The 547937-nt window shown below is 43.4% G+C and overlaps 5 protein-coding genes, 2 long non-coding RNA genes and 1 other non-coding gene across 39 annotated transcripts; 4 read left to right on the plus strand and 4 right to left on the minus strand.

The window, feature by feature from the left end:
- Window positions 1-14522: 14522 nt before the first annotated feature.
- Window positions 14523-251902, minus strand: ITGA9 (integrin subunit alpha 9). Its single transcript, XM_077302684.1, has 28 exons — window positions 251338-251902; window positions 233055-233182; window positions 231547-231653; window positions 224353-224476; window positions 213966-214033; window positions 210135-210264; window positions 208041-208126; window positions 206530-206598; window positions 203145-203282; window positions 198259-198364; window positions 197287-197381; window positions 193328-193418; window positions 192579-192624; window positions 182998-183152; window positions 176592-176752; window positions 124209-124358; window positions 117173-117249; window positions 98869-99019; window positions 79904-79996; window positions 78556-78635; window positions 74301-74384; window positions 73032-73140; window positions 68766-68873; window positions 52046-52171; window positions 50357-50476; window positions 47304-47405; window positions 42085-42204; window positions 14523-21623 (listed from the first exon to the last, which is right to left on the minus strand). The coding sequence occupies exons 1-28, from the start codon at window positions 251514-251516 to the stop codon at window positions 21525-21527; spliced, it is 3102 nt and encodes a 1033-aa protein (XP_077158799.1). The 5' UTR covers window positions 251517-251902; the 3' UTR covers window positions 14523-21524.
- Window positions 91486-91593, plus strand: LOC143821173 (U6 spliceosomal RNA). Its single transcript, XR_013225715.1, has one exon. It is a non-coding gene; the product is annotated as a U6 spliceosomal RNA (small nuclear RNA).
- Window positions 251903-269955: 18053 nt separating the features above from the next.
- On the minus strand, window positions 269956-328067 carry GOLGA4 (golgin A4). Of its 6 annotated transcripts, XM_077303903.1 has the most exons (26): window positions 327728-328067; window positions 325596-325688; window positions 321355-321453; window positions 316730-316792; window positions 315240-315554; window positions 313287-313334; window positions 312564-312620; window positions 308651-308749; window positions 307664-307802; window positions 304739-304926; window positions 302206-302289; window positions 301425-301572; window positions 295855-296033; window positions 295178-295309; window positions 293778-293933; window positions 288255-292495; window positions 285505-285626; window positions 284855-284985; window positions 281875-281988; window positions 279791-279811; window positions 279405-279473; window positions 277965-278040; window positions 276091-276194; window positions 274119-274205; window positions 272591-272655; window positions 269956-270621 (listed from the first exon to the last, which is right to left on the minus strand). In XM_077303903.1, the coding sequence occupies exons 1-25, from the start codon at window positions 327806-327808 to the stop codon at window positions 272626-272628; spliced, it is 6876 nt and encodes a 2291-aa protein (XP_077160018.1). In that variant the 5' UTR covers window positions 327809-328067; the 3' UTR covers window positions 269956-270621; window positions 272591-272625. The 6 variants fall into 6 exon arrangements, with proteins under 6 accessions (XP_077160018.1, XP_077160012.1, XP_077160013.1 ...); XM_077303897.1 differs by lacking the exon at window positions 321355-321453; XM_077303898.1 differs by lacking the exons at window positions 272591-272655; window positions 321355-321453 and having other exon boundaries at window positions 327728-328066.
- Window positions 327286-346001, plus strand: LOC143820740 (uncharacterized). The gene is made up of 3 exons (XR_013225487.1): window positions 327286-327540; window positions 337718-337791; window positions 345096-346001. It is a non-coding gene; the product is annotated as an uncharacterized LOC143820740 (long non-coding RNA).
- LOC143820741 (uncharacterized) lies at window positions 333336-367466 on the minus strand. Its single transcript, XR_013225488.1, has 2 exons — window positions 367230-367466; window positions 333336-334043 (listed from the first exon to the last, which is right to left on the minus strand). It is a non-coding gene; the product is annotated as an uncharacterized LOC143820741 (long non-coding RNA).
- Window positions 367467-367470: 4 nt separating this feature from the next.
- On the plus strand, window positions 367471-439958 carry LRRFIP2 (LRR binding FLII interacting protein 2). Of its 20 annotated transcripts, none has more exons than XM_077303912.1 (29): window positions 367535-367690; window positions 369677-369793; window positions 376847-377005; window positions 381999-382085; window positions 394022-394072; window positions 397584-397637; window positions 397725-397769; window positions 399096-399164; window positions 401783-401845; window positions 406210-406284; window positions 407101-407148; window positions 407231-407275; window positions 410137-410184; window positions 410278-410331; window positions 412344-412412; window positions 415292-415405; window positions 418111-418155; window positions 418888-418995; window positions 421897-421968; window positions 427275-427445; window positions 429657-429749; window positions 431458-431550; window positions 433338-433439; window positions 433631-433763; window positions 434733-434782; window positions 435560-435677; window positions 436932-437011; window positions 437514-437618; window positions 439123-439958. In XM_077303912.1, exons 3-29 carry the CDS (start codon window positions 376916-376918, stop codon window positions 439231-439233), a joined length of 2193 nt encoding a protein of 730 aa, XP_077160027.1. In that variant the 5' UTR covers window positions 367535-367690; window positions 369677-369793; window positions 376847-376915; the 3' UTR covers window positions 439234-439958. The 20 variants fall into 20 exon arrangements, with proteins under 20 accessions (XP_077160032.1, XP_077160034.1, XP_077160025.1 ...); XM_077303913.1 differs by lacking the exon at window positions 367535-367690 and adding an exon at window positions 368198-368443; XM_077303910.1 differs by lacking the exon at window positions 369677-369793 and having other exon boundaries at window positions 367472-367690.
- Window positions 421108-465002, minus strand: MLH1 (mutL homolog 1). 7 transcript variants are annotated; one of them, XM_077303907.1, is made up of 21 exons: window positions 464825-464998; window positions 463934-464072; window positions 463312-463402; window positions 463042-463140; window positions 461323-461396; window positions 458853-458925; window positions 457473-457564; window positions 456323-456365; window positions 455629-455717; window positions 453632-453744; window positions 452819-452912; window positions 452024-452177; window positions 449425-449804; window positions 448953-449098; window positions 447826-447952; window positions 444331-444394; window positions 443283-443447; window positions 442666-442758; window positions 441582-441695; window positions 440536-440711; window positions 421108-424573 (listed from the first exon to the last, which is right to left on the minus strand). In XM_077303907.1, the coding sequence occupies exons 2-20, from the start codon at window positions 464047-464049 to the stop codon at window positions 440544-440546; spliced, it is 2295 nt and encodes a 764-aa protein (XP_077160022.1). In that variant the 5' UTR covers window positions 464050-464072; window positions 464825-464998; the 3' UTR covers window positions 421108-424573; window positions 440536-440543. The 7 variants fall into 7 exon arrangements, 6 of the variants coding, with proteins under 6 accessions (XP_077160022.1, XP_077160020.1, XP_077160019.1 ...); XR_013225486.1 differs by lacking the exon at window positions 421108-424573 and having other exon boundaries at window positions 440508-440711; window positions 442666-442793; window positions 464825-465002; XM_077303905.1 differs by lacking the exon at window positions 421108-424573 and having other exon boundaries at window positions 440508-440711; window positions 463934-464069; window positions 464825-464997.
- Window positions 465003-478413: 13411 nt separating this feature from the next.
- TRANK1 (tetratricopeptide repeat and ankyrin repeat containing 1) lies at window positions 478414-529092 on the plus strand. Of its 2 annotated transcripts, XM_077304044.1 has the most exons (24): window positions 478414-478588; window positions 481484-481636; window positions 488632-488761; window positions 491132-491282; window positions 492042-492160; window positions 492934-493017; window positions 493359-493497; window positions 494062-494193; window positions 497505-497675; window positions 498307-498456; window positions 500526-500780; window positions 502729-502905; window positions 503877-506792; window positions 508827-509026; window positions 510824-510961; window positions 512361-512504; window positions 513339-513495; window positions 515288-515376; window positions 518616-518719; window positions 521050-521182; window positions 522800-522945; window positions 524351-527379; window positions 527819-527920; window positions 528108-529092. In XM_077304044.1, the coding sequence occupies exons 2-24, from the start codon at window positions 481485-481487 to the stop codon at window positions 528212-528214; spliced, it is 8925 nt and encodes a 2974-aa protein (XP_077160159.1). In that variant the 5' UTR covers window positions 478414-478588; window position 481484; the 3' UTR covers window positions 528215-529092. The 2 variants fall into 2 exon arrangements, with proteins under 2 accessions (XP_077160159.1, XP_077160160.1); XM_077304045.1 differs by lacking the exons at window positions 478414-478588; window positions 481484-481636 and adding an exon at window positions 486964-487110.
- Window positions 529093-547937: the final 18845 nt, after the last annotated feature.

Below are 547937 nucleotides of genomic sequence, written 5' to 3' on the forward strand. Positions count from 1 at the left end.
AAGACCCAGAAGTATAAACCAGCCTTGGCTTAGAGTCCAGAACAGTGCATTGATGTTTACTAGCTCAAAAAATGTACACAATCATCACTCACCCCCCAAAAAAGATATTTCCCCTTAATTTTAAACAAAAGATAATGAAAATTTACATTTCTCTAAATGAACACTTTAGCTATCAAAGCTGTCTGGACTAAGCAGCATTAAAGAAAACAAAAACTGCAGCACTCTCGTCTAGTTCTAAAGAAGCGATCAGTTGCTGAAAAGTTTTTTTCATATGCATACAAAGTCGGCTTTTCAATGGTTAGGGTTGAACTTCCATTGTTTCATTTGGCATGAAGGGCTTGACAGCATCAGCCCTGGACTGTAAGGTAGACAAAGTTTGGCAGGAAGAAAATGTTCACTAAGAGACTCCATGGCTGAATATCATGAAAAACGGGGGAAGGAATGTCTCTGGCAAGCCAATAAGCAATCCTTGGTCTTTTCCATTTCCGACATATGTTCCAGTTTCTTCTCCCCTCCTTCAGATCTTGTAACTTCCCATAAAACAATTAAGTCTCCTCCCTCCATTTCTGAAGACATTTTGATGACATATTTTGCCAGAATGTCTGAGGAGCTGGTAAGGATGAAACTACATGCAATGTGGTGGGTCCATGGCTGAGTCTGCTGATTTAGCAGGAGTGTGGGGTGTAAAAATTCAACGGCTGCTGTATTATTGATCAGTCTCAACACTAAAGGAGATCATGAGCACTGAAGGTGGAGTTCCAAGAAATGTGACTGAATTTGAACAGCTGATTATAAAACAAAAAGTGCATATGATGGATACATAAGATTTTACTCCTGGTAGAAACAGAACAAATGGGGAAAAGTGTGATTAACTGGACGTAAAAATTTAAAGCAACGATATCTATACAACAATGGGGAAAACTATGGGGGAAAGATATCAAAAATATCAAATTTACAGATAGTCAGGCATTAAGAGAAAATTGGTGCAAAATGTTTTTTTTTTAAGATGGCATGTATCTCCAAAAGACATTGAGAAAGCAGATATGAACTTCAAAGGAAAATGCTGAAAATAGACAAAGATGGAACCTTCTTTCATATATGTGGTGGACTTGTCAGAGCAATACATTTCTGGAAATAAATGCACCAAAAATGCAGAACATATTAAAGTTTCAATCGCCAGTGGAAGCCAAGACCATGCTATTAGGTGTTCTCCCTAACAAATTAATAAAAGAAGAACAAGAAAGAAGAAGGAGAAGAAAGAAGGAGAAAAAAGAAGGAAAAGGAGAAGGAGAAGAAGGAGAAGGAGAAGGAGACCCCTTTGGGATGTCAATAAAGAAGGGTTCAAGTGTCTAGCTAAAGGTGGTGAACTCTGGTGAGCTCTTTGTGATGTCATTTTAGTAGATCTCCAATTTATAGCTGGAGGTGGGCTTCTGCTCTGACTCCTGGGCTGATTCTGCACTTACTTGTTTTTTTTTGGTGTGGATCCTGCTGAATTCAGATCGATTTGAACTCGGGTCTTCCTCTCCCCCCCCCCTCCCCACTGAAACAGAAAAGTGTTCTGCACTTGTTTTGGAAAACTCAGAAGGGGGGGGGAGCCAAGCCCAAACACAGCCTATTTCTTTCTTTCTATTCTTGAATGGGGGGGGGGGGGCTTGAAGACAACAGAGAAGAAGAAAAAAACCACAAGGCAAATCTCTATCCACAGAAGTAAGGGCTTCTGCAGCTTCTACAGAAAGAAAATTAGGGCTTCCTCTTTAAGAAAAGCTAACAGTCTTGGCTGGCTTCACAGGTTTAGGCAATCAGAGCTTCTGTATCACGGAGTCAGCTGTCCAATCAGAACTGCTCTACCACGGAGTCAGCTGGCTCTACCACGGAGGGAGTGCTTTCTCATGCTTTCTGAACCGCAATATTCCAATAGGTGATTTGCCACTGCCTGTGTCTGTGTCACAAACCTAGTACTCCTTGAGGGGGGGGGGGAGTCTCCCATCCAAATACTAACCGGGTCAACCCTAGTTAGCTTCTGAGAGCTGACATGATCAGGCTAGCCTGCAACATCTACACAAAAGAGTAAGGTGACCAGGGTGTAACCTGCACGGAGCTTTTATTCCAACCCCAGATCGATTCAGTCCCTGCCCTCTACACAGAATGCGATTTCCGTTTGGATTTTGGGTGATTTTAATTTTCCTTCTGCAGAAAGAAGAATTGATCTGGAGTGACCTTACCTTTATTCTGTGATGTCTCAGACTGCTTTTAAGCCTGAATATCCAGCTTGGGGTATAAACTGCATGGAGCTTTTATTCCAATCCCAGAAGGATTGGAATAAATTCAGTCCCTGCCCTCTACACAGAATGCAATTTCCATTTGGATTTGGGGCGATTTGGGGCTACAGAAATATTCCTTCTGTAGCAAGAAGGATTGATCCGGAGTGACCCTACCTCTATTGTGCAATATCTCAGAGTGCTATTAATCCTCAATATCTAGATTGGGAATGAAAGCTCCGTGGTAGAGAACCTCTGATAAGCTACACCTGATCATGTGACACGCTTGCCTTAAAGGAGAAGCCCCTAATTTCTCTCAACTTCTGTCGGTTCTGGATTTTTCCTCCCTCCTCTGCCTTTTTCGATCCTCTCCCCCTCCCCTCCAAGAAAAGAAAGAGGCTCCCTGCCTGGCTCCTCTCCCCCACCCCCCACCCCTTCAAGAAAAGAAAGAAAGAGGCTTGGCTCCCCCCACACCTTCTGAGCCTCCCTAACTACGTGCAGAAAACTTTCCTGTTTCAATGGGGAGGAGTGGGGGATAGGAAGACCCAAGTTCAAAGCGATCTGAATTCAACAGGATTGACAATGGAATAAACAAAGTAAGTGCAGACTCTGCTCTGGACACCTGGATATGGCGAAGAAATGGTAGGGTGACTCCGGATTAACCCTCCTTGGTGCAGAGGTAAAATTAAAATCACCCAAAATCCAAACAGAAATCGCATTCTGTGTAGAGAGCAGGGACTGAATTGATCTGGGGTTGGAATACAAGCTCCGTGCAGTTTACACCCTAGTGTGTTTTAATTTCCCCCAGCCAGTAACTGACATCCCTTCTTCTCCAAAGGAACTCCGGTGAGCTCTTTGTGATTTCAGTTTAGTACGTCTCCAGTGTCTAGCTGGAGATGTGCTTCCCCTCTGACTCCTAGTGTGTTGTGATATCCCCCCCAGCCAGTTAATGACGTCCCTTCCTCTCCATGGGAACTCAGGTGAGCTCTTTGTGATGTCATTTCACTAGCTCTCCTGTGTCTAGCTGGAGGTGGGCTGCTAAGGTATTGTGACTGCTAAGGTATTGTGATATCTCCCTAGCCAGTAACTGACCTCCCCTCCTCTCCATGGGAACTCAGGTGAGCTCTTTGTGATGTCATGTCACTAGGTCTCCAGTTTCTAGTTGGAGGTGGGCTTCCCTCAGACTGCTAAGGTGTTGTGATATCTCCCTAGCCAGTAACTGACCTCCCCTCCTCTCCATGGGAACTCAGGTGAGCTCTTTGTGATGTCATGTCACTAAGTCTCCTGTGTCTAGCTGGAGGTGTCCTTCACCTCGGACTCCTAGTGTGTTGTGATATCCCCCCAGCCAGTAAATGACCTCCCTTCCTCTCCATGGGAACTCAGGTGAGCTCTTTGTGATGTCATTTCACTAGCTCTCCTGTGTCTAGCTGGAGGTGGGCTTCCCTCTGACTACTAAGGTGTTGTGATATCTCCCTAGCCAGTAACTGACCTCCCCTCCTCTCCATGGGAACTCAGGTGAGCTCTTTGTGATGTCATGTCACTAAGTCTCCTGTGTCTAGCTGGAGGTGTCCTTCACCTCTGACTCCTAGTGTGTTGTGATATCCCCCCAGCCAGTAAATGACCTCCCTTCCTCTCCATGGGAACTCAGGTGAGCTCTTTGTGATGTCATTTTAGTAGATCTCCAGTGTCTAGCTGGAGGTGGGCTTCTCCTCTGACTCCTAGTGTGTTTTGATATCCCTCAGTCATTAACTGACATCCCATCCTCTCCAGAGGAATTCAGGTGAGCTCTGTGATTTCAGTTTAGTAGGTCTTTAGTTTTTTGCTGGTGGTGAGCTTTCCCTCTGACTCCTAGTGTGTTGTGATATCCCTCAGTCATTAACTGACCTCCCATCCCATCCAAGGGAACTCAGGTGAGCTCGTTGTGATGTCTTTTCAGTAGGTCTCCAGTTTCTAGTTGGTGGGCTTTTCCTCTGACTCCTAGTGTGTTTGGATATCCCCCAGCCAGTTACTGACATACCTCCTATCCAAGGGAACTCAGGTGAGCTCTTTGTGATGCCATTTTAGAAGGTCTCCTGTGTCGAGCTGGAGGTGTGCTTCCCCTCTGACTACTAGTGTGTTTTGATATCCCCCAGCCAGTTACTGACATCCCCTCCATTCCTAGGGAACTCCGGGGAGCTCTTTGCGATGTCATTTCAGTAGGTCTCCTGTGTCTAGCTGGAGGTGGGCTTTCCTTCTGACTCCTAGCGTGTTTTAATTTCCCCCAGCCAGTAACTGACATCCCTTCTTCTCCAAAGGAATTCCGGTGAGCTCTTTGTGATTTCAGTTTAGTACGTCTCCAGTGTCTAGCTGGAGATGTGCTTCCCCTCTGACTCCTAGTGTGTTGTGATATCCCCCAGAGCCAGGGCCATTCCGCACCAGGATCTATCTAGCAAATTGATTGCGAAACAAAAAAACGTCATTTTAAATAGTGGAATTCGTCGTTATGCATACCTGCCTTTTTAGTGGAATCCAGTTGCGTTTCTATTGTTTCCCACAGGTTTCCGGTCTCGGCAAAAATCGCTAGCCAGGAAGCGATATTGCCGAGCTTTGTCCCGCCCTTGGCCATCAAGCAGCCAATGGGCGGCCGTTATCACACTCCCAAAAAGCCCCTTTCCCTTTAAGGAAGGTTTTTATTTTTTAAAAAACCACACGTTGCAACGAATCTGCGTTGATTCGTTGCAACGGAGAGACCCATCTAACTAGCAGGTGGTGTTTGAGCTGCTGTTTCATCGCTGCCACTCTCCCCCCCCCCCGAGTGGAACCCCCCCCCCCCCCCGCACGAGCGTGAATTTCGGCCGAAAATACAGTGAAAAATAAAGGGAAAATAAACCAGCAAACGGGGCTGTATGTTGCTTCATGCTTGGTGACTTAAAATAGCTCTGGGGAGGGACTGCAGCCAGGGAAGCCTCGCTGGGTAAACGAAAGCTAGCTGGTGTGTTGATCTCTGCACGTTCCAAGAAAGAAAAATGGCGATCGCTTCGCCGGAAGATCAGAGGAGAGAGCCAGGGGGAGGGACTTTGCAGAAACCGCAACAATGGTAACGCACAGAACTTTCCCGCTAGTGTTGCAGATTGGTTACAAGAGTGTAGTGCATTCCAGAGGGTGAATCCACTTTTTGGGATTTCCCTGAAAGCGCTACAACGAAGCGCTTTTTGCGGATTGGTTTCAGGATTGTTGCAGATTGTCAATGACGTTGTGCATAACTGCAAAACAGTAGCGATTTCAATTTGCAACCATTGTGCAATTTTGAACGAGTGCGGAATGGCCCCCAGTTAATGACCTGCCTTCCTCTCCATCGGAACTCAGGTGAACTCTTTGTGATGTCATTTCACTAGCTCTCCTGTGTCTAGCTGGAGGTGGGCTTCCCTCTGCCTAGGTGTTGTGATATCTCCCCAGCCAGTAACTGACCTCCCCTCCCGTCCAAGGGAACTCAGGTGAGCACTTTGTGATGTCATTTCTCTAGCTCTCCTGTGTCTAGCTGGAGGTGGCCTTCGCCTCTGACTCCTAATCTGTTGTGATATCCCCCCTGCCAGTTACTGACCTCCCCTCCTTTACAACGGAACTCAGGTGACCTCTTTGTGGTGTCATTTCAGTAGGTCTCCTGTGTCTAGCTGGAGGTGGGCTTCTCTCTGACTGCTAAGGTGTTGATATCTCCCCAGCCACTAACTGACCTCCCCTCCTCTCCATGGGAACTCAGGTGAGTTCTTTGTGATGTCATGTCACTAGGTCTCCAGTGTCTAGCAGGAGGTGTGCTTCCCCTCTGACTCCTAGTGTGTTGTGAGATCCCTCAAACTTGTAACTGACCTCCCCTCCCGTCCAAGGGAACTCAGGTGAGCTCTTTCTGATGTCATTTCAGTAGGTCTCCTGTGTCTAGCTGGAGGTGGGCTTTCCTTCTGACTCCTAGCGTGTTTTAATTTCCCCCAGCCAGTAACTGACATCCCTTCTTCTCCAAAGGAATTCCGGTGAGCTCTTTGTGATTTCAGTTTAGTACGTCTCCAGTGTCTAGCTGGAGATGTGCTTCCCCTCTGACTCCTAGTGTGTTGTGATATCCCCCCCCCAGCCAGTTAATGACCTCCCTTCATCGGAACTCAAGTGACCTCTTTGTGATGTCATTTCACTAGTTCTCCTATGTCTAGCTGGAGGTGGGCTTCCCTCTGACTGCTAAGGTGTTGTGATATCTCCCCAGCCAGTAACTGACTTCCCCTTCTCACCATGGGAACTCAGGTGAGCTCTTTGTGATGTCATGTCACTAGGTCTCCAGTTTATAGTTGGAGGTGGGCTTCCCTCTAACTGCTAAGGTGTTGTGATATCTCCCCAGCCAGTAACTGACATCCCGTCACCTCTTGGTATAGAAGGAGGCTGTGGTGATGAGGAAAATGGGATTAATGCTTTCTCCATTGCCATTTTAGGCTGTTTTTAGGTTCAGTAGATTAAAACATTTCCCCCCTCAAAGAAGAGCTTACACAAATAAAATTTAATGAAACAAAAACAACAAATCATCTCCCTCTTGGGCTGGATCCAGTTATCTAAGGCCCCTGGATGCACACCATAGACCAAAGCCCAAGGGCAAGAGCTCTTTGGCTCCTTCCATAAGACTCACGCCTCTGGCCACACCCAAGATTTGAAGTCTGCATCAGGAAGGAACAACGGAAGCTCAGCTTGGCCATTCTACAGCTGGCAGTGATTCCCAACACTCCTTGCTGAAAGAGCTAGCCAGACTCCTGTCAACAGAGTGAAGCCAGAGGAGTTTCCCACCTCTGTGTTCCTGTTGCTGTCCACTAAGCCCCCCCGTACAATTCCAATCCTGCTAATCAAGAGAAACAGCCTGAAGGTCTGCAGCTGGAAGGGAGAATCGAGACACATTTCGGTCCAATCTCCTCCAAAATAAGTACAGTTCAGTTACTACTATGCCAGCAGAAAATGGCACCTTTTGATCAAATCCAGGATCATTACAAAATCTGGCCAAGTTAGGAATTATCCAATATTTGTGAACTGCATAAAGATGTAGGCTTTAATCCATCCCCACTGACTGATGAACAATAATCTGGGCATAAGGATTTTGTACCTGAATCTACCAATTCAACTGATTCAAGTCCGAAGGTCCATTTCTGTTATTCCACTACTTAAATGGTGTAATGACTCAGGATGGCGGAATAGAATCAAACCTGATCTTTGTTGATAAGGAAAAGTAGGAATGTGGCAGCAGATGTCATATAAATATTGAAAGATTTTTTTAAAAACTTCTCAAGAAGTGTCCTTAGGACACATCCAGACTGCACTGGGAAAGGGGTACAAAAAAAGAAGAGTGTCTCATGATTTCAAATGTCCCACTAAAACTGCAATTGGAAAACCACATCTATTTAGGTAAAAAAAAAACTGAGCAATCCATTTTTGCCATGCTTTTGCAAATAAGATGTTATATAGCTGTATTTTTCTTCCATTTTGTGCTTTGTTTTGACTTCATGAATAGTTTTTATATTCAACTTTGTTGCCTGTTTTTTTACCACTTTTATTGTACCCCACTTAGACAAGATCTTATAAACAAATATATAGCATTTTCAGATACTTGTGAAATTCATCTGCGGCTGTCAGCATTCAGATACGAATGTATTCACTCAGGCTTGGACATTCAAATCCAGCATCATTACAAAATCTGGCCCAGTTAGCTGTAGACAATGCTCCCCCACTTCCAGGGGGCATTTTTTTCAAGGAACTAATCAAAGGTGTACAATTATTATTAGAATCATAGAGTTGGAAGGGGCCATACAGGCCATCTAGTCCAACCCCCTGCTCAACGCAGGATCAGCCCTAAGCATCCTAAAGCAATTTATTGACAAATCAAGTCTGTATTTTCTGTGACAGCTCTTCTTCACAGACCAACTAGATTAAAACACCTTGTTTCATGGTGTGTGTAGTGGGTGGTGGTGGTGTATGTCCCTATTCTTCCCTCCCTCCCCAGCCTTTGGACCCGAGAGGACTGTTAACTGCTAACGTCTAGAACAGGGGTAGTCAAACTGCGGCCCTCCAGATGTCCATGGACTACAATTCTTATGAGCCCCTGCCAGTGAATGCTGGCAGGGGCTCCTGGGAATTGTAGTCCATGGACATCTGGAGGGCCGCAGTTTGACTACCCCTGGTCTAGAAACAGGGACTAGGGCATGCTGTTGAACTTGGAAATCCAGATTCATAGAATGGCAGCTCAAAAGATTTAGTTATTTAACCATATTGTAAATATGCTTCAATTTCCTCCCAAACTGCTATTTGTTTCTATCCTGTTTTTGAGATGGATGAAGCGAATCACCTATCTGTCTCTTTTTCTCCCTTCTCTCTCTTTGTCACTGCTGTTATTGTCGATTGTCATCTGAAGGACAGGCATCCTCTAGGGGTGCTTGAGAGACTCCGCCATGGTAACATATGTTCAATGAGGAACAAAAATGCGTTATGTGTTACATGATGGGAGAATAGTTGACAGTAAAACAAAGAAACATGAGTTACGCCAGAAGGAACAAGAAATAATAAAAACAGACATCCAAACATCGAAATGGTAGGGAATACCTTGAGGAAAACAGATATTTACATGGAGAATGTTAAGAGGGAAAGTTCATGTGAAAGGAAGTGTACAAGCCTAACTTTTATTTTGATTGTAGACGGAGCTCAAGAGTGGCCAATAAACTGTCTTAAATCTTAGTAAGAAAGACAGGCTATAATTGAAAGAAATAAAACTCTAGAATCTCTTATTCTTTTACCTGAAAGCAACACTGTGAATGCATATATTAGAATGGGCAGGACGGCCATCATTGTCACATGATTCTTGAAGGCCTAAGTCCTTTGAAGACAGTCAACACCACCAAAGTACACTGGGAAATTCTGCTATAGAAGCAACAATTAGGGAGGTTGAACTTCGCTGATAAGGTGGTCGTCCCCCAGGTCTCACTCTTTTTGCATCAAAGCCACCACCCATATAGCTTGGGTGGTGGCCTTGATACAAAAAGAGTGAGACCTGGGGGACGACCACCTTATCAGGGAAGTTCAATTGTCAGGAAGGATCCCCCAAGACATTAAGGTTCATTGGCAGGTTATGCCAGGTAGGGAGCCTGTTGGCAAGAAGTCACGCTTGCGTATGGGACTCCCTGAGGACAGGGGTCTCCATAACAAGGCTGGCCACTAAACGGGCACGGCCTACCTGGCTGGGAGGCCCGGGGCCTGTGGCCAGGTGACTGGGATACCAATGGAGGCCCATTGGCCCCCACCTAATTGCCTCCCAGAATGAAACTGTGATGAACGGTGACCTGCCCTCCCAGCTGGGAGTGAGACGAGGACCTGGAGCGCCAAAGTTCAGTCATAATGCAGCCGGATGGCTGATGGGGTCAGGCTCCCATACCAACATCAGGCTAACCCTCTGCTGGGGGTTCTGTTAATAATGGCTGTGGCCATTTTATCTGCCAAAATTGGAGTCACATCCTTGCTGGTTTGGTCGCCACCTCCTAGTCAACAGAAGGTTACTCTCATAGGGCTTTGACTCTGCCACTGTGATGCTAACTAGTGAAATAGGTCTGTAAAATGAAGGACTGGAACAAATGAAAAATAAGAAGAAACAGTCAACCCTAGTTCACAAAACAAGCTGAAAGGGCTGGTAAACAAATCAGTGTGTGTCAATATTTCAAGTCTAGATTTTCACTGCAATCCCCAGATTACAAAATCTGACATTCCGCCTTTATGCTTGTTTAAATTTTGTTAGTTGATTAAAAGAAAGTCCCTTCACTGGCAAAATGAATCAGTGAAATTAGTATGAGCATCAATATTTTCTGAAAATGAAGGCAACAAAAGTTGGCTAATTAATGAAGACATACCTGGTTTCAAGTATCATTACATGGAGGCCTATTGTGCATTGTTACACCATACATACTAGTATGTCAGCCACCACTGTTTGCTTGTAATAATGTAGTTCAAATCCCCATTCATCACTGAGGCATCCTGGGTGACCTTGGGCCAATCTCTCTCAATCTGGACTGTCCCATAGGATTGTTCAAGTAGAGACCCTGAGTTCCTTGGAGATAGGACAAAAATCGAATAGATCTATCTAGCAAGTATAACATATTTTCTGAAGATTTTGTAAGATGTTTCATCAAAATTCAAAGAAGGTTTTTTTTAAAAAAAGAAAACCAGTAGGAATCTGTCCTGTTCCAAAGAGATATTTCCAATGATTATAACGGGGTTTTGTGCAACTAAGTACTACCACTAACAGGTTAGCACAGTGCCTGGAAAACCTTCTAACCTACTTGATTATGAGCCACGAGACATGCAACATCTGGGTAGATATTTATCTTGTTAAATTAAACATGCATCTGGCCCCTTAATTATCAACTGTAATTGACAACTTTATCATCTCAGAGCACTATTCTGTCCATGCCGCACTGGTAGACATAATTAGGTAATAATTAATGGCTTTTTAAGTGCATTATTTCCTGGGAGCTGGGTTGTCTGTGCTCCTGTTAGAAGTTTATCAGGCATCAAATCTCACTTGCCATGTTGCTCCAGCATTGGTGAGTTTCATTTAAGGTATTAATTCCTATTTTAAAGCCATTGTCTTATTTTAATTTCTTATCCCCTTTGGGTTTTGTTTCTGATGCAGACTTACTATTCCAGAGTAGGCATTGGCAATTCAATTCAGCCCAAAAGTAGCTGAATCAGCCCTTATTAATGCACGAGTCAGCCAAATAGAATCCGAATCAACATTTTCCCATTACTTTAAATGGCCAAATTGAGCCTGTGCGAATCGCCAAATCGCCATTTGGCATGATTCAGCGATTTGGACAAGCTGTGTGGGCATTTAAAATGTTAAGGAAAGCAAAAAGAGAAAGGCAAACACCTTTCCTGCTCTTGCCTTCCTGCCTTTCCTGGGGGTGGGGAGAGGCATCTTCTCCAGATCACTGGCTAAGCTCCCTAGTGGAAGCTAAGTCTCTAGTGAAAGGTGAAAAAAATGTACCTTTCCCCCCGCCTCTACTCTTCTTCTCCTTGTTGTTTTAATTTAAAATTTATTTTCCTTTTCCCCCTCACAATTTGGGTTTCTGTGGTGGGGTTATGATTTTTTTGTTCTCTTTCTCTTCTGGGCTTGCTGGCTTTCTTTTAATTTTTTTGACTTCCACTTTTATTGTGATTTCCTCTTTAGGTTCTGCTGTCTCTGTGGGGAGGCTGTGTGTATTGGGGTTTTGGATTATCTGTTCTGGTTCCTCTTTTGTGTGTTTTGTTGCATTTAATTTTGGGTGTGCCTAGAGTTGGACTCCCAAGGCCAACTTTTAGAAACATGGGGGTTCTTTTGAAGAGGGGCTCCTGCAGCCACACGGCAAGTTTGGTACCTCTACCTCACCCCCCACCCTCACCCTGAGCCCAGAAAAGACAGAAAGGGGGAAATCACCATTGACTTGAATGGCACTATTGGTTTCAATGGTGCCAAAATGATTTGGATGCATCTGAATTGATTCAGACGAATCAATAATATACTGTGGTTGATTCAGACAAAACAATTCAGGCCAAATTCAAAATTTGGCCAAAACTGAGTCAACCCTCTCTTTGCACATGCCTATTCCACAGTGGTTTATATAATGGCCTCCCTTTGGGGACATTTCATAAGAATAAGAATTATTTGCTAGAAGGTGGATGCTTTTGAACTCCAAAGCCTTGTTTTTACAGAAGCATCTCAAAAATATAAACCTTAAACAACTAACAAGGTTTTCTTCCCCACATCTTTGTGGCAGAAGTAGCTGTTAAGGTTGCCACAAGATTTCCTGATGAAACAACAGCCTAACAAAGCTTCCCATCTTGAATTAGAAATATGAGTTACTCCTTGGCTGAAATCTGTGAAGGGTTATCATGACTCCAGACCTATCATGCAGGGGATAAAGAACAATAAAAGGTCCTTAAAAGTGGTGGACAAATAGAGTTGGCACTAAGATAGCAGACTACTAAATTATTTGAGGAACGTGGTGACAAGGAAAAGGTGGAGCTTGTAGACTGAGCTACTGTCTTCAGGTTATGATAATGAAGCCATAACCAATCACCTCAGGCATAAGCAATACCACAGTGTATCAGAGCACAGAACATATTAAGGTACCTCACATTGAGTCAGACTATTGGTCTTCAAGGTTATTTTTGTCCACTCTGACAGGCAGCATCTCTGGAGACACCAGGGATTGAACCTGGGCTTTCTGCTTCCACAACGGATGCTCTATCATTGAGCCATTTCCCTGTCTATTAAAGACAAACAAACATGAAATTGCTTTATCAATACTGCCAGCTTGGCGTAGTGGTTAGGAGTGCGGACTTCTAATCTGTTGAGCCGGGTTTGATTCCGCGCTCCCCAACATGCAACCAGCTGGGTGACCTTGGACCCGCCATGGCACTGATAAAACTGCTCTGACCAAGCAGTGATATCAGGGCTCTCTCAGCCTCACCTCCCTTACAGGGTGACTGTTGGGGGAGAGGAAAGGGAAGGCATTTGTAAGCTGCTTTGAGACTCCTTCGGGTAGAGAAAAGCAGCATATAAGAACAAACTGTTAATAATTAATAATACATTAATACTTTATTTTTCTAGCCTGCCCTTCCAATACTGCCCAGGACAGGTAAACAGCATCATAAAAACATCATAACAATTACGTTAAAACCATAGTGATTTAAGTTCCCCCCAACCGATTTGGGAGCTGATTGCTCCATCTCCCAGCAGGTGAAGTTGGCATTTCTTGGTGGTTATTACAAAAGCACTTACTAGCTCAACATGGTTGAAGATCCTTGATGCAGGTCATTCCTCGGTTCAAAATTCTCAATGTGTCATTTGACAGGGTGACAAACAATTTTCAAGGGCGTGATCCACACAAAAATTTCTCAGGTCTTATTTCTTATATCTGGACTCCTGCTTTTTAGAGGACTAGAGTTCCCTCCCCATTCGTGGCTTTCCACAATTTTTGCTCATGCCCTTGAGATCAATCTCTAGTTATATCACTAGCGGATGACGATATTCTAAGGCAAGTTGAGTAGCAACCGGAATTCAGTTCTCCTTTTATGTTTCACTGGATCAATGTCTTGCTCATCTTAAAGTCTGAATCTTCCCCCATGAATTTTTTTCATTTTTTAAAACAATAGCCTCAATTTATGCCAGGTTTTCAAAAGTTTTTTTTTTAATAATCAAAGGAAAAACAAAGAACAGATGTGGGCTTTTAAGTCTTCGTTGCGCCTCGGAATAAATGTACCACTTTGGAATAACAAGTACTAGAGAGGATAAAAAGCCCGCTGGGCAGAAAAAGGAAGATATGTGCATATGACGATAAGTTCAAAAGTTCAAAACATCACAATAATCAACAGTGTGATTAGTAGTTGTGCTGTAATCAATTACTTATTTTATGACAATATATATATTAGAGAACATCTGCAAAACAACTGTGTACAATATCTCCTACCCAAATGGCTTATAAAGCATCTGTAGGATCTCTGTTACTTGATATCAGACTATATGAGGAAAGTGTTGCTTACTGAAAGTTCAAAAGACGTATGGGATGACAAGCTACAACAAAACAGGGTGGGTGGGAGGGAAGCTGCTCAGGCAGTGAGCCTGGCGCAAGAGGCGGGGCTTCTCCATAGGGTGTCTTTTAAGGTGCCCTGAGCCCACACCCTGGTGCCAACGGTGCGGGTGCAAAGCTCTCGTGCAGCGCCTGCCCTTCCTGCTGCCATAGAACCCCCCCCCCCCTCGGTGCGTCTTCCCAACACCTGCTCCTCTGTCACGTCAATGGTGGCTGCAGCTAAGTCTTTACTGCTTTTTATTTCCAGGGTCTCAGGCAGAGGACTTCCATATCCCCTACTACCTGATCCACGGCTAAAAAGGCAAATGGGATTTTGGGCTGTATCAAACGGAGTATCGTGTCCAGATCACGGGAGGTGATGGTACCGCTTTACTCCGTGAGTGTCCTGCATAGTGCAGGGGGTTGGACTAGATGACCCATGACGTCCCTTCCAGCTCTATGATTCTATGATTCTATGCTTGGGACTGAAACTGGGACCTTCTGCCAAGCAGATGCTTCACCACTGAAGCATGGCTTCTCCTCTCCAGTGAGAAAGTACTATATAAAATACATTGAACAAAAAGAGCAACCCTTTCCCCCCAACCCCTCCCTTTTAACATTCCAGCAAACTGAAAGTAGAATCAAAGATAAGCAACATTTAATTTACCAGAATAACTTTGTGGTCATTTTTTTTTTATTCACCAAAAGTTTCCTTTTTAAACCTGACATTTCCAAAACAGTGCAAGTGAATCAGAATACAGGTGAACATACAATCAGTAAATACAGGTGACAATGATAATCACATTCACATCCTTCTGCTCAAATAAATTCAAGCACAAAAGTTACTAATTTTACCTTCAGAGCAAAATGTTAAGCGAGCAAGTGAGAATGGTGCAGACGGCTGGCTTGTAGATTCAAATGTGTGCCCTCAAGGCCTTGACCCTTTTCGTATCATTTCCAGCAAATTTTGGTATGGGATCCTCTCTGCTACATGCAATGCCGTTGATTTCTGCCTATAAATGAAGAACCCTTTGTGCCCTTTAACATTGCCAGCATTTTGTATTCCTATTTCTCTCAAATAAAATATTTCTGAAATTTATCGTCATCAGTAAACAATTTGCATGGGTTACCTAACCATTTGGAGTTTGAAGATGTTTTAATGACTTCATTCAATATAAGAAATGCCTTCCCACCAAGAGTATGGGATTTTTGTTATGGGTCTGTTGTAAAAAGCCAGTTTAGATATGCAGAAATAGGTGATATAGCCTTCCCCAGCTCATAGAATTTCAGGTTACAGGAGGGATAGTAAAGGATTAAATGCTCCCATAACATAGAAGTCTCCTGTGTTTATATGCATTTTCTTGACATGTTAACCTTTCCAAGTGCCGGGATCTGCTTGCATATGGGAAAGGAAGTATATATTATCTTACCTTCACATATTACCTTTCCTTCTGAAATTATACTCTTCAGGGAAAACTATCCCTCATGTGTACATTTGGAAGTCACAGCTTTACTCATAGTCGACTTAGGGCCACCCCAGATTTTATGGCATCCATGGATCCAACCCATGACTATTTAAAAATGCTGCAAGCAGCTGATCCTGATCAGGCTCTCAGAAGGACAATCTTGTCCTTGCCCTCCTTCCGTGTTTTCAAGGGTCACATTTTAAAATGACCTGAATTCACTTCTAAAATGGTGGCAGCATCCATAGGTTGTACCCATGGTGCTATAATGACTAGTCTGGCCCATAGGAGCATCCAGCCAGAAGGTTATTTTGTCCTCCCTAAGGACTTGGATTATGTAGCCTGGGTCATCCTTCAGGATCAATTAGAAGAGACTGGATCAGACCACAGATATTATTAAGTCTTTCTAGTTACATGGTTTCTTCCAGTTCTGTTTGTTTTATTTTTGTTTAGTTTGGGAGAAGTTTAGTTTGTCAGAAGACAAAGAGTTCATTATGCTGTCAGAGAGTTTACTGGAATGTGAGAGAGTGGAGCAAGATTTTTTTTTTCATACTCTCTTCATTTTAAATCTGCAACATAAATCAAATTGGATTCATTACAACAGAAAACCCATAAACTAAGGATTACGAAATATTTTTACCTTAGTTCACTGAAGGCTGCTTCATTCATTGTATTTGTTTAGATTTTGGCACTATTAGCACTCGCATTGCATTTTGGGAACCTGGGGTTAAATTCTCTTTCGATACAATATGCAGCGTGACTGTCGTAAATGCTGAAGCACCACTTCATATCTGCCATGGAATATGACAGGTGCTGTTTAGATATATGCCCCAGTTGTGAGGCTATTGTAGCTGTAAAAGAGCACATCCCAGATTGAGATTTGGATTCGGTTTAAAACATTCTACCCTCATGGTTTGATTCTTGTCTGTCGAAACCTCCCTGACCCCCTTCCTTCCTTGTGGAATATATCACGATTCTTCCCACCCACACACGTTTGTGCTTCCTAGAAATGCACCACGCTACCACATGGGCTTTGTTTATATTACCGGTGATAATTAAAACCAACGGATACTCGATAATGGAGGGAAAAATAACTGTGAACATTTAATGAAATCTGAATTTATTTATTCTTTTATTATCTCAGGGTGCACTCTACTGTCAAATGTGATGATTATAATTGGAACTAGACAGCCATTGCAACAGAACAGCGAGCAGCCTAAAAGGTAGCAGAAACGTAGCCTAAAAAGTAAGAAAAAAAGAACTGAACTGTTTGTAGTCTGTAGTCTGAACCACAAAATAATTAACATGGCATAATGCAATACGAATTTGTGGATTTCAGTTCTGAAATTCTCCCCCCTCCATTGTCCTTAAATAATCAGGAAACCAAACAACATGTTCCTTTGGAGAGTGGAAACTCCCACTGAATTAAGGATTATGCCATAATAGAAGCCACTGCTTCTCTAAACTGAAGGGCGGGAGAGTTGGAATGCTAGCCAATTCCTCTTATTTCTAGGAAGGAAAGCATTAGGGTAGGTCTATACCAGAGGTAGTCAAACTGCGGCCCTACAGATGTCCATGGATTACAATTCCCATGAGTCCCTGCCAGCATGGACATCTGGAGGGCCGCAGTTTGACTACCTCTGGTCTATACATTATGTCTGGGATCCATCGTTGCTGAATTTCACCTATTTCTCTGCCTCACTACACATCCTGCCTCTCAAAGCCTTTTGTCCATGCAGCTCCCATACTCCCCACCACAAAATATTTGGGTGGTATAAATGGACTCCGGGGAATGGTAGAGGACAGGAAGGCCTGGAGGATCATTGTCCATGGGGTCGCGATGGGTCGGACACGACTTTGCATCTAACAACAAAAATGCCAATTGCTGATGGCCAAAGATCTCATAGATCAGGGCTGCCTGGCTGGCTTTGGGTTCATTTCCACCTCTTCCCCTGGCTTTTCTCGGTTGCTGAAAGCAAGAGTGAGAATGGTCATGCAAAGCCTTTCTTCCTGTTTTGCCTAAACCTTCACAAACAAATACAAGGCCTTTACTGGTGTAACTCCTAAAATTTCATTTGGGGCTGGTAGAACAGATTTCCCAGATGGAGGGCTGTCAGATTCATTATGGAGTATACAGATGGAATAGTCTGACGTGAGCTGTAGTTCCCAGTCCTTTCATCTGTGGTGCCCAGTTTGGATCAGGACCACAGGACACATAGAGAAGGGCAGGTTATTTGGCCTCTTGGGGGAAACCACCTGCCTCCCAGGGAACACAGGGATCTTCCCCTGGTCTTGCTTCAGGCTGGGAAAATAAGCTGACTCAAGCAAGGACTCTGGAAAGGTAGCATATCCATTTTCTAAAGAGGATGAAGCCCTTGTTGTGAATACTCTGCCCTTCCCAGCCTCCCCTCTACCATCCAGGAATTGCTCAATGGACAGTGGACAGCCCTATCTGGAGGGCTACTGGTAACCAGAGGCCAGCTGAGCCAAGGCACCCCTGTAGTGTTAGAAGGATTGCTTAGCTAGGATCCACTAACCACAGGGGCAGGCAGACTGCCCAGTGGGTGCAGGCACCAGCTGAATGACACTCCATCACAGGCACTGCAGGACCTCACGTTCTAGCCCACCCTGGCTACAAGATGAACAGTAATTCAGTATAGCTCCTGGTAGACGAGAATATGCAGACAAAACATCTCTGGAAAGATAAGTAATAAAGTCAATAAACCATGACCTAGTGGCATATTACTTCATATAACAACTGAAAGCTGCCCTAAAATGTACCTAGTGACCTTGTTCTCATTAAAAAGGAGGTGCAGCTGTTCACAGATGAAGGCAAAAACCAGGTTAGTGATTTGCAGCAGTTCTTTTTTAATTGCCCTGGCAGAGTTATTATCGTTGTGACACCGAAAGGGTCTTCCTTTATATTTTGGACCTCTTGCTGGTCATCCTTGCTTCTGAGCCATAAGGCTGCCTGACCAATGAGGCTGCCTGACATTGCAGCCCTTGCGGTGCAGTCCTGCAGACGTGAACATCTAAGAATGACAGGTCAGTTGCCCCTGAGTAGATGAGTCGACACTTCAGCTAAGTGGAAAACTTGTCATTCATAGGATTATCTGTAAAGGTCCTTAGAACTCCCAAGAACTCCGAGCAGCTTTGGATGAGATGGTAAAAACAAACAGACATAAAACCCAGGTGAACACACGGTTACTTCCATTCTCCTTATAACACCCAAGATCGCAAAGTCAAACTCTCTCAACTCCGGCTAACCTGGATCTGTGTAGCAGAGCCAGGAACAGCGACTGTCCGTCACCATTTTAAGTAGGGTTGTGCGCGGCAGCGGCCTGGAGCAGCTGAATTGGATGCCGCCGCACACAACCCTAATTTAAAGAATTCCTACAAGTACTGACCATTGCAGAACCCGAGCAAATCTATTCAAAGAATTCTTGCCAAGAGATGGATCCCAAATCCAACCTACTCCTCATTCCCGGATGACACAATTGCTTAAAATATCATCAAGAGAGATGCATTTGATAAGGAAACCCATAACCCCTGAGCACTTACATTTTCCAAATGGTTTTTATGTGCTGAGCACTGCTATCTATTGCTATGACGTGTACATGAAGCCCATCAAACTTACTGTTGCCAGTGTGTGCCCAATTGTTGAACAGCCTTATTTACATGGGACTCAAGCAGTGGGTTTTGATAACAAACAAACAAACATGCAGGGAGCAAGTGGGATCCAGTTCGGCCATGGATTTACCGGAGGGCCTCAATGAAGCCGCTGACCTGTATCCTACCACTCCATTAAGTTTGAGGCTTCCTCCAAGTTAAGTGACTTTTCCTTCAATGACAGAGACATTTACATTGGAGGAAGGTTCCTTGGGCGGGAGGAACGTCCTCCAGCCAAAGGTCAAATTTCACCAATGATGCCTAAGTACATATTTTTCTCCTGAAAAACTAGAACAGCGGTGGCCTCCATCATACAGCAGCCGTGGGAACATAGCAAAGCTACAATTGCAAAGAAGCGTGCACAGGAAAGGTGAGATAAAGCGTTATAAAATAATCAGGCATTGGATAAAGGGAGTTCCCCCCCCCCTGTTTATGATCCCTTGACTCCCCTGTTCCTTTCTATTGCTCAAGGACTACAGGACAGTGAAGCCAGGCTTGCCAAAGGAAGACATTCGTTGCTGTTCTCTTCAGTGCATCATGCCCTATGAACAAAAGTTATACATACCAGTGTGAACTACAGTCCCGGCTGTTTAGCTGTAAGGGACTGTTCACTGTAACTCAAACTCGTCAACGATCATTCATAAAGTATGTCGCACTTTGATGGGGTGGATGACGTGGCACGGTTTTTGACAAGGAGACATGGACCATGACATGATGTCATTCCCAAAGGATGCTTCAGCACTAGCATTTAGTAAACAAGTACATGCAGACCGAAAATATATCCTGTTGCTTTTCCTTAACCCTCATTATCTTGTGGGTGGGCAGAATGGATTGGGTCAGTGCTTAGCTCTTGTGGCCCTTTCTTGCATGCCCAGGGAAAGGCCCAGTGCTACTTTGGGATCTGAGAGTGAATTTCTTCCAGGCCAGACTAGTCTGGAAAACTAGGGGTGGGGTTGGGGGGGGCATCATCTGGGCATGGAATTGGGGTCACTGTGGTAGTTGTGAGTTTCTTGCATTGTGCAGGAGGTTGGACTAGATGACCCTGGAGGTCCCTTCTAACTCTATGATTCTATGACTTCCCATTTCACTTATTAAAGGGTTCAATTTCTATGCCAGAGCTCCCAGACCACAGTTTGTTTGTTTTTTCCTTCTTCAACAAACAGATACATGGGGCCAGTTCAGATCTGGACCACATTGCAGGAGGAGGAACACTTTAGGCTTTCCCCTCTGTAACATTTCCCCCAACACGCAACAGCCACAATTTGCTCTACTGGGGCAAACATTCACAATCTGCATTGGTAGCTACACACTACCCACAGACATCACTCCAACTTATCTTATATCTAACTTGCCGGATCAAATATGACAGGCATTTGAATCGCAAGGACTCAACGGTTACTCTGGAAATAGTTTTGAAATAAAGATAAAGGTATCCCCTGTGCAAGCACTGGGTCATGTCTGACCCTTGGGGTGACGCCCTCCAGCGTTTTCATGGCAGACTCAGTACAGGGTGGCCTTGCCAGTGCCTTCCCCAGTCATGACTGTTTTACCCCCCAGCAAGCTGAGTACTCATTTTACCGACCTCGGAAGGACGGAAGGCTGAGTCAACCTTGAGCCGGCTGCTAGGATCGAACTCCCAACCTCATGGACAGACAGCTTCAGACAGCATTTCTGCCGCTTACCACTCTGCGCCACAAGAAGCTCACAGTTTTGAAATATTCTTGTTAAAAATACATGCCTGGTAAGGATGTGTGACGTCTTTTGGGAGAGGGGTATTATTGGCAAAGGATAAAGGAACAAATTTTCTAAAGTGAGACATACTTTATGGACAGTCCGTGCACAATAAGAATCAATTTAAAATATCCTATATATATAGCATTTAGGGTCCTTTAGCACACAACTCAAACTTCTGACTTTTGTGAGTTTTTGTTGTTGTTTTAAACAAAATGCAAAAACTTTGGCTGAGTGCCATTGGAAGATCTATGTACAACATCACCAAGAATGGTGGATATATTCTGTGAGGTTTTTCATCTGTTTCTCTTCTGCATTGCAATTTAAATGTATGTCTGATAAATATATATATACATACAGATATGCATGTCCAACATTTCAGCTGAATATCAGTGCTTTTGTGAACTATATATAGCTATTCAATAGAAAACATAAAAACATTGATACAAATATATAAAAAGACATAATCAGTATAAAAAGCTTATGTTTATAAAAGGTACTTTTTTCAGGCAACAGTCTTCCCCTGAGGGTACACGGCATATGTTAGATTTATAAATATTGCTCTGCACTGCAGCTTAGTTATCAAAGTTCATCTCTTTCAGGAAGTATAAATCACTCCAGTCACCTGATACGTCTGCAGTGGTTGCCTCAGAAAACATTCCCTCGCTTAAGATGACGACGGACAATGGGGCCTCCGAAAAATCTGGAGAAGATTCCTTCTTCCACATATGGAAGATACAAGAGCAGGACCAATAGGGTAGTAACTGTGTGTCACATGACTGGGCTGTCAATGTCCCTCCCCCACCTTCAGCCGTTTACTGGCTTTTCTGCACCCAGTCCCAGCTGTCTTCGTTCTCTTTCCTGTTCTTCTCAGCCTCGATGATTTCTTTGTATTTTCTGCGAAAGAAGCCCATCTGCAAAAGAAAAAAATAAGGCTTGGTGAATGGCTTTATCTATCAGTGGGAGCTCAGCTCACAAATGAGCTAACCTGACTACCAGGATTTCAGACCTATTGCCTTGAATGGCTAATTAGTGGAATTAAATCTTTCTATTGCATTTTTTAAAATCCTGCCCACCTGCCGACAAAGAAGCTCTGTCTGGTTCTCTAACCACTGCATTAACACTGTACGAGTAAAGGCTACAATGCATGCCATCACGTTGCAACTGATTTACAGTGACCCCAGGAAAGAGCTGTAAGACAGGGGTAGTCAACCTGTGGTCCTCCAGATGTCCATGGACTACAATTCCCATGAGCCCCTGCCAGCAAATGCTGGCAGGGGCTCATGGGAATCATAGTCCATGGACATCTGGAGGACCACAGGTTGACTACCCCTGCTGTAAGAGACAGCACTATCAAAATATGGTTCCAAGGACTGAATAACCTGGGAGGGAATAAAAATCTTTATTAGGAAGAGAGAGTCAGAGTGACATTCTTGACCCGATTTCATTCTAAATCTGATTCTGAGTTAGATGGTGGTTCAAAGAGTAGTCTGGCAGATCCTTAAGCTGACCATCCACTCTGAAGAGGCATGTTAGTTACAGAACTGAGTTTTTAGTGACAGCAAATGCGTCCAGTGTCTGGACAACTGGGGTAGATATTTGGTAGTGGGAATTTGGGCAGTAAGATTATACTCCCAATTCAAGCCAAAGTGGAAGAAGGAAATTTCTAAGGAGAATTCCTGCCCAGTTGAAAAGAGGAAATTCGGTGTGCAGATTTCTTCAAGACTCGCATGTGAGAAAGTGCTTCAGACTCCTTAGTAGTCAGTGGGTTACTGGTACTTCTAGGAAGGGAGAAAGTGGTAGTACTAGCCAAGAATGCCCACCTTCTAGAAACCAGGGGAATTCAGTGGAACTCAAAAAGATCTGACAGATAAGGGGGGCAGATATTTCAAACAGAGAAAGTGCTCTATTGGATCAGTCTGAAATGGTTATTGGCCCTCCTTCTAATGTTGTTTGTTTACATTTTTAATTGCACTGTATCATTTCAACAGTATTTTAAATTATTTTAATGTTTCTCACGTTCACTTCTTTGTGGGCTTTGATTGGACAAAAAGGGGGCATGCCCTGCATATTGCAGGGTGTTTGACTAGATGACCCATGAGGTCCCTTCCAACTCTATCATTCTATGATTCTAAAACATTTAAAATCCATAAAAGCTTCATCCAATCCAGAATGTTTCTTCTGGGAAGCTCAAAAAACAGGGTACGGATGCAATATTTGGTGTTCAGAGGCACTGCCTGGAAGGCATCACTCAATCTGTCATTTCCCCTTAATTTTATCTCGGCTTTCTATTATTCTCTGTAGAACTGTTGATTCTCCATTCTGTCCCTTTATCCTCTCCCCTTGCCAGTTTCAGAATATCACCACTTCACATTGCCTTTTTGATCTGATATGCATAAAATAAATACAGCAATGGCATGTAGGCAAAGACAGTTGCGTCCCACAAAATTGCCATGGCAGCTCATAGGGAAGGTGGCTTAATTCTGTTGCATTAGGCCAGCAGTGGAAGTATGAGAGCCACTGCTGGCACAACAAGAATGTTTTGTTTTGTTTTTAGCAGGATTGTGACAGGTGAATCAACTAGATTGAAGGTGCCATTTGGAGTTGCTCCTAAACCTTGGGGTTTGCTGAATGAGCCTGCAAATAATTAACGTGAGGCTCACTTTGTAAGTTTGTGGTCACAACACAAAAATCCACTGCAGCTGCTGGCCAGCACAATGCCTAGGACAAAAATGGGAATTGGTTTCCGTCAGAGTTCTCCCAGTTCATTGTTGTGTACATTACAGTGTACAGCAATGACATTCTAATCTCAATTGGGCACAGGTGTGCCTCTGAGATAAACATCCTATGGACTAGAGCCCACTTTGTTAAAAGTGTACAGAGGGTTCCTCACTAGGAAGACTTTTTTTTTTTACGTGAGATGGTAAATTCACATGACCATGAAATGCAAAAAGCATGAGATATCTAGGAAAAAAGCAAATAGCAGAGACCAAAACTAAGACAACATTATTAGAATCATAGAGTCACACAATAATAGAGTTGGAAGGGACCTCATGGGTCATCTAGTCCACTATGCAGGACACTCACATCCCAATCGCTCATCCACTGTAACCTGCCACCCCCTTGAACCTTCACAGAATCAGCCTCTCCATCAGGTGGCTATCTAGCCTCTGTTTAAACATTTCCAAAGATGGAGAACCCACCACCTACTCAAGGCAAGAGACATTCAGAGGTGGGTTTGCTATTGCCTGCCTCCATGTCTCAACCCTGGCCTTCTTTGTGGGTCTCCCATCCCAATACCAGCCATGGCTAACCCTGCTTAGTTTCTGAGATCCAGCAAGTTCCAGCTATCCTGGGCTTATCCAGGTCAGGGGGTAGACCCCCCCCCCCCAAAAAAAAATAACAACCCTAGGAAATTCTTTCAGTCTCTTTGGAATTCTTGTAACTTCCTCTTTTTAAAGAAAAATCTTCTCAATGTTTCACCTTAGTAGGACCTTCCCAAATGACCTCAGATTTCAATTTAGGTGAAATTCAAGAGCAACTCTTATTGCAGCACAATACTGGAATGAGTTTCTTTTACGGTCCCCAACAGAGAATGAGGTATTTACTTCACATTAACCACTCTGGAATGCTTCACTCAGGCAGGGAGTCGGCCTGTGCAATCGCAGGCTTGATGCATGATCTGCTGGGAGCTTCTGCTGCAGAAGTCCCCTTGCTAGGAAGAAGCACGACCATTCACAAGAGATTGGGCTTCCTGTGACCAACAGGAAACGACAGCTACAGCCTCCTTAGAAAGCCGTACCCTTCTGTACAATTTGAAGGTTGTGCAGTTGCCAATTTTTGCTGTCCATGGGATATCGATCCGCCGTTTTACAAGTCTTCGTACCCAACTCAAATAAATATGGTTCTTTTACCATTGGGGGTTCTCAGTTCCTTACTGGGATTTTTATGCCCTTTCCAGAAACAAAAAAATAATTGTAATAAAGAGGCTTGGGTAACCACTCAAGAGTAATTGCTCAAACGAAGCAGCATGCCATTGAGATCATTAAGTCAATATTTTGTTCATTGTAATTAAACATTTATGTAACTCCCACTGTTTTAAACCTGTTTTCAGCCTCCTGCAGAGTGTGATGCTTTCGTCTACCTCCATCAGTCAGATGTTATTACCCTCTTTCCCAATACGGAGCATATTTAAGACAACTCCGTACATGAGCTCCAACGTAGCTATGTTTCTATTAAACATGACTTTTTAATTGAAAATCTTTCACCAAACTAAATTTCGACAGCACCCAGAAGTCTCCTGTTCTGAACTGGCTATGTTCTGTTGGAACTTGATGCCAGACACGGAAGAAAACACTTACTGCCGTGGCATACCACATGCCAGGCTCAATTCAAAGGGCCGGGGATAACTCATATAAACCTTTCATGGGCTGGGCCCAGCAAACACAACTATTTCCATCATCAAGCACCGGTTGCCATTTGCATCCTGGATCAAGTTTAAAGTTTTGGTATTGACCTTCACGGCCATCTACGGTCTGGGCCCCACATACCTGAGGGACCACTTATTGCCTTATGCCCCCCCCCCTCTGCAGGGCCCTTTGTTCTGCAGGTGCAAACCTGTTGGTGGTTCCCGGCCCAAGGGAAGTGCGCCTGGCCAGGGCCAGGTCCTTTTCGGTCCTGGTGGAATGAGCTCCTGGAAAAGCTAAGAGCCCTGCAGGAGCTCTCGCAGTTCCACAGGGCCTGTAATATGGAATTCTCCCACCAGGTCTTTGGTTGAGGCCGAGCCAAATAAGATCCATGGGCCCTTCCTTGCCACAGCTGGGACAATACGCTGACTCCCATATTTATTTTCCCCTGAGGCATGGGATGCATAGAAGGGGTGCATTAAACTATGGGAAATGGGCTGGGGCTTAGACTAGTGCCTCTGAGGTTTCCTTAAGGGATTGGGATTTTTATGTGTTTTATTGTGGGTGTTTTAAGCATTGTACCTTGCCACGAGCCAGCCAGTCTGAAAGTGGCAGGTAATAAATAAAAATAGATAGCTCAAGAGTTATGAAGAAGTGTTGGTTTTTTACCCTACTTTTCACTACCCGAAGGAGTCTCAAAGCAGCTTACAATCACCTTCCCTTACTATGTGGGGTAGGTGAGGCTGAGGGAGCTCTCAGAGAAACTGCACTGTGAGAACAGCCCTAACAGGACTGTGACTAGTCCACTGCATGTGGAGGAGCAGAGAATCAAACCCAGGTTTCCAGATTAGAAGCCACTGCTCTTAACCACACCACCAAGCTGGCTTTTATCTCTAATCTATGTTCTAAACCAGGTCTACAAGGCACATAGGCAAGCATTCCTGGTGGCTGTATCAGTAGCTGGCAGCCATGGTGACCAAAGAGAACATCCATGATCAGAAGCAATAAACCTTTGAATATCAGTGCTACAAAGTAATACCGAGGGGAGGTCTTAGACCCTGTGCTTGGCGGCCCATCAGGATAACTGGCTAACTACTGTGTGCAACAATATGCTGGGCTAGATGGACCACTTGTCTGATCCAACAACGCTCTACCTGTGTTTTTGTGTTCTCAAGCTTGCAACTTCCTTTCCCTGGGGACTCACTAAAGCTTGACCCTTCATGTATTTCCAAAGCAGGGTGACATATTCATGCAAGCCAGGTTTCTGCTGGATACTCACAAGAACGGACAGATTAGAATAATTTGTGTCTCTGACCTTGGGAGGGTTTTAAGTCGGAATGAATGAGGTCCAGTGTGAAAAGGTATTCAGGAGTACAAAGCATCAAATACTGGAGACAATGTACACAATCCATATTCACAAGAACTGCATGTTTGTGAGACTTAAACATGCATCTTTACACCAGCCTCAAGCACATTTAGCACACACTCAAACTACCTAGAAGTGCATAATTCTGGCTAGATCCCATCCAGTGGGTGTATTCTGAATAGTTACTTCCTGGGAGCCTGACATCTCTAGACTTTGAAACTGAAGATCTGGAATGGAATTGGTAAGCCATCTGTGAAACCAAAGCAAATGGGAGCCCTTTCTGCATCTCTAAGCCATGTGTGGTGGCTCTGTGCATGCATTCATGCGTGCAACTGCCGCACATGCAAGTTTGCGCCTCCACCGGGCGCAAATGCGCACACGTGGCCGGTTCACGCATGCACGTTTGCGCCGCCTGTGTCCGGCAGCCTCGCTTCCCTTCAATGGGTGATTTCCTTGCAGCCTGGCGAGCTTCTCAGTGCGGGGGGGGGCGGGGAGAGGCAGTCGCGGCCCGCTGCCGAGGCTCTCACGGCCTGGAACTGGGCAGCGGACCAGGGGTTGGGGACCACTGCCTTAGAGAACCAATCAGATTCTAAAGCTATGAGCATTTGATAGTCAAACCTCCCTTTGCCAGAATACCAATAAAAGGTACTGACCGCTCATAGCCCTGGTTCATCTCTTAGGGGCTACTGGACTTAAATCTAGCTGTTCTGCTGCGGATCAACACAGTTACCCAGTTTGGTTTAGTGGTTAGGAGTGCGGACTTCTAATCTGGCATGCTGGGTTCGATTCTGCACTCCCCCACATGCAGCCAGCTGGGTGACCTTGGGCTTGCCACAGCACTGATAAAGCTGTTCTGACCGAGCAGTGATATCAGGGCTCTCTCAGCCTCACCCACCTCACAGGATGTCTGTTGTGGGGAGAGGAAAGGGAGGGCAAATGTAAGCCGCTTTGAGCCTCCTTCTGGTAGGGAAAAGTGGCATATAAGAACCAACTCTTCTTCTTCTTCTGAACTATTCCCAGAGTGTATCACTTGGGGAAAGGCAAAGACTGAATCCACACAACCAAGTCTCTTCATCTAGAAAGCCAGCATGTCAGAATACAGGCTTCTAGTCTAGTCTCTTCCTTATACCTAATTGAGGATTTTTTAATCTGTGGGGGAGCATATGCTTTCCCTGCAGTGTAAGGTGATATGTCCGGGAATAATTTTACCATCGTATCAGCTGATTGTCTACACTCATCTTTCGCTAACATCATTATTTGCTGAGCCACATGCAAAGTAATCCATCATTTCAAGCGCAAGATCACAGAAGTACTTACATTCCTAAAATTAAACAAAGACGTTTGAGTTATATTAATGCTGCTTGCTGAGCCCTAAAGGTGCCTATTCCTCATACAAACCACAGACTTTGAACATTAAAACCAACACTTGAAGTTATGATCAAAATATTCCCTTTTAATTTCCTCCAGGGCCAAACAAGCAAGCGAAAAAAAAACTATTTCCTACTGTTCTTTTAATAAAAATTGTCTGCTTGCAAAACATCTGCTTAGGAATTATCTTGAAAAGTTTGTTGTTAACAGTTTCTGGCATTTTTCGCATTATTTCGCAACTGGATAAAGAATATCTTCATAGGGCCTCCCACAAGCAATAAAAAAAGGAGTTGGAAAAGTTAATGCATATTAATGAAGCATGAAATTCAGAATCTACAGGTGATCTCGCTATGAAACTGTAGGTGGAATTTTCTACAGTCGCTGTTAACCATAGAAGGGAGAAGGGGGAGAACAAACTACACAGCCCTGAACTCCTTGGAAGAAAGATGTAATAAAGATGGTACCAAATAAAGATGCTTGTTTATTCCATTTACACCCGGCTTTTCAACCCACTAGGGACACAAATTGGCTTACATTTTATTCTTCTCCTTCATTTTATCGCTACAACAGCTCTGAGAGCCTAGCATATGTGACCCAGTGAGTTTTAATGGCAGTGGGTGGTATCCATCTCACAGCCAAATTATCTTGACCCCATAAGGGTTTACAAGGTGAGTGAAGTAGGGATGACAGGGAATCCCCTGGAATTACAGCTCCTCTCCAGGCTCAAGAGATCAATTCCCCTGAAGAAAATGGCTGCCTTGAAGGGTTGACTCCATAGCATTATACTCTGTTGAGATCCTTTCTCACCTGAAATGCCACCCCCTCCTGGATCCACCTCCAAAATCTCTAGGTATTTCCCAACCTAGAGCTGGCAACCCTACCCAAAAGTTGTTTTGCCATTGCTTGCCTCTGTGTAATGATTCTGGAATTCCCACATGGTCTCCCATCCAAGTAGTGGCCAGTGCTAATCCTGTTTCGCTTCCAAGATATGATGAGATTGGGCAAGTTGGGGCATGGCAGAGTAATACTAATATCAATAAATAAATAAAATACCCACCCACAGAAATCCTGATCACGGATTTCCCCCATTGCATCTGATTTGACCTTTGGAACTAGAGTTTTCTGCACACAGCATATCTGCCTCCCTTTGAGAATGAAGTTGTATATGTCCCCAAACCCATACTGACACCTGGCGGTCAAAGTACCTGCAATTATTCACATTAGGGGAACTATCCTAAACAGGTCAATTCAGAATCAAGTCCTAATGTGTCCTTTGAGTTAGTGCTAAAGGCAGTGTGGGTGGGGCACCAGATTCAGATACCTTTATTGGCATAAGATTTGATATACACAAAACAAAATTTAAAACAGAAACAAATTCCGGGCATAGACATATGGGCAACAGGCCTTATGTCATGTGGCCGATTTGCAGCAGAGATAGATTAGTTCTCGAGATAATTAACAGGAGTTTTGCAAGGTCCACTATCTGAGAAGGCTCCTTTACACTCAACAACATCTTCACTAGATGTTTCTCATCGATGCACAGATACTTCAGTTTTCCCATAAAACCCCCTCCCAGATAATGAAATTTGGAGCAGTTCAATAATAGGTGGCTAAGGGAATTTGGTACATTGCACCTGTGCAGACAGCTTCTCTCATTTTGAGGGATTTGAAGGAAGTGTCCTCTTGATAGGTTTGAGGGGGAGATGTTTAGGCGCGAAAGGAGAAAGGCCCTTTTAAGGGAATAGTCATCTAACACTTGAAGATATAGGGGCATTGATACATTTAAAGTGAACTGCTCACCCCAGAAGCTACTATTGCAACTGGATTCAACCGAAGGACTTTCTGTCGTGTTTATTCCCACATTGCCAACTTCCTGGAACCAGAATCATCATCAAGCAAGGGAAGAACTGAAGAGGTGAGAGGCTGCACTCATTTCTTGGCATCTGTCATACAGCCCTGCCCTATTCAGTCCTTACAAACTTTGGTTCCATCATTGAATCCTTTGGATCTGCAGGGTAGGGCACCAATGCATGGGAGAAGACTTGTAGAATTCGATGATGCAATACCCCAAAGCAAGGGTCATTAACGATTTAAAGTTAGCAGAAAACTCAAGAGGGGTGTTTATGCTAGTAAGAGGCTGATTTCTAAGATCAGTGGTATGGATGATCAATGTTGACGAAATCCGTTACAGTCCATTCTAGTTTGAAATCTGTTTCAAATGGGTAGCCGTATTGGTCTGAAGTAGCACAATAAAATCAGAGTCCAGGAGCACCTTTAAGACCAACAAGGATTTATTTAAGGCACTCGGAAGCTCACGCCTTGAATAAAACTTTGTTGGTCTTAAAGGTGCTACTGGACTCTGATTCTAGTTTGAAATGAGTTTACTTATGCAACATGGATTGGATGCAAAAGTCCTGGTCCCAGCTTAATGGAAGGCCTCTGGATAGAGGAGGTAAGGTGATTTCTGCCAGTTCCCACTCATCAGTAAACGTGCATGACGCTACCTCATACAGAGTAAGATGACTGGTTTATCAAGGTCAATGCTGTCTGCTCAGATTGACCGCAGCTCTCTAGTTTGTGGACTGGGTCTGGGCCTTTTCAGCTGGAGATGCTGGGGACTGAACCAGGAACCTTCTGTAGGTAAAGCAGAAATCCTTCTACCAAGCCTTTGCTTCTCCCCAGCTCAACTGCAGATCCCTACTCTTAATGCATTTGAGGCAGAAAGGACTTAGTGGACTGTAGCAGGAGGGGAGGCAGAGATGCCACAGTTAACTGTGCTCCCCTGGGAGTGACATGGATCCAGCTCCAAATCACTAGTTAACCCAACCCCACACTATAGTTAACTGATCAGACAAGAAGCCCACTGCTTTATTAAGGGCATTTATTGCAACATACGGATAAATTTTTCCTCTTGATTACATGAAATTGTAATGGTCACATCCCAGACTATCAGTCAGACTAATTACGAATGCAAAGCCAAAAACCAATGCAGTGGGTGTCTAATCTTCCAGTAGAGCTACACTGCCATCTACTGCATTTCCCGAATAGAAGTTTTAGAGGGAGAAATTTTTATAATTGTATTTGAAGAACTGCAAAAGGCAACTTAGAAATGAAATTGGGAGGAGGGGGGGCGGTTTGGAGCCCTTAAATAAAAAAGCAAACAGTTCTAAATGTAGTTTGTTTTTAAACCATATATGTCTTACCAAAATTCCAAAAATAGGTTGCTGGAACAAAACAGTAATTAATCACCCCAACAAGAAGAGACAACCAAAGGCTTAAATATCCTCTGAACTGCCAACAGAAACAATTCAGGAAAGGTTAGGGAGAAGGCATTGCATGGGGGAGGGGAGTTCCTGACACTTCCAAAGCTGAGATGAGCCCAAGGCTTAGATCCAGAGCTGATTTTTCCATTCAGATGGGAAGACTGTTCTACAGCAGGGGTAGTCAACCTGTGGTCCTCCAGATGTTCACGAACTACAATTCCCATAAGCCCCTGCCAGCAAGTGCATGGGAATTGTAGTTCATGAACATCTGGAGGACCACAGGTTGACTACCCCTGTTCTACAGGAAGGAGGACAGGGATCTATTTGCAGTGGCTTCAATGTACAATGCCAGACAGGAATGGAAGGTCTGTGTAGCGTAGTCATTAGAGCAGGGGTAGTCAAACTGCGGCTCTCCAGATGTCCATGGACTACAATTTCCACAAGCCCCTGCCAGCGAATGCTGGCAGGGGTTCGTGGGAATTGTAGTCCATGGACATCTGGAGGGCCGCAGTTTGACTACCCCTGCATTAGAGTATTCAACATGGATCTGGGTTCAAACTCCTACACTTCCATGAAGTTCCCCACATAATTCTGGGCCATCAACACGTGCTCTCAGGTCAATCTACTTCACAGGGCTGATAACAGTATAAAATGCGGAAAGGGCTTCCATTCTGGATACGATCCAGAGTTGAGCATTTTTAAAATCCCACTCGGAGGGAATAATTAGAAACCAATGGCACTTAAATATACATACATACCTCCCATTCCAAAGTTGTATTTTCAGATTCAGATTCAGAGTACCTTTATTGGCATGGAATTGCAGAGCGTAAAATGAAAAATTCAAACAGTTCCAGATGTAGATTCCATCGTAAAAAGATTTTCGTTTAAAATGGCCAGCAAAAACTTAGTTACCTTTACAATAGTTGCCGAGTCCCTCACATTTAGTATCATTTTAATCCAATGTTTCTCATTAACACAGCTGAATTTCAGTTTCTTCAGATAGTGAGCTAAAGAGAGCATATATTGTTCCTGCTTATATAGACATTCGTGATTGAACCACTCCTTTAAAAGTTGCCAGAACATCATGATGTAGATCGAGCAAAGAGGCTGCTAAGAGAAGAGTTCCCCCCCCCCCCAGGTGACAACTCAGCTGGCTAAGTTTTGTGCTGCCCCCATAAAAATCCGATGCTCTAAAGTAGCATAGATTTAAGTTCTATTTTATGATCTGTTTTAACTTGTATTATATTAAATGACCATACTCTTTTGATCTCTTATGTAATGACTTCATATAACTTGGTCTGAATGACTGTAATAAAGTTTAAAATAAAAATAAAAAGCTAAAGGGCGACAATATACATCAAACTTAGGACACACCAGAAGTATGTGGTACAACGTGTCAGGGACACTACACCCATGAAAACAGTATCTCTCCTGAGGTAAAAGGTAAAGATATCCCCTGTGCAAGCACCGGGTCATGTCTGACCCTTGGGGTGACGCCCTCCAGAGTTTTCATGGCAGACTCAATACGGGGTGGTTTGCCAGTGCCTTCCCCAGTCATTACCGTTTTACCCCCCAGCAAGCTGGGTACTCATTTTACCGACCTCAGAAGGATGGAAGGCTGAGTCAACCTTGAGCCGGCTGCTGGGATTGAACTCCCAACCTCATGGGCAGAGCTTTCAGACTGCATGTCTGCTGCCCCTGTGCACCACGAGGGATCTTCAAAAATCTACCTCAGGTGACACTTGAGGGAAAGATGTTAAAGCGAGCTACTAGAAATGCTCTTCTTAATGGATATGTCTCCAAAATTTAGATATACATGGGCATGGATTTGTATGTTAAGGGAATATCCCAGAAACTGGGAGAACATACGCTGTTGTTAGAGGAGCCTAGAACCTGGGAATCCTGATCTTCTAGTCTCTGTGATATTGATTTTAGTATGACCCTTTCCTCTTGCATGCGAAGGGTTGAGATGTCCAGACCCATCATTTGCAAAGTTGTATATAATCGGCATATGAAACTGCATCATTGCGAAACAGTAGCATCATGAAGTGCATTGGCCCAACTTTTGTCCTGCAGAAAGAAACAGCAGCATGCTGACTGCAAAAATGTTTCTAGCACTTTGCAAGTGCAATCATAGTTCACAAGGCCCAGCTGGAACACAGTAGTAGCTAAACACCATATCATTGTTGGAAGAGTGATTTATTGACTATGTTGCTCCTTCCTTCCCTTTTCGCCGAAAAGGATGCACAATTTTTTTTTCCAGCTTGCTGGCACAGCATTAAAAACTCTACATTCAGCCTTTAAATATCACTGCTCAAGACCATGAAAGAGCAATGCAACTGAAGCATGGTGCGTTTTGCCTGCCAACCCCACCCCTTTTTGAAAAAAGCAGAACATTCCCATAATTATTAGCATAAACCACTGCTGTTTGCTTGGTGGAACTAGTAGTAAATGGAGGTCAAGGAATTAATACCTCCATATTCTCAGAAATGTGGACCGATGGAACAAGGGTTTACATTAAAATTGCATCTGCTGTTTTAGTTTATACGTCTGAGAATGTTGTAATAGCATGTACTTATTTGCAATTTTAAAGTTGACATATATAGTGTGTCTTGGCTTGGGTTCTTAAGAATACTAGTTATGGTTTTCTGGTACCACAAAAGGACTTTTTGCTTGCCAGTGGCTTAAATACGTGTATATGGTGCCAAGATAAAAGCTAGAATGTCTAACTGTTTTCTGATGTATACAGAGTCCCCAGTGGCTAGACTTTCAATCAGTTAGACTGTTTACCCACACAACTGCAGAGAATGCATTGCCTTTTGCAAGCCAGCTACACAGACCACCAACAAAGCCCAATTACTTGTGAAAGACAAATGGAAATACAGTGAAGGGTGGGAAACGTTTGACCAAGTTCCTATTTATATGAAACGCCAATTGTGCATAATCAATCTCATTGTTTTAAAGGATGTGTCAGAATGTTGAACATACAGTACTATCTATTATGGTCATACTGGCTCATTTATGGGTAATTTTATGTGTTACACACACTGTTGAAGAAACAAAGCATTTTCCTATGTAAGGCCCGTGGCTTAAAAAAAATCTTTTAAAGATGTTATTTGTGCATTAATTTGTTTTCATTTTTCTACTGGCTATACCATTTCTAGCAACAGCATCTTTATTTTACTCAATCATAGTATCTGGGATTTTACTGCTCGCCATGAGGGTCACCTGTGCCATAGTCCAAAGAGAGGTGAGAAAGGGTTTTAGTCCCATAGTCCATTAAATCACAACATTTGTAGGACATTTTGATGGCTAAATGAGTGCTCCCTATATATCTGTTTCACACCTCTGGATCTCTCTGGCTTTCCTCTCCCTCTCCCTCTAACCCTACAAACCCCAGCCTAACGGATGGAGTACAGAAGGTTCCTACGCATCCTCATTCCATCAAATGGGTGGATCTGAATTCCTTCAATGTACCTTTGGTGTAAGGAACTGATGAATGTTTCTGATTAGCAGCTGGTGGGGATATATGCTGCAGGAGTTGCTGTTTTAATTCAACTTTTAACATTTGTTATCTTATGTGTTTCAACTGGATTGTTAACCACCGTATGTTTATGTTTTCTTAGCCACCTTGGGCATTGTGGAAAGGTGAGATACACATATCTTAAATAAATAAACATGATATCTGTGTTAATTGGAGAACCAATTAAATGCTTCCTGAAGATCCCCCTTGGGGATTCCTCTTGGGGATTCCCCTTGTGCCCTGGGTAGGTACGTCTCTCCCCCTTCATTTCATAGTAGGTGCTACAGTGTGTACTTTGCAGAGGAGGAAATGGGGAAGCACATGCTAGCATCCAGCTGATTTTGTTCTCCCGCAGGTCCACAGATATCTCAGGCCTGGGCATGTGCAGAGGTGCCAGCTGAATGGCTCATGTCCTTCAGCTCTTGTCCTGAAGGTTGCAGCACTGAACTGGCAGGAAGATCAACCAGGAGAGGATGGAAGAACTGCTTTGTAGGCAGAAGGCCCCTGTTCCTATTTCTCCTATTTCTATTGTATATTCTTTTAGGAATGCAAGCTGCTTTGGGACCCTACTAGGGGAGAAAGGTGGATATAAATAATTCGTTGGATTTTTTAAAGGATTCCCACATCTTTATTGGTTGCAAAAGATTAAAAGATTAAAAAGCCTCTTGTGGCACAGGGGCAGGGCCAATAGGGCGGGAGCCACAGGGGCAGGGCCAATTAGGACAAAGCTGGCTGTACCCTGATTAGCCCTATTCCAACTTGGACAGCTGAACACGTCCCACCCCCTAGGCTGTTTCAGAAATATATAGAGGAACAACAATGGATAAGGATTTATAAGCAAATAGATCTCTTTGTCTGTGCTCTTTTCCAAGGACAGCTGGCCAGCACTTGTACATCTCTAGGTGAGATCCATGAAAGGTTATGAGGAAATTATAAAGCCGCTAAGAAACAATTCCTTTTTAAAATATACACATGCTATTACAGCACACCAGCATCTTTTCTTTTGCCCATAAAGACTCCCACATTTCTGGCTTTCTGCAAAGTATCTAAAACAGAACCGTCTGGGAGGGATGTGTGTGTTTGAATAAAGGAACAAAGTTGTGTTCTAACAGGACAACTTGGGAAGACATTTCAACAGAACAGCAATGTGGGCTCTACTACTACCATGAATTTTCTGTTGCTGTATGTTTTTATCTTTCTCTCATCTTTCTTTCACTCATATTTCTGCTTACATATCATTTCTTTCAGTGTTTAACACAGTCACTTTCAACCTTTACACCATGAAAGAGCCCCTAAAATAATTTTCCAGGCTTCTAGGAGACCCAGAAGTGAGGTCAGCTGGCCATGTCTCCCTGCCATGCCCCTGGAAGCGATGTCACAGGAAGTTCCTGAAGAACCCAGGGGGTCCACAGACCCCTTTTGTTGGGAATCCCTGGTTTAACATGTCATATTTAATAATGATGCCTTATTTCAGATTTCTGTAATTTGAGACCTTTTGCATTACTTAAGAGACTTACTTTATGTCATCTGCCTTGAATCTCAATGAGAAAGGTGGACTATAAATAAAGTTTGGGTACATCATTAGAATCTCTAATTAAATTTGGGCATTCGCTTAACATGATGCCCACATAATCATGGGAGAATTGGCATCAAATGGTCTGCATTCTGTCAGACTTGTTGAAACCTGCAGTTATAGGAATAATTTTCCTGCTGTATTAAATTTGTTTTTGTTTTTCCAACTGAAGGGCTGTGTAAGTTGGCTGTGCATAAATGGGAAAAGAAAGAAACCCTTGGCAAAAAACTCAAAAACAAATCCTTTTTTTTTAAAAAGTGATAATAAAATTATATCTAACTAGTTACCTGAGGCTATTCATGTTTATCGGGATGTGAAACATAGAATCATACTTGTTGTGGTAGGTTGATAACTTCAGGTACTGTTGTTCTGCTCTGGTTTGCTGGCCTGGGGGCACTGTTTGGTTCTCCTGCCAGAGCTGTTCTCACAGAGCAGTTCTGTCAGAGCTCTCACAGGATGTCTGGCATCAAGAGAGGAAGGGAAGGCGATTGTAAGCTGCTTTGAGAATCCTTTGGTTAGTGAAAAGCGGGGTACAAAAGCCAGCAGCTATTCATCCTATTGACTTTTCTGCATATGTTGGGGGCGGGGAGGATGGATGGGAGAGCCTGTGATCATGGAGCATGGATTAAGCACTTAGGCCTCCCTGTAAATTTACCAGTAGCTGCTGAATTTCCCACCCTTGACTTATATGCGAGTCAATAAATTTGCCCAGATTTTGTGGTTAAAATAGATGCCTTGGCTTATATGCGGGTCAGCTTATGCGCGAGTATATACAGTAACTAAAGAAGCCTTTTTTTGCTATGTTTAGCATTTCTTGCTAGCCAAAGCTCATATTGAGCTTTAGCTTATCTAACATTCTCCCTACAATCACTGGTTATTTGTTTATACTCATCGATAATAAGGCCTTCCTTCCATTTCCTAAATGACACTTTTTTATTCCTTAAATCATTTGACAGCTGCTTATGGAGCCACCTTAGCTTCCTTAGGCTCCTTCCATCTTATCTTCTCATTGGAATTCTTTGTGATTGAGCCTTCAGTATTTCACTTTTAAGAAGCTCCCAGCCTTCTTGGACTCCCATCTCTTTAAGTCTTTCTGACCATGGGACTCTACCCAACATACCTTTAAGTCTGTTAAAAACTGCTTTCCTGAAGTCCAGTCTATACATCCAACTACGTAAAGGTTTTCTCTTTCCCACAATTGCAAATTCCAAAATCACATGGTCGCTACTACCAAGGGTGCCCACTACTTCCACCTCATCTGCCAGTTCTTCCCTATGGCCGGCTTGCTTAACGGAACAAGCTCATTCGTAAAAGTGTCAATCCCTATACTTCCCAAAATGAATCCCTGTAAAACACGGGGATGTGAAGTATGAAATCTCTTTGTAATTTGGGGAAGTTGATGTATGCAGATTAGGCAGGAAATGATACCTTGCCTCTACCTGCCTGGGGTAGGGATGTGGCTCAGAGGGAGAGCCTTGCTTAGAATGCGATCAGTTTTCAGTATCTCTGTGGAAAGGATCTGATGCTAGGTGGTGCGCAAGATCTCTCCTTCAAAGCTGCAACAAGACCATCTAGTACAGGGGTAGTCAACCTGTGGTCCTCCAGATGTCCATGGACTACAATTCCCATGAGCCCAGGGGCTCATAGGAATTGTAGTCCATGGACATCTGGAGGACCACAGGTTGACTACCCCTGATCTAGTAGATCAATAGTCTGACTCTGCAAGAGGCACCCTCGTATACTCAGGTACTCCACAGTAAAAGAGAAAGTCTTCTAGATTTATTCCAGGATATACAAACAGACACAGGCAACAGGCAAAATATCTGTCCCTTCCTGCTACAGAAAGGTAAGTGTGTTTTTAAAGAAAAGTAACCCAGTAAGAAACCATGATGAGGGGAAAGTGGACAAGTCATGAATCTCTGCTATCAAGCTCAGTTTCCAGTCATTTTATCACTTAATGTTTTAAAGCATTTTCGTTCTAATATACAAATAAACGGCAAGATAGTTATGGAAAGAGTGTTTTCAATGTTCTCCTAAATCGGGTCTGTGTATTTTGTGGCTTATGCTTTTCTAAACAGCACCACAATAAATGCAGTTTAAGAATACTGTTTATTTGATTTTGTTAGAGTTTCTCTAGGAGAGGAATGAAATGCTACATTAATCTAAAGCCCATGCCTTGCATGTTACAAGTAGACCTCAGTCCAAGACACAAGAATAAACAAAAAAGAAGTCACTGCTTTTAAAATCCATGCAAGGTTCCCGCCAACGTCCTTGGGTTACAGCTCTTGAAAGATCCACCAGTGTGTCATTGGTTTTGCATGTTAATTCTTCCTAATAAGGGAGCACAGGGAGGGAAAGTCACCTTATGAGGGGAGGGGGTTAGCACTCCTGGGATTTGATTCTGTAAGATAAAACTCACCAGCTCCTCTCCATGGCTGACCTGCAGAAGTGCATGTGTGCCTACATGGAAGCTATGAAGATAAATCTGAGGTTGCCCCTCCCCTTACCTGCCTTGAAATCCCAAACCAGCAGTGGCCTCCATAACACCAGTTACTGGAACAGGCCATAGCAGGAAATGATGTGGTTTCCAAGGACCTCAGATGCTGCAAGCTATCAGAGGGAACAAGAGTTCCCCATCCTTAGAAGCACAACTTCTTCTAAAGCTATTTGTACCATGCTTACTCTGGCTGCGGCCACTTTCAGCTAGGCTGAGAATCTTTACAAATAGTTTTTTAATTATGATTATTGTTTCAGGTGAGGACTGAAAGGATCCCTAAGCACTGTTGCTTCCAAGCTAGTCTGGAACACATAGCTGCCGTCTCTGGGTGGCGTAGAACAATTTAAAGCCTACATATAATAAAAACACAATAGTCACTTAAGCTATGTAAAACAACAGCTAGATTGAATCTGCACTGAGCTTTCCTTGAATCTGTACTGAGCCAATCCCAGGTCACAGAATCATAGAATCATAGATTCATAGAACCCACCACCTCCCGAGAAAGCCTGTTCCATTGAGAAACCGAATGAAGGCCTATCCTCACCATAGAACAAAACCTTGGACATTTGGTCGAGGCTGGGGACATGAACAGGTCAACTGTTGGGAAGCCTCATCACTCCAGAACTGGCACCACGAAGTTGTAATTCAGGGACCAGTCGTAGAGTGGAGTGAACGACCTGCTTAGTGCATCCACTTTGACATTCAGTGCCCCTGCAATATGAATGACCCTGAAGTCTATGTAGAGCCTGATGGCTGAATCCCAAATCCTCATGGCCCCGCAACAGAGGCACCAGGAAGACACCCCTCTCTGCTTGTTCAGATAAAAAATGCAGGAGGTATTGTCCGTTCGAATCAACACCTTCTTGCCCTGTAAGAGTCTGCAAAACTCGTTAAGGCCAAATGTACTGCATGCAACTGCAAGAAGTTGATACGTAAATGCTGTTCAGTAGTAGACCACAGACCCTGGATGAATCCAATTGAAAATTCCAAAAGCACATGGTCACTACTACCAAGTGTGCCCACTACTTCCACCTCATCTAGCAGTTCTTCCCTACTGATGAGAATTCAGTCCCTGCCATCTCCACTCAATGCGATTTCCATTTTGATTTTTTCTGATTTAAATTTTCCCTCTGCAACAAGCGTGATTGATCTGGAGTGACCTTACCTTTTCCTCGAAATAGCCTAAACTGGATATAAACCTCAATATTTAAAAAATCAGCATCAGAAAGTGTGCAGCTCTCTGGTTGTCCAAACTAACTTGCTGTTGAGCCTCCGACATTCTAAAAAAGCCCTGATTGGCCAAGGCTTCAGTTCAAAGGCTTCCTCGTTCCCAAGTTGCAAGCTTGCCTTAAAGGACATGGACAGAAGCTCCAGAAGTCCTAACTTCACTCAGCAGAGATTCACCTCATGGTTTTATCTCCCTCTTCTGCTGTCTCCAATCTCTCCCCGCCCCCATTCAAGAAAAGAAATATGCTCCTGCTGTACATGGCTCCCCCTCCTAACCACGTGCAGAACTCTTTTCTGTTTCAATGGGGGGGGGGGGAGAAGACCTGAGTTCAAATTGATCTGAATTCAGCAGGATCCACAATGGAATAAACAAAGTAAGTGCAGAATCTGCTCCCAGACCTCATTGCATTACTCAGCACATTACTCCCCCACATTACTTACCGCATCTGGAGGGTTATGAGGGAGAGTACTTGGGGGGGGGGTGTTCTTAGATGTCTCTGATGGCCTGACCTCAACCGAATGCCTGACAGAATAGCTCTGTTTTGCTGGCCCTGTGGAACTCAGTGAGCTCCAACAGGGCCCGTGTCTCCTCTGGGAGCTCTTTCCAACAGGTGGCTGCCAGGATCAAAGATGTCACTGGAGGCATCTCATCCCATTCCAGGATTTTCCCTGTTGTCCTCAGGTCTCTTTTGTGGCAATTTCTCTCTCCGACCCCCATCTTAAAGCAAAATTGCTGAACTCATTTGAACATTCTCAAATGACAAAGCTCTGTTTAAGTTTTTTTTTTTTCCTGGGCGCCTGTTTAAGTTTTGCTCCTTTGGTTTTAGAACTGCTTCCTCCTCTCTGCTCAACTGAGTCAGTGCTCTCTTGTAGTGGTTGCCGCATTTTTAAATTGATCCTTAATTATGAGCTTTTATACAACCCAGGAGAGTAGTGGGAGCTTTATTGCCAACACAACTACTCATTAAGATTTCTTTATTATCTTAATTGTATGATTATGAAATTATAAAAATAAAAAATAAAATAATACGTTAATGAGCACTCATTCTGACTGCAAAGTGGAAAGCAGTAATTAAAGTATTTCCCTTCTCTTCTGCAGAACAAAAGCTAATAATTAACCATCAATTCAGGCACGCTGCATCCCTCATGAATAGGAACTAACTCATTCATGGAATTGGCGTAAAACAAAGGAGAACATTTCAAAAGGGGTTGGAGGAATATTAGTCTAAGCCAAATATTTGATGCATGGAACTTGGAAGTTTCCAAATAACCATTTAGTAGAACCATAAGAATGAACCATGACAGATTCTTATGTGTGAACCACAATTTTAATTCCCTTAGAACTTAAAAAGAATGACTAAGAAATACAAAAGTGCTAGTGGACAAACATTCCATTGCAGTTGCATATATTCATCCTTTTCTACCCCCGCTTAACTCCCCCCCCTTGTCTGCCCCTTCCCACTTTCCAATATCTAAACTACAATTGTAAACTTCTCAGGGCAGGGATTTGTCACCCGCCTCTCTCCAGCAGATAACACCACCATCCTTTTACTATATAATTTTTTTTAGTGGGAATTAAGAGGCGTTCTGAAAACTGCAGAGTGGAAATGAAGAATAGACAAAAAGCATAAACTAGAAATAGATGCATACCTATGTAACTGAACAAAATGTTTTGAAAATAATAAAGTTTGAAAACAGTAGAGGTCAGGACAACAGCCGCACACAATAAGGGGCATCCTGAAACATCTGACCTAATATACAATCATAATGATAAGAAGCAGTGTGGCAGGATCAGGATCTATTTACAGAGGGCAATTCATAATATCAAGAACCTCAGAAGGTATGGGATTAGGCACCAACCACACAAGGCGCCTCTTCTAACATTTAATGGAACAAACCACATGGACAATCGACAAGTGGGAAACACCCTCAGTGTCAAGATTTCTGACCCATCATGTCATTTTGAAACTTGTCTTTCCGCAGTAACATGAAAACAAAACCTGTTCACTCACACACACACAGTCTTACTTAATGGTCTCAGTGTAGAAGTCCGCTTACTCATTGCATTGAGACTGACATAGAGGGTGTGCATGCATTTTAGGCCAAGGCCATGGCTAATTCCTGTCTGTGTTGTGTCTGAAAGATAGCTTACCTTCCATAGCAGCACAGCCAGCAACAGGAAAATAAGAATTCCCACCAGCAAACTGATAGCAATGATCCATCCGACCACGTAGCCACGAGGCTCCAGATTATGCAAGGCCTCAAAGACCACCTACAAAGTAAATTAGGAAGGGAAAAAATGCCATTTATACAACTAGCCTTCTTCATCAGTCAACAGAGATATGACAGATACATTCGATTGTTTTGCCCTGTTCGTATTTCTAGGGCCCTACAGAGGAGCGAAAGTCAACAATGGCATGTAGAGATTTTCTGACAAAGCTATTTTTCCAAGAAAAGAAAGAGAGAAAAGAGGCAGACAAAAGTACTGACAAGATTACATAGCTTGGAAACTCTGTCCCACTACACTTTCATGCTTCACCTCAGGCACAACTCGCTCCTTCTGATCAATAACACGAGGGAAACCTTCGGGCATATAAACAAACCAGCGCATCATGCAGAAGGCCTAAACGAGAAGTCTTCTTCCGTCACTTTTTAGCTTTCCAAAAGGAAGGAGTTTTTGCTATGGGCAAGGATTCAGCTAGATTAAAATTCCATTTCCAGGATGGTAAAGAAACAGCAAATCATGCTACTCTTTGACCAGTGGTTGGCAGCCAATGTGTGCAGCTTTATGGTGGTTTGGATTCAGAAAACTGTGAATGGTGCTCCGCTCACATAATAAATCCCCTCTACTCCCTCCCTTCTTACTTTCGCCTCTTGAAACTCATTCCTGAGAGTCAGGCCTTTGGGAGTAACGTGGGAGGTGAAGGGGCTGGAAAAGCATTGCACTAGACGCTGCTCCCCCCTTGGGCGAGTAGGACACCCTTTCTGCTTCTACAAGGGAGTGGTGGAACCATCCCACTGCACCAACCATCTTTAAATAATGGACCAACTATTGGTCTCAGCTATTTTCCTAGAATCTGTAGTACATTTTGAAGCAACAGAGGAAACATTAAATGGCATTGTCTGAAAACCATTTTTATTTTTGAAGATACAAGAGAATTTTTAAAAATTGTCTTGTCCATTTGGGAAGACAATCCTGGGAGCTCGAGATAACTGGGTTCCCAACAGTCTCCTTAAGCTAGTTTTTCTAGGGTACTGTTGTCCATATATCTTTCTCAAGAACAGAGACACAGGATTACTCTAGCCAAGATATATATCCTTCTCATATTCATAGTTACACTGAACACATAAAACATGTCAGTATTTCTACACATGAGCTTCCTGCTTGGAATACAGCTACTGAGGTTACGCCAGCACCTTGCAGCTTTTGTGCATGGAATGCAGTGGAGGCTAGAGCGGTGGCGTGTGGTTTCTGTAGGCATGGGTTCAAACCCCACTCAGGCCCATGTCAAGGGCTATAACCATTATAAAATACGTTTCAATTTAAACTGTAAGCCCAGTCAGCAGATATTGGACAGAACAAATGGCCCAAGGAATTGGTAAAATCATGCTGTGGTCTATGCAGATTGCTCTTAAAGGGATTAGAGCAGGGGTAGGCAAACGGTGGCCCTCCAGATACCCATGGACTACAATTCCCATGACCCTCTGCCAGCAAATGGCGGCATGGGCTCATGGGAATTGTAGTGCATGGACATCTGGAGGGCCACAGTTTGGCTGCCCTTGGATTAGAGAAATGCCTAGAGAATAGTAGGTTTGATGACTCGGGGCCTCGAGGCCATAATAGCTTATTAAACCTTCCCTGTACAGAGGCAGTACATCTCTGGAGAACAGATGTGAGGGGCTAGCAAGAGACAAAGGCACCAAAGAGGTGCTGCTTTTGGTAAGTATTGGGATGAGATTTTTTACAGCAAGGTTTCTGATTGGCGGTGGATTGTCTCATTAGCTGTGCAGATTTTTTTTTTAAGTTGCAGCTCTACCATGGCACAAGCATCTTGATTAAAGTGAATCTTGACTAAAGAATCTTGACTAAAGCCCCTCCAGGTGGGGCCCAGAGAACTCCTGCCATTCCAACTGATCTGCAGATGGCGGAGATCAGTTCCCCAGGAAAAAATGGCTGCCTTGTAGGGTGGATTCTATGGACTCACATGGTCCATTTCTTCCTCAAGGCTCACCCTCTCCAGGCTCCACCCCCAAAGTCTCCAGGGGCTGGCAACCCAAGTCAATACGTATACATGCCAGCCCCACTCCCCTTACACGTACATAGAGTGATTATTATAAATCACCTCCTGGGGGAAAAGGCCATTTTGGCCTTCGTTTCTGAGGTAATATAAACATCAATAGGTTGCCTCAACTCCCACCTAGAGAAGGCACGTCATCTTTCTACTGGCCCAGAAATAATAATTAAACCATGATCCTTTAATTAGGCAGTACACTTAGGCACGCCGGCCCATTCTACTACAGTGTTGGAAAGGAATAAAATAACCACCCAGGACCACCAAAATCCATCTTATATCCTTCATAAGTCTTCTGGAGATTGCAGTCAGTGACGGGAGATTCAAGGCAATTAATCTGATCAAACATCTGAAAGCAAACAGTTTTCGGCAAAAAGAAACTTGTCAGCTGTTTCATGTCTGCGAACAGCGGCTGCAAGAGAAGGGCTTGTTGCTCTCTTTTGAGGGGGCAATCAATAGATAAGATAGAGCACTGAGAAACAAACGGAAATTACTGAGGTAGGGCAAGGCTTCTAAAGGAAACCCCCCTCTCCCAATTTGTTGTATATGAATAACTGTGGTTAGTGATATATATGTTTCTATATTGCATTCCACTAGGGGGAGAAAAAACGCAGACCTTGAGCCAAACCACATGTCTTACATCCCCCCCCCCCTCCTGAGCATCACCCCAACAGAAAACATACCAGATTGGAGAAGCCAAGAGACACATGGAAATTGTGCATAGAGAGATTTAAAAACTAACGTTTATATTAAACAATGAAAGCACAGGCTGAAATTCCACAATGAAATGACGTCCGGCAGGCTCCTTCTCTGCTAGTTTCCCAGTAGCCACAGTGGCTGCCATTTGATTAGAGATTATATTTCTTTTTTGATGCAAAATGGAGTCTGCAACAATAATAATGCAGAGAACTGACCCTTCCAATGCAGCTTCTCTTAAAGAAATTTAGAGACAGATGTTTTGCATGACAAAGTTGGAGTCCAGTGATCTTCAGTAGATGTTTCAGAATATATAGCTATGATGACATCTATCCCAGTCTCTTTTTCAAAATTGTATCCTAGAATCCTCCTCCTGAGCTCAGTGCAATATCAGTAAGTGGAGGGAAGGCAGCATGGTATAGCCCAATCTTGTCAGATCTCAGAAGCCACGCAGGTGGAGTGCTTGAACCACCAAGGACAAATCTGCAGAGGAAGGCAGATGCTTCCCATCTGCCTGAAAAGTCCCTTGCTGGGAATCAAGCAGCACGGCAAGGCATTCCAGGGAACAAGTTCACTGAACCTGTTATGCTTGTTGCTATAATGGAATATCAATACAATGATATGCAACTGAGAAGTTAAAAAAACAAAAAGTCTTCCAATGGTGGTGGTGGGGGGGAGGGATGGCTGCCATGAGTCAGGAAACATGGCTACCATGTGGGTGGGGAAATGCGATGTTTCCCACCCATGCAGCAGTGCTCTAAACATCACTGCAGTCTTTCCCAAACACCCCAGCAAAGCATGTTTGAGCACGATAGAAGAAAAGTTGGGAAAATCTCAGGAGGAAATAAAAGTACCATGATGCTGTGTCAAAGGAAGGTTTTTTTTTAACCATTTTGGCCAATACCATACGACCAGGGGCGGGTAACCCATGGAGAAATTGCTGACTGCCCGCTCTGGGTTAGGAAATACTTGGATATTTTAGGGGTGGAGGCTAAAGAGGACAGATTTTATGGAATCCACCTTCCAATGTGGACCTTTTCTCTAGCTGAATTGTTCTCTGTCACTCGGAGGTCTTTTGTAATTCCAGGAGATCTCCAGCCATCCCCTGGAGGCTGGCACCCCTTCCTGTGTTTCAGTAATGAAAATGCTCAGATCTTTTTTTCTTCCAATGCAGAAATAATTGTCAGAGAAAACAGGGCTCTCCTCTTTCCCACATGTTCAAGAAGACTAACTATTTGGCTGAAGACCTGGCTGGGGAATGGAGTGATGAAGTCATCACCCCTGTCCAACGGCAGCAAGAAACACTTACTAGGTCAACTCAAATTCCTGAGGGCAATTTCCCCCCCAAATCCTCTAATTTTCATAGTTGCTCTAACCGCTAAAGAATGGGGGCGTTCCATTTGCAGAACAAGTGCCGTAAATCAAATATCGCTTTCTGGTGGATCCAGCACGGGACATGAAAGAGGAAGTAGCCCTTTTACACTGAATACTGTGTCCTCTTTGGCCATTTGGTCACTGATGCAAATGAGGGCTTCTGCCAGCCAAGGAACTAACCAATCAAAGGAACCTGTTAAGGTCCAACCAGACTGGACTGCTTAGGGCCAATCGGATTGCCCTGCTTAGGGCCAGTCAGAGGCAGCAGCGGGCTACCTGAAAGGTATAAAAGTGCATGAGTTTGCCTGTTTTTCTCTGTTCAGTATTTGGAGCTGGTTGCTGGAGTTGCTAAATAAAAAGAGCTGTTCTGAAGAACTGGAGTCTGCATTCACTGAACATGCAGACTTAATACTCTTCACGATCCTTTTTGACCCTTGTCTGTAATTAATTATTAGACTTTCAGAATCTTCCAGATGCATTGACCTTCCTGAAGGGGATATAACTTCAGGAGTCCTCAAAACTTGTGTTCAATTAAAGTGGGTTTCAGCTTCATGGGGGGAAGAACCCACAACTTAGAGCAGGGGTAGTCAAACTGCGGCCCTCCAGATGTCCATGGACTACAATTCCCATGAGCCCCTGCCAGCATTTGCTGGCAGGGCCTCATGGGAATTGTAGTCCATGGACATCTGGAGGGCTGCAGTTTGACTACCCCTGACTTAGAGCAAAGGTATACCCAAGGCCTTTACGCATCGGCCGGGCTGCCTCCCAGTGTGCATTCAAGTATTCTGCAAAGCAGCCTCTGCCACAGAGACAAGGCTTCTGACAGCAAACAAAGCCACAGGAGGATTTGTGAAGCAGCAGCACCGCCGGCATAGTCAAAGAAAGGCACGTTCCTGCATTCTTGTACGCAAAGCTTAAGCCTGGCCACAAATTCCTCGCTCAGCGCATGGTCCCCTAACACATTCCAGATGAGTGACACAAGCAAGGCCAGCGAGGGCTTCAGGCTTACCGTCGCATCTTCGGAATTACCACTGGGCACTTCTACTGCCCAGTTGGTGGTGTCCACCCGGACCTTGGCCCTTGTGACAAATTGGATGACCGACGAGCTGTCCTGAGGATTTAAGAACAGAAAAAGGTTGAGAAAAGTGGGTAAAAAAAGACAGAGATTATTAGGAACAGGCTGGGCGAGGATTTCCGTTGCCAGTTCTGGTCTCCTGTAAGAGGTGAAGGCAATAAAATGATGCTCCGGATGTAAATAAAACCTGTCCCATTAAACTGGATATATCGCCGTGCTATCTATCGACGGTACTGTTTCCCAAGCTTTCTTCAGGGAGATCTTCACCCGTTCTACTCATAAAGGAAAGGAAATCTGATTGGTCCAAGTTCACCCCACAAATTTCATTGCCCCAGGGGGATTCCAACCTATGTCTTCCTGGTCATAGACTGACATGAACCGCTATACTACCTGGGCTCTCACAATTGAACTGTTTTTTTTTTGTTTGTTTTCAAGAGTGGATTTTGTCTGGATGAGAAACTCTTTTGTCTAACTCTACTGCCCCGTTAAGAGAGAGTAAAACTTCCCACATGTTACCATCCGCAAAAGAAATCTTAACCTGTATCATTTCCAGATAATTTGGAACAGATATTTAGACGCTGGTTTTAAAATGCACTTGTGCAGAGCATGAGCAAATATTTTTATTTCTAAAACAAATCCAGACAAGTGAATCCTGCTTGAATTTCCTAAGAGCTAAAACAAAAATGGTCTGCTCAGTCTACCTTTTTAAGTCATTGTTTGTTCGGGTAAAGTACCGTTGGATCATATGCCCTCTGCTGGAGCCAAATCAAACAGTCACAACATCACACAATTCTTGCTTGGAAGGACCGAGAACACAACTTTTTAGTTGGAGGCAAAATAGGCACCTTCTTCGGTGTCTGTTTCCAACCCACCTGGACAGGAAAAGGCAGATTGAACCTATATGTTTGCAGAGTGCCTGAGGTGCAAGTGGTCTCTTGATTGTGCAGTCACTGTGGGTGGCCATCAGTCACGGTATCAACTAGAGCAGGGATCCTCAACCTGTGGTCCTCCAGATGTTCATGGACTACAATTCCCACAAGCCCCTGCCAGCAAATGCTGGCAGGGGCTCGTGGGAATTGTAGTCTATGAACATCTGGAGGACCACAGGTTGAGGATCCCTGAAGTAGAGCATAGCTCTGCTAGATACTTTGCACATTTCTGGACACAGTTTTCTAAGTAAAAGATAGGGTGACACAGTTCACCCTAGCAAAGGGCCCAGCTAAATCACTCTGCCCAGCAGTATGGTGTAGTCGCCTGCATGTTGCACTAGGGTCTTGCTCAGCTGTCCACTGTGCCATGAGAGCTCAGCTGTGGACCTTGGACCAATCAGAGAAGCATACTTCACAGTGTTGTTGCAAGGATACAATGTGTGACTGGAGAATGAAGTGTTGAGCCACATTAGGCAGGGGGGAAATGAACAAAAATAGGACAGTCAGCAGGCATGGTGGGCCCATTCCCACAGCTCAGATAGGGCTGCTGCCCCTCAGCTGTGGCTTCTGCCTGCTCTCCCTCTAAGAAGACTTTCTCAACTTTTTTACCATTGAAAAACCCCTGAAATATTCTGCAGGCTATGAGAAATCCCAGCAGTGGTACAATAGTGCAGGACATGGTTGGGAAGCAAAGCTCTGTACACGCCCACCTGGGGCCCCTCCCCTCCCCACCCTCCTCCAGGCCCATCATTGGCCATTTGGGGAGAGGGGGAGGTCAACATGACCATATATAGTCATATCATCTGATAAATGTTTAACAAATTTAAAATAAAATACATAATAATTAATTAAATTCTACCCACTCATGAAACCCTTCCATGGCCATCAAGAAACCACAAGATTTCATGAAACCCTGGTAGAAAACCTGCTCTAAGAGATGGTGACTGCAAAAGCATGATGCTGCAAGCTGGTATAGAGGTAGCAGGGGGACCTCCACTCTCGCAGTGTGTGGAGAGAAAGGTTTGCCTCCTTAGGTCAGAGCCTGAAAATCTGGCAGCAAGGTGGCGGCCTGGGGCACCCAAGGAAGAAGTCCCACAAGACTCATCAATCTCACAAGAGAAATGAAGTGGGGGCTACAAGAGGCTTCAGAGAGCTATTTAAGCTCTTCCAGACAAAGGCGTGGAGAAAATATTCAGCCTGTCTCTTCTCCCAGAGCAAACACAGGACGGGTGACATTGCAGAACCACCACGTCACTTCCAGCACAAACATAAAAAGTGATGGTACCAGAAACTGTACAGTCTAGCCATAGAGTTTCAGGGAAATCCAAGAGAATCATGCAAACATGATTTTTTTAAAATGTATAATTTGAGAGAGCCTGTTTGGTGTAGTGGTTAGGAGTGCGGACTTCTAATCTGGCATGCCGGGTTCGATTCTGCGCTCCCCCACATGCAACCAGCTGGGTGACCTTGGGCTCGCCACGGCACTGATAAAACTGCTCTGACCGGGCAGTGATATCAGGGCTCTCTCAGCCTCACCCACCCCACAGGGTGTCTGTTGTGGGGGGAGGAATGGGAAGGCGACTGTAAGGCGCTTTGAGCCTCCTTCGGGTAGGGAAAAGCGGCATATAAGAACCAACTCTTCCTCTTCTTCTTCTCTTCTGATTTGTATACTGCCACCCTCAGCAAACGTCAGCAAACACTTGAGGAAATGTGATTGGTTGTCCAACTTGATTGACAGTGAAATGCTGCCTGATGTGTGATACCCCTCACTCTCTACTCCCACAAAAGCGGAAGTCGGTGCGAAATGAAAGAACTGGCAAAATGCAATGGTTATACAGGTGATATGTGTGAAATGACAGTTTGCCAGTTTTAATATGGCGCGAGGGCAGGCAGCTGGTGTCACGCTAATTTTATGCATGTGCGGAATGGCCCTGAGTTTGCCCTGTCCAAACAGCCGCATGGGAAGAAACAAATCGCTAATTGCTCTGGTTTAATTTCCACCGTGTGCTGGTTTCCGAACAGAAATGTTACAATTGTCATTCAAAAGTTGCTGCTCACCTTTTTTAATATCTCAGTGTTCAATAGCATATACACATCTATCGTGCGGGACTCAGCTTTGGCTAGTGAGCTTAAATTACAGCGTACGATTAAGCAAGACCGGCCTGGTCTTTCACAGTCCTGAGAGAGAAAAGGAGGGAGTCATAAAGCTGATACAGAAAATACTAAAAGAAAAACCTGTGCTCAGACTCCTGGATTAAGCGAGACAACATCAGTCATGATTTGTTAACTGTTGTACATCGACTAGGGAGAATCTGCAGGAAAACAAGCTTACAAAGGCATATAGTCTTGGTTCCATTTAATTGATGTAAAATGGAATTCTAAGCAGTGCAGATGCGTCGTGCTGGTTGTACATACAAGGGTGATTTGGACCGAGTCCAGATCCCTTCACATTTTAGACCTCTGCACAGTTTTTTTTTAAATTTATTTATTTCAATTTGCAGGCCGCCACTCCAAGCTCGCCAACTTGCGGCAGTTAACGTCAAAAATTTCAAACGCAAAATTCAAACAAACAGAAATATAATATGATGAAACAGTTACAAGCCCCCGGCCCCACCCCTACCCCACCCACCTAACAACAACTCCCCCTTCCCCTCGGGCTGCCGACACCCAATAGACGAGAGATGCTACCTGGCTAGGGAAACCTGTGGTTAAGTTCCACTGAAATGTATTTTCAAGTACAGGATTAGACCACACATAAATGATTACTTAATTTTTTAAAAGATGGTTACATTAACATTTGTTGAGAGAAATACATTCTGAAAGAAGGTACTGATTGGTGAACTAGAGATGGGGCCAGGATTCTCAGGGAGTGGCTGTACCTCAATGGCAGAGGTTCTTCTTACACACAGTCCCCAGCATCTCCAGTGAAAGGATCTCAGGCAGCAAGTCCAGCCATCTCTATCCAAGATACTAGAAAATCACTACCAGTTAGGGTAAACAATATCTGCTAGGATAGACTGAGGGTCTATCCTAGACTTGGTAATGATCCTCTATTTATATGCGTAATCTTGAAGCGTGTTTCTTCGTGCCATGCTCACAAACAAAAAACTCATCTGCTATCCGAAGCTTCTTTAACTTTAAGGGCTTCATCTAAATACCTCAACTGCTGCAATGGGTCAAACCCATGCAAGGTGAGGATTTCCATCCCTATGTTCCTCAAACCAACAGTTGCCAGAGGTCAAAAACAAAAGAGCTAAGAAACAGTTTGAAGGTAGCAGAAAATGTACCCCATGTTCTGCCCCAAAAGATATTGTGCTAGATCATGAGCCATAAGCCCCAGACACCAGATGAGATTCTTACCACTGTGGCACATTTTCATATAAGCAGGACCCTGACTGGCTTTAATCTTGGAGGACATGATCCAGCCATGCAAGGAATTCCGCCGATTCCTTCCTCCCATTGCAGCCTAGCTTGCCACTTGAAACTTTGCTCTTGGATGCCAGCAGACTCTCGGCTGCAGCATAATGGGAAGTCTCAGTGGAAGGGGGGGGATTGGCAGAAAGTCCTCTCTCTTTTCAAGGACACCCTTAAAGATGCTTTCTCAGCAAGCAAGAGTGACTGTTTTAGAAGTCAGCTCTTAACCTAATGGAGCATCCGAGTAATGAACATCCAGAGACAGCCACGGTAACTGGATGTGAAAAGACTATAGAGCTCTGGAGTGTGGAAAGAGCAGGTGAGATTTCTTACCAGCACTTTTCTCCCAGACTTTGTAAAAAAGGCAAATATTGTGTGGAAAATGTTCTCCTTTTCTTGAGGAATGACGCATGGGGTTGGGTTTCTCTGAAAAGAACAGTTGCCTTTGTCCTGGGCGACCTGAAGGCAGAGGAAAATCGGTAATACAAACCCATCCTCTTTCTCATACTTTTCTATTACATTCATTACAAATGCATGCGTGACAAATTGTTATCATACTGCCAGAGAGACAAAACCAACTTGCGAAAGGGTTTCCCATCTTTCATACACAGAGATGCACTCCAGCTAGCAGACACACTGGGGGGCAGAGGATCCTTGGGGACGGTGCCTTGAACAGTTCCGCAGGGCCTGCAAAAGGGAGCTCCTCCACCAGGCATTTGGTTGTGGTCGATTTGAACCACCGCTTCCCATTGGCCCCCCAAGCCTCCTTCCGTTGACAGTCATGACAAACCCGCCCAACCCACTGGACCTCAGTATGAGTTGATTAATGTTCTCTAGTATTCTATTGTTCCACATGCTGTTTACTGTTTACTGTTATCAGTACATTGTTGTTACCATTATCACCATATTACATACTGAGTTATCTGCATCATTCCTGTTTCATGTAAACCACCCTGAGCCTTTGGGGAGGACGGCATATTAAATAAATAAATAAATAAATAAATAAATAAATAAATAAATAAATAAATAAATAAATAAATAAATAAATAAATAAATAAATAAATACATGCATACATACATACATACATACATACATACATACATACATACATACATACATACGTGAATGAATGAACAAATGAACAAATAAATAAATAAATAATACAGCAAGATTGTTGTTGTTATTAATTTCTAGCCCGCCACCCCCAAAAAGGCTCGTGTTGGGTTACAAAATGTGCATAAAATCCCCCAAAAAATTACGCCTAAAACAATCCAAAAGTAATTCTATAAAATGCACAGCAGTCCACACACAGAGTATCCAAGATATGCAGCAGCGGAAAATCACAACCAGGTCCCACCCAATATCACCCCCAGGGTGGGCAGCGCAGTTGCTGATCTTAGTCCGCCAAAAGAGTAGCCAAAAGTAGTAGATCTTCCTTACTGCCTCAACCATAGACCTGGTGGAAGAGTTCATTTAAGACCATCCTGTTCAAGTGACCCATAGGGAGAAACATGGATTTTAGCCTAAAATGAATGTGTCGTATGATTGTAAACCAGACAGCTCAGCCACTGATCAACCATACAGAATTAAGTCGGATAAAATCCACAGCAATCTAATCGAAGTCATGGACTTCAAACTAGGATATATATATTTATAAAACCATTTCACAGTTGGCATGGTGGGAATGTGTAACAGTGTGGGTGGCCATCCTTCATCTAGGATTAGAAGCTCTTAGCCCAAGCTACTTCGGGATGAAGCTTCATGGAAACAGAAATAGACAAAAGAATCCAGTCCAAGAGCTCGCCAACTTTAGGAACGCTGTTCTTAAGGACTCAGGATTTATTGGATAGCTTTGTCATGAGGGAATGAAAAATGCAAACTGGCATATCATTTCCCAAATTGATTCCAAGGCTCACGGACTGACTCCCAAGAAAAGCAGGAGTAATTTAAGCATGCAGAAAAGGCCCATATTTATAATTGTTTAGAAAGTCTCATTATTTGTATAGCACATGTCAGAAAGGGTGGGGGCCTCATAGGGATGTTTCTCCAAATGCAGGTGAACAGGTCTCCTCAAAGGAAAGTAGCCATGTGAGAGGCTCATGTAACACAAACTCATCTGTGTAGTTCATTATTAACTTAATCTTTGCACCAGAACAAAGTCTGAGTCCAGGGACACCTTTATGACCAACAAAGTTTCATTCAAGGAATAAGGTTTTGTGGACCTGAACACTTCTTCAGATACAATGAAATAAATTTTCCTCAACCATTGCATATAGGTATGTGTGTGGGGAGGTTAACTGCCAGAAAGGACCAGCTCCTGGCATTTTTGGAGGAAACTTCAGCCCTGGATCCATACCAGTCCGGTTTCCATCTTGGCCACGTTGTGGAGACCATGCTGGTTGCTCTGACAGTTGACCTCCGGAGCCAGCTGGGTCAGGGCAGTTGGGCTATCCTCGTGCTCTTACATCTATCAGCTGCATGTGATGTGGTCAACCATGAGCTGTTAGCCCACTGCCTCACAAGGACAGGGATTAGGGGGACAGCCTTACAGTGGCTGGTCACCTTCCTAGACCAGTGGCTGGCCTTCTATGCTGCTGTGGGGGAGAAATTATCTGAACCCTTTGTGCTCCCGTGTGGAGTACTACAAGGGACGATATTCTCCCCCATGCTTTTTAACATCTATACGCCCCCTCTGGCCCAGCTGGTCTGGGGCTTTGGGCTGGAGTGTCACAAATATGTGTATGACACCCAGTTCTATCTCCTGATGGATGGCCAGCTGGACTCCCCTCCAGAATGCAAAATGTGAAAGTCTAATGGATCTGAAATAGTGGAAGTTTACTTGTTCATTGTAACGTATTGCTATGCCATCTGATTATTATAGAAATGCAATATAGCAAAGAAATAATATATTATAATACTTTTTTTTGCAAAGAATGTGTCTAATTTTACAACTAAAAAAATAAATAGTACCTGACAGAAGGAAGATTTGACATATGTCACATATCTTGACAAATAATTGCTGTGAACTGCCAAAAATGGATATGGTAAACTAGAAATGTAAAAAATAGCTAGGTTCATCCCATCTGCTCCTTTTGTAAATGGCATGCATAGAAGAAGTAGGTTCTGCCTCATAAACATACTGTTTCCATTAAGTAGCCTTTCAGCTTATTTTTCATGTAATGCAGAAACACACGATACATTTCGAAAGGGCAGGTATTCCGATAGCATTTTGTAGCCAGCATGAACCTCATCGCTTCTCAGAGGCAGGATGTAACCAGTCAAGTAAAAAAATGCCCATGACTTCACTCATAAAGAATGCAGTGATTACAATATACAAAAGAATTTCCCATAGGATTTCTTTAAACGATGTTGTATACTCAAGTAACCGCATGGAGCAGGGAGAACCAGAAGGAGAAAGCTGCTGTGAATTTTAGCCTAATCACACTATGTCATTGGTAGACAAACACAGGAGCTGTGCATTTTGGGGAGGTCAAATGTTTCTGGAAAGCAGCAACATATATATAAATATATAAATCTATATATAATATATACATCTAAATAAATAAATAAACATAAATTAGGAAGACGAAGATATTCAACCCAAATGTGTTATTCTGATTGTTTAAGCAGAATGATCACTTGCAGTCTCTCTAAACCTATTTTAACCTATGGATGCATTTTAACCTATGGAAGTGTTCAGCCTTGGGAAGGTTGGGCCCATATACCATTGCTTGACCTTGCATCAGTGGCAATTTAATTATCACATGCTGGAGAGCCACATTCCCAAAAGGACAAGAGATCCAATAAGATCCTCCAGTGCTATTTCTGCTATCTCAATTTGACAGTCATGAGAAAAAAGGCAGGTATGGAACGTTTCTGGCTTCAGAGAAGGGTCCTGACCTGGGGTGCTTTTGCAACACAGCCACTTTCTGTAAGCTACTCTGTGAGTAAATAGTGTTCAGGTTTTGCAGAGACAATAAGTGTTTTCACATGTGAGGTATACGCTTCTTTTCACTCTTCTTTTTATTATTTAGTGTCAAGTTTCATGCAGAAGAGACAGCAAAGGCACATTCTGGCCAACACAAGTTTAACATTCATACAACTAACTCAACTGAAAAAAGGGCAGAATCAGGTTTCATATGTGAAGTCACAGACAAGGACCCCACGGCAGGTATCGGACTTCTTCACTGCTTTGAAGGAAGGTCCTCCATTTCTAGGGCTACCAGCTCTTGGTTGGGAAATACCTGAAAATTTGGGGGATTGAGTCTGAGAAGGGCGGGGTTTAAGGATGAAAGGGACTTTGATGGCTCATAATGCCATAGGGCCTACTTTCCAAAGCAGGTATTATCTCCAGGTGAACTGATCTCTCATCTAGAGATCAGTTGTAATCCTAGCTACCACCTTGAGGCTGGCAACCCTATTGATTTCTTTGTTAAGGCAATAATGTTAAGCCCAGGGAGATGTGAGATTTTGATTGACCATAGGAGCAGAAGATGACTGAGATGGTTATCAATGTAACTGGTTCCCATTCATTAAGACCTAGACACATTAACGTGATTTAGGTCTTTGGGCTCTGGTTAATAATGGCTTAGTTAAATCATCACGCCGTGTCATGGTTTGGTACTAACCATAGCTTGAAACCCAAATAGTGTTTAAGTCACCAAGAATAAGCCACGGTTCAGAGCCAACTGGGTACTTTCATTTTCTATTTGTTCAGCACTCCCATTCCTATAATACAGCAGTCTTTCTAGTATGATGACTTGTAACTATAGGTAGTCAATTCAGACTTCATACCAGGTTAACATAAACCATAAATAGCAAACATATTTTGAACCATGTTTTCTGATTTGGGTTTGCAAGCTGACCTGACCATGGCTGAACTTCCTAGACCATCACTTTGTATGAACGAGGCCACTGGTATCATTTCTGAATGCTATGACTGCAACACAGTAAGAAGAAGAGAGCTATTCAATGTCCTCGTTATTGTGGCTATACAAGAAAATTTACATATTGATTTTTTTCTTTCATAACCCTTTTCATTTTCTGTCTTTCTCAACACCCCCACCCTTAAATATATTACATTATATATTTTTACTTGTTGTCACTCGCCCCGAGCCCCCAGGAAAGGGCAGGCTAAAGTTTGAAAATCAATACTTAAAAACACCAAAAAACAACAAAAATCCTTCATCCATTAAAACCAAGACCTTTTTCTCTGTATGAGGAATTGTCAATAATGTGTGTAGGTTCACCACCTCTCTCTTCTTCCTCCTGTGCTGTTCCAGTCTATTTCTACCCCTCGGCCACACAGAGCTAGCTGGAACAGTTGTCCGAACGACAAACAATAGCTATTGGAGGGACAGCCTTCTGGGATGAATATGGATCAGCTGATACTGTCCATGCCTGAAACAGATGCCTGCTCCAGAAGCCCCAGGGCACTGTGACCTCGGCAACTTGTTAAATGTTTCATCTTTGAACTGCTGTCAAAGAGAGTTTAAAACCAAAAAAGGATCTTAAAAAAAAATCTGTTTCCAAAGTGGAAACAGGCAAACTGCAACACTGCTCCCTTTTCTGCAGAGGTTCAAAATGCTTTGTACACAATAAGTAGACGCACAAGCCGCTTAAGGTTTCCCCAGGAACATTAACAACTTCAAACAAGTGAAAGAAGGATGCGTAGCCCTTGACAAGTTGCACTGAGTGGATGTGACAATCGCCCCTCCTTTCTGCAGTTTCCAATTATTTGTATGGAAAGTTCACATGTATTCCTCCTGCACGTTGCCCCAAGATGACTGATTATATTGGATATCACATGGCTAGAGCTGTCAATAGGGATGCTAGTCCCTAGGTGGGACCTGGGGATCCCCTGGAATAATAGCTCATCTCTAGACAAAAGAGATCAGTTCCCCTGGAGAAAATGGCTGCTTTGGAGGCTGGACTCCATAGTATTATATTCCACTGAGGTCTCTCCCTGCCTCACATCCAACCAACTCCTGGCTTCACCCCATAGTCTCCAGGTATTTCCCAACCCAGAGCCAGAAACTCTAGCCGTGGCCTCCTTCCTCAGGAATAAGCTCAATAGAAGACAGGAATAGCAATACAAGCTTCACCCTCCTTCTTAGCCTATATTATTGCTTTCAGAAAGCAGGTGCCATTTGGGCCTGCCACAGGAAGTATTTCCAGAGAACGGGTAAGGACCATGGGTAAGGCATATGTTAAATCTTAAATATTATTTGGGGAACCTTGGAAACTTTTGACGATTTGACCTTTGATGAAAAATTCTTGACGTAAGCCAACAGGCAGGGCTGCTCTGCATACACATAAAACCCATCTGAACTGGTACAGCAACCAAAAATAGGCAAGATTAGCCCTGTCTGGCATGAACAACAAAGGCATTCATTGAGTAGGGAAGAGGGAGATCACCCAATATATCAACGGTAAAAAGGAAAGTTTATTTAATTTTAGTGCTCACAAAAAAAGGGCTTAAGCCTATAGCTTAAACACCACCATACATGGCAAACCAAAAAGAGAGTTTACACGTAACGCCCCCATGCTCAAGGGTTCAACTGTTGAAACCCAAGACTGTGCTTACATTTTGGCTTTCTCTGGTGGCAAAAGTGGAGGGTAGTTTATGCATTGCAAAGATGCCAACTGGTACTTGATATTAGGGCAAAACTTTGTGCAGGCTTCTTCCAAACAGCTGTTAACATGATGGGAGCAGAACAGACCTTGACCACTTGAGACTCAGCACCAAGCTGAATTGCAGCCCCACTGACCACACATTGTTGTTGCCCAGCAAGAGCTGGAAAAATCCGCAACGGATCCGGGCCTGCAAAGCTTGGGAGGGGAAGGGCACCTGTCAGAACTTGAGAGGGAGAAGGGGCCCTCAAATCTATCAGATGCCAATGGCTTATTGACTCCATTTGGCCAGAAGGTTTTTTTTTTTTTAAATCTCTTTAGCGAATTTATATGCAGCCTCTCTAGAAAACTGCTCAAGGCAACACAGAAATAAAATACTGTAAAACCACAATAAGAGCCTCTTGTGGCGCAGAGTAGTAAGGCAGCCGTCTGAAAGCTTTGCCCATGAGGCTGGGAGTTCGATCCCAGCAGCCGGCTCAAGGTTGACTCAGCCTTCCATCCTTCCGAGGTCGGTAAAATGAGTACCCAGCTTGCTGGGGGGTAAACGGTAATGACTGGGGAAGGCACTGGCAAACCACCCCGTATTGAGTCTGCCATGAAAACGCTAGAGGGCGTCACCCCAAGGGTCAGATATGACTCGGTGCTTGCACAGGGGATACCTTTACTTTACTTTACTAAAACCACAATATAAATGATCAATGCTAAAAGCAAACCAATAAAAACAAGCCATATGCATAAAAACAGCATAAAACAACCACTAAGCAGCTCAAAAACTATCCATAAATCGTCCTTGGGCAAGGAAGAGACCACACAGTAGCAAAAGTTCTTACTGTTTTTACTGTTATCATTCTGCTATTATTATTGGACTATGTTGTATCTGAACTTTGATTTCCAAGTTCCCTGGAAATCTCCTTGAGCTGCAAGGGGAGGGACAGACAGACAGACAGACAGACAGGATTGGTCCTGGTTAGTCTGTGGATGGGAGACCACCAAGGAATACCACAATTGTGACACAGGGGCAGGCAATGACAAGCTACCTCTGAATATCTCTTCCTTTAAAAAGGGGTCAGTCACCATAAGCCAGCTATGATAGCAAAAAAAAAAAAAAGTTTCCCATCATGCTCATCCTTCCTAAAAGGCCACTGCAATGGAATCTTGAAAAATGTCACCAGGAACAAGGCCATACATTTTTGCCTAATCACAATGGCCATTTAAATGAGAGAGGAAATTACAATACGCAGATGAATCCATGTTCCATTTTGCAAATATAATACTTCACCAAACACCAGTTCAGCTATATATAGTCAGCCTTATGGACAATTTCCTTCTAACCGTGTCAGGTTGCAATATATCTCTTCTATCTTAACTGGTTTGATTCCACTAGCTATTACAACAAATTAAAGAAAAGCTCTTATTCATTAGTCAGACTATTTGAAATCTATTTATGTTTTTTTAATGGCTAATTCATCATTTCTAATTTCCTTCTCAACTATTCTGGGCAGAGCTAAGGCTACACCAATAACAGAATGGGGAAATTATCTCACTTTTCATAATCCCGTTCAGGAAAATGACGGTGACCTTTGCTTGCTTTCTCAATTTCAAGAGAAATACTCTTTAAAGAGGGAATTCCCTAGGCAGGAAATTTACAAAAAGACCTCTTCCCTGTGTCTTTGTAGCTCTTCTGACAGTCATCATATCCTATCAAACCTTCTGTTTCCCTGCACTGTGAGACAAAGGATAACCCATACATGCAGCTTGCTCAACAAAATCTTCCTAGATAATCACATAAAAACTCAAATCTCTCCCAATGCTGATGCCGCTTACCCATTTTTATCAGAACATCTTGTCATCGACATCTGCCCATACCTGTCATAACTGAGACATCCTTACAACTTTGACCATGGGAAGTTCTTGCATTTTCTCCTGTTCCTTCCACCGCTTCCCTTTGTGCTCTATTCTTTGTTGTCTGCCCCTATACTATCCCTTCCCGTCACACACAAAAGCCACTGTAGCCTGTAGAACCCTAGAAACACAAGAAGCACCCTGTTGAAGAAGAAGAAGAGGAAGAGGAAGAGGAAGAGGAAGAGGAAGAGGAAGAAGAAGAAGAAGAAGAAGAAGAAGAAGAAGAAGAAGAAGAAGAAGAAGAAGAAGAAGAAGAAGAAGAGTTCTTATATGCCGCTTTTCTTTACCCGGAGGAGGCTCAAAGCGGCTTACAGTCGCCTTCCCTTTCCTCTCCTCACAACAGACACCCTGTGAGGTGGGTGAGGCTGAGAGAGCCCTGATATCACTGCTCGGTCAGAACAGTTTTATCAGTGCTGTCACCCAAGGTCACCCAGCTGGCTGCACGTGGGGGAGTGCAGAATTGAACCCGGCATGCCAGATTAGAGGTCTGCACTCTTAACCACTACACCAAACTGGCTAGGGTTTTGGGGGGTGGTTATTGGCAAGTAAAGATGTAACATAGGGATATAAATCAGAGCAGTCTGACAAACATAGTGAAATGTAACATCTCCTAAAATTAATCTGCACAGATTAATAATATGTTTAATATACACAGGATACTCCAGTGCAATGTTGTCAATCTTGCCTACAGTTTCCTCAAGAGTAAGGTACGTGCAATAACCTATCCCTCATAACTACTGAGGAGTGGACAATAGAAACAGATACTGTGAAACACAGCAGGAATATACTGTTCATACAGAACAGGTTCCCCTTGCACAGTTGTTGAAAACTCATCAGAGAGGGTGCCCCATACATCACTTCCAGAAAGATATTGCTTGGTATGTGGCCTGAAACAGGGGGAGACACTGCAACAGCCATTGAGAGCCCCTGGAAGGTGGGAAACTCCAGAAGCTGCTGGGAAGTTCTAAAGAGATGGTCCTCTAAATATTACTTGGAAATAGAACTCCGTGAACTGCAAAAATAAGTATCAGGTTGGTGGAAATACAAATCCATTCTGGCCAGAAATCTGAGGGTGGTTTTGAAGTATGGTTCCAAATTGCCAGGTCCCCCTCTGGCCACCAGTGGAGCACAAGGGGGTAGGGTGGCCAGATACAGGTTAGGAAACTCCTGGAGACTTGAGGATGGAGTCTGGGGAGGACATGGTCCTCAGTGGGATACGTCATGGAGTTCATCCTCCAAAAGATTCATTTTCTTCAAGGGAAGTGAAATCTATAGTCTGGAGATGAGCTGTAATTTCAGGGGAACTCCAATTCCCACCTGGAGATTGGCATCCCTATTCCAGACAAGCTATATGGAGCTGTGATTATTTTTTTACCTTCCAAGCTAACTTCAAGTGTCACGTACCCTGTGAAGACCAGGAGTGTAACCAGCTGTCACAATGACAATGAGTTTCAAAAAACGTTACTGCTGAGTATTTACTTGTAACTACAAACTCTTGCTGTGCGGTGGCTTTCAGAGCCAAGACCAAAACTTCAAAGGAGAAGAATAAAACAAAATTTTAGAACTGGCTGCCAAAACAACCCGAAGAGGGATTTTCTATCTGAGATGTGGATGGCAAGATACGCTTCTAGCTCTGAAAAGGAGCACAAGGAGAATAGATCCCATTACTGGAAAGGTTCTACCATAGCTTATTGTACCTTCTCTTAAAAATGCAAGCATCTAGTGATGCAATGTATCTGGCATGCAGGAGAGACTTTAGCTCTCGGCAACGGGTAGGAGCAAGACTTAAGTTGTTTCCGCAGTGACATTTTGCTTTGCTTTGGCTTCCTAACTATAGTACTGTTTTGGAGAGCGTCTACCTGTAGATGATGCTCTTCTTTAGTCATCTTGTTTCATGTTTCCCTACACTATGCTGTGATTTCCCCCCAAATATGGTTTGTTACAAAAAAGATTTAAGTCAAGGTACCTTGGAAGGCCATGTGAATAAGAAAGTGCACTCCCACCCCCCTCAATTCCTCCACCCACACAAATGGCAGGCTTTTTGAAAATAATAACTATATCATTATATGTTATTGTACTCATTCCTGGTTTTCATTTTATGTAAAAAGTATGTAACCCTTTTGGTTGTGGAGTTATAAGGGGAAATGAACTGGCTGCACAATTCTTTCTAGAACCCTACAGCCAAAAGGGCTATAGATATACCTTAAAAATGAAAAAAAAAATATAATAATAATAAATAAAGCAGAGGACCTTATTTCTATAGATTGGATTTTAAAGAGAACTTGAAAAGCCCTCTTGTGGGTGGAGGGCTAAAAAGGGAGGCTGAGGTAAGAAAATGTGCACCAAACATCCACATGGAAGCACTGTTGCTGATGTCAAAGCCTCAGGCAGAATGATCTCTGTGTACAAGCAGTACATTTCAATGCATTTCAATGCTAACTAATGACAGTTACTACTTGGAATCTCTCTGGGTTCTTTTGAAACGTGCCTTAGTTCCTTGAAGCTTCTGAACTGAGCTCGTTTCATTTTGGATTAGAAGCACATTTGGCTCAAGTGGGCCTCTTTTTGTAACTCTGCTTCCTAGACTGGGCGTTAAATAATCCCACAATTCCTAGCTTTGCCTTCACATCCACAGCCCCAGCAAATACAAACTCAAGTATTCAGAGAGAGATAAATGTTTGCCTTTCCTTTAAAGGGTTTGCCTCAGAGAGATACAACCAGGTACCATGTGCCAAAATGACACAACTCCAGTACTTTTGGGCCAGTGTTGGCTTGAAAGAGGCAGCTTCATGTTTTCAGTCCAACTCACAAAACAAATGACAATGAATATTTGCCGATCCAGACACTGTTCCTCATGTCTCTCCAGTTCTTAACATTCACGTCACTCTAGCCTGAGAGTTCTGTTTAGTAACGTAGCTCCTGGGAAGCGACCAACTTGGCAATGCTGCAGAGAAAAATCCCCTCAACAGCGAGGTTGGAAATCATTCAGCTGTCCTACTTAACACACAACTGAACCATGTTTTGCCATTCAGTTCTTGTGACAACACTGACTCTTCCTGAAGACAAAAAAAAAGTAAAAGGAAATATATATATTAAAGTCCCAGATTGTTCCATGCAAAGGATGTGAAAGTGGTACCTCCCACAGTCCTCCGAACAGGGTTGTCCCATTTCTCTGAGCATGAGAACAGCAGGTGGTCAGGTGAAATCTTAAAAAGTTGATTAGTGATTGTTCTTGAGCAAGATCCAACACAGAGATGTTCTAGTTTAGATAGGTGCTCATGATATAAATAATAAATAATTGAATGAATTTGGGAAAGAGTCTTCATAGCAGTTGTCCATTGATGAGTGAGGTGCCTACAAAAATCTCATATCCAGATAATCCGGATGGATTCACAAAGAAAGAGTAAAAATGGGTATTGAGTAGTGCTAGTGACTTCACAGATCATGATGCACACCACTTCTTTGATGCTATGCCAGGACCCAAGCATGATTTATTTGAACTGAGTACTATCTTGTACTATCTTCTGAGAAATGAAAAAAACAAATCTATTTTATTCCTAAAGTTATATAAATACACTGTATATCAATAGCAGTCTTCTGATTCTGAAAATCTGTATTATGGGTCCACTCCAGCTTTGACACCCTGATAAACTGTATCCATGCTTTGATCCTGAATATCATATCCACATGGGTGTTTCCTTCCTGAAAAGAGCAGGGACATTTGTTCATCTCCATCTATGTGCTTAGAATATTTGGACACAAGCACACAACAACTGTGTGGGGCACAACTGGGCGGGGAGACCTCCCCATGTAGATCATATGTGAAAGTCTACCATGGAGTTTTGGTCAAATGCCAGAGCACTGCCCCCTTCCCAAATACCTCCAATGTGCCAACATCACTTCCAGATAATATCAACATCTTGTGTTTCTCCAAAAAGCTTCCTCACCCCCATTGCCTACCAGAAGCATCGATGGATCTGGCAACCCCATACTCAATGCAATTCATTTAACTGCACACTCCCTATCAGGAGGATGAACAATAGGAGAATGACAGAACCATTTGAATGCTGCAAAAAAATGTATTTTCTCCATAAATGAAATCCTCCTTTGAAGGAAGACATCTGAACTGCAACTACACAAATTGCTGTGTGAAAAGCACCATCATCTAGAACAGGGGTAGTCAAACTGCAGCCCTCCAGATGCCCATGGACTACAATTCCCATGAGCCCCTGCCAGCGTTCGCTGGCAGGGCCTCAAGGGAATTGTAGTCCATGGACATCTGGAGGGCCGCAGTTTGACTACCTCTGATCTAGAAAGTTCTGTCTATGGCACGACGGCCATCCCAGAGCCCTGTGCTATATCACCAAGCACCAATTAAAGATTCCGTTGTTTACATGAATTTCTCAGAGCTGCTAATGAGCAGGAACAAAGATTTCCAGCTGCTGTGGAGCAAAAGGTTGAGCCAGTTCAGAGAAGTACACTCGGTCTTGAGTCTTAGATGATGGGAACTCATTTCGTCTTCTAGCCTATGACCCAGACATAATCCACCTCCTCTTTCGTCAATTCTAAAAACATGGGAATTTTTAGAAGACAGCCCTTAAAATAACATTTAAGGCAGTGACTTTTGACCCATTTTTTCCCAAGATCGCCCTGATATTTGTTTTCAGAAAGTGCATCTTTGAATAAAAAATCACAGACATGTTGTCAGACAAAAGCACAGAAATAGCTTCTGTTGTGGCCAGATTTGCTTCGAGAGCTATCAAAACAAGGAAGACCTGGGTGGATTTGGAGCAACTTAGGTAGCGATAGTCTCAATTGCTTGAGATAATGCTTGTGAGTTTTAAAACCAGAATGATTCTTATAGCTGGAATGTTTTTATCTTTATAATATTTTAGTTATCAATGATTCTTTTATCTTGTTAATGCCAGATGTTTTTATGTACCTTGTAATTTGACTACTGGTCTAGTACCGTAATAATAAAGACTTGACTCGACTTGAATAAAAGGAGGGAATGACATTCCCAAACATTAACAATGCCACCAGTGAAGTTGTGAGAGGTGTGTATATGCGCTTATCTATTTATTCCTGAGCCGCTGAATTAATGGCAAAGGAAGGAGTGGGACTAGCGTTCCCATCGCTCATTGATTGCATTTGGCTTTGTGAGTTCACAAAAAGTACACACTGAAGCAGAATCTTATTCCCCAAGACTCCTTTCTTCTTCTTTCTTCTAAAATGATCCTAAAATGATCCTAAAATGATCCTAAAATGAATGTGTCTCAGCCATTTCCTTATTATGCCATTTCCTTATCGTAGGCTTGCCAACCTCCCAGTGGATCCTGGAGATCTTTTGGAATTACAACTACTCTCCAGATCCCCTGGAGAAAATGACTGCTTTGTGGGGTGGGCTTTATGGCATTACACCCTGGTCAGGCCCCTCCTCAAACCTCAACCCCTCAAATCTCCTGGAATTTCATGTCCCAGAGCTGGCATCCCTCTGATATAGACCTAACATATTGTGAGCAGCTTGAATTGTTCACATCTCATCAAGAGTCTTGCCCCAGCCAAGGGATCCTATTCTGAGTTTCTTTCACAGGATTGACGTAATGATGTTATCCGTTCAGTCGTGTCCAACAATTAAAACAACAGAAAAGAGTGATGGCCAGGAAGACGTTTGTTCTGTTCCATCCACTGGACATGTTATGAGATTATATAGGAAAGTTTTCACCATACGTTTCGGTCTCTGACTGCTTCTTTTAGTTGGTTCATGGTCATCCCTGTATTGGTTTTGATTGTGTCGAGCCAGCGGATCCTTTGGCGACCATGTTTCCTTTTGCCGTTGACCATGCCGAGCATTAATGATTTTTCTAGCAAGTTTGATTGCATGATGTGTCCAAAGTAAGTGAGCTTCAGCCGTAATATCTTGCCTTCTAATGACATAGTTGGTTTGTTCCTCTCTAAAACTATCATGTTGGTAACTTTGGCTGTCCATGGTATTCGCAGCCTTCGTCTCCAACACCATAATTCGAAAGCATCTATTTTCCTCTTGTCTTCTTTCTTCAGGGTCCAGGATTAGGCATGTGCAAAAAAAAAAATCTGGACCATTTCAGATTCAACCCAAATAGATTAGACCCAAATCTGAAGCACTCAAGGCACCCTTTGCTTCACGCAAATCCAAATCAATTTGGCACCATAATAGGGCCCAATTCCCAGCTCTATCTCCTCATGGATGGCCACCCAGGCTCTTCCCCAGAACCATTTGCCAGATGTTTGGAGGCCATGGCTGGGTGGCTTGAACAGAGTCATCTGAAACTCAACCCCTCCAAGACAGAGGTCCTGTGGCTGGGAAGTAGAGGGGTGGATCAGGAAGCGCGATTATTCACCCTGGCAGGGACGTAACTTAGAACTGCGCCCCAGGCCAGGAATTTGGGAGTAACCATTGATGCCTCACTAACCATGGAAGCGCAGGTCAAGAGGGTAGCTGGTCAGGCATTTTCTCATCTTTGCCAGGCTTGGCTACTAGCACCCTACCTGTCCTCTGTACACCTGGCCACAGTGATCCATTTCAACAGTCACCTAAAGAATAGATTTCTGTGATTTGCTCTATGTGGGGCAATCTTTTTGAAACTTGGGGATTCTTTTGAGGAGAGGGTCCTACAGCTATTCTGCAAATTGGGTGCCTCTACTTCTACCCCCACTCCCAGACCATGGAATAGACTCTTTAAACTGCCCGATCACCGTATGGCTGAATTGCATCTGTATCATGGTTCAACAATTCAACTAAGGCTGATTTGGACAGTTTAACTTAAGAGGAAATGTGATTTGGACCGGATTTGTCCAAAAAGTGTCAGAATCAACATTGATTCAGGTACTTTTTGGACTATCCATAACAAACCCCACATGCCTACACAGGATCAAGGGAAGATGACTGCCAGGTTGAAACATCTAAGCCAAGCATTTTGCCTCTCTCCAGATGCAGGTACTCTTAGTCTGAGTTTGAACAGGGGCACCAGCCAAAGGCCAAGAGCTTAAGGGCTCTTAGACCCTGGCTGTTTACCCATGAATTATAACTTGTGGATCAACCTGGTGGACATCAACCCAGAATGTCTTTAAAAAAAACTATTACAAAAATTTGTTCAAAGTGTATGTTTTGTAAACTGCTTTGGAATCACCATTAGGGAGAAAAATGGAATAAATATATGCTAAATAAAAAAAATGGCATCATGTTGTTTAATGCAATGTTCCCCAGAAGGTTTTTTTTTTAAATCTATTTAGGGAAATTTTGTGCAGACTCTCTAGAAACCTGCTCAAGGCAATTCACAAATAAAATACTGTAAAATCACAACATAAATGATCAATACTAAAGCAAATCAATAAAAACAGCATAGAACAGGGAGGGCTGGGAGCTCAGTGATATACAGAATAGAGCCTACCCTCCAAAGCATCTATTTTTCGGGGGGGGGGGGGACTGATTTCTGTCATCTGGAGATGAGCTGTAATTTCAAGGGATCATCAGGTCCCATCTTCCGATGGGCATCCCTATTCCCAAGAGTCTACTGACCCACTGAAAATGAAATTTCAGGATGCTCTGTGAGCTGCAGCATGAATGGGAAATGGGAACATATCACTCGGTGAAGCCTGCAGATGTTTGGACACCAACAGCTATGACCAATAGAGAATCACTAGGTGAGGTCACCAGGCTTATGGAAGAATTTAGCACTGAGGCTCTCTGCAAACCAAAGGTCCCCCACAATCACAGTCTAGTAAGACATGAAACAAAAAGGCAACGTGGAAGGAAAAAGGCAATTTGGGGCAAGGGCCAAGAAACAGATCTCTTTGCAGCTAATTCACATATGCATGGCTTCCATCAGGTACATGGTATCTTACACGCCTTCATCATTTTTTTTGCTAATCTTCTATGAGTTCACAGATACAATACCTTTCCAGAAAGGAATACCTTAGTCCTTCTTGGCAAGCGATAAGGGAAATGTTGATATAATCAGATGCACAGAACTGGGCTAAAATGTGTGGTAAAATGATCTGCATAGGCTTTTTTTTTGTTATTTGAGCACTCTAGGAATACTACTTAGGCCAATATAAGCCCAGGCAAACAGCTTTCTCATTTATCAACCACTGATTATCTAAATGTTTTTTTTTTTTAAACACCTCTCTTGGGGGGAAATTACCTTATAGGATATCTACAAACAACAGCACTGATGAATAGCAGCTGGGGTAAATGCATTAAGAATAGCTGAACTATCACAGGAAAGGAATAGGGCCAACGCTCTCTCAAAGAAACACTGTGGAGCAAAATTAAGACAGTATTACGTTCATCATGAGGTGCTTGACTATCTACTCAAGGCGCCCCTGCTTGGACATAAAATTCAAGCCAAGTTCTGCTGCTATCACTATAATAAGGCGCAAATTTCCTGCTCCATGGAGCACATTCTCCTGTTGCTGCCCATCTTCCAACTGCCAGAGACTATACTGGGGGGAAAAAATCTTTGCAGGATCGCTTACCGTCATCTGTTGAATATGGAACATTTCCGCTCCCGTAGCAGAGAAACTATTTGGAAAGAAAATGTCGACAAAGGATCCAGGGAGAGTGCTTGGACCAGCGTTGTAGACCTTCAAAAGAAGCGGACACCGGTCAGCAGGTACAAGCTTCAAGGATTGATGTTTAGTACAAAAATCACTACAGACTTTCCAAGAATCAGTCATACTAAAAGAAAAAGGAGCAGCTGCTGAGAGCAGTGGGTTCATCTTATGAAGTGCCACAGTGCCCGCCTCTCTCTCCCTCTCAGCCCTGTCCCAGGAAAGGAGAAAAGCTAACTGAGACACACACCTGTAGGTGCTGTACAAGCACAAAGTCGTGTACTAAACTCTCCTCGTCCCATAACAGAGAAACGGGCTAGCATTCCCACAGCCCACAAACAAACGCACTTGTGCAGGGAAACAATAGGGACCTGCCTTGCGGGGGGGGGGGGAGCCAGCAATCGGCTCCCACCTCTTGCTGTGAATCTGACCCTGCTCCTCAGGCAGCTATTGAGGGACAGCATGAGAGAGAGAGCAGGGACTGCAGCACCGTACCAAGGGCACCCAAGCCCAGTACCCGCTCCCCCACCCTGACCAGAACCCAGCTGCCTCTCTAGGCTGGCTTCCCGCCCCCACCCCCCTTACAGGCCCCCACCCCCCTCACTCGCATCCAACTGCCATCGGGAGAGGAAAGCCCGGACGCAATGTGCTTTGAGCGGTGGGTGCTCCAGACGCCGACGCCACCCTCTGTGCCAGCAATCTGCACTCCAGATGCACATGCCGGGCCCTTTCCACTGGCTCTCCCTGCTCCCTCGTGCCCAAGCAGCCAGCCCCCAGGCAGCGCTCTCCCACCTCCGGTGCCTACTGCTGCCATCAGAACCCCCCAGCTGCTGGAGCAGGGCTCCCCACTCACTCAGTCCGCTGCTATCTTCCTACTGGCACAGAAAGCCCAGGCTCCGAACACAACAGCACGGAGGGGAGGGGAGGTAAGCCCAGCTGAACCAAGTGGTGGTCCCCGCAGCAGCCTAACCCCTTTGGCGCCGGCCCACCACTCAGCCTTGTGCTCCCTCCCACCCTCCCTGAGTGGGCCGCTGTGCACAGCAATGCAGGTTGGGAGGTGGAGTGGCTTGGTGGCGGGAACACGGAGGGAAGGACCTGGACAAGCAAATGGGGCACAGCGGCAAGCGTTGTTGCTACCTCTCCCTGCTTAGGCAGACCCTTTGCCAGCCGTCGTGCAGGTAAGTGGGATTCTCACCTGCATATAAACTGAGGGGTGTTTTTTCAGCACAAAAAAAACTGAACAGGTCCCTTCTCCATAACATTCATGGTGGTACATTTGCCTTATATCAGCTGTTTTATTTTGAGCAAGGATTCTATTGGATCATTCAATCAGGCAACTTGTTTTCAACAACTACAGCTATGCCCAGTGGGCTAGGACCAGCTCAGGTATCTCGTGAGGTCTGTGTAAGGATTCCTAATTTTCCCAGCATTTCCCTCCCACCAGCAGCCCTTTTTGGCTGCAGGAAAGCGGAACATGCATGGAAAAATAGCTAGTCAGGAATCTGTCTTCCCTCCCACCGCTGGTGTGCAGGATCCAAACCTAGGGCACGTATAATGAGAATAAAAAAGAGCATAACGGAGCTTGTGCAGGATGCCGTTTCCTTCATCGGGGAACAAATTCAATTACCCCTCAATCTCCTAATACTCAAAGGCAAATTTTCAAGATTACTAGTGCACTGGAATTTGCCGTTTCCAAATTGATTCCAGGTACTGCTCCGATTAGATAGGACCTACAAAAGTTGAATGTCTGTATTGTTGTTAAAATTATATTACCTTTATTGTGCACAATTTGTAAAAACAACTATAGGAATTAAAAATATATATCCAGCCCATAGGCTATGGCAAACCAGTATGTTCTGCACTATATGAACCAAAAGACTGAAGCGTTTCGGCCCTGAGAGGGCCTTCTTCAGTGGTCTGGCTTTAAAACACACCAGTTCTTAACACATATGAAATATGTACAGCAGTCAAGAAAAGCTCCAAAGCAAGAGCTGTAAAGTATCAGAGTCACTTAATGAAATAAGTTGTCTAGTTTCCAGTCATTCGCTCTCTTCCAAAGACTGCCGAAAATTTTCAGTGGTGTGTTTCCTTATTAGTGCATGTATTGCATGTGCACAGACGCATACCCACGCCTATAAATTTACATGCTGAAAAATAAACAAGTTGAATTAGACGTTGCCATCTACATTTAGAATTTAGTCTTTGATAGTGTGGTAGTGTATACATGGGGCTGCTAGGAATAAAGCCAGAGCTCTCTGCTTCATTCTCTAGGCATTGTTTCTACGTGGAGGAATGCATGAATGATAAAGGAAGGCCAAGACCTTGCAAAAGTCCCAGAGGCGCTCACAAGGAGGGAGGGGGAGAAGAAGCCGGCTGCAATTAGCTACCACTGCTGGAATGATGTGACAAATTAGAAAACAAATGAGCTGGTAACTCTGTTGTGTTGAGGAATGAGAGTTAATGAGGGAGGGGTATGTGGATGACACATCACATTTTCCACAATGAAGCAAATGCGAAGGACTTTTTCAATTAACGGCCTCTAAGCTTTTGGCACATTCCACGTTCTTACATAGCAAACATAATTTTTAAATGAATTCATTCAAATTCTGCAGCGAATAGAACTGCTTTCCTTTTCTGCTGAGTAAAGGTGTACAACTTTTTCACAGTATCTACGTTTTTGTAAAAAAAAGTCCAAAACACTGCCAAGCAGTATGATGGAAAAAAATAAGCGTGCCCAGTCTTTTACAGAAGGCTGCCCCCCTGCATGAGTACATGACCTGCCACCATCTTGAAGAAGATTCTGTAACTTTTCACTGTCCTTAAACTAATTTCAGTGACCAAACACTGCTCATTCCTTGTCCTACATGGATCTGGCAAATTTGCAACATTCCCAGTCCCCTAGGGATTGTGTTAATTCGATATTTGTTGCGACAGACCAAATTTACCCAGCTGTACAAGGCATTGCGTGTTGGATGGGGACATGTGTAAGGTAGGAAAACTTTCCCTGTTAGTTTGCATAATTTCTTACATCGTAGGATACGGGACATGGAAGAACTACCCCACTTGTGTGTGTTTTTTAAATGGCGTTCATTAAGTCAGTGGTTCTCAACCTGGGGGTCGGGACCCCTTTGGGGGTCAAGTGACCTTGCAGCAGGGTAAGCAGCTTGGCTTGGGGGACACACAACAGCCTTGCAGGGTAGATCAAAATAGAGCATTCATCTATCTGAAGCAGCAGAAAAGAGCGAAGTCAGCATGGTGGGACAAGAGGCAGAACTGAACTGAGAAACCCTGGGAAAAAACAATGGATCTTCACACCATCGGTTTAATTTCTGTGAAAGAACGCTTGCATAATTTTATGGTTGGGGGTCACCACAACATGAGGAACTGTATTAAAGGGCCGCGGCATTAAGAAGGTTGAGAACCAGTGCATTAAGTTAACATCAGTTAGAACATTTTGGTGTACTGCCTGGCCATGATCCAAGGTATTATACAGCTAGTTCCATGTGCCCAAGAGGGCCTGCATTTCTGCTTCCTGAATAGTTTCTTCCCTCTATTCAAACTGGCTAACTGCTTTTGATTCAGTAGAGATATTCCAATGTGGCATGGTATAATGGAAGCAGAAATGGAGGGAAAAAGTGAAAATCCCATTCAGTGCACCAAATTATGTCTTTGGATGCTACCCAACATTTGTGCCTTTGGGTGATCCTGCAATTATATGGGTTGGAGCCTACCAGTTTTTCCCTGAGTGTTAAAGGGAGAAAGTGTTAAAGGGAGAGAAGATGACGCCCAATTCTCTTTCTCGGTGCTTCCCCCATAATTCCACAGCTTTTGGTTCCACAATCCTTTGTACAGCCTCTGTGGGATTCAAAACTGACCGCTTTCCCTTCTTGCACTAGAAGTGATGGTAGTACGATCCAACCCTATGTAGAAACTCTACTCTTTCTGAACGGGTCAATAATCCAGAGCACACAACAGTACAATATGCCATATGTTAGCCAGAAGGGATGATCTCACAATCAATTCCTCCCTCCTCCTTTGTAACCAATGGCTAGAGCAGTTTAGCCTTGTCCTGCAAAGAATGATGGAGCGAATCACGCTTTGTACAATAACAGATTAGAACACATACTTCAGCCAGACATCCTTAAAGATAACAAAAATCCATAATAGATTGTTGTGAAGAATGTTTTTTACCTGAAGAGTGAAGTTCAGGGGTTGAAAATGACACTCAAAGTCCTCCAGCTGAATAAACTGAGATGCCTCCACAGACTCCCCATAGACAAAGGAACTAGGAGAGACCACTCTGAAGGAAAGAAAGGAGATCACACACAGGGTAGCAACAGTAACCTTAGCTTTGCTCCCATGTTACAGAAACAGCCCTTCTGATGGTAGTTTAAACCTATCTATTGCTTTTCCAGCAATTTTGTCCTGAAAATAGAAAAGCACCCTAGACCTCATTGTGACCTGTACTATCCCGGGATATTTGACCCTAACCTTTGGCCCAGCAGATCCAAACCAAAACATTTCACTTGACCTCAGAAATAATGTCCTAAAAAAAATGTCTATCACAGTGCTATAATTGATGCCTAATGTACAGGGAAGATAAAGAAAGGTTGAAACACCCTATCCTCTCATAAACGCCTGTTTTCACAAATTGACAACTTAATCAAGTAGGGCAAGGGGGAAAAAATTAATTATTATTATTATTATATTTATATTTATACCCCGCCTCCCTCCGAAGGCTCGAGGCGGCTTACATAACTCTGTCCCCTAAAACCATAAAATAACAATAAAAACCAATAATTTACAGTAATTGTAACAGTGATGGCGTAAACCAAGAATGTATTTCTCTATTAGACTAGATTCTTAAAATCTGAAATTATAAGACTTTATTTTAATGTTGGTGATTTTACAATTTATAGCGGTGGTTCTCAACCTGGGTGTCAATACCCCTTTGGGGGTCAAATGACCCTTTCACAGGGGTCTTGGCAGGGCAAGCAGCTTGGCCGGGGGGGGCACCATCCACACAACAGCCTTGCGGGGTAGATCAAGATAAAGCGTTTGTCTGCAGCAGCCGAAAAGAGCAAGATCGGCATCGTGGGACAAGAGGCAGAACTGAACTGAGAAACCCCAGAAAAAAAATAATCTATATACAATCATGAACAATAGATCTTCACGTCATTGGTCAGTTTCGGTTTAATTTCTGTGAAAGAACCCTTGTATAATTTTATGGTTGGGGGTCAACACAACATGAGGAACTGTATTAAAGGTTCACGGCATTAGGAAGCTTGAGAACCACTGGTTTATAGGGTTGTATCAATTTTATGCATGATCTATAGCTGTTGTGAGTCGCCCCGAGCCCTGTGGGGAAGGGCAGCGTACAAACAGAATAATAAAAATAGAAAAAATAAACTTTACAATGTTGTATGCACACACTTCCTCATTTGAAGAACTGCCACTTACCCAGTGATGGATGAATCTACTTCATGTTTCAAGGGAACAGACAGAACAAGAGTGTTGTCATGAAGAGCGTGCTCTAGGTTCCCACTGGGTCAAACAAGAGAATCAAGGTTGTGATATAAATAGCTGTGTCAGCAATTTCTTGACTTTAGCTTCAACATTTTTGCCATGGACAATTTCTGAAATTATCGTTCCTCTGCTGGGACAGCAGTGATCTTGGAGGTTCCTTCTTCTGACAAACATGAAGGGTGCATTGGGCAGAAACTATACTTTGAAATTTATTTCCACCGCACAGCACAAGGGATGAGAATTAGCAGAGCAACTGGATACTAAACTCAGTCTTTGGAAATTTGCTGTTGGTTGCAGATCGCAGCCTGCAGATAACCTTCCCTGGTTCTACTTTCCTGGCTTCTGAACTACTCAGTGAAGCTGCATATGTTCCCATGTGGTTCCCCCATCTGGCAGCCTTCCCTGGATCGCACTAGAATGAAGCTGCAGCCTCCCTGCCCAGCGTCCAACTCTGCCCCAGCCATTGCATAATCAAGGCTATGGTGCTTCAGGTACATCTCCATTCACCAGAGGGCCACAAGGTCATGCTCCTAAAGAACGGCCTAGCAGCATATTAAATGGCCATTGTCAATTACATTGGAACCACGGTGGGACATGCCAGTGCTCTATTTGAGGGGTCACACTCGTTCAGCATTCAAAGGTCACTCTGAATTTCTACATATTATTTCTTAAGCATCGCTAATTCTGCATCTCTACTGATGGAGGATTTGACATCTCGGTGAACTCTGGAAGAGATATACACCAGTCAGGTGCCTAAATCCAACCATAAACCATCCCCTCCTTCTGTGCTGGGGATTGGAGCGGGGGGTGGATTCCATGCCTGTTTCCTGACACTCCTCCAGTTCCCTACAGCAGATGGCAGCCATTCTTCCTTGGCCCCTGTTTTTATATAGACGCTGTAAAAGCACAGCACCAAACAGTACCAGAATGGGTGAGGCCATTCCATCCTGAGTGGCACGTAAACAACTACAATATAGTAAGAAGTTTCTGTGGAAAGCAGCATAGGAGACCTATTCGGAAGCAATTCTAGGGGAAACCAGGTATCTAAACAGGAGACTGGCGCTACAGCAGTGCCTGACTAGGCTCTAGGAGACCCAGATTCCATTCCCCCTCTGCTTGCTGGATAACCATGGACCAGTTACACTCTCACAGCCTAACCAACCTATCATGCTTGTTGCTGTGACACTAAACTGGAGGAGGGGGGGATGACACTGTAATCTGCTTTGGGTACCTGCTGGGGGGACAAATGGAGTACAGATATCTACGCAAACTTGGCAATGGCCCATTTTCTGCCTTTGAAAATGTGGCAAGGATAACTCCTAGAGCATGGGCTCAACATCAGAATGCTGAAAGCTCGTTTATGGTATTTATTGGCAGTAATGAAGGCAGCGAGATCTTGTTCCACACACCTGTTATTTCTGAAGGGTTACTATGCCTCCACCCAAAAATTCACAGAACAACTGCTAGTGGCTTTTCTCTCATCTCCAGCTGTTGTGCACAATGTGTCTGGTGAGGTTTTTGTTTGTTTTTTTAAGCAAGGAATCAGGAATCATTATATTTGATGCCACTGTCACTCTGGGAGATGCCAAATTACAGCCTTTCATTATGCACCATCACATTCAAGAGCACCAAAAAGCGAAAATGGGATCCTGTCCTTGAGAAGCGGTGGGACTAAGAGCCAAAGTTTAGGAAGCCGAGCGATTCCCATTCCCATGAGTGTCTAGTTATTTCCTGTGTCAAATCACAGATGGGGTTGGCTTTGTGAAGGCATATAATCATGGAAAGCGTGCTCTGCACATTATAGCTTTCATCACTCTCTTTATCAAATCCCTATATACTCATTAGGAGGGATGTATAGTCAAATGGAGAGTTGGCCATCTCCCCAAGCAAGCTTTCGGGTGTCCTCTGACACAGAGAAACAACATTCAGCTCAGCTGATTCATGAGGCCCCTGAAGTCAACATAGGGATAGCAAGAAGCTCTCCCAAACCTCATACGTGACACTGTAAAATGCCAGGGGGTGAACCATCTACCGTCAAAAGAAGTCACCTGCTTTCTGGCTTGATTTCTACAGATTATTAAGCTGATGGGCCTGTAAATAATGATCCTGTGGTCAGGACAATAAAATACATCCGAGTTAAGTGCAGTGCAAGCAATGATGGAATGAGAAACTCTATCCTAGTCTGAGGATTTATTGAATCCTGGCACGAAAAAATAGCACAAGACAAATTAGTCCCACCATCTGAAAGTAGTCCCTCGCCAGCTTGGTTATATATCACGCACCGTGTGTGTGAACTATTTCCCATACTCCAAGAGACTGAGGAGCACACTGTTGGGACATTCGGAGAGGTGCTTTCTAATGGAACAGTGTCTGCATGCTTTCCTTTCAAAGCCATTGAAGAATGGGGAAAGATTAAACCCACACGCCATGTCATTTTTGCAGGCTATTGTTAACACAATTTCCCAGCATACAAAGGCTGTCCAGAGTACAATAAATCACCTGTGGTATCATGCTCTGTGCTTTGCCTTGCTGGTCTGAGCAAAGAGCTGAACTGGATGCTTTCTTGAGGGAAGGAATGACTGATTGGTTTTCTCTTCTCAAAACCTTTCTTTTTTCTTCCGAGTTAGGAAATTATTTGTGCCGAGTGCTTAGGTTATAATGACACAAACTGATGCTACTTGATGTAGTAGTTGGGATAGTGCAGAGATTACCTCTGGACTAAAGAAGAATCTACATAGAGGAGGGCCATCCAACCATAATATAGACAACATAAATGACCTGTCTTCCAAAGAGCTCACAGCTATATTTCAAAGAATTAGCTATTTCCAGACAAACAGAGTCAACTGGCTAACATGCCAAGTTGGAGTATACAACCAATCATTAACATTCTTTCACTTAAGGAGGTTATCTTAATGCACTGGTTTTAATCCAGGTCTGCTTTTAAGTGCTGCACTGATTAGTGTTATAAGTATTATAAGGCTATAGATGAAAGTGTATGTGACAGAGAGAGAGAGAGAGAGAGAGAGAGAGAGAGAGAGCGCGCCAGAGGGAGAGAAAACCATCTTCTAATGTTTAATAGAATCAACCAATTTGATGAAGGCCTACCAGCAGGACAGCAAAAGGTTGCAGCTCCATACAAAGTTTTGGGTGTTAGCATTCTCAGAGTAACTCTCAGATATACAGACAAAAAAAGACTGCTTTGTAATTATTTATTTTAAAATGAAAATGTCTCTCAAAATAACCTGATGAGGACTGAGTGTTTGTTAACAGATACAGACTGCTCGGGGAAGCTGAATGTAAGTTTTAAAAGGGGTGGAGAGAAAACTGGTGGAATGTGGAAGGTGACATATATGTGGTGAATCTGAGTCAAATATAATAGCCCCTGTAATTTGTTTCCCGCATGATGCCTTCTTGGCCCTGCAAACTTGTCTATACACTTCACTTTACTCCTTCTGAAGACATTGAATTAATAAGGTGTAAAAAAAGGACTGTAGGAGTAGTATAGAAGGTATAAGGCAGAAAGGAAAGAGAAACTAGGGAAAAAATAAGCAGAAGAGAATAAGCCTACTGATCTAGCTGGTCTCCCTGTCAAGGCAAGAAAAGATGAATGGGTGACACCCACCAAGGAGACTGGAAGAGGAAGAATTTTAGCCCTGCCTCCCTGAGAGAGTGGTGGGAATCACCCAATCAGGATGTCCTCCTGACTCAGAGAGAGAACAGCACCAGAGCCTTGACCAGCAGGAGTATTTAGTGCATAATTCGCTGTAAATATTTCCCAACAACACTTAAGCTCAATAGAATTAAACCCCTGCATGTAACCTTGGAAGGGTAGAAGTTTAGTCCCTTCTTTAATTTGGGCCTAAGTGGGTTCATTCTGAATACTCCATCCTTCAGAATTGAAGAACACCCTGTTGCCAACAGATAGTAAATCTCACTGACGGACTCTTTCTATACAAAATGAAGCTAAATGGGGATGGTAACTCCAAGTACAGCATCTCCTCAGTTGGCTAAAGATGTCAGAGGCCCTAACTGATCTTCATACCTGAAATCTTGATACAGGGAAGAGACAAATAAGGGTGAAAGGAAGAAGTACAAGGGCTACTGGTGTAATTGTAGCATCTCTGAAAGCAGCACCTGGCAAGACACATGGCCAAAAAGATCTGCAAGTTGAAAAAGAAACCAATCTTACCTCTGAGCGGTGACAAGGAACGAAAGTACCTCTTCTTCTCCAGACAAGTGACTGGTGTCAAGAATAACACTGAACTCGTACTATGGGGATGAGAAAGTCAGAATTACCAAGGAAGAATAAGCTTTATTTGAATAAGCTTTATTTGAAATATAGACTTTTAATTTCTTCATGTGGTTGCCTGGTTCTAAAACATACATATACATTATTAGGAACTTGCTCCTGATTTAAAATGTGTAAGATATGAATAATGGGTTGGATTCTGACAACACCATTTGCACCTGTAGTAAAAGAGACAATTCCTCCTCCACCTGTAGCTGCCCTTCAACTTCTCCCCTCATGTTGCTCCTGGGCAGGTTTGCCAACATCTAGGTGGTGGCTTGAGAACTCCCGGGAACAGAGATCAGTTCACTTGGCCGCTATAAAAGGTAGACTCTACTGCATTATATAAAGAGCCTCTTTTGGCGCAGAGTGCTAAGGCAGCAGACATGCAGTCTGAAAGCTCTGCCCATGAGGCTGGGAGTTCAATCCCAGCAGCCAGCTCAAGGTTGACTCAGCCTTCCATCCTTCCAAGGTCGGTAAAATGAGTACCAAGAGCAGCATTTCAGGGGGCATTTGGCACTGCTTCAGAAGGAGCAGAGGTTGTACTTCCATGTGTAGGATTTAGACAGCATCCAAGACAACGTAATTCTTTTATATTCTTACACAACCTCTCATATCCAGTCCAGGGATATAAACGTAGGAAAGGAGCCTTCCAGGCATGCACAATGATCCACTGATGGGCTACAAGGGGAAATGATAGTTTTTACAATACCCATCTTGTTAGAGTTGAAAGGGCCTGGAACAAGAAAGGGACTGGGACAAGAGAGGAACTTCAGAGCTGTCAAGAAAGATTTCCCTACCGAGTTACTGGCTGCAAACAGCGTCCGTATTTTTTTAAAAATGTTCAGCAGCCCTGTCAGAATCACAGGACATAACCTCTCTAATAATTTAAACAAATACAATAAGTGCAGGTTGGAAAGAAAGAAACTGCATTTATTTTTGATGCTGGAATGAGCTGCACTTTACATACTTCTCATGGCAGGACAAGATGCAAAATATGTGCAAAACCCAGCAGGGCAGCTGAAGACTCAAGTGGAGAGAGAGCCCTCGCAGAGCATCGCACAGACATTTTCTGGCAGCTCAAATAAAATCTCACTTGGCTCCAAGGCCAAGAGCAGTTGTCCCAGTCTGGAAAGCTGACCACAGCATCTTTGCGGTCAAGATGCCAAGCCACACTGTTTGCAAAGCAATCTGCACCCCACAACCCCCCTCCCCGCCCAAGACTATTGGGAGGTCCTAAACTCATTACCTTGGACTTTGATCTCATGAAAGGAAACCCCACGCTGCACTTGAGGAAGTCCGATTCTGGTTCCAGCAACTCGCACGCAATGCCCATTTCTTCCTGAAAGGAGGGGGATATGTTTCAGCATATAACACGGTGGCCAAGGAAACAAAAAATATTTATTAAAGCTATTCTGGTTTTGGGACTAAAGTGGTCTCCCAAAGTATCGCAGCAGGTACTTTATGTCAACAAGAACCACAGGCGGTTCCCTGAAACTTTACAATCATTGTTACTAGGAATAATTTCTGTTAATATAGAGAACATGGCCAGTAATGACATCATGAGGACCATTTTAGGAGGATGCCAGATCAGCGCAGTGGACTTGGGATCAAGGGGACTGAAGTTCACATTTTTATTCTGCCATGGAAAACTCACTGGATTGACGTTGGACTGGTCATTTTCCCTCACTGCAACCCATCTAGGTTTGCCAATTCTGGCTTGGGGAAATTTGGGTTGTGCCTGTTAAGGGAAGAGTCTGAGGAGGGGAATGAGAACCTATCTCGCAGGATGGCTGTTATGAGGGTAAAATACCAGAGAATAATCTTGTGAACCACTTTGTATCCCCCACTGGGGAAAAAAGTGGCATATAAATATCTCAACAAACATGCAATGCCATTAAGGCTCACATCAAAATCCACCTCTTCTTTTATGTCACAGTAATGGAATGAGAAGGGGGAAACCCGCAACCCTACGGTTTGCAGCCAGACTAAATTTTCCAAAGGGAAGGTGTAATTGCTACCAATCCCCCCTTCCTCCAGCAGATACTCCTATTTTGCCCTTCAGGCCATTTCTGATTATCCCCTATCCACCAGGGGGGAGAGACAGGAAATAAAGTTCTGCTCTACTAATGGAAGTGCCTTTTATTACCGCAATTTTTGAATAACAGAATCATCAGTTGGAAGGGCACTCCTGGGTCATCTAGTCCAACCTCCTGCACTTTGCAAGACACTCAGAACCCTATCACTCATCCACTGTCACCTGCCACCCCCTTGAACCTTCACAGAATCAGCCTCTATGTCAGATGCCTATCTAGCCTCTGTTTAAAAATGTCCAAAGATGGAGAACCCACCACCTCCAAGGAAGACTGTTCCACTGAGAAACTGCTCTAACTGTCAGGAACTTCTTCCAGATGTTTAGACGGAATCTCTTTTGAATTAATTTCATCCCATTGGTTCTGGTCCATCCCTCCAGAAAGAACAGCTCTGCTCCATCCTTTTAAATACTTGAAGATGGTTATCAGATCCTCTCTCAGTTGTCATCTATGCAGGCTAAGCAAACCAAGTCCCATTATCTGGACACAATACTCAATTTGATACCGCCCAAAGTACCATTTGCCTTTTTAGCCAATGAGTCATACTGCTGTCTCATGTTCAATGTATGGTCTACAATGTATGGCAGCACATACTACTGCCAAAACAAGTCTCCCCCATCCTATATTGGTGTCTATGGTTTTTCCTACCTAAATGCAGAACTTTACATTTGTCCTTATTGAATTTCATTTTATTCAATTTAGACCAGTTGTTGAGCCTATCAAGATCATCCTGAATTCTGATTCTGTCTTCGGTTGTGTTTGCTATCTCTCCCAGTTTAGTATCATCTGCAATTTTCATAAGTATCCCCTCTAATCCCTCATCCAAATCATTTATAAATCTGTTGAACAACACAGGCCCCAGGACAGATCCCTGGGGTACTCCACTTGTCACTCTTCTCCAAGAGTATGCTGAACAATTAACAAGTACCCTCTGGGTACGTTCTATCAACCAGTTATTGATCCACCTGACAGAATTAGGATCCATACCGCATTTTACCAACAAAAATATCATGTGGAACCTTATCAAAAGCTTTACTGAAATCCTGATAAACTATGTTCACAGCATTCCCCTGATCCAGCAAAGTAGTCACTTTCTCAAAAAAAGAGATAAGGTTGGTCTGACATGACTTGTTCTTACAAAACCCTTGCTGAGTCTTAGAAATTACAGCTCTCTGTTCCAGCTGCTCAAAGACTGACTGTTTAATGATATATTCCAAAATTTTGCCAGCTACAGATGTCAAGCTGACGGGTCAATAGTTACCCGGATCCTCCTTTTCCCTTTCTTGAAGACGGGGGCAACATTTGCCTGCCTCCAGTCATCTGGCACCTCACCTATTCTCCAAGAAGTGTCAAAAATAATGAACAGAGGTTCAGATATTACATCTGCAAGTTCTTTTAGTACCCCTGGATGCAAATCATCTGGCCCAGAATACTATCATGAGAGGGGACATGATAGCCCTCTTTAAGTATTTGAAAGGTTGTCACTTGGAGGAGGGCAGGATGCTGTTTCTGTTGGCTGCAGAGGAGAGGACACGCAGTAATGGGTTTAAACTTCAAGTACTATATAGGCTAGATATCAGGAAAAAAGTTTTCACAGTCAGAGTAGTTCAGCAGTGGAATAGGCTGCCTAAGGAGGTGGTGAGCTCCCCCTCACTGGCAGTCTTCAAGCAAAGGTTGGATACACACTTTTCTTGGATGCTTTAGGATGCTTTGGGCTGATCCTGCGTTGAGCAGGGGGTTGGACTAGATGGCCCCTTCCAACTCCTTCTATGATTCTATGTTTCAGTTAAAGAAACTAGGTGTTTATGGACTACCCCCACAGTGATCCCAGGCCACCATTCCCATCCCCCCTGTTGTGATACATTTTTGCCACATTGAGCACAATTTCCATCACAAGAGAAGACAGGAGAAATAGGAGTTAAGCAGTTAAGCAGTTTTGGTTTGGATCTAGCCCATTAGATTACTTGGGTGAAAGGTGGGGATGGGGGCAGGGAAGGGAACAGATGCAGAATGAGCTTGCATTCAAACAAGGAGAAAAGCCAGGCAGATCCTAAGAGATGGATCTATGCAGGTCAATGTGGAAATAAAGCCCATTTCATTCAATAGGGCTTATTCCTAGGAAAATGTTCTCAACCTTGAAGCCAAAACATGCTTGGATAGTTCAAATGTCTTGATTCACTGTCCATCTTTGACTGGAAGATTCATTTGCCTAATGAAACCTAATTTCTTGGTTATCAATTATGGAACCAGACCATAAAGAAGGAAACAATGCAACCAAACACAAATGAACAAAGTAAGCACATTAAAGTTTTATGCAGCTAAAGGCACTGAGAATATTTCGGAGGCCTGGTTGGATTAGGATGGTGTTTAAAGCCAGGATCATTTTGAAAATGTATGGTTCATAAGTTCAATGTAAACCGCCCTGAGCCCCCGGGGAGGGCGGTATATAAATATAATAATACAAAAAATTAAAAAGTAAATGACTATTTTGTACATTTTGGTCAGCTACAAGATGTGTGTACACCCTCCCTTTTTAAAATTTAACCTAATATTCTTTCCAAATTATTTTAGAACTCTTCAAAGCAATAGCAGTAACACTTTTCGTGCAAATTGGCACAAAGATAAAATACATTTAGAACTGTAGAAAAGTCATCATTTCAGATGCTGCTGATTAAGAATGAGAGTGAAAAAGGTCAGACCACACGTTATCGCTGTTACGTGATTATATCTGAGTTGCAGTACTCTGTTCGAAGGGAGATGCAAGGTGCAATTCAGAAAGCATGAAGTATTAAGACTACTTCTCCCTTTTGAAGTCTGGTGAAGAACAAAATGAGTTGGTCTTTAATAAAGGACAGCAGCTATAACCACTGTCCGATTAAATAGAGACAGATGCCACCATTTTGTGTATGGTCTTGATAAGAACAGAGGTATCTCCCTATCTTTTGGTGCTTACATGTTCCTGTTCTAATGTGCCATTTCTCTATCTGCTTGCCTGCCCTCACTGGTGGGAAGGAAAGTTCTATGCTGTGTGTGTGATTTTTTTTTTAATTCATTTATGTTTCAGTTTTTTTGTACTGCCCCTCTCGGACTAATCATCTCGGAGTGGATCGAAAGGATCTGATATTCACTCTGAATAGGAAAATGATTTTAGAGTTTCTCGTTTGTACAACAGACCTCACATCTCTGCTGATACTCGATTTTAGAACATTCTTCTGCATAATTTAGCCAAAGCCAACCAAGCAGACTGATTAACAACCAGGCTACTGTGTTTTTTTTTCTTCCAGATATATCGTGGTACGATGATTGATTTTCTTTTATCCTAAACACCCACATTTCCTCACATCTAATTTTTAAAAATCTTTACATGGCTTGAAGTTTAGCATTTTTAGTTATTTAACATGGCTACTGTCACCTTAACAGAATGCTGGCCCCATTTAAATTGAAATAATACTTCAGAATTGTATCTGAAAAAAACATTTGCTGCTATAGGTTATGGACACATATACTGCCTGCCGTTCTTCAAGGGGGGAAAAGGGCTAAGTCATGGTAACTAAATTACATCCTGTTGCTAAGTTACCAAACTCACTGATTTCAATGGCCTTAAACTCAAGTAACTCAGCAAAGGACTGACCTGTATACCAATTAAAAATCCATTTGATCTTGGTGTATGTTTCTTTAAAAATAGACAAATTGCAATAGAATAAAATCAAAACACACAATGGAAAAATTCATTTAAAGGACTTTGTTTCAATTGGAAGAAGTGATGAAGTACAAAATTTGGCATGACATTAGCAGATGTGAATTTCAACAGCAGTTTTGTTGAGTATAATTTAAGAGGATGTCCCAGTATCCTGCTCCAGAGAACACGGGGGGCCAACAGAACAATACTCAGAGCAGATTTCCAAGAGACTCTCAGGCAGTGGAGATGTGTTGCCAACCTGCAGGTGCTGGCTGGAGATTTCCCGGGACCACAACTGATCTCAACTCACAAAGATCGGTTCACCTAAATAAAATGCCCACTTTGGAAGGTAGGCTCCATGGCATCATACCATTCTGCAGATTCCATGGACAGCAAAAGTCACAAACAAGGGAATACTAGAATGGATAAAGCCTCCTATATCACTGGAAGGCAAATTCATGAAACTCCGGCTCACTGACTTTGGCCATATACCCGAAGGACTGTGGGGCGCATGCATTAATTCCTTTATTCTGTGGCTCTTCCCATGGTTTGTTTCATCCATTCCGGACTAAGTGAACATTTCATCAATGCAAATAAACTTCTGCCTGACAGCCACCACTCAATTCACTCAATTCACAAGAGGGACTCAACACCTGAGAAGGGTCAGAACAAAATCCTTAAAAAAAAGAGGGTGGTCTGTCAACTGCACATCTTTCTACAATAATGCGTGGCAAGGAATCACAGTGTCCATGGAGGTAGGCGGGATTCAAGGTGCCTATAAAGGCTCCTCATGTGTGGGTTCTGCCCTTTTCGCCCCAGTCCAGACTTGCCTCGGACCAACTGGCAGCAGAGGTTGTACAGATTATTGTTTCTTATTTGTTTCTAATTTTGGCCGAATTTTGGTGGCAATTTGGATGGCGGCTTAGATGTTTTATATAGAAGCAGTCTGGTTATACAACAACTCTTGCCACCAGGGGAGAACTACAAATGTAATCACCCACTGATATTTAAATTCAGGGGATTTCTGCACAGCTCTAAAGGAGCATTAGAACATTTGGTAAACCTTTGGTTAACATTTTTTTCTTTAAATTTTGCATGACATCATACACAATCCACCAACTCCTCACTGAACTCCTGCTACATCATTCTGTTTGTAGCAGGAACTGGGGAATGCCAAAAAGTAGATTCCCCCAAAAAAAGCAGTTGCCTGCTGCGAGCAAGCAGCAGAACAACCACCAAAGAAACATGCATTGTTTCTGTAGCACTACTGAGCCTCCGATTCATCCCACCTTCGGTCCCGCCTCCTTCCCTAGTTCCGGGAGACAGGACTGCCTTATTTTTTAAAAAATGGTGAAATGCCTGGAGTAACGAAGAAGCGAGCACACACCTTTTTCGGGCGATCTCACTGAAAAATAAAGAGTTGTTTCATAGTGATTGAAAACATTCCCCTCCAAATGTCCTGTGCTTTAACCGTCATGAAAAAAAAATTTTTTTGACCATGGACACATGTACAAATGTGTAAGTGCATTCACGACTGCTAGCATTCACAGGGCTTGAAGAGCCCTGTGCAGCTATGAAGAAGCAAATATGTGTTTGTATGTGTATCTTTAAATTTTAAAAAAATTAAGGAAAAGGTGAGGACGGAGCCCCATTAACGTCACGACATTTCATTGGTTCTCCACCTTGATTGACAGAGCAAGGAAGGATGAATTGCTAAACGAAAGAGGCACCTTGCTCTTCTCTCTTCCAAAACCAGAAGCCAGTACGGAGAGCAAGAAGTGCTGAAGACTAGCAAGAAAACAGCTGTGTGTAAAACAAAGGTCAGACCGGGGGCGGGGGGGTTAACACTAGCCCATTCAGTGGCCATTACACTAGATGGGGCAGGGTGCAGAAATGTCCTCAGTGTCACAGAATGTGTATTAGCATTTGGGAGGAACTGCAGATCAGAGCTACCAACTCCAGTGACACTCCTTAGTTACCATGCCGATGTGAATAGACATGCTATCCCCCAGGTCAGAGACACTGTTTGGAAGCATATTAGTGCAAGTGTCTCAGCATTTGTTCTGGGAAGGGGATGGGAATAAAAGAAGGAACAAATGTTTGTCTTGGCACTAGATGCTGGTTTCCTTCTCTCTTCCATGATCTCATTAGTAAGTGTTGAAGGCACATCACACACCCCAATCCAGCAACCTTTGGTTTTACATCCCGTAATTCCCTGCTCTTTCCGAGGAAGAATTCAGTAAAATTAATTGCAACAGTTCTGCCCCCTGCCCCCCCCCCCCAGCCAACCAAGCTATTTTTGGAGCATGAGATCACAAGTGTTGATCTACACATGATGTCTCCCACTCAAGGAACCAAGAAAAAAAATATTTTGGATGTCTTCCCTCCAACTAGTCTCCTCTAAGTTTGAAACTGTACGGATAAGAGTTAGCACACGAGAAAATAATCCAGTGTCCAAAATAGGACAGAGTTTGCTCAGCCACATAGAAAAAAGAAACTGAGGCACAGAATTGAAAATGGGATATTAATACCAAGCACAGTGTTAGACAGAATTGGATGAAGGACCAGTATCATCACTTAGCACTATTCTGAATGGACGCAACTTTCTCTGGTACAAGCTTTCGGATATCTCATGTCAAGCTCTGAATAACATTCTCAATCATTACAAACAGTCCAAAATGTGCTCCGTGGCCCACAAATAAAGAGCTATGCAAAATTTGCAATGTTATATTAAATAAAGGAGGTGGGTCAAGGGCTGAGCCAAGTGGAAAGGCAGAGTATAAATATTTTAATAATTATTATATATATACACACATACACATTATATGTATATTGTGTGTGTGCATAAATATACACATGCACACAACACACACACAATTCTGAAAACCCTGCGATATAAGGTGTTCAGACTTTATCAAATGTGCAAAATTCCAAATTTGGGTTCCGTTGTGATTATGTCATTACAAAATATTAATGCAAAGGTTTGTGTGGCTATTTTTCTCCCACACCAAACTATTTGCATAATTTGGGTGATATTTAAATAATCTAAAAAACCCAAATGGCTGTATTTTACAAATATTTTAATTTCCCATGCCAAATAATCTTTACCCTCTTTATATCAGTAAGATAGGAATGATTCATTGAGAACTAACATTTTAAGTCTGAGAACTACAAAACCCATAATGCAGCACAACTGCCATTCAAACATACACGTGCACAGACACACAATGTCCTGAAGAACTTGAGTGGCCAGGTTCCCACTAGGAGTGGCTAACTCCTCATGCCCAAGCTCCTTTTGCCTGCTACTGATCCAAGAGATGCTGAGAGAAAAATAAAATTTCAAAATCACACCAGGAATCTCTGGCGATTTCTGCAGTCTTAGGATCACTTGTCAATCTGGGAGATCTTTTAGAGGCTGGCAAGCCTATAACAAGCACGTGTGTTGTTTTCTGAAAGATGCTGTTCAAGATTTTCTAATGGAAAGGAAAGAATTTTGCCAATGGATTTTGCAGTAAGGTAAAGGTAAAGGTATCCCCTGTGCAAGCACCGAGTCATGTCTGACCCTTGGGGTGACGCCCTCCAGCGTTTTCATGGCAGACTCAATACGGGGTGGTTTGCCAGTGCCTTTCCCGGTCATTACCGTTTACCCCCCAGCAAGCTGGGTACTCATTTTACCAACCTCGGAAGGATGGAAGGCTGAGTCAACCTTGAGCCGGCTGCTGGGATTGAACTCCCAGCCTCATGGGCAAAGCTTTCAGACGGCTGCCTTACCACTCTGCGCCACAAGAGGCTCTTGGATTTTGCAGTAGTTTAGGTTAAAAGTGGAGAAAAACCCCGGGGCAGTAAATATAAACCTTTAAATGGATACCGTAAACTGTGCTCTATGGACCATACTCTTAATTTGTTATCTGCACACATTATCTGAGACAGTATCAGATCCTTGAAATTCCAAGTGACAAAAAGAAAACACAAAAATGTATTTGCACGGGGAGGAAGAACTACAAGAATTCAAGTCAGTTTTCCTTTCATGTTTCCTTCTTGTTTCCAGACAGGGCCGGATGTTCCTTATATCCAACTTGTCTTTTCAGCATTTCTCCATGTGCTACTTCCACTCCCACTGCAGAACAAGACGATCCTATAAATTTTCCTTTCGTGCATCGTTCTTGTTCTGCAATGGGGGTAGAAACAGCACATGGAGAAATGCTGCAAATAGAGGCTGAACATCCAGGCCTGTCTGGAAACAAGAAGTTCTGGGAATTTTTTCTTTTTCTTTTTAAACAAACATAAATAAAATCCACAGATTCTTGTAAAATTTGCAGAGCAGCCTTTGCAAAGGCAAAGTTTTGAATCATTGCTTGGGATGAGCAGCTAAATGTCTGTGCACTTATTCAGGCCCAGCCTCCCTTAGCTTTTCTGGGTTCTTTCCATCGCTGTTTGTTATACTGCACTGCGATTTTAGCTCAGGGGTGGAGTTACTTCTGGATTTCCATTTGTGTGCACTCTGGGATGTGCTGATGCAAGATTATCATCAGCACAAAGGCCAGTTTGCTCATTTTCTACCAAAAAAGGAAAAGTCTGTTTCCTCTACTTGCAAGGTTCTTATGATAGAAGAATCCTCTAGCTTTAATGGCATTTAACCAGGTCCTGGCAGGGATCTCTTTTTGGACTCATTTTTATTTTCTCTGACTTTTAAAATCTTTTTTGGCCTTCATTCTTTTTAAAGGAGACTAAGCTATGAAAAATATGGTTGCATTAAGAATAATGACTCACACTATGTTGTTTTCTTTTTCAAAAGACTGGCTTTATTACTCAGTTATCAAGCCGTGTTCAAGGAAGGAATAAAAGCACAGACTTGTGGGGAGGCCGTTAATTAGCAATGAGAGATTTCGCAGAGTGATTAAGACCTGGAGGCTAAGGTAAAATTCTCTTCCACCCCCTTTTATGTGTAAAGTCCCATTGAGTCACGGTCAACTTATGGCAACCCCATGTAGTTTCAAGGCAAAAATTTTTCTTTGTCCCATATAAGTTCTGTCACTGCATTTGGGAGCCAACACTTGTGGTCCAGCAGGTAGAAGATGTCTCTGGCTTATATATTCCCACTGTCACGATGGTCAGTTCATAGTCTGAGGAAGAGTGTTTGCACTCAAAAGCTGACATCTTGAATAAATCTTTGTTGGTCTTAAAGGTACTAATGGACTCTGATGTTACTGTGGATGTAAAGTCCTCAGTGACAAATTACAAATGCACCAGAGCGGGCTGCTTATTCTGCAGTTTTGTACCTGGCTGGAACTAAATCAAACCCCCAAACCCAGATTGTAGGTTGCCCTTTTCCTACAGTGCCAGGGTCCACCCTCCAAATAATCCATTTTCCCTAAGGAAACTGATCTCTGCAGTCTGGAGATGAGCTGTAATACTGGGAAATGATCAGGTCCCAGATGGAGGCTGGCATCCCTACCACAGGTACCATGTTGCCATAATCATGTTGGGGGACCCTGATCTAATATTTACTTCAGAGTATCTGCATCAGATACAGATCGTGACTGAGAGCTTTTGCTGACATGGCAAGACAGTTGCAACTCCAGATACGAGTTTACAGTGGCTATGTGTTGGCTCACGGCGTGATCTGTACTACAGTCTGATCCGACTGTGACGCGGACAGATCATCTCAAAGCTTTCCTGAGAGCTCTGTCGCCAGTTACAGGCAACTCACATGAGTCCAGATCAGTGCCAAAGTAAAAAAGTCCAGATCAGTGCAGAAAGCAAAGAAAATGGCAAGCTCATTGAATCATCAGGATTGTCTGCTCTTGTGTTAACAATTAGGTACAATTAGAACAACAGAAAAGAGTGATGGCCAGGAAGACATTTGTTCTGTTCCATACACTGGACATGGGGGCAGTGGGTGGGAATATTATGATGATGATGTCATCCGTTCAGTTATGTCCGACCCTCAGCGATTCTATAGAAAAGTTTTCGTCATGCGCCCCTGTCTCTAACTGCTTCTATTAGTTGGTCCAGGTCATCCGTGTTGGCTTTGATTGTGTTGAGCAGCAGATCCTTTGGCGACCATGTTTCCTTTTGCCACTGACCATGCCGAGCATTAATGATTGTTCTAGCGAGTTTGATCGCAGGATGTGTCCAAAGTAAGTCAGATTTAGCCATAATATCTTGCCTTCTAATGACATAGTTGATTTGCTCCTCTCTAAAATAATCTTGTTGGTGACTTTGGCTGTCCGTGGGATTTGCAGCATTCGTCTCCAAAACAATAATTCGAAAGCATCTATTCTCCTCCTGTCTTCTTTCTTCAGGGTCCAGCTTTTGCATCCATAGCTTGTCATGGGGAAGACAATGGTGTTGACTAGCTGGCACTTTGTATTAAGGCTGATAGAAAGATGAAATCATCAATACATTCGGTGTTCTCATTGTCAATCGTGACTTTGGTGCTACTGCCAGCAGTTGCCATGATCTTGGTCTTTTTGATATTTAAGTATAGTCCCATCTTTTCACTTTCTTCAGATCACGCTCCGATTCTGCAAGGAGTGTTGTATTGTCTGCATAGCGGAGATTATCGATGTTACGACCTCCAATTTTGACTCTGATCGTAGAACATTATACTCGGGGTTTATTCATATTGTGGTTTCGATTAACAAATTCAAAAGCTCTTGTTCCATAAACACCCTCACACTCACACAGCTCCATTCATTCGCCAGTGAGATATAGGGTCAAGTTTTAAAAAGGCAACTGTGTCCTGCTGCCAAGCAAAAGAAACTTCATTTCTTAAGAGCCAAAACTAATATGTCTCAAATACAGCAAAAGACCAGAGAGAAACCTCTTTACAGAAGTGACATTGTATGAAACAAATCGCCAGTACTATTGAACCAATTTTGGAAGCGGGGCTGGGTTTTGTTTTGCTTTCTTAAACAAAAGTAGCCAGAATTTGTTTTATTTGTGTGTGTGTGAGATCTTTCTGAATTTAAATCCCAACCATTTGACCTTGTATGATTTTGCGGCCATAAACACGGGAAAGGGGGCAGTTTTCAGGATCACATTCATTGTGCTCCTGTGCTCGCTTCGGCAGCACATATACTAAAATTGGAAGGATACAGAGAAGATTAGCATGGCCCCTGCGCAAGGATGACACCCATTCATAGTGCTACTAAAACAAATCTGGTTAATATACAAGGTTGTCATGTGGGAAAGCGATGGGAGCGGTATTGTCGGTTTTGCTTTTCAAACTTTTTCACTTTACTTTTTGTGTCACACCCACTGGTCGTGCTACCACTGTGAGGAGGGTGGAATCTTATACATTCCTGTATGTTACTTTCTCTCCCATTGCCGCTATTTACTCTGAAATGTAAAACATGCTTTTTTATTTATATCCCAATAGTTTGGTTTATACTAAAGAGGCTGCAAATTCTGGGCTGAAGGTGTTTGACAGCCAAAGTTACTGGGTTCCAAACACAGGCAACCTGACCACCCAACAATCAACTGGAGTGGCTGCCAAAAAGAAACTGGTTCCCAGACTTCTTGCTAAGTCCCAGCTAGGGTTACGTGCTCCGGCGTACTTCGGCCACTGCGGAGGGGAGGGGCACTGGCAGCCCTCCCCTTAGTGCCACAGCACTGGCCGCCTCGGGCTGCGATGCTCACCAAAGCGGCTAGAGCTTGCAACCCTAGTCCCAGCCTTGCAGACTGTCTCCACATTTGAGGCAGACCTTGTTTGAGCATAGCTGTGTACATGTCCACCTGGGGCCCCTCCCCTTCTGCCCCCCTCCAGGCCCATCATTGGCCAGTTTGGGAGGGAGGGGGTGGTTGACATGACCCTATATGGTAAATGTTTAACAAATCTTAAAATTATACAAACTTTTAATTAACTCTCATTAATACCCATTAAGTATTGTCAGGAAACCGCAGGATTTCACAAAACCCTGGTTGAGAAAGCATGGTGGCAAGAAACAGTGAGAAGCTGACAGAGCAGTGAGCTGGCTGAAGAGTGCAGGATCTCTGAATGGCAACCTGGTGTGCTGTGGCAGATCATCTCCCCTGCAGGAATACCTCTTTTGCATTCACCTGTGCTCTACCTGTACATTTGTAAATATTACAGAACACTTCTCTCCTCTAGATGAAACCAACTCAGGCAAGTGTTGCTCCTGTAACGTCTCACTGTTTGGAGCGTAGGGAACATCTAAGAATATAATCCTAAAATTATCAAACTATCCCACAACTAACTGTTACAGTCTATTGTCACTGTAAACTGCACAAAAGCTTTAGTTCCAGGTATGCCACCAAAAAATGAGACCACCTTTGCTTTGCATACATGTTACAGTTGTTTCAATTGATTAAAATCTTGGTTTATATTTTTGGTGGGGGGGTTGCCTTCCTTTTGAGTAAATACGGTATACGTTGGGTTAGCTCTCTTGGACAGCTTTTTAATAACTCAGCACAATTTCATTGCGCACAATGGAACTGCAGCATCTAACAGAAAAATCCTGCCCTGTAACTAATTAACTTGATGGTTTTCAAATGTATTTAGTATCATGCCTGTTAGGCAAACAGAAACCATCTGAAAGATGGTATCTAAAACAAGATCCCAAAATCGCTGAAGCTCGGGGTGGTAATTTTAAAAGCAGCCTTATGGCTGGAGTATTTTTAACTATGGTATAGTTGGGAGAATTTTGATGTGTGTGGGTTTTCCAATATCTGACATGACCAGGAGCACCGGCTGAGGCTTCTTCACCTGCAGTAAGACAACTATCCTCATGTTAAAAGGCTGGGTATTGCCCACCCTCTCTCCCATGATAATGGTTGAGTGGCAAAGGAACTTTGTCCCCAGTTGTGTTCCACATTCCTTAAGGAATGGCTCAAAAGGAACTGAAGAAAACATGCAACCAAAGCTTTTTTTCTTTTCTCCTCCCACTTAACAGCCACCTACCAAATAACCTTAGAATGGCCTTAGAAGGCCAGATCCTGAAGATGAAACTCAAATACTTTGGCCACCTCGTGAGAAGGAAGGACTCCCTGGAGAAGAGCCTAATGCTGGGAGCGATTGAGGGCAAAAGAAGAAGGGGATGACAGAGAATGAGGTGGCTGGATGGAGTCACTGAAGCAGTCGGTGCAAACCTAAATGGACTCCAAGGAATGATAAAAGACAAGAAGGGTTGGAGGATCATTGTCGGACACGACTTCGCACCTAACAACAGCAACAACACCAAATGACCCATTTGGAAGTATAGCAAGGACAGGGATGACAGAGAGATCAGCTGAGAGTTAGCTATTGATTCCTAAAAACAGATGGTACTTGAGACGTATGAACAAAAATACGGTCTCAGTACTATTTGCTCAAACTGGACCTCTTTTTTCATGGGATTTCCTAAGAAGCAAATTATTCACTTCATTTGGGACAGCCAATGATGGCCCTTCAAAAGTTCACATTCTTGGGTTTGATCAGGATGAATGTTGATTGATCCATTTGGGCTCTGCATTCCTCTCAACTCCTTCCAGTGTTGGGAGTTTTGCCAATCCTACAAACAGCACCCAAAAGACTTGCTGCTGTAATTTGTACAGAACTCATGGCACAAACCCAGGTCTCCTAACTTGATACTCTGAACACTACGCCATGCTGGCTCCTACTTATCTTCACATACGCAAATCACCACTGGGAATTTCTTTTGTAAAAAAACCCAACATATTGTTAAAGAAAACATGAAGATGCTAAATGGACCGGGGGTGGGGGGGGGGGAATTATCAAAGGGCAATTATCAAAGGCTGAACAACTAGACGAAAGGGAGCAATTACCATGAGTTCCTGCTCTGATGACTAATTTGATATACGGTATGTAAGTGAGTAAGTCGAAATTCCAAAAATATATGATTACCATCCTGTTGGGGTTTTGGTTCAGGATGCCATTTATCTCTCGGCATCATCTGAAACCGCCAGCAAGAAAAAGTCTCTCTGGTTTGAAAACTATAGATCCTTTGTAGTAAAACCTGATAAAGCTTTTAGGTCTTGTTACAAAACACACACACATGCACAAAGCCTTTCATTGCCTCCTGTTCTTTATGAGGAACAAAAAAGAAAGAAACAAGTCATTAAAAGTTAACTGCTGTTAATGACCTACAGAAAGTATACTGAGGAACATAGAACTATAAAAATCTCTTATCATTGAGAGGTAAAGGCATTCAGACCTTTTTAGTTAGGACAACTAACACAGGATGACAAAGAGGCATATAAAATCATGCATGACAAAAAAATGAGGATCCCCAATATTACTAGAATTTCAGGCTATTTGGCAAATCTATTGATTCAGGACAGTGGCTTCCTTGCCAATTTGCTAAAGAAATCATTGCTTGATCCACAGGACCCTGCCAACTACCACCCAGTCTTGCATCTTGAGTTTTTGAGTAAGGTGGTTGAAAGGGCCTCTGCGGATCAGCTCCTGGCATTCTTGGAGGAAGCTTCAATGCTCAGTCCATGCCAGTCAGGCTTCTGTCCTGGCCACAGGATGGAGACAGTCTTAGTTGGCCTGACAGATGATCTCTGGATAGGGGCAGTTCAGCTATTCTCGTAATGTTAGACCTGTCAGCCATGTTTTATGTGAGAGCCCACCGCCTAGCTGGGGCTGGGAACCATGAGCTCTTAGCCCACCGCCTAGCTGGGGCTGGGATCCATGTGAAAGCACTTCAGTGGCTGATCTCCTTCTTTCAGAACCAGACACAGAGGGTTGCAATGGAGGAAGAGTTATCACAGTGATCCATGTGGCGGCCACCTCCAGGATTGACTTCTGTAACTCACTCTATGCAGGCCTTCCCTTCTCCTTAACCCAGAAATTGCTCCTGGTACAAAATACAGAGGCCAGAGCAATGAAGATCATTTTTGGCTGGATCAGCAGGGTTCCCCTATACCCCTGAGGCACTGGGTGGGTGGTCGTTGAGCGGGTGGGGGTGGGTTTTTTTAGTTCACTGCTGGCTTAGAGTGGTTTTAATGTTGGAATTAGCCTGTTTTATTGTGGGGGTTTCACTGTTGTAACCTGCCACAAGGCAGCTTGTCAATAGCTGCGGGTAAGAAATCAATCAATCAATCAATTAAACAAATGACTGAATGGCATCCAGGCTCAGCTAACTCATTCCTTTCTCCTTCCTTGTTGTATGGAAGTGGTTACAGACTCTGGTCACCACAGATGTATAAGGGTGACCACATATTTGAGTCTTCCCCACAAAGAGACAGACACTAACCAAAATTTTAAGATTCAAAATCCCAATCAGTGTGGGGGAAAGGGGAGAAACACTGATCCTCCTGCATTCACGGAGTCACAGTTTGTAGGTATGGAGTGAGTGGGGAGAAGCAAGGCGTGAGAAGGCGCTTCTGTCCAATGTTTGGGTATGGTTCTCCCTAACTTTAGATAAGTGCCATATGGATGTAGTCTCTGCGAATCGATTTGCTGGAGCACACAACCAGGGTGAGTCCTACGCATGGCAGATCTCTTGGTCCCTGGGACACCCCCAGGAAACCAGCCATGTGAAATATTCAGCATATGATGACCAACTGGGAAAAATGGAAACAGAACTGTACTAGGAGTTGGGAATTCCTGCCAAAAACACTGCAACCCAAGCGTGATGGCCTATACAATTCAGCAAAGGACACAGCGTTGACAAATCAACTGCCCAGCCTTGGATGCCTACCACACACATCATTGTCTTCCTAAAGACGACGTTTAATAGGCTGGCCTTCAACACGATGGAAAGCACATTTAGAGCCTGCAGCCATGGTGCTTCTGATGTCTGCTTACAGAGTGAAGAAAAATGAAACAGCTCAATAAATGCAGTCTTTTAAATATCAGTCAATGTGCCCTTTCTCACCCCGGCAAAGAGGCGGGGGCTTGCCAAGAAATGCCATTAGCACGGGTCATGAAATTTCAGAGTCTAAAGGAAATGAGAGCCAGCAGCAACAATAACACTTGCATGAAGTAAACGCTTCTCTAGTAATTACTGAGCACGGGGCATAATTTTTCCTTTCAACCGTAATATTAGACATTGTGTGTCTATTCACCTAATACATCTTTTCAGGAGTTTACATAAGCCATTGGAAACAAAGAGCCAGTCATTGTCCTCACTTTTGGAATAGGTGTAATAAGCGGATGAAAGCATATTACATTTAATCTGCTAAGCGCTGCTTAGTAGGCGCATGGGGGAAAAACTAACAAACCAAAGCACATGGCGAGTTACTGTATATGCAAAGGGCTATGCAAGGGAGATTAGGTACCTGGCAGCCAGGGTGGTCCCTATTCTGAGGTTTTCCTCTGCTAAGAATGCGTTTCAGGTGACAACATGGAAAAATATGACTCTACTTGGGTCGCACTCATGAAATGATCAGTTATTAAAAGTTTCTCTGCAACATTTTTTTTTAACAACAAGGAAGCATTTTACGCAAGGCCAGCGGTGACACTGCTATTTTTAATATCCAGGCAGACCATTCTGATCATACTGCTGATATGCTCACACAAACAAACAAAATACGTAATTTAGGCCATCACAAATATATTAAACGTTCTGGCATAAAAGCCTAGCACAGTATCGCACAAGAAAAGGACCTTGCTTTGATATCACACTGAGAGGTTCTGCTGGCCAGCTGGGCATAGTTAGCTCAGAGATTCTTCCCTAACAGTTGAAGAGGGGAAATTAGCTGTGCGAGATAACTAAAGATAATAGCTTGCCAGCTAGCAGTGCTTCTTTCCTTCCCAGTTATGACATTAAGGCAAGTGCCTCACTCTTTTCTGCACTGGTAACTTCCACGAGGGATCCTCTCAACCAAGAAGAACTAGCATTGCTAACGAGGCATGAGTAATTTGGTTCAGATTGTCTAAAAAGTACCCATATGTATGTTGATTCTGGGGCAAATCCGGACCAAATTAACTGTCCCCTGAAGTTAAACGACCCGAATCAGCCTTGGCCAAACTGCCAAACCACAATGTGGGCAGAATTCAGAGATTGGGCAGTTTAAAGGGAACAAAAATGTTCCCTTTCCATCTATTTCATCTATTCTGTGGTCTGGAGGTAGAGGCACCAGATTTGCAGTGTTGCTGTTCTTTAAAAGAATCCCTGAGTTTAAAAAAAGATTGGACCGGGGGATCCAAAAGGGTGCCCCCACCTGACATCCATTGTTTCCTATTACGAGACAGGAACAGAGAATCGCTTTCCCTCACCCTTGGAATAGATAGAAAGGGAAAATTTCCCATTGACTTTAATGGCCAGACGAATCCAAGACAGGGAAAGCTTCGGGGGGGGGGGGGGGGGGGGGGTTGGCACATGCCTATTGCTAACCAGTCTCAGGGCTAGCACTGCATCTAACCAGGCTCTAAAAACCTTCCAGATCACCTTACCTCTTATGAAAGAGCAATAACAATTTGCTCCATTGCTTCTGGGAAGGGTTTTTCTTTTTAATATGTGCAGTTTTTAAAGCATGAATAAGCTCAATCTACTTGTACCAGAAAGAACTCCTCTCCTCTCGTTTTCTAATGCCCTGAATCTTCCCTTAATGCTTCATGATCACAAATGCAATCAGCCTAAATCCCCGCTGCAATCATACACATTGCTGCTCTCCATACAAGGAATTGCCCAGTTCACAGGTTTGGTTGGTCTGTGGATTTACTTAGCACCTTCTGGTGTAGACAAAGTGTACAAGACTTAAATGTCTTGTTTTTATGTCCTGTATGTTTGAATGGGGGGGTTTTATTGGGGTTTTAGTTAAGGATAATTGTAACCTACCACGAGCTAGTTCTGGGAGTGGAGGGAAATAATAATAATAATAATAATAATAATAATAATAATAATAATAATAATAATAATAATAATAATAATAATAATAATATGGTGGTGGTGGTGGTGGTGATGATGATGATGATACATTTGACCACATGCTGAAGAACAGATCTCCTTTGGCCATGCAGAGGGACCTCCAAGGAGATCTGCAAGTGGCAAAATATCTCCTCTTGTAAATTTTGGTACACTCCCCGAGAGATGTGGTAAAAGGCAACAATTTGCACAAATCACCACCATGCCTGCTGCTGCCATGTTGACTGTGATCAGTTAGGATGTGGAGATCAAACTTTCTGAGCATGTAAGGGTAGGAAGAAGCTCTGAGACACTTGTCTGTATTCTCCCCATCTTCAGTTTGACTACACCGTTAACATTTTTTGAAATAAAAAAAGAAAAAGCTACAAGCACCTGGGAAAAACTTTTTAAACCTCCCTCTTCTCCCCCCCTCCCAATGTATGCAAGTATAAAAAAAGAGAAATACATAGAGCTTCCAGAAATATAGGGAAGCTTTTCTTTAAGCTTATAAACAGGAGAATTAAACTCCCTGATTGGCATCCTCAGAAAAAGAAGAGTGGCAAACGTTTCACTGAATAATCTCGGGTTAATAAAAAGACCTTTTCCCCATCTGGAGACCGACCTTTTGCCACATCTTGATGAAGAAGAGCTCCCTGGAGAAGTTGAAGGACACGTTGGTATCATAAGCGTCATCTCCAAGGTTGGAGACAGAGATGTTAAGTGAAATGTTCTTCACGGCTCCCAAAGCCAAATAGGGAGCTTTATCGTCCACACTGCAAACAGAAACAAAAACATTCGTAAAAGCTTACTACTCGTGCTAAGTTTTCCTTAATGAACAGCAAAAAGAAAAACAACTCGATAGCATATTGTTGAAATCTGAGCCAAAACTATAACTCTCCAATTACAAGGAGAAGAGAGGGAGGAAAAGATGTACCTGGCTCCCCTCCTAATTTGTCACTATGTGGCAAAGCCAAAATTATTACTTAAGAACATTTTGCAAACAAAGAAATCCTACTGTATCAACATTTACCACTTGCTGGAGTTCTCTCTCGCGGAAATGAATTCATGGAGGAAATGGGATAACTGCATGAGCCAGGGGTAGTCAAACTGCGGCCCTCCAAATGTCCATGGACTACAATTCCCATGAGCCCCTGCCAGTGTTTGCTACCCCTGCATGAGCAGTGTCCTGAGTTTTCTGGATAAAGATTGGGATACACATCTAATAAAAATAGATACTCTTGGGAACTTTACTTTCCCATCCACATGTATATTGTTGTTGTTGTTGTTGTTGTTGTTGTTGTTATACTTTGATTTATTGCCCGCCATTCCTAGTGGCTCATGGCGGGTTACATCAATTTGAATAAAACCCCGTTAAAACCCTGGACATAAAAATGTCACAGTCTGATGAACATGATATAAAAGAGAAGAACGGCAGAAAAAAAATGCAAAAACCTCTCCCTTCTCCCAATACTAACTCATAATACTAATTCTACATTGACAGAAACTTGTTGGACTGGCTGAGTTACTACAATACCACAAATATTTGCTATTTCCCATTTCCATCACAAAACCAGAATATTACATGTTGCAGATAATTGCCGTGAATAGGCAGGTTTCAAGGAAGCAATGAATGTGCACTCTGTGCTAATAAGCCAACTGCGGATAACTCAATGCATGACACGAAATATGGGTTCCTACTAGTAAATAAGCCCGCTGCAGTCTGAATGCAGCGGGCACTAGCGGGGCTCGCGAGTCTGGCGGGTCGTGCTGGGGCAGGGGCGGCTCTGGCTGGGGAGCAGGTTACAGTGGCGGCGAGGCGAACAGCCTATCGGCACCCTTCCTCATCACGGAAAGGGCCCACCCTCGGGGACCTTACCGAATTATTTAATCCGCTCCGCTAGGAGCGGGTTAAAGATGTGCTTTGTCAGAAGTCTATTCATGCTCCTGTAACTTCAAGATTGGCTACAAGAAGCCATTCTGAAAGACAGTTCAGAAACTTCAAGTCATGCAGAAGACAGCCATTGGTTTGTTTATTTATTTTTATTTATTTATATTTATATACCGCCCTCCCCCGAAGGCTCGGGGTGGTTTACAGGGAACAGGAAACAGATACATATAACATGAGGAACACATGTGACAACAGCAACATGATAACAGTAATAACATGAACTGCAAAGGAGCCTCAGCTCAACTCCCACGGGGACCCAGTGCACCAGGCAGACTAGTGGCAGTTATAATAGGAGTGGGGGGGGGGGGTGAGGGCCAATTGGAAGCAATGGTCCGGGTCAACCTCAACCAAATGCCTGGCAGGCCCTGTGGAACTGTTAAGGTTCCATCAGGGCCCTGATCTCCACTGGGAGCTCGTCCTACCAGATGGGGGCCAGATGGGGGCCAGAATGGAGAAAGATCTAATAAGGGACAAAACATGTATGTAAAGCAGAGCAAAGGTGAGCTGGAAGGATCTGGAGCAGAGTTTTTATTTATTTATTTATTTATTTATTTGTTTGTTTATTTATTTATATTTTTATACCGCCCATTTCTTTGCAGCTCTGGGCGGTTTACATTGGACATTAAATAACACAAATTACATGGAACAATGTATAGTACCAACAGAATGTAACATAAACTTTCCTAAACAGTATGTAACATAAACCACATTATAAATAACAATTAACAGTAACATTGGGGGTTGGTTCTTTCATGGGTTGATTCTTTTAGTCTGGGGGTTCAGCAGCTGCTCTACATCAGTCAGCCTCAAGTGAATGCCTGGTGGAAGAGCTCCCTCTTGCAGGCCCTGCGGAACTGTGGAAGTTTGGGCAGGGCTCTGATCTCCTTAGGAAGCTCGTTCCACCAGGTGGGGGCCAGGACCGAGAAGGCTCTGGCCCTTGTTGAGGTCCGACATGCTTCTCTGGGGCCAGGGATCCGCAGCCAGTTGGAGGTGGTGGAGCGTAAGACTCTTCTGGGCGTATAGGCAGGGAGGCGGTCTCTCAAATACACTGGGCCCAATTGTGGTAATTGGGGGATAAATTAAGCCTCCCTCAAGACTTCTCCATTCCAAATGCTCTTCCTAAAGGATTTATTACATGGGCATTCAGGTAACACCCCCCCCTCCCCAGAAGCAGCCCACCTGGAACAGCTTGAATTCTATTCCATCAATAGGAATTAATCCAGTCAAAACCTGGCAGCTTTTTTAAAAAAGGCATTTAAACAATACATTACCAATGAAATGATTCATTGATCTACCAGAAAGCGGCCTTTGTTGGAATTTTTCGCCCAGGCAACCGTAAACAACAACTACAGATCTGCATCTGCAGCTGCTTGCTCTCTTATGCAGCAAAACTGCACCAGAATTAGGGGGAAGGAAGTTTACCGTATATCAAAAATAAAGTCAAGATCTCCCCACTGAGGAAGCCAAAGTCTCATTCTTCTGAATGGAAGGAACCAGCATCGAAATCCGTAGCCTTGAGGGAGGGGGCGCTTCCATCGAAAAGCTCTGAAGCCAACACGGGACTTCACAACCTCATCACGACAGCAACAGGAGACCAAGCGTAGGCCTCCCTTTAAAGAGAGCAGTTTCCTGAGTCATTAAACCTCAGGACATCTGGAATGAATCAGGTACACTTTCAGCAAGAAACGGATTAAGAAAAAGAATCTCTTTATTGGCAAGGGAATACCCAAGCCCTGTTCGCCGCTCTGCGGCATGATGTCATTGCGTGTGGATTGCCTACGGTGATGTATGAAGGACGGGGCTGCCAGTGTGGTACCCACCATCCTTCAGCATCTGCAGAGCATTAAGCCGGCTGTGTTGCCACAGTCAGGATGTGTCAGACTACATTGTTCATGAAATAATCTGACCCCTGCTGCTTTGGAGGCACACACTCCTTGGGCCTGTGCTTTCATTTCATTAAACGACAAGCATTTGTAGTGACCGGTGTGTTTCCCATCAGTCCCGGGGCTGGATTCACATGACCTTCCTGCCCTTCACTTTGAAAAGAATGCTGTGATGGCCCTGCACATATCTGAGGAGGCCTTTGGCATGGTCAGTCTTGAGCAGGAAGTAGGCTCTGCCGCTCTCACGTTGAAAAGCGGCATGCAAAACAAACACAGGAATTAAAATGCTTGGCAGAGTTCACATCACGTTGGCCACCGAGTACCTTGGTTATTTGTTGTTGTTTCCAGCCTACACATTCCACCCCCGCCCCAAAAAGCCGAAACCTCTCAAACAAACAAAAACAACTTTACATTTTTGAAACGAAAACAACAAAAAAGACCCAGAAGGGCTTGCTCCAACGCACTGCTCTGATCGCAACTGGAAGCGGAGGGCGGGATCTTCAGCGAGAGGCCCTGGCAGAATGGCAACCGTGACAAAGTTGTCAGATTTTAAATCTGTTCATCTAGGGAGATTCCTTAACATGAATGCCAGTTCCCACCAAACTAAGAAGGGCATTCGAGACTCATTAGTTGAACCTCTCCAGATGAGCCAGGCGGGAAGATCAAATTCCAAAATGACCCAGGAGGAGAGAGCTTCCTTGTCCCCTCCACCAATAAGACTGGATACCCCATGCCTTTCGCAGCTGGACTAGTCACAGTTCTCTTAGAGCTGTTCTTGCAGAACAGTTCTGTCAGAACAGCTCTCAGCCTCACCCACCTCACAGGGTGTCTGTCTGTTGTGGGGAGAGGAAAGGGAAGGCAAATGTAAGCTGCTTTGAGACTCATTTGGGTAGAGAACAGTGGGATATAAGAACCAGCTCTTCTTCGTCTTCGTCGTCGTCGTCGTCGTCTTCTTCACCTGGTTTTTGCTTAGGCCGATGGGATGTTGCCAGTGGAAAATTTCCCAGTGCATTCACTGTGCTGCATCCTTCACAACTGTCACGAGGTTTGAACTTCCTTGCTAAGTGAACGCTGTAACTGTCCAGAGAAGCAGATTTATCGCTATACGACTATTGTTGTAACAAGTTCCGAAAATGAACTCCAACACAATATGCTGAGTGCCTCTTTTACGGCATAAAAAACAGAACTGAATTGTCTCCCTCGATTATCTGCCAATGAGGAAAGCATAATGCATCAGGTGATGGCTGCTGTGATACTAATTAAAAAACATTTATGTGCAGCCACACATTGCAAAGGGTTTTCCTGCCCCTCTGGTTCTGTTTTTGACTAGCAGACTTCTTGCCCAAAGCCTTGAAACAAATGCAAAAAGCAGCAGCAACAACAACAAGGATTATATCAACTAACTCCCAAACATTTGCGCTGCATGATTTCCTTGGCGGGGAGGGGTGGGGAGTGGCCTCTGGTTCATGATGTTTTATAGAGGATCGTAAATGAATGACTTTCTTAGTGTCGGCAGATGTCACAAAAAGATGCATATTAAATAGATTGAGGTGTGACACAGCTGCATTGCTGGTACCAAACAGGACCACAAAATACATCCCAGTGCACTCTGTGACACTGCATTTCACCCACGTCCCATATCATACCATAGCAAGATGTCAAATACAAACATTGACAGATTCGATACTTTGACATTTTGAGGGGAAATCTGCAGCCACAGAAGCCATCTTTATAGTAGTAGCAATATTACAATGTGCAAAGCAGTTTAGAGGCTGCCTTTGAAAACCACCAGGAACCTTCAGCTGGACCATGACCTGGGTGGCTGTCAAGGTGACACCGATCATGTCACCCCTGTGCTGAAAGATCTGCCCAGGCTGCCTGTCAAAGTGTCTTACTAGAAAGGCCCTGCATGGCTTGGGGCCAGGGAAGCTGATGCACCACTTCCTCCTGTAGTGTCCAGCCAACCAGTTAAGATCCTCCTCAGAGGTCCTGCTCTCTGCCTTTATTTGTCGTCTGGAGTGTGTAGTGTAGCCCAGGTGATGTGAAGATTATCTGGCAGACAGGCAGGCAAGGGATATTCAGAGATAGTTTTGCCATTTCCTTCATCTGTGTCATGACCTCTAGTATTCCTTGCAGGAACTCCATCTAAATCGTTATAGGTCTCCCATGCAAATACTAGCAAGGGTTAGGCCTGGTTAGCTTCCAAGATCTGATGGGATCAGGCTGGTCTGGGCTATTCAGGTCAGGTCTCCTGCTCTCTGTTGCTCACTTGTATAAGTGAAATGGGGGACAACCAAAGGTAGGGCAATTTCAGTGGTGGCACCTGTGTCAACACCCAGCGACTTGAGGCTCATCTACCACACACCATGCTCTCTTTTAGGTGTCAAGTCACAACAATTTTTAATTCGTTTTTAATAATGTGGTCTTTTTTAATGCTCTAGGTGGATTTCCATTTTTTAGTTTTTATGCACTTCTATTATGCTTTCCTTTGTGAGATGCCTCAAGCCAGTCTCTGGAAAAGTGTTATATGTCTTTTCTAAGTAAATAGTATGTTTCACATGAAGAAGAACTGGTTTTTTACACCTGTCACAAACCGTGGCTGAAACGCTCGACCATAAGCAACCCCCTCGAACGGAGCTGCTCCAAACACAGGCAGTACTAAGAAGCTGGTCTTTATTGCAAGGATCTATAAGGTGATGTGATACACAGCAAAGGTGGGTGCAAGGGATGCATTTACTGAGACGGAGATGAGTGACGGAGGGGGTAGTTCAAGCAGGAAGGAGGTTTCACATAGGAAGAGACTATTGAGCTAGAAGGGCGCAAATAGCCGGAGACATCTGGTCTACCCTTACAGTTGTTCTCGGCAGTAAATTTCCAGCACCCAAGGACACGTGGGGTGATAAGGGAAAGTTCTCAGAGTTCTCGCAGCAGGGGAGGGAGAGCTTCCCTGAGCCATAAGGTTTGGCCAAAAGGCCAGGGAAGGTTCAAAGAGGAGAGAGAAAAAGGGGGAGAGCTCACCATGCTTCTAACTCAATTCTCCTGGCTCCGGTGGGAGGACAGATATGACAATGCCCCACTTTTCACTACCAGAAGGAGTCTCAAAGTGGCTTACAATCAATCGCCTTCCCTTCCTCTCCCCATAGCAGACACCCTGTGAGACAGGTGAGGCTGAGAGCTGTTCTGACAGAACTGTTCTGCAAGAACAGCTCTAAGAGAACTGGGTGACGAGCCCAAGGTCACCCAGCTGGCTGCATGTGGAGGAGTAAGAGCGGGGAATCAAACCCGGTTCTCCAGATTAAAGGCCACCACCCTTAACCACAACACCATCATACGAATCACATGGGATACCTTCCAACAACCTTGTCAGGTCAGTCAGTATTATTATTGCCATATTGCAACCTCAAACCATGTAGCATGCCATAGACCAGTGGTCCGCAACCTTTTTATCACCGGGGACTGGTCAACACTTGACAATTTTACTGAGGCCCGGGGGGGGGGGGGTAGTCTTTTGCCAAGGGACGTTGCCGCAGCCTGAGCCCCTGCTCCACTTGCTTTCCTGCTAGCGCCCCTGACTTCCCGCCGCCTGCTGGGGGGCGTTGCCAGCAGCAGCTGCACAGTGGCACGCCGAGGGTGAACCCCAGCCATGGCGGTTGCTGAAGAGCACCAAAGGTGAGCCAGCGGCAGAGTGGCAGGGCAGCCCCTGAGGCAGCAGTCAGGGAGGAGGATGAGGAGGAGCCGCGGCCCGGTACCGACTGATCTACGGACCGGTCCCAGTCCCCGGACCGGGGGTTGGGGACTGCTTCCATAAACTACCTAATGAGTTCTTCAAAGAGCTGACACAAGGGACATCCTGATTTGCATCTCAACTTCTCAGCATTCAATAGCTCCCTCCAGAAATGCATGTTCACAAAATGCAAGTTAATACAATGGATCCCACTGAAATATGACTATTGGGTTTTGCAAAGGAACAAACCACAGCATCCCTTCCGATGTCCACGTGAAATAAGGAAAGAGTAGCAGACAGCAAGTTGTATACCAGTCAAATATAAATCACAATCTTGGAATATACACTCAAAGTTTATAGTTGGTTGCCATAAAGAATTTGCTGCACAGTAGCAAAGGGATTTATGTCAAGAATAAACTATACCCAAGTCAGACATTTTTAGCCAAGAAATGCTTGAGTACAGGAGAAAAGTTCTCCAACAACAGCCGTTGTTTTTATTCCCCCACCCCCCTCTATTTCAACTTGCTAGGTGACTTGCTGTAAAGCATTCCCCTTTCAGATGTCACTGAAGATGTCCATATGCAAGGATACTAAACCTAAGCCGATGCAGATGCTTAGAGAGAGCTATGTCAGATGTATATGACCCCAAACCAAACACAACCCTGCGTTCACAGTGTTCTGGCTTTTGTCACACTTGTTCAGCTTGTGCAGCGTCAGCTGAGCCTGGGTTCTTCGATCCTCGATGAAGGGTTTAAACATCTACTTGGTTTGCTTAAAGTCGGAGGGGAAGCATCTTGTAGCACACTAGCCAGGGTTTGCTTTACCCCGGTGTGGTTGCCGTCTGTTCCAGGATCCATCGAGAAGCTCAGTGCCGTGATACTCACCTTACTGCTCACTCGTCTTAACAGCTAGTAAATTTCTCCTAGTATTTGGAGATGAGTTTGGAAGTCCCTAGCCTAGGCAGAGGAGGCAGTCTGGTATGGAAGACACATGGTAAATGTCAGGGTGTACATATGCAAAGCGATATCAGTTTCCCGATCAACCAGAGCTGCTAAGGTTCTTGTGTCTCGTTAAAGAGTTAACAATGTTTTGCTGGTATTAGTTTTCACAAGCCAAAGATACATAAAGCAGTACATTCCACTGGCAGACAGATTTATACTCAAAGCTACAAACAGCAGAACTGAGGGGGAAAGAGAGAGAGAGAGAACTGAAGGTCCAGTTCTTCAGAGCAGGGTGTGTAATCATAGAATCATAGAATCATAGAGTTGGAAGGGACCTCATGGGTCATCTAGTCCAACCCCCTGCACTGTGCAGGACACTCACATCGCAATCGCTCATCTACTGTAACCTGCCACCCCCTTGAGCCTTCACAGAATCAGCCTCTCTGTCAGATGGCTATCTAGCCTCTGTTTAAAAATTTCCAAAGATGGAGAACCCACCACCTCCCGAGGAAGCCTGTTCCACTGAGAAACCGCTCTAACTGTCAGGAACTTCTTCCGGGTGTTTAGATGGAATTTCTTTTGAGTTAATTTCATCCCATTTGTTCTGGTCCGTCCCTCTGGGGCAAGAGAGAACAACTCTGCTCCATTGTCTATATGGCACCCTGTTAAATATTTGAAGATGGTTATCAGATCCCCTCTCATTACATTGCAGAACACAGATGAAAACAGGATCTAGTCAAGTGATCCACTCTTGGTGGGCGTGGACCAAGCCCAGCTACTGGTGAACTGGCAAAGTAGGATGAATCCAAATGACATACATAAGGAGAAACAATGACTTCTTGTGGCAAGCTAACCATCGTGGTCCATGTCTGATAGTATAAAATCGGCAAAATCGGTTCTTCTTACTCAGCTGTCCCATTGAAACTCTTCTACTGAAGCCACTCAATCTTCGAGTTGCTTACTGAACATCCAGGGAAATGTCAATGTTCCAACCAGTAGTCATCTGTAGTGTCCTATTTGTGTCCATTTATAGCAGAGGAACACTGCAGGCATATGTCACGTTGGAGAATGTGCAGGTGAATTGGTCTTGGATGATAATACTGATGATGCTAGGCCCTGTGCCAATGTCACATGAGTGGGGAGGGGAACAGACTTCATTGCAAGTGTGAGTCCCTTGGTTTCTACTTCCATTGTTGCTGGTGAGCAGTTGCCCCAAGTTGTGAGGCTGTTGATAAGTAAGAACCAACCTACCTCCCGCTCCCAAGGAATGCAAGAGAAGGATCATCTTCCACCAGAAGCTGCAGAACCTGAGCTTTCAGTGGTGTGCTAAAGTAGTTGGGTTCTCTTGTTTCCCCTTCTAGGGTAAGTCCTGTAAATGACTCCTTCATACCTGTTATAGCCTTGGGTACCTGACTTGTTACTTCTCTAGCTGGGTACCTTAGTTTTCAGAACATTTGTTGTAAATTGTACAGGCACTTGAAATTATGACCACTATAGGACTTTTCAATGAACAAAGCATTTTACCTAGGCTAGTTACAACCACAGCACCATAAATCAATCATGGCCAGTAAAATATCTATGTCAGAGGCTATTCCTATAGAACCTTTACGGAAATATATACAGTTACCATGAGTAACACACTACTTTCTGGAATTGCAAAAAGGCATTCTAAAGGCATTCTAGCTGCCATTCCAAGTGTTCTAAAGTCCCAAAAGAGGCAACTGGAACAGCATGACTCCATGAATGGTAGGAAGACAGAGAGAGGGCACACCAAGTGGAGGGGATTCAGGATACTCCAGCCAATATTTACAGAGTCAAGACTGGGAGAACCAGGTTCAGTTCCCTACTCCGTCATGGAAGCATGCTAGCTGACCTCCAGCCATTCACATATTCTCTGCTTATGTCAGGATAAAATCAACAAGAGGGGAACAACATAAACCAGCCTTTCTCAACTGTTTTACCACTGAGAAATCCCTAAAACATTCTTCAAGTTTCAAGAAACCCCAGAATTTTTATTTATATAAATTATATATCCTTATCCATGGTTCCTCTATATATTTGTGAAACAGCCTGGGAGGTGGAACATGTCCAACTGTCCAAATTGGAATAGGGCCAATCAAGGCCCTGCCCCTGCAGCTCCTGCCTTTTGTCCCTGGACTCTAGCCTCTTTGCTCTCAGATGAACCTCAGTGCCTGGAGCTGGCGGCAGATAAGGGGAGAGGGCCCTGGGCAAAGGGTCGTGCTAGAGGGCCTGCTAATCAGGGCCTCTTGGCCTGCTGAGCAGGGCCTGCTAGGCTGGGCTTCCTAACAAAGGCCTCTTGGCCTGCTACACTGGGCCTCTTGGTCTGCTAAGCAGGGCCTGCTCACAAGGGCCACCTGGCCTGCTGACTACCTGCTAAGGAGCTCTGTCCCGGGCCTGCTAATGAGCTGGCCTGCCCCCGCCCACCCCACTTGATCCAGCCGAGGGCCAAGGGAGGGGACCCTTTCAAGGCCCATTCTTAGGAACGGGCTTTGAAGCTAGCATTTATATAAATTAAATAACTCCTACCCATTTGGAAAACCCTTTCAGGGCCATCAAGAAACCCGGGGGTTTCATGAAACCCTGATTCAGAAAGCCAGATGTAAACTATTCTGGGTCCCCATTGGGGAGAAAAGTGGGAGACAGCATGGTATAGTGGTTAAGAGTGGTTAATCAGGAGAACTGGGTTTGATTCCCCGCTCATTTGAGAGGATGCCTGCTGGGTGCCATTGGCCAGTCCCAGTTCTCTCACAATTCTCTCAGCCCCACCTACCTCACAAGGGGCCTGATGGGGGGAGCGGAAAGGAAGGCAATTATAAACAAAGCAATTGGGACAGAGAAAATCAGAGTACCTACTCTTCTTTTTCTAAAGGAAATACATCAGAATAATTTTTAGAAATACCAAGCAGGAGGGGAAGAAAATGCTGGAGAAGACACTGGAGGCAAGAAAGATTGTGATACTTTCAAGAATGGGCACAGCCAAGAATTGCACTACTAAGCATGGCGGTAATCCCATTCACCACTGAAGTCTGAATGAATATACAGATACTGAGAAAGTCCCTAAAATCCCTACATTTTGTAACGTTTGCACTTTAATCCCATAATGCTCGTTACAGCTATGGGTGCTTAGAACATTCCCATCCTTGTGCCCTCAGCAAGCACAGGGATCATCCTTGCCCTGCAAACCCAGCTAAACTAGATTGATATACGATGCCCCAAATGGAACTGGCCAGATGGCAACGAAGGAAACGCTTGCTCAGTCCAATGCACACGTTCAGCAGTGCAAGGCATTCACTCAATCCCTGGGATGATGCTCCCCCTGCAACTCACATTACCCTCCTGATTAATTGCTGTGATTTCCCCAGGAAACAAATAGTTTTCTACACGGCTCGCAAATGCAGTTTCCACCTCATTAGCAACAGGTTACCGCTAGATCCGAGCTGCACTACACTCCTCCCCCCGACTGTTTCCTTTGAAGTCCTGAAATCAATGATGTTATGTTCCGTATAAAGTTTATTAACTGCACTGCATTCACAGTCCTTCTGGCTGTGTTGTTCTTTCAAGTGGCAATTAAAAAAACAGGATACTTTCCCCCTCTCTTGTCAACTGTTTCCCTATCTCATATGACTCTCAGCTTGATCTCAGTGCTCAGGTACCCATGATGAGGCTGCTTAAATCACAATCTGATGCCCAACGTACGGCATAGGAGCCTTTGGCCCTGTTTGCCAACATTCTGGAACAGCTGAGCTACATCCGAAGCACCGAGCGCAGAGTGAAACTGGAAGAACCAGGCTTTTCTGCCTCCCACTTCCTGCTGTGGTTGAGGGTCAAGGCTGATGCAACAGTACCTTTGGATCCAAAGCTCCATTCAGCACTGAGACTGGTATCTCCATTAATATGGTTGTAAAAAGGTAAAGGTATCCCCTGTGCAAGCACTGAGTCATGTCTGACCCTTGGGGTGACGCCCTCAAGCGTTTTCATGGCAGACTCAATACAGGGTGGCCTTGCCAGTGCCTTCCCCAGTCATTACAGTTTGGTTGTAGGCAGGCGTTAATCTGTAGACCCATCCATTTTTCCAGGGTGTAAGTTTTCACGGGTCAAGCTCACTTCGGAATGTATCTGGTAAAGTCAGCTTGGACTCTCAAAAGCTTATGCAGTCAGAAATTCTGTGAATAGTTGAGGTCCTACCAGAATGGTATCTCAACAAGCAGTCCTCCCACCAAAACTGGCCTATGACGCAGTAGACTTCGCCATGTGAGTCAAAGCCTAAATGTCATGAATTCAATCACCACCACCCATGGTCCCTGCGCACGCAAACATTGAAACGGCCAAACACTGCCCAACAACACCCAATTTTGTCCTTCATCCCAGCTGCAATAAAAGGATGGAAGGAAATGTGTTCAAATTTGGAGGCCTTTCAGGAAGCCTCCCAGAACTGTTGTCCTGGTGCAGGAGAATGTGGTGTTCCCTCAAAGAGGAAGAAAATCAGCAGAAAGTGTCCAAAATACCACTAAGGGTGGGAACTGCCCTGCTAAAATAGTTGGGTTTGAATAATAAATTATCATCAGTGCAGAGAATATTTGAAATGTTTACTGGGTTATAGAAGAGAGCATGAAAGGAAAATTTCATTTGCAACTTCTACATGGAAAGGAAACAGGAAATGGGATGTGACCTGAATAATTAAGCTTCAAATTGAAGGTTATTATTTTCCTCACCCCCACTACTTTTTTATGCCAGCAAGAGACCAAAATTCCAGTGTACCAAGTATGACATAAAGCATGAACTCCTGGTTTTTGTCCAGAGAACATTTAACTGCATGGCCCAAGCTGAATTACCCTTCTGAAAGAATATTTCATCTAATGACAAAAGATTGTTGGATTTGGACAATTTGGTTGACATTTTTACTGTGCCATAAAGTTCATCAGCTGGCCTTGGGGTAATATTCAGCCAAGCCAACTTCTGTTTAGGAACTGAAAAAGACAGGATTAACACCATGAATAACTACCCTGAAATCCTTAAAGGAAAGGTTTGTGTGTTTATTTCTTCGATTTAGGCTTGGTTCCCCGACAGTTAACATTGATTGAAACTTAATGCACAGAGGCACCAGAAGAAGTTAGTAATATATGGATATGTCTCTCTGGTAGTCCCATCTTGTCCTTGGCAATTGATGAAAGAGTCCACGTTCTAGGTTCTTTCCTCTAGAAGGAGAAGTGAAGAAGGAAATACAGAAGGACTTGGAAACATGCAGATTGTGAGGAAAGCAGCACTTCCAGGGATGTTTTTGAATATGTAGTCAAGGGACAGATACCAAAGAAAAAATAGAAGTAAATGAACTAGAAGTCTTTTTGTTTCCATGGAGTTTGCCACTTTTCCTCCCTAAACTCTAGGATATTGTTGGGAAACCTGCAGGATGTCCCAGCGACTTCAGTGTGTCTTGATCCTCTCCCCCCCCCCCTTCTTGAATTGCAATGTGGAAGACCAACTTTATTCATATTGACATTTTACATGATCAAGCACCTATGAAGTATTGCTGGTTGGACCCCAGATTCCATTCTTGTTTCTTTACCTAGCCTGGTGCACGAGCACACAGCCAGTTAAGGAGAATCCCTGTGCACAGAACATACTGGAAAGTGTCAATTAACGGTTCAGAATATCACGGTTATGCTTATTTATGCTACACCTTATGCTTTGCCCATGCGGCCTAACTTCAGGCCACACATAGACATGGACCTTGCTAGTATTTCTCCGGGCAAAAGAAGGGTAACTTTTGATGATTCTCTACTATCACCACCGGAGATCTGATTTCCCCCCACAAAGCTACCCTGTGGCTCTGAACCAGCATTCCAGGGTGATTTGGGCTGCTACGGGAAGGGGAATCAACAAGAATCACCCCTCCTCATGCCACATATGAAAATTCTAGTCTGGATTCAAGTCATAGTTGAGTAGAACTAAGAGCATTAGTTGTGATGATGACTGAAAATAAGCTGTTCTATCTATATACATCCCATTGAGAGCAATGCAAATATCTGTATGTAGGTGATTGTTTCATTGTATTCTGCACTCCCACAGCCAGCTGGGTGACCTTGGGCTCACCACGGCACTGATAAAACTGTTCTGACCAAGCAGTGATATCAGGGCTCTCTCAGCCTCACCCACCTCACAGGGTGTCTGTTGTGGGGAGAGGAAAGGGAAGGCAAATGTAAGCCGCTTTGAGCCTCCTTCGGGTAGAGAAAACGGCATATAAGAACCAACTCTTATTATTTTTATTATTATTACCAAGGATGAGTATAAACAAATAACCAATAATTGTAGGGAAAGTGTTAGAAAAGCTAAAGCTCAAATATGAGCTTAGGCTAGCCAGAAGTGCTAAACATAGCAAAAAAAGGTTTCTTTAGTTGTATTTCAAGTAAGAAAAAGAGCAGGGACATGGTAGAACCACTGCAAAGACACGAAAATAAAAGGACAAGGACAAGGACAAGGACAAGAAAACAGACTAGTATCAAAGCCCATTGAAGTGCCTTTGCAATAAAACAGCTACTTTCAAAACAATGACATACCCTGGACTCAACAAGGACATAGGTTTTTTTATCTCACTATGCATGCTAACCTTGTTTAACTAGTGTAACCACATTCCTCACAATTTATTTTAATTGGGACAATATGACTGTTAGTAATATATAATGTTGAATTTAACCCTCTGGTCTCAGGACAAAATAGTTGCCAGCTCAGCTTCTACCTGCAGGAATGTTTCACACTTGGAGGGAGATGGATGGGGCAAGCAATAAATCGTAAAGTGTAAGCCGTTAGTCACTAACATATACAGTTTTATTTCTCCTATGTTTTTGTGAACAGCAACTGAATTCGAGGGGACTGATTAGCAAAGAATTATCATATGGCTGTATTTGGATGTTGTGACACAGTTTACTAATTTAACAGGATTAACTTTTGCTTACATATTCCCATTGTCATGATGGTCAGTTCATGGTCTGAGAAAGGGTGCTTGCACTCGAAAGCTCATGCCTTGAATAAATCTTTGTTGGTCTTAAAGGTGCCACTGGACTCTGGTTTTGTTTTCCAGGAAAGAACTGAGGTAGCTCAGTTAAGTCCCCAATTCAGAATTCAGCATTTTAATACAAAATACCTCTAGGCACAGGATGAGACCCCTGGGATGAATGGGAAGTAAATGTGGGCTTGTAAATGGCAAAATCTGCAATCATTTCCATCAGACCGTAAAAGGTTTCCCATTTCGACTGGCCATTAAGCCAAATATAGGGGAAAGTGGGTGGAGGGGGAAATCTGACAAGTAACTTCCATTCACTTTAATGTCAAGTGCAAAGAAAGTTTAGGTAGCAGAATGACACAAAGAATAAAAACCGCCTTTGAAGTCTAGTTATTTATGACTAGTTATTTAGGAAAAGGTCTCTTCCAGCCAAGGATCAGTCCATCCACAGTTCTGTCTCTTTATGAACTGAGATACGGGCTATTTGCAAGTACCATTCCAGTCTCTCCCCCGCACAGAATGCAGGGGCCAGATGATAAGGCCAGGCATTCTGCTTTTCCTATTAACACTCCCTATTGAGCTGCTCTGGGCCCTGTGGCAACACTTAAGAGTGCAGGGACATTCATGCGGTCCATTGGGCAGGAGTCTTTCTCCAGCTGTGCAGCCTAAAGTCATCTGCTGGTTCAGCTCCAGGGGTGACACCTGCCCCCTTTTAATAACCAAGAGGGTCTCTTTTTTTGGCCCGTATTCTTTTTCACATACTAAGCACGATGCAGGAGTTTCTTTTCTTGGTGCTTCAGGATCCGTTAGTATCACGAAGTAGGACATGGTTGTACTTTCCCAGATGACTGACTGCCAGCTGCATGCAGCTAGATGCTCTGCTAACCTGACAGGGCACGAAAGGGATGGTTCCTGGCTAGAGCAGCTGCAAACTATTGCAAGAACCAGGGGCTGCGCTCAACCCATTAATACACAAACTGGACAAATAAGGCTAAAGCATTTTTTTTAATTGGTGGAAGAGGGGGGGTGCATCATTTAGCCCAGGCACAAACAAAAATTAACAGTCACAAAGTTGTCCTTGCTGTATGGGTGTATATTTAGGCAGGTCTCTGCTTTGCAACATTTACCAGCACAGCTGCCGCCAGCACAGCAGACGTTCAATCCATGTGGTTCAAAGGAAATTGCCACGGTCATGTTTAAATAGGTCCAGAGAGTGGTTTGGTGTCCAGTAATCTGGCTCAATTACTCAGAAAGCCAAGGGCAACTTTAAATCTTCTTTGATTGTCCCAAGGAACATGGCAATCCAAAAACAGAGAACATGATGTTGGACACCATGCACAGTTCCGATGATGTGCAAAATCACCAAGAGGCCTAGAGAAAAAAATAGCTTGTCCCTTTAAAAGCCAGCTTGGTGTTGTAGTTAAGAGTGGTGTCCTCTATTCTGGAAAAGTGGGTTTGATTCCCCACCCCTCCATGTGCAGCCAGCTGGGTGACCTTGGGCAATCACAGCTCTCTCAGAGCTCTCTCGGCCTTACCTACCTCACAGGTATCTGCTGTGGGGTGAGGAAGTATGGGTAGTAAAAACAGCTCTTCTTAATGTATGGAAATAGGCAACTGAAACTTTTTATGCCTGGAGCAAAGCATCATTGGGTAAATAATTTCCTAGGTAAAGGTATCCCCTGTGCAAGCACCGAGTCATGTCTGACCCTTGGGGTGATGCCCTCTAGCGTTTTCATGGCAGACTCAATACGGGGAGGTTTGCCAGAGCCTTCTCCAGTCATTACTGTTTTACCCCCCAGCAAGCTGGGTACTCATTTTACAGACCTCAGAAGGACGGAAGTCTGAGTCAACCGTGAGCTGGCTGCTGGGATTGAACTCCCAGCTTCATGGTCAGAGCTTCAGACAGCATGTTGGCTGCCTTACCACCCTGCACCCTTCTCCTCCACCCCCCCTTTTTTAGGAAAGGGGGTAGGAAGGGGATCTTATTATTGTGCCGCCATGTTGTGACATTTTAAAGACTTTTAATGGGAGTTTTAATGGGGTTTTAAGACACTGTAACCCGCCACGAGCCATTTGGGAGTGGCGGGAAATAAATCGAAATAATAATAATAATAATAATAATAATAATAATAATAATAATAATAATAATAATAATAATAATAATAATAATAATAATAGCTGCAGACAGAACCTGTTGAGACAGGACTGCCCAAAATACCAGGAGCCATACAACCCTCTCCCTCGGAGTCTGTGAACAACAGACTGAGACAGGGGACAATTAACCTCCAATTGGTTTCCTCAATTATGGACCCTCTTGCACTTCCACTGACTTGCATGGACAAAGGGGAAAGGTCTTCAACGAGGCAGGCAAATAGAAATGGCTCTAAGGATATGGGCACTACTTTCAGACACAGGAATTAAAACAAAGAATCTGTTCATGGTTTACAATCAGGTGCAAAGTTGCTCACTACTCCCCTCCCCTTTTAAGACTAATTACTGAGTTACTGACTTGGTCAAAGCCATTAAAGAAACCCCTACCTTGACCCCAAGGAGTGGAATAACATTTGCCACTAGCAGTTCCCTTGAACATGACCTTCAAAAGCAGGGGTGCCAAACTGTGGCTCTCCAGATGTCTATCTGGGGAGCCACAACCCCCCTCCCCCATTCTAAAGCAACTGCTTGGGGGAGGGATCATTTGAATCAGCCTGGGCGCTGGATTGCTAAGACTTCTTCCGCAAAAAAAAATTCTGATCTCAACCACTGTTTCTTGCTGGCACCCATAGGCGTACAGCATGTTTTTCCAAAAGGACAAATAATGGCTTAATTTCAAGTCCAGAAAACAGCACCAGATTATTCACCTTCCTGTGCTAGATAGATAGATAGATCTGAGAGCCAGTTTGGTGTAGTGGTTAGGAGTGCGGACTTCTAATCTGGCATGCCAGGTTCGGTTCTGCGCTCCCCCACATGCAACCAGCTGGGTGACCTTGGGCTCGCCACGGCACTGATAAAATTGTTCTGATCAAGCAGTGATATCAGGGCTTTCTCAACCTCACCCACTTCACAGGGTGTCTGTTGTGGGGAGAGGAAAGGAAAGGAGATTGTAAGCAGCTTTGAGACTCCTTTGGGTAGGGAAAAGCGGCATATAAGAACCAACTCTTCTTCTTCTTCTTCTTCTTCTTCTTCTTCTTCTTCTTCTTCTTCTTCTTCTTCTTCTTCTTCTTCTAGATACATTTATTTCAGTCAACGACCAGTACAAATTACAAAACAGTAAAACACTATATATGATTGATTAAAAGTTCCAAAATACTTCATGTAGTCAATAAATCCGTCCTAAACCTTATACATATTAAGCCAGGCTAAATCTCGTACTCTTTCTTTTGGCAATAACAGTTTCAAAGCTTCACTTACTCACCTGGATAGGAACAGTTTGCCCAGGAGTTTCAAATCTGCTGCACAATCATCTGATTGACAATTCCTCTCAAAGACAGTCTACAATAAATTAAGAAAAAACAGCCCTATTAGGAAGTGGGAAAGAAGATTAGAAATACTCATGCTTCACTTGATGCTAGATTTGTAAGAATCAACAGGTATACCACAAGGAACCTGAAGACAGGTAAATCTTAAATGTTCCCTAAATTTTTTCAGCCAAAAACGTTCAACATTAAGCAATCTGAACATGAACAGTCATAGAGACACTTCTTTGTAACTAGCTGGTTTCTCACGAAGTTGCTACTACTCTCTAGTTGTTGTGCTTACAAACATGATATCAAAAACATGGCATTCTATAACTAGGGGGGTGCATTCAGGTTGGTGAATGTCAGAGGAGAGAATGAGGAAGGCGGAGTCTATTTATTTGTTTGCTTGTTTTTGTTTGGTTTGCATTTATATACTGCCTTCCCTTGCGGCTCAGGGCAGTTTACAGAAAACGTTAGATAGATAACGGGTACAAGTAAGTTTGGGAATGGTGTTGACAATTTTAACAACAATCATAAGATAATGTAGCGTGTTCTGGTAACTGTAGCAACAAATCTTCATGTCAGGAAGAGTCATAGTATGGCATAACATATTTCAGATAATATTCTCCTGCAATCCCATATAGTGTGCTCATCTAAATAAAAGGGATCATAGAATCATAGAGTTGGAAGGGGCCATACAGGCCATCTAGTCCAACCCCCTGATCTACACAGGATCAGCCCTAAGCATCCTAAAGCAGGATGGGGCAACAGATGTGATAACTGACCCCAAACAAATGCCTGCGGAACTGTGGTAGCTCAGACAGGGCCTGGATTTCTTCTGGGAGTTCATTCCACCAGGTGAGGGCCAGGCCAGAGATCATTCTGGTTCTGGTTGAGACCAAACATACTTCCTTAGGGCCAGGGATCACTAGCCGATTGGTATTAGCTGAGCGTAGCACTCTTTGGGGGGTATAGGCGAAGAGATGGTCTCTTAGGTACACTGGATCCAAACCATGTATGGCCTTAAAGGTAATTACCAAAACCTTAAGCTTGAGCCAGGATTCAACTGGTAACCAGTGGATCTGTTGGAGTATGGGCCGGATGTGGGTCCTCCAAAATGTTTTTGTAGGAACCCTGGCCACTGCACTTTAGTTGTGGTTTCTGGATCATGGAAACCGGTAGGCCTGTATAGAGCAAGATGCAGAAAACAAGTCTAGACCTGAGCATCGCATGGATCACTATGGTTAAATATTCCAGGGCCAAGTAGGATGCTAGTAGTATGGCTTGGCACAGGTGTAAGAATGCCAGTTGTACAATTTTTGCAACCTGTGCCTCCATAGAGAGGGACATATCTAGGAACACACCTAGATTTCTGGTGGAGTGAGCCAGGTTGGGCAATCACCCTTCCTTGCTTGGACCCTTCCTGCCCAGGCATAGGATCCTCATCTTTGAAGGATTGAGCTTCATACGACTGCTTCCAACCAAATTCTGGGGGTGAATCTGGGTGGCCATCCATCAGAAGAAGAAGAGTTGGTTCTTATATACTGCTTTTCTCTACCCGAAAGAGGCTCAAAGCGGTTTACAGTCGCCTCCCCATTCCTCTCCCCACAACAGACACCCTGTGGGGTGGGTGAGGCTAAGAGAGCCCTGATATCACTGCCCGGTCAGAACAGTTTTATCAGTGCTGTGGCGAGCCCAAGGTCACCCAGCTGGCTGCATGTGGGGGAGCGCAGAATCGAACCCGGCATGCCAGATTAGAAGTCCGCACTCCTAACCACTACACCAAACTGGCTCTCAAGAGGAAGAGCTGGGTGTCATCTGCACATTGATGGCACCCAAGCCTGAACCTCCGCATCGGCTGGGCAAGAGGGTGCATGAAGATGCCGAATAAGATTGGAGAGAGGACCGCTCCTTGCGGAACTCCACAAGTGAGTGTGCAGCAGCTTGTTTGATTCTCTCCCCTCTGCTCCCCTCTGTCCACAGCCCCATGGAAAAGAGATTAGCCACTGAAGGGCTGTGCCATCCCGGTGTTGGTTAGGTGGTGAGCTAGGAGCTCATGATCGATCGGGTCATGTAATTTTTTTTTTACAAAACGTTGCTTCAACCAGCATTATGATATTGCATGGAGAAGATCTTGAAGAGGAAGTCTCAAAACCCCCAAACTGTTCTGCAAAGGCAGTCCTAACCAAAAAGTATGCCTGTGGACTCAACAAAATGTGTGTGATGTATTCAATTCATAAGGCTCTGTACTTCCTCGATAAAAGAAGCCCTTTCTTGCGTCGGGTGTTTCCAAAGTAAAGAACCAGTTGTTCTTCATGGCACACACCCAAGCTCTGCATTTATGGAGCGTGGCTAATAAAATATATCCCACATAGCCAAATGCAAGCAACAGTTTTCATCTCATTGATGACAAGTAATTAACATTCCTGAATACTTTCCAGGAGTTAGCAGCAGACACTGGCTACCAGAGGACAAAGTAATTGCCAGAGTGTTTCCAGTGACAGCCGTAGCAGGTGAAACAAACGGGGGTGAATAGCTTTCGGAGCTATAAATGTAAAGAAGAATCCTGCTATTGAGTCAAGCAGAAGGGTCGCTCAAGGGGTAGCTAAGAACAGTTGTGAAATTCCGCAGGCTCTCAGCAACACATTTGCTTTCTTATGGATAGGGGCCAATACTGTAAAGTGGGCAGGAGTTGGGCATGGAAATCCAAAGGCTTGCTTGAACATGAAGATGGGTGGATGGAATAAGTTGCAGTCTCTCAGCCTCACAAGTTTATCCTCCAGTCTGATAATAGGAGAAGAGAAGAGTGGGTTCATATGTGCCACTTTTCTCTCCCTGGAGGAGTCTCAAAGCGGCTTACAATCGCCTCCCCTTTCCTCTCCCCACAACAGACACCCTGTGAGGTGGGTGAGGCTGAGAGAGCCCTGAGATTACTACTTGGTCAGAAGAGCTTTATCAGTGCTATGGTGAGCCCAAGGTCACCCAGCTGGTTGCATGTGGGGGAACAGCAGGGAATCAAACGGGGCTCACCAGATTAGAAGTCCGCACTCCTAACCACTACACCAAGCTGGCTCCATAAACCATGAATTGGGTAAGAACTGGAAGCACTGGCAAGTATTATAATCATAAACGCTCAGAACAGAACAATATCCTGGACCTTGGAAGTTTAGGGCTTTTAATACTCAAAACTATTACTAAATAGTTTTATAGTTAGCCCAGGAACACTGAAAATGGGGCAGCTACTCCAAGGCTTCATGCTAAAGGGGCCCTCTGACCACTGTGTAGTTTCCCAGGCAGCTGATGGCTTCTCTTCCACCCCTGAAGTGGTGACTTTGGAGCACGCTTTCTTAATGGGCCAGTAGGGGGTGGGAAGGGGAAAAGCACCAGGTGGGTGTGTACAAAGCTACACTTCGCAACCATATGCTGCATGATTGCACCACTTCTGGAGTTTCTTGAAGCCTGAAGAATGCTTCAGGGGTTTCTCAGAGGTAAAAAGGTTGAGGAACGCTACTTTAGAGGCTGCAGTAGGGAACAGAGGCAGAGGGGCAGACTGTGGGGCTTGGTGGGGCTGTACTATGGAAGCACTATCTCACCTATTAGTAGAGTGCCCACTTGCAAAAACCACTACTCAAATACTTGAAAAAAAATGAAATTGACTAGTGTAGATGAGAACCAAATAATACATAGAATTTTAGATGAAAGGGATCCAGAGATCATCTAAAAAGTGGACAAGTTATTATCCACAATACTGAGGGTAAATCATTCATATCAGAACCCCATACCGCCTCCGCCAGCTGCCAGCCGACGTCTCCGCCCACTGCCGTCACCACCCAACTGCACACGCCGCAGCCAGCAGCTGCACCTGCCACCACCACCTGCCACCCGCCATTGCCGCAGTGGCGGCGTGCAAACTGGCGACCCCGAGGAAAGGGCCAAGCAACCCCAAGGTTGAGAACCACTGCAGTAGAGGGTGCTGAATTGGATGGAGTGTTCAGCAGTAAGGACCATGATCTCATACAACATGATGCTCTTCTCATGCTTTATGGACTGGAAACATCTAGGTCTAGCAGAAACTACAAGGAGTTGTGGCCTGCCTATTCAAGAGTAAAGATTCTTACCCTACTTCTGCATTGTTTTACAACACTTACAAATACCTTAGATAGTTTTCCCAGTCTCAATTAGTTCCAATCCTCACCCTTCCTTTTTTCTACCCCATTCTGGCCCAGTTCAAAGGACAGGCAAATTCAAAGCACAACATAGTCCAATTGTATTCTAATTCTGGGTGGGATCATTTCTAAATTTCCTGGCATGGAAAGTGCCCATTTACTGCCAGCGTTAGGTTCACTCTGACCAACAAATTTCAACTTGTGAAAACAAGCAAGTATAAGTGGGTGGGACTGAATGAATTAGGGATCCCACCCAATGAAAGGGGGAAAATACTTTTAATTCAACAAGGATGGAGGGGCAGGAGACAACATTTCCCGTAATGGAAAGATTCCTATCTTGGCTGTATCAGGAACAGAACAGCTTTCTGGTTACATTGTCGTCATTGAATTATACTCCCTTATATATAACCACAGCCTTCAGATGTTCTGAAGGATAATTAACTGGCTCATGACACGATGCCTCTGAAACACTGAGATCAATGGCTTCCAAATGATATTTGGAGAAGGTCTCTAGACTTAATCCTGCCTTCTCAGCAATCACTTCCATATACAAGAGATCCTACCCTATGCTGTGCATTCTAGTCCTGATTACCACAAGACTTCTCCCAATCATGTGGAGAGATTCCTCACCACCAATCCCGGAAAAGACAGGCAGTGCTGCCAAGGAAGTTCTCCACATGATAAGGGTCTTCTTGACATTACGGCACAGAAGAGGGATCTCACCAAAGGAATTGGCCAATATACGGATAAAGCGACATGTGCATCGCTTCTCAGTGTCCCTTGATTCCACAGCAGACACACTGCTTTCGTGGAGATTCTGTGAGGACTAACTCTTATCCTAAACCATAATGTCTTCTGAATGGACACACAAATATGCCATGTATATACTATCCAACTAAGAATCCGCAAAGCCAAATCAATAACATTTCAGTTTACGAAATCACTGACATTTTAATGAGGAGGGTGGGGGGAACCCACAGGCCAATACTGTGTTCTTCAGAAAATCTTCACAACTGGATGCTTTTTCAAGGGTGACACTCAATTAAGATCCATGTGCTCAAACCAATTACAAGCAGCTATTTTTAACTGCATGGATTTTGGCATACAGATGGGAGCCTATGCTCCCGCTCATGAGGCAAATGGATAGCACAGATTGTTTGAATATTGACTTCAGGATTATTTCTTTACTAGCTTCAAAGCCCGTTCCTAAGAACGGGCGTTGAAAGGGCCCCCTCTCCCGGCCCCCGGGCCAGGCAGCTTAAGGGGGCTTTCGGCCGCAGCTCGCAGCCAGATCAAATGGGGCGGGCGGGGGCTTGGCAGCTCATTAGCAGGGCCAGAACAGAGCTCCTTAGCAGGTAGTCAATAGGCCCAGCCTAGCAGGCTGGAAGGCCCTCATTAATAAGGCCAGCCTAGAAAGCCAAGAGGCCCTCGTTAATAAGCCCTCCACCATGACCCTTGGCCCAGGGCCCTCTCCCCTTACCTACTACTGGCTCCAGGCACTGAGGCATCTGAGAGCAAAGAAGCTAGAGTCCAGGGACGGAGGGCAGGAGCTGCAGGGCAGGGCCAATCAGGACAAAGCTGGCTGCACCCTGATTGGCCCTATTCTAACTTGGACAGCCGGACACATCGTACCCCCTAGGCTATTTCATAAATATATAGAGGAACTACAATGGGTAAGGATAAGCACACAGTACAGTCCATACAAACAAGAGAGTAAAACCAATGAAATGGCACCTCAGAGAATATACTGGAAATATAGAAATTATGAGGGATTTATGTAATTTAATATTCACAGAGAGCCAGTTTGATGTAGGGGTTATGAGTGCGGACTTCTAATCTGGCATGCTGGGTTCGATTCTGCACTCCCCCGCATGCAGCCAGCTGGGTGACCTTGGGCTCGCCACGGCACCGATAAAGCTGTTCCAACCGAGCAGTGATATCAGGGCTCTCTTAGCCTCATCCACCTCACAAGGTGTCTGCTTTGGGGAGAGGAAAGCGACTGTAAGCCACTTTGTGACTCCTTCAGGTAGAGAAAAGCGGCATATAAGAATCAACTCTTATTCTTCTACTTGTCCCATTATACTGTCCTCGGTACCTGTCATGCAAGCTTGTCCTGCGAGCCTCTTCAGCAAAATGAACGGCTGCTCCATGTAGAAGGGAAAAACCTCTTCCGCTGTACAAGCAGTGACAAATTGGACGGACGTGCCTCAGGACTGCATTTACACACCCCAGCCCCATTCACTGTTGGTGCCACTCCCTCTCACCCGCTTCTTCCTCACCATGAGTTCCCCAATGTGAAGAAAATCTTGCCAGGCCCCCTGTGCCCTGACCCCACAACAGCTGTGCTCCTGCTCTCAGCTAAAGCCGAGGCATAGTAGATATGAGGGGGACCCTCAAAAGAGCTAAAAAGGGAAGGGGGATACAAGAGCTTGGCCCTGCCATGTTGAAGCTGGCACTACACTCTGCCTGCCTCCCCCCCACCCCAAGCAGACTGACTATGGGCAAAGATCTCATGCGGAGGCTCTGCCAGCAGCTGGCACATGGTTTCGCCTAAATGTCAGCACAAAGGAAGCTTTCCTTTGCTCTGGCTTAAGTGGGGAAGCCTCAGGAGAACAACAAGTCATGCTCCAAAAGAGGAATCACCCTAAACAAAGCAGGGGCAAGTTGTGTTCCACCTTCAGTGGGGGGGGGGGGGAGGATTCACCAGGTAATGTCATTTACCTCCATGCCCCCAAGGGCTTTCATGCCCATTTCTACACATTAAGCAGGACATTTTTTCCCCTCCAGGTTGTCAGCAGCCCTACGCAAAGCTTAATGAGTTTGTCACCTGGTTTCTCTGAGCCATCTTCTGCCCCTTTCTCCATCGAAGTACAGGCTTGAGTGAAGGCAGTTCCTTCTGCTCCTTGGCTGTGATATGGTCACTGAGGCTATAGGCAGCTTCAAATACAATTGGTGATATGACGTCTTTGACCCGTCTCTGTAAGATTAAATGGAGGAAAGAGATGTATTATAAAGAAGTGAGCAGACTGGGATCTTTTTGGAGGAACTGGAAATCCCTCTGAAGTAATTGACATTATTGCCATCTTTCTCCCTTCAGTCATTCCACTGGCCAGCATGCTTAATTCACATTTCGATCCATTTGTTCTTGATTCGATTATTGAAAAGAAACCTAGAATTCAGTAACTCCCAAATGGAGCACTTGGAAACTCCAGTGTGTTGCAAGCTCCTGTTTGTCCCAAGTACCCAATTGCAGAAAAAGACACCTGCAACATCACTGCATAATTAATTGCTCTGGCCTTGCCTTCTTCCAATCAGACACCCCTGTAGTCCTGCTGCCTCTATGCATTGGCTACTTCTATTTGTTTGTTTGACTTGTACGCTGCCCCTCTCCAGAGGTCTAGGGGCGGCTCACATCAATCGGATTAAATAAACATACAAATGTAGAATTCAAACACATTAAAACCAGCACTAAACATCTGTCTCCAGTGCCCCTAGCCTGGCAATTAAACCATGGCCAGGCATAAAGCGGACGATGGAGGGGGGTCCAGTTGTTCTGCTGGGGGCCCCCCTCCTGGACGTGTCACAGCTCTAGCCTTGCGTTCTTCCATCCAGGAGGCATACTGGTAACTCATGCAGACACTCCCGAGCCTAAGTGTTGTGCTTGAGTTCCTTATTATTATTAGACACTAAAAGTGAACTTTTGTAATAATTAATATTATTTCATTTTTACAGTCTGCCCTTCCCGGGTGGCTGATGCAGCAGCAAAGCATGCCTACACTTTTCACTCAGAAAAGGCTGTTAACAGTTTGCAAAACACAAGTCACAAATTGTAAAAGGAGAATGCTATTGATGCTTTAACAGTCTGTCCCGGGGGTGGGGTGGGGGTGAGATTAGTCAACTACCGTAGGGTCTAAGGGAAATATTCTGCAATTCTCCAGAGTTTATTACTGACTTCAGAATTGCCACTTGATTCTTTAGACCAGGGATAGTCAACCTGTGGTCCTCCAGATGTTCATGGACTACAATTCCCATGAGCCCCTGCCAGCAAATGCTGGCAGGGGCTCATGGGAATTGTAGTCCATGAACATCTGGAGGACCACAGGTTGACTACCGCTGCTTTAGACAGTTCCCTCCCATGCTGTTAAAATCAGCGGGAGCACATTTTTTGCAGGGTGTCATAGTCTCCTTTGAAGAAAGCTGTAGCAAGAAGAAGCCCGATTAATCCCATGTGCAGACGGCTCCAGAGAAGTAGATTTCACAGTACCGCTTGTCTTTAATTAAAACTTTTTAAACGCAAATTGCAGCCAGCCATTCATTACTGCCACGTGTTCTGCTTTTCCAACATCCTCGCAGATTACCAAACAAAAAAACCCATCCAAAAAGCCACCACCGTTTATAGAAGACCTGCTGATTTAATGACACAATAGGAAGGCATTCCTCTCATCAACTAATGCAATGAAAACAGTGTTTAGCTCTGAGATGGAAGATGAGTATTCTTGATCTCAGTCTCTTTGGGGAGGCTTCTTTCAGCTAAATTTCTAGCTTCTTTGGTCATCTCCACCTGCACAAGTTGCATTTTACTTCTTGCTTGCCAAGAGTTGCTAAATTGTTACATTTAGGTCTTGGCCACCACGAGCTAAAATAGCCAATAAACCAAAATGCCTCCCTCCATTCATCCTCAGAGAATCCCCACCACTAAACTTCAAAGGGGGAGGCGGGAAATCACATAACGCCCCTAAGTGGATTGAGAGATGGATTGACCAGTTGGGAGTGACAGGTAGGAAACGGAGTTTATTGTGTACACGCCCACTTGGAACTACTCCCCCTCCTATCCCCTCCAGGCCTATCACTGGCCATTTTGGGCAGAGATCAGCATGACCATATAAGGTCACAGCACCCGTTAATTAGCAAATTTTTAAAAATATATTAAAAATTAATTAATTACCACCCATTTGGGAAACCCTTCCAGGATTGTCAAGAAACCTTATGGTTTCACGAAACCCTGGTTGAGAAAGCCTGCCCTAAAGAAACTGAGATCTTTGCTATAATCATGGAAAATTCCTAGGACATCACCGAGAACTGATGTCACATCCTCCCCAAACTCTGCTCTCCCCAGGCACCACACTCTAAGCCTTCCCTTACGAATAACTCAGAAACACAAATAATGCTGCAATGCGGTCCAAAGCCATAAATGATGTACGTGGACGTTACACCTATAAATTGTGGAACTGGGAACCAGCTTCAAACACAATATGTAGCATATGATTCTGATGTCACAGAAGTGTCAACTCAACTGTAGGGCAACAGTATAAACCAGTTGATTCCCCCCCTCCCCCATTTTGATTGTTAGCAGACACAGACAGGTGCTCCTGACACGGCAGAAAAGTAATGCAGATTTGCAACAGACTTTCTCCACACGGGAGAGGCAAGTTTTGAACACAACCTAACAGTGCAATCCAAAATACAGTTGCATCCTTCTAAGCTCATCAACTTGAATTGACTTTGAAAGGTTTAACTCTGTTTAAAATGGCACTGCAAGCCTGACATCCTGGCCCCATCCATGTAGCTCAAATATGGAAGTTCATTGACCATTTTATTTTTTCTCTTGGACAGATTCTGTAACACAACCAGAAAAGATTAACCATGTAATCCTAAATAACATTAGATTGTTCATCTAGGTCAACTGAAGTCCACATGATCGAAGGGCATAACTCTGCTTAGGACCGCCCTATGAATCAGCCACTGTGCCTAATCACTCTTTCACAGCTTCCAAAGAAAAGAGCCCAGGTTGGGATGCCAAATAATTCTGTTCTGAATTGTCAGCCACAGACCAAGGTATAAATATAAGTTAGAGTAGTTGACCTGCCTTGCGGACATGGCATGCTCGTTACTTTGATGTTTAAAACAAGGCAACCATTTCCAGCCGGTCTAAGATTAGAGGTCCTTTACATTCTACCCTTTATTAAATCCCCAAAATATAACTGATAATTAACAAGACCCACTGAAACTAGCATAAATTGACTTCTAAATTGCCCATTATAAATGGGCTTTTGCACATATAGGTGAACTATCTGTATAAAGCCAGATTGGTGTTGTGGTTAAGAACAGCAGTTTCTAATCTGGAGAACCAGGTTTGATTCCCCACTCCTCCTCCACATGCAGCCAGCAGGGTGATCTTCGGCCACAATTCCCTTAGAGCTTTTTCAGCCTCACTTATCTCACAGGGCATCCGCTGTGGGGAGAGGGAGCCACTTTGATACGACTTTGGTTAGTAAAAAGCAGGGAACAAAAACCAGCTCTTCTTCTTTTATAGAATAACTAGGGGCACAGCCCACTGTATCCAGGAATACAACGGGTGCTAGAGCTTGGTGGTGGGAAGAGGAAGGGAGGGAGTTGTCCAAGTCTGTAAGGGCATAGGGTTAAATATGCGTGTTGTGTGGTAGTGTGGTGACAAATGAGGGCATGGGTGTGGAGAAATGGGTGTCAAGAACCTGTGGTTTGGAATGTTAGTTGAGTGTGGGAGAGCATTGACCTTTAGGAATTGTGGCAGAGTGGTTACAGATGAGCTTTCCAGAGCCATGTCCTCAGATATGTGAAGGGAAAATCAGACTGGAGACTCTTCTTCAAATCATCTTCCCTTCCTCTCCCCATAGCAGACTCCCAATGAGGGAGGTGGGGTAGAGGGCCTCATTTGGAAGATGGCACCCTAAAAGGAGGTCTCTCTGTGCACAGCAGTCTTGATCTTAGGTTTATGCACACCTAAGTAGTGTGGAATTCCAGAACATGAACCTATACCAGTCTGGCAACCTTACCTCCTCTCTTTAATGTTTTCTTGACCTGAAATAGGTCAGGGGGTGCTAGGTGGCTGCGGGGGCCTTACACACTTTTGAGGCTTCAAGGAAGCTTCCAGACTTCAAGGAATATGTTCAGGGGCAGCCAACCTCCAGGTGGCGCCTAGAGATCTCCTGGAATTGCTGCTCATCTCCAGACTATAAAGATAAGCTCTCCAGACAAAAATAACTGCTTTGGAGGGGTGACTGTGTAGCATTGTATACGACTGAGGTTTAGACAAGCCAGCCTTGACATCTTCTTGGCCCACCACAACACCACCACTCGTAATATCTCATCAAATAACAATTGAATGGGGGGGCAGAAATCACTGCCTTGGAGAGAAATAAGGGGTCAAAGAATAAAAAAGGGATTGCAAGAGAAGAAAGGGAGCCTCCTTGTCTGTAAGGAGGAAACAGCTTCTCCCAACCTACACACCCTAAATTCAAAAACACCACTCTCAGTCTTCCTCTTTATACACCATTCCTCTTATTTCAATCTTCTATTCTCTCAGTACTACTCCTCTCTTCCCTGTTCTCTGATATTATGTTGTCTCCATTTTCACCTCACTCCATTTCCTCAATTCCGTCTTTATTTCCCCCACATTCTGCCGAAACACATTCTCACTCCACCCCTTCCCCCCTAGCCAGCTTGATGTAGTGGTTAGGAGCATGGACTTCTAATCTGACGAGCTGGGTTTGATTCCCTGCTCCTCTCCTACATACAGCCAGCTGGGTGACCTTGGGCTCGCCACAGCACTGATAAAGCTGTTCTGACCAGCAGTAATATCAGGGCATTCTCAGCCTTACCTACCTCACAAGGTATCTGCTGTGGAGAGAGGAAAGGGAAGAGGATTGTAAACCGCTTTGAGATTCTTGGTAGAGACAAACAGCATATAAGTACCAACTCTTCTTCTTCTTCTTCTAGTAACTTTATTCTGTCTGTTCTCTCTAGGTACACAGGTACTATGCGAATTGGTTTAATTATCTAAAATCGTAGGTACTGTGTTTTGGGGAGAAAGGAAAGGGGAAGTCGGGCTTTCTACACAAAGGTTTCTCAAGACTTATCCAAACAAGTCTCCAAAAGCCTGTAGTAGTATACACACTGATGTTGTCTCTCCAGCTCCTCTATTTTCTTCTTGTACTCCTTTTTTCTCCTTGTGATCTTTCCGTTGCCCATTCATTCATTCATTCATTCATTCATTCTATTTATATATCACCCTCCCCTGAGGCTCAGGGTGGTTTATATGGAACTGAAGAAAAAACAGTACAAAAACATGATAAACTGAACAATAGTGAAACAGTCATAACAGGAGAACAATAACATAATGGAACAAACATGGTGAGAACATCCAATTTTAACTGTAACATAATGACAGCCCCATAGGACGGACATATCAGTGGTGGTTTTCATGGGTGGGTGGCTCAGGGGCCAATGGGAAGTGAATGAATTCAGGTCGACTTCAACCAGAAGCCTGGTAGAAAAGCTCCCTACGTAACCTTTTACTTCTTACATAACACCACCAAGCTCTATAAATAGTGCTTCTGCACTATGAATAAAACTAATTCTATTTACATAATCTGTCTGAAGTGGCACCAAATTTGGTGATGGTACATTAGCATTTGGCCCATCACAAAAGCATGGCCAAGTTTATAAGGCATAATACGTTAAATGAAGCAATAGACAAAGTCCTCTCCCGTCCCACCACATCCCTGTCTCTGGTATTCTAGAGAAACCAGACATGTTAGAATAATTCATTTAACAAGCTGTCCCCTTCCAAGTTTTATATTGGATGCATGGCTTCCAGCCTGAACTTCAATCAGCCTTTTGCCATCTGAAATCATGAAACAACCACAACCCAAAGGTGTTTGGATTGCAATAAGACACACTATAAAAAGGAAAGGGCAGTGATAGTTACATTATTGTTTTTTTCTTGGGTTATGGTTGTGGTTGATTTATTAAACCATCTTAATAGGAAAGGAAAATATTTTCTAAACGAAACTTGCCCCCATGACTACAAAATATAAGTATTGTTTCCCCCCCTGGTTTATGGGTATTCAAGCATCACAGATAATACCTTAGCCTCATTCGGTTTGAATAAAGATTTGTAAAATGCAAGACCAGTGGTGTTAACAGCAGATGTATCATAGAATCTCCCCTCCTTCGCATTAAGGGAACTCTTCAAAGGGACATACTAGGGCCTTATCATTGCCCTGCCTGAATAGAATCGCACTTAGAAAACACTGGTCCTTTGTAGTTTCATCATGCATTGTAGGAGATTAGTTTTTGTTTAAGATTAATGACTCCCATCTTTCATTACGATTAATTGGGGGGGTTCTTAATAATCTTCAAGGAACTCCCACTGCCCGGAGAAGAGCAGGTTGAGAGGGGACATGATTGCTGTCTTTAAGTTTTTGAAAGGTTTTCACTTAGAGGAGGGCAGGGAAAGGTTCCTGTTGGCAAATGAGGATAGGACCCGCAGTCAAGGGTTTAAACTACATGAAGAATGATATTGGCTAGATAAGGGGGGAGGGGGAATTTCACAATCAAGAGTATTTCAGCAGTAGAATCGACTGCCTAAGGAGGTGGTGAGCTTCCCCTCACTGGCAGTCTTCAAGCAACAGCTGAACAGATTATTTATCCTGGATGCCTTAGGCTGATCCTGCTTTGAGCAGGGGGTCAGATTAGATGTATGGCCGCTTCCAAATCTGTGATTCTATGAGTCTATATTCCTTAAAACACAGCTGAAAAATCATTATCCCAACATCTCAATGAGCAAGAGGTAATAATAAAACAAGAAATAAAAGGCAAATGTGGACTGTGGTCTTATTCCCATTTTGGACATTTGTTAAAGACAAGGATTGTATTGCTTTGAACTAGGCATAAGCATTAGGTTCACCTAAACAAACAAACAAAAGAAGTATATCTAAACCAAAAACATATTAGATAATAATCTGTTTCATTACCTGTATAACTGACCCGAATGTAAGCCGAATATCTATTTATTTTTGCTTTATTCAGGCAGTCAGCTATAACAATCAGCTGCCCATTTTGCTTCCCCCACACATTTCCAAGCAGAAGGGGGAAAAGGGATCACTGAAATTGCTGCCAGCCATTTAAACTTAACAGCTTGATAGGTTTAATCATCAGCTTTTAAATTTTATATGGCCAGCAGCCATTTAAACCCTCCCTTTTGCTTTCTACCCCCACTTCCAAAGGGAGGGAAGCAAACGGAAGAATAGTCATGAAAGATGGGGGTCATTAATCTTTTTAAAAAGTAATCTTCTACTACAATGCATACCAAATGGAGATTATATAATATCTAATGAATGGCTAAAATATAATTCCAGATTTATCAAGTTTATCACCTGATAGGAAGCTCATTATTTATTGTATGGTCATTGCTAACAAAGAGATATGAAGGACACTGCAAACAATGAGTCCTTGGCAATTACTATAATCTACAAACATGAGCAATTTTAGATTTCAGAACCAACCATAGATGAAACTCCAAAAAGAACTGGCAAGCAAAAGAGAGAATCTGTCACACAGGGAAGCAACTAAAACCGCTCAACCTGTAAAGATGGTATTCCATAAAAAAGAATTCACATATCTAGTTTAATACACAGTTTTTGTTTTGCCCTTGGACTGCGATTTCAGCACATTTATTTGCAAGTAAACGTATTAAACCTAATAACATTTACTTCAGAGCAGATCTACATAGGATCAACCTGTGTGGATGATATATTTTGCAGGTGTAGGTGAACAATTCCAGTGTAGAAAGGTGCTGCTTTATTTATGGTCTAGACTACTCAAATAAAACTTATGGCAGAGGAAAAACCTGAAGTGGACACCTTGGAACTATCCATTCAGCTCATATCTAACAGCAATAAAGATCTCTTTTATTAACATTTTCAATACAGGATACAATATTGGTTTCCTTTTACTATACAGACTTATATAGAGAATATTAAATCTCCTAGGCTAAAAATTCAGGAAGACCTCAAGCACATATGAAGACTAATGTCTTACTCAGCCAGAAAAACACTATATTATATTTTATTAGAGAAAAGCCGATCTCGAAAGAAGAGTCACAATAAAATAAAATGCTAGAAAAACCAGGGGTTTATCACTTGTTTGCTATTTCATAGTGTATTTTAATCATCTTTAGTTATAAAAGCGAGATTCAAATAAGTCAAAATACACAAGGGATTTCTAGTGTAAAGACAAAAATGTAGACTGGCGAAGTGACAAGACATTGTGTTAATATAGGGGTGACTGTAAATTCACATTGCAAATTAAAGCACATAATATTCCCGCCCAACAAACATGGTAGATGGAGGACTAACATGGAATTTCCATTTGCGATTCTTTACATGCATCCCAGAAAGGCAGTGCTATACATATTAGGGTCATGAGCCCCCAGTAAGGAATTGCACACCTCCAGCTGAAGTTTCCCACTGCCCCTCAACATTTTAAAAATAGCCATCAGCCAATGGGATACTGTCACTTCTGGGAAAACCATTTGCTAGAGAGGGATGAGGTTTCTCCAGATATATTATACCATTGGGCAATTCCCCATGTCCCCACACCTGCTATCTTCTACTGGTTACAATGTTGTATCTGACAACCCTAACATACATACTCCCAGATAACTCCGTAGCCTTGTGCATGACCAGAGTAACCAATTAACATTTCTCACCAATGCTGTTCTAGGAGATAGATCTTAGCCAGTGACAAGGTCAAAGTCAACTGATGTTGCCATTGCTGAATGGCCATGCTGACGGTAGGCAACTCTAATGCAACAAGGGCAGGAGTAGTTCAAGTTGAGGGCAATTACTTTTTTTCTCGTTGATTTATCTGCTGCTAGATGTTGAAATTATTTCAACTACGCTGTTTAATGGTTAGTCTTATTACTGAATTTATTATTTTTATGGCATCCACTGATGGGGGGGGGGAAACAGCAGGATTCACGTTTTTCTTTTATCCATTTCTTTATGCAATTGTTTGTAGTGCCAGATACACGTCTCAAATCAATGCAAAGCACAAAGAAGAGGCTATCCTAAGGATTAAAAAGCAGAATTCAAAAGGTATTTCTCAAATTGAGCATATTTATAAAATCCTCTTAGTTTCCCTATGATCCACATGCAACAGAAACTTGATATCATCGTGTTTTGGTCCATGAGCATGTTTGTCCTTTTGCCTCCGAAGAAAGCGAAACAACTGGTCATGGACTGCTGCATTGTCCTTTGTATGATGACAGACACATATTTATCCGAAGAATTCCAAGAGGATCAGAGGAATTATGTTGGGGGTGTCAGTTTCCAGATGGGATCTGGAGATCCCCTGGACTTACAGTAAGTTCTGTTCCAGACCAAAGAAATCAGTTCCCCTGAAGAAAACAGATGTTTAGGATGGAGGACTCAATGGCATTACACCCTGCTGAAGTCCCTGTCCTCCCCAGGCACCATCCCCAAATCTCTAGGAATCTGGCACCCCTATTCCCTCATCCCTAGCTGATGTCCAGAGGAAACCTGGCCATCCTAAATGGTTTACCTCCTTTCTGTTAGCTGGCCTTAAGCCTGGAATTTCAGGTACAGTTGCAAGATTCTATACTGCGGACACAGTAAATTTTATTGTGCATATTTTCTAAATATTTTTATTGTACTCTCTCTCTCTCTCTCTCTCTCTCTCTCTCTCTCTCTCTCTCTCTCTCTCTCTCTCTCTGTCTCTCTCTCACACACACACACACACACACACACACACACATATCTGTTTTGTTGATCTTTGACCATAATTATTGTCAAATCAAATCAGCCACTTCAATGAAAATGAATAGCTAAAGGTTTATAAATGTTTTAAACAAACAAACATAAGCAACGCAAATAAAGGCCACAATACTAAGGATAATAAAATACAATTCAACATGTATTTCTCAAATTACACGTATTTACTAAGTCCTCTTACTTTCATGGCAGTCCCCATGCACTAGGACTGATTTCTAATTATCTTAATGAGCACACTCATTTCTCTAAAAACAATTTCAAGACATTCTTGGCTATGGCTGATCACTCTGGTGAGGGTGTGAGGGGAGCCTTTAAAGTAAATCTATCAGAGACCTAAAGAAAATGCATGTGTTTAACCGTATGCTTTCTCCATTTCCTGATTAGACTAACTAAATAAGTAATGGGCATGTGGATTTCAGCTTAAATCCCAACACAAATCAGGAAAATGCACATTCTCTAAGTCTCTGGCTTTCCAGTTTATTTATTTCAACTTCTGCTGATGGTCTGGTCTGATTAAATGAAACCCTTCCCTTTCTTCTAACAAACACTCACTATACAGTACGATTTAAAAGTGTTTTTAAAAGCACGCACGACCCATCACTGTGAGATCAGACTAAAAGGCAACTATTTCCTAAATAATATTTAGATAATAAAGAAACCATCAAACAGCAGATAAAATTTAATGTGTTTGTTTGTTTGTTTTCAACATTTATATACCGCCCTCACCAAATGGTCAGGGCAGTTTACACAGAACTTAATACAAGGAACATCCATCCATATAAATAACAATCTTAACCATAACCTGGCTCTGCAGATGTTGTTGGTTATGCCTGATCTCAACCAAATGCCTGGTGGAAGAGCTCCCTTTTGCAGGCTCTGCAGAACTGTTTTATCTCTGTCAGGGCCCTGATCTCCTCTGGGAGCTCGTTCCACCAGGTGGGGGCCAGGACAGAGAAGGCTGTGGCTCTGGTTGAGGCCAGGCGGGCTTCTTTAGGGCTAGGGATCATTAACCGGTTGGTGGTGGCAGAGCGTAGAGCTCTTTGGAGGGCATAGGCAGGGAGACAGTCCCTCAGGTACACTGGGCCCTGTTCGCGTATGGCCTTTATGTATGCCTTTATGTAGACACATTAAATCGTGCACACATCCCAAAGTTCAGGAATTTTCTTGCTTTCAGTTTAGGCTTCCTATATAGTAGCAAATTTGGAAACATAATGAAATTCCTGTATTTATTCACAAAAGCATCAAAACAATCCACATTCAAAATCTTTTAATCAGTCGACAAACCTTGTGGACAAAAAATGCCCTGTGGTTACTGCAGCAACCATAGGGAAAGACCGACCAATGTGGGCAAAAGACAACCCATTCAACCTTAAGCATTTATCTCTTTCATTTTTGGCCAGTATGGTCCTTGAAGCAGCAGCCAATATACATAATGATGATGAAGTGAAAGCTTCTAAGATGCAGTTTTCTTTCCCGCATTTATCTGGCAGGAGCAAAGTTTCGGTAAATTACAGAAGCATACAATATTTCTCATTCTTTGCTATGAAATATATGCCAAATGTATATATGATAAATTAAATTAATATGATTAAAATGTCACAGGCTTTTATTTATCTGTTTATATAGTATGTCTCCCAAAGATTTTCCAGAGATTTCTATCTCTAGTTGCTAAAAAAAATTGTCCTTAAGAGCTGATGATAGCAACAGAACTTCATAAAGGAAGGATATGGCCTACTTTAGTTTGGCTGAGGGAATTAACTAGGCATGCATCTATTTTGTTACAACCTCAAGGCGGTACTTGGATAGGGTTGCCAGACCTCATGGGGCCTGAGAACCTCCTGACTTAGAGCCTCCCCTCACCCCCATATAGGGCTCTCAGAAACCCAGGGAGTAGTGAGGAAAGAAGGAGGAAGTAAACACAACATCCCTGTATGTAGCTGAAGTGACATAAGCATGTTGGGGACATTGAGGGGGGTGATGCTCTGGTTTGGGGGCAAAGCTCAACAGTAAGAAGCTAATTCTACCATAGAGGTTTTGCCCACAATCCAGAACGGCACCTCAACATCCATGACTTCTCTATGTCACTTCTGGGATATGCAGGGACATCGTGTTTACTTCCTGCTTCTTCCCTCCTTGCTCTCAGTAAGTTCCTCCCATCCCCCATTGGCTGATCCAACAGACCTGGCAACCCAAGGTTCTTTCAGAATTACAACTACTGTCCAGACTACAGAAATTAATTTCTGGGAAGAAAATGGCAATGTCCAAGGATAGCCTCCAGGGTATCACATCTCACTGAACTCCCTCCCCAGTCCCCAGGCTCAGCTCCCAAATTTCTGGGAATTTCCCAAACCAGAATTAGCAACCATAGTCAGAATGGAGGGGGAAACGTTTAATATGCATGGAACGGAACTATTTCTCCTTTGCAAAAGTATTTCCTTCAGGTGATCCATTTCGTGTTTCGGGAGAAAAGAACCAAGCTCCAGCTGAAGAATGTCTGAAATGCCACATATTTTTCAAGCCTCCTTTTAAAAGGGCATGCAAGGGCACCCAAAAAGGAATGGAGACTTTTTTGTTGTTCAAGGGAATGTTAAGGGCAAAGACAGAGGATGAAAAACATCTGAGAGGTTACAGCCATTTTTGTTTATGTGCTAATCCAAACATATTCTTTTTTTTCCCCCTCTTGCTTTTAGAAGAACAAACTTTCTCTTAAATGCTGTAAGACACAATGAGCCTTTCCATCTGTCTTAGGTCTACTGAAGAGTAGCTAGGTTCACGAGAGCAGTCTGGGACTGGCATACCTACAAGACTGTCTTTTCCTTTAAATTCCTCCAAGAGCATTAAGATCTTCGGATCAACACCTGCTCAGGATCCCTGGCCCAAAAGAGGTGAAACTGGCCTTTTCAGCCCTGGTCCCAGTTTTGTGGAATGCGCTCCTGATGGAGATCAAGGACCATAATCCATTCCGCAGGGCCTGCAAGATGTTGCTATTCCACCAATCTTATGGTCAGTGCCCAAAATAACACCCACTAAAGGATGCTGCCCTCACCACTGGGGAGGAGGTGAGAGATGGAAAAATAAACTCCTGATACACCCACACAAATACCTATCTAGAATTTTTAGTCAGGGGTATTAGCTTAATGAATAATGCTTTTAACTTTTTATGATGTTGTTACCCACCCTGAGCAAAATGGAATTGCAGACTAAAAATAAAATTTTATTATTATTATCATCATCATCATCATCATCATCATCATCATCATTATATTTAGGAATCTGGGCAGCACACAGCAATTCCAATGGAAAGCAAGTTCTGGTATATTAAGTGATATATTTTTCTGGATACATATCCAATAACACCATCCTCCAGAAAAAGAATAGGAAATTCAGATTCTCTCTCTCTCTCTCTCTCCTAAATATTGCCCATACTACCATTTTCTAATGTTCTAATCTATACGTTTACATTGCTGATTTAAAAAGAAAATTGTGCCCACAAAACCAAAATCCAGAAGCCCCCTTGCAACTTGGATGCAAGGGAAGGAAGGCCTGCAAGCTTCCCCACTGTGCTGTTTCTTCCTCCTCATGGACCGTTTACGCACTGGGAACTTCATTGCCCTAGCTCCCATGCAGGAGCACAAATTGGTGGTGAATGAGGTGCACCAGGCCAAATGCTCCCCCATGTGGGTGCAGGAATAAGTGGGGCAACCTGCCATGACTAAAACTCCAGCCCAACATGAAACCTCCAGTGAGTAAACGGTCATGGTGCCCCATGGAGCTGCTACTGGCTCCATTCGCAAAATCATAAGACAGCAGATTTGCAAACTGAGCCACTAACAGCTTGATAGGCGGCTAATCATTAATGGAATACCTGTTTCAAAGTCTTCATGTCATCACCCAACAAATAGGAAGATTTTGTGATGTGTAAATGGAACCGTGGAATATACCGATGAATGTAGTCTATCAACTCGGTAGAAGGCAAGTCCTTGTATGAATACAAGGAGAGAATATTTTTGCACACATGTCTCAACACAAAATTTGTTCAGTAGCTAAGCTCAGATGCTAACACTGCAGGTCATGCTTCTCCCATAATGGACAATATATCAATACACACACAAGTTTGCTCCATATTTATGCCTTCAATTCACAGAGATTTAGATGTTCAGTTTTAAAATGGGCAGAAGCTCCCCACACATCCAGCAACAAAGTTTAAAACAAGAAAGTCCTTCCAAGTGATTGAAGTGGACAGTGGGGAAAAATCATCACCCAGTAAACACTTTTGGAACAGCTGCGAAGGAACATTCCTCCTCTCAATATTGTAAGTGGAATTGATTGGGCAAATAGGCAAAGTGCACAGACGGAGGCAGAGATGAAATGCTGCAGCCTCTAAATACATTGGGAAGAGTTGGGTTTAAAAATATTGGGTAAAAAAGAGAACGAGGGAGAGGTGTTTGTGTTCCTCTCCAAGGATATTTTTCCTAACTAATTACAGTTGCACTGGGAGATTTTTTTCCAATCTCTATTTCTTTTTTCCAGAGACTGGGCTAATTCATTCTGGAAATAAGATCATCACAAGAACATCCCTAACAATTGTTAATTTGGCACACAGATGTGTGTGGAAAAAAAATTCTAAACATTACACTATTAGTAAATCCCAGAACTTAAGAAGTTTCATTCCCCCCCCACAGATAATTATCACTAAGAAGTGTGAGAGCATACACACACATTTTTATAAATATGGCAGCCATCAGGCGATTGGGAGGGGGGAACTCCCCAAAGAGTTCGGGGTGAATCCTAGAGCTTCCTGCAACATGGTGACATCACAGACACTTACACAGCAGGAAATGATGCCGCAGAACACCACTGTATCCACCCACCCCAGGGCCCTAACAAGCGATGACTGATGGAAGGAGGTTGGCCACCCTATTGCAATCACCACCCTAATGCGGAACCCACAGTGCAAAAGGTGAAGTGTCCCAGTGACCTCTATGGACGAAAATGAAATGCTGCTGGAACAGATGAGGAGACAACCACACCCACAGCATATCATGCACAGTTCTTTGGTGCGCTAAAATTAGTGTATCCATTGGTTTCTTTCTCAGTTTTCTTTCTCAGTATTCTTACAGGTTTCAGCCACTGGAAATTATTTCCATGTAAGATTTTCAGTTTGTTCAGGAATAACATATTAACAAAATGCATTTTTTCTCCTAAACAGACATTTCAGTTCAAGTATTTCATGGTGTTGAGACATAAAATTAACATGGGACGCTTTTAACACAGTTATTATTTGCAGTCCCCCTTTCTGATTGAAATGCAAGGTAGATTACATAACATGTCAGTATGATCAATAGGATCCAATAGTGCAGTCTAAGACTGCAGAAATCCAAAATAAGGGACAAGTATTAAACATGACATATTTAAAAATGCAAGATATGGTATTTTGTGTGTGTGTGCATGTGTGCATGTCCGTAAAGTACTGTCAAGTCGCCACCAATTTATGGCAACCCCAGACAGTTTTCGATGTAAGTGATTAAGCAGAGGTGGTTTTACCGATGCCTTCCTTTGCAAAGTCTTCCTTGTCTCCCAACCCTGCTTAACTTCCAAGATCTGACAATGCTGGGCTACCACATCCAGAAATGGTATTAATTTATGGCAAGTTTTCTCAGCCAGGTTTCTTGATGGCCCTGGAAGGGTTTCCCGAATGGGTGGGAGTTTGTTAATCTTTATTTTTATTTTTTTAATTTGTTAAACGTTCACCAAGTGATATGACCGTATATGGTCATGTCAACCTGACCCTCCGCCCATGGCCAATGATGGGCCCAGAGGGGGTGGAGAGACTCGAGGGGGTGGGAAAGTGCCCCAGGTGGGTGTGCCCACAGTTCTGCTTCCCAACCATATTCTACACAATCACTTCTGGGGGTTTCTTGAAGCCTGAAGACTGTTTCAGAAATTTCTCAATGGTAAAACAGTTGAGAAAGGCTGACAAGGAGAAATATAACAGGAATAGTAAAAATATTCTGTTATTCTGTTAAATATAGTTATTTACCACCATTCCAAGCTCTGCTGGCTCACAGCAGTTTACAACAAATACGGCAAAATATGAGCAGTGCAGTCCACAGAACTGGTCTCTCTCTTGAAATGTCTTCTTGAATGCATCTCAGCTGTATCTGAAGAAGTGAGCAGTGACTCCTGAAAGCTTGTATCCTGCCACAAATTATGTTAGTCTTTAATGTACCACTGGACACTTTCCTATTGATGTGCTTTCTTGCTGCTTTGTTTTTCTCTTACTACGTGTCACCTTGTCTATTTTTATGCGGATGGATACAAGTCATCGTGGGAATGCTTGTTCAGAATCGGTATACATTTCTGTTAAATAGCTACCTTGGAACATGACCCAAGGCCATATATCTTGCAATACATTTACAGATGAATAAGTCCCTCTTATACCACCAACCTAGGGGAGGCCTGTACTTGTGACCCGCAGGGCTGAGCACAGCCAGCTACTGTGTCTTACAAGATGCCTGACCCCCCTCCCCTTCCTTCGCTCCACTTTTGCACTCTTTGGCAAGCAGCAAAAAAAAATGCTGATTTATTGACTAAGCACTTGGTGTGCTGCCATAAATGACTTGTGGTTAGGGTTGTGTGCGGCAGCGACCGAATCGGCCTGGAACGGCCGATTCGGACGCTGCCACACACAACCCTACTTGTGGTCTCCATTTGGTTTGTTGAGTCGCAAGTTATGCAGGATTCCCCAACAGCCATCAATCTTAATGGGGAAGGGGGGGGGGGGAATAGCTTTCAGGAGTCACTGCAGTATAGAGCACATGGAGTCTAGATGTGACCCCTGAATTAAATGAGGTAGCAGATCATTCAGCCTACTTCACACAATAATATGAGCCGCACGATGGAAGAAAGTATCCTGAATTATTTTGATGAGAACCATCTAAATGTGAGAAATGAAGACATCAATAGTCCAGTCCAGAACAGAGATGTCTGGGATAAACCATCAGTCAGAACGACTTTAGAGTCCAGTGGCTCCTAAATTTATTCTCCTGCTTCAGACCAATGTGGCTACCCTCTCGAATCAAACAGTCAGTCAGTTTACCTTTACAAAAGTCCAAAGCCCTGTTGTTTATCATGCCTGCCATTGAGTTACAGGTTAACAGATCCATTGGCTGCATCCCTTCACATTTGTATATTAACTTGATGGTCTACCAACCTTACAAATGGGATTTTGGATCCAGCTGAGCATCAGAAGAAGAAAATAAACAGCAAGTCCTTTTTTTGGAAAGGACTTCTGTTTCTGTTTCAGAACATCTCCAGAAAACAACTGGCATGCCCTGTCATCTCTTAAACATGTGAGCTACCAAAGGGCGCAAAGAGGGTGCAAAGAGGGGGGGGGATGGTGATGAACCAGAAAATTAGAGCAAAGGTAGATCATTTTGGTTTACAAAAAGAAAAACATTTCCCCCACTGAACATCATGCCATGCTATGAACAGACAAATTAGTGCTTTATCCTTTTCCTTAGTGCTTTATCCTCCCCCCTGACTTTTCACCACAAATTGCGAAATTTTGGTTAGCCTTGGTAGCCAAACAAAACTTCTCCTCACCTGAAACTTAGAGGAAACCAATGGAAATGACACAGCTGTGGCTCGGAGGGGGAGAAAGGCATGCTTACTTCCTAATCGTACAATAGACTTTGCAAAACATACAAACTACTTTTGCGTCGCAATGTCGGAAGCCATGCGTGCCGCTGCAGTATTTCGCGTGTTGCTTTAACACAGTTAATATTTATAACTTCTGCAAGAAGAGGCTGACCACTTCCTTCCCCCCCATGGATAAAAGGAAAGGATCTGTTCTGAATTCCACTGCCAAAACAATCAATAGCTTGCTTGTAAAACTAAACAGAACGCTATACTGTCGTTACACAAACAGCCGGATACAATCCTTTATTTCGCTTTCGCATGCATACTTATTTTTTGCCTGGGAGCCAAGATGTCAACTGACCTGTGATTTATTTATACTTTAAAAAAAACAGAGGACACACTATATACTTCAGGTTAAAAGGACTTACTTTAGGCATGCCAAAGCAATTTTTCCTAGGCGCATATCAAATCTCACAAGTTATGCTGGCTAAGGCGAGGCTGCAACACAGCCAGAAGACATGTTTTCATCAAGCCATTAAATGCACCGAACACCCTCGATGATTCTGCTGGGATAAAAACACCACAGGGAAGTCCTACCTAGAAGTCTGAGTCTTTAGCGATCCTTTAGCACAGGGGCGGTCAAACTGTGGCCCTCCAGATGTCCATGGACTACAGTTCCCATGAGCCCCTGCCAGCAAATGGGAATTGTAGTCCATGGACATCTGGAGGGTCACAGTTTGACCACCCCTGCTTTAGCAGGAAGCATTTAAGTCCTGCCAGCGTACTTAACATTCTATAAAGCCAACTTAGTTGTGGCTCTCTTTGGTTTCACATCGTTTGCGTCTACCTCTTGTATTCACCATGACACAGCTGTTGCCGTGTAGAGGGCTTCATTCCTCCATCTCAGTGGAATCACTACCAGAGTATGAGTATTTGAGGCTTTATCATTCAGCGCCTGGGAGAAGCTGTGTTCAGTACCCAAAATATTGGAATGGTGGGGCACCTCTAGATAAATACAGAGGATATGAAGGGTTGGACCCAGTCAGCTTTTTCACCTTCTCTTTTTCTCCTTCTCTTCTCTATAACAGACCCTATCCCATATCTTACTTTTGAACATGGAGAGCCTCACCTCAGCCATTCATGGTGGCTTCTTTCTTTTTTACAATGAGAAAAGCTAATTGGAGCCAACCCAGGGACAGACAACAAACTCTGCCGTTGCCCCATGGAAACTGGGCCTCTGTGTGACAACAATGTTAAGAATTAGAAATGGCAAAGTAATAACTTTCCAATTAAAAATGAGTAAACTTTAGTCATTCTTGAATTGATTTGCAGATGTTTAACATAATCCTATGGGGGAGGGGGGTGTTTCATAAACCAAACATTGGAAGGGCAGAGCCATGGGTCAGTGGCAGAGTATCTGCTTGGCATGCATAAGGTCTCAGGCTCAATCCCTGGTATCTCCAGTTTATTTTATTTATGTATTTGTTTATTTATTTATTTATTTATTTATTTATTTATTTAATTACTTCTATTTATTAACCGCCACTCCCAGTACAGCCAGCTCATGGCGGTTTACATTCATTTAAAACCCCACATAAAACAATACCCAGCCAAATTTTTAAAAGTCCCAGATGGCGGAGAAACATTATTTACAGGATACCCCTTCATCCCCCCCCCCCCATGCACAATCGTTGGCCCTCCAGGTGGTAGCTTCGGAGAGTATCCAGGCCAGGGGTAGTCAAACTGCGGCCCTCCAGATGTCCATGGACTACAATTCCCATGAAGCCCTGCCAGCGAATGCTGGCAGGGGGTCATGGGAATTGTAGTCCATGGACATCTGGAGGGCCGCAGTTTGACTACCCCTGATCCAGGCCAACAGCTTTTCCATGGGCCTGTCTGAGAATCAAGCAGGAGGTGATGTGAAATACCCTGCCAGTCTAATAGCCAATATTGGCTGTGATGGTTGGATTCAGTGCAAGGCAGCTTCATGTGTGAATGAAAAGATCAAGAATTCCTTTCGCCAGAAGCTGAGTCAATGGGGAAGATGTAATAAAGATCAGGAAATCCTCAGCTCCTTTCTGGTGTAATCGGTCACGGAGCAAACCTGTATTTCTTTTCTATATTTACACACAGTGCTGTGCATTTCAATGTCTAACCACGAAATCCCAAGCAGAGTTACGCCTGCTAAGCTTACTAACTTTAATGGACTTGGAACGATGCAACTCTGCACACAGCTGCCTTTTAAAGAATTGAACTTGCCGCTCAAGAACACCATCCCTTCCAATCTCATGTGACCCTTCACAGCTTTACAGAAGAAGGGCTGCCTTTCTCCGATGCATGCCTTAACACTGACGTCAGCAAGGGAAATGGAAATATCTGAAAAGATAACTGAAGACAGCACGTTTAAATTTACCTCATTCCCATTAAGTCATCTGGATCCCAGCCAATCTAGCATCATAAAACTGGGCCATTACAGAGTTATCATTTGACCACCCATCAGTTGTTCTTCTGCAAGGAGGAAATAAACTAATAGGCAATTTCCCACAGACAGTCACCATGCCAAAATGCCTCATGTTTAGAATTGTGCACTTCCCATCAACAGGTGTTTGGAGTGTCTCTTTCCAATGGCATGGCCAGGTAACAACAGGTCATTTTTCAAGGGCAAGCTCGTTTACATTCGGGACTGGAAACGGATGGTTCAGAGTCAGCTTGGTGTAGTGGTTAGGAGTGCAGACTTCTAATCTGTCATGCCGGGTTCGATTCTGCACTCCCCCACATGCAGCCAGCTGAGTGACCTTGGGATCGTCACAGCACTGATAAAGTTGTTCTGACTGAGCAATGATATCAGGGCTCTCTCAGCCTCACCCATCTCACAGGGGGTCTGTTGTGGGGAGAGGAAAGGGAAGGCAAATGTAAGCCATTTTGAGACTCCTTCAGGTAGAGAAAAGCAGCATATAAGAACTCTTCTTCTTCAAAACAAAGCATCTGCGATTCATAATACCAGCAAATGGTTCCCAAAATAATCTGGTACTTATTGGTACCTTTCCTCTTTCTGGATCAGAAAGCTTGATGCAGATAATATAAGCTGACTTAGAAGAAGAGCTGGAGTTTTGTACCCAGCTTTTTACAGAGTCTCACAGCAGCTTACAACTGCCTTCCCTTCCTCTCCCCAACCCAGACACCCTGTGAGGTAGATGGGGTTGAGAGAGCTCTTTAAGAACTGTCACTGGCCCAAGGTCATCCGGCTGGCTGCATATGGAGGATCGGGAAATCACACCTGGTTCTCCAGATGAGAGGCTGCCACTCTTAACCATGACACCATGCTGGTTGAGAAGAACCGTTGGCTGTGTTATGGTTTGTGAGACCAGGCAACACAGGTTGGTTTACTGGCAAATGGTATTTCTGCCTCAAATCCGGTTGCAGTTTAATAACAACACTCTTATGCCATATGACCCTCTTCATTCCGCAGAGTTCAGATTTTTCCCTCATTTCTTTCTCTTTTTTTAACAAAAGCGGTCCATGTTTCGCATGCAACACAGTTTCCAGATTTTGTTCGGCCCCTATTTGGAAGTGATTTCGCCCTTTTTTATTAATGCATGTGTCTTGGGAGCCAATGAAATAAAATATTTTTTTTTGGCTTGTCAGGAAACCTACTGAATAGACACAAACACTTCCTTAGTCCAAGGAGTGCATTCAGATTTTTAAAAATAGCAGAATATTGTTTTCTAACATGCTTGGCTAATCTGTCTGGGGGCGGGGGGGGGGAGAGAAACAAATCCATCAGCAATTACTTGAGAACTATTACTTCACAGAGCCTTTTCTTCCCTTTTACAGACAAAAATAGCATCTTTTTACTGACACCTGTTCAGGAAGTGTCAGAAACTCCAAAGCCCCTTCTTTTTGCCTGCCTGGGATCTAATGCCATTAAGTACTTCCTTCCCAGCCCAGAAAGTCTTGCTGGTGTCAGCCTATGCTGAAGAGGGGCAGCTACCAGAGCCCATATCTCCTGGTGGGTTCCACAGCTGCCTCAAACAGCACATCCAGCTGGAAGTACAGGTGGTTGGTTGACTCACAAGCAAGCAAGCAGCCAGGTAGAGAAAGAAGCATGAGCAGGTGATAGAGGGGGGCCAGATCACTGGTCTATCAAGGTGAGATTTGTCTACTCTGATGGCAGTGGCTCACTATGGTCTCAGGCAGAGGTCTTTCACATCATAGGATCATAGAGCTGAAAGGGGGCATACAGGCCATCTAGTCCACCACCTGCTCACTGCAAAATCAACCTAAAGCATCCAGGATAAGTAGCTGTCCAGCCACTCGTTGTAGCCCAACAATGAGGGGGAGCTCACCACCTCTAGGCAGCCTATTCCACTAGAGAACTACTCTGACTAGGATTTTTTTTCCTGATATCTATCTGGTACTGTTGTACACTTAGTTTAAACCTGTTACTGTGGGTTCTGTCTGCTGCCAACAAGAACCACTCCCTGCCTTCCTCCAAGTGACAACTTTTCAAATACTTAGAGAGCAAATGTCCCCTTCTCATCTCCAGGCTGAACATTCCCAAGTCTCTCAGCCTTTCCCCATAGGGCTTGGTCCCCAGGCCCCAGATCATCCTTGTTGATCTACCGGAACCTTTTAATGGGAGATTTGGGGGATTGAATTGGAGACCTTTGCCATGCAAAACAGCTGCTCTACCACTGAACCACAATCTATTTGATTTAGAACTGGGGTTCCCTTCTTGCTGGCTTGTTTGGTTTTCAAATACACTATGCATAGAGCTCTACAACTACCATATTGTAAGACTTAATCACATTGTACAGGCATAAGAACAAAACTGCCATGCATATATTCCAAGTCTTCTACTTGAGTCTCATTTTAGGAATACAATTTGAAACTTGCTTGCAATCAGTGTCTTTCAACATCCTGTGAAGAGAAACATAGATATCGTTGTACTTTCTCCTTTCCCCCCTCCTCTCAGAAGCAAAATAAACTGAAGTGATTTTTGAAAATCTGAGCCATCTTGGTTTATCTGGACTTGTACCAATGAGCTCTGAACGCCATGACTTACACAGGAATAGGGTGAGCCAGCACTTAAACTGAGCCATATTTGGGGAGTAAAATGATAGCTGATTTACAACAGACATGGCAATAGCATGAGAAATCTCAGTGCGGCCAGAAAAACTCATCTCATATTAATTGCTCAAGCAACGGTGCTTCAGTTTCATTTGTTGTTGAAAAAAACAACAATGGATTTACAGTAATGTCAGATTTATGCTGAGCTGGGGAACCACCAAGATGTCCAGTGGTGGCTAAAGAAATAGGACCACTTTCTTGTAGGTCTTGATTCTCCTCCAGCCTAAAAGCTCTATAAGTCACATTTCCGCTGTGGTTAAGCAAGTGAGCTGTGAGTCAGGAAACCCCCCAGACCAAATCTGATTGAACCCATGAGTTTAATAGGGGCCAACCCAGACATAATCAAGGGTGTCTGTTAACCAAAGTAAAAAAAAAATTTTTTTAAGATTCTTGAATCTCCTTTAAAGAGATCCAGCCACAATTCCTGCATATTAACTGAGGTTAAAGCATTATGTCACCACTGGCTAATGTGAAACAGGGATTCCTCTTAACCCAATGGGAAGCCATGTTTTGAAACTGATTTATGGGTCTATTAAAAGGGAGCATCAGTCAGTGCAGTATTAGTGTGACACTCAGCCACAGCCATCCTGGCTGAAGTGTATTTGCTCTTACTTTGAAGAGCGGGCGAGCTGTGCAGGGAGTGTGCGACTTGCTTCAAATCTCATAGAATCATAGATGACCTCATGGGTCATCTAGTCCAACCCCCTGCACTATGCAGGACACTCACAAATTTATCGCTCATCCACTGTAACCTGCCACCCCCTTGAATCTTCACAGAATCAGCCTCTCCGTCAGATGGCTATCCAGCCTCTGTTTAAAAATTTCCAAAGATGGAGAACCCACCACCTCCTGAGGAAGCCTGTTCCACTGAGAAACCGCTCTGACTGTCAGGAACTTCTTCCAAATATTTAGATGGAATTTCTTTTGAATTAATTTCATCCCATTGCTTCCGGTCCGTCTCTCTGGGGCAAGAGAGAACAACTCTGCTCCATCCTCTATATGGCAGCCTTTTAAATATTTGAAGATGGTTATCAGATCCCATCTTCACAAGCATCTCATAAGCATAGTTTTAAAAGCTTTCGTAGAATTACATTCACCACCTGTGTGTACAATCAATGAGGAAGTGAGTGGGAATCAATACTTTTGAGCACATAAACTGTACCCTGTGAACAGGAACTTTCTACACAAGCGTATGTACAAAGAAATGGTATTCTGCTTCCCACTAGGTGCTCCTTCATCATGTGTGAAAAGGCCTATAAATCTTGCAAATGCAGAGATTCCTGATAGCAGTGCATGTGAAAGGGAGTTCTGGTGGACAATAAATTGAATGTGAGCCAACACTGTAATATGGCAGCTAAGAAGGCTAATGTGATATTAGGCTGCATTGCTAGGAGCATAGAATCTAGAGCAAGAGAAGTTATAATACCACTCGATTTTGTATTGGTGAGACTTCGTTTGGAATATCTGGTCCAGATCTGAGTGCTGCAGTTCAAGAAAGATAGACATGTTGAACCATGTTCAGGGAAAGGTTGAGGGGTTGGAATCCATGCCTTGCAAGGAGAGGCTAAGATAATAGGGTATGGGTAGCTTGTAGAAAAGGAGGGCAAGGGGTGAAAAGTCAGCTTGGTGTAGTGGTTAGGAGTGCTGACTTCTAATCTGGTGAGCCGTGTGTGCTTCCCTGCTCTCCCACATGCAGCCAGCTGGGTGACCTTGGGCTTGTCACAGCACTGATAAAGCTGTTCTGACCAAGCAGTAATATCAGGGCTCTCTCAACCTCACCTCCCTCACAGGGTGTCTGTTGTGGGGAGAGGAAAGGGAAGGCGATTGTAAGTCACTTTGAGATTCCTGGTAGAGAAAAGTGGCATGTAAGAACCAACTTTTCTTCTTCATATGATAGACGTGCTTAACTACGGAAAAGGTAGACATGTTAAAGAGGGGGCCAACCTGTTTACTGCAGCTTTAGAAGCAGGAACTCGAAGCAATGGAGTCAAATTATGAGAAAAAAGAATGCACTTAAATATTAGGAAGCATTTTCTGATGATGAGGGCTGTTCGTAGATGGAATATACTGCCTCAGATCTCCTTTGATGCAAGTTTTTAAGAGGAGATTGGATGAGCACCTCTCAGGAGTGAGAAGGGGGGACTGGACTGGCTGGTCCTCTGTGGTCTCTCCCAACTCTATGATTCTGATATGCAACAACTGGCTTCCTGGATCTCCTGGTTTAGTCAGAGACCTCCTGCCAGCTCTGCACACCATTGCTCAGCTAGGTGATTGGGGGGGGGATCAGAATCATGACGATGTCATGATGTCACTTCTGACGTGACTCAGAAGCAACATTATCATGCTGCTACTATAGCATTAAAACTCTATGGTTACAAGTTTTGGGGGCAAGTGATAAAACATCATCCCTTCACAATTGTAACACATATTGTACCAGAAATCCAGCTGCAGTGACACTTACTTGGGCACATGGCCGCCATTATTAGTGGTGGGGAGGGCACTGGCAGAACAAAGAGAGAGCCCAGGTCTCTTCCCACATGGCTAGGCTGTGAGGGAAGCTATTCAACTGGCCATGTTTAATCATGGCCACGTGTGGGCATGGCCCGGTGGCTTAGCGGGCTTAATAGGATGGCCAGAGCAAGTGCTTGGCCTTCCTTTGCCGCTCACATCACCTAGGATCTTTGTTCCCATCCTCCCTCCCTGCATTCAGTGTTTCTGACTGTTTGTCACAACTGTGTTTTTTGTTCAGGGATGGATCCTTTGGGGATAAGCCAGTGCCTTTGGCCAGGTTTTGCCTAGTTTGGGAACCTCCTTATGAGGTTGCACATGTGCATACACAGCAGTGTCTTCCCTGATGAGGAGACGGCTGCCACGCATGGTGAGGTGGCTGAAGAGGACCCCAATGGAGGCTTTCATCAATGGGCTTCTCCTTAGCTTCACCTTCCTGACAGTCTGGCAGGCCTGGTGGAGAGGGGGAGCTTGACAGATGTATTGCTTGCACCCTGTGGGTGGGCCTACTGATGGGCTCACTTCTCCAAGTGACTGTGGCCTGCAAGTTGCAGGATGGGGAGGAGTGGTTTTGAGAATCTGCCCCCTCATATTTGGTTTGCCTACACTCATTTGTATAACAATAAAATATGTGGTCTCAATCATACCCAACAAAATTCAATATGTGTCTGTGTATCTTTTGTGTGTCAGTACTATGTCATCCCTCCCAAAATGACATCCTCAAAGTTGCACTGTTCCCTCCCACAAAGCATGTCTCCTGCCAGTTGCTTTAATGGGGCAATCCTCCATGTAATACATGTACAGTCCATTGGTAACCTCTGTGCTGGGTATAGGAATGTTGAAAAGTCATGGGTTTTTACCCCAGCTACTACCTGTATAATAATGCTACTCGACCTTATGAAGTCTGTTAAAATCATGGGTTTAAAATGTCTTAAAACCAGAAACATGTGAGTTGTTCTAGAATCAGGCTTTCAAGGAAATATTTGGTTTACTGCTGCCACAAACATTCCAAGCATTTAAAACAGAACACAAAAAGGAACACCTGCAACGGAGGTCAGCATTTCAGAGGAACCTGCAGCAAAAACAGAAAAAAATCCCCCAAGAGCAAATTGTTTGAATGTTCCCTTGAAAAAGCGTTTACATAAAGAATTTGATGGCTTCCAGGTGGCAACCCATGGTGGACATGGACAACAATTGGATGGACAGTGAAAGAATGTTGTACTAATAAGTTCTAATTTCTCATACAATTCTCATTCTCATTCAATTCTGCAGTCACTGTATTCAAAGCTTCTTCCTGTGTTGCAAACTCAACCAGTGTTCTTTAGGCAGTGAACTCAAACAAAACACATATACTCGATCTAAGCCTTCAATGACAACATCATGATGCACATGAAGGTATAGAGAAAATAACGTCTTCTCTAGAATTACAGTTTTACAAGATACCCTGGAACTGGCAAGATGTGAGAAAGATTGCTAGTTAGCATAATGACACGCTACAGGAAATGAAGGCCCTGTATTCACCCTTCTTTTTACCAGATGTTATACAGTGGGATCAAACAGGATGGCGAACATCAGATAACAGCTGCAAATGCTACTCCTCCCATTTAGAATGAATAAACTATGTACAGCTTATCTGCCCTGGTAACTTGGACTCAGTGCTGGGTACAAACACAAGCCAAAGATGAATTGATAGGATGGAACAGGTAGACTTTTGAAATGCCTTTCTATGCGGTTAACTCTTTCTACCTTAATTTAAAAGAGAACACGCTCCAGTTTGCCTACATCCCTCTTCAACTGTGGTGCCCAAAACTGAACATAGTACTCCAAGTAAGGCCAAACCAGAACAGAGTAAAGAAGTATCATCACCTCCCTTGATCTGGACACAATACTCCATTTGATACAGCCCAAAATCCCATTTGCTTTTTTAGCCACCGAGTCACACTGTGGACTCATGTTCAATGTGTGGTCTACTAAGACTCCTAGATCCTTTTCGCACATACTACTGCCAAGACAAGTCTCCCCCATCCTATATTGGTATAGATGGTTTTTCCTACCTAAATGCAGAACTTTACATTTGTCCCTATTGAATTCCATTTTATTCAGTTTAGACCAGTTCTCAAGCCTATCAAGATCATCCTGTATTCTGATTCTGTCTTCTGTTGTGTTTGCTACGTCTCCCAGTTTAGTATCATCTGCAAATTTAATAAGTATCCCCTCTAATCCCTCATCCAAATCATTTATAAAGAACAACAAAGGCCCCAGGACAGATCCCTGGGGCACTCCACTTGTCACTCTTCTCCAAGACGATGCTGAATCATTCACAAGTACCCTTTGAATAGGATCTGTTAACCAGTTTCCGATCCACCTGACAGAATTAGGATCCATACCGCATTTTACCAGCTTGTCAACAAGAATATCATGTGGAACCTTATCAAAAGCTTTACTGAAATCCAGATAAACTATGTCTCCAGCATTCCCCTGATCCAGCAAGGTAGTTACTTTCTGGAAAAATGAGATAAGGTTGGTCTGACATGACTTGTTCTTGGGAAACCTTTGCTGAGTCTTACAAATCACAGCTCTCTGGTCCACCTGCTCAAGGACCAAGTGCTTGATGATTTGTTCCAAAATTTTGCCAGCTACAGACGTCAACCTGATGGGTCTATAGTTACCCGGATCCTCCTTTTTCCCTTTATTGATGAGGACAACATTTGCCCGCCTCAAATCATCTGGCACCTCACCTGTTCTCCAAGAGTGGTCAAGCTTGAACTTTCCTGTAACCAAATGGTTTGAGAATGGAGGAGACTGTCTCAATGGCTGATATACGAAGAAACGGAAGTTCCATATGTTCCCATGATGTTTAACAGACTTTCAAACTCTGTTCTATGTTTGGAAGGCCTTCCTCCTGATTGCCTGCTTTTCTAGCGTTTCCTGGATTCGGTGGGTCCTGACATCAAAAAAGTCAATTCTCACAGTATTTTAAGCAAACAAATCAGTAATGGTGAGGAAGAGAGATTTAAAGGAAATAGACATGAAAAGGAGGAAGTTCTCAGGCCTGAAGTACAAAACTAAGGGAACTGCAATGGCTTTCTTGCTTTTTGCTCATATCACTAGTACTATCTGTAACACGCAAACCAAAGAACAATATTCAAGATAATAAAGGCTTCTTGGTGCAGAACTCTCAGCAGTAACTATTTCCGCAACTAAGTGCAAAATATCAAGGTCCCCCCCCCCACCTTTTAAAAGGGGAATAAATCTCTAAATTGAAGAGGTCGCAAATTAACACTTCATGGCCAGCTACAGAACGATTTTTATTTCCTCCACCTTGCCCCCAGCCTCAGCTCTCTCCAGTATTCTTTGATCTCTATGTTAGGATTTTTGGAAGTGCGATGGGTGCCTGATGAAAGACACAACCAGGGTGAAGTGGAAGGTTTTACATTTCACCAAGGCAAGGGGGGGGGGAAGTAAACAAACATCAGAGGGCCATCTAGTTGTACTGAAACACCCATTTATAGTTGGAGATCTATTATGATTGTGACAACTTGGTGTCAGAAGCTGGCAAGAAACAAGATCCCTTTCTCTAGGTCTGGACAGTCTCTCTCTCTCTCTCACTCTCTCTCTGTACTTTCTAAGGTCTTAAGGTCATGCTGGCTGGAAACAACAGCACGTCTTAACGACTTCCTTGCCACAAAATTAGGAAGTTCAGAACTAAGCTAAAGGCAGATGGCTGCGTTTTGTGTGCAGAAGCAAACCAAACTAGTTTACTTCATTTATTCCCTACTTTCTGCCCTCTGTTGAGGACCCAAAGTGACTTACAGGTCTTGCCACTTCTCCATTTTATCCTCACAACAACCCTGTTAGGTAGGGCAGACTGAGAGCCTGTAACTAGCCCAAGGTTATCTGACAAGCTTCCACAGCAGAGTGGCAATTTGAGCCTAAGAATCGCATACCACATTCTATTCACTTTCAAAGCTGCCATCGAGGACCGCCTCATGTACTAGATCTTTCAACCTACACATCCAGTACATCAAGCCATTTGCAAATGAAGGACAGCTGCATCCATCCTTTAGGAGTATTTCAGGCACTAACTCATCCACGCTCTCGACACGGAAGCAGTGCAAATGTTCTAGAAGTCTTAAAAAGTATCAAATGCATTTTAAATGACATGCAAAGAAAACTCTGACATTTGTTGGAATTCCTATTTTTATTCCCACCAATTAAAGCCACATCTGTCCCAAACTGTTTTTTTTTAAGTGCCAGGTGTTTCAAATATACAGGCACATCATTTGCTCTATCTGGAATACATCTATCTTTAGATGATGTTATTTGGAATGTGCCCGTTACTTTTTAGAAGTTATACCCTTCCAAATCCTTGAAACCAGTGGGTTTAGGAAGGGGGCAATGCTGATTAGGACTGTATTCTTTGGAGACCAAGAGCTTACAGCCTTGACTCTCCACACCAGAAGAGCCACTGACGAAAGTACTGAAAATGGAAAACAATCTAGAGACCATTCTGGCAGCGTCCAACTGTAAATAAAAGAGAGACTCTTAAAATGTTGATCTTTAATTAAGCCACTGGACAGATTGTTTTTTTCCTTTGTTGTATTTCTGGAATCGTCCACCTTCTTCTTGCAACACTTAGGATTGTATTCTTAGCATCTGAAGCACTAACAATATGGAAGCTAACCAAGTTCTTATGAAGTCAACTTCAAGCAACAGTTGTTCCTGGCACACATCAAAAAGCTCCTCTGAAGGAGTGACAAGTCGGGCAGCGTCTTCTCAGCATATCCAGAAAAAAAAACATGTTATGCCTCATAGTGTTATCCAGAAATCATTAATCTAACTATTTGGTTAACCAAACTACATAATCCTAATGGCAGTACATGTTTAGGGAAGGAAAGTATTACCAATTCATAACTGACTTTTCTTCATTTAGTAAAGAACTAATTTTTTACAGACTCAAAGATGACACATACAATTTATAGAGAAGCGCAAAGATGCAAGTGAAAAGATTTCTATCCAAGTACAAATGGGAGAGAATGAAGGACAAGAAATATCACTTGTCGAGGCTGTAGGGAAGGATAAAACTATAGCCCTATTTCAGATCAATACACATACACTAACATCAAAGAAAGCGCACCTGGGAGAAATCATGTCAACTGCCCAGGTCATTTCCTCATTCTAGAGGTCATGCAGGACATTGACAGAAGCACTGGCCAAATCACCAGGAAAATTCCCTACAGCCATCAGAAAGCATCTGGATCCAGTTGTCTCCCCAAACATCCACACACACACACACCACCCAGGCACTGCCCACAGATTTCCAGGATTCTGCATCTTGAAGTCAACAACCATCAGGTGCTTTTCAATAAAAGTGAAAATGAAACTGAAGACCATTTCTGGCCTATCTCTGCAGTTAATACACTTTTTAATCATCTGGATTGGGCAGCTGACTTTGTAAAACAGAGAACGGATAAACCTAACACAACAGGTGTAAACAAGTCTACCTCCTGCACTCTGCCCAGGTACACCAGGGCGACTAACAACCAGCATAATCCCTTCCAAGAAACAGCTGCATAAACCACCATGGTCCTGAGGCCCTCCAAACATTAACCTACCAAAAATCTGAATTATATACTCTGCCAAAAGGGAAAAAGAGATTTTGGATCACAGAAGGCTAGCCTGATACACATCTTTACATATAAGCATCTTGCTGGGAACCTAATCTCCCTTGGACAACACACCGTGCATCACATCACAACGTCAATGCAAAAAAGAACAGCTCAGATACTTTATAAAACCATCAGACACAATCTGCGTAGGGTGAGAGAAACAAGTGTTCTCAAAATAATAGGGAAAGTAACATGAGCCATTGCAAATATTTAAAATGGTTATGCAAAAATACAAAAATAGATCCTAGCATTCCTCCCAGCCCCTAAAAGAACAAATAAAAACCAGCAGCTCTTCCTCCACTCTTTCAAGAACCAGCATTATTTGCGGTGTCCAAAGCACTGTTTAAAATGTAAGACATTCACTCTCCGGGAGTGTGTTCCAGTGAATTTTGGCAGGCCTGGGCAAAGAAGCAGCAAAGCAGCAGAAAGACATGGGCACTGGAATTATTTTTGTTACATAACTCGCTAGAGCGGTTCCATAAATTCCGTAATACTTTCCTAAAACCCACCCACTTTCCTGTTCCACAGCAACACTCCCCTTCCTGCGTGTTGTAAGCAGTGTTTCTCCATGCACACACTTTAGAGATCCCAGTCCCCAGATCATAGCTACAGCCAGGCTGATGTAAAGAGGTTTACCGCCCTTTTTTTCCCCCTGGCTGGATGCATGTGGTCACTACTGGAGTTTTTAAAGGGACAAATAAATTATTGAGCACAACAGGAGCCAAGGATTCTATGAATCCCAAATCCCTTTTGAGAAAGCAGTTGCTGTGGCTACTACAAGGAAAGATGGATCTCCTACAGTATAGTTTTGCACTTGACAGTTAAATAAAACTCTCAGACTAAACCAGACTGGCCGGCGTTAAAAGAAGACTGGACTACACAGAACCTGGGTGTGATCCAGCAAAGCAACTGTGATGCTCTTACAGGCAAGTGTGGAAGGTTTCCATACTGCTTTCCATCTGCACAAGCAGGAGTCATCCAGAAATAACGGTGGGGGCAACACTTCACAGGAGACACAAGCCATGTAACCATCCTCAATTTGTCAGGCTGCCATATCCCACTCAAGACATGAAATGAGTGTTTCATTCAATGGCTTTTCTCCAAAATTCAGAAGACTGCCCGATGAGCTACGGGACAAGGCTCATAATAGACTACTTTATCACAGCTGGAAAGCACCTGTTTTCATTCAATTTTAAAACCATTCCTTTTAAGGGAACAAACATCATGTAAACCTTCACAACCTTGTAATATTCTGCTCTAATCACTTGGATGTGTTTTTGTGGAAGACAGAATCTTCCAGTGAAGATTTTTTTCCCAGCCAATTGGTCATAGCCTGGCTATGGTTGCTATCAGCATCATTTATTTCTCCCCATGCAGGCTCACCAATCAAAGCCAGCCCACCTGTCTTGCCTTGCTGAGCCATCATCAATGAAAATAAAATGGTGGGGAGGGTTAAACCACTACCCGTCCTATTCCCAGGCCCCAGGCTTAGTCCAGTTCCTCATGTCACTTCCATTCACATTTTTGATGTGGAACATCTACTGGGAGGAGGGAGGCGGCAGGGAGCAAGGATTCTTGCTCCTTATGAGGATGTTCCACAAAAGGGGCAAGAATCCTTGTGGGTTGATTTTTTTTTTAAACGGGAACAACACCAGGCATTTGCCTGAGATCGACCAACCCAATAACATCCACAAGTCCCCCCCACCCAACACCTCCTCCATGGTCTAAACCAGTCTGACCTCTCTGGGGGTTTCTATCTAAGTTCCTGTTATATTACTGTCAACCAAAACCATTGAAATTATGTTAATTTAGAGCCACTGTTGGATTATTTTTTATGTTATTTCTGACTATGTTATATGCTCAGGCCATTCCATGTATTATCTCGTGACATCATATGTAAACCACCCCGAGCCATATGGGAGGGAGAAAGGTATGCATGAATGAATGAATGAATGAATGAATGAATGAATGAATGAATGAATGAATGAATGAATGAATGAATGAATGAATGAATGAATGAATGAATGAATGAATGAAAATCTTAACTGGCCAGGGGATTTCAGTGCAGGAAGCAGGATAATATAGAATGGAAAATGTGAGCAATTTATACAACTTATCTCAGAATCCCGTTTCTTCTGTGAAGACTCGGGTGCAGGACCAAGATTGAAGAACATGCAGTCTTGTGGAAGGCACCTACCAAGTCTGCATAGCAAAGTATTAACTGCCCTCCTAGGATGTCTGGGCAATGTGTACTTGCTAAGAATGAAGCATTACTGGCATCAACAAACCAAAAGAACGACAAAGTACCTTTCCCTGAGAAAAATCCATGGAGCGTAATTTGCCTATGAGAACCATCTTTGTATGGATAATATATTCAATCCCACAGCTCTGAAGGTTTCCAGATCAAAATTCACTGGATGCTCTGCCAGCACTGGATGATCTGCCAGCAAAAACAATCTTTTGTTTTAACTGAACTGCCAACTTGGGGATTATCTGTTTTCCCCTCTGAGGAGAGACTGATCATGAGTCAGGGCAGGGAACATTGATTATCTTGAGCAGCCAGGCTACAATTCCGTAGTGATGAAGGTCATCAGTTCCCAGGGCAGTTTGAATGGTGCCAACTGAATGATGATCAGACTGGAGTGTGATGTGAAGGTGACTGTCTTCTTAGCCTTCTTCGGAGGTGGCTCTGACATCGATCTCAGAGTGGAACCCTGAGTTTGTAGCTCCAGTAATGAGGGTGTTGGTCCCAAAGTCACCAAATGGACCCACCAGCCCTTATCTTTTTCAACCCATTTTTCCCAGCGGGGATCCAGAGTGCCCAGAACGATTCCCCAAAGTGTGGCTTTAAATCTTGCCATTCTCTCTTGGCGTACCATAAGAGTCTAGAAACTGGATGCATGGCTGTATCGTGGCCCTATCCCAGACATAGGATGCATAAGAAATGACCATCGTTCTGAGCTATTTTCGCTCTGCATTCCCCACACTTCTTAAATATAGCCATTCTACTGATTTTGTAGATCAAAATCCTTATGGTTCTCCGTGGAAAGCCTCATTATTCTAATTCTGAAGCCCCATGAAACAGCAGCTTAGAAGCACTTCCTCTCTTTATAGTGGCTAAAAGAGAACTGAAGGAAGGCAGGGGGGGAATCTCTATAGAGGGGGACCACTCCAGAGCCTACAACCTTCTTCAAGAAAGCATGGAAGTAGGCATGGGCAAATCCAGTTGGCTGAAAAGTACACAAATCATCTCTGATTCACACATGAATCAGCCGAATAAAATAAAAAAACGCCATTCTAACATTAGTTTAAATGGCCAATTCAAGCCTGTGCGAATGACCAAATCACAATTTGTCAATTCAGAAAAGTGTTGCAGCTGTTTAAAATTAAAAAAAGAAGAGTTGGTTCTTATATGCTGCTTTTCTCTACCTGAAGAAGTCTCAAAGTGGTTTACAATCACCTTCCCGTCCCTCTCCCCACAACAGACACCCTGTGAGGGAGGTGAAGCTGAGAGATTCCTGATATTACTGAAGAAGAAGAAGAGTTGGTTCTTATATGCCACTTTTCTCTACCTGAAGGAGTCTCAAAGCAGCTTATAGTCACCTTTCCTTCCCTCTCCCCACAACAGACAACCTGTGAGGGAAGTAAGGCTGAGAAAGCCCTGATATTACTGAAGAAGAAGAAGAAGAAGAAGAAGAAGAAGAAGAAGAAGAAGAAGAAGAAGAAGAAGAAGAAGAAGAAGAAGAAGAAGAAGAAGAAGAAGAAGAGTTGGTTTTTATATGCTGTTTTTCTCTACCTGAAGGAGTCTCAAAGGAGTCTCCAATTCTGAGACAAAATCTTCCATCTAGCAAAATGGAAAAGGAATTAAATGTCAAATGGGGATTAGGTAAAGCACATCAATGTTGAACAGAGATCAATTCAGGCACCTCAATATACAAAGAACAGTTTACAATTTGCCATTACCTCGTCAAGCTAGGCACCCATCTTCTGTCTCATGCAATGGATGCTCGTATTCCCCCCTCCTGCTAAAAAGAGCTTGGGACACTGTTCATCACATTGAATCAGTGTAGTAGATTATGCTGGAATGAGTTTCACAGCCAAGCAGGGATTCACCAACTCCATAAAAGCCACACCATAGCCTATCTCCTTTTGCAAAGACATTTCCTGTTTGTGCTTCTCCTTAACTTCTGCTGGAAACAGATGATAGCTCCCCCCACACACACATACACACAAAAGAAATAGTAATCAGTTAGGAAAAGAGAGTGTTAAGCCTGTGATGTGTACATTTGCTCCACGTTCATTTCCTGGTAAAATCACTTTCACACCTTTGTGCATTTCAGATCCTGCAAAACTACTTTTAGACCAAAGCTAATAGTGGGAACAAATAAATGAAAGCTGCACTCATCTGGAATTACCTGCTTACCATTAGAAAGAAACCATCTGCATGAAGCACATCTTTCTTTACAGAGGCCTATAGGCTTTTTTAGACTACTGATGTTGTCACAGAAGCTAAGCAGGTTCTAGCCTGGCTAGTATTCGGATGGGGAACCTCCAAGGAATACCAGGTCTGTGGCACTGAGACAGACAAAAGCAAGCCACCGCTGAATGTCTCTTGCATTGAAAACGAAAAGTCAAAATAAAACAAAATGTTACTACTTGGAATATAGCCAGTAACCACGTCCTTTACAAAACTAATTGTTTTCTTCTTAAGCAAAGCAAAGAAAGAGGTGGCTCTCACATTTCCTGCAATACATCCTATCAAACATGCATAGAAAGAAATATGTGATCATTTTAAGCTGTTTTGTACAGGAAAAGCGACCCGTTTGCGTGTGTCTGCGTATCCAGGATCATCAGGCTGCCTTATATTCCCACAGCATTATAAACAGGAAAACCACTAACAGCGCAGGGCAGAAAGCGGACGCCCGTTTAGTGGCCTCTCTCATCTTCGCACAGAGCTTGTAGCAAGAGGATTTGCTTTGGGAATTGGTCAACCACTTCCAAGTTGTCAGAACTATGGGAATTCTTCCCAGAAAATATCCACACCAAGGAGAAGAGCTTAAGCTGCTTAAAAAAAAACAAAGTTGCAAAAATATTGGACCAGGGTGTCTAATTCCAGGGGCACCCAAAGAAGGTGCCCCCATCCAACTTCCATAATTCCCTATGATGAGAACAGACTAGGGAATTGGATTTTTTCCCCCTCATCATAGGAAATAATGGTGATCATATGGGGGCACCCTCTTTGGATGCTTCTAGAATTGGACCCCCTGGTCCAAACCTTTTTGCAACTTGGAGCTTTTTAAAAGAAGCTCCTGCAGCTATGCTGCAAGTTTGGTGTATCTACCTCACACCCCCACCCAGCCTAGGAAAGACAAAAAGGGAAATCCCCCCCTTTCACTTTAAACTTTAAACAGCCACTCACTCAAATTAACAAATCCTGCTGACTCATGATTTGGTGATTCAAGCAAGGTTGATTTGGCCATTTAAACTTATTGGGAATTGGTGATTCAGCCAATTTGTGCCCCAATCAAGGCTGATTCGGGTACTTTTTGGTTGGATCGAATCCCACATTCCTACTAAATAACCCTCTTTTGCAGAGAAGACCTAGAGTTCTGGAAAGGCTTCAAGAAGTTTTTGGAATAAAAAGACCTTGACTCTGAAATTTCGGGTGGCAACCAGCAATTTTTTCCACTCAGGCTTTTTGCTGCTTGGCTATGGGTGAATTTAATAGTGGGTTTTTAATCAGTGAATCAAGCAAAGCTTGTAACCATAAAGTTAAGGTAGGTATGGGAATAGCATAATAGTCAGCAAGACCTAATTGGTTGTTAAACTTTGTATATAGCCATCTCTCTTCATTTGGGACGGGGAGTAAATTTTCAATCTACTTTCTGGCTGTGGACTGCTAGCATGATCAGAATTTCACTGGCTAAAAGAAAACAAAATCCAAATTTTAAAGCAATCCCTCACTTTATCTCTGTAACTAGCAAGAAACCTACATAAAACAAGCCAGTTTGCAGTTGATCAAAAATCTGCCTAATAAAGGAAATTTTTGTCCTTCAGTAACACCGCCCCCCATGCACACATAACAAAACTTGATACCCTGAAATACTTGCTTTTTATTATATATTGGGCCTTGGGAGGATTTAAAATGCCAGAATATTTTTACAAATGAAAATATTTGGATTGACTCACAGCAAAGCAAAAACACAAAGCCTTGTTTTTCCATGTTTGTTTTTAGGAAATCCTAACCAACCCACATTAGGCTTCTCCTCAGACAATGACTACAACCTCATGTACCACCTGGCTACAACACCTCACTGGGTTTGGAAATTTCTGGAGATTTGAGGGGAAAACATGGGAAGGGAAGGTTCTGAGAGAGTTCTCAGCAGGGTATAATGGAGTCCATCTTCCAAAGCAGCCATTTTCTTCAGGAGAGCTGATTTCTGTAGTCTTCAAAACAAATGTAATTCTGGGAGATCTCCAGGCCCCACCTGTAGGCTGGAACCCTTGCTATAACAGGAGCTAAGTGGAAATGCTTCATGACTGTCAAATGAAACTTAACCAACCAGTCAACCACAAAATACTATCTCCCTTACGCTCTCTTTCTCACTCACTGTTTTCCATTTCTGTCTTTTCCTCATGACACCTTCTTGCCACTTTCCCTCATGTCCTCCTCCCCTCTGTCATCCACATATGGTTTGTGGTAAGGCTTCAATATCCACAAGCACATTACAAGATATAGGAGCAGCACACTGACCACAATGTGGAGAACCACACAGGGTTCCAACTGCCTAAGCTATACTTTACATGATGAAACCTCTCAGCCTTCAGCTAGGTTTTACATACAGGCTGTCAGAGTGAACTTCTGCATCAGCAACCATCACAGGCCCCCAGGCCCATGAGTATCCTTCCAAGTAGGTTAATTCTTAAACCAATACTGCTTTTGTTTTGAGAGCCTGCTTTTTAAAGAACAATTCATTTCCGTTATTAAAAGCTAACGGGGCCTTTTAGAGATAACTGGGTAATCTTTGAGGAATTTGGCAAGCTCCACCTCAAACATATTAAATAGACTGAAAAAAAAGAACAAAGGTTGCAAGGCAAGCCTTCATTAACCTTACTCTCCAACAACAAATGAACTCCATTAATTAAGGATCATGTCAAAGAGGGTGGGGGGGAGACACACACACTCAAAAATACCATAGTCCATGTTATAAAGTCCACTCCTAAAACTTCCTCTATCTATGAAAAAAATCTTATTACACTGCTATAATCAAACCAACAAGATTGAGGGACCACCTCTCCCTATATGTTCCCTGAACAGCGTTACATTCTGCAAACACCCATCTGTTGGTGTACCCTGACCCCAAAGATGTCCTCCTGGCCTCGACCAGAGCCAGAGCCTTTTTGGTCCTGGCTTCAACCTGGTAGAATTAATTGTCAGTTGAAATACAGGCCTAGAAGAGAGCTCAAAGTTGCACAGGGCCTGTAAGATGACACTCTTCCACCAGGTATAAACCTGGTTGAGCCCATGTGGATCGGAAATCAGTCTAATGCTTTGCCATCTAGAAACTGCAACCCATCTTGCTTTGCAATTTGCAAAGCTGATCCAGAGAGTCGACATCCATTGCAAATTAAAGACTCTTTAAACTCTAAACCATGTTACAACTTCTTATAGATCTGTCCAGCTGGAAACTATTTGCCACCAGGATGTATGCACTGTGTGATTTCAGAAGTGTACCATAATCCAGGTGAGGATTTGCACTGAATTCAGCTTTCTGAGAACCTCAATGTTCATTTTTAAAGTGTTATAAAAACCTTCACATCACAGAGTTCAAAGATGTATGGGTTCTCCCTCTGGGGCCACCATGTACCCACTGCTCTCCCTGGGATTAGAGAACTCCAGAATAAATTATGCAAAAGTAGCAAATAAAAATAAGTTTACCTAATTGGTCCAAGCTGCAGTTTATTGTTTTTTTTTCTGGCACTTGGTTATCTTGGAATAGTATATATATATTGGGGCAGAAAGGAGAGAATTCCCACTGGTAGGAATGAACAGTACAGGACTGGATACCCTGATGGTTCAGATGAATAGTTTAAACATGGCTGGCTACAATTACTTCCATTTGTTCTCAACTGTGACAACAGAGAAGTAACACAGTACTGTGGGAGCAACAGGTTAAAGGCATATGGGTAGCATTAAAAGTGAACTGGAAAATAAACTATCCTGGATCAGACCAAAGTTTCACTTCACCTAGCACCCTGCTTCTTCCGCCGGCCCCCTGTGGTCCTGAGAAATTAACAAGCAGCATGTGAAGAGACACTTACCTTCCAGAAACAAATGTTCAGTTGCATGCCGTCTCTGAGCATGAGGGTCCCATCCAACCATCCTGCTAACAGCATTGGTAGAACTATTTCCCCGGTTCAAGGTTTTGGTTTTAACTTTTAAGGCCATTCGCAGTCTGGGCCCAGTGTATCTAGGGACCGTCTGTCTGCCTATGCCCTTCACTCATCAAATACCAACAGGTTGGTGGTCCAGGGCAACACAGGATAAGTGGAATCTGTTCAGGTGTTATGCACAGGAGGGCTAACCAGGATTGCACTCACTGATGCTAAAATAATGACACGATGGCATTTATATATATTTGTCCTGTATGCCTGACGCAACACCTGGAATGATGGAAGGCCTTGGATTGAACAGGGGCCTATGCAGGTGATCTCAATATATGTGAGTGGGGAAGGTGCAGAAGTTGGAGAGGAATAGACAGGCCCACTCCCATGCATTGAGGAAATTAGTCAAGTTCTGCTGGTGTTAAAACAGCTGAGGTGACAAGGATACAACTCTCTATTTATGTGAGTTCCAAGGCTTCATATTAGCAAGAATTCTGCACATACTACACAGCTTTCCCCCCACCTCTCTGAATCACCGTCCAACAGGAAGGATTCCAACTTCAAACACGGACTGCACAGTCATTGCTGGCTAGCTTGCCTCCAGAGGATAGCTGAACTCTTCACATCACTGTGAAGCTATGGAAAATGTTGTGTTTGTTTAGTTAACAGTTTTACAGCCGCTCAGCCTCAGCCAGGAGGGACATTAGGTACAATAGACTCCCAGCACGTTCTTCACAATAAATCTGGCCGGCACAGACATACAAGATTCACCAAAATAGAACGTTTATGTAAATAAAGCTTCTCAAAAAAGGAGGGGGGGAAAGTCCACCACCATCACCATTTTTAATTGGGCTGAACACATGATGCATTTCTGAGGCAATGAGATAAACACATCCAAAGCTTATAAAACCTACCACCAAATACGCAGGGCTGGACTTAAATGGGGTCTTAAATTCTTGGCAAGGCAGCCTTCCGCCTTACACACTGCATACATATAATTCCATTGCAATAGGCCAGTTTTTCCTTTCTCTGAGGCTAATGCAGATTCTCTGAGGTACTACAGCCATAGGGTTTGCAGCAGATTAATGCACAGCAATGATCAAAAGGCTGGCCATTCGAAACCCTTTTAAACAAATCTATCCAAAGCCATTGGTTCAAAGAACAACTTCAACACCAAGCACATAATGTCTCCTGAGAATCAGGGAGATCTTTTTTCAAGTGAAGTGGCCAGGATTTAATTTCTAAATTATGATGTGCCCATGCTCCAGTCTGCCTGGAAATCATATCCTCTTCCCTAAAAGACACTCTCCCAGTGCTAAATATCCGGAGACTCGTTTCTCATATCTCATAATTTCATAGATGCGCACTTGGTTTTACTCATAAGTCACATTTTGTAAGGTTGAGCTTCAGCACTGAGAAAAAGGTTCTAATGCCAATTGAAGGCAGCTTCCTGTCTACTCTTTTCTTTCTTGACACTTTTCATCCACTTCACAAGTGAAATAATAACGCCAGAAAATTAGGACGTCAGACACCACATTAACTCACCCAGGTTCTCAAGAGCATAGCCACTTTGATAAATACAATAATGTTAATATTCTAATAACAGTCTTAATGTCTGTTTACATCAGGGGTAGTCAAACTGCGGCCCTCCAGATATCCATGGACTACAATTCCCATGACCGAATGCTGGCAGGGGCTCAGGGGAATTGTAGTCCATGGACATCTGGAGGGCTGCAGTTTGACTACCCCTGGCTTACATCATTAGAATCATCATGCTTGCAATACTTAGATACAGAATATCAACCATTGCGCACCGAACCTCCATATTATCATGACAGTATCCTTTAAATGAGAAACACACACGTATTTTAAAACTATAAAATTCATGAAGCAGTGCAATTGTAAAAACAACACAAATATGAAGAGATGTATATCTCTTTTTCAAGGAGCTTATTCACATTATTATTGTATTATGTGGTACTATATCACACAATTTATGTTCTTTGTAAACCACCCTGAGCTGCAAGGGAAGGAAGTATATAAATGTAAATAAATTTTTAAAAAATAATGTATGAATTCATTATTAGCATAGCTACAATTCATCCAAATCAACATCTGCAGCTTATTTGCCATGGAATCTGCTGTTCAAAACAGGGGAATGAAAATATTTTTTGTTGGCTCCTGCCAGCTTTTTCACCTGATTCCCCAACATCCTTACAGCCCTCATCACGTGCGGCTTTCGTACATGCAGGGTTCAGCATTCTCAGCCTAGCTTTTCTGAGTAGCCCAAACAAATACTTCTTTCCTTTGTCACCAGCACAAAATCTGATCGGATCTAACTAAATGGGCTTCAGATCATACTCGATGCCAGTAGATTTCAGTAAAGTTGGTATGAATTTATTCCTTCAAACTGCACTTTCGTATTTGTTAAATGTAGTTTGAAAGATCAAATTCACACTGGGGTAAATTAAAACTACTGTCACTAGGTATGATCTAGATCAGGGGTAGTCAACCTGTGGTCCTCCAGGTGACCTTGGTTTGCTGGCAGGGGCTCATGGGAATTGTAGTCCATGGACATCTGGAGGACCACAGGTTGACTACCCTTGATCTAGATCAAGGGTGGCCAAGCAGGGGCTCATAGTAGTTGTACTCCATGGACATCTAGAGAGCTATGATTTGGCCACCCCAATCCAAATCAATCAGCTCAACACTCACCATACATTTCAGCTTAGCAACAAACTTTAATTACAGTGGGATCCTTCCAATTTTTCAATCTCTGAATCACCAAATGAAGCACAAAGCAACAAATGAGCAAACACATTGCTAAATTAAATAAACTGTTTTCATTATACTCAATTTTTTTTTTTTAGCTGTACCCAAATGTAGTCATGTCTGGGTTACTGCCGATGAGTAACTATTATCGACATTATTAAACAGACTCGAGGGGGAAATAAAAGGATACCACATGCATTATGAAACTGTAAAGCCATTTAGAAGTCTTTCCAATGTGGAGGACTATCAGTGAACTCCGCTCTTGTGTTAATTTTACTGTTTAATCTGTTTAATTTAACTCCCGTGGAGATGATATACTGAGTCATACTCCTCAACCAAGGTCAGTATTGTCTGTTCTGTCTGAAAGAAGCTCTCCATGATCTCAGATCCAGGTCTTTGACATCAACCGATCCCTTTAAGTAGAGATGCCTGAACCGAATCTTGGTCATTCTGTGTGCAAAGCTGGTGATCTGCCATTAAACCGCAGTACCACCTCCTAAAATGGTTATATACTTGTCTTGACAACAATTGCCTAAGACAGTTCACAACAGCAAAGTATACAAACAACAAACTTTATAACAAGCTCTCCACCTCCACCCCACGACAGTGCTTCCCTGCCCCTGCTCAGCTGGCTGGTCGGAAAAGGGGAAATGGTGGGAAACAGGGAACATCAGCAGCATCTTGATGTGCTGATGTCCCTTCCAATGCATCTGAGAGTGATAGTAGCACATCACTAGGAGTGCTCCAGCAGTTGGGAGAAACTCTAGAGTTTCAGCCGAATGCCAGAATGTTCCTAGAGTCATTATGTTGTCAGGTAAGCCCCCACCACCATGGAGCCTCCCCATCCAGTTACCGGACCCTGCCATCAATCCAATTTTATAACAATATACTCCAACACTTAAAGCCACAGAAAACTACAGAAAAATTAAGAACACTTGACATTAAACCCAAGCAGGAAACATATGGCCAAAAAGCAAAAACGAGTGGGTAAACCATGCAACAAAAATCAACAAAAAGTCATTGGAAAACCTTTTTAAAACTCTTTCGGCAAGTCTCAGTGCAGATTTATTTCTAGCTGCTAATTTACCTCCTTAATTTTTTTAAAGTTTTTATTTTGCTGGAATTTGTGTGGGTTTTTTATTGTTTTAGGTGCATCTGATTTTCATTTCATTGCAACCATTATTGGCTTTAGACTTTTTTTACGGCCGGAATATTATTTCATAATAGAAAACATGCTACAACTATTTTAACTGAAATACTATTACTGCTTTTGTAACAATCACCCTTAGCATTCATGGCAAATTTCATAGTTTTTCACATATCCGTAACTGACACAAAAGTCACGCCAGAATTCTTATCTGTAGGCGGGAGTGCCGAGACCAAGGATTCTTTCTTCTTACACATGCACAGTAATCCTAAGTGTGTTTACTCAGAACTAAGGTGACCAGGTTTTAACATTAGTAAAGTGGGACACCATCGACTGGGGGGGGGTCTTGATTAAAATTTGGTCTATATGGAGCAACAAATATTTTCATAGAATGCATAGAACGCAAAAATAGTATTGTAATATATATATATATATATATTTAATTTCAACGTAAGTACAATTTGCCAGGTGCCCCCAGATGTCCCTCCAAAAGTGGGACAATCTGGCCACCTTAAACTAAGTTCTTTTATGCTCCAGAGCAGGGGTAGTCAACCTGTGGCCCTCCAGATGTCCATGGACTACAATTCCCATGAGCCCCTGCCAGTGTTTGCTGGGAATTGTAGCCCATGGACATCTGGAGGGCCACAGGTTGACTACCCCTGCTCCAGAGGCTTACTCATTAAGTAAGCATGTTTAGGCTTGCCATCCTAACCATTTAGGGGCCAGATGACACTTGAACAGACAACTTCCACACAATGTTCCTTCTCATTTTTTCCCCCAGCTGAGCGGAGCAGTTCACCTCCTGAGCAGGATATAACTGCTGCAATCTTAAAATGGGCTGTGCAAGACCCTGTAGGGCTCCCGACTGCTGCTGAGCAGGGCTTCCTGTATTAATGAGCAGCCCCCTATGTGCACAGCTTAAGAGGGCAAACTGCTTCCAGGCTTGTGGCTGCTTAAAGTTGCCAACCTCAAGGTGTGGTCTGGAGATTCCCTTGAATTACAAATGATCTCCAGACTACATAAATCCGTTTCCCTGAAGGAAACGGCTGATTTGAAGGGTGGCATTGTGCTTCACTGAGGTCTCTCCCTTCCCCAAATCACACCCTCCCAAGGATCCACCCCTGAAACTTTGAATTATCCCAACAACCCTGCAGCTGATCCTCTGATCCTGGTTTACTACCTTTGCAGAAGACAAAACCACAGCTGATATCAAAATGAGACAGAATTAAAGAATTATAAAAGCATTAAAAGGAAAACTGCATTTTTTGCAATTAAAATAAGAACCATCCCAGTCATTAATTTTTCAGCATCAGATTCTGCCTATGAAAGTGACAACTGCCTCTTCTCTAATGCTTATCAGCTACAGAATGTTCTCAGTCTACGGCTGTAGCTAAAATGCTTCCGGAAAGAAACAACTACGGCTATTTTCTTGCGCTATCCAGTAGACCAAGACTGCCTGGTCTTAAAACCAGATGAGCTTAGCCGTCCAAAAGGCCTTCCTACTGCATGAGAAGCCGCAGCTTTCTTATCTCTTAAGTTCCAACAAACATAGTGATTTGCCAGTGACTGATAAAAGCAACAATTCAAAAGATAGGGCGAAGGACACCCTTATCCCAAGAAACACGAGTGACCACAGATGACGTTAATGCCTCAAAATAAATATCCATTCCACCATTTTAAATAGCAGTGTCTTGCAAAAAGTCAGATATTCGCGAGTTCTTCCAGAACAACAATTTTTTTAACCCATCTACATTTTTTGCATAATTTCTTTCCCGAAGACATTTCCAATCCAAGTCTCAATCGAGTTTGTAGCAGTCTTTGCCTTGAGGAAAGGGATAATAATATCACAAGAGAATGGGGATTAGAAGAACAGATGATTGCTAAAAGCTGGATTTGTCAATGCCACCAAATCCATGCACCTCTTCACACACACACAGTTACCCAATGTGCACTGCCATCCCAAGGGGCCTTGCCTTTTACCGGGCACGCAGCCTGTATCCCATCTCTGGTCAACATAGCCTGGCAGGCAAGACACACAATCCTGCACTTTTGCAACCCTTGGAGATAGAACTAAACACCTAGCATAAGTGCCTTCTTTGCCTTAGAGCTCCGAGCTATTTGCCAAAAGCCAGTGGCAGGAAGAATAAAAAACAGTAAGATAGGACTTTACGGGATCGCCAGGTTTCCTTGCTTATCTGTGGCTGATGGAGACATGCAAAAATCTATACAATGCAGAGACTAGGCAGGAGAGATTTCTAGAAACAAGCATAGTTGCTACACATTTTAAACTCCAGCCCAGTTATTGTTATTATTATTTATTAGATTTCTTACCCGCTGCTCTCAGAAGTGACTTACGGCAGGTTACAACAAGAATAAAACCCCGATACATAAAAACCATAAAGCCAAATCCCACCTACTCCAGCGATGAGAATAACAAAAGCTCCTCCTCCGCCTCCCATGGTCCCCCCCTCCATCAGTGCCTCAGGAACCCAGTCCCCAGGGATGTCGATAGTTCTTGGTTGTGGAGGAGCTCCTAAAATCTCCCGTGCCCTGACATCAATCAAAGATCTGGTGGAAGAGCTCTACAGAACCATGAAAGCTCCTAGCTCTTCCAGGAGCTCATTCCACCAGGTTGGGACCAGGACTGGAAAGGCCCTTGCCCTGGTTGAGGCCAGGTGAACCTCTCAAGGACCAGGAATCACCAACAGTTCCCAAGATCAGCTTTTGATAGGGATCATGTACACCCTTTCCTAGGAGCTATTTCCCTCAAGGAAAGACTATCGGTTGCATTTCCTTAATTCAGGATCCTCTTTGATCCTCTTTGATCCCCTTTCCTCTCTAAGTGCTCTGCTCAGAAACAGCCCAGCTCAATCATGTTGCTAGAGGCACAGAAGAGGACATGCATACAAGGGCCTTAGTCTGTTTGACCTATGGACATTACCAAAGGGTAATGCTTATTCCCCTCCCCTGAAAAGCTTCAGCTGGTGATCTGTTCTAGTGCCCAAGGTCCATGCAGTGCACATCATGTTTTATTAGGTCTTCAGATAATCCTAGTTAAGCTTGGAGAAGCATTGCTTTATACATTGCATTGAGTATCAAATGCCTGTTTGTTTGAACTGTAGCTCTCTCTGCATGACACCAGTTGCTTACGGATGCTGTGCATCATCCTGCCTGCTCCTAGAATGGGACATTCCACATATGTTCTGCCAGTGTAAATGTACAGCTGAATTCAGGTTTGCTAAGAAATATAGAAAATGCTGCAGATATGTATAACTGAATACAGGCCATAATTCTGGGACCTATGTTTGTTACATGAATTCAGAATCAGCTCAGCCCTGAATCACAATGACTAACATCCTTCATTACAAAGTTTCCCGCATCACCAGCACTTCAGTCTTGCCCCACAAGATCCGATTTCTAAGAAAGTAAACTCCCAAAGCTGCACCCTTTTAGTGAAATCTGAACAATGTAGTAGTGGATTAAAGAGCAAGGGTGTTTGGATCTACTCTGATGTAAGACATTTTGCATATATTTTATTTAACACATGTAAGCTCCTATGCCATAAAGATGCCAAAATTGTATATAACAAAACTACAGATACATATATCTATGCATGAACACACAGGAAGTGAGACCACAAGCCTCAGCCAATCAACACTGAGACAGGAAGTGAGATCACAAGGCTCAGCCAATGAACACTGAGAGAAGAAGTGACACCACAAGCCTCAGCCAATAAGCACTGAAACAAGAAGTGAGATCATAAGCCTCAGACTATCAACACTGAGACTGGAAGTGAGATCACAAGCCTCAGCCAATCAACACTGAGAAAGTAAGTGAGATCACAAGCCTCAGCCAATCCACACTGAGACAGGAAGTGAGACCACAAGCCACAGTCAATCCACACTAAAACAGGAAGTGTGATCACAAGCCTCAGCCAATCAAAACTGATCACATAAAAACAAACAAGGGAAGGTGATTGTTAGCCTTCTTTATGTACTGAAAATCAGGGTAGAAATGCCAACTCTTCTTCCTCCTGATCATGTAAGAAGGACCCCACAGTAGCATCTCTCATGGGAACTGGAGCAGTGTTGGTGCACAGCAGAATTGGGGTACAGCCAGGGAGTCTGTCCTTGTCCCAGTAGTAAAAAATGAAGTCATGCTTCAGCATCTCTCAAACAATGTCAGAAGGGAATCACGGGCTCTCTCAGACATCTAGCTTAGGCTGGCTAGTCCAAATATTTAGGTTTAAAGTTTGTTGGCAGGTTTAGTTCTTCATCTCTATAAGGCACCAAAAAGCCACAAGGAGAATCAATGGGGAGTGAATATAAAAGGCATCATGGGACTGTTTAAGACATCGTGCCAAACTTAGGAGATAAGCGTATCTGCACAATATTAAATGCTGTGTCTGATTTAATTGCAGTCAGTGGAAGTTGTTTGTTTTGAGAGTCTGGCTTTGAGCTCTGACAAGAAACGATTGATAGTGATGAGTGCTCAACTGGCTGGCCATCAACTGGAGATAAAGGTTTATCATTACTACCACGCTAGCCTTGTGAGAGCTGGAAAAGGAGAAAGACTAAGGCTACCGTGAAGGTATAACAAACATGCAATTTCCTCTGTTTTCAGTGGACTCAAAGCTGAACAGTTCCCTCCCCAAAAGACTCCTATGTACAATTGTTCACTGCTATGGATAGAATTGACTGGGGGGGGAGAACCATATAGAAGGTGAATGCTCTACTCATCTTTCTCCCTCACTTTTTACAAATGAATTGTACAAAATGGATCAAAGACAACCATCACCTGTGGAGCTACCACCTTTGGAGGAGCTGTAGCTCAGTGATGGAGCATCTGCTTGGCATGCAGAATATCCCTGGGGTGATCCTTAGCGTCCCCAGTTAAGGAAAAGGCAATGTGAAGGGGCTAAATCTGAGAGTCTAAAGAGCTGCTACCAGCCTGAGTAGACCAGGGTTTCCAAACATGGTACGGTGGTACAATATGGTATCACAAAGGCCCCTCAATGGGTCTGTGGTGTGGGCTCATTCCACCAGGTAGGGGTCAGGACCAAAAAGGCCTTTGCCCTCATCAAGGCCAGACATGCTTCCTGGGGGCCAGGTATGACCAACAGATTTATACCCACAGAACATAGAGCCCTGCAGGGGGCATAGGGCGAGAGGCAGTCCCTCGAGTATGTGGGTCCCAGACCGTGCAAGGCCTTAAAGGTTAATACCAAAAACTTGAACTGGATCCGGGCAGCAACCGGTAGCCAATGCAGCTGCCAGAAATTCTTCAGCATGAGAATAATCAAGTTCCCAGCATGTCATACAAAGGGAACAATCCCAATTTTGCCAACTGCATGACTGATTTATTCAAACGCTTCTACACCATCTGCCCAATGACCTATTTGAGGCAGCTCACAAGGTTAAAACAAAATGCAACAAAAAATCTCAAGCACAACTGCCATAAAATTACCAATATTAAAACAAGCCGAGAACACGCCAGCGGCCTAAACAACATCCATCCAGAAACCCAAAATGATATCCTTTATACAGCCCTCGGGCATAATATTAAAACCGTTTAAAAGGATGGAGCCCTTCTGTTAAAAGCTTGGGCAAAGAGAAATGTTTTGGCCTCACTGTAAAGGGCAGTAAAGCCCTTGAGAAGTCTCAAAGGGGAGGGAATTCCCAAGCAAGGGGAGGTCACCATTGAAAATGACCCTTCTGTGGTTGCTGCTTTCTAACTTCTTCTGGTGGGACCGAAAGAGCAGGAATCCAGAAGAGGGTCTTAATTGCCAGGCTGGACAACACAGGAAGAGACATTTCTTCACATGTTATAGTACTAACTCCAATAATAAATAGAGAAATCAACATGAGCAGATGTTCCCAGGAAGGAGAAAAATAAGACCAGCAATCTGGCTTGGTCTCTGTTTCCTAAAAAACAGACCTTTCTTTTCCCCTCAAAATTAGAGCTGATGTTTGGTAGACTCAAAGAGAGAAAATAAACACAGAAAGATAGAGAGAATATCCCTTTTAAAATATCAAGCAGTGGCACACCCAGATAATACAAACATTAGGGAATGGAAAGTTCATGATCACAGTTATTTGCGAAAGCCCTATTACTTTAAAGACAGGAACAGCCACCCAACGGCATGAATATGAGCAGGACCCACGGCCTGGGAGCCCCACTGCAGATGGCAAAATCCCATTAAGGAACCAGGGAAAGTATTAATTAAAATGATAGGATGTTACATTATAAAATACACATGAGGCATTTCATTTAACAAGTTCCTGTTTAGTCAGAATGTATTAGAACACGACATGGTATACATAAAGATGAAACAGGGAGTATTTTGAAACTACGGACTACATTTTAAATATTGCTCAGCCTATCTTTAACATCTGGCTGTGCCTCAGAGTTCAGCACACTCAGACTTGTGGGTTTGATGGAAGAAACTGTAGAGAAGCAATGTGAAAAGTTGGCGGGATTAAAGCACAATCTTAAACAGAATTACACTTTTCTAAACTCAAAGGTTTAAATAGGATTGTGTGCTTTCAGCATAAATTGAGCCCCCCAAAAAACAAGAAAAATACCTTACCAGTATTTTCCGGGTATTATTTAAGCCGAATACTGAGCAGGGAATCTGATCGGCCATAGGTATAGCTGAGCCCGAATGAAGATGAGTTTTTTTGGCTTTTATTCAGGTATATTCAGCTATACCAACGACCAAATGGTGGCAGGAGATGAGCTTTACTAGGGCTGGCTTCTCTTGCAGGTTGGTTGAAACAGAACAGGATCTTCCAGGGCAGTGGAAGCTGAGAGCATCCAGCCAGATGGTGAAAGATCTCCCCACTGCATGCAGACCCTGGGGTCAGCTTCTCCTGCAGTACAGCATTGGACCCCCCAAAATTGAGGTTTCCAAAAAAAATCCCAGATCCAAATACAATACTGAACCAAATTACTGATTTCCCCCCACCCATCCCCTAGGTTTCAAGGGGTGCAACTCTGTCCAGGATTGCACAATTAGCAAGTGGTGTTTTGCTTGCATCTTCTCTGCCAATGTTAGTTCAGTTACATGAGGAACTGTCCAGCATAGAGAAACATGAATGGTGCACATTAATTGAAGAAAGGCAAGGACAGGCTTTTTCTAACCGATTACAAATCTACTAATTCAAATTCCTATTGTACTTGATAACCAATTTTTAAAAAGAAAATAATAGTAAGGGCCATATTTTGTACTGAGCAAGAGCTGATGAGCTTTGCCCAGGACAGAAACAAAACTATCATTACCTGAGTATACCTTCAGAAGGTGGTCATGTCGGTCTGCTCTAGAACAGCTAAATTTTAGCCCAGTAGCACCTTAGGGACCAACAAGACTTGGGTGGTATAAGTTTTAGATATATTTTGGTATCTGATGAAGGGAGCTTTGACTCTTGAAAGTTTATACGTAAAAAATCTTCTTTGCCTCTAAGGGGTTCCTGGCCTAGCTGAATATCAGAGGACATATTCTGCTGGCAGCAAAATGAGTAATGCATATCTAGACTGTATATAGAGAAGTGTGTTTGCACACAAAAGTTTATGCCTTGAATAAAACTTGGTCTTAAAGGTGCCACTGGACTCAAATTTTGTTCTGCTGCTTCAGAGCAACACAGCGACCCACCTGAATCCAAATTCAGACACAGTTTACCTCCCTATCCTCTTTACTGGAAGTCCAATAAATGCTAAAGCAACCTTGATTCTACCTTGCCCGACCATTTCTGCACTGGGAACTTTGCTGCCCAGCTCCCATGCAGGAACACAAATCTAGGGCAGATGAGTTGCACTGGGTCAAATGCTCCCCTGTGCAGAAGCAGGAAGAGGTGTGGCAACCTGCCCCAACTCAAACTCCAGCCTGCAGCCCAGTGCAAAGCCTCCAGTGTGGAAATGGTCCACTCTCTTGAAAGTTTCCTAACATCAAATGGCCATTATCACCATCTCCCACTAGAGTAAAGGCTACCCAGGATCACTAGTCCTATCGTTCTGCGTGCTCCCTTGTACAAGCATGAATATTCCTGACGTTATCTTAGCTGTGGCAAAAAAATCCAACAACAACTAAGAAGACAGTCCTCTGTGTTTTATGAGTCAATAACAATCCCATGTGGTTTCCCAGTTATCTCAAAGTTTTAGCTAATCAACAAAGTATACTTTTGCTTTTTTCCCCCTTCTACGTAAGCAACTGCAATACCTAATAAAGCAGTAAGCCCATGGTTTATATCCTTGAAACACATAAGACTTGAAGAATTATCTAGGAATAGGTTAGATAATCATTTAATCATTTGTTTGTCAAGGATGTATTCTTAATCATGAGGTCCACAGAGCTTTCCTAACAAGGACATAAAACACCCACTCAAGCAACACAAAGGTTAACCGCAAAGAGGTTTTGCTATGACAGTTCCATGCAAGAAGTATACATCATGCGCCGTTCTGATAAAGATACAATGATAGTCCATGAAAAAACAGAAGATGTCTTTCAAGAACAATGGGGCCCTTACTTGAATTATCTAAGAAGATAAATCAAAATGGGATAATTTGGGGAGGGGGTTAATTCTAAAACGTATACAGCATAATCTATTTTATGTTTAATAACTCATATTTTATATATCTTATATATCTGCTTCACTTTTATCTACTATGAAAAATAAAAATATATTTTTTTAAAAAGATACAATTATGAACATTAATGGTCTGATTTTGGTGGGGAAGAAATAGAACACAGAACCACCCATCTTTTGACATCAACCTAGTTATCTGCAACAGGAAGAAACTTATTAGGTCACAAATATCTCCTTGGTGGTCTCTGCTCAAACCTTGAGCACAAGAACACTGATAACCAGGGGATAGATTCTGTCAGGCCTCCTCCGAGCTGAATCCTTGGCAACATTCCTTGTTGGACTAGCAACTGGAAGCCGGATTTCTGTCTAACAAAACTCCAAATGAATTACAACCAGGCTGCCAATTAGGGATACTGCCAGACAACCCATGGAACACACACGTTGTGACTTATTGGTCACCAGGAAGCTAAACATCTTTTCCCACTATTATGACTCTGGTTGCAGGGGGACCAAGACTTTGCCTTCAGAACAGAGTGTTATGACTCGTCCGCCCCACAGCTTCTTAAAAAAACATAATACTTGCGGGGAAACTCTTTCTTCCCAGCATTTTAACATCTTGTCACTTCAGACACTTCAGGGACCGAAACATAAACCCATTCCAAGCCTATCATGGACAAATGATTATATGATAATTCTTTTAAATCAACAGCTAATAAGACAAAGTCATACTAAAATAGGATTGGGAAGATGTACTGTACTCACCTTCACATACGCTAGGCAGGACTTGCACTTTTCTTGCATGTAGGACAGCTGCAACGTCTCCGTGACTTGTCCCGTCGCTTCTCCAGAAGTCACAAAGTAAACCCGGATGGGATGGAGCTTTTCCTTCTTTGCCACATCTGCTGTCAGGTTATAGTTCAAATCTGTTTTTTAAAAAAATTAAACACCATTTTCAAGTCAACCCTAGATTATTTGGGGGCCATTATGATCATTGTAGACTGCTTTCTCCTCCCATTTTCTTCCACCATCATCAGCCCTACCTCAATTGAAAAGCTGCCAAAAATATCACGCGAATTAAAAGATGCCAGTCAACATTAAAGCAAGCCCATATAAGTCAGGATCCACTTTTTACTTATTTGGTGTATTTTTAGAATATTTCTCCACCCGATGGTGGATTCTTATTATTGGTAGCCTTCCTAACAGACTCACTCAGAAAACCTTTATTGGCATACACAAACACAATCCAAGGAAACAAAACAGATTAAACAATTTTACGTTCCCGCTCTGGCAAACATGAGTTATTTATTTGGAACATGCTTCCAAGGGTACCTTGGCAAGTTTAATGGGATCCTTTTCTGAAAGTATTAATTTGATGATGAGGGATTTAGAATTGACTTTGGAATCTAAATCCCTTCCTATCCAAGCCACACAATCAGGATATGGGGGGTGCCTTACAATGACCCCATGACCCCACGCACATTCTAGTTGTGTTGCTGGACAAGAAAGGCCACCAAGCCCAGGAACCCTGTCAAGCATTTTGTAGGTCAAAATAGAAGGCTGGTCCATGGCAGCTGACTTGGCAGCTCACAAACTAGGTGGGTCTTTCCAGGAAAAGTTCTCACATCCTGTTAGGGGGGGGGGGGATATACATATATGAATCCTTTGGACTTCCACAGATGCATTGTGCTAACAGTCATTTCAACACACCTGCTCCTGATTGTCCCCAGATGGGTCTTCTCTGTCTCCGATGTGTGAAATTTGTCAGAAGAGGGTGGGCTGTTTTGTTTTATATGTTGGTTTGGGGAGCTTTGTTTTGGTTCCGAGTTTAGCAGTCTACAATTCTGGTTCATCACTCACTGCCCACATCTCTTCTCACAGATCCTCTTACTGTTTTCTTTTTTATTAACTCACAGATTGACAAAGAAAATATATAATGACAGAAGGTATCTGAGAAAGGGAGGGATGACTCTTGAAAGCTTATGCCTCAAAAATCTTGCTAGTGTCTGAGGTGCTCTAGGATTCAACTCTAACAGATGTACAGAATCACTGAAATTCATATTCCAGCTTTTTGTACAAAAACTCCAAGGTCCAAAAGATCTAGTTAGAACCATAGAATCATAGAGTTAGAAGGAACCTCCTGGGTCATCCAGTCCAACCCCCTGCAGTATGCAGGATACTCACAATCCTATCGCTCATCCACTGTCACCTGCCACCCCCTTGAGCCTTCACAGAATCAGCCTCTGCATCAGATGGCTATCCAGCCTCTGTTTAAAAATTTCCAAAGATGGAGAACCCACCACCTCCCGAGGAAGACTGCTCCACTGAGAAACCACTCTGTCAGGAACTTCTTCCAAATATTTAGATGGAATTTCTTTTGAATTAATTTCATCCCATTGGTTCTGGTCTGTTCCTCTGGGGCAAGAGAGAACAACTCTGCTCCATCTTCTATATCAAGGGGTAGTCAACCTGTGGTCCTCCAGATGTTCATGGACTACAATTTCCATGAGCCCCTGCCAGCAAACATCTGGAGGGTCACAGGTTGACTACTCCTGCTCTATATGGCACCCTTTTAAATACTTAAAGATGGCTATCAGATCCCCTCTCAGTCATCTCCTCTCCAGGCTAAACAGACCAAGCTCCCCCAACCTTTCCTCACACGTCTTGGTCTCTAAAACCCCTCACCATCTTTGTTGCCCTCCTCTGGACACGTTCCAGTTTGTCTACATAGTTGATAGAATTCATTCGCTCCCCTTTTTATAACAAATATAATCGCATTAAAAATACCACCGTTTGTATATATTTTTAGACCACTCCACCACTGTGGAGCCTTTGATTTCCAACAGCTTGCTATGCACATTTGAGACACAGTCAGGAAAGGTGTAACCGTTTCTACGTCATCCTTCCCAAAAACCTAACAAAAGCACTTCAGGATCCAGTGGTGTTTCATATCTGGTCTTCCATATTATGACTGAATTGACAGTGGGATGTTCTGTGAGCTATTGGAAGCCTCCAATCAAAATGCAATCCAATCAAATACAATCGGAGGCCACCCAGAGTTTCAATTCACAGATGCAAAAGCCCTGCTATCAAGCACCCTCCGTTCCCTTCAGTGACATTCCCCTTTCTGCATGAACAGAGAGCTTTCAGCAGTCCACAGAGAATGCCCCCTTTAAAGATAAACAGTCATGAAAACTGGATTTGCCAGTATAATATCTGGCACCTTACTGGCACTTCCACTTAAGATAAGGATGCAGATGTGAATGTGGTAAGTACCAATAACATTAAATAAAACGATTTGAGCAGCATGTTGCATACATGACCGTAACAGCTGGTTTCTGCAGGGCTTTTTATATAATTAGGCTGTATATTACATTGTTTCATCAAAATCTACTGTACCACAGCCCTTTTTGTCTGTGTTTGTTTCCCCTTGTGATATACTCAGTCCAGATTGGTTTGAGAAAACTAGAATGGGAAAGAAAAGATTTTTATTTAACCAGAGTTCCTTTTTTTATTTTGGGACTCTCCAAACAGAAAATGTAATCAAAAGGCCATGCTGGACATATCTTAGACCTTGAAGCTTCCAGATTCTTTGCCATCAATGTAGGGCCAAAATGCACAGTATGGATGACATGCATCTGGACATGCATGCCCAACCTGATTCGTTGTTGCCCATAGGACTGGTGTAACTCACCCTGAAAGGGTTGCGTTGCTCCACGCAGGGGTCAAATGCTGTTGCCGGCAGAAATGGCACAGGAGGAAAACTGAAGCCCCTTTGCCCTGCACCCTTCGGTGTTTGGAGGTGCACCGAACAACAGAGAGTTACACCAATACGACATCTGGCAAAGAGCTGGGTCGGGCACTTGTGTTGCAATTCATGTCACAGAGGTTGTGCCTTTTGGCCCTCACCAATTGGATCTGTAGGCACACACATGAGAACTTGTACTATTAGCCCTAAATCACAAGCAATCAAATTAAGAAATGATGAATCTTCCTCTCAGTGATGAACTGGGGGTAAGTGCGGTTATTTCCACTCTGAAACGATCTTTCACACTTCCCCCTGTCCAGTTATTTCCTTTTTGCTGCCACCAGTCAGGCCCTTTTTTTTAACCAGGAGGAGTTTTAGCAACTCCTGGGAAATCGAAAGCTTTTATATTGTGAACCTTTAGCCTAGTAACCTAGTAACCTAGTAAGGTGATTATGGGATGGCGTGTAGCAGTTAACTGACACCTGGAGACAAAAACTATTCTAATTTATTCCATAGGAAAACAAAACAAAAAAATGAAGATATTTCCTAAACACAAAACAACCAGAATAGAATAAAGTTGGGTAATTTTGTACATAAACGGTCAGAATAAGAATTGTCACAACTATCTCAGAGAAAGAAAAATAGCAAACCTGTTCTACCTTGCACCTGGCTAAAAAGAAACCCCCCAAAAACACCTTTCTTCCCCTCTCTTCCTCAATCCAGGGAGGGGGGGGAAGTATTTGGACTAGTCATTGGCATAAAATTATGCATGTAACAAGAAGTCGTGAGTGCAGCTATATGAATCTATATCACAAGGAAAGGGTATAATGAAAGTCAACCTCCTCCAAAGGATAGCGTGGCTGAAACATGAAGGTGAAAAACTGAGGGACCACAGCCCAGGAACCTGTTTTCAACCCACCCATAATGCATGGTGATTTAATAAAGGCTCAGCAAACCATCTCTTATTGCTGTCGGGCTGGACTGGGAAAGAACAGCGCAGACACTGAGATTTGGCAAGCTACAAGACACAGCTGCTCGGCCATATTCAGTTTCGCGGGCGACAAATGACACAGTCCTGCTTGGAAGCCGCCTGACAGAGGTCACTTGGTAGGCGGTCGTTGTCACCATGTGTCAAAGTGTTCACGTGAAGCAGGGGTAGTCAACCTGTGGTCCTCCAGATGTCCATGGACTACAATTCCCATGAGCCCCTGCCAGCACTTGCTGGCAGGGGCTCATGGGAATTGTAGTCCACGGACATCTGGAGGACCACAGGTTGACTACCCCTGATGTGACGTACAGAGAGGACCATTTGCTCCACACCACGACATCTTTCCAGTCCACAAACAGGATGAAAAAACAAACAAACCTGTCCGATCTCCATGGGGAACAACATCTGTGACCATTATCATCTTATATAACAATTTAACAGACCCTCCAAATGTTAGCTGCATTGTGTATGCCAGCCCTTGGAAATAGAGTTGGGCGCTTCGGCACCCGTAGTGGCCGTTCGCTCCCGACGCAGGGCGCCAAAGTGCCCAACCCTACTTGGAAATGCCCAAGAACAGTCTGTGAACCACAACACCCATCTAGCTGTGACTACCCCTTCTCTGAGCAGTCGACGACATTTAGAACCAAAGCATCTTGAGACAGCGCATTGCACATCTTTCTCCACTTTGCCTTTTTGGCAGCCGAAATCAATGATGTCAATGAATGGAAAATTGAAATATCAGGAATAAGGTTTGTTTGTTTTTTAGAAAACCTTGCAAATGTCACTATATCATAGTTACCAGCTAACTCAGATCAGCCCTCTGAGAGAAACCAGTCTCCCCTCATAATCTCACCCAGCAATAAACAGTCATCTCAAACGGTACTTTAAGCTGCTGAGCTGTGCAAATAAGCAATCTCCTTACACAGCTAGAGTAACTGCAGAGCAGAAAACAAATGCAGACACACCCACACACAGCGCACTGCTGGGACCCGTGCGCTGGTCACAAGCCATGGGCCACACACATTTTTAAAAAATCAATATCTGCACAAGCCAGCCTCTTGGTGCGTTTTATGAACTGAAAATGAAGTGCATGAATTATGTGCAAATATTCATGGAAATTCACTGCCCACACCAGGGAAAGCAAACATTGTAAATATAGATTCAAATGGGTAGCCGTGTTGGTCTGAGGCAGCACAATAAAATCACAGTCAGGTGGCACCTTTAAGACCAACAAAGATTTATTCAAGGCGTGAGCTTTCGAGTGCAAGCACTCTTCCCCAGACTATGAACTGATCATCATGACAGTGGGAATATAAAGCAAAAATTAATTCTATTAAATTGGTAAACTGTGTCATACATCCAAATACAGCCATATGATAATTCTTTGCCAAAAGAGTCAATCAGTCCCCTAGAATTCAGTTGTAGTTCACAAAAGGAGCCATGGATCACTATGTTTTTGTTGGTCTTAAAGGTGCCACTGGACTCGGTATTGGCTCACATGCTGGTTGAAAACTTTTGCGAGACACAAAAAGAAATATATCCAGAAAGCTCTGTTGCACATTTCCAAGAAAAAAAGCACACAAAAAGTCAACACGGGGCTCAATAACAAATTTAAAACACTGGTCTATCACTAGCTATTAGGTACAAGAGCAAAGACAGAGATTATTCCATACAATCACCTTCCCTTCCTCTCCCCATAACAGACAGGTAGGTGGGGCTGAGAGAGCTCTGAGAACTGTGACTGGCCCAAGGTCACCCAGATGGCTGTATGTGGAGGAATGAGGGATCAAGCCCAGTTCTCCAGATTAGAAGCTGCCACCCTTCACCCCTACACCACGCTAGCACCCTAAATTTATTGTGTAGGGAAAAGCATGAATGCAGTCCCCTACTACCATATGTAATGCAGTTGAGTTTGGGGAAATTGCATGGATCAGCATGTTCGGAATGCAAAGGATGCGCCTCACCCTGGGAAACAGACCCTCACGATCCTGGTGTCTCCCAAGTAGGTGGTAACTTGAAGTGGGAAGAGAGGAAAAAGAGTACAGGGGAAATGTACTGATACTTAACTTTACCAGCCATATTGGTAAAGCTAATACCAAAAGCTTTATGAAGCAGTATGATTTCCGATAGGCTGGCTAAGAATCACCTCACCTTTCAGCCAGGAGGAACAGATTTCTTTCTACCTTTCTCTTTGCTGTGCATTTTTTTAAGTCAGCACATTACTGGTTGCTTTTATTTGCTTCAGTGTTCCATAGTGGTTAGTGAGCTGGACTAGGATCTGGAAGACCCAGGGTCAAATGTCCACTTGCTCATAGAAGCCTGCAGAGGGCCCTTGGGACAATCACACCACTAACCTAATTCACGGGGTACAAACAAAATAAATACATACAGTCTGGAATGACAAAATAGTATGGGACATCAGGCTCCTAGCTTACCTACACTCCCGGGAACGTGCTTGCCATTGAAGCGAAAGCAAGCAGTGACGTTGAGGCAGTTCACTTCTTGCAGGCCATCGTGGCACTGAGGTGCGGTGATGTCAATGGATGCTGGCAGGAAAATAGACACGTCCAGTGTAACGACGGGCCTGGATCTTGAAGAAAAAAGGAGGGGAGGAGCATGAATTCTCATGATAGCTAATGCAGTGCATGCAAGGAACTAGGATTCCTGCAGTTAAAACGTCCCCGTAAACAGAAAATCAGTGCAGCAAACAAAGAGGGGGATGGGGGTGGAAACGTGCTCCTTGCCAAGCTAGGTTTCTTTTTTTTCATAAAGGGTTCTTATTTTTAAGATGAGAGGACAGAGCATCAATGTCTTCTGGCCTAGAGATGTCCACCTGGACTCAACCAGATCCAGGAGCTTTTTGGCCCTGGCTCCTGCCTGGTGAAATGAGTTGCCAGCTGAGATATGGGCCCCAATAAGGCTGTCAAAGTTATGCAGGGTCCATAAAATGGCACTCTTCAGACAGTCTATAGGTGAGGCTATGGTGGCCATGATCGGTCAAGGCCTCTCCCTTTCCTCCTTTCCCCTTTCCCTCCTTTATTCTTCCAGCTGTATTCTCCCCATCCCCAACTAGATGACCTCCATATACAAAGACAATCTCTGGTGGTGGATGGAGGTAACTCTGTACTTTCTCCATTAAAAGGCAGAACCTGCCTCAAGATACGATGGCATCAGCTGAACTCACGAGAACAACTTGTCTTCTGATTTGGAGCTGTCCGTGGTCTCAATCCTGACCCAAACTCTACCTTTGCGCTCCATCTTTGTAGCCACTGCTGTTGAAAACCTGCCCACCACCCGGTGCCTCCTGCTTTTCTTCCCCAACTCAGAAAAAGCCATCCAGCACCCACCATGCCCAGATAGCCACTAGACATTTCCCACAGCACAAGTCTTCTTCCTGGTCTGGCACCAAGCACTGAAATAACATGGCTGCAGAACAATCACTGTGAATAAACAGCAAAGGGAACAAATACTTCCACATGAAGTCCATGTGGATTTGCCACTGTAGCCCTTTCACGTGATGACCCTCAGACATCTGGACTGAAAATCTGGACTGAAAATCACTGTGCTGGAGGCAGCCCAAGGTGATACCACAGCTTGGCCTGTGCTGATTAATCTGCTACTATTCCTTTACACAGAATGCCATTATGAAGAAGAAGAAGAAGAGTTGGTTCTTATATGCTGCTTTTCCCTACCCGAAGGAGGCTCAAAGCAGCTTACAGTCGCCTTCCCATTCGTCTCCTCCCACAACAGACACCCTGTGGGGTGGGTGAGGCTGAGAGAGCACTGATCGGTCAGAACAGTTTTATCAGTGCTGTGGCGAGCCCAAGGTCATCCAGCTGGCTGCATGTGGAGGAGCACAGAATCGAACCTGGCATGCCAGATTAGAAGTCAGCACTCCTAACCACTACACCAAGCTGGCTCTCAAACTGGCTCTTATGTCAGGTCTTGTGCAGAATCCCCCAGCCCAGGTCCTGTCAGCTGAAATGAAGAGTATCTGCCTGGTAAAGTATGCTGGAGAAAACTAAGTGCATGAAGGTCTTGGGGGTCCCTAGCCTGTTTTATCCTGGATCTTCCTTGCCATGAAGGCACAAAGGGAGCCACCCATCACCCCTTATACTTTATGGTACTGAAAAGCCTTCCAAAAGATGACAACGCTCTGGCCAAGAAGACAGCACAGCAGAGGCTCTGCATGGATGGTGCTCAGGAAGGAGAAAAGATCAGCCTACTCCTTTACCTGACAAGTCCTAAGGGCTGTCTCATTCTCTCTCATGGTTCCTTCCTTTTGCCCCCTCCTCCCAGGCTTCCACTGGGCCCCATAGGCAGCCCCTTCACAGAGCTGCAAGGGCACTTTGATTGCATGATGTAATGCAGAAGCAAATTAGGGATTGGCAGAAAGATTTTGCCTATTTAAGACCTGGCTGTGGCCCTGTCTACCTCGTTCCAGAGGGAGGACCCCTCCTTTTGCAGAATGCTCTCCCATCCATGGGCAGCACAAACCTGTACACACACAAAAAGAACCCCTCAATTGATTTCCCATCAAGTTCCAAGATGCAATGGCATTCTGCAGCAATTGTAGTCAACGAGATCACGGGGACCACTTCCTAGTGGCATGAACTTAAGGTAGACAGTATTCCTTTGAGCCAGCAATATTCAATCAAGATTGCCTGCCTCCTTCCCTCTTGTGTATTATGAATAGAAGCCTTTATATTTACGCAGCTTTCTGCCCTGGCTTGTCATTGAGGCTATTTCAAGTTGAAGAAGAGTTCAGCCATGTCAAAGTTATTTAGCCTCTCTGGCAAGGCTTCTCTCTACCACATGACTGAGTGATTCAAGAACACTTGGGGGCTAGTTATGAATTTAAAAGCCTGTTTGAGATCACCAATTTATCTCGATATACAATGTGTGCCCCAAAAGATTCTGCGTCAGCCGCAAAATCAGGGACGAGTGATGGAAGCGAGGACTCAAGTGAGCATAATATTGACTTTTACCTACCACAAAATTCAAACTGGTGTGTTCATATTATGAAATCTAACCACTTGCGTAAGAGGGTGGAGTATAGTTCCAATAAAATTAATTTGCCTTCTATCAAGAGTGCAGATTCTGTGATTGATACCTGTATGGTATAGTCGTTAGAGCAAGGATTCCCAACCAGGGCTTCCTGGAGCTCTCTGAATACTTCCCACTGGCTCCTTGTCCTTTCCCCTATATTCTTGGACCCATAGCAAGGGGGGGTGGCTATCATGGTCCGTGAGGCTTTCTACTACAGGGCTCTTCCCACACCGGAGATCAGTGGAGTGGCGTGTGTGGGCATTAGTTTGGACTCGGTCAAGAGCTTGGGCGTCTGGTTGGTATACCATTCACCCAATGTGCCACCAGACACCCTGTTGAGCCTGCTGGAGGTAGCGGTCACCTGGGCATTGCAGTTCCCCAGGCTTTTATTCCTTGGGGACTTCAATGAGCTTAGAATGGCATAATTCTGCTTAGGCTAGCACCAGGAATTCTCTTGGGATGGCCACTATCAGCCTAATCTACATCACAGATATGTTATGAGGATACAATGGAAGAACCATGTATGATTGTTCTGAGCCCCGTGGAGGCAGGGATACAATAAAAGTGTGACAAATAGTGAGGTTTACCAGGTACCATCAATTTTAGCCCCCTCCCCTTAAAATGTTCATCAGTTACTCCCTAGTCTCCCTCCAAGATGATGGACAAATTATTCATATAGAATGCAATCTGGTATGGAAAAAGTACAGAGGCATTTCTGATGCAACAGTAACAGGACACAAGATCTTCAGCATCATTTTCTGTAATGATTGGATTGGAAATCAGCTGCTTCTAAAGAAGCACATGGCACCTTGTTTTGGGGATGTATTTACATTAATGTTCCATGTAAATTTATGCAGTGTTCCATGTAAACTGCCCAGAGCCATAAAGAATGGGCAGTATAAAAATCCAAATAAATAAATAGCCCAACTTTTAGAGCCACTGAACCTAGTCTTAAAAATTCAGAAGAGGTCCCAGAAGAGAGTCAACTCTGCTGGAGTTTCTTTTTTGAAAGTGGAACCTTACTCCTGTAAATAAAAGACTCAAAATATATACAGAAGCTGCCTGGAAATGCAGTGGATACTGAGAGGTCATGGTGAGCCATTGCCAAGTTTATTTGGGCAACTGCAACAAGATCAGGAGAGAACTTAGGAAGTTTGTGCCCTCTTCAGACCTACTCCTGCCAAACTGCGTTAAAATGAGATCCTTAAGTCTGCATTTTTATGATCTTCATTTCAGACGGCTGCCACACTGCTCAGCAGTAGAACAGGTGGATTGGACTCCAGCAGCAACTTGGAGACCGACAAGGCAGCTTTGACTCTCAAAAGTTCATGTTTTCATCCCCTCTCCCCAACTTTGTTCTCATTATGCTTGTAAGAGACAGAATCCAGAAAGGTGATAAGGAACACTTTACCAAACCAAGTTCCATCTTGCACGCTATCACTTCTACTGTATCGAATAGTAAAGTGAGAAGCCTATTCTAGCCAGAAATCCCATTTTATTCAATGGTGGCCCCATTTCTTTGCTTCATTTACACCCTGTCTTCCAGAATGTAGTCCTGCATTCTACTAAATCACACTGGATCTGTTCGGAATCTGTTGGAACCTTCTTGGAATCTCATGGGGTAAGCCCAGATATTGTGAGTACAGGATAAAAGCTTTCTTACTCCAATCCCATTTGGACTGTTCATTTGATACCATGAAGTGCTGGTGCACAACAGCAGGGGATACCATGAAGAAATATGTGCCCCCCAGGCATTAGGAGGCATTCCTGAAAGTGCACCAGACACAATTCCCCCTGGTTTAGACAATTCCCACTAGTAACAAAGAACAAGGTAGCATTGGAGTAGTCCAATCTCATCAGATCTCAGAAGCTAAGCAGGGTTGGTACTTGGAAGGGAGACCACCAAAGAAGACTGCAGAGGAAGCCAATGGCCACCCACCTTTGTTTCTCACTTGCCTTCAAAGCCCCTTGCTGGGGTCAACATATGATGGCCACAACTAGACTATACTTTATGAACACAACGCTAAAGGCAGCATTCTTGTCACGTATTGTGAGCAACGTGGAAGATACGACAGCACCACACTGTGCATTTCTATGTCCCTGCCACCACAGCCACCACAGCCAATGAGGCAAGGATGTATCAGGCAGGGGTTGACTGGGAAGCAAAGCGGTCCAGGAAACAGGCCACATGCCTCCATGCATTGGTCATACACCAATGCAGGGATGAGTGGTTGGTGGTGAAGACTGTGGTTCTCAGTTGGGGTGGCCCACAGCAAGGTCAGGGTCATCTGGTGCAGAGCCACCATAAGCAAGGTGGCTACAGTGGAAGTGGGACAGCCCCCAGACCATTAGCCTACGAAGAGCTTTCCTGTTGGCCTTAATGACTAATCTGCCCTTCGAAGGCAGAGAAAACACACAATCCAGTGATGCCTTGTCTTGACAGATGGAAGAAAGAGACCTTGGCTGCATGGGATCACCGGATGCTGTCATAGCACAATGCCAACCATTTGTAAGCGGATTGTTTCCATGTAGACAAGACAATCCAATATAAAGGACTTTTGAGCTTAGCGATTCTGCATCCTTGAAAATAGTGGTAGTCCCGTATCTCTTGTAAAATCTGGTTGGGTCCTGTCTCAGTTGGGATGAGGATGCTGGTTGAAGAAGTCATGTGACCTCCCTTTTGCCTTGGGAAGAAATTGGCCCAGAACGAGATTAGACTAGCGCCCATTCTGCACATATTGGATAAGGCACTTTCAATGTATTTTAAAAGATTACCCTGTTCTGCATGGGAAAATTCAGCTGCAAAAGCACATTGAAAGTGCCTTATCCAATGTGTGCAGAATGGGCCTAGGCTCTCAACATGGCGGCCATTTACTGTTACATTGACTGTTCGGTGTGGAAAACAATAAATGCCTATAAAACCCAAAAACAATGCCATTCTGACTGAGGAGTTGGAACTGCATTCCCAGATGGAAAATATTATCTTTCTTAGACTATTTCTTGATCTATATATAAAGTGATGTTAACCACAAAAAAGAATTAATCCCACCAATGCTGGTTTTCCTGGGGAGTTCCAAATATCCATCTGAAAGAAGCACACACGCAGTATCGGTTCTCATCCACCCCCAAATCAAAGATGGCTTCCCCAAAATCTTTGATTACCACTTGGCAGGACGAGTGTTATTTTTGGCACAGCAGTTTTATAGAACCTTTTGGGGAGGAGAAGGGCCTGCTGTTCCACCCTAATCTTAATCCAAATAAATGCCGCCCACTTCCGGGCTGGCAGGAGCTGCAACTGATCGGCCTCGCTAACCAGTGACGCGCTGATCTCTAAAGAAATAAACAGAGGCTGATTCGACGGGTCGAATTGGGTTGGGTGCAGGAACCTGTGATGCGTCACAGCCCTGATTTTGCAAGATATTGAGTATTACATATATACATATGAAATGGAGATAGATAAGCACCTATGTGTCCTGAGCTCTTGGGAGAAAGAAGGCAACAGCAAAGAAGGAGATTCGATTGGGCGGGTGGCAGAGCAATAGTTCAGCCATAAGAGCACGTTTCCCAGCATTCCGTAACAGGGAGTCAAGCTTCCCCAGACCAGCTGATGAGCAGGACATGATGGACACAGCCAGCCCTTGTTTTGCTACCTGGGAGACATGGATAGATTTCTCACTCCAATTTTAGCCATTATGTCTAGGCCAGTCATTCTCAACCAGGGTTACTGGTAGCCCAAGAGTTACTCCAGAGCCCCAAAGTGGTTACTCCAGTGTGTGTGTGTGGGGGGGGGGGCATTTATAAAATAACTAACCCAGGGAGGAGGCAGAAGGACACATTGGCTTTCTGCTCATCTGCCTGGTCTGCGGTGGCCTTGTTGAATCCACACACAATGGAAAAGGAATGGAAAGCTGAATCTGCTGCATTCCCCCCATTGGCTCCTTTCATTTCTTCCCTATCAGAGCCCTGCCCATAGTAAAATGTCTGTTGCAAGCAAAGAGATTCAGATATTCGAGCAGGAGATGACTGTGTCCAATGCCACAGAGTTCACCCTTCAAAACAGCCATTTTCTCCAAAGAAATGGATCTCTGTAGTTTAGAGACGAGCTACAATTCCAGGGGATCCTCAGGTCCCACCTGGAGGGTGACATCTCTAGCTGAGAGCTACTACACCTGGATCCAGTGCAAAGACTGTGCACAGCCAGTACAACGATTCCCCTTTTTCCAGTTTGCAGCCACTTACAACCCTGGGGAAATATATTCCCAGTTCTTGCTAGGAATGCCAAACTCCTGGTGGTGCCTCAAGATGCACCCAAGTTACAAATTATTTCCAAATCATACAGATCATTTCCCCTGAGGAGAACTGCTGCATCGCATGGTGGGCTTTATGACAGCTGAGATGAATGCTCATGCAAAGTACTGCACACACAAAAATGAAACTAACTTCTTATTTAACAAACATTTTATTTTATCAAAGATGCCATGGACACTGTAGACATATCTCTTCCGGGGATGTGGCAGGGAGGTGTGGCCAGCTGGCATCACTTCCAGGACTACTTGAAGCCTGAAGAATATTTCAAGGGTTACTCCACAGTTAAAAGGCTGAGAAAAGCTGGTCTAGGCAATGAGGAAGGGGACTGAGCAATGGCGTGCCAGTTTGATACAGTGGTTAGGAGTGCGGAATTCTAATCTGGCGAGCCGGGTTTGATTCCATGCTCCCCCACATGCAGCCAGCTGGGTGACCTTGGGCTCACCATGGCACTGATAAAGCTGTTCTGACTGAGCAGTAATGTCAGGGCTCTCTCAGCCTCACCTCCCTCACAGGGTTTCTGTTGTGGGGAGAGGAAAAGGAAGGCGACTGTAAGCTGCTTTGAAACTCCTTCGGGTAAAGAAAAGTGGCATATAAGTACCAACTCTTCTTCTTCTTCAGTAATCTCAGGGGTCTCTCAGCGTCACTTCCCTCACAGGATGTCTTTTGTGGGGAGAGGAAAGGGAAGGCGACTGTAAGCTGCTTTGAGACTCCTTCGGGTATAGAAAAGCGGCATATAAGAACCAACTCGCCATTATCATGCCTCTTAAAAATCCATTTGAAGAGGGGCACATCTTGCAAGAAGCAGAAAGTCTGGCCAGATTCTGAATATCCTCCCAGCGGCTGATGCAGTAATGAGGGGCCCCATAAAGAGGCCAGATGAAAAACAGTTTCACATTCTTTCGCCATCACAGCCACCACACTTGCTTCATTCATTTTATGAGCATGCTTCTCAAGCTGTTTCCTCTAATTAGATCGTTTGCGCACCACCTCTTGCAAGCCCTTCTCCGTAACCACAGCAAAAAAAAAAAAAAAAACCCATCCCTGCCTTTCCTGATTTTGCTGTCACAAGCTATCCAATGAAATCATAAGGTCTCCGGTTACAGAATCATCTCCTGTACATCATGGAAAGAGAAAACCTTGGCATAAGGTTGCTTTGATAACCTGTTATGCCAGGAGTGGCCAAACGGTGTCTCTCCAGATGCCCAGCAGGGGCTCATGGTCATTGTAGTTCATGGATATCTGGAGAGACATCATTTGGCCACCCCTGAGTAATGGAGTCTAACACAGGTGTGGCCAAAAGGTGTCTCTCCAGACTGACTCTGCTATATATTAATTAAAAACACTTTGCATCTTGACTCAGTACAGAGGTGGCTTTTAAGAGCTCAGGCAACCAATGGGGTGAACAGCAGCAATAGAACTGCTTCTCCATTGGCTAGAGGCATTCATACTTGATGTAGTTCTCCTGCCTGGGACCTCAAACACAGCACCAGTACACAGATTTACAGCCCTGAATCACCGTTATACATCACTGTCCACCAGAATGCTCTCTCGCAGTCCAACAGTGGACGTCAATGACAATCACAGACCCATCCTGCATTTCTCTCTTGATCCCAGGGTTGAAGGATCTGTGTGTGGATCAACGGCTACCTGGCCAGGCAGCCACCACATGAAAGGAGGAACAAGTCTAAAATGCCCATCCTGAGCTGGAATGACAGAAGGGGGAGATTTCATTCCATTCACTCTCCCTCTACAGAGCCCCACGACCAACATAGCTGTCAAACTACATGAGCCCCACAACCCAACCTGGTAAGTAGATAGCCTCCTCGTTTAAGTACTTTCATCAATCTTCTTCAAATTGGAGATAACAGCCATTGCCGGCTATGGGGAAGCACTATCCACTGAGTAGCTTGATGGAGCCTTATCTCAAGCAGCTGGAACCCCTCGGAGTAAACACACCACTTTAAAGAGACTTGTCGGCAGCCTAAACACCCCCTTTTTGCATGAGCCCCACAACCCTAAGAACCAATCTGCCCAGAATTTTTTTGTTTATTTGATTTCTATACTGCCCTGCTGTATGGCTCAGGGCGGTTTACATATAACATCATAGGGGGATACATGGAATGAGTCAACATACAACATAGTCAAATACAACAACAACAATGGTTCTAAACAACACAGTGATCCCAACAACAACAATATAACAAGAACAGAAACTTAGCTAAAACCCCTAGAGAGGTCAGACTGGTTCAGGCCATGGAGGGGATTGTCTCCATGTTGAGAGTTGAGAGGAATTGCCAGGTCAAGAGAAAGACAGGAAGGTTCTGTGATCCTTGTGCCCACAGAGCACTAGATTTAACCCAGTACTAGAAGCCGAATACCACTTGTGCTAATTGCCTGTCTTCAGGGTACAATTTCCATAACCACCAAAATTAGGAAAGCAATTTTGATTATGGAAACATTAACATGTCTCACTGCTATTATTTCTTGGCTATTGTGTAAGCACTGCCAACAGATATTATCTATGTTGGCGGCACATGCCTAGAAGCAATTTAGTTTCTCCCCCCCCCCCCCCAATATATCTGCAGAAGAACTGAAAAGAAGTTACAGGAGTTAGAAACACGATATCTTATCAAAGGGGGGGAAAGATAAATGAGCTCACCTTAGAAGAATCACATTGTTCGACATAAAGGCTCCAATCGTCACATCTGAAAACATTGTTTTGCAATATTTAAAGAATTGTAATACAGTGTGAAACACACAGTAACTTCCCTGCATCATAGTTTGACATTTTCTTTTGGAATAGGGAGACTCACTTTCCTGCAGTGTAATGGTTCCAATCAATTTCTGTTGATGCATTCTTACCCAATTCCCATCCATGTTTCCACGATGATATGACGTTTTCTCCATGGTGGTTCCACCATGGTAGCATATCTAGGGGGTTCAGAAGGAGCCCTCCTCTTTGCTCCAGCAGAAAAGTGAGTAGGATCCAATCCAACCAATTACCCTTTTAACAACTTAGCGTGGGATCATGGAATATTACAATATGGACTTTAATTGGCCCATGCCAAAAAAAGGAATCATCAGGCAAGGTACACATTTCCTTTCAGAGATACAGTTAATAATAGCCTAAATATATACAAACTGTATTTCCCTTTTTTTCATTCCTCCTAATGAGTTTCTTAATGACAAGTGTGGGAGGAGAGGTTCAAATCTGTTCTAAACTCAAAATCAAACTGCCAACAGATAAGCACATACTGAAAGGCTTATCATAACAGTATATTTTTGAAAGGACAAAGGGATAGTGGAAACATTCAGCCTATGAATTTTCAGTTCACAATTCATACGTTATTTCTCATTGACTGTGTCTGTTGCTTTGCTTTATTCTTCTAACTGGTGTTGCAAACCTACCTGGATAACCATTTCCATCCATATCAACTCCTCCAGAAATAGACTGACCAAACATCTGCAATCTCGGGCTGATCCTTTTCCCTGATATTTTCTGTAACAGACAACATAGAATTGGGATCAGCAGAATCAAGCAAATGTGGAAATGTTTAAGCTGCTTGTGAACTTGTTGCCGCACTCAAGGACAAATCTCCTGCTGGCTTGGGAGGAACCGTGACCTAGAAAAACCACATGTTCATCTCGATCAAACCACTGACTAAGTATGAGAACAGTACAGTTTTTGATCTCTCTGCTGTCCCAATACTCACTTCTGTATCCAGTTCACTGTTATTAAACCTGTTGGGCTCAAAGCAATTTTCAGATCCATAATATACTCTGTTTGGTATGGCAGAAGAAGTTTATCCGTACACTGGTCATCATATTGTTGCTTATTTTTCCAACTCATGAATCCTATAACAATGACCCATCGCACAATAAGATTAGATTTAATCTCAACCACTAAAATCTCCGGGGCAGTGAAAAAATACTCTACTCCCCCTTCCCACAGCTCAACAAATTCTCCCAACTGTGCCTCGGGGGAGGGGGAGAGATGTTAATTGGGAGGTAGCCTGATCCAGCTATTCTGAGGAAAGCCCCCCAGATCTTATCTGTCCCAACCTCAAGCAAATACCTCATGGAATAACTCTATCGTGCAATCCCTGCAGAATGGTAGAAGCTCCGACAGGGCCCTCAGCTCCTCTGGGAGCTCATTCCACCAGGTTGGGGCCAGCACTGAAAAGGCCCTGGCCCTGGTCAAGGCCAGGCACACTTCCCACAGTATAGGGTTCACCTGCAGGAGCATAAGGCAATAGGCAGCCCCTCAGATATGTGGGGCCCAGGCTGTGGATGGCCTTAAAGGTGTTGCAAACCTGTTGCAAACCAGAACCTTGAACTTGATCTGGGATGCAACGGGCAACCAGTGCAGCTGCCTCAGCACTGGATAAATACAGGCCCTCCAATTTGTTCCTGCGAATTATAGTGAAATACCAGAAAATATTTTCTGAGTGGACCTTCACGAGCTCTCCAGTATCTGCAAAGCACCCCTGGGCACAAGCCCCATAATTCAGATGGTCAACAACATTGATTCTCCATATGCCAAGTGGACAAGGATCCATGACCCCAGTGCCATTCATTTAGGACAACTTCATTAGGCCAATCCTGCATTGAGTTGGGATTGGACTAGATTGCCTATATGACCCTTTCCAACTCCAGGATTTGATCAAACACAGTATCCCCACAGGGGGAGGGGAGATAGCACAATGGCCTGTGATTTAGAGATAAAGCACTCACTCTGCAGCAGACAAAATCTTCCAGGCAAATATGTTATTACGTTTCTTGCTGCCATCCATTAAAAAAGTTGAAATATTGGCCCAACACTCAGATGGGAAATCAAACAGAAAATGGCAAAGTTCAAAGTCCCAAGGAGAGCAAAGAGATCTTAAACCTCTGGTCTCATGAAGTCATGAAGAAAAATTTCCCACATTTGAACTGATAGCATTAAGGCAACCAAAAGCAGCTGAGTTCCTCAAATTACATTTGCACAAGAGAATGTGGCTCCGCTTTTGTGGGGGGTCCCTGTTAGGGTGGCAAACCAGGGCTCTACATATCCCACAGACATCTGCAGGCAATTAGGGCATAAAAGGTTGCAGCATAATGCTACGCAGCTTTGAGAACTGCAAACTAAACCAAAGGCCCCGAAAAACTCAGCTAGACAGTATCTGCTTAGTATATACATTTATCTGCAAGTTCATTGAGGGGCTTCATTTGTACCTGCAGAGGTAAAAACCAGCCATTCAAAATGCGGAAAAAAACACACTGCTGTAAAGAAATGGCCCTTTCTTCAACCACACGCAGGTTGTTTTTTAAGTCATAGCATTTAGATCAGGGGTAGTCAAACTGCAGCCCTCCACATGTCCATGGACTACAGTTCCCATGAGACCCTGCCAGCATTTGCTGGCAGGGGCTCATGGGAATTGTAGTCCATGGACATCTGGAGGGCCGCAGTTTGACTACCCCTGATTTAGATGGTTCAGAGCTATAGTTCAAATCAAGGCCAGGTAGATGGACACCACAAACATCTGAAACCATTGGATGGATTTGAAGGCCAAAGGACTGGCTGACTTTCAGCCCTGTCCCGTATGAACAAGACACAGCATTGAAACAAAGCTACTATAAAGGGGAAAGGAGGGGAAAGACCCCAATGAAAAGGAACGGGGAAAGGGATGGCAGGAACTTATCATGAAGAAGATCGCAAAAGCTGAGGAAAGATCTAGCAGGAGACGGCAGCCAGCTTTCCTGTCTGTTGATGTTTGTTTCAAATCTTGATACTAAAATAACATTAAAAATAAAGAAAAACACCAATCTAATACTAATCTGAACTGCTCATACTCATTCAAGTTCATTCATTTTTCCCATTCCTCATGCAGAGAAGACAGAGTCCTTCATGTATACTTCCCAGAGACAGCTGTGCCAATAGGGGCAGTTCTAGAAATCTAATAAATCTAATCTAATCTGCTGTGAATTATCACTTACAAAAAGTATTATAAAAAGGGAATTTGTTGGCAATTTTGTTTTTAAAAAAACAAATGCATTCTAAGCAATCGGTCCCCAGTAGAGCTAATCAGCTACAGCTTGCTCTAAGAATCCCAAATATGACCACTAAAATTCTGACTTTGCATCCTGCATAGGCTCCCACCCAGCAACAACACAAAATATTTATAACAGAACTTTAAACTGCTAAAGGAAAAGGAAAAACAATAGCATTGTAAACCCAAAAAAATAAAATTACTACCACCAAAATTAGTCCAAAAGACTGATGTTGTGATCACACATGCTGGCATGTTTGTTTGCTTATAGATTACCACTCACTGGAGGAGGCAGGTCTACGTAACTGAAAAACTTCAGTTCCTGCCGCTCTTAACCACAACACCAAGAACAAAAAACCAATGTGACTGAGGTTACCTGTTCAAGGTCTGCCTCTTCTTTAGTCCTTGTACCAACTTTGTACATGATGGAGGACAGTGGTGGGTACCAAGTCCTCCATCGAAATGAGTCAGTGGCCCATTGTTTGTAGTAACCCTTTCCTTGATAAAGAAACAATTCACCTTTCTTGACTAATAATTCTGGTGCAAGCCATATTTAGAAACAAGATTTTAACTCACACAAAGCTCAGAGTTCACAAGTGGTCACAAGGAAAAGACGGGCTGTATTTGCATTTCTTAAATCCACTTTCACATTTTCCAGTATACATGATGTGTGAAACCAACTGGGTCAAGATTCCCAAATCCAACTTCCAGTCACACCTTCATGTGGGATCAACCTTTTACAACATCTCCATCGCTCCTTTTTGCTCCAAATACTGTGAGAGGAGAGTAGGGTTTCCAGGCTTTACTCCTGAGCCATTTTCATCCATGAAAACAGCCAAAGGGAGCTTGCTTACTCCTTCCTACAGATCCACGTGCCCTAGAATATACATGTAGAGTCTAATGAAGGGGCAAACAAACTCTCCTGCAGCTGTCTTCAAACATGTAGCCCCTTCAAACATGAAGCCCCTTCTAGAATCAATTACACTATGGCAAATCCTCAGATAAGATTGTCTCTTATCACTAGTCCTTAAGAACATCATGTAGGGGATATTGATCTGAGGTTGAAAGTGGATACAGAGAATCACATGCTGAACAGTGCAAATGACAGCTACTTAGGCAAAGGTACCTGAAACAGCTTAAGCATGAGTATCTTGGGCAGCCCTACAAAGTCAAGTCACTTGCACTGTGTGTGTGTGTGGGGGGGGGGGGAGACCCTTCAAAATTGAAAATAGGGCAAGTAGCCCCATTCAACATAATTTCTTACATCCGTACCAACTTTGTGTATATACCATGGAACACATCCTAAGAGTGCCGCAATGTTATACAAACAAGACTTACCATAGAATATTGTGGTACAATCCCACCAGAATGTCCATGGTAGATATAAACTGCTCCAATGTAATCGTCTTCTTTAGGGGCACCAATGGCAACATCTAAAATTCAGTATAACAAGTTCCTTTCAGCAAAGATGGAGAACCATCAATTCATTACTTGACTGGCTCAGAGGACAATACAGAACAGAAATACTACATTGCTGAAGTTAATGTCTACTGTTTAAAAAACTGCACATACCCACATGCCTATCAATATCTCAAGAAGACACTTATAGGAAATATTAGCAATAGGAAAAACTATTTAAATTAATCCCTTAAAAGCAAATGAATTAATCAACCTGCAGGGCCTACAAGATAGAGCTGCTCCACTGGACCTGTGGTTGAGGCCCACACAACAACATGGCCTCCCTAAACAGACAACATCTGATCCCACCTTGTTTGGACATTATAGCACTTTGTTCCCTCAGGTGGCAGGCCTCAGTAAAATTGTCAAGCGTTGACCGGTCCCCGGTGATAAAAAGGTTGGGGACCACTGATCTAGTCCAACCCCCTGCACTATGCTGGACATTCACAACCCTATCGCTCATCCACTGTCACCTGCCGCCCCCTTGAACCTTCACGAAATCAGCCTCTCCGTCAGATGGCTATTCAGCCTCTGCTTAAAACTTTCAGGAACTTCTTCCAGATGTTTAGACAAAATGTCTTTTGAATTAATTTCATCTAATAGGTAATGGTCTGTCCCTTCGAGGCAAAAGAGAACAACTCTGCTCCATCCTCTATATGGCACCCTTTTAAATACTTGAAGATGGCTGTTAGGTCCCCTCACAGTCGTCTCCTCTCCAGGCTAAACAGACCAAGCTCCCCCAACTTTTCCTCATACGTCTTGGTCTCCCCCCATGTTTCCCCCCGAGACATTGTGCACCTCTTATTAAGCAAAAACCAACAACGCACATGTATAAAAAGGAAAGGCACTGACCTGAGAATCCATCATCGTCAATATCCCCCAGGGAAGCCATACTTTCCCCAAAGTGTGCATTGTAGGCATTATCACCATTCAGGACAAGCTGCTCTTCCATGACTCCCTAGCAAACAGGAAACAGGACTGGCTAAGAAAAACACAGTGAGCATTGAATGGTACACAGCCTCTTTGCTGGAACGCACTGGGGGCACATGTCCCGCAGGAAGCACCTGGAGCATGACAGGGCTAAGACTCTGGCCAGAACTTCCGTGAGTGCGGTAAAACCTGCCTCTTACAAAAGGAAACGCTCTGGGCTTTAAAAAGGAATCTGATTGCTCCTGAAAAGGAAGCAGCCAGCCAGGAGGACAGAGTAACAGACCAATTGATGACGAAACAGTAACATGTGAAGAACTACTAGAGTCCGACACTTTTTACATATTGCAGCTAAAATCCCTGTATGCCTGAAAGGCTCTGACAGTTGGGAGGAAAGAACCCAACCAGAATTCAGTCATTTCTGCTTTGCTCAGAGGCGCAAATACGGTGAAATCTTAGAACAGCACACATGTGAGCAGAAATCCCATGTAATAATCCTTCCTCAGAAAACGTGGGTGGGAATTCTGGTGGGCATATTCCGCACATGTTCCTCATTAGAAGTGACATTCCGCATTTGGCTGAATACTGTTCCAGCTGCTAAGATGTCCTGTGTCTTGAGTGCTATAAACAGGTAACACATCGCAATTGCGAGGGGAGTGGGGGGAGCTAGATAAAAAAATGTAATAAATGTAGGACAGCCAGGGAAATCAAGTCATCAGATAACCTCATCACTTGCCAGAACTGGTTTATTCTTGTGTGCAGAATACAAGGGAGGGGGGAACAAGCTGCTAGATGTAGCCCTAACATATTTGAAAAATCTGTTTTCTTCTTGCATGAAAGTCATGCAACAAGAACCAAAAATTTAAAAAGTCAGGGAAGTTATTTGGCTGATTATTCTAGAAAGTGTTCTCGCCTCTATTTTTAACCTATTATCGAGTCATCAGGTGCAGAAGAAAATTCTGAATTGTATAGGCCAGATGTGGATGCTTACTTAGCTACAACTGCCACTGGATTCATTCATGCATACAAAGCTGAGAGCAGCACCATCAAGGGCACCACAACGGACCTCTTCTAGGCAGGAGGACTGGGGAGGGGGGAAAATCTGTCCTAGCTAGGCTTGCATAGGATCAAGGCTTGAGAACAACTACTTGCTCCCTGGCTGAGAAGACAGCGTTGACAGGTCTCCCCTGGTCACTTGTGGGCATGTGCGGGGAGGGGTAAGGGTTCCCAGATCCAGGGTGGGGAACTCCTGGATATTTGGGGATGGAGCCTGGGAAGGGAAGGGCTCTCGGTGGAGTACAATGTCACAGAGCTCTCCTTCCAAAGTATCCACTTTCTCCAGGGGAGCTAATCTCTGTACTCTGGAGATGAGTTGTCATTCTGGGAAATCACCAGGTCCTGTCTCAAGGCTGGCATCCCTAGCAGAAGATGGGACACAAAAATCATATCGAAGCACAAGAGGGCTAAAAAGATGTGAGAGTGACATTGCCCACTGCTTCATACTTGGTCTGTGGTAGAAACCTGATGTTTTGGCACATATCTGAAGGATGTGGTTTGATTTTTCATCTAAAAATTATAACTTTGGAGTCAGGAGGCGGGGGTGTTACCAAACAGAGGGATTGCAGAAGCAAGGAAACCACTTTGCAAAGTAACAGAAAGTGATTTATGCCCAAGAGGGCAGATGTTCAAGAACAATCTAAGAGAATAACGTTTTGTCTATAACTCCTACCAGAGTTCCCACAAAAACCATCATGGATGTATTTAACTGGGTCTCTGCCACCTACCTCCAACTCCTCCAGAGAAAGAGAACATTCCCACAGTAAACCGAATGGGCTGCTTAAACAAGCTTTAAACATCACAAGGTGTTTTTAACCAATTTGTTTGGGAATGAGAAGAGATTTCATTTGGGAAAATTGCAATAAAACGTTTTGGGGGAGTCTTCAGGAAATTGTAATAAATGGGGGGATCATTTTGAAAGCTGCTGACATAAAGAAAATTCCTACATACCAAATCTGTAAGAAAAACAAAGAGGGAAATGTTCTGTTTTATGGTGTTTTTCTTTTCTTCAGTGTTCACCACTAGGAACAATTTTATTTTGCCCCAAGGCTCCACATGCAGAACACATAATATTATACGTGCATAGCTGCTCTCTTTGGGCACGTGCAAGTAATCGGAGAAGGGCCTGAGTGGGTGGAGTGAGAACCAAACTGGTCACAGCGACTGAACGAGAGCACATTTTGAACGGCAGAAATATAAACAAGGCTCGAGGAGAGGGTTACCAATGAGCACATTTAGAATTTCACACAATTTTATATTGATGCACTACAGTTTGAGGGGATACAGAAACCAGCTGGTAACCTTTTCCTGTCTTATCTTCTTGCAAGGCCTCTCATTCTCCTGTTGTTGTTTTTTCCTATTTATCTGTCATTTTTGCCTTCTCACCAAGCACTCTACAACTACATACAGCTCCTTACCACTGGGGAGACCGGATTCAAATCTCACTACCACAGAAGGCAGTGGGAGGCATCAAGCTAAGTGATCCCTCTCAGCTCTTAAAATAACCCCGGGAATAATAATAATAATAATAATAATAATAATAATAATAATAATAATAATAATAATAATAATAATAATAATAATAATAATAATAATATTTATTAACCCCATCTCCCCGTGAAGGCTCAAAGCAGGTTACAAAATTTGGCTAAAACCCCCCCTGATATCCCATTAAAACCGATAAAAAACCAGAAATACAAGTAATACAAAAACCCATAGACCAAGAACTGGGGCGAAAAGCAACTCCTCCTAAGCCTAGACCCAGATCTTCTGCATCTAGAGGGGGAGGTGTAGAGGGTGCTGATAGACCTCGCTACTGCCATTCTTAAGAGGGTGAATGAGACATCCATACCCCTCCACACACACAGAGACACGCACACAACCTTGCAGAACAGCAGGAAGCAAACACAACACAACACAGAGGGATCTAATCTTGCAGATGAGATACCAGACACAGTAAAGTCAGCTGGCTCAAATCTAAACACTATCGCAGCCAATCTGGGAACTGAATCCATCCATCCAAAAATCAGTGTTCACAGCTACACTTCTGACAAGATTATCTTATCACCATCTGAAGGGCTCTCCATCCATCACGTATAGGAGACCTTAAAGGCCTTTCAGAGTTGCAGACCCCTTGTCTCCAAATACCCACAGTGCTGCTATACATCTTCAACTGTCTAAAGAACAACCAAAACTAGTGGGGTGCCAGTGGGCAAGCCGGACCTTAAGTGACCTAAGTGACCATGGTCTGAGACCCATATGTTGGAAACCAAAGCTCAAACAACATTTATTTGGGGAGACATTTTCACAAACAGAAGCGTCTCTGAGAAAACCCATATGGCTCGTGTTCTTTCAAAACAAGTTCTGGTCATTTTGGAAGACAGGAAGTTTATGTTGATTTTTTTCCCTAGACTACTGTTTGTTCACTGAAGGGTCACCGAGATTGTGCAACGTGCAGTTGGGCAACAAAGCCTCCAGTCATGTCTTGTTCTGAGCGTGGATTTTTTAATAAGTAACAACTCTGTGACTTCTTATCACTGGGGCTCCTGTTCTCTCTGCTTTGCCTCAGTTACAGGTTAAACAGGCTTATTTCTCATTCCTCCAGAAGATACTACGGCTAATCCAAAAGTCAACACACTTAAAAGCGAAATCTCCACGAGATAATGCAGAACTAGGATTCGATAACAAACCTGATACCATTGTGCTTGAATTTTAAAAAGCATTGCAAACAGCTTTCTCATTGTAGAAAATAATCCTATTTTAGGGGCTATTTCTCCTGCTGTGCAGATTTACTCCCAGATCACTACCGCCTGGGCACCTCCTATAATCTGTGGCCATTATGAGGCCTGGGCTGGGTCAGAGCTACTGATGGCCATTGCCAAATTTAAACTCAGAGGATGTGTTCTCCAATACAGATCCCCTGACCAACTGCTTAGAGCAAGGAACCTAGAATCATAGAATCATAGAGTTGGAAGGGGCCATTCAGGCAATCTAGTCCAACCCCCTGCTCAACGCAGGATCAGCCCTAAGCATCCTAAAGCATCCAAGAAAAGTGTGTATCCAACCTTTACTTGAAGACTGCCAGTGAACTCAAAGTACAGCAAGCAGAAGGTACAGTTTAACTGCTGGCCAGACAGAGACAGAAAGCAAAGCTCTTAATGTTTATCCCATCCCTGGTTCACCCAGAGGCTTCATGCTGTCAATCAATCTCTCACTCCCTTCTGCTTCTCAAGAGGGATTTCAGGCCTGAGCACACATTGTCCACAGCAGCTCACTACACAACGTGTCCAGTCTTCAAGTGTAGGAGCTCCAAGCCCCGGAACACTGATACATCCACCCCAATAGGAGCCTGTATTCACCAATGAACTGCGATAATTCTCTCTCTTGCATTTTCTTGGATTTTGGATCCTGCTGTGCAAAACTGTGGGAGAGGGGGTATCAATAGCCACGTATACCTAACTACTGACTTCATGGCCCCCTTCATATGGCCAACAAAGCAAGGTTTTCATGCCACAATCCATGTGATCGAGAGTTTTATTTTAATGCGATGATTTCTGCTGTTTTTCTTATTATGGAATAACATGTCTCTGCTTTTAGCATTCAGCAATATTGACAGGCTTCTTGACATATTTTAAAGACGAGTAATTAAGTTTCAATATTTTGAAAAGTGGTTGGCATCTTGAATACAATGGGCAAATGGCTTGTACAAGGGAGGGGGTGGCAGAGGATTCCCCCAGCATGAGTCCCATACTCACGTTTCCTCGGCTGAGGTAGACGGTGACCTGACCCTCGTCCCGGATCTCGGAGAACATGGGCGCTCCCACCAGGAGGTCTGAAAGTCCGTCAGAATTCAGATCAACTGCACATAAGGAGGAGCCAAAGTAAGAGCCCATCTGCAACCAAGCCGAGTCACAACAAAGCATTCAGTATCTGCCCACACGCAGGACGAAATCATTTACGCTTTTCTTTGTTTGTAGCTGAAGTAGCAACCAGCAGCTCCTAGTCATTCCCTCGGGAGAATCTTTTGGCAACTGCCCCAGTTTGTTCCTACACACACACACACACACACAAAGTAATAAAACATACATACACACACCCCTTACCCCCAAAAAGTACAGTCTCATCATTCTTTCCTAGAGAAGGAAGGGCCCCAAGAAAAAGGAGAAGCTTGAATCAGCGGCTTTCTTTGGAGAATCAGTCAAGCAAAAGGATTCAGGGTTCGACCTGGAGGTCCCTCCGATGTGTGCCAGATTGCCAGAGGTAAACAGAAGTTGAACCAGCCCTGAAAAACCCAGCCAAGTGGTTGGACAACTTTGTTTACCAGCTCTGGCTCCCATGCCCTTGGCAGCTACAAACACCAAGAAATGCTCTCTTCTGATCACCACACTATGCCAGTCTTTGCCAGCTGGCTTCTTCGCCGTTAAAAGCACGAGAGCAGGATCACTTTGTTCCCTTCTGTTAGCAGCTAAGCCCATGGGCTGCCTTCCCTGGCTCCCTCTTGGCAAGGAGCAAAACACAAGAAGCAGCGGACGAGACTTACCTCGGCTGCGTTTCATGACACAGGTAGCGGCCGAGGAGAACATGGCAAGGGGACCGCATAGCATACACGCCACGCATAGCGTGCGTGGTAGATGCAGGGGCGGGGCATGCGTGCCTTTAAGAGGCTCCGTGCATGCCACCCGCCGTCTTTGAGCACCATAGCCGGCCAGCTTCCCACCCTCCCGCTCCTTCTGGTTCCCACCCTCCCGCCCCTTACTTTTCGATGGGTATGGTCATGGGGACCAGGTTACAATTGTCGCAGCTTCAGTTTACGCACGATAGGAGCCTATTGGCAGGGAGACTGGTTTGGGTACTTGACTCCCTGGGGGCTGGGGGGGACAACTTAATGAGACCGGCATACACACAAGTGGGGCCTACTCGGCTGGGAGGCCAGGTGCTCATGGCCAAGTGACCTAGGGGTGCGAAAGTGAGGTGGACGCCTGGTGAGCCCCACGATGGTTGCTTCCTTGGTGAGGGATTCCAGACGCAGAAGAACTGCTCTCCCGGCTGGGATGAGGCAGGTCTCAAGGTGTCCCGGACCCTTGGGTGAGCAGCCAATATGGCTGAAAGGTGGGCTTCTACCGTGCTGGGCCAACCCGTTTGAGTGGCGCTGGAATAAAATGGCTGTGGCCTTATTAATGCCAGCAATAAGTCACTTTTTCATTGGCATGAGATGCCACCCTGCAAATCAAGTTTACCACGCCTTTGCGAACATGGACCACTCCTGGTTTGGCAAGCTGCAGGTTGTGCAGATCTGGGTGACCAGTGCAATGATGAAGATGACAACAGTGTCAAAATTCAGCCCTTCTCCTTAGTGCAGTCATCTGAGGGTTTTGTTTTTAATTTTTTTTTAATAAAACTCACACCTTCTGTTGGATCTTAAACTAAGTTGTGCTTCAAAAGTCATGGTATTTGTGTGTGTGTATGTGCGTGCGTGCGTGCGTGCATGCATGCATGTGTGTTTAGGGCATTTTTAAACAATACGTCCTCCAAAAACTTCAGGGCAGCATTCATGGCTTCCATCTCCTCTACTTTATCCTCACAACCATTCTATGAGGTAGATTAAGCCAAGAGGGAGTGGCTTCACCAAGGTTGCACAGTACGATTCATGGCAAGTGGGCATTTGAACTCAGGTGTCCCAGTCCTAGTTCAATGCTCTAACAATTATACTACACTGCTCTTTTGAAGAGCCAAGCAACACTCAGTTTTTTTAGTTTGTTGAAGGAAACACAGGTAGGCCTTTGTGAACATTCTGACACATATGCAGATTGTGACTCGCCTCATCCTATGGCAAACCTTTGACAACTGTGAGCACCTCCAGAACAAATTCAGAATTCAGACATCAGTTAGGGCTTTCACACAATGGGTTTAGCAGTCCAAAAGGCATTAGGAAATTCACATCTTGTTTCCTTCACCTTGTTAAAAAGAAGCAAGCACCATTTGAAACATATTTGAAGCCTTGCTCTGGCCAAAGGAACCTTCCCCTGAAAGAATCAACCTCGATAGCTCTGGACTCAGTCCATTAATCCCTAGGTCAGCCATTTTGAGCTTTCTTCACTGAATCACCAACCCACAAGTCCTGATTTTGTGGTTTGTTAAATCAATGAGGAAGAGTCATGATGACAGGCAAGTCATGAGTGGTGGCTGATTTGTGTGATGTGTCGGTCAGAGAAGATTTCGTGCAGCAGCTTGAAAAGCCAAAGTCACCGGACTTGCAGTTTGCCTCCAGCCCAAAGCTCCCACACCAGCATTCCCCACCACAGTTGCCCAGGTGGGAATGTGCCTGAATGGCTCTTGGCTTTTGAATTGCAACCACTTGTGGACACTTTGGTCTCTATTTATCTGCCGTGAAATTGAGATGGCACAGCCTCCATCTGCTGCCGAACTGCATGAATGTTCGGTGATTAAGTGGTCACTGAACATCATGTGAGTCAGAAGTAACAAAATACATCAAACTGAACTTATACTATGACTCTCTCCTCATCATATGCTTATTGGCTGAACATCTGCATTTCTCTGCCCACTTTGATGGAGATGAGCCAAGAGGTTGGGACAATTTATGAAACCAGGCAGTGGCAACCATACCTATCTTCATTGAGTCGAAACTGACCTTTCAGATAGAAAAAAGCTGTGTGTTCTATTTACAGGCGACTGAAGGAGGATGGGGAGATCTCTGTTCCACTTGATTTCAGAGGTTTACAGTCAAATATATCATGTTTGCATTTCCTTTGAGGATTCTTGCTTGCTGTTGGTATGCTTTAACACGCTCACTGGTACCCACTGAACACATTTTTTTTAAAGTACCATGGATTTAGGCGGTTTGAAATGGAAAACAGTACAATTCATTCAACAGCAACGTTGTACGGATGTGTGAAGTAACTGAGCTGGTCTTACTTGGGGGACATTAGGTTTTCTGCTATTCCCACCTGGTACCATTTATTTAGGATTGTAAGCGGCCTTGAAAAGGATTGAGTGCACAGGATAGTACCTATTCCATGTGCGCATCTCTGTAGGGAGGCCAGTTCCATTGATGGTGTACGGGGTTACTCATTCCATATTAAATAGAGCAGCTCACTCCCATTTCACTTAAGGATCACTCACCTTTTTACCTGAAGCTTGAAAAATCTTAACAAGAGAAAGAGACCTCCTATCAGTTCGGAAAATGTAGACCTGCAAAGTTAAACAACAGCAACAAAAGAATTAAATTCATCACATCACATATATACTATATGAAATTAAATGATGGCATTCCATCCTTCCTGGTGGACTGAGCCTACTCACCCACTCCTCCCTCTAGGTGGCAGCCCAAAGAGAACTGTTCCAGATCTGTAGAGAACAGATGGGCAATAAACATAGCCATGGTATGGCACACATGCCTCACCAGTCCCACCTCTCATCAGATCTGGTGCTAGGTCACTGAGAAACACAAGTGGAACACTGATGTTTCAGTCCAAAATTCTAACAAATGCTTGACAGCTGGCTCCAGCAGCCTAAAGGAGGCTGGCATAGCCTCTTCCAAGCCCCACAATGCCAGAATGTATCAGAGATTTGTTTCAGCTACACTGCGGTTCTGTTGTGGGCCTGTTAATTTCAAGTCACGAGTTGCATGCTCCTTCTCAGATGCATAGGACATGCCAAGTCTCCTTGGTGACATTCTTGGTGACTAAGTGACATTCTTAAAAAATATATAGTTGTTTACAGCACATACACCCCTTCTCTTTTGCGAGAGGATGCAGTCTCTTTGAGCACATTCCTGCCTCATTATCACTAGCAGGGAAAAGAGCTAAGAGAGAGTAGCCAGAGGGAAAGAGGGACAGAGGGCCATTATGCATGTCTTGGATAATGCACTTTCCATGTGCTTTTCCAGCTGGATTTTCCTGTACAGAACAGGATAATCTAAGCGCATCATCCAATGGGTGCATAATGGGCCATAGTGCCCACAGACTGTCCATCTAAAACTGAATACAAATGGAACAGCTAAGGTACTGTTGGTGTTTGTTTCCTTCTCTGTGTATACTACAGGCTAAGAGAGGCAGGGACACTGGACAGACTGGGACTTTCTACATGCAGCAGACATCGTGACAAACTGCGGTTTCCCCAGTCTGTGTTATCTTCATAGGTATTCAATCAGGGCTCTAAACTGTGTCAAGAAGAAGAAGAAGAAGAAGAAGAAGAAGAAGAAGAAGAAGAAGAAGAAGAAGAAGAAGAAGAAGAAGAAGAAGAAGAAGAAGAAGAAGAAGAAGAAGAAGAAGAAGAAGAAGAAGAAGAAGAAGAAGAAGAAGAGTTGGTTCTTATATGCCGCTTTTTCCCTACAGTCGCCTTCCTATTCCTCTCCCCACAACAGTGAGGCTGAGAGAGCCCTGATATCACTGCTTGGTCAGAACAGTTTTATCAGTGCCGTGGCAAGTCCAAGGTCACCCAGCTGGTTGAATGTGGGGGAGCACAGAATCGAACCTGGCATGCAAGATTAGAAGTCTGCACTCCTAACCACTACACCAAGCTTAGCCTGCAGCCCCACAGTTCTTGTTCATCAGGGTGTTTCCAGGAACTGAGACAATAAGTCTATCACTGCCACATTAACAAGGGCGTCAAAGCATCATTGAGAACCACACCTTTCCAATGCCTCCATCCTGGGGAGCTCCTCCTACAATGTCCGTGGTCGTCGGCTGAGAGAAGTGACCTGCTGCCACAGCGTATCCTGGACAGGGTATAGTGAGGGAGAGAATCAGGGAGGGGTCAAAGGAAGAAAAGTGACACATTCAACAAAAAGGAAATTGGTTACAAGAGCAGGTCAGCCATCTGGAAGCTGGCTTGGTTTTTCTTTCCTCCTCCCAGGTCTAAATTAACTAGCAGGCAAAAAAATCCAGAATACCAGGAAGTGGCCAGAGTTCATTTCAAGGATGAATATATTACAACGAGCAGTGGACATTTTTTCCCAACTGTGAACTGTTTTTCCCCTACAGACAAGATGGTGAAGGTCTGGATGGAAATCTTGAGAAGAACAAGGGCCACATCTTCAAACAAGGAATGGGCCTGGTAAGAAAACAGCTGAAGAGTCCAGACGCACAAGGAAAGGAAAGAACAAAAACGGAGACGGAGACACAGCAAGAATAAGAGACATCTTTTACACCTTGTAAGCAACCATCTCCATAGGCACCAAAATGAGCAGCATCCCCACAGCTGGAATTGCTACACCAATTGTATTGAAGAAGGAAAGGAAATGGACTAAGAGCAATAAAGGAATAGAGTAAATATTTTTAAAAACAATCTAGTTGGGTCAGAGCTCAAAAACTAAAGTATATATCAAAGAAAGGGAACAGTTTTCTCTGAAAGATGGGTATCAACTAATAATGACTCCCATTTGCTACACTAAATATGATATATTATGATACCAGAGGACAAAAGAAAAGGGTTGGCTCCTACCCCCTTCTTTGTCTCCCCCTCACACATATACATTATGAATTATAGGCTGTTTATCATCACGCTCAACACTATATTTCAGGGCTCTTCAAAGGCAAAACCTCTACATCTTCAATATATATGTGTGTGTGTGCGTGTGTGTGTGTGTGTGTGCCATTTCCTACTTAGCTATTCTCCTGTGGCTGTCTCTAAGTGGTCTTTTTAAAAAGGGGGGGTGCGAGACTGAGGGCTAAAGAATCTAAGAGGTCAGACTCAGATTTTTAAAAGCATTGCCTCAGCTTAACCTGCCAAACAAATCAGGTAAGTGAAGGTCTGCCAATGTTTTCCTAATCAGAGCAAGTTGCCCCCGGGGACCAGACAGAAGCCATTACATGTCCCGTATTTCTCTTTACACAATTTGCTGCACTATAAACCCAAGTTATTAGCGAACAGTGATGTTATCTTATCTTAAGATATTCTCTTATGAACAGTATATCATCGGTAAAAGATTTCTTTACCAAGACCATTAATGAATTCGCCTCCCAAAGACCCAACCAGTGACGAAAATCAAAACTAAGCCAACAAGGCAGGGCAATTTGATTTTCAAAGATGCTAAAAATTTTCTCACAGAGTTTTACACCACACATACTGGAAATAACGCTAATTCCTAGGAGAAGAAAGACCTGACCTGGATAGCCCAGTCTAACCTAATGTCATCAGATCTTACAAGCCAAGCAAAGTCAACCTTGGTTAATCTTTGGATGGGAGACCACCAATGAAATCCAGGGACACTGCACAGGGCCAGGCAATGGCAAATCACCTCAGAATGTCACCATCAATCAGCTGTGATTTAACAGTGCTTTCCACCCTTAGAAGAAAGCAGTAATAGCTCAATTTGTAATTGAGCTTTTATCTGATAGAGAAACTTAATGATAACTACACAAAGTGACCTGGGGCTGTGAGTAGAACCTAAGAGTTCAGGATCCCAATCCCTCATAAGCATCTATAGCAGGGGTAGTCAACCTGTGGTCGTCCAGATGTCTATGGACTACAATTCCCATGAGCCCCTGCCAGCAAACACTAGCAGGGGCTCATGGGAATTGTAGTCCGTGGACATCTGGAGGACCACAGGTTGACTACCCCTGATCTATAGAATCCCCACTGCTACACTGTTTAGTTTGAGAACCATTCGGCCAAGAGTTGTTAGACAAGAATGGTGTCCAGAGTTAGGCCAGTTTTTCCCACCATGAAAAAACCCTACATGCAGAGAGATTATCATTAAAATCTGAAATGTCCACATGACTCACCTAGGTACGTATACCGTTTGGCGATCACAGCATCATCATTCAACTTGAAATACGTATTGTCAGTGAGGTTCAGAACTTTGATGGTTCCTGTCCAGTAGAAAGACCCAGGGGCTCCCATCACAACCAGTTCCTACCAAGAACAAGAGTGTGGTCACACTGAAATCCCATCGGATATTACAAAATGAAACAAATAAGTATTCGAGACTCAGCATTATCCTCAGCCCAAAAATGAGGGTTTCCGAGTACAACAGCATGAGAGCAGGATAATCCGGGCTCTCAACATGCAGTAGGCTGTGGGACCCCTGGAAAACAATGTTGTGAAAAAAGATGCAGATCTTTCCATTCACATGCACACAAGCATTGTTGGCTAATTTAAAGCTGGTTCACATGACATCTTTTATCCCATGCCAAATGATTTCTTCTGTGATAATTTTACTACACCAATTTGCCCCCTCTACATAATATGTGATCATAGTGGCAAAGGTTACAAACATCATACATTTACAGCAGGACTACAGTACCCCCTCTGACAGCCAGCTGAGGTGGAGGTATGGGTCAGGGCACAAAGATGACAAAATGGGGGCACAAGAATAATATTCCTGCTCCTCCTTGCAAAGTGTTGGGGGGAGGAATGGGGTTTGCTGGATGGCCCTCAGAGAAAGAGAGCCCAGTATGTGGCTGCATTTAAAAGGGGGAATAAGGAGAAGCATGGAAGAGGTTATAAAAGGGAGGCAAACTGCTTCCAACCACTCCTCTCGGGATTCAAGAAAGAACAGCCATTATTCCTTGTGAGTTTGTTGTTGTTAGGTGCAAAGTCGTGTCCGACCCATCGCGACTCCATGGACAATGATCCTCCAGGCCTTCCTGTCCTCTACCATTCCCCAGAGTCCATTTAAGTTTGCACCAACTGCTTCAGTGACAACATCCAGCCACCTCCTGTGAGTTAGACCGCCTCTAACATTTGGCCTTGGGACATCTGAAGACCCAATCTGCTCCCACATGAAGCGGTCTATCCGTGCTTCACTTCAAACCCTTCTTTTGGCTTCCCTGCCACTTGAGGCATTGTGGGCGGTGTTCACAGGTAACGGCCAGCATTCAACCTCTCAAATACTCTTTCTGAAGCAGGCCTGACCCATTTGGTCCTGGCATGAAGGCACCAGGCAAAAGTTGAGTTCTTTTGTCATAACTTTGGGGTTTTTTTTAAGAGTACCTTTATTGGCATAAAATTGCAAAGCATAAAATGAAAATTTCAAACAGTTTCAGATGTCAAATCTATCATAAAAGATTTTAAATTTAAAATTGCCAGTAAAAACTTTGCTACTTTTATAATAGTTGCTGTGTCCCTCACATTTAGTATCATTTTAATCCAGTGTTTCTCGTTAACACAGCTGAATTTCAGTTTCTTCAGATAATTAGCTAACGGGCGAGGAAATACTTCAAATTTAGGACACACCAGAAGTATATGGTACAACGGGTCAGGGACACTACATCCATGTGAACAGTATCTCTCCTGAGGAGGGATCTTCAAAAATCTACCTCGGGTGACATTTGAGGGAAAGATGTTTAAGCGAGCTACTAGGAATGCTCTTCTTAACTGGTGTGTCTCCCAAATTTGGAGATACATGGGTATGGATTTGTAAGATAAGGGATTTGTACCTTTGGGTTAATTTGCTTTAATTGGATCTCTGCTGCCATTTTGCTTTCTGTTTCATTTTACTGGAAGATTGGGGGGGGGGGTAATGCTGGCTTGTGTTTTTCCACTGGTATGTTTTTGAAAGGCCTGTTTGCTGCTCTGAACAAATACGTTACTAAGGAAAGCGGGACAGAAATAAATGTTAATAAAATAAGTGACCCACCTACCCACACTGGTCCCTCAAAAGAGAGCATTAGAAAGGGCTGAGTACATATACATTAGGTGCTTGTCTGTTTGACCCAGGGCTCATTTATCTACATTTCCTGCTCAAACTGAAATGGCTGAACTCTGGGACCCGGGTACTCAAAGTTCAAAGCCATCTTTTGAACAAGGAGCAGGCACCGGGAGTTTGGAGCATGGGAAAAAAACAGCCTCGGTTTTGCCAACAAGTCAGGAAACAGCTGCTGCTGACAAAGTCTCCTATGATCAAAAACATTATCGCCGGCATTGCCACCCAGACCAGATTAACCTGGAACGAGCTCACTGAATCTTTTTCAGCACATTGTGCTGCAAGTGTGGCTTACATGAACCAGGGCAATTAAATCCTTTGAGCCAAGCATAACAATGCCTTCAAAAGTAATCTTTTAGACTTTCATTTGAAGTAGAACCAGACATACACAGGGGTTGCTGCCCAACCCAGCAACACTGTCCTGTGTGGTAATGAAACCTGTGGCATAACTGCATGATACTGTATCTTGTCCCTTACCCATGGCCGATGAAGGAGAAGAGTTGGTTTTTATATGCCACTATTCTCTACCCGAAGGAGTCTCAAAGCGGCTTACAATCACCTTCCCTTTCTTCTCCCCACAACAGATACCCTGTGAGGGAGGTGAGGCTGAGAGAGCCCTGAGATTACTGAAGAAGAAGAGTTGGTTCTTATATGCTGCTTTTCTCTACCTGAAGGAGTCTCAAAGCATCTTACAATTGACTTCCCTTTCCTCTCCCCACAACAGACACCCTGTGAGGGAGGTGAGGTTGAGAGAGCCCTGATATTACTGCTTGGTCAGAACAGCTTTATCAGTGCTTTGTCGAGCCCAAGAACACCCAGCTGACTGCATGTAGAGGAACAAGGAATCAAACCCAGTTTGCCAGATTAGAAGTCTGCATTCCTAACCACTACACCAAGCTGGCACTTAAATAGCACTTTAAAAAAAGTATGGAACACTAAGGTTGAGATTTCTCAAGATGGTTAGCTTTGCACCTGACCTGCACAGTACAATTGTGAAAGCAAAATGCAGGCTGATCTTGAGATGGAGAAGGAAATAAGACTAAAGCAGATAAAGTCATTATGTTGGGAGACTTCAGCTTCCCTCACATTGACTGGATAAACATGTGCTCAAGTCATGCTGTATAAATGAGATTCCTAAATATCATAAATGACTGTGCACTGAAATAGTTGGTCACAGAGCCAACCAATGCTCCTTCAAGGCCTTTCCCTGCCATCTTCTTTCCCTCCTTGCCAGCTTCTTCCAACCTGTGCCTAGGCTCCTGCTGCCTCCCCTTTGTCCCGGGCATTTCGTTTCCTTACTTATTAGCTTCCTGTAGACTTACCACTCTCCTACCACAGCAGCCATTTAAGGGCCTGGAACCCAGAGTCAGACGGACAAAGTAAGCAGGTGGAGACAGCAACACATGACTGGTGCAGGCTCAACTCAAAACTCCTTCTACTGTTCCCCTCCTCCACAAGAGATCTAAAATATTCTCTGTGTGTGGGAACGTCTTGTGTTTGTTTAGATTTTGTTTCTGAGTTTTGTTTTGCTTGTGAGGTCAGCATTTCGAAATCCAGTCCATTCTCTCTCTCTCTCTCTCCTGCCCATTCTCTTTCTCGCTTCCCCAAACACATTTCTTCTCCAGGTTCGGTTTTAAAACTGAAAGGTGCTGTTTATTGATGGGATTCGTTTCCTTTCACAAAGATTGTGTTGCTTTTCAAAGCGGGACGCAAAGATAAAATAAGTTGCCGGGGCATATGAAGTCACAACAGAACACTAAAGAGCACCAAAATTCTCTGGCAGCGTGTGGGGATTTGCAATATAGTGACAGCATCAAAATCAAGGGATTTGGGCGTGGAAAGCAAAAGGCATTGCCCTCCTGCACTCACAGCCGGAAACTCTTGGACAACAGGAAGCTACATTACTTACTTCTGTGAAGAAGCCTGCTATGCCGGCCTGACACGACCCATGCTCTTCTCCATATTTCTTCTTATATTCTAAGCAGGACGAGAATAAAGGGGTGGGGGGAGAAAGCACAGTCACATCAGTCGTTGCCAGGGATGTGTGGTTCCCAGTTGCACACATTCCGCATAAGCTGTGAGGTGCCAAGCTGCAGAAGGCCTCCAGCAGACCCCGAGCTAAGAAATTTCTGGAATTCAGCAAACCTCAGAAATCCAGAAATTCACTGTCAAAACTGAGCAGAGGAAGGATAGCAACAATATAATCCACAGATCCAGTTCCCCATTGGCTAAATCAGAACCAGGAGGGCAGGAAAAGAGCAGATAAGAAGAAAGTGGAATGAGGAGCAGCAAAAGATTAAAAAATTGAAGATGCCAATTGTCTATTGATAGCTTACTCTCCAAATGACCCTCAAGCAAAATAATGCTGGACACTTACCTGTAGCTGCTCACAATATCCCCTCCACTCGTCCTCCCCATCAGTCTCCCTTTCATACTGGGGGAGGAGCCTATCGTCTTGTCCTGCTCACGTTCACTTTGTAAAGTGCCACGTATGTGGATGGTGCCATACGAATAACAGCAGCAGCGGATCACAGATGGCAACAACATGGACAGTGGCAAGGGGGATTCCTGGAAGGCCATACCAGCAAAAGCAGGGCACTCTAGCCAGATGACTCTAGACGGAGGACTCTGCTCCCAGGCCCATGTTCAAGACCATTTGGACTGGGGTTTGCAACTCTGAATGGCTCCTATGAATCCTTCAGGATGGATTTCATGTTGCCCCTTCCTCCACTTGGAAGCAAAGCCCAGTCCAAGAAAAAAGACATTTTTTCTGCCATTCCTCCAAGGAACCTCAAGCAGCATACACAGATCTTCCCTCCTCCATCTTACCCTCACAGCAACTCTGGGAGTTAGTCGGAGGCAGAACAAATGGTCAAGGGCGATCCAGTAAGTTTTGTGGCATGTGAGGAATGGAACTCAGTCCTCCCCAGTCCCAGTCTGCCATTCCAACCACGACACCACACTCACTCATATTCCTACAATGTAGAGATGTAGATTAGTGCAGGGGTAGTCAACCTGTGGTTCCCCAGATGTTCATGGACTACAATTCCCATGAGCCCCTGCCAGCAAATGCTGGCAGGGGCTCATGGGAATTGTAGCCCATGAACATCTGGGGGACCACAGGTTGACTACCCCTGGTAGTGCAGGACTCCATGCTGACTGAAAAATGGGAAACCAAAGGATTGGAGGGAGGGGAAATAGTAGATAAGAACCACAGTCATCTCAAAGGCTCCGAGATCCATTTTTGGTAAGGCACAATGCTTTTACTTTAATTCCCCTTGTTGTGTCACTTCCATTTGCCTTGGAAAGAAATTCAGAAGCCTGTGGAATATTTACAATGCAAACGTGAATCGAATTTCAAACCTGCTTAAATATCATTATGTTGTTGTTGTTAGGTGCGAAGTCGTGTCCGACCCATCGCGACCCCATGGACAATGATCCTCCAGGCCTTCTTGTCCTCTACCATTCCCCGGAGTCCATTTAAGTTTGCACCTACTGCTTCGGTGACTCCATCCAACCACCTCATTCTCTGTCGTCCCCTCCTTCTTTTGCCCTCGATCGCTCCTAGCATTAGGCTCTTCTCCAGGGAGTCCTTCCTTCTCATGAGGTGGCCAAAGTATTTGAGTTTCATCTTCAGGATCTGGCCTTCTAAAGAGCAGGCAGGGCTGATCTCCTCTAGGACTGACCGGTTTGTTCGCCTTGCAGTCCAAGGGACTCGCAAGAGTCTTCTCCAGCACCAGAGTTCAAAAGCCTCAATTCTTTGATGCTCAGTATCATTATGACAGACCATGAAATTTCAGGAATTGTGGTTTTGTGAAAGAGCTGGCAAATACTCTCAAAGAAAGTTCTACCATTCACAAATCTACAGTGCCATAGCTGTTCAGGAAAATGATCACAGGCCAATCAGTATGAAACCAATTTCAACACAGATTGTAAAGGTGCTTCAGGTGCCAAACTGGTTCAGAGTTTTACTGCTCTATGCCTTCTCTGAGTTGACTTATAAACTTCACATAAAAATCTCTGGCAAAGAAATCACTGTATCATTGCAAAACATTCCCACTTCCTGCTTCTTGCAACATGCTCCTAAGGATAACTGGGATTTCAGGGAAACACAATGTGCTCCAGTTTCTGAAAACTCCCACCGAGTAGCCTGGTAACGCTCTGAAACAGCCAACCATCTACCCAGTGTTCAGTTACATGGAATGTTCATGGAATTACTTTGGACATCGTCTCTCTGGAACCAAATGTATTCCTCATAGTTTGAGAGACCACAAGAACTTAATAATCCCTACTCTCACCACAGAAACTCTCAGTTTTTTTCAAAAAGAAAAAATCTATTGACTGGACAGCAGTTATTTCCACTTTAAACAAATATAACAATGTCTTGGATAATATCCTGCATCCACTATAAATTAAATGGAAGAAAAATCTTCATTTCATTGAAGTCAGATTTTCTTACCAAAGGTCTACAAAACTGGCAATGAGTCTGAATCATACTGTGGGTAGAGAATAACCTCAGGTAACGTGGAATTTCTATGTTGGGAAAGCTAAGCAAGTCAAGAATCAATGTCTTGATGGGTTGCCAGTGGGGAGAAGAGGGGAATATGGGAACAAATAGGGGAATAAAATTCTTGCTGTTACGCATTGATATTCTGCCAACTGACTGAAAGCAACGTTCAAAACAGAAGAGAAGGGTTTGGGGAGGGGAGAGTTTTTATTTTGCAGGAGGGTCTGTGACACTCACCCCCAGAACTGCTGACTCTTGTAGCTGAACTACACAGGTAACCACAGAAGAATCCTAGAAATGTCCATAACTTGGAAAAGGCCCAAAGATACCCCCAGAGACTTTTATATTGAATAGGTACCTGAGGGCTCCCAGATTCAACAGGGATGCTGAGTACAGAAAAGTCATGAGAATGCCCACAAATCAAGCAAGCACAAGAAACCCTGTGGGTTGATAGCTAGGGAGAAACATACCAACTCCAGGAACAAGCCAATGTGAGGAAATTTGATTTCAGGAACAAAGTCAAGTGATATTAGAGGAGAAAGAGGCATACTTTAGATACAGCTCAGGATTTTGCTGCATTTTGGACCCCAGGGGAGAAGGTGGAGTGCTAAAGTAAAGTGAACTGATGCTCATGCCTACTTTGTGCTCTGCCTGGGAGATTGTGTGTCTATTCGTTGCTCCAGGCAGTTTTTTTTTAAGAAAGAAAGAAAGCCCCGTTCCAGTTTAAGAGAGAGGGAGGCGGGCTCAAGGGCAGGCACTGGAGCTGAAGATCTCGCTACTTCGGCCACTTTGGTAATGCACATGTCTTGTGTGAGTGTCTTGCTGGCTGCTCTCATCCTGCTAGTGCTACATAGCAGGGGGAATCCAGTTTTGTGGATTTCCCTGCAAGCACTTTAAAATGGAGGATGTAGCTGCCAGTTTGCAGATGTAACGCTGGATGTTTACAACGTCGTGCAAAATGCCATAAATATGGTGTTTGCAAACGGTAAGACTCGCTTTTTTTAATTGGGTGCGGAATGGCCCAGCATTTTGAGCATTAAGACTATCAGTACATAGACTGTAGAAGTACAGCGGCCCTACAGTAAAGAAAAAAAGCAACCCAAATCATTGGGCAATTGTGAAATTACATGAGGGGGACATAAACTTGGGCCTCCAACATGTTTTTAACAAAACCCAATGACAGATTTGTTAAATATATGAGCTTTGTAAAAGCAGACAGAATAGTTTTGGTAAACAATCTCGGGCATGGCAGGGGGGAACTCAAGAATGCAGTCTTCTATCCCAGGCATCTGCTTTTCTGGGATGTTTAGAGAAACTTCATGACTTGCAGAGACATTTTGAAAAGAAGAAGAAGAAGAAGAAGAAGAAGAAGAAGAAGAAGAAGAGTTGTTTCTTATATGCCGCTTTTCTCTACCCAAAGGAGTCTCAAAGCTGCTGACAGTCATCTTCCCTTTCCTCTTCCCACAAAAGACACCCTGCGAGGTAGGTGAGGCTGAGAGAGCCCTGAGATTACTGAAGAAGAGGAGTTGGTTCTGATATGCTGCTTTTCTTTACCAAAGGGGTCTCCAAGTGGCTTACAGTCACCTTCCCTTTCCTCTCCCCACAACAGACACCCTGTGAGGCTGAGAGAGAGCCCTGATATTACTGCTCGGTCAGAACAGCTTTATCAGTGCTGTGGGGAGCCCAAGGTCAATCAGCTGGCTGCATGTGGGGGAGTGCAGAATCGAGCCTGGCTCACCAGATTAGAAATCCGCACTCCTAACCACTACACTAAATTGGATGGGGTCTGCAGTATAACTGTGTCAATGTCAACAATGCACTAATGTATTCCAAATCCCCAGGCTCATCTCTCTTCCCCCCCCCCCACTCTGCACCCAACCAAGGTGTCCCACAGTATCTGTAAGCCAACACAGACAGCAATAAGAAGTAGTGACTTCAGAAGGACAAATTCATCGCATTTGGAACGTGGGATACACTGGGGAGGTATCTCCTCTTGTCTTATCAGTAAGTTTTATTTTTTTCCCTTCTTCATTCAAGGGTGAGCCTGGTAGAACGAGCTCAGAGAGAATCTTAAAGGCCCTGAAGGAGCTGACACAGTTCTGCAGGGCCTGTAAGATGGAGCTCTTTCGCTAGGCATATGGTTGAGGCCGGTACACCTGGGAGAACGAGAGTACCACATGGGCCTCCCCTGCCAATTCTGGGATTCTCCTCCAACTCTCTTAGCTAGAGAGGCAGCTGATACTGACTCAATTTTTAAACTAATTTATATATCACCTAAGCTGCCAGCTTCTACTGAGTTTTTGAAGCATGTATAAATGTATTTTAGTATGGTTTTATTATACATTTTGTTTATTTATTACATTTATAGACTACCCTTATTGAACCTGTTGTCTCAGGGTGGTTTACAATAAATCAGTTAAATCCATTAAAACAATTAAACAGTTAAAAACAACTAAATGACACTAAAAATACATATAGTTATTAAGCCACCCCAAGTTGACTGGCTCAATAAAGAGTGGCCAATCAATCAAAAAGCCCTGGGCAGAACTGCTAGCTCCGTTCTTTTAAAGCACTTCTTTTTTCTTGCTTGCTTCTCATCTACTTAATTGTTTAAGACAGGGGTAGTCAAACTGCGGCCCTCCAGATGTCCATGGACTACAATTCCCACGAGCCCCTGCCAGCATTCGCTGGCAGGGGCTTGTGGGAATTGTAGTCCATGGACATCTGGAGGGCCGCAGTTTGACTACCCCTAGTTTAAGAAACTTAAGTGAAGAACAGCCCGTGGGGTGTAGCCATTAGAGTGCTACACTAGGATCTGAGAGAGCCAGATCCAAATCTGAGAGAGCCAGATCCAAATCCCCACTGTCATGGAAACTCCACAGGTGACTTTTAGCCTAAGGGTACCTCACATGGTTCTTGTGAGGAAAAAATGGGAGAGAACTACATATATGGCACGGCACTCCTTAGAGGAAAATTAGGACAAAAATGTAATAAATAAACCAATAAAAAGCAGCCATGGGCAGTAAACCAGGAGTACTCCAAATCTTTAACTCCAGTTTCTTTGGCCTTGGCCACCATCTTTAAAATCTTACTATACCACAAGAAGAAGCCCTAGAGTTCAAATTCCTGCATGACCCAGGGACCTTGCTTAATCCCCAGTCTCCCGTGATATCGGATCCCGCTTCTGTTGCTATACAGGCTATCCACTATTTATGAAGTGATTATCTGGATCTCGTTTTACACTGACCTCTGTTTTTAACATCTCCTCCCCCCCCCCCCCCACACACACACACTACATACAAAATCAGGCTTGGTGGTTAAACACTTCAAGCATCAATGGATATAAGCTTGTGTTGAAATGCAATTTGCGCTTTTAACTCCTGTGTAATCACAGGGTAACAACCCCTCTAGAACATCGTCCATGGAATTCATACAAACGCATTAGTCATTAGAACACTTTCACACCATAGCAATATATTACATACAGTCTGTGACTCCTTCAAATCCAGCAAGTATGTGCAGCCGCAACCCACTATGTTGTCAAGTCATTGCCTCCCTGTGTGGCCATCTAGCCCACCCTTGATTTCCATCCTTTTCTTTTTTGCCCAGGGTCTCCCAGCCAAGCATTTCATTTTTTTTCCTCCTGGAGAGCGCTGTAAAGAAGAATTATTATAGGAAGGGAGGATCCCAGTCAATTTAAACCATGGCTTCTTCCGAGTGATGGCGTGTAGCCATTTCTTTAAGAAGACAGAGCTCATTAACTTCATTTGAAGCAGAATGTCACAGAGTTCAACCAATGCAAAAAAAAAACCTCAGTCACCCCCTGCAAGAATGCAGTGTGGTCAGTCACCGACATATAACCAGAGAGTCTTTCCGCTTTCGTTCCAAATTGCAGCAGACCGAACGGCACACTGTGATAAGTCGGAACTGCCAGTTTTCCACTGGCTGCTTCCTAGATCTTGGGTCTACATTTTTCTATTTTAGTAACAATTCTTGGCTAGTATCTTGTCCAGGGTGGGGAGGGAGGGAGACTGTTCTTTTCTTGACTCCTTGTATAGCAAATCTGCACCGAAGACACAAGCTACTGCCTAATCCAGGAGCCGCTCTGCCCATCTGCAACAAGACAAATACAGTCTAAACATGGGTAGTCAAACTGCGGCCCTCCAGATGTCCATGGACTACAATTCCCATGAGCCCCTGCCAGCATTCGCTGGCAGGGGCTCGTGGGAATTGTAGTCCATTGACATCTGGAGGGCCGCAGTTTGACTACACGTGGGTAGTTGTGTTGATCTGAAGCAAAGTTAGAATCCTGTGGTGCCTTTCAGCCCAAAAGGTTTATTCTGAGTCTAAGCTTCTTCAAACTTTGCGTAATATCCGTGACATTTCTCAGCCCCTCAAGGCTGAGCTGGCCAACAGACAGGATAAGCAAAGCAATGCTGCATTTAGAGGGGGAGGATTTTATGGCTTCCTTTCCTTTTGTTGCAGATGAGCTGGAGTGCCAGACCCAAACGTGGACCCAACACCAGACAGTTCTCCCCCAAGTAGCAGCAAAGTCTGCAAGCACTTTATTAAAGGATCCGAAGTACAAACAGTTGCGGCCTCTCGGTGCATATAGAGGTTGTAGTTGCTTCACAAAACTTGGGTTTGCAAAGGTTTTTTTAAAAATCTTAATGAGTGTGCATATGGGAAGGGTTACGCAAACTGCCCATTGACAGTTACAAAATCCTATTTCACTTGCATTTTTGCTCATTTTGCTCTGCTCGCTCTCCCCCCCTCCACTGTCTTGAATGCATTCTGCTTTGGGAAGAACCCCAAAAGCCATGGCACTGGCATCATCAGGAAGAAAGAAACCCACCCTAGCTAAATCCCATCCAAGCTTTATCCAACACCTGTCATTCTCCAGCACAATGAATCCACCTGTTCACATGAGTTGTAGCCTTGAGCAGATTTATAATCATTTTTAAAAGAGCTAATAAAATCAATGACTGTTATTTTTTCCCACTATCTCTAGCAAAACAGGCTGTCCTTGGAAATGAAAATTAAAGTACAGGGAAATCTGTTCATAGCAGATTACCTAGGGCTGCCAATCTCCTGGTAGCACCTAAGATCTCACACTATAACAAGTGATCTCCAAATTTCCATGATCTGTTCCCCTGGGGAATATGGTTGCTTTGGAGGATGGGTTCTATGGCTTTACACCCTGATGAGGTCCCTTCCTTCTTCAAACCTGGCCCTCTCCAGCCTCCACCCCCTCCCAAACCTCCACATATTTCTCAGTCCCCAGCTGGCAACCCTCAGATTGCTCCATCTCAGACTCCCAGCTTTCCAATGGAAAGGAAGGTAGACAGAGTCTTCTTTAAGGACAAAAAAAAAAAAACCTCATCAGAAACCCATGCAAAACATCATCCGGAATATTTCTTCAACTGCAAAAGCCCAAACAAGCAACCCATCCATCTTAACTGAAGAGTCACACATCTTTAAATGTTAATCGTGTTGGAATAAGAAGTTGCCAATGTGTGCAACCAATTTAAGATGGAACATGACATACAGTTTTGTGACAAAAGCAGTATGCTTTGTGGCAAGATAAAATCAGAGCCAGGAGGGTCCTCCTGCAGCCAATTGGGTGACCTTGGGCTCGCCACAGCACTGAGAAAGCTGTTCTGACCGAGCAGGAATATCAGGGCTCTCTCAGCCTCACCCACCTCAGAGGGTGTCTGTTGTAGGGAGAGGAAAGGGAAGGAGATTGTAAGCTGCTTTGAGACTCCTTTGGGTAGGGGAAAGCGGCATCTAAGAACCAACTCTTCTTCTTCAGTAATATCAGGGCTCTCTCAGCCTCCCCTCCCTCACAGGGTGTCTGTTGTGGGGAGAGGAAAGGGAAGGCGACTGTAAGCCGCTTTGAGCCTCCTTCGGGTAGGGGAAAGCAGCATATAAGAACCAATTCTTCTTCTTAACCACTACACCAAGCTACCTCTCCATAAAGCTACAATGATGACCAGACTGCCTCCTATTCCTCCTCCCACCACTGCCCCCATGTCAGTGTTGTGTAGTGACAGACTAGCATCCAAGAGCCCCAGGTTCAAATTGTCCCTTGTGCTAAGGAAGCTCATGGAGTGACCTGGGGCCTGTCACATTCGCTCAGGATAACCTATTTCACAGTGTTGTTGGACGGATAAAATAGAGTAGAGCAGAATGGTGTGAGCTACTTTGGGTCCTGTTGGGGGGAAAGGTGGGGCACAAACGGAATAAATAAATAAATACATCTCCTCAAACAGGGCAGGGTGGTGCTGCTCCAGGTTGCCACAGCAGTGGTTTAATACCTGTTGTGCTGCTGTGTTATAGCTGGGTGGGAGGGGGAGGGTCAGCGGAAGGTTGCTAACCCAGCCTATTTGCATGGTATTGACACTGACAGAAAAGAAAAATACAACACATACAAATTTTAATGCATTTTGACAAAACGGCATGTGTTTTATGAGATTAAAATTACTCTGTCACCTCCTGTTCAAACAGGAAAGTATTACCAGGGGTAGTCAAACTGCAGCCCTCCAGATGTCCATGGACTACAATTCCCCTGAGCCCCTGCCAGCAAACATAGTTTGACTACCCCAATCCAATTGGAAAGATTAAAGAAGAAGAGTTGGCTTGCATACCCCGCTGAAGGAGTCTCAAAGTGGTTTACAATTGCTTTCCCTTCCTCTCCCCACAACAGACCCCCCTGGGAGGTAGGTGGGGCTGAGGGAATTCTGAGAGAACTGTGACTGATCCAAGGCCACCCCGCTGCCTTCATGGGGAGGAAAAGTGGGGAATCAAACCCAGTTCTCCAGATTAGAGTCCGCTCCTCTTAATCCCTACACCACGGTGGCTCTCAAAGGGCCAAGCCCAGGACAAGGACAAGAAGAATGCTTGGAAGTCAGAAAGCAGCTACCCAAAACACCTTTGTACGTGACTGATATTTATGTCCCTATTTGTATTTAATCAACGGGATGACTGCTCTCGGTAGACCAAGGGTAGTCAACCTGTGGTCCTCCAGATGTCCATGGACTACAATTCCCATGAGCCCCTGCCAGCAAACGCAGTTTGACTACCCCAATCCAATTGGAAAGATTAAAGAAGAAGAGTTGGCTTGCATACCCCACTGAAGGAGTCTCAAAGTGGCTTACAATTGCTTTCCCTTCCTCTCCCCACAACAGACCCCCCTGGGAGGTAGGTGGGGCTGAGGGAATTCTGAGAGAACTGTGACTGATCCAAGGTCACCCCGCTGCCTTCATGGGGAGGAAAAGTGGGGAATCAAACCCAGTTCTCCAGATTAGAGTCCGCTCCTCTTAATCCCTACACCACGGTGGCTCTCAAAGGGCCAAGCCCAGGACAAGGACAAGAAGAATGCTTGGAAGTCAGAAAGCAGCTACCCAAAACACCTTTGTACGTGACTGATATTTATGTCCCTATTTGTATTTAATCAACGGGATGACTGCTCTCAGTAGACCAAGGGTAGTCAACCTGTGGTCCTCCAGATGTCCATGGACATCTGGAGGACCACAGGTTGACTACCCCTGCAGTAGACCACAGAAGCTTCAGCAGGAAATCACGGGCACAAAGACGATGGTTAAAATGCACTTAAGAGTGCCATCCCAAGGGGAGCAACACCCTTCTCAACCCATCATCTCTCACGGACTCAGTAGAAAGCTACCAGCTTTTGGTGAAGTGGAAGCAGATGGTAACCACCCACTCAACCACAACTGATAAACAGTATACAAAAGAAAAAAATGGGAGGTAGGGGGAGATACGCTCTTACCTTCATAGCACGGGATTAACTTCCTGCCATAGGATCCTAGATTGGGTGGGATGACATTGCAGAAGCCATGGGGAAGGATGTACTCTGTCTTGTAGTAAACGTTTTTCCAACGATGTGCGCAGGCCTAAGACAGACAGAGCACACAAGAAACTGAATGTTTGCACCTGTATCCAGCGCATCATCAGATGAAGACTGAGGGCAGCTTTTGTCAGAATCTCAAAGCTGCTTACGTTCGCCCGCCCTCCTTCTCCCCACAACAGACATCCTGTGAAGTAGGTGTGGCTCAGAGAGCTCTGAGAGAACTGTGATTGGCCCAAGGTCACCCAGCAGGCTTCATAGGTCTCAAAGCAGTTTACAATCGCCTTTCCCTTCCTCTCCCTGCAACAGACGCCCTGTGAGAGCTCTGGGAGAACTCTTTGAGCCAAGGTCACCCAGTTGGCTTCATGTGGAAGAGGAGTGGGGAATTAAACCCAGATCTCCAGATTAGAGCTCACCACTCTAACCACTACACAAAACTGGCTAGAGGACAGAGATCATGGCACCCTGTCCATCCAAAAGCTGCAAGCTGTATTGGACAAGAGATGACAAAGATAATCAGTGCATGGAACAGTCAGTGACGAGGTTTTGACCTGCTACATTAACTTGAATCTCTTTCGTTTGTGACAGCACAGTATTTATCAGCAGCACAGCCTTAATTCTTTCCACAGGCCTTCCGTGCGTGGCTACATCCAAGCCGTCAAACAAAACCCTTTTGTTAACTTACAGGCCAAGGTAGAAATCGACTACTACACGGGTGGTCAAGCAGTCTTTCATTGTTCAGGCTAACTGAAATGTAAGCCAAGTGGAGCCAGAAGTTATGCCCTGTCAGACCACATGGACTCACTACAAATGCATACCAAAGCCACAAAAACAAGCACTGTGGTTCCACCCAGATGATGCATGTACTGGAAGAGGAACTTGGACACCATGAAAAGGAGGCTCATCAATGTATTCAGTGAAACAGTGTTAGAAAAACTGGTCCCTAACCAAAGTCTTAAAGGGGGGGGGTGGCTGCTGCCCCAAATACATTGAGCAGGCCCACCAAATCAGATTTCTGTAGAGAAGCTGGTATTCTCAGCAGAGCTTAATTTGAATATATTCAGGATTACTTCTACATCTAGCAATATTATCAGCTCAGGTGACAGGTTTTGAATTGGTTTATTTCTAATATGCTGTGTTCAACAACAGGAATATATTTATTGATTAAACTCAGTTATGTATCATAGAGGCCCATTGATGTTCCTGCCTTCCAGTAAGCCTCTGAAATTCTCTTTTAATCAGAACGAGGAATGCATTCCACAAAAGATGTTTATAATGGCACCGGTCTTGACAGCCAGATGTAAGGAAGTTTGTAAGAAAATGAACTTGGTTATTTGCTCTTTTAAGTAGCCGCAGTTACGGCTTTAATTCCCTTCATGCTCTTAATTCAAATCTTTTTTTTTTTAAGTCATGAAATATTTATATCCAGCATGTTCAGGAAATGGCTTCTCTCATGCCCTGTTTTCACCATGAATACAAAACTCGGATATATATTTTCGAGGGAGCTGAGAGTGTCCTACAGCTATCCTGCACTAAGACTTCAAATCTCTCAAGGAAACAAGAGGAGAGCGGAGGTCACGGAAAGGAATGCCGTTTGAGCACAAAGGAAATGTATATCTGACATAAATTGTAGGGACTAAATGCTCTTTTTAAATGATGGCAAAAGCAAACAAAGCTTAGCGCTCTTAGAATCATAGAATCATAGAATCATAGAATCATAGAGTTGGAAGGGGCCAGACAGGCCATCTAGTCCAACCCCCTGCTCAACGCAGGATCAGCCCAAAGCATCCTAAAGCATCGAAGAAAAGTGTGTATCCAACCTTTGCTTGAAGACTGCCAGTGAGGGGGAGCTCACCACCTCCTTAGGCAGCCTATTCCACTGCTGAACTACTGAACTACTCTACCGCTGAACTACTTTTATTGTTCCTCTAATGTATTTATTTTGTACCGTTTGGAGAAACTGTCAGTGACCTGCATCAATTACCCAACTTCAAGTCTTCCAGAGGAGAATAATTGGCCGCGGTGAATTGGGAGGATCAGCAGCATTTCCCCACCAGCAAAAGCAAGAACGATCTTTGACGCCAGAGGAGGAAGATGGAAAGGGGAGGGGGAGAGAATGCTGTGCTCCAGGAATCTCAAAATTCAGGGCTAGAATTATAAAACAGGGCCACTGGCATCCACAGTTCAAAAGAGATGAGTAAGTGGTGAGGTATGAGCCGTGGGAACATTCAGACCCTCCTCTATACCTTTCCTCTGCAAAATAAATCCCTCCTTTTAGCCTTAGCGATCATTAAAGGAAATACTAGCTCTGGTCTTAGACTGCAGATCCTGGAATAAAGAGAACTGCAGTAAAGGAGTGACGCAAAGGAACATGTTCCACTAATTCCCAAAACAGGCTTATTGCTAAACTGTGATTTAAAAGGCAAAGTTTGAATCTAGTAGCACCTCTAAGACCGACAAAGTTTAATTCAATGCTTTCATGTCCATGCAAACATCATGAATGCACAAAACTGTGAATGCACCTGACAGCTTGTACCCAGAATTAAACTTCATTCGTCCTAGAGATGCCACTGGACCTAAGCGTGGTTCTGCTGCTTCAGACCAACGTGGCTTCCCACCTGAATCGGTGGCTAAAATAACAATGGCATAAGTCCTGTACTAGCCTGCCTGGCAACAGATCAGGAGTCCTGAGCCTTGCTTCAGGCTACCCAAAATCCTCAGAAAAGGAAAAATTTGAACCAGAGGCTACTCCAAAGGTCACATCGCATCACCTACGGCAGGGGTGGGCAAACTGTGGCCCTCCAGATGTCCATGGACTATAATTCCCATGAGCCCCTGCCAGCATTTGCTGGCAGGGGCTCATGGGAATTGTAGTCCATGGACATCTGGAGGGCTACAGTTTGCCTACCCCTGACATACAGGGTAACCACATACCACCAAACATATAGGTTAGCTGCAAAAGACCAGCTGTTGGAAAGTCCACTATGAATCAGGGGTTCAATGCTGGACGATTAATTCCCCCCACTGCCTAGTCCCTAATAGGAAACTTCCCCCACTCCCCTCCAGCTGCTTTAAACAATGTGTGAAAAAACAGAAACAATATGGGTATCTGTGCTGCCCCCCCCAGCAGCCAAAGAGATATTATTTCCAACTATTTTCCCCTCCTTTCACAGTTCTACAGCCCAGATCCTTAACTGAAGCTGCCAACAGCTGCCTTCTTGCAGCTAAAATCCACATCTGGAGATCCCATCGCTAATACTCAACACGATTCTGTGGTTTGGCACCAGGTCTCATGGGAATTCAGTGGCTCAGTATCACGAGTGTCTTAGTCAACAGCCAAAGTGAAGCAATGAGAACCTCTGATGAAGCTCGGATTACTTGCCTTATCTTCAGTATTCACTGGCTCCCATCCCTGCTCCCATCTTCCACTCCCCTGCAAACTGCCTGAGGTCAGTGGAGCCCCAGGAACATGTGGGGGCTGCAAGGAGAGGGGAGAGCTGGCAAAAATGATCTTGCCCTCCTTCTAGGGTTACAAAAAAACAAGCAACAGAAGCACAGAGAGCCAGCTTGGTGTAGTGGTTAGGAGCTCAGACTTCTAATCTGGCATGCCAGGTTCAATTCTGCACTCCCCCACATGCAGCCAGCTGGGTGACCTTGGGCTTGCCACAACACTGAGAAAACTACTCTAACTGAACAGGAATATCAGGGCTCTCTCAGCCTCACCCACCCCACAGGGTGTCTGTTGTAGGGAGAGGAATGGGAAGGCGACTGTAAGCCGCTTTGAGCCTCCTTCGGGTAGGGAAAAGTGGCATATAAGAACCAACTCTTCTTCTTCTTCTTCTTCTTCACATCAGACAAGGAAAACGGTGTAATGGCACAAAATAAAGGCTGTGCAGCCGAACTGTTCATCTTGTTTGCTTCACCTGGATTATCTTCCTTTCCCCATGCTGTTTTGCTTTACCTGGACTGTTTTTGACCACTTGGTTTTCATCTGTGCTATAAATTTTAATGTATATACCTTGTGGCAACATATAAGAAGATAAACATTTCAAGTAAAAACGAGATTGAGAAATTATTTCTTTAGATCTTATTTGTGCCATTACACAGTTTGCCTTGTCTGATATGCCCCCTCTAGGTTGCCAGGTTGAGGTTGGCAAATACTTGGAGATTTAGGGATGGTGGCATTTGGGGACAGAAGAGACCACAGCAGATTATAAAGCCATGCAATCCACCTTCCTAATCAACTGTTTTCTCCAGGGGATCTGATTTTTGTCATCTGGAGACCAGTAACAATTCGGAGAGATCTTCAGCCTTCCCCTGAAGGACCATTTCCACACTAGCCCCTTTCCTCATCACCAGCCTCCCTCCTTCTGTTCTGAAGAATCTGCCTTTTTTAAAAAGTGTTATTGTGTTCCAATGTTTCAAAGTATGAATTAAAAAGCAGCCTTGCGCAGCAGCGTTGTAGCACGATAACCTGGTTTTAAAATAAAAATTACATTCAGTACACTTGGGGTGGGGGGCGGGGATCAAGAGCCCAGAATAGTGGGATTAAGGGGTGCAATGAAAACCAAGGTGCAAGCAGGCACCATTTTGCAAAAAAACACATTTTTTAAAAAGGGGGAAGGGAGCAAAGCATGACGGGGGGCTGCTTCCATTGGACTCAGTGCAGACATCATGTCACAAATTTCAGTCTGGGAAATAAGGAGAGGAAAGCCCAAATGTGCAAAGTCCTCCAAAGGAAATCCAAACTGAGGCTAAAATAAGGTATGTCTCCTAAGGCAGAAACAGTCGGAGCTGAACACAATACAGAGGGAATTCCCAGGAGAGATAAGAGCAACACAAAAACAGAACTGGGAGTACAAATGCAGGGGTGGTAATCAGAGGTACAACAGATTATCAGAAGCATGACTTCCTCAGCAATCAATACACAAAACTGAAGTCCCATGACAGCTCCCACATAAAGGATCCATGTAGGCATATGCACTGGAGCATTTTGAAAATACGACACTGTTAAAATATAAATCTACATTTGCTTCTATGACTCTGCGTTTGAAGTGTAGCACTGAAGAGCTCCAATTAAATCTACGTTTGGCTCTGTGGCTTGACAGACATCCCAGGCAATTTGGACTGCTTCTAACCATTTTTTCAGCTAGTCCAGGAGAGCCAAATAGACATTGTGCTGATTCTGATAGCCTGGCACAACAGCGATATTACAGCATGCTCACAAGTCTGGGATTTCATTTTTCTATCTTTGATTTTTGCAGAGTTCTTAGACCTCTGATTACCATGCCTGAATTTGTACTCTCAGTACTGCTTTTGTGGTGCTGTTATATCCTGCAGTTTGGCAAACTTCTTCTGTGATCAGAAGTGCCCACCACGAGCAGAAAAGGGTATTTTGGACCCAAGCCGATGTACTTTTATCCTAATCTTATACGCAGCTCCCAGGATTTTTCCATGCCAGCTAATGACCTGCTTAGATTCAGTCATACGGCATCAATGCCACATTCTCAGGTCAACCTCCGGGCCCTGTACGGTTTCTGGAGCAATGAGGCTTTAATGCATATTCGAGTTCCAGGCACCACAGGACTGAAATCCAGGTACACAGTTTGATATACAATGCAGAAACTGAAATCAAGCCATTTCGTAGTGGGTGGAAAGCTACCAAGGGATTCATAGGGCAGTCATGCGGCTGTTTAAAAAGAAAAATGGCAATCCCATTGAGGAGCAGAATGAAGTGGGGGAAAATTAAGGAGCAGGATAAATACGGCTTGTGCCTGAAAGAGTAAGACTCGAGGGTGTGTGGCTTTCCTCCCTGGTTATTTTTCCACAGCAAATGAGGGAATGGCTTTTGCAGCCATCGCATGGGAAGAACTTGGGACAGCTGCTGTGTTATTGAACCAATTAAATTCATACAGCCATTCTCATGTTGATACTTCAAAATCCAAGAGACTTTTAAAAACTGTATTTGAAGCTTCTGCTGTCACCACTTAATTAATCTCTGGTCCTCCATTTTGTCTCCTATCCCAGGTTAAGACTGACCAGGACTACAATTTAGTACAACACCAACCGGCACTCTCTTCACTGGTTGACTTACAGAGCCATGCCTTTAGGACAATACTTAAAATGAGGGGGTGGGGGACAGAGTTGTCAGCTCGGTTTGGTGTAGTGGTTAGGAGTGTGGACTTCTAATCTGGCATGCCGGATTCGATTCTGCACTCCCCCACATGCAGCCAGCTGGGTGACCTTGGGCTCCTCACCGCACTGATAAAACTGTTCTGACCGAGCAGTAATATCAGGGCTCTCTCAGCTTCACCTACCTCACAGGGTGTCTGTTGTGGGGAGAAAAAAGGTAAGGCAATTGTGAGCCGCTTGGAGACTCCTTTGGGTAGAGAAAGGTGGCATATAAGAACCAACTCGTCTTCTTGTTCTTCTTCTTCTTCTTGTTCTTCTTCTTCTTGTTGTTCTTCTTCCTGCAGATTTGGGGGCGGAGCCTGGGCCTATTTGGTCTGCGTTTCTGTCCATATGCATTTCCCAAGCAGTCACTTTGGTAATTCAGATCCTTCAAAAAAACCCCTAATCTCCCACTAGTGTCAGTACTTCACCAACGGTGTCATTATAAACACACACTTCTCTCTTCTGTGCAAAACTACCAATATAATGAAGCCATTCAGTACTCAAATGTTTTACATTTAGCGGAAACATCAAAGTAGGCTGTAAAATTATGGCATGAAATATAATGCATCTTTATCTCTATATTTAAGCATGTAGCACTAATCCTGTGGGTTTATTTTAGAAAGAAAGAAAGAAATGAAACCACGCTCATTCATAAAAACACAAAGCGCTATTCATGCGACTCCAAGTCTTTAAGCATTCACAATTGTTTTTTTTTTTCAAAAAGGAAGCCTGGAGGGGTGACAGAAATCAGGTATAACTGCTTTTAAGATAGTTTTCCATAAATGAGCATTGTCCCCGTTTGCTTCTCTCTCAAAGGAAGCGATTAATTCTTTGGCTGGCTCTTGCCAATCGCCAATAAAGCACAGTCATTAAGGCACGTTACATATCGGTGGCAGCGTGACAGGACCCATTTCAAGGAGATCAAGGGCAGGATGGACTTACCAATATACTTCCTCCTGCCTTGGGCTGCCTTGCCAAGCTCACACCCATCCATTCATCATCTCGGTCCTCCCTACAGGTCTTCCCGCAGGGTGCTCCTCGAGTATTACCTAAAACAAATGCAGGTGGGAGAGGAGAACAATGTGACAGTTTCTTTAATCTCCCTAGCAAAGGTGCACTGCTGTAGCTTCAATGTGATTTTGCCAATAATATCTCAAAGTCGAATTTTATTGCACTAGGCCATAGGCCATCGCAAGATCAGATAACATGCCAGTAATATAGCTAACATAACCTCCTGCATAGGCGCCCACAATGCGTAGTTCTCAAGCAAGCCCGCCATCTTTGTTAATGAATCCAAGCATGCTTCAGCATCTGCATAACCATGTTCCATAAGACCTTTGCGATGTGTCACCAGAATAATGGCTGAGGGGCTTTTTAATAGCTCAGAGGTCAACATTGAAACCATTTTATAATGCCAATTTGCATCTTATGGTGCAAAGCTGGGAAAGAACATCTGCCCAATACATCTTTACATTCTCTCAAAAGGACGTGAAAGCTCCCCCCAGCAGCCAAGCACAGGCACACAAGAATAACGGCAGCACTGCATGAACAGGAGAAGCAATAACCAGAAGGGTAACAGGAAGTGACGGATACAAATGACCAAAAAGGAGCTGAGAGCTCAGGTTCCCCATCAACTTCAGAAAGCATTGGACTCAAGAGACCCAAGATAGGTTCATGTAGGAGCTGGAGGAGGAAACTGGGGGTGCTCAAAAACATGTCCATTTTCAGCTAACTTCAGTCTTCTAACCACTGCAGAGAAGGGTAGCAAATTAAGGACATTCTCCGCACAATGGAAGGATTGATGTCAGCTGTGGCAGGTTTCCTGGCTCACCTTCAGCCATGAAGGAGAGGGAGTTTACCAGCATCCCAGGCAATCTGCTCTTCCTTCCTGCATGATCCTGCCCTCTTGCTCCTTGGTGCTGAACTGCTGGTGTTTAGGCACCATCTAGGAGCTTCATAGAGTTCCAATCCCTCTTTTCTCTGGCCCTGCTAGATCACCTCATCTTGCCAGCCTTGGCAATTGCCCACCTGCTTGGATATGGGCTGCTGGAGATGCCTGTGGACATGGCCATCTTTGGGCAATTGACAGCCCAACCACACTCCAGACTTGGAGTTCTCTCCCTTTCTCTGGCTGTTCTTTCAGGGTGACTTTCAGCTCCCCAGGTAGCTGACAGCATTCCTCCCTGCCAAGCTGACCCGAGATCTTCCCACTGATCACTAGCACTTACCAGCTGCATCTTCAGAGGACTTGTGGGACCACCACACTCTTCAGGTCCAAAGTCCCAGAGTAAGTGGATCTAGACCTCAGCAAGAGATTCTCCCATGCCCTCTCACACCTGGTTTCATGCGCCCATTTTTATACACCATTCCCAACACAAAGTTAAAGTGAGGTCACAAGATGTTTCTCACGTGTGAAAGCTCTGGGACACGTGGAAACAGGAGATACGTACCTCGGCCCATATCCAGTTCTGTGCATCGCCTTTCAGGGTTGGTGTGAACCCGACATTTAAACACAGCTCCTGGGGACTTAACAGAGGCACTGTATTTGGAATCTGCTTTGGGAGCCCCAACCAAGACCCTGGAAATCAAGAGCATGGAAAGGTTCTGTTAATATAAAGACAAGAAAAATGTCCAGTGTACAACTCATTCCCCGACAAGCAATGCCACTAGTTTGGGGAACCTATCCCCCAGACCAAATGTCCCCCACTCCTGATATCAAGGCATTAAAACCCAGGAGTTCATTTAAATAATTCATTTAAACCAACGGTTATATGCGGATGTCAATCTCAACAACATACAGATAGGGGACATATGTAATGCAACATGCAGCAGATATATTTCTCCCACCCCAACTTATTCAGCACCAGTCTTAACTTATGATGATGTCATGTGTGTGCTAAACAATTTCCATATGTATTCCAATATTTGGCAGAGCAAAAGTGGCCTATTTGCCTGATATTAAAAGCAGAACGACACACAAGGAATTTCCGAGCTGCTACCAGAAACTGCAGCCCTAGATAGAGGACCCCTTTTTGCTCTCTCGATGCATAACAGAATATACCAGAATATACCAAGTATCACCAAGGTGAGCACTGCCCTGCCTCGGACAGGAACAGTCAATGAGATGGAACAGATACAGGGAAACAGACTACATAATGGCGTGCCAATAGGAGGTACAGTTGTATGACTCACTAGGAGCAAAGCCCATTTTGAAAATGGGTCGTAGAAGGGCAGGAGAGTGGAAGGGCTCCTGAAGAATAGGGTGGCTGAGCTTCCCGGTTGGCCCGCCTTTTCCAGAAGCCATGAGGGGCAGGGGTCTAGAGCAGGGGTAGTCAACCTGTGGTCCTCCAGATGTTCATGGACTACAATTCCCATGAGACCCTGCCAGCAAACGCTGGCAGGGTCTCATGGGAATTGTAGTCCAGGAACATCTGGAGGATCACAGGTTGACTACCCCTGGTCTAGAGTAGTGATCCCCAACCTGTGGGCCGCGGACCACATGTGATCCTTTGACTAATTGGAGATGGGCCCCGAAGGATGCCTTCTCACCTCCCCCCCATCCCTTTACAACACACTTCATTGTTGTGGCGTGTCTGTATCTTATTTTGAAGGGATGTTTAAACATTACCATAGCGATCAGAGAGTGCTGAGGCAGTGGTTGAGAGTAGAGGAGTAAACTACCCCCCCACCGGGCCTCAGTAAAAGGCGTTGAGTGGTCCCCGGTGAGTGGTCCCCAGTGTTGAGTGGTCCCCGGTGATAAAAAGGTTGGGGACCACTGCTCTAGAGGACAAGTGGTCAGCCTCATTGAAGCTAACAGTTTGCCAACAACAGTTGCGCAAGACATCTAAAACTGTCAAAACACTCCCTCAAAAGGCAGACAAGGGGCCTCAAGTTCCTTTACTGTATTAAGTGTTGGGGGAAGGTTGTGGCCAAGTGGCGAGATGTTGTCTGCAAAATAGCTTTCAAAGGCCTAACAGCTAATTTCAAATTGACTACTGATTGTACACTCTTCTTTGCGGGGCAGTCAAGAACTGAATAACACAAAATTATTGTGTCGGGTGCGCGCTTGTAGATGCAATGGAGGTGGCATAAAATTCAGCCTCTCTCACTGCCGTCTCATAGGTTCTCGTGAGCATCCTATAAGATGTTCTTGTGGCTTCGTCACCAGTTTGCCTCCAACTCCTGCTTCTTTCCACACAGCTCCTCGGTATACCAGGGGGCTGGTCTAGAGTGGGTGTTGGGGAGCGATCTCATCAATGGCAACCAACATCTGGTTGTGCCACTAACTGACCATCTCATCTAATAAGTTGTTGGGAGGCTTCAGATCCTGTAGAGCAATCAGGAATCTGTCGGGATCCATAAGTCTCCACTGGTGGGCATAAATTTGCCCTCCACCACTGGAGGGGGGATGGGGAATCCATAGTCAGGTCTTCAAGGCATAGTGCTCTGACCATGGTACTGCATTTGATCCACCTCTAACCCTGCACCAAAGATCAGGTCCAAGGTGTGGCCCACTTGATGGGTAGGACCAGTAACAAATTGCGAGTTCCAATGTGGTCATGGATGCTTCTGGGTCCTGGCCCAATTAGAGGCACAAACCTTCACGTGGATGTTAAAGTCCCCCAGGACAATAAGTCTGTGGTACCATAGTGCCCACGTGGCCACCACCTCTAGCAGGCCCAACAGAGCACCTGCAGATGCATTTGGCAGACGGTACACCAGCCAGACAGCCATGATCTCAACCAGGTCCCACCCCAGGCCAACACATTCAATTCCTGGGATTGTTGATGTGAGGAACCCCCTGAAGGAGGAATCTTCCCAGACACACACAAAAATATCAACACTTACAGAGATTTCAGAATTCAACAGAATCCCACTGTGGTGATTGGGGGAAGGGATTTGAACTGGGACCAGTTCACAATTAATCTTTTGAATTAGATACAGGCTCATATTTTCAGCTACATTCTGACAAGAGAATTCTGGCCCTTAAAATGAGGCCACTCTAAACTCACAGGAAATGACTATAGTTCCTTTTAGATCTGTGCATAAATGCAGAAGGCAAACATTTTCTTTTCTCTTTTCCAAACCCCGAAGGATATGTGTGTGTTTTAAAAGAGGGAATATTGTTATAGTTTAAGGTGTGCATTTAACCGGAGATTTAATTCTTACACTAACATTTCCACCAGTGCTTCAACACTGACCAACGTGGCCGATATTTAAAACAAACTTTAAAAGGAGACTGAATTAACAGTTCGATTTCTCCTGTGCTTTAGAAGCTAAGCGGTCAAATCACGGGGGTTTTGACAAGGACTGGCATCCACAGCATAAGCAATGTTTGCACAAGTGAGAACAATTAGCGGCCCAGATACTTTCATTTCGGGAGGGGGGGGGGGAGAGAGGACCAGAAAGGCAGCAAACACCAAGAAGCAAACACAAGGGAGACTTGAGAGAGCAGCTCAAAAGAGAGTCTGGCAAGCGACTCACAAAAGTCTCCAGTCCAAACGCCAATCATCTCCGCTTAGACATGCAGCATGAATGAGCAACATTCATTGGTCGATATCCCCAAGCTCTTAAAAATTAAACTATGAAGGCACACCCACCAGCTTCCGAGGCACCAATTTAAAAAGTAAGGAGATTTAAAGAGCAAGAAAAATGCGTCTATGGTTCGGTCTTAACCGAGGCGCTGTGGTTGTCGGGGTCTGCGCAATCCAAAAGGGATGGCAACCCTTTGGCCAGGCAATGAGATATGATTTTGAACTGATGATCAATGAAAAATATCCTGGCATGGCCTCAAGAAATCCTACCTCGTTCCTGCTACAAGGAAGTGGACTAGCAGGTCAAAATTATAGGCCCTCTGTTCAGTTCGGAAATCCAGAAGTTATTTATTTATTATATTTATATACCACCCTCCCCTGAGGCTCAGGGCGGTTTACAAGGAACTGGAGATAAACAGTACAAATTACATGATAAATTGAACAATAGCGACACAGTCATAACAAGAGAACAATAACATATAGGAACAAACATGGTGAGAACGTTCATTTTAACTGTAGCATACTGACAGCCCTGTGAGATGGACATGTCGGTAGTGGTTCTCATAGGAGGGGGGCTCAGGGGCTAATGGTCTCAACCAAAAGCCTGGCGGAAGAGCTCCTGTTTGCAGGCCCTGCAGAACTGTTTAAGTTCTACTCGGGCTCTGATCTCCTCCGGGAGCTCATTCCACCAGGTGGGGGCCAGAATGGAGAAAGCTTTGGCCCTGGTTGAGGTCAAGCAAGCTTCCTTGGGGCCAGTTATCTTGGGAGCAAGGTATCAATGGAAAGCTAGCGTAAAACTCCCCTGGGGAATCGCAGACAATCTTGGATTAATAATTATGTTTTAACTTAATTTGCATCACATGTTGCGAGAATAACGTGTGTGCAATCCTGTTTTGTGAGGATGGGGACACATGATTACTTTAACTAAACTGAATCAGAGACCACTCTGGTCAGTTAAAGGACTTCCTGTTTTTAAGAGAAAGTCCTAAAATACATTATCAGACTGTTCATTAGTAAACACAAGTGGAGATCTGTAAAGAACCTACAGAGGGGGGGGGAGGACTCTCCCCACACACAGACACACACACTGGTCATGACTCCTTCTCCTTCAGTGGGAGAAGTCATTCAACCTGGTTAAGCCATGCCTCCTCTCGCTCCAGGCAGGACTATGAAAATTTGTGTAGACTGAATTGGCTCAGAGGGGAGCTGACCAGATACAATAGCCCTGCTGCTCCAGTAGGACATTCAGAATGCAGTTCCTCTGCCTCCTTGTGCATGCCTGTTTGTACGTAGTGGTTAGCTTGCTGTAGTGCGGACTTCTAACCTGGTGGGCCGGGTTTGCTTCCGCGCTCCCCCACATGCAGCCAATTGGGTGACCTTGGGCTCGCCACAGCACTGATAAGGCTGTTCTGACTGAGCAGTAATATCAGGGCTCTCTCAGCCTCACCTCCCTCACAGGGTGTCTGTTGTGGGGAGAGGAATGGGAAGGCGACTATAAGCTGCTTTGAGACTCCTTCAGGTAGAGAAAAGCAGCATATAAGAACCAGCTCTTCTTCTTCTTCAGTAATATCAGGGCTCTCTCAGCCTCACCCACCTCACAGGGTGTCTGTTGTGGGGAGAGGAAAGGGAAGGCGAATTTAAGCTGCTTTGAGACTCCTTCAGGTAGAGAAAAGCAGCATATAAGAACCAACTCTTCTTCTTCTTCAGTAATATCAGGGCTCTCTCAGCCTCACCTCCCTCACAGGGTGTCTGTTGTGGGGAGAGGAAAGGGAAGGCGAATTTAAGCTGCTTTGAGACTTCTTCGGGTAGAGAAAAGCGGCATATAAGAACCAACTCTTCTTCTTATAACTGAACTAGAAATTAAGCCCATTTTATATGAGAATAAAATGGAAACTAGGCTATTGTGGCCAGGGAAGCCCGCCCTAACTCCTCCCCAACAGCCCTTACTCTTCTATTTAATCCACTCCACAGGAGCGTTTAAAGATCAGATAAGGAAAGATAAGTCTGCTGTCCCGCCACACACCTCCTGCCACTTCTTCTCTCCTGTCCCCTAAGGTGGCCATGATTAACTTCTTTCCAACACACAAAGCAACTCGTTCTGAATTCTAGAACTTTAGGAGTTTCCTTTTTTAATGAAAAGGCACAATTTGAAACTGTGTCTATGGCTCGCCCTGAACAATAGGACTGTGGGCCCAGCGCCTGTCGTTTCAAGGCTTGCAAGGTCTAAGAGTATTGGAGCCTCTCCAGATCTCCGCCTGGCAAATATTCCCATGAGCGAAACAATCAGATTCTCCCACCTTTTTTTTCCTTTGTAGGTTGTGGCACAAAACATTAAAAGAATACTGAGATTTATCCTTTGATGAACGTGCAAAGAAATCCCTCAAGAGAGGGAAATGATAGAACCAGGGTTAATCTGTGATGCAGCTCTGGGCAGAGCATCAGCTGAAATAACGAAAACTTTGTGAAATACCCATTAGATCAAATATGAGGAACTGAAAATTCCTCTCACCTTCAGTGAGTCCTGCTGTTTGCTCATTTTACTGACATCTCTGAGATTCCTCAGAGGGCACTGGGACAGAGCCCATACCATGGGAAGTGGCATTTGTAAAAACACCTTTTTAAAGTAATATTATGTCCATAAGCTCCACAAGGGCCAATTATAAGACTGCTTTCAGCATCATGACCTTAAATACTGCTGAACAAAGGGAACTTCGGGAGTGTAAGTTAAATGTCTTAAAAGACATTTTAAGACATGGAAGTCACTTCACATGGACTCACTTCACATAGTAACGTATATTGAACTAAGGTGTTTATAGCAGAAGAAGCTGCCGTCTAAAATAGATGCATTGTTTCTTTGTTTTCGCCACAGGATGGCACTAAACATTAAAAAAAAACAGTGTTATTTATTTCTGGTGTTATTTTGTTTATTCAATTTCTCTGCCACCCCTAATCCCCAAATCAAGCCAGTGTCCATTTTTAATGGAATAGTCAGGCACATGCTCAAACGTTTCAGATTAAATTTAGTGAGAGACAGAAGTTGCAACTCTAAGAACTCTTTCCTGGCAGCATGGTATAGGAGTCACAGTGCCAAATTAGGCTCCGGGAGATCTAGGTTCAAATTCTGCCATGGAAGCAGGGTAACCTTGGGCCAGTCACACACACACACAGCCTAACCTTCCTCACAGGACTGTTGCCAAGATAAAATGGAGGATAGGAGAATTACAATGACAGAAGCTACTCTGAGCCCCACAGGGGTGTAAATGAAGTCCCACTGTGCCAGAATCTTGGGTATTCTGCCATGTGTTTCTATTTGATTTCAGAAATTGATGGTTTGAGCTGTCTGCTTTGCCTGACCTGTGATGTTTTCCAGTGCTGATTCCTTCACACCTCAAGGCCACATTCCCTAGTTTGTGCTTTATGGCCTCTGCTTCCCACAACAATGCTGTGCTGAGATATTACACTCCCTGTCATGTAAGAAGATCAAAGTCTGACGAAGAGTGCTTGCACTCGAAAGCTCAAGGAAAAAGGTAAAGGTATCCCCTGTGCAAGCACTGAGTCATGTCTGACCCTTGGGGTGACACCCTCCAGGGTTTTCATGGCAGACTCAATACAGGGTGGTTTTGCCATTCCCTTCCCCAGTCATTATCATTTTACCCCCCCCCCCCCAGCAAGCTGGGTACACTCATTTTACCGACCTCGGAAGGATGGAAGGCTGAGTCAACCTTGAAAGCTCACACCCTGAATAAATTTTTGTTGGTCTTAAAGGTGCTACAGGACTCTGATTTTATTGTCCCTTTGACTTAGTTTGCCCTCCTGGATCCCTGATTAGAATAATGTTTGGTTTCCTTTGAAACTCGGGTCATCACCTTCCCATGGGAGAGAGGGAAGGGGACGTTCCTGTGTTTTATATATGTGAATCCCTGCGTGAATCTTTAGTTCTGCCTATTCGCTTATTGGATGCTTTTGCTTGAGAATAAAGACACTTTCCAAAATAGAAGTTTTCTTGTCTACAAGTCTAGAATTCTGACACACTGGGGCACAAATTGAACAAATAAATAAATAAGTCCCACAGACTAAAGTGGGCCTGAGATCCAAGTAGACCTGCTCAGGATTGTTCCCCAAAAGTACTAAAATGTGCCTTTGAAACCAATCCACGCAACAAAACCTACTGGCATCATTGGCGCCAAAGTTATAAACGGAGAGACACCTTGGTGTAGTGGTTAAGAATGGAGGCCTAATCTGGGGAGCCGGATTCAATTCCCCATTCCGCCACAAGCAGCCAACTAGGAGCCTTGGGATAGTCACAGTTCTCTCAGAGCTCCCTCAGGGTATCTGTTGTGGGGAGAGGAAGGGTAGCAATTGTAAGAAGCTTTGAGACTGCGCCTGGTAGTAAAAAGCAGGGTACAAAAAAAACCAGCTCCTCCTCAGACTGATACTAGAACAATGTGAGTTTTGTTTCTTTTAAGGGAATCTTCCATTTGTTTTTCATTTAACTGAATTAGTCACAATTAGCCAGACTTTTGTTTAAGAATGCTATTTATTTTCATAAAGCCTTGTCAAAGCCCCAACATTTTGCCAGACGTTTCTCTTTCACTGCGATCTCTATGACTAACCCATGGATAATGAAACTTAGATCAAGAAACATTACTTTCTTTACAATTATAAAAGCCTCAAGACTTCGTCCAGTTGAAATTCTCAGCACAAACCTCCCAGTTCAGACCATGATCCTCACAAGGCAGGGAAGAGAAGGTGACAAGAAGGAATGTTTGGGACCCAACTTCAACCTTCCATCCTTCTGAGAGATTCTTCTTGTTTGATAAGCGCTCAAAGTAAGGTAGAGTGAAAGAACCAGAAAAGCAAATAGCCTCTGTCTCTGGCACAAGGATCCACAAAAATCTACAATCAAGAATTACCCATATCCTTCAACCACTTTAAATCTCCAGGGACATATCACACCTTCATTGTAGCCTAGCTGGTTCTAAAGACCACGGACTGAAGGAGAACCAGAAATGCAATATGATGTTATCTCAGGTATCCAGAAACATCTCCTGTATGCACTTTCAACAAACATCTCAGAAAGTCACCCAGCCAAATCGGGAAGTGACTCAGGAATACTACCAAGCAAAGCTAAGCCCTTTTAAGTACTTACTGATTTCAACCAGAGACATTTAGGCAAATAGTATACACTATACTTGGTGACTATTTCCTTTGCATATCTCTAAAAACTCAGGAAACATGGGGGAACTGAATAAGGGTATTCTTCTCCTTCCACCTCATCAGCATTCTTACATGGACGGCGAAGGAAAGGATATGGAATGGGGGATGGGCACACCAGCAAGAGTTCAGTGGGGAAGCAGGGAGAGGGAAGGGAAAGGAAGGGCTTCCTACACACCACAATTTATTGGCGCCTTCTGAGATATCCTGGCACAACCGGTTGTGGTTGTTGGTCACGTAGAGTGCAGCTATCGTCAAAACATTGCGGAGAATCAGTGTGGCCTAGTGGTTATGGTTTCAGACTCAGGTTCAGCTTTTTACTCTGCCATGGAAGCTTCCTGGGTAACTGTAAGCCAATTACATACACTATCTCACAAACGGTTGTTATGGGGTGAAAATGGGGAAGGGGAAATGGACCATCCTGAGCTCCTGGGAGGAAAGGCAGGATAAAAATGCAATAGACCAGGAGGTAGGAGGGCAGTAGTAAATTGAGCCAGTTTGGTGCAGTGGTTAGGAGTGCGGACTTATAATCTGGCATGCCGGGTTCGATTCTGCGCTCCCCCACATGCAGCCACCTGGGTGACCTTGGGCTTGCCACGGCATTGATAAAGCTGTTCTGACCGAGCAGTGATATCAGGGCTCTCAGCCTCACCCACCTCACAGGATGTCTGTTGTGGGGAGAGGAAAGGGAAGGTGAATGTAAGCTGCTTTGAGACTCCTTCAGATAGAGCAAAGCAGCATATAAGAACCAACTCTTCTTCTTCTTCAGTAATATCAGGGCTCTCTCAGCCTTACCCACCTCATAGGGTGTCTGTTGTGGGGAGAGGAAGGGAAGGTGAATGTTAGCCGCTTTGAGACTACTTTGGGTAGAGAAACGCAGCATATAAGAACCAACTTCTTCATTGTCTAATCTCTGAGCTATAGCAGAATAGCAGAAATCTAATTATTGGCCAATTGTTAAAAGGATTGCAGTGAATTAAATAACCATAACTGGCTAGGTAAAGTGAAGTCTGTGGACCCTTTCACATTATCTGTTTATAGCACAGTCTCTTAAGAACATAAGGCGCATATCACAATGTTTTTTAATCCTTTTTCTGGAGAGCCAGTAAGCTTATTTACATCACGATTCTACAGTTACACAGTTCAAAACGAAACAGTCTCATTTTGAACATTCAGCGTTCTCAAAACAAGGTGTAAAATAAACTCCGTAAACCAATGAAATCAAGTAACCCCAATCCAGTTTCAGAGGAATTCTTGGATGCCAATAATCAAAAGGGAATCCAAGGAAGAAGATATGCCCTCAGATACCCCAGGCCAAAACTGTAAGGTAAAGGTAAAGGTAAAGGTATCCCCTGTGCCAGCACCGGGTCATGTCTGACCCTTGGGGTGACGCCCTCTAGCGTTTTCATGGCAGACTCAATGCGGGATGGTTTGCCATTCCCTTCCCCAGTCATTACCATTTTACCCCCCAGCAAGCTGGGTACTCATTTTACCGACCTCGGAAGGATGGAAGGCTGAGTCAACCTTGAGCCGGCTGCTGGAATTGAACTCCCAGCCTCATGGGCAGAGCTTTCAGACTTCATGTCTGCTGCCTTACTACTCTGCACCACAAGAGGCCAAAACTGTAACTGGCTTTAAAAGATAAACAGTGAATTCTACCCCAAACTTAGTGCACCAGTAATCAGGGCTTGTTTGAAAATAACTTCAATGCACTGGTATTAATAAAAAACATGGTTTATATTATACAGATTTTTAGTGACAGAGTCTTTGCCACGCTGACTTAACACTAACCATCTTTTCAGGGGATCCATTTGTGCTCGGTTTTTTCAATGTTTGGTCTTAACATCAACATCAACAAAACCATTTTTAGCTTTGCATTTCTTGTCTCAAACCAATCACTTACTGCACAAAAGCCAAGCATTTCGGCAATAACTCGAAACAGCTCTTCCTATTCATTTCTTTCCAGATATTGAACTCTTTTCATCACTCTATTGGAAGTCAACAGGCAGAAATGCAAAGAATACCAGCCCATGGGAATCAAAGAACTTGCACGCTGTTGATTTCACGGCCTGGATCCAGCCTGAATGAAGTTATTTATATCACTCTGTGTTCCAGTTCCAAAGCCAGCCTTTTAGGAAATAGAACCCCATCTATCAGAGACAGACAGACAGACAGACCAGCTTTGTGAAGGTTTCCTGGCAAGCACTAATACTGCATCCATTCAAAGAACTCCAGGTGAATTTAGCTTCATCTGCATCAAATATATATATAATATATATGTAAGGGATGTCTTACATGTATTGGGAGTGACGTCCCACTTAATTCACCTCGTCAGTTCATTGTACACCAACCAGGAGGCCACAGTACAAACAATATATGGAGACACTGATTGGTTGTAGGTCAGCCAAGGAGTGAGACAAGGGTGTATCTTATCACCCTTTCTTTTTACCCTTTATGCAGAGGTAATTATGCGGAAGCTTAATCTGGAAGAATCTACAAATGGAGTCAAAAGTGGAGGTCGTAACATCAATAATCTCCACTATGCAGATGATACAACACTGATAAAGAGACTAAAAGAAGAAAGTGAAAAGATGGGTCTATACCTAAATATCAAAAAGACCAAGATCATGACGACTACTGACAGTAGCACCAAGGTCACAATTGACAATGAGAACATTGAATGTATTGATGATTTCATCTTTCTTGGCTCTATGATCACTCAAAGTCGTGGATGCAGCCGTGAAATCAAACGGCAAATATAACTGGGCCAGAACACAATCTTAAGCATGAACCGAATATGGAAAAGCAAAGATATCAGTCTTAATACAAAGTGCCGGCTAGTCAACGCCATTGTCTTCCCCATAACAAGCTATGGATGCAAAAGCTGGACCCTAAAGAAAGAAGACAAGAGGAAAATAGATGCTTTCGAATTATGGTGTTGGAGACGAATTATGGTGCTGCGAATCCCATGGACAACCAAAGTTACCAACACGACAGTTTTAGAGAGGAGCAAACCAACTATGTCATTAGAAGGGAAGATATTACGGCTGAAGCTCACTTACTTTGGACACATCGTGCGATCAAACTCACTAGAAAAATCATTAATGCTCGGCATGGTCAGCAGCAAAAGGAAACGTGATTGCCAAAGGACCATGAACCAACTAAAAGAAGCGGTCGTTGACAGAGACGCGTAGCAGAAACTTTCCTATAGAAACACCGAGAGTCGGACACGACTGAGCAGATGACATCATCATCATCATCATCATATATAAGAACCTCTAATACATGTGAAAAGGAACCATGCACACACTTTCCTTATTTTTAGGGATAACATGTCAATGTTAGTGTGGCACAGTGGTTAGAGCAGGGGTAGTCAAACTGCGGCCCTCCAGATGTCCACGGACTACAATTCCCATGAGCTCCTGCCAGCGTTCGCTACCCCTGGGTTACAGTAGCAGACAAGGATTGAGGACAGGAATCTAGTTCTCCTGTCCGATTGGTCTCACCATTAGACAGTTTCCAAATGTTAAACTGAAGTCTACTATTTCGTGACATGAGCTCATTGGATCTCTGGAACAGCAGAAAACGAGACTTTGTCCTCTTCCATGTGACAGGCCTTCTGATATTAGAAAAGCATGTACCAATTCTTCTTCTATTCCAGCCAAAGGTGTTTGTAGAAGGCCACCTTTAACTATTTAGAAAATGCAGAAATGAACACCTTGTCCCCACTCTCGGTGTTAAGACAACTAGAATTATTTCTACTAGGCAGAATGGGAGATGTCTTCTTGCTGTCATCTGTGGTTAAGATCAGGGGTAGTCAACCTGTGGTCCTCCAGATATCCATGGACTACAATTCCCATGAGCCCCTGCCTGCAAACGCTGGCAGGGGCTCATGAGAATTGTAGTCCATGGACATCTGGAGGACCACAGGTTGACTACCCCTGGTCAAGATGATGGCCACTGGAGAAGTTTCCAAAGTATAGACAAGCAGAGCCCAAGAACTGGGTTTCAATGCATAAGAGAGAGGTACAAATAGTGTCTCATCTCCCACTAACTTCAGACGGTCGTTGTAAAGGGAAAACTGGACCTGTATCAGGCAGCGCCTCATTAATTTGATGCTTGGATCCAATGTCAACAAGCACCAGTATCTATTAGGGTCAATTCACTGGGCTAGTTTATTCTTGTGGCTGTATTCATGGGATGCTACTGACTACTACTGGCCTCATTTCTTGGGGATGGCTATGATTTCAAACAAAACAAAAGCCATAGTGCCATATTTCAAGTATCAGCAGAAATGCTTGTAGTAAAACATGACCCGTAGTACTGAAACCACAAGGAAGAAGATTCTCACAGTTATTCCAAAAGCACACAAGAAGAAGACCCAATTTTTTATTATTGCAGTTTTTAATACCCAAAGTTCGAAAATGGCTAACAAAAACCTTTCCCTTCCTCTCTTCCCAACAGACAACCTGTGGGGTAGGTGGGGCTGATAAATGTCCTGCGAGAACAGCTCTAAGAGAACTGTGACTAGCCCAAAGTCATCCAGCTGCCTGCATGTGGAGGGGGAGTGGAGGAGAGACCTTCATGGCTAAATAGGGAGATGAATCCTGAATCCAACTACTACAACCACTCTGCACCTACATAAAATGGCATCAAGGCAAACACATATACGTTATGTTTTCTTGCCGCAGAAGATCCAGGAATGGCTCCTGAGCAATTAATAGGAGGAATAATTTGTTTTTAAGCACCAAAGTGATGCTGAAGAGACAGATATTCTAAACACAGAATAAATGGTTTCAATGCACATTTGTTGCATCCCAAGACACTTCAGGACCTCAAACAGTCTTCAAAACATCTCCAGCATGTTGGCCTTTCCTCTGGTCTTTGCAACAATGCAAAAGGAATTTAGGAACTGGTCCTTTTGAACTCTTTTCTTCCTTAAAAAAAAAATCCGCAGAAGGTTAAAATTGTCCCATTCTGTTTGACTCAGGGAAGGTAAACCGTCGAAATTTAATGAATGATTCATGACGCTGTTACAATAAAGGCCTCCACTTAAGCTTTTGAAAGAGGAAGGAAAGAGAGCTGTTGCTAAATATTATTTGGTAATGTGCAGTTTCCAGGAATAGTCCAAACTTGCTCTACCGCGCCACATCCCTCCAAGATGGAGCAAAATTACTTTAATTCCATAGAATGTTCTCTACGTATAAAACCAAGTGACCTCAGTTACACCAGAGGCTTAACAGCTAATGCCTCTCTGCAGTGCCACAACTATCAAGGCAGCATTTCTGCTACAACAAATAAATAATTATTAAGACTGGGGTTAATTGGCAACTCCCTGGCTGCAAAGAGAGACCATTTTTGCTCAGGAAATACACAAGGCATTGCCAAATTGCTTAGACAGCACCATCTCATAGGCCAAAGTGAATTGTGTACGTACACACACGCACATACAAAAAGTGCACAATGTCCCTCTTTAATGGTTGGATTTGAAACCTGCCTAGCGACTGGCTTCAGCCTCCAGAACAGACAATGGTCTCTTATTGTGAGGAGCTGGAAGGCTGCACTGGCTGACCCCAAAAGCCTAAGTTTGATGGGCATGAAGCACAGAGATGTCATTCAGGGAGGACTCCCAGAGCTCCAGAAACAGGCAAAAGGATAAAAATACACCTAGACACATTTGACCCAGCTCTGCATGTTGGGGGGAGGAGGGGCAGAGAAGTGGTTTATCCTAGTAGCACATGCGGCACATGGTTCCAGGCCCCCAAAGTGCTAAACGGTTAGGGGGCCTTCACACTGTGATTTGTAGGGGGTCTTCAGACATAATACAGCTTGCGGACAGCAAGAACAAAAAAAAGTGATACTCGTTCTCTGTTAGTACCTGAGCATGCGCATCGCTAACTGAGCATGCATCCCCAAGGTGCATAAGTGTGAAGATCCCTTTAGATCAATGGTTCTCAACCTGGGGTCGGGACCCCTTTGGGGGTTGAACGACCCTTTCACAGGGGTCGCGGCAGGGCAAGCAGCTTGGCCAGGGGGCACCATCTACAGAACAGCCTTTCGGGGTAGATCGGGATAGAGTGTTCGTCTGGTTGGTGCAGCGGAAAAGAGCGAGATCGGCATGGTGGGACAAGAGGCAGAGCTGAACTGAGAAACCCTGGGGAAAAACCAATTTATATACAATCATGAAAAATGGATCTTCACGCCATTGGTCAGTTTTGGTTTAATTTCTGTGAAAGAACACTTGAATAAGAACACTTGAATAATTTTATGGCTGGGGGTCACCACAACATGAGGAAGTGTATTAAAGGGTTGCGGCATTAGGAGGGTTGAGAACCACTGCCCTAGATATGGGGGCATTGTGCTTGTATTTCTTGCCAAGGTTCGGGGGATGTTTTCACCAAAGTGATGCCGTCAGTTACTCCCAAAGTTTCAACTATCCCTGGGAGGGGGTGCCAGCTGTCCTCTATTAAGGGCCCACAAAACCTTAAAACGAATCCTTAAACCAGATTGGGGGAGGGGGGTAAATCGAGTTAGCAGCATGGCTATACTATACCCCACACAAGAAGGAAGGACAGATACAATTCTCATTACCTAGTTTTTAACGGATTCCTTCATAAAATGTTGCAGTGAAGAATGAGCTTCCACCCTATTTCCAGTGCTTTGTTTTTGCTTTTAAGAAAGCATGGACAAATTGATTCACAGTTTACCCCTAGCTTAAAATTAAGCCTTGACGTTTACTAACTGCAGTTTGGTTAACAGCCACTATGCGTCTTGCCAATTCTTACTTTAAACACCTTTAACTTGCCTTTCATGAGCATTCAAAGTGGTTCACAAGCTAAAATTTACATGCAAACACCAGCTTAAGTCTACATTAAATCTTGGACTGATCTGTATTGACTTCTTGGCCTGCTCTGTATTGACTTGTTCATCACCTGTTGACAGTTCTGTCAAGGGAGACTCTCATGTGTCTTTCTATATTAACACTACAAAAGGCCCTGTGCATGATGGGAAGGAGACGAAAGGTGCTGTTGTTTTAATGTACCGGTTAATTTCCTCATGCAATTGTTAGTTGTATCATCACGCGACTTCCTGGGCAGAGGGTTTTCCTGTCCATTTGAAAGCGGCCCTTTCAAACCCCAAAGGAGCTTGGTGGTGGCGAACTGGAAGATAGACTGTTTGAAATGAGGCTGTGGCTCAGTGATAGAACACCTGCCTTGTGTTCAGAAGGTCCCAGGTTCAATCCCCAACATCTCCAGTATTAAAAGGATCTGCCGGAGACATGTGACAAACTAGGGCCCAGCGTCAGCTCAAGCACAACACTGTTCAGCGCACAAATTCAGCTGCCAATCACAATCACCAAACGATGCGTGTGCATTAATATGTTTGACGTATCATGTCAGCACCCTGACCTGGATAGCCCAGGCAAGCCTGATATCATCAGACCTTGGAAGCTAAGCAGGCTACTATTTGGCTGGGTGACAGCCAAGGAACAACAGGGTCATGACACAGAGGCAGGCAATGGCAAATGGGTTCTCCGTCTTTGGACATTTTTAAACAGAGGCTGGATAGTTTGACAGAGCAGCTGATTCTGTGAAGGCTTAAGGGGGTTGCAGGTTACAGTGGATGAGCGATAGGGATGTGAGTGTCCTGCATAGTGCGGGGGGTTGGTCTAGATGACCCAGGAGGTCCCTTCCAACTCTATGATTTTATGCAATCACCTTGCAACGTCTCTTGCCTGGCTGCCGGACAATCCTAGGAGCTCCTGGCTACTCGACGCACATGCCACAAAATAAATAAAGAAAGAACCTATCTTGTTCCATCTGCATGGCCATATTTTAATAGATGGAATCATCAAGACATATACAGTCACATCATAGGCAGGTGCCCTTTAAAAAATTACAGGTCAATGTCCCTCATTGGACGATCTTTGCCCACGGGTTTATGCTGCCTCCACATCACTAAGGGAACAGCTCTCTCTCTCACACAGATGGTCATCCAGATTCCTGCTTGGAGGCCACCACAAGACCCACGGGTCTACATTTCCCCTCCATGTAAGTCTTGAGAGTCAGGAACTCTGCAGCCTGATTCGGCAACCCAAAGCATGGAACCGAGCCTGAAGACCCGCCTATCGGATATCAGACGAGTGGGATGCAAAAACGTTTACTTGCTAAAGCAGGCCCAGAGAAGGTGATGCGTGAAGAATCCCATGCCGCCCTTCAGCGACGGCAAGCTGTAAAGCAGGGGTAGTCAAACTGCGGCCCTCCAGATGTCCATGGACTACAATGCCCATGAGCCCCTGCTGGCAGGGGCTCATGGGCATTGTAGTCCATGGACATCTGGAGGACCGCAGTTTGACTACCCCTGCTGTAAAGGGAGCCTCCATGCTGAGGCATTACACCGCAAACTGACAGGTACCAGAGGGAAGAGGCATTGGCAAGCCGTGCCTGCAAGTCCCTCCCTGGCTAAAGAACAGTGCATTGAAAGGAGCGAGGCTGGAAGGCATCCCTTCCGCTCTCAGCCGACCCACAGAGAAGGCACAGTCCCTTCTAGCCATGCTGTTGTCCTCGCCTGTGCTCAAGGAAGGCAGGTGGAAAGAGAGCGGGTGCCGGACTGTGTGTGTGTCTGCACACCCAAGCATGCCTTCTGCTGGCCCCTCATGTGACCCACAGACACATCCAAACTAACCTGCCCCACACATGGGGGGGCAAATCCTCCTTCAGCAGGCATCTCTTTCAAAACCCACCAGGAAGGGAGACTCCACTGCCATGCTGACCAATCTCTCCCAGCAGCCAAGGGTCACTCTTACTTAAGGTGACCAGATTTCAACATTGGTAAAGCGGGACAGCATTGACCGGAGGGGGGGGGGTCTTGATTAAAATTTTGGTCTATATGGAGCAACAAAAAGTTTCACAGAACGCAAAAATAGTATTGTAATATATATATTTTTTAATTTCAACACAAGTACAGTTTGCCAGGTGCCCCCAGATGTCCCTCCAAAAGTGGGACAATCGGGTCACCTGACTCTTACTTCCTGACAGATCTGTTCCCCTGGAGCCCCACCAAGTGCCTCACAAAACTACCACAGCCCCAAGGGCAGTGTATAGCTGTCAGCCCCCCCTCCCCCTCCTCCGGCCACTGGCAAGGGGGGCGGCAGGGTTGCCATGTCCTCCTTGGGAAACTCCTGGAGTTTTGTGGGTGGAGCCTGGGAAGGACAAGGACCTCGGTGGGGGGCAATGCCACAGAGCCCACCCTCCGGGGCCGCCACTTCCTCCAGGGGAACCAATCTGGAGATGCGCTGTCATTCCAGGGCATCTCCAACCCCCGCCGGGAGGCTGGCATCCTTAAATCTGCAGCCTGAGGAGTGAGAAAAAGGGGTCTTCCCCTCTTTGCACCAAGAGCAATGAGAAATATTTCTCCTGCCTGGAGAAGTCTCCCTCCCCATCTTAGACCACAATAGCAATAAGTGAGAATGCGGGGGGGGGGGGGGTAGGAATCACTTTCTCTTCTCCCTGGGCTGAAGAGCGCTGTGAGGGTCCTGAGGCTGTCTACCTCGGAGGACTTGGAAGGCTCCCGGTCTCTGCCATGATAGCCATGCTTTAACACACACACACACACAAACACACATTGTCAAAGCCTCCTCCCTCGAGCAGGCAGCCCCGGCCACTTCAGGCACCCGAGCTGAAATCGAAGAGCGCCATGCCCGCAGGCCGCCCCTGAGAGGGCACCTCTGAGGATGTGCAGAGGGCACCTCTGTCCCGGCCGAGCGGAGAACGGGGCGAGGGGCGGGAGACCGACAAGTGTCCTGCCGGGAGGCGCCAGCCGCGCTCCCTCGCCCGGGACAAGTGTCCTCCCGGGACACGATCCGTGGTCCGCGCCGACGGGCAGGCAGGCAGGCAGCAAGAGACGAGGCTCTCCCCCCCCTCCCCCCCCCCCGTGCCGCGGCCGTCCCGCCGGAGGAGAGGCGCCGAGCCGCCGCCGGACTCACCACCGCGTGTCGTCGGCGTCGTGCTCCAGCACGGAGTAGCCGAAGAAGGAGCGGTTGGGGCCCTGGAAGACCAGCGGCTGCTCCGGGTCCAGGTTGTAGGCGCACGCCAGCGCCAGCGCCAGGCTCGCCGCCAGCACCTTGACGCCCCCCCGCCTGCCGTGCCCGGGACACGCCGCCATCCTCCGCCGAGGCCGGCCGGCCAGCCAAGCAGCGAGCGCCGCGCTCTCTCGCTCCTCACTCCGGCTCTCGGGCGCGCCGGCCGGGAAGCGCTCCAGCGCCGAGCCGAGGCGGGGAAGCTCCGCCGCAAACGCGCGGCGCCCGCGGGAGGCTGCGAACAAAGCGGTCCCCTCTCCGGAGGCGGCGGCGGCGGGCACTTCCCACGGGAGCAGCCGCGCTACTGCAACGGAACCGGAGCCGGCGGGCGGGCGGGCGGGACTTTCGGCGTCTTCTGCCCGGCCCCCCGGCCAGCCAGGGACTTTTGAGCGCCGCTCCACGCCAGCCCCCCGGCCGCCGCCGCCGCCGCAAGCCCTCCTCGCCCGGGACACCCGCCGCCCCCGAGGCCGAGCACGCAGCGCCCTCTAGCGCCTCCTCCCGCGAATTGGGGGCGGGAGATCCCCGGAGAAGCCTTTCGGAGGAGGCGGACCTGGAGGTAGGCTGCAGACCCCCCAGGGGGGGCGGCCGGAGGTCGCCTAGTGTTGCAACGGATCCCACGTGACAGAGAGCCGCTCACCTGGACGAAAGGATGGCCTTGGAAGGGGGACTCCGTAGCGTCACAGCCTTCCCCATCCCTCCCCCTCCTCAGGCTGCACTCTTCAAAATCTCCAGGGAGTTCTCAACGCGGAGCAAGTAGAGAGCCAGTTTGGTGTAGTGGTTAGGAGGGCCGACTTCTAATCTGGCAAGCCTGGTGTGATTTCCCACTCCCCCACATGCAGCCAGCTGGGTGACCTTGGGCTCACCACAAGACTGATAAAGCTGTTCTGACCGAGCAGCGATATCAGGGCTCTCTCTCAGCCTCACCCACCCCACAGGGTGTCTGTTGTGGATGAGAAGAAAGGGAAGGCGACTGTAAGCCGCTTTGAGCCTCCTTCAGGTAGAGAAAAGCGGCATATAGGAACCAACTCTTTTTCTTCTTCTTCTTCTTCTTCTTCTTCTAGATTTCCCCTTGTTCCAGCTGATTCTCAGATGATAGAGATTAGTTCTCCTGGAGAAAATGCCTGCTTAGAGAGTCAGCAGGGAGGGGTTCCTTTTGGCAGCAGAGGAGAACGATACTGGCTAGATATCAGGAGGGAAATGATTCACAGCCGGAGTCATTCAGCAGTGGAGTCAGCTGCCTAAGGAGGTGGGGAGCTCCCTGTCACTTTCAGCAGTGGCCGTACAGCTACTTAGCCTGGATGCTTTTAGACATTGAGCAGCAGGTTGGACTAGATTACCTGGGTGGCCCCTTCCCACTGTAGGATGCTATGAGTCTATTACAATCCTTCTGAGGCTCCCCCTCTTCTGTCTTCAAACCCCACCTTCCCTAGGCTGCACCCCCAAATTTCCAGGGATTTCCAGACTCAGAGCTAGAAACCCTAGAATCGAGGTGCATCAGGATCAGGTGGTAAGGTGCTCGCTTCAGTAGCACGTATTCTAAAACTGGAATGATACAGAGATTAGAATAAAGTTGCAAGCTCCTGAGGCAAATAAAGTAGATTAAGCTCTTTACACTACACATAGAATTATACCGGTCTAAGCCAGGAGGCTTAGGTGTAACTCTGTTTAGGATTACCTTACAGTTAAAAAATCGATATTACCGTGGACAATCCTGGCCAACATTTGCAAAAGCGCCAACTGGAGAGAGAGTTTACTTGAGCCGCATGTGGGCAGACGCCTGGTTTTCATGCATGAGGTTTATGCTAGCATGCATTTAATTCCAAATTAAAAACTTGAACTGCCTTAGGTTTCGGATTCCCAGTTCTGGATTGGGAAAGATCTGGACATTTGGGGTAGAGTCTGGGAAAAGTGGGGGAGGGATGACAATGGGGTATGATTTTTTAATTAATTTATTTATTACTATATTATGGGATTTCTGCACACATTGGATAATGTACTTTCAATGTGCTTTTGCAGCTGGATTTTCCTGTGCAGGGCAGGAAAATCTACTTTTAAAGTGCATTTAAAGTGCATTGCCTAACATGTCTGGTGGCAAATCCTAACCTTTGAAAAAAAAATCAGGCAGATGTTAATTGGAGCCACTGTGCAGCCCCCAGTGTGGTTTTAGTAATCAGTACTTCCTAGTAAACAGTACCTCTGCTTATTTTTGGAATTTATTTGCATTACTGCTGAATAGCTGTATATTTGCTTCCGTTTTTATTGGATAGAGATTCTGAGGGATGGTTTACCTTTCTGTTTGCATTATCTCTCAGCAAGGACTGTTCCCATAGCTGGCTGATTTCCTTTTAAATTATGCCTTTTCAGCACAATAATACTGTCAGGCTGGGTTCCTTGACTTCATCATTAAGGCATTTTATTGTTTAAATATAAAATAACAAGAATCTGGTACAATTGCCATCTCTTTCTCAACTCCCTGAGTTGCTGGAATGGACTGAACTCAAACTTTTTAAAGCCCCGGTTCTAGTTTTCTACTTTATTTTTACAGCCAGCCGTCACAAGCTTGGAATGACCCCAAACCATAATGAAAGAGCATCAAAAGGATCAAAACTTAGTCATAGGACAACTCTACATTTTTTATTAGTGAAATTAGCACCCTTGTTACAATTTTGTTGTGCTTGTAGACCTGCCGAGGACCGAGCTTGAGGTCCGAGGCAGGATTGTAATCCTAGGAACGTGATTGGCCAGCACATGGCTGTATCCTGTCTGCCAGATCCAGTCATTCAAAATGAAACTGACCAATAGTGTGCACCAGTGGGAAGATCTTTTCTTCTGTATTTGTGTATAAGTTTGGGTTTTGGTGGGTTTCCTTCAGTTCAGTATTGCCTCTCATACCATTGTGCTGGGGTTACAATAAAGAACTGAAATTAACTCCCAGTGTCCTGGTCTCTGAACCTACAGATCCAACCGATTTCACACTTAAAAAAACAAAACAAAAATACATTCTGGACCATCAGTCCTCCAGTTGAGATATGGAGATGACCCAGAATTACAACTTCTTTCCAGACAACATTTCTCCTGTATTATACATGCAAACCTTGTACAGTTTTGTGGTGTATTATCTAATTTTGTGGCCCAGTTGTTTTTATTACATTGTATGTGGTACAAATATGATCCCCCCTCCCACTTCCCTCCCTCGGAGGCAATATTTTCCTTCCTTTTCTCTTTCTGTTCACTGAATGAGCCACCCTAGCAATTATGTTCTTCCTTCCTGAAGAACTCTGGCTGTCCTACCCATAACAATACAATATCTTAACTGTCGGCTCAGCCCAGGAACCTGAGGGAAGGATTGGGAGCCCCTTAAAATTAAACAGCACTCAAGGCCTTTTGAAATTCCAAATTAACAAAATATTTTATTCAACATAGAGAGGCAAGGTTAGATGAAGTCAGGGGTAAATGAAAAAATCTGCTCTGTTATGCATGTGCCTGAATTAGCAATGCAAAGAGAATTTCCCACAAAAGATTCAGTAACTCTGCTATCATTCTGGTTTCCAAATAATCTCATTCAGAAGGAAAGTCAATGTGAAGCAATGAGATGAATGCTTCAGGTAACAGGCAATTCATTAATAACCGTCACAAAGATGCTGCGTCCAGAGCTCCACGGTTTCCAATTAAATCCCAAAACACTGACTGATGCTGAAAAAGCTTTCCAATCAAATGAAAGAAAATGGGACCTGACAAATACACACACACAACTGCATCCTGCGGGGAGATATCTCCACAACTTCCTAGTATAAAGAAGCCAAAGGTTGACCATGGTGGGTGATGGGTCAAAACCTCTGCCAACTGCACAAAATTCTCCCTAAACTATTGTTCCTAGGTGGGCAATGATCCATCCTATTTCCTGTGGTCGCTTCTCCTCTCAGTCGTTAAACCTTTTTGAATTATTAAAACTTTGCAACTATAGCACAATTCAGAAGTCATTCTATCGGAGTCACAGTGCTAGTCTGTTGCAGCCATATTAATAATTGAGGCTTCTTCTAGACTAGCGATCCCCAACCTGTGGGCCTCGGACCACATGTGGTCCTTCGACTAATTGGAGGTGGGCCGCGAGGGACGCCTTCTCTCCCCCCCCCCGGCCTTTTTCTTCACCCCCCCCCCGCCCTTTACAACACCCTTCATTGTTGTGGCGTATCTGTATCTTATTTTGAAGGGATGTTTAAACATTACCATAGCGATCAGAGAGCGCTAGGGCAGTGGTTGAGAGTAGAGGAGTAAACTACCCCCCCCCCACCGGGCCTCAGTAAAAGGCGTTGAGTGGTCCCCGGTGAGAGGTCCTCGGCGTTGAGTGGTCCCCGGTGATAAAAAGGTTGGGGACCACTGTTCTAGACTAAAAAATGTAGGTTTTGAAAGCATTGCAAGACTCCTGTTTAAAATTCGCAATTTAAAAAATCAACCTAGAAATCATCTTGAAAACATATAAAAGGCATAATTGTTAAAAGCCACACGCACGTTCACGTAACTACAAGCCTTCCAAGAGTAGAATGCTTCGTTAACTGTTCAAATGGAACGAGATGCGGCAAATTAAGACCAACCAAGTATTATTCAAGCTGTGAGCATTCATGTGCAGGCACACTTCCTCAGGCAATGGAACAGGGATCATAAGAGTACAGACATAAGGATAGAGTAAATTAGTAGTAAATTTACACACCTTGAATGAAACTGTGTTGGCGCCTTTGGACTCACACTTTGTCTTGCTACTTCAGACCAATATGGCTACCCACCTGAACCTGTTCAAATGGAGTCCTTCCCATGTATTGCTCATCTGTAGTGTCCTCAAATTAGAACATTTGTTGCATTTGCTGCCCCTTAAACAAATATCGTAAAACTCTAATATTGCCCATTGCCACGATGTTTCCAATGTCTGTTTTGTGGTGGAAGCGAACAGTACATTTAATAAGAGTAGCTGGTTCATTGTACTACAGTTGCCGTGTGTGAATAAAAAGGACGTGATGACAAGACAATCCACTTTAGGACTGTAACTCTTGAATGTTAAGCCAAGGTCAGTGTGGTATAGAGCAGGGTTGGTCAACCTGTGGTCCTCCAGATGTCCATGGACTACAATTCCCATGAGCCCCTGCCAGCATTTGCTGGCAGGGGCTCATGGGAATTGTAGTCCATGAACATCTGGAGGACCACAGGTTGACTACCCCTGGTATAGGGAAACGCACACTCATGAAGCTACCATATCCTGAATTGGACCTCTTGGTCCCTCAAGAACAGTATTGCCTACTCAAAAGGGCAGCTGCTCTCCAGGGTCCTATGCAAAGGTCACATCAGCTACCACCTAAACCTTTTTGACTGCAGATCCCAGGGATTGAAACTGGGACCTTTTGTAGGAGTAGATGCTCTCCAACTGAGCCATAGGCCTTCCCCAAGAAAGAGGGTCTTAATAGCCAGAGGCAGAAACATACAAACGCACAAATCTGAACCAGACTACTGGTCCATCAGGGTAAATATTATCTACTCAGGCCTGCAGTGGGCCCCAAGGGTCAGGCAGAGATCTTCACACCACCTGATCCTTTTGACAAGAGATGCAAGGGATTGAACCTTGGACCTTCTGTATTCCAAGCAGATGCTCAACTTCTGAGCCACAGCCCCACTCTAGGACTAAGCCTGGGGGAAACAGTGCTGAAACTCAACTCACTGACCAACCTTTGACCAGCCACTGTCTCTCAGTCTAACATCCCTACATCGGAGTTGAAAGAAGGGAAAACTGTGTACATTGCTCTGAGCTCATGGAAGAATAACAATGTGAAGATGGACCTGGGATGGACCACCCCTCTGTCTCTCTGCTAGTTGTACTGCAGACCCTTTTGAAGTAAGTTCACTTCCAAAACTTGTGGTTTTCTGCTCTAAGTTCAATTCCAGGTTAAAGATAAATTTTAAAACCAGAACAGGAGGAAATCATTTAAGTATGCCCTTTCTTCCTCTAATCTTTTCAATAATGTCTAGTGCTTACTTAAGCAGCATTTTACTAAGTTCCATCACAAAAATCAATCACACCTCAAGTATCCAAGATTCTTTTCTAAAGTACCCTACTTAAGGATGTTCAGGTCTGTTGAAGGATTACCACTCTTCAAATATCTCTAAGACAGGCTTATGAAATGCAAAGATCTCCAGGCCTGAAGGTCGTATAATGTACCTTATGATTTATTGCATACATATATTTATTATAATGATTTCCTGAACATGCACAGCTGTCTACTGTCTTTCCTTACCATCCAGCAGAGCAGAAACCCAGGAAGAAGGGGGATCTGTGGACAGATAGATACGGAATTGTAAGCACTTGTACAGACACTAAGGTTGCCAGCTCCAGATTTGGGGGTGGTGTTGGGCTGCCAGCCAGTGTCTGGCAACTGTCAGAAGTCTGGAGAGTGGGATCATGAGGGGGGGGGGGTCACAACACCATGGCATTAGATTGCTTTAGGAGATGTCACTTTGCCCTAGGAATTGCCAGATACTTGACTTTCCAGCAATCTGTAGAGAGGACTGACATCATTTCCATGTTTTCCTTGGAGGTGACGTAATGGTGTCACGTCAATAGTAAATTTTTTCTCCCACCTGCCATTGGAGTGGCTGTGAGGAAACAGGAACTGGGGGGGGGTGGAAGATCTCCTGCCCACAGTAGCTAAAGGCCATCCCCAGGAAGACATCAGGGAGGGTGGCATTTGGGAAAGGGAGAGTCCTCAGCATTATATGACGCCATAGAGTCCACCCTCTAAAGCAGCCATTTTCTTCTTTGGTAATCTGAAGATTTGCTGCCATTCCAGGAGACTTCCAGGCTACCTCTGGGACAGACACAGGGTTTTACAACACTCCCTTCCCCTGATTGCCTCTCAGTTGTGGCACTCAGGAAGCCTGTGGGCCCTTTCCCTTCCCAACTATTGTCTGCTTGTGGCCAACAGGAAGTAGATGAGGTCAGCCCTTTTCTGCTCAGGGCGGGTAAGCAAGAACTGTGAAGCATCTTGGCGGATTCATCACAAAAGCACACCGGATGCACACCAGGATTTCTCTTGCGTTTGTGCTCCTCTGTCTGTTCCTCATCATTGTTCCTTTATTCCGCATGTCCTTTTAAAGTTTGCCCACCCTTTCAGTTCTACCAGGATGCCCGAACAGCTCTATCAGAGCTTTGGCGAGCCCAAGGTCACCCAGCTGGCTGCATGTGGGGGACCACAGATTCAAACCCAGCTCGCCAGATTAGGAGTCCATACTCCTAACCACTACACCAAGCTGACTCTCTAAAACCCAGACTAAAAACTATTTTCAGTAGGAATGGATCACTTGAAACACCGGCCTTAATAGAGTTCCAATCACCAATGTATGAATGGGCTGCTCACAGATCTAGGAGCCACTACTGTTAGGCAAGCAGCTCGTTCTCCCACCAGTTCGACCACAAGAATGACTTCGGACTTCACCAGGAGCTGTGGCTTCTCACCTAACGCTTGCCCAGGTGATGTTCAAGACCAGCTCCGTTTCTGGGGCCAGCTCCCACTGGTGAAGAAGAACAGTGCTCTGCAATGTCCCCAGACTTAGAATCATAGAGTTGGAAGGGGCCATACAGGCCATCTAGTCCAACCCCCTGCTCAACGCAGGATCAGCCCAAAGCATCCTAAAGCATCCAAGAAAAGTGTGCATCCAACCTTTGCTTGAAGACTGCCAGTGAGGGGGAGCTCACCACCTCCTTAGGCAGCCTATTCCACTGCTGAACTACTCTGACTGTGAAAATTTTTTTCTTGATATATAGCCTAGGACTTTTCCTTCAGTCCAAGGTAGTGTCAGCACAGACTAACCTAAAGCTATGCCATTCATACTCGTTTCCATGTCTCCTTGCAGCTTTGTCATGAATGGTGCAGAAGCCGCCTTGGCTGCAGGGTTGATAATGTTGCCTGACTTAAGCTCATTCACACTTGTCCATCCAGGGGATTTTCTGCCGTGTCAAGCACAATCCCATTCAAAGAGCAGCGTGCCCTACCCACTGCTCCTCGGAAAATCCCATTAGCGACTTAAGGTGCACCAATTCATGTAATCTGCCAGAGCCTCGGTTTCTCCCAGCTCACTCTCCTGTCCTAATGTGATTAGCCAGATACTCTGGCGATGGTGCTTTGTATCTGGATGGCTTGTCAAAAGGCTCCCTCCACAGCTCAGCTTCCAAGCACTCGAGCCCGGAATTTGTCCGACATCTGTTTGCGATTAGCTAGCCGTCCAGTGTTTATTATTGCATATGTTAACTATCGTGCCCTGCTTGTGTGAAAAGTTCAGGTGAACAATAATGCATTTGTCACATTAGAAAGGGACACAAAACATCTCGTTTTCATGCCCAAAAGGACATCTTCAGGTTGAGGGGCACGCATGTCAACCGCAGGGTGAATGGGATGACTGGGAAAGAGATGCATCTGCTGCAGCTTTTTGGAAATCTTCAAGAGTGGTCCTGACCCACATGTTTCCTGCGTTTGGGGTTCTGTCATTCTCCCACGACCTCAGCCTGCAGGACTCCTTCTGCGGGTCTTGAAGACGAACAGGGAATGGCCTGGTGAAGAGAAAAGAGTGGTAGAGTTTAACTCCAAAAATCTATACGCAATTTATAATTCATGGATGTTTTTCTACCTTCCTCCTCTAACATCCCCCACCCTGCTCTCTAAAACAGGGATTCCAAACAAGGGGTCCATAAATCCCTGGGAGTCTGTAGGAGCTCCAGAGGGAGGCCCCATCCCTTCCCCTCCTTCCTTAATGGACTTGGCCACAAGCTAGGGAACTGGCCACTTTCACTTGGAGGGCTCAGTGAGTAGGCCATGGGTATAAAAATCAAAGGGGGGAGAGTAGGTTGTGACATGGCATGGGGGCCCAGGCTGTCTTCTTAGCTCCTGCCCTTCTTTCTAGCCCTACATGAGGCAGAGCCATTGTAGTAGTAAAGGTGGGAGCCCGGAATGCGAGGTCACAGGGTGCAGGTGGTTATGTCACTTCTGGGGGTATGGCAGGGAGATGCAACCAGCTGACATCACTTCCAGGGGTCCTCAAAACCTGAAAATTGATTCCAGGGGCTCCTTCATGGTCAAAAATACACATGGCCCTCAAGAGTGATCCCGTATGAGGCGAGTACAACAAAATGTTTGTTTACTTCATTTACACCAAGCCTGTCTCTCCAATGAAGACCCAAAGTGACTTACATTGTTTTGATCGCCTTTTTTATACTCACAGCAGCCCCTTGGTCCTTTGACTCCCATCTGCTAACTAAGCATCTTTCAGAGTCCTTGGATCCAATTACATAGCAGCATTCAAACATGATGAGAACCTGTGGTTTGAATCAACTATGGTCGTAGGATTATCTGAACATGGTCCACTCCACTCACTGTAGGAGGGCATCGACCCAACATCTAGCATAATGATATGTAATTGGGTTATTTGCTTAGCTGTGGTTTCACATGATGTATACCTGCTAACTGCTAAGGTTGTTCCTCTGTACTGCCCTTGCTTCCAAGTAGTCTGGGCTAGGAGCTCGGCTCCTGTGGGCAGGTAGAAGAAAGAACAAAGAAGATTAAGCCAGTATTTGTTGAAGGGAACCAACATTTGAACAAGCTGACACAAGGCAGCCACAGGCAAAATAAACCACGTTTTTGTATGTGTTATGTTTGAACTGATCCCATGTGTGAGCTTCACTGGGCCCCATCTCATTGTATGTGCCTATTATCTCTGCACAGCACCGAGAATGGCCATGGCATGCCTAGAGTAGGGGCTGTAGAGTAGATTACAGAGTAGATTACAGCCAGTGTGGTTAAGAAGGCGGCTTCTAATCTGGTGAGCCAGGTTTGATTCCCTGCTTCTCCACATACAGCCAGCAGGGTGACCTTGGGCTCGTCACATCCCTGATAGAGCTGTTCTGATTGAGTGGTAATACCAGGGCTCTCTCAGCCTCACCTCCCTCACAAGGGGTCTGTTGGACTAGATGGCCTGTATGGCCCCTTCCAACTCTATGATTCTATGATCCTTCAGGCACTGAAAAGTGAGCTTCTTGTGGGAAGCATGAAACTGGGATCTGTTGAAAGATGGAGTCTAAGTGGTGACAAAGGAGGAGATCAAGCCAGCATCAGAAGGGTAGAATGCATTGAAGGGATGAGATGTGGCATGGATGTGGACAGTAACAAAGAGCCAGTCCATAAACTTACAGAAGGGAGGGACACAAGATGAGCTTAGTAGACCCTGAATCAACTGGAAGAGAGGTCATCAGAACAGAGGAGGTGGTTACAATAGTCTAAATGGGAGACGACATAAACCAGAAACTTTACGATGTAGACAAGTGAATCACATCACTACTACTTGCCGTTGATTAATCATGTGATAATCCCGGAGTAACTCCATGCATGAGGTTCAACAACTTCACTGGGACCTATCCTTCTCCTTGGATCTGGCGACAACAATCTCTGTGGCCTGCGGGAGATTATCCTTGCTTTGGGCAGACTTCCTCAGTACAAACATTACAGTAAAGCAAAGTGTATCAAAGCTCCTGGCTAGTTCATGGCAAAACAACAAGCAAGTTCAGAAATTCTCACCTTGTCAAGCCTAATCCTTCTTCTTTTCTGTAGCACTCCATTAATATCGCCCCGAGGGGCCGTCTGAACAGTTATCAAGATCCAACAATAGTAATATATGTAGATCTGCTATTTTTAGTCAACATTTAAAACTTGGCCAAAACAAATAGCCTGTTTCGGTTTTCATCCTGTCAGCAATGCTCCTTCCATCCTGTCAGCAAAGAAATCCTTCCACTAGAGTGAAACATTGCCTGGTGGTTTTCAGTTAATGCTATTCTTTTTATTTGCTTCCTTTACTACAATAATTACGTACACTAAGTGGATATAATTATGGGAGATAGGATGCCAATCCTATTGGGGTTTTTTTTGAGGGGGAGTAGTTGGTAAAATAAATACAAATTCACTGATATTATGGAGGCCAAGAAAGGAATTCAAAAGGTGAAAATATTAAAAGTGAAATTCCAGATGTATTTAAAATATAGACCAACAAGTACGGAAGCCATAAGAACTTGTGGGTGTCAGAATCACATGATTGCTGCCATGATATTTGTGAACCAAAGCATAACCATCTTGGATTTTGTATAACCAGCTCGTCTGCTTTGGCCTTCTGTTAGCTGTCTTTCTGAAAAGCTTTGTAATTCTTTGCAACATTACCAGACAGTCTTATCTGTGTAAGTGGCTGTAGCTAGTGGAACCAAGGTCGAGGAGGTTTGGGTTATCGTCCTGGCTGTTTTCCCAGATGGCACCTGGACTTGGGAGGGGGCACCCTCTCTGGGAGTGAGAACATCTTTGAGCAGGAAACTTTGGGGTAAAAGTACTGCATTTTGAAAGTACAAGCCAGTTTCGGCTTTGAACGTCTAAGGTATTGATCTGCTTGGAAAATAAACGCTTTCTACTAAAGAAGTAGTTGTTGCCAGTCTGTCAACCTAACAGTGGGGAAAGGGAATTTCCTCCACTGTGTTTCTCCTTTCTTCCCCTTCCCATCATTTTCCCTGCCTCCCTCCATTCCCATTTATTCCCCCCCCCCCGCTGCCATTATCTCTCATCTTCCTGCCTGACAACTCCTCCCCCCATCTTCTTCTTAAGTTTAAGATCAAAACTTCCAGATCAAAATCTCACCAGCCACTTTAAGATTGTCTAAGCAATCACAGATATCATCAGCGCTAATGCTGGTGGTAGGCCACACAATCCAAAATGACTGCCAAGATCTTAAGAGGTAGCCATTCAAGATCTCAGCATTTTGTTTTATTGACATCTAGATAGTTTATAAATTTAAGCTTTTCCTGCAAACTTAGGGGTTCCTTCAGATTTGCAGAAACAGCTGCCTTTGCTGAGTAGTCCCAATGTGTAACATTTTTGATCCACAGAATGGGATCATGTAGATAAAATTTATCCTACTTCTTCCAGAGTGATGAAGTCAAAGTCTCAAGAGAAAGAGGCGTGAGACGATTCCTGCACCCAATCTGTTGGTCAGGTAACTCACTTGTTGAAGGCCTATTTTTAGATTAAGTATACTGTGTGAGTCCCCTCCCCCCCCCAAATTGACAGGATATCTTGGAGAGCTGAAGAACAAACCCATTATTAATGCATCTACTGGCTTCATTGCTTGGATTATACAGTGGTTCATTTACAAAACATTAAAATTATTTTAAAAATTACAATTATACAAAACATTAAAATTATTTTGCAATAGCTTCTTTGAGGTCCCCCATTGAGGGTCCTGGGAGACTGAAGTGTTCTTATGCAGGTTTCTCAGTTTTGCGATCCTTGATGTCAGACTTGTGTCCATTGATCCTTTGGCGTAGGATTTGAACCAGTTGCCCTATGTAGAGAATTGAAAGGCATTGTTGGCATTTAATACAATAAGATGAGCCTGAGATGGACTGTTGCCGCACTAGGGCTATCATTCAGATTTGCATATTTAAAAGGTTGTTTTCTGTCCATTTCTGCACTGAAATTTGACTCTTTGGGTGCAGACCTGAATTGCCCCCTCACTTGCCCTGCAGCAAAGGAGTCTCTAGAAAACTGGGGACTAGCCGGGTCAAATTAATAGAATTATATATGCCCTATATCCCCCGCAGGGTTTTACGCTCTGTGGGGGCTAACCTACTGGTCGTTCCCGGCCCCAAGGAAGCCCGCCTGGCCTCAACTAGGGCCAGGGCCTTTTCGGTCCTGGCCCCAACCTGGTGGAATGAGCTCCCGGAAGAGCTGAGGGCCCTGCGGGAATTACCAGCATTCCGCAGGGCCTGTACGACGGAGCTCTTCCGCCAGGCTTATAACTGAGGCCAGGCGGAAAGAAGATCAGCCCCCCCCTCACAAACTGGCGGTAGAGAGCGTCACCCCCCGCCGTAGATGAGGATGCGGAGAGCACATGAGTAGATTACGCCATCGCTGTTACAATTACTGTAAATCATTGGTTTTTATTGTCATTTTATGGTTTTAGGGGACGGGGTTATGTAAGCCGCCTCGAGCCTTCGGGGGGAGGCGGGGTATAAATATAAATATAATAATAATAATAATAATAATAATAATAATAATAATAATAATAATAATAATAATAATAATAATAATAATAGAGTTGGAAGGGACCTCCATGATCATCTAGTCCAACCCCCTGCACAATGCAGGAACTCACAAAATACACATTTGAGGCTGCCAAATGTGGAAATGCTGGCAATTGGGTTTTTTTTTTTTCATGTGCCTTGACTACTGGGCAGTACATATTTCATAGCACAGCAAGAATACACTCACAGGCACACAGACACACATTTATAGAATCACTTTTAGGATCTGTCAGGCCTTTTATCTTGAGTTCTACTTGCTGCTCTGCAGCTTCCCTCGCCAGTCAGCTTTTTGCTTCCCATTCCAAATGCGTCTTTTCCAGCACAATTAGCTGCCCAGAAACAACAGATCAATGCAAGGAAGATCAGAAGCCTGATGTAAAACAGCTTAATTCTCAGAGGGTCGTTAACAGCCCAGATTTGTACCCAAGAAATGCTATCTTGCAGCATAGACAAATTACTGTTCCAAGCTTTTAAAATGCTACTTGCTTGTTTCAGTGAAGTCTGAGATATATTTACAGCCCCCTTCTTGTTCAATAGTCGTAAAGGGCATCTTAGAATCGGATAGAGTTGGGGAATGCATTAGAAAGTTCGAGTGTTTCTACCATAGTCCCCACAGACCCCAGCAAGGCAGGATGCATGGAGTCTAGATTAATCACAGGTGAACGAGCACTTTATTGAGTGCCCATTGAGTATATCAAGTGAGTAAAGCAATCCTAGTAATGCTTTTGCCCCATAAATATAATGGAAAATGTGAGAACATTGGCTTGATGGCTTTGTAACTCTCAACAATGTAACCCACATTCTGACTCGGTGCCCTTATGACGTGCACGATATTCCACCCGTTTCCATGGCCCCCCTTCCCCCTGTATGCATATATTCAGTGCCATACTGGCAAGCAAGCACACTAGAAATCAGCAATGCAGTTCTACATGCATTGAGAATCTCTTTCAAGCCAGTTAAGCCTTATTTCTTGCCCATCAGCATCACATTTAAATCAGGCATCCAAGAAAGGATTTTGAGGTTCTGGTACCAGATGTGGAGGCAATGCACATTTTACATCTTGTTTGCTATCAGACTGAAGCTCCCCTCTCTCCTTACCTTACTTAACAATCTGGCACTGGTCCCCTTCGCCTTCTTCCCCTCCCCAGAGTGGACCAGTGCTTTCTTTTGGTTTTCACTTCTCACAGATATTCAGCAGAACTGGAGTTTGAATAAACCTTCCCCTTAATTTCAGTCCCCTTCCTTACCCTTCTATGACTCAACTGTGTTGAAGCTAGAAAATTTGTACCCAGAGATGATCAGAGACTGCAGGCAATTACTGCATCATAGAACGAGGGAGAAATTGTACAAGTTTGCTGTTAGTCAGTGTAAGTCAAACCATAGGAAACAATAGTCTGAGCAGTTAGAAAAAGTAAGTAGAAAAGGATCTAGGAGTCTTAGTAGGCCATACATTGAACATGAGTCAACAGTGTGACTCGGTGGCTAAAAAGGCAAATGGGATTTTGGGCTGTATCGTGTCCAGATCATGGGAGGTGACGGTACCACTTTGCTCTGATTCGGCCTCACTTGGAGTACTGTGTTCAGTTTTGTTCTCTCTTGCCCCGGAGGGACAGAATAGAACCAATGGGATGAAATTAATTCAAAAGAAATTCTGTCTAAACATCCAGAAGAAGCTCCTGGCAATTAGAGCAGGATGTCAGTGGAACAGGAAATTTTTAAACAGAGGCTGGAGAGCCATCTGACAGAGAGGCTGATTCTGTGAAGGTTCATGAGGGTGGCAGGTTAGTGGATGAGCAATAGGTTTGTGAGTGTCCTGCATTGTGTGGGGGCTTGGACTAGATGACCCAGGAGGTCCCTTCCAACTCTATGATTCTAAAACAGGGGTAGTCAAACTGCGGCCCTCCAGATGTCCATGGATTACAATTCCCAGAAGCCCCTGCCAGCATTCGCTGGCAGGGGCTTCTGGGAATTGTAGTCCATGGATATCTGGAGGGCCGCAGTTTGACTACCCCTGTTCTAAAACAATAAGAACAGTGGAGATTAGATCTCATTGGAGCCCAGTTCCACTGTTGCTCTTCAGTCCTAGTCTCTTTCTCCACAACAGAAATGGGAAGTGAGAAACTGGCTTTCAAAACTTACTTCCACATCCACTTCTCTGAAGGGGCATGTCACCACTTTGGGATTCCTTGAAGCCTGAAAAATATCTCACGGGTTCCTCCACAATCAAAAGGCTGAAAAAGCAGCAGCTACCTTCTATATGCTCGCGAATAAGCCTAGTTTTTCACACTTTTTTCACACTGAAAAAGCCCTCCTCGGCTTATATACAGTAACTGAAATAAAAGCCTGCTCCAGCCAGCCAATTGTTGCATTGCCTTTTGCAAATGTGTGCAGTAAGCTGAGCTTGCTCTGACTTGTGTTTTTTTTTTTAAGTTGATTTTTACAGTTCTTTCTTTCAGTGTTTTGTTCTGGGGTGGGGGGGCACTGCAGTTGTAGTTAGAGTAGTCCAGTCTCCCAGTTTGGTAGCTGTTGTACTTGTTGTAGTAGGTTGCCAACTTCGGGTACTGTTGTTCTGCTCTGGTTTGCTGGCCTGGAGGACACTGTTTGGTTCTCCTGCCAGAGCTGTTCTCACAGATCAGTTCTGTTAGAGCTCTCTCAGGGTATCTGGCATCAAGTGAGGAAAGGAAGGCGATTGTAAGCCGCTTTGAGACTCCTATGGTTTATGAAAAGCGGGGTCCAAAAACCAGCAGCTATTCATCCTCTCAACTTATCTGTATTTGTTGGTGGGGGGGGGGGCTGGATGGGAGAGCCTGTGATGGAGCATTTCCCACCCTCGGTTTATATGCAAGTCAACAAGCTTGCTCAGATTTTATGGTAAAATTAGGTGCCTCGGCTTATATGTGGGTCAGCTTATATGCGAGTGTATATGGTATATGAGCTGCTTAAGTCTGCGATTAGGATAGTAAACAGTATTCTCTACCCTTGAGTTTAACCAGTTATTAAAAGACCAATGCTGGATTTAGGGAGTGTGTCATGGGTTGGATAGAAATCTCATTCACGTTTCTTCAGAAATTATTTTTACACAGCCTTAAGAGGAGATGGAATGCAGTTTCTCCTGCCAAACTGCGATGCCATTGCTTCAAACAGCACATGTGCTCCCGCTCCTTATGTTTCAGCAGCATTTGACAAAAAACAGCTCCCTGCTAGTATCTTGTGGGAATTGGAAAAATTCCCACTCTCAAGCTCTATTAAAATGTTCGATTGCTGAAGTTTAAGATACTGAAAATTTAAGTTTGATGTCAGAATAAAAGATTGCAGGTGTGGGTAATTTCTCATAATACGATATATACCTTACATGGGAACTCCCAACTTGAAGAGTGTATTTTTAGCTATTTCTAAGAATGATTAGAGGAAGAAATTATAAGCCTAAAAAGGCTAAACCTCATGCTGCTAACATGTAGAACTGTAAAGGAAAAGCAAGTGCTTATAAAGGGATCTGTTTTTTAAAAGATTCATACAGTAAATAAGAGCAGCTGTCCTAATAACCCCATTTAGGTCTTCTCCATTTCCCCCCTCCAACTGTAGACCCTTGCACTGCTCACTTCTCAAGTCAGGCAACACGCATGCATGAATTTGTGCTGTTTCAATGTGTTTGTTGCAGGCAATAATCGATTCTAGGGGAATTTCATATTAGGGTTGGGCGCTTTTGGCACCCGAAGCAGCCGTTTGCTCCCCTCCCCCCCCACAGCGCGGGTGTCTGCGTGTTTGCCCGCTGGCGTGGTGACGCCCATGCCTCCCCTCCCCCCCTGTGGCGCTGCGCTGGCTGCAACAGGAGTGAACAGCCACTTTGGGCGCCAAAGTGCCCAACACTATTTCATATCCTTGCAGGAGACACACATCTTACTTCCAGTGAATGGGTGTTGAATATATACCTTTGCTATGTATTTCAGGAAGTGCTCAGCCCTGAAACCCTTTTCATGCCGATGCTTTTCTACCCTGCTGTCCTGTCATTGTCTACAGATCTCATCCCAGAACTTTTTTCCTTTCCCAAGTAAAAAGCAGAGTATGCAAAACTCCTCGAATGTCCATCCAAGAACTTTGCCTGGAAAGGCAAATTACTTACATTAAATCAGGGGTAGTCAAACTGCGGCCCTCCAGATGTCCATGGACTACAATTCCCATGAGCCCCTGCCAGCGAATGCTGGCAGGGGCTCATGGGAATTGTAGTCCATGGACATCTGGAGGGCCGCAGTTTGACTACCCCTGCATTAAATCTTCATATTTATTTTGTGTTTCTATTTGAATGACCATTGAATACTTGCCATGAAGGAGAGGAGGACATCTTGGTGGGTGATACCCACCATCCACTCAGGAACTAATTTTCTTTCTTTTTTCTGTCTTCTTGGTGGAATTCACCCGCCCTTTAGTTCAGGTAGCTCTGAAAGCTATATTCAAAGCTATATACAACTGTATACAATAGATAACAGCAAACAATGTCTCCCTGGCTTCTGCAGAGATTTTAGCCTCCAATTCATTGTCAGAGAGGAGGCCATAGCTGCTCTCTCTCCTTTCCATAGATTGAGGACCCTGCAAGGGACACTTTGCAAGCGTGCTTAAAAGGGCTGCCACTCTGACTTGGAGCTTGTCTTCATTCTCTTCACTGAGCCTAAGAGCTTTGTGTAGAGGGGGGAAGCAGTGAAGGAAAGCAAATAGGAAACAGCTAAGATGAGAATCTAGTATCTAGTAGAATAAAAAGAAAGTAATAATAGAAGAGAGTAACGTAGGGTAGGGTGGTTGAGGAGGGTGGGAGGGGGGTTTAAGGTTATGTTCTGTTTTTATTGTATTCTATATTTATTGTAAGGCACTGCAGGCTAGCTGGTCTAGGAGCAGCAGCATACAACTTGAAGAGAAGACAGATGGACAGGACAGAACAGATAAGTTCTGCTTCTCCCCATGCTGAGGTAGGGAAGCAGCTGAAGAAAGTGTGACTTCCATTGAGACAGGAAGAAGAAAGTTCCTGCCCCCCTGAGTGGCTGGTGAGATGTCCTCCGCCTCAAAGGGAGGCTAGTAGTTTTGCTTGTTAAATCTTTCAAGGTCAGTAAGAATCCGTTTGAATGAATCCCAGAGTTTTGTTCCAATACTTACAATCCATGCAGAAAAAATGTCTACTATAAACTGCCATAGGCAGCTTTTCATGGTGTCTTCTCTGCTGCTCACTTGGTCCAAAAAGCTATTTAATCGTTTAATCTGTAGCTGCCGCCACCAACATCTTCACATGATGTCTATTTCAGAGTCAGGCTGTGAGACAGTTCATTCATCATCTTGCAGAGGTTAATTCGGTCAGTAGCACCCCAAATTAATAAGGACTTGGAGCTGCAGTATTATACAGTAAATAGAATTTTATTTTCTCCCAGCTCTGCAAGATTAGCACTGCCAACAGTCAGAGACTAGATTATGATACAGTTTAGGGAGTAACTATTTACAATTTACAGCAGTGTAAATATAAGTAAAAAAGCTAGGAATAAACAGATGAGGTACCGCAATGTGAATTTGTGGTAGGCAAAAGTTTAAAGGGATGGCCTTCAATCAGTTGATCCAGTTGGGAGAAAAAGTCAACATAGTCATAACTTATTAGGAACAATAACCCAAGGCCTGCTACCACCCAAAGTATATTGCACTATTATTTCAAACAAACAACCCTCCCACCCAGTAAAATAAATAGGACATTCCAACCACTAAGTCATCAGAGATACCCTGGCCCCTCCATGAAACCGGCACTGTGATACTGCAAGTGAGGCAAAGCATTTCAAAAGGTGCCATTTTCTCTCTCCCTGTCTCTTTAATAAGAAGTCTAACACAAAAGAGAAAAACAATTAACATTCTTTCCCGAAGCAGCTGAGTAACTGTTTTCATGGCCCAGAGCCCTTGCTGTTCCTCATTTGCGCCTTCTGTTATGGGACCAAGATCATGGTTCTTTTCTAATCCATCTTTTAAGGTGCTGAAACACATGTGCTGCAAATTCTTCAAGGTGATGGTCGTAGCCAAGACTGGAAGGGGGGGGAGGGGGGTTAAAGAGAGAAAACAAAATGTAAGTGAAAACAAACCAATCAATGGTAAAACAGGATATATGCCATGCAGCTTAAACAGGCAATTTGCGAAACTGTTAGAACTGCTACAAGAAAACAATCCTGGGTCAACCACTATATTCTAGGGCATTCAAAATACAGTTTTGATATCTGTTTGATATAAATATAATTATTTACTGCATATAAAATGACATAAAACAAAGAAATGAAAGCTTAAGTGTCCAGGTGGTAACAACGTATGTTTCTCTGCTTAAAAATCAAACAATATAGAAACAATAACAGACTCATCAAGAAAATGAAGATCATGGCATCCAGCCCTCTCAATTCCTGTCAAATAGATGGGGAAGAAATGGAGGTAGTGACAGATTTTATTTTCCTGGGCTCCAAGATCACTGCAGATGGGGACTGCAGCAAAGAAATTAAAAGACGCTTGCTCCTGGGGAGGAAAGCTATGGCAAACCTAGACAGCATCCTAAAAAGCAGAGACATCACCCTGCCAACAAAAGTGCGTTTAGTCAAGGCTATGGTCTTCCCAGTTGCAATGTATGGCTGTGAAAGTTGGACCATAAGGAAGGCCGAGCGTCAAAGAATTGAGGCTTTTGAACTCTGGTGCTGGAGAAGACTCTTGCGAGTCCCTTGGACTGCAAGGCGAACAAACCAGTCAGTCCTAGAGGAGATCAACCCTGACTGCTCTTTAGAAGGCCAGATCCTGAAGATGAAACTCAACTACTTTGGCCACCTCATGAGAAGGAAGGTCTCCCTGGAGCCTAATGCTGGGAGTGATTGAGGGCAAAAGAAGAAGGGGACGACAGAGAATAAGGTGGCTGGATGAAGTCACTGAAGCAGTCGGTGCAAACCTAAATGGACTCCAGGGAATGGTAGAAGACAGGAAGGCCTGGAGGATCATTGTCCATGGGGTCGCAATGGGTCGGACACGACTTCACACCTAACAACAACAAACAGACTCATACTTCTTCTATATTCAGTGAGTACATCTCATCTTGGCAACACAGACAGAATCTTTCCAGCCACAATTTAACTGACTAAAAATGCCCTGGTTAAGGGCAAATGATTGTCAGGCATTATATAGGCCTTCTGTAGAATAATGCTCAGGCACATCAGTGCATGGAGAAGGTGAATTAGTATAGGAGTGAGACAGGCAATGATATTAGACTGTGATGACAAGGATCCTGACTGGGCAGGGGCCACTAAGTAGTATACAATATATTTATGCCCTGAAATGTTTTGCCTTCAAAGTAGACCTTTGTAGTAAGGTATCTTATCACACCTTAAGGCAGGCATGGGTCCCACAGGAGCTCGGGGGGGGGGGGTCCACAGCCTTTCTGTTCCTGCATTAATGGACTTAGCCACAAGCTAGGAAACCGGCCAGTTCCACAGCTCCCCCTCCTGAGCATGCATGAGCCTCTTGTGGTTTATGTGCCTGCATGCCTCCTCCACCTTCTGTCTCTCCTCCACTCAGTTCTCCTCAAGCCTCCCTGTTAATGCGGGTGGTGATGTCACTTCTGGGTGTGTGGCCAGGAGGCATGGCCAGCTGACATCACTTCCAGGGCTCCCCAAAGCATGAAAAATTATTTCAGGGTCTCCTCCATGGTCAAAAGGTTGGAAAAGGCTGACTTGAGCACTGCGGTAAACACAACCTGGCAGTGATGCATTCAGCAAGTACATAAAAAACAATAATACGAAGAAAACAGCCCAATTTGTTTCAACTTTGTTTTGTTCTATTGTGTTTTAACTTTGGCGCAGCTACGGAGCTGCTTTTTCAAACATTCTGATCCACACAAGGTCATAAAATGCAGCGATTAAGGAATGCTCATTATACAGTGAGGATTTCAAATATGATAGAAAGGTATGTGTTCAGCATGCTTGTTAGTTTAAGGGACACAAACATAGTATGTAAGGCAACACTCACCCGCATGCTATCTAAAGCACTGATTGATGGTTTAGTCAGAAGATACCACTGCGAGGTGAGGTGAACTACAAAGCCAGGAAGAGAACAGCTTATTGGGTTACTGTGTTAATAAAAGCAAGCGTGAATTTAGATGTGCCTCCACAGTCCTATAGCAGCAGCTATTTAAGACCAACAAATAAAATGCTGAAAGTATATTACAACCTAACCCACTCCGGCAGCTTAGACAAGTGTGGTCTATTTCATGCATCCTGGGCCTGCTCTAGCCAACTTTTTAGCCAAGGATGCCCCACCCGAAAAGAACAGAGCCTTTCTTAACTAAAGCATAAAGAGCTGCTGCCACTAAACAAATCTAAATTTATAGGGATCTTATAGTTCCAAATGGGTCTTCCTCATTCACTGGATAATGTGTTGCAAAAGATATTCGTTTTGCAGATACTTTGACAATATGCTCGAGGTCAACACAGGACAGGGATACTTTCAGCTTCGTTTTGTCCAAAACAGCACAATACCGAACCTCTTAATTTCTTTCATGTTTGCGTGCAGCTTTAATAGGGCAGCCCACACTTGCCTAGGGCGGACAGAAAAGCGGTCAGAAGAATTCGCATGCATTAAAGCCAGTCATCATTTTCAGCCAAACAGGCAAATGAGCTAAGAGTGACATTTCATTTTTCAATGGAATTTTCATGTAACATTCCTAAATTTCATTATTTATTTCCCCCCAATAAACCTGAGTTGTAAAGACATTCAAAAGCACAGAAGCTAATTTAGCTCCCTGGGTCTCCTCTGCTGTACTCTTTCAAAATAAAAACCATCTTGCTGATTTTCAACAACCAGGAGAACAATCTTAAAAAGTTGGCTGAGAATGACCAAGGTCAATTAATCAACACAAGTAATATTTCCCATTATTTTTTACTTCTGTTAGAATTGTGAGAAAAGCCATAAGAGAAAGAAGAGTAAAGAGACAAGGGATAGCCATGATCTAAAGCGCATATACCTATGAACCATCTGGATGTCTTGAAAGAGAGGCAAGTCCTACAAGTAAAGCTCGCTTAAACCCTGAGGTTTGCCTGTCATTACTTGCACAGGCATCCGTCCCTTGGCTGAAATTTTGATTTATCTTTTTTTCAAAGATTTTTTCCCCCATTTCCACAGTCTATAAGCATCACTTTTCAAATCTGCAGTTCCCAAACAGGCCATTTAATAGCAAATATGGATGATTGTCCTGAACCGAGTCTACTTGATAAAACCTGCCAAAATTAGATGGTGCACACTCAAATACCCCCTTTGCTTCTACCAATAAATACTAATTGCTCAGGACATTGCTTGGGGTTTCCTTGGCTAGTGCAATTTTTAAAACCCACTGCACCTTTAAAGTCGTTTTAGAAGACATGTACATGCTGTCTGACCTGGTTTGGAAATGCAAGGAAGATTTATGAAAAGAACTGCTGCTAGATCTTCAAATATAATTTTACCATACTATTCTGGAAATATCCAAAGAGCACCAGTTCATTCTCTCACTACTGCTTACCAGCGTCCGCGCATCTTCTCGCTCTAAGATCTTCTGTGCTTGGTCAGGAGGGAACTTCAGCACTGTGGTTATAACCTTTGCCATTGTCTAAAGAACAAGTGAACAGTGGATGAGCAATAGGGTTTTGAGTGTCCTGAATGCAGGGGGTTGGACTAGATGACCCAGGAGGTCCCTTCCAACTCTATCATTCTATGATTCTAACATTGAATGGGCATGACAGAGGTCTGATCTACCAGACAGCACTTTAAAAGTTTCAGAATCCAAGCACTGGACTAGATCCTGCGGCCTTGTTCCAATAGCAGTGGTGCTTTCCATTGGTCAAAGGAGCCTTCTCCTAACATGAGAGCCTCTCTTGTCAAAGGAAGGCTCCTTATGTTGAGGCAAGCAGCACTTCTAGCAGGAGAGGTCTGTGGGATCCAAGCCCCTAGATGTTATTTTAATGGTTAATAAAAGCCACGGCAAAAAAAAAAAAAAACACAGGGGGGAGTTTAATGTACACATTACTTTCCCATTTAGTTTTCTTGACAGATGGTATCTTATAGGAGTTTTATGAGAACTAAAACAATGAAATTATTTGGCTTATAGCAGCATAAAGAGCTGCTGCCACTAAACAAATATAAATTTATAGGGATCTTATAGTTCCAAATGGGTCTTCCTCATTCACAAGATAATGTGTTGCGAAAGATATTCATTTTGCAGACACTTTGACAATATGCTGAAAAATTCCCAGTGTCCAACTCTTTGTTCTCACCTAGGCTGCAGTTGTAAGGACAGTTTCCTGGGAGTAATCCCGACTGAATAACATGGGATTTACTTTCAAGGGCATCTGCCTAGGATTGCTCCCATCAAACGTTAACCACATCAGCCACAGATATTTGTCAAACCAATCTTTCTTGTGGAGTTCCCCAGGGATCTGTCCTGGGGCCTTTGTTGTTCAACATATTTATAAATGATGGATGAGGGATTAGAGGGGATACTTATTAAATTTGCAGCTGATACTAAACTGGGAGGGGTAGCAAACACAACTGAAGACAGCAACAGAATACAGGATAATCTTGATAGGCCTGAGAAGTAGGCTAAACTGAATAAAATGAAGTTCAATAGGGACAGGTGTAAAGTTCTGCATTTAGGTAGGGAAAACCAAATACACCAATACAGGATGGGGGAGACTTGTCTTGGCAGTAGTATGTGCGAAAAGGATCTAGGAGTCTTAGTAGACCATACACTTAGTAGACCATAGGAGTCTTAGTAGACCATAGTAGATGCACTGCGTGCAGACTGGAAGTGGTTCTTCAGTGGCTAAAAAGGCAAATGGAGTTTTGGGCTGTATCAAACGAGTATCATGTCCAGATCACGGGAGGTGATGGTACTGTTATGAAGGCTTAAGGGGGTAGCAGGTTACAGTGGATGAGCAACAGGTTTGTGAGTGTCCTGCATAGTGCAGGGGGTTGGACTTGATGGCCCATGAGGTCCCTTCCAACTCTATTATTCTATGATTCTAATCTTAGACTAGGTATGGTGCTCTACATGAAAATACACACCAGAGGGGATAAGGAAAGAGAAGACTCATGAGGTTATGTTGCAGCATTTCTTGCACTGGTGAAATCAGGTATGAACAATGAAAAGATGGCTCTGGAAGAGACAAGGACACTTTAATGAGCTACTGTGATGGCCTATTTTGTGTTGTTTTGACTGAATAGATCATGGCAGCTTATATTTCAATGTGCTGTAAAATTGTATCAAATGTATAGCCATCTGATGGAGAGGCTGATTCTATGAAGATTCAAGGGGGTGTCAGGTTAGAGTGGATGAGTGATAGGGTTGTGAGTGTCCTGCATGGTGCAGGGATTGGACTAGATGACCCAGGAGATCCCTTCCAACTCTATGATTTTATGATTCTATGATCTGGCTGAGTTAGTCCCGTTGTCTTAACATGACAGTTATCATCATGTGCCCTGAATGTAAGAGATACCTTTGTCTCACGGCCCATCATGTATTCGAAGAGCACTTTCCTCAAGTATTCAAACTCGGTAGGTTCACCAAAGAGGGACACGTCAGAATGGCAAAGATTCCCATCTGCATAAGTAAAAAAAATATGTTTATACTGGTCTACTCTTGCCCAGCAGTCTGCATAGCTATTTCAATAGACCAGATTTTAACTATAAGTAGTACTTAGATGTGTCTATGATTATTCTGTTACACATAAATCTGGCATCATACTAAGGTCTATTTCAACGAGGCTGATGCTTAACAAAGTATCCTCAGGATTGCAGTGAAAATCAGTGGCCACAGGTATGGCTTTTTTTTTAGGGAATAGCATGAAATAGTTCTTTGCAGTAAGACTAAGAGATAGAAAAGTATCAGGAGAGACTGGTTCAGGTATACAGAACCCTCAACCCCCTACAGTTTCCCATTCTTATTTCCTCTATTCTCACCTACAGTTCATTGTCTGATCTGAGAGTTTCAGTTAGACCAATGGACTGGCATAAACCCCTCCAGACAGGAAAAGGTGGAAAACTTCCTGTTTATGTTTCATACAGTCTTTTCAATAATATTCAAAGACATTTAGCATCATAACTGGTTGTTTACAAGACCGCTGCTTTGTAAATATAATAAGGAAAGCAAAAACATCTTAACCTTTCATTCTAGATTGACTTTCAAACAGAGGTTATCTATGTTCTTGGCACCAGTTTAGATGCTTGTGTATGCTAACAGGTACTGTACCTTTTTCTCAGAAAAGTTAACAGAAGGCCAAACAAACACAAATACATTTTGTATCCCTGCCCCCTGAAACACAGGACTGTTAAAACATAACCATGGGAAGGGAATACAATTCATATGCAGTTTTCCCCATTTTCAGCCGTGTTCTTATGACTATTTCCCTTCCTTCCCCCAATCTGAGGCTGTGTTTTCAATGTAATTTCAAGTGGAACTGCCATATACTATATTTTATTTATTGTTCCAGAATGGCCATGTCTGCATTCAGGAGGATATACAAATTGTGAAGTCAGCAGAACAGGAATGTATTCAGACATCTCAATGTGTCTAGCAAAACCTCAAAAGGGACTACGGTTTCTTCTCATATTACAAGAGCTTCAGAATTAAAGAGTTCTGACATGAACCAACTGATACTCCTAAGTTTGCAGGTCAGTGTTCCACGAACATCTACGGATGCTATGAAAACATGTGCTTTTTCAATCTAAAAAACAATTCTAAAAGTTGCAGCACAATTTAGAAAATATATTTCCTTAAGAATTCCTAATCGGGGTGAGGATGGAGGGGGGGGGGGTGGAGAATTCTACTCTATAAAGGAATATGTGTATAGGAATTACATGTGGAAAGCAAGTACTGATAGGAACAGAATCTAATATATTTACAGATTATTTTTGTTCATGGCCCTATTGCCATGTTACATGCATGAATACCTGCATAGAGGAAAATCAGAATTAACCCAAAGAGCTGTAAGCACAGCTTGATGTCGTAACCTTACTGAAGTGAGTCTTTCCCCCAAGGTCCTCTGCAAGAGTACAGGCTCCAGGTACATGGCAAAATTCTTATGGGCCCACTCAACAAAAAATGCCAAGCATGGACTAATATTGGGAATACTGATGAAATGTCAGCTGCCATTAAGCATTAATGTGACCTTCTTTCAACTCTGCTCTGCAGATTACTTCTAAGGCTGTCAAAAATCTCTTATCCCAAACTCAGAACCACATCCCACTCAGCTCTATCAGATGGTCCTTCCCCCTTGCCAGCAAGTGGGCATAAATTTGTGGCTACATTTCCTTTGCCAGTGTTTCCTCATGCTTTGCTTCATGCCTCAACATGAAGACAAACATTCCTTACCTCTGTAAGGTGTTCCAACTGTCGTGACGTACAAACCCTTCTCATAATTTTTCAATCGGTCTTGTAGTGTATGAATCTAAAAATAAAGTAACTGAAGATGAGGAAAAACAAACTACTCGGGTAACTTTGGAATATGTTTAAACTCTGATGTTTAATTAATGAAACATCACAGAAAGCCAGAAAGAGACCAGCCACTCTAAATGTAACAGCTTCTGATTGCTGACTACTGTGCATCTGTTCTTGCTAAACTTACTAAGTGTGCTGGTTAATATAGGCAAGGAAGGGAGTATTGTACTTCTTTCCATTCAAGTAGGTTCCAGATGTCTAGTCCAATATCAAGTATATGGATCTGCCCTACACATACACATGAAGACACATAAAGCTGCCTTATATGGAGCCAGATGATTGGTCCATCAGTCAGCACTGTCTACCCAGGGGTAGTCAAACTGCGGCCTTCCAGATATCCATGGACTACAATTCCCATGAGCCCCCCTGCCAGCATTCGCTGGCAGGGGCTCCTGGGAATTGTAGACCATGGACATCTGGAGGGCCGCAGTTTGACTACCCCTAGATGCAGACTGGTTCTTTACGATCTCAGGTGAAGGTCTTTCACATCACCTTCTATTTGATCATTAACTGGAGACCCCAGGGACTGAACCTGGGACCTTCCTGCATGCCAAACAGATGCTCTGCCAGTAAACTATGACCCCTTCCCTACACATTCTTTGACCTTAGGAGCCCTTCAGTACTGCAGGAGTCCTTACAGGTTTCATTGCTCAATTAAATGAGGTAGAAGCTCAGCATATACCAAAACCTGGACTCCTCTATCTGCTGGCATGAATGGGAAATCGTGTGGGCAGAACAGCTCAATGCAGCCGCAACAGCACACATGGACTCTGGAACACACCATACAAGACGGAAACAGGAAACAGTATTAGAGACTTTAATTGGTTAATATCAGTTTAGCTGTCAGGCCTTCCACAACAAAACTTCCCCTTAGAACTATGGTTCCAAAAAAGTGTCAAGAATTTATTTCCCCTTAACTCCTTCACAGTACTACAGATTCCCGGGTTGCACAAGAGTTAGTCAGGGCATTCAGGTAATTTTGAAATAGATTTAAAATGTGTAAACTTGGTTTTGCTGACTAAGTTCTCTACTAGTCTGAAAATGGAAGGTGGGGAGAATGCAGAACATTTAAGGAGGTCATCTAAAGCAGGGGTAGTCAACCTGTGGTCCTCCAGATGTTCATGTATTACAATTCCCATGAGCCCCTGCCAGCGTTTGCTGGCAGGGGCTCATGGGAATTATAGTCCATGAACATCTGGAGGACCACAGGTTGACTACTCCTGATCTAAAGTAATTTTATAACCAATATATGGTCCTTTAGTATACTTGAGACTTGAATCTGAGAATTCCTTCTTATTCAAAACAATTCTTTACCTGTTCTCTGAATTCTTGCTCTTTCAACTTGGAATCACTGATTAGAGTTGTCTTCTGGGCTAGCTGGGCCTGAAAGCACAAAAAGATTTCAGCACAGCAGATGTAAGAGAATACACACTTAGAAGCAGATGCTGTCCTGTTAATTTTGACCAGTACTGAACACATATAGCTGCCTTAAACTGAAACAGAACGCTGATTCACCAACATCATTATCTACCCAGACTTGCAGCGGCTCTCCAGGACCCCAGGCAGAGGTCTTTCACATCACCTCCTGCCTTTAACTGGAGAGGCCAAGGATCAAAACTGGAACTTTCACCACATATTGTAAATGTCACAGGAAAACAGCTAGACGGAAAATATACATCTATTCAAAAAGTCAATCTTACCTGGAGATCAGCTATTGTTACCTAGAATCAAAGAAAAACAAACATCAAATAAAATCTTTTTCTTCTGACAGCAACGAAATTCGATGTTAATTACCTGTCCTTCCGATCAGTCTCCCTACTTATTACTCCACTTTGTATTTGCAAAACGTCTGGTAGTTCCAAAGTAACAAACTATAATAAAGACCTTACAGCCAAGTAAACTATCATCATAATTTCCATTACATTTTATAATATATCCATATCCATGGTAGAAATAGCTTTGTCACATCCAAAAATATACCACAGTCTCTGAATGGAAACATATCTAAGTCTTACAAAGAAACCAGTCAAAATAAAGGCATCCAAACTAATATTAAACATATTCATAAATTGGCGGCTTCCATCTTGTTTATGTTGGAAGGCGCCACAGTTCTTTTCTTCCTATCACTACATGCTCTACAAAAAGGAAGGGAGCATGGACTGAATAAGGGCAAAGAGAAGATGCCACAAAGCTGAAATCCTACGCTCCAGTTACATCTGCTTTCATCCTGTTAAACTAAAGGGACATAAATAGATGCGGGAGGATTGCAACTTTGACGCCTATTGCAGTTACCTCAAGTATTATTTAATATTTTTTTAAGCTGAAGAAATTGCTTCTGGTTAAACTGTCAAAAGAGTGTGCTTTAACCCAAATAACATTTCCAAAGGCAAAACCCGTTTACAACTTAGGGTGAAGGACAGTTTCACATATATGATAATTAAAAGAGAAGTCTAAGTCCAAATTAAGTACTTTTTCCACACAAGGCATTCAGAACTACATAATGGAAGAAGATACACCGTCCTGCCTTCATTTCTGAACTCATCAGAATTTCTTTGTGATTGGCAGGGAGGGTATGAATTTTGAGGCATATGAAGAGAAAGCCTGAAGAGAGTCCCCAGGCACAAAAAGTAGTCCCCGCAATCATGTCATTCACTCACTCTTTACATATACCAGGAACCGTTAACTAGAATTTTTACAGGTAATCCTTCAGTCGGCAATAGCTGGTCCTTTGTTGTGGCCCCAGGACATGTACAAATGAACTTTTGAACAGCTGAGCCCCTGGCTGCAACGGCTGAAAATGGTCAATCCCAAAAGCCATAGTTAGAACAACAGAGGCACTTTGTATTTCCCATTCCTTTTGGAATTGGTATTTCGGTGGTGAACAGACCAAGGTCAAACACCATCTTTGCTCCCTCGGTCCAGACTTTTCCACCAGCTGGAAAGAGAGAGTTTTTCTCTGGTAAAGGTCCACCTACTAGCATGCCTGCCTCCTGACCAATGAGGCTGTCCCAGGTAAGTAATGGCCACAGTGCCTTCCGGCCTCTTCCTCTAAAGCAGGGGTAGTCAAACTGCGGCCCTCCAGATCTTCATGGACTACAATTCCCATGAGCCCCTGCCAGCAAATGCTGGCAGGGGCTTATGGGAATTGTAGTCCATGGACATTTGGAGGGCCACAGTTTGACTACCCCTGCTCTAAAGGTTTGCATCAGTTCATTGCCTTTCTGCCCTCCCCTCTGATTAGCCTATCCTTCTCTGTCAAGGTGGGAGGCCTCTGGGGCAGGTCCCACCCATCTGCTGGCAATGTTTACAATCCAGTCAGGCCATTTGTAGTATGTCACTGCCACTTGGGATGTATGCCCCACCCCTGGCACACAGCATATTGGTAAAGTATGCATACGGCGGTTTTCAAATGACATTGACATAGAAGGAAAGGGAACATATGATGAACTGTTTCCTTTACTGCATTTCTAGTGCAACATAACTGAAGGACCTGACAAGGATGACGAATGCTTGGTGTTCAGGCAATTAAGCATACATTCTAAAAGTGCAGAGCTGTCCTATGTATGAAACCACTTGAAGAATGCTTTATCATTACTTAATTTATTGTGATGTTAAACCAAGAGAATTACAACTGATTAAATCTACACCTATGGCACAAAAGTGCATTTGCTTCAGAGATAAGTAGTCAAATCTTGATAGGGGTTTGAAAATTTCAAATCACGCCACAATAAAATCCTAAGGAAACCAGTTCACAGCAGGTATAAGGTTAGGTTTGCCAACTTACTTCTCCACTATTCCAGTTCTCTTCGTCTGTCAATCTTTGTTTGTATTCTTCTTGTAATTTCTCCAGCTGTTCCTGCAGCTCATTTACTTTTCCTGTCATTTCTTCTTCTCGAGACTTCCAAATAAAAAACAGCCCATTAATTTATATACGGCATAGTTAGGATGCAATCTCCCAACATCTTAAACTACAGAGGCCCAGTGATATTTTAAGAGAGCTGTGCTGCACCCTTAACACATAAACATTTAAATGCAATTACAGAAAAATGCATTGTGGAAAGTATTAAGGGGGTGCATAATCTTTAACTGACTTCATAAATGCATACAGTCGTATTTAATTTCTTGCAGCAGGTGCAGAGTACGTAGTTCACACAAGGACTCAATGAAGTAATGAGTTTAAATACTGTTTTATTCAAAGCTATTGCACAAGAACAATAAATGACAAGCAAAATAGGTATATCTTTTGTTTATTTATTTATTGGGTTTATAGCCCGCTGCTCTCAAAAATCGGCTCACGGCAGGCTACATAAGAAAATTCATATAGTAAAATCCAATAAAATCCCATTATAACACCATTAAAACCCAATTATTATAGAAAAGCAAAAACAAAAACCCATGGCCCTCCTTAAAACAGGAAGGCCCTTACAAGGGCAGCATGGGAGGGAACCAGATGTTTTGCACTGAAATCATCAGGTGCCAATGCCAAGGGGGACACATACCACCTGCTCCAGCACTGCCCCCAACCATAAACCTGGTTTGCACCATCACAGAAATATCTCCCCCTTGCCCCAGAAAACAAATGCTTTTTTGCATGCACACACACAGACCCAATCTTCCCTTGTGGTTAGATACCACCACATGGAGTAGTCACAGTACACAAGTGTCCGCCCTGATCCTTCTGTCTCCATTTTTTTACTGTTGATAAAATGTTATGTGTCCACGTGCTTTTTTCACGGTTGTTCCTTAGAAGAAGAAGAGCTGGATCTTTGTACCCTGCTGTTCATGACCCAAAAGCGTCTCAAAGTGGTTTACAAACACCATTTCTCTTCGTCTCCCCACAATAGACAACATGTGAGGGATGTGGGGCTGTGAGAGGTCTGAGAGAACTGGGAGTGCTTCATATATAGGTGAGACCACTCACACTTTTGGGGCCATGTCTGCCCTGGGCCAGTGCCTGTCTGCTATGGTCTACTGACCTTGGGAGTTCATGCAAAAGCCTAATTCAGACAAGGAAGAAATCATGCTGTCGGGAAAAACTAGAGCCTTGGAGGGTGTTGCACTACTCATCCTTGATGGAGTAAGCTTGTCCATGCTGGAATAACTATAGAGACTGGGGTGGTTTTAGTACCTGGCTCCTTTATAATCAAAACAGGCTGAGAAGGTAACAAAAAGAGTCTTCTAGCAGTTTTGTATAGTTCAGAGGTTACCCTCCTTCTTGGACTTAATGAATCTAGCCATGCTGATCCATGCTACAACAGCCTCAAAGCTATACTTGGAACTGCTCATCGAAGGAACCCCCAAAAACTGATGCAAAATGGAGCAATCCATCAGTTGGGACAAGATGCACGGCAAGATACCTGGCACATATTATGCCTATTACAAGAGCCGTACAAGTTGCCAATTTGTTTCTAAGTTCAATTCAAGGTGCCACTTGCTTTCTTTAAAGCAGTGGTCCCCAACCCCCGGTCCGGGGACCGGGACTGGTCCGTAGGTCAGTTGGTACCGGGCTGCAGCTCCTCCTCGTCCTCCTCCCGGGCTGCTGCCTCGGGGGCTGCCCTGCCATTGGCTCACCTTTGGTGCTCTCCGGTGGCTGCCATATCTGGGGCTCCCCCTCAGCATGGCACTGCGCAGCTGCTGCTGGCAGCACCCCCCAGCGGGCGGCGGGAAGTCATGGGCGCCGGCGGGAAAGCAAGTGGAGCAGGGGCTCAGGCAGCGGTAACGTCTCTCGGCAAAAGACTACCCCCTCCTCAGTAAAATTGTCAAGCGCTGACCGGTCCACGGTGATAAAAAGATGGGGACCACTGCTTTAAAGCACTTCTAACTACTTATGAGACCACTTATCCAACCCATGAGACAGCTCTGCTCTTACCACTGACACCTACTGGTTATTTTATCCTGTGAGGTAGGGCAGTCAAGAGCTTTTAAAATAGCTCCCGTTCCAGAAAACAGCCTTCCTGAAGGATTCCATTTTGCTATGATCTTCAAGCAGAGATTCTCAAGCAGAGTTAATGACATTTTTTATGGATTTTGGTTATCATTGTAAACCACTTTGATCCTGGTTTCAGAGAAAGGCCATTTTAAAATGTTCTAACGAAATGTAGTTTATACAATCCAATCGTGTCAAGTAAGTGAACAAAGACACCCAACTGCAGGGACAGGCAGATTTATGAGACTTTGGTTTTGCCTCTCCTTAGTTGCCAAGTAATCGCTGAATGAAATCCTGTGATTGATTATTTATGCTGACCCTAACACATCAAATTAAAGGACTTGCAAGCTTGTGCAACTAGTAATTTATATTACCATTGATTCTGCAAAGTTTAACTAAAATCGATTGTTAAGAGAGACAAAGCTGTGGTTTAATGTGGCTAAGAATGAGGACCCTGCAGTCAAATATAGAATTGTGCATTTATGTTGGTGTTTCACCTGGACAGGAAATAGCGTATTTAAGATATATAAAATCAAATGTTATTGGTGTACATAATTATATTTAGCAAAGACTTTCATATTTTCCTAACACCCCATTATAAAAATGGCAACTGAAAACAAAATGTGTCCTAGTGTAAAAAAGGAAAACCAGTTAAACAGATTAAAATTGCAACCCAAATTATTAACAAGCGTCCCTTAATCTAAAAGTTGACTGCAATGATTTATCCCATACCCAACCACAAAGATTGGATTACAGAAAATAAAGATAACAACAACAAAAAAACACCCAGTAACTGAGCTGCTTCTAACTAGAGTAGTTACGAATACTTAATACATACCTCGAGAATTTCCTCATACTTTTTCACCGTCCTTTGTAAATCATCATCTTTTTCTAGAATCTTTTTATGTAACTGAGTTATTTCTGTATGATGGCTTTCTATCAATTCAGCTTCAACTTCCTGAGCTTTACCTGTTTAAAATAGTCAATTATATTAACGTGACATATGACTGTGTTGTTATTTTTTATTTTAATTAATGGGCAGCAAAAAATTATGGAGTAACAAAAGGCACTGTGCACTGCTAATAATTAAAAACAATTCTTTGTATTAGCATCTACTCAGATTGCAAAATGAAAAAATATGGTTAGAAAATATCAGACTATTTCCAGGCAACATTCTTTACCGTACGTTGCCAAAAAAGATTATTTTTCAAGCTTCACGAAGTAGTCCTAGAAGAACAGTAAACAAGTGGGAGAAAACTATTCAAGCCTTATTCATTCCTATGCTATTACTATAGCTCATGGCTGTGCTCCATTATCTGATACGGCTCCCTCTGTATTTAAAAAGGGGAAATCTATACACAAAATCTGGTTGGCGCTCCTATGATTCGTACCAAAGAAGTGCTGCAAGAGCATATCTAAAATTATGGAATTAAAAGAGAAAAATCCAATTCAAATATATACAGAATTCAACTGTTATTCCAAACTCACTGATGGCTTCTTGGACTGCTGTTTCCACTTCCCTTTCTTTTTGTGCCAGCTGGGTATTGAACTCCCTCATTAACTGCTTTAACGTGGAATTGTGCTTCAGTTCAGCATCTTCCTGTTCATACCTATCAATCACAACAAAACAAGGTCAAGATTCTCACCAAATTAAGAATGCAAAGAATACTGATAACCTACGGAAGGACTTAAATGTCTGCCCAGTTTTTTAAAAAGTATGATATTGTTTTTTTTAAGTGTCCCTTTATGTGTTTTCATTATATTTATTGTGGTTTTTATTTATTAAAGCATATTTCTGAAACAGAATCATAGTGAAAATGAGCTGTGTGTTAACTGATCTCGTGGTAGTTCCTTGAACTTGTATTCAGAAAAGGGGGTGCAGGGGATCTGCTTCAAGTGCAAACCAGTTTGCAGATACCCAATTTATTTGTGAAGGCCAAATGAGTAATTTAACACCACTATTTAGAAGAAGAAGAATTGGTTCTTATATGCTGCTTTTCTCTACCCGAAGGAGTCCACACTCCTAACCACTACACCAAACTGGCTCTCATACAAATGAGGACTTCCCCCACGTACACTAATACCCTCAACATCAAGAAAACGAAGATCAATTCCTGGCAAATAGATGGGGAAGAAATTGAGGTAGTGACAGATTTTATTTTCCTGGGCTCCAAGATCCCTGCAGATGGGGACTGCAGCAAAGAAATTAAAAGACGCTTGCTCCTGGAGAGGAAAGCTATGGCAAATCTAGACAGCATCCTAAAAAGCAGAGACATCACCCTGCCAACAAAAGTGCGTCTAGTCAAGGCTATGGTATTCCCAGTTGCAATGTATGGCTGTGAAAGTTGGACCATAAGGAAGGCTGAGCGTCAAAGAATTGAGGCTTTTGAACTCTGGTGCTGGAGAAGACTCTTGCGAGTCCCTTGGACTGCAAGGCGAACAAATTGGTCAGTCCTAAAGGAGATCAGCCCTGACTGCTCCTTAGAAGGCCAGATCCTGAAGATGAAACTTAAATACTTTGGCCACCTCATGAGAAGGAAGGACTCCCTGGAGAAGAGCCTAATGCTGGGAGCGATTGAGGGCAAAAGAAGAAGGGGACGACAGAGAATGAAGTGGCTGGATGGAGTCACTGAAGCGGTTGATGTGAACTTAAATGGACTTCGGGGAATGGTAGAGGACAGGAAGGCCTGGAGGATCATTGTCCATGGGGTCATGATGGGTCGGACACGACTTCGCACCTAACAACAACACCACCAATATCCAAGTTTAGTCTTTTCTTTGACATTCAGTGTCTAAATAATTATTAATGACTGCCAGGTACAGGTATTGAATGTGAACTTTCACATAAGTGAGTTCACCTAAATACAACAGCTGCATTCTAAACAAAAGAGCCAAAGCCCTCGGTTTTATTACTGGCAAATAACTGGCATCATGGTTTTATTAAATAGTCTTCCCAGTTCCTCTGCCCTTCTCATCCAATGCCAAAACTGCAAACCAGGAAATCTTCAATTAACTTCTTGATAAAGTGTTTGATTTGGTTGTCACAACAAGTTGTGGTTGATTGAAGACATCTTGGGTTGCCATTTCCATGCTACCCTCAAGGAAAGATGGGGGGGGGGGAGAAACATGAACATCTGAAGTTCTGGCTTATTCTCAAACAGGTAGGTATAAGGTCTAAAAACAGCTCTGGATGCCCGGGATTTCTCTTGCCTGCTCCAGGAGACACTATCCCACCTGCCCCAGCACACAGGGTGCAGGAGCACTCCAACACGCTGCGGACATGCAAAGAGCCCTAGAAAAGGGCCAGCGATGCCACCACAGACAGGCCAGCCAGAAAACACCCCCAAAGCCCCAGAAAGTCAGGCAATGAAAACACATACAGACAGTCCTTGCTGGGAAAAGAGCTGGGGAAGCTGGAACAAGAAATAAAGCTCCCGCAAGACATACCCACAGAAAGAGGAGGGGCAAGAGACATCTGGGCAACAGAATCAGCCCCTTAATGGTAGGAAGAGCAGCCCCCCAGCTCCAACAGACAGACCTCAAGCTACCACACCCGTCCCTGCCCCAACAACTGCACAGGCTGGGAGGGTGAGGCTGTAGACACACATCTGGCGGCCCAAAGGCCTGAACCACCCAGCACCCTGCCTGCTGTTGGATGCAGTTGCAACCGCCCTTTAAAACCTCAGAGGATGAAATACGGGGGCAGAGGCACAGGAGACAACTGGGTATAAAAAGAGGGGTAAGGGAAGCACTAGGGGTCAGATGCAAGAAGGAGAGCAGATGACTGATGGAGGAGAAAGAGAGACAGCAAGAGAGAAAGAGAAGACTGAGTGATGGAAGGAAGGAAAGCAACACCAGAGAGTGGAAGAGGGAAATGGCATGAGAACGGTGAGGAAAAGTTGGAGGCCCAAGGGAGCCAAAGGAAGGGAGATGCAGGGCCAATGGGAGGTGCTGCACCCTTTGAAGGATCCCAAGGTCTTCACATCTCCAAACTTGTATAAATTTAGGACCACAATTACACAATGACCAGCTTTCCATGACATTGACTGCAAATGTCAAAAACTGTTATGCTGATCTTTTTATTATAAATTGCCTTCCTGCAATTATCATTTAAGCTTTTCCTTCTTCAATGCCACGTTAAGAGCTCCAGTTTTATAACACAGTAGAATTTTACTATTTATACAAATGGCTACTGATCATTTAAAAAGGATTAATGGGCCTGGATAACTCAAACTTACTTTAGTTTCTGCTCCATTTCTTCTAACGATTCTTTTTTTATTATCTCCAGCTCTTGCTGATGCTCCTTTCGCAAAATCCGCAGATCCTTCTGCAGTTTATTCATGTCTTTGCTGTGCTTCTTTTTCTCCCGTTCAGCCTCTTCCAGTTTAGCTAACAAATCCTTTTGCTGGCTTCTCAAATCATCAAGCAGTTTCTGAAGTTCATGCCCTGACTGCGCCTTTTCATTTGTGCTTTCTTCCAAAGCTTTAATAAGGTCACTTTTTTCATCAACCTGCTGCTGCAATCCTTGCAATTTCTCTTCATATTCTGAAGTCATCTTTCCTAGCTCAGCCTTGTATAAGTCTTTCTCCCTTGCTAAATCATCACTGAAGCTGCTTATCTTTTTTTGCAAGGCCTGCCTCTCTTCTTCTGTTTCTCGCAGCTTTTTTTGCAAATCTTCAATCATGTTCTCCATCTCTTGCCGATTTTGTTCTTTGGTTTCTAGTTCTTCTTGGATACGTACCAAGTCGCAGCTGTCCTTTGTATGTTGTTCAATTAATGAATTGTGTTTCTTAATTTGCTCCTCAAGTTCCTGCTGAAGTTTTTCAATTTTGATGTGGTCATCTTGGTTCTTTCTAAGGAGTTCCTCTAGCTGTTTCTGAGCTTCTAGCTCTGGTGTATTACTAGTCTTTTGTTCCCCATTGTATGTCTGCAGAAGTTTCTCCTTTTCCCATAAATCATTTTGTAGAATGTTCATTTTTAATTCATACATCTGTTGCATGTTCTCCAGTGCATGCAATTTGTCTTGCTCTGTAGAAACTTTTATGGTTTCCACCTTCTGTATCATCTCTTTTTCTAACACAGAGGAATCTTCAGTTGATTTAAGTCTTTCTTCTAATGATGTAATTTTGTTTTCTTTCTCCTGCAGTTTTTGCATTAAGGGCTCAATTTCTCGTCTATGCATCTGTTCCTTTTCTTCCATTTGAGATGTCAACTGTTTCTTGATAGAACCAATTCTTTGTTCAGCCTTTTTTTTCAGTTCTGCTGTTTTCATATTTGTTTCTGAAATAAGCCTCTCTTCTAAAGCCTTTAATTCTTCTACTTTGCTTTTAATGAGTGCACTATTTGTTTGTTCAAATTCTCTTGATGTTTTCTCAAAGTCAACTTCCATGGCCACCTTTTTCTTTTCAAGATCCAGTAACTTATTTTGCATTTCTTTAAGACTATTATCCTTTTCTTCAACTGCCGCTTCAACCTGTTGAAGTTGGTGTGCCAATTCCTGCTGCTTAATCTCATTCTGCTCACTGTGCCTTTTGAGTTCCTCCATCAATGAATCGTTTTCTGCTGTTTTCCGAGTGATATGTTCCTCAAGCTCAGCAATTTTTGCTGTATGGATTTTTAGCTCAGCAACCATATCAGATTCTTCCTTCTCTCTTCTCATTTGCTTTTGATCCATCAAACCCTTCATATGTTCTAAATTCTTGGTTTGTTTATCTACCTCTTCCTTGACTCTGTTCAGCTCCTCCTCTTTCTCACTAGCTTGGTTATTCATTAACTCCAGCTTATTATGCAACTCCTTAATTGTACTATGGTTCTGTGTAAATCTTGACTGTGCTTTCTTCTTCCACTCTGACATTTTGTTCATCCAGTGATCTACCTGTTCGAGTGCAGCTGCTTTTTCTTGATTTAGTGTATCAATTTTGATGGACAATTCTTGCACCTCATTCAATAACTGCAGTCGATTCTCTTTATGTTGTTTGTTTAACAATGCTACAGAAGCATCTTTTTCACTTAAGCTATTTTCTAGTTTGAGGTTTAACTCACTGACAAGTTTATTCAGATCAGCAATCTCCAACTTCTTCTCATTGATTTCCTCCTTCAGACTGGTGGCAGCATTAATATTCTCCGACAATTCTCTCTTCAGTTGTGCGATATATGCTTCCTTCTCTATTGCTGCTTGCCGTTGATGCTCTCCTTCTTTTTTCAACTGCTCTTTCTCTGCTACAAGCCCTTCAATATCCACCCTCATGGAACACAACAGGCTTTCCTTTTCTTGCAAGTGCTCTTTCAATTTTTGCAAAGTATCACAGTTCTCAGTTACTTGCTTAAGCTGAGTTTCCAGTTCAGGGATTTTACTGGTTTTGACTAAAATTGATTCTTTTAGTTTGGTTGCCTGATGTTGACAATGTGCAACTCTAGCAATTACCGTAGACATTTTTTCACTGAATTTTTCAATCATTTCATTGGCTTTTGTTTGCAATAAAGCTTCTGCTTTCTGCTGGTAATCCTCTAATTGTATGGTGATATCCCTTACAAGATTATCAAAGGCAGCTTTTTTCCCCTGAAGCTCTACACTGGTATCCTCAATTTTTCTCTTATACTCCTCATGTTCTTTAAAATGAGAGGACTCCAAAGACTGACATTTCTCTTCAGACGTTTTCAACCTGTCTGCCAATTCACTGACTTTAGCCTTCTCTTTGTCTCCCATTGCTTTTACTTCACTTAGCTGTTCCTGAAGTGCTTCCTTCTCTTTCAAAGTCAGACTAAAGTCATCCTTGAGTTTTCCAAGTTGTGCTTTGAGATCATGATCTTTTTGCGTCAAAGCAACCACTTCAGCTAATGTTTGCTGTAGCTTTTCTTGCAGTTCATTCAGAGATTGCTCCTTCTTTGCCTGCTCATCTTTCAACCGGATGATCTCTACACTAAACCCTTCTTTCTCTGCGGTGAGAGTAGCCAGTTTCTGTTTCAAGTCTCCCACTTCCTGTTGTTTTTCCTGAAGTTCCAATTCATGTTTTTCCTGAAGCTCCTCAGCCTGCTGACTCAGCTTCTTTTCCCAGGATTGGACAATTTCTTCCAGCTCTTGTCTGTGAGTTTCTGCCAGACTTTCTAGCTGCTCTTTCTGATTCACCTCCAGTTTTGACACAGCATCATTGATTCCAGCTGAGCTGGCATGAGCCATTTCCAGCATTTTTGAATTGAATTGCTTTTCTTTCTGACTGAGCTCCAACTGTTTGTTTTTAATCTCCTTTTTCAGATTTGCTTCCTGGTCTGAAAGCTTTTTCTTAAATTTCTCATGCATCTGTTTTTCTTTCTCCTTAACGTTCTCTGCTTGTATCTCTTGATGCTTTAATTTGTTTTCATATTCACTCTTTAAAGCCCTAATTTCCTCCTCTTTGGCTGATAAGTGCTGCTCAAGTTTATTAATTTGTTGATTCAGGAGCCCCTTAATTTGTTCAAGCTCATTTTCTTTATTTGCAAAACAAGTCTTTGCCTGATCAACCTTTTCTCTCAGCTCTTTTAACTGGGATTCATACTGTTCGGTTAGAGAAGTGACTTTCTGTGTATTTTCTCTCTTTTGCTCTTCTAGCTCACATTTCAAATTATCTACCTGAGACATCCAAGAGTCTAAATCAGCCTTGACTCCATTCATTTGAGATTCCGTTTTTACCACCTGTTCTTCAAGATGAGATTTTTCAGTATTGACATCTGCCAGTTTTTGTTGCAGTGTCGTTAACTGATGTTCATAGGCACTTGTCTGTTCTCTTGCGCTGTCAGCAGTGGATTGACGAAGAATATCAAGTTCTGTAGACAACCCCTTGCATTCAGTTTCAGCTTTTCCTACAGATTCCTTCAGTTCTTTTACTTGCATTTCCAATTCCAGTTGGAGTTTCTCTTTGGCTTCCAAAAGTAGCTTGAGTTGAATTATTTCTTCTTGAAATGTTTTTTCAACTCCTTCATGGTCTTTAAAGATAGTTTCAATTTGTTTCTGATGGTGATTCCTCTGTTGCTCCAACTTGGCCTCAAACTCTTGCCGCCCTTTGTCTGCATCAGCTTTTAATGCTGATAGGTCTCCTTCAAGAGTCTGACGGATTTTTAGTGCTTCTGATAACTCAGAAGATAGGGCTTCTAGCTCCGTCTGCTTCACATCAAGTTTTTCTAAAGTCTTCTCATTCATTTCTTTTATATGGGCATGAAACACGGCCTCTTTCTCTTTCAACATTTTAGTTACTTCTTCACATTGCCTTTTCAGCTCCTCCATTTCCGCCTGCTGCCGCCTGCTTAATGCATCAAGCTTCTCAGCCCAAAGTTGCTCCTGTTGCTGCTTCACATACTCCAGCTCTTCTCTTTGTTTTTCAGCTGAGGCAGTGGTTTCCTTAGCGTGTTTGTTTTGTTCTGATTCTACTTGAGCAGCCAATTCCTCCGGCTGGCTTTTGTAATGTTGTGAATCTTTTGCTAGAGAACTTTCCAACTCAAGAATTCTCTGTTAAAAAAATGTTAGTTTAAACATAGAGTGAATATAATGTTCATGAATTAAAATTTATGATTAACTTGAAAAGATACAGTTACAGAAGATGTATCCTACTTCTGTAAGAGTTACAGTTTTAAATATTTTGGCACTACCCAGCCAAAATCAAGCATTTTTAAACTCCTGCTGACTTCAATGAGTGAGTTAAACATATAGGCAGCCCTCTTCAACTGAAATCAAGGGGATTCAAAGTCCAGCTTTGGCTGCACAATCCTTTTACAGACAAGTGAAGAAAGACTGCATCCAGACTAAATTTTCCAACTGGCTTCTGCCCATTCCTAGTTAAACAAGGATATCCCAATCTGCATGCACCAGAATGTCTCTGAGACACACTGTTATTCACTCGGATATAAGGGAGTGGCAGGTTACAGGGTATGAGTGATAGGGTTGTGAGTATCCTGCACAGTGCAGGGGGTTGGACTAGATGACCCAGGAGGCCCCTTCCAACTCTATGATTCTATGAAACTACAACTAACATGGCACATTGCTTTCAACCTGAGATTCTCTCAAACAGATAAGAATGCCCCCCTAAATGGAATAAAAGCACACTGTGGAAATCTTGGAGAATCATCACAAATCAGGTGATCCACCTGCGTGACACCCTTCACTATGGCCTTTATTCATTAGATTCTAAGAAATATAATGAAATTGGCTATCTTTTGTTGCAGCAACCAGATCACTGGAGAAAAGGTCACAATGAAATATTGAATTAGATCAGGTTCCTTGAGGAGAGAAACTAATGAAGGAAATACCTTTGAGAAGAGATATAATTACACAGCTGACTTGCCCCAACATTCACAGTGATAATTAATATAGGGTTAATGTTCACATACATAAGCCTCATATGGCATTTTGTAGCCTAGCTCATAAAGGCAAGTGGGAGAAGAGGAAAAGAGAAAGGGTAAGGTAAATAATGACAGATCAGATCACTCTCCTGCTACTACGCAACACATAGTATCACCATGTTGGGCGCTGCTCAGAAAAGACAGTTAATGAAATACTAAAGTGGAAGCAACTCTGAGTAGGATAGTACACCGTACTTTTCTGCTTTCTGCCTCAGGAGACTCTTTGGGATCCCAAAAACTACCAGCAAAACTCTCACCATGTCCTTTGAGCATTCTGAGAAGTTTCCCATTCACTTCTCAACAGAATTATTTTATATGCATACCCTTTATAGGCACTTCTAGATTTTAATCTAGCGAAGTAAAAAAAAAAAAAACTCAAGTATTTTACTCACAGTTTTGAAAGTCTCTACTTCTTGTTGCATGTCTTCAAGTTTTTTGTCACATTCCAATTGAACTGCTTTTTTCTGTAATTCTAATTCTTCTAAGGCTAATGATCCTTGTTGTTCTTTTTCATGTATGAACTGTAAATGTTCACTCTGACACTTTTTCTATGGAAAGAATTTGGTTTTATTTATTCTTTTATATTAGAGAACCTTCTATATTACCAATAAGAAAGTTAAGCAAAACTATCAGTGTTTTTACTCTTGTTCATATCCACATTTTTAGAACAAAGCACAAAATGACTGTTCCTGATACTAGTTGATTGAAATCCTAGCAATAATCTCATAGTTGTGAAAGTGAACTGGTAACCTTAAATTACTTGAAGATTAACTATTCTACTGGTTCAAACTAATTTCACACAGGATCCTTTATAAGAAACAGGTGTATATTTGGAGGCTAATCTGCTGACCATTCGCTAGTCTATATATATGAAGGGTATGTAGCAACAGGAACCTGGTGGGGAAGGGCAGCTTCAGTGTTATCAATCCGTGGGCTTCCCCTACTGCAACCTTACGTATCCATGTGGATGCAAACATCTTCATTCTAAATTACATGAAAGGGGGGTTTATCAAAAGAGAATTAGATCTACAATGGTAAACAGTCACCCAACATGAACAGGACTACAGATAACATACTGCATTTTCAGAGGCTGCTGAGTCCCCCCAGGTGACAACTCAGCTGGCTAAGTTTTGTGCCGCCACCATAAAAATCCAACACTCTAAAGCAGCACAGTTTTAAGTTCTATTTTATGATCTGTTTTAAATTGTATTACATTAAATGATCATATTTTCTTGGTCTCTTAAGTAATGACTGCATATAACTTAGTCTGAACAACTGTAATAAAGTTTGATTGATTGATTGATACTGCATTTTCAACTGGAGAATATGGTAAACAATTTGCACATTTAAAAAATCTAACATTATAGCCCACTCATTCCCCCAATCTAAAATTCATGTTTTAAACTGAGTTGTTTACTAGACCTCAAAAGAAAAGAAAATATTTAGTTATCTACCAAATATCGGCTCTCTGCCTATCTTCGCAGACAGAGATATGCCTTTAAAATAAATTATAGTACTTATTTTAAACAAAAACCTGCACCTTAATGCAGGGAAGTAAGTGGGTTATAAGGGCAAAATGCAGATGCTGAAATCTACAAACTATGCCAAAAGTTTGCAGCAATTCTCACTTTACACAGCAGACACATCTATACTGTATTTGCCATAGTCTAGATAGATTCCCTGATATAAGTTCACGTGTATTTTATACACAGAGTTCTTTCCTGGTCACCACAGCACAAGTGTTTAGGCAGGACACATCTCAATTTTGTGTAGACCCTTTAGACACACTTACAAGAGTTGTCTTGAGTTGTTCCTTGAATGCTTGCTCTTGAGCCCTTAATTTATTATTCAGAATCTGTTCTTTCTTAGCCAACTCATTTTTATGCAACTTCTCCAGTGCGGCAACTCGTTCTTCTGAGGATTTCTGTAATTTAAGTCAGAAATATAAGAATTCCAAGAAACAGAGTTATTGCTCAGATAATTAAGAGGAAAGCAATTGTAATTGTAACAAAAGAATCCTTGGACGGCTGTTCTGCACACAGATAAAACACTCCTTGATGCATTTTAAAAAGATAAACCCAAAAGAGTCCCAATTAAGACAGAAATATTAGTCTTCCCAGTACATTCAAACTAAGTACTTGCTTCTGAATAAACGTTATTACGATTCTGCTCTATGTTCCATGAGGCATGCTCCAAATCACACAACATTGCAGCCTCAGCAAGTTAGCTCCCAACAGGGCTTAATTCCTTTTATTCAAACAATTCTAACTGCTCCTTAGTTATGTAACAGAGCAAGCATTATGTTACTTCACAGTCTACTCTGAATAATATTGGAAGGCTGAATTGTCAAAGATGCTGTATCCCCCCTTTATTCTCTCACTGGCAAGGGGAGACTGAGTTCTGTTACAGCATTAATATGTATTTACCGAATAGTTATCATTTATATTCCAATTAAGCCTTAGCATTTACCTTCATAATGTTAACCACCTCCTGCTTCACCTTTGTTAACTCTTGTTGAAGGCTCACACGCTCCTCCTCGCTTGCTTTTTCAACCACCTTAATCCTGTCATCCATTTCCGCTTGTAACTTCTTGCGTGCTTCTTCAGTCCTCTGGGCTGTACTCAGAGCCTTCTCTAGCTCTTCAAATGCTGTGCAAGAGGAGAAACAGGAGAGTATAGATATATAAATAACACAGTACAAGATAGGCACAGAAATCAGTTCTTCAGTGAGCAGACCCTGTCCTTGCTAAAATACCTACAAAGAACAAATTGTGAAGTCACCCTGGACCTTAGAAGATGCTGCATTTGCCCTCATGTTCCCCAATAAACTCAACAATCAAGCATCTAAATGATACTTTCAGTTTAGTGGGGTTTTTAAAAAAAATTCTCAATTGTGCCTTTTAAGGGACTAGACAAGAATGCAAAGTGAAGGATGTCATTCACCAGCAATTTGTTTCTACTCAAACTAATGTTGGGTTAACAGTTCTCCAGAATCAACCAAGCAAAGAATGATTGGAATGTCAGCCCTATGATACCCTAAGAGCAGTTTTATCCCATAAGAATTCAGAACAGAATGTAACTCTATTGCAACGTGCCTGCTGTAGCACATCTCCGCTTTCAAAACTGTCAAACAGGTAACTGCAGGAGAATGACTACTATGTATTCACACAAAAATTAAGAAGAACATATCTGGCAAATTTTATTAAGAGTCTGGTCCTTGGCACAGGAAATCTTTAAACTGTGACTCTTAAAGTCACTTTTCAAAGTTAAATTTCTTTCAGGTCCCCACTTGAAAAAGTAAATTGCCAGAAAAGCTGCCTGGGAATAAGTACAGAATATGGCTATGAAATACTCTCTTTATGTTAAATAACTGTTACATAACATTTGGCCCTAATTGGCTGATGAGGGGGATACCCAGGAGTAGCATGGGGGCTATTTTGGGCTGCAGCAGGATGGGGAGGTGAGAAAGTTGCACCCATGGGCAGCAATTCCTTCTCCGGCAGCAACACCCTAATGGATCCAAGCGATTGTGTCAGAGTCATGGGGAGCTTTCTGCCGGTGGGAGCAGTCTCTGCAGCCAGAGGAAGGCTCCACACTGTGTCAAGTGGTGTTATAGGATAAAACCTATTGATTCCACACAAAGTACTTCAATAGGCAAATGTATATTGATTATATTGACTACATTTAGAATCTGCCATGTGACCTTAATGCCTAAATGATGGCACTGCCAATGTTAGCACAAACTCAGATACATTTTTCCCCATTTAAAGAAGTATTATCTATAGTTAATCGCTGTTCACTAGTTGCTGTTCCAGGGTGAGCAGGACACATAAGAAGGTGCTACTAGAAAAAAGTGGTGGGGAGAAGAGAACTCTTGGGAATACTGTATTTGGTAGAAGCTGTGTTCAAATGCAACATCGAGTTGTGCCCTTGAGGCCAATGCCAAAAGTTCAAGCTGTAACAAATTCCTGCATATTCCTGCTATGTCACCTTTGTCTTCTTATGGTGGAATAAAATAACAGGACTAGAGTTACCATCATTCTGCGTGGTGAGGTAGATTAAAAACAAAGTACACATTTATTCACACAGGCACAGTCCCCAGCTTCTACTAGATTTGACTACTCAAATGCAGTAACTCAGCACCATGCAACCACACTACCATATTTACAGGCACACAATACCAAAGAAGAAAGCGAAGCATGCAGAGAATGGGCAGAGAAGATGCATGAAAGCACAAGGATGCAGCACTTCACAGAAACACATTCGGTTGCCTAGAAGTAAAATTTTATGCATCTCAGGCAGTCTGACACAAAAGCAAAAACACAAGAGCATTTCTCTCCAAGGTGATCCATTCTAACACCAGCAATAAATGAATGAGGGTCCTCTTCCAGTTACACCTGCAGGTTTTCAAAGTCACCCCTTTATTATACTCAGTTGTTCTGTGGACATTCCAGAGCTATAAAATCAATCATGAAACAAAAATACGTAGTTCTTCCCTTTAATAGTATACTATAATAGTATACTATATCTTTTTTTTTAAGATGCCATAAACATTATATAATGTCTACTGCAGGAATAAAAAAAAACTTTTCCTATGTACCCTATGGTAAAAATCTACTAACTGAACATATTACCCGAAACACTAGCCTCTACCATACTGGTATACTGGTATACGTAGCAATGTTTCCTGGATTACCAAGTCAATAAATGTCTGTTTATACAGACAGTAACTGAAGTTTTTGGTTTATATTATTTCAGGGATGCAGATGTGATAAAATTCCTGCATATAGAAATGATTAGTTCAGAATCTCTCCCGTCAATATGATAGCTTCTATGTACCGAGAACCTTTCTTATGAAGAAGCAACCAATCACCTGCAACCTGAGGTGGTACGACACAAAAACAAGTTTATCACCTTGTGTATTTCTGTCAACCATCATTAGTCCTCAGCCTTTGTGATCAAAAATTAAGGAAAAGCATACTAGGTTTTAATTTGTTCAGGTAAGCTTACTCTCATGATAACATTTTATTTTCCTAGGTGGTCTAGACACAACATACAGAAGAATGGTATCTCTTCCTGGACAGTCTCCAAGATAATTTGCAAGTTTCTGAACACGCACAGCACATCAGAAGTAGAAACAGGTATGAACGACAAGCTTGTATCCTGTCACCTGCCACTGAAAAATAGAACAGCTTAGATGTAGCTGAGATTTGGCTGATTTTTGACTAACGGGGAGACAGGTTATGATTCTATTCCAACAAAAAGCTATGCTGTGACAGAATGTTGCTACCCAACATTGACAGTATGCCATGGAGATGAAGACAGCTAGGTATAAGAATGGCCTCCATAAATATGGAAGACATAAAAAGATTCTACAAAGTAGAATCTTGCATCTGTTCTAGAACGAGATATAGAGGCATAAGATGTATCTCATTTCCTTTTTATAATAGAAGCCCTTAAATGTCTCCCATAGTCTAGATCCTTGATTTGGCTCTTACCAGATGAACAATTCATTTGATTCAAAAAGCTTGCAAAAAGTTTTTTGGGGAGGAGGGCGGGAAAGCACACTAGACAGCTAGTATAACAGAAGTGTTTTTTCCCTCTTTTATGATCCCATACCACGTTAACAAGTGTTTAACATTTGGCACCATCTAGTGGTAAGCTAAATAATTCCATATGTAGCCAAATTTTAACAAATAGAAGAATATTTGTGTAGTCTTTTGTGACAGACAAACCCAAGTGCAGAATCCAGTTGTTCTACGTGCAGGAAACTATCTCATACTGCTCCTTTAACTTATTAGTTATTGCTTCTAAGCAGATCACATTCAAGAAACTTACACTAGTTCAGGAAAGCTTCAATAGTAATGCTCTGAATTCTTTGAACAAATATCTGAAGAAACTTTCCTAGGTTCATTATAGAGATCAGAAAGTTCTCGTTCTTCATATACTTGCACATACACAACTCAAACAATGTCAAGAGAAAGATGCAAGAACCAATTGTTTTACCAGGGCTCAGAGACTGATCAGCCTCAGGGGTGTTTGTAACGAAAACGTAAAATGTTGGCATTATCCCTGTCTTTAAATTGTGGAAACACCGAGATCATTACAAAATAGCAATTCCTTAAAAAAAAAGAAGATATTCAAAGGACTCCAATATTCCAAGTTACGTGGGGATTTTATGGAATAAAACATACTGCCTGAGAAGCACAGAATTTAACTTTGGAAAGTTGGCTGCAAGCAGCATGTTAGTGATGTAAGGAAGAGATCCCTTACCCCAATCCTGTTCATACAAGGCTTGGGAAAGGCACCGTGATTCACTTATTGGCATGTGTGGATGCACAAAAATAAGATCCTTTGTGAGATTTTAGTACATAGTGCTGATGGTCACAGAACAAGCATCTGCAATAATCACCTTACAAATAATCTGTTAAAAGTTTTATTCCATACATTTCCAGCGTTGCATTACATGTTTAAAAGATGAAAAGAACTTCTCCATCACATTGTACATTGGTATTGATACCCTAAACACAGTCACCCTAAACTCCAAAGCAGGGGTAAGTCAACCTGTGGTCCTCCAGATGTTCATGGACTACAATTCCCATGAGCCCCCGCCAGCATTGGCTGGCAGGGGCTCATGGGAATTGTAGTCCATGAACATCCGGAGGACCACAGGTTGACTACCCCTGCTCCAAAGCAAACAGGACTGTGACGTAACCAAATCACAGCAAGGAAAGATAGAAAAGAAAAATCTAAATATAATCCAATGTACAGAAATACTGTACTACTAAATGAAGCCAGTCATTAAAACTGAAAAGGAGCTATCAGAATTGTAATGTTTTAAAATTTAAAATTCTTTCTACAATAACTGACTTTTCAACATTCCTTCTTATCTTCCCCTCCTTTACCATCCCAATTGGTTTCCCCTGTAGTAGCACAAAGTCTGGAGACAAAGTCAGGAGACAGGATGTAGGAGAAAGTAGGAGAAACCCTGCATCCTCATGAATACACACGCCCTCCTCCTGACTCTGGAACAATTTCTTCCCTCTTTCCATGATTTCAAAGATGCATGCATGCCAAAGCAAACTATGAAGCTGTGGAGTTCACTTAATTTGTCTGAACCATAATTTGTGTTAGTGTCCCTGCAATGTGAAAGAAGGGTTAAATGCTCATAACGGGTGGGGGAGGCAGAGTACTTCAGAAAGAGAAGAGCAAAGTGCACTTTCTTAAGGCTAGCTCCTGATATGCAAAAGCCACTGCTTGGGAGATTGTATTCTGTCTTTACCAGGCCTCAATGAATCTTCCCCCATGCTCTTCATCTATCATGTCATCATGTCTGATATCAGGGCAGAATTTTAAACGGTTGCTGGCCAGTCTGCACTTCATGAGGCGTTCATTCCTCACAGCATTTTTGGGGGAAAAAATTCTTATTGGTAGCATTGCTATAAGCCAAGAATGGGTTAGCCACCCTAAAGCACTCATCATTCACAAGACTTAGTAGTCGAGTCTTACTGAACTAGTCCTTAGTCAGCTAATAAACTGGAGTACCTTTTTGATCTTGTTTTGGAGCACCTTGTTTCAAATGGTTTAAATCCTTACGGAGCATCCCACAACCCTTTTTGAACTTTCTGATTCCGGCATAAAAAGGGGGCGTGCTTGTTATGAATAGGCTCATGTTTTCAATGTAGCATGCTGGAGAGGATTCACTGGCCAGCCCATCACACCCTCTCTTATCTCTGCTTGTACTTCACATGCTCGCATTTCTAGACTAGCAAAGAGCGGTGTGGAAAGGAGAAGGGATGCTGCAGGCTTCAGCAAAACACACCACAAGGCTCTGACTACAATATGGGTTTGGAAGGCCACACAGACACCCCTGGACATCTACTCATTGCTCTTCAGGCACACAACCATGTCAATTATGATGGATGGGGCAAGTAAAGCTAATGGGATTGTTACAATGGCTGGTGACAGTGCAAACAAATAAGGCAGACCAACAAAAACCAGAGCCTATGCAAATAAGAGACAACTGGCCCAATCTCTTACCAGCTTTTTCCGATTTTTCTTTCTGTTCTTTTAATTCTTCACTTTGTGTAAGAACCTGCTTGATGTGAGCACGCAGCTGCGCAATCTCTTCCTCCTTCATTTCCAGTGTTTCGTGCATTTGTCGTTTTGTTTCTGCTATTACCATGCCCTATAGAATAGGTGATTACAGGCAGAAGTTCACTGTGTGAATATATACCTGTAAAAATTGAACTCAGAAACAGGATGCAAAGGCTGTTATGCAACCGTATTGCTTCTTTGTGGCTGTAGAACAAGAAGTATTGTGGAAGAGAAAGCACCAGCAAAAACTAGATGTGAAAATCGGAGGAGAAGGAAGAGGCATGTCACGGAGCTTAAAGTCTACAGCTTCAGTATGCGCATGCATGGTCCCATATCAATGCCAGGATATACCACAGAAGAATAAAATTATGATATTGCTTTCTGAAATCTGGTAAATCAACTGCACCATGCTAGTATGAACACTTTGTATTACATGTTGGAGATGCTGGACGTAACTTATACACCAATATGGTTACTGTAATGTACTAATAATTCTAGCCAACATATCCACATCCCATAATATATATTCTCAAATACAAACTGCCCTATGACGCTTTACATACTTGTATCAATATTAAGTTCACTAATTAAAAATGCTAGAAAAATCAACTGTTTTGAACAAGGATTACAAAAATTCATTGATTTCTCCAGACAGATTTGTATAAACTCTGCATTCACATCTGTATAAACACCTGGAAATTCAGAAATACATGATATTGCTTACTTTATCTTGTTCCAACTGCTCTATCGTGTTCTTTGCATCACGTAACTGAGTAATCAGTTTGGTCTTTTCAGTCATATGGAGATCCTAAGAGACGGAACAGAAGGAATTTAGCACAATATTCTTCCCTGAAGAATGCCCCCACCCCTTTCAGATTTGGGTATTTGTTACTGCATTAACCCACTACACAGTCTGTAGTACCTATACCGCACTACATGTGTTTATAATAGATGCTGATGATACAGAAAAGACTGAAGATACATTAATATGATTTCAAGAAGAAAAAAGTATCACAAACGTTGTGATCTTCATTGGGTCTTTAGGACCAAACTACATGTTAAATTTACAACGTAACTGCCAGAAGGACTTGCAGCCATATTGCAGCTGAGAACATGTTACAAGGGGAGGAGGGCTCCCCCCCCCCAAACATACACACCATTTTCCTGACTTAAGACACCCCAGGGGTTATTTGCACTGGAGGATCTGCGCATACACTGAGTGCTTGCATGCACAGCCCCTCAAGTAGGCAAATAATTTAGGGTCCAGAAAATGATGTGTGGGGGGAGGACATGTCATGGTCCCAATCCAAATCAGACCCCTACAGTACTTCTAAATTGATGTCCCATAAGAAGCTTGCATCTGACGTTCTGCTGCAAGTCCCTGAAGCAATCATATGGTAAATGTAGTTTGGCGGCTTACCTTCCCTTTCCTCTCCTCACAACAGACACCCTTGTGAGGTAGGTGAGGCTGAGAGAGCCCTGATTTTACTGAAGAAGAGTTGGTTCTTATATGTTGCTTTTCTCTACCCAAAGGAGTCTCCAAGCGGCTTACATTCGCCTTTCCTCTCCCCACAACAGACACCCTGTGAAGGAGGGGAGGCTGAGAGAGCCATGATATTACTGCTTGGTCAGAACAGCTTTATCAGTGCTGTGGCAAGCTGCTGGCTGCATGTGGAGGAGGAGCAGGGAATCAAACCCGGCTTCCCAGATTAGAAGCCACTGCTCCTAACCACTACACCAAGCTGGCTCTCAGTTAGTATGTGATGGTGGTATCAGTGTTGTGCCAGTGAAGATTCCATCGCTACAGAGCACTGATGACAGTTGTGAAAAGCAGTTGGCTTTGCTCCATTGCTGGAGACCTGCTTAGAGAAGCCAGACTGCTCGTGGTTTCCTATTATGGTCAAGATGAGAGAAGGGAATGTAACAGAAATGGTAACCATGTCTGGATAGATGTGCAGGGGATTCCATGTTGTCTTGGGGGCCCTATTTATAGCTTTACCACCTTGTTTTGTAGTATGTTAAGTCCAATGACTAAGTTCCTTCAAATCCCTTTAAGAAATATGTCAGTTCATCCTGATTCTTATTATCCTTCAATGAATTTCTGTTTTCATTTTATATCTGTGTGAAAAGAAGTCTGAGAGGAAGTTGTGTGTTTGTCATGCCTATGACCATTCTAGTCTGCTATGTAACAGAGTCAAATAAAATTGGGACCCTTCTTGTTAAAACCAGGAGAGGGAGAAAAAACAAAGTGTTTGCACCTCCCATAAATCAAAATCTTGGTTGAAGAAGAGGAAAAAATGGCCAGTGGAAAAAGTGAATTTGACAGCGTTAAATCCTGGTGAGGTTGCTTCTCAAGCTCTACCCCCAAATCCCCAGGAGAGAGTGGCAACTTAGAGCCTGAGGGGACGGTGAAAGAAAGTTAAAAGGCTTCAGGGCAGGCCCTTTATCTTATCCATGGTAACCTCTCTTGAGAATTGGTGCAGCTACCTTGGTGGCTTTGTGAGGGCAGAAAGATCAGATATATATTTTGTAAAATAAATAAGTACACCAAGTTCAGAATGAGTTTGTCACAGACAGTTAAGTGATAGCAACTGCGACTGGCTGGAATATACTATTAAACTCACTTCAAAACATATAGCAGCTGAAAACCTGATATGCTTCCCACTAAAACTAGTATAAGGATCAATGCCCGTAGGGAAAATGGCTGCTTAGACACGATAGACGACGTAACATCGTACTCCACGGAGGTCCCGTCCCTCCCCTCCCTCCCCAAATCCTGACGTTTCCTGCTTCTACTCCCCAAATATCCAGAAATTTCCCATCCTGGAGTTAGCTATCCTAGTAGAATCAGACCTGGATATACTCCCTCAACATTGTACAAGAGCAATACTCACTAGATTCAATACAAATAAAGTTGTACAAAGATCAGAGGAGATCTGCTGAAGGGGTCTAGTCTTGCTCATCAGCCTTCATGATAACATTTAACAGTAAAAACAAAACTTCATAAACAAGTAATCCTGCAACAGCATACAGCTTCGGAAAATTTATACATCTTTGAGGATACAACAGCGCAACATAGCTTGCACTACTATCTCCAAAAAGATCCTTATTTATTTTATTTATTCATGTAATTTATGTAAATACATAAATGGTAGCACAATAATTTAGAAAGAGTTTCTGCAGCACATTTATGCATAATTTCCTCCAACAACTATTGCTGCAAGACTTGATAGAAGCAAGAGCAATTCCCCCTATACCTTTATTTTCTCTAGCTCCTGAAGTCTCTCATCTAGTTGCTCTTGCAGTGCTTCTTTCTCATTGATTAACTGCGCCGAGCGCTCTTTGTGCATTCGAATGGTTTCTTTACATCGATGGAGAAGATTCTCTTGACGTTTTACTCTCTGCGTTAGACTTTCTAGTATTTTACTAGAATCACCATCACCACCTGCAAAAAAACCCAGAAACGTAGATGTTGCTCAAAAACATGCAGCCTGCACATACCGCAAAAGAGTGCATGGGTTTGCCAGCAGTAAAGGCGCTGGAGGGGGAGGGGATACCAATTGTACAAGCTGGTGCTTCCATACGGAGACTGTACATATGGTCTTTATTGTTTGCACAATCACAAATGCGCTTCCATTTAGTAAGCTCTGTAGCACTAAAGCCTAGGCCATATGCTTAGCAGCAACACATTATCACCCACAAGACTGCCAGACTGTTGACAGGCTGGTGACCTGGCAGGAATTGTGGAGTAGCACTGATTACATGTGAACTGCCAAATGTAGAAACCATGCAGCAAACAACAGAACTAGTATATATTTCAATACCAAAGTTTTCTACAAGTAGTTCTAAATAGGGTATTAAAATACCATAGATTTTAAAAGAACATTTATTCGGAAAGAAAGCTTGAAAATCTTTTCCAGGGCTGAGATGTTTCCTTTGCATAAAACAGGGCAGAAAATTCTATAGAGGGATGCTTACTAAAAGCTCCTGTTAATAAGAAAATGTGAAATGAAGGAATCATTCCATAAGATTCTAACATAAATACAACAAAATGGAAGTACTCATACACATATAGCGTAAAAGTAGATAATCTTTATCCATTGGTTCCTATATATATTTGCAAAACAGCTTCGGGGGACGAACTGTCCGGCTGTCCAAGTTGGAATAGGGCCAATCAGGGTGCAGCCAGCTGAACCCTGATTGGCCATGCCCATACAGCTCCCGCCCTCCTTCACCAAGCCCTCACCCCTCGCCTCAGAGACGTGCCTGGCTGCTAGAGCCAGACATGTCTGTGACTCCCCGCCACTCCACGACCTTGCAGGGCCTCAGGTAAGAGTTCCGGCCGCCGGGGCGGGGGAAGGAAGAAGGGAGTGCTTCTCCGGGGCCGGGAAGGACACCCGGCGCCTGTGTATTCTGGCCGCTGGGAGGGCACTTCTACGGGGCCAGGGAACACACTGGGGGCCCAGAGGCAGCTCTCCGCTGGTGCGCTTGGCGGGGAGGGGCCTTGCAGCTGGCCCTGGACCCGGGAAGGCCCTTTGAAGCATTGCAGACGCAGCGAAAGGCCTTCCCAGCCCTAGGGCAGCTCTCCGCCACTGCGAGCAGCCGGGAAGGGCCTTGCTGCTGCCCCTGGCCACAAACGTCGGCAAAGGCACCATTGATGGGCTTCTGCACCTGGATTCTTCCCAAAACGTATCGATATGAGCTCGGATGGGGGGGGGGAGGACTGCCACCGTCGCCCCCCTTTCAAACCCCCCCAGATTAACCGTTCACTTCCCCACGGTGAGACTGGAGACATCCAGGCGCGAAAAACTTTCTTTCTGCTTACAAAAGGATGTCTGGGGAGGAAGTGGTAGAGCCGGTCAAGGCTGTGCGTGCCCCCAAAAGCCAGAAAGCGGCCGGGAAGCCTGGAGAACAGGAGGCAGCAGGGAAAGACAGGCGGAGAAACAACCCCCTTTACGCTGCCCAGAGCGCGCCCGTCTGGCAGCCTCTCCTTTCCTCCCTGGGCGTCCGGGCCTTGCATGGAGAATGAACAGTCACCAACGGCCACTTGCCCGGTGACGGCAGCAGCGGCAGCAGCCTCTTGTGTGGGGCCCTCCCGAGCTGGCTTGGCTGCATGGGCCAGGAGGCGGAGCTGCACGCGCGGAGCACACTGGGCACAAGCTGCGCTGCGGATCTGAGCCTGAACCAAAGGCGGTGGCGGCAAGGCCCCACGCCTGACATCACCACTGCTCCTGCTGCCCAGTCTCGGGGCCTTCCTTGCAAGCCAGGCTGCCCGCCCACCCGCTCGGGGCAGGAAGCCTTCCCTACTGCTGAGTTCGCCCTCCACTGCGGCATGGCCCCAGCCAAAGCAGACTTTCCAGGCCCAAGGGCGCCTTGGCTTGGCCAGCCAAAGCGAGGGGGGGCAGGTCTAGAGATGCCCCCGGCCCCACGCTTGCCATTAATTTCTCTGCACTAATAAAAAAGGAGGAGAGGCCCTAAAGACTGTTGAGAGAGGCTACAATGCACTGGCTGTTCTGATGGCACATTCCGCTTAGGTGGGATACGGCCCTTTCTGTGCATATATTTTGCTGTCACTCACGGGGAAAACTGCGTACCAAATCGAGCCCCATCAGGTGTGGAGTAGCCCCTCCATTCCACACTTTGGCTCTCTTAAAATGATGGTGAGATGCTCTAGCATTGTAGGTCTGAAGGAAGTTTATTTTATTTATTACTACACTCAAAGCCACAAAAGGTAAGCTGGGTAGGGGCCCTTCTCCTTCCTTTCAAAGCCCATTTAGAACATAAAAGGGCTTTCAGGCTAGTTATTCTATAATATACACAATTCCATTATGTTGTATAACAAATGCAATCTGAAACCCACATATTTTTAATCTGGAATAATAATTAATACAAAAGGTAGAATTCATCAACTGATTCTTTCAGCACTTAACCTATTTCTTATCATTCAGCAGATGCTACAAATTCTTCCAATTTATTCAGAATTTCATAATCAAAACAATACAATTAAATATTCCTTAGTTCATAAAGGAATATTTGTTCCGTATCTATGACACTAACAAAAAGAAACGTAATACCATCAAAGTAGATGGTTCATATAAATTTTTCCTAATGCTGAAGTGATACAAATACAAACAGACTTTATTAAACATACCTAATTTGAAGAGAGACAGACATGAACCTACCAGGACTCCCTGGTTGTAGGGTATTTTCTGTATCTATATCTTTTGCCAGACTCTGAACTTGTGGTTGCGTCTGAACATTTGGCTCAGGAATTTCAATACTTATTTGGCCATTCTGTAGTCGTTGTTTAAGCAGTGACACCTGCAAAAGCATCAGTTTCATTAACGCAAAATAATATTTATCTACTCAGACAATGTTATACATGTATATTTTTACCTCAGGCTTTTATTTGGAAAAATTCACAAATCACTACTCTTGTCTACATGGCTCTGAAGTAAAAACTGGACTTGGACTGTAGAATCAGCATTGTAAATATAAATATAAAGTTGTTACCTAGCACAGATAGATGGTTAATATTTTAAGACCAGGGGAATGTTTAACCTGTTTTTAAACCTTAAGTTTAAACAGTTCCACAGAGCCTGCAAAAGGGAGGTCTTCCGTCAGGCTTTTTGAATTCAATCACTTCCCATTGGCCCCTGACCCCCACCCTCCCATGAGAACCACAACAAACATGTCCATCCCACGGGGCTGTCAGTATGTTACAGTTAAATGGACGTTCTCACCATGTTTGTTCCATTATTTTATTGTTTTCCTGTTATGACTGTATCATTAATGTTCAATTTATCAAGTTATTTGTACTGTTTATCTCCAGTTCCATGTAAACTGCCCCGAGCCTCAGGGGAGGGCAGTATATAAATATAATAAATGAATAAATAAATCAGCCTTCTGCTATCATGAAAGCAAAAAATAAGGAACCCCAGTAGATACATGGAAGCCTTAAAGGGACCCTCTGGATGTACCCATGTTTTTTAAGAAGCGCATTAACTTTCAAAGTGACAAAGTACTGTTATTACAAGCCAGCTCCCAAAAGAAAAAGATAAAAGCCAAAAGCACCCTAAGTCATCAATAAAATAACTATGTAATCTATCCACAAAGGAAAAACCAATATGTATTGTTCTTCTGGACTGTTTGGGGACCATCTCTCTTGCCTGAGTCTGCAGGACACTGATGAGTTGGTCTTTTTCTTCTAATGAAGCATCAAACTCTTCCTGAAGATGTTTCTTGGCCTGTTGATCCATCTGGAGTTCCTAAGAAACCACAAAGAATTTTGTAAGCATTTCTAATAAATAATAACAAAACAATTACTATTGGGCCCCCTTCCAGTGTTATTTATATGCCTTACATTTAATTTTATCATTTTAACTGTATTTTTAATTGCTAACATGTTTTATGTTTGCCACCTTATGGGTCCTGATCAGCTGGAAAGGCAGCATAAAAATGTTTTAAATGAATTAAATAATTTAAATATATAAAACAACATTAAGGTGAAACGGAAAACACAGATGCACCTTTTAAAAAAGGATTCTTCCCATCAGGGGCAAATTTGTGCACAGTTTAAATGCTATAAAACAAACATGCATGTTCCCTGTCATCACAGTCCTTACTAGAGGGCCCACTGCTTTCACTACAACTGATATTCCTTCTTCTTGTTCCCCTCCTTCACACTGTGATCTAAGTTTGTTCTCTTGTTGAAGTACAGTCATGATCCTATCCTTTTCATCAGCCCACTCTCTCCTCCCATTACAGGTCTCAGTTCTGGGATTCACCCTCAGCCATTCACGTTCCAGACATCCTAACAAGGAAAAAGTTCATAATTCCATATTGGCAGGTATCAATTTCAGTATTTGCTAAGCTCCTCCCAGATTCTCCACAAATGCAGAGGTGAGAATAGGGTAACCATTCCACTAGTACAAGGATGAGTACCTCACAGTAGGACAGAGCAATGACAAAAAAAAGACAATTTTTGTGATGAAAAATAAACTATGTGCTTCAAGAAATAAAGATGGCTGACCCCCAAAAGCATAGGAATATCCATGAAAACTCCATTAGGTAAGAATTATACTGAGAACTTCTGCAATAAAAATAATTTTGTTAGAAAATAATATTGATGCAGAAAAAAGGAGGTCCATAAAGACTCTGCATAATGGGGGAGGGGGAACAACTTCTGTAATTCAGAATAACTTTGTTCCAAAAAGAATATGAGTGCATTAAAAAAAATCACCTCTACAAAGATTGAAGATGTTGAAGTCTTAGTATGAACCTTACATTAGGTCCAATAATTAACCTAATTTTATAAGAACAGGGTTTCCAATAGAGATATAGGTTCTCTGGGAAAATCTACATTGGAAATTTTTCTTCCAATTTAAATAAATGTTAGCAAAAATGAGATCAATATGCTATGTAAAAGCCTGGACCATGAACAAACCCAGGAGGAGCTTTGAACTTACAGCTTACTCAATGGGATCTACTAGGATGTAAATGGGATCTGCTACCAGTATTTGTATTGTGATTTTATTGTATCTTGTTAGGTTTTATGACTGTATGTAAACCGCCACGAGCCAGCAAGACCTGGGAGTGGCGTTTAACATAAATAAATTTGTCCATGCTTCATTTCCCACATTTAACCCATCTAGTGTAATTGATCTGCAGCACAGCAGATTTGGCAGCTAAACAGACTACATTCAGAGATGTACAGTATAGATTTTCCATGGAAAAATATAGAATCGGAACATTTTGAAAAATTTTCCAACCCACAACAGTAGTTGCAGAAATTGTTGGGCTTACAACTGAAGCACCTGTGAGCAACAGGACTCAAATGTCAGCATACTGAGAAAGGGTTAAAAATTGGCAGTTGGGCATTTTAGTCAGTTAGTCTGAGCAGGTCAAAGTTGATAGAAGGCTAAGGTGCTGTTAATTTGATGCAGCTGTGGATTAACACCTTTGTATAGGTATCAATGTCTTTGATTCAGGGCCTCTGTCTGAGTAACTGAGCATAAAAACCTATTACAGAGATTCCTGGGTCTAGGATGTTACTAAATTGCACTGCCCCCCAAGGGAGGAATTGTACTTTTTAAAACTTGACAGACTATATCTCTTTATTATCTATTTAGATTTAGATTTACCTCTGATTTTGTGGGTCTCCTTTGAGCTTTATCGTTGTGCTTCTGAAAATTAACCATCTGGTCCCTATAGGGTTGCCGACATACAGGTGGCACCTTGAGATCTCCTGATATTACAACTAATCTCCAGATCACGGGCATCAGTTCCCTTGGAGAACATGCTTTGGAGGGTGGCCTCTATGGCATTATCCCCTGCAGATGCCCCTCCCTGCCTCAAACCCACCCTCCCCAGGCTCCACCCACAACATCTCCAGACGTTTCCTAATTGAGATCTGACAACCCCAATGTCTCTATCAGTTTGCTTTGTTTCTCAGTCATTGATAATTCTTGCTATAATGTCCAGTGCATTGGGGAAAGGAAAATCAGAGAGAGGTGTTTAGTTCCAAGGAAAACCATAAAAATGGTTAATGTGATTAAAAAAACATATGCTTAAACAAAAATGATTACTAGATAATAAAAGGTACAGGAATCTCCACTAAGATTCCACATCCTAAAAAGAAGTCTGACAGCTTTTCACCCCAAACCAAATAATTTTGGTTTGATAAGAAATACTGGTATACAGAGCAAGCCATAAGCACCTGCACGAAGCTTATTAGCCATGCATAAAGTTAGTGTGAGTCTTATCACATGTGAAGTCTTATTTGTTAATGCTTGCAGAATTGGACTTTCTTGCACCCCACTGAGCACCCTGGAATTCTTACAAAGAAGATATTTGGAGTTCTGTAGTAGGGAGAGTTGGCAAAAACTTCCCTCAGCTTTTCGCCATCATAATTGCCATTAAGCCATAGAAACAATTCCTACAGTTCTTAAATAATTTATTGACCCACCCCAAATTACTCAAACCAGGTTAATGGACATCTGCATGTGTCCTGGCTGTAAAGGAATATTGACGTTATCTGAGCCTGGTTGAATATGGGGCCCATATCTCAGTGACATCACTGCAGATAATACCTGATCCAATCAGATAATCAAGGTTCGTCATAATTTATTAATTAGCCTAACTACAGATTCATAAGTCACTATATGAATATCAAGGACTGAATCAAGAGGACAGGTAAGAGCCACCTGGGATAACCAATTAGTATTACGAATGATGCTACTATTAACTCAGTGTATATTCCCCGGAATACACTTGACTGAACTGGCCTGAAAAACATTCTGAGAACTGTTTAGGATTGCACAAATAATAATATACACAGGAAGTAATGCCACAAACCCTGCACCGCTTACACATAATTCATCATTTGGAAATCATTGGATTTAAGCACATATAACCTAGTTTCAGGAACATCCAGCTCATCAAGGAGGGATGAGTTTTCCCATCTCTACTGAACCCTTGCAAGTTCCTCTCTTGCACATTTAATTTCTGTAAAATTTATGTGAGGTTGCATATAGAGGATAGGTTTTAGGTAATAATACAGAAGTGGATATAAATATTTTATAGAAAACACTGCGCAACACAGGAAATGTTAGCATTTGTTTATTATTAGCAACAATAAATACATGTATAAAAGGTAAAGGAAAAGGTATCCCCTGTGCAAGCACCGGGTCATGTCTGACCCTTGGGGTGACGCCCTCTAGCGTTTTTATGGCAGACTCAATACGGGGAGGTTTGTCCGTGCCTTCCCCAGTCATTACCGTTTACCCCCCAGCAAGCTGGGTACTCATTTTACCGACCTCGGAAGGATGGAAGGCTGAGTCAACCTTGAGCCGGCTGCTGGGATCAAAATCCCAGCCTCATAGGCAAAGCTTTCTGACTGCATGTCAGCTGCCTTATCACTCTGCACCACAAGAGGCTCTTAAAAAATATATGTATAGACACGAGTATAAATTCCAAAATTTCTGCCAGGAAATTTAGTGTATATAATATAGGTATAGACACGAGTATAAATTCCAAAATTTCTGCCAGGAAATTTAGTGTACGAATACATTTAAGAGTTACCTCCCGCAGCTCTCCAATTCTGCGAAGTGCTTTGTCCTGGCTCTGGCTCAATATTCCCTGAAATCAGAAAAGCATAACAAACTATGAAGCATTCCCAGTGAATGAGTGAATATATTTTCTTGCAGTCCAAGGCCCGTCATAGAAAATACATCCAAAATATCAGAAACAGCATAGAGTATTACATATTACGTAGTATTACATAAATGAGTAAAACCCCAGTCATTATTAAAGTATATAAAATAAAGTATCTAGTTAATGTATTTGAGCCATTCTTTCCGAGGTTTCATTGCCAAGCAACTATACTTAGCCACTTTAAATGTGATCTCTGGATTCTTATCTTCTAGCATTTTAACCAGATAAAACATTTTACCTTTCCAGGCTATTTCTGAACATAAAGGACCTAAGAAAACATCACAATTGTTTAAATTAGGTAGCATTCAAAAATTACATGCTCCATCATCTGAACATTGCGAACTCTGCATATACATGAACATTTCTCCCATGGCAGCCTCCTATATTTACCCTCTAATACAATGGAGTGTATGGCATTATATCTTATGAGGGTGAAAGCATTCAATGTAACAGTTGTTTGTATGTGAGGTATCTGCTCTGTCTCCACATCAAAGTACTAGGCATTTATATGTTTTTTTCTATCCAAAGCATAACACAGGACTACAAAAAATCCCTGGGTAATGAATGCCACATGATTTTTTTCTTATTTACCTGTAACTTTTTCTTTTCTCTTTGCACATTTTGATAGGCAGTGACTAGCTGGAAATTATAAATAACATAAGACATAAAAGGCAATTAAGACCAACTCAATCAAAACTGGTTCCTTTAAAAAATCTAATTTAGTTAAATAACTTAGTTAACTTGGGCATTTATTCAGGAAAGAAAATCAAGGAACAATGTAAAGTGACTGGAAATTTCTAGCTGTTATGGAGTCCATGGAATTCTAGGGAAGGATTAAAGGGAGGAGGGGATGGGAGAGAGAAAAAAGCAAGAGTAAAGGTGAAAGACTCCCCCAGGCATGGTAAGGAGGTAAGAAATTCCTTTAAGCCAGTGGTTCTCAACCTTGGGGTCCGGACACCAAGTGGGATCACCTGGCCCCTTCTGCAGGGTTGCCAGGTTGGTGGTGGCAGCAGTGGCAGGCGGTGGCAGAGAAGCCATGGTACTGGCTACCTCCATGCTGCCTCCATATTGTTCTGTGCCTGCGCGCGCATGCCCACACATGCGTGGCAGTACCCCGAGTGTGTGCACACTGCCGCCACAGTTGGGGTCATGGTCTGATGGCGGTTGAGAACCACTGCTTTAAGCAATACAGAAAGGCTATAATATAAATTTAGTTAATAAACACATAAAGCCCCATTACACTTGCTCCTTAATGTGCCACCACCATTTGAATTGGTTGCTACTATTATTATTACTGTATGATATATCCATATAATTTGAACAATTTCCAAAACAGAAAGTCTTCCACAAGGTAGTAGCAAATCAAGCATAGATTTCAGAAGTTGTTGGTACGTGGCACATATGCCTTTTTAATGTATCTCTGCAAACTCAATTAACTGATTTTACAGTAAAGGACATAAGCAGTAGATGTACAACCAGATCCTGTGGAGGATTTCCACATCTGGAAGGGGAGACTTTCACTGATTCTCTATCCCCTACAGACCTATTCTCGCCTCATCATGTTCTTGGGGGAAGGAGAAGCATTTTAAAAGGCATTTTGGGTTGAACCAAGAGGGGGAGGTGAAGCAGCAGCATCTCGTGGATGGAAAGCCCTTTCATTGGCAGAAGTCCACTATGGAATCCAACCTTTACAACGCAATGCTTGGACTGGTGGATAGTCTCAACTTGAATCTGCTTAGTCTCATTTCTCAGATAAATTAGAGCAGGGATCTCCAACTTTATTTGGCCTTTGAGCATGGATACTAGGTGCTGCTATGGAATGGCTGCCTTAGTGGTAGGGCCAATCACAGAACAGCTGTCACAGCCAATCACAAAGGGAAGGGGGAACAAAGCATTGTGAATTTCAAAGCCAAACGTCTTCCTGTGATAAGAGACAATTGCCCCCAAATGGGTGTTTCTTGCAGATACAACTTTAGGGCTCTACTGAAGCAGATGAAAACCAGATGGAGACAGATGAAAACCAGACTCTGATCTTTGATTTACACAACCTATGCCATTTGGTTTCAGTTCCTAAAGAAGGGAAGCAACTTAAATAGCTACTGGGCTAGCTTGCAAAGTCCAGAGGCATAACAAAATCTACATCTGTGCCCAGGCTGAGAACACAATGTGCCTGCCTGGAAAGAGCTCAGAGCTTTGTTCGCCACTCAGCAGGTAGAGAACAATCAGATGCTTACTGGGCTTTTGTTCCCTGTGGGTTTTGTCCAAAATACCTAAGAAGAAAGCAAGCACCAGGAAACAACCCAGCACGTGCAACAATGCCTGTGGAAATCATATTGGTGACCAATGCCCTACAGCAGGGGTAGTCAACCTGTGGTCCTTCAGATGTTCATGGACTACAATTCCCATGAGCCCCATGCCAGGTTGACTAACTCTGCCCTACAGATTGCAAGAACTCAAGGAACTGGATTTGTTTTACATTTTATACACAAACAGAAAACTGTACACTAACTGCTGTGCAGTGGTTTACAACGCATGCTTTTATACCTCTGAATATTTTCCTCTATAGCTGCCCAAATTGCGCTCCATCCTACGCAATCGTTGCAACAACTGCTCCTTAGGCAAGCTGTCTGCATTTCCTGGCAATTCTTCTGCTTCGCTTTCCACGTCAGATGGTGGATCGAATGTGGGCCCTGGAGAATCAAAGTCCAGTTTGTTCAATGAATCTCTTGAAGAAGTCCGCACCAAAGACTCTTTGGAAGAGGAGCGAAACAGAGAGTCTTTTAAGGGAACTCGGAACAATGATTCCATCGAAGGAACCCGAAGCTGAAGTTTTTGCGCGAAAGACTGGATCTCACTGGGCTGTAAATACACAAAACAATTGTTTTCTAAAGCATGACAAAGAAACCTATGACACAGCTAACAAAATATACCAGCATATATAAAAATATGTCCCACTATCATAGTTCATTTCTGTAAATAAATAATGTGCCATCCAATTCATAACATGCAGACACTCCATTATTATTCTTAATGAAATTCTAATATTTTAGTCTAATAAAATATTGTCTTGACGCATTAAAGAACAGTTTGTCTTGCGTTTTGAGCGCTTTCTAAGATATCGCACCCACCTAAAACATTAACAAACATATGTCTAACCGCTAAATAAGAGCAGTCTAATAAGGGATGGGAACAAACCAGGTCAGAACCCTAAATCCCTCATGAATTTGACTGGTTTGTGACCCCCCCACCCCCGAACCTTTCCTCTGGTTGGGTCTGGGCCATTTAAACCTAGCAGCTGAGCAGGGTGATCCATTTTGCCATCCCCATCCCCCTTCCAAATGGAAGGAAGCAACAAGGACTGCTGAAAGCCATCAGCGCTCAGTTTTTATCCTTATCAATGAATCCTCTTAATATTTTGGAAACTGGCTGACAGGTGGAGCATGTCTGGCTCCTGGCGAGTGTGCGAGCTGAAATCCGGCCCTACAGCTGCTGCCCTCTGACATGCCTGACTGCCAGAGCCAGTGAGTCTGCCATGGTCTGCCATGGTCAGTGGCAAAGCGCAGTGGATAGCCGTAGCAGTGAGGAGAGCCTGCCTGCACTAGCACTGCTGGAGAGATTGACATGGCCACGGCAGGCACCAAAGGTGAGGGGGCGGTAGCCGACCAAGCCAGCATGGCCACAAGGCAGTGGCATCGTCCACGAGGGCTGCCGGCGCCGCTGCACATGCTCTGGAGGCAATGCTCGTGGAGGGCCGTCAGAAGGGCTACCGCTGCCTAACAGGTAAGACGGCTGCTGCCTGCGGCCTCCATGGCACCCGCCAGCCCCGGCACTGACGCGCCTCCGTACCGCCACCTTCGGGACTGGGAGGTGGGTGGGAGCAAAGCTACCAGAGGTGCCAAGAGGCCGCTAGCGCCCACTGCATTTTAGACGGCAGCGGGCTTTGGGGCTAGTAATGATATAATGAGATTATGCAACTGTAAGTCTTTGAGCTACATTACTAAATTTGTAACAGAAAAAAGACAGTTGCTACATACCTGCAGAGAAGACTGTTCATTTTCATTATAATTAGAGCTGGGATCTGTGTGTTTCGATACAGACTGAAGTGGGAGAAAAAGAAAAACATCAGTAATAAAAACAAGAATAAAATGCTCTAAAAAGATGACTTGTAATTGTAGAAAGCAAGCCAAACAGTAATATCTTTAATCTGTGTTTAGTTATTTATTAGTACTGTTACTTTTCCAATTACTTATTAAGACTTTTTCATGCAAAAGGACACAAGCATATTAAGAATTCTGAATCAGTGCCCTGTAATATACAAAACTACAAAGCAGATCTATTTACACGAATTAGCACAATAAGTATAATAGAGCAACATACTCTTGGCTTCTTAAAATATGTTGAGCTTGCACATATATAATTGATTTCTTAAGAAGACTCTTAAAAATTAGTTAGCAATCAAAGATCTGGTTCTCTATCCCTGTCCTTTATTCCCTACATGCAATATTGTGCAGCATAAAAGAACTGCAAAAATCAATTTAAAAAAAATACAACCCCAAGAAGAAAAGGCAAACAATGCTGCCCCTCAGATAAAAGAAGAAACACTATGAGAAGGAAATCCCTCAGTCAAGCAGTTGATGTCCTACAAGCTGCCAAGAGCAAGAGGCTCAGCTTGCAAACACATTTGCAAAGGCAATGCAATGATTGGCTGGCTGCATTCTGCAGCCAGAGAAGGCTGTTATTTCAATTACCGTATATACACATGTATAAGCCGAAAAGGGCTTTTTCAATGTGAAAAGGGGTGCTGAAAAACTCAGCTTATACGTGAGTATATACAGTATATTGCTCTACCACTTACATGACTACAAAATGCTGCCTATAAAATTTAGCACTTCCACTGTTCATCTCTGTAATTTCAAAATTATCTTCAGCATTGCCCTTCATAAGGTAAAACAATTCAGAGCAAAAGCATCAATTCTGGCACTCTCAAGAGAAATCCAAACTTGTTCCACAAAGATTTAAATGATCTTGGGTTCTTCACACATGAAGATGGTTATTTACCACCTTAAACAATAAGTTAACAAATAATACAATTCTGTAATACTTGAGATATCACTTTGTTTAATATGCTATGTCCACAATTTAGGGTTATGATATTTACGGCCTGGAAAGTACGTGAACAACCAAAATAAATCAAGAATTTGGGTTTATCCAGTTACATATATCATGGGAACAGCTTCCTCACTTTTCTAAGACCCACAAGGGAAATACAGTGCTGTTTACAACAACTGTTCAAAATCAGTGCAGTGACACTTGTTTATAGTATGGTTTTCACTGAAAGGAAAACAGCCAACTTTAACTAAGTAGTTCAGTACTGAGTCAACAGTTCAAACTTTTTCATTGGTTCCTTAAAGCCCCAATAATGATTCCATTAGAATTGCCTTTTGTGTTTTTAAAACAGTAACCATCTTCTTCACTTCTATGAATACAAAGCTTTCACACGAAAACACTCAACTGGATCCTAAAGCTTTTATCTTACTTTGGTGCAGCTCTACTCTAGAGCAAGACGCATCGTAGAGGAATTGAAAATGACCATTGGATAACTCACTGTGAATGGTTCTTTTCCTTGAAGTCGGGAGGAGGACTCTTGGTGGGTGTTCCCTGCCATTTATCAGGGAAGCAGGATGAAAATTCTATTTCCTGTCTCCTGTGGTGGGATGCACCCTGCTGCAGTTTGACTATCCAAGCCTCTCGAAGACTCTTAGAACCAAATTTCTTAACTAATATGAATTGTAAATGAATTCCATCTCAGAAAAACATTTTTAGAAAAGGACAGGGTAACTCCCTTGGAATATCACCAATTAAAGATAAAATGTTTTGCTAACAATTAAACATCTCCATGAGTTTGCAGCCTCCCTGTTGCCACCGGGGGGGGGGGGGAAGCTTCCTACTCCCTTTAGCTCGCTTTGCAGGCCAAAGGGAGCCACGGCCACCCTCTCACGCCCTCTTGCCTGCCATCCCTTTCAAAGCCCATTTCTAAAATGGGCTTTGATTCTAGTATAAGAATAAAACATTAGTTAGATACTCACCCAAAACTCAAGGTAATGAGAAAAAGTGCTGGTTTTTATATTCCACTTTTCACTACCCAAAGTAGTCTCAAAGCAACTTACAATTGACTTTCCTTCCTCTCCCCATAACAAATACCCCATGAGATAGGTAGGGCTGAGAGAGCTCTGACAGAATTGCTATGAAAGTACCTCCAACAGGACTGCGACTATGTCATGGTCACCTGGTTGGCTACATGTAGAGGAGTGGGGAATCAAATCCAGCTCTCCAGATTCGGGGCCGCCATTCTTCACCACTACACCAAGCTGGCTACAAACTAAACTAAGCTAAGATCTAATAATTGTGTACCTCTTGTTTTAGGACTTTGATGCAGTATGAGAATGGCATCATTCATATATAAATCTGTCCTAAATCAGTCAATGAAACAATTTAGTTCTTCACCTTCCAAAAACCGCAAGTCCAAAGCCAACTATGACCCAGCACATTTAAGAACATTTAAAAGCTTGTCCATAGATTTCTCATTTGATGTCCCACAATGCAAAGAGAAAGTATCAAGTAGGGAACACTCCTCCACCACTGTATTCATTTGATTTCAAAAGTAAACAAAATACAAGCACTATACCCAAATGCCATACTCTTGCAGTCCTCAAAGCACTGCGAATTATCAGAAGATAGTATAACAAACTGATCTGAATCCCAATATCTTGTGAACAGTGTGTATTCTGCCTAGGGTAAGAGCAGAAGCTGAAAACAACTTTTACCTCCCAATATTAAATTACACCTCCTTTACTACTCCTATGGCCCTTTACCTACAGATGTTAAAGTGGTGGGGGAAGTGGAAAAATTAGGGAGGGTAAAACAGTTATTTTTTGTGTAAAACACAATATTTTCATGAGAAGGGTTAGGGGAAATCCCTCATATCAAATGCTGTCTCTTTGAAATGATCCAAGACTTTTTAAAACAAGGTTTTACTCAGTGAAAAATATACTAATCCTAAGGACTCTCCCATCTAGTTTGCGGAATCCTTAAATTAAAAAAAACATTTTTATTTATTTTGGAAATACGTTTTATCACTCCCAATGTCTAGCTTTCGATTTCTCTGAAAGGAAAAATCTTGGAGGGAAATCACATTTTGCCTCGCGCTACTCTCTTTGGCTGCCCAGATGGTGATGGTGCTGAAGGACAGCAACTACCACGAAAATGCACAATAATACTAAGAAGGGAAAGTGTGTGTATGGAGGGGAAGAGAAATAGCCACAATGTTTGTTTTCACATTCACAAAAAGACACAGAAAGAGAGACAGACTGACTGACTTCCATCTTATAGAATCACAAATAGTAACCAAATCTTGATTATGGCACCTGATACCAAAGAACTTCCGGACCAGGAGCTGGAAAGTAAGGCTTTAAACAGAACACCACCTTGGTTCCCAGCCAGCTCCAGTGCACAAAACTGACTTACAAGGGTAGAACAGTGGGGTCAAGGGATTCTGAGAGCCAAACAGGGTTTAAGACAGCATACATTTCAATTTCTCCCCTAAACATCCAGGGCTTTTTAAAAATTTCACCCAGAAAATAACCCTTTTCCTTCAGCAGCTTCAACATTTCCACAAATTCTACATCTTCACTTTGACATCCAGCAATACAAAGGATGTAAAGCACAAAAAACACTAGAGAATAAGAACAAAAATGGATCCTTGATCAGCAACAAGATTTCATTTTTTTTATCCCCATAATGATATTCTACATAAGGGAACTGAAGGGAACTGAAAACAATTGCTTATGGTAGAATTGGGTTAAATGGCCAAACTTACTGCTTTAATTAATACGGTATTTGTAGCTACTTGGGAGCCTTTTATGGACCTTTCTTCATGATATAGACAAAAATGAAATGATGGTTTATAGCTCTGGAGACTAAGTGGAGAAAATATGACAATAGAAAAAAATATATCCTTGATATATATCATAGCCAAACTGCGGCCCTCCAGATTTCCATGGACTACAACACCCATGAGCCCCTGCCAGCATTCGCTGACAGGGGCTCATGGGAATTGTAGTCCAGGAGTTATAATATAATAGTCATAGACAATCATAGATAAAATGGGAAGCCTCTTCACCTCTTTTCTTCTTTTTTCTCTCCCTTACTCTTCTCTTTTTATTTGGTAATTCCTATTTTTTCTTTTCTTCTTATCTATACTGTATTTTAAAATGTTGAATACAAGTTTTATAAAAAGAAAAACAACTGCTCCTCAACTCTATCATGCATATAAAAACTTTGTCTAAGTCCTTTTTATGGAATAGATCTATTATCAAAAGGAGAGGTCTGCTTTTCAGTAACCAAGTACAGCACTTGTGTATGATGTTACCAGAGCAAGGTTAATCTTTCATGTTAAATTAAGCTCATGTTATCCAATTCCCCAGTCACAAATTAACCAATAATATGGCTGAGCTTTTTAGAGCAGTGTTAGCAACAAGTCATTTAGTATGCTTTTGTGAGCCCATAAACCAAAAGCGACACTGGTTGTGCCCTCTAGAATTACAATTATCCTCTTGGTCCAGCCAAAGTCACTACTGTGAGGGACGGGTGGGAGACTCACCACACTCTGACTCTTTGGTTTAGGCCGTTTGGTGGAATCCAAAGCAAAGACAGTATACTCAGAAAGAAAAGCAGGCTCTGCTATCATCCCAGCTATCAGCTGCGTCACTCAGTGCAAAAAAGCAAGAAGATGAAAAATAAAAACAAAGTAATGAAGTAAAAGGGGGGATGACACAAAACCATACTGCAAAGTTTTTCCTCATCAGCCGAGTTTCTGCATATTGCTTAATGCTGTAGCAAGAGTGCAACACTCCCAAGAAAAATGCATAAACAGAATACATTCAAAGTTGATCAGAACAGACAAACTAGCCATGGTATGTATGTACACAGGCATGAGATTTTAAAAACTCTGTTCTAGTTTTTTGTGCATATATACTACGGTATATTGTCATTTTATTTATAAATACATGTGGAATTATTCTGATACTTTTGGGATCTTGTTTATGATATGCTAATTATGATAGAAGAACCAGAATCTTCCCTTAAGCCTCTTAACCACATACATAAACATCACAATACCAGTTACAGAGATCAGCTATGGAACTAATCTTGCTGAAGCTATCAGTAATTACTGAGGGGCCCATTTCATTATCAGAGAAAATATTAACACTGCCCCAGCAGTGCAATGAGAAATATGCTGCAAATACACATTTCTAAAAAACATCTGTGTTCATTGTCATAGTTCCCACTAACCAAACTCTATTCTTATTTTTATATAGCAGGGGGGGAAATTAAGTATCACATGAGCCACCTGTATATTACATTATTATCCTGCCTTTCCTTTAAGAAATTCAGAGCAGGTTCCATGGCTCTCCTGCCCCAATGGGTCCTCAAAACATCATGAGGCAAACTATGCTGAAAGAAAACGTATCGCCTGAAGTCACTAACAGTCTCATGAACCTGGGATTTTTCAGTCCTGATCTGGCACAAGCCACTGTACTGTGAATGTTCATAAAGAAGAATGCATGAAATTTTACAACAGCAAGAAAAATGTACATATAAACGAACAATAAAAAGAAAACAGAGTGCATGGGAGAAGCAAAGCAGTGGGATTGCGTCTCATTTTCATATCAATCAATAAAACAGATTATACCACCTCCAGGGAGGGCGGTATATCAATTAAATAAATAATAAATAAATGCTTCAGATGGATATCAAAATACTGCAAACATAATACATTAGCCTCTATAATTACATTTAAGTTTACCAATTAATATATTCCATATATAATTATGCAGTTAAAAACAAACAGTGATACAAAAGCCTGTAAAGAATTTGCCTAGGAGCATAAAAAACTGAATTTGTTTATTTATTCCCCTCAGTGAAGGCCCAAAGCAGCTGACATTTTTATCCTCTCCTCTAGCCTCACAACAGCACCCATGAGGTTGGTTAGGCTGAAAAATGTGACTTGCTCAAGGTCACCCAGGGAGCTTTCACGACCAAGCGGGGATCTGAACCAGTCCTTCCCAAATCCTAGTCTGACTATGGCACAGTACCGCTATCAGTTTCACGATCTGATTCTATGCAACCCCTACTGCAGGTTACATCTGATGCTATTTTTTGATAAGCATTATTCCCTAAAAGGCATAATTCATTAAGAGGAAATGTGGGTCACAGAAAAACTGGCAATGCCTTGCCTTTCAAATTAATATGATCTTAATTGAAATGTGTATGCAGCTAAATCTAGTGATACTATAAGGGTTTCATGATCCACAAAGCTGATAAAGTAGGGCAACTGATGAAAGGTAGCTAACAAAAAAGGCTATCCTTTTGCACTTGTCACTAATGACCCACTCATTCAAAAGCAACTGAGTAAAAGAATGATTCTGTAACTGGGAACTCTCAGGCTGAATCAGACTTCTGAAAGAGAACTATTTGCACACACAGATACTCTCCGAGGTTCTAGTGGGATACTAAGAAGGAATACTTCCAAATCGAGATCTAATCCAAAATAATTTCACTGCATTTCAAATCATCTAACAGAAGAAAACTTTTTTAAAGAAATTGGTATAGCATATGGCTAATACAATAAATGTATACCCATTCGCAAATCAATAAGACTACTGACTCAGAAATAAAGATTGAATAATTGTAGAACTGATTTCCTATGGCAAATTGGTAAGTACTGCAGAAGTGTACCAAGTGCTTTAGCCCAGTGGTCCCCAACCTTTTTGAGGGCAACTGTGCAGGGCAACTGCCCGCCTGCGCATGCTGTGCATGCGCGCCCGAAATCGCGCACGTGCGAAAGTGCGGCACACGCGCGATTTTGGCCGTGCATGGCGCATGTGCGCGGGCGCGGCCCTGATTCCCTCTCCCCCCCCTCCCGCAGTAAGAAGCTTCCCCTGCCGCAAGCTTGTGGCCTGGGAAGTTTTTTACTGCGGGGGGGGGGGCGGGGAGAGGGAGCCGCGGCCCGGCGCCATGGCCTTCGCGGCCCGGCACCGACCACTGCTTTAGCCTTTATGGTATGAGTTACATTACACTGCAAAACTTAGTATTAGCCTACGATTATGCCCATTATGATTACATCAAAAACACTACATTAACTTGTGAAAAGATACAAGATGAAAGAAGAGACCGCAGTCTAAAAAAAAAATAGCTGCAAATATCTTGAAAAACTTGTCCAGCTATTGTCAGATTCAAATGGGTAGCCATTTTGGTCTGAAGTAGCACAATAAAATCAGAGTCCAGTCGCACCTTTAAGATCAACAAATATTTATTCAAGGTGTGAGCTTTCTGAGGAAGAGTGCTTGCACTTGAAAGCTCACGCCTTGAATAAATCTTTGTTGGTCTTAAAGGTGCTACTGGATTCTGATTTCATTGTCCAGTTAATGTTTAACTAAAACAAGTTTATATCAGAATTGGTTACAATCTCCTCAGGATCAGGTAACAATAATAAGCAACGGAAATGGTGAATGCGCACTTAAAATAGCCATGCCCTTTGTGAACAAAAACAAAGGGAATTTCTGAAAAACCCTTGAAGTGCCGTTAACATAAATTAGGCAATGCATTTCAAACCTTAAAGGGTCTTCCTTAGAAAATTCTAGAATGGTTACAGATCAAACAAGCTTCCTCTTTTCTAAAGAGCAACTCGATTTAAATCAAGATTCCTATTTTCTATTGTTTGTTTTTTTATGATTGGCTTCTAAAATAAATAAATAAATGCTGCACATGATGACAGACCAAGAATTCTGGTCCTGCAGTTCACATGCCTTTTGCATTACGCAGTGGCCACGAGGCGAGGAAAGCTGCTGTGAAAGCAATCAATATCTGTTTATATCTCTGCAAGTAAAATTAAGCTTAACAAGAACACCTGACAAGGAAGGCCATGATCCAGTACAAGTCAGTCTTATATTTTGTCATTAACCCTATTAAATAAAGGTAGGTAGTTTAAGAGTCCATACACTTTGTTGTTGTTAGGTGCCAAGTCGTGTCCGGCTCATCGTGACCCCATGGACAATGATCCTCCAGGCCTTCCTGTCCTCTACCATTCCCCGGAGTCCATACACCAAACTCCATACACCTAAGTGTCCTTATTAGGACTGCCAGCCTCCAGGTGGACCAGGAGATCCCTTGAAATTACAGATCATCTCCAAACTGCAGAAATTGGTTCCCCTAAACAAATATGGTTTGGAGAGTGGATTCTAAGGCATTGTACCCCACTAAGGTCTCTGTCCTCCCCAAGACACATCCTCAAATCTCCAGGAGTTCCTTAAATAGGATTTGGCAGCCCTAGCCTGCCATCTTCCTCACCAGTGGCTGGGGGGACATAGCAACACTAGCCTTTGCTGGAAAATTCTATAAGTAGCTCTTGAATCTTTATTTAGTATGCGGGTGATCCAACTCTAGCCCTGTGAATATTTAATGCCCTCTCATACTATGGCTGTTTAAAGAAAACTTCATTTTTAAGAAAGAACTGCAGTTTTAATATAAAACCAGGCTTTTTTACCCTAGGAAGAGTTCATTATCTTGAATAATGCTGAAACAAGAGACTGAAAGAAAAATTGCCAGTGCTGGAATTCTAGTATTACAGTAAACCTTCCATTAGGATTTTGGGAGTCAAATCTTCTTGCTTTGTTTTTGGTTCTGTTATTAGTGTGACATTATTACCTTTTGGGCACATATTATAATTAATATACAGTTTTAATAATTTTAATTACTGTGTATCATTGGTAGGTATCCCTTGTCTCATTTTTTAAAGGGCACCTCTTCTTATCCTTGTACACAAGTTGGTTTTCAACCCACCTCTCTATTTGATGTTAAAGTGCTTTCATCATTTTGCCCTACAAGGGAAGATGTTCGGCTCCTTGTAACTGGTGGTGAAGACAAAGAGGAGTCCTGCAACAGAAGTAACAATGCTGAAACACACATGGTGACTAAACACAAACAACATGATCCCATACAGTGTTAAAAACATTATTTAGTTGGGAATTTGACAAGGACTCGTTTTAAATGGTTATTGTCCGTCAATTTCAATGGACATCTTAGAAAGCACAGATTCTAATAAGGTGATAACTTAAAACTGTACGCTTTAGGAGAAATGGGGGCATAAAAGTTTTTCCATATCAAATACAAGAATACATGTGACGTTACTTCTGTAGTCAAGAAATCCATTGGTGAACATTTTTCTTTTAAAACAGCTGTGAGGAATGGGCAATTCAGATTGGAGCCACCAGTGCGAGGCAAAAAAAAAAAAGGATGCAACTCTCTTCCACCACACCTTCTTTCTCATCGAAATCAGTCTCCTTGAGACTCTAAGTAGCCCAATGAAGGCTGCCTGTCTTCTTAACCTAGTGAGGCTGACTGCAAATGGAACAATTCCAATCTGTGACAAGATGCAGGAGACAAGGGAGAATTATCCCCCCCCCCAGAACTGTATGGTTCTGAACCAAACTGCAGCTTCCCTACATAGCTACTTTGTAAGGTAACCCCCCTTCAAAAAGAAACACAACAGAAACACTAGTCACAGGTGCAGTTGGGCCAAAAAATTTGCCAAACCATCAAGAAAGCAGAGATTTATAACAAATAATAACCCACACACCTATTCTCTGATGAACTTTGAGCCTAATATATGAGCCATTAAAAAGCTAAAACGCTACAGTCAACCTGTGCTGCAGTTCCAGTCCCACCCTTGCCCATCCCAGCGTGAACTATGATTTCCACTCTCTCTTTCATCGCTCCTACCTCTCACCCGGAACTATTTCAAAAAAAGGAAGCTTCTTCTGCACGCTTGATGCCTCACTTTACTGACGTGGAATTGAACCTAATGCATTTTAAACAGGGGTGTAGCCCAGAAGTTAACATACCGTCCTTACCACAACAAGGATAACTTGTGACACAGGCTGGTATTTTTTCTTCTGTGGGAACTCAAAAGTAAATCACAACAGGGTGTGCTTACTGCGAGCTAGATTCAAATGAGTAGCTGTGTTGGTCTGAAGTAGCACAATAAAATCAGAATCCAGTAGCACCTTGAAGACTAACAAAGATTTCATAGAATAGAGTTGGAAGGCACCTCCTAGGTCATCTAGTCCAACCCCCTGCACTATGTAGGATACTCACACTCCTATCGCTCATCCTCCATAATCTGCAACCCCCTTGAGCCTTCACAGAATCAGCCTCTCCATCAGATGGCTATCCAGCCTCTACTTATTCAAGGTGTGAGCTTTTGAGTGCTTGAATAAACCTTTTTTGGTTTTAAAGGTGTTACTGTGAGCTACTTTCTGATAGCATGCATAAAGGCTGGTGGCATCTTATACATTGCAGTGACATGGTGGGGGGGGGAGGCAACGCTGCATTAAAGCACAACAGAAACCTCGACGTACTTGAAAGCCCAGCAGAACGTCTCGCAGCACAACCCAGACGGCTGGAACCAATTGCAGAGCACCGCTTGAGTGCAGGTGCCCTTTTAAGACGGACGAAGCTTAATTCCGGTAGGAGTGAGACCCTTCCCTCTCTGCGTCCCACCTGCGTGTGCGAGAGTGGGAGAGTCTCCCGCTTACCAGGACGAAACCTCGTCGGTCTTAAAGGCGCCCCTGGACGCCAACGGCGCGCGGTTTCCCTGGGGCTGCCAACCTCCAGGTGCTGCCGGGCCCAAATCCTGCCGGCAGCACAAACCAGTCCGCTGCCCAAACTGCGCATGCCTCCCCCTGTTTATGCCGCCGCAGACGGACGCGCCTCGCGAGCAGGCCAGGTAAGGCCCGCCACAGCTCGAGCGGCTCTCCCCCCCGCCCCAAAAGCGACCGCGAGGCCGAGGGGGCGGGAAATGTTTACCGCCTTACGTCACGACCACGCAGCCCCTCGGGCGGAGGGAGGGAGTGAGCTCTCCTCCCCCCTCCCCCGGAACGGTCCCTCGGCCGTCCCCTCGCGGCTTCCCGTACCTCCGGGGGGCGACTGCCGGGACTCCGCGGAGCGGGTGGCGTTTGTTCCTCGCTGATTTTCTGCTTCAGCTTCTTGAACATGGTGGCGGCCGCGTGAGGGGAGGAAGGAAGGCAGGCGGGGGTCTGTCTATCTGTCTGTCCCTATGAGGCCTTTCCCGCCGTTTCCTCTCGAGCGGCTCCTCTGTCCAAGGGGGGGGGGGGCTGCTGGCCGCTGACGTCGCTCGCCGCTAATAATGACCCCGCCGGCCGCCCCCTTCCCACCAGCAGCAGCTGCAGTAGCGACGGCCGCCTCCGCGGTGGATTCTCCCCCTCCGGCAGCTGGAGAACGCGCGGCCTCAGTGCGCACGCGCGGCCAACGTGGAGGCCGTGGGGAAAGCGCGGAGCGGCTACGGCGCCGGGAGAGGGCCAAGCTTCTTCCGGACTTTGCCGGGGGGGGGGGGTAGCTCAAGCAGGTGTTTTTCCTTCTGGGGGACGGAGGCGGCCGAATACGGAGGGGAAAACAGGAATGAGGCGCAGCCGTCGTCGGAGGGAAGCCTGCAGGTGCTCGTTGCGCGGCTGGGAGAGAGCCGCGTTTGCAAGTGTCAGCAAAGGAAAGAGCCAGGGGAAGGAGGCGCTCACAAACTCCACTTTTCTGCTCGAGTCGTGTTCTCCCCCCCAGCTGCCCCTTCGAGTCACTCCACAACAGGGGATCGATGCATTGAGAGTCTGGGAAGGGGAGATGGTAATATTGTGCCTTTAAAGTCCCCTCTGTCCCTAGGAGGACCTGATGGCCGGGAGTGGGATGTCTGTGCATTTTAATGTGGGAAGTATTCCTTTTGAACATAGGGTAGAAATATTTTCTCAGGTATCTTTTACCCATGGCAATCTGATCAGGTGTGCTTATCCATAGATTTTGTTGTTTGCCCCCCCCCCCCCAATATTATCTGTATCTGTAACATAAATAAAGCCCGAATGGGGTGGTGGAAGGAGTTGAGACTCATCACCTGATTGGCTGTCAGTCCAGCGAACAGCCAATCAGGTAGCCTGGCCGCATCCCCAAACAACTTCTTCAACGTGGAAAAAGTGCCAGCCCTTAGTAAGCAGGAACTGGGAGGGAGGGCCTGGGACTGTGGGCTGGGTGGGGGAGGGCAGGCAGCCCCCACCAGCACTGCAGCCTCACCATGCCTCAGTAGGTCTGCCCAGGTCGGGCAACAGGCTTTTCTACTAATCTAGTGCTAAAAGCACTCATTTCAATTGGCAACTGGTATCTTCAACAGGCAGGTATCCTGTTGTTAGAATCAGCAAGTTGGAAATGACCTCCAGGTTCTTCTAGTCCAATCCCCCACACAATGCAGGAACTCCCAACTAGGGCAGTCGAAGGACACAACCCTACTCACTACTTGCCCACCTGCAGTGACCATAATTCCATACTGTTGCTGTTTTGTCTATCCTCTCTTGGCCTCTTTTTAAGAAAATGTCCTCTTTGGGGGTTGAAAGGTTAGTACCAATGGCCACAGCTTAAATGGTAGGGGTATTTAAAATGAGGTTTTTCATAGTGATCACTTGTTTGAAGTAATCAGTCAGGAAATATGTCCCCTATTATTGCTTTTCAAAACATGGTAACCCTCTATGATGCCTGTGTTATTTATTCTATTTCATAGTCTGGCGTATTTCATGCTTTTTATTGCTTTAGAACAAATTATTTGACTTTTATTCCCATCATTGTGTGTGGCTGAGTCCTAACTGAGCTAGAAGTACTTGGAATGATGTCTGAACCATTCCCTGAAATAGCTAAATGAGTGATCTCAGGTAATAGATACTGCTTTGAGTTATTTCCCTTTTGTTTCTAAGTACAAATTACCAGAGCTCTCTTTCTTCAGTTTTTGAAATGCTTTCTATATGCATATTCGGTTCCTCCTGTTAAAAATCATTGCTTCTTGGGCAATTCCTTTGAAGTCAAATAGTATAAGACCATGAATTCTATGCTAGTTTGCAATGCTTTCCCTTCTTCACACAGAGTTCCAGCCCTGTCTTCAAAATTACCTGTCCAATCTTTGTTTAGCTCTAAGCAGTCTGTTTTTCCCAGACAACTCCTTGTTAAGTGTACAATTATGACAATTAGAAGTTTTGGATTCACATGTCTTTATGTCTGTGGGTGAATTATCAAGTCTAGAAGCTCTTATGTTTGAGCTTTTCTTTAAAATAACACTGGAAGAAAAATTGCTTCAGTCACATGTGTATCAAACCATAGATTTTTTTCTCCTCATAAGGCTTCTTCTCAGTGTTAGTCTGGTCCTAAGTACTCATTTCAACTGGCAACCTCTTTCTGGAAGGCAGGAAAGGCACTCACTGGAGGATGTAGCATTTATTATTCATAACACTTTCAGTGGTGCTTTTGAACTGCATGCTTAGTTTATGGAAATTGTATGAAACTTGCCAGCAGCTTCTTCAAAGCCAGTCCGCCAGTACAAATGTGAAAAGTAAGTAGAAACCTAGAGACAAAAATTCTTAATGCTAAAAAAATGCTTTCCCTTAAGAATGAAGCTACTCCACTTCAGTATTTGAAGCTTCCTTTGTGGCCTGATGTTCTTGTATTCTATTAAATTTAAATAATTATAATAAAAATTAGATGCTTACATTTATGCTGGCCTTTTACACTGCTTTAAGAAGTATATTATGTTTATATGTTGTGGCTGGTTTTGAATAAAGAGCCCTGAACAGTCTGCTTGTCAGATTCCTAAAGATTTTTTTTTATTTTCAAATAGTGCTTCATGATCTGTTTTTAGTGCTGTTAACTAAAGCCACCACTAGATGACACTGTAAGTGGATTATTTGTGTCAGTTGGTAAATGCCGTGTTAGTAGTGGGAAAGTAACATAAAGTATTTTAAGTGGAGAAAACTAGCCCGATGTAGCAGAGAGAACACTGCACTAGCAATGGTGAGTACTCAATTCAAATCCCCACTTGACCATGAAGTTCATCAGGTGTCCTTGGGGCTGTCATTCTCTCACCTAAACTGATAAAATGGAGGAGAAAACAACCATCTGGAACTTCTTGTTAACTCCCAATGCAATGTGTTTCCTTTAAAAGCCTAATGAGTAAGGATTTGAGTCCTTCAGACTCGTCTGAATGGTAAAGACTCTTCCAGAATGGGTGCTCTTAGAAGACGGCTTAGCATAGAATCATAGAGTTGGGAGAGACTTCCTGGGTCATGTAGTCAAACCCGCTGCACTATGCAGGATACTCACAACCCTATCATCCACTATAACCTGCCACTCCCTTGAACCTTCACAGAATCAGCCTCTCCATCAGATGCCTCTGTTTAAAAATTTCCAAAGATGGAGAACCCAGACTCCTAGATCCTTTTTGCACATGCTACTGCCAATGCAAAGAGCCTCTTGTGGCGCAGAGTGGTAAGGCAGCCGTCTGAAAGCTTTGCCCATAAGGCTGGGAGTTCAATCCCAGCAGCCGGCTCAAGGTTGACTCAGCCTTCCATCCTTCCGAGGTCGGTAAAATGAGTACCCAGCTTGCTGGGGGGTAAACGGTCATGACTGGGGAAGGCACTGGCAAACCACCCCGTATTGAGTCTGCCATGAAAACGCTAGAGGGCGTCACCCCAAGGGTCAGACATGACTCGGTGCTTGCACAGGGGATACCTTTACCTTTACCTTTTTACTGCCAATGCAAGTATCCTCCATCCTATATTGGTGTCTATGTTTTTTCCTACCTAAATGCAGAACTTTACATTTGTCCCTATTGAATTTCATTTTATTCAGTTTAGGCCAATTCTCGAGCCAATCAAGATCATCCTGTCTTCTGATTCTGTTTTCTGTTGTGTTTGCTACCCCTCCCAGTTAAGTATCATCTGCAAATTTCATAAGTATCCCCTCTAATCCCTCATCCAAATCATTTATACATATGTTGAACAACACAGGTCCCAGGACAGATCCCTGGGGCACTCCAATTGTCACTCTTCTCCAAGAGGATGCTGAACCATTTACCCTTTGGGTACAATCTGTTAACCAGTTACTGATCCACCTGACAAAATTATGATCTATACTGCATTTTACCAGCTTGTCAATAAGAATAGCATGTGGAATCTTATCAAAAGCTTTACTGAAATCCAGATAAACTATGTCTACAGCATTCCCCTGATCCAGCAAGGTAGTTAATTTCTCAAAAAAATAGTTAAGGTTGGTCTGACATGACTTGTTCTTGCAAAACCCATGCTGAGTCTTAGAAGTCACAGCTCTCTGTTCCAGCTGCTCAAAGACCAACTGTTTGATGATTTGTTCCAAAAATTTTGTTAGCTACAGTTGTCAAGCTGACGGGTCAATAGTTACCTGGATCTTCCTTTTTCCTTTTCTTGAAGATGGGGACAACATTTGCCCTCCTCCAATCATCTGGTAAAATGAGTACCCAGCTTGCTGGGGGGTAAACGGTAATGACTGGGGAAGGCACTGGCAAACCACCCCGTATTGAGTCTGCCATGAAAACGTTGGAGGGCATGACCCGGTGCTTGCACAGGGGATACCTTTACTAATCATCCGGCACCTCACCTGTTCTCCAAGAAGTGTCAAAAAGAATGGACAGAGGTTCAGAGATTATGCATGTTCTTTTAGTACACTTGAATGCAATTCATCTGGCCCAGAAGACTTTGTTTCATTTAAATAAATAGGTATTTATGGACTGCCCCTAGTGATCCTAGGCCACTATTCCCATCCCCTGTGTTGTGTTATGTTTTTGCCACACTGAGCACTATTTCCCTCACAAGAGGAGACTGAGGAGAAATAGGAGTTAAGCAGTTCTGCCCTCTCATCTGTTATAATTTTACTTTCTTGTCCTCGCAGTGGTCCTCTGGTATCCGTATCCGTATTCTTAATAATGCCCTTGTTCCAGTTGAAGAGCTTTTGTACTAACAGCATTTTCTCAGCCAACTGTTCTGGAATGTGATGTGCTCTTTGATACAAGTCTGATTCCTGGAGCAGTTAAGATATACACAGTCCTGATGTTTCAGTTTAGGCAGACTTTGCCTAAATGGGCACTGTTACCACATCATTGCTGAATTTGGCTGAGAGGGAAAACAGACATATTGATGTGGCAAAACAGAAGTGCCTTTGCCTGGATGTTTCTATGTTGATAAATCACAGCTAGTGTTTCTGGCAGTGGTTTTAGTGCCAAGGAGCAGAGTATCCACCTATGAATGAGTTATTCAGCCAGTGGCATGGATTCTATATACTGTACTCTAAAATCAGGGAGGCAGCTGCAACCCCAGTGTTTCAAACTTTGCGTGATTGTTCTCAGAAATACCTACAGTCCTGGCTGGGCTTCAGCAATCGAGACACTGAGTAGCTATTCTTTCAAACAGTTGAATGGGCCAATTTACTGGGTATTTATGGTCAGGCATAAATCCCTGTGGTTAAAAAAAGATGGCAGGCCTCTGTTAATAACCTTGCTAGGGTCAGAAATGACTGGCACAAGTGCTACTCAAGTTGACTGGGGGTTTTGTTTGTTGGCTCGTTGCAATTTAGACTTCAGAAATTAGGCTTTCCTGAGAAATGTGTTCTCTGCAAGTGAAATCTTAAATCTGACCCTTGTCTCAAGTTGAAAAAATAAGCCCAAACCCAAACTGAATTCAAACAGATTAAATTGTATTAGACTCGTAGGAAATGCCAATTCACCAGAATGTATCACTGATTCAGAAAACTGTTGCGTCATCCCATGGGTGGATTTCAAAGGTATGCTTCTGATATTACAAACATCTGAAAATACAGGGCACTCTTGATAAAGTTGTGAGAGCTAATATCATCGCAGTGTAAACAAACCAGATGAAACATTTGGAAGATTTCAAATAAAGCCATCAGTGTTCAGTCTGACAGCACATGTGCAAGGTGCAGTGCTGTCTCATTCCTTGAACATTTTGCTTGCAGTGCTTTATCTACTTTAATCCTTCATGCTGACATCAGACTTATTTCCAGGCCTTCCTCTATCACCAGAGTCCTGCTGATCCGAACAGCTGGGACCATTGTAAAGGATATTCCTTTTCTGTCTGACATGGCTAAGTGAGGGATCTGTGGGATTCCAAGTTGAAGCTTCTCTATTTTAAAGTTAACAGGAGGATTCTGACAGAAACTTGCACACTGCAGCTGTTCACACTGGCAGGAAAACATGATTGGTCCACATCTGCTTGTTGATGGAGGGTGCTGAAATGCATAGCGAGGGAAAACCTTTGGACTACGGGCTATGCAGAGGGTCAGAAAGGAAGTCCTGGGAGCAAGTTTGAGCCACTGGGCTGCCAGTTGCTGATTCATAGACGTGATTCATCCTGGGCATGTAGCCTAATGGAAAATATTAGATTTGTGTTAGACTTCAGTGTCCCTTGGGCAGAATTCTAATTTTAGTTTTCATTAGTCACTACTGGCTTGCCAAGTGGAATAGAACAAGCCGGTGCTTGATGGGAAATCATGCATAAGATAAGACTTCATACTTGTAGTGCTGCTATGCTCTTTATCAGGTTTTGCAAGAAAGGCGTAGCTTACTTTTTGGCTCAGTGCAGTTACTGCTTTAAACTTCCTTTCCCCACAGACAAGTTGCTTCTGTGGCTTTTACTGGGGATTAGAAACAGAGGGATTGAATTGTCGTGGTGTGTGTATGTTTAACCAAGCTTCATTGCTAAAAATAACATGAAAGCTTCTTCGTTTCACAGAATGGTTGAAGTAAATATTTTCTCCATGTTTCAAGTTGTGGAAGAGATCAGTATGGCCAAGCTATTGGCCCTCAAGAGGTATGTTTGGCCTCAACAAGGGCCAGAGCCTTCTCAGTCCTGGTCCCCATCTGATGGAATGATCTGGAAGAGCTGCGGGCCCTTCAAGAGCTAGCCCAGCTTCAAAGGCCCTGCAAGATGGAGCTCTTCCATCAGGCATTTAGTTGGGGCCACTGAATTGGCCCCTTCTTGCAGCAAAATCCCCTGAATATGAGAAATTATGGATTGGCAACTGGTAGATACTGTGGCGGTAGAATTTTAAGAAGTTGTTTTTAACTGTGGCTTTCCGCCTATTATGATTGTATAATCATTTTATCCTGTAATTTGAAATCAGAAGGCATTTCTTCCAAAAATTCTTCCAGAATCAATTCAAAGTATGTCTTATCTTCTACAATACAGATAGGAGAGTCTCTAATAAAGGCTTGGCTTGCTGATGAAGGAAGCAATTTCCAAACTGTACCATATTTCTGCATGCCAAGTATAAAACTGAATAATTTAAATGTCCTGGGCCTCCAGCCACAAACAAGGTTCTCTGCTTTATCTCTGCCTGATTTAAACAACCTCTGATGTATACAGAATTCCTGCGCACCTGCATAAGGTGGGACAGGATAGTTTCTCATGCAAAGGCAAAGAATAATGTTATGATTAGAATTCATTGTTCTCGGGCATAGTCAAAAGCAAGAACATATGAGGCAGGCTGTTTTAAACTAATTTTTACACTTGCACAACTCCCCTCTGAGGCGGAGGACGACTTGGTCGGGGATTCTGCAAGGATGACTGTCAGCATTGTTAATGTGCTGGTCAACACTTTTGTAATTCTGAAACCTTACTGTTGCAGAGTGTTCGACATGGGGCTGTCCTTTACTTATTTCATTTATAGTCGACATTTTTTGTTGAGACTCAATACTTTAGGACTATCTGAAAACTGAATTGGTACAAAACACAGATGCTCATCTATTGAGTCCAGAGATATAATCATGTGACTCCAATTTTAAGACACTTCCCTTTGTAACCTATATACTTGCAGGTCCAATTCAAAATTACCTTAACAGTCTTGCACACCTTGGGACCCAGTTGGTATGAACCTGGTCAAATTAGTTCCATGTAGAGCTCCCTTCTGACTGTCCCCTTGCACAATTTAGTAGATATGCCACAGCCTTGATCTCAGTCAGTTTTGGCTGGTGCGGCACCAGAAATCTGGAATGGCCTTCACATAGAGATCAAGATGGTACCCACATTGGTTTGGTTCTGGAAATTATGTAGACTGCCCTATGCAGGAGGGCTGTTGACAATGGGTAATCTGATATTGTGGAGTAGTTTTATCTGACTGCTATTATGTATGTCTTAATTGTTGTAGTGCTAGCGTATGCTGTCTTTTATAAACACCCCAAGCCACCATAGACAGCAGGATGTATTTTGTTAAATAAATACTGCATTGATTAATGTACTCCCATTTTCTAGTTTCATTTTGTGGTATTTTTCTTTACATATGTTCAATCTGTGCTTGTTTAACCGCGCAATCTGTTTTAATGAACAAAATACGTCTTGCTGCACATTTAGTGTGGAAACCATCTGTACCTGTCTTCATACATACACCTACCTACACTTGCCTGTCCCAAGAAACCAAATATGGCTCTAAAGGCACATTATAGATCTGGGAGCTGGGATCCTTACCCCAGGGGCACTTCTCTGCTCAAATTAGTACCCCAGAGGCTACTTCTGAGTTTTAAAAAACAAGAAATCTAAGAGATCCACAATCTGCTGAATTGGGCCTAATATGTGACTAGGGTTGCCAGTTCTGGGTTGGGATATACTTAGAGATTCTGGGGGTGAGACCATAGGAGGGTGTAGTTTGGGAAGGTACATAAGTGGAGCATAAGGAGTCTACTTTCCAAGGTAGCTGTTTTCTCCGTGGGAAGTTCTGTGTTGCCTGGAGGTGACTGGTAATCCCAGGAGATCTGCACCTACTCCCTACAGGTTGGCAACCTTAAATCTGACTTTAGATAAACATTTATGAAAGCATGATCCTATAGGTTAGCCATATGCCAAGAGAATAGGGAGGTGCCTGAATGCACATTGATTAGACTGCACTATATTTAAAAGCTTTCTAAATCCTGTGTTCTGGGCTTCCTTTGGCTGTAGGCCCAGGCCAAAAAAGTTTGATGCTATTTGGGTCTGGAGGTCCTCTGATCCCAGTCACCAGCACCTCCTCTCTGCTTCTGAGCAACAGAATACAAACCAGTTCTTTTCTTGGCTGCTGGGTGCCAGGTTGAAAATGGGCCGCGCCATCAGGATGGTGCTTGGTATGCGACTTGCACATTTAATGTGGTATTCTATGATAGCTCCATATTTTAAGGGGTCAAAGTGGCATACTTTGTCTCAGGAGGTGGTGGGTTCTCCATCTTTGGAAATTTTGAAACAGAAGCTGGATAGCTATCTGATGGAGAGGCTGATTCTGTGAATGTTCACAGGGGTGGCAGGTTACAGTGAATGAGCGACAGGGTTGTGGGTGTCCTGCATTGTACAGGGGGTTGGACTAGATGACCCAAGAGGCCCTTTTCAACTCTATTATTTTATTATTCTATTATTCTAAGTAATCATTTCCTAAATATCCTCCCGGGTTGGTCTGTGGATGATTAGACTTTATAAAAATGATACAATTAAGTTCAAATTGCAGCAATATAAACACATTCCTTAGGGAGATACTGCCCTCCAGCTCTTGATGAAAATAGATGCAGAAAGCATTATGTGTTGGAGATTAGCTCATCATAATAGCATACAATATAAACAATGAACTTCCATAGCAACTGTTAACTAATGTTCCATCACAAAAAAAAATTCAAAGCTCTTAACTTGAAATTAGTACTTTTATAATTTACCATTGTGTTTGTCTATGCCAGAAATTCCCAACCAGGATTCTGGGGAACCCTGGGGTTATGCAAGAGCTCCTCTGGGGTTACACGGCCTTTCCCAGAAGTTCACTAGGTGTCACTGGAGACCATGTTTCCTGTTGCTCTGCAGGCCTAGTCTTATTCTCAACAATGGAAATGGTAAATGATCCATTGGTTGGCTCCCGCGTCTTACTTCCATGCCCACTTCTCTGGATATGTCACCACTTCTGGAATTCCTCAAAGCCCGAAAAATATTTCAGGAGTTTCTTCATAGTCAAAAGGTTGAAAAAGCCTGGTCTGTGCCATAAATCCCTAGGTAATGTCAGGATCAAGCTGAACACTAATTGTATATTTTCAGGATTTCAGAACTATGTAAGTTGAAGACCCATGAGGGATTGCAAGAAAGAGACTTAACGCAGGATCAGCCTTAAGGTAGGTTGACATGTGGTCATGTGTGACACATATAGTCATATCTGCCGATAATGGTTTAACAAATTTAAAAAATATATTAAAAATTAATTAACTCCCACCCATTCAAGAAACCCTTCCAGGGACACCAAGAAACCCCAGGGTTTCATGAAACCATGGTTGAAAAACCCTGACCTAAGCTCTGAACATCAACATTCTAATACAAGAACACAATTACATTGGCAGCTGAGGTTTGGGGAGGATGAGCCAGAAGTAGCTTTTAAATGTGAGCAGTACAACTTTGTAGAGGCTATTTTTACTCTCTTTGGCATGCAGTTTGAAAGTGTAGGGGAAGGGTGTTTCTGCATTAACCTGCCCATGGTAGCTAAACCCCCCCCCCCCAATTATATTTAATAGCATGGAAATTATGTCTTTACTGAAACTCTAGTCATTCTGATCCATGCTATGATACCTTTAAGGCTGTACAATTGCAACACAATGTATGTAGGGCTGTCTGTGATGACAGCTCAGAAACTTTGACTGGTCTGCAACACAGTAGTCCGTATACCATCTTGAGCTATATATACATTCTTCTGATTTTGAAGTCTTTGCACAGATTTCCAGCTTCAGTTCAAGGTGCCAGGTAATTTGAAAGGCTTTCAAAACAGCAGGAGAGGGAATTGTGAGAGGATAGCTGTCAGGCAGTAAGGTACAAGTTGACTGTTTCTCTCTTCCTCCCTCCTACAGAAGATATTTAAAGCCAGGGTGTGGTTGGGAGTCTAAGCAAAGGAGTTTTGACTCTTAGTTTAGGGCCTCATCTTTGATGGACTAACTTGGTGAATGTCAACCAAAGACGTTTTGTATATGGCTTTATTTAAACTAATTTATATCATACTAGAATTAAAGCCCATTGTAGCTGATACAACGGGCGCTAGCAGGGGGGAGGGGGGAAAATAGCAAAGAGAGAGGGGGGTAGAAAGGAAGAGAGTGATTAAGATTGGGAAGAGGAAGGAGAGGGGTTGACCAGTTTGTAAAGACATAGGGTTGAATATGTGAGTTGTTTGTGGGGGAGGTTGTGGTGGTGTGGTGACAAATGAGGGCATGGGTGTGGAGAGATGGATGTCAAGAACCTGTGGTTTGGAATGTTAGTTGAGTGTGGGAGAGGACTGACCTTTGGGAATTGTGGCATAGTGGTTACAGATAAGTTTTCCAGATATGTGAAGGGAAAATCAGGCTGGAGACTCTTCTTAGAGGAAGATTACATGGCAACCAATTCCTCCCAGTTCTGCCTTCAACCTCATTTCCCTTCTTGTGTGAATTAAGCCACAGGCACCGAAATGTCCCCCTGCCCTAATACACATGGGATAGTCACAGTACACAGGTGTCCACCTTGTTCTTTCTGTCTCCATTTTTTTACTGTTGATAAAATGTTATGTGCCCACATGATTCTTTCACAGTTGCTCCTTAGAAGAAGAAGAGCTGGATTTTTGTACCCTGCTGTTTACTACCCAAAGGAGTCTCAAAGCGGTTTACAAACACAGGAGACAACCTGTGAGGGATGTGGGGCTTTGAGAGGTCTGAGAGAACTGGGAATGGCCCGCAGTCACTCAGCAGGCCTCAAGTGTCTCTAAGCAGTTTAAAAAGCCATCCCTTCCTCTCCCCACAATAGGCACACTGTGAAAGAGGTGGGGCTGAGAGAGCTCTGAGACAGCTGGGAATGGCCTGTATTAAGGGGAACCGTATTAAAGGGCTGTGGCATTAGGAAGGTTGAGAACCACTGTGCAGTTTAAAATTGCCCTCCCTTACCCTCTCTGTGAGGGAGATGGGGCTCTGAGAGAACTGGGAATGGTCCGCAGTCACCCAGCAGGCCTGAGGTAAAGTGAGCAGAGTTGTTGGACGTGACACTTAGGGGCAGGAAATGCAGCCTGGTTGGGCTGTTGGGGGTGGGTGCCAGTGGGTCCAGGCCAATCTGAACATGCGCAGAACCCGGACAGTCTCTGCCCAGGAGGGCTTTTTACAATTATATAACAGAGCAGAGTGTTAAAGATTGCATGTTGTAGTATACCTTAGATCCAGATGGGAAAGACTAGTGGGCTAAAAATACATGAAATAAATAGGGAGCTGATGTGCCTGGGGGGAATCTCTGCCTATCCTACCTCACAAGGTGGTTGTCACCAGGATGAAGGGGTAGAGAACTGTGATAAGCTATTTGGGGTGCTGTTTATAGGGGAAAAAACAGGATATTCAGAGTATACTATATTGTGGTGGGAGGATCTCTTTAAGAATTTGTAGCCTGATATTTTTTTAATCGTACCTAGATAGTTCTCCCAATTGTGCAAACAATCCTATTTTGTTGGCAGCTGGCCCCATTTCCCCACTTTAGTAAAAGGGACTATTAGCTTTTGGAAGAAGAGAGGTACATTCCAAAAGCATGGAATAGTGTCAGTTTCAGTGTTGTATTTGAATGATGTTCTAAGTAACAAGTTGTTACATAGTGTAACAAGTAATACAGAATAACCAGGTGATGGGCCTATTGAATTAGGGCATATTTTAATAACAATACATGTTGGATGGCAATTTTTTAATGTTATATGCTCATAAAATATAGATGGTTTCCCAAACCCACTTTATGTGCAGGCTATCTCACAAGCAGAAAGTTCCTAGTACTTTTCCTGTGCTGTGATGCCGCTCAACATTCGCCCATGCTAATTTTGTTTAGATGAGTTATCGTCACATAAAAATAACCGCCCTATACTTCACAAGGAGGAGGCACACCTTACAGCTGATCTTCCAGCCATGTTAGAAAGATGAAACATACCCCAGACTTCCACAACATTAAACATATGCATAATTTTAGAAAATACTGACTAACTTTAAAAAATTAAGGTTACTTTTTAATCTTAGGAGAAAATTCAGATTTTCAGTAGATTAATGAGTTCAAATCCTCTCTTAGCCACGAGTCTCACTGGCCAATGAATTTTTCCTCAGTCTAACCTACCACATGGATGTTCTGAGCAGAAAATTGGAGATCAGGGATGCTGGAAGACTGACCTGAGTTCTCTGGTAGGGACAACTGGAGTATAAGCAAGATGATCTATGATTTCCCCAAGACAAAGATAGCCCACCCTCAGAAACCTCAACCCTTCTACATCCTGTTGGCTTCCCACTTCCCTGAACAATGAGAAGATCCAGAAGCCATGTTTCTCTTTCGTGGTGAGATCCCTGAAGAAGACCACTATGCACAAATATACAGTTGAAAACAAGGATATATCCTTACAGCGGGTAGATCTGCCGCCCCACATTAGATTCACCTGAGATGGAGATGCCCTGCATCCCTGACATGCCTCAATTAATGGTGAGGTTTGCTTCAAAATTCAAGCTGCCATTTTGTCACACGTTTTCATTCCCTTCTTACTTGGGCAGGGTGTGAGGACCAGCTTCCCCAATGGCTGATGAGTAGTGGAACACAGCCTTTGGGTGACCATTTTTTGACAATTATCCCCCATTGAGGAAACACCCCAGTTGCTGAGTCATCGGAGGCCCTGGCTGCAGCTCCACGAGGCCAATGTATGCACACCTAAGACATCAAGACGTAACACAGAGATGGCAAAGAGACTGAACAAACTCTCTTTCTAAAGGAAGTGAGATTGCAAGCCTAATCTTAAAGTCCCGTGAGTTTCTGCTAGCCATCTCTGCCTAGCTCACGCCTGTTTCCCATGCAGTCCTTTCAGCCCTGATGTTTCCTGGCTGTTACTAGCCTGTTCTAACTGCTGTAATGTATGCCAAGTTGCCGCAGCTCCCATGAGATGACTGGCAGGCCCTAAATAGCTACAGGACTGCATATGTCTAGCCACTTCCTTTCCGTCTTTCCTCCCTCTTGTTGCTGGCATGCCACCGCCATAAGGATGCCTTCTTTTAACTCAAAACTAGCAAGGCCCACAATAGTTTAGAGTTCAGAAGCAGCAGAGCTTGAACAAATATGAGAATCTGAACACAGACACGCCAGATTAAATGTTACTATCTCCTGCAAAAGACCTGAGACAGTAATCCACAGTAATCTGGGGACAGTCTAGAGCAGGGATGGGAAGCTGCAGGCCTGTGCAGATCTGCCACAGCTCACCAAGCAATCTATATGCTATTAGTGACATGTGCCCCCCCCCCCGACCTGTGGTCAGCTCATCTGCAGCCATATAGGTGCTAAACAGATTTTCAGCAAAGTTGGGGAATTAGGCAAAGGGAGTAATTTCCCACTCACCTCTAGGGATCATCAGTGAGATGGGGGACCTGCACTGGTTCAGTGACACTATGGTAAGTATTCATTTTGAACTGCTGAGGGCATGCTATAAGGCTGTTGTGTTTTTCTGGTCTATATCCACAATAAATAACTAAGCCCTGTGTGAGCCAGTATTTAGAGAGTGTCCAGGAGGAGGGGAAGAGTCATCACAATGTATTTTGGAGTTTGCACATCAACAGAAGTGTTAAAAGTACACAAGAATATCTCAGTTTTCACCGGAAATGTTGGAGGGCAAGAATCGCTCATTATAATATTTTAGATCTGGGTTGCTATTCAACCCGGTTGTTAATGTGGGATGTGAGTCACACCAGCCCACAAGGGTATAACCAGAAGCAGTTTAGAAGAGGGCAAACTATGAGAGAAAGCAAAGCTGGAATTGTGATTTTGCCTAAAGAACTTGGTTAGGACTTCAGGAGGATTAGTTACTAAATGAAAACCTGGTTTTGCCTATCTGTTTCGTTACCCTATAATGCCTCATCTACCTGTACATTTCTAAACAGACTTCTATCACTGGGATTCTTAGCTATGGGATAACTGGGGCAACAACCTATGCTGCCCCGCAACCTGGCAACAACCATGCAGCTGCCCCTGTAAGGCAGCAAGGAGAGGGACTGGGGGGACCTGATCATTGGACATTTGCCATGATCCTGCCTGCCTGCTTGCCTGCCTGCCCTTCTGTGTCTGCACAGCCTTTGCAGTGTAGCCATCCGGCACTCCAGGCTGCAGCTGCATGGAAAGAGGGAAGCACACACAAACAGTGAACTTGTCCTCCCCCTGCTTGCCCGTGGCCCATGCAGCAGCTGTTCTTGAACCACACTGGCACAACAGCAGCAAAAAGACCCAGGTACATGATGGTTCAAGAGCTGTGCATTCCAAAAGAGAAGGGGAGAAAAAGGCCTATCTGCTGGCAGACTTAATTCTACTTTAGTGCCTTTAAATACCTCAAGTGTGTGAACACAGTGAGGGTAGTCGTGTTTATAAGGTAGGGCAGCTATACTTTGGGAGGGGGAAGCACTTTCTCATTTCCATGGGATTATAGAATAGAATAGAATAGAATAGAATAGAATCATAGAGTTGGAAGGGGCCATACAGGCCATCTAGTCCAACCCCCTGCTCAACGCAGGATTAGCCCTAAGCATCCTAAAGCTTATCTCTATATAAGACTCCCAATCTCCAGGGGGTAACTGGAGATCTCCTGGGATTATAACTGATCTCCAGGCAACAAACAGATCTCCTGATTTGGAAACACAATTTTCCTTATTCGTGCCCATCTCTAATGTTGAGGCCCCCTGCCACTACCCCTCCATGGACCCATGAGTGAGTGTTTAAAACTGGGAGGGCCAGGTGCAAGGATTCTTGTATGTTTTATTTTAAAGAAAAGGGGCTGTGTCTCCTCATTCCCATGGCAAAGATGGCTATTCCTCATGGTTGGGACAGGTCCCACGATGTCAAAATTACACGCTGAGACCAGTGTCGTCCTACAGTTCAAATCAAATCAAATTCATTTAATACAGCACTACGGCCAGATAAAACAGATAGCAAAAATCACTGGGAACCGATATAAAATTTAAAAATATTCAAAATTGCATGATTAATAGGTACATTAAAAACTGCATAATAAAATTCCCCTGTCTTACAGTTTAGTACACTAGTTCCTCTTTCTAATGAAATCTCTGCTAACTGGAATGCTTGGTATTCTGTTTAAAATGATAAGGCTGGGGCAGGAGCCAAAAGTATATGTGGGAGCTGAAGCAGGAGCCCCTTGGTGTATAGGCCCAGGACAAATTGCCCCAGTTGCCTTGAGAGCCAGCGTGGTGTAGGGGTAAGAGTGGTGGCTTCTAATCTGGCAAGCTGGGTTTGATTACCCGCTCCTCCATATGCAGCCGACTGGGTGACCTTGGGCTTGTCACAACCCTGATAGCGCTGTTCTGATCGAGCAACAATATCAGGGCTCTCTCAGCCCCACCTCCCTCACAGGGTGTCTGTTGTGGAGAGGACAGGAAGGTGATTGTAAGCTGCTTTGAGACTCCTTCGGGTAGTGAAAATTGGGGTATAAAAACCAATTCCTCTTCTTGCTCTGACTAAAAGAATTAACGTATTTTATTTATTTATTTTACACCCAAAAGGACCCAAAGAGGCTTACCTTGTTTTCCTGTACCCCATTTTATCCTCATAACAACCCTGTTGGATATGTTAGTCTGAGAGCCCAGGGTCCCCCAGCAAGCTTCCCTGGCAGGGTGGGAAACTGAACCTGGGTCTCTGAGTCTAATCTGATACTCTATCTAAGACACAACACTGGCTTTATTTAGCAGGTACATTCATTCAAAACAAACCACAGCATTTTCTTTCCCTGTCTCAGACACAAATTACTGCACGAAGTCCAAATCATTAAGAGGATTATATGGAGTCTACTATACATACACATTCTACAATGGTAATTAGCTTATGAATATATGAAATTACCTTATACAGAACCTGTGCAAACATGTGGCCTAATTTGATTGGCAACAGCTGTCCAAGATCTCTCTTGTATTTTCAAGCCTGACTACATGAGATCTTTAACTGGAGCTTCTGAGGATTGAACCTTCATGATAAAAACAGCTTGGTGGAAAAGCTCAACTGTGGGCTCTTCTTTAAGTGCACCCGCTGTTTCCTGATGTGTTTTCAGGTCTGTAATTTCTGGACTAGGCTGTTCGGTAAAGACAGTCATTTTACAATCTGTTATCATTAAAATTGAACCACGGTGATATTGTTGCCAGGAAGTGAAACAAATGCTGGGACAGAATATTTTCATCTTGTTTCTTTAGTTGACAATTCAATGGACTTTCAGGGGGAAAGACCCTATAATTTGAAATGAGGCAAGTCACTAGGCTGCATATAATGACTGTTTATGAATTGTCACTAGCTGTTCCGCAGCAGTTTGATCACTTGCTATGGCAAGCAAGGGGGGGGGGAGATTTTGGGCTGAACAATTATTCCCACTGTTATTTGTTGTTGCTTTTGTTTGTTTGTCCCTCCTTTATACAACCAACAGCCAGACATCCAAGAGATGGAACCACAAACCAGGAACATAGATGGAAAGAAAAACAAAGATGGAAAACAGGCAAGAACCAAAAAGGTTAGAGATCAAACTAAATGCAGACAAATATAAACAATTTATTATTAGAGCTCCAAAATGTTTAAAAACTACAAAAGAATATCTATTTGGCACACATGAAACATCTCAGCGAGTGCACCAGTAATGCCAACAAGTTCAGACCTAATGCATTTTGATCATCCAGATCTTAATCAGAGACACAGTTGTATAGAACAAATGTTTACAGGTTTTTAACAGGGGATAAAACACTTCTTTGATATGTTATGGCTGGTTTGAGTCCTGCAAGGGATTCGTATTGGCAAAATCCTCAGCCAGCAAATATATCTTATTCCTGCCATGGATATTGGAGAATCCTGCTGTGTGCTTCTCTGCCAAAAGGTCCAGCATGAGAGGGCACCTATCCAACAGGGATCCTCTGGTTTTAATGGCTGACAACCATACATCCGACATGTGAATCCACAAACCACCATGGCTGAACAGTAGGAAAACATTTATGGCACAAGAAGAAGAAAAAGATGTAAATGATTGTAAGCCGTGACTTCTTTGGGATATAATTGATTAGAAATTTAGAAATGTCTATACATTTAAAAAATGGAAAAGTAAAATAGATAGTCCCTGGATCCAGTTTGATCTTTGAAGATTTATTTTTTAATTATTATTATTATTTAGGTTTCTTTTCCCAGCCAAATATAGCAGCCTTAGAGTGTGGACTCCACATGTAACCCTCAACCAGTTCAACAACTAAGAAAGTATTTCAACCTGTTTAGCCTGAAGAGAGACCTGATATGGAAATGAAATATAGTTCTTGCATCATCACTTGTAATAAAGTTGGTGTCAATCAAATGGTTTCCTAACATGTGCAGCTGTATTGCTTTTATATTATGTTTACAGCACAGAAATTCTACAGGGGCAACTGTTAGTTTCAGGTTTACTAAGGTTTAATAGCTCTTAAGCCATATACCTATCACTTCACAAATTTAAAAAGACAGTAAGAAAAAAGTTTGATATGTCAACAACAAAATTTGGCATAAACTGTTCAGAAGTAATCTCAGTCTTATATTATCAAGGAAGGATTAATATTTTGAAATCTGTTTTCTCAAAAAACATTTGTCTTACTGCTTCATATTCTGGACAGTAAAAGAAAACAGGACGGGCAGCTGTCAACAGGCGTGTCCATGCAGGGTCTGAAAAACCCAGTCACTTAATGAAGCTTTCCTATTCAAACTTCATATATTTATTTATTTGTAATTTAATTTCTAGTCCGCCCCTTCCTGCAAGCGGGCTTGAGGTGGTTTGCAACCATAAACGTATAAAACCATAGCATGATAAAACATATTAAAAATTATATAAGTGCTCTGCCATTCTGCCACTGCCACTGTCTTACTGGTGATTTTACATTGTTACAGGAGTGGAAAATCCCAGAGAAAGGGGGGAAGCCAAAGTAGAGGGAGCAGAGAGGAGGAAGTCTCGTATATTAAGACAATGATTTTAAGAGAGCTGACATGGAATCAAAAGATTATCTGTATGAGCAAACACTTCTCCTATGTGATACCTCAACCCAGAATGGCTTTGTAAGATTTGAAATAAGCAAAAATCAAGAGTGACGAACACATGCAGGGGCAACCTCATAATAATGCGAGAGACAGGCCTGTCCGTTTCTGCTCTACTAAGCAAAGTGTCGTGGCCTTCCAACTTGAGGGGCTCTTCCTTTGGCAGAGGAGCCACTTAAGTTGCAGGAAGGCTCCTTAGGCTGGGAGGAATTTCTTTAGGCTAGAGGAAGTTCCTCCAGGCCAAGGTAGGATTCATCCCAGTGATTTCCTCCTCAATTAAATCAGTGAAGAGGTGGAACTTCAATACAGCACCCACAGATTAAAGACTCTGCTTCTGGGTTCTGCGGTGAAAGATCTCATTTCAATCTACACTGCTGTAGGGTTTGCTCTTGCTAATCACTGTCTACTATACACACCAGACCAGTCAACAGCATTCCAGTGGCAGGGCGGATAGTCAGTGAGGATCTTTTTTTCTATGATTGGGTTGCTCTTCTGCAAACTAAGCCATTTCTTTGCATAAAGTTAGAATAATAAGAAGAGCTGGTTCTTATATGCTCTACCTGAAGGAGGCTCAAAGCAGCTTACAGTCGCCTTCCCTTTCCTCTCCCCACAACAGACACCCTGTGAGGTAGGTGAAGCTGAGAGAGCCCTGATATCACTGCTCGATCAGAACAGTTTTATCAGTGTCGTGGCAAGCCCAAGGTCACCCAGCTGGCTGCATGTGGGAGAGTGCAGAATCAAACCCGGCATGACAGATTAGAAGTCCGCACTCCTAACCACTACACCAAATTGGCTCTGTCTTGGTGAACAACAGTCGCCAAGAATGGGCATGGAAAACTAAAGTATCCACTCCCTGAGGAGGCCCAGGTCTATTCACCACATTTTTAGAACAAATATAAAACTTACATATTCCAGAAAATCTGGGCTAATTTTGTTCTTGCTTAATTGGTTCGTTCATTCATTCATTCATTCATTCATTCATTCATTCATTCATTCATTCATTCATTCATTGCATCTGGTTCGAGACTCCTTCAGGTAGTAAAGCAGAGTACAAAGAAAAGCTCTGCTCTTTTCAATACTTGGCATCTCCGGGTTGTTGTTTTTTTTAAACAAGCACTAGGTGACATGGAAGACCTCTGTCTGACATCTTGGAGAGTAGCTGCCAGTCTGAGTAGATGATACCGACCTTGATGTTTATGTTTCAGTATTAGGCAGCTTCGTGTATAACTGTGAGCCCAGCAAATGCTATATATATAGTTTCAAGGTTCTTTGAACACATGCCTTGTACTGAATCAGACTACTGGTCTGTCAAGGTTGGTATCATCTACTCAAACTAGCAATGGCTCTCAGGGTCTCAGGCTGAGGTCTTTCATATTACCTACTGCCTGGTCTTTTTAACAGGAAACATCAGAGATTTAACCTGGGACCTTCCGCATGCCAAGCAAAGACTCTACTACTAAGCTGCAGCTCCTTCCTTAACCCCCCCCCCCTTTTACTTGACAATCTTATTCTATTGAAAAAGTTAATAAAAGTTACTGTTTCTTTACTATTTACCTCAAGCAGGAATTACTGTTTTCAGGAGCCACTTAGAGCCCGTCAGCTGGAGGTTGGGATACAAACAGTACTCCACAGTACAGTACCTCAGTTTTTAGTGGCATTTAAAATCCTGGCCTTCACAGACTCCTCCTAGGGCCTGAATTGTACTGTACATTCGGAAGGGCTAAAAGGGCACTTGGGAAAAATGGCCTACGTTTCCCATGCTTCTTAAAATCTTGTGCAAATATAAGGCAGTGTAGTACAAATATAAGCCTTCATTTCACACATGCTGTAGAGAGCAGAATCTACATTGTCTCAGGGATAATATCAGGGACTCTGTTCTAAGACCCCATGCCATCAACGCACCAAATTATGTTCGCAACATCACTGACTTTCGGAGGAAAATTCAGTCTTTGAACAACCTTGAAGAGAATACTTTCTTAGCCACCATGGATGTGGAAAACAAAGTTGCTTACCTGTAACTGTTGTTCATCGACGTCTTGTGTGCAGGCACACATTGGAACTGTGCTTGAGCAGGCCTGCCACTCAGAACCTTTCCAAAGCTAAAAATCCCAAAGAGGGCACTCCACCTGTGACTGCACATGCCCGGGTCTTCCCGCTTATTAGTCACGTGAGTTCAGGGCAGAGGGCCCCACCCTTCTGTTGCCGCTCAGTGGGGCAGGTGGGAGGGAATGTGTGCCTGCACACAAGACATCAATGAACAACTTTTTCCATCCAGCCAGAAGATTTTGTAAGGAGTCAAAGGGCAAGAGCTAAAGGGCTCTTGGCTCTTTCCTGGCAGTTCAAGCCAAAGGATTCAAATAAGTAAAGGACTGTTTAAGACGTTTTGGATTGATCAAGGTGGCATGGACTGAAGAAGCTGAGGTAGTGACATGTTCCATCTGGGCCATGATTGTCTTACTACCTTGCGGGAACAGCTTTTACACATGCAGCAAGTGTAAATTAGTGGCTCTACTGGAGGAGAAGATACGGGGATTAGCGAAACACTTGAACACGCTGCAATATAAAGGAGGGTGAAGAGTTCATGGACAGAACTCATAAAGCACTCTTGAGAGAGCAAGTGCAGGAGGAGGGAATGTTATCAAAACAAACACTGGAGCACCGAACACAGGAGGGTATTAAATGGAAGGCTGTTACGCATGGGAATAGAAAAATAAGGAGGAGCTCTGCCCCACTGATGCTCAAAAATTGTTTTAATGATCTGCCAAAATATGTTGATTCAGGAAGACAGGAGCATGAGCCCCACGAAGACCAGGAAACAAGTCACAGGCCCCCACAGGTAAGAGTTCTAGAGTTTCCTACAGGCTAAGTTGATATGCACCTACAACAGCTTGGTAGTTTGTAATACGAAATATCAAAGCAGCAAACGAATAAACTTTCCTACCCAGCGTGTCGATCCTTCTGCTTTCCCAATCTATCAGAGAAGAATGGTAACCCGGTTTCCTCTTCAACTGCATGTCTTCAATAATGGAAGAGGTGTGGGGGGTGGATGGAAAGGTACTTGAGTCAGGTTTGATAGAGTGACTCGAACTTCCTAGGTACAGGTTGCACAGAGGCAGGTTTGCTCCAGACAGGAATGGTGAGGTCCTTGAAGCCTTGAATAATCGGAAGAGCAATCACCAAAGGGGTAATTGAGTAAAGTCGGCTGAGAGTCTTGTCCTTGGGCCTGGAATCAGAAGTCAAAACATCAAGCTTGAGGGCTTTCGCCATCTGTAGAAGTTCTCCTCCATACATCTTGTAATCTTCCACAAACTCTTCACCCTCTTGGAACATTATTAGACTGGATGACTATTAATTATCTACCAGGCCAAGCACAAGCAGGATTTCATTCTGGATGCACCTCACTTGACCACTGTCTCGTATTATCCTTTCTAGCAGAAAAGTACTCCTTACATCTAAGAGGAAAATGGTATGCAGCTTTTATCGATTTACGAGCATTTGATTCCATCAATAGATCCCTATTATGGAATAAATTAGCTGCTCTGGGAATGGACAAGCGTTTGCTTTTCCTAATTCATAAATTACACACTTCAAACAGCTGTCAAGTGAGGTTTGACAGTAATGGTTCCTTAAGTGAAAAGATCCCGGTTACTAAAGGAGTAAAACAAGGATGCCTTTTGATTCCATCATTATTCAATCTATTTTTAGCGGATCTTCCTAATCATTTGGCTGAATCTGAAGGTCACACACCTAGGTTAAATTCTCATCCTATTCCTCTCTTGTTGTATGTAGATGATGCAGTTCTTCTTTCCATCTCTAAGATTGGGCTCATGCGTCTTCTCTCAGCCTTCTCATCCTTTTGTTCTCAAAACAGCCTATTTATCAATTTTGAGAAATCGAAGATAATGATCTTCTCTAAGGCCTGGAAATGCAGCCTATGGAAAGTGGATGGAAATCCTATGGAGCAAGCTAAATGTTTAAAATACTTGGGTGTTTGTTTTCACTTCCAAATGAATTGGTCCTTGGATCGGAATTCTGCACTTGCTGTGGCAAAGAGCCAGTTAAGAGCGGTCTCACGTTTTCACTTCTGTAGTGGGAACCAGTCTGTGCCAGCAGCGATCCAGATTTTCCAGGCGAAGGTTGTTAACCAACAATTATACTGGTGCAGAGTGGTAAGGCAGCAGACATGAAGTCTGAAAGCTCTGCCCATGAGGCTGGGAGTTCAATCCCAGTAGCCGGCTCAAGGTTGACTCAGCCTTCCACACTTCCGAGGTCGGTAAAATGAGTACCCAGCTTGCTGGGGGGTAAATGGTAATGACTGGGGAAAGCACTGGCAAACCAACCCGTTTTGAATCTGCCATGAAAACGCTATAGGGCATCACCCGAAGGGTCAGACATGACCCACTGCTTGCACAGGGGATACCTTTACCTTTTATACAGGATACCAGTCTGGATTGAATCTCTGAATGCTGAAGTGGATCGTGTAGCCACAATATTCTTCCATCGTATTTTGGGTCTTCCAAATATGATTAGTCTTGCCGCCCTTTGTAATGAGCTGGGTCTTGGTCTGTTGTCATCTAGAGCAGTGGTCCCCAACCCCCAGTCCAGGGACCCGGACTGGTCCGTGGATCAATCGGCACTGGGCCGCAGCTCCTCCTCGTCCTCCTCCCCGGCTGCTGCCTCGGGGGCTGCCCTGCCACTCTGCTGCTGGCTTACCTTTGGTGCTCTCCAGCGGCTGCCATGGCTGGGGCTCCCCCTCAGCGTGGCACTGTGCAGCTGCTGCTGGCAACGCCCCCCAGCGGGCGGTGAGAAGTAGAGGATACCAGTGGGAAAGCAAGTGGAGCAGGGGATCAGGTGGTGGCAACGTCCCTCAGCAAAAGACTACCCCCTTCCCCGGGCCTCAGTAAAATTGTCAAGCATTGACCGGACCCCGATGATAGAAAGGTTGGGGACCACTGATCTAGAGCATGGTTATCCACCCCTAATAGTCTCTTGTATGATCTGCTAAGCAATCCCTTTGTTTCTGAATGGTACCAGCAGATCTAACTTAAATTCACACTCTGGGTATCAACTTGGAGCCTCTGGCTAATTATGAGGAGTCTCAAATATTCAATATTATTAGACAGAGAATCTGTGATATTGAAAGACAGACCATCAAAGCGGGAATCAATTGGACTTTTTCCTCCCGCTTTTTTGGCCTGGCTCGCAATACAGGTCAGGGAGCTACTTATATGCAAAGTCTTATTAGCCTGCTCCATCGTCATGCTTTCATGCTTGCTAGATTAAACATCTTCCCCTAGTTGTTCTATCAGGCAGATATAGCAATGTACTGATTGGGAACAGATGATGTAAATAAGAATTGCGGTAGCGAGGTCTATCAGCACCCTCTATACCTTCCCTTCTAGATGCAGAAACTCTGGATTTAGTTTCTGCATCTAGATTTAGGCTTAGGAGTTGTTTTTCACCACAGTTCTTGGTCTATGGGTTTTGTATTACTTGTATTTCTGGCTATTTTATCGGTTTTATCGGTTTTAATGGGATATTGGGATTTTTTAGCTGAATTCTGTAACCCGCCTCAAGCCTCTTGGGGGAGGCGGGTAATAAATAAATAAATAATAGTAATAATAATAATAATAATAATTTTGTCAATTAGAGCCTGACTCAGTACCACATATTTATTGCCCATAACATTTTATGCTTAGACTTATTGCTCCTATCACGGACCAATGGATATAATCTTTTTCTTTCTTTCTTTCTTTCTTTCTTTCTTTCTTTCTTTCTTTCTTTCTTTCTTTCTTTCTTTCTTTCTTTCTTTCTTTCTTTCTTTCTTTCTTTCTTTCTTTCTTTCGATTTCTATACCACCCATTTCTTTGTAGCTCTGGGCGGTTTAAATTGAACATTGTATAACTTACATGGAACGTTATACAGACTGTAACATCAAAGCAACTTTCAGTAAAGCATCAAAAGATTACAATACCACATTTATAATATAAATAACAATTAACAGTAACATTGGAAGGTTAATCATTTCAGTCTGGGGGGATCAGCAGGTGTTCTGAGTCGGCTGGCCTCAAGCGAATGCCTGGTGGAAGAGCTCCCTCTTGCAGGCCCTGCGGAACTGTGGAAGTTCGGGCAGGGCTCTGGTTAGACATTTGCTAGCGGACAGGTCCCCAGAAATAATGGAACTGGTGGTCGAATTCTTGGCTACTGTGATACAAAGGGACAATCGGTTAGTCAAGAATCAGTTCTAGACCAGGGGCATCTACAGTTGGTGGAAATTGCTGATTGCTGGGCATTCGGGAGGAATGTATTGTTGATTGCTGCTTATTTTATTTCACTTATTTGTTTCATTGAGACTATGTAATTATTATCAATTAATTATTAATTACCCCTATTTTGACAATGTTTTTATATGTCATTGAAGGTTTTTTGAAATTTGAATTTAAATTTGGTGAAGATGTTGTGTCAGAGACTGCGTCATCAGGTGACAGATCTGACGCAGTTTCGGGGCTAACTGGAGGAGGGGCGGAAGCAGGGATAGGGTAAATGTATAAAGTTCTGCCAGAACCGAGGACAGAGCCACTATCTAGAAAGTCCAAAAAAGGGGTCTTCCTCGTCTTTGTCCAAAGGGTGGTCCCATTGACTGATGTAAACAGGCAGATGATCTACAGCCCGGTTCATGGAGTGCCATGTGATGGGCAGAGCAGAACAGGACCATTCCGGCAAGTTACACTCACTATCCTTTCTATCTAGAGGGTAGTCCTGAGTCAACGGTTCCCTCAAAGGGGGCATGGATACCCAACCTCAAGACTCTGGAAGGTGGACCCAGGATGAAGAAGGTGAAGACCAATTCTTCTCTTTATGTTTAGACTTTTTAGTCTTCTTCACGGGCAGTTCAGGAACCGTAGTCTTAGATGGTCTGGCTGGATCTATACAGGAGCCTTGGATGAGGCTGCAGATGCTGAGACGGGTCTCTTAGGAGGCTTATTGGACTGAAACGACAGAGGGCACAATCTCAGGACTGAGGAAGAACCAGGAGCAGATCTTGAAGGAATAGATGGACTGCGAACTTACCGGCGTTTCTACCAAGAGGGGTTTTCCCCAAAGGGCGGCTTTGAGCCTAGCTGCTCTGTCCGAACGAGCCTTTGGAGTAAATTTCTGACAAATGGGGCATGCAGGAACATAATGTGTTTCGCCCAGGCAAGTCAGCCAGTGGTAGTGCTCATCAGTAACCAGCATTTTGAGTCCATGCTGACAGCATTTTTTGTATATGGCTTTAGAAGTCATGATGTGAGAGAAGAGCAAAGGTTTCTTTCTACAGCAGTGGAGACTAGCAAAGTCCACTAATTGCAGCAGCAAAAAAGAGAACTGAGGAGGGTGGGGCACTTCGCTCTGAACTCACGCAACTAGTGAGCGGGAAGACTTGCACATGCATAGTCGCACGCAGACTGCCCTCTTTGGAGATTTTTAGCTTTGGAAAGGTTCCGAGCAGCAGGCCTGCGCAAGCACAGTCCAAATGTGGTACTGCTCAACAAGACAGCTGATGAATCTCTGCATACCAACATCCCACACAAAGATGGTTTACAAGCCCACATCTGTTCATTAACTCTCGTATTTGAATGCTAATTTATTGCCATTCATCAATCTTATCAATCGCCTTAATCCATTCTCAGCTATAATCGCCCAGTTACTTATGCATCGTGACTCTAACTAGCCCTTCCTGGTAACCCCCTCCCCTGTTCCTATATGTAACGGTTGAGGAAATTCTGTTTCACTGTATCTGAAGAAGTGTGCTTGCACACAAAAGTTTATACCTTGAATCAAACTTCATTGGTCTTGAATGTGCCCCTGGACTTGAATTGTGTTCTGCTGCTTCAGACCAACACTGCTGCTCACCTGAATCTATCTACATGGGAAAGATGACCATTTGCTCAGATGCTGACCCCATCAGGACCTAACCTCATTCGTTCTTACTCTTTACAGATCATTGGAAAGTCCAGAAGACATATAGGGAATTTATGATAAGATATAATTAATTGCAAAATGGGTTCCATCCAATCATACTGGCTGGATATATCCAGTGGCTTGTACATAACCTGTGTCATTAAGGTCTTTTTATTTTTTTTAAACTTGTTTCTTTTAATCTCTTCCCCTTAAATTCATAAGGCAGACCTATTCATTTTATCCTGTGGGAATTAACAACCCAGAGATGTTTGGCCTTTAAGGCATTTCCCTCTTGCTCCATGCAGAGGGAAACAAGTCATTAAATAACAATTTTTACCATTCATGTAGGCCTATGACATGTTGTCCCTTCAGTTTTTCCACCTAATAGGCGAATTAAACCCTCCCTTCCTTCAGGGAGTTCGAGTGAAGCAAATGTCAAATGTGCACAGTGTGAGAAAGGAAGCTGAAGCAAGTGGCAAGCAAGAACTTGTACACCTCAGGCTGAGCTGAATGGGTGTTTGAGGGAAGCAGGAATATTCCCTAAGACAACATTTTTATGAGCTCCCCGATGGCCTACTTTAATGTAAACATGAGAGAGCTTTAATGTACTCTGCTGGCAGTAGCATGCCCTGCAGAACTTCAGAAGGGGAATTCACTTTAATCTCTTACTATATGCACTCGACCAGACTCTGTGCTTTTATTTTAATTATTTCAACTCCTCTGTTAACTCGCACACTTCACCTGTTGTTGTTTTTTTGCTTAACTTTAGCTACCTGGACAGAACGAAGAGGCAATTGTAGTACAGAGTCCAATGTGAAATGGGAAGAAAAGAAATGGACAGGGTGAGGCTGAGGCAGGGGAATAGGAGGGGGTGGGAAGGAGAGAACAGGAGCAAGAGGAATGTAAAAGGGACAGGTCGATGGTATGATTTGAGATTTTACACACACACACACACACACTGTATTTATTTTAGAAGCACAAGCAGAAACTTGCAGAATGGTGCAGAAAATAAATGTTTTACCCTGTTCATTCCCACACAGCCCTTGTTTGGTTCATATAAGGATAGCAGGTATTCTTAAGGGAACTTCCACATACTTTAAGTCTAATGGCCATTCCACACAGAAAAAATAGCAGCATTAGGCCACTGCAATGGCTTAATGCTAAAAAACAAAAAACAAAAATGCACCTCTAAGAGTTCCCCACCTGTTGGCTCCTCTGCCTCCCTCTAGCGCGTCTTGCTACTCCGCACCCCTGCTTGAATGGTGGAAGAGGGAAACATACTATACGTGCTCCTCTCTTCCGCCTGTCAATCAAGACAAGCGAAAATAATGAACTGGGAGGGGTGGATCCCAGTGAAGAAACAAATATAGAACTACAACTGGTACAGAATGCTGCGGCCAGGATTCTCACTAAAACATCATGGAGATCCCACATCCGGCTCCCAGTTGAATTCCGGATTAAGTTTAAGGTTCTGGTAATCACCTTTAAGGCCATATGCGGTTTGGGCCCAGTGTATCTGAGAAACCGCCTTCCTGCCTATACCCCCAAAAGAGTCTTACGCTCTGCCACCTCCAACTGGCTGCGGATCCCTGGCCCCAGAGAAGCGCGTCGGACCTCAACAAGGGCCAGATCCTTCTCGGTCCTGGCCCCCACCTGGTGGAACGAGCTCCCTGAAGAGATCAGAGCCCTGCCCGAACTTCCACAGTTCCGCAGGGCCTGCAAGAGGGAGTTCTTCCACCAGGCATTCACTTGAGGCCGACCGACTCAGAACCCCCGCTGGTCCCCCCAGACGCCTGCCCATGACTCTCCCAAAGTTACTGTTAATTGTTATTATATTATAATTGTGGTTTTGTAATCTTTTGATGTTTTTTAAAGTTGTTTTGATGTTATAGTCTACATAATGTTTCATGTAATGTAAGTGATAATGTTCTGTGTAAACCGCCCAGAGCTGCAAAGAAATGGGCGGTATAGAAATCTAAATAAATAAATAAATAAACAATACAGATGCACTGGGAAACCAATATGGCAATAAAATATCCAAACTGGACTTATATAGAGTCATCTCTCTTCATAAATTATTTTAGATGCTTTTCGCTTCTGAAGCGCCACAAGCTAAGTTTATTGTATGACCTTATACTCTATCAAGAGATTCCTTAATAAGTTGAAGGTGGTCCTTAAATATAAAAACCGTCCCTTGAAAAAGCTGTAAGGCGAAAAGAGTTTCTGAAGAGAGACGACTCTTATATAAAGTCCAGTTTGGATATTTTATTGCCATATTGGTTTCCCAGTGAATCTAGACAAGCGGCCAATCACTTTTCTCCCTCTTTTAAAGGAACCGCGATGCGAGCTTTTAAAAAAAAATAAAAGTCCTTCATTCATGCAAGTAAATGACTGGCTATGTCACTGGTGTCATCAGGAAAGGTTTGGATTTCTGGATCATGGTCTACGATGTCAATATGAGGGGCTACTATCAGGGGATGGTGTGCACCTCACAAGGGATGGGAAAAGTATTTTTGGAAGAACCCTTGCACAACTAGTGAATAGAGCTTTAAACTAAAACCAAAGGGGGAGTGAGACGTAAATTCAGAATCTGGTGTGATGGCAAGAACTGACGATAGGAAGATTGCAAAGCTAGAGGGAACGGCATATAAACAGGGAACTACTAACTTGCAAGGAAGTTGAAAAACCAAAACCATGGGGCACACAAAGGATGGATTACGATGGCTCTTTACTAATACACAGAGTATGGGAAACAAGCAGGAGAGAATCAGTAACCCTAATAGCGGAAGGGGACTATGACCTAATAGGAATCACAGAAACTTGGTGGGATAATACTCACAATTGGAATACTAGAAATGAGGGGTACAATCTATTCAAAAGGGACAGACAAGTAAAGAAGGGGGGAGGAGTAGCAATATATGTTAAGAATCTTTATACTTGTAAAGAAATGCAGGTTCCTGAGCATGAAAGTTCAGTTGAGTGTATTTTGTGTAAATATAAAACGAGTAGGAAAGGAGAATGCTATTATTGTGGGGGTCTGCTATAGACCACCAAGCCTGTCACAGGATTTGGATGACATACTCCTAGACCAAATTACACAATTCTCGAAAAGGAGGGAAAGAGTGGTCATGGGTGACTTCAAGTACCCAGATAGCTGTTGGAAGACCAAGTCTGCTTAAAAATACAAACTCCGTTAATTTCTTAACTTGTCTTGCTGACAGCTTCATTTCCCAGAAAGTACAGAGGGGAACCAGGGTTCTGCTATTTTAGACTTGATACTCATCAATAGGGAAGAACTGGTAGATGAGTTGGAAGTAGTAGGCACACTTGGTAGTAGCGACCATGTGATTTTGGAATTTGCAATTGTGGGAAAGAGAAAACCATTATGTAGTCAGATATATAGACTGGACTTCAGGAAAGCAGGTTTTAACAGACTTAAAAGCATGTTGGGTAAAGTCCCATGGTCAGAAAGACTTAAAGACACGGGAGCCCCAGAGGGCTGGGAGTTTCTTAAAAGTGAAATACTGAAGGCTCAATCACAAACAATTCCCTTGAGAAGAAAAGATAGAAGGAGCCTAAGGAAGCTAAGGTGGCTCCATAAGCAGTTGTCAAATGATTTGAGGAATAAAAGAGTCATATAGGAAATGGAAGGAAGGCCTTATTACCAAGGATGGGTATAAACAAATAACAATCGACCTGTCAGCTTGAGAACTGTAGTAGGCAACATTTTGGAATAAATAATCAAACAGTTGGTCCTTGAGCAGCTGGAACAGAGAGCTGTGATTTCTAAGACTCAGCATAGGTTTTACAAGAACAAGTCATGTCAAACCAACCTTATCTGTTTTTTTGAGAAAGTAAACTACCTTGCTGGATCAGGAGAATGCTGTAGACATAGTTTATCTGGATTTCAGTAAAGCTTTTTATATAGTTCCACATGATATTTTTGTTGACAGATAGAGGATGGAGCAGAGGTGTTCTCTCTTGCCCCAGAGGGACAGACCAGAACCAATGGGATGAAATTAATTCAAAAGAAATTCAGTCTAAATATCCGGAAGAAGTTCCTGACAGTTAGAGCGGTTCACAGTGGAACAGGCTTCCACTGAGGTGGTAGGTTCTCCATCTTTGGACAGTTTTAAACAGAGGCTGGATAGCCATCTGGCATATCTGATTCTGTGAAAGTTCACGGGGGTGGCAGATTAGAATTTATGCAATTCCCCTGCAAGTGCTTTAAAAATGAGGATGTAGCTGCCGGTTTGCAGATGTAATGCTGGATGTTCACGATGTCATGCAAAACACTAGAAATATGGCATTTCCAAAATGTAAGGATTTTACCAGGTGCCGAATAGCCTTCTGTATTTCCCTTCTTATGGTAGGTAGATAGAATGGCTGCAGAAGACTAGCAGGATATCAAAAGGCACACCCGGGTGAGGGGAAGGCCGCGCCGCAGCCAGGGGGGAGGGGGGAAGCAGGACTTCCCACTGGGCCCAGAAATGCTGCACCCGAAGGCAATGCCGCCTCTATTTGTCTTCTGGGTGGCCACGGTGTGTGTGGGGGGGAGGCTTTCAAAGCCCATTCTCACGAACGGGCTTTGAATCTAGTAACAAGAATATTTGGATAGTATTTTGATGAGACACCTCCAAGAAATTCCAGGGTTGCCTCTTGCTTTGAAAACCCTTCAGGGTTGCCATAAATCAGTTGTCACTTGAGTTTGGAATAAAGGAAGCACTTGCTCTATCTGTACAATGGCAGTGACATCAGCACATTACACACACACACACCCTCAAGCACTTATGTCCATGCATCGTCATCATTGAATGGGAAAACCATAAAGCTGTTCTAAGACAATGCGTGTAGCTGATGTGTCCTTTATATACCAAATAAGCCATAAACAGATGGGTTAATTGGAGCTGGGAAAATGGTTTTCCTGATTCGTAACATAAGCAAGTTCTTGTATAAGGGCCAATTTCTGTTTGCCAGTGTCTTATATTCAAAATCCTTTAAAAGGTAAGTCAGTTTCCCGTTAATTGAAAAGGACACAAAAATCTAAACAAACATGTTTGTTAGAGGGGTGGGTAAAAATACATAGATTCTTCTTTCACATGTGTATTATGTTTACATGCTTGTAAAAATGAAGAATGGTGAAAGTACAATGCATTAGGAGTTTTTGTTTGTTTGATATACAGCAAGGACAATGATTACTTGTAACTTCGTACTGCTGAGAATCAAAAAGTAATTCATCCTAGTGCCGAAATATTTCACACTATAAATGCATAAATAGGCCAAAAATGTGGCCATTAGCTGAAAAGTTACTTTGGATACATCCAAAGTTATGCTTGTGCATAACCTGTCTCATTGAGGTAGAGTTTTTTTTTAAAGCATTTTTCTTTGAACCTGAAGTTCACTTTGGAAAGTTGCCACTTTCTGAAAAATTATTCATCACGTAGTTTAAGAGACTATGATGTTCAAGCATGGACATGTGGAACCAGGGGAGCAGGTTAGGGATTTTTTGGATCCTTGCCTATTACTATTACTATTTATTTATTTAGTACCATCAGTGTGCATGACATTTCGCAGAGTGACAATAAAAAGACAGGTCCTCATCCCAAGAATTATACAATTAGTAATTATTCTTTCCTTTGCACAGTTCCACTGTAGTTTGAATGTCTTTAAGAAGTACTTTTTGTACAAGGGGATTTCCCCTTTTCTCTTCTGATGAGAAATGCTTACTGTTTTCTACATGCAGAAGGATCATAATTTAACAGCTACACCGCCTTTTTATTGTTGCTACCACCTTACAATTTCATCAGCGTTATGCATCTTTTTTCATATTTCTTTTATTTCATATTTCGCATATCTTTGAAGATTTCAAGGCTTGTTTGTCCCAAGATGGGATTGCTATAAAGAATTCTAAAACGTTGATCAGTAAGTCAATATTAGGGTCCATTCCGCACGACTTTAATGTAGCAGAAGGCTTGCAAATTGTAAACACTACTAATTTGCAGTTCCGCAAGACATCACACACAATCTGCAACACTCCTGCAACAGTTCCGTGAAAAGCGATTCGTTGTAGCGCTTCAAGGGAAATCGTGAAAAGTGGATTCACCCTCCAAAAAGTGCTACACTCTTGTGAACAATCTGCAACACTAGTGAAAAAGACCTGTGCGTTCCCATTGTTGCGGTTCTAACAAAGTCCCTCCCCCGGCTCTCTCCTCCGAACTTCTGGCGAAGTGATCACCATTTTTTTTTTCTGAGCGAGCGGAAAGCAACGAACCAGTGAGGCTTTATTCACCCAGCGAGGCTTCTCCAGCTACAGTCCCTCCACAGAAGTGCTTTAAAGCTCCCCTAAGTCCCCAAGCACAACACAGGCCCTTGTTTGCAAGTTCCCTTTATTTTCGGCCAAAAATCGCGCCCATGCAGGGGTGGGGGGTTTCACTTGGGAGAGCGTGGTACCGATGACTCGCCAGCTCACACGCCAGCTAGATGGGTCTCTATGTTAGGAAGAATCAAGGCATATTCGTTGCAACGTGTGTTTTTCTTTTTTTTAAACTTGTGCTTAAATGGAAAGGGGCTTTTCCGGAGCATGATAACAACCGCCCATTGGCTGTTCGTTTGATTGATGGCCAGGGGCAGGACCAAGCACAGAAAAAATCGCTTCCTTTCTAGCAATTTTTGCAAGACCGGAAACCTGTGGGAAACGAATGAAACGCTACTGGATTCCACTAAAAAAGCAGGTATGTGTAACTCCGAGATTGCACTTTTTAAAATAGTGTTTCCACTTTGTGGAACCAACTAGCAACATTGGTCCTTATGCGGAAGCACTCTAGGAATTGTTATTGTTCTGACACACCATTGCCAAAAAAATTATATGCTGTAAAGTTAAATGCACAGATAGATACATTTATTTTGGACAGCAACTAGTACAAAATACAAAACAGTAAAATACAATATGATGAGTTAAAGGCACTTTTTACGTGATCAGAAGAGAAACCAGAGTATAAGTTAAAAGCACTGTTTGCTGCATTATAAATATATATATATTACTTGTGATATACAGGGGATGTATTTAAGCAAGCCACACTGCTGAAAAGCATTTTGTTCCACAATCTTGCTGCAGCCAGGGCTGAGATAAAATACAGACCTTAAAAATAGGTTCAAGTAGGTAGCCATGTTGGTCTAAAGGAGTAGAATAAATTTTGACTCAAAATTTGTTTAGGCCGTAAAGAGTTCACCTGTCCAACTAGGACGTTTATGAAATAAAATGTGGCAAAAGAAGAGCTTCTGAAAACACAAGGAAGATAAAAGACACCTCCCAAGCAATCATAAAACCTGCAAAGTTTGCAAGATTATTTTTCAAACATGCAAATAACAAACATTCAGCATAACGTCCCTTGCTTTTATGAGGTGCATCTGAAAGGAGTTGTCTATATCACAATGCAAAAGTTCCTCTTGCATAATGCTGTGTGTCTGACTCATTAATATTAATCTGCCCATCAAAACTGAGATCTGTTGGAAAGGCCCTTGTTTCTGTGCAATTGTCGTCAGAGTGCCTTCTGTGGTTCACCACTACAATCTGTGCTGGACTGGTGGGTTTTTAGACACCACCCCTTTTAGAAAACATACACTGTGAGGGTGTTTGGAGAGCAGTAATCAAAGCAGCTGACTGTTCATGTAAGAGCAGCTTTAGGTCTTTGATCTGCACCATCCTAGAGGAACTTCAGAAGGTCCTTGTTTTTTGGTGATCTATGAAAGGCCTTTTTCCAGCAGCACCATCTCACAAATGCCTTCCAATATATTAAGTTAGTGGAATGTCTTCAAGCTGCCAAAATTGTGTTGGTGACCTTGGGGATATATCTTCCACTCAGTCTCAAGCGGGTAGCCATGTTCGTCCGAAGCAGCAGAACAAATTTGTTCTTCTATTCAGTATTAGAGGAACAGAACTAACAAAGATGGCAGAAAAGTAGCTCAAGAAGAGAATCTGAGGGAAAAGATAGAAAACCCGATTGCCTGGCTGGCTAACTATGCTGAGCTTCCTACAGAGACAGGAAATGAACTGAAGAGGAGTTGACTCCCATCACAGAAAACAGGAAGAAGAAAGAATTCATGTCTCCCTAAAGTAAGTGATGGAAATCATCCACAAGATGTCTTCCGCCTCCACAGGAGAATGTCTAATAAACTTTCAAATTGCAGCCAAATTCATCGTGGTTGCTACTGTGATGAATATTGCCTGCTGGGACTAATCTTCCGGTTTGTAATAGAACTGCTGGAATACTGCAGACTGCACAGCAAATTATTCCAGTCTCAGAAGAGGACATTTACCATCTCTGTATTTATCTAAAATATAGTTTCCTGTTTTAATGTTGCAATGTTTATTGTGTTTACTATTAATAATTATCTGTAACTGCTCCTGTGGAGCGGTATTAATAAAAGGCTAAGGGCAAGTTGGGAGGAGGGAGGGCGGGAGCCGTCCGGGATAAAAACTCTGAGGATAAAAACTCTTCGTGGCTCCTGATTCGCCCCTCAGAGTGTCACTCGAGGGCCAAGTGGTCAATTGGGAGGTGCGCCACGCTCACCTACACGTCGCCACGACCCAGGTAAGCGCCTCTTTCTGCCCCCCCAAAAGCCCCTACCAGACACCGCGCTCTTGGCCCCCCCACCCGCCCCGGCCTGGCCCGCCGACATTCCGCTACTCTGCCGCTCCTCCCCACCACACTCCCACCCGCCCATAAAGACTCCCTTCTCCCTGCCCATCCACCCCCAATCGTCGCCGCGCCGCTTCCCCCACCCTCTGCCGATCCAAGCGACGAGCCCCAGCCATCTCCTGCACCCCACCCCCAACCCCCCAGAACTTGCCCAACCTGCCCTTCCGGCTCTCCGATGGGGGCCGCGCCCATCTTTACATGCGCCCCTGCTACGGCCCGCTGCCCGGGGAGGCACACACTGCACTGCCCCGGGCCCGCCTGTGCAGCCGCAGCTGCAGCCCCAGCTGGTCTACTTGCCCGCGCGTCACCAGGGGTGGGGGCGTGCTTCCTCGCACAGGCCCCTGCTCTCGTCCATTTTCATAAATGGGCTTTCCCCCTAGTTCTGAATAAACAGAATGTGACTCCCTTGGAGTAAGTGATCGGGGAACTTTTAAAAACAGGTAAATACTTTCTTCAGCATGGTAGAAAACTGAGAAACTAGGGCTATAAATGTTGAAATGAAGAATACATTTTTGCCTGGATGGTCTGACTACTGAATATTGCTGATGTGTGAGTAGGATATAGAGGTGTTCAAATTCAAATTTATTTAATAGAGCACTGCGGCCAGATAAAACAGATGGCAAAAAAACATTTCACAACAGAAATTACATAATCAAGGAGCCAATGCAAAGTTTAAAATATTTAAAACTGCATAATTGATAGGTACATTATAAAAAATGCATAGTAACATTCCTCTAAAACACCTTTACGTAAGTTTGTCGTCTTTCCCGTGTGCTAAGCACATGAACACAAAATATGGAAACCTGCTTAATAATATGGCCCCTACTATCCCACAGGAGAAATTTGAGTTTTCCTTTGTTTGAGCTATTGGACGAATCCCTGAGTAATGGGAGGATAAATTTATTTCTTACTGAGTTGAAGGTAGGGCACCTCAAGAGGACATGCTCGATTGACTCTATCTCCCCAGAATTACAGGGGCAGAGTCTTTCAGCTACTGGGGTTTTCTTGAAGCGGCCCACCAGCATGGCAGAAGGTAACGCAGAGCATCTTGCTAGTGTGAGTGCTCTCCTATAGTATTCTGTTTCCAAACAGGAGAGATGGATACAAACAACTCCAGTTGGAAAACTATGTTCTAGTCAGTTAAAACTACAGCTGCAGAAAAGGAAAAGAGTTATTTATTACACAAAAATTGCTGATCATCTTTCTCTCTTCCTTTAATTGTTAGCACGGCTTAGGACATGGTTAGGGGAGGTATGGCATGATTCAGCAGTGTTGCTGCACCTAAATAGGCTTTAGACTGGTTCATGCTTGGTTCCATTTTGGCTGTGGAGGGAGAATGGCCATTGTGGGGATGGGCAGAGAAACTAGCTGTCCTGTGAGTGGGACCGGTACAACCCAAACTTTCTCAGCCATCCATCCAGGCTTTGCTCAGGCTTTTCCAAGAAGGCAGGTTTGGGGGAAAAAACTGGAGGAAAGAGATACCACAGGAGGTACACAAATGCACTCCAATGTTGCGGGAAAGCAAGAACACTTCTCAACAACGCTGGATCTGGGGCAAGTAACCTACGTGCAAAACCGCCCAAATCACAGCCCTTGTGTAGGGAATATACCGCTGCACTTAAAGAACACGTGAACTGTAAAACTATGCAGATTGTGTTAATGGAACAATGTATCTTTGAATCCCCCCCCCGCCTTATTGTGACACAGTTTAATTCCTGAGATCTAGAATACCTCTGATTTCAATCACTTTATACTATGAATGCAAAACCTACACTGCCCAGATTGCTCATCACATTACAAATGCCTCTTCCTCTCTTTTCTTATACACCAGCAATGATACAATATTCTGAATACTGGGTCAGAGATAATATGAGGCTGCCGAGGCAAACCATCAAGTCGATTTAAGCAGCTAGCAAGGTTATTCATTATACTTTTAACCTGCCCTTCCTTCAAGGCGCTCAGGATGTCATACATGACTCCTTGCCTTCATTTCATATAGGCTGATTTGCCCCAGGTCACTCACTGAATTTTAGGGCAACCGGGGAATCTGAGCTGGGAGTTCTTGTCCAACAACTGTATAACCCCAAGCTTTAATTCCATATATGATTATTTGAAAGGAAGTTGTCTTAAATATTTGCTCATGTGTAAATAGGTACAGGATCAGACAGAACGATTAAAAAAAATGGGGGGGGGGTCATTCCACAGAAGAAGCTAATAAGTAAATAAAAGCCTCCTAGGCCAAATGCTTGCATAATTAGACCACCATGTTAAACATAGAAAAGCTTCTATAAACAGACACACTTGTGGGCTTACTTCTCTCTCCAACTATTTTAACTCGGTCTGCTTTGAATGATACGCCTTCACAATCTGTCCTGGCATTTCTTAAGGTCATTTGAAGTTTAGCAGGGTAATCCCACATCCACCGATCCTTATTCACTTTCAAGGAATTGAAGAAACATCATGACACTGAATTGAGAAGATGACACCAGGACCACTGCCTGAGTTAAATATCACGTTTCTGGCAAAGGTGTACAGAGACTCAAAGGATATAATTTCCTGGCCCAGCCTCAAGATAGCGCAGGCTTTGTAGGCAAACACATCCTGGGCCCAACAAAAAATGTGTCTAATAGCACATTTCAGAGCAATCAAGATTTATACAGGGTGTGAGCTTTCGTGTGCAGGCACACTTCCTCAGACAAAATGGAACAAGAATTTTTTCTAAATCTTGGTTGGCCTGAAAGGTGCTATTGGACTCAGTTTTTGTTGTCCTACTTCCGACCAACACAGCTACCCACCGGAATACATCCTGGGACGTTTGAGTGATGTATTAATGGTAAATTCAAGTGGGTAGCCGTGTTGGTCTGAAGCAGCACAACAACAAAAAAATCGGAGTCCAGTGGAGGGAGTCCACGTGGAGTCTCTTTCCTTGTAGTGTTGTTTTGTTGGGATGTATTGTTCAGTATCCTGTTATTTGGTGGACTGGAGAGAAGGTACTTGTTCTCCATTGGTTTCTGTGATGGAATAGTGTGTAGATGCTGTCTGTTCTTGCTTGTTCTGTTCACGCGTGTGTAAACTTTGGAACCATTTTTTTTTGGTTGATAAGCTTGTACGCTTTTATATTTTAGAAAAACAACCATTGATGAAAACTTACGTGAAAATGGTTATAATCTGGAGGCCGTTTTGGTTGTTCAAATAAAAAGAAATTAGACACGTTTTGTTGCATTCATTGTGACAATTACTAGACCCAACAACATCACCTACACCATCAAAGGCTTATACACGTGCTCACCTTCCAACATTGTATATGCCATCAAGTGCCAACAATGCCCCTCTGTTCTCTACATAGGACAAACAGGTCAAAAGCTGAGGAGGAGTGCTTGCACTCGAAAACTCACACCTTGAATAAATCTTTGTTGGTCTTAATGGTGCCATGGGACTCTGGTTTTGTTTTGTTGTATGAAGGCTAAAATAAGCATGAAAGTGACAAGTGGGAAGTGGTCTTAAAAATGGAGGGAAAGTGTGTGTGTGTATGTGTGGGGGGGGGATATGCCACCTGCAGAAAATATTCCCAAGGGCCTCAGCAGTACCTTAATCCCCCCCCCCCCTTAATGTAATCTTTCCCCTTTAGCAAGGAAGTGCAGTGGATGGGCCAAGAGAGTGTGGCACTGACTTCAAGGGGCTGTCAGCTGCACACAGCTGAGAACGGAGGGCTGCCAGGGAAAGGCCGTTTGTTTTCATAGCCTCTCTCTGCTTTGCGTTATTTCTGCGCTTCAGTCCCCCACCAGGGGAAGCTTCCAGTGTGGGACGTGTGTGGGCCAGACTATACTGGGGGTCGGATTTGACATTCATATCCCCGAATGGACCCTACCCAGAAGCCTCACCTTCCCGCCTCCGCTTTGCGCCTGAAGAAGCAGCGGGATGGGTGGGCAAACGGTGGCTCTCCAGAAGTCCGCGGACTACAATTCCCATGAGTCCGTGCTGTCAGGCGCTCCCGGCCGTTGGAGTCCATGGGGAGGCGTGTCGCCGCTCTTCAAGGCGCCGTCGGGATCCGAGTTCTTTCCCTGTCAACCACACCCCGGGCGGCCCAGTGGCGGCGCGCCCCGCTCCTCCTGCGCACGCGCCTGGCGCGCCCCAGCCCGCGGGATCCGCCTCCTCCTGGTCGGGCCCCAGGAGTGACGCATGCGCGCCGGAAAAGAGGGCTCGGTGGCTGAAGTGTGTCGGCTCGCGGGGCTGACGGTCGCGGCACCCGGCTGCCAGCGAAGCGGCGCCCTGCCCTGCTCTGCCGAGCCGCTCCCGCCGGGAGCCCGGCACCCGCCGCCTGGAACGCCCGCGTCGGCGCGAGGTGAGACCGTTGGCGGCGGCCGTTAACGGCTGAAGGGTAACGAGGGGGCTCTTCTCCCCCCCCCCCCCCAACCGCCGCTGCCACTTCTCTCTTTCCGATTGGAAAGTGCGGTCGGCTGTGGGGAAGACCCGACAAGGAGAGCGGCGGCTTCATCCTCGCCTTCGGCCGCTGCCCCGCCCTGCTTTGCCTGGCGGCTTCTCGCCTGCTGTGTGGAGGGGCTGAGGCGGCCTCCGGCGTGGGGGTTCGGGGCTCCTGCCGCCGGGTTTGGGCGGCGGCGGCGGCGTCCTTGCGCCTCCGAGGCTCCAGCGGGCGGGATGGGCTGCTGGTGCTCCCGGCGCGCAGGAAGAGGCAGCCCCGGAGGGCTGCTGTGGCCTAGAGCTCTCTCGGACATGCCTCTCGCCGAGCTTCGGGAAGGGGGTGGGATGGGGGGGGGGAGCCGGTGGGGCTTCTTCAGTGTCGGGGACACTGGGGCTGGTTGGGAGGGGAGGCGATTTCCGGCCGTCTGCTGAAGCTTGCTTGAATAGTTAGGGTGTCCTCTCCCGGATCGGGAGTGGGAGGCCTGTTATCTCTCGCGTAACCGACTTGGACGGGAGCCCCACCAAAACTGGCCGCTTTCATTTCCGCGTAGTGGCCTTTACGGGTGCAGAACTTCCAAAGCAGAAACAACAAGAAGAATGAGGCGGATCTCTGGTCTCCAAAGTGGTTTCCAAGCAGTGGCGGCGCTGGGAAGTTCATGGCGAGAGACCTGACAAGGTGGTTTGTTGTAGGCTGCCTTGGTGCTCCTAGTGCTCCTGAACTTACTTGATGGTCTCTCCACCAGGGTTATGGTTGAGGCTGGTCCAGACAAGTAAATAGGTTGAACATCAGTGGGCCTGCCCTGCTGCAGCATACTCTTGCTAGAACTCCTCAAATGGCAAGGGCAGTAAACATCTAGCTCTATAGTGTTGGTGTTACCACTAATATTGCAGTGTTATGTTCAACTGTTTAGCTGTTTAATTTGTATTTTATAAAAGTTGCAGACCATCCCAAGATGACAGGGTCGGTAGGGGCGCTCTAGAAATGTAAATAATAAATAAATGGCCAGCCCTACTTGGCTTCTGAGGTCAGCCTTGTCTGAGCCATCTAGGTCAGGTGCACTGAAACCTAAAGTGGTCAAGGATATGATGTTCAGAGGGTTTGCATGTGGAAGAACTCCAAGGGAGTAGTTTCATAACAGAAAAAGCCAAAACAGAGTCTCTCCCCCCCCCCCCCAACTTTCATTAGTCCTAATTTTAAGGCAGTTGCAAAAGTCAGTCGCATTAATCTTAGTGATAATTTTAAGAGATGTGTTCTCAGAATTGGAGCTGAGCAGTTACAGGAAGCCCTTCAAGGTCTCAATGTCAGTATGGTTTTATGCATGCTAGCTTTCTCTTTAAGTATTGCTTTAATATCATGTGAGGGTGTATCCTTAGGGTCACTTAATGTAGACACCATTAGCAGTAGATACCACTAGCAGTTTTAAATGCCAAGTTTACAATCAGCAAAGCAAAGTGAGTAGGATTTTACCATTTAAATACACCCTATTATTGGGTTTGTTTTATTTTTGTGATAACTGTAAGGGACAGAAACATTACAGAAATTGACAGAAAAATAAAGTGCATATCTTATGAAAACATAAACATATTAGCACATGCTAATAGGTAAAAGGGGAATTATTGGGACAGTTATTTCAGATTACTGAGGGAGGGAGTATAGTGCATGGTATAATAGTAACCTGAGATGCACTCAGAAGGGAGCTAGGAAGGGGCACTTGCTCTCTTGTTTTGGATATGCTGTATTGAATACTTATTTGGGGATTAGCCAGATATGTTGCATTGGAACCCAACACTGAAAAAGGAGCAATGTGGATTCCCATTAGCGTATGTAGATTTTGTTGTATCAGTAAATAATATATTTAGTCAGGTAAATAAAATGACTAAACTAAGGCTTTGTTTACATTATGAGAAGACAGAAGGCTCTGGAAAAGACAATAATCCTAGGAAAAGAGGAAGACCCAACATGGGATGGATTGACTTGATCAAGGAAGCCACAGCCCTCAGCTGTTAACAATAGGAGGTTTTGGAGGTAATTCATAATGTTGCCATAAGTGGCTTGGGGGCACATACATACACGTGCGGACGCACAATTATTGCTTTGAAGATTACAAGTGTCCATTCAGAATCTGGAACTGGCAACCTTAATGTGAAGTAATCTTCACTAGATGCTTGGGAAATTCGTTTTGCTTCAGACAGGGCCAGTGGGAGTCTTTCCTTGTTCCCAATACCAGAAATGAGAGCTGGTTTTTAATACTGGGTGGATAAAGTAAGAATAGGAAAAAGGCCAGTTTAGTAAGTGGAGGGATCTGTCCTGGGGCCTGTGTTGTTCAATGTATTTATAAATGATTTGGATGAGGGATTAGAGGGGATACTTATTAAATTTGTAGATGATACTAAACTGGGAGAGGTAGCAAACACAACAGAAAACAGAATACAGGATGATCTTGATAGGCTCGAGAACTCGTCTAAACTGAAAAATGAAATTCAATAGGGACAAATGTAAAGTTCTGCATTTAGGTAGTAAAAACCATCTACACCAGTATAGGATGCGGGAGACTTGTCGTGGCAGTAGTATGTGCAAAAAGGATCTAGGAGTATTAGTAGACCATACATTGAACATGAGTCAGCAGTGTGACTCAGTGGCTAAAAAGGCAAATTGTATTTTGTGCTGTATCAAACGGAGTATCGTGTCCAGATCATGCGAGGTGATAGTACCGCTTTAGTCTGCTGTGTTTTGGCCTCACTTGGAGTACTGTGTTCCATTTTGGGCACCACAATTGATGAGGAATGTAGTGAAACTGGAGCGTGTCCAGAGGAGGGCAACAAAGATGGTGAGGAGTTGGGAGACCAAGACGTATGAGGAAAGGTAGGGTGAACTTGGTCTGTTTAGCCTGGAGAGGAGACGACTGATCTAATAACCATCTTCAAGGGTGCCATAGGAAGGATTGAGCAGAGTTGTTCTCTCTTGTCCTGGAGGGTTGGATCAGATCCAATGGGATGAAATTAATTCAAAAGAAATTCCATCTAAATATCTGGAAGAAGTTCCTGACAGTCAGAGTTGTTTCTCAGTGGAGCAGGCTTCCTCTGGAGGTGGTGGGTTCTCCCTCTTTGGAAATATTTAAACAGAGGCTTGATATCTATCTGACAGCGAGGCTGATTCTGTGAAGATTCAAGGGGATGGCAAGTTACACTTTCAGCGATAGGGTTGTGAGTGTCCTGCATGGTATAGGGGGTTGGACTAGATGACCCAGTAAGCCCCTTCCAACTCTATGATTCTAGTAGTAGTATGCTTTGGAGAAGCATTGAGAACTGTGGCTCTAGAAGAGATGTTCAGACACACTTGCATAACTCAGAAGCTGTGATGCTCAGTAATTCTTCAGGTATTAAAGAAGTAGCTGCTGTCCTTTACTTCATTAGGAAGCAAAAAGGATAGCTGAATGCTAGTCTAAACTTCATTGTTATTAGTGCCATTATTAAATTCTGATCCTAAGCACGTTTGCTCAAAAGTGAGTTCATTAATTTTTGTGGAGGTTGCATCCCACTCCATGGTTTGGGTCATAGTAGCGTTCTGTGTTTTGAACTGCAATAATTATTTTGAATTAAAAAATTATTTTAAAAGGGTGCCATATGGAGGATGGAGCAGAATTGTTCTCTCTTGCCCCGGAGGGACAGACCAGAATGAATAGGATGAAATTAATTCAAAAGAAATTCCATCTAAATATCTGGAAGAAGTTCCTGACAGTTATAGCCATTTCTCAGTGGAACAGGCTTCCTTGGGAGGTGGTGGGTTCTTCATCTTTGGAAATTTTTTAATAAGAGGCTAGATAGCCATCTGACGGAGAGACTGATTCTGTGAAGGCAAAGGCATGGCAGGTTACAGTAGATGAGCGATTAGGATGTGAGTGTCCTGCATAGTGCAGGGGGTTGAACTAGATGACCCATGAGGGCCTTTCCAACTCTATTAGTCTATGATTTTATGAAATGCAGCAAATCAGACAAAAGTGCTGTTTCTGTCTTCTTAAAGATGAGTGTCACAGTCTCCATTTCTGTATCCAGTTTTTTTTTCTGTGCCTCAGTGAAGGAGGAAAGCTGACAACAAAGGCTATAGGATGTGGAAGGAAAATAATTTGCCAAATTATAGCTATCCAATTATATTAAGATTTAATGATAACTATACTTAGTGACTATTACAGCTGCATGCTTATCACATCCATGCTGACTGAAGTATGGTGGAATGTAGTAGATATGGCCATCTGCTAAAACGAGTAATAATTTTAACACACTTCTTTCACATGTCTAGTACTTTGGACTGCATCCCTAGTGTGGTACTAGAAAATTGGGCCAGGCCATTGCCTGGTTAGGCTTCTAATTAGCAAATGGTTCACAACTTGAAATAGCCGCGTCTGAAAGGATGGGCAAAGAGATAGCTTTCCTGACCTGTGGATCTCATGCCGATGTGCCCCAGGAACCCCTGTTCATTGTTCTTTACAGCCTCTGGTTAGAGTTATAAATTGAATGTGCGTGTTTGGAGTGGTGTACAGTGCATGTAGTAATCATCTGGCTTTGTTAGTTTAGTGTGTGTTTGCTTGCTTGCTTGATTGATTGATGGATTGATTTCTATACCGCCCTTCCATATGGCTCAAGGTGGTTTACATACAACATGGGGTGATACATGGAACGAATTAATATATAACATAAATAATACAACAACAACAATAATCTAAATAACACAATTTCAGTGATCTTAAACAATATAACAGGAACGGAACTTAGCTAAGGCCCTTAGAGAGGACAGACTGGTTGAGGCCATGGAGAGGATGTCTGAGGGGGGACCTGTTGCCAGTCTCAGGCAAATGTCTTGTGGAGGAGCTCCCTTTTGCAGGCCCTGCGGAATTTTGGGAGTTCGGACAGGGCCCTGATCTCTTCAGGGAGCTCGTTCCACCAGGTGGGGCCCAGGACAGAAAAGGCTCTGGCCCTCGTTGAGGACCAACGTGCTTCTTTGGGGCCAGGGATCACTAGCCAGTTGGCGGTGGCAGAGCATAATGCTCTTTTGGGGGTATAGGCAGAGAGATGGTCTCTTAGGTACACTGGGCCCAGACCACGTATGGCCTTGAAGGTAAGAACCAAAACCTTAAGCCTGATCCGTAATTCAATTGGGTTTGAGGTCTTGAAGGATAGGCCGGATGTGAGATCTCTATGGTGTACTGGTGAAAATCCTGGCCGCTGCATTCTGCACCAATTGCAGTTTCTGGATCAAGGATAAGGGTAGGCTTATCCAGTCTAGAGGTGACCGTCGCATGGATCACTGTGACTGGTATTCTGGTGCCAAGTAGGGTGCTAGTAGCTTGTCTTGGCGTAGGTGGTAGTAGGCCTGCCGCGCTACTCTTGTGACCTGTGTCTCCATGGAAAGGGAGGTATCGAGGATCACTCCCAGGTTTTTGGTTGAGTGGGCTACTGTTAGATGCACTCCGTCCAGATTGGGTAGGCGCACTTCCTCGCTTGGTTCCTTCATACCTAGTCACAGGACCTCTGTCTTTGAAGGTTAGAGCTTCAGATGACTCTGCTTGAGCCATTTCGTCACTTCTTACAGGTATTTGGTTAAGGTTTCTGGGGAGGAATTGGGGCAGTCATCCATCAGGAGGAAGAGCTGGGTGTCATCTGCATATTGGTGGCAACCCAGCCCAAACCTCCCTACCAGCTGAGCAAGAGAGCGCATAAAGATGTTAAATAAAATGATCATTGTGAATACAGCTCTTCACTAGCCATGGGGTGAGAACCGCTGGTTTTACAGATTTATGGTAGGACTGAGTTTACTTCTGAAATATATATTAGGGCATAATTCTTACATGATTTCTGGAACAGGTACAGCATTTTAAAAATTCCTTGGGAGTAGTACTAATTCTCTGTGGGAGTAGTACTAATGGTACTTGTTTTCTGTTAAAGAATAATTCTACAGTTAGCTGTGATAATTTCATTAAGTTATAGGATGAGTAACTTTCTAATGAAGTTTGCTGTATAAATACAGAATATTACTGAAATAGATGTTGATGGGAACATTATCCCATTACTTAATATGCATTATCTAAAAATAATCATGATAAAAATTAGATCTTCCTCCTGGAGCTCTGCCTATAACAGCAAAATCTTCCATAATCACTTAAGGTTATTTAAAATTTTATTCATAAGGCCTTCATTTTAATAATGGACAATGTTCCCACCTGTAAGATCTTGGTCTCTGAATTACTTTGTTTCTGTATGGCAGTATGATCCAGGGAGAAGCATGCAAAAAAGCAGACTTTATAGAACAACCACAAACCAAGTTTGTGTACATTATGTAATGTAAAGATAATAGAGCCCCAAATGTGTGATGGCATGGCTAGTGCCAGACAGTTCAAGGGTGGGGAAGAGAACAACAGTGAGCTGATCATGTTTCCTGCTTGTGTTACTTTTTGGTAAAGGCAAAATGCAGTAACCATGACTGTGTAGATTAAATTTAGAACTTGTGCCGTAAGAGCACTTTGGTGTATTGGTTGTGTAGCAGTTGATTTTATTTATGATTAAATTACTGTGTTTTTACCTCCACTACTCAATATTTTTTCATTTGGGCCATCAAGCCCACTTTCCAAAAATTCTCATTAGATGATTGTCTCCTTCATTCTGTCACACTCCAGCTACTGTTGGTTGGGTGGTAAATCTGGTGGTATTATTATTATATTTGTATCCTGCCTTTCCAATTGTTCACAGTGGATAACACAATTAAAACATATACAGTATTAAAAATTTAAAAACTATTAAAAATGAAATATGTTCAGTTTCTGTAACTCATACCCCCGACTAGAATTCCAGTTGGGGAGGTTTGGCAGCAGATTCTTCCACTTCCTTCTCCCATCTCTCCCCCCCCCCCCCAGCAATGAGGCTAGCCTTCCACGGTGGATGTTATTTTTGGCCTTGACTGTAAGCCTGGTGGAATAGCTCCATTTTGCAGGTCCTGCAGAACTGATTTAGATCCTACAGAGCCCTGATGTTTTCTGGGAGCTCATACTTCCAGGCTCATTCCACTTTTTCGGCCTTGGTCCTAGTTGAGGCCAACTTCACCTCTTCAGACCAGGGACCCTGTTCTGAGGAACTCTGTGATCTTAGGGGATTATAAGGGAAAACATGGTCCCGCAGATCCTGCTGGTCCCAGACCATTGAGGGATTTAAAGGTTAAAACTAGCACCTTGAACCTGATTTGGTCTCCAATCTGGAGCCAATGAAACTGGGTGAGCACCTGGATTGTGTGCTTCATAGACCGTTTATGCACTGGCCACTTTACTGCCCCAAGTCTCGTGCAGGAACACAAATAGGGGGCAGATGAGGTGCACTGGGCCAAATGCTCCCCCGTGTGGGTGCAGGAAGAGGTGGGGCCACCTGCCACGACTAAAACTCCAGCCTGCAACCCAGCATGAAACCTCCAGTGCATAAATGGTCATATTGAATACTTGTCAGGACTCATGCAGCTGCATTTTGTACCAGTTGGAGTTCCTTCCTCATATTGTCACAATAATCCTGGGAAGTAGGTTAGGCTGAAAGCATGGTCCAAAGTCATTCGGCAGGCTTTGACAGAGAAGTGGTTTGAACCTCAGTCTCTCAGATCTTTGTCTGACACTCTGACCATTACCCATCAGTACTGTCATCTATAGTCAGTTTTTACATATAAATTGCAGTGCTTTCATTGTACTTGCTATCACGTTTTATTCTCATAAAAATTTAAATGTTGATAAACATTCTTTGATGTCAAACATTCTGCTACATATTGCCGATTTTGTTTAATTACAAATATGGAAGGAATAGTTGTGTGTTTAACTGATGAGAATTTTAACCCTTTTATGTTATTTTTCATACTTGACTTCTGAGGTGTTAGATTGTTCAGGAACACCTGGAAAGATCCATAGCTGAGTTATAGCGACATGTCGGGTTCAGTCCATGTTGTTAGGAACATAATTGTGTTTTAGAAAGGAAGAATTTTTCATTTAATGTTTTTTGCAGCTTCATGTTAACTTGTAGTTTTGCCTTTCTATTTCATTGACAGAGATTCAGCAGGTGTCACTATTTCTGTCCAGGTGGATTTCAAAGTACATGTGTGCATAAAAACGGGTATGCCTTGTGTATTTATAGTACATCCTTAACCAGGATGCCCAGTGCATTGCATATATTTGATACCCATTCTGCTGGCACCAGCCCAGGCACAGAGCAGATGGTACCAGATGAGCTTGAGAGTACTATGTCCTATAGTATTTCTCTTCCTCTGAGTGAGACTAGAGAAGCTCACAATCTTGGGTGTTTGGCACTGCTGTCTCTTTAAACTCCAGGCTGAGGTGAGATACTATGGATCTATAGTGACCTTTCGGACATTGGAGCAAACAGAATGTAGAGAATGAAAGTGACAAAGAAAATTCAGAATCAGCAATTACAACACAAAATACATGTGTTCCCTGGTCATTAAAATAGTGCTTAACTAAGCTTCGTGTAGTTCCTTCCAAGAAAACATTGTGTGACTTCTTGTAAAATATCTGGAGCTGCTTTTCTTTAGAGCACCTTCATTTAAACTGAGCTGCAGAACTGGAAATTGATAATAGGTTTAGGCTGTCTAAAATAATTTGAAACAGAACTTGTATTTGTTAGGATAAAGGGTTTGTGGCCTTAGAAAAGTCACATCTGTTCATCATCCACTGCATGAAAGGTTTAAACTGGAAATAAGTAAAGTTAGAATTGTAGTTCTATTTTTAGGCATGTGGTTCTTGGTGACTCGTACTTAGAAACACATTCATAACAGTATGAAGTGTCCTTAGAAGTTTTTGAAACTTGACTAACAATGCAATCTTAAGTGTATTTATATATCTACTATATTTAACTATGAGTTTAGAATCCTGGCTTGTAAAAGAACTAGATCCTGTTTTCTAATAACATATTGTCAGTATTGTGTATGTGTTTGTGTATAGGAGACATTATAGAAAAGGTCCTTGATTGCTCAGATTTTTGAACAATTAATAGTAAATATGTAAAATATATATCTTAAAAATAAGCCTCTCAATCTTCTTAGTTCATTTTAGATCTGTCCACCTGGAGCTCACCCAATCCTGTGAGAGAATTACTGAAGATATAATTAAACATGGGGACTCCTGGATCGGGAAGGAAAAGAACACCAGTGAAAGATAGGTTCTCTGCAGAAGATGAAGCCTTGAGTCATATTGCCAGAGAGGTTGGTACATCTAAAATTCCCAGTTAAAATAGATATTTAAAATGATTAAAAGTGTGGTATAGTTGGTTACAGATATTTTTTAAAAGCTGATCTGGCTTGGTACCAAAAAGTTGATACTATGTTTACATTGTGATGTGAGGATATGTATATTGATCTCTTCAAGCTACATAGCTGCAATTTTTGTTAATTGAACTACTATGAAAGTTTGTGCTATAATTTAAAATGCTTAAAATTTTTCTTATATGCATCTTGCAATTTACCCCACCTTAATGATTTCATAGACTGAAGAGACCTTATGGTAAGACATGTGTAGCCCTTAGCAGTGTTGCAACAATGCAGGGCAAAGTTGCAGTACATCATTGGAATGTTGCCAAGCTGACTGTAAGTGAGGCAGAGGGGAGGCAGACAAACTGCCATATTCAGCAGTTGCTGGTATACAATTGCTTTGTAGGAAAGAGGAGGATTTGCTGCAAGAAGGATTTGGAAGACAAGTAGAGTAGATCTACTACAAAGGTGGAGGATAATAGGTACAGTTTTTGATCTCTGTGGTTGGTTTGAAGAAAAGTTGTTGACTTTTGTCAGTTGCTTTATGCATGCCTGTAACTCTCTTGTAAGATCACGTTCACTAAACTCAGCTTTTTATTTCATCTTTTATTTTTTATTTTTGAAAATCATCCACATTACAAAGTTCATAGAAATCGTATAAGCAAATAATTACTTTTACATCAAAACAAACTTGCGCATAAAAAATCTTTCCACAGTTACTCATTGGAACAAATAGATTCTGTCAGTTATTGTGATACCCTCAAATCTGCATCTTCTTATTAATCATCACAGTCTTTTGTGCTCCATTATAAATCTCAGTTTTACATTTCTGCTGAATTAATACCAGTCATCTTGATGTCCTGTTTTTCCATTTTATCTTTATTTATTTATTACATTTATATACAACCCTCCTCTGAGGCTCAGGATTCCGTTCTAAATCTTTCTCTCATATTGAGAGGGTGCACTTCATTTATTTCAGCGTATTCCCTGAGTTTTAGTCTGATACTAATATATCTTTAGTATTTGCAGTGTCTGCCGCATGAACTGGTCAATTGCATTATGACTGATTTTCTCAGATGCATGAGTAGTGGTTTGACAGCTCATTTTAAGCTGTCTAGAACAGGGAATAGCTATCTTTCATTATTCATTAAGAATTGAACAAATATGTATAACATGGTGTGGTGTCTAAGGCAGCTGACAGCCTACAAACCTTCTGGAAGGTCTGTGGTCCAAGAAAAGTATTAGGCAAGGTTACTTGAGTACCCAAGAAAGTAAATCCAGGTAAAAATTGAAGGAAGAATTCTAGGAGAGTCTGGAGAAAAGCAAATGGAAGTTGGAGATGGGGGGGAGAGCACAAGACTGAGAATTCAGAGTATGCAGCAGATCCTTTGTCAGATTGAGTGTGCATGAATATTGAAGTTTGTTGCAACATTTGATGTAAGAAGGAAAACACAGTATTTTGCTTTCCTGAGCATGGAGATAGACAGATGGATTATTGCTGGGGTAAGCCTTTGGTTTGGCTATGAGGGAAGCTGGGGCAGGTCTCAGGATTTGCTATGTGAGAATTTGCAGGTAAGGAAAGAGGGACGTTTCTGAGCAGCAAGACGTCATGATACAGGTTGTCTTTATATATTGTATGTATCTATCTCTGAGGGAGGGAAGCAGGCAGGGCTGTTATTTTATACACACACACACACACACCTCCTTAAAATACAGATTTTCTCTTCCCCCCTTCCCCGGTCTGTTCTTCACTGCCTGAGCTGCCCAAGTAATGTGATTTCTTTATTGAGATAAGAGTGGTTGTTCCACTCTGATAATTTAGCTTTTAACTAAGCCTTGAAACATCAAGGGAATTAATTTTTCATGGTTGTTGGGGCCACCAGACTGGGTGGAAAGGCAACATAAAAATGTTTTAAATAAAATAATGTTCAATGCTAATGAACATTATTTCATGGTTGAGGTCAGGGCAGCTCTCCCACTAATCCATCAGAGGATCCCCTCCAATATTGAGATCTCTAACATCAAGATCATTGTTAGATCTATTGCATTGGTGCCACCCTCTTCTGAATATTATTCTCCCCACCAGGCTGAACTTGGGGGGAAGTAGAGTAACTACGATCAGAATTGTGACCACCGCCGCTTATAACAATATGTGACTTGTTGTTGATGTTAATTGGGGTTTTAATGGGGATTTTATTGTGTTTTAAATGTTTATGTTGTAAACCGCCCTGAGACCTATTTGGAGAAGGGCGGTCTAAAAATTAAATAATAATAATAATTTAAAAGTTTGATTTAATAATCTAATGTGAAGTTGATTTACACAGAATCAGCCTAGTGTTGCATCATCATTACCAGTACTGATAACTTAGACTGCCAGCAGCTCTCCAGCTTGTCAAGTAGAGGGTTTCATATTTGTTATTACCCAGTCCTTTTAGCTGGAATTACTGGAGATTGAATCTGGGACCTTCTGCATTCCAAGCAGATGCTCTTGTCACTGAACCATGCCGCCTTCCTTAATAACTATCTTTAAACTGTAACTTCTGGGTATTAGAAGTAAGCAAAAGTCTTCAGAAACTGGATAGCTTCTAACTAGCAAACCAAATGGTTATGTTGGGAAGAAAGATGTCTTGTTTTTGGATAAGATCAGTTGTGTGATCTTAAAGAATTTTGAACCTATAATTTCAAAGTGCAAACTGGATTTTAGAAACTGATCTCTGCATAAGTTGTCCTGAATGGTGAATGTATAGCCTAGGTTTGTAATCCTCTTGTTCTGTTCTTAAATATTTACCAGTTATTGTTGAATATAATTTGAAGTATCTTTATCATGTTTTAATATGTTTAAAATATACTTGTATTAAGTGTGATAAATTATAATGGACTCGTAGTTCCATGTGTAGAAAAATATTATGCTGTAATCCTGGACTCTCTGCTTTGTTGTTTTGAGGATGATGAAGAGAAATTTCTCATCTGAAACTGAGGGCATGATTTTTGTATCAGACTTTCTCATCATCCTTTGGAGGCAGGAAATTAGTAGGAATCTTTTGACTTCTATCCCTTAGAGCAGTTGATCCTCAGCTTTTTCCTGCCTCCATTAAGAGAACAAGGAAATCTGAGTGTTGTGCTTTGTTGTCTTATGTGTTTGATCTTTTCTGGTTTGTAGCTTTCATGTTGCAGTCCCTTGTCTTCATTATTTTGTTTGTGTCTTCACTTTCAAAAAATCATTATTCACTGTCTCAGCACGATGAAATGATAGCCAGCCAGTTCAAGCAGTGGCACAGTTACTTGGGGTGTTGTCCACAACTCTTCCCAAGCCAAGCAGCAAAATAGCACACCATTGAAGAGTGGCAGCTGTGGACAATATGGCCAAGACCAGATGTACCATGGGCAATTGCAGAAAACCAGAGAATAGGGGCAGATGGAGTCTGTCCTGACAGATGTCCAGATCAGTGGAGAACAGGGAAAGAGTAGCTAAGAACTGGCCATGCCTTGGTCTCCTAGGGCAAGTATGGCTAGCCGTATACCTCCCAGTACTTGGTCAAAAGGTGAGGCGTCAGAGGGGTGTGGTAATTGAGACACATGCAGAGTGACCACATATAGGTGGGCGTGACCTGAAAAGGGCAGTCTGCTAGGACCTGGGTAAGAGCCAGGTGAGAGGGACTGAGGCAGTTTCTTCTGGGCATGGATGTGGGGAGAGTCAAGTAACATCCCCAAGGAGACTGCCAGAGGGATATGCTAAACTTGTCAGCAGAGGAATATTGTTCCATACTGCATGAATATATGGCTATTTCTGCAGTCTTATGATGAAAGTATGATAGAATGGAAACCTCTACCGAACCTGCTGCTGCTTACTGCAGTGCTTCCCTGGTACACAGCTACAGCAGGAAAATAGTCTGTATTCAGCTTCAGCCTGATTTTATGAGGATTATGGTCCAGGGAGTCATAGAGATGTCTGCTGCCACATAGTCCATATAATTTCTGTCTTCAATATATAATAATTTCTTCTTTGTTAGTCTCCTCCCTATCATGTTCTCACCTGTCATGTTCATGTTGATGTGGAGTTGTGTTTGTACCATGTTGCTTGGAGTTGTGTGTGCGTTTGTTGTTTTTGTTTTTGGTCCCCCTCCCTGCTTCTGGGGTCTTGGAAGTCTCAGAACTAAGGATCAACAGCTCTGAGGGGGAGGAGGATTACAACCAATTTCCTGCCTCCAAAGGATGATGGGAAAGTCTCCCAGTACTCAAAATGATGTTCTCAATCTTCAGATAGAAGGATTGTTCATGGTGAGTATCCAGTATTCCATTTTCTGGGCAAATGAACCATTCTCTTTTGAAATGCCCTCTCTACTTGGTTTTATTAGATAGAACTGTTGGCTCTTTAACCCAGTTTGTTCTCAGGCTCTAGGATAAATCTTTAATAGCTCCCAAACTCTCCCCCATAGTTCCAATTTATAGTTCTAGTATAAAAAAGCTAGGAAAACTGGGGAAGTTGAGATATGGCAGAGACTGACATTCTTAAAGTTTTTATATATTCTTGGGGGAAGACCTGCCAATATTTATGGATATTAGGCAGAAAATATACCATGGATAGTGTACTGTTGTTACTCTTTCTTTAGGTACAGAGGGATAATAAAATGGAACTATTTCAAGGAACTAACATAGTGGGCAATCATTCAAAATCTCCAGTGCAACAAACCTTATATCCAGAATATATGTTGTACTGGGTGACTTAAACAAATTGAAGTGTTTTTACAAAATCAGGTGTTTAAACAACTAATATAACTGACTCTTGGTTGAAATACTGAAGCACATTAGTACTATCTTCTTATATCTTGTGTTTACTCCTGTATTTAGACTTTGTTGTGTTCTCTGTTTTGCTTGGTTAGGTGATTTTAGTACAAAAAAATTTCTCCTTGGGTGTGACAATTAAAATTGCTTTCTTTCAATGTGACAGGCAGAAGCACGGCTTGCAGCCAAACGTGCAGCCCGAGCAGAAGCAAGAGATATCCGTATGAGGGAACTGGAACGACAGCAGAAAGAGGTATTGATTCAGTTACTCTTAAAGCAAAGTTTTGATCATCTAAACTTGAGCACAGAATTTGAATAACATGAACTGACTCTGTCATTATTTGACAGTGCTACATGACTTTAGGAATTCTGAAACCTTACAAGATATTTTTCTAATTGATTTTCCAGGTATCACCTCATTCAGACCTCTGCAAAGAGCATAACTTACCCATTTGTGGGTCCAATTTTTCTGGCTTTCTGTAGATTTCAGATTGCCTTTTGATCCTAACATCGCATTCAGTTTTATTAATTTATGTCTGTGGTTGCCATATTATATATTTTCATTATTTTCTTTGTGGTTCTTATGTGATCTGTAAATTATTTTTTATTTTGAAAACTATTTTGTATATGCCTTTTTAACTAAAAGTATGATAAATGTATGCAGATAAACATTCAGACATAGCTGAACGCTTTGTGTACTTTTAATGCAAGCTGTGTAATTTGGTACACAGATGACCAAATGATGTATCAGCTTGGCATTTGGAATCTGGAGCAGAAAAAGCCTCCAGCGTATTGGCAGCTACTGCGCGTTTATCTCACGGATCTCCGTTGCAGCAAATCTTTATGCACGTTCACTTTAAATGGTGAACTTTTTTTTTAGGAGGTAGGATCAGAATAGGATTTGTTTTACTGTTTTCTATTAAAACTGACAAAGGTATTGTGTGGGATTTTTTTTGTGTGTGGTAATAAATATACTAGCTAGATCCAAAAGAGCACTTGTGTAACTGAAAGGTACTTCAGCAAACAGGCTTTCCTTTAGAGATGTAGCTTCCTGTGTTTCATCCCATTCTGTTTCTGCATTTCCAACAACTCTCAGAAGTTTTTTGGGGAAGGGAAGGAAGGAGTAGGATTTCATACCCTACTTTTTTGTACTTTAAGGAGTGTCAAAGCAGCATACAATCACCTTCACTTTCTCTCCCCACAACAAGCACCTTATGAGGTAGGTGGGGTTGAGAAGGCTCTGAGAGAACTATGAATGGCCCAAGGTCACCCAGCAGGCTGTATGTGGAGGAGTGGGGAATCAAACCTGCTTCTCCAGACTAGAGCCCAACAGTCTTAACTACTGCTCTATGCTGGCTAAGGGGGCAGCAAGTAAAGGGACCAGCAGAAAGATTGTAGGTAAAACATTCTTAATATGGATTATGAAGATATAAATTTGACATATTCAGTTAAATGAAGGTTTTTATTTTTTTTTAACTACATCAAAAAGAATACAGAAACATGAAAAAAATTGTGAATCATTAAAGTTTATTATTCCTGTGCTCTATAAACAAAATGCAGATTGGACAAGTTGTAGTTAAAAACAGAAAAAGCACAGCTCATATCTTTTTGTATCAATCCATTATTAGTAATGCAGTTCTTCTTTTGCAAGAAGATGTCAGGTATGGTTGTGATGAAGTTATCAACATTTTAACTAGTTCTCTATCATCCATCCATACACTTTCTTATCTGGGTAAAAATATATTTGGATTCTACAGCAATTTAAATCCAGTAATATATTCAATCTTTTAAAACTTCACTTATACTTTCGTCCTCAGTGGGAGCCCAAGAATGGTTTTTCCATTTTATCATCACAACAACCTTGGGAAGTAGGTGAGAGAGAATGTGAGTGGCCCAAGGTTACCCAGCAAACTTCCATGGCAGAGTGGTCATACGAGCTTGGGTTTTCCAGATTCTAGTTCATTAACTATTATATAACTTTGGCTCTAATCTCTGAATTTGTTGTCAAAAGTTTGCCTTTAATGGACAATTGCAAAATGTATGTATTAAATCGGTGGCGGGGGGTGGGTTGACCATTCTGACTGTCCATGTCATCTGAATTGTAGATACGTTTTAATCTCTGAGGCATTAAATACCACCTTAAAATTATGTTTATAAATCAAAATAATAATAATAAAATTTTATAGATTCCATTATTACATTTTAAGACATGTCATCCCAGAGCCATTCTCATTCTTTCCATGCCATAAATCCTGTTTTCCCTTAAATTCTTTCCCTTTATTATCCAGTTTGCCTAGACCTGGATGGCCCTGACTATTCCAAACTCAACAGATATCAGAAATTAAGCTGGGTTGGCTCTGGTTAGTACTTAGATGTGAGGCCACCAAGGAAGTCCAGGGTTGCTACATAAAGGCAAGCAAAAGCAAATCACCTTTGTCTCTTGTATTCAAAACCCTATAGCGTTAGCATAAATTGCCTCTGACTTAGACAGCACTTCCCACTTTGATCTCTGCAGATTAAGCAACAGTACATTATATTATTTTTTCTATCATTTTTGTGCTTACATTTCTAGCAGTAATTCAAACTCAGTTTTGTTATTTTTATTAAGTATCCTTTGTGAAATATTAACAGAAAATATTGAGATAAGGGTGAGTTAGTATCCTTCCATCCTATCTGACACTTGGTTATAAAATAACTTTATTCCTACCTCCAACAAATCTTCCACTTTTCAGGTTTTTCTTAATAACCCTTTATCTTAGTTATGTCACTAGTATTGATAGTCTTTCCCTTAAATGTATTTCAGTATGTTGTCTAAGGAATAATAAAAGCCCAAATACGAGTCACCAAGGTTATGTTCATCTTCATGGTTTGTGTGCAGTTACACATGGGTACTGAGGAATCGCAGTACCCATTCTAGAAGCTCCCAATTCTAGAAGCTCCCAAGAGTGGTCACCTCTCCCCTTACAGAGGGTGACTTTCCCACCCAAAGTCACGTAATGTGGGAGCGTTTAGCACTCTCCCCTCAGTTCTTTTTCTCAGTGAGGACTGTTCAGCAAGTTTACAGACTATTTTACCTCAGGTGACATGTAAATGTGTTATACTGTTTATTCAAGGTAAGGAATATGACCTTACCTTGTTTACTATATATGCTTAAATAAATGCTTACTATATTTTAAAGCAGGGGTAGTCAAACTGCGGCCCTCCAGATGTCCATGGACTACAATTCCCAGAAGCCCCTGCCAGCATTCACTGGCAGGGGCTTCTGAGAATTGTAGTTCATGGACATCTGGAGGGCCGCAGTTTGACTACCCCTGTTTTAAAGAATGGATAAATAAAAATGAACAGACTCTTGGTGTTTATCTCCTCATTCTGACAGAGGAGCTTAATAATTCTCATTCTTGCCACCAAATCACCTCAGAATTGGACGCAATAATGGTGGTTTGCCTGCAAATTCTCTAAATATTGGTTTTCTGCCTCTTGCTCATAGCAAGAGAGTTCTGAGAGTGAATTTACGCTTACTAGCCATTTGGCTAAGTGCCAGGAACAATGGGGAATCTCCGCTCTCATAAAGTCCAGCTTGGTCCACCTTTAAGACCAAGAAAGTTTCATTTTCTCAGAGTCTGTTTACAGATTTATCTCAGGAAGTGCTTGAAGGTGCAAGAAGGCTGCAGGGTTCGTACTGGAGCAGCTATCTTCTGTGTCTCTGCTAGATGCTGCCGCTGACTGGCCACACTTGAGTGACTGCTGCTGGGGCAGGATCACAGCTGAGCTCCGCAGTCGAATGGTGGTTGCTGCTGCCGTCGTAAGGGTGCCGCCATCGTAGAGCACACACATAGGACTGAGTGCTGTTGGACAAACGGTCCGCTCAGATGTGTGCTGCTGCCATAAGAGCGGCTGGCTTCTGTGTCGCTGCTAAATGCTGCCTCTGACTGGACATGTTTGAGCGACTGCTGCTGGGGCAGGATCGCAGCTGAGCTCCGAAGTCGAATGGTGGTTTCCACCGCTGTAAGGGTGCCAGCGCCAAAGAGCATGCACATAGGACTGACCGCTGTTGGGCAAGCAGTCTGCTCGAATATGTGCTGCTGCCATAAGGGTGCCCTACATCCGAGCAGCCAACACCTCCCTGAGGGTGCAGTTGCCAACTAGGCACAAACAAGCAAGCGCTGTTGGACCAGGAGTGATGTCGCTGCTGCCAAGCAGCGCAGTCCAATGACTCCCATTATCGTGAGGGCAATGCCAGCACTGAACAGGTGCAAGCGAGCAAGTGCTGCTGGAGCACGAATGCTGCCACTGCTGAGCAGCGTATTTGAACCGACTCATTGCCGTAAGAGTACTGCTGCCAATGAACAGGCACGTACAAGCAAGCGCTATTGGAGCACAAGCATTGCCACAGCTGCTGAGCTGCGCAATCAAATGGGCACTGCTGCTGCCACCGAACTGGAAAACGAGCAAGTGCTGTTTGTGTATGACCGCCTCTGCTGCCGAGCAGCACAGAGCGACGACAACAACTAACAGGCACACATGAACCAACACTGCTGGAGCACGAGCACTGCCATCGCAGCCGAGAAGCACAATTTAATGGGAGCTGTTTCCCTGGGTCTGCCATTGCCACCATAAAAGCACTGCCACAGAATAGACAGCAAGCAAGGTCGGAGCATGAACCCCACCATGGCCAAGCTGCGTACTTGAGTAGGCACCATTGTGTAAGTGAAGCTATGGGAGCCGTAGCCTAGCCCTGCTGCTGCCAAGCAGCCTTCAATGAGTGAGTGTGGTTGGCACGATGGCAGCAGCACAGAGTCTGCAGCAGAGCGGACGCCATATTCACCAGAAGAGTGCTGCTGCCCATAGGCTGCTTATGAGCAAACATGCTTGCAACAGGAGATCCACCGCTAATGCAAAGTGGCTGTCATCAAACAGCCATCTCTGTAATGGCGCCACCACCGTAAAACTGCAGGCAGTAGTGAACGAGCACCACCACTGGGGAATGACCGCTGTTGAGTGAGTGCAGTTAGGGCATGAATGCCGCTGCTGCGGTGAGCCGCCTACAGCCAATTGGTCACAGCAGTGACAAGGCTGATGGCAGAAGGGCTCTGCCCTGTCTGTCTAGATCTACTATTACAGAGACTGTATCAGTATCGCTGCTGCCAAGAAGGTGTTGGTGCCGCCGATTGCATGCCCAGGGATGCCATTATGGACAAGTCGCCTCCAATCAGGCACTGGCACCTATTGCCTCCTGCTGTGAGGATTCTGTCGCCAATGGGGATTACCACACGGTGGATGCCTGACTCAGGTGGGATGCAAAATTGCAAATGTTTAGTGGCTGCTACCAAGCACTTCTGCTAAGGCACATTTGTTGGGTCATATAAGTGGAATATTGATATTCAAGGGGAAGAAATATATATTTCCATCTATTTCTATCTATATCTATTTCTATCCATCCATCCACATTGTTACAAGAGACCTACTCATGAGACTCCATGGATATATGCTAGTGTACTGCAAGTCAGTTGAGCACATATAAAAAGATCCATTTGGGGACAAGATGTTATCCACCTCCATAAATTAAGGATCAGATGCCAATCGAATGCTTTGAGAAAGGAGGCAACAAGCCTTAGCAAAATCAGTGATATTGTTCTGCTACTTCTTTCTTGATTAATTACTTCAATGACACCCAGAATTAAGACTTCATTTCCTACAGGGGTAAATGGATATTTAGTGATCACGTATATCCTTGGGCACATTAAGGCAAGCATCACCATGCACGTCCACGCTCAGGACCTCTTCTCTCAGTTCTTTTTTTGCCGCCGCTAAGAACACTTTCTTTCAGTACTTGGAGGTGCTGGGAGAAGGAGGAAGTATTATCTCAGGAGCTGACTGCTAGATCTGCCCTCTGCTGAATAGGCCTTTGTGCTATAAAAGACTCTTGCTTGCCAGAGGTGGCAGATCTTAGAGGAGCTGAGAGAAGGAAATCCAAAGGACACTTGGGTTTTGGATCAAACCAGAATACTCTGTAAGGAGCCAAGGACTCTTGGCTGTTGGCTCTTCGCTGGAAGATCAAGTCAAACGGATCAGTGAAGTGTTAGGACTGTTTGTGGAGCATTTCAGATGAATCAAAGTGGCATGAAGACTGAAGAAGCTCACATAGTGATATGTACCATCTGTGGAATGTTTGTCTTCTTACCTCGGGGGGACAATTTTTACAAATGCAGCAAGTGTAAATTAGTGGCCCTGCTGGAGGAGAAGGTCCGGGGATTAGAGGAACGATTGAATACACTGCAGGAGGAGGAAAATCTATCAAAACAAAATCAGGAGCACATATCACAGGAGGGTAATAAAGGGAAGGATGTTACACATAGGAGTAGAAGAATAAGGAGAAGGTCTGACCCACTGATGCTCAGCAATCAGATCCAAGATCAACCTGAAGAAGTTGATTCAGGAAAACAGGATGTGCTATTCTCCATGAAGAGCAAGCCCCAATGTAGACCAGGAAACACTTCACAGGCTCCCACAGATGAGAGTTTTAGTTCTGCTCCCAAGGGTACAAAGAAATAGGTACTGGAAATTGGGGATTCCCTCCTGAGAGTTATAGAGGCCAAAGTGTGTAGACCAAATTTGTTGTCTCAAGAGGTCTGCTGCCTACCTGGTGCACGCATCAAGGATGTCACAGAACAGCTGGACAGGCTCATCAAGCCAACAGATCATTACGCCTTCCTTCTTATCCATGTAGGAACAAATAATACTGCCTAGCAGAGCATGGAACATATTAAAAAAAAACTTTGTGGATCTGTGGAAAAAGGTAAAGGACCTGGGAATGCGGGTTATGTTTTCATCAGTCCTTCCTGTAAGTGGCCATGGCTTAGGAAAAGAGAGAAAAATCATGCAAGTAAATCATTAGATACATCACTGGTGTCATCAGGCTTGGATTTCTGGATCATGATCTACGATGTCAATATGAGGGGCTACTATCTGGAGACGGTATGCACTCACAAGGAACGGAAAAAGTATTTTTGGGAGAACCCTTGCACACCTGGTGAAGAGGGCTTTAAACTAAAACCAAAGGGGGAGCGAGACGTAAATTCAGAACTTGGTGTGATGGCAAGAACTGAAGATGAGAAGATTGCAAAACTACAGGGAATGTTACATAAGAAGGGAACTACTAGCTTACAAGGAAGTTCAAAAAATCAAAACCACGAGGCACACAAAGAATGGATTAAGATGTCTCTACACTAATGCACAGAATATGGGAAACAAGCAGGAGGAACTAGTAGTCGGAAAAGAGGAAGGGGGCTATGACCTAATAGGAATCACAGAAACTTGGTGGGATATTACTCACAATTGGAATACTAGAAAAGAGGGGTACAATCTATTCAAAAGGGATAGACAAGAAGGAGGGATGTATAGCAATATATGTTAATCATTATACTTGTGAAGAAATACAGGTAGCTGAGCATGAAAGTTCAGTTGAGTGTATTTGGGTAAATATAAAAGGAGTAGGAAATGAGAAAGGTATTATTGTGGGAGTCTGCTATAGACCACCAAGCCAGTCAAAGGACTTGAATGAGATGCTGCTAGACCAAATTATAGAATTTTCAAGAAGGGGAAACAGTGGTCATGGGTGACTTCAATTACCCAGGTATCTGTTGGAGGACCAGCTCTGCTAAAAATACGAACTCTGTTAAATTCTTATCTTGTCTTGCTGACAGCTTCATTTCTCAGAAAGTAGAGAGGGGAACCAGGGTTCTGCTATTTTAGACTTGATACTCATCAATAGGGAAGAATTGGTAGATGAGGTGGAAGTAGTGGGCACACTTGGCTGTAGTGACTGTGTGCTTTTGGAATTTTCAATTGTAGGAAGGAGAAAACCTTTACGTACTTGGACGTATAGACTGGACTTCAGAAAAGCCAATTTTAACAGACTTAAAGGTATGTTGGGTAGAGTCCTGTGGTCAGAAAGACTTAGCGATGAGAGTCCAAGAGTGCTGGAGTTTCTTAAAAGTGATATACTGAAGGCTCAATCACAGACAATTCCCTTGAGAAGAAAAGATGGAAGGAACCTAAGGAAGCCAAGGTGGCTACATAAGCAGTTGTAACATGATTTGAGGAATAATAGTCATTTAGGAAATGGAAGGAAGACCTTATTACCAAGGATGAATATAAACAAATAACCAATAATTGTTGGGAAATCTTAGGCTAGCAAGAAGTGCTAAACATAGCAAAACAGGCTTCTTTAGTTATATTTCAAGAAAGAAAAAGAGTAGGGAAATGGTAGGACCACTGTGAGGACAAGAAACGAAAATTATAACTGGTGAAGGTGATGATGATGGTGAAGATGATGATGATGATGAAGATTATGATGAAGATGAGAGGGCTAAACTGCTTAACTCCTTTTTCTCCTCAGTCTTGTGAGGGAGATAGTGCTCAATGTGGCAAAAACGTAACACAACAAGAGAGATGGGAATGGTGGCCTAGGATCACTGTTGGGGCAGTCCACAAACACTTAGTTTCCTTAAATGAGATGAAGTCTTCTGGGCCAGATGAATTGGATCCAAGGGTAGTGAATGAACTTGCAGATGTCATCTCTGAACCTCTGTCCATTCTTTTTGACACTTCTTGTAAAACAGGGAAAGTGCCAGATGATTGGAGGCAGGCAAATGTTCTCCCCATATTCAAGAAAGGGAAAAAGGAGGAACCTGGCAACTATGTACCCATCACCTTGACATCTGTAGCTGGCAACATTTTGGAACAAATCAAACACTTGGTCCTTGAGCAGTTGGAACTGTGAACTATGATTTCTAAGACTCAGCGTGGGTTTTGCAAGAACAAGTCTGTTAGACCAACCTTATCTCTATTTTCGAGAAAGTGACTACCTTGCTGGATCGGGGTAATACCGTGGACATAGTTTATCTGGATTTCAGTAAAGCTTTTGATAAGGTTCCACATGATATGCTTGTTGACACGTTGGTAAAACATGGTATGGATCCTAATATTGGTTGACAGATCATACCCAGAGGGTACTTGTTAATGGTTCAGCATTCTTTTGGAGAAGAGTGACAATTGGAGTGCCCCAGGGATCTGCCCTGGGACCTGTGTTGTTCAACATATTTATAAATGATTTGAATTACGGATTAGAATGGATACTTATTAAATTTGCAGACTATGCTAAACTGGGAGGGTAGGAAACACAACAGAAGACAGAATCAGAATACAGGATGGTCTTGATAGGCTCGAGAAGTGGGCTAAACTGAATAAAATGAAGTTCAATAGTGACAAATGTAAAGTTCTGTATTTAGGTAGGAAAAACCAGAAAAACCAGATATAGGATTGCCAAGACTTGTCTTGGCAGTAGCATGTGCAAAAAGGATCTAGGAGTCTTAGTAGACTATACATTGAACATGAGTCAGCAGTGTGACTTGGTGGCTAAAAAGCCAAATGGGATTTTGGACTGTATCAAATGGAGTATCGTGTCCAGATCACGGAAGGTGATGGTACTGCTTTAGTCTGCTGTGTTTTGGCCTCACTTGGAGTACTGTGTTCCGTTTTGGGCACCCCAGTTGAAGAGTGATATAGACAAACTGGAGCGTGTCCAGATGTGGGCAAGAAAGATGGTGTAGGGTTTGGAGACATATGAAGAAAGGTTGGGGGAGCTTGCTCTGTTTAGCCAGGAGAAGAGACGACTGAGAGGGGATCTGATAACCATCTTCAAGTATTTAAAAGGCTGTCATATAGAGCAGGGGTAGTCAACTTGTGGTCCTCCAGATGTTCATGGACTACAGTTCCTATGAGCCCCTGCCAGCAAACACTGGCAGGGGCTCATGGGAATTGTAGTCCATGGACATCTGGAGGAATACAGGTTGCTTACCCCTGATATAGAGGATGGAGCAGAGTTCTTCTCTTGTTCTGGAGGGACGGACCAGAACCAATAGGATGAAATTAATTCAAAAGAAATTCCATCTAATCATCCCGAAGAAGTTCCTCAAAGTTAGAGCAGTTTCTCAGTGGAACAGGCTTCCTTGGGAGGTGTTGGGTTCTCCATCTTTGGAAATTTTTAAGCAGAGGCTGGAGAGCCATCTGACGGAGAAGCTGATTCTGTGAAGGCTCAAGGGGGTAGCAGGTTATAGTGGGTATGCCTTCATGGCTCGATCACCTCTAAGAGATATCTGCAGTATGACGACCCCGGCAATGCCCCGCATTTCTCTACTACTATGTTGTGGATGTCAACTCCTGGAAAGGAGTTACTGTGGGTGAAGCGGTATTCTAATCCATTTCTGTGGTGTAAACCTACACCCACCTCCGGGTGGAGTGATCTTGCTAGTCTCTCATGTGGGACTGCACAGAAACCATGAAGATGAAAACAGAGTTGCACTTACTTGTAACTGTTTCTCATCAAGTGGTCTTCTGTGCAGTCAAACAACCCGCCCTCCTTCCCCGCTGTGGACAGCTTAATGGATTGATGGTCTGATCCGGCGGCAGGAAGGAGAACTGAGGGCGCAGTGCTAAACCCTCCCACATCACGTGACTTTGGGTGAGGAAATCATCCTCTGTAGGGGAGGGGTGACCACTCTTGGAAGCTTCTAGAATTTTACATATATAGCTGGCTAGCTCTTTCTCCATGGCTGGCCTGCGATTCCGCAGTACCCATGTGTGACTGCACAGAAGACCACTCGATGAACAAGTTATACGTAAGTGCAACTCTGTTTAGTGCAGTAATATCCACTAGTATATTTAATATTAGCACACATTCAAGAGTCAACCAGAACAGGGTCCTAGCTTGTTGCCCTCCTTCTGCCTGTCTTTGTGATTGGTTGCTGTGTAATGCAAATAAGTACATAAATTAGTATATAAATTCATATTTAAACATCATCTCTCAAAAAGTGTTATAACAAAATATTTCCAAGCTACAATGCAGCATATCTTCAATATTGTAATATTCTAACTAATAATATTTCATATCACATCGGCTGATGCTCATCACAATATGGGGTTTGTTTTCAAAGCTGCCCGTGGAAGGCTAGCATCAATTAGTATTTATACAGAAACTGGCAATTCCAGGTATAACTAATTACTTAAAGGGGCCCTATACATTCAAAAATGACACAAATAATTTTACAAAAAGCAGCTATAGTCAATGTTAGCATTGAGACCCATGTCCAGATGATGAAGGTGTTTGCATTTTGTTGGAGGTGTTTGAATTTTATCCTTATCCTTAGTATATATAATGAAGAATGAAGCTGTTCCAGATCCAGAAATGTAAATTCTTCCAGACTATGGTTACATTCCAAGTAATGTTGGACAAGAGGAAGAGCATCTTTAATCTTATTTCTCAAATGGCTCCTATGCTCAGAAATCAGGACTTCCAGGGGTCTGGTGGACATTCCCACATAGCACAATGTATATTTGTAAATGATCATGTATAGAATGTTATTGTATTCACAAGTAATGAATTGTTTGATTTGAGCTCTGAAACCATTAGTGTGTTGGTATTCTTTAGTTTCTATCATATTTTTACACACCATACATTTGCCATAGCGGTAATTGCCCCATGGTAAAGTATCAATGGGACATTTTAAAGGGATAATTATTTTTGAAATATTTGTACCCCGACGCAAAACAATAAGTGGTTTTTCACTGCAGCCCTTAATATGGTCCACCAAATGCCAATGTTTGTATGTGATCCTCTGCAATTCCCAAGAATAGTTTGAAAATTCAAAGGATGAAGTTAACCTGTTGGATTTCAGCCAGGAAAAGTTTTTTTTTATGCTTTCCATCATGCAATGCAGATTAACTCCGACAGCAATCAATATTTGTGGCAGTATTCTTCCCAGCAATTACATCACCTGCCAGAACAGTAGCAAGATTAGCTTAGAACCTTAGCGTGTATCAGGTTCATTTTTTGTAATACTAGATTCATATGCTAACAGAATAAATCTGTGGAGGCCAAATAAAGATAGAGGCCCAATGCAGCTTTTAAAGATGCCTTGTTTCATACTGATGAAGAGAGGTTTGACGCTCGAAATGTCCTTACAATTTTGTGGGTTTCTAAGGGGCTACTGGATTCTAACCTACATTTGATTTCATACAATCGTTGTATATGAATGTCTTGAGTTTTCTATACTTCGGAAAAATCTGAGTAGGATGAGAATGTTGGAATCTTTTAATTGTCAAGTAAGATTATTTTTACCTTTTTTGTAGCTTTCTCAACATTCTTATGATAGAAAATGGGGACATATCCAAAAGTGGATGGTAGGCCAGGATTGCCCATTGAGTGTTATAAGAACACTAATATGATTGCAGTGATGCTCTTACTAATAGCTTGTATATTGTGTGCAGTTTGATTGGTAGAGTACATCATAGATAAATAGAACTTGCATGAACAGTTAGTTACATATATGTTTGAATAAAAGTTTAAATTTATATACAGAAATTTACATGATGAAATAAAACATTAGTGGAGTCTGGGAATTCTTGGGCAGAGTTCTTAAAAATGGATTGTATTAGGTGCCTGCTTTTGATGGTTGTAAGTGTATTATTGTCTATTGGTTGCTTTGAATTGTTTTAGTTCTGTTATCCATCTTGGTTTCCTGTTGAAATAAATGTGAAATAGAATTATGTGCCCAGTAAATAAAAACAATGGTAGCTTTTCTTAAAATGGATCCAAATGATAAGTATGTGTATAGCTCTCCCATGGGTTTTAAAATTGTTTAATTTTGGCTGGAGCATACTATGAGTTATATAATAGTATTGAATAAAGGGAACTTCAGGAACAGTATTTCATGTTATGCTTTGTTTAAATAAATAAATTGTATTCTTTGGCCATTCTCCATTTTTGGGACTTCCTGATATTATTGGTAAGATTAAGATTGACTCTTAATAAGAGTAGGACTGCATTCAGCAGTTGGTTGTAAAGAATACTCATACTTGTTACCAATATTAGTATTGAGATTTCCTGGACAAACACACACACAAACATTTTTTTTCATTTATTTTCTTAGATTTTTATACTGCCCTTCCATATGGTTCAGGGTGGTTTACGTGGAACGTTGTTGGGTATTACATAAAACATCATAGGCATATGTCATAACACATGAACAGCAATTCCAATAGTGATTCCAAAATTAATAGAATACTACAACAGGCTTGATTTAACAACAACTTCAACAAACACCCCTAGGGAGGTCAGATGGCTTCATGGGGAGACCAGCAGATATTGCTGGGTCAGTCAGTCTCAAGCGAATGAAGAATACATATATATATAGTTTTACAAACATTTTCTGTTCTCAGTGCATTATGCCCTAAAATCAGTATGATGCCATCTGATGTAAAATAGCAGTAACTGTTTAATTATTCATCTCAATGAAAATAAAAAATTCTCATAAAGGTTCTGATTAGAAACGGCTAAGATTATGTAATTGCATTCATTTCCTTGGCCTTATAATTAAGCAGCTATAGCACACATGCAAGTCATATTTTTGGTTTAAATATGCTTGTAGAAGTAGGCTTCCTTATTAATCTCTAAATGGCGGTTGATTTTTAAAATGTCCATTCTGTCAATATATTTCTCTGGCCGTTTATTGATGGATCTTAAGATAGTATCACAATTCACATCAGCAAAAATGCTACATCATCTATAGACCGCTCCTGCGGAGCAGTAAAAATAAAACAGTAAGGGCTAGGTGGGAGAAGAAAGGGGCGGGGTGGGTCCGTGATAAAAACTTGGAGGGGCCCGTCCAAGTGTCACTATAGGGCCAAGTGCTGCACATGGCTCCCCATTGGCCCGTCCTGGACTCTGCGGTGAGTGGGCCAGAGGAAGAGGCTTCGCCGCCAGGAAAGGAGCAGGGCCACCAGGTCAGAGACGCGGCGGCCCTGCTCCTTTCCCTCCAGCAAGCCTTGGGCGGGGAGGGGGGTGGCAGGATGGCTTTGACGTGCCCAGAAGAGTAGGCCCGCCATGTCTGCAACGTGACGGGCCTGCTCTTCTGGCTGCGCTGAAGCCGGGACCTCGGGGGAAGGGGGAAAACACATTGACACGGTGAGAAGGTGACACGGTGACAACGCGTCAGAGATGAGCCAGGCCTGCTTCTTTCGCTGTGGCGAGCCCAGGGGGGGGCATAAAGGCTTCGCCGCAGTGCAAGGAGCAGGCCCGGCATGCCAGAGATGCACTGGCCCTCCTCTTGTCACCGCGCCGAAGCCACCAAATCAGGGGGAGGGGACAGCGGGGACGCCGCCCCAGGAGCCCTCAAGGAACCCTGCGAGCCCCCACCCCATGGGCACCCATACTAGAGTCCATTGTATATTAAAATACAATTGGCTTTGCCCCTATTTGTTACATAATTGTACTGTCTCCACCTGTTTATATATATGTAATAGTATAGAGTACTATCTGTGAGAAATATTAGGAAAACAGAGCAATTTGGAAATCCCTGGCCCAAGATTTCCCCCTTAAGGATTCACTAAACATTTGGTTAAGTGCTCAGCACTCAGATATGAGACTGCAGCAGAATAATTGCCACTTGTCTACTGCTCATGTGCTGAAGCATTTTCAGTCCTCATTGTGTGGTTTTCACACACACACAACATTCATTTTCTTTTGGTTAATTTAAAAATCATATTTTTCCTGTTACAATTCCTGTGAATTGTGTAGCATTAACCACTTTAGTATTAGAATATGAAGTTATTAAAGAAGTTATTAAAGAAGTAGAAGTTGGCTTTAGGCATGTGCAAAAAGAAAAAAAGTTGGATAATTTTTTGTTTGGACCAAATCTGAAGCACCCTCCCCTGGTTTGGATTTGATGCAATTAAAATAATTGTGAAGTTTCCCCTTTCTGTCTATTCTGTGGTCAGTGGGGAGGGCAGGGATTTGAGGTAGAGGCATCAAATTTGCAGGAGCCCCTCTTCAAAAGAACCCCAAAGTTTCAAAAATATTGGACTAGGGTGTCCAATTCTACAGGCACCCAGAGAGGGTGCCTACAACCAACTTCCATTGTTTCCAATGGCAAGAGGGAAAAGATTCTCTGTTCTTATCTTTTTCCCCCCTGCTTGCCACTGGAATACAATGAAGGTCGGATGAGGGCACCCTCTTTGAGTGCCTGTAGAATCGGACCCCCTTGTCCAACCTTTTAGACACTTGGAGGTTCTTTAGAGGAGGGGCTTCTGCAGCTGGTGCCTCTATCTCAAACCCCTGACCTCCCAGACCACAGAATAGACGGAAAAGGAAAACTTCAGTTCCTTTAAACTGCTCAATCCCTGAATGACCAAATTGCACCTGAATCATAGTTTGGTGCTTCGACCAAGACTGATTCTGGCAGTTTAACTTACAAGGAAGTGCAATTTGGGCTGGATTTGTCCAAAAGGGGTCCAAATCAACATTGATTTGAGTACTTTTTGGACTATCCAAAATGAATTGCATGTGGCTAGTTGATATTAGATATTTTCTAAAGGAAATCTGCAGTGTTTCTATCAGCTTATTTCAAATTTATGAATTCTGGTCTATCTTTGCTAATTACATTAAAGAATGATGTTTGCATGCCTTCTATTCTTTATAATCAGTTATTTACCTCAGTGTGGAAACAAATTTAGGGGAAATGGTGATAGATGGCAAATTAAAGACTCCATTTAAAGAATAATCAGACTGATCTCTGTGATCAGTATATCCCTGTTTTGTACCAAAAATTCTGAATCTTTTTCTGGGTTGAAAATACTAGCTCTTGTACTCTTATTTTTTCATAAATAACTTGCTATCTGGTATCCCCTTTTGTAGGATGATTCAGAGAAGGCTAAGTATTCACACCGGCCCAGCCATCGGTCATACCTGGTTTGTACTAAATATGAATCTCTTTCTCTTTTCCTTCCTCTCCTTCTTTTAAATGTCACTTCATTTATTGTTTAATTCTGTAATTAGGGAGCTGATGGCTTGGTGTCCTCTCGGAATGCTGGTAGCCACCGGGTTAGTAGTTTTTACTTATGGTAAAGTTCATAAAGCTTTTATGTTTTTATAGAATTTTATTATGTTTGAAATGTTTCAAAAATAATGAATTAGATTTCAGGATTCCTCTTATCTGAGGAATATTCTTTCAACAGCAGGCATTTCTTACATAACAAGGAGGGCTGGTGCTCTTGGTTTGGATTCTGTCATACTAGTCCATGCTGCTGGCTTTTATGCAAGCAGAAGAGCAATCCTTTCCACAGAAGTCTAAGTCACAGTAATTGTATGTAGACTAGATTCCTTCCTGATATAGGAGTTTTTGAAGGTGTACTATTCATACAACAGCCATTAAGGTTATGTTTTGAAACTTGGGATCTCTTAAAAATGTGAAGTGCTGTAGTGCCAAAATAAACAGACTACAGCAATTGGCAGTAAACGTTTAGGATGTTTTGCCCCAGTTAATAGCTTTGGTTATTTTTCACCAACTGCTAAATTTCATCTACCCCTTTTCAAATTACTGGGAGTATGCATTGAAGAGACATCTGAATATGTAACATACTGTGGATTAAATACTGTGAATAAAATTTAAATTCCATACATCATATAAATCATTTTTGTATATTTTCATATTATGCAATTAAATTAAGAATTTTAAATGAAAATTGCAGCTATTTGGATAGAAATTCTTGAGCAATGCTGTCCTGAAATATATTTTCTAGCTAGCATGTTACTACTATTAAGTATGTAAAAATGACTGAATGGCATACTGTTAAATGGAATTTAACTTGCATTGTTTAATTCAATTACATTATATATTCAATGATGGTAGCAGTGTATGGACACAGTAACTAGGAGAGATATTTGGCAGTAGCGAACATCTACTGGTAATGTAAGTTTTAAAATGGGCTGAAAGATTTTTTCTTACTTTCTAGACACATTCTTAACTATCAAATAAATACATCTTGATCATGGAGGATGGTTTGCATTTTTTTTAATTTGGCAGTTTAGTGTACATCCTACGTATGTAAGAGTACTGCTGATTTGGTTTGGAATGCCCCATCTGTATGCATGCAAATATGGTGAGAGAAATATAATTACAGTTGGGGTCAGGATGTTACTTTAATCAGCTAAAAAAGTGGTGCATTTTGTTAGTGCAAAATGTATTTCATTAATGCAAAGTGAACGCTTTAGTTAAGCAGAGTAACAAGATACAGGACATTACTTTAGAATAAAACAAAAATAAAATGTAGATGTTCATAGAAATCACATAAAAACCTTCATTTTAAACAACATTTTTGCAGAGAAGTTTTATGTTGAGTTTCATTATATAACAATTTTGTTCTTAAGAGCGCCTCATTGGATGTCAGTGGGTCACACAGGAGCAGAGCAAGTACCTCCAGAAGGAGAGATCTTTTGGTGCGTAGTCAAGAGTTAACATGCTTTTGGTTGGTTCACATAATATTTTGTCCACAATGATGAGAAGTAATGGCTGGAAAATATTTTCATAAAATGCTGAGCTAGAGAGATGTAAGAACTGACTGTCATGAATGGGAGAGCCTGTGATGATGGAGCATAGATTAAGCGCTTACCAGTGCTTAATTTACCAGTAGCTGCTGCATTTCCCACCCCCAGCTTATATACGAGTCAATAAATTTGCCCAGATTTTGTGGTAAAATTAGGTGCCTCAGCTTATATGCGGGTCAGTTTATATGTGGGTATATACAGTAATCATCATGCTCCATCATCACAGGCTCTCCCATCCATCCTCCCCCTCCAACAAATACAGAAAAGTCAAAAGGATGAATGGCTGCTAGCTTTTGTACTCTGCTTTTCACTAACCAAAGAGTCTCAAAGTGGATTACAATTGCCTTCCCTTCCTCTCTTGATGCCAGACACCCTTAGATAGCACTGATAGAACTGCTCTGTGAGAACAGCTCTGGCAGTAGAACCCAACAGTGCCCCCCCAGGCCAGCAAACCAGAGCAGAACAACAATACTCGAAGTTGGCAACCTACTACAACAACAGCTACCAAACTGGGGGCTACAGTCCCCCCCCAGAACAAAACACTGAAATAAAGAACTGTAAAACTTAAAGGAAGGCCTGGAGGATCGTTGTCCATGGGGTCGCAATGGATCGGTCACCACTTCGCACCTAACAACAACAACAACAACAACAAAACTTAAAACTGAAAGAAAGAACTGTAAAAATCAACTTTTAAAAGAAACACAACCCCTAGAAGAAAATGCAAACAATGCTGCCCCTCAGATAAAAGAAGAAAAAAACACTAGGAGAAAGAAGCAGTAAATCTCAAAGCACTCCAAAACCCACCCCACCCACAGAAATCAAAAGAATAGGAAAAGAAGGGGGGAAATGTCAAAATCCCTCAGTCAAACCATTGATGTAGTACAAGCTGCCAGAGGAAGCTCAGCTTTCATTATCATTGCAGAAGGCAACGGTTAGCTTGGGAGCAAGTAGCTCATTTGCAAAAAGTTCAGCTTGCAAGGGCAATGCTACAGCTAGTTGGCTGGGAGCAACAACCTCAGCTTGCAAAGGCAATGCTACGATTGGCTGGCTGGGAGCAGGCTGTTATTTCAATTACCCAAGTATAAGCCAAGGAGGGCTTTTTAGTGCTAAAAACTGTGCTGGAAAACTCGGCTTATGTGAGAGTATATATGGTATGTCAAAAATTTGAATTTCTGTTGGTCTTTATTTTTACTTTCCATTATACTTTCATTGCCATTTCTATTAAGTTTTATTTTCTAATTAATAATGTTGCACGATAATGAGAAAAGTATTGTGCAAAAAATTCATATTAAATATGTGGACAATTTACATTTCTTGACTGAATACAAGAGTGGTTCAGTTGATTATCAATACTTCAGCATGAATTAGTGTGATTGGAGGTCCTGTCTTTCCTGTCGAAGGATTTTTAAAAGGGGATTCCCCCCCCCCCCGCATGTAGTGGATCAAAGTCATAGGAAGTATCATTTTGAAAATCTTGCCTGAGTAAGGGCAACTTGTAGCCCAGGCATAAATGTGTTCCATTTGTGGCTATCCTTTCCCTGCAACCTAACAATGGCTCTGAGGATGTAGGTTCTGTTCTATGGGACTACATGAGTTGTACTTATATGTCAGTAGTCTTTGCTGTTAAGCTGTAATGAAATGATGCATACTTTGACATCATGTTGTGTGGCAGGTTTTTCTACATGGGTGATGAGTTTGCTGATCATCTTTACCAAGGTTTCTGTGTGTGCTCTTCAGAATAATATGAGATGGTTCATGACATTGTGGAGCTAGTTCAAAATGAATTTATTCAATTGAATTTATCACATAATCTTTAATTTTCTAGATTCCTATACTACTGAATGTAAATTGTGGTTCAATGATAGTTCATTGAGTAGTAGAGGGAGATGCTTTCATATCACACATTCAAATGTAGTTTAATTAATGTGCAGTAACTTAAATCTTACCTTTCCCTTCATGTCACACTATTGCCTTTTCAAAAACCATTGTGTCTTGTTTCTCTACCAAAGGATCTGAGGCAACTTGCAACTCTAAAAAATACAACAGATTTAAAACATGCAAATCAGAATTAATAATGAACTATAATATAAATTGGTTATCTGCCGTTTTGAAAACTATTTTAAATAATTTAGCCTGTCGGAAGTTCTGAAAAGCACTTCAAAACAATTACATTCCTCATACCCTTAGGATGACCATGATATTTTCTGCATATATCCCCTTGTGATACAAAATGCAGGTAACCCCTCCTCTCCCCCAAAATCTCATCTGTGACTTCTATAGGCATATTTCTGTGCTCCTCATCCTGTGATCAAACTTATGAGTGTATGTCAGTGTGTTCAGGTAAAATAAATGTATTCAGCATTTAATGGAGGGAAAGGCTAAACCATGCGATATAATACATTTCCCAGCTTTTCCTCTGGGAGTGAAGATATTAAAGGAAGTATTTATTAAAATAAAATAATCACATATATGATTATATGATTGTAATTTTCTAATATTTTACTCAACAGAGTCAAACTTATAGTGATTCTCATGGTGGGAAGAAGTCTTCCAGTTCACATAAAAATCTTTTGGTTAGTGGTCTTTATCAACATTCACGGGTGACTTTTCTATGCATTGTATCCCAATGTATGCTTGGTAGTATTTTGTTTATAAAAGCTCCATACTAAGCCTTGCTGACTGGGCAAATTTATTGCGTATGTTGTGATGGCAACTAAGCTGGTAGAGTCAAAAGTAGAAACAGTAATTTAAAACAGGAATAGTAAACTTTGGTGAAGACTGTTAGAATGTTGTAGTTTTTCTTTCTTGTTGTTTACACTGGGTTTGTTTATGTGGTTTTGTGCTGTACCTTTTTGAGACCTTTTCAATAGTTTCTATTAATATTAAAACCAAGAAAAACTAGAAATAAAATTATTATTTCTTTCAGTGAGCATAGGAATGCAGTTCATTAAGCCCCTTCAGTAATGAGTGCTTGAAATTCCATTGAGAAACAGCCTATATAAGGTCAGAAGCTTGAACCAAAGGAAACATCTGAAACCACTTCAGTGAATTATTGCAACACAAATGAAAGATGTTGAAATACAGAAAACATTTCTAAACAGTTTGATCGGGATTTTTAGGATACTAGTTTTTCTTAATCGTGGTTTCTGTGCAGTCCCACATGGGTTCTGCGGAATTGCAGGACTGCCACAGAAAAGAGCTCGCAAGCAACATACATACATACATACACATACATACACACACACACACATACATACATACATATATGCACACACACACACACACACACACATACATATATATATGTATATATATACACAAATATATATATAATTCTAGAAGCTCCCAAGAGCTCCCACCCTCTACAGAGGGTGACTTTCCTGCCCAAAGTCACATGATATGGGAGGGGTTAGCACTCTCCCCTCAGTTCTTTTTCTGCTGCCACTGAGAAAGGACTGTTCAACAAACTGAAGAGAAATTTTTCCTCAAATTCAGAAGGAGAGGCAAATGACTCAGAATTCTGATATTATTGTCCACTGTTTTAGGACAGGGCCTTGTTTAAATAAGTAAATAAAATAAATATTTTTAAAAGAAAGAATAAAGTGGGGTGAAATAGCCCCAAAGGGATAAGCTGAGTCCGTCACCTCTGTTCTGACAGAAGACAATGCCTTAGCCTTGCTACCAAACCACCCCAGAAATTGAGGGGAGGAAGAGCAGTTTGCCTGGAAGCATTCTGGGAAACGGCCTCAGCGCCTCAAGACCTGCGAAGAGAGAGAGTCCGAGCGGCTGATTTATGGCCAACAGCCACTTCAAGTGTGCTCAGTGCCAGTCCCAGTGGTGCCTAATCGAAGGAGGAATCTGCCCTGTCTAGAGCTGCAGCTACCCCACTGGTGAAGGAGAGAGAGACCAAGCAGTTGTTCTCCTTCAGTGTGGCTGAAGTCATCCAAGGTGGTTAAGGTCATGCCTCTGCTCACTCAGGTAGGGCATTCAAATACAAATGTCTCAGAGCTGCCTTCCTGAGCGACCCGAGCCTGACCAGCCAGTTTGGATTGCCCTACTGCTTGAGTAGGATGCTTCGAGCCCTGCTCTCAGCCTCACACTCCTTTTACTAGAAATATTTTTTTTAAACCTTAAAAGGAAAGAAAGTGAAGAACATCCCTTGTAAGAAGAGCAATGTGGGAACAGAGGGGAAACTACCTTAATGGAGACTTCCTGGGCTGCTTTCTGAGGTCAGCACCAATCGCCCTGCGATCCTCTTGGACAGAGGCTTCCTGAGCTCAGCGCCATGTCTGCGGCATCGAAGTCTTGCAAGCCGGCATTAGCAAGCTCTTCAGCAGCAGGGTGAGTGCGGACAGGCTTTTGGAGGATTGATCCAGAGCATGGCCACTTCGTCCTCCTCGCACGCACGGAGTGCGTCAGCAGCAGTGCCATTGGAGGAACAGCAGCCAAATCCGGAAAGTGCAACCGGGAGCAAGAGGATGTGCGCTCCATGGGCTGACAGAGGCATTGCCGCCCCCAAGGACGCTGGATCCCGCTGCACAAAGCCAGCGGTGGATGCCCAAGAGGGCAACGGGGTTTCCGGCTCCTCCGGCAATCCTGAGCGTTCTGGAGCCCCAGAATGCCACCCGCAAGACGAATGCCCTGCAGAAGGCTGGGACACACCCACACAGCCATCCAACCATCGTGGGAAGCACACAGGGCCAACTCCATACTGGCAGCTGCCATATTTTCCAGTCTGTCTGTGCTCCCGCAAGAGATTATTGCCATACTGGAATGGTGCCCCAAGTCGCTGCTGGCATCCATGGAGGATTGGCGCTCTCAGCTACATGGGGGCTGGGGAATTACGGGCTGGGTCTCTGGGCCTCCCCTGGGTCACAAGTTGTTGGGCACCCTCCTTCAACATTTGGGTCTTACCCACAGGGCTCGCTGGCCCTGTGTGCTTCCCACGATGGTTGGATGGCTGTCACAATGAGAGGTGCCACAATGAGTGAATCTTTGACTCAGTTGCTGGCAAAGGATCTGAGACAATCTCAGAACTGATTTTTATAAAGGCAAGGGTACTATACCCGCATTGCAAATTTTTAGCAAAGGTTTTTAGTATTAACTCCCTGTTTTTAACAAAATTGAGTAACTCTGCCTGACTCTTATAATTGTACCATTTTGTATCTCCTTAAGAGCCTCTTGTGGCGCAGAGTGGTAAGGCAGCCGCCTGAAAGCTTTGCCCATGAGGTTGGGAGTTCAATCCCAGCAGCCGGCTCAAGGTTGACTCAGCCTTCCATCCTTCCGAGGTCGGTAAAATGAGTACCCAGCTTGCTGGGGGGTAAACGGTAATGACTGGGGAAGGCACTGGCAAACCACCCCGTATTGAGTCTGCCATGAAAACGCTAGAGGGCGTCACCCCAAGGGTCAGACATGACTCGGTGCTTGCACAGGGGATACCTTTACCTTTTTTACCTGTATTGTTTTTTACGCCAATAAAGGATTTTTGTATCTATCTATCCCTTCTGTCTACAAAGGCCATCCTTCCGCGATGTAAGCCCACACCCACCTCCTGGGTGCATGATCTTGCCAATCTCCCATGTGGGACTGCACAGAATCCACAAAGATGAAAACAGGGTTGCACTTACCTGTAACTGTTCATCAAGTGGTCTTCTGTGCAGTCACACAACCCTCCCTCCTTCCCCATTGTGGGCTACTGATAATGGATTGAGTTGCCTGTTCCGGTGGCAGGAGGGAGTACTGAGGGGAGAGTGCTAATTCCTCCAATATCATGTGACTTTGGGCGGGAAAGTTAGCTTATATAGGGGAGGGGTGAGCACCCTTAGTAGCTTCTAGAATTTTATATATATACTAGACTAGAATTAAAGCCTGTTGTACTTTTAACTACAACGGGCTCTAGAAAGGGGGGAGGGGTGAAGGAAGCCTCTTCCCCCCCTAGCCACCGCGCAGCCTTCCCCCTGGGTCCAGAAGCTCCTGGGCTTAGGGGGGAATACCTCCTTCACCCTCCCTCCCGGCGGTGGCCTGGCCTTCCCGTTGGGCCTAGAAGCACACCCATGGCCTCTTCGACACCCCGGGTGTGCTTCTGGGCCCGGAGGGAAGGTCTCCTTCCCCCCTCCCTCCCCCCGGTGGCCTTTCCCCTGGGCCTAGAAGCACACCTGGGGCCTCTTTGAGGCCCTGGTTGTGCTTCTGGGCCCAGGGGATAGGCCTCCTTCTGTACTCACGCCCATCACTTTCTGGACTGTCCTGGTGAGGGCCCAATCAGAAGGCGCTTTGCGCCTTCCGATTGGGCCCTTATTCGGACTGGCCCCACCCACTCTCCGCCCACTTAGGCCTTAGCCTTTTATTAACAACGACCTGCTGTTAAAGATACAGCTTGTCAGTTCTTCTCCGTGGCAGGACTGCAATTCCGCAGAACCCATGTGTTGACTGCACAGAAGACCACTCGATGAACAACAATTACAGATAAGTGCAACCCTGTTTTATGGACTGTAACTAATTATGGATTGTAACTGCAACTGGTAGCTGACAAGTCACTGAGTTTTATAAGGAACACCATTAGTTAGTCTGGTTATAATTCAGCTTCCATTAATAAAAACCTTATGGCAGTTAATTTCCCATTTTTAACATATGACTAAATTCCTTATTTAAATATTCTGTAGCTAGATACAATTAGTGAACATTTCGTCTAGTATAAGAAATGGCTGATACTTTTTGGTTAATACAAAACATTTACCATATCTTGCTAAATAAGGTAAGCTGCCCGTAGTAAGTCTGAGGATAATTTTGTAACATATTAGTATGCTTACAATAAATTTTTCTCTGGGCTAAGTTTAATGCTACTTCACTCTTTTAGAACATAAATAGTTGCATGTGTCTTGTGTACTGGAGCAAAATACAATATTTATTTCAGTGTATATGTGCTTTCTTTTTTTGACAGAGTGGATTTTATCATGACCAAAGAAATTACAGCAGCCTTAGACATAGCAAACCACTTTCTACCTATCACCCTCGGGTTTGTCTGATTTTATCGTGTTAAGAGAATGAAGTCTTTTGAGAGAACCTTTTCTTAATTAAAACTTAGAACATAACCACTAACACCACCATAGCAAGAAAGCATTTACTTGACTGTGGACTTACAAGATTGCAAAATGCACCGTGATTCCTTTTGTTCTGCATATTGTGTGAATCAAGTTAGGGTTGGAAGTATAGGTTATGAGTTGAGACCTTCATCTACTATTTTATAACATTGCTTGGTTAAAGTTCCCTGTATATTGCAATAATATAGTTACTAAACTTCTGCATTGCTGTTCACATTGGAAGTTCATTTGATGTTAAGACTTTTTGGAGTGTTCTTTCAAGTATCACACAGTTCTGAAAGTAGACCTTGGGGTAGAGCTGCAGTGAAGAGGTGGTGAGAATGAAAAAGCCACCGTGTGTGCACCTACAAAATTCCTTCAGATTTTGGGACAGGAGATTAAAACATGATTTTAATGTATGTCTATCTGCAAAGTTAACATTCTTTGCATGATTCATAGGACTGTGAGGGATAATAAGATTCTTGAACTGTGGTTAGTATTGTAAAGATTTTGGTTTTTAGATGGCATACTCATTTTGCAGATCTATTATCATTCATCAATTCTAAGATCAGTAAATCCTTTTTCAGCGGACTGAAGGAATTTTAGTCTGATACCGTTTTCCAGTTTGAGTCATTCCTTTGCACGTTTTTATTTTACCACTCTTGTCATAATACTAACACTTGTTTTTGTAAGTATGTTGTGCTTCATTTGTACAATGTCAAAAGTAATACAATCTCTTATTATTGTCACAGTCATCTTCTCTCTACAGTGATCCTTTGGCAACATCTAAGAGTTACAGGGTTAGTACAACATGATGTAAAAGTCTACATTTAGATTTAGTAAAGACTGAAATGTAAACAAAACCCACCTCTTCTTCTGTAGGTGTCTCCAGATGTAAATGCTGGTTTGATAAGAAGTGCCAGTTTGGTTTGTATACAGATCTGCATGGTTTCCTTCAGCTTGCTGCCCTAAGGCTATTTGAGCTTGAGAGCATGGTGTTGGAAAACTTTTGAGTGTAAAAGAATATCCCAGAGATAGTAAACATTTATGTAAACTGCAGACTGTTTGACATATTTGGTGTTACTGCTGTTGTGTAAAAGTTGAGTCACATCAGATGGCTTGCCTTTCTGTCAAATGGGAAATACATATGCTAGAACTTCTGTACTTCAGCCTGTGCTAATTTTGTATGTGCATGGGACTCAAGCTTTATTTCTGCTCTTGCTGGATGGGAGTTTTGGGTGCTGAGTTGTGTCCTGTTGTACCCATTCTCGCCAGTATACATTGAAGGCACATCAGATTTGCAGGCTGGTCTAGACTGTTTTCCAAAACTTGTATCAGCTTTAATTCTTGTGAAACCTGTCAAATAGCTAGGACTCATGTAATACTCCACAGATTGTGGCTCTCCATATTTGTTGTGTTTCTGCTGCTTTAAGAATGCCATGAGGACAACTCATAAAGGAACAGTGAATACTGATTTCACAAAGGAGAAAATAGTTACATGCATGAAGTATATGTAGATTTTTCCTGGCTTTGTCTTTCTTGACTCACTGGAATTTTGTAGTACTAGTGATGCTGCCTTCTGTGGCAGCAGTTGACTGAATTGATGTGATCTGGAAAGTATTTCGCTACAGGCAGTAATAGAAAGTTTGAATCAAACTTATTTTATGATTTGAAACAAAGGCTCAGCCACACAGATGAAAAAAAACCTCACACAACTCTTTTCAGAGGAGGAGCTCTGGTCAAGGACATGAGGCTTCACTATGTAAAGCTCAGTAGGAAGAAGTTCCAAGAACTATGAAAACTGAAGTGGGGTAACTGGATGAAGGAGGCAGAAGATGTAGTAATGAAAGGCCCCAGGAAAAGAAAGGAACAGTACATGGGTGGCTTTGCCAACCCCTCCCTTCTCTATAAGTCTTTTATGAAGAGAAGGTTTATTTCCTATAAAGATGAAAAAAACTTTAGTTCATCTTTGTGGCTTCTATGCAGTCACACATAGGTTCTGTGGAATCGCAGGCTAGGTTCTGGGGCAGGCGTTCCAGGGGCCAGCCCAAAGCCAGATGCGCCTGGATTGGCCCTTATAGGTGGAAGCACAGGCCGGACACCCAGAGGTGTCCTGGACTTTGCTCCCCTTAGGCTGATATTTCACAAATATTACAGCCAGCTTGTGGTTAAGATAGCTTGCGGGTTCTTCTCCGAGGTAGGCCTGCGATTCCGCAGAACCCATGTGGGATTGCACAGAAGACCACTCGAGGAACAACAGTTACAGGTAAGTGCAACCCTGTTTTCCTAGGAGCTCTTAAAGCTGATAAAGCTTGAGGATGGGAAAAGCCTATTCAATATTGCCTACTACAGTACTGAGACAAAAATCTACCATTGGGAGCCAGTTGTACTGCCTACTGGAAAAAAAAGCTTCCTAAGATAATCATGACTCTTTGATCAAAACCTGGAAGGTTAGACCTTGGTAAATGGCTCTGTAGGCTCCAGTTGTATTGATTTCTTCTTTTCAAAAGCAGTTACTTAAACATAGGAAGGTTCATAAGCTTTTAGAATGTCATATTTTTTGCAAATGTATCCATCCTTATAGAAAAAAATGCCCTTCCCTTGTTGAAACTAGTAGGAAAAAAGAGCAAGGAAAATTCACAATTGCAGTTATTGATTTGATTATACTTACATACTGCCCTCCCATGCAGCTCAGGGTGGTTTACATGAAACGGAGACCACAACATATACATAACTTGTAACTTACAACGTTTCTAACATTTGATGGGCATTTAAACTTTACAATTCTACATCTGCAATAATTGGGAGTATTCTTTGGGAGTATTTCCGGGTGTCACTCTGTGTTTCTACTGAGTACAGTTTTGGTGGAGGGAGGATCTCCTGGGTCTCTAATTGGTGGTGTTTTCATTGGCCCTGACAAAAGGCTTGGTGGAAGAGCTCCATTTTGCAGCCCCTGCAGAATTGTTTTATCTTGGGCAGAGCCCTGATCATTTCTGTGCGCTCATTCCAAATGGGGGCCAGGACTGGAAAACCCTTGGCTTCAGTTGAGGCCAAATGAGCTTCCCTGGGGCCGGGGATCACCAGTTTGTTAGTATTTGTGAAGCAAAGCATTCTCTGGGGGATGTAGGCAGAGAGGTGGTTTCTTAAGTACTCAAGGCCCTGACTGCATATGGCCTTTCAAACCTTTAACATTGCTGCTCTCTTTGTGACAGGAACTTTATATCATGGTTATCCATAAAAATGTGAAAGTTTCCAGTATATATGGTCAAGAAAATACCTTGTTACTGCTTGAGAGCTTAGTTTGTGTGTCTATGTGCAAATCACAGACCCGCTAAGCAAAAACCATTTGTATTTTCTACAGTATCTTGAGATGTTCAGCAAAAAGAATTGTAGGGGTCCATTAAGTGCTTTAATAGAATTTGTTAGATTAAGTGTATTGTCTGTGACTGAAAACTAAATTGCATGAAAAAATAAGTTTATATTTCATTTGCTGCTTGGTTGTTTATGCATAATATATATCATTAAAACATAAATGTTTGGATGTTTTTATGTTGTCAGATTTTGATATAGTAAGATTTTTTGAAGATACATTTGACAGACAAACCACCCTGTTCAATGTTGTAGGCTTACACTATGAGTTTTTGCTTGGCTAAAATACAGCTTTTATGCATAAATACTTGCATTTTGAAAAAGGTGCTGTTCAGTTGCATAGTAGGAGACTGCTCAAAGGGCACACAGATATGACCTTCATTTTCCAAAAGTACTGTACATGTTTTTTTGTTCTCTAGGCGTCATTGTGTGGTGATGGACTGCATAGTTCACATAGCTATTATACTGTAAGTTTACAGGGTTTTTTTTCTGGAGTTTATAAAATCTTTTGTTTTTATGTTAGTAGCTTTAAAATCAAACACTTCCGCTTTTGGTTTTAGCCTTCTGAATACAGTTATTCTTCAAGAACAAGTTCAGCACGAAGTAGTCCAGTGGTGAGAGGCTTCTGTTTGTTTGCATGTCTTGAGGTTTCCCTCCTGTGACTACTATTCTTCTATTTTATTTATTTGCATTAATTTTGCTACTGAGGAATATATGGGTTGTAGACAACTGAGAATTACAAGTGATTAAACTTGAACAAAAACTGTAAGTTGCATGTTGTTCTGGAGATTTGTGAACATTTGACTTCCACAAAAACCCCTCTGTAAGAAATACTGTAACCATAATTAAAGTAATAGACATAAAATCTCTGGTGAAATTAACATGGGAATTGGAAAAAACCTAGTGTGTAAGTAAGTGTAAAACATATCACCACCTTTGTTTTACCTGTGTTGTACTGGTACTTGAGTCACTTTAAAAGGTAAAGGTAAAGGTTTCCCCTGTGCAAGCACCGAGTCATGTCTGACCCTTGGGGTGACGCCCTCTAGCGTTTTCATGGCAGACTCAATACGGGGTGGTTTGCCAGTGCCTTCCCCAGTCATTACCGTTTACCCCCCAGCAAGCTGGGTACTCATTTTACCGACCTTGGAAGGATGGAAGGCTGAGTCAACCTTGAGCCGGCTGCTGGGATTGAACTCCCAACCTCATGGGCAAAGCTTTCAGACGGCTGCCTTACCACTCTGCGCCACAAGAGGCTCTTTACTAAGGGTCATTTTACTAAGGGATTTACTAAGGGATTTATAGGAGGTAGGAAAAGGGTGCTTTAACTTCTCCTTTCTATACAAACTGTCTTAAGAACTGGGGTTGATAGCATTTTGGGTTACTGTTCATCATAGGCTCAAGGAGCCATGATATTTCCTTTGCATGCATATATTTTCTATGCATGAAAAAACCACCATAAATTGTAACTTTTCACTCATTTCCCCTTACTGGACAGCTATGGGGAATGTAAAGCTTCTGTGTGCCCCCTTGCACCTGTTTACCCATCCTGAACCAATTTTTTAACCAACTGGATTAGGATAGATGAAACACATGGAGTCCTGTTGTTTCCTTCTTAAAGAGCAGCATGCTTCATTATGCTTTATGGTGATATGTGCAGTTGCCTATGCTATCTGATATCTTATTCTTATGTACAAGTGAACCACCAGGAATTCCTTTCAGACTGCTCTGCAGGCCTTCTGAAGTGTTGGATTGTACTTGACCTCCAGCATTCACAAATTTTAACTGCAGTATTCTGGACATTATATTAGAAAGGAAAAGTTATTTTTACTTTTAAAGTGAACATCTAAATTAGCTGAAACTCGACATACCCAAGAGGAAAAAGAAAGGACCCACCCTTGGAGTCAAAGCAAAACTTGCCCATAATTTCTATACTGCATTATTGATAGGGATCTTGCATGGGCTACGTCAGTGGTCCCCAACCCCCGGCCTGGGGATGGGTACCGGTCTGGGGATCAGTTGGTACCAGGCCACGGCTCTTCCTTGTCCCCCTCCCCGGCTGCTGCCTCGGAGGCTGCCCTGCCACTCTGCTGCCAGCTCACCTGTGGTGCTTTCCAGTGGCCACCATGGGTGGGGCTCCCCCTTGGTGTGGCACTGTGCTGCTACTGCTGGTAGCACCCCCCAGCAGTTGGCGGAAAGTCAGGGGCACCGGCAGGAAAGCAAGTGGAGCATGGGCTCAGGCGGCGGCGACATCCCTTGGCAAAAGACTACCCCCGCCCCCGGGCCTCAGTAAAATTGCCAAGCGTTGACTGGTCCCTGGTGATAAAAAGGTTGGGGACCATTGGGCTACGTTATAACTATGTGAATTACAAAGAGAGATACTGCTTCCCCAGTCTTCATCCTATAAAATTGTTTCCCTGCATACCTTGTACCCATTGGAATCAGGAACATTTTGTTAAGCAATAGTGTAATCTTGGGGTGTCATGAAGATAGCATTTCTCAGCATATTGAGTTGGTTTTATATATTGTAATACACACATGTGTTACTAATATTATATACAAATCCATTTGATCCAGTCAAAAGCTTATCTAATTGAAACTTAGTTAATTACCTGTCTTTGAATCTTAGTTTACAGATGATGAAGCAGGGAGCACTGTATCATCAGATCGTGCCATGCAAGGGCGGAGGGATAGTGTGGTGAGCCGGGTTGCACAATATGTATTATGTGTTTGCTATGCTCTAATAGTATCAGCTTATAGCATGTGGAATACTGGAGTCCTGATTGCAAGATTAATAAAATGATTGCCACTGATCACATTGTGTGTACATATTAAGTATTTTAATTTTATTGCATAAAATGGAGTTGCATGGCACTTGTGTCTCACAGCTGAGAAGTATGTGTTACTCTGGCACCCTCTTGTAAAAAGTCCATCCATCATAATGAAAGCTGTTTCACTACTAGTAAAAAAAGTATGTGTAAAGACAGAGATAACATTTCTTGTAGTGATTATATAAATGTTAATAAATTATTGTATTTATTCAAATGCAAAACTGTTCCCTCCCCCCAGGTATGCAAGCAAAAAAGCAAGGGTGCCATGTTACATTCACTTACAAGTTAAAATTACATTCAGTAATAATTTAAAAATTCTGCGTGACTATTCCCAGGCTTTTGGGGTGGAGCAGGGAGGCACAGGTGCAGTGAGGATGCCCTCAGCAAGCTGGGTTGGGATTTAATTTCCATGGCAAAAAGCAACATCTCCTCCTTGTCTTTATTGAGTTTGCAAAGTTAAATAGCATTTAACTCCCACTGCATCTCAGGTAGGCCAGAGCACTCTCAGGTATGCAGTCTTGTTCAAAACATATTACCTATTCAGTCGCAGTTCATGGCTGCTTCCCAACTTTGCTGCACCACCATTTTAAGTACCTGGTCCATTAATTGCCCTCATCTTTTTTCTCTGACCCTCCAATCTTCCAGCTGATGGTCCCAGTATGCCCTCACAGATTCCTCCCCCTCACATACCTGTGGCACATATCAGCCACCTATTCCCAGTCATGAGCGCCCCTGGCCACATTTTTCCTATAGGGTGCCTGCTTATACCAGTCCTAGGCTTCGCCATGTGTCCACCTTTCTTGTTATTGAGGTCTGGTCCCTCAGTCTCTCCCCCCATCCCCCACCCCCCACCCCCATCAGCTCCAATTCCCCCAGGTTGCCACTATTACATTTTTATGAGGGTCATCCTATATTCATGGATTCATGGTTGTCTTTTCAGAAAAATAAGTAAATTTTTGTGACTTTGTAAGTGAACTTAGAATTTCCTGATACTTTCAATATCTAACTTATTCTACTATTCCTACTTACCTGCGGGACCGCTTGGTTGCTTATGCACCCCGCTGGGCTCTCCGCTCTGCGGGTATGAATCTACTGACTGTCCCGAGCTCCCGGGAGGTTCGCCTGGCCTCGACCAGGGCCAGGGCCTTTTTGGTCCTGGCCCCAACCTGGTGGAATGAGCTCCCGAAGGAGCTAAAGGCCCTGTTGGAACTACCATCTTTCCGCAGGGCCTATAAGACGGAGCTCTTCCGCCAGGTGTATGGTTGAGGCCAGGGCAGAGCCTGGGTTCCATCCAAGATCCCTAATCCATTGGCCAGTTTTTCTCTCCTCTCTCTCTTACGGAACTAATGTCTGACCTCTCTCTGAGCAAGCAGGGAGAGTTACAGAATAGAATGCCATCTTTTTATTGTAATAATCTTTTTTGGCGAACGGCGGTATATAAATCCAACAATAAATAAATAAACAAATAAATAAACAAACAAATATTCTGTTACTAAAACACATACATTTATAGACTTTAATTTTCTTGTGTTTATAATTACAAAATTATCATGGTGTCATGGCTGTGTTTCAGTAAGTCTGGTAACTGCGAGAACGTTTTGCTTCTTTGTGATCATATAAGAAATGGTAGGGAAAATGTTGTGAAGAGTGCATGTCGCCACAGCATGGACTACCTTGTTTCATTCCATTATTATTATTGATTGATTGATTTCCGTACTGCTCTCCCAGCGAACCAGCTCAGAGTAATATACAACATATAAACATAACATTAAAACATACAATAAAATAGGTTTAGCTAAAATTAAATTGTGCAAACTTTATCAGCATCAACCAGACAGCCATTCTAGCGTTCTGCTCTTAGAACTACGTTACAGTCTGGAGGTGGCTTCGATGGGGGGTGGGAGAGCAGTAGATCTGATTCACTGGCCACAACCAAAAGCCTGGCAGAAGAGCACTGTTTTACACGCCCTGAAGAACTGTGCTAGTTCCATCAGGGCCTGGATGTGTTCTGGGAGCTCATTCCACCAGGTAGGGACCAGAATAGAAAATGGCCAGGTTGAGGCCAGATGTATTTCCTTGGGGCTAGGGATCACCAGCTGGTTGGTTGAATAATGGATAGTTCTTCAGGGGGTATAGGTAGAAAGTCTCTCAGACTCGGACTGTGAATTGCCTTATGGGTAAGTACCTGACCATAAACTTGATCCAAAATTCAACGAGAAACCAGTGCAACTGTCAGAGCACAAGCCAGATATGGGACCTCCTAGATGTTCCTGTGAGGACTCTGGCAGCTGTGTTCTGGATTAGTTGCAGGTTCTGGAGGTAGGCCGATTTAGAGCGAGTTACAGAAGTCCAGTCTTGAGGTGACTGTTGCATGGATAATTGTGGCTATGTTCTGGGGCCAGGGAGGTAGTTGGTGAAGATGGTAAAACATTAGTCTTGCTACTTTTGTGACTTGTACCTCCATAGAGAGGGAAGCATCGAAAATCACACCCAGATTTCTAGCTGAGTGTGCAACTAACATCTACAGCCAACCTATTTGTGGCTTTATAATTTTTGTCTTTTCTCCTTTGCGACTTTTGTTCTATTCTAGGATATACTTGTGATTTTCCAGTTTTCCACAGTGTATCCATAATTTTCATTTCAGATGTAACTGTTTCTGGTTACAAATATTCTGATTTTTAATTGAAATGTTTTATTCAATCCATTTTTCCTCCCCTCCCTCCATCTGTTGTCTTTGTCATTGAAGTCAACTGACTTTTCAGATCATAGTGAGACTGCAGCTGATTATTTCAGCCGTTCAAATCGTAGGGGAAGCATTGTTTCTGACTTGGATGATGTCAGCATTCCAGACTTGAACAGTGTGAGTGTGATTAGCATTGTGCTGATGTCATCGCTGTTTTAATAATGGTTATCTACTTTGTCTTTGGGGAGTTTTGCCGTCATTGTGCTAATATTTGGCTTTAGCAGCAAACATGATTTGGTACTATTTGTCACTATCAGTGCAATTACAGGAGTTACTTATTCAAAATACAGTATCCAACTTACATGAAGTATTCCCTCTGAGCTGTGTGCAAAGGTGGCCGCTCATTAACACTGGAAGCCCTGCTCAGCAGCAATCTGGAGCTACACAGGGTCTTGCACTACTCAATGCCCATTTTTAAATTGCAGCATTTATATTCTGCTCAGTAGGTGAACTGCTCTGCTCAGTAGGGGGTGCATAAAATCCTGCACATGCTTATTTATGGATAAACATGCATAGGATCAGAATGTAAGTATTCTATGGAACCTAAAAAAGAATGGACAGCTTATAATCACACCTTGTTTCTAAAATAGATATAGAGTAAATGAATACAGAAGGTGGACAATAATCCCTCAGCAATGTGTAACTGTGGAATGATGTACTCAAGGTGTGGTTGTCTGTATAAGAATAGAAATTTCAGAAGGACACGCGGCTGCTGTTTTTTTAAAGTTGTGACATGTTGATGGCTAGTTTGTTAGTATTTACTACAGAATTATTAGATCTTGGATCATTTCAAGTGATTACTTTTTCTGTGTGAATAAATTTTTCTCAAGGGAAGACTTGTGTCTTGTTTGGTGGCACACCAGAACAGCTGGTTGGCCACTGTGTGAAACAGTATGCTGGAGTAAATGAACCACTTGTCTAATCCAGAAGAGCTGTATTTAAACTTGTATGACAGTCTGTTCCCCCATCTGGAGTTCTGAAGGGAGGTAGGGTTATGCTTACCATAGTGAAACTAAATTAATCTTGGACATGGTGAAAAATACTTCATGTGGGGGTATAGACATAATACTCTTGCTACCGTCATTGTGCACTTATTTCATGGTTTCAAGTCCTGATTAATTGTGAATTCTAGTTAGCATTCACGGTGAGGAGGACAGTGCTGTAGTCCTCAGTCAGATTGGCACAGTCAGTTCATCTGTGACTAGAGATGTAAAATTTCCAGGCATCTCAGAGAGTGTGGATGGACATTTTCTATCAGACAAATTATAGGTATACCCAATAATTTGCAAACTGCTGCCCCTTGTGCTCCCACAGTACATGTATCTTTAATTTTTGTCCTTTGAGAGGCAGAAAAGGTAAAAGTAGAAAGGAGAAAACAAAGAATATAGAACAAAAGGTGTATTATTTGGACAAACTCTCATAGAATCTCAATAGGTAGGGGTGCCTGCATTTTTTATATTAAGCTAGTGCTTTAATGTATTAGTAAATAAATTATGTCATATTAATTGCTCCCCAAATTATATTTTAGCAAAAAAACTTGAATATATTTTGTCTGTACGATAGCGTTCCCAAAACTGAGAAAGCCCACGTACTTTTTCATGCTATACATTTTAAATGGGGGAAAATCACCTTCAGAAGCATTTTACTCATTCTTAAAGGAGGGGGAAATCACTCAAATGTTTTAGTTTTTCTGTAAAAAATAATGAAAATTACCATTGGAAAAAATAGTCATTTTCTATGTCCCCCATGCCCTTGTATCTTTAAGGTACAAGACAAAGAAAGCAAGAACTCTTGCTGTCCACACCCAATTTTTGAGTCATAAGTGTGCTGGGTCACATTTCTTTAAAAAATGTTCTCAAGAATGGAGTAATATGGTCTAAGGGGCCCAGATCAGATTCACTTAGATGATGCCAAGAGACTTCTGCTTAAAATATTAACTGCTCCCCTAAAAACAAATGTGAGCAGGACAGTCTGATTCATGCTTATAATATAATTATAGATTGTTCATCAGCAGTGGCCTGGTATCTGCTTTGCCAAAGCACAACTCTTAATTGTAACCAGGATCTAAGATGGCCCATGCTCATTTGTGAGTTCCTGATTTTTCGTTTCCATCTGCTGGCATCCTTTCGTGCCTTCTGAAATACCACGCAACAGGCTTCTCAGTCCTCAGGGGTGATGTCTTGGGGAACGTGGGAGCTACTCTTGGAAGGTGAAGCCCAAAAAGCCCCTATGCATGCCTGGCCACCTCTGTCCTGGTCCAGATGTGCATAATGTATGCAAGGTAACTTGCAAACTTAAGCTGTGAATTTTTTCAGTTGTTTTGGGTTGTTTTACAATAAGTGTAAAGCACTATTTGAGCCAGATTATTCATTAAGAAGCAGGATAACTTGCCTTCCTGAATTGTAACTGCAAGTGTTGAAAATGAAATGGTACCCAAGAAACAACTGCCATTTGAATCTCAGCTCCTTCGTTTATTACACTGATGTAATATTCCATGGATTTGGTAAATATATGCCTGGTCATAACGTTGATAAAAGGCTGTCCTTAAAAAACATAATCATGATTTAAGGGTTTGACAGTGGTTTGTAGGACTGGTAGCCCATATGTATAGGGCTGTTAGCTTTTCTGCAGTGTTGACTTTAAAGCAAGTTCTCTGGTCATGTATGGAGAAAAGAAGAGAGGAGAATCTTCTGTTTAAGATGTCTGCATTTTAATGCTGATCTGGCTTTGCATTCTCTCAGATTAAGAAGCAGCTCAGTATCCAGATTTGTAATGAAGATAAATATTTAATATTTAATATACAAACTTTTCTTCTTTTTCAGCAAGATGACAAGTGTGACAAGCAGTATTCTGACTTCTATGTAAGGGTGAGTTTTTAAACAGATTGAGTCCTTTTTGTTACTGGTAATTTTAAAGTATTGGACAAATGGCAATATGAAAAATAACAATGAGATATCTGCAGAAGCATAGCAGGGCTTCACTTAATTGTCTGCCAGCAGCACTCCCCAGCCCCATCTATGTTCAGTGCTTTAGTTTTCCTAAAACACATGTAGCAGGGGATTGTGGATAACAAATGTAGGAACCAGCTAATCAGTCAATTGTTTCCCATTTCCATTGTGGAGAAAGAGACTAGGCCTGTAGAACAACAGGGGAAGTAGGCTTCACTGATATCTAGTGATGTCATCAGCCATCTGAACTTCTAGGAAAGGCCATGTAAGTCTTGGGGAGTTCTTGCTTAACCCAAGGGTTCACCAGAATCCTTGTTTGGTACAGAACGATGGATGTTAACTGGAGTGAGCCATGGGGATCATATTACTCCAATCTTGATCCATTTGCACTGGCTCCCAATTTGTTTCTGGGAACAATTCAAGTGAGTGGTTCTGATAATTAATTTCCTATATGGTTTGAGACCAGTATACTTGAAGGACTGCCAACTTACCTTATGAACCTATTTGATAAAAAACGTCATTTTTGGAAACCCTGCTTCTGAGATAATTTTTGTCAAATAAGATATTAAAGCATACAGAAAATTAGATAATTTTTGTCAAATAAGGTATTAAAGCATGCAGGAACTTTAACATAATGTACCTTTTTTCCAGCCATCATCTCGTAATTCAGCAACTCCTTTGAGTGGAAATTCATCTAGACGAGGAAGTGGGGATACTGGCAGTTTGGTAGATCCTGATACCTCATTAAATGAATTGCGGGTGAGTAAGCTTTGGTTGCCTAAAGAGTTACTTTCTTGTAGTCTTTGAGAAGCAAAATAGGCTTGAAATATAACTGAAGACTCATTTGGTGTTCAGAATCACTTGCTTCAGATGTCCGTATGATAAATGAGAAGAACAAACCTGTTTTGCTAAAATCATCTCCACTGTCATGTTACCCTCTTGACTATCTTCAGCAAGTGAGTAATTTGTGGTTGTATATGTATACTCCTTTCCCCTTCACTTTCTATTCCTAAGATTTTGGGGTCCCTTTTCTGTAGCCAGCTGCCACTGAGGGTGTTCTAGCCCCCAGTTCCCCTTAAGTTCCCTGGGGCTCGGGGGGGGGGCAGTAAGCACATGATGGTGTAGGGACAAACCTCCTCTCCCTCATCCAGAGCTGCCTATCTAGCATGGCTAGTTTCCTGTATTTTTGAATGAGTGTCTAGGTGCATAAGTTAGTGCTAAGTGAATCAGTAGCTACCAAGCTTCCTTAAAGGTTAAAAATGCTTTTATAACTATAGACAAAATGTATTAATCAGATGAAACTGCTCCATCATGCCTAGGATTATGACCTAAGTGCAAGCTTTCTCAGCCAGGATTTAATGAAACCTTGGGGTTTCTTGATGGCCCTGGAAGGGTTTCCTGAATGGGTGGAAGTTAATTTTATTTATATAAATTGCTAAACATTTATTGGATGATGTGACCATATATGGTCATGTCAATCCCTCCTCTCAAAATGGCCAGTGATGGGCCTGGAGAGGGTGGGAAGGGGGGGCTGGTGGGTTTGTACACAGCTCTGCTTCCCAACCATATTCTGTATGATTGCGCCACTTCTGGGGTTTCTTGAAGCCTTGAAGAATGTTTCAGGGATTGTTCAACAGTAAAAAATTTGAGAAAGCTGCCTTAGTGTAACATCTGAACAATAGCTGGCCTCTAGGCAAGGAGCCAGCAGCAGGCAAAGCAGACTTTTTGTAGTTTTAGAAATGTGTTTACATTTTAATACCTAAAACTTTTATATTTAAATTGTGTTAATTTTAAATTGTGTATTCTATATGATGTAATCCGACTTCTGGGAAGGGCAGACTAGCAACATAAAAATAAATATGGACCCATATATCACCAGGTCCTTTTGTCAACCCAGCTTAAAATTAAAAAGCATTTGTAAGTGGAGTGAGTTCCTCCCACTCCTTCTCTCCATGCAATCAGGCTTAAGGCTGTGGCCAAAAGAGCCATATTGTTAAAGGAAAGAAAGGAGACTATCTAAGCCAAACAGAGATAAATGGGAATTAATTAGAGCACAGCTAGAAGTGCTGCAAAGTAAGATTAGCAAGATACTCTCTTTTTGGTGACCATTAGTTTACATCCACAGTTCTCCTCTGAGAAATGGGCTTACTGTAGCGTAACATAACAGACATGGGCATCAGGCTTTCTTCTCCCTTTCCTCTCCCTTGGTGCACATTGCCAAACCAAGTTGATCATTTTGACTCTTTGCATCCATCTTGGATTTGGCTGAGTTCTTCCTGCAAGTCCCAGTTGACCAATCACCTGTTGTGATGAGGAAGTTTTATGTAGCCCTCCATCTTGTACTGCAGACTTATAGCCATATAGCCACTTGGAGCTATCCTGAGTCTTCCCAGTTTCAAAGGGTCATTTTGTCTCCCTGATCTTAGAGAAAAATTGTCTCTCACTCCATGAACACGATTTGTCAGGCATCTGTTGTCCTATTCCTTCACAGCCACTGTGACTGCTTTTCTTCAAGAGTAAAATTAATTTTTAGATTTGTAAGGGCTCTTTTGGAATAATGTGTCCAGTTGTGGATACTGTATCCCCCCCGAAACACATTGCAGAGCTGGAAAAAGTACTGAGGAGAGCAACCGAAATGATTAGGGCGTTAGAGCACCTTCCCTATAAAGAAAGACTGAAAAGTGTGAGATGTTTCAGTTTAGAAAAGGGATGACTGATTTGCAAGACAAGATAGTGATTTATAAAATTATGCATGGGACGAAGAGAGTTGACAAAGAATTTTTTTTCCTCCCTTGCCCAAAATACTAGAACACAAGGGCATCCAGTAAAACTAGACAGTAAAACAAAACAAAATCAGAGTACACAGGCACCTTTAAGACCAACAAAGATTTATTCAAGGTATGAGCTTTCGAGTGCAAGCACTCTTCCTCAGACTAATGGGCAGTAAGTTCAGGATGGACAAATGAAAATGCTACTTTACACAGAGTATGATTAAAATGTGGAATTCGCTGCCAGAGGATGAAGTGATGGCCACAGAAATAAACAGCTTTACAATGGGTCTAAAATTTATGAAGATTACGTCTGTGAATGGCTATTAGCCACGGCGACTGAGGGAAACTTTCATATTCAGAGGCACCAAGTCTCTGAATCCCAAAGCCAGGAAGGAGGCAACATCAAAGGAAGGCCTCAGCCTCTATGCCTTTTTGTCGGCCATCCAGAGGCACTGGTTGGCCACTGTGTGAAACCGGATGATGGACTAAGATGTACCATTGGCTTGATCCAGCAGGGCTGCTCTTTTGTCCTTATCAATGTGTATATTTTCAGTGTAATAGACCATAATATAGTGGTTTTTATAAAAAAGTAAAATACGTTATAATTTAAATTTGGAGCCCAACTCTTTTTTTGGACAATAGCTTGTAGGATTGAAATTTAGGCAATTAACATTTAAATTTGCAAACATAATAAATGTTGGATATTTATTTATAGCAAAGGTTAAATTAAAAATGCATGTCTTAAGTTAGAAACAAAACAATTTAACTCTTACATAATTTGTTACACTGAAACATGGGTCAAGCCAATTTATTTTTCTTTCAATCTCACAGTGTAATAGTAAATTCTTCCTAATGTTCTCATGCAGTGGTTCATTCCTATGTCCTGCAGGATATCTATGATCTTAAGGACCAGATACAAGATGTAGAGGGGAGATACATGCAGGGCCTTAAAGAACTAAAGGTATCAGGGTTTATCCAAAGCATGCTTTCCTGTGGTAATATGTTGGTGATGGAGTTCTTGCTGGTTTCACTAACAGAGCTTTACTAACACAGCACTTTGTTTTGTTTTGAAGCATGTGCCTTACCTGCAAATCCTAAAATGGACTATATTTCATTTATATAGCTGTTGACTAAATCTGCTTGTGCTTAAACTGTTATATGAAAAGGACAGTGAGATTTCATAATATATACAAAATGTGTTCTAGTAAATAATATTAAAAGTTTATCGGATATCTGATGTATTTGTGTAGTATGAACCTAATGGCTAATAGTTTTATTAGCACCTACATGAACAGTATTTCATTTCAAACCAAATGCTGTCTGGTTGGCTTCTTTACCAAAACATTTACTTGGTTAAACACTAACTTTATAATAAATTTTTCAAAGTTCAGAAAATAGTTCTAGAAGTCCTGCTCTGGCAACCCTGAGAGGTGAGACCTAAATGCGTATTTGAATAATGTTTTTACAAAAGGCTTGCTGATCATCTAGGATTGTTAGAAGCAGCAGCTATCTTTGGCCTGTTCCTGCTACTAGCTAATGTGGCATGGAGGTTAAGAGTGTTTGGGGTCTAATCTGGAGAACCAGGTTTGATTCCCCACTCATCCACATGAAGCCAGCTGGGTGACCTTGGACCAGTCACAGTCCTCTCAGAGCTCACTCAGACTCACCTACCTCCTAGATCAGTGGTCCCCAACCCCTGGGCCACGGCTCCCTCTCCCCTGCAGCGAGAAGCTCGCCAGGCTGCAAGCAAATCGGCAGCCGAAAACGGCCAATTAGCTTGCGGCCCGGCAAGCTTCTTGCTTCGGGAGGGGGGGAGATGTGCGAAACTGCCACGTGTTTGCGGCATGCGCGGGGCCCAGGTCGCCCTCTCCCCCCACCCCATGGCAGCGGTCCACGGCAACAAAAAGGTTGTGGTGGGAAGAGGAATGGAATGTGATTATAAGCCACTTTGAAACTCCTTAAAGTGGGTTATAAAAACCTACTCCTCTTCTTGCCATCCAGTCTGCAGTAAGGAAACCTATGCAATACAATATGATTGATATGCTTAATGAGGAAAGCCTCTTAATAAGATAGCTGATTCAGTATAATCTTCCCATTTACCTATTCATGCTGATAAGGCATTTCCTTAACTGCATACTGAACAATCAGGAAATTACTGTCTTTGAGATGTAGCTGGATGCTACCACCCTGTCTCCCTAAAGCCTTATACTAATTGCCAGAATCATTTTGTTCCCTAAGAAGCTTTTCTATGCCAGATTTTAGGAGATTGCCAGTACTCCTGGTTCTTCTATGCAGCACCCTCACTTATTCCTTCCAAATCTATCTGGGTGTTTTTTTGCAAAATATGTGAATATTAGTGGCTGAAAGTCCCCATCAGGTGGTAAGGGCTGACAAGTAATAATGGGAGAACGTGAAAAAAAATCAGGCATCCCTCTGCTATGCCCAGCCTACCTTCCCCAGGTGCCAATGCAAGAGGAACACGGCATGCAGCCAGGCACTTGCTAATCATACCTGAAGCCAGATCACCGAAGAATCTCCCCCATTCAGTGATATTTGATAGTAAAGGTCACACAAAGGTAGCCAGAACAGCATTTTTTCATCTGCGCCAAGCATGGCCACTAGCGCTCTATCTATCCTCTGATCATCTGGCCGACCAGCACTGTTTTCACCGCATGGCCAGGATGGAAGCCAGACTGATATGGATCGAGTGCCGAAGTTTCCTCCAAGGATGCCAGGAGCTGGTCTGCCACAGGCCTTTCAACTACCTTGCCCAGGAACACCAAATGCAACACTGGGTGGTAGCTGGCCGGATACCGTGGGTCCAGCGATAGTTTTTTTAATGAGAGGTCGAACCACAGCCCCCTTCAGCTGCTCAGGGAACTCACCAGAACCCAGGGAGAGATTGATAATGTCCCTGAGCTGGCCTCCTATCCTCTGGCCATCTCCCTTGAGGAGCCAAAACGGACAGGGATCAAAGGGGCAAGTGGTTGCACTAACCGACCCCACCAACTTGTCTACTTCGGATAAAGAGATCCTCCTGAAGCCATAAAACATCACCTCCAAAGGTGGCCAACAGGCTTCCAGTTCATTTACTGTATTAAGTGTGACGGGAAGGTCACTGCGGAGCGACAAGACTTTATCCGCAAAATAGCTCGCTAATACATCGCAGCCAAGTTCCAATTGACTAGAATTTTGGCACCGCTTAAGGACGGTAAGAGACCTAACTACCCTAAATAATTGGGCCAGGCGAGAGCTTGCAGACGCGATTTCCACAGCAAAAAACTCACATTTTGCCACTTTCACCGCCATCTCATTCGCCCTCATAAGCATGCAATAAGATGTTCTTGAAGCTTCGTCACGAGTCTTCCACCACACTCACTCTAGTTGTCTCACTTCCCTTTTCTTCTCCCGGAGCAACCTGGTATACCAAAGGGGCCCGTTTCAATCGAGGGGAGAGAGGACGTTTAGGGGGTGCTCTTATTTATGGCGGCTGTCAGGCGGGACTGCCAGTCCTCCACCAAGGCCATCAGTGAGTCTCCAGGAGGCATCGGGTCCCGCAGAGCATTCTGAAAACCAAGTAGATCCATAAGTGTCAGTGGGGAGGCAAAAATGCGCCCGCTGCCCAACTGGGGAGGGGGTGGTATCTTGAGCCAGGCCCGCAGGGCATAGTGGTCTGACCAAGGCACAGCCAAAGCTGCATCCAGATCCACTTCTACCCCAGCACTGAAGATAAAGTTGAGCATGTGGTCAGTGTGATGGGTGGGCCCAGCAAGGAGCCCTAGTGTTGCCATGGATGACACCAGGTCCATGGCAAGTCCTGAAGACGGCATATCCGCATGAATGTTGAAGTCACCCAGGATCAAAAGCCTGGGATACTGCAAAGCCCAGGCGACTGCCGCCTCCAGCAGGGGTGACAGGCTATCTGGTGGTGTGTTGGCCGGACAGTATACCAACCAGATGGCCAAGCACTTGACCTAGTCCATACCAACATACTCCATCCCACTGATCTCCAGCACCGGGAGAGCCCTGTAGGAGAAAGCCTCCTAGACAACAATTGCTATCCCCCCTCCCCTCTTGTGGGTATGAGATTGGTGTAGGACTGAGTAAACTGGTTGGGCTAGTTCTTTCAAGGCCACTGAGTCACCTTCCCTCACCCAGGTCTCAGTCACGCAAGCAAGGTCAACCTTTGACTCTACAAAGGAGTGCTGCAGAGTAGAGGCCTTGTTCTTAATTGACCTTGCATTGCACAAGATGAAGATCGGACCCTCCCCTGCCTCCACCCTCACACCTCTGGGGATGGGACGGAGGTTATTAGGGGACTGACCACACCCAGGGTGCTGGTCCATATCTCCACGGCCACGGTCCTATATGGCAGTGGTTCCCAACCTCCGGTCCGGGGACCAGGAGCTGTCCGTAGATCAGTTGGTACCATGCCGCGGCCCTCCTTGTCCTCCTCCCTGGCGGCTGCCCTGCCACTCTGCTGCCAGCTCACCTTTGGTGCTCTCCAGCAGCTGCCATAGCTGGGGCTCCCCCTTGGCGTGGCACTGCACAGCTGCTTCTGGCAGCATCCCCCCAGCAGGCGGCGGGAAGTCAGGGGCGCCGGTGGGAAAGCAAGTGGAGCAGGGGCTCAGTCAGCGGCGACGTCCCTCAGCAAAATACTACCCCTCCTGGGCCTCAGTAAAATTGTCAAATGTTGACGGGTCCCCGGTGATAAAAAGGTTGGGGACCACTGCTATATGGGACACCAGTGCTCCCAACCATTCTATTGTCCAACCTCCTCCCCCAACAATAGCGCCCCTGGCCAATGATCGTTGGGATCCCGGCCCCACTACAGGCCCCCACCCACCCAACCGACCCTCCTTCCCCATGTTTCCACCAAGAGAGGATTATCTAACTCACCTCCTACGCCAAGTTCCCTCCCCACAGTAATTAATCCCTGCATCACTAGATATTAGAAATATACCTACCAGTTCACCAAACAATGATGAGTGGATAAATAGATGGAAAGTGGTGATAACTAGGCTTGTGCACTTTGGCGGCCATTCAAGCCAAGGTGGCCAGCGCCGTGGCATGGGGGGTAGTGGTAGCGCCAGCAGCGGTGCATGCACACACGTGGAGAGTGCACCAAAGCACACAAGCCTAGTAATAACCTGAATTATAGCTCATGAAATACAATATGGCAGCCTACTTACTCTTTATCTAGTATAAGAATACCTAGTCTCTGTGAATGTGTTCCTGAGAAATATAGTACATGAATGTGTCTAATATAAAATACCATACCTACCTCTTTATCCTTTTAATTTCCCTGCATTTCTAGCTTCACTGATTAGATAGTAATGATTACTTGTAAGGTTATTTTTTAATTAATTTGATGTACATTTATAATTATGCTGCTGTGTTCTGCTATTGAATATCTGTAGCGTCTTTAAGCTTATGCACCAGGCCTTGTTCTTGTCTCCTGCAGTGTCCAAACTAAATATGCACTTGGCACTGGAAATATCCCCTTCTGCTTTGCTTAGTATTTTAACCATTTTGCTTTTGTCCACCTTAGTCCTCTCACACCTGCATTTGTCACTTCCCCTTTACTTACTAATCATGTATACATGCCTTGTAGATGTTTAATGGACCTTCATAATTTTTTATGCTGCTGCTATGTGATGTTTATTTGTTTGGAGCAAAAATGTTTGGGGCATTTTGGGGTATAACATTTGACCCCTCTCTGAATTGTGTTTTTGAGCCAAGTAATACTGTAACACGGGAAGATGATTTCTGATAGTGCTCAGTCTCTTGTATAAAAGCGCTCATAAAAATTGCACATTGTGCATTCATAAGGAAAGTGTAACTGCTTAAGTATGAATAAAAATATCTGAATTTATTATATAAAAATATTACTAAGTTGATCAGAATGTACTTCTGTAATAGGAACCTTATAAATTTTATTTCATTCATATTTATGAATTATACTTGCTAGATAATATCTAGCAAACTTCTTGACTCTATTAATAAGGCGCTTCCATCATTTCCTAATAATTATTGTAAAAGATTCCTTTTTGGCGAGGAAAAAGTCTTTATAGTAACCATGTCTGCAGATGCCACATGCTGTAAAAGTAGGACAGAATAATGTAGTCAAGCAAAAAGAAAAAGGCTACACGTATTATTATTTTTAATTGAATGCAAAATGAGTTACTATACTGAAAGAACAAAAGTAGTGTTATTTGTATAGAACATTATACATGTTTAATAGTAAGGTGTCCATTGTTTACCTAGGAGTCTCTTGCTGAAGTAGAAGAAAAATACAAGAAAGCAATGGTTTCTAATGCCCAACTGGATAATGAGAAAAACAATTTGATCTATCAGTTGGATACTCTGAAGGATGTCATTGAGGAAAGAGAGGAGCAGTTAGCCGAATACTACAGGGAAAATGGAGACAAATCTAAGGTACCTGTAGTTTATATAATCCTATAATTGACAATGTGTCTTGATTAGCTAATGAAAAAAAAACTTGTATATCTGCATACTGATATTTTTGAGGTGAAACATCTTCTGGCAGGGTCCCCCAAACGGAAACAGTAGACGAATGTGACGTTCATCATCCTGCCCCCAGGGACTGCGCCAGTGGATGGGCAGTGGCGCCAGAGAATTGAGGCATGCTCAATGCTCTGGCATCGCTGCCGCCAGTCTTCTGAGGAAGCTGAGGGCAGTCATGGGAGACGGGAGGGGGGTGGGCCAGCTCAGCAACGAGCCATCATGCTTGTTGCTGGGCTGGCCCCGCCCCCACTGTGCTGCCGAAGCCGGGCCTCCCTCCACAGAATGAGCGCGGCCAGGGGAAATTGCCATCAAGTAAGGGGAGGGGGAGGGGGGAACAAAGATGATCGCTCTTTATGTAGATGTTTCACATAAGGGGCGAGAATCTTTGTTGATAGATTTTTTTAATGTAATTGACAAGATTGTATGAAAAAGATCATGGAATCAGGAGAGCTTTAAACTGAAGCCACAAAGGGAAGGAGACATCCAACATAAGGATTCTAATGTAGGAGAGCAAATAGCAGTGGCTCACTTGAGAAGAATGGGTCAAATGGAACCAAGAGTAAGAGGCTTCAGGTACCTATATAGCAATACCCAAAGCATGGGCAACAAAAAAGGGACAGCTTGAACTTTTCATGCAGACAGAGAAGGCATTTGTGAGGTTTCTGCAGATTGCTCAATAACAAATCCTTGATTTGGTACAAAGATTGATTTATAAGAAAGCAGGCAAGTAAATCAGATCAATACTTTGCCAGAGCTGAGTTCTGGCCCACAAATATTGGCATATATTCTCCAATCCCACACCCCCTCCCGATGGAATCCTGGTTTAAGCGGGAGAATTTCAAAAACCCACGCAACTGCCATGATATGAGAACACATCTCCACTTCAAGGCCATTGCCCACCCTCCCCAGCACACTAGAAGATAGATTGAGGAGGGGGGGCATGAAAGCAGAGAGAAATCAGAACAGGCCATAAAGCAATATACATTTGAAACTCCTACATCTACATTCCTAGTTAATTGCTAGAAAATATATGGAAGAAGAGGCATTACTGTGTGCAGTTCTGGAGTCCTAGCTTCAAAAAGGGTGTGGACCAAATTGAGAGGGTTCAATAGAGAGTGACAAGAATGATCTGGGCCCTATGAGGAAAGGCTGAGGGGCTTGGGTATGTTCAGCCTGGAGAAGAGGAGGTGGAGAGGAGGCATTATGGCTCTCTTCAAGTATCTTAAAGTTTGTTACTTAGAGCAGTGGTCCCCAACCTTTTTATCACCGGGGACCACTCAACACTTGACAATTTTACTGAGGCCCGGTGTGTGTGTGTGGGGGGGTAGTTTACTCCTCTACTCTCAACCACTGCCCTAACGCTCTCTGACTCTGATCGCTATGGTAATGTTTAAACATCAAAATAAGACACGCCACAATAATGAACATAAGGAACATTTTATTTTCATGGAAATTTTAACTCATGACAATGACAAATCAATGGGAACCCTGAGCTTGTTTCTCTGCAACGAGATAGTCCCATCTGGGAGTGATGGGAGACAATGACAATTTACAACACCGAAGGGTGTTGTAAAGGGCGGGGGGGGGGGAGGCGTCCTTCGCGGCCCACCTCCAATTAGTCGACGGACCACATGTGGTCCGTGGCCCACAGGTTGGGGATCGCTAACTTAGAGGAAGGCAGGGAAAAGTTCTTGTTGGCAGCAGAGGATAGGTCCTGCAGTAATGGGTGTAAACTACATGTAGAATGGTACTAGCTAGGTATCAGAGAAAACATTTTTACAGAGTAATTCAGCAGTGGAATCAGCTGCCTAAGGAAGTGGTGAGTTCCCCCTCACTGACAGTCTTCAAGTAATGGCTGGGCAGATACTTATCCTGGATGCTTTGGGCTGATCCTGCATTGAGCAGGAGGTTGGGCCAGATGGCCTGTATGGCCACTCCCAAGTCTATGATTCTATAATGCATAATGGATTATAAATGAGGATTGTACAGAACAATGGGACCAGAGTAATAGCAGACAATGTATATTATTACAAGCAAGTTTGTTTTATTTCAGTAGTATATATTAAGCTAATGTTACACTCGGTACTAACCTAGAGATGATTGCTTTTTTTCTTAATATAGGAATTGGAAAGGCAGAAACACATGTGTTCTGTTCTGCAGCATAAGGTGGATGAACTAAAAGAGGGCCTGCGCCAAAGAGATGAACTAATAGAGGTAATATCAAATAACATTCATTGAAATAGATGGCCCTGTTGTTCACTTTATAGGCATTGAAGTGAGTTTTACAAGTAAAAAAGGATGAATTCTGCAAAGTCTCTGTATGGGCAAGCAGAAAATCTTCGGCATCTCTTCTATATTTTTTTCAGTATCTTTAATTATTTTTCTTGACTTTAAAATCAGTACCAGCACTGAAATGATTCATCTGTTTCCTCTGCATAATCCCAACATGTACTACAGTTTTTCTGAATGACCTTTTAATGGAGCATGTACCACTGAATAATTAATAGCTAATATTGCATCAAGTTATATGAAGTTTGGAAGTATACATAAGATTCACACACCTCACTTTATGCATCACTTGTTTCTTTAAATCAGTCTTTTTCAACCTTTTGACCATGGAAGAGCCCCTGAAATACATTTTCAGGCTTTGAGGATCACTGGAAGTGATGTCAACTGGCCATGCCCCACAGAAGGATAACCATCTGCACCTTTCACCCTTCTTTCACTCCCTCCCCCTACCTTTACTACCACTATGGTGGTTTTGTCTGCATGTAGGCCAGAAAGAAGGGCAGGAGCTGAGAAGACAGCCCAGGCCCCCGCCATACTATGCCACAACTGACACTCCTCCCTTTGATCTTTACACCGATAGCCTACCCATCAAGCCCTCCAGGAGTAGGCAGCCAGTTCCCTAGCTTATAACCAAATCCATTTAGGCAGGAGAGGAAAAGCAGCAGACCCTCTTTCTCTCCTGCAGACTCACAGGGGTCCGCAGAGCCCTGGTTGGGATTCCCTGCTTTAAACAGTACCAAGCATACATTGCATGATAGCTTTCAGTCAGAAATAATGTTGCTGCTTTCTGTCTTATGCAGATTACTATGGTTAAGAGGATGCTTTTCTTGGAATTTGAAAGTTGTTTTATTGTGGCAACTGTGTAGTCCTTCCACTGGGATTTCTGTACAGAAATTGATGTAGCAGAAACATCTAAAGAGGCACTAACAATAGGTTGGGAATCATTTTAGAAAAATTGAGGGGCAGTGGGGAAATAAATATCTGTACTACAGTTCTTTCTAGACAAGACAGGTTGAGCATGAAGTCCATATGGTGACTGTATTTGGTTTTACTCTATTACTCTGTATACTCTAGGATTAGGATGAATACGGTATGGTAACAAATATGAATTCATAAGAGCAAACGTTGTGAAAGTCTCTGCAGCAAAAGAAATTCAGAAGATGAAATACCTCGCACAGATAATGCCATCAGTAACTAACAAATAAGAGCCTCTTGTGGCGCAGAGTGGTAAGGCAGCGATATGCCGTCTGAAGCTGTCTGCCCATGAGGTTGGGAGTTCAATCCCAGCAGCCGGCTCAAGGTTGACTCAGCCTTCCATCCTTCCGAGGTCGGTAAAATGAGTACCCAGCTTGCTGGGGGGTAAACGGTAATGACTGGGGAAGGCACTGGCAAACCACCCCGTATTGAGTCTGCCATGAAAACGCTGGAGGGCGTCACCCCAAGGGTCAGACATGACTCGGTGCTTGCACAGGGGATACCTTTACCTTTAACTAACAAATGAAGGAAAAACTCCTAACCCCATGTCTTTATAAAACTTTCATCTTTGGTTAACTGCTTACTCCTGCCTGTTACCCTATAATTTCCTTTATTTCTCTTTTTCCTCTCTTTATTCTTTTCCTTGTGTGTACTGCAGGAGAACCAACGCACGCAGCAGAAAATAGAGTCTCTAACCAAAGAGGTGTTTGACCTCCAGGAGACAATTAATTGGAAAGATAAAAAAATTGGGGTAGGAGACCAATTCTGAAGAGTGATCAAGAATAGACTAGTCTATGCTAGCATTAGGATTGTTGAATGATGTGCTAAGTGGTCTTCATTAGTGCAAGCAATCCTTGTGCTAGACTTTTGCTGATTCAGTCTTCCCCCTGCAGACACCCACACTGTTTGAGAGCTTCAAAACACCCCCAACCCTCCATTTCCAGAACAAAATTCTGGAGAGCATAACAGGCAGAAGATAAAAGTGGTAAGGGAGAAAATTCAGTTTCCTGAGTGCAACTTTGAATCCCCACCATGGGTTGTACTGCTTAAAAAATAAATCTGTAGGTGTAATGGAGAATGTGTCCGTGTCTGTATAGAGACTTGGTACCAATTAAGGTTACAATGGGGTGAATTCCAAGGGCAAGAGTCATGACAATTAGTTATACACAACACACATTCGATCCACTAGCTCATGCCCATATGCACTCAGAGAAAATACTGATTTGGCTTAATCAGATACAAATAGTTTATAGAGGTTACAATTAAGTTCTTATGATGCCACAGTTATCTTAAGACTCATTGCTTTCAATAGGAATTCCACATAATTAAATTTGATATGGAGCTTTAGCTTATTGATCCATTTACAATGGATTACTCTCCAATGTTAGAATGTAGATTAGATGTTGTAGACTCTCTGCTAAGAAGAAACCCTGACAAAAATTAGTGTTTTTAAAATACTTCAAAATACTTATGGCAATTTATTCTTATTGATAAAATGAAAACACATTATTCTTGTTAAATTAAAACACTAAATCTCGTGAAGGGGTGTGTATGAAGGACTGAAGAGAGCAACAGTTTACATAAAATACTGTGCTTCTAAAAGTGTCAAAACTAGCTATTGTAAGATCTGGATTTAAAGCATAATGGAAAGAGTGTGGGGTTTAAATTTTAAGGCTTGTCTGAGCAATACTTTCCCCTTAGGATTGTTCCAGATGCAGATCAGTTTCTGAACTCAAGTTCAGACACACTTCTTCCTCCACTTGTGAAAATAAAATTCCACAATTAGTATATTTCTTTGGGGTTTAACCGCTTAGTTTGAGTGCTTGCTCTTTCATCTGATCACAGATGTTAAGCCAAACAAGAGATTCTTTGTTGACTGAGTGCAAACTCTCACTCCTGAGCATGGGAGTTTAAACCCAGGAAGAAATTCATTATCTGATATGGTGAGAGTTGTATATAGGCATTGCCCTACGAATTTGCCCTATCTGGGAACTATAGAGCTAGTACCATGAATAAAACATTTCTAGGAACACAACAGAAATTCAGCAAGCCACTTGCTTTGTAATTTACCTGCTGTCAGCATCCCCCATCAAAAGAACTGACTGGACTTGTCAGTTGATGGTTGCAGTTATAAGCTGATATGCTTAAAATTTCAGTGGAAGCTATAAAACTAGACATTTCTGCCCTTGCTGTCACCAACAAGGCCAAACAAACATCTCCAGCACTTAGGGACTGTTGACCCATTCAGCTTGGTTATAAGTGCCAGGCAGGAAGCCCAGGCTCCTTTTGAAATAGTTAGAATTGTTTTTATAGCTTAGTGTGTAACTTAATAAATGGTTTGCCAGACCTTTTGTAAATAAGGAATGTTTATGCCAAGCCTGCACTTCTGATGGAAACACAGGGCTGTAAAAACCTTTACTTTCTTTTTTGCTTCTCTTGTTGTTCAATGCTTATCTTCATTTGCAAGAAAATCTCTCTTTACCTATCATGTGTTCTTTCTCTGTGCTGCTTTCTTTGTGCTTCCTGCCTACACCCCAGGCCCTAGAGAGACAGAAAGAGTACTTTGACTGCATTAGGATTGAGCGAGATGAGCTCAGAGATGAGCTGGCTGACCTCAAGGAAACCATGAAGACAGGAGAGGTAGGTTAGCTGTAGCAGCACTTTCTGCTGTAAGAATGGGGACTAGAGTCACCACCACCATGATGAGGAGTACAAATTTGCTACTTCAGCATATCTTCCTTCTAAACAGGGAGCGCATTTAATAGGAGCTGTTTGTATATACGATCCCGAGTTTCCCCTTGCATGTAGGTAATGTTCCCTTTTTCCCGCAGAAACATGGATTAGTTATAATCCCCGATGGCACTCCGAATGGCGATGTCAGTCATGAGCCGGTGGTGGGTGCAATAGCGGTCGTATCACAGGAAGCTGCTCAGGTGTTGGAATCAGCAGGGGAAGGACCGCTAGGTAAAATTCTTCTTTAGAATGTCGGCAAATTATGGTTGGATCCAAATGAGCACGTAGAGCCACATGCTGTTATAAGATGATTTGGTTACCAGATACAAAACAATCAGTCCAGTGACACCTTTAAGACCAACAAAGATTTATTCAATGCGTGAGCTTCCAAGTGCAAGCACTCTTCCTCAGACTACTCTCAGACTACACTCGAAAGCTCACGCCTTGAATAAATCTTTGTTGGTCTCAAAGGTGCCACTGGACTCTGATTTTGTTTTGCTGTGCTGCTTCAGACCAACACGGCTACCCACTTGAATCTGTGGTTACCAGATATTTAAACTTATTTTCTTTTTTAAAAAGAAATTGGAGGAGGCATTATACAAAAAGTGCTTGGGATACTTTAGCAGTATTTCAAATCTGTGTGCAAGAAAAATATGCCTGACTATCGTCTTGGTATATGTAAATGATAGTGGATTCACACCAGTGCAGTTAGTCTAGCACTATGGTCTGACATGCTTACTCAACAAAGAGTAGCATGAATTACACCCTTTTAATACTACATGGTCTATTCTGGAAGGTATTTCTGCTATTTTTTTCTTCATTGTGGTGAAATTGCTTGCTCTGGCCAAGACAGCCCAAACTAGCCTGATCTAGAAGCTAAGGGATAGTTGCTGGCTAATATTTGGATGGGAGACCTTCAGGGAATATCACTTGTCTTTGAAGACCCTATGGCATCGCAGTCACATCAGCTGAGATTTGACGGCACTTACCACCCCCATACTGTACTCACTTCCAAATAAAAATCCAAATAACACTGGGGGTGGGAGGGAGGGAGGAAGTAACTATCAGCATTACAGCTTTAATTTCTGCTTTTTGTGAGGGGCTTCTTAGTGGTCTGCAGATTATTGTTTCTTTAAGATAATATAAATTATCCTTATAGTATCAAATGTCTTGTCTTTTAATAGAGTTATTTTCTTTTAGATGTTAGGCTACGCAAGCTAGCAGGAGAAAAAGAAGAGTTACTGTCACAGGTAAAACAAATCTCCTCAGCATCAGTCACTAGAGGAGCTGTAAACTTTTAAAAATGCTTCTCCCAATTTTTGTAAAACTGAAATGGAGGGAGTTACATAACAGGCCCTGGCAGTTCAACGACTTTTCATTGTTTAACTCTCCTTACCAGCCTATGGCACTGCCCTGCTTCTTTCTGAGATCCTGTCCAGTTGGCCAGCTATGCTTCACACTTGGAAGAGTACATGAGAGTTATGAAAGCTCTCTCCAAATTACATCAGTCCTTTGAGTCCCTGACAAACCCTAGTGCTGTCGTTTAAACAAAGTATCTATTTGAAGAAAACCCCATAGAAAAGACATGAAAAGAAACAAATTATCCTAGCAGGGCATAGCACTGGAATGGATTCCCATTTAAAGGAACCAGAGGCAGTAAGAATTTGCAAAATCCACATGGAACAAGTTACCGTCCATCGCATAGAGAACTGGACTGTGCACATATGCAAAACACTTGGATGCACTATGTCCTAGACACTTTTTAAGGTTCTATGGTTTCCAAAGGTGAATCACACATAATGGCCGTAGTTTTCCCTGCTGGAATTTCTCTATTTTCCACTGATATTTAACATTGGCAAGTAGAAACAACTAGGGTTGGGCACTTCGGCACTGATCAGATAAATTTAAAGTTGAGAATTGGTCTGACCATAAAAATAAAAGAATTGTTGGCGATAGTGAATTTGTCAGATAGGAATACCACAGCGGTAGGATACTGACAAATGTTAACTGCATGATTTTGATTTCAGATTAAAAAACTGAAGTTACAGTTGGAAGAGGCACAACAATCTTCTAGAAATGATGGCACAAATACTGATCTAACAGGATTGGAAAACGGTTCTGATTTGCAGTTAATTGAAATGCAGAGTATGTATATTGTCAGCCTGCAATTTCATACATTTGTAAAGAAACTGACACTTTCCCCCTACATTCAAAGAGGACTTATGGTAGGAACAATCGTGTCTGGAAAAATATCTGTTTCTATCTTAGCTCTCAGTGTTCAAAGTGGTTTGCAACTTTCCACCAAGGTCATCCCATAAGTATAAGGAGGAATGCAAAGGGGCCATGCATGTTTGGGCCTTGGAACTCCCTGGCCTTATCATCTTTCCTAAATACCTCACAGAGAAGCAGTGAAGTTAAACGAGAGAAGGAATATTTTCACACTTTTGGAAATGTGGTTAAATCACTATTGTAATAAAGATGGTACCCAGCACTAAATACCACTGAACAGGTGAGACCTGCCAATTAAATGTGTGTGAATTTCATACTCCAGTTGCTTTGTATATTCATCACAATATGCAACACAAATGGCATTTTGTCTGAAAAGTTTAGATGAAACATGCAGTCCTGTACAAATTACAGGGGTTTATTTGTGGTGTCTACATGCATTCTCAAGCTACAAATGATTCCCTTATGTGCTCAGTGGTGTACATGTCCTTGTCACACAGCTGTGCATATGTCGTCCACTATATCCATAAACACTTGTTTAGGTACAATGTTATATTACCTCCTTAGACCTGGAAGGAAGCTAGGATTTTGATTATATATTTTACATATAATACAGTGTAATGCAGTCATTTGAAAATGAATTAGGAAACTCCAGTTTCATTTTTGTGTCGGGGAAGTCTTTTAAATGCTGTTAGAAGTGGCTCTTGCTGCTAATCCCTTACACCTGAAACTGTAACTACTGAAAGATGACAAATTTAGACAAAATGTTCTCTGGTTGTTTTGTTTTTTTAAAGGAATCCAGTGATATCTCTTAACAGTAATGGCCTTTACCATTAATTCTTGTAAAATAGGTACTGCATAAATGGTTACAAATATATGGAAGAACCTTCAGGAAAAAAGAAAGCTTAATTTTCCAATTTTTCAAGACTAAGTATTTATCAAGTTCCATCACTACCTCAGTCTAATTTGGTTGAATTCTTAAAGAAGCTGGTGCCTTTATATGTGGCTCAAACTTCTGAAAACTGATACTACTGTGTGTTTTCTCTTGAAAAACAGATGTTCACAACTCTGACCAAGAAGTCAGTGCTCAAGATCCTCCCCAAAATGATGTAGCAACTTACATAATGTCCAGGAATTTGATGTTTAATTTTTTTCTTTCTTTTTTTAATCTAGGAGAAGCCAACAGGCAAATAAGTGAATTCAAATTTAAACTTTCAAAAGCTGAACAGGATATAACTACTTTAGAACAAAATGTAGGTATTTAAGACATGGAAGTTCTGGTACATACATATAGCTGTTCCCTATCATTCTTCTTGCTGACCTCTTGCCTTCAGTGCCAGTGTGGTGATACTTTTCTTCCCCAAGCAGCTCTTGTAGACAGTTACATCCTTATACAGGAGAACTGGTTGGGCATATGGGCGAGTTGGCTGATATTAATCAAGTTCCATATATTTATTGTTTTTATTTATTTTGCATCCTAACCCTGCATAAACATATATACCATTCAAGCTGAAAAATTTAAGACAAAATGAATTGTTTCATTGCGCTAAGTCTTGGAACATGAGAGAGTAAAGTACAAACTGTTGCTCATGTATATGATGTCATTGGTTGGTTGGTATGTTTTGTGGCTCTTTATACTTACCACAGTTCTAACCAATTTCATGTCCTTGTTTTAATGCAACATCTGAGGACAGAAAAGGTGGACACCACTCACATTTGGGAAATAAAGTAAATCAAACCTGTTTGGTCTTTCAGATTGTAAGACTAGAAGGACAAGTGTTAAGATACAAAACTGCTGCAGAGAATGCAGAAAAAGTAGAAGATGAACTCAAAGCAGAGAAAAGAAAACTTCAGCGAGAGGTAATTGTCTTTTCCTTCTGTGTGACCAAATCATGACTATTTCCTATATTGCAAGGTAAGATGGGGTTATTTTTGTATCAAAAATGAAAAAGTTCTGGCTGAAGGATGCTGCCTTTTGTGTTTCAAGCTCCTCTGGCCGAGGAACTGCCTCCACAGAAGTTTCCATCTAATCTAGTACTAGGGCCAGGAGATATAGAGTTCCTGTTCCCAAGGCTGTTGCATTTCTGAATCCTATGGCCGGGTAGACAGATGTACATGTTAGATTTATATCTGGCCTTGCATTGATTGCTAACAAAACTATAGCTTGAATCCAGTGATGAATACATGAATATAGTTTTAAGCACTGCTCTGCTTGTGCAAAACCTAGTGCTTTCTTCTGTAGGGCTTAAAAAGTGGTTGTGCAGGGTCTTGCACAAGTGGACACCCGTGCTTCATGTTTCTCCACTTCTGCAAGAGGCCAATTATGCATTGGATCCATTCCTGAATAAACAGTTCAGTAGAAAATTGCATGCCCCACTGCATGGTGTAGTGATTAGGAGTGTGGTCTTCTAATTTGGTGAGCCAGGTTTGATTCTGCACTCCCCCGCATGCAACCAGCTGGGTGGCCTTTGGTCTCACCACAACACTGATAAAGCTGTTTTGACCGAGCAGTGATATCAGGGCTCTCTCAGCCTCATCCACCTCACAGGGTGCCTGTTGTGGGGAGAGAAAAGGCAAGGCAACTGTAAGCCGCTTTGAGAATCCTTCGGTAGAGAAAAGCAACATATAAGAACCAACTCTTATTCTCCAAGGTAATAAATTGAAGGGGCTGTTGCCAGTCTTTTGTAGCTTTACAGAACTGTGGCTAGTTAGCTTTCTTATCCACCCCTCTTACTAACATTTATTCTAGGTTTCTTGATGGGAAGAGAATGAGTTAGGACAGGATTCCCAATTCCCATGCATGTTGAGAGGCTGCTATCTCTGTAGCCGCTGCCTATAAACATGTTATTCTTTTACTCAAAAGTCCACACTGAGGAATTCAGGTTTATTATGCATTTGTTTAGAAACAGAATGAGGTCAAAGTGAGTCACAGATTTCCAGTCCTGGTGAGCCAAGCTGTATGTAATAGTGCCAGATTTCTGTGCTTATAGCTGAACCTGCTGGAATACAGAATCCAAGGGAAGATCCAGCTTCAGTAACAGAAGAGTGCATAGATGGCAGAAACTGAACCTTTCCTGTCTTCAGGAGAATGCGCCCTTTTTATTTAAAAATTAAGATCTCTTCTTCCTCATCATGTATGATGGTTGCACATATGGGGCTAAATGTATTTCTTTTAGTTGCATCTTGCCTGGGCTAAATTCAGAGCTTGACAAAGGAACAGTGCAGACCTGACAGAAATCGTTTTAGAATAAACTTCTGGACACTTGGCTGCTTTTAAAGAGGTCCTTACTGCATTGTTTCCTTATGGTGATGTAAGATGGCTCTGTGCATATGCTCAATGTATTTTTTTGTTGTTGTCTTAAAGCTAAGAACAGCATTGGACAGAGCAGAAGAGATGGAGATGACCAACAGCCACTTAGTAAAAAGGTTGGAGAAAATGAAGGCAAACAGATCAGCACTTTTATCTCAACAGTAGAAAGGAATTTTTAAAAAATATGCACTGCTCCTTGAAATATCTTCCCCTAGCTTGTTTTAATACAGACTTTCTTTGGCACAAACTTCAAACACTGAGCTGTTCAGTGAGTTTTAGTTTCATAATTAAGTGGTGAATATTTTGTAACCTGCGAGAATAAAAAGCGAACAATGAGTTTTTAGCATCTTAATCCTAGAGTCTTCTATAAACTATTTTCAAAGTTGCGAGATCAGGTTTATTAATTGAACTCCTTCCAACTGCTTTAATAATACCTGGTTCTTGGAAACAACTGCATGGACTGAAGAGGATGCTGCATTACAAACTAACCAATTATGTGCTGAAGACATCATGCGGCACAAGTGCCTTCTATATGGTGCAATGTAGACTTCAGTGATTATATTAAAATCCTTTGGAATTGCATAATGTTTTATTTTAAGAAGATACATTTGGGGGCTGTTTGCTAAACTTTATACATTTTGATGGAAGACACTTTTGTAAAATATTTAAATTTATATAAAATAGAAGTGACTGTATAAAATTTGCTTTGTTGCATGGGTGATGCACATCGGATTTCTTGATTCCCCAAAGTATTGTCCCCAGCTGCTCCTAACAAGGGAGTAGTAATTGTGTTTTGTTTTTTGTTGCTGTTGAAGGGTGGAGTGAAACATTGGGTGGGGGAAATGTGGCAGAAAAATTTATTAAATGGACACTTTATTTACCAAAAGTGATATTGGCTAAGTCTGGTTATGTCTTTTCTTTTAAGATGCCAATATAAACATTAATTGTTCACATAGGAATTAATTTGCTAACATTTAATGTAACGCCACAGTGGGTTTCTGTTACATCTGGTTATATTAGCATCAGTGGATGAAGTGCTTCAGGGCTGTCTCCAGGTAAAGCTCCCAAGCAGGCTAGCAGAAGCAGTTAAACTTCTCTTATCTGCCCAGAAGGCAGAGTATTTTAAGGTTTTAATACACACTGCAACCCAAAATATTTGATAGCTCTTTTTCCCCTCATGGATTTAGTCACATTTCAGTATGATCCTTTCATCAGGTGCCTTGTGACTTCCTGCATCCAGAGGAAGTACAGAACTTCTGAATTTATATATCACATTGTACCTATTTCTTTAGGCTGCCACAGAACTCGGCATATCATGGGACGGAACCGGTTTCACCAAGAATTGAAATCTGGTATTGTTAATCCCGCTTCCTCTATTGCGAAGCTGAACCCTCCTGCTCCTTGGAGGGAGACTGGTATAAAAACAGATGACTGACGAATAACAAATAAACGTGGGCCTTTACTCACATATCTGTTTAGCACCTCTCAAAGACTTTGTAAAGGTCTGGTAGATTAGCAAGCTGCAAAATGGTTCCATCTTCTGTAAACTTCTTAGGAGGCATAAGATAAGTCCTAAAAGTTTTGTAAAGCACATGTTCCACTGTCCATTTCCATGAATGTGTCCCAGGTCCTGATTCATCAGCCTGAAAATGTTTTTAAAAGTTTAAATTTAAATAAATGCCATGCATTTAAATGATTGTGTCTTAATATTTGCAAACGGCGCAATCGTTTTTCTCAGAGCACTGGTATTTCCTTAAGAACATGAAAAGTTATTATTTTGGTTCTTCAGTTATTTACCCTGCTTATTATCTTTTCCTGTGATATTACTATTTTTTATGCAAAAGTAAATATGATTGCCACTAGGACTTGTCATATGGAAAGTTACATAGGTCCTTTAGCAAGAATTGCAAACCCAATCACTTTTTATATGGAACAAATTTGGAGTCCAGTGGCACCTTTAAGACCAATAATTTTTATTTAAGGTAATTTTATTAGTCTTAAAGGTGGTAAAGGTAAAGGTAAAGGTATCCCCTGTGCAAGCACCGAGTCATGTCTGACCCTTGGGGTGACGCCCTCTAGCGTTTTCTTGGCAGACTCAATACGGGGTGGTTTGCCAGTGCCTTCCCCAGTCATCACCGTTTACCCCCCAGCAAGCTGGGTACTCATTTTACCGACCTCGGAAGGATGGAAGGCTGAGTCAACCTTGAGCCGGCTGCTGGGATTGAACTCCCAACCTCATGGGCAGACAGATTCAGACAGCATATCGCTGCCTTACCACTCTGCGCCACAAGAGGCTCCTTAAAGGTGGTAGTGGATTCTAAATTTGTTCTGCTGCTTCAGACCAACATGGCTCCCCACCTGAACCACTTTTATATGGGATAACCCACCCTCTGTTCAGTCAGCTCTTCCAATTCCACAATACTGTATCACTAGTGGGATTTCAAAATGCAGTTTTGGTGCAAGAGGATAATCTTTTTACCCTATCTGTTAAAGGCAGCCAACGGGTACAGTACCTGTCCACCATTAAGATCAGACTCATCCATTATATACTGCTGTCTAATGGCGTAGAACATGGCACATTCCTTACTGAGACCATCAAAGCATTCTTTTTCTTCATCCCAGTTTACCTTAGGAAAGAATATATGGAAAAATACTGCTGTAGACTAGGTAAAATATTCAAGACACTCACTTATTTTAGGATATAGTGTGTGATCTGCATGTTTTAAAACAGTGAACTGCTTTCCTTTCCAGGGGGAGCTAGGCTCTTAAAATATCAACTCAACTCAAATCCTTAGGATCAGTGTCCAGTAGCACCTTTAAGACCAACAAAAATTTATTCAAGGCGTGAGCTTTCGAGCGCAAGCACTCTTCTTCAGACTACACTCCAAAGCTCACGTCTTGAATAAATCTTTGTTGGTCTTAAAGGTGCCACTGGACTGATTTTATTGTGCTACTTCAGAGCAACATGGGCTACCCATTTGAATTCTTAGGGTGGAGCTTGACCATAAACCATAAACCGCCCAGAGCCATAGGGAAGGGCGGTATAAAAATCTAAATAAATAAAACATGGCTGGCTAGACTCCACAGGGCAAGTGTTTAAGTGAGTACCTCTCCATAATAATGATGCTCCACACTTTAGTGGCCTGAAGGGAACGTAAACAGAACTGATATTTAAACAAGGTTATGAGTTGTAGCTTAAGTCCATTTTAGATTTTCCTTGGGAATGTTATATAAATAAGTAGACTTCATTCATTCACATGGAAGTGGTTTGCACTGAGCATTTCTGTAGGGGCTCTGCAAAAGCATTTGTGTAAACCTGGGCAGTTCAGTCTTAGTTTAAGAACAGGACTACTAAAATTTCTCAGGCAGGAGTGGGACTCTTCCACATGATTACCAAAAACCAGATTTATATTATATAGATATATATAGATATATATTTGCACTGCATGCAATTATGCCAGCCACTGCTTCAGATGTTCCATAAAGCAACATGAGAATCCACACTTCCTCTACTTTGCTAAGCTCTGTCACTGATGGTGGAAGACCAAATCCATTTGTTAATACTGTATGGGTGAATATGACTGTACATCAACATACCTCTGTTGCTAATCGAAGAATCAACATGGGTAAACCTTCCAACGAAGGTATGTAATTCTCTATCAGAAGTGGTAATCCTGTAAGATTCCCGTGCTGTAAACAGAGTATTTTCCCATCATCTTGAATGTCTAGTGTTTTTAAAAATACATACTAATGACCCAGATAAGCACTAATAGCAACAAAACAGTTAAGTTGCACATTTGTAAGATACATCTGATGCCTGTCACAGTTTGGTTTTTAATAGATCCACTATCATTTTTTTGCTTATTGTAAATGTATAAAAAAGATCAAGGGGGGGGGCTGAATACCACTAATCCATGCTTCTAGTATAAAGTACCTCTGCTAACTACAGTGTATCCATGAGAACCAAACAAATTTCTACACCACAATTAAAAACAAGAACCAACTATGGATGATCTGCTGTCTGCCAGTTACTTCAAATACTGCAAGGAAAAATATTTAATGCATTCTAGATGCGGCTTTTCCCTAATGCCTTTTCTGTACCTTGTCCTATCTTTTGTGAACATTGCAAAATGAATTGTCCAGTAGGTTAATGGTTGTAACACAAAACTGCTCCCAATTAAAGAATAATAATAAAATCCCAACCCTGTAGGTACCTCATCAATTTCCAGGGAGAAATATTCTCTCAGCATTTCATTCTTCTTTGTTAGAAAATGAACAATGTATTCAGCAAGGCCTTCTTTTGGACCATCTTCTTCTGTCCAACCACTTTCAGCATTGTCCAGGGCTAGCATGGCTAGATCATAGAGAGGAGCTGGTTCCTAGATTTACCAAATACATAATATAATCACTACACATACCTATTAATGCACGAGGAACAACATTTTTTAAAATCCATCATTTGGATTTTCATCCAATAAGATGGTCACTGAAACTTTCTTTCCTTTGCTTAATTTGTACTATTAAGCAGCACTGGCTATGAGAGAGTTAATGTTCATCTTTGTGGTTTCTGTGCAGTCTGTGAGGGGAGGGGGAGCACTCTTGGGAGCTTCTAGAGTGTTTATATAGCTGCCTAGCTCCTTTTCCATGGCAGGGTCTGCAACGACACAGATCCCATGTGTGACTGCACAGAAGAGCACTCGATGAACAAGTTGCAGGTAAGTGCAACCCTGTTTTACCACTCTTATCCATCTCTCATTAATATGAAAACCAACCAGGTCAAACAGAAAAATAATCCATCCAAATAGTTCTGTATTCCTTTCTTTTGAGTGCATTGCCTTTATTTTATAACAATGTCCATTTTAAAGCTTCCTGTATAGAAATAAATGTATTGGCATATAATAGCATTCTTCAAAATCAACCCTACCAAGAATTCTGAGGCATAAATAAGGCCTACATTATGAGGCCTACGGAACATGTATTTTTAGCCAAACTATTTAGTAATTAGAAGAAGAGTTGGTTCTTATATGCTGCTTTTCTTTACCTGAAGGAGGCTCAAAGCGGCTTACAGTCACCTTCCCACAGATAGGATACAAATTAGCATAACTGTGCAATATAAAAGAACCAGATTCTAGTAAGAAGATACAGCAGCAGCAGAAACATCAACTGCAATTAATTTTTAAGTGATATTCAAACAAATGGAGAAACTACGCTTTGCTATGGAGCACTAAATAGCTAGCTTGGATCCAAGCATCATATACTTACAGACAACCTTAGAATGCCAAAGTTCCCAAAGTCATAAACAAGGATCTGGTAGAACATTTCTTGACTGGAAAAGAAAAGTCAATTTGCTCTATGCACATTCTTGTCTTTGCACTGGGCATCAACAAAAAGGAAAGTCTTCCTACCAAATACTAATAATGAATCTATGCTATTTAGCCAGAAGATGAAATGGCATACTGGGTTCTTCTTTTAAAAGAATAATGCAGCTACCATTCAATACTTTGTCATAAAATATATTTGCAGCTTAATACAAAAGAAACAATCCATAAACATCATAAAGAATTTCACCTGCATGGATATTATCCATCCATCCATCCACCCACCCACCCATCCAATTTCCACTTCTGCTCTCAGCAACTTACAACAATTTACAACAATAAACTTCTAAAAACCCCAATCCCTTCCCCTATACCAGTCCTCACCCCACCCACCCCCATCACCCAAATGTAATGTTTCCAGGGGAGCTGTTTCAGTTGGGCACTCAGAGGAGGGACAAGCTGTTCTTCCTTCTGCCTAGCCTCAACAAAATGCCTGGAGGAAGGGCTCTTTTTGTTGCAGGCCCTACAGAATTTCACTATCTCAATCAGGGTTCTCAGCTCTTCTGGGAGCCCATTCCACTAGGCAGGTCCCCTGGCCAAGACCAGGCAAACATCCCGCAGACCATAGATCTCCACCCTATTAGCATTTGCAGGTGATCCCTCAAGTACATTGGGCCCAGACAGGGAATGGCCTTAAAGGTCAAAACCAACACTTTTAACTTGATCCAGTATTCAACTGGCAACCAATATAGCTGTCTATAGCAGTGGCTGGATGTGGATTCTCCAAAACGTCCTAGTGAGAACCCTAACAGCTGCGTTTTGTACCACTGTAATTTCCAGGTCAAGGACAAGGGAAGGCCCATGTGGAACAAGTTACAGAAATCCAACCTGGAGATGATCATCTTGCAGTTTACTGTAGCTAGGTGCTCTTGAGCAGATAGGGTGCTAGTAGCCTCTCCTGGCACAGATAGAAAAATGCCAGCTGTGCTGGGCTGGGCCTCCATGGAAAAGGCAGCATCCAGTATCACCCCCAATTTCATGGCTGTGTGCGAGACCTCTAATTGCACACCATCCATTGTGGGTAAACCCAACTACAGGACTTCTATCTTGAGCTTCAGCTGGCTTTGCTTGAGCAAGATTGTCACTGGTTCCAAAAATCTGGCAAATGTTTCAGGGGGAGGGGGGTAATCAGGGCAGCCATACATCAAGAGATAGAGCTGGGTGTCATCAGTATACTGCTGACAGCCCAGTCCAAAACTCCAGACTAGCTGGTCCAGAGGGTGCATAAAGATGTTGAATAATGTGGAGGAGAGTATTTTGCCCTGTAGAACCCCCATAAGGAACTGGGTAACAACACCCAGTTTGCAGTTCTGGACTAAAACATGGCTGCACAGCACAAATAGCATGGAGATAAAGCTCTTGTTCTCTTTCAGTGGGGCAGATGTTACCCAGACTGATTAGGTCACGCCTCTGCTTGCTCAGGTAGAGCAACTGAAATGCAAATTTTGCAGTAGCCCATCTGGTGACCAGGAGCCTGACCCTCCAGTCTGGATTGCCCTACTGCTCGGATAGGAGATCCCGAGCCCTGCTCTAGATCTGAATGGCAAACTGATTACTTTCAACTACACAATAAAATAATCAGGGAGAAAAACACACAGAATGTCAGAGGCAAGCTTGCCCTTTCCTACCAGCCAGCTGAAGCTTTACTGCACCGGCTGCATGGCCTCAATGAGCAAATCCGGCGAAGCCCTGGCTGGTCAACCGGCTCCACAGCAGCAGCCTATACTTGAGGAGTCCACCACAACCCTGGAAGAGTGGGCCCAGACCTCCAGATCCCCGCTCCTCCGAGAAACACGCAGGACAGTCGGGCAGCGCCATGATGGAAACCCTCCCCCCTCGCCAGGAATCCGGGTGCCAAGGACAAGAAGAGCACCCGGAAGAAGGAGCCCACCACGAAGGACAACTCCAGTGAGGCAGCGCCCAGGCAGCCAGCCAAGAAGCAGAGGCAACAGCAGCAGCAGCCGCCTGCAGCCCCGACCGAGGTGCTCTGGAGCTCCAGAGCATGCACCTTCCAGAGGCATGGACATCCGCCCAGATTGGAGACCAGCCTGGTGGAACCATGTGGGAGTCAGGCAGGGCCAGCAGGCCCCACAGGTGAGCACCAAACATTGGCTTCGCATTCCCACTTGCAATCCCTGCCAGATAATAGCACCAGGGTCACCCTCACCACCACCACCACCTTCTTCTGAAATGGGCAGAGAAACACCTGGCCAGTCTCAGGGCTGAACACCTGCAAACCAACAAGCAAACTGGCTAAGACAGCAAGACCTAGCTCCTGGAGAATGGAGCTTAAATTGGGGGTTTTCAACTGGCAACGAAATTCAGTTACCCATTATTGACCTCCGGGCAATGCTGCACAACACTCAGAGCGGTTCTTGACCTGTTTCTACCAGAGGGCAACAGAAGGAGAAGACGCTCTCAGCTGCCCTTGGCCACGGGGTCTCCTGTACGCCTTCCCACCTCTTCCTATAGTGAGCAAGCTGTTACACAGGATACGGTCAGAAAAGGCACTAGTGATTGTTGTGGTACCTCACTGGCCCCGCTGTCTGTGGTTTTCAGTACAGATGTCCCTGGCACCACCCTGGCCTCTAATAGCCCACAAGGACCTATTGCTACAATGCCCAGTCTCATCATCTAGACCCGGAATGGCTGCAGCTAACAACTGGATGACTTGGGCCCCATTGAAGGAGAACAAAACATTGGCCTCACCGGAAGGTTTCTTCTCTTCAGTGGGGTGAAGTCATCCACATTCCACCCTTGGGATATGTTACACATCTTCAAACCAAAATTGGACACAACCTTTAAAGTAGGTGGACAAATGAAAACAACAATATTTACCTAACACGCTTACTGAATGCAGTTGTTTTCATGGGCTACTGCAAACTTTGCATTTCAATTGCCCTACCTGATCAAGCAGAAGCGTGACCTAACCAGTCTGGATGACTTCACCCCACTGAAGAGAAGAAACCTTCCGGTGAGGCCAATGTTTCGTTCCTATCTTAAAACTCCTGGGCCTCCGGGTGCCACCATTCCAAGCTCTAGAAGAATTCAATCCAACTGGCTTCTGGGTCTCCTCTTTGACCCCTGCCATCCACAGGTAACTAAATAATGAGTTACACCCATCCACATTACCCCACCTCTTCAGTTCTCAGTCTTATGTAGCTGGCTGTAATTCAACCAATGGGTCCTAATGCCCAACTGTTCCCTCATTCTCCACACTGCCTTATCAAGAAATTGTCCTCTAAATGCAATCTATCACCCCAGCATTTAAGTGCAGTAAACCAAACCCTATAAGTGTAGCTGCCATCCACAACAGTGAATGGTGTGCTTATGTCTGATTAAATGCCAACTATTGTCACCAAACAAGGCTAACTGTTACCTGAGTTTTGTGGAATTCAGCAGGTAAAGTTTTGTCTGATACTGCACCAGTGCCCACTGAGGATTAACACATCCAATGAAGGAGTGATTGTGAATCATCTCTTGAAGACCTGAAGAAGATGAAGTGTCTGTGTTCAGGACAATTAACAGAATCAGAGATCTCTCTTTAAAGGCTCAGCTGCTTGAGGCATCACAAATTTAAAGAAGCTAGTTTATTTCATATAATCCAACCAACAATTTCCACTAACCCCCCCTCCCCCTGTTTGGCTGCTCTTGCTGTTCATGCTCATGCAAAATCAAGGGGATTTCTCATCCTTCCAGTCCAATACTTCTTAAAGTGACAACTGTTGGCATGCAAACTGTGCTGCCAGTACCATGAGTTAACAGCTTGTCCTGAAAGCCATGCATATCACCAGTACCAGCTCATCTTGCATTGTAGCAGAACTATTGAAGAACCACCTGGCTCCCTGTTAAGGCTTTCTAGCCAACTAGGCAAAATGAAGTGACAAAGAAAGAAGATGGAAAGAAGAGACAGGGTGAAACATGAGGAGAAAATTTGGCAGAATAGTGATTTGGGGGTTCTGACTAGTGATATATGTTCTTCAGCTGAGCCATTAAGAGGCCTGAAGGCTTTATGTTAGGTGAGGTCTTGGCTGGCAGCTGCTACAAATTGCTTCAATAGGGCCAGGAATGCCTGATCACCCAATGAAGGTGGGGAGAAATGGCATTGGTGTTATCAGTTCAAATGAGATTTTTAAAGTATCCATTCTAGCACTTTGTACATGGAACAAACATGTATGGTGTTTGACAGCATAAACTGCTGTACTCAAATGGCTTAAAAAACAAAATGTGTAGATGATACAGTTTCAAGGAGAATATGATGTGATGTCTGAACAGAGCCTTATTCCAACAATTGTCTTCCAACTTCCAAGAGCAACATTAACACTCCCCAGTGCTGCACACCACAGAAAACACCTTAGCCTAACAAGTGGTCTTAACTTCCTGTTGCTAACACGCATGATACACATGCTGATGGTAGCAAGCCGTTAAAGTTTGTTTTTCTAGATTCATGGAAGGTGTTCAAAAAACATAAAAACAACAATCTGGATCAATGAGCAACAAGCTTACTTGCATGAGCCTGGTTACTAATTTCCTCTTGAAGGGTTAACACACTAGTCAGGTTACTAATTTTCCTTCTTGGGGTGCAGGCTGCAGTCAGGTCCTGCCTTGCATCTTCCTCCATTTCCATATGACCATCTATTCGCTGTTTTTTTCTGCAGTACAGATATAAAGGGAATGCATACTATTCCGTATTGAAAGATATACAAGCTATCCAAGTTGAATTCAAAACCAGCTATTGCAGACTTCAAGAAACTCTATTCATGAAGGTCTTTCCAGAATACGGTTAAACAGAAGCATTTTTCTGGCAGCAAGTCCCAGATTATCGCAGCAAGTCCCAGTTCTCTTCTGGAACATATAAGAGCAGCCAGAGCCTGGACCATTGCTTGACAAGGAAGTAACCTTGCTGAAGTTATAACTGCGCTTAGCAGTTATAACTAAAGCAACATTCCACAGAGGACAAAGCAGAGATCATTCTTACCTAGCCGACATATTTTCAGGAGACAACTGTTGTCTTTCTGTTGATCCTCCTGGTTTCTCCACAGTTTCTGTTGATCCTTCTGGTTTCTCTACAGTTTCCGCTCCTGTAGCTTCCACATTAAGATCACTGCATTCTTCCATTTCGGCATCTTGTGGCCCATATTCCTCGCTGGCCTGCTTGTTCCCGCTTTCCTCTGCAGCAAGCCCTGAAGTCTTGGATTTGTTAGTTGGCCGAAGGAAAGCATCTAGTTTCTGGTCTCTGGAATCGGTGCGGACCATCTGATGGGCGTAGACTTTGTCTCTTATCCCTTGATTAGCTGAAGAAGAACTTGCGGGTTTAATGACATCAGCAGAAGAGGCAGTAATACCAGGAAGCAACGTCTTCGTTGAAGAGATGGTTGGAAGAAGGGAAGCAATTTATCAGGAACTGTATGAATCTGTCTCCAAGCATAACACTTACACTCAGGCAGAACAAACATCAGGTGGCACTATGGGTTTATTTGCGCAACCAGGGTTACTGTATAGCTAAAATAACTACAGGACTTTTACACAAAGTGACTATTGAAAACAAAGCTTTATCACACAGCCTTGTTTAACAAAGTGCCAGGTCCTATTACAAAGTCTGTGCCATCTGCCAATAAGGACTTCATAATTACAGAGCACAAATGTTCCATTCCTGGCCAGGAGCCTCAATTGCTTGCTCACCTCTTTCCTTAGAAGTTAAAGCTGTTCAACACTTCTTTCAAGCATACCTTGATTATATTTTGCAACTTCACCAGAGACTACAAAAAACTGCTGAAGCCAAAGGAAGCCGGGAACTTCTAACCGGGTTCAGCAGTCCAAGTCTTTTGGCCTGACTCTTTGATCAAAAGCTCCTATGTTTTCCACAGGTTTCCAAACTTTTCAGATTCTTCACTTGTGTCTACCTCAGTCTGCCCCATCTATGTCAAATAACCCTTAAAGTCTACATATGAGAACCATAAAACAGTCACTTCTCCTAGAATGCACTAGAGACACAGCAAGATCCCTGACCTTCCCTAGCTCCTCTGACTCAGAAAGCAGTTAAACAGCTCTTTTTCTCCCTCCCCCTCCCTTCTCCCTGAGTATTCTGAGGGTTCTGATTGGCCATTGCAGGCTTTTTCTACCAGATCACCAGGGTACAAAGGGGACTGGCAGATACGAAAAATTGGGCAGACTTGTCTGTGTCCATCACAGCAGGTTTTTAAGATGACAACATTAACGGACAAAGTAAGTGTTTGTCTAATATTTTAGAGGCACCAGTTTACAGTAAAAATCCTTCATAGTTCTACAAAACAATCATTTGCTTTGCAGTAGTGTAAATTGCTTGATAAACAGGCAACTAATCTAGGTATGATCATGACGAAGGAAACAATGAGTGTTAAATGTGTGCTCTTGCTGTCTGTGGGTTAGCCACATAACACATGTAGGGAATCATAGCCTGACTTGGAAAGAAGTCAGGAAATTTAACAGAATTTTCTGAAAGTCTTAAATGCAGTATGAAGGTTACGTGACAGATGTTTTATGTTGGTGTTAGTGCTCTAAACCTCTTAATCTGAATTAATATTTTAATCTGAATACAGCTCCATTGCAGTGTCAAATTCCTCACAGTATTTGGGGATTATGGATCTTGTATCTTGTCCACCCTGACCCACATCACATTTATCTATGAATCCAGTTTGCAAGTAGCGTTGTGAAAGTTACAGCTAGTTGTAATAGAAAGGGAAGGCATCTTCAGCTAGATCACAACGCTCTAGAATTTCCAAATCAGAAGAACACTATGCCATGCCGTATGTGCGCCATTCTGGGCCCAAGGCAGGCAATTGTGACTTCAAGCGACACCTAAACAAGCATACAATAATACCACTTTGCATGTCATTAAGGGGTCTTCTGCCTGAAAATCCTAAACAGAAATAGCTTTACACCAGCTATTGCCCATCTTGCTTGCATAAACATTTAATTTTCTTTGACCTATTCTGGCATAATGGGGGTATCTATAAATGGCTTTCAAACTTCCTACCATCAAGAAACTCTTTCCATATCAGTTTGCTCACTCAGGCATATTTATCATAACACAACACAGCCCAGAAAACCTGTGCCAGTAAGAAAAATAGTTTGTTTTGCAGCACCAGTGTGCCCTTATGACAACCACTAAGATCAAAGCACATGCAGAGCTGTACTTTAAATGGATCTCTCACTACACACTTCCAGCTATGGTCTGGAAGGCTTTTACCTTTGACAATCTTGGCAACTTCAGAACTATTGAGGTCTTGACATTTGCCAGGGTGTGCTCAAGTACATGGCTATAAAGCAGCAGCAAGAAGAGGCATAAGTATTTTTTTCAGCTGAGGGCCAAACTAAACATTACATAAGCAACACCCAGGCCCAGCTCTTCTAAAATAGTAACATTTAGTTTGACCCTGAGAGTCATTTTCTTCTTCTGTCTCACACAGGAAAGTTGTGCATCTCAGACAGAGTGTTAACATCCAATTGGGAACACAACAAATGCAGAATGCAGAATACATGTATGCCCCCTGCCACAAAGAAAGCAAACTCTTCTTTTTTTGGTTGTAAGCACTTACCTGGGTAAAATACATCCTTGAGGAATTTGAGCCCAACAATTTGCTCTCTATGTGCTGCTGCACGCGCTCCAAGATGCTGTCTTCATGAAGGAAGTGAACTTCATGCTTTGTAGGATGCACATTCACGTCTACATTCTGGGGGGCTATTTCAAGGCTGCAAAGGATTTTCGAATCACCACCATGCATGACAATCAAGTTGGCAAGCTCAGCAGCAGAGCCATCATAGCGAGTGGCATCACCTACTGATTTCGAGGTAAGCTGTGCTTCTCAAAATAAATAATAAAATGCAGCACTCAAGAGCTTTTAGGTTTCCAAATTTCTCATGCATTAAAATGCTGTTCAGTTATGCAAGATGAACACCTGAAACTGCAACGCACTGAGTTAGGCCACTGGCCATTCAGTTCAATATTTAGGTTAGCGTCACAAACAAAGGACAGTCCCATCCCCCCCCCCCAAAAGAAAAATCTGCTGAGATACTTTTAATTGGGGACTGAGCCGAGACCCCTCTACTTTTGTGCTCTACCCTGGGGGTCCACAGTCTAGGAATGTCGTTGAATTCCGGCTGATTTTACAGTGCACCAGAAGCATAAACACAAGGTTACCATTATTGGGATACCAAAATAATATGAAACCCATTTGCACTGTTTCCACTGTTAGAGTTCTCTTGCAATTTGTGCTTGAGTTTCTATTTGAGAATAAGCAGTATGTGACTACGCTCATTCAGTTCACCCACTCATCCTCTTTTTGCTTCTCAGCCATCGGACCTTTAGTGTTGAAGTTATTATATTAATTTACCTTATGTACAAAAATGGATGCGTATTTTTGGGTAAATAAGCAGCATATACAGTTTCTATTGCTTTCCGCAAAGCGCTTGACTCAACCAGTCGATCTGCAAATAAGAGTGAAAAGCAAGAAGGATAGTTACATTAGTTCTTTACAACTCTATTTTCCTACCCATTTGTATAAAACAGTATCCCTTTTTTGTTCATGTAACCAACTAGATAATGCACAATCAAGTTTACAAAAGATCAACACCCTCCTTCCAGCAGAAGACCCTCTTAATTAGGAAGAAGGCATCAAACTTGAGCCAAAAGGAAAAGAGAGGTATCGCTATTTTAAGAAACAAGTAAACTTTGCTCAGCTGAGCAGTAAGAATAAGATCTGACACCCCCCACCCCCATACACACAAGCAGAATCTTTTCCAGATGGTCACTTATTCCAGTGCCAAACAGGAAGCCCGAGGAAAACTACAATTATGGCTTAGTCCCCACTTGACCCTGTACTCTGGATAGCAGCAGCAATCCTGACTGTTAGCATCCATGTGGACTGCCTGATACAGCTTCAACTTGCAGACTCCTCAGTCTGAAATGGCCCTTGCCATCCAAACAAAGACAACTTGTGCCATCACAAATGCATATGTTGAAAATCTATTACATAGCACTCCTCAAATCCCCCATAATGTGCTTTGCAGGCAGAAGACACCTAATGTCACCACCTGCTTTTCCTTTCAGTGCTTTTTTAAAACCTGGCACTGCAGCTTCTTCTGAAAGTGCCGAAGAACATTCTACCTTAAAGCGGATGAACAGAAGCACACACTTTTGTACTTACGATTAATAAAAAGCAAAAAAGTGCATTTCTTCACTGAATAGTTTGCATTGGTAACATAGCCTGTCATTTTAAAAGCCAGGTTTTCATCTTCACAGCCCACTTCAATCAGTTCTCTAGAGACATAAAATAGTAATTAATTTTTTCCCTGGTAAATTTGCTTATTTAAAATGTTTACAAGCCATAGTTTTCTGCTAGATTCGCTGGCATCTGGCTTGGGTCCTATGCAGTGCCAGCGGAGCTGTGCTACATAAACAGCAACTTTTCTGCCTTTGCCCACCTCCGCCTTTTATATCTCCTAAAATAAAATGGTTTCCCCTATGGAATTATACAAGTTTCCAAGTGGACTCTGGGATTAAGCTTTGCATGAAAAAGGTTAAAAACGATCCCAATACCATGACTCAATTAGTGCCCCACTCCTGGGATACTTTTAAATATTAAAAATCCACCAGGGATCCAAACCCAGGTCTTCCATGTAATAGACATAAGTTTGAACCTTAGGATTGGCTCTGACCAATCATTTCTGCTGATGAAAAGATAGGATGATTTTGAAGATTACTCCCTCCCTTGGAAAAAAAAAACACAACCTTCTGCCTCCTTCATACCATTCCTGGAAAGTCTTTTGCCCACCAGAAACAGTATTTCAGAGGACAGTTTGGGCTGTAGTCGGATCAGGGGGAAAAGTAGAGAAGTCACTCCGCAACCATGAAAATTCTTCCATCAGTGGAAATTTTCACTCTTCCAGCAGTAACTTCCAACAGAAATGTAATGTTCAAAATTCAATGGCAACAAAATCAGACATTATTTCAAGTGAAGCCTTACAAGTTATGTGAACTGAAGTGTGAATAGTAGTATCATGTTCTTTCTACCTACCAGTACTACCTACTTTCACCTCCCTACATCCTTTTTTGGGAGGAGGAATCAAAGGTCAAATGATCAACATGCAAGATCCACAGCTAAGGGAGATTAAAAGCCATGCAAACCCTCTTGGAATAGGTAACTCATTAGCAAGCAGGCACAAGCAAGGCCCTCTGTTCTGCGCTCCATTGGCTAGCATGCCACACTGACTGTCCAGCCCTAGAGCTGTAACTATCATTTCTAAATTTAGAAACAGTCTCTCACTGACCTTTATGCCAATGTTGGCACAAGTCCTAGAAAACAGACAGCAAACAATTCTGCTTATTTGTTCTAGGATGTTGGTGCAATTACAGGACATTAATTTGGCAACTATGGTCTTTTTTAAAGCAGCCCCTGTCTTTAAATAGCATTTTTAAATACTGATGTAAATGTAATAATTCATTTATAACATTTCTGGCTACAGAAATTCCAGTGTAATCAGAGGATATTCTGTATAGATGACCACCAAAATAGGTGAAAATCTTAACTTCCCTACCAGTAGGAAGGGGGATTTTCCTTGCAAGCCCCAAGGATGCAAAAGAAAAATTTCCCATGAGGGAAGAGAGAGTCCCCCCCTCCCCAAATACAGAGAAAATAGATTTGTCCATGGCATTCCGAATTGGCCTTACACCCCACTCCACCGAATTTCTTGCCACAGCCAGAAGGACATAAATGTCGCTCAGGACATAAAACTGACCATTCTGTCCCTTCTCTGCTGGTAGGGAGACATTTATCATGTCATAGGGCTCATGGTAAGAAGTGGAGGGGAGCACACAACTGCATGCTGTCCAGACAACATCCATGAAATAAGACATTCCTAAAAGTTTCAGTAATACACACCCTCCTCAAGATATGTATAGGGAAGAAAATATGCAGAGCCTTTCAGGTCAAGAGAATGATATAACGCCCCCCCCCCCAATCTTTTTCTCATTCTCCTCTGGACAAATACACTAAAAAGAACTACCCATTAAAACTTGCTGGTCAAATTCTATCCGTATTCCCTTCCACAACTTATAATGCTTCTGATCTAAACTCCTTAATGACATTACTATAAATTATCCATTTTTTGTCAATGAGTCAAACTGAATTTGGGATTGGTATACCTGCTAACAGCATTCCCAAAAATGGTCCGAATATTATCAACTGTTGCAGCATTCGACAGCGTTCTGACATCTGCTACTGTCTCACCTTGCTGAAAATGGAAGACACTGACCTTGTATTTACTAATATTTTGATGCAAGCTATTAGAAAAACAATATTAAGTTAGACAGAGTGGCAAGCTGTACAGACAAAATAAACTTGTTTTGACACATCTTTTCAACATGCCGGTATTTGCTACATAGCAACAGACAAATCTCTCTGACAAATATGTGGGGAAAGTTTTTGTCCAGAACTATCTTAAGTTTAATGTAAACAAAATGGCATTTTTTGGGTTATAATATAGCATTAAGCAGTACAGGGCTATTGGTTTCTTTCTTTCGCACTGAGTAAGCAATCACTTGAATTTCAATATGCTGTCATCCAGACCATCACCACTTGCAGACAAGGATACCAAATAGCCACTGCCTCTGAAAGTGATAAAGCTGGGTGTCCTAGACGTCATAGATGATGCCTCATTCAAAACCCTGTATGATGACTCTCATCAGATGCAGATATATGGTACCACGGAGACCCCCCCCCAAGAAACAGACTTGTGGAGGCCAAAAAGTAGCTATAGGTTCCCCATCAGCACCACTGTAAATTCAACACAAGTGTGGTCACAATCTATATTAGTAGTACAAAAGAAGTAAAACTCACCTTCTTAACAGAAAAACTGATGCCAGAGTTATGAATAGCATACCTGGGGAGACGAGATTAAAAAAAAATCTTAAAGCTAGCACATATAAAATAGCAAACAGCAAAGATTTTCAACACACATTGCTTCCTCACAGTGAAGTCACCCTGACATTACTTCCTTTCCCCGTTAATAATCCAGTTCTTCTGTGCAGGTGCCATGATGTCACCCTGGCGTCCTTGCCCTTTCAAACAGTGGCCAGTGAAGTGGAGAAGAAACACTAAATCAAATACCACACATTTTATTTTACTATTTATGTTACTGAAAGAACAGAAGACAGCATGGGAAAACCCGATCTCGTCAGATATTGGAAGCTAAGCAGAGTCAGTACTAGGAGGGGAGACCAGCACAGGAGACTCTACAGAGGAGAGCAATGTCAAATCACCTCTGCTTAATCACTTGCCTCAAAAGCCCCTTCCTGGGGTCACTGTTTGTGACTTGACACACATGTTATGCTGGCAGGAAACAGATGGGGGAGAGACTTGACACACATGTTATGCTGGCAGGAAACAGATGGGGGAGAGACACGGGCAATCACATGGCTCCTGCAGTGCCTAAATTTAATGGAATTTTATTATACTTTTCCTGTACTCAAAAGAAGCATGAATGGTCCAGCAAGTACTCAAACAATCATGGTCAGCTATCTGACCCACAACAAAGGAAAGGGCTGACGATATATCATCTATGGGAGCAGAGGCAGTTCATCCAGTCAAAAAGCATAAAGAAATGAGTGAAGTCTCTGTCGTTGTCTCACATCTGCACAAACAAGCCTGCAGTCCTTCTGCAACTATCAGGTCTATTTCAGACATCAGAATTTTGTGGAAATGTTCAATTGGCTTCAATGGGATTCTTCTACAGGTGAAACCCACCCTCCAGCTCTTATTTCTGCCACTATACTGACCACAACACTTGGCATTTTGAGTGTTTTTTGTTTAATCGAAGATGTTATCCTTGGCTTTAATTAGAAAGAAAATGTCACTATCCAGCAACTTGTGGGGTACCTCATTAGTTCTTTACTTGTATTTATATCCCACCTTTCTTCCCGATGGGGACTCACAGTAGCTTCTATCGCCAGGCAGACAGCAGAACCCAAAACCTCTTATTTTACATTACCGGCTAACGATGTCCAGTATTTTTGCATATTCTTCACTTGGATTCTTTAAAGCTTTCCTTCTGGTGGCTACATTGTAAAACAAGTCTTCAACCTGCAAAACCAAACAAAAAAACCCAGACAAGTTAACACATAAAACAGACACCAATTGCACTAATCACAATGTCCTTTAGAGCCAGCCAAATGATGATTACCGCAGAAAACGTTTTCACTGCAACAGTGAAGCATTTTTCACTCTTTATCTTGCCTCTTGGCTACATCTAATATGTACAAACCCTATAAAGAAAGCTTATACAGGATGAGCAGACAGAAAACTGCACCTTTTGATTTGATTAATTAAATGCAGGCTGAAACTATACAAAATGAGTGGATCCTTAGCACTGCTAATATAAAAAGTGCATACCTCAGTATAAAACTAAAAATTGTAAGAATTCCATAAGACTCTAAGTAAGAGCTACAAGAAACAGACATACAGGGACAATTCTCAACTTTACTGCAGGCAAATAGTAGTCTACTATGAATAACACTATTTCAAGAGATAATGCTAAAAATTCCATAGTGGGATACATAAACCTCATGCTTCAGGTTTTAGGACAGTCTCTGGCACTTTATTTCTAGATGAACAGAGGGATATACTAGGGCTCAAATTTTCCTAAAGCTTTATCTTCTTCCTAAACACCTAAAATGCTGACTAGGGAAAGAACCTTTGCAACATGACCTGCAGTACCTTCATTCTTATTGCTTCAATGGATAGGTGGAAATGCCACTGGAAAGGCCCTCAGGGACTGTTTCTAGCAGCAACTTCCACAGTTGAATTCCGGATTAAGCTTAAGGTTTTGGTAATCACCTTTAAGGACATACGCGGTCTGGGCCCAGTGTATCTGAGAGACCGCCTCCCTGCGTATATCCCCAGAAGAGCTCTATGCTCCGCCACCTCCAACTGGCTACAGATGCCTGGCCCTAAAGAGGCACATCGGGCCTCAACAAGGGCCAGGGCCTTTTCAGTCCTGGCCCCCATCTCGTGGAATGAGCTCCCCAAAGAGATCAGGTCCCTGCTGGAACTTCCACAATTCCACAAGGCCTGCAAAAAGGAGCACTTCCACCAGGCATTTGGTGGGGCTGATTGACCCATAACATCTACAGGTGCCCCCCCAGACTGGGGGACCGAACCTACTGAGGGATTGTCAAGTTATTGTTGAAGTGCTGTTCTAATTGTTCCAGTTGATGTGTTGTTGTTATTGTTATATTGATTTTGATAGTGTTCTATGTGAATGTTCAAAGGGTGATTGTATGTATGTATGTATGTATAAATAATAAAAATGAGGAAGTGGCAATGGCTCTGGGCCTGGGTAGCAAATGCTGATAAGAGGCAGATAACCTACTACAATCTGAGTTCCCTGGTTTCCAGCACAAGGTTTGGGAGCAGCTTTCATTTTCCCATCAGAATAGTTTGCCCTAAAAGCAGAATAAAAGTTACTATTAGATTACTCCACAAGTATTGTTTTGAGTTAGCAGTGCTTTCAGGAGAGACACTATACTCTCGTCCCCCTTTCCGTTGTAGCCAACTTGCTTGGTTCTTTAAAGAGTCAGTTTTTATAGCCATTTTGTAGGATGTATGAAGGCCTACTGATGTTACAAATAAATTTATTGTAAGCCCCCTCCCCCAGCCTGCGTGCAGGGAGGGACAGCCTGTGTTATGCTTTTATGTCTGGGGTTTTAATGGGATTTTATTCAGGCTATTGTAACCCGCCACAAGCCACTTGGGAGTGGCAGGTAATAAATTGAAATAGGGTATGACTTGTTCGGGGATAATCAAGCAATGTTAGGCGCAGCAGAGCTGACTGAGGATTTTCTTACACCCATGCACTCTACTCAGAGAAAGTGGTGGATTAGATCTAACCCGCAATATTTCAGCACTCACACTTCCAAACAAAAACAAACCTTAAAGGGACATTTGAAACACAATTGTCACTTTTCGCATCAATACCACAACAGACCTCTAGTGGCTAATTGTTGGATTGCATAATGCTGAAGGGGAACAGTGAATATTCTTTCTGAAAGTTGGCTGCTTGTACATAATAATAAAAAGCAAACTATTCTGCCATTCCTATGGAGCTCAGGGCGGGTAACAACATCAAAGGATACAATCATCATCATCAATAAAATCATAAAACCTAAGATCAGGTGTCTCAATTACCCCCAAGCATATTAACAAGTCAAATTGGGATGGGGGGGTGGAGATTCAGAGTTCTTCAAGCAGGTCTTCTGCAGATCCCAGTGACAGGGCCAGTACTTAGAATCATAGAATCATAGAATCATAGAGTTGGAAGGGGCCATACAGGCCATCTAGTCCAACCCCCTGCTCAACGCAGGATTAACCCTAAGCATCCTAAAGCATCCAAGAAAAGTGTGTATCCAACCTTTGCTTGAAGATTTCCAGTGAGGGGGCGCTCACCACCTCCTTAGGCAGCCTATTCCACTGCTGAACTACTCTGACTGTGAAAAACTTTTTCCTGATATCTAGCCTATATCGTTGTACTTGAAGTTTAAACCCATTACTGCGTGTCCTTTCCTCTGCAGCCAGCAGAAACAGCATCCTGCCCTCCTCCAAGTGACAACCTTTCAAATACTTAAAGAGGGCTATCATGTCCCCTCTCAACCTCCTTTTCTCCAGGCTGAACATTCCCAAGTCCCTCAACTTCTTGTTGGTCTCTCTGGGCCTGGATCATATGCCTGGTAGGACAGCTATCTTACAGGCCTGCAGAACTGTTAGTCCCTTGCAGTGTTGGTTCTTACTGAAACATGTGTTAATCTTTTTTCTGTAGCATTCATCAGTTGCAAGCCCTTAAGAATTACAGGGTGTTCTGTATGATATATTCTTCCTTTGCTATACTTAATATTTTAATTGCATTCCTGTTCTCCTCGCTGACAACCTACCAAAGTCATATCTATGGACAGTTATGTATTCTTAATTTTGACTTCTTCTCTGAACAGACCTCCACATCGTACTACAAAATGGGATGAGACTCTCCTGTTAGCGAAACATACAAGGGGGGGGGAGTAGGCTGCAAAAAATTGTGGGAGGGCACCCTTCCTCATCCCGGACAGGGCCCGCCCTCGGGGCCCTTACTGTTTTATTTCTTCCGCTCCGCGAGGAGTGGTTAAAGATAATACAAAAAATAAAAAATAAACTCTGTCTTCGCTACTATGCTGCACTAAACCCTGTTTAACGCTGAGTGAGCAGGAATAACTGCTGGTGCCCAATATCTTGTTTAAACAAGGTTGCCTTGTTTATACATGAACTTATAAGTATCCATAGAATCAGAGTTGGAAGAGACCTCCTGGGTCATCTAGTCCAACCCCCTGCACTATGCAAATCACTCACAACCCTATCGCTCATCCACTGTAACATGCCACCCCCTTAAGCCTTCACAGAATCAGCCACTACGTCAGATCGCAATCTAGCCTCTGTTTAAAATTTTCCAAAGATGGAGAACCCACCACCTTCTGAGGAAGCCTGTTCCACTGAGAAATCACTCTGATTGTCAGGAACTTCTTCCAGATGTTTAGATGGAATTTCTTTTAAATTTATTTAGTTACAGAGATGGCATGTGCTGACAGGGTATTTGTTTGTTTGTTTACTGTATTTTACCTTTTTATATTGCTGCTTGTTTATACTGGATGTTTTTGTGAGTCGTTACCTTCTAGCAGACAGAAGAGGATACAGGTATTAAGACAAACATGGCAAAGCTCCATGGGCTTTTAGCACAGAGATGGTAGAATGCAGGTCAGGAATCTCTTTATTTGTTCTTTCCAACGAATTTATTAAATTTGAGAACTAAATATACATACCTGTACGCACACATTCCATCACTTGTTTTAGTAGTTATGGTAACATGGGCAACATGACTTATACTAGCCAAGGCCTAGAGAGAAGAAAGGCATGCTTAAGACCAGGTAAATCAACGAACAGTGCAATCCTAAGAAAACAACTAACAGTGCAATCCTAAGAAATTAATTTTAAAATGAATTTAAGTTCATGGAGAGGTCCAACTCTGCTTAGAACCGTACTGCCAAACTCTTAAAAGATGTCACTTACTCCCTTGTTAGAATATGTTCAATGTACCACTAACAATAGCAGCAACAATCTTCTAATTAGAATCTTATTTCACAGAATCATAGAGTTGGAAGGGACCTCATGGGCCATCTAGTTCAACCCCCTGCACTATGCAGGACACTCACATCCCAATCGCTCATCTACTGTAACCTGCCACCCTTTTGCCTTCACAGAATCAACCTCTCCATCAGATGGCTATCCAGCCTCTGTTTTAAAATTTCCAAAGATGGAGAACCCACCACCTCCCAAGGAAGCCTGTTCCACTGAGAAACCGTTCTAACTGTCAGGAACTTGGCAGAACAGCTTCGTTTTATAGGCCCTGAGGAACTAGGACAGATCCATCAGTGCCATTAGCTCTCCTAGGAGCTCATTCCACCAGGTCGGGGCCAGGACTGAAAAGGCCCTGGCTCTGGTTGAGGCCAGGCGAATTTCCCTTGGTCCAGGGATTTCCAATAAATTAGCACCTGCAGAGTGAACAACCCTGCAGGGGCATACGGGGCCCTGTGGGGGGCATTAGTTGGCACTCCCAACATTAAACAAGTGAAAAGAATATCACTAAATCAAGAAAAAAAGTTTTATTTTAGAAGGCTTTAAGCTGCTGGTTAATATGCAGCATGCAGTGATGGCCACAAACAAAGATGGCTTTAAAGGGGAATTAGATGCATTCATGGAAGAGAGATCCATCAGTAGCTACTAGTTACAGTAACTAGATGGAATGACCATAATCAGAGGCAGTAGGTTACCAGTGATAGTCCTTGGCCTTTATGCCCTGTTTAATAACTGGCTAGCTAGTTACTACGTGAGAAAAGATGCTGGTCTAGATCCAGGTGGTCTCTTATGTTCACTTGACAAGCTAATTCTAGAGACAAAGAACAAAGTAATCCAGATACTGAAGAAAAACTAAGTTTCTTTTTCTCATTTAGATGTTTTATAATCGTATTTTATCCTTTTACAATACTTTTTCCTAGTCTGAAAATTGCACACAAAAGGCAGTATTGGCCATCACAGAAAAAGCCTTCAGCATGGCCAATGTTATGCAAGTGTTTTATGTATAAATAAACAAACAAACAAATAAACAAATAAATGTATGTTTGCTAAATGGAAGCAAGCTTGATTACACAGATTTGTTTTAGCTGCAATAGTGCAAACAAGAAAACACTATTTATGGCTGCAGTCCTATGCATATTGACCTGGTAAACACCACTGAATACAGTGGACATGTATTCCATTTGCTTTATCAGTGAATGAATTCTGGGTTAAATTTATACATTTCACCAGCCAGCACCATCCTAGTTCCCTTATAAAGCAACAAGTATGCACTGTATCTGAAATTTCTGAAAACCATGTTTGCTTTGTGGAACTGTTGACATATTTGGGATGGAACAGAAGAGAAAAGAAACCAGTGCTTCATAATTTTTGTCATAATATCTTAATTCTAAACCTTGTTAACTTACCTCACCTCTAAACCCATATGTAGAAATACTAGCTAGATCTTCAAAAGTCTGCAATTTACTTGTTGTAAATCTTTCACACACAATATTCAAGTCTTCCTTCTGCAAAAAAAGACAGATACTTAGTAGGCAACCTCTTCTGAGTTTCTCAAGTGTTGCTAGCATTACTTTAAACCATCCTGAGCCTCCGGGGAAGGCGGCATATAAATATAATTAAATATAATTAATTTAATTAATAATCTGACTGGTGTAGTGTAAACTACAGTCACTTACCCTAATTCCACAGCCATTGTCTTGTATCTGGATTAATTTCAAACCACCATCCTTAACTGTCACCTGGATACTAGTAGCTTTGGCATCCAAACTTTAAGCACAAGAAACAGATTTCAGACTTCAGAAAAAAAATAACCATGCAGGCTGTCACAGCATATTTTATTTCACTCCAATTTTTATTCCAAATGAACCTGATTTCACAATTTTTTTGTGCAGAGAAACAGCAAATAACTAGACAATTCTAGGACTAATTTCTTATGTAGATAGGTGCTTTCCCCACAAAGATCTAGATTCTTCAGACACTTTCCCCCATTAAAACAAAATTGCAGGACCTCAGCAAGAAAGTGTCAATTGCTATAATTATTTTATAAACAATTTTATTTTACAGCCTGTGCCATTCTTTCTTTAGAAGTTTTTCCATTCAAAGGGCCTGTTCTAGAAATCCACTCCTAGCATCTTAGCAGGCAACTTGAGTGCTTCAACAAAAATATTATTTATGATCTGCATATTGATGCTCATCAGTGATGCTCACTGTCTAAATCTGCTGTCATGTCAAGAACACCCTTTCCCAAAGCATAACCTCTCTCTAGACAGGAGTGCCACAAAGCAGGCACAAAGTTACCAGTTCTCCATCATCTCCTTAATGGCATTAGCCGGCCTTTGGATGATCTCTCCAGCAGCGATACGGTTCACCACGGTCTCATCCAGCCGCCGGATCATGCCAGCAATCAGAGCCATGGTGAGAGCAGAAGAAAAACCTGCTGCAAAAATAACACAACCTGTTGAACACAGAAAACATGAAGGAAGGCAGAGGACCTGAGGAGCTAAAATGACATATACCCCCCCCGCCCCGCCCCAACCCAAGGCTGTCATTTCCTCCAATTCCTATCACCTGGAGATAAACCTTAATTCCAGGCCAAAACTGGAGCCCAAAAGCACCTTTAAGACCAACCAAGATACATTCAAGCTGTGAGCCTTTGTGTGCCAGCACCCTTCCTTAGGCAAGAAACTTGATTGCTCTGAAACAGGGGTGGGCAAACTGTGGCCCTCCAGATGTCCACGGACTACAATTCCCATGAGCCCCTGAAAGCAAATGCATTGCTGGCAGGGGCTCATGGGAATTGTAGTCCATGGACATCTGGAGGGCCACAGTTTGTCCACCCCTGCTCTGAAGGATGCCTTTAGGCTCCAATTTTGTTCTTCGGCTTCAGACCAACCCGGCTCTCCACCTGAATCCATCATAACTGCATGCGAGAGAGAAGCCCGGCTGGAGGTTGGCAACGGGAGCCCAAAGGCACTGGGGGCTCCCTAAGTGGTGGGGTTGGGGGGCCATTCGGGACTCGTGAACCAAGTGAGACGGTCCAAAAGGGCACCGAAACGAACCGGAGAAGGGGAATAGGGAGTACTCCTTAATTCCGCCCCCAGTCCCTCGCGAGGAGGAACCCGGGAATAGGAAACAATGCCAGCCCATAACGCCTAGCGAGGTGAGCCTCGCCCCTGCCCCTCATCTTACCTCGGGGACAGGGACCCCCTCCGGCAGCCGCGGCAACGTTCGCCCGCCCACGCAACGGACCGTTGCAAAGGAGCGCTCGAGCGCACTGTTATTTGACCCGCGCGGGTATCTATCAATCAATCAAGAAGGCGGGGCGCCGGCCCCTTCCGGACACGTATTTCCGGCGAAAGCGAAAAAGAGAGAGACGACTAGAACCCCCCCCCCACTCATAACTCGTTGCGTGCGCAGAAGGGGCGTGGCGGGGAGAGTCGCTTCCCTTCGCGCAGCTGCTGCTACTCTGCGGCGGGCTCGAGGGCGCCTCTGGCGGCTGATGTGCGTAGAGCGCAGGTCTGCCTCTCGCGGGCCTCCAGGGCTTTTATTAGAAAAAACCCTGTAAAGGAAGAGGATGGCGCAGGCCATAAAGCAGAGATCGTCTAATGTGGCAGCACGCTGCTGTACCTTCCTGGCTACATATTTTACATTATAAACTTCCTGTTTATATCTCTGCTATACAAAAAATAATATAGATAAACATCAAGGCTTGTTGTTTGATGGCCCTTTGCCGGTAAACAGAGAGAGAAAGGATACGTTCCGATCTTTTAAGGAAGGAATTGACAATCTTTCAAAATTCTGAGAATAAATAGTGAGCTCCATAACAAAATCGGTTTCCGTGGGTGAGAGGAATCATTGCAACATATAAGGGCCTTGCAAACCAAGCATCCCAGTATGGTGGAGGCAAGGTTTCCTGGCCAGTCTGTTTTGGGGAAACAAGATGCTATGGGGAGGCAAAGTGAGCAGTCAGCACATAGGGGATCACTACTTTAGGGAGCTTGCCTGGCACATGTGCTGCAATTCTTTAAAGCAGCACCGCATTAGAGCAGCTCTAAGCACCGTGGTGCAGCAGCCAGAAACACATGCACCTCTTTCTGCCTTTAGGGCAGACAATAACAAGCCTTGCCTTGCATTGGTCCTGCCCACTTTCTGAAAAGCTTGGTGGGAGCCAGCAGAAGTAGAGGCGGATGCCAGGCCACTCACGGTTTCCACACTGGGGAACCTTGATGTTGTCATGAAACCCTGGTTCCTACCCCGGTTTCCATATTCTTCTCCCCTCATTCTTCCCGGGACTCCTGCCCAATTCTGGCATCCCCATGAGGCTTGGAGTGCCACCCCTCCCCTTGCTCTCAGCTTGCATTTCAAAGGCTCTCCCTGGTTTCCACGGCGCTTCGCTATCTCCTTTCCTCAAGGCTGCCTTCTCTGGAGCCCAAAACAACAGATGGGAGAATTGCTTTAACACCACTCCATATCAAAGGACACTGTGATCCTACTTTCCTGTGTGAATGCCCGTTTCCTACCTAAGCTGGTTTCTTGCCTTGCCCCTTTCCCATGGCCCAGGTATACAGGTCCTGACACCCCCTATTTTGGTGTCTCTATCAAAACTCGCTGCCTGTGAGCATAAGTAACATGTGAACTTTACTTTGCTGACTCTTCCAAATAAAGACTTTTCACTTAAAGCTGTCTACTGAAGTCTGATGGTGATATCTATGGCATGAGTTTGCTGAGTCTCAACTGCATGGTTCCTGACAGATGTAATGTTTTCTTTCTTTAAAGCAGTGCTTTATCTCTAAATGGATCACTCAACAGCAGCTTCCCAACTCAGAGGTTTGTTCAAGTGGGGACTGAAACCTGAAGAACTCTTCTGCATAATGCTTAATGACTGTCATAGGTTGTTGGATTATGCAAGATTTGCAGTGTGCATGATTGAGCAGTATATGAAGAGTATCCTGCAAGGGGCATCAGAGGATATTTGTCCTTAGATCAGGAACCAATATTTTTTTCAAATTATCTCCTCCTGATTGGTTCAATGGGAGACTTCCTGCTCCTTTGACCATATTTCCTCCCTGCTTGCCTCCTGAACAAACAGAATGAACAGACTGTTAGGACTGGTTCTCTTTCTCCTCTTTCTAGAAATGTTGTTTTTCTTCAGAATAGAACTGTTGTATTCTTTTAAGCAGCCTGGTACTTGACTCCTCTTTGCAAATTTATAGTCTGCCAATGATTAATGCCAGATAGGACCTCTAATAATATCCTGAATCCAGCCTGGGGATATCCTTTCCTGATTTCAAACTTGATAATCCATCAGTCCCTCCAGGTGGGAAAACCTGGGATGTCTTCACCTGAGTTCGTGCTTGTACTCAGCTCCACCTCCAAAGCCTCCAGGAGTTTTCCAACCAAATATCATACAAGTTTCCAAAAGCATAACATCTCTAGACATGAGCAGTGCCACAAAGCATGTACTTTGTTAACTTGCTGACTATTCTATCCTGAGGCTTGCAAAATCTTTTTGTTCTAGATTGTAATTTTATAAGTCTGTTTTTGGAACAATAAAATGATCTCAAAGCAATTCTACACATGACTGAGCTTCAGCACCCTTGAAGGTTTTTCACAGCATTCACAGAAGGAAAGTTGAAAATGAGGGGAGTTTCTTAAGCCAAGTGGCTTACTCCAATGGAACTCAACTGAAACAATGGGGAAAAATCACGTAAGATATAAACTGCTCCAGTTGTCCATTGACCCAATGAGATATTAATCCTTATCCATTGTTCCTCTTAATATTTGTGAAACAGCCCTGGGCGTGCACCCTGATTGGCCCTGCACTTACAGCTCCCGCCCACCCTCCTTGTAGTCTAGCCACTTTGTTCTCAGAGGCTGCAGGAGCCAGCTCCTGAGAGACACAGAGAGCCCTGCCAAAGCGCATACCACCCCTGATTACCTGCTATAGCTCCTGCTGTGAAGGAGAGAGAGAGACACAGAGCAAGCCAACCAAATGAGCCCTCATTCCCTGGTACAAACAGCCCTGATTACCTACTATGGCTCCTGCAGAGAGAGAGAGAGAGAGAGAGAGAGAGAGAGAGATCTGGGCCTGCCAGTATCCCCTGGGTCCTAGCAACCATTGCATTCCTGGTTGCAATGGGCTTTCTTGCTAGTCTTATATAACACTAAAGTGGTCTAGGATGTTTTGTTCAACTTGGGATACCTCCACTAGTGGTCACTGGCCATCCTCCTTGGTTCTGGTGTTGTATATGAGTTTTTATTGAATTATTTCATAACTTAAAATTCTGTTTTTAATTGTCAAAATGTTTTTATGTTCTCATGTTCATCACTTTGGGAATGCCAACTGGGTGGAAAAGGTGGCATTAAAATGGTGTTGTTGTTGTTGTTTTACCAAATATATCTATCTTCTTGTATACTGCCCTTCCCTGATGGCTCAGGGCAGTTCACATCATACATACAATATTAACATAAATAAATTAAAACATCACATAATTAAACATTTAAATAAAAATATTTAAAATTTAAATCAAATAAGAAGATCCCCATCTTTCCAAAGATTAAAGCTCCCTGGAGATGGGCTAATCAGTTCTTAAAGGGTTTAGTGGTGGATTTTAGACAGGGGCTTAAAGGGACTCAACTTTAAAGGGGCTGCCCAAAATAGCCTGAAAACGCTGAGCAGCAGGGAGCAGGCAGCTTCTCTTTGCTTAGCAGTTTTACAGGCTTTTTGCAACCCTTTTTAAAGGGACTACAGTCTCTTTCGATGAGGTTTGCAGACCCACTAACTGGTTTGTTTCACAAACCAATCTCTCAGTTCAGTTTGGTTCATGGTTAAGTTTGTGGTTCAGCCACAAACCATGAACCATTTTATGGTTCATGCTCATACCTAGGTACCAGTGGGCTTAGATTGGAGTAATTCTGCATCGGATTGCACTATTAGGATGGAATCTGACACAGACCTATGTTATTTATTAATTTATTAAAAATTATATACTACCTTTCTTCCCTAACAGCAAACTCAAAGCGGTATTTATTTGAACACAGAGGGACCTAATTTTATGAGTAATCAGATTGCACAGGTTGTTTCATCGTTTTCATAATCTAGATAATTCTTCAATTATGAAATACACATGAACTGAAATAGCCAAGTAGGTTTTTACATCACAATGAGACATTCTGGTTCCAAATTTTCTAGAGGTTTCCACATTCACATCAACTGTTCTAGTTATAATTGTGCATATAATCCTTATCCATTGTTGTTCCTCTATATATTTGTGAAACAGCCTAGGGGGTGGGACGCATCCGGCTGTCCAAGTTGGAATAGGGCCAATCAGGGTGCAGCCAGCTTTGCCCTGATTGGCCCTGCCCCTGCAGCTCCCGCCCTCTGTCTCTGGACTCTAGCCTCTTTGCTCTCAGACGCTTCAGTGCCTGGAGCCAGCAGCAGGTAAGGGGAGAGAGCCTCCTAACGAGGGCCTCCTGGCCTGCTGACTGCCTGCTAAGGAGCTCTGTCTCGGCCCTGCTAACGAGCTGCCCAGCACCCACCCGCCCTACTTGATCTGGCTGCAAGCTGCCGCCCAAGGCTATCTTACGCTGCCTGGCCAGGGGCCAGGCGAGGGGGCCCTTTCAAGGCCCATTCTTAGGAATGGGCTTTGAAGCTAGTGTATATATATAATATATAATTTGTAATAACACATACCAAAAGTACTGTGCTATGGAAAATCAGTCTACTTTGCAGATGTATATTTCTAGTTTTATGAACAACAAAAATGTGCTTAAGCCTTTTGTCTCTGGATTTTTAAACTCTTTTGCAAAGGCAGCTTCTCTGACCTGCGGCTAGAATGTCAATACAGCTCTAGAGTATGACTCAGGTATTCTTTTAGGAAATAACAAGCTAAATGGTTAGCACTCTCTCTTAGGCTGAGCAGAGCTGTCAAAATCTTCAGGAAGTATCATTGTCTAATATCACCAGGTAGGGTTTTTTTGCTTCCCGCACACCCCTGAGAGCTACATATTATCTACACATACTAGTACTAAAGGGCAATTCATGACATGCTTGTTGATTCATTGCAGATCTCTCTATCACGTACTGTGGATTGTCAACAAAGTGTTTCCTTTTGAAGCCGTTTGTGACACTTATCACCACTGGTTTTTGATGGGTTGCACAGTGGAATTGTAATGTAGCTCCCCAACACCATCAAATACCCAATACACAGCCACCATTCATAATTTGCCTACGCAGTCTTACGATGAGGCACAACTAACTGAATGCTTATGGTGACAGTCTGGATTCCTAAGCAAGGTACACAGAAATCAGGTTACAACACATATATGTGCCACCCTGGCATTTAACCAATGGAACTTCTAACTGCCAATGTGTTTTTTTTTAAGGGTGTTCTAATTCCACGTTCCGCAGGGCCTACAAAATGGAGCCCTTATGCCAGATCTTTAGTTGAGGCCAGGGCAGTGAGGAAGATCACAGCCCCCACTCCCAGGGCATTGCCAGCAAGGCCCTCTCTCCTCCCCGATAGTGGGTATCAGTCTTGGGTGTGGGGCTTGTTTTATTTATCGCCTGATGTTATATATTTGATATTGCTTCAGTCTGTCCTTTTAATGGGGTTTTAATGGGATTTTAATGAGGATATTGTAACCCACCACGAGTCATTGTATGGGAGTGGCAGGCAACATATCAAATAAATCAAATAAATAAATAAATCAAATAAATACATAAACAAACAAACAAACAAACTGTAAGCCACTTTGAGACTCCTTTGGGTAGAGAAAAGCGGCCTATAAGAACCAACTCTTCTTCTTCAGTAATATCAGGGCTCTCTCAGCCTTGCCTACCTCACAGGGTGTCTGTTGTGGGGAAAGTGAAAGCGACTATAAGCCGCTTTGAGACTCCTTCAGGCAGAGAAAAGCAGCATATAAAAATAAACTCTTCTTCTTATAGGTTTCCTGGGCATGATGACCCTGAAATTCCTTGGTGGTCTCCCATCCAAATACTAACCAGGGCTAACCCTCCTTAGCTTCTGAGGTCTGATCCTATCTTCTTTTGGGAAGCATCCTGGCCAGTCATCTATGCTCTAATTACATCTAGATTTCATTTACCATCTTGTATAGAACATGAGGCTGTCCATTAAAAATTGTCTGGAAAACTTAAACTGGCCCGAAATAGAGCAGACAGGCTCACCATAGTGATCACATCACTCCAATACTGAAAGATTGTTATTGGAGGCTAACTCCTGTCCTGGTGCAATTCAGTGTGACCTCTGCCTCTGGGAGAGGGGACTAAAGAACTGCCTTCTGCCACATGAACTTGTCCAAGGTATTGCCCCCCCCCCCTTCAGAAGTTAAGCAGATGGATTTGGAATTTTTACCTCTAAGAAATTAATCCTGCGTTTTCATTGTTATCATTGAGTCACCAAGCAAAAAGGAGCCAGACTTTCTTCCATGCTTATTTTAAACTGCTTTATCTTTTGCAATTTAGCTGCATGATTATGCTGTCAATGAGAATGCTCTCTTTCTCTGAGTGTGTATGTGGAAGGGAGGGGTGAAGATGGAGAATTTAACCTTTTCTTTCCCTGCCATTTTCTCTGGATGGCAATCAGCCCTTGAGCTACTCTTACCTTGTCACTGCTGCAGCCTCCCTTCTCTTCTCTCCCCCCCCCAACCTTCACAGCCCCTCTCCTGAGCATGTCAAGCAAAAATAGTTCTCATTTAACTTTTGCGGCCTGTCTGTTTTGCATCTTCACCCATAAAACTGTCTTCTGGGTCTCTCAACTGTTCTTCCCTGGATCTGTGTTAACAGGGATGCACATAGTTTCCGATTAACCACACAGTGTGCAAAAGCAGCAGGAATGTTATGCAGCTTGGAGGAAGCGGGGAGGGTAAACAGTATGAGTCAGTGGGGTTGTGACATAGTTGGGGGATGGGAGGCACTCTTGCTTTATCGCTTTTTTGTACTGAAGAAAAGGAAAAGAAACTGCTGGGAAGAAATAGGCAAGAGGGTGAGTTTCATCTGGCCAGGTTATTCCTTCAGTCTTGCCTCTCCCCCCATTTTCGGTGTATGTGCAGGCCCCATGATTTTCAGCATGGCTTTCTGAATGGTGACAAAGATGACATTTGCTCCTTTTTCATCAGCAGAAAAACTCCTTGGATCGGATCCCTTCCGTGCTGTTGAAAGGAACCAAGTGGCAGGACAAAACTTTCCCTAGTTTGTGTACAAAACAATAACAGCCGAATCCTAAACAGAGCGATACCCTTCTAAACCCATAAGTGTATAACTCTGCATAGGGTGACAGTTTAAAGGTAACAATACTTATATTCATATAAGAAGCATATAAGCACAGTGAGAATTGGTAAGCAATGTGTAAATGTGAGCTTCTTCTCTATTAAATAATGATTAGATTAAGCATCTGATTAATCAACAATGTAAGGCAAATTTTAACCAGTGGTGTTACAAATCGGAGGAGAGGGATTTCATGTCAGGGAGGAAAACTGAAAGGAATGCTGAAGGTGAAGATGCTCCGTTCTGTTGGTGGGTTGCTATACAGAATGTTATTCTCTTTGGCTTTAGGGAAGACTCAATGTAACTGATTGTAATCAGTATAATTATGGTTGCTGATCACCAAATGTCAGTGTTATGCATGCGTGATTGCCTTGTGTTTGATTCACAGAGCCAATTAGATTTCAAGAGGTATTTCGAGGACCAATAAGCTGTGTAGTATATATATATACACTCTTGTGTATGTGTATGTGTGTGTGTGTGTGTGTGTGTGTGTGTGTGTGTGTGTGTGTGTATGTATATATATATATATATATATATATATATATATATATATATATATATATATATATATATATATATATATATATATATATATATATATATGAGCCTCTTGTGGCGCAGGGTGGTAAGGCAGCAGACAAGCAGTCTGAAAGCTCTGCCCATGAGGCTGGGAGTTCAATCCCAGCAGGCAGCTCAAGGTTGACTCAGCCTTCCATCCTTCCGAGGTACATAGTTGCAAACAACTAATGCAATTGTTGACAATAAACAAATACTTCTAGACAGATATTGACTGGACTGAAGTTATTCTTCAACAAAGGCCTGGTAAGAATGCTTTTTTAATTAACATATTTAAAAGTCCCCCCCTAATAAGTGGTGCCTTTGTTTGATAAATACATTACATCACCTTTACTCCAGAAGTAATACCAACATTTATTTGTGTTTAACTCATCAGCCAGTTAAAAAGAAGATGCTTCATTTTATTTACTTTAGTTATTTCCCGCCTTTCTCCCTAATGGGAACCCAAAGCAGCTTGAATTAGTTGGCAGTTCCGTTTAGAACATTGTTGTTGTCAGCCATTCTGTCGTGTCTGACTCTTGGCGATCCCATGGCCACAATCCCCGATCTCACAGCACCTCCCTCAGCTGTGCAATGTCCATTCCAATCACCCTCAACCACTGTGTTCATTGTCGGCCTGGCTTCCTTTTTCCACCACCCAATCCTAGCAGAACTACTTTTTCCACTGAGTTGGATCACATGATCTGGCCAAAGTAAGTGAGTCAGAGTTCCGTGATTTTGCCTACCAATGATCTATCGGACTTTCTGTCCTGTAGTATTTCCTTGTTTGTGACTTTTGCTGGCCATGGAAGCCTTTTCCACATCATTCGCATTACAGTCTTTTAATCTTTTTTCCTTGCGCTTTGACACATTTCAAAGCTGCATTTAGATCTATTTATATTTAAATGTCAAAGAATATTGAGGGGGAAATGACAAAAATTGTACACAGAAAGCCTGTTTAATTTCTGTTCTTAAAAATAAAGACCAACTTGCACAATGTTGAGTGAAAGAAGAGAGAATCCTATAAGTTCTAGCCCATTAATTTTGCTGGCTAGCTCTATGAAGTGGGGGTCAGGATCTGTGTCAGAGAATTGCCAGGATGGTCACAAAATGACAATGCTGAACAGTTTTCAAAATAAAGTAGCGATAGGCAAAGCAATCCAGTGTTGACGATCGATCAAAACATCCCTGCATACTAGAGCAATGTAGATAGCTCACCGCATTGACAGAGCTAACTGGAAGTCCTATGGTGGCAGAAGCTATGCCATGGAAAGCCAAAATAGAAAAATGGGTTTTGAAGGACAAGTGGATATAGCCAGGCTTGTTAGCATCCCATCCGACTTCAGAGTTGTTTCTCCTCCCTTGTGCTGGTGCAGCATCATGCACAGGAAACAAGCATGGACTTAGCTATCGAGATTACTTGAATTAATATCTCCCCAGAAAATAACAAAAAAACTTATTGGGAAATGACATCACAAGGACCATCCCCTACATTCTGTTCTTCTCACACCCATTCTGTTTTGATCACCTTGCTACCCCCCCTCCCCATTACTGCCACAGACTATGAGCTCGAGGGCGAGAGGGGAAGCAACCAGTAGAGTCCTGTTGTGTTAGCACAGATGGCCAAACTGTAGCTGGGCTCTCTGATTGTCTTTATGCATTAGATCAATCAGGCATGGAGGTCGCAGCACAGGCAAACCTAGAGTAAGGATCAATGACTGTCTGGGCACTGGTGGTTTAAGGCAGGGCATCGCTATGAGCCTCTTGTGAGCCTCTTTTGGCGCAGAGTGGTAAGGCAGCAGTCATGCAGTCTGAAAGCTCTGCCCATGAGGCTGGGAGTTCAATCCTAGCAGCCGGCTCAAGGTTGACTCAGTCTTCCATCCTTCCGAGGTCGGTAAAATGAGTACCCAGCTTGCTCGGTGCTTGCACAGGGGATACCTTTACCTTTACTTTACCTATGGCTATGACAAGCAGGAGGTTAAGGAGCATGGGACAGGAGGGTGGAGCTTAATGCAAGAAGCTAGCATGGATCTGGGGCAATAAAAAGGGAAGAAGCGGGAAGGACTGGAGGGAGGACAGGAACAGAGGATTGTTGTGAGAATGAAGTGAAGGAGGGGAGAACTGTACATGACCTGTTTAATCTAGCATCTGCAAACCCACAGATGGCATGAATCATCTGTCTCTGGAGAAACAGACAAGTTACTTACCAGTGTCCACAGTGCAACAATACTGATAACATTCTCGCCATACTGGGTGGAGGGAGGACTCCAAGGTCACTATGACCTCACTGAAGTGCAAACAGTTCAAGGATGAAAACACACACCTGTTAAAGGAAACAAAACTAATGTTGCTGTCCTTGTCCTGTGAGCTGAGTCCAGGTCTTCAAACGAAACTGAGCCGTATGCATGTGGGCCTTTATGTTTATAACCATTTCTCCTCCCTCTGAAAGAAAAAAAAAACAAAAGAATTATTATATAAAGAGTGTCCCGCCCACTCTCACCAGTTCTTTGGTGCGGATCATGTTCACATTTGTACACTGCGTAGTCATATCTTAAAATCCTTCATTTTTCTAGATGAAGTCTGAGCTCATCAAAGCTGGCTAACTATGCAGGAGTAGAACCAGCTGCTTGGATGGCACACCTCCAGGGAAGATGGGGTTTGTTTGGAAGAGGAAAGCAGTGAAAAAAAAAACACCACTGTTAATCTCCTGCCTTGAAATCCTATGGGTGGGGTTGCCATGAGCTGATCGAAAGTCCAACCAGATGGTGCATTCTTTATTTTAAAAAGAAGCTTCCCTTCCTTTCCCCCCCCCCCCGCCCAACCCATGACAAATGAAAATTATGGCTTCACTCATCTGCTCTGGCTGCTGGAAGCAATTGGCAAGGTACATTCAGGAGTCTTTAGGGCAGGGATTCTCAATAGAAGTGCTGTGACACATTGGTGTGCCATTGGTGCATCTAAAGCGTGCCGCCATGCTGGGAGGTGCCACGAAAGCCGACTTCTACCAAAGGCAGGAACGGACTTGTGGTCTGATTCTTGTTGGAATATGCAAAATCTGTAATGTGCATCATTCAAAAGGATATGAATATTCTACAGAGGGTATTGGAGATATGCACCGTGTTTCCCCGAAAATAAGACACTGTCTTATATTTATTTTTCTTCAAGAAGACACACTGTAGCTTATTTTTAGGGGGTGTCTTATTGGTATTTAGAAAAGTCGATGCCATCAACAAAGGTACTTGTGTGAAGTAAGAGAGACGCACAGACTGTTGCTGGTCAGTGCTGGGAAGCAGCAGCTTTACTGGTGTTTGTGGGGGGCGAGAGAGCCTGGGGCGGCCAGCACCGTGGCGTGGTGGGGCGGGGTGCTGATGATGGGTGCTGGCTGGCATGCTGGGAAGGACTGGAGGGAGGACAGGAACAGGGGATGGTCATTTTGGGTGTCCGTGGGTGCCAAAGCGGCCGCAACCCTCCCACAGACCGTTGCTGGTTGGTGCTGGGGGAGAGAGACAAACACTGATGAGTAAAAGGGCAGCCACAGCTTTACTTCTATGGTGTATATTGTGCAAACTGCTATGGCTTATTTTATGGGTATGTCTTATTTTCGGGGTAGGGCATATATTGTGCAAATCCTGCTACTGCTTATTTTATGGGTATGTCTTATTTTCGGGGAAACAGTATTTAAGCATAGAAGAGGAACTTCCTGATATTTTCCAAATTCTCCTTCTATGTCCCGATTGGCTCATTTGGAGACTTCCTGCTCTTTTGAGCACACTTCCTCCCTGCTTGCCTGCAAAACCAACAGACTGAATGAACACATCAGTTAAACAGGATTCTATCTCCCCTTTCTATACAAAATTTGTTTCTCTCTTCACAGTAAAACAATGGTATGCTTTTAAACAGCCCGCTCCTTTCTTTACTCAGCTTTTTGCTCATGCTCGATGCCCTGAGTATATTGTACCAAAAGGCCATGTGTGAGTTTTTTAAATTATTTCTCCTGATGCCTGTAAAGACCAGTTTCCCAGTGAACTTGGCTACAGGTGTCAGGGGAGGTTCCTACTTAGGGTTGCCTAGGTTGGGAAATACATGGAGGCTTCTGGGAGTAGAGGTGGGAGTGGGTGGGATTTGGGGTGTGAAAGGACCTCAAAGATGTATAATGCTATGGAGTCCACCCTCCAAGGCTGCCATTTTCTCCAGGGGAACTGATCTCTATCACCTGGGCCATTTCCGCAATGACTAAAAACTTCGCAGCAGCATCCATAAAGCTCCACAGAATTTCCTTACTTTCACACTAAAATCTTTTTCAGGTGCAGCCCCAACTGTGTTCCATATTTCTTGTGAATACAAAAAAAAAATGCACATTTCCCCCTTCTTGTGGGAGGGAATTCACAGTATCCTAAAGTGGAACTCAAAAGTTGTATTGGCTTCCTCCACTGTTTCCCTGCTTCAAAATGACTACGTTTGAGATCTGACCAACGCTGTGTCTCTGCCCACCGTCCTCTACTCCCCACTGTGTTTTTTGTTTTTTAAGATTCTGAACAGGATCATGTTATGTTGCAGTTCCAATCTAGCACAAGCAGGACAGACACACACCACCTCCCCATCTCCCCCTCCAGCAAGATTAAACATTCTTTCTCAATTTCATGAAGAGAAATCCTGCTGTGGTCAGTTTCAGGCAGGGAAGCTGTCAAGAAGAGTTGGTTCTTATATGCCGCTTTTCCCTACCCGAAGGAGGCTCAAAGCGGCTTACAATCGCCTTCTCATTCCTCTCCTCACAACAGACACCCTGTGATGTGGGTGAGGCTCAGAGAGCCCTGATATCGCTGCTCGGTCAGAACAGCCTTATCAGTGCCATGGTCACCCAGCTGGCTGCATGTGGGGGATCGCAGAATCGAACCCGGCATGCCAGATTAGAAGTCCACACTCCTAACCACGACACCAAACTGGCTCTCAACAGCAGCCTCCTATTGGTTTCCCAAAGTACAAAGAATAATTTTGTTTTACAATATAGGAACGACCTAACATAATTACTGGGTTAAAAAAAACACTATATGGGTAGGAAATTGATGATACAGGATGCTTGCCTGAATTGGTACACTTAAAACAAGAGTGCAAACAGACGCAATTTTTCCCAAGTCGTCTTTTAATTTGCATTGTTCCAGAGAAGACTGGGGGGGGGGGGGAGATGAGCCACACAGCATGTGGAAAAGGGATGTGCTTGGGCACTTTCCCCCTGGGAGTGGGGGGAAGGGAGTGGGGAGGGAGAGCAAGACACAAGCACAAGTAGGGGGGCATTAAGTGGGCCAAACATTTCCAATGTTTTGCAAGTGTGTTCCATTGAACTAGTATTACTGCATGTGCAACCAACAAACCAAAAAAGGGGTCTGGACCGCCCCCCTGAGCCTTTGAGAAAAGCATGCAAGATGGGGCCCTTTCCAAGTAAATGTGAACCGCATGCTGAATTATTGCCATTAGGTGATGACCCGTGCAGAGAGCCAGGCTCAAATTCGATGTCAACTTCCGGAGACTAAAGAAACCCAAAGAATACAGACAACCGTGGGAAAACCCTGGCCGTCGTCCAGGTCCCACCTGGGGACTGGCATCCGTGTAATCCCATATCATTTTGTAGGGCAGACCGGCTCCAAGCCAAGGCCAGGGAGAGAGAGGAGCCCCTCGGTGCCTGGCGCACTCCTGGGAAGAGGCTCCGGCTCAACGGCCTGCAGGAGGTCCCCGTTCCAAGCCCCGCCGGGCAGCAGGTGTGCTGAAAGGGGTCCGCCGGACCCTCCGGGGTTTGACGCGCCGGGCTTTCGTCTAGCGGGTCCTCGGGCCAAGCAGGCAGCGTCGCCTCCGGCGTCGTGCGCCCTTTCGCTTTCTCGGGCGCTCGCTTTGGTTTCGCTTTCGTCCTGCGGCGCGGCCCGCTCCGCCCCATTCCCCGAACTGACGCGGCCGGGCCGGGGGGCGTGAGCGCGGCAGGCGCCTTTTCGAGGGCGGCGGCGAAGCCACGACGGAGCCCGCGCGCTTTGTTGACGGCCAGCAGCTGAGCGTCCCCCGCGGCGCGCTCGCCCGCTGAAGCAGGAAGGGGCCGCCCGGCTGCGCGGAGGCGAGCGCGGCTCCAGGTAGGCGCCGGCCGAGCCTTGCCCCGAGGGAGAGACGGAGGGAGCCGCGGCGCGGAGGTGCAGCGCCTGGCACCGGCGCCCTTCCCCGTTGCGCCCTCCTCGCCCCTTGGCGCCCACCCGCTTGCCACGTTCCACTCCGTAGAAGCTGCCCGAACAGCAGCAGGACGAGAGAGGGGGCGGCGGCGGCGGCGCAGGCTTACTGGTGCACGGGTGCACGGGCTCCGGCGGGAGTTGCAAAGGGAGGTGGCCCGGGGAGGGGGTCGCTGCGGGACCCCAAGGCGAGCTGGTGCGGGGCTGCAGAGAGGCAGGCGAGGGGCCACGCCGTTCCCTGCCCAGTGCGCTTGGCGCCGGGACAAGAGGTCCTTTGGGTTCCGTCGACGCTTCTTGTCCGTGGGGGCAGAATTGAGGCTCTCAGGAAGTCCGCGGACGTGGTGGCAGGGGCCCGTGGCAACTGCAGTCCAGGGACATCAGGAGAGCCACGGTTTGGCCGCTCCTGAAGGGGGTTGCATTTTGGTTCTTTCTTGTTAAGGGACCTTCTGTGGGTTGCCCTGCCCAAGAGATAGACCAGGGGTGGGCAAACTGTGGCCCTCCAGATGTCCATGGACTACAATTGTAGCCCATGGAATTATAGTCCCCCCCCAGATAGATACTTCGAAAACCATTTCCCTGCTTTGATCAACATACACGGGTCAGCCCGGAAGGGCTTTCTTCAGTTAGCCTTAGTCAAAGTAAATAGGAGTCTTAGACTTCCAGAAAGATTATTCCTGATGGGCAGCCAGCTTTGTCATAGTCTGTGGCTTCAAGAGAGAACAGGGAACTAGGGGTATCTTAAAAAGTTGCATTTAAGTACTAAATATATTGTTTCATCATTAAGGATGATATTTCCTGACCTTTAAATGCAGTAAAGTGATTCCCAAGACCCACAGGCCAACAATTAAGAAGAGTTTTAAACTTTGAGTGCCTGTTATTTTCTAGTAAGGACGAATGTGAAAAATTTTGTAGCGGTGCTGTGACATTTCCAGCTTGTCTTGCTCAAATTGTTTATAAGCCTGGAAGTTAAAAAGAGGGACTTGGTAGAATGCGTGGTCAGGCTGTCATGAGCCTTAATCACTTCCGCATGTCTAGGTGGGCTTGCTTGTTTGAATTGTATTCTCATGCAAAAATATTTCGGATGAAGTGTTAGCTTTGTAGAGTGCTCTGTTGTCAGATGAAAAATGCCATACATTGTGGGATCCGGGAAAGAGCATCTCCTGTGCCTCCTGCGTCCCCCATAACGTCCCTGAGAGGAGTTTAAAACAAGCTTGCAAAGAGCTATGGGTCTCCAGGCCAGAACCATTGGTGGTCACAATTATGTTCGACAAGTATAGGCAAGTTGCTTTTAACTAGTTGCTTTTGGAATCTTATTTGCAAGGCTGATGCAAGTCCTCTGGTGGCTTCTGATAATGCCACCATAGGCCCAGTTATACCCCGACAGAGTCAGTGTTCTTAGATGGTTATAGCTCATTAATTAATTAATTAATTAATGTATTATTTATTTATTTATGTATTATTTATTTATTTATTTATTGGATTTGTATACCACCACTCCCAATAAGCTGGCTCGCAGTGGTTTACAACAAACATAACATAAAACAAGATATCCAATCCATACAATAGTCCTAAAACAATTTCCCACAATCTATAACAGGGGTACTCAAACTGCGGCCCTCCAGATGTCCATGGACTACAATTCCCAGGAGCCCCTGCCAGCGAATGGACTTCTGGAGGGCCGCAGTTTGACTACCCCTGAACTTCTGCCCACACCTCGGAGCCATTGGAGTCAGTTCAGATTACAACATATGATAGGCGATGGTGAAAAAATCAGGGTGTAGATCATCCGGCAGCTCCAGGCGCAGTCTAACACTGTGCCCGAGAACCACGGGGGGGGGGGACGGACCCAATCTCATAACCTGGGCTCACCACCTGGCCTCAACCAAACACTTGAGATTGTTAGTACAACGTATGTTGAAATAGTCCTGAAGGCATTGGTTGTGTTTCCTCCTCTCCGTAATTTTTGAAAGTAGATTTTAGAGTAACTCCAAAAAAAGGCTAGCGACAAAATATTAATCATCTTCCCCATGAAGTGTTGCTTGGTATTTTTATTTGTGTTTGTATGTATATAACACACCCCCTTCCCTGGAAGGCATTTTCAACATGTGTGCACTTTTGGAAAGATCAGTGTGAAACATTCCCTCCCTCCCATTTCGAGCAGGCTCATAAATGCTGGGTGTCGAAAGATCCCTGGATCTATTCTTGCTGTTTAGTTTCACTTTTCCAGTGTCGAGTGCTTGCTGCTCTGCAATCTGGAATGCAACGTATTCATTCATCTCCCCATCATATAAAAGCCTGCTTCATAGCATAGTTGTGTTGCACATGAGGTTTTATTGCATTCATTGCGGTGTTCCCTTCACAAGTGGAATGTATCACACCATCACAAGAAGCCCCTTTCAACTGAAATCTGTTTTGGATATTTCTGCCATCAGGGTGATGCCATCGGGCCGTTATTGTGGTTCTCAAAAGTGCTCTTTGGTTAGTTCCGTTGATTCTTCAACTTGAATCTTCTATTCTTGATACATTATTTTTCCCTGGGAAAAATGCCACCAAAAGAAGAAAACAAACAAAATGGGAGCAGCTCATTGCTTTCTCCTTGTTATGGCTTCCTTCCTGTGAAAACCTTGCTTCTTTTCATATGTTATCTGGTCAGTCTGAGTCATCTGTTGTTTGTAGAATCAGCAGACAATTATCTTTAGTTGCATTTTTTGCTGTTCTTCAACTAGCCCTATTGTTTTTCTCTTGCTGTTTTAAGTGGGGATCAGTGTTGCATTAAAAATCTGTTTTTCCCCCCTCCTGTGTCAGAATGGATCCTTTCAGCTTTTCAGATCCCGTTGCATATGCCGAGTTTATGAAAACTCAGGGAAATCAGGATTTCAAAAATGGAAACTACTCCGTGGCCATCAGAAAGTATGATGAAGCAATACGGGCATTGTTTTGTTCACATCCAGCAGCAAGGTAAGAGGTGTTTTTTTCTCCCCACTGCTTGATTGATTTATACCCCACTTTTTCCACCAGTACGGATCTAAAGCAGCCTCTGACATTCTGTTTCCCTCTCCTTTATCCTCACAACGATGTGAGGCTGAGAGTGCATGTCTGGCCCAAGGTCACATTGCAAGCTACCATGGGAAAGTGGGATTCAAACCCAGCTCCCCTAGATCCTAGTCTGACACTCCCTTAACCTGGAGTACAGAACCCAGATTGTTTATGTGATGTTTGCTGTTATTGGACATGCATCAAGTTGCTTGAAGTTCTTTGTGATTTAATGATACATTCCATGAGGCTGGGTTTTTATCTAAGGGTATTTATGGCATATGCAACTGTTCTTTCTTTCTCAACGCTACTTGAGGAGGTACCTGGGCAATGTGGGGAAAGATGACTGTAGCAGCTAGCAGGATCTTCTGTGAGTTGGCCAGGAGTTCATGCAATCTGTTTTTGTATGATCCACTGTTTAGTATTTGAATAGCCTTACTGGGATCTCTGAGCCCAAAGTACTTTAAAAGAAACTGTAGCAAGTGAATTGCTTAGGAATAATTAATGTGAAACTAACCAAGAACATATCTAGTACTAGTGAAAATTCATCCTAAGTCAACTTTGTGTATTTCTTCTGGAGTAGGAGAAAGTAAGTCCCTAGTTTCTAATAACATCTTCAAGCTTTGGACCTTGGTAGTAGAAAAGCACAGAAGTCTGGTATCTGTTGTCTCCTTGAACTGTGTTCCATATGTTCCTGAGCCAAGAGATGTTGTCACCTGCTTCTTGCAGTCTAAGAGATAAAGGATAGTGTAGACAGAGCGAAGCAAAGTTTTATCTTTCTCCCCTCATCTCTTCCATACCCTGCTTTTAAGGAATATATATGGAAGTAGGCTGGAGCACCATTTTATTTGTTTTTTCTATAAATACGTCGACAGTCCTTGAGGCTTTCTGTAACGTTTATTAGAGTAATATTTCATGTAATATTTCATGTGTCATGTTTACAATGGGGTAGATTGATTTCAGTTGATGACACTGCATCTCTAAGCAGAACGGTTCCATTTTTGCATCCACTGAAGTCAGGGAACAGAGAAGACTGCAACTCTGCTCAGTTTTAATTCATTGATTGAAATAACTATTTCTGGGGGAAGATGTTTCTCAAATATTAGGTGTCCACTATTGGGCTATTATTATAAAAATAAAATGGTTTAAAAACTGAATTAGACGTCATGATCCAGGAAGGCGCACGCTAGGTGTTTAAAATATTTGACTTTATATGCTTTGCTCACCAAAGAATGCAGTGCTGGAGATCATTGGACCTGCGTGGCCAACAGTCATGTGGGACAAGGGCCATGGTAAGGAGAAGAAATGGGCAGGACAGAATGAAAAAAAAAAAAACTGGCTGCCTGTTAGTAGAATTTCTAATGCAAATTGAATTTTCCAAAAATACCTTATGTTCTGCCCTATCAGGATCTTCCAAAGAAAATGAAATTGAGTTCCTTTACGAAGTATTTCTGGTGGTAAATCTTAAAAAACATTTTTCTTGAAACGCGTTCTTTGTAGACTTGTTTTCAAAGCTAACAAGGATGTCACTTAGTCGGTTATTTCTTTTCGCTGCTCTGGAGTAAACTCTGTAAGCTTTATCAATTTGTATCTCCTCATTTTCCAGGTATTGTTTGATTGTCGTAGTAAGCTCTTTCCTCAGGTCTTCCTTTCCAAACGATTACAGGGCACCTCGAATTCGAACATTTTTATCTTTTGTATTTTCATCGACCAGTGTTTTAACACCTATTCTGTCTGAGAGCTCTTTTTTACAGTCTTGTATTTCCTTAGAGAGTTCCTTTGGTTGCTCTTTTAATTGCTCCTTAAGTTGATACTTCAGCATCTCCTCTGTAGAAGCTTTTAATTTTCTTTGTTTGTCCAGAAGCCGGGCTATTTGTTTCTTCTTCTTCTGATGTCTCTGTTTCCAATTCCAACTCTTGTTGCAGTTTGTCTAACTCTTTTTGTTTCTCTTTTTCTTAGCTCTGGCAGTAGCAGACATTTCTTTCTTCCTTCTCCAAAAGGCTGCTACATCGACCGTCAGTTTCTTTCTTGGTGATCTATTGGTTTTAGGAAGATTTCTGTCTTTTTTCTCAGACATACATTAAATAACAACAGTCTTGATCAACAATCATTTAAGATAAGCGAAATTATAATATCTATTATAGCAGTAAAACTAGTATATGGATTAATTTCAAGTAAAAAGAACAACTGAACCAATTGCCTTAATTAAAGTCTGCAGTGCCCTCTTGTTGCTCAGACCTGATACTGTCCTTGGATCCCTCTCACTTTTGTCAGGCAGAAGACTATTGCTAGGTGTGAAGCACAACATAGGATGTACGGAGCAAGTTCAGCCAAAAAGCACACAGCTTTCCACCAAGGACTCAAAGCAGATGATATATTTAACCTGGTAATAAAGAAACAGAAATTTCAACTCGGACACCCAGGACACGTTCCACCCTCAGGCTGTTTCACAAATATTAAGAGGAACAATGGATAAGGAATACATTTAGATCAAGAAGCAAGAATCTTAGTAAATGGAATGATTACAAAACAATCAAAATAAAAAAGCACAAGACAAGGGTGTCCTCTATCTCCACTGCTATTCAATTTGGTATTTGAAATACTCAAAGTCAAGATCTGAACTAATGAGAAGATTATGGGGGTGAAAAATTTTAATTGAAATGTTACGCAGATTATGTCATCTGTACTCTGGTGAATCCAATAATATCGATTCCTCCGTTCTTAGACTTACTGAAAGACTTTGGACTTCACTCAGGATATAAAGTCAACAAAACTAAAACCAAAATTTTACTGTAGGGAGTGTCAGATTTAGAGGCACAAGTTATTAAAGAAGTAACAGGATGTGAAATTAATCCTAAAACAGTGAAATATCTTGGAATTTATGTAGACAAGGATCTCAAGGAACTCTTTGCCAGCAATTATGAGAGGCTTTGGAATATGATTCAACAGGATATTAAGAGATGGGATGCACTAAGACTGTCTTGGTCAGCACAAATGGCTGTGGTTAAAATGAATATTTTGCCTAAATTCAATTTTCTATTTCAAATGTTACCAATAGCAATTACTAAGACACTAAAAAAATGGCAATCGGTGATTAATAAATTTATCTGGAGTGGAAAAAGGCCAAGGGTTGCTTTTAATATATTTCAAGATGAGAAGAGAGGAGGACAAAGTCTTCCAAATTTAAAGCTCTACTTACATGCAGCTGCACTCATGTTCATAGCAGATTGGATACAGGAGCTGCAGACAAGAGAGCTAATTTTTGAAAAAGAGACATTGGGAAATAGCCTACACAGTTTTTTATGGCCATCATCAAAACAAAAATCTCAGACAGTCTAGAAGTTATGGCTCTTAGGATTATTGAATGTTTGGACATAATATAAAGAAAGACTATCACCAGCACCATCTGTGATGAAATCACCAATAGAAGCATACGTTGACAAAGCCCAACAGAAGAGACTGGCCTGTATTCAATATAAAGATCTTTTATCTAAATCTGGCAAACTTAAGGAATTGAAAATACTAGAAATTAAATGGTTAAAATATAACCAGCTTCTATCAAGGTTTAAAGAAGAGTTCCAGAAACCTTTAGACTTAGAGGCTTCGATACCAGAATTTGAGAACTTGTTCATTCAAGATAAACCTAATTTACAGAGCCAAATATATAAATTATTAAAATATGAGACAGAAATGGAATGTGTAAAGCCTTGTATGATTAAATGGATGCAAAATATTGAGATGACTGTTATGCAAAATATTGAGATGCCAATGGGAATATGTCTGGTCTAGAATTTCTAAGCTTACAAATATCCAAATCCTTAAAGAAAATTGGTATAAAACATTTTATAGGTGGTATGTGACTCCAAAAGTAATTGCAAAAATGGCAAAAGGATGTGATAATAAATGTTGTAAATGTGTAGCTAAAGTAGGCTCCTTTTTTCATATGTGGTAGAAATGTGAGAAAGTATGTAAGTTTTGGGCTAAAGTTCACACTATCTTGGAGAAAATTTTAGTTCAAAACTTTCCTTTAAACCCTAAATCTATGTTGCTACGTTTACCACCACAGTGCCTTCCAACTGAGACCAGAACATTCTTCTTCTACACGACTACAGCAGCAAGATTGGTATTGGCCAAGAAATGGAAGTCACAAGTTCTACCTTCCATAGACGATTGGCTAGATAAACTGGCAGATTTAGCCAAAATGGCAAAACTGACTCTGATTGTTAACGGAAAGGCAGAAGACATCTTTCATGAACAATGGGGCCCTTACTTGAACTTTCTAGCAAAATAAACAATGCTAGGTCATTATATGGTGGGGGTGATCCTATTGTATGGTATTGTATTGTATAATTTCCAAAAATGTTAAGCCTCGTTTGTAGGTGTGTTTTGTAGCATTCCTATTTTTCCTTCTTCTGTAAAATGATTTTTTTTTCATTACTGTAATAGTACTTTTTTCATCTTATGTAAAATGAAAATATATTGTGTTTTTTTTAAGCTGTCTGGATCTAACCCAATATATTTTTTACTATATTTAGAAAATTATATTTTTTGGCAAGAGAATGCTCAGCATGTTATCTGAGCTGGTTGTGCGCTTGTGCGCTTGTGCTGGTTGGAATCACTGCCACAGAAGTAGCTTCTTCATTACCGTGTTCCATTCTGATTTCTTTCTGCCCCTTCTCTTTTATCGTGTATCTGCCCTGCCCCACAAAACAGGAAATAACCTCACTCCAAAGCAAGGGCAGGTGCTAGTTACTGGGAGGTGAATGTCTACGTATTTTGTCTTGAGTAAACATTTATAATTAAGAGTATGAAGTCAGGGCTACATTCAGATTATTAGTGGGCTTCAAACAAGAGTGAAAGTGCAGCCAGCTGCTTTGGGGACTGTCTTCCCAGTCCCTGGCCCCCAGGATTCACCCAGCACACAACCAGCTGTGCTGCATGATGACCTTTCATGATGTTCCCTATGCAGAGAGAAGCAGCCTCATACAGGAGGGTGGTAATGCCAGCTTTAAGAGTATGCATGTGCATGAAAGTTCAGATTTCATTTTAAACCAGTCTGTTTTTGAAGTAATGGCTGAAAATTCAAAGCAAATGTCTTTATCCACCCGATGGTTTGCAGGCAATGGGATGGGATGTGGAGGAGCCCGCTGTGGGACTATTCTATGGAATTCAGTGCTTCAAAGCATGACTTTTTGGCCCTGATGTCCCCTTTCAGGTCCTGTTTCAGATGACTGCTGTAGTGGTAGCCAAAATTGGCAGTTTCTGGTCCAGAGAAGGTCCTTGTTGTGCGGTTTTGCTGTCCCAGTGATTTCTCAGCATCCAGGCTTCCTTCCTGCAGTTGCCACATCAAATCCACCTTGCAGATTTTTGTCTTCATTCAGATGACTGCATGAACTCTGGTACACGTTCAGAACAGACTACATTTTGATCATTGAGCTGGTTAGTCTAGGGCAGGGGTGGCCAAACTGTGGGTCTCCAGATATCCATGGACTACAATTATCATGAGCCCCTGCCAACATGGCTTCATGGTTGTAGTAGTCCATGGACATCTGGAGAGCCACAGATTGGCCACCCCCGGTTTATGGCATGTCTGTTTTCTAGGCAGAATCCATGGATGCCACTCTGAGCTGCTTTGTATCCCCCGGCTGCCTGCTGAAGTGTAGGCTGTCCATTTGCTATTGGCGCTAAATTGCCTCCATCGTCAATCTCAAATAGTAGCTCCCCTCTTCTCTCTCTCTTTCATTCTAGCTGCTTCCCTGCATTCCCTAGACCTTTTTTAAAATTCTTGAGCAGATTCATATTCAGATACAATGAATGGCAATTACGAGGCCATATATATAAGCAGAGAGTGGTCCACAGTTCATACACAACAGAATGAAGATGTTTACCAGATACAAGGGCCTTACAGACGTTGGTTTATAAGGTCATAATTCATTTGGGTTCAACTGGGGAAGAGGGAAGTAAGTTTATAAGGTTATCATTACTTTGGGTTCAACTGGGGGGGAACACATAGTAAAGGAAATAAAAATGCCAAGATTAAAGATTAATGGAGAGATGCATTCCCAATTGTGGAGCCTGAGAGTAGTTTAAAAAGAAGTGTGAGAAGAAAAACATGATTGCTAGGGATGTACTTACTCCCTTCATCTTGAACTCTAAGGAGGGGGTCAGAAAGGGACTGTGGGCAGGAAAGTAAAACAGTTGGTGGGCTGTGACTGGTTCAGATGGTAACCATGTCCTGTGTAGCTCAATTTATATTGCATGTGCTAGCAAACAACGTAAAAGTGAGCTCTTTAGTTTCACTGCCATGAAAATAGTTTTCTCTCTAGAGCAGCTGAAGCAGCACAGTCCTGCTTAGTGAATCATTGCTCATAGTGGTGGGGATGTGTGGGCTGAAAGGAAGGAGGGAAAGAAGGCACCGCTGATAGCTGAAACAGCTATGGTGCTGCATACAGGTAGTGCTCCTGACTAAACTAGGATTTCTGCATTCAGACCCAACGTCATTTAATATGAAACAAAGTTAACAAGTCTGGTGCAAACTGTGGTTTAGAACATGGATCTAAATCACTGGATGTTTAAATCGGAGATCTTGAACCTTTTTAAACCTGTGGGCACCTTTGGAATTCTGGCACAGGGTGATGGGCATTTCTAGTGTGAAATGACGGTGAGATGCTAGAAAATATCGCGCTGGCCCATGCAGCGCAAATCATGCTACTTTTTCTATTGTGTGGAATGGCCCTCAGCCTCACCTCCCTCACAGGGTGTCTGTTGTGGGGAGAGGAAAAGGAAGGCGATTGTAAGCTACTTTGAGACTCCTTTGGGTAGAGAAAAGTGGCATATAAGAACCAACTCTTCTTGTTTGTTTGTTTCATAATAGTGCTTGAAAGTGGTAGTTTTGTTACATTGCAGTTTTTTTCTTGTAGGGCTTTTCACCGCCGAGAAATGGCGGTGCTGCTGTGCAACCGGTCCAATGCCTTTTACAATCTCAATAAATGGGACGAAGCCTTTTTCTCAGCCCAGGAAAGTCTCCAGTGTGATCCAGCGTATGTCAAGGTACTCGATGATCTGAGTTGCTTGTCGGCCTCACTGGTTTGATCGTTTGATGACTTCTTAAGGGTTTGTGTGCAAAATGTTTTGAGGCAGCCTCCCACTTTGTATGACCGTTTGCGGCCGTTTGCGAGAGGAGGTGAAGTGGGCTGCCGCTTTGCATTTCTGCTTAGCGAAGAGAAATTAGTGTGAGGAGGTTCCTGCTGCTGGAAGAAGTCTGGGATTTCTGTTTGCTTACTGAGTTTCACTGTTTGCGTGGGCTCCTTAGAAAGAGTTTATTGAATGAAAAATAGCATTTTACAGTGACCCCATCGAAAAGCTATAGAATGGGGACGTTTTGGGGCTTGACAAAATATTATGCAGGATTCGGGATTATCAATAACAAGTGCATCCCAATGAACAAGGAAGGAATCTTTGGATAAGAATGAGTGGTCAGATCAAGTCTGTGCCATGGATTACTTAAGGCTGCTTTTTAATAACAGGTGGGCTAATGCAGTGGTCCCCAGACAGGTGGATAAGTCGGTACCGGGCCATGGCTCCTCCCCCCTGGCTGCTGCCTCAGGGGCTGCCCTGCCACTCTGCCGCTGGCTCACCTTTGGTGCTCTCCAGCGGCCGCCCTGACCGAGGCTCCCCCTAGGCGTGGCACTGCACAGCTGTTGCTGGCAGCGCCCCCAGCAGGCAGTGGGAAGTCAGGGGCACCAGTGGGAAAGCAAGTGGAGCAGGGGCTCAGGCGGCGGCGACGTCCCTCGGCAAAAGACCTTCCTCCCCGGGCCTCAGTAAAATTGTCAAGCGTGGACCGGTCCCCGGTGATAAAAAGTTTGGAGACCACTGGGCTAATGGATATGGGCGTCTGTCCTAGCACACTGTGCCTACAGTTCGTTCCCAACCCCAGAAAGATCATTCCAAGGGTTTCAGGACCCCTATGGATGAATAGCCAGTTCAGCCCTCCAGTTCCAGCCTTCCCCTCAAGCCCTGTTCTCCATGCTTTGCTCTCAGTGGTGGACCAGGTGCTAAAGACAGACTTTTCAGTCGTGGCACCTCTTCTAGAATCTTGTTAAGGATTGCTTGGCCCCTGCATTCTTCTGCTCAGGCAACAGGCCAAAACACTCCTTTCTCCCACGTTTTTAATCAAGAGGTGGATCTCTTAGCACAGTCTTTATAATGTTTTTTTTAGTCTCGAAAAGTCGACTGGTATTTTTATTTTCTGGGTGAGGGTTTTTGAAAAATGCTTTTAATTAATCAATCAATCAATATTTATTCACGGTCATTCAGACCAAAACCCAAATACATGCAGTTAAAACCAAGACAATCCAAAAAGCAGGAAAACTGCCAATACTATAAAAATGTTAAAAGTCTGACATCATAGTCAGTATTTAAAAAAAAAATAGCTTTGTACTTATAAGGTTGGGTCATAAATAATTTTTTATTCATGTACCGAGTACTCAATTTCATGGCGGCGGTGCAAAATTTAGCTGTGCAGAGAGTTGTTTGCTTATCTGCGTCTTGAAGCAGTACCTTGATTTTCTCCTTTGTGGAAGATCTCAGGTAAGTGTTCAGAATTGGCTGGATAAAGGTGCGTCTGATAGTGTCATAAATGGGGCAGAACAGAAACACATGTTCATCTGACTCTATCCCTCCGCTGGCACAAGGACAGAGTCTCTGAGCAAGGGGTTTCTTTTGGTAGCGCCCCTCCAGCACGGCAGTGGGTAGAGTTGAGCATCTTGCTTGGGCGAAGGCCCTTCTATGGGTGATAAGTTCTAGGTCTGACAGGTATGGAGCTGGAACAAGCGTGTATCGGATCCTATCTGGACACAGAAATTCTGGTGTTTTGGCTAGATCCCTTTGCCGGCTGATGTCCTTGACCCTTTGTTTAATTATGGATTTAGCTTGATCTTGCTGTATGAAGGCTAGCTGTTGTTCCATAAAGCCAAGCTGTGATAATTTGCATTTCACAGTTTTTAGCCAAATTGGCTGAAAGTTGTCTCTTAAGATCAAGGCAGACAATCGCTTTGGGTCATAGGTTAGCTTCAGCCATTAATTAATAGCTTTTAAAGCTTTGTGTTTTCATAATAATTGCTTATTACCTAAGATGCCTCAGGCAGCTTGTCCTCAAGAGGTACCTTCAAATTTTTCTAAGTAAATAAAGGAAGGGCAGGGAGATGAAATTGTTCCTCCTTCCTCTTCCGCGGGCGCATCTCTGGTGAGGAAGGGGCTGGTTTCATCCCGTTATCTCTCCACACAGCTGTTATTTCGTTTTTCAATCCTTTGATCTTTGTTCAGGAAGAAAGGCCATTATGCACTTGATGTTAAATGACTTGGCTCTGCCAATTCTATTCATATTTTATTGGAATACAATAAGTGACTTCTTCCTTTTAGGGCTACTACAGAGCCGGTTATTCTCTGATTAAACTGGCACGTCCTCTAGAGGCAGCTGCCGTATTTTGCCAAGGTTTGAATTTTCTCATGAATCCGACGGATGTGATTCAAATTTCAGAGTTTATAGTTGGCATCTTCTCAAGCACTAACAGTAAGTAAACTTCGGGAACGACATTTGAAGTAGACTGCGGCGGTGGGAGTAGATTCAAAGGCCAGTGGCACTGTAACAGACGGTTGATATTATTCTTTCTTACTTTCTGCTGTCCCTTTTTTGCTTTAAGATACTTGTTGTGATCCAGCAAGAGAGAGACATTCACCTTTGTTCCCTGTAGGTGGAGTTACTCAGGTTCTATGATCTGGTCTCCTGACCAGTAGGAGATTGGATGATAGGGCCAATGAGATACCGCGTTTATCTGCTCTGGGAATTGCCCTGTTTGGGCACTGTGGGTTTTTTGCATGGTCCCAGTGCGTGGTGGGAATAGGCTGAGTAAAATGATGTTTGAAGAGGCCTGAATACCACCAATTTATATGAGAATTTATTGCATTTATACCTTGCCTTTCACCTCGGGCTGTGAGGGGGGGGGGATGATACTTGCTTCTATCATTCTCCTCTGACTCATTTCCCCCCCTCATAATAACCATGTGAACGTAGTCCGAGAGTTTGTGATTGGCCCATATTCACCTAGCAAGCATATTTGCAGAGCAGAGATTTGTACCTGTCACTTGCTGATCCCAGTCGGACATGCTAGCAATTTAAAAAAATTAAGGTTCCATAATATAGTTCTTGGTGGATAATTTGAATTTCTTAATCATCAGTGTTTGACATTCTCTCTTCTGCGTTTAGTCAGTGTTGCAAGTTTGTAAGTACATAACTTTGAGGTGCTCTTGAGCTGCCTTTTCTCCCCCTTAGATGAAAGGACTATTGCCCCGCAGATTTTATCCATCATCAGAAGAATCGTGAATCAAAATTTCTGTCCATCGGTTTGGCAGCTGGTGATTGAAAAGCTGATCAGGAGGGGACAATGGCAGGTAGACAAATCCTTCTTATTTATGTTGGCATCTTGCTTCTCTCAAGCTTAGGGTGGCTTTACAAACCACTTTTAACAGTTGGGATGAACTGAGGTACAATTGTTCATTCTTAATTTGGATGCTTAGCAGAGTTCAGAATGTTTTGTTCACACCCATTACGGCTCAGAACGCTTTAGAAGTTTTTAGCCTTGGGACGCTCCTGAGCTGGTGAGAGTTAATTAAGCTCTTATCCTTGGGACAGATATGAGCTCAGTAATCCAACCGTAAAGAAGTTGGTGTCTGAAGAAGATCTATGTAAACACAATTGATCGGAAACTTACCCTGAAGCCGGTGGAAATGTGCAATTTGTGTTTACAGCATTGTGGAGGGACAAGTTGAAGAATGAAAGAGTCTGGCAACAGCCCTTTTGATACAAGCCCACAGCCTGTCCAATTCTGTGGTAGGGCTATGCAAAAAAGGAATTGGTTCCCATAAGGCTCTGGGAATGGGGCTTCGCTTGAGACAGGGCGAGATAGAAATGTTAAAAACAGTAATACTTTTGTACACAAATGGTAGTTGTTCACACGGAACCTCAGGTTGCTGCTGTCATTAGAAACTGGTTTGAATCCCACACTGGCAAAATACAGCTGGGAAGTCACCTCCTGTCACCAGCATCCCTAGTACATTGTGGCCTTTCAGGTTTCTTGCAACCATCACTGTAATCTGCAGAAGCGTTGTCTTTCCGAGTCGCTGTGTAAAAGGGCCATATACTCAGAAATATTTCCCCCCTCTAGGCTTGCCTGGTGTTGGCAGCTGAAAAAGACCGGTTGCCCAGGGGTCTGCAAGTCACCAATGTATCGTTGAAAGATCTGTTTGATGTGAGTACAAACCTTCTAATGGAAGTCCTTTCTCTTGGAACTGGTAGACCAAAACTGGAAAATGGATTTCACTCAGGCTTTTGCATAAGGCACCGGTGTGGGAAATAATAGCTGTTTAGCCACCCAAAAGCACCTCATGGCACAAGCCCCCACCCCACCCCACCCCACCCCCAAGTGCTACTAAATTATAAAAATCTGCAGAAAAAACAGCTTGGGAGTTAAATGGGAGATCTATCAAGAAACGCCTGTTTCTGTTTTTAATACCCTTTACCCTGATTCATAATTGCCATTTTGCATGCATTCGCTGGCTTTACTGAATATTTTCCTGCTGTTCCAACCAGAAATATGTCCTCTTTGGCCTGTATGAGAGAATGGAAAGAATACCCAAACTGGTGGAGTGGCTGATCTCCATTGGAGCAAACATCGAAAGTGTCGGCGCTTGTCCTCTTCACGCGGTCATCAAACTTTGCATCAAAGCAAGTAAGTGTAAAAGGCAGCCTTCCCTAAATACAGGGTTGCCCAATGTTTCTGCGGAATATTTGGGGACTTAATGCTGAAGGCTATTTATAAAAGAGACCTTGATGCATCACAAACGAGGTGGACTTCAAGCCCTCTGTTGCGTTTGTGGCATGAGTGCCGTAAGTGGCAAGGGGGCAGGTAGTTTGCGGCTCCGCTGAGAAATGGCTGTGTCTCCCCGTGGCATTAAGTCATGCCCGGCAACCTTGGCTGCGTCACCCCACTGCCCAGCAGAGCAAACAAAACACTAGTCGCTTGGCCTAGTAAAGAAAAAATGAAGCAGTCTGAAGAGCGTGAGCTTGGGTTGCTCTCCTGCATCCTTCAGTCCCAACTTATGATCCCCTTGAAGAAAAGAATGGCCACTGCTGTCCGACAGAGATGCTGCTGTTTCATGGAGAATAAATAAAATTAAGAACAAATGTATTATTGCAAGACAGCTCACCCTGCTCTCCTTGATCTTCTTAACAACGCAGCACAAAACTTGCTCTTAGACCAACGGCGTATGCTTCTGCCTTTTAAATTATTTAGAAGGAAACCACCTTTTCCGATGGTTGCTTGACCATAAACCTGAACTGAAGGCTCTTATCAACCAGCAGAATGAGGACGGGTCTACGGTTCTTCACATTGTAGCGTCCCAAACCAGTGGATATTCTTCAAAAAGTAAGTTCAACAGAATGGGGTTCTTGTGTCCACCATAGTATTTTTTTTCTTTCCGTGACGTGGAATTGATTTCAACTTTCAGCCTGTCCCATCCCCTCAACATAAGTACCAACATTCAGGATACAAGTTACCAGAACACTTAAACGTAAAAATAAGTAAAGCTTTCTGTGAGAGCGCTGAGATCCTCGTTAGCCATGGAAGTGTTATTCTTAGAAGAAGTTCATTTGCAAAAATTCCTTGTCGTCCTAGAGCAGGGATTCCCAACCAGGGGCTCCCCAGCCTCTCTCCATATCCTGCCACACTCCTAGCCCGCTTCTGGGGCTCCTTGAAGTCTGAAAAATATTTCAGAGGCTCCTCCATGTTTAGAAGGCTGAGAAAGCATGTCCTAGAGCAGTGGTCCCCAACCTTTTTATCTCTGGGGACCGGTCAATGCTTGACAATTTTACTGAGGTCTGGGGGGGGGTAGTCTTTTGCCGAGGGACGTCACCACCGCCGCCTCAGCCTCTGCTCCGCTTGCTTTCCCACCGGCACGCCTGACTTCCCGCCGCTCACTGAGGGACACTGCCAGCAGCAGCTGCGCAGTGCCACGCTTAGGGGGGGCCCAGCCATGGCGGCTGCTGGAGAGCACCAATGGTGAGCCGGTGGACTGCTACCGGTGATCCACGGACATCTACCGGTCTCCAGACCGGGGGTTGGGGACCACTGTCCTAGAGGAAGGAAGTTACAAACCCAAGGATTCACTATCAGCCACACCTTTATGCGCTTCAGTGTCTTTACTGAGCAGAGGCCACCAGTCTGGGCCTATACTGTGATAAAAACTCGCCTGTTCTTCCAAAGTATGATATATTGTGTCTGGTTTCCCTCCCTTTCTCCTTGGGTTCCTGTGTAGATTAATTTTGTTCAGAGGTTTAAGGCGGTTCTAAGTCCCAAGGGAAGCTACCGTTCCAGCATATTTGGCCTGAGGACCCCCAGTCAGAGCTGTGGCTGAGTCTGTGACACTCACATGTTTACCTCTTCTAGACTTGGCCCACAAATTGAGGCTGGTCTCGGTGGCCAGTTGTAAAATCCAATCCTACCAGAATGTCATCTGTAAGCACAGTTTAGGTCCTGGACTGACTGGGCCAGACACTGTCTAAATCAGGGGTAGTCAAATTGCAGCTCTCCAGATGTCCATGGACTACAATTACCATGAGCTCCTGCCAGCAAATGCTGGCAGGGGCTCATGGTAATTGTAGTCCATGGACATCTGAAGGGCCGCAGTTTGACTACCCCTCATCTAGGTTCATAAACCCATTAATACCCACTTCGCTTTTATTTTCTTTTTCTAACCTGGCAGGAATTTAGACTTGTTATTTTATACCTTTACAACTGTTCGACAGGGCTGTCCTGAGGATAAGACAGGAGCGAAGAACAACGTACACCACTCTGAGCTCCCAGGAGGATATCTTAGGCAGGATTAAAAAATTGAGAATAATAAATAGGAGCCCGTCCCGCGGAAAGGAAATAGCAGTATTTCGAATCAGAAGCATTCATTTCTCTCCTGGAGACTTGTTTGACTCAGTGGGTCTTAAATGTGAAAAGCTATAGCATCATTTGACACCCAGGGATTTAATCCCTCCTTCCCAAATGAAAAGCTTTCCTCATGGTTGTTGTCTTGGTTTCATAGAAGGCTGTTTCTAGAGATTTTGTTGCATAGAGCTGCAGCTCCGTAGTAAACATTTCTTTTAAAGCTTGGATTTTTCTTTAGTCCACTGGGTGGCACTGGGGAAACAGGTATCTGCTCCAGTCTCATGATGGGCATGTAATTTATTCACCTCCTCCTTCTGTAATATGAATGGGATTGTTAACCTAGCTGGTTGGCTATAGCCACCTGTCCTACTGACCACCTGCCCAGTGAACATCATTCATGTAAAGGTAAAGGTAAAGGTATCCCCTGTGCAAGCACCAAGTCATGTCTGACCCTTGGGGTGACGCCCTCCAGCGTTTTTATGGCAGACTCAATACGGGGTGGTTTGCCAGTGCCTTCCCCAGTCATTACCGTTTACCTCCCCCCCCCCCAGCAAGCTGGGTACTCATTTTACCGACCTCGGAAGGATGGAAGGCTGAGTCAACCTTGAGCCAGCTGCTGGGATTGAACTCCCAGCTTCATGGGCAGAGCTTTCAGACTGCATGTCTGCTGCCTTACCACCCTGCGCCACAAGAGGCTCTTATCATTCGTGTAAATAGAACTTTTTTGTGTGTGATTGAAAAGTTAGAATACCATGACAACTGTAAGCATAATTATTGCCAAAAGGAAATGGAACAATGGGATGGAGTGTTAGAGTCTGGCCTTTGTTTGGGTATTTAGTCTGCTGCTTTAAGCTGTCACCATCAAACACCTCCCCCCCTCACGTGTTGGATCAGTGTCCAAAAAAAGGAGCATTGGGTATTTCTGCTCTGTACTATGAGTGGCAGGGTTCAGTCTTATCCACAGTGCTTTCCAACATCTACTGGGAAAGCTTTCTGACTTCTGTGTTTAGTGACGACTGGGTCATTGTCCTTGGTGTAGCGGTTAGGAGTGCGGACTTTTAATATGGTGAGTCGGGTTTGGATCTGTGCTCCCCCTCACGCAGCCAGCTGGGTGACCTTGGGCTCGCCATAGCACTGCTCTAACCGAGCAGGAATCTCAGGGCTCTCTCAGCCTCACCCACCCCACAGGGTGTCAGTTGTGGGGAGAGGAAAAGGAAGACAATCATAAGCTACTTTGACACTCCTTCGGGTAGAGAAAAGTGGCATATAAGAACCCACTCTTCTTCTTCTTTGGATGTGCTTGCTTACCTTAAGGAGTTGCCATGCTTTCCTTCTCTACCGTGGCTGAATTTGTAATGGGTCAGACATAAGTCCAGGTGCACCTTTTATGTCTGCATGGAAGCACAACTTGCTCTTCATCAGCGTTATAGTGGGGAGAGGTGATTGGTTCTCCCGGAATTCTTTGTAGCTTTATATGTTTCTTCTGCTGAACTGGCAGATATGTTTCTTCTGCTGAACTGGCAACAGTTTTCTGTGCCCCCATACCAACAGAGTGAATTCTGCCACGCAGATTGTGTAACCCACACTTGTCTTGTGGTTACTGCCATCTGCTATATAGCAGGCAGGGATCAGATGAGGGGCCTGTGTGCTTTGGTATACTCATGATGTATACCCGTTGTGTTCTATTTAGAGGATCTTACTTCCTGAAAAGGTCAGACTCCAAACTCGAACATGTGAGGCGATGCTTCTCCTGTTACAAACGAAGACCAGTTCTATATTCTTGTGCATGTTTTGTAACGTAGATCAAATTGAAGATGTGGTGATGCTTCTGAATGCCAAGGTGGACCCAAGGATCTGTGACGCGCACGCAAAGACCGCTATGGATATCTTCAAAAAGAACAAAAAATTCAGGCCTGTAGAAATAATCAATAAGTACATGGAGAGGAATGGCTTCTTTTCGGTAAAATCACCAGGTATTTCATGGGACTGCCTGTTCTGCTTAGTAACAAATTAGAGAAAATGTGTCCTTTGTTTGTTGCAGCCTACTGCAGAGATAACACTTAGCTGTGGTGTTAGGACTAGGACTCGTAACTGGAACGTTCTCGACTCATCCAGTCCCCTGCATGCATGGATTTCCCCAGCTGTGCTGTCTTTTAACCACCTGTCCTTGCATTACATCCTTATGCATATCAAGCATGGTTAATGCTAACCAGGATGTTCTTATAGCCATAGAGTTGTGTTGATTTTACTTGGTGGGGCACCTCTAGCAGGCCATCGGAGAGGGGGGGAATGGAAGATTCCTCAGATCAATAGATGCTGTCAGTTAGGGTGGGGCAACGCTCAACAGGGCCAGAAGATGCCCTGCCTGAACGAGCAATGGCAGCAGAATTCTTCCCTGAACCGTGTGCCGGTGATGGAGATTCTGTGGCAGATGGTTCATACGGAAAGGTAGTAAGTCTGGGAACGAATGAATTGCATGAAGCTGGGAGAGGCCAGAAACATTGAGCCGCCAGTTGTTGACTTGCTGTATTCCAAATCCGAGATGTTTCCCCTTCCAACTGGAAAGGGCTAATCCCTGTGCTTTTCAATGTCACCCAATCACAGAACAGGCTCCCGGAGCTGCCGCCGCCTTGTTGCAGGACGCTTTTGAACAGTTTGCGAGCTTTTGTCATTCAGAAAGTAGCACACATGCCACCAACCTCCTGGAGCACAAAGAAGTCCGTAGGTTTTTGAATCTGCTGTCTACAATAAGAGGTATGGTGTGTTTCCTCCCTTGGAGTCTTTCGTAGAAGCTAATAATGTGTTTCTGGTTTCTGAAGCATAATTTTCTGTAATGAACATTCGTTGTTATAATGATGAAGGTGAATACTGTGATCTAGATGGGCCAGGCTACGGCTGATCTTGTCAGAGCTGGGAGGCTAAGCGGGGTCAGTCCTGGTCAGTATTTGGATGGGAGGTGACCAAGGACATCTAGAGTCACTTTACAGAGAGCTTGAAACCCCCCATGGGGTCATCATAAGTCAGCCATGACTTGATGGCCTTTTCCACCACACAGGTTAAAATAAATGCATGGTTACTGGTAGTACTTATGCATGTGGTACTTTTGAGTATGTAAGGTATTTTCATTCCTGAGGCAATCCTTGGAGCATTTGGAGGAACAAAGTTCGTTTGCTTTCATAGTACGACGTTAAGACATAAATGGAACGGAAATTATATCCCACCTTTCCAGCCATAATATGAAACTTAAGGCTGGTTAGAAACCTACCCTATCAAAACTAGCAGTCCTGGATAAACGCAATCCCAAGTAGGTCCAATCAGAAATAGGCCCCATGTTATTTAGTGGTGTTTTCTCCTTGGGAAGCATCCTTAGCATTACAGCCTGAATCCACCGCAGGTCAACATTAAAGCAATTTGGCCAGAAGAAAGAACAACTTTTTTTATCCACAATCATTCACAGTACAGAATAAAACCCAGCCTTATCTTACAGGCTGGCAACTAATATTTCTACGAAGTGCTTTAAGTGCATTATTGTTACTGATCGACTTCTCCGCTGCCTTTTTGAGCAAGTCACTAGCTAGGGTTTCATAGGGTAAAACCCTGACTAATAGCACTCCAGATCCACTGAATACGGTGGCAGCTTCTTCGCATTAATATTTGAGTGGGATCAGCGTAGCGAGTCAAGCCTTTGCCTCAACTTTTTAAAGGTTCTAATCTGGACAACAGACTTTGGATCTTTTAATGTGCAGTGAAAGCTGACCGGCTGAATTGAGGCACCCAAGCATCGTATTGCAGCACTGGATTCTCAAAAGGAGACGGGCTTTGTCATCCTTGTCTCACTTAAAGAGCCTTTCAGCGTCTGCCAGGAAGTCTGACGTACCTTGGACTGATTTGTGATTTAGCGTTTAGAATACATTTGTAAAGGAAGAGGATTCTGTATCCCTGTCATCACGGGAAACTCTCTGAGAAGCTGGGGGACAAACGATGTTTTCAGCACATTGTTCTTACCATGAAGCAACTGGCCGAGGAAACATCACATGTCCTGATTGTTCTTTAAGTGTTTGAGGAGACTTTATAATGCCTGTGTTTGTAGTGTATTGGTTTAAACATCTTCCCCATACCCCTTTCCTTCAGCAAAAAAGACTGAGCTTATTTTTGAGCAGTATACGACTCTGAGCTGGCATGCTAGCAATAGCATTTTCATGTTGATCATCGCCTGAGAAGCTGGAAGAAGGCTCACAGGCCAAGTGGTGGTAGAGAGCCTGTCATAGTGAGGCTGTATCGCCACCAAAGTCAATCTAGAAGCGCTTCAGTGAAGTACGTTGCAAGAATTATAAAAACAGCCAAGCTACGGTCGATCTGGGAGACTGGAAGTAAGAGAGACACAAAACCCAGATTTGGTTTTGGAACTCTCATGGGGGAAATCTAGGAACACAGTTTGTTTAATAGGAGTGTTGTTCTTTTTTTTAACCCAAGTCCCTCATTTGAACCATCTTAAGCAGATTTGGAAGCTTACCTTCAAAAGGAACCTCATTAGCTGTGGTGGTCACTAGCCAAAGGACAAGGAGTTGGGGAATGTGCTGGGGGAACGGGGGGGGGGGGAGCACACATGTGATTCTGGTTCCCAATTGGCCAGCTGTGATCCACGCTGAGCCACGGAAGGGCTGCTGCTGCTCTCAGAGATAAGGAAGCCAGGGTCTTGATGGAATCTCAGAGGACTTAATGATGTGATTGACTTCCCTTGCCTCTGAGACAGCACAGCCCTGCCACTTGGTTACCTTAGGCTGCCCCATCCTGACTGTGGGTCCATGTGTGTGTGTTAACAGAAATCCCCGAAGAGGTGGCCTGTGACATCCCTCCTACCTGCGCTAGCAGCTTGATAAGGCTGTTGCTGGAGAAGAAAAAGTGGCACGAAGTTCTGCTGCTGCTGACCCGAAAGGCCGCGAAGGAGATGACGTCAGGAAGTGGTCCTGTCAAAAACTGCAACCTCTCGGATCTCGACCTCGGTGCTGTCTTGAATCATGTTGACAGGAGCGATAAGCTGCGCGTACAGCTTGTGAGATGCTTGATAGAGCGTGGAGGTGAAAACCTTTGTATGCTGGACTGTCGGTAGAAAATATAAATCTTATCTATTCTTGACCCAAACAGAAGTCTTAGAAGTCATGGTCTTTTGAAATATGAGGTGACATTTATAAAATACAAGAGAGGATCTTCTTTGTGTGTGCTCAGCTGTGATTTGAAAAAGCCGTAGCACTGTCCCATGGATAAAAGTTCAATGTGGCAGCGTCAAATAAGTGGAGAGAAATTTTGAGGGGGAGTAGAACCACACTCATTTGAGTGTGCATGCCGTGTTGGCTCAGAACTCTTAAATGGTATCCCTTTATACTTTAAAGGAACAGGAACCAGTTTGGTGTAATTTAAAGTGGCGGACTGAGGAGACCCAGGTTCAAATCCTGCTCTGTTGTGAATAGTGTATTAGGTCATTCAGACCTGCCTCATAGTATTATACCTGAGGGACTGCCTTTCTGCCTAGATCCCTCAAAGAGTCTTGTGCTCTACCACTGCCAACTGGCTAGTAATCCATGGCCCAAAGAAGCCCCCTTGACCAGGGCCAGAGCCTTCTCTGTCCTGGCCCCCACCTGGTGGAACGAGCTTTCAGAAGAGATCAGGGCCGTGACAGAGCTAAAGCAGTTCTGCAGGGCCTGCAAAAGGGAGCTCCTCTGCCAGGCATTTGGCTGAAGTCACCCGGAATCAAAACCACCTACTAGGTCCCTGAACTTCCCTCCCTAGAATACATGTATATGAATCTACTTCTTGGGCCTGTTTGATTAGTATTCTATTAAACTGTTATCTTCTGTTACTATTATTATTGGTAAAGGTAAAGGTATCCCCTGTGCAAGCACTGGGTCATGTCTGACCCTTGGGGTGACGCCCTCTAGCGTTTTCATGGCAGACTCAATACGGGGTGGTTTGCCAGTGCCTTCCCCAGTCATTACTGTTTACCTCCCAGCAGCAAGCTGGGTACTCATTTTACCAACCTCGGAAGGATGGAAGGCTGAGTCAACCTTGAGCCAGCTGCTGGGATTGATTTATTATTGTTACCATTGTTTTATTCTAGTTTATTGGCAAAACTGAGTTCAGTGTACGTTCCATGTGTACGTTCAGTTTATGTTCCATGTAAATCGCCCTGAGCCTCAAGGAAAGGCAGTATACAAAGGTAACAAAATAAATAAACAAATAAACAAATAAACACATAAACAAACAAATAAATAAATATTGTAAGGGTAAAATGAAAGAAAGGAGAACCATGTAAGCTGCCTTGAATTCCTTTGAGGACAAATAGGGGAAAAAACGTGGTGGACACTTGAGGAAAATGATAAGAAGACCTTCCAACTGACCAGTCGTAAAGCAGTATTTTATTTTTTGCAAACCCACTGCTGAAGGAAGGGAGTTGTCCACCTTCTTACTCAAGGTTTATTTTATTCAGGATTTGGAGATGATTTACAGTGTCTCATTCCAGAAGTATTTCCTCTTCTTCTCCCTGCCTCTCTTAAGACTGGTTGCAAGAGAGGGATCACCGTTAGTCTTTGCAACTTCACCTTGCTTAAGAAAGCTGCCCATGGAGACCATTTTCCCTTCGAGCTGAAGAGCCAAGCCCCAAGAAAACCTGCTGTGCTTGGTGGGGTTTGCTTAACCATAGATGAAATGCTTTCTGGCCATTTGCATGAACCGTTGAATTTAGAAGAAGAGGAGTTGGGTTTCAAGCATCACTTTTCACTACTTGAAGGAGTCTCAGACTGGCTTACAATCTCCTTCCCTTCCCCACAATGGGATACCCTGTGAGGTACGTGAGGCTGAGAGAGTTCCAACAGAACTCCTGTGTGAGAACAGCTCTAATGGGACTGTGACTAGCACAAGAGCACCAAGCCGGCTCTCCTTTAACCACCTATATTTCATGACTCCCCCCCCCCCCCCCAGAAAAAGGCATATGACTCTAATATTGTTTTGTTTTGTAATCTGTTTTCAAAGCATCACCGGAGGGGACTGGAACTCTCCGTGAAAAGCCACTTCAGAAATGTCTGCAAAACCATGATTTTGAGTTGGCGTATTTGCTGCTGAGTTCTCATGCAGATCCCTGTTTTTTGTCCATTGTGGAAGGTGACACACCTTTACATGCTGCGTTGTTCATTTGCTTTGAGCACAAAGGTAAGTGTGTGGCTCCCTGAGCCCCATCTCCCAACATTATTCCCTTGCTGATAAGAAGGTGGTGTTGCAACAGAGTCACATGGGAGTGGTTCATGGCAACATGAAGTGTCCTGTAGGCCATTGCTCATTGTGTGAACATAGGCTTTGCTTTAAATGCCTGACACTTCCCAATGGAGAAAGGGTGGTAACCAAGGAATGCCCCCCTCCTTTTAGGCTGTTCCTGCATTGAGCAGGGGGTTGGGTTAGAGAGGCCTGTATGGCCCCTTCCAACTCTATGATTCTGTGATGCTTCCCATACCTGTTTCCTGTCAGATCTGGAACAGATTAATAAAAGATGTGTTGGAAGCTGTCAGATTAAAACAGAAATTCTTGGTACATGACTAACAATCCCTTTAGGTCCTGGTTCATAAATATTGCAATTTTTAAAAATTGAATTGTTTATAATTAACAGTTCTGGAATATGGAATATTGCTTAACTTGGGCATCTGTCTCTTTCTGCAGCGGCCGGGAGAAGGCGGAGGGCCCGACCCCAACCCCGGAACAGTTTCGTGGCTTCTCCCGGCCGCAAGAGCGGCCTGGCCGCATCAGCGACGCGGTGAGGCCGCTCCAGAGGCCAGGAGAAGGCGGAGGGCCCCACCCCCACCCGGAGCATTTTTGGGGCTTCTCCCGGCCGCAAGAGTGGCCTCGTCGTGTCGACACTCAGAGGGCCCTCCGAGTTTTTATCCCGGACAGGGCCCGCCCTAACTCCTCCCAGACAGCTCTTAGCCTTTTATTTAATCCGCTCCGCAGGAGCGGTTTAAAGATGGTGTAGTCCTAAACTGAATTACAGCAGACTAGATCCATTGACTTAAGTGGACATAGAAGTAGATAACTCTGTTTAGGACCACATGGTTAAAGTAAGGGATAAAAGACTGATATGTTTTTAAAAGGGCATTTCCCCTCTTATCTCAATATGCTCTTTTTCTCCCCAGATGACATTGGCCTGAAGTTCCTGAGCTACCTTTTAGATTTGTACGGCTCAAATCCATCTACATTTCCATACCTTAATCCCAACAGCCAAGATAAGAATGGAAATACAGTAATGCACATTATTTTTCAGAAAGGTGTGACAAAGCAGGTTAAGACAATGCTTGGCTTGCTAGCAAAGTTTGATATTAATTTTAATTTAAAAAACATGCTGGGGAGAGATGCACGCTACAAGAAGAAAAAGAGTGATCCAGTGCTTATAGCATGGAATGTAGCCATGGCTGAGAAGAAGAAATGCCGGCACAATGGAGTGGCACAGGTAGGTCAAGTAGCAAAGTCGACTGCAGCCTGCAGCAAATCCCAGCCCAAGATCACAAACCATTCATCATCTGCACCAGTATCAAAAATATCACATGGAAAATTGCCATTGGATAGAGAATCCAAACAAGATGTTGATGGCCCTGATTGGGAAGAGGCAGAAGATGCTGGTGCGAAAAGTTTGTCATGTGGAGATGGTGGCAAGCCATTGACACTACGAGAATGTCTTGGGCAAGAAATTGCAAATTTAATCCAGAAATTGGCAATGGTCGAAGTCTTGGTAAAAAGTTGTTTGGTGACTTCTGAAGCACTAAAGCTACCCACCATCACGATCAGAGATGGAAAAGGTGAGCATCACAGCTTTCAGCAGGAGAGGTTGGCTTCTAATGTTTTCATCGACAGTGGACAGCCAGTGGGGAAGGCCAACGATGAGCTTAATAACTCACAAGAAGAAGAGGAAGAAGCCACTGAAGATGATCAGCAGATTCCAGAGATTGAAGCAAAGGCTCAAGACTTTGATAACATGACATGGGAAATCGAGTGCACATCTGAAATGTTGAAGAAGTTGGGGAGCAAGGGCACCCCTCATTACATCAAGAAGAAAATAATCCTTGTAATCCAACAACTAGGAAATGGAGAATGGACACAGGGTCTGCAGAAACGGCTGAAGCATCTGAACACGGATATTCAACTCTATGAAGCAAAGTTGGACAAAGGGGCAAGGATGCTCTGGGAGCTTGCAATAGACTTTTCTCCTCGTTGCAGTGAGAATGCAGAAACGATCATCGAGCACGAGCATTCCTTTCATTCCACCGAAAAGACAGGGAGGATTTACACCGAAATGATTCGGATATGGGACATCGTACTAGATCACTGCAAACTTGACCAGGCTATAAAAGTCATATGTAGTGCATACAAGCGTGGGCTTTCTTGCATCCTACGGAAAAAACTGAAAGGTATGAACACAGCTCTCATTTCATCTCACTTGAATACACAAAAGCGCATCCCTCGGATTTATGTTGAAGACACCAAGGCTGAAAAGTCAAAAGATCGTGACCTGCCTGAATATTTTCCCCCAGCTAGCGCAGTCGAAACCGAATACAATATAATGAAATTTCATAGCTTCAGTACAAATATGGCGCTGAACATCATAAATGATATGACTTCTACCGTTGAATACCCGTTCAGAGTTGGTGAATTGGAGTATGCAGTCATTGATTTGAATCCCAGGCCATTGGAGCCAATCATCTTAATTGGACGGAGTGGAACAGGGAAGACTACTTGTTGCTTATATAGGCTTTGGAAGAAATTTCACTCCTACTGGGAGAAAGTAGAATGTGCAGGAGGTCCATTGTTGGTCCGCCAGATGTGGCGCAGGCTAAAATTTGATATGCAGTTGGGCAATGCAGCAGTTGAGAAGGACGATCACAATGAAATCCCAGATGACTGCAACTCTGATTCGGCTGGACTGGAAACAACTGAAAGTACGGATGATGAGCAACAACCAGAGGAAGATGACCAAGATTCTTCAGGGGAAAATGACCCAGAAATAACTTCAGTGTATGATTGTGGAGGAGAAGATGGACAAGCTATGAAAGAATCTGAAAAACTGGAACATTTGCATCAGGTCTTTATTACCAAAAATCATGTTCTTTGCCAAGAAGTTCAGAGGAACTTTACAGAGCTGAGTAAATCTTCCAAGGCAACTAGTCATTTCAGGCCACTTGAGCCCCATGTTTACAGACTTCAGGATGTTAAAAATGAACATTTTCCCCTCTTCCTCACATCAACCCAATGGTTACTCTTACTCGATGCTTCAATGCCAGACCCCTTCTTCCACAGGAATGAAGATGGAAGTCTGAAACGCACCATTCCTGGCTGGTCCAGTAAAGAAGATTTTCTTATCTCAAATTGGCAAGAGGAGGAGGAGGATGTTGATGTAGAAGCAGATTATGATGAGGATGAAAAGGCTGCAGAAGTTAATGCTAAAGAGCAAGATCCTCGAATCTATGTGACATATGGTGTATTTGCTAATGAAATCTGGCCTAAAATGGTAAAAGGCAAATGTCCTTATAACCCAGCATTGGTTTGGAAAGAAATAAAATCTTTTTTGAAGGGATCTATTGAAGCGTTGAGCAGCCCCCAGGGCATACTGACAGAAGAAGAGTACAAAAAACTTGGCCGGAAGAGGTCTCCAAATTTCAAAGAGGATAGAAGTGAAATTTATCAACTTTTCTGTGTTTACCAGCAAATAAAATCGCGAAGAGGTTATTTTGATGAGGAAGATCTCTTGTACAACTTGTCTCAAAGGCTGATGGGGCTTGATGACCTACCGTGGTGCATCCATGAACTTTATGGGGATGAAATTCAGGATTTCACTCAGGCAGAGCTGGTGTTACTAATGAAATGCATTGATGACCCAAATGCAATGTTTCTGACTGGGGATACAGCCCAGAGCATCATGAAAGGCGTTGCTTTTCGTTTCAGCGACTTGAGATCCCTTTTCCATTATGCCAGCAAGAACTCCACCGTCAAGAGACAGCACGTTGTACGTAAACCAAAAAGGATATATCAACTTTATCAGAACTACAGATCTCATTCAGGTACTGAAATTTTATATTTGCTGTTATGCATGTGCCAGAACCGAAGGCTGGGAAAAAAAGGTTATTTGTATTCTGCGAGGCAAAAATTCTGTAATCAAATTGAACGACCAAGAATGAACTTTTGGGAGCACGATGTCTGCATTCCTCTATAACAGTGAACTGAGATGAAATTGAGATGTGCCAATGTTTGGAATGAACGCAGTTTATTTGCATGTACGCCATTCCTCCCCGTCCCTTACCGCTCCATCTAGGACTTGATTGAGAAATTTGCCTTTCAGTCAAGTTCCAGTTGATTGTGGCATCCAAAAGCAAGCATTTGCAAAGGCTTAAAAAAAAAAACCCGTTTGTGGGTAATGAACGCATTACAACATTAAAATGAATTCATGCAAGCACCTAATTGGAATGTCTTGGCTAATGGCAGCCTGATCAATCAGTTGGTTTCGATCAGGCTGCGCGCTTAGGAGAGGAGAGCGTGCAAGCACAGCAAACAAGTTGTATTCATGTCTGACATCAGCAAACCAGTTGTGCTTGTGCTCCCGTTTCATCCCAGTTTGTCATGACTAATGAGGCCATTCTCAACTTTTTAAGTCGGGTAGTCAAACTGTGGCCCTCCAGATGTCCATGGACTACAATTCCCATGACCTCCCATGAGCGAACGCTGGCAGGGGCTCATGGGAATTGTAGTCCATGGACATCTGGAGGGCCGCAGTTTGACTACCCCTGTTTTAAGTAATATATTTTACCGAGGTTGAGCATTATACGTTTTCTTCAACTGGCGCCTTGGTCTTAATATAATTCTGCAGTTTTGTCCTGGGTCTCAGTGGTAGGAAACATTAATGCTTTATATTACTCAACCTTGAAATTTTATTGTAAGCATTATTGTAAAACGGTTAAAACTAGTAGTAGGGTTGGGTGCTTCGGCACCCGAAGCGGCCGTTCACTCCTGACGCAGCCAGCGCTGCGCAGCGTGTGGGGAGGGGAGGTGCGGGCGCACTGACGCCTGCGCCTCCCCTCCCCCCCCTGCGGCGCTCGCTGTGTCGGGAGTGAACGGCTGCTTCGGGCGCCAAAGCACCCAACCCAAACCAGTACCCTTCCCTCACCTTCTTAAATGCCCTCCACCAAGCTAACTGGACTGGGGATGGTCTAAAATGGGGGGGGGACCAACAAGAAGGAGGGAGGCCTATATACATTTCCGACAGCTATGGCCTCAACCATAGGCCTGGCGGAAGAGTGCTGTCGTTCAGGCCCTGTGGAATTTCAGCAGCTCCAACAGGGCCTGGATTTCAACTGGCAACTCAGCCCATTAGTAGGTTGAGGCCAGGCAAATGGTTTTAGAATGGGTGAGTTCTCATTGCCTCCCTTCTGCATCTATTCGGCTGTTGTGGCAGCATTGGCTGGCAGTGCCAGTTTAGGTGGATGGGTTGTGTCTGCTTCTGGGTATCTCTGCTCATGGGAAAATACATGAGTTTCCTTTTCCCTTAGAGATCAGAAATTGCTTTGCATCCCTGTTGGGGAGAAAACCAGTATAAACATATAAATAAGAATGGACCAGAGCCTCTTGTGGCGCAGAGTGGTAAAGCAGCCATCTGAAAGCTTTGCCCATAAGGCTGGGAGTTCAATCCCAGCAGCCGGCTCAAGGTTGACTCAGCCTTCCATCCTTCCGAGGTCGGTAAAATGAGTACCCAGCTTGCTGGGGGGTAAACGGTCATGACTGGGGAAGGCACTGGCAAACCACCCCGTATAGAGTCTGCCATGAAAACGCTAGAGGGTGTCACCCCAAGGGTCAGACATGACTCGGTGCTTGCACAGGGGATACCTTTACCTTTACCTTTAAGAATGGACCAAGGGCTAGCCATATTGGCCCCTTCTGTCTTTATCACATCTGCATCAACAAAACAGAAAGGGTTGTTTGCTATGGTAACCATTTTAAATCAGACATCTGCTAACTTCTGAAGATTAATGTTATTTTTATTTCGCCATGTCCTGCCTCGGAGACGGAGTTAATCGGTCAGTGTCACCCCCTTGTCTTTGCAGGGATTCTTCACTTGGCCTCAGGAGTTGTTGATTTGCTTCAGTATTATTTCCCTGAATCTTTTGATCGTCTTCCTAGGGACCTGGGTCTCTTTGATGGGCCTAAGCCCACTGTTTTGGAATCTTGTAGCGTTAGCGATTTGGCAATTCTTCTGAGAGGCAACAAAAGGAAAACACAGCCAATAGAATTTGGAGCACATCAGGTATGCTTGACTGAGTGTGTGATATTCTGTGGTTAGTTCGTGTGTGCAATGAAATTCTGTGTCAGAGTTCAGTGTTCTGATGGATCATGTTGAAGGACTTTCCATCCATTATATGGGCCTTCCTCGTGTCTCCCGTTCCTGCTGCAGACCTCAATAATCCCTCAAATGCTGGTCCTGGAAGATGGAAATGTCCCCCAGTGACAGGACAATGTGAGAGCTGGAGGTGTGCAATGGGATGGAGAAATGAACAATATTTTTTTCTCTGGGATCCAAGCTATTATTGCTACTACTATAAGCTACAGTGAGCAGTCTTTTTCCACCACAAGTATTTGTTTTGGACCTTTTTTGAAAAGTTGCCTTGTTTATGAAATTGGGGATTCCAGTGAATGCCTCAATGCCTGTGTGGTGAATTCCCGCCCCCCATTTTTAATCTGTGAGTTATGTTCAATTTATGGGGTTCCTTTTAAAAGACTGCTATTCCGTTAAATAGGTTCCACAGACATGGGAGGTGTTTTTTGAATCTGTGAGGAAGGAGGGTGGCAGTTGGAAGCCAGGGTCTGTGAGGAAAGGTTAGCTCTGTCTTGAGTGAGGGGAAAACCAGTTAAACTTCCAGGACTGAGGAGGAAAAGGGAAAGAAAGGGTGCAAGAGCCAGGTTCAAGGGAGAACAGGCTGATTTCCTTTCTCTGAGGCAAAGGTGACAGTTGTTACTCTGCCTGTTCATGTTACCCCTTTTTATTCCAGATGTGGTTGTTTTGTTTTGTTGTTTGTGTGTGGGTATTTGGGGCTTTTTTGCCTAGTGCTTTTGTTTCCAAAGGAAAAAATAAATAAAAATAATTAAACAACCATTTATATTGTCTCTGGAGTTGGTAAGGCTCCTACTGGTTAAAGAAAAAGGCATCTTACCAATGGAAGCAACCAGGGAACAACATGACAAGGGCCAAGGGTGGCAACCAGTGGACTGAACTCGCCCCAGTTCACTCTAACTTAAAAGACTGCTTCAGAAGCAAAAATGATGGTCCCCTAGGCCTTTCATTCTGACTGAAGTTGGTAAACAGTGGGCAGGATCTCGATGACATTTCCCAGTAGCAAAGTAGAACTTTCCTGCTTCCTCCTCCCTGCAGTTCACTGAGAGCCAGCTTGGTGTAGGGGTTAGGAGTGCAGACTTCTAATCTGGTGAGCAGGGTGTGATTCCCCACTACCCCACATGCAACCAGCTGGGTGACTTCGGGCTCGCCAAAGCACTGATAAAGCTGTTATGACTGAGCAGTAATATCAAGGTTCTCTCAGCCTCACCTCCCACACAGGGTGACTGTTGTCGGGAGAGGAAAGGGAAGAGGATTTTAAGCTGCTTTGAGACTCCGTCAGGTAGAGAAAAGCAGCATATAAGAACTAACTCTTCTTCTGATCTGCACAAAATACTGCTCCTGGGGGGGGGGGGGAAGAAGGCAGTCTGGAGGAATGACAAGAAGGGGAGGGTTTGCAGCAGGAATGGGTGGTTGGTGGAAATTGCCAATTTAGTTTGAATCCAACCTGTGTACCTGGAAATCCAGAGGACATGGATCTTCTTGATGAAGCACAAGTCCATGCCCCATGTACAAGACTTCATTGGTCATTGTTACTATGGTCATGGCTGACTTCAGCTTCGTGCATTTGCTTGCATGTTATTTCTCCACGGTTGACATTAAAATTATATTATTTAATATCTAAGTTCTAAAGCGGTTACTCATCGGGGAGGCATCATGCTTTGATGAGCATCATGCTTTGATGATAAAGAGTTAACCTCTGTTTCCTTGTAGGTTATATTGGTAGCAAATGACATGGCAAAGGAAAGGATTCCTGAGGAACTTAATTTGGCTCTTGTGCTGACCATTTATGAAGCGAAAGGCTTAGAATTTGATGATGTGCTCCTTTACAACTTTTTCACAGATTCAGAGGTATGAAAAATGCTTTGCTAACTACTTTAGTAGAATTTATACATGCCCTCCTGAATAAGGACATGGTCTGCAAGTGGTTGTGTCAGACAGAAATGCGGAGGGAACCTTGCATGGATAGCTCTGTGACCAGCTGCTTTTGGTTTTCCTTACTTGTATTGAAACAATTTTGTAATAATGGTGCATCTTAATGATTTTTTACTTTTATCTGTTGAATTGAGATATGCAGTTTCTCTCAGGCTTACAATCTGACTGGCATGTTGGAAATCATCTATCACTGGCAGTCTTCAAGCAAAGTTTGGATACACACTTTTCTTGGATGCTTTAGGATGCTTAGGGCTGATCCTGCGTTGGCCTGTATGGCCCCTTCCAACTCTATGATTCTATGATTCTAAATTAAGAGGGAATTTGACCACAGGCCAGACTGGCTAGGGAATGTCATGTTTTTTTGCTTGCTTAGTTCTCTGGGGGAATTTGTTTGGTAAGTACCTTAGATGAAGTGTGCCTTTGGTCTGCTTTGGGAACGTGCATTGTCTGGATCGTGTAGGGACCAGGTTGACAGAAAAATCTGCATCAGGGTGCCGGCAGGCTGGGAGTGGCAGCCTATAAGTATAATTCATAAATAATAAATAAATAAAATAAAATCCCTAGCCAGATCTGGCCTCAAAGGCAAAAACAGCCCTGGAAAGGACCCTGCCCCCCTTCCCATTACTCACTGTGGAATATTGTGGTTGCCAAGCAACAACTACTGAGGGAATTTGTTGCTTAAAGCTACAGGTGCTTCTTTTGGGTTTTGGGTTTTTTTTTAAACCCTCCTTGTGTGGTGTGCTGTGGTTTTGAGTTATAAGATTTCACATTTTTCTGCAAACCTGTAGTCCTTTTCAGGTTTGTAGGAAGATCTGTGTTGACAGTCACCGTTCTAGTCACTGGAGTTAAGTATCTTCAGACCTGGCTGACTTCCCTGTGTTAGTATATAGTATATCCATACTATCTGTTGTTATTTGTATTATTATCCTGCTGTATAATTTCTTCACTGTTTAATATGTCATGTTAATATTTATGCATGGTTTCAGCTTTGTTTCTGATCTGTGCTTGGTTTCAGATTTTTAGTATCCTAATTGTTTTATGTTGCTTATTGGATGGATCAACCTTGTTGGCTTACGTGGTGTGATCTACCTTGAGTGTCAGTGAGAAAGGGGGACTATAAATTACATGGCTACTAATAATGTAGAGGGTAGGATGAATAAAGCTCCTGAGGGACTGAAAGCTACTGGTTGATATGGCTTCAGGTTTTCACAGTGCTGTCTAATGTTAGCTTGTCTTAGCATATAAGAGCTGTGGGTTACATCTATCTATCTAGGGCATTTTACAGTTGACCTATATTTCCCCCCTGGTATTTTAGGCTTACAAAGAATGGAAAATAGTTTCCTATTTCACTCCTTCGTGTCATTTCCCTGAAGAAAACAAGCTAATCATTGAAACACCCTTGGAAACAGACACTGATAGTCAAGGCAAGACTCAGGTTCTGAATACAGAAATGTACAAGGTGATTATTTTTAATCAAAGTTCTCTATTGCCCTTCATGTGACTAGATCAGCTGGGGGGGATTGTTCTGCAGCTCCTGTTCAGTCAAATGATACAGGTCGTAAAAAGTAAATAGGAAGTATTTGGTGAAGTGAGGCTAAAAAGCTTCTAAGATGAGTGGGAGGGGGAAATCCCTTGGAGACAATAACATTGAGTGGATGAGATAGTAATAGTCTTTTTCTTTTTGAAGAAGCACTTTGTACAGGCACTTTGGGGCAGGTGCTTTCTGAAGTTCTATGGAGGTAATGGGGCCAATCAGTACAACCTTATACTTGAATATCAGTACCTTTTTAACCCCTTACCATCCCTCCCTGCTTACAGTTATCTCAAAGTACAAGGGGTCTCATTTTGGATACTGGATGAAGCTTTATTTTGCACCTGTCACCCCCTTAAAATAGGTGTGGGTGTTAAACTGGTGTGTAATAACAAAGCTGTGTAATAACAAAGATTTTTCTTGCCATATCACAGCTCTCAGAATCTATAGCAGTAGAGCGTGGGATTCTTTCCTGGTCAGCTTGAGTTAAACGGGTTAACGGGTATTCTAAATATGTACACTGCACGTCATTTAGATACGTCTGTCTTTAGGTGAGATAATGATTAAAGGAATACAAAAAAGAGAGAGCTAAGTTAAACCAAAATAAGGTCATTTTTAAATTGGACTTTGATTTGGATTTGGGCCAATTTTCAAAGAAGGCAAGATGGGGGAGGGGGGTCCATATGCCTGGCCCAAGGGCATTCCTTCTTTTGCAGGAGCCTTGCTTTTGTATTACACTTTCTCAAACTGCTGTATTCCTAGATGCTTAACGGAGAGCTAAAGCAATTATATACAGCTATTACAAGAGCCCGGGTCAATCTGTGGATATTTGATGAAAACTGTGACAGGCGTGCACCAGCATTTCAGTATTTCATCAAGCGGGAATTTGTTCAGGTTGTCAAAACGGATGAAAATAAAGGTACGCTTGGTGTAAGATTTCTTTACAGGCAGATCCGGAATTGTGACTTGATTTTTGACCTGCAGATATCGAGGTGACGAGTTAACAAGGCCGCTTTGGGTAATTTTTGCTTGAGAGTGAGATGCTCAAGTAACTGACAGTACAATCCAAAACAGAGTTACCCACTTCTAATTCTGTTGGAAGGGAGTAACTCTGCTTAGCATCATGCTGTGAGTTTCTCAGTGCCAACATTTACGAATATCCCTGTTGTTGTTTTTTGGGTGGGCTAAAGTGGCACGCTTTCTCCATTCTTGGTCAGCAGCTAACCACCAGAGGGACATTTTGAGAAAGGAGTAGTGGCAAGCCTAGCATCCCACTCTGGACACCCCCCCCCCCCACTGTCAGTGTTCTCACCCGAAAGCAATCAAACTTCTATTTCGGAAATTTTTTTCATTCTCAAGCAAAGACATCCAGCAGGAAGCATGGGCAGAACTAAAGGTACAAGCAAGGAGGCACATATATAAAACACAGGCACCTTCCCATGGGAAGGTGATGACTCGGGTTTCAAAGACAGACCAAACATTCCTACAATCTGGGAGCAAAACACAGCTAGGTGAGGGAGTCTAAGGGAGGGGGAGGGATGGGATCGCACAGCTTTGTTACGGGAAGCTACAGCCATAAAACACAAGCTAGAGAATTCAGCCTTGAGGTGCGAATAGAGACAGGAACTGGAAAACATCACAGGTCAGGCAGCTTCAGATATCAATCACAGAAATCAATTACAAACCATATGGCAGAATAACCAGGATTCTGACGCCCACACTCCCAGCGGCTGTCAGCAAATCCTGTTCCAGCTACTGCAACCTCTTCCTCACCTCTTTTTATCCTTGTCTTTGTCACTCCACTTTCCAGTCACTGTCGGCTAATGCAGGGATAGTCAACCTGTGATCCTCCAGATGCTCATGGACTACAATTCCCATGACCTGCCAGCAAATGCTGGCAGGGGCTCATGGGAATTGTAGTTCATGGACATCTGGAGGACCACAGATTGACTATCCCTGCCCTAACGTACACTCTGATATCACCTATCTTAAGTAAACCCATGCAACAATGAGTGTTTGGAGGCTTTCTGAAAGATATCAGATGTACGTATTCTTCTGGTTGCTTCAGCACAAACAGTAGTTATAGGTGGTGGGTGCGAGAGCTCAGCTCAGCTCAGGTAATGCTGAACAGAGAATAGAGAAGACAGGGATGACAGCATTTTATCTTAGCTGTGAATCTCCAGGGCACAGGTTGCATTGCTTAATCACAAACTGAAGCAATAGGTACGAGAATCAATAGTGCATTTAAATCTGGGCTGCTTATGTCTTGCTTAGAGCCTGGAATCCAATCTCTGTAGCATAGAAATCATTTTAGGACATGGTTTGGAAGATTCCGCACTTCAGGTTTTAGTTACAAACCCCTGCTTATAAATGTACTAGAGGGTTTTTTTGTCAGTTTGTGAAATAATGTATACATTTGAGGAAAGAGGGACCCTTAGAATCAAATGGAAGCCCTTCCAATACTGTATTATGCAGGAAACGTCTGATATTAACTTGAACCTCTCAGTCTGTAATTGAAGCTTATGTTGTGTCAACCTGGTTAGCCAGCCTGAGAGATAACTACTAGTTTAGAAGACTATGTCTTGTACTCGTTCACAGATATTTGAGATAGTATAATTACTCTGTGTTTTATATTACAAAATTCACTTGACTAACTTTTCTGATTGTGCACGTCACATGTGAAGTTTTCTAATTCTTTCTTTTGATTCCAGACTTGGATGATAGTATGTTTGTTAAAGCATCAACTCCAGAAGAGTGGATTGCGCAAGGAGAATATTATGCTAAACACCAGTGTTGGAAGGTAAATTCGCAGATTTGCTTTAAAAAGAAGGAAGGAAGAAGGTGTTCAGATTCAACTTTTCAGGAGGCCCTTACTGTACTGAACTCCTTCCCCTACTGCCAAATTTCATTATTCATATTTTCAGTTCTGTTGACCTAGTTGTTCATTCTTAAAGCAAATATCTACCAAAAAGTGTGATTTTTATATATTTAAAAATACTTTAATGTGTTGTAGAATTATACAAAGTTAAAGTTGATGATGAAGAAACCGAAATTGCTAAGTTTTCTATTCCTTGGATCCACCATCAACCAAAAGGAAGATGACAACCAAAAAAAGAGATAGAAACTAGGCAAGGCAGCCACGAAGGAGCTAGAAAAGATTCTTAAGTGCAGGGACAGGTCACTGGCATGCAAGATCAAGATAACTCATATTTCCCATTAATGTATTTGGGTACAAAAATTTAACAATGAAGTAAACTGATGACAGGAAGAAAGTTGGTTTATTTGAAATGTGGTGTTGGAGGATAATTTTACAAAGACCGTGGACTACAACACCCCCCTCCAGTAAATGGATTCTAGATCAAATCAAGCTTAAACTCTAGAAGCTACAATGACTCAACTGAGACTGTTGTCCTTTGGTCACTTCATGAGAAGGCACGAGTTAGTGGAAAAGACAATAATGCTAGGAAAAGTTGAAGGAAGCAGGAAAAGAGGAAAGCCCAACATGACTCAATCAAGGAAGTAACCTGAGGGTTTTTCCTCTCCTCACAATAAATATCTTTTTTTTCCATTTAGCTGCACTGGTGGAAGAGGAATGAGGCAGCAGGCTCCCAGCCTAGGCCACAGAAGTAGTTAGCAGTATTTATTGTTAAAATCAGCAACCAGGACAGTTAAACAGCAAACAGTTAACAATATTGCCACAATATAGTCAAGATCCCATAAAAGACAATGATATGAAAAGGGAACATGCGAATGCATTTCTAAATACCAGAAACCCTATATATCAAATTAACCTAATTTGATGGAATACAAGATAACTACTTCTCCAATGAAGCATGGTTAGACTTTGCTACAGAGCGAAATTTAGCAACCTTCTTTGTAATCTGATGGCTTTGATCTGGCAGAGAAGATTTTTTTGTCTTCCCTGGGAATTTTCCTGCAGCTAAATGCTTCACTTTCCCAGAGTTAGAAGAGGCATTTGGGAAGAGCTAATTGTGCAGGAGATCCACACTCTTATGTGGCCTCTTGCCGCTGTATTTCTCATGTGTTTCTCCGGTGAGCTTTTTAAGCCGCAGTGGGTGGGCTTGGCCTTTGGTTATTGGCTTTTATGAAGCTTGTAGCCTTTGATAAAAGTGCACAGGTTTTTTTGGGAAAGCTACGGGGTTGAAGCCTGTAGGCCCTGCTGATTTTGCTGTATTTAAAATGTCGTTTTCCCCTTGTAGTACAACACAAATGCTTATTTTTTTTTCATTGTCATTGTTACAGTGTCAGCCTCCGAAATGCGACCAGCAGGTAGATCAATGATTGTGGAAAAAAATCCCACAACCATAGGAAGAAAAAAACCCCAAAACCTTGCCTCACATTTTGGTATATCAGAATATAATTAAATTGGCATAGTTTCAGAAGTTGGATTCCTCATTGTTTTTTTCCCCCCATTGTTTTTAACCCAGTAATCCAATTAACCATCTACTACATAATATCCTTGCCTTAGTTTGGATTTACTTCTTGCACAGTTGAAACTTTTGGACTGTTCTTGTACTAGACCAGGGGTAGTCAAACTGCGGCCCTCCAGATGTCCATGGACTACAATTCCCAGGAGCCCCTGCCAGCATTCGCTGGCAGGGGCTCCTGGGAATTGTAGTCCATGGACATCTGGAGGGCCGCAGTTTGACTACCCCTGTACTAGACGATGGATGTTTTAAATTTTCCACTGGGTTGCGTAGTCACATTGGGTTGGATCCAGAGACGCCTTCCCACATGCAGGACGTGCATGTCACTGCTGGCAGCGTTGCTTTACACCTAGCACTGTGTCGCAGAGTGAGAAAAGTGACATTTCAGTTCAAAAGTCAAGAATTTGCTTGCTATGAATGCACACAGCCTTTGGCTCAAAATGGAAGCACGAGGACTGCCAGAAAATCTACTAATGACAGCATTGTATGAATTCCTACACAAGTGCTAGTGGCTGTGCACAGTTCTTTGAATCCAACCCGTAACTTCTTGGTATTTTTGTGCATGTACCCTAACTTTGTAGCATATTTTGTGGTGTGTTTTTTTCAAAATGTGAAGACATTCATGAGTTTTACTGTAGCTGAATTTATTGTGTATGGCCATAGACCATAACTTTATTATAACAATAGAAAACATTAGCAGGATAAAATAAATGCAACATAAAACAAAGATACCAAAGAAATTCTTTAAAATTTTCTTGTAATAAAACAATGTAAATGAAACCAACAAGAAACCCATGGTATAATGAAGCCGATATATAGGCTGTGTACTTGTTTATAAAACTTTTGTTTTCTTGGCTTGTAGCTTCTTAGCAGCCAGAGTAGAGTGCTACTTATTAGGTACAAAGGAATTATTTTTATAATTATTTATTCAAATTATATTTGTCTCTCCCCCCCCCCCCCCGTTTCTCTCAAGACTCAGGGCAAGTTACATCAAACTGCATGACTCGATAAAAAAATACAAAGTACAAAAGAAGCCTAGAATAAATAATTAAAATCTTAATCAAAACAGTTCTGCCTAGCGTTGGTTAACAGAGAGTTTTTCAAGAACTGAGAAGGTAGAAGGAAAAGTCCCTGGGATCTTATCTAGAAAGTTCTTGAAAACAGCAGGAACATGAGTTTTACAGATACTGCTTTACTAACTGGCAGGAGTTATATGCAAATGTCAGTTCATTAAATATATATAAGTTAATAATACAAAGAAGTTTTGCATATCATTAAAGAAAAATACCTGGACAAAATGAGACCAATAAGTGACTTATTTGAATTTAAGACTTGGCATGACTGAAGTCTGCGAGCTGATCAGGAAACAATATGTCCCAGTATCTATAACAGTTATTTTCACTTGTAGAAATCAAGAGGTAAAATTTGTATGGGAATGAGAGGAGACTTATCACCAGCTAAGACCTGTTGTTTGGGGCTTAGAAACAGTGGGGTAAGAAAGCTAGCAACCCTATCTTGCTTGCGATGTGCTGCTTTAATTATTGGCTACTTCAGGATTTCAGGGCCCTGAATAAAAGTGGTCTCATTTCAGGTGGCTGCTAAGTGCTACCAAAAGGGGGGAGCCATTGAGAAAGAAAAACTGGCTTTGGCCCATGATGCTGTGCTTAAAGTGCAGTCAAAGAAATGCAGCCCCAAGTAAGTGATTGTCTTTTTAAAAAACATACTGTCTGGTTTTATATAAGAACTCGTATGTAGCCACTGGAAATACTAGATGTGGACGTGATTGATTTTAAATCTCCTTATAGCATCCTAGAGTTGGAAGGGGCACACAGACCATCTAGTTCAACCACCTTCTCGATGCAGGTTCAACCTAAAGCATCCATGATGTGTCCAGCCGTTGCTTACAAACCACCAGTGAGGGGGAGCTCGCCACCTCCTTAGGCAGCCAATTCCACTGCTGAACTACTCTCTGAAATTTCCATCCCTGATATCTAGCCGATACCATTCTGCACATAGTTTAAACCCATTACTGCGGGTCATATCCTCTGTTGCCAATAGGAACCACTCCCTGATCTCTAAGTGACCTTTCAAATACTTAAAGAGAGCAATCATGTCCCCTCTCACAAGATGTATCTGTCCCTGGGAAGGTCCACCTCATTTCTGCAGTCATTCCCAGATGGAATCTCCTGCCCTCCTGTAGGACGTGGTCTATTACCGCTGATACAGAACCCCTCAAAAGCCTTCTCCTGTCTTTTGAATAAAAACTCTTGCTCGTCCCAAGATGGCAGAGATGAGGGAAAGAGCAGCAGTAGTTCCTGCTTACCAAATCATAAAGTGCCTTTGCACTGGGAAAAACTGCAAAAGAAGTGTGTTTATTCAAAAACAGGCCTCAGATGGGTAGCAAACAGGAAGCCCTGTGAGCTTGTAGGTCTGCCAGGAAGGGACAGAAGTACTCATCAGTCTCTGAAGAGTGTGTGAATGAGGCAGCAGATAAAAAGCTGGGGTCCACCAGAGCACTACCACAATTGGAAGGACTCCTGTCCTGGAGGCCTGACTTCTTTGACTCCAGTCCTATATGATCCCCTGAAAAGCAACTTCTGGGGGATTTGGGCTGCAAGAGGCATGGGGAATTGGAAAGTCAGGTGAGATGAGAGGCATTTGGCCTCCCTCGGTTCCCCCCCTTCCCCCCCTCGCCCCCCACATTCTCTCTTGTCTCTTGTTCTCCCCTGCCTCGTGGTTATTACCTCAGCTGCTATTGAGATATGGATGTAAATATAGTTGGTATTCCCAGCATACAGATGTCTTGAGATGTGATGTGTTCCTTGGGTTCAGCACTTGGTGTGCTGTTGTGACCAGACTGGAACCTCGTATCCTAGTGTGCTGCCCCTCCCCTGCCAGTGGCCGGTTGTCTGGCCTTTTGCTTTTCCGGGGCATTTATTGCCTTCTGATCTGAGAAGAACCAGGTGCAATTTGAAACCAGCAACCAGCAGCATTTGAAACTGCCTTGCAAATGCAGGCTTTTAAAAGACTTGAACATCATGTGCTCAGCACTTTTCCTTACCCCTACATCCCTTTTTATACTTAAAAAAAATTGTAACATAGCCTGAGGAAGAATTATAAAGAACTCAAACACTTAGACATCATTATGTGTCACCCGCTAGTACATGGATTTATTATTATTATCCTGGATTTTTCTGTTGGGTTGATATGGCTGTAAGCCACTTCTCTCTCTCTCTCTCTCTGGGCCTTACATGAGCTCTTTTATTACAAAATTAAACATGTGGCCATTGACATCCACTAGTAATCTGTGTATAGAATCTGTGCATAGGTGTTAATTTACACATGCCAAAGTACCGGTATCTTTTAATCACACCTGCCTTTCCTTTCCCTGGCCAGATAGCACCCAGTCAAGTCTGGGAGCTAGAGAGACTCACCTGACCTGTAAGTTGCTCTCCAGGGATTGTTAATGAGATGAAAAGAAAAACTTTGCTTCCTCCCTTCTCCCACCAACCAGACCACAGCCTACAGATTTTCCAATTTGGCAACAAATCTGAGCTTCAGTTGTGCTTATGAATTGCTCAGTCTGCAGTACATTACAATTTGGCAGACAGAAATTATCAAGAGGTTGCTCTTTGCTTCTCTTCTTTGTTGATTTGGGAAACTCCAGTAAGGAGTTAATTCAGGAAAGATGATGGCAAAATTAAGCGATGGTTAGCATCTCTAACGTGGCCTTGATCCAATTAATACATCACTGTCCCATCTGAAACCACTGCAACAAGTGAGTCATGACTGGCTAACTTTAGCTCGCTAACTTCAGCCAATATGTGTAGCTGAACACTTAAGGTGCAATGTAATTTCTCTGTTCTTTACCCAATAAATTTGTCTGACTGCTGTCCTTAAGACATCTATTTTAACCAGCTAATAAATTAGGATGAGTAGTGGGGAAAATTTCCCTTCCATCAGCTGACAACCTGAGTAATTTTTTTGTGTTTGCGCATATGAGTTACCTTCTGTTTTATTAATAGAGACAAACAAATGGAATACATGGATCTGGCAAAAACCTATCTGGAATGTGGCGAACCAAACCTGGCTCTCAAATGCCTGATTCATGCCAAAGAGTACCAGCTCTGTGCCCAGCTCTGTGAAAAGCTAGGAAGGGTGAATACAGCCTCTTTCTTCTGTGTTTTAAAAACAGTGGTAGTCTTACAGCCCTGAGATGGTAGCATGGATGAGTTTTCAAACGTTTTCCTACTGTATGGAAGGTAGATTTTTAATACCGCATAGAATAAGAAATCAAGTTTGTTACGTTTTGCTCTTATGACTATTCATGGAAGTGAGAAAATAGTATCTGGAAAGTTTCTACCTGTATGTTTTACCTCACAGCTGCTCTGCTCTCTTTGTTGTGTGGCCAGTTTTTGTTCATTTACTTGTGGCCGTCAGACAGATAATGTCCACCAGATGCCCCAGGAACATTGTGATATTGGAATGAGTATGAAGCATTATATGTTAATGCAGTAAGAAATGCCCACGGGGTCCTAAGCCAAGTTACACCTTCCTGACATTCTGCAGCTCAACCCAACACACTTGTTATTCCATAGTTAATTATATAGTTAAGGCAGTTAAGGTGGACCATAGTCTGGAGCCATCTAACCATAGCTTTGCTGAAGTTTTGTAGTCTGGCCCTGGCCAGTGTCTGCATGGGAGGCTCATTTGGGAACTGTCTGGGTGCAGCCCTAAGGCCCATGGAAGAAAAGTGACATATAAAGAAAATGAAGTGTCTTCCCCAAGGCTTTTTAACGGGGGTGACTGTCCACAAACAATTCAGCCAAGTAAGGCTGGTTAACACACACACACTCAAGTCTGTTGTGTGAACTCCCATACACTGAATGCAGAGATGAGTGTGTGAATTAATGGAGTTGATGCATACAGGGTAGGATCCGGTAGTTCCCTTCTGCTAGCGGTAGGGTGATGCTATAGGTGAGCAAGCTTTCCTTGTCTGATGAAGAAACCCCCCAAGTTCCTTAGTGGAAAGAAGTCATGGGATCCAGGCTGATATTCAGTGTAGCTAGTGTGGAAAGCTCAACCTGTGGTCTTAGGGCGATGGCACCTTCGAAGAGGCAAGAGGCCCATCCGTTCATGTGTCAACCAACAGTTAGTGCCTTCTTTGTTTTCTTTCTGCTGGTGTCAATCATTTTGAGGGGTACAGCCATCCGTATATCTACTCATCCAAACCCACTGAAGGGAGGTTGCAGTGGCCAAGCAACTGGCCGGAAGGTCGATGGGAAGGAGGAGATTGAGTCGGCAGGAGTGGGGTGGGGAAACAATAGGGGCAAGACAGCAGCAGTGCTCAGAATCATCATTCTGGGGGTGCCTGGGGCATGATCCCTTCATACTTTCTGATCCTGGCCTCTGTCCACCCACCATCCTGTCTTGTTGGGAGAAGGACAGGCTTTCCATTTCATTCTTCCCCTCTCTGCATCAGTAGGCGATTGTTGCATCCACAAGCTTGGTGCAGAAGAGAAAGGATGTACTTTCTGTTTCAGTCTTCAGACTGAAGGCGGGGCAGGATGGGGGGCTGACAGGTTGACAGGAGAGTTGGAGTGCAGAGTGAGGCAATGGAGAGGGGAGAGATGGGAGCCTGCAGGGGGTGTGAAAGAGACCAACAGAAAGTAGTGTCCAGGCAGTGGCGGGAGGGATGGGAGCAAAGTAGAGAAGAGATTGGGGAGGGGGGGGGGCTGATGGAATCCCTGCTTGTAATGTGCCATTGTTGTGCAGGTGAAGGATGCAGCATATTTCTATAAGAGAGGCCAGTGCTACAAAGATGCCTTCAGGTGTTTCGAACAGATTCAAGAATTTGATCTTGCGCTTAAAATGTGTTGCTGTGAAGATCTGTATGAAGAGGCAGCGAAATGTGCGGAAAGGTGTGTGTTGGAAGAATGTGCTTTAAATAGCCCTTGCAAATTTGAAAACTGTTATTGGGTTGAAACGTATGTGACACTGATATAGCATATCTGATAACCTGGCAAGAAAGCTAATACCATGTTTCAGAGGATATTTTAGTGCATTTTGCAGAGGCACAATACAAAACTAGATGTGCTTTAAAAAAAGAAAGAAAAAAGAACACCCAATGCTTTTGTTTTTAAACCAGTTTTGCAAAATCACACATGCAAATTATATGTCTTGGGCACGAAATGTTGCCTCCCACTCTTACCGTGTAGATGATTATAAAAAGCCAAAGTTAATTTACTCAGCTCTCAAAAATATTAGTCACGCCAGGTGTGTGTGCATATAAGCAAGGGGGGGCAGCTATTTCTAAGGCTGAAGGTTGCCTATCAGGGACAATTCAGTGCTCACTTTACCATTGACATTCCCAGAGGTGCAAGAAGTAGGTTACTCTGTTCATTTAAAAAGCAAGAAATGGGTGTGTGAGAGGAGGTATTTAATATTGTGTAGCAACGCAAGTCTGTGTTGTCTTCACAGGATGTTGAATTTTAAATATGGATATGCATAAGTTATGTATGCATATCTGAACATTTTACATTCACTCCCTGTGCCCCTGTCACCCACCCCGCCATTTGTCTTGGTATAGGTTGGGGAACTGATTTGTGAGTTGATTGAATAAATGGGGACGCTTCTGTACGTATGATGCAGTTTTCAGCTCACTGTATCAAAGTGACTGTTGCTATTTTGTCACTTGCTCTACCAGGTGACAAATTGCCAATGAGGTTCCTGCTTTGTTTTTAAAGTATAACATTACAGAGCGGCAGGAAGCAAGAGAGCAGCCTTTAGGCCTCATGTATATGGAAATATGAATGCTTTAAACTGGATAAATACAATGAAAGGACTTAATTCCCATTTAAAATTCCGTTGTCTTACACTCAAAAGGTTGGATTTGTCCCATCCCCCCACTTTTTAAAAAGTTCTAACACTTGAGGTGGCTGTTTTGCTGGAGCATTCAAAAGCATCATAGCCGTGCAGTGCCGTCCAAAGCAGATTTGCGTTCTTCTTGAGTTCATTGACGCAAGATGTGGTTCATCTTAGGATTGCATTGTAAACGCTTGAGTCCATTGACTTCTAAATCACATTTGACGTTTGTCTTTAATGATCTGAAACGTCTACACAAAATGATATAAATAGCGGGTGTCTGTTTAGATTGTTACTGGAACTATTTTTATCGTATAACTCATGCTTAATTGACGACTGTTGTCATTAAGAGTTGAGTGATTTTCTTTTACCGTCGCGTTATTTTGTAAATGTTGACGGCTGGTCTAAGACCGTAACCATAGAACTGATTGATTGACATTTGTGTTTATTCCCCCTCCCCAGATATGAGAAAATGCTAGGGAAAAAAGGACAGCTGGCTTCAAAACTTTCATACACAGCGAGCCAGTTTTATCTGGAAGCTGCCGCCAAGTACCTGCATGCAAACAGGATCAATGAGATGATGGCGGCGCTATCCCACCTTGACACCGAAGACCAGCTTGTGTTCCTGAAAGATCACAAGTACTTCTCTGAAGCTGCCGACCTGCTGAAGAGGGAGGGCCGAGATGAAGAGGCCGCAAAGCTGATGAAACAACATGGCTTTGTGTTGGAAGCGGCTGACCTCACTAACCAGAAAGATTTCAGAGCGTCATGTTTGCTCGCTGCCGCCCGGCTTAGCATCATGGGTGTTCATAAGCTGCAGAACGTAAAAGAGATCTTGGAAGAAGCTTTGGAGCTGTGCAAACAAGAGAACCAAAAAGCTGGCCGCGCCGAGGCACTGTATCTGATGGGAACCAAAGAGAAGGACTTCTATATGCTGAAGGAGGCCTTCCACAGGTTTTTGAAAGTGAACCACTATGCTGGTGCTGTCGAAGCACTGTTTGGAGCAACTCAATGTGACGAAAAAAGTGAGAATATCTTGCGATTAGTGGCCTCGTGTGGTATAGGGACAATTCTGAGTCTGGTCAAAGCTTTCCAGAAAGCAGACACAAATGCGGAAAAAGAAATGGTGAAGTCATGTTTTGATTACTTTGGGATTGCACCGATAGATAGGAAACTTTGCCAGGTGTCCCAGAATGAAGCTGGATGCCTTCTAGAGTTTTTGTCTGAGCATTCCACCACCAGAGAGAAGAAAACCAGCAGCCAGTTAGTTGTAACCCTGGAGGAAATAAAATCTGCTCTGAAAAAACATTTCTTTAATAGGCTTGTTGCCATTACTCATAATTTATTGAAGCAGAATTTCCCCAATATTTGCAGGAAGTTCATTGCCGGCTTGAAGTGTGAAGATGAAAACTGTGAAGACTTCCACAGCCCTCTATCGCGTCGCGAGATTAAATCTATATTTCAGTGCAAAAAATATTTGGCTGCAGTAAATGGTCTGCTGCTGAAAGCAAAGCAGGTGTTCCCAAAAGACGTATTCCCAATGGAACCTAACCCTATAGATGAAATTCTGACCGCTGATAAATATGCCCTGTGTAAATCCCTCATAGAGGCCTTCTTTCCGAAACATTTCCATTTGCGAATGGCGTCTGAAAACCCCGTGGCGTGCAAAGAGATCCTAAGCCTACGCTGCGACAGAACCTTCGATCCTTGCAGAATGGTGCTGAGGGAATACATCACATGGGAGTTTAAAAACGAGACTGCCCAAAACAGAAGGGAATCCACTGATCTGTGGATGAGGGTGATGCAGGTGTTTGCCTTGACTTCCAGCTACCCTGAAGAGTTTGAGAGGCTTGCTTGTAGAGAGGAAGATGAGTATACCCGAGAATTAAAGTTGCTCGCAGACAGGGGAAGAGTAAGACTGAAAGGTATAGAGGGCAGGTACGGCATGCTGATGCCGGACAAATATGCGGAAAGCACTGAGAGCACCTACTTGTGCTTCATTCGGCTCTTGCAGTATTCTATGGACCAGCTGTACGTTCACAGAAATGTTGAGGAATGCCGATGGCTGTTCTACCGCTTCATGAATGTCCTGGTTGTGAAATGCATCGATCCTTTGATTCCAAGCATAAGGAACACAGTGACTTTGCTGGAATTTCAGTTTGTCTTGGGTTGCGCCGTCCTGATGCGCCTCTGCAAAAACATGACCCTCTGCCTTCCCAAGAGTTACATTTCTCTCTTCCACTACTGGGATTTTTTATTCAGGGGAGAGTATAACAAAGACTTCACATATTCTGTGATACAAGACTACAAGCCAGAAGACACAAAGAAAGCCATAAAAGATTTTAAAAAGCATCTGATATATTTGGCGAAAGTTCTGTGTGGCTACGAAGACTTCAGTGTCCTCGTGGATGCTTTCAGTGACCCGGATTATCTCACATCGGGGGAAGCTGAGCGTACGGTGGTGCTTTGCTTAGTGATGTTGATCAATGCCGACCAGGTGCTCAGTTGGGAATCCAAAATGATTTTAGCCAAACACTTTCCCAGCATCAAGAAAGGCCTGCTAGAAGTGAAAAAGAACTCCCCTTCCAAAGTGCCTGAAAGATTACTAAGGATTGTGGGCCTGATGAGCACAGTGTCTGAGGTTAAAGAAGTAGTAGAAGCCCTAAAGGAGCTCTTGTTTCTCCGCGATGAAGAATTTTTAGCCGACTGTTGTTGGAGGTGGGATCCTAAAGGAGCAAGGGGAACCTGGCACGAGGATAACAGGGGGTTGAGAGGCATCTATTACGAGGTTGCAGACTTGGACAGATTTGCATGCCACAATCAGGAAGATGGCGTTGAAGAGCTGGAGACGGACTTTGAAAGGGACGTCTGGGTTGAAGAGAGGAAGGACCCCTTGGCTAGCATAGCATCCATAAGGCAGCAGAAGCAGCAGCAGAAAGCCTCAGCCAAGCGGAAGCTGCGATGCCTCTTCCTGTTTGTTCGCTGTTGCATTCGATGGAAAAGTGTTTCCAGCTCAAAGCCAGAGTCCTTGGAAATGGCACTGGGAGTCTTTAAAAAAGCAGATATTGACCCAACGCAGTGTGATCTGTGTGGCGTGAAGTTTCTCCAAAGCCCTGGTGATTTCATCGCTCAGAAGGATGATTCTGAGAAGGAACCTGCCGAAGTGGCAAGGCCAACAGAGAGCGATTGGGGAGAGAACGTGGAAAGAAACCAAAGTATTACTGCTCGTGAAACTTTTGAGAGTCACAAAATCCTTGAAGAGCATAAAAATAAATACGCTTCTTATCAAAGATACTTAGATTTTTTCAATAAGAAGGTGGATCCAGTCATACGTGCAGGAAGAGTTGTGGTAGAAAGCATTGAAGATATGACATGCATCAGAAGCCACTTTGCAGCCACAAAACGGTCTAAACAAAGCAAAATACAAGACGCTATTAAAAAGATTTCAGATACAGTGGAAGACATCTACAAGAGGAAAGCCTGGTCTGACGGTAAGTCCTTTTTGACTCTTTGTGGGTCCTACCTTGGCAGTCAAGAAGGTTCTTTGCAAATAAGAAATGCCAGGGCTAAAACGAACGTCCCTCAAAATTATATGAAGAGACACCCTCCTCAGAGCCCTCACCAGGTAGATGTGATTTATTTTTAATCAGATAGGATCCCATTATAGCAACAGGTTACTTCTTTGAATCAGGTTTTAGAACCAGTGTCAAATAATCTCCTAAAACTCTGCAACCATCCCATGCATACACACACAGGACTTTTTCTGTAATACTAGTTTGGTTCTCCTATCCCCTTTCCTGCTATTAACATCCACTGTGTGATCTCCTGATTAATCTCTTCCTGTATGTTCAAAATAGGCTGAATCATACTTCATTGTTCCTATTCCAACCACGATTCTAACTCATGGCAACCATTGTTGTTCTGTTCCAGCTGAAGAGACTATGTCCAAGTTGGCTACGAATTTATCTGCTAACCTAGACGATGCACGTGAATGGCTGAAGAAAACAGAGACCACCCTACTACAGGAGGAAGGTACATTGCTTATTCTATGAAGATCCAAATATCACAGTTTGCCATGCCATTTTATGTATGGGGTGGGGGAAAGGAGTCTGTTGCTTAGAAGAGGGACTGTTCGGTAGCTTGTAAGCATATTCCTGTATGGTTGGCAAATATGTGTGTCGTTTCCTTTCCTGAATGGTCCTTTCCTTTTTCTTTGCAGAGTTTGACCATGACAAAGACTTGGACAATGAAGTGGAAGGAGAGTGTTTAACCTTTGAAGAACTGCACTCGAAAAAACGAAAAAACAAAAAACGACGCAGAAAATAATTTTTTTTAAATGCTGACCTTTTCCGGCCCTGATTTGGGCTCTCTTTTATTTACATTTGGGGGGGAAAGAGCATTGAAATGTATGAACCACAAAGTTAAATGTGGCAAGACTTTAAAACTTTTTTCCCCTCTGTAACTGGGATAGAAGGTTTACAACCAGTTTAATAGTGATCATGGCCAGATTTTAAGTGTGCCCCGAGAGGCTGAATTTCAGATGCAATCTGTTCCACAGGAAAATAGTATTTGGAATTACATGTTTGGCATAGAACTAAATCTCAGCTGGACACCTAAAGCAATAGGGAAGAAGGTGCTGTTTGAAGCCATTAAAGTATCAGGAAGGGAGATGTTTAAACCCTACCCAGTTTGTCATACTTCACTGCCCACCACCAAAAACCTAGGGCCCCTCCTCATCTCCTTCAGATCATGCCCTTCCACAACCAGGTTTTTGGACTGTTGTGTACAGTGATTGGTTAATTCTGTCCTTAGAAGCCAAGACAGAGAGGAGGAAAAAAATCACTGCCACCTTTTCTACTCTTCATTTTCCACTGTTTAATTCCATTGTTCATCTGTCAGCCTAAGAACATCCTCAACAGGACTATTCTTCAAGTTTGGTTGAATTCAAAATGTGCAGGAATTTCAGAAAACAGCGTAACACAAACAAAAAGCTTCCTGTCTCAGCCGAAGCTCTGTTTTGCCCCTCTCCCTGCCTTTTAAAAAGAAATACGTATTAATTCTTTACAAGATGTTTAAAAAAAAGTATATTTTTTCAGGGAGTCATTGTGGTTTATATACATTTTAAATTTGAATGATAGTCAAAAACAATAGATTTTTTTCATTAGATTATTTTATAAAGAAAATAAAGGAAGAACATTGTTTCAGTTGTGACCTGTCTTTTTGACCATTCAGTGGAAGAGTAAAATATTTCAAGATTGGTGACCTATGTAACAGTGATACTCTTTTACAACACAACTGCAGACTGATGGTTTTCAAACTTTCTAAAGCAGGGGTAGTCAAACTGCGGGCCTCCAGATGTCCATGGACTACAATTCCCATGAGCCCCTGCCAGCGTTCGCTGTATCCAAAGCAAGGAGCTACCTTGAAATGCTTCTGCTTTTGAGGTCCTACATTGCAATGTAACATGGTGCTACTTTTCCCTTCCCTGACACAATACTTAAGAATTTAACACTGAGCAACTTTATGCTTTCATATTTATACTCAAAGGGGTTGTGCGCACTGCTGTTTGGGGTGGGGTTAACCCCTCCTTTATGTATATACGCATAGTTGGGATTTTCCTCAGAGTTGCAGAAAGATAGCCTTGATTGACACCTCTTGAGGATTTTTTTGGTTTGTATGGTGGGGCTGGTTGCCCATCCCTGTTAGGCATAACAAATAGGGAACCAATGAGATTTCTAAGAGGGTGGAAACCCATTCTCCACCCCAACCCCCAAACTTGCATATATTTTAGTGGCAGCCTTTTAGAATGAAGATTGCTTATATCTATACTTGGTTCTGTTTTGTCATGCTACTGTCATGGAACATATGAAAGCCATGCTGTGCAAGGGAGGTGGGAAAGAGTGTTAGGAATAGGCTTAGATCTAAGTCAAGGAAACTCTTTAAAATTTCCCTCTAACATCAGAATGCTGATGGATTTTATAGTTCTTAGTCTAGCATTCCTGCACAGGCACCAATGAGCTGTAGAAGAAGAGTTTGTTTTTATACCCTGGTTTTCTCTACCAAAAGGAGTCTCGGTTGCAATAATCTTCCCCACAACAGGCACCTTGTGATAGGTGGTGGGGGCTGAGTGGCTTCTGAGAGAACTGTAGGTCATCCAGCAGGCTTCAGGTAGAGGAGTGGGGAATCAAACCTGGTTGTCAGATCAGAGCTGGCTTGTCTTATTTATTTATTTTATTTTATATTATTTTTACATTTATACCCCGCCTTTCCCAGCAATAGCCGACTCGAGGCAGCTTACAATAAAAACAGTAAAATGACATTCCAAGTATATCAGCAATTAAAATGTCCCCAACCACTATTAAAACAATCTAACAATATTAAAACGTCAAGATGGTGGTACGATACAAACCCCACCCCCCAGCTGTGCTGCTCCAGCCACTGTTGCTTACCACAGTTCTCATGTGGTAATGTCTGGTTGAGATCTTCCATAGGATAGTCTACCATCGGCAGAACTCCAAGGTTGTAACTCCAGGCACCCTTTCCCCGGCGTCAACCAAACGCCTGGCAGAAAAGCGTCTTGCAGGCCCTGCGGAACCTTGATAGCTCTTAATGACAACACCACACTGCAGCATTAGTAAGGGAAGAAGGAGAGATGCTTTCTTGTACTCTGAAGCAGCTTAAATCATCTTCCTTTCCTCCTCTGTGAGGCAGATAGGGCTGAGAGAACTCTGGCCCAAGGTCATGCAGCTGGCTGCATGTGGAGTAGGAGAAGGGGGTCAAACCCAGTTCTCTGGATTATAGACCACTGTTCTAACATGCTAGTGAGTAGGGGCCACCTTATAAATCCAACCGCATTGATTACCACTGGGACAGAGAAGCCAAAATGATATGAATCCCCGTTGTCGTTTAGTATGTTGGATTGGTAAAGTCTTAATATCCTTAAAGGTTATGGGCCCAGCGGACATAACCTTCAGCTCTCCAGAATTTTGAGCTCCAGGTATTTATGATTTTTGCTAAAAGGCAGATGTGCTTATTTGGAGTGGCAGAAAAAAACTTTTTGAATGACTTGTGAACCCGAGTAGGATCTTTGCCAAATGTTCTGCAACTGACTTGGATACATGCAACAGCCCCCAGCCAGAAGCATGTTTGTGGTGTTCTGGTTGTAGCCTTTGGATTGTGGCTATGCTTATGGATTCCTGGGGCTCATCTGCTCAGTGTTGCTGTGCTAGCATTTTGAGCCTGGTCACTCCTATAAAGCACAAGACGATGCTTTTCCTACTGGGCTGATGCTTTAGCATTTAATATTATAGTTGGGTTTTGGTTGTCTATTCCATTTCTTAGGAAATATCCTTTGGTACCACATATTTTAATTGTGCCACATATTTTACTTTACTGCCCATCGCATTCTGTGCTTAGACAACAAATTATTGTTCCTATCACGGTGGACCTTTCTGGCCCTATGGACAGAATCATTAGACATTTGCTAACGGATAGGTTCCCAGAAATAACAGAACCGGTGGCCGAATTCTTGGCTAAAAGGTAAAGGTAAAGGTATCCCCTGTGCAAGCACTGAGTCATGTCTGACCCTTGGGGTGACGCCCTCTAGCGTTTTCATGGCAGACTCAATACGGGGTGGTTTGCCAGTGCCTTCCCCAGTCATGACCGTTTACCCCCCAGCAAGCTGGGTACTCATTTTACCGACCTCGGAAGGATGGAAGGCTGAGTCGACCTTGAGCCGGCTGCTGGGATTGAACTCCCAGCCTTATGGGCAAAGCTTTCAGACGGCTGCCTTACCACTCTGCGCCACAAGAGGCTCTGAATTCTTGGCTACTGTGATACAAAGGGACAATCGGCTAGGCACGAATCAGTTCTAGACCAGAGGCATCTACAGTTGGTGGAAATTCCGGATTGCTGGGCATTCTGGAGGTATCTATTGTTGAAAATATCAATTTTGAGACACAGCTTGGAAGGGTTTGTAAAAACCCAGTTCCCATGAGGGAAATTTTGTAAAGAAAAAGAGGCTGGTGCCTAAAAAGTATGTGGTGACTATGCAATGCCATCCTTGAGGAAGAGACAGAAGAGAAAATGTATTTGATCAGCATGGCCTAATGCAACTCTGTTCAGAGCTCCATTTTCCTTGGTTGCCAAGATCATTCTCTGTTCCATGGGCAAGGCATTAGTGGAATCTTCCCCCCATTTTGCTGCTGGTAACCAGAAAAACAACGCAAGTTGTTGTCCCTTTTAACTTGCCATTTAACCTGAGAGCTGTAACCAAGATATGCCCAATACAGCATTCTGTTACTGTGTCAGCCAGCTTCCGGATTCTCATATGCAGGGTATGAGGGTGATTTTTCCCTGGTCTCTTATCCCCAACAGCTGGGCTTGGGTATCCATCCAAAATGGAGCTTGGGAAACATTTTGGGACTCCTGATTTCAGCTTTAGTGGTCACAAAATTTTGAGCTGGCCCTTCTTTTTGTCCCTTTGACAGCAGCTTAATCTGTAGTAGTAAGTGATAACGTGAGCTCTGTCTTGATTTTTTTTTTCTGTACTGAACCTCTGGTTTAAGGGCAGAAGCAGGCCATGCTGGAGGTTTTCTCCATCCACGGACCAAAAGCAGCCCTGCAGTTTCATCTCTGAGACACCTGTGTTTTCTTTAGGCTAGCTGCAACATAATTTTTCAGTCTTTGTACCTTCATGGAAGCCTCTTGACGTTGGTCAGTCAGAGAACCCCCTACAGACTTTCATCTGCCACTTAACAACTACATAAAATAGAGGATCCTGAGGAAAATTGTAAGAGGTTCTCTCATTTTGGGGTGGTAATGCATCAACATACACCCATGGGATTTGAGTGTGTCCCCTAGGACAGTGGTCCCCAACCTTTTTATCACTGGGGACCACTCAACGCTGGGGACCACTCACCGGGGACCACTCAACACCTTTTACTGAGGCCCAGTGGGGGGGGGTTAGTTTACTCTTCTACTCTCAACCACTGCCCTAGCAGGTTGGGGATTGCTACCCTAGGACACTGATATCAGCCTTTTGAAACCCAGGATCGATCTTTAACTCTCATGCAACAGGTATTTAACTAAGCATATGTCATCAGAGTCACATGACAAGAAAAGAGGGAGCCAGAGTTGAGACTTCTTCAGTATCAAGACTTACAGCGAGAAGCAGGGTAAGCATAAATTAAGAACTGGAAGCATAAATTAAGAAGGTTGGTTCTTATATGCCGCTTTTTCTCTACCAGAAGGAGTCTCAAAGTGGCTTACAATCACATTCCCTTTCCTCTCCCCACAACAGACACTCTATGAGGTAGGTGAGGCTGAGAGAGCCTTGATATTACTGAAGAAGAAGAAGAAGAAGAAGAGTTGGTTCTTATATGCTGCTTTTCTCTACCCAAAGGAGTCTCAAAGCAGCTTATGATCGGCTTCCCTTTCCTCTCCCCACAACAGACACTCTATGAGGTAGGTGGGGATGAGAGAGTCCTGGTATTACTTCCTGGTCAGAAGTAGCAGGAGGTGTCCTACTGTGAGAAAGAAATCAAGGCTTAGAGTCATTCAGGACTCATTGCTAAATGTCTTCATCTTGCCACCCCACCTTTCCTTTCCGTGTGCATGCAAGGAGAAGCTGCTGGTTTGGCGCTCTTGCTCTTTGGTGCGTGTGCACTACCAGCAGGTCTTTCCCCAAAGTAGGAAAACAACATGGCAGTCAGAGCTGGATTTACACACATGCTTAGCAAACTATAGTTCAGGAGCCCCAGACTATGCAAGGTCTTTAAATATATATTTTTTTAATTTACAAATTTCTGAATTATCCTTTTTGGGTAGTGCTAGAAGGTCTCTTACACTTGACATTGTTTTTTAGGTCTCAGCATGGCTTCATCTGGCCCTGATGCAACTTTTATAACTTTTGCTGAGTCTTGTGACAGCGCTTGAAAACGACATACCCCAGCTATGCATTCCATGGAAAGAGCTGTAGTGATTGTTTCATCGCTGGGGTTTCTGCTATTACAGGTCATCTTGAGGATCTCCCCTGCTAAGCTGAGGAAGCCCAGTGTTTCCCGAAACACAGCTTGAAAACTGCCAGACGAGGAGGCAAGTGTGGGACAAGTGCATTGTGTTCTATCGAATGTTCAAAAATACGGATTTTAACTGCACTGTTTAAGAGGCGCCACCCACGTACAAAACACTGCAAGCAAATGCGCTTTGTTGTGGTTAGGATGAGGCACTTTGGAAGTGGGTGTGCATGTGGAGGAGGGTACAAGAGCATCTTGTCAAGAACTGTCTTGTTTCTAGCCAGCGTGTTCTCTAGGAATAAAAATCTCTCTGCTGCAGATGGGGGAAGAGGTTTGGAACTTTATGTCATAACATCTGATCTTTTGCTGCTTCCCTTGCAAGGGGTGTGTGCGCTTATGACATATTATTGAAACAAAAGGAACCGAACAAAGAAGACAAGAATCCTGCTTCGAAGCTTATTGAACAAGTTCTCCGCCTGAGAGCTCAAAAGCAGCCATTTTCTTGGGGGGGGGAGGTGATCTCCTTCATCTGGAGAAAACTTGTTATTCTGGGAGATCTTCAGACCCCACCTAGAGGTTGGCAAGCTGGCTGAACGATAGTCTTGCCAACAGAATCTATTTTCCATCTGTTTCATCATGTTTATATTGAATAAACAGCACCTGCTATTTCTTCGTATGCAACTGTGGAAAGCAGAGTTGCCCTGCCTGAAAACAGCTGACCACCAGGAGTCTGGTAACGTCCCTCTCTCTGTTGAGGCTCATTCAGTTTTAGGCATTTGCTTTAGCGGTCTTGCTCAAAGCTCAGGAGTGGCTCAAAAATATCATAGGAGAAACAGGGGGAAAATACAAAGTGCTGTCCCTGATACAATCGCTTGGATAGTTCGGGCTGCAACTAACTGGAGATCTGGGGGTGGAGAGGGAAGAGACCTCATGGTATAATGCTGGACAGTCTGTTTATGGACTATGGACTATTATTCATTATGAGGACAGAAGCTTGAGGCCCAAACCTGGATTCCAGACCCTCTTGTGATTTGCTGAAATGACTAAAGTAACCAATCCTTGGAGGGTTGTTATGAACCAATCACAAATGTACTTTAACCACCAATGACATGTCCTGGGGCAGTGGTCCCCAACCTTTTTATCACCGGGGACCACTCAACACCGGGGACCACTCAACGCCTTTTACTGAGGCCCGGTGGGGGGGGGGGTAGTTTACTCCTCTACTCTCAACCACTGCCCTAACGCTCTCTGATCGCTATGGTAATGTTTAAACATCCCTTCAAAATAAGATACAGACACGCCACAACAATGAAGTGTGTTGTAAAGGGCCGGGGGGGATGAAGTAAAGGGCTGGGGGGGGGGGAAGCGTCCTTCGGGGCCCACCTCCAATTAGTCGGAGGACCACATGTGGTCCGCGGCCCACAGGTTGGGGATCGCTATCCTGGGGCATAGTTTGGACCTAGCAGGTCTTCCTATTGCGGTTCAGTTCTTCGTGTTCAATAAAGTTGCTTTGTTGTTTGGAGCTGAAGGGCCTGTTTCTTATTTAATACATTCCACCCTGCAAAGCAGCCATTTTTGTGTAGAGAAACTAATTTCTGTGCTCTGCAGATCCATGGCAATTCTCGAAGACCTCCAGGATCCACTTGGAGGAAGGCAGCCGTTTAAAAGAGGGGGGAAATAACTGACTGGCGAAGGTGGCTTTTGAAAATGCAGGTCTTCTCATCAATGGGATGGGCTGACATTCTCAATCGATTTAACTGAGAAGAAAATCTCTGCCATCTATTTTAATTATCCTCAACCCCTCTCCCTTCCTCCTCCTCACTGCCTTCGATTTGCAAAGCTGGTCTGAACTCTTTCCAGCATTCACTGATCTTGAATATGAGGAGAAAGGAAAGAAATAGTTGTAATACCGCTGTATGTTTATGCAAATGCTCACGCAGACTGCTAAAACACGAGCGGGGGAGTGCTTCATGATTTCTGGCTTCCCCTGGAACTGCTGTCCCAATTGTGTCGTTAACAAACAGGCTAATTTCTCTCTGTGATTTCCAAAGGCAGTTCGGATGGCAAGAAATGTTGTGTTTGAACAAGCCAGCCAGTGCCAAAATGTTAAAAGCTCTGCAGAGGGAGTCCTTTTCTTCACTTTTTTCCAAGCTAAATTATATATAGGTGGAGGGGGGGGGGGAATCCTTCAGCAACTCACCTTAAAAAAGGCTTCTCTGTGGGTAATTCTTTTCAAAGAACATTTTGATTGAATCCCTTTCTCTTATTTCCCCCATTTTGAATGCAAAATGTATTTACCGACAGGACCAGGGATGAGCGGAGCCTTCTTGATTCCCTTCTTCATTGAAAACAGGGCTTGGAGGAAGACTATCCACAGGGTATTAAAGATGATGCAGATCAGTTGCCATGGTAGCAAAGCAGAGTCCCAAGGCTCCATGCCTAATGACGAATCTTCCCTGGCCTAGTGGGCCCTTTCCTAATAAGTGGAGAGGGATTAGAAATGCTTTCCCGAGTCTGTGCAGAGAAACTTTCTTCCCTCAGTTCCTTCATAGCTTCCTTTTGACAGAGCACAGATTTTTTTTTTTTTAATGAAGGTTTTCAAAGAAGAAAAACAAAATGACGATTACAACCTGTTATAAACATGGTGGTAATTTTGGGAACATTCTTCGTTCTCGCTCCTTGGTGATACAACATATCAGTCGCTGCAAAGTCATCTTAAGTAGGTGGCTTTTAATTCATGAACCAGCTTGCTTTTATCCTGGACTGCCAAGAACTCTACACAAAGATTCCTTCTGGGGCTTTGGTTATACCACCCAGGCATCACAACAGAATAAATTGTAGCTGTTAGCATGAATCATAGAGTTGGAAGGGACCTCCAGGTTCATCTAGTCCAGGGGTAGTCAAACAGTGAATGCTGGCAGGGGCTCCTGGGAATTGTAGTCCATGGACATCTGGAGGGCCGCAGTTTGATTACCCCTGATCTAGTCCAACATCCTGCACAGTGCAGGAACTCACAACTTGACCCCAATCATAGCAGGTTCTCTCTGTGTGGCCATAACTTTCTCTCATTCCTTCCATTTCATATTCTAAATTCCTCCAAGGACCTCAGAGCAGTATACATTTTATTATCCTTACAAGATCTTTGGGAGTCAGGTCTGGAGTTGTTCAGGAATACAGCCAGCTTGGTGTAGTGGTTGGGAGCACAGACTTCTAATCTGGCATGCCAGGTTTGATTCCCTGCTCCTCCTCCACATGCAACCAGCTGGGTGATCTTGGGCTCACCACAGCACTGATAAAGCTGTTCTGACCGAGCAGGAATAACAGGGCTCTCTCAGCCTCTCCTCCCTCACAGGGTGTCTGTTGTGGGGAGAGGAAAAGGAAGGCAATTGTCAGCCACTTTGAGACTCCTCTGGGAACAGAAAAGCGGCATATAAAAACCAACTCTTCTTTCTTCTTCTATAACTGATTTTGGGACTGCAGAAATCAGTTATCCAGAGAAAATGGCTACTCTGGAGGGCGGACTCTGGCATTATGCCTCTTTGAGGTCCCTCTCCTCTCCAAACACCCTTCCATACCACATCCCAACCTGAATTTGGCAATGCTTTCTATGCAGTATAGGGATTTCCAAAACAGAAGTTCACAACCCTAGAAAACAGAAATTAGTGGATAAAGCATTGTCATTTGATAATAGGTGCTGATCAATGGGAAATCTACTGGGGCTGGTTTGAAAGCTAGGAGCCCAAGCTTGGGGTCCTGGTTAAGAGCAGAAGCTTCTAATCAGGAAAGCCAGGTTTGATTCCTCGCTTCACATGCAGCCAGCTGGGTGACCTTTGACTAGTCACAGTCCTGTTAGAGCTGTTCTTCTACTTTTGTGCAAACCTGGCCCTCTTGACAAAGATTCATTAATTGTTCAGGCAACATGATGTAACCTGGCTTAATCAGCGGTGAGGACCAGGGGGCATGTCATTTCCCTCTGACCGTGACCTTCTTCCTGTCTGCTGAGTCTGCTTTGCACATGGATGGAAGGATGTTGCTAAACTGAGAAATCTAGATGAAGGGTTTTTTTTTTTTTGGCTCCTTCACTTTTCTGACTCGGCAAAGAATGCAGCATAGAGAATTAGATTTTGATGCTAGAATTCACATCCTGCTTAGGCTGTATTGTGCACTGCATGATCTTTCCACCGTCTTTATCTCCCAGCCTCCCCTGCTTATGTAAATAAGATGGGATGGTACCCATTTGCACCACTGCAAAGTTCCATGGACTAAGGGGGTGTTAAAATCATGATTTCTAATAACAAATAAGCACATTTCTCAGTGCGACAGGAACGACAAAGGCTGCAGCCGTTATGCACTTTAGAGTTCTCTGCCTACAGTCAATGCTTTTTTGCAAGCTGACACAAGCTTTCTTGGGGACGAGTGAAAGCACTGGCTCACATGAAGAGTTAAAGTTACCAACTTTCATCTTACTATGTGTGAGTGTTTGGGGGGGGGGAATGCTCAATAAAGTTAAAGTTCAAAGTCGTGTTTTCTTCCCTACACATGAGTGCACATTCACTTCTTTTCTAAAGGTAGACGCACCCAAGGGAAAATAAATCTTGTAGAGGTAGGCATCTGAAGGGCACCCTCTCTGATATGCAATGTTATCCCCCCCCCAAAAAAAACAAACCACTCAGCAAATTGCTCAGGGTTGTGCCTACCTCTGGCCCATAAACTGAGAACATGTGCTTGTTACAGCAAGCAGAAATCCATTTTGCTGCAGAACACTCAGCTTTCAGCCAATATCATGGGTCCTTCCTAAAAACATTTATTTTGTGTGTGTGTGTGTGGGGGGGACCCTAACATGTTTTTTGAAGGAGCAACTATTAACTACTAATATTGTGAGTGCTCTTGCAGAAATTTTTGAAGACTTTATTTTAATAGAAAGAAGAGAGGGATAGAGACGGGGGTGGGATGGGGTAGAGCCAGTTTGGTATAGTGTTTAGGAGTGCAGATTTCTAATCTGGCATGCTGGGTTCGATTCTGCACTTCCCCACATGCAGCCAGCTGGGTGACCTTGGGCTCGCCACGGCACTGATAAAACTGTTCTGACCGAGCAGTGATATCAGGGCTCTCAGACTCACCCACCTCACAGGATGTCTGTTGTGGGGAGAGGAAAGGGAAAGCGACTGTAAGCCCCTTTGAGACTCTCTTGGGTAGAGAAAAGTGGCATATAAGAACCACTTCTTCTTCTTCTTCACTGTTAACCTGTGATGCAGATTACTTATCAATTAGTAACTTGCTTTATTATACAGAAAATTATGACAAGAATATAATAGTCATTCTGACATGGTAGGAAAAAATCCAGGTATCTTTTAAAGATATTTATTTACTTTCAGATGTCTTCTCCACATTCTAGACTGCAGAGATCAATCCCCCTTGGAGAAAAAGGGTGCTTAGAAAGGGAGACTCTATGGCATTGTACCCCACTAAAATCCCTGTTCTCCCCAGGCTCCCCCCTCTCCCTCCCCCAGTTTTCCAGGAATTCCCCAACCCATAACTGGCAACCATATTTGTCTGTAACCTGGATCAACGGCACGGAAATATATAATCTTTCTGAAACCGTTTTCTTGAAAACCCTGTCCGTAAATGTACCCAAAGCAACCTCAAAGAGTGTTTCATAACATAACACTAGTGTGTATAAGTCCGCTTTTCAAGGTAATTAATAACACTGAAAAACAATATCTCCCAAGAGCTGCTCCCCTAAGGATGTTTTATCATCTGCCTCAGAGCGGTAAGTAAACAGATATGTGGCCATTCGATGCATACACAAGCCTTTCTTTCCTGCAGTCTGTAGGCCCAGCAAACATTTTTCAGTGGCATCTATATGACAGGGGATTTTTCTATATAGATAAGATACTCAGCATCTTATTCCATATGCTGAGATTTCTTAGGTTCCAGGATTAGGAACTTTTAGAAGGACCCAAATACCGTGGCGTGGCCCTCTTCGTGAAACTGAGAGTTGTCTGTGTCTACCAATGCATTATAAATAATAAATCTTACGGAGAGTTTGTTACTTGGTTTATATAAATAAAACATGGGTAAACAGGTTTTTTTCCACCAAGTTATTTGCTGATAGAGTAGTAGAATGGCTGTCACCTGAGCCTTGGTTATCTGAGTCTTCCTAGTTATCCAAAATTCAGTATGCCCTCCATGTCATTGTAACTGGGTAGATAAAATACTCCTTAATTATATTAGCTATGGTAAGCTGCAAATGGAGCTTCCATGTGCAGAGGCAATTTAACCCTGAATCCCAACTTCTTGGGACATGCAACAAAGGGGAAAGGCAACACCTTAATGACCAGCTTGTTTCTGACTGTTGACAGGCTTCTGCCTGACCTACTTTTCTCTCTCCTTTGAATCCTTCCCTTCCTCCAGGGAACTTATGTCAGTCACTGTCAGTATATCCAGGCTCCCAACAGCGCTGTGAAATAGGCTGGACTGAGAAAAGGGAAACTGGCACAAAGGCAAAGACTCTGTGGCTACCCCAAATTGGCTGTGTAGCGTAATTCTTCTGTTCTTCATCTCAGGTGTTTCTTTTCTGAGCATTTTGGCTAGAGCCAAGGCTATTCAGCTGGAGGTTTTGTACCTCCTTGAGCCAAAATTATAATACAGGCTATGGGGCTGGATCCCTAGGAAGAGTTCCACGTGAACAACTTTCCTGGTGCAAATGCAGGTACTAAAATGACTCCTTATTGAATCAGAGAATCCTAGAGTTGGAAGGGGCCATACAGGTCATCTAGTCCAACCCCCTGCTCCATGCAGGATCAGCCTAAAGCACTCATCCCATTTTATCTACACAACAACCCTATGAAGTAGGGGAGACTGGGAGATAAGAAATTGGGCAATATCAAGGCAGGAACTTGAATTCTAGCATCAAAACCTAATTCTCCAGACTACAGAGAAAATGGTTCCTTTGGAGGGTGGACTCTGTGGTACTGGACCCTGCTGAGATCCCTCCCCTCCATAAGCCCCGCCCTCTCCAAGCTCCACCCTCCAATCTTTGGATGTTTCCCAAGCCCGAGTGGCAAAGCCTACTAAAGCAGTTACATCCTTTTATTGTCATCAGCTTCAGTGGATTTGGGAGGGTGCAACTCTGTATAGGATTGCACTGTTGACTCCCGTTTATCTGAATGTTATACACTCAGCATCGGTTTACCTTTGCAACCACATACAAACAGCACAAATTAATTTATCGAGAGAGGATTAAATTGTGTCTGGTCTGTCTTTTAATTGGAGCCAGGGAACCCAACCCACGCAAACATTCTGCTTGCTTCCAGCAAGGCATCCTTCCTGAAGTATCTATCTGGGGATGGGAGGTGGGTGGAGTGGAGGTTTGTGAGTGTGGGTGTCAACACAACCGCTGCACAATCCCAAAGCAGTTAACTGTGGCTCAAACACAAACAGTACATCATAAAACGTATGTTGTGAAAGAGCCGAAAATGCCAAGCAGTCATCCCTTCTGCTAAATTATTTTGAGGAAAGATTAAAACATGACACATGAGCCATTGGGGGGGGGAGGGAGGGGGGAATGCAGCTATTAAGAATTTCCCCAGCTTCCGGGACGAGCGATAAAATAATAAACTCCTGCTATATTGTGCCTCCTCAAGATTCTATATTAGTATGGCTCAATTTTGTATCGATGTCACAAACTACATAGAAGGTATGAATCCTTCTGAATCTTCCCAAATGACTACTTCATTTTTGATTGTTAGAAATCTTCTGCCTTGCATTGCAGGATCTCACCTGAGTCAGAGTCAGATCCTTGGGCATGAATTCTCAGAGCTAGCATTCAGCCCTGGAAAAGTGTCTGCCCTCCTGTCTGTCACATGTTTGCCCCTTCCTTCCTTCAAGGAGCTTAGAGGAGAATGCATGCTGTTCTCCTCCTCCAGTTTATGCTCCTGAACCCCTTGTGTGGTCCATTAAGCGGAGTGGGTACTGCTCTGTTTACGTTTTATGATATGTACTAGATTCAAAGCCCGTTCGTGAGAACGGGCTTTGAAAGGCACGCCCCCTGTGTGCTTCTAGGCCTGAGGGGAAGGCCTGCTCCCCCCATTCCCCCCAGGAAAAAGTCTATACATGTTCATTTCACAAAGAAAACCAGGGCCTTACTCAGACTTTATCATTGTTTTGACAATGAAGGAGCTCCTGAAATATATTTTCAGGCTTCAAGGAGCCCCAGAACCGGGCTGGAAGTGATGTCAGCTGGCCATGCCTCACTGCCACGCCTGAGGAGGACTGGGGGGAGGGGGGAGAGAGAGAGAGAAAGAAGGTTGTTGGAGGTGGGAATAGGTGTTCAGGCTCTGCCCTTCTCCCAGGTTACTGGAAGCGGCCAGTTCCCTGCTTTCACGGCAATGCTGGGAATAGCTTGTGGCTGAGTCCATTAAGGCAGGATATAGGGGAAAGGCTGGGGAACCCCTGGGGAGCACTCAAAGAATCCCAGGGCTTCAGGGAACCCTGGTTAGGAATCCCTGGCCTAGATACATTCAGGGCTTGTACCACATTCAGCTGTACATGCATTGGATATAACATGAGAATTATTCAAGGAATATCTAAAGAAAGATCAAACGAGCACTGTGCATGGATTGGAGGTGCATTTACTGTAACTTGTGAACAGGCCTGGTGTCTGGTGCAAAGGCTGGTGGGCTGTGAAGACCACTGTCAAGATGTTTTCCTAAGGTGACAAATAGTACCCTGCAGCCCAGGGAAAGACTAGGGTCACCCAGCCTCCCACTGGCAACCTGCATTGCCCACATCCAGTCTGAGTAGTGGCGTGATCAAAGCCAGCTTCATGTGCAGTGTGATGTCACTTATGGGGGAAATCCTTAAGTGATATGGGTAACTTTCGGAACTGCTGTAAAGTCTATGGTTTTACCATAGAGTTTCCAGTGATTCCTAGAGCTACCTTATGTCTCTTCTGCCTTTTCCTGGAAGTGATGCCATGGTGCCTGCAGAGCTGTGCACCCTCATGTTCCCAGCCTCAAGCTTCTGGTGGTTGCCAGGTTCCATATGGCAACCCTGTACTTCCCTTCCACAGTCCCAGTTTGAACTGGATCCCACCACATCTTTAAAAAAAATACTGGGAGCTCCTAACATGGAACTCCCAATGTGTCATCAAGATAAGCCTTGTACAGTGTACAGAGAACAGCGCTCTGTTGAACCACCTTCCTGGCTCCCCTAGCAATCATTGACATTTCTGCTAATTGTATTATCATCCACGCATTACACTGGCCATGTGAACAGGTACATAGGAGTAGTCATGAGAAGAAGAAAAAAAGTTGTCCAGGAAACCTGTAAGCTTTGGCCTGAATGCTAATCTCAAGGGGATTTTTGTCTTCTAGAGCTTAAGGTTGGTACATGATGAAATGTGAGCCCAATGGCCATGTGCATGAAGGAACTTTGTCAACAGGGTGCCTTGTGCAGAGCATCCTCTACCGCCTCCAGGCCCTGGGTGGGGAACAATATTTAAATAAACAACAACAGTACAATGTAAACATTAAAATAATCCAATAAAAGCAGAGTCCAGTAGCACATTTAAGCACTCTAAATCTCACGCCTTGAATAAATCTTTGTTGGTTTTAAAGATGCTACCGGTCTCTGATTTTATTGTGCAACTTCAGACCAACACGACTACTCATTTGAATCTATTAAAATAATCACAATTCATTATTGAATTTAAAAAGATTTCCTAAGCTACTGCTTCCCTTTCTAAACATTGAAGGGAGAAAGAGGAACAGTGGTTTGAGCCGGTGTTCTGAATGGATTGGTGTTTTGCACAGGGAGGTCAGATTTTTAGTGTGGTCTCTGGCCTCAACCATAGGCCCTGGGGAACTGTCCTAGGTCCTGCAGGGCCCTGTTCTCACCAGGGAGAGAGTTCCACCAGGACAGGGCCAGGGCCAGGGCCAAGAAGGTTGAGACTCATTTAATATCTTTGGGGCTGGGGATCCTCAGCAAGTTTTGCTCACTGGATCTACCAGCTCTGCTCAATGAATACAGCTGGGCAGGGTGAGAAATCCAACACCCTTGTTGGAGGGTGCCGGAAAGTGGCAATGGAGGTGAAAGCCTACTACCTCATCACCAGGGAGGCACAAATCTGATGAAGAGACGGCAATGCACAAAGCGAGCCCATGCAATTGTTATTGGTGTCCAGTTAGCATCTCAAGGGTCATGCAGCACTGCCACCTCTATGGCTGACACCTGTTGCTCTTCAGTAACGTGTGTGTATGCACAGGAGGAAAAGAAATACATTTCAGATTTTGAGAGAAAGCCTATCTACATGTTGTAAAGTCGTAGCTGGTCCTCCATGAGGACTTTCGGTTGGACGTGCGTTGATCATTTTCAGAATAACCCCTCTTCTCCTCTGCACTGAGACTTTCTCTAGGTGTGTGTCTGGTTCTGCCTCCTGCAACAGCCATTTTGTGGCTGTGATCACCACCCTATGTGAGAACCCTAAAGGTGGCCACAGGCTCAAAAAGGTTGGGGACACAGGGATTGCCCATTGATAGAATCCATCTACTAACACCATCAAAATGTAGAGCTGCAACACACATCAAGGGAGGCTCTTTGGCGGGTTCAATAACAAATGCAGCTCTCTTTTATTTATAGAAAGAATGCTCTAATCTGATTCTACTAGTGAAGCAATAGTGGAGAAATAAGAGCCCCTTATTATTGCTGTATTCTGTTCTGTGTCAGGTGTCTGTTAATCAGTGAGACAGATGGTAGTTCCCAGTAGCTGCTGAAAATAAACCAGTCCAGCTTCAAAGCAGTTAACATCTTGCATGCACAAGACAGCTGCCCTGATTTTTACACACAAATGGAATCCAAACATTTGGGCCTCCTGGAGAGCCTGTAGCTCTCTGATCAGCACATGCTGCATTTTCTTTGTTCCTCCCAAATAACTTATAGTAAATGCCATCCAAAGGCAATGGAGCAGGAGTTAGGGACATCTCAGTTCTCCAGAGGACCTGTTTTTCCTACTGTTTGGTTTTCACGCTGGTGCCACATTTTGATCCCCAAAGAAGAACCATTGGAAAATTTGGCTCATGTTCTCATCCATTGCTTTCTTGCCTTGCTTGAAGACTTCCAACACTGGATGCCATTTTTATGGGCAGAGGGCTTGAACAGTTCGAGTCCAACGGCACCTTTAAAGACAAGTAAAGTTTTATTCAAGGTGTGAGCTTTTGTGTGCAAGCACACTTCTTCAGTATTTTCTCTCCTTATTTATGTGCTGCTGCTGCTATTGTTGTTAGTTGCAAAGTCATGTCCAACCCATTGCAACCCCATGGACAATGATCCTCCAGGCCTTCCTTTCCTCTACCATTCCCCAGAGTCTATTTAAGTTTGCACCGACTGCTTCAGTGACTCCATCCAGCCACCTCATTCTCTGTCGTCCCCTTCTTCTTTTGCCCTCGATCGCTCCCAGCATTAGGCTCTTCTCCAGGGAGTCCTTCCTTCTCATGAGGTGGCCAAAGTATTTGAGTTTCATCTTCAGGATCTGGCCTTCTAAGGAGCAGTCTGGGCTGATCTTTTCTAGGACTGACCGGTTTGTTTGCCTTGCAGTCCAAGGGACTCGCAAGAGTCTTCCTTATGGAAGTGAAGTTTATGTAGTGTAGTGATTGTCATTTAATTGTTTCTGAATATAAGTGTGCCTGCACACAAAAGCTCACAACATGAATGAAACTGTGTTAGTCTTAAAGGTGACATTGGACTTAAACTTTGTTCAGACCGACAAGGCTACCCAAATGAATCTATCTTTATGGGCAGAGGAGTAATTACAACTGTGCTAAAACAAGAGAGAGAAAGAGAGGAAGCTGAGAGAACAGGCCCATAAATATGTCGGATGCTTCCATTCCAGCCATGCGTAGAGAGCAGGAGGTCACTAGCCAACCTCCTCCTGTAATTACAGTACTCCATGCTCAACTGCCTAGTATGGAATGGGGACAAAGCAAAGTGACCATGAAAAAATACACAGGGGAAAAGCAGTTGGCGATCGCTATAGCAACTTTGTGGGCCGGGCACTACCAAGGCTGGCTCTACCATTAGGCAGAATGGGACAGCGGTCCCAAACAGCAGATTGGGTTGGGTATCAATAAAGCACATTCTCTGCCACTGTGAGGTGTGCCACATGGATTTTCTGTCAGAGGAAGGAAGACGTCCTGACCACCTTTGAACAGAACACAAAACAAGGAACATTTTATTTATTTGCGTTTATTCCTTTTAATTGGTGTATTTGGGTTCTTAGCCAACTGGCTCAATCAAAACCAGACCAACTTTTCGAAGCCTTCAAATGGGACTGTCATTATAATTCATCTCCTGGTTACAAAAATGATTAAAAAAAATATTGTGCTTCTTTTAGGAAATATTGAAATATTTTTTTTTTAAGTCAAGGCTTTTCACATCTGTATGTAAAAGATTTTTCCAAAATGGTAAAGATGAAGTAGAATTTTGGTGACCATAAACTTGTCAAATTTGGGAGTGGGAAAACAACAACAACAGAGCAATAGGACTTCAGCCTAGTCCATGGTTTGGTATCTGTGGTTCCCCTTCTGTCTTTATCTTCTGCAACGTCTAGTTTTTAAAAGGCTAAAAGTAGCCCTGGGGTGTGCAATTCAGACTGGGTTTGTGGCTCTGGAGCAGGAGGGGATTTAACCCTTTCTCCCACACTGTCACCATAGAACAATACGAGTTGGAATGGGTGATCCCAGGTCATCTAGTTTAACCCCTTGTTCAATATCTCATTGGCAGATCTTTATTTTGTTACTAGTAATCAAGCCCGCTGTATGAGTAATACAGCGGGTGCTAGGCACTTACTCTCTCTTGGTTGCTGCGTGGCCTTGGTTGCTGCTTCGCGCCTGCCGATTGGTCCCTCCGATTGTCTGTCCGGAGGAAGGGTCCAATCCGGACCCTTCCTCATCCCGGACACATCCCGCCCCAGAACCCCTTACTGAATTATTTAGGCGGTGTTGTGATGTCACCTTTCTCTTCAATAGGAACACAAGCCAGCTTCCATCATTCTTTTCTGTTTATCCTTGCAAGCACCACCTCTGCAGTGGGCTAGGCTGAGATTGGCTGACTGGCCTGCGGTCATGTGGCAAGCTTCCGTGGCAGAATGGGGATTCACATCTGGGTCTCCAAGATCATTGGCCAACACTCTGGGCCTGAATCTCCCCAACCGTATCTTCCACCACCACCACACTGGCTCTTGCTATAAAACGTCTCTGCAAGGACCTCCAGAGAGGGAGAGTTCCAACTTCCCCCACCCTTAGTTCCATTATCAAAGTGCACTCAATATGAGCAAGCTACCTGTGGTCCTCCAGATGTCCATGGACTACAATTCCCATGAGCCCCTACCAGCATTTTTTGCAGGGGCTCATGGGAACTGTAGTCCATGGGCATCTGGAGGACTGCAGGTTGACTACCCCTGGTCTTCAATCCACCACCCAGCCTCTTCTTGTCTCGCGGAGGGGATGGACAGATGGACGAAGAACACAGGTATGAGTAAAGGTGAGAGGGTCAAATTCTCTTTGCCACTGAGACAATCCCTGCTGCCTGTGACTTTTCACAGGACTTTAAGCAGCTCCATCCATCACTCCGAGATCAACAGGACTTAGTCACGGTTCAAGCGCAAGCCAGTGCTTCTTCACCCGACTGATTTCACTAATTAAGCATTCCTTGCGTATGAGTTGGCCTTTCAATATTACAAGGCAGGTGCAGAACAGAAAAATGAAAAGGAAAACTGCTCTTGAGCTGTAATGGCAGTGCCATGGGCAGACAACCAACGTGGCAGGGGTGCGTGTGCTTTTCCTTTGATGTCCATGGACTACAGTTCCCATGAGCCCCTGCCATGTAGTCCATGGATATCTGGAGGGCCGCAATTTGACTACCCCTGTCCTAACACGATGGAGAAAACCTTCACCTGTTCAATTCTTGCATCTTAGGCAGCACTCATGGGGGGGGGGGAGGGGAATGGAAACCCTGCATATTTGATCCACAGGGCA

The sequence above is a fragment of the Paroedura picta genome, chromosome 11 (genome assembly GCF_049243985.1).
Source record: "Paroedura picta isolate Pp20150507F chromosome 11, Ppicta_v3.0, whole genome shotgun sequence".
Taxonomy (NCBI): domain Eukaryota; kingdom Metazoa; phylum Chordata; class Lepidosauria; order Squamata; family Gekkonidae; genus Paroedura; species Paroedura picta.

What these genes read in the sequence shown, in the direction of transcription:
- ITGA9 (XM_077302684.1), bottom strand. Translation starts at nt 251,516, where the DNA reads ATGGCGGCGTGTCCCGGGCACGGCAGGCGGGGGGGCGTCAAGGTGCTG. An exon ending in AACAATGTGATTCTTCTAAG is followed by an intron (nt 183,153 to 192,578) that starts GTGAGCTCATTT and finishes TTTTTCTTCAAG; the next exon opens with ATCCAGGCCCGTCGTTACAC. An exon ending in TTCCTTGTCACCGCTCAGAG is followed by an intron (nt 74,385 to 78,555) that starts GTAAGATTGGTT and finishes TGTTTGACCCAG; the next exon opens with TGGGAACCTAGAGCACGCTC.
- GOLGA4 (XM_077303903.1), bottom strand. Translation starts at nt 327,808, where the DNA reads ATGTTCAAGAAGCTGAAGCAGAAAATCAGCGAGGAACAAACGCCACCC. An exon ending in CCGGCAGTCGCCCCCCGGAG is followed by an intron (nt 325,689 to 327,727) that starts GTACGGGAAGCC and finishes CTTCTGTTGCAG; the next exon opens with GACTCCTCTTTGTCTTCACC. An exon ending in AGAACTGGAATAGTGGAGAA is followed by an intron (nt 279,812 to 281,874) that starts GTAAGTTGGCAA and finishes CTTTGATTCTAG; the next exon opens with GTAACAATAGCTGATCTCCA.
- LRRFIP2 (XM_077303910.1), top strand. Translation starts at nt 376,916, where the DNA reads ATGGGGACTCCTGGATCGGGAAGGAAAAGAACACCAGTGAAAGATAGG. An exon ending in GTTCACATAAAAATCTTTTG is followed by an intron (nt 401,846 to 406,209) that starts GTTAGTGGTCTT and finishes TTTTTTTGACAG; the next exon opens with AGTGGATTTTATCATGACCA. An exon ending in GTTCACATAGCTATTATACT is followed by an intron (nt 410,185 to 410,277) that starts GTAAGTTTACAG and finishes TTTTGGTTTTAG; the next exon opens with CCTTCTGAATACAGTTATTC.
- MLH1 (XM_077303907.1), bottom strand. Translation starts at nt 464,049, where the DNA reads ATGGCTCTGATTGCTGGCATGATCCGGCGGCTGGATGAGACCGTGGTG. An exon ending in CATATGGGTTTAGAGGTGAG is followed by an intron (nt 461,397 to 463,041) that starts GTAAGTTAACAA and finishes TCTTCTCTCTAG; the next exon opens with GCCTTGGCTAGTATAAGTCA. An exon ending in CATCCATTTTTGTACATAAG is followed by an intron (nt 452,178 to 452,818) that starts GTAAATTAATAT and finishes AATCCTTTGCAG; the next exon opens with CCTTGAAATAGCCCCCCAGA.
- TRANK1 (XM_077304044.1), top strand. Translation starts at nt 481,485, where the DNA reads ATGGATCCTTTCAGCTTTTCAGATCCCGTTGCATATGCCGAGTTTATG. An exon ending in TCTGCTGTCTACAATAAGAG is followed by an intron (nt 498,457 to 500,525) that starts GTATGGTGTGTT and finishes GTGTGTTAACAG; the next exon opens with AAATCCCCGAAGAGGTGGCC. An exon ending in TAGAATTTGGAGCACATCAG is followed by an intron (nt 509,027 to 510,823) that starts GTATGCTTGACT and finishes GTTTCCTTGTAG; the next exon opens with GTTATATTGGTAGCAAATGA.